General features: G+C 44.5%; 5 protein-coding genes and 1 long non-coding RNA gene across 8 annotated transcripts; 4 read left to right on the top strand and 2 right to left on the bottom strand.

Annotated features, from left to right (window-relative positions):
• Positions 1-10,198: 10,198 nt before the first annotated feature.
• Positions 10,199-105,934, top strand: LOC309808022 (forkhead-associated domain-containing protein 1-like; the record flags this gene model as incomplete). The annotated part of the gene is made up of 16 exons (XM_082628036.1): positions 10,199-10,291; positions 29,745-29,951; positions 45,882-46,152; positions 54,980-55,089; positions 58,188-58,424; positions 70,569-70,692; positions 74,355-74,485; positions 76,724-76,813; positions 77,841-77,945; positions 81,915-82,016; positions 83,902-84,025; positions 84,711-84,835; positions 88,071-88,160; positions 88,584-88,813; positions 89,341-89,503; positions 105,923-105,934. The coding sequence occupies 16 exons, from the start codon at positions 10,199-10,201 to the stop codon at positions 105,932-105,934; spliced, it is 2,214 nt and encodes a 737-aa protein (XP_082484162.1).
• A 2,383-nt stretch (positions 105,935-108,317) lies between these two features.
• Positions 108,318-430,228, top strand: LOC309808023 (forkhead-associated domain-containing protein 1-like; the record flags this gene model as incomplete). The annotated part of the gene is made up of 18 exons (XM_082628037.1): positions 108,318-108,410; positions 127,935-128,141; positions 143,767-144,037; positions 152,874-152,983; positions 156,081-156,317; positions 168,423-168,546; positions 172,210-172,340; positions 174,601-174,690; positions 175,705-175,809; positions 179,545-179,652; positions 182,391-182,474; positions 183,507-183,659; positions 184,512-184,712; positions 195,981-196,094; positions 199,016-199,111; positions 199,535-199,755; positions 200,292-200,454; positions 430,112-430,228. The coding sequence occupies 18 exons, from the start codon at positions 108,318-108,320 to the stop codon at positions 430,226-430,228; spliced, it is 2,625 nt and encodes an 874-aa protein (XP_082484163.1).
• On the top strand, positions 329,947-422,024 carry LOC309808024 (forkhead-associated domain-containing protein 1-like; the record flags this gene model as incomplete). Its single annotated transcript, XM_082628038.1, has 17 exons — positions 329,947-330,039; positions 349,303-349,509; positions 365,132-365,402; positions 374,447-374,556; positions 377,657-377,893; positions 390,022-390,145; positions 393,808-393,938; positions 396,190-396,279; positions 397,294-397,398; positions 401,136-401,243; positions 403,981-404,064; positions 405,097-405,249; positions 406,102-406,302; positions 417,515-417,631; positions 420,549-420,644; positions 421,068-421,288; positions 421,826-422,024. The coding sequence occupies 17 exons, from the start codon at positions 329,947-329,949 to the stop codon at positions 422,022-422,024; spliced, it is 2,547 nt and encodes an 848-aa protein (XP_082484164.1).
• Positions 430,229-450,935: 20,707 nt separating the features above from the next.
• LOC309807708 lies at positions 450,936-517,757 on the top strand. 2 transcript variants are annotated; one of them, XR_014294648.1, is made up of 4 exons: positions 450,936-451,066; positions 466,263-466,389; positions 508,096-508,234; positions 517,070-517,757. It is a non-coding gene; the product is annotated as an uncharacterized lncRNA (long non-coding RNA). The 2 variants fall into 2 exon arrangements; XR_014294649.1 differs by lacking the exons at positions 508,096-508,234; positions 517,070-517,757 and adding an exon at positions 473,683-474,030.
• LOC309807652 (spermatogenesis-associated protein 31A6-like) lies at positions 500,157-502,369 on the bottom strand. The gene has a single exon (XM_082627483.1). The coding sequence runs from the start codon at positions 502,309-502,311 to the stop codon at positions 500,194-500,196; it is 2,118 nt and encodes a 705-aa protein (XP_082483609.1). The 5' UTR covers positions 502,312-502,369; the 3' UTR covers positions 500,157-500,193.
• Positions 517,156-533,705, bottom strand: LOC309807684 (uncharacterized protein; the record flags this gene model as incomplete). 2 transcript variants are annotated; one of them, XR_014294614.1, is made up of 4 exons in its annotated part: positions 533,171-533,705; positions 530,383-530,513; positions 525,429-525,577; positions 517,156-517,243 (listed from the first exon to the last, which is right to left on the bottom strand). XR_014294614.1 is itself a non-coding variant. In XM_082627537.1 (3 exons), the coding sequence occupies exons 1-3, from the start codon at positions 533,277-533,279 to the stop codon at positions 517,178-517,180; spliced, it is 306 nt and encodes a 101-aa protein (XP_082483663.1). In that variant the 5' UTR covers positions 533,280-533,705. The 2 variants fall into 2 exon arrangements, 1 of the variants encoding a protein (XP_082483663.1); XM_082627537.1 differs by lacking the exon at positions 525,429-525,577 and having other exon boundaries at positions 517,178-517,243.
• Between the last annotated feature and the right edge of the window lie 2,689 nt (positions 533,706-536,394).

Below are 536,394 nucleotides of genomic sequence, written 5' to 3' on the forward strand. Positions count from 1 at the left end.
AGCCTGCTGAGGGAGTGTAGAGGGTACCTGCACTTTGGAAAAATGTTTGGCAGAATCTCGTAAAGCCGGACGTATGTGTGACCCAGAAATTCTACTCCTAGATATATACCCAAGAGATATGTGCACACCTGCAGACCAAAAGGCATACACAACGGCCCCCAATTATCCCTGGTGTTCACACCTCTGTGTCCCCTCCCCTTGAGAGTAGGCAGGACTGTACCTTATTTCTAATCAGTAGATGCTGCAAAGGTGATGGGCATGTCATTTCTGTGACTATGTTACAGAAGATTGTAATTTCCATCTTGCCTGGAGACTCTCTCTATGGACTCTCACTGGCTTTGATGAAGCAAGCCACCTTATGGAGAGGCCCACATGGCAAGAAACAGTGCAGGATCTCTGGCTAACAGCCAGCAAGGAGGTGAGGCCCTCAGACTAACTAACAACCCTCAGGAAACTGTATCCTGCCAACCACCACATGAACTGGAAAGAGGATCCTTCCCCAGCTGAGCCTCAGATGAGACCCCAGCCCTGGCCACCTCCCTGACTGCAGCCTGGGAGAGGCCCTGAGCAGAGAACCCAGCTAAGCAGTGCCCGGATTCCTGACCCACAAAAACTGTGACATAAGTGTGTGTTTTTTGGATCCGTTAAGTTTGCCATAATTTGTTCTGCAGGAATAGATAACAGAGTGTAATGCAATGCAGCAGTGAGAATGAATGAACCACAGCTACATCAGACAACGTGGTCGAACCTCACATAGTTGAGTGAAAGAAACCAGGCAGCAAATGGAATCTGTAAGATTCCATTTCCATGAAGTTCAAAAACAAGCAGAACTAATCTATGATTGGAAGTCAGACAAGCGGGAGGGGCTAACCAGAAGTGAGCACAGGGAGTCTTCTCGGAGGGGTGGGGGCGGGTGGTAATGTTCTGCTTCTTGTTCTGGGTTCTGGTTAGGGTGGGTGCATACACTTTGTGAAAATTCTTCAAGCGTACACTTATCAGTTGTGCTCTTTTCGAGATGTAGATTATGTTTTGAAAACAAAAGTTTACAAAAATGACAATATGCTGGAGTCAAACAGCCAGGGTTCGAATCTTGGACCTATCACTTACAAGATTTGTAACTGCGCAAGTTACTTGACTTTTCTGAGCCCGCCTCTGTAAAATGGGTTGGGCTAAGAATTAAATAAAACAGTGCATAGCATAGCAGCTGGTACCTAACAAGCCTCAATAAATATTAGCTAGTTTGGTTCACCTCATTCATAATGGTTCATCGTTAATCTCAAAAAAAAAGAAGTAGTGGAGGTTGATTTGCCTGGATGCCTGCAAGTCGAATATATGGAGTTGTCCTGCAGGTGCCACCCCACAGAGACCAGCTGGATTCTCAGAATCCCTCTAGCAGCGATCAGGGGAGCTCAGCCTGCCTCTGACACCCACACCCAGAAAGGTCCCTGGGCAACAAGCAAGATGATATGCGAGTGTTCTGAGGTCAAGTTTGCTCTGGGTTGGGACTGAGACGATGCAAATCAAAGCTCTCCCCAGGATGGCTGTGATCGGGTTGAGATGGTGCTGTCCTCCCACATCATCAAGAAAGCAACAAAAACAAGCAAACAGACAGACAGCAACGCGGACATTCACAGAAGGAGTCTGTGGTATCGGGCACAGTTTACTACTTCACACGTATAAACCCATTTGGTCTTTCCAGTCAATGCTGTTATTACCTCCATTTTACAGGTGAGAGAAGTGAGGTACAGACAGAATAAAACAAACAAACAAACGAAACCAGGCCGATCAGAGGAGGGATCAGCACCCTTCATCTGCAGTTTTCAAACAGAACATACAGACTGACCTCCCTGGCAAAGCTTATTTTCTGTGTTGTTGTTTTTTTTAGAGAGAGTAGTTTTTTGTTTTTGTTTTAATTTTTAAAAATTAATTAATTTATTTATTTTTGGCTGTGTTGTGTCTTCGTTTCTGTGTGAGGGCTTTCTCCAGGTGTGGCAAGCGGGGGCCACTCTTCATCGCGGTGCACAGGCCTCTCACTATCGCGGCCTCTCTTGTTGCAGAGCACAAGCTCCAGACGCGCAGGCTCAGTAGTTGTGGCTCACGGGCCTAGTTGCTCCGCGGCATGTGGGATCGTCCCGGACAAGGGCTCGAACCCATGTCCCCTGCATTGGCAGGCAGCCTCCCAACCACTGCGCCACCAGGGAAGCCCCCTGGCAGAGCTGATTTGCAAGAGATGAACGTCCCAACCAGCCTTGTCTCTATCTGAGAAAACACCTGGGTGACTTCTCATTTTCTGACGGGGGAAGGGGGTGAGCACGGCTGCAGAAGGCCTCAGTGACCAGCTGTGATTTTGTGGTTTGAATTTATTTTTGTGAACCTGTGTGTGTATAAAAACCTGCATTTCCTTAGCTCATAGCGTCAGGTTATGAATGGACTGTGGAGCCTCCAATGGCCCTTTGCTCTCCCATCTGACACCTACTCAACAGCGTAGCTACTTCCTGATCTTCGAGCGCTCTCTCTCTCTTTTACACTCCCTTTCTCCTGTTCCAGCTCTTTCCCTGGCTCTCTCTTACCCCTTAAAGGCTGGGCAATCTCCCTACCTCTTCCAGGCAGGAGGCCAGCATTCATTTCTTGTTGGAATGCAGGGGACAACAAGCAGATCTGGGGAGGGGTCACAGTGGATGGGCTCTCCCAGTCAAGGACAGCCCAGGGAAGGTAACTGCGGCCCAATGAGATTTTATGGGGCAGAGGTCCTGCAGGAAAGAAGCCCAGTGGGTGGCAGGAGAGGTCCCTGGCAAGCCCCAGCTACCGGCTCCTGGCCTCAGATCCCTCCCCCTCTTGCTGCAGGCACTGCCAAAACTTCAGGACAGCCAGAAGCCCAGATTGTTCAGGGCTGAGGGAAAGCAGGTGGTGAGCATGGGTGTCTCGTGGTTGTGACACCTGTCATGTGTGGTCCCCGGGGAAAATACCGTCCCATCACAGTCATCTAGATTCAAATCCTTTTCTGGCTGTGTCACCTTGGTCACATACCTCCATGTCTCTTGAGCCTTATTTTCCTGTTCAAGTGGGAGTGATGTGATAGAAATAATACCCATCACGACATTTTTGAGCGCTTCTCTGCAGAGCTCCCTGTTCCAGATGTTTCACACACACCTACTGCCCCAGGTTATGCTGAGGATTAAATGAGATGATCCACAGGAAAGACTGGGACAGAGCCCTGCGGGTGGAAAGCCCGGAGTTAACATTACTCGCTCCAGTATTATGAGGACAGCTGGGAATGACAAAGCTGGGACCTGGACCCAGGCCTTTCAGACACCAGCATCCTGATGTTGATGGAGATACAGTACAGCCTTGGTAGCCACCCAGATCTCAAGAAGATTGATTGATTACAGGCATCACCAAGGAGCCCGTATAAGCTAGAAACCTCTTTTTTTTTTTGGCCATGCCGTGTGGCTTGCAGGATCTTAATTTCGCCACCAGGGATTGAACCCGGGCCATGGCAGTGAAAGCACCAAGTCCTAACCAGTGGACCGCCAGGGAATTCCCCAGGTGCAGTATTTTTAACACCCCACCATCGCAAAGTACAACTCTCACTCAGCCCAGGACATGCTATGTTAAAGCCATGAGTTATTGGGGTATTTTAGTTTCTGTTTTTGAAATTTAAGTGGATGACATGGAACTGGGTTTTTAGACTTTCACACACCCTTTGAGATGACTGTGGCATCCTGTGGGGAGCGGCAGGATCCAATCAAGATTTGGCAATTTCTGCTCCAGTGAGCCTGAATGTCAGCTTTGTTCTGCGTTTAGTATTTCCTCATCGAGAGATGGACTAATGGCAACATATGCTCTCCCAAGCCTATCAGGGGGCCAAGGGCGGCACCGGCTCCAGGCTGGCCTGGATGGGCTCTGTAGGGTCTGGCTGGCAATGAGCAGGGTTGCGTTCTGTGCTCATGTTGATGACACTGAAGACAAGCATGGAGATGGGGGTGGGGCTGGGGAGGGCCAAGGCTACAGAAGCCTAGGTCCTGGGGTAAGGACAGTTCAGCTCAGCAGCTCAAGAGTAGGAGGCAAGGCTGTGGGCGGGTGGCAAGGGCTGCCCCTGTTCATTCACTCATTCATTCATTCAGGCACTGTTCTAGGTACTGGTGATACAGCAGTGAACAAAAGAGAAAAAAAATCCCTGCCCTCATGGAGCTTAAGTTAGGGGGCAGGGGGGAGTTGGGAGTGGGGAGACTGAAAACAAATAAGAGAAGGAAACTAAATAAATAGCATGTTAGAGGAGTGGTAAGATGAAGGGAAGAGCAATAGAGTGAGGTGTTTGTTTTGTTATTCATGTTTTTGGGGGGGTGTTTTTTGTTTTGTTTTGTTTTTTTGGGTGGCATCATGGGGCTTGCAGGATCGACCAGGGATCGAACCAGGCAGTGAAAGCACCGAGTCCTAAACACTGGACCACCAGGGAATTCCAAGACCCTTTTAAATAGGGTGATATTTGAGTAAAAATCTGAAGGAGCTGAAGGAGATCCCTGGGGGAAGTGCCTGGTAGGGAGAAGAAACAGTAACTGCAAAGGCCCTGAGGCAGAAATGTGCCTGGAGAGTTGAGCCTGACCCTCTCTGTTCCTCTGAAGTTACCACTCAGGGCCCCGGCCTCTGTGGTCACTCCTCATACATTCCTAAGGTCTTTCTGGTCGAATGGAACTAACCCAGGCAGAACCTTCCAGGCTGACTGAGGGCCTGGAAGAGATTTCTAGGCACAAGTGCTGGGAGGGCTCTGCGATTCAACTGCAGGGTTGAAAAAGTCCTGAGGTTTTGCCAAGCTTTTAACAAATGCACAAGGAATTTGCAAGAATGCAACAAATTCATTCCTGGACCATGCTCCAGAGCTGCTTAATCAGAATCTCTGAGGTCTGTGCCAGGGAATGTGCATTTCCAAGAGCCTCTAGGCATGTGGGAGCATCTTTACCATATATTCCATCCCATATCGATTTCCATGATTTTTCTCTCTTACATCTTCTTCTAATTGAATAGAGTGGAGTCTGCCATCTTTCATCTTTCTCAGATGAATATTTTGAGTTTGTCTTGGGGCACCTTGTCCGTCATTTCCTGAGGAAATGAGGCATTCTGTAGGTAGTCAGCGGGGCTGTTCTGCTCCCAGACAGAAGGGGCTGATCTGAAAAAGGTGACATGGGGTGAGGGGAGATAGTTGGCATTTGCATGTCTTCTCCACATGCTCCATCCCCCCAGCCCCGTGCCCATGGGGAGTGCGGGGGGGGTTTCTTAAGGATCTGATCCAGGTCAACACTGGGGCCACCGTCTGACCTTGTAGGGACTCAGGTGATGTTTGTAGAAGTAAGGAACACATGAATGAATAAACGCGAGTTTTGACAGGGAAGGACTGGAACATTAAGGTTGGGGGCTTGTAAATACCCTTTCCCTAGCACGTGGGAGAATCTTTCATTCTTTCAGAAGTGTTCCTTCCACCCCACCCATCTCCCATCTCCACCCCCACCCCCAGAAGTGATGGTCCCCCCCAGCTTACTCTGTTTTCTCCTCCACAACAGAGAGAACTAGAGATTCCGGTGGGACGGGGGGTACTACTCTCCAAGCTTCTCGTGGTTCAGCTCCATTACCCTCCCACGCTTGACCACCCCCTCCTCAACGCACCGAGCATGGAGCTAAGATCACTAGGAAGGATTTTTGAGGCTGCTCCTTCCCCACTGTAAGACTTGCAGCTACTTCTGTGAACACTGAGCCTGTTTCTCCATCCTCTAGCGGGCAGGTCGGGGAGGGCTCCCAGCGCTGCAGCGGGCTGTAATTGGCCGGGTGCTCCCAGCGCACCTCCCCCTCATCCTTGGGCGCCGCGCACGCCACGCCCCTCCCCAGCTCGGCCGTCAGAATGGCGTTGCCGTGGCGACGTTTGTAAAAAGGCCGGGCGGGCGCGCGGGCTGCGGGCCTTTGCCCAGAGACTCCGCGGGAGGGCGGCAGAGCGGAGGTCAGGGCTCTCGGCGGAGGACGAGGCGTGGGCTTCTTCCTCTGGCCAGGTGAGAGCGGCGCGCGAGGAGGCGGCGGGCAGAAACCTGGGCCGGAGGAGGCCAGCCCTGCGAGGTCAAGGGCGTTGGGGTAGGCAGGGGACCCGGCGCCAGCCGAGTCTGAACTCTCTGATCCAGGCTCGGGTCGCCAGGAGCTCCCCAGAAAAGGTGCCCCAACACCAGCCATTCCTTCCTAAGTGCAGCCCCTACCTCGCCCCCCAAGGGAGGCGGCACGGAGCTTTAAGCCTCTCCTGGGCACCAGCTCTTGGATGTCCTGTGGGTATAGCTGGGATTAAGAGAGGAACCCCTGTTTCCCATGATTTATGGACAACACCCACCCAATGGTCAGAGACACACACACACACACACCCGCACCTTACCTGAACTCCCCTTCTTTAAGGAACTTTGAGGCCACTGTAAACCTCAAAAGAAAGTTTGTTCCTATAGCCCAATTCTGAGCCATCCAAAGTGGTCGGGGGAACACAGATGACTGAAGCCCTTTTGCTCTTTCCTGTGGATGGTGCTCCATGGCACTGAGTAAGAACGAATTCACAGAGCTCCACACATTCAAATTACTTTGACAGTGTTTTCATGCAAGGAAGTGATGCACAGGGCAAAATGAAGGTGGAGAAATATTGTCCAATCCAAAAGCTAAAGAGATAGAATTTAGGTTTTCCAAGGAGTCATGTAAGCTAGATACTGACAGGAAAAATGAAAGGTAGTTACTATCAAAGCTTCCTAGCCAGCTGGCTGTACTGACTTGCTTTGAGGTGTCCTTTGTATTTTCATTCACTCAGCAAGTGTTTCCCAAGCACCTACTATGTGTCAGGTTCTGCCCCCACCCCCGCGCCGCCCCCTGCCCTGGAGAAGGGGTAATGCACAGAACTGGCAGGAACTGCAAAGGGTCTGACATTTGACCCTGTTTGAAAGTTAGTAAGTTAGCCTGCCCAGCTTATAGTTCCTGGCAGAAGACAAGAGACTCCTGGGCCAGAAACAAAGAACTTGATTACTCACAGCACAGCCGACATAACAGGCAGCAGAGCTGCATATGCACATTGGTTCCTGTTGCCCTGAAAGTCCCTCGGGCTGGTGCAGAGCAGCCAGTGTGGATGCTGTGCGCACAGTGGGTCTGTGTCCCAGGTAAGGAACTCCAAACTCAGGAAACTGCAATCTTTGAAAGGGGCTGCTAGCAAACCTGCCCAACTTTTGCCCCAGAAGGAGCCGTTATCTTTATTAGAAACATTACCTCTATCCTCCCAGGCTGTTTGCCATACAAGCATCCTCGGAAAGTGAGTGCAGGACAAAATCTTTCAATGCCTTTGCTCTGAAGATGGGTACAAACACAACATACCCATGAAGAATCGCTTCTGAACAAAATGAACACAGTCCTGGTTTTCCAGGAACATATATGTTAGTGAAAGAGAAACCAACAGCAAGCATAACTAAAAAAAGGAACAAGAACATGTCAGAGAATGATAAGTACAAGGAAGGAAACACAGCAGTAGAAAACTAGCAGGGGAATAACATGACTGAGGGTGCCTTTAGCCAGAGCGGTCAGTCAGGTGGTTGCCCCAAGGGGGGACGTCTGAGCAGAGAGAAGACCCCAGCCTTGGGGACATCTGGGGTGAGAGCTAAAAAACAAATATGTGCATGATCCAAGTTTAAGTTTTCGATTAGTGGCGTTTCCTGTGGTTTTCCTGCGGAAGAGACATTTCTTGGAAGTTTACATTTGAGATTAATTAGACCTGAATGTGTTGCGTGATAACATGGTCCTCTGCATTTGAAGATTAATAACTGAAGGCAGCAGAGCATGTTTTTTTAGGAAGAGGAAATGTCTTTTCCCCTGTATACATGACAGCGAACTTAATAAAACTTATTTCTCATTATATGAAAGCATCAATATTTGTGGGACATCCACAGGCCTCAAAGTTTACAAATATAAACTATCCTGCTTATTTTTATTTCTCTTATCCCCAGGTAGGGTCTCGTCTTCCTTTCAGAGGATAGAATGCTGGTTTCAAGGACTTTCTTTTATTACATGTCCCAAGTGTCAGCAGACATTGCAATTCCCCCACCCCTACTCTGCCCCAGCAGCAGCAATGGAGGTTTGTACACTGGTTACATGCAAAGGCCCAGAGTTGTCACACACTTACTATTGTGTGACCTTAACTTCTCTGAGTCTCAGTTTCCTCATTTGGAAAGCAGGACAATACTGACACCTGCCTCGCAGGGTGGTTCTGAGGATGAAAAGAGGCCATGTGTGTAAAAGGATAGCCCAGTGCCTGGCACTTAGTAGGGATTCAGTGACGGAATGATGATGGAGATGTTGATGGAAAGCAGAGCCAGACTGGAGACCCTCTACGGTCACACCTAGATGATTTTTGTTTTTATCCAGTCTAACAACTTCACACTTCAGTGACCTTTCAGTTGAAAAGAGACTTTGGGGACTTTCCTGGTGGCTCAGCGGTTAAGAATCCACCTGCCAATGCAGGGGGCATGGGTTCGAGCCCTGGTCCAGGAAGATCCCACATGCCTCGGAGCAACTAAGCCAGTGCACCACAACTGAGCCTGCACTCTAGAGCCCGCGATCCACAACTAGGGCCCGCGTGCCGCAACTACTGAGCCCACGTGCTGCAACTACTGAAGCCTGCACACCTACAGCCCATGCTCCACAACAGGAGAAGCCACCGCAGTGAGAAGCCTGCGCACCGTGAGGAAGAGTAGCCTCCGCTCGCCGCAACTAGAGAAAGCCCGCATGCAGCAACGAAGACCCAACAGAGACTTTCTTTGACATGGCACTGAGATGGATCAGAATTCAAATATCATGTGAATTATCATCCACATCTTGGAACCAGCTGAAGTAGTCACTGACGTTTTTATGTTTCCAAAAACATGTATAGGGCTTCCCTGGTGGCGCAGTGGTTGAGAATCTGCCTGCTAATACAGGGGACACGGGTTTGAGCCCTGGTCTGGAAAGATCCCACATGCCGCGGAGCAACTAGGCCTGCGAGCCACAACTACTGAGCCTGCGCATCTGGAGCCTGTGCTCCTCTCCTGTGCAACAAGAGAGGCCACGATAGTGAGAGGCCCGCGCACCGCGATGAAGAGTGGCCCCTGCTTGCCACACCTAGAGAAAGGCCTCACACAGAAACGAAGACCCAACACAGCCAAAAATAAATAAATAAAATTTAAAAACATGTATAGGATTTACTTTGAAATGCATTAAAATATAAAATGTATACATGGGTAGATATGTGATAAAGCAAATAGAGCAAAATGTTGATTGTAGAATCTGGGTGGTGGTTCTATAGAAGTTCACCATCCACTTCTTTCAACTTTTCTGTGTGTTTGACATTTTCCTAATAAAATGCCAGGAAAAGATACGTACAGAGTCTTGACCGTACAGCCAAGCTATAATCTTGATATTTTGTCTTTGGAAATCATTTTTTTTCAACCTAAATATATGAAGGAATGCGGTGACTTAAAAAGAAAGTATCTTCTAATGCCCATTTCCTTGATGACTGACTCTTCCACACTTTAAGAAGCTCTGTAGAAGTTGGGGTTTCTTGAGTCAAAGTTCAGAAGCCCAAGATTAATAACAGTCACAATCACAGTAGGACAAATGGGTGTTTAGTGTAGCAATCACCATTCTAGATGCTCACATTTAATCCTCACAAAACTCTTTGGGATACAGAGTATTATTAGCCCCATTTTACATATGAGGAAACAGAAGCATAGAGAGAGAATAAGTAACTCACCCAGAGTCACAGAGCTAGTAAATGGTGGGTTAGTAACACTGAGTACTTGATTCTGTCAGATAACTAACCCCAAACTAAGCTTAATGGGAGGTGGAGAGTGGAATTCAGATTTGTTTGGGTTTTTTTTTTTTTGCTATTGCTTTTTTGTGCTCTGAGTTACATAAAGGATGTCCTCTTGTGATCAGAAGCAAGCTCATCTATGCCGGCTATCACTGTTAAAAGGACAGTCTTAAAAATGTGCGGAATTATCATTGTGATCATTGTTAAATTCAGCTATCCACTCCTACCTCTGCTGCCTTCTCCTGTGGACATTATGGTGTATTCCATTCATTCTAAATACGACATGGAATAATTAGAGGACTGTATTTTTCTAACAAAATTCTTTTCTGAAAACTTTTTATAGGGAAAGCAGAGAATATGAAAGCCTATCTAAAGAGTGCAGAAGGCTATTTTGTCCTGAATAAAAGCACTACGATTGGAAGGCATGAAAATTCAGACCTTGTTTTAGAGGTAAGACCTCTTCCTAGCCAGTCCCCGACCCTCCCTACCCCTCACACCACCAAAAGTCTTTACTGTTCTGTGGACTCCAGTCTGTTGTAAAGCACAGCCTCTGGCTAACAGTCCCAGCCTTCCTCGGTGTGCCACCAATAACCATTCCCCACATGTGCTGGGTCTCCCTGGCACATGTGGTAAGAATGAGCACAGTGCAAAGTGCGATGGGCCCTGTGTCCTTTGCTGACTGTGTGTGCAGTGTCCCACCCTGATGGCGCGGTTTGGAAGGTGGGCGTAGAGCTGATGCTTGACCTTCACCTGCTCCGCGTCTGGCAGCCACGGCCACCTGAAGTGCCCAGCTTGAGCAATGGCCTCTCGCCCTTTCCAGAGCTTCTGGAGACTACGGGCCCCTCAGAGCCCTCCCCCGCCCCCGTACCTCCAAGTAGTAAATCAGGGTAAGCCCTGGGCATGGCCTCAGTGCTCTCTCACTTCATTTCATTCCATTCTCTGAATTAGCTGTGGCTTGGTCCACAGTCCCAGCTCATTGACAGCCAAGGAAGTTGGAAGAAATTGTAAGTAAGGAATTATAAAAACAGTGGCTTTGAGCCTTTTAACATTTTGAAAGGGATTAAAATATTGAAGCAGAAAGAGAAATGCAATGGAATCCCTTTAGGACTGTGAAAGGCAGACCTCTCTCAGACTTCCCTCAACAGATTTTTTTAAACTTTATTTTGAAATAATTATAGATGCACAAATAGTAGAGAGAATGGCACGAAGCATGTGTGGAGTCCTGTGCCATTTTACCACGTGTGGATTTGGGTGTGGCCATCAGAATATAGGAGTATTCCATCATCAGAGATGTCCCTTGTGATGCTCCTTTTATAGTCACAATTCCTCCTCCCACCATCGTCCCCACGCTCCGAAAACCACTAATGTGTTCTCCGTCTCTATAATTTTCATCATTTATGTATGACCTTTGTGATTGAATTTTTTTTTTTTTTTACTCAGTGTAATACCCCTGACATGCATTTAGGTTATTAGCTTGTTCTTTTATTGCTGAGTTATAGTCCACGGTATGGACGTATCACCTATGTTTAACCATTCACTTTTTGAAGGACATTTTGATTCCATTTGGGGCTATTACAAATAAATGTACTATAAACATTTGTGTACAGGTTTTTGTGTGAACATAAGTTTTTATTTCTCTGTGATAAATGCTCAGGAGTATGATTGCATGGATTAACATATATGTTAATATATATTTGCTTTGTAAAGAAACTGCCAGGCTTATCCAGCGTGGCTGTACCATTTTTCATTTCCACCAGCAATGTGTGAGATACATCCTCACCAGCAATTAGCCTAAACACTGTTTTTCATTTTAGCTGTTTTAGTAAGTGTGTAGTGGTATCTCATCATAGTCTTAACTTGCATTTCCCAAATCGATAGTGATGTTAAATGTCTTTTCATGTACGTGTTTGCCTTCTGCATATCCTCTTCAGTGAAATATCTCTTCTTATCTTTTAAGTATTTCTAATCGAATTGTTTGGTTTTTTACCACTGAGTTTTGAGAATTCATTATGTATTTTAGATATGAGTCCCTTGTCAGATAGATGGTTTGCAAATATTTTCTCCCATCCGTAGCTTGTCTTTTCATTCTCTTAGCAGAAAAATATTTCACAGAGCAAAAGCTTTAACTTTTGATGAAGTCCAGGTAGTTATTTTTTTCTTTTATAGATCATGCTTTTAGCGTCATGTCTAAGAACATGCCACCAGGTCCCTGACCCTGAGGATTTTCTCTTATGCTTTCTTCTAAGTGTTTTATAGTTTTATGTTTAAATCTATGAACCATTTTGGGTTCACTGTCGTTTATGATGTGAGATTTAGGTCAAAGTTCATTTTTCTTGCATGTGGATATTTAGTTGTTCCAGAAGCATTTGTTGAACAGACTATCCTTTCTCCATTGAATTGCTTTTGCAAGTTTGTCAAAAATAATCTGGCCATACTTTCTATGGGGGCTACTTCTTAGTTCCCTATTATGTTTCATGGATCTACTTGTCATAATGGATCTACCATTATGAGATAGCCTTGATTACTGTCGCTATGTAAGTCTTAAATCAGGTAGAGTGATTCCTCCCACTTTTCTTTAAAAAATTTTTTTAAAGAAAAAAAATTTTTAATTTTTAATTCTAGTTCCTTTGCCTCTCCGTTTACATTTTAGTGTAAGCCTGTCTGTATATACAAAATATCATGCTGTAATTTTGATTGGAATTGTGTTTAATCGTATATATCAATGTGAGAATAATTGATATACTCCTACATTGTCTTCCAATTCATGAACATGGTATATTTCTCCATTTATTCAGTGTCTATCATGAGTGTTTTGTAGTTTTCAGCATACAAGTCCTGTACATGTTTTGTTAGATTTACACTTAAGTATGTCTCTCTTTTTTTTTTTTTTTGAGTGACTGTAAATGGTATTATATTTTTAATTTTGGTGTCCACATGTTAATTGACAGTATATAGAAATACAGTTGATTTTTGTATGCTTCTTGGTATCTTGGAACCTTAACTGCACTTTCTTATATAAGGGCTTTTGTAGATTTCTTGGGATTTTATACATAAACAATCATGTCATCTGCAAATAAGAACAATTTTATTTCTCCTTTCAGAAAAGGAGATCTGAATGCCTTGAATCTTCTTTTCCTTGCTTTATTTCCCTGGTTAAGACTTCCAGGACTCTGCTGAACAAGAGCAGTGTATATATCCTTATATTCGCTTGTTCCTGACCTTAGGGGAAAGCAGTCAGTCTTTCACCATTAAGTACGAGGTTAGCTGTAGGGTATTTATACATGTTCTTACCAAGTGAGAAATGTCCCCCTTTATTCCTAGTTTTCTGAGAATGTTTATTGTAAACGCAACAGATTTAAAGATAACTCCATGAACCTCCCCGTGAGATTCTCCTCCATGATATGGTCTCCCTTCAAGGACACAGAACATCTGTGCAGTGTGCAAAGTGGGAGGAAAAAGAAGAACTGTAGTTTCTTCTTTATCCTAACAAGGCATAGATTTGGGGTAGTTTTATTTCCTGTCTGGCTAAAGTAGAGACAGAGATCTCTGTTTTGAACCGGACTATGATATTAGAAAACTGTAGTAATTTTTAAAAGCACAGGCTTTGGAGATAGACAGGCCTGGGTTTGAATCTCATTAGGCTACTTTGTGGCTGAGTGACTTCAACCAAATTACTTAATCACTCTGAGCTCCTTTTCCCTGTCTGTAAACCTCTTACCTCACAGGGTTATTCTGAGGATTAAGTGAGAAATGCACATAAAGAGCCTGGCGTGTGGTGCTCAGTGAATGTCACAATGATCATTATTATGGTCTCCTAAAACAGAGACTGAGAAGAATCCTCAGAGGTGCACAGGGTTGAGATGAGGATCCACTGACATTAATAAGCCATTTGGAAAAGGGAACTAATGAGCACAGTTATTAACTAGACAGAAATTGAGTTGCATTCATTGTATAGAAATAATTGACTGCTTACTGCTCCTCGGACTTAGCTTAAGAAATACGTCACTAGGCTTCCCTGGTGGCACAGTGGTTGAGAGTCCGCTTGCCGATGCAGGGAATACGGATTCGTGCCCCGGTCCAGGAAGATCCCACATGTCGTGGAGCGGCTGGGCCCGTGAGCCATGGCCACTGAGCCTGCGCGTCCAGAGCCTGAGATCCGCAACGGGAGAGGCCCGCGTACCGCAAAAAAAAAAAAAATTCAGGGATTTATATTAGTAAAAAGTCATCCTTGCAATTACCCAGAGGTTACATCTAGCAAATAAAAAATGATTGTTTGTTTTATTTGCCTGGATCAATCCTAAAGAATAGGCAGTCATGCTTCTAAAGATTTCTACTCATCAGCAAGGCTGACATGTTGTTTTGACTATTGGTATCGTAGTATTTCAACATCGTTTATTTTTTCCGATAATGGAAGGTAGTTACATGCTTCTTGTTTTTAAAAATTGGGAGAAAGGAAAATATAAGGAAGAAAATAAAAGTCACTTGTAATCATTTGGCTCAGGGAAAAATCAATATTGATATTTGCAGGGTTTTACCCTCCAGACTTTTTTCTATATCCTGTAAGGAGTTTGGTTCCCTAAGGCAATAGGAAGCCTGTTTATAGCCAGGCTAGTGAGAACTGTTTCTAGTCAACAGTGATAACTGTTGCTATCACTCATTCATTGCACAGTATTTACCCAGAGCCTCAGCACCAAGCCAAGTCTAGGGGTACAGCGTTGTCAGAACTGGACATGGTCCCTGCCATCAGGAAGCTGCCAGGAGAGAGAGAAATAAGTCAAATGATCCCACAAAGTGTGGCTAATTCCATTCCAACATTGGGGCTGGAAAGGAAAGGAATATGGGAGACAAGGAGGACTTAACTAGACAAAAGGAGAAGGGAATGGCATGTGCAAAGGCCCTGGGGTGGAAGAGCATATTGTGAACCCAAGGGACTGAGAGAAAACCAGGGCGTCCAGAAGTCAGAGTGGGAAGGAGGAGGTCTAAGGGACAAGTCGGCCTCCTTCATGTCACCATAAGGGTTTTGATCTTTATCTGAAAAGCAGTGGGAAGAAGGCTTGAAGGATTGTAAACAAGGGGGAGACCTGCCAGTGAACATCCCGCCTGCTGTGTGCAGACGAGCCATCAGGAGCTCTATTCACAATCTCCCCTCTCCCATTTTACACGGCTCAAAAGCCTCAGCCTTGCTCATTTCACAGCTAAACCTTGCAAGTTATAATTTATATGATTTGATGTGCCTTGTAAACTGTATTTTTTTAGAGTTGGATATGGCTGTTATTTAAACTGTGCTGAGAAAGGGACTCAGTTCTTCCAGAATGAAGAAACACCAAAGCCAGTGGTTGTTGGATTTTCCGTATGTTTAAGAGTGGTTGTTCAACATGAACTCCTAGGCATTCTGACCCAGTGGGTTTGGGGTAAGGCCCAGGAATCTTCATATTTATATGCTCCCCAGGTTCAGGTCGGGGGAATGGAGTCCCCTGGAGTTGGTTCCAGGACCACACTTTGAGAACCCCACCATCAGTGCTCCCTCCCTCGCCCTTCTTGATCAGCAGAGCTCCTGCTTGTGTGTGTGTGTATGTGTGTGTGTGTGTATTATTTCAATAAACTTTGTTTTGAGGAAAAGAGAAGCAAAGGTTAAACAATGAAGGGCTGACTGACCCTACCCCCTCCCCAGGGACTCCCCCAGTCCCACCCTAGGGAGGTTCCAGGATCCCTAGAAGACTGAGCTCTAGGACAGCCCAAGTCAGCGCGGGGCTGCAGCTGGGAGGGTGGAGATGGAGGGGAAAAAGAAAGAACAGACATGACAGGGGGCTGAAATGCTGGTGTCCGCATCTCCACCTTCGATGGTCAGTGTCCTGCCAGCCGGCTCCTTTCTCATGGGTGGAGCCATCTCTCCAGCCTGTGTCAGCCCTTCTCGTGTGGGATCTGAGGGTCGTGAAGCCAGACTGATCTCACACACACACACCAGATCCTATCCAGCCGGATGACTCTCGTCCCTTTTCCTGGCCCCTGCCAGTTCTGGGCTGCCTCTCAGGAAAGAACCAGAGCCTACACCATAATCTTGTTTATTATTATTAAACAAGGCTGCTGGGATTGTCCTATTATTTGCATCATTTCACGGATGTGCAGGTATGTCTGCTCTGTCAAAGGACACACACAGCTGTAACTCTGATGGGCATGGCCAAATTTCCCACCAGAGGTTTCCGGATGTGGTGTCCTGCCAGAAGTGGACGCCCGTCTGCCACTCATTCCCCAGCCTTCGGTGCTGACCCCCCATTGGATCTTCACTGATCTACGGGGTGAAGTATGGTACCTGTGTCATTTTAATTCACATTTCTCTTATTCTAAGCGAACACCGACATTTTGAGACATAAGGTGACAGGTGGACTCTCTGTGGGGAAATCCACGTAATGAAACAGGCCTGGGAGGGTGCACTTGCTGGCTCCCCATCTGCATCGCGCTTGTCCTCCCGCCTTGGTTGTGCTCCCGTACCCCCCCTCACCCCCTCCTCACCCCTGGCTTCTCCCCAAGTGCTCCTCGCTCTGGGGATTCACCTGTTTGGTCTCGCCAGTCCTCAGGGAATGTTTTGTCCCCTGTTTGGGAACTGGCGGCTGATTTCATTGCTCAGTTCCCACCACAGCAATTGATGGGTGTCGTTTCTCACCGGCAGATGGAGGGCTTCCAAGAGGAAACGTTCAGAGGAAAGGGCTAGATCGTGGTCTCATTTTTCTCATTTTTTTATTGTGGTAAGATATGCATAACATAAAATTTACCATCTTAACCACTTTTACTAAGTGTGCAGTTCAGTGGCATTAAATGTATTCACACTGTTGTGCAGCCGTCACCCCAATTATTCTCCAGAACTCTTTGAATCTTGCAGAAATGAAACTGCACCCATGAAAGAACAACTCCCCATGCCCCCCCGGCCCAGCCCCTGGCAACCACCGTTCTGCTTTCTGTCTCTATGACCTTGACTATTCTGGATATCTCATATAAGTAGAATCATACCAGTATTTGTCTTTTCGTGACTGGCTTCTTTCACTGAGTATAATTTCCATGTTCATCCATGCTGTAGCATGTGTCCAAATTTCCTTCCTTTTTTAAGGCTGAATAATATTCCATTGTGTGGATTCACCACATTTTGTTTATTCATTCATCTACCAATGGACACTTGGGTTGTTTCCACCTTTTGGCTGTTGCAAACAATGCTATGAACATGGGTGTATAAATATCTCTTCAAGCCCCTGCTTTCAGTTCTTTGGGATATATACCCAAAATTAGACTTGCTGGATCATATGATAATTTTACTTTTAATTGTTTGAGGAACTGCCATGCTGCTTTCCATAGTGGCTGCAACAATTTACATTCTCACAACAGTGCACAAGGGTTCCACTTGCCCTGCGTCCTCACCAACACTTGTTATTTCCATTTTTTTTTTTTTTTTGCAGTACGCGGGCCTCTCACTGTTGTGGCCTCTCCCGTTGCGGAGCACAGGCTCCGGACGCGCAGGCTCAGCGGCCATGGCTCACGGGCCCAGCCGCTCCGCGGCATGTGGGATCCTCCCAGACGGGGGCACGAACCCGTGTCCCCTGCATCGGCAGGCAGACTCCCAACCACTGCACCACCAGGGAAGCCCTTCCCTTTTTTTTTTTTTTATAGTAGGCATTCTGATGGATGTGAGATGAAAGAAATTTTCGATCATAATCTTTTGAATAGCATACATAATACAAATAGCTACAGCATACATTTATGGACTACTTACTGTATCTCACATGGGTTTATACATCATCTATGTATGTTCTGTATATATATTTACAGAATTATATCCTCAAAACAAATCCTGTGAAGGTGAGAACTACTATTATCATTATTATCCTCATTTGATGACATGGACATGGGACTCAGAAAGGTTAAGGAACTGGCCCAAATCACACAGCTATTTCGGGGAGGTGGGGCTGAGTTTCAGACTGAGCTGACTCAAGCTTCTAAAAACAGAAGCTTCACTTTTTGAGTGTAAATTTAGCTTTGGGAACATCTAATATCTAAATTGGAAATTCTCAGTTAACTGAGATAACAAGATAATTGAGTAAGCTAGGGAAATTCCACCCTGTGGAATCGAGAATGGGGGTTGTCAGTGAAATGTGAGATCAATGTTCTCCTGATCCTCATTCATGCAACAGACTGAGGTGGCGCCATCTAGGGGGCGATTTGGGTAAAGAGGAAACGTTGACCTGGTGCTTTCCCAGGAAGAGGAGCATTGGGGCTGTTTAGTGGGGGCCCAGCAAGAAACACCACTTATCTCTCCAATCCAGCCAGAGTAAGTTCTCTGCTTATAAGGACTGGTGGAGTTCAATTAGTCCCACCTGGATAACCCAGGACAGTCTCCCCCTTTTAAAAAAAATTTTAAAAAGTTTTTGGCTGGGTTTGGTCTTCATTGCTGAGCACAGGCTTTCTCTAGTTGCAGCGAGCGAAGGCTACTGTTTGTTTTGGTGCACGGGTTTCTCATTGCAGTGGCTTCTCTTGTTGCGGAGGACGGGCTCTAGGCGCGCAGACTCAGTAGTTGTGGCACGTGGGCTCAGTAGTTGTGGCTCGTGGGCTCTGGAGTGTAGGCTTGGTAGTTGCAGCACATGGGCTTCGTTGCTCCATGGCATGTGGGATCTTCCCGGACCAGGGCTTGAACCCGTGTCCCCTGCATTGGCAGGCAGATTCTTAACCACTGCGCCACCAGGGAAGTCCCTAGTCTCCCTCTTTTAAGAGCACTGATTAGTAACCTTGACATCGGCACAGTCCCTTTGGCCACGTCATGGAGCATATTCCCAGGTTCTGGGGATCAGGGCATGGGCATCTTTGGGAGACCATTCTGCCCACCACATTAATACTACCACCTGACTGGACCATTGCTTTGGGACTGGTCTGAGAGCTTTCTGGAAGAATCAGTAGGATCAATGCCACAGGCCATGGAGAAAGATGGCTGGATGAGCTGGAAGGTGATAATACCGTTACCAAGAGGGCAGGAAGCAGGACTGGTTGAGTGAGCACCTCAACATCCCGGAAGCGGCGAGGCAGTTTGGGGCCTGGAGATGAACCAGGGGTTGGAAATACACCCCTGCAAATCGAGGGGGTGGTAAAGTGGCCCCAGCCCATGGACAGAGTGCAGAGGAAATGGACATCTGAGGGGAGAGGAACCCGGCGTGGAGACCTGGAAGCAGTCAGAGAGGTGAGGGAGCCAGAGAGCTGTTGCCAGGCTGAGGGTATTCATCACAGAGATAGCTTGCTTTGTGCCAGGTACTGTTCTGGGCACTTTCGAGTGTATTAACTCATTTCATCCTTAGGAGGTTGGTGTTGTTTGCCCCACTTTACAGATGAGGGCGTTGAGGCACAGATAGGCTGAGTATCCTGCCTGAGGTCACAGAGGGAGGCTGGGGCACTGGGCACCACGCTCGGGCAGTCTGATTTCAGGACCAGCCTCTCCTGAGGCCTTGCCGGTCCACAGGGCTCTCCCGGGGAGACCGGGGAGGAAGGATCCAGCTGACGGGGAAGCAGAGAAGCTTCTTCTTTCCTTCCAATCCCAGACTCGTCGTCTCACCAGCGCCTGGCCGTTTCCTCATATCCTTATTCTTTTGAAAACCCCATTTTTTTTTTTACTATTTCTGCACTACATCCCTTTCCTGAGGCAGTGGGGGGATGGGGCTGGGGGATGGGATAGCCTAGAACCAAAAGGTTAAAAGAAATAGATAAAACACACACACACACACACACACAAGAGTTAATTTTAAAAATGTTATCCCACTCCTTTGAACATTTCACCAAGCAGTACCTTTTGTCAATCCTATGAAGCCCAGCTTATCAAACTCATTTTTGCTGCTCAGGGAGCAACCAAAGAGCAGCAAAAAACCATGCCCCAGGCTGCACAGCTGGAAGGTAGCAGAGGTGGGACTTGAACTCAAGGCTTTCTAACTCCAGAGCCCATCCTCTTGCTCATAACAGAGAACATTTCCCATTTGCCCTATGTTCTCTTCTAAGTGCTTTTGTATGTATTATATCATTTATAGGTCACCAGTAACTTATAAGATGGTCCTTTTGTTACCTTACAGATGAGGAAGCTGAGGTATCACTTGCCCAAGGTCACCCTGCTAGGAAGTAGGAGAGCTGGACTCGAGCCCAGTCTAATAACCACCACGTTGCCCTGCTCCCCCAACCCCTGAACCACCAGGCCACGTGCCTCTCTCTGACAACTGTGTCACATGTCACAGGGAGGCCGAGAGCCCGAGGAGGCCCCCGAGGGCAATGGCAGTGGGTTGAGGACCCAGGGGGAAAGGAACCTCTTGAAGCCATTTGACAATAAAGGAAAGGAAGGGGGAAGGGGCGGCATTTCCAGGCCGAGGGGGTGGTGAGCACGTTCACAGGTTAGATGGAAGTTACACTATCAAGGTGAGGATGCAGAAGAGGAGATGGTTGAGGAGAGGGACCAGACCAGGGTGGGATGAAGGCAGGACCACCCGGAGGCCCTTGGCAGCTAAGAGAAGCCTTGAAGGTCCCATCTAAGAGCTTCTCCATGCCTGGGAAGTCCAGGTCCTGGCAGGGAGCTGAAGGCACATTCACAGGGGTGTGGAGTGATGGAGGGGAGTTTCCTGAAGGGACTCCATAGGGAGTGGGCAGGGCTCAGAGAAACCTCAAAGGATAGTGCAGGGCCCAGAGCTAGTATGAGTGAGGACTGTTCCCACCCCCAGAGCTGAGGGGTGAGGGGCAGGGGCATTTCCTGGGACCCGGAGACCCCGAGGGCTGGGTAGAGTCCTCTGAGGGAAGCTGTGTGGCCCCAGAGAAAGGAAACCAGGGGAGTAAGTACCCCAAGCTCTCTCCTCCCTGCTCTGATCTCTAACCCCCCATTGGCCAAACCCAACCAGAAACCAGAGGCAAGGAGCCCATCAGCCCATGGATGTAGCTGCACAGGTGGGCCTGCTGGGCAGAGGGCACCGTGTAAAGGGATGGAGGAGGGTCGGGAGAAGCAGACGGAGAATGCCGGCAGGTGCAGGAGGTGAAGACCTAGGAGGCTGTTGTCAAAGTAGAATGAAAAGCCTGAGAGCAGGGATCTGCTGGCTGGGGGTCCCAAAGGGCACTGGGCCAGCCTCAGGACAGAAGTGTGAGGGTGGCAGGAGGGTTTGGGGGCCGGGATGGACTTGAAGGAGCTGGTGAGCTTGAGCAGGGCCCAGGCTGGGTGAGCGTAGGGCATTACCCATAGGGAGCAAACAGGGAGCAAAGGCTACGTGACTCAAGGAGAGGACGAGACAGAGGATAAGGAAGGCCGGGAGCGGAAGGTTATGGTCTGAGATGGGGCTTCCCAGTGCCAGGTGATGCAAGGTTGAAACCTAGCTCCAAAGGACGGTTCCAGGTACACGTCGAACCTCAGCGACAATGTCAGCGAACCTCAGGGCAACGTCATAACTAAGTCAGCTTCCCGAGGAGGCTTCCTTAAAGCACAGGGGTCATCAGAGCAGATGGTCATTGTTAATAGAAGTTTAAACGTCTCAATATTTTATGGACTCACTATATACTTTTTAAAGACATTTTCAATGCAGGAGCCTTAAAAAATGCACTTGTTTTGTATATTAGGTCCTGCCTGTCTCCTCTCTCATTATTAAATCACTCTCTACTCTGAAAATCACAGGGTACAAGTCAAAGGTACAAGTTTTGGAATTAGACTTGGGTTCAAACCCTGACATTGCCTTATGCCAGCATCCTGATGTTGAGTGAGTCCCTTCATCTTAGCCATTTTTTAAATCGTGGTAAAATACATATAAAGTTTACTGTCTTAACCACTTTTAAGTGTACAGATCAGTAGTTGTAAGTTATTCACATTGTTGTGCAACCAGCCTCAGAATTTTTCATCTTGCAAAACTGAAACTGTACCCATTAAAGAACAATTCCCCGTTTCCCCTTCCCCAGCTCCTGGCAACCCCCGTTCTATTTTGTTTCTATGAGCTTGACTACTTTATGTACCTCACATAGTGGAATCATACAAAATTTACCTTTTTGTGACACTTACTTCACATAATGTCCTCACGGTTCATCCATGTTGTAGCATGTGTCAGAATTCCCTTCCTCCTACACTGAATAATATTCCACTGTATGGATGGACCACATTTTGCTTATCCAATCATCAGTCAGTGGGCACTTGGGTGGCTTCCACCTTTTGGCAATTGTGAATAATGCTACTATAAACATGAGTGTACAAATAACTCTTTAAGTTCCTGCTTTCAATTCTTTGGGGTATATACCCAGAAGTGGACTTGCTGGATCATATGATAATTTTATTCTAAATTGTTTGAGAAGCCGCTCTACTGTTTTCCCTATCAGCTGCACCATTTTACATTCTCAGCAGTGCATAAGTGTTCCCCTACTCTACATCCTTGCCAACACTTGTTATTTTCTGTTGCTGTTTGTTTGTTTTTGATAGTAGCCATCCTAATGGGTATGAGGTGGTATCTCACTGTGGTTTTGATTTGAATTTCCCTAATGACTAGTAATGTTGAGCATCTTTTTATATGCTTGTTGGACATTTATATATCTTCTTTGGAGAAATGTCTATTCCAGTTCTATGCCCATATTTGATCAAGTTATTTGGGGGTTCTTTTTTGTTGTTGTTGTTGAGTTATAGTTCTCTATATATTCTTCATATTAACCCTTTTTCAGATTTGTGATTTGCAACTATTTTCTCCCATTCTCTAGATGGCCTTTCACCCTGTTTATTGTGTCCTTTGATTCACAGAAGTTTTAATTTTTGATATAGTTGAATTTATCTATTTTTACTTTTGCTGCCTATGCTTTTGGTATCATATCCAAAAATGCATTGCCAAATCCAATGTCATAAAGCTTTCCTCCTGTGTTTTCCTCTAAAAGTTTTATAGTTTTAGACTCTGTTTAAGTCTTTGATCCACTTTGAGTTAATTTTTATACATGGTGTAAGGTAAGAGTTCAACTTAATTCTTTTGCAGTCTTTCCCAGCATCATTTGTTGAAAATACTGCTCTTTCCCCATTGAATAATCTTGGCACCCTTGTCAAAAATCATTGGACCATATATGCAAAGTTTTATTTCTGTGCTCTCTATTCTATTCTATTGGCCTATGTGCCTGACCTTATGTCAGTATCACACTGTTTTGATTGCTGTACCTTTGTATGCAGTAAGTTTTGAAATCAGGAAGTGTGAGACCTCCAGCTTTGCTTTTCTTTCTCAAGATTATTTTGGCTATTTGGGGCCCACTGAGATTCCATATGAATTTTAGGATGGATTTTTCTATTTCTGCCAAAACTGCTGTTGGGATTTTGAATCTGTAGATCCTGCTGTGTAGTAATGACATCTTAACAATATTAAGTCTTCCAACCCACGAATACAGGGTGTCTTTCCATTTATTTGTGTCTTTAATTTCTTTCAGCAGCACTTTGTAGTTTTCAGTGTACACATCTTTTACCACCTTGGTTAAATTTATCCCAAAATATGTTATTCATTTTGATGCTATTGTAAATGAAATTATTTTCTTAACTTCCTTTTCAGATTGTTCATTGTGAGCATATAGAAACACAACTGATGTTTGTGTGTTGATTTTGTGTCCTACGATTTTGCTAGTGAATGTTATTTATTACTTCTAGGAGGGTTGTGGTTTTTCATGGACTCTTTAGGATTTTGTACATGTAAGATCATGTTGCCTGTGAACAGAGGTAATTTTACTTCTTCCTTTCGAATTTGGATGCCTTTATTTCTTTGTCTTGCCTAATTGCTCTGGCTAGGACTTCCAGTACTTTGTTGAATAGAAGTGGCAAAAGCAGGTATCCTTATCTTATTCTTGAAATTAGAGGAAAAGCTTTCAGTCTTTCACCTTTGAGTATGATGCTAACTGTGGGCCTTTCATATTTGACCTTTATTATGTTGAGGTAATTTCCCTCTATTCCCTGTTTGTTGAGTGCTTTTATCATGAAAGAGTGTTGCATTTTGTCAAATGCTTTTTGTACATCAATCGAGATGATCATTTTTTTCCTTCTTTCTGTTAATGTGATATATTACGTGGATTAATTTTCATATGTTGAACCATCAAGTCTGCATTCCAAGAATAAATCCCACTTGGTCATAGTGTATGATCCTTTTAATGTGCTGTTGAATTTGGTTTCCTCCTATTTTGTTGAGGATTGTGGTATCAGTGTTCATAAGAGATACTGGTCTGTAGTTTTCTTGTAGTGTCTTTGTCTGGGTTTGGTATCAAGGTAATGCTGTCCTCTCACTTCACCTTTTGAGTCTCAGCTTCTTCATCTCTAAGATGGAGATAATAATAGAGTCCCTGTTTAGGGCTGTCATGCAGATTAAATGATAAAAATGCACACAAAATGCTTCAGCAGGGCCCAGTTCACAGGATGCCCTCAAAATATGTTAGATGATGATAAGGATAATAATAAAAATAATAATAAATAAATAACAGTTCATCTCATAGTTGGACAGCTGAGTAGGATGGAGCTTATACAGTCAGTCTGTATTAGCAGCAGGGCATCTGTCCAGGAGCAGCATTTAGCAATTTTCCAAGTAAAGGGAGCGAGTGATATTATAGGGCCGAACTACGAAGCTGTCTCCTGGCCTGACATGTGGCAGATGCTCACCCAAATTTGTGGAGTCATTTAAAACTTCCTGCTTGCTTTGATTTCTTAATAATGGCTTGACAGTTTTTGAGGAACTGAAAGCAGTGAAGCCTGGGAAGAGACAAACAAAATGTAACACACAGAATTTCTCTCATTCATGGGTTATCAAAGGTTCAAAGGACACAAAGATCAATGGCAATGGTGATGAAGATGATGTGGGTGACATTTTCCAAAGAACCAATGTGTTTTCATTTTTTTAATACTTTATTTTTTTGAACAGTTTTAGGTTTACAGGAATTTTAGCAGAGAATACAGAGAGTTCCCATATATCCACCCCTCCAATACACACAGTTTCCCCTATTATTAACATCATGCATTAGTGCAGTACATTTGTTACAACTGATGAACCAATATTGATATGCTATTATTAACTAAGTCCATAGTTTACATTAGGGTTCACTCTTTGCATTGTACGTTCTTTCGTTTTGACAAATGTATAGTGACAAGTATCCACCATTACAGTATCATAAAAAATATTTTCACTGCTGTAAAATCCCCTGTGCCCCTCGTCTTCATCCTGAGCCCCAGAGCCCCTGTGCCCCTGGCAAGCACTGATCTTTTACTCTCCTTATAGTTTTACTTTTTCCAGAATTTCATACAGTTGGAATCATACGGTATGTAACCTTTTCAGACTAGGTTCTTTCACTAAGCAATATGCATTTAAGATTCCTCCATGTCTTTTTTGTTATTTGATAACTCATTTATTTTTATCACTAGTATTTCATTGTATGGATGTACCACAATTTGTTTATCCATTTACCTTTTAAAGGACATCTTGGTTGCTTCCAGTTTTTGGCAGTTATGAATAAAGATGCTGTAAGCATGTATCCAAAATCAATGAGTCTTCATGGATATAGAGAACAGACTGTGGTTGCCAAGGGGGAGGGGGTTGAGGGAGAGATGGAGTGGGGGGTTGAGGTTAGCAGATGTGAGCTGTTACATCCAGGATGGAGAAACAACAAGGTCCTACTGTAGAGCACAGGGAACTATATTCAATATCCTGTGATAAAGCATAATGGAAAAGAATATTTTAAAAAGAATGTATATATATGTATAACTGAATCACTTTGCTGTACAGCAGAAATTAATACAACATTGTAAATCGACTACATTTCAATAAAATAAATAAATAAACAATATAAATGAGTCTTAAATGTCAACAATAAGAAACCAAACAACCCAACTTAAAAATGGGCAAAAGAGCTCAACAGACACCTCACCAAAGAAAATCTACAGATGTCAAATAAGCATATGAAAAGATGTTAAACATCATACATCATTAAGGAATTTCAAATAAACATGAAATATCTCTTCATTTATTTAGACTACTTTGATTTCTTTCATCAACATTTTGTAGTTTTCTTCATATACCTCTTCATATAGCTAAGTATTTTGTTAGATTTATTCCTAAGTACTTCAGTTTTTTTTTTTTTTTTGGTGCTAATGTAAATGGTGTTGTGTTTTTAATTTCATATTCCACTTGTTCATTGTTGGTATATAGGAAATCAATTGACTTTTGTATATTAATCATGTATCCTGCAACCTGGTTATAATTGCTCATTAGTTCCAGGAGGGCTTTCTGTCGGTTCTTTGGGATTTTCTGCATAGACAATCATGCCATCTGCAAAATGGGCAAAAGATCTGAACAAACACCTCACCAAAGAAGATTTCTTTTTCCTTCCCAATCTATCTTTTATTCTCTTTTCTTGCCTTGTTGCATTAGCTAGGACATACAGTACAATGTTGAAAATGCGTGGTGAAAGGGGACATCTTCACCTTATTCCTGATCTTAATTGGAAAGTTTCTAGTTTCTCACCATTAAATATGACGTTAGCTTTAGGGTTTTTATAGATGTACTTTATCAGGTTGAGGAAGTTCCCCTCCATCCCTAATTTGCCAAGAGTTGTTGTGGTGGTTTGGTGGTTTGTTAGTTTATCATGGATGGTGTTTAATTTTGTCAAATGCTCTTTTTGCATCTACTGTTATGATAATGCGATTTCTCTGCGCTGTTGATGTGATGGATTACATTAATTGATTTCCAAATATTGAACCAGCCTTGCATACCTGGAATAAATCCCACTTGTCTGTGGTGTAGAACTCTTTTTATACATCACTGGATTCAATTTGCTCATATTTTGTTGAGGATTTTGCATCTATATTCATGACAGGTATTGGTCTGCAATTTTCCTGTTTTGTAATATCTTTATCTGGTTTTGCTATTAGAATAAGTTTGGCCTCACAGAATGAGCTGGGAAGTGTTCTCTTTTCTTCTGTTTTCTGGAAGAGATTATTGAGAACTGGTATAATTCTTTCCTTAATGTTTGATAGAATTTACCAGTGAACCCATCCAGGCCTGGTGCTTTCCATTTTGGAAGGTTATTCATTATTGATTCAAATTCTTTACTAGATATGAGTCTTTTCAGAGTATTTATTTCTCCTTGTGTGAGTTTCAGTAGATTGTGTCTTTCAAGGAAATGGTCCACTTCATTAAGTTATAAAATCTGTGGGCATAGAATTATTCATAATATTCCTTTATTATCCCTTCAGTGTCCATGAGATCAGTAGTGATGCCATCGCTTTCATTTCTGATCTTAGTAATTTGTATCTTCTCTCTTTTTTTCTTGGTTATCCTGCTAGAGGTTTGTCAATTTTATTGATCTTTACAAAAAAAAACCAAACAGCTCTTTATTTTGCTGACTTTTCTCTCTTGTTTTCCTGCTTTTTATTTCATGTATTGCTTCTTTTCTTCTGCTTGTGGTAGGCTTATATTGCTCTTCTTTCTCTAGTTTCATAAGGTGGAAGCTTAGATCTTTTCAAATGCCTTCAATGCCATAAACTTCCCTCCAAGCACTGCTTTCACTGCATCTTGCAAATTTTCATAGGTTGTATTTTCATTTTCATTTAGCTCAAGATAAATTTTTATTTCCCATGAGACTTCCTCCTTGACCCATCTGTTATTTAGAGGTGTGTTGTTTAATCTGAAAATATTTGGGTATTTTCCAGCTGTCTTTCTGGTATTGGTTTCTAGCCTAATTCCATTGTGTTCTGAAAACGTACTTTGCATAATTTCTATTCTTTTACATTTGTTGAGGTATATTTTGTGGCCTGGAATGTGGTCTGCTTCATGAATGTTCCATGGGAGCTTGAGAAGGATGTGTGTTTTGTTGCTGTGGGATGAAGCTGTGTGGTTGCCAGTTAGATCCAGATGATGGTAGTGCTGTTCAGTTCAACTTCATTCTTACTAATTTTCTGCCTGGTGGGTCTGCCCGTCACTGACAGAGGGCTGTTGAGGTCTCCAGCTACCATGATGGATTCATCTGCTTCTCCTTGCAGTCCTATCAGTTTTTGCCTTCCATACTTTGATGCTCTATTGTTGGGTACATACAATGAAGGACTGTTATGTCTGCTTGGAGAATCGACCCCTTTATCACTATGTATCGCCTCTCTTTATCCCTGATAACTTTCCTTCAGAGCTCTGAAGTTGGCTCTGCCTGAAATTAATAGAGCTACTCCTGCTTTCTTCTTGTGTTTCAGTATTTTAAGTGCCAAAGTGTTTGGTAGGAATTTGAAAAGTGGGTAAAGGCACAGTCATTTGAATCAGGCAAACCTGGGAACAAGCCAAGCGAGTCAAAGTGGCTGAGTGTGGGCACACTTAATCGTTCTATGCCTCAGTTTCCTCATCTAAGAAATGAGTAACTATCGGACCTACTGTACAGCACAGGGAACTATATTCAATATCTTGCAGTAACCTGTGATAGAAAAGAATCTGAAAAAGAATAGATATTATATATATGTATAACTGAATCACTTTGCTGTACACCTGAAACTAACACAACATTGTAAATCAACTAGACTTCAATAAAAAATTAAATTTTTTTTTAAATGAGGAAGTATCCCTTTGAATTATTGTGAAGATGAAACGGGATAATGCAGTAAAGCACTTAGCAAATTTCCTGGCATTTGTGTAATTACACATAATGTGTCATTAATATATTCTACTAATATATGCAGTTATATTATTATCTATTCATATACTATAAGCTATTATTCCTATAAGCTATTGGTTATAATTATATTGTGGGACATTAGTATAGATTTATAAGTCCAAGTACTCTCTATGAAAGTTGGATGAGGCACTCTGAGAAGACTGACTTAGAAAATATTTGCAAAGTCTCAGGCTGGAGTGGATGGCTCATAGGCAGTGTCCTGAGAAGACAGAAGACTTCGCACGTGCCCTGCAGCCCATAGTCCAGGGCGCCGGGGCCAGGGGGGGATGTGATATTTCCTCCTTGGTGCCGAGTTTTGCTCATTCTTCTTATTAAAGTGGTTACACAGGAGGTTTCTGACGCCACTGACAAATCACTGTCTGGGGTCTCTCTCTTTTGAGGGAAATGTGGTCACACCAGGGCCCCTATTGAAAAATAGATCATCTTTGGTTAGATAAATTCTGATTAGCTTTTAAGAAGCAACAGTAATAATTAAGCACATGGGAAAAACCTTCATTGTACACCAAGGCTTTTAAAAGGTAGTTATAAAACTATGTTTTGTGGTGTGAGCTCAATTGTGTTTAAACTTTTTAAAAAGATTGTAAGCATAGAGAAAAGACTGGAAGGATGTGAACCACCGTGTTCTCGGTGCCTGCCTCTGGGGGACGGGAGTCTAAGTGATTTTAATGTCTTCTTTGTGTTTTTCTCTAGTTCTCATTTTCTGCATTATTACAAAAAACATGTTATTTTAAAAATGAATAGAACAAACAACAATTATTACAAAACCTCCCCTGAACTTTAACACTTGCAGTAAATGGACAGTTGTCACTTGCCAACTGACCTTTCTGGTTTGTGTTGGGCCATTTCTGCTGTCTTGCCACTCGGGACAACCAAAAGGATACTTGCATGGGATCAGAGAACTATCACGTGGCCAATTCCTGGCCAATTCCCCCCGAGTTCCCTCTTGCCTCTGTGTTGCCTGACGCCCTACCCCAAAACTGGGCATCTATTCTGGGTCTGCTGTCAGGGTCTGGTGACCCTCCACTCACTAGCTGTGTGGCCTTAGGCAAGTCACTTAACCTCTCTGACCCTCAGCATCCTCCTCTTAAAATGAGGATTGCAGTGACCGTCCAGCCAGATGAAGTGGTTAGCACATTGGGGCCCCCAGTGTCAGTGGCACTAGTTATTCCTTGTTATTCCTGTTATTCCTGGCTCTGACTGTCCCCCTTCTGCATTTCAGTCTGCAGACGTCGACAACCATCACGCACTCATTGAATATAATGAGGCCGAAAGCAGCTTTGTTCTCCACGACTTCAATTCCTGCAACGGCACGTTCGTCAATGAGTGCCACATTCAGAACGTGGCTGTGAAGCTCCTACCCGGAGACATCCTGAGGTTTGGGTCCAGAGGGCTGACCTACGAACTGGTCATCGAAAACCCAGCCTCGGTGAGTCCAGGCCCTGCGGGGGCGGGGGGGGGAGGGCGGGGTGCAGAGGTGCCGTGTTGTGTCACCTTCCGTGCAGCCTAGGGCTCGGGTACGGCCACAGGTGGAGTTCGTCTGGAGCGCGTCACTCTTCCTTTCGCGATTCTGCGAAGTTCAGCCCCATCGCGTGGGTGCCCGGGGAGAGCGAGTCCTCGCGCCGTCTTCTGGGCATTTCGTGGAATTACATGCAAGGGTTGCCTAGCGACCAGCCCGGAGCGAGAGCGTTTTTCTGAAAAGTGAAGCTTGGCGAGGGGAGGTGGAAAGCAAGTGTGTGCTTTTGAAGATGCAGAGATGGATGCTTCCTTTTTAGGCAGATCAGTGCTCTGCAACTTCCTAGCTTTGTGACCTCGGCCAGGCTTCTCTGTATGCCTGGGTCTGGGTCTTCTCAGCGGTGCAGGGCGTTGAGAGAGTATCTATGTATAAAAAGTCAAAGTCTCTGGCCAGAGTAGACGCTCAAGGCCTGCCAGCTGTTATCACACCGGATCAGAAATGTTCCCGGGATCAGGACCTAAAGTATGGCCCCAGGTTAAGCGGAACGTAACCCAAAATTCGCCCAGCAAAGCTCAGTGACAAGAAGTATCTGGTTCAGTAGGGAGGCAGGATGGGGGCTGGTTAGCAACACAGTCCTGGGTCAGAACCCCAGCTCTGCCACTGGCCTACTCGGTGCGCTCTTGCACAAACCATTGGACCCCTCTGAACCTCGGTTTCCTCATCTACAAAATGGGGCCAACGACAGCACTGACCTTGCAGGCTTATCTCGAGGGCTAAATGAGATCGTTCTAATTGTAAAACTCCCAGAATAATGCCCATTCGTGGTGAGCACAAAATTAATACCTGTCGTGTGTGTCCCAGAGAGACGGCGTGTTAACCTCACTCCCCAGCACCAAGAACCCTGCATGGACTGAGACCTCCGAGGCTTAAAGTCCTTTCGGGGACGAGGCTGGTTATAAATAAATAAAGTTTAGAGAATCTAGACAGAATCCTGGGGTGTGGGTCCACTAGGCAGCCTTAAATACTCACTCAGAGAAGATGAGCACCGTCCCTCAGGCTGCAGGGCCCGTGACACCGCATCCACCACGTTTGGCTTTGAAAACCTGGGACAGTTTTGTCCTGCTGCTTCTCAGCCCCCTTTTCCTCCTTGGACCAACATTAAAGTGTGCTCACTTGTGGGATGCACTGGGATCCACTGGCCGCCCTGAGGAGGGGCTCCTGACCCAGAAGGTGTTGACCTGATCAGGGGTTCTCAACATGGGTTCTAAGGATCCCCCTCGTCAGAAGCACGTGGGGAGCAGACCCACAGTGCAGATCTGGGCTTCACCCCAGGCCTGAGGACTCATACTTAGGATTCCCAGATGAAATACAGGACACGCAGTTAAATCTGAATTTCAGAGAAGCAACAAATCATTGTTATGTACAGGTGTGGCCCAACTATTGCAAGGAACCACTTATGCTAAAATAATTATTTGGTGTTTATCTGAAATTCAGATTTAACGGACACCCTATAGTTTATTATATATTGATTTATTCATTTCTTTATTTATGCGAAATCTGGCAACCATACACATCCTCCCTGGGAGCAGGGCCTGGGAATTTAGAATCATTTGTATGGAACACTTACAGAATTTTTTAGGGATCAAAGAAAAGGGGATTTCACACTCCCAAGCCTGAAAATCCAAGTTCATGAAGTTTGATTCAATGTGCCCCAACATGTCTGATTCCAAGAAATTTTCAGGAATGTTCAGTAAAATTACAGGTTCCCAGGCCCCCTCCCTGGGAAATTCTGACTCTGTGGCTTGCCTGTGGGGAGAAGAATAGGGGAGCAGCAAATAATATCTGCATTTTTTTCTTTTTTTTCCTACAAAGATATTTATTGAAATATTATTGATAGGGGCATAAAATTTGAAACCTAAATTTCCATCCAAAGGAGGCATTTTTTAATTAATTATATTGTTTAATATATTATAAGGAGTTTAATATATTATAAGGAGTTCGTTTATATATGGAATACTGTTCTGCCTTTTTAAAACACAGCTTTCTTGAGATATAATTGACATGCCATAAACGGCACATGTTTCAAGTCTGTAAGTGGATGGGCTTTGACATATGTGTACACCTGTGAAACCATAGCCACAATCAAGACAGTGAACAGCTCCTTCATCCTCCAAAGTTTCCTCCGGATCACAGCATGTGTTTGTTTGCTTGCTTGCTCTTAACAGCTTCACTGAAGTACAATTTACATAACAGAAACTTCACCCATTTGAAGTGTCCAATTCAATCAATTTGAATATATTGATGGAGTTGTGCAGCCATCACCACAACCTGCTTTCAGAACACTTTCATCCATTTCTATCACCCCAAACCTCGGAGAAACCTTGGAGGTATTTCATTTTGGGGTTTGTTTTTAACTTTTAATTTTCAAAATTATGGTAAAATACACATAAAATTTACCATCTTAACCATGTTTCAGTGCACAGTTCACAGTGGCATTAAATCTATTCACACTGTTGTGCAGCCATCACCCCCATCCATCTTCAGAACTTTGTTCATCTTCCCAAACTGAAACTCTAAGCCCATCACATCAAACCCCCTGCTTCCTTCCTCCCCTCCCACCATGCTTTCTGTGTCTGTGAATTGGACTATTCTAGGTTCCTCATATAAATGGAACCTTACATTGTTTGTCCTTTTGTGACCATCTTATTTCACTTAGTATGATATCCTCATGGTTCATTCCAGTTGAATATTTCATTGTATGGATTCACCACATTTTGTTTACCTGTTCATCCATCCATGGCCACTTGGGTTGCTTCCACCTTTTGGCCATTTTGAGTAAGTTTGTTATGAACACGGGTGTACAACTATGGAATGGGGACTTTATTTTACAAGGTGCTTCTTATATAATTGTGGGGAAAAGTGATGACGACCTCTAACCTTGAGTAGATAAGACGGAAGAAGATGCTTTGTAAGAAGAGAAACGAGGAGAGCAGCAGGAGGAATCACTGACGTGAACAGCACTGTGCTAAGCAACGCACCTGCTCTCCCTTATTTCACGCTCACAGCAACCTATGAGATGGGTTCTCCCATGATCCCCATTTTACAGACAAGGAATCCGAAACTCAGAGAGGTTAAGTAATCTCCCCAGGGCCACACAGCTAGTCAGTGCAAATTAAACACTATCCCCACTTGTGGAAAAAGGAGGGGAGAAAACCATTTAGTCTGATGCTAGCTGGAGCAGTAGCCTTGACTGGTTTTCACACCGAGGAAAGCATAATCTCACGGTCACTTGAATATGCACGGATTTTTTCAATTCTTATTCCTACACGCACTTGCACCTTGCTTCATTCCTCGGTTGACTGCAGGCAGCTGCACAAGTGTTCCCCTGGCCTGTGCCCAGGGCACTTTGCAGGACTCTCCACAGCCCCATCTTCTCAAAAGTGCTCTCTGCCGGGGCGTCCCCAGCTTGAGAAGCTTCCATCCATGATGCTCATATTCATGGAGGGGTCCTTTGCAGCGTCCGTGTGAGGGCAGCCTGTGGACTGCCTGACACCTTCCTACAAATTCCACTTCCTGATGACCCCAACCTGCTGGCTATTTAAAAGAAGAGAAAGGAAGAGGGGAAAAGGGAGAGGTATTGAAGAGCATCTCTCATCAAATATTTTGAAGCCCAGTTTTTCTAAAAAATTCCTGGCCGTCTTGCTTCCGGCCTATTCTTGTTTCCAATTGATTTTGGGGTCCCTGGTGAGGGCGCTGTGTTTCCTCCTTGGATGGAGTTTCCATGGAGGACTGCCCTGATATCATACAGATTAAGTATGATGAGAACTGTTCTTCTCCCGACAAAGAGTTCCCAAATGAAAGCATTTAGTTCAGGTTTTGTGGTGACCCTAACCAATAGAGGAGGGTGTGACAGCATTTTACTGGGGGAGGGGGGTGAGGTGCGGGGCGCTTAGGAATCCAGATGTGTGTGCAGATGTCACAGTGGTTAGAGCATGTGCCCTGAGGTCAGGCTGACTCCAGCGCCGTCCCAGCCCTGCTCTTGACCGGCTTTTATACTGGACGTGCACAAATCATCCACCTCTCAGGGCCTCGGTCCCCACTCCTGTAACAATAGTTCCTACCACCTTGAGTGACTGTGGTATTAAGTGGGCAAAGTGCGTAAATTGCTTAGTCCAGCGTCTGGCACCTAATAAGCATGTGATAACCCTCAGCTTTAGAGTCAAGCAAACCAGCATGGAGCAGCCAAGATGCCTCCTTTGTAAGTGTCCTTTTGCACAGGGAAACCTCCCAAGACCTGCCCCCGCTAGCAGATAAATACATTTGCAGATAAATTACCCATAGAATAACATACAAGATGGAAAAATATAAAGAAAAACTCTTGTTTGACAAAGTGCATTGGCAGCCAGGTTGTGCCCAGGACCATCCTTTCTTTTTTTTTTTGTGGTCGCGGGCGTCTCACTGTTGTGGCCTCTCCCGTTGCAGAGCACAGGCTCCGGACGTGCAGGCTCATCGGCCATGGCTCACAGGCCCAGCTGCTCCGCGGCATGTGGGATCTTCCCGGACCGGGGCCCAAACCCGTGTCCCCTGCATCGGCAGGTGGACTCTCAACCACTGCGCCACCAGGGAAGCCCCCAGGACCATACTTTGTAAATTATACCTCTCTCATCAAAGTATAACCTAGGGCTGCCATATTGCACAACTCCAGGGTCACCATTCACAACGTAGTCCATGTGGATGGCGCCCACTGAAACTGTGCAGGACATAACCCGCAGGGCCACCTGCAATGCCCTGAAGCAACCGTTAATTAATCCCATAGAGTCTTGGCACCAGGCGTGGGAAATTGAAGTCCCAGAGTCAGGTGTGCCGCCGTGTTGTGGGTTTTGTTGGTTGTTGCCTTTACTCGTGCTTTCTGAGCTCTGGGAAAGGAGGTGTGGAAACAAGCTGTGCTAGTCACAGTGGCGCCGTTCTTACAAGGCAGCTGAGTAAGGAAACCCACGTCACCCGTATGTATCCATCATATCTTTCTCCGTTCTGAAATACGGCAAAACGGATGGAAATGGCCAGAATGAAAAAGGAAGCCAGGCGCCACAAATGACGTGCCGAGTTGTTCCATGAGGGGGTTGACAGCTCCTTGGCGGCAGCCCCCATCCCCATGACGGCCTGTGTCTGGCCTTCCCTGTAGCCTGCTCTGCCCTGTTCCCAGTCCAGCCAGACTCTCCCACGTGGCTCCTGGATACTGTCTTCTGTCCCTGCAATGTCATGACGTCCTGTCTTGCGAGAAGAGCGCCCTCTGTCGGCCAATATTCCTTGCTGCTTTAATGGGGAAGCTCTGCAGAACACAATCGAGAAAGCAAGGGCTTTGGAGTTGGATGGACCCAAGTTGAAATGCCAGCTGCAACTGGCTTTACCTTTCTGAGCTTCAATTTCCAATTTCTGCCAAGGAGCTACTCATTAATCCCAGGTCCCCTTTCCCCCTTCAGTTGTTTTTATAGAGGTCCCTGGGACCACCCCTATCATGGCATAAACTGAGGCTCAGAGAGTTTCAGTGACTTCCCCAAGGTTAGGCATCAATCATCTAGATCCAGAGGCAGGATTAAAAGCCGGCTCTCCTGAGTCCCTTGGAGCCTTTTCCTAATAGCACGAAGCATCGTGGGGCCGTGAGAGCCCAGGCAGGTCCTTCACTGCCCAGCGGTTAATGAAGGTCTTGCAATTCCCAGTCCAACCTGCAATTTCACACGCTGACAGGGGATGATTCATTATGTGGGTAAAAACGAAAGCCACTGATAATAGAAGAAAATGCATTTTCAGTTATCTGGCTTCCTTGCTTGTTTGGCTCCACTAACTTATTTTTTGGCTGCACCAATGCAGGATCTTAGTTCCTTAACCGGGGATCAAACCTGCACCCCCTGCATTGGAAGCATGGAGTCTTAACCACTGGACGGCCAGGGAAGTCCCTGGCTCCACTAACTTTTTTTCTTTAATTATTTTATTTATTTAATTTATTTATTTTTGGCTGCGTTGGGTCTTCGTTGATGCGCGCGGGCTTTCTCTAGTTGCGGCGAGCGGGGGCTAACCTTCGTTGCAGTGCGTGGGTTTCTCATTGCGGTGGCTTCTCTTGTTGCGGAGCATGGGCTCTAGGTGCGTGGGCTTCAGTAGTTGTGGCACGCGGGCTCAGTACTTGTGGCTCGCGGGCTCTAGAGCACAGGCTCAGTAGTTGTGGCCCATGGGCTTAGTTGCTCAGCGGCATGTGGGATGTTCCTGGACCAGGGCTCGAATCCCTGTCCCCTGCATTGGCAGGTGGATTCTTAACCACTGTGCGCCCAGGGAAGTCCACCCACTAACTGTTTACCAGGGATATTGCTGCCGTTCCTGGACGAATTCAGTTGCCCCCTTTCTTCTTCTATTTTGACGATGGTGATCACACCTGATGGCTAATGTTTTATGCTCATTTATTATGGACCAGGAAGTGTTCCCAGCATTTCACGTGCACTATCTCACGCACTTCTCACAGACTAAGAAATGGCTGTTAGTATCCCTGTGTCTTACAGACAAGGCACAGAAATGACACACTCGTCAGGGTCCCAGAGGAGGAGCAGAGCCGGGAGCCGGACCAGAGTCTGTGTGACGCCGGATCCCAAGGTCTTAACCCGAGGTCGGCACGTTATGGCCCAGGGTCAAGTGCGGGCCATCACCTGTCTTTGTAAAGTTTCCTGGGAACACAGCCATCCCATTCATTTCAGTATTGCCTGTGTTGTCGGCTACAAGGGCAGAGTAAGCAGTGCAGATCCTATGGCCCACAGGGCTGGAAATGCTTACTGTCTGGCTCTACAGAAAACGTTTACCAGCCTCTGCTTGGAACACTATGCAGTACTGCCTCTTTCATTTGACTTGGTTTCTGAAAGAAGAACTTAAAATAGACGGGGGAGCTGGGGAGAAAGAACTCACTCAGATTGAGCCTTACTGTGTGCCAGGAAATGTGCTGGTTAATTGCTTAAGTTTACTGAGGAATAAGAAGAAACAGACAAGCTGGAAAAATAAACTTTGAACAGTCTTTTCAATACCTCTTTAAAAAAGAGCTGGAAATATGTGGTTCTAAATATACATACACATATATATGCATTTGCAAATATAGTAATAATATAATTACATTGACATGGATCTGATAAATGTACTAGACATTAACATATTATATATACAACAGATGCATATTATAAATTTTACCTGTTTCTTCAACTGGAAAGTTTTCTTTTAAAACTGTGGAATGTTGGGAATTCCCTGGTGGTCCAGTGGTTAGGACTCAGTGCTCTCACTGCTGAGGACCTGGGTTCAATTCCTGGTCACGTAACTAAGATCCCACAAGTGCACGGCGAGGCCAAAAAACGAAATAAATGAAACTATGGAATGTCTTCCCTGAGTCACTTTTGAAGCAGAAATTTGGGGTTTGTAGTCTGAAGCCTGCTGTAGCTAGAGATCTATTTATCTATCAAAGTTTCTCTAAGCAGCGTTTTACTACTTGTCTTATGATTGGTTCCTTGGTCTTAAATCATTCTTCTCTGGAGATGCTGCTTTACTTTTATAAGTTGAAAGGTAAATTTGGTGCATGATGACAGTCTGGTGGGTTTTATTTGAGCATGTCATAACCTTTAAAACAACTTTCACTCTGAGTACATAGTGATGCTTATGCTAAAGTCTCAGTAAGCATACTGTCCAGGAAATTTGATTGTTTGCAAGTATCAGAAAACCAACTAAAACTAGCCTAGGCAAAAAAAAAAAAAAAAAGCTCATGGAACTGAAAAGGCCAAAAGCTGCAGCTTAGGCCCAGCTGGATCCAGGCGCCCAAATCATGGTCAGGAATCTGACTCTTTCTTCCCTGTTAGCTTCCCAATCTCAGACAGACTCTTGCCTCACCTGTAGGAAAGTGGCCAGCAGCAGCCCCAGCACCCTACAAAGTAGCAGTTCCAGGGAAAGAGCCAGCATCTTCATTGGCAGTGGCTTGGATCACGTGGCTTCCCCTGAACCAATCCCTGAGGCCAGGGGCCAGGAATGCTCTGATTGGCCAGGCCTGGGTTATGGTCTCACCCCTGGGGTGGAAGGGTCAGAGTTCTATGGACTCAGGATTGTCAGGGAAAGGGTGTCTTCCCTGCAAAAAAATTAAGGTGCCCATCCAGAAGATGGAAGAAATGGATGCGGCGGAGGCAAAAACAAAGATGTCCATGACATTAGAAAGCATTCCTATTGCCTAAGTGGAGCCTTCCGAACGGGATTTGCCACTAGGGATCTGGGGGGAGGGAAATGACGAATAATCCACTTTTCCATTGGAAAAGTCCCAGGGCAGTCTCCAAGGAAGCAGAGTTGCTCATTTCTCTCCTGTGGTGAACAGGTGTGATGAGAAGCTCAGAGTCAGGGCCTTAGTTGTCCATCCCCAAGAAGGGTGGCGTTTCCACGTTTCTGGGACCTCTGAATAGGGCCCGTTCTTGAGGAGGATGTGGCTTTACTGTACCAGGGGTTGAGGAGCCGGCAACTGAGTGAATGACCAGAGAGCATGGTGCCCTTCAGAACAAAGCCTCTTTCTGGTCAAGCTTTGTCATCTACCTGACCTCGTAGGATTTCCTCTACCTTGTGCTTTTACAGGTCCCGTGGGGACCTACTGATGTGATGAGAAATCCTGAGGCTGGGTGTTTTATATCAAAGGCGATTTCCCAAGATCAGTGAAGTGGAGGGCACGGGGCAGCAGACAGCCTCAGACTAGGCCTCCGCAGCAAAAACTCACACACAAGGACCCCTGAGGCTGTGTTATCACCAGATGTCTACAGGCAATGCAGATGACATCGGGGGAGGTGGAGACGGGAGCGCGGGCTGAACCCTTAGCATCCTGCTGAGACAGAACCCAGACTCGGTCAGGAACCAGGCCGCTTCCTGCTTCCTCTGGCAGACCACACCCTTTGTTACCAAATCAGAACCACGTTGCTCCTTCTCTGAACTTAGTTGATGATCATTCATTCATTCATTCATTCATTCCATCTCTCAATCTGGCAAGACCGAATTGAAGCAGGCCAAGTCTAGGGGTAGCAAAAGCTATTTGCAAAAATCTGGCTGTTTTCTCATTAGATTCTATTTCACATTTTATGGACTGACCAGGAAGCTGATTAGAACTTGAAAGGAAAGGAAAAACCGTAAGGTTGAAGATTTACAAGAAAATGGGAAAATTAGATGGGCCAGATCTCCTTTAACACAGCTGGGAAAAACCCAAACGAATGGCTTTTCTGAACAGCTCAAAGGGACTTAATTCTTTTAAGTTCCAAAACCTAAAAATAATGTATAACTTGGCGGTTCTGTGTTCTAAATGTATAATCCTGATTTCTCACACTGAAACCCCGTACATAATTTACCCTTTTCTTGGGGACATAGAATTATTACCCATCTCTGAGTTACGGTGACACCCCGGTAGCTGTTGAGATAAAGGCCATTTGTCCTGGCACCAAGTAGCCCCCTCTCCTGGCTTCTGAGATCTACTGGCCATGTTTTCTAGTCTCCATTCTGTCTTTCCAGGTCCATGGCTCCTCCATGCTGCGGTCAGTGTGCTTGCTCGCCACCATCACCCCTACCCCCCAGGCCCTTCCAGACTGTGGGAATTAAGCTCCACATCTATGTATGTTAAATTCTTCTGTAAGGAAGACGATCTCTTCTCCCTCCTTTATGTATTTACTCACTAATGTATCTAGGTCAGTATGGACTCATGCATACTGATTTTACAGTTTGAGTTTATAATCCAATACTCATTAAGTATTTCTTTGCTCAAATTCTTCCAGCCTTGGCCACTGGGAGCTCTTTCAGGTTGCTTGCTGTGTCCTTGAGCATCTCCCCACCTTTTCGTTTTGGGCACTTCCTTACTCTCTGCTGTTACAAGATGCGCCAGGCATAGCATGTATTTTCCCCATCCCAGCCCCAGAATCAAAGTGCTTTTTATTTACACTCCGTTTGCCAACTGTTCAGCTCAGTCAGCGAACACCTACCATAGCAGGCACTCTGCTGGGTGCCAGCACAGCCAGCAATTGGCTGGTAAATATTTAATGACCAGCTCTCTGGAAAATGTAAATACATGGATGCATAGCATAAGGTTTACTGATATAAAGAATGTGTATCACAGTCTTTCCATGTAACAAGAAATACATTACCCTTTCTTGTAAATTCTATATAGCCAGCTGAGTCTCACAGAATGCTTTCATTGACTTTAGCTGAAGTCTTGTATCCATAGCCAATTTCTCATTGCAGTTGACGAATGAGAGAGTTCCCAACCTGAGCACTCGTGGGTATTTTTGGATATTTTGGATTTATGAATAATACAAGTGAAAAAAGAAAGACGTTAGAACTCCACATGTTCATCAGTGACATGAGTGAGTTTGTTGCTGCATCAGATAATAATTTTCAAATACTGGAAGAACGTTTCCCCATTTTTTTGCTCTATTCATAACATAATGGCTAAGACACAACATGCTTTTGTATAATCTGCATTGTTAACATTTTCTCCATTACTGTCTTAAGTCTAGGCAATCAACAAAACAAACAAACAAACAAAATCAAGCTCTACATGAACCACCATTATTAAACCTATTTATAAAAGTTTTTAAAAATCAAGCCCTCATTTATAACATTTCCTGATTTCTATGTTGTAATATGCCCTCCACGGTCAATTTCAAACTCCCAATCACACATCCCTGAATACAGAGAAGGAAAGAGAGGTGTGGTAACACATTACTATGTAGCATTTCCAACAGAAACATATAGTAGAGTGAAATAACCTCAAGAGCATAGGTAATAATAAAATAGAGTAAAATAATTAGGAAGGGGTGACTTTTAAGTTTGTATCACCTTTGTTTCTAATATAATTTAATTGTAAATTTATGTAAGTTAATTCTTATTAATGGCTGTGTTTATCAACCAGTTGGCAAAATTCCTGGACATTTAACAATCGGTTCTCGTGAGCGGGTACCAGCTGGCCCCAGCACTCCTCTGGTACAGCAGTAAACATACCACAGGTCTTCCCAGATGGAGGCTGGGGTCCTCTGAGCTGCTTCCAGGGCGTGGCATGTACCAGATGAATAACACTTCCATAAGACAGTTGTCAGTGTTCCTAGAAAATCCCATTTCTAAGTAGCCCATGCGATGTCTTGTGGTTTTTCACACAATCTAATGTTCATTTCCTTTTTTTAACTCGGAAAATATCCTATCATTCACTAACCGATCGTCTAAGATCCGTTTGTGAGTATGGAAAGCAGGTAATAAATCATGACTTCGAGTAACCTAGAAGTCCTAAGAGCACAGGTATTGGAGTCAAATAGTGTCACCGCTTCCTGGGTGTGAGACCTTGGGCAAGTCACTTAACCTCTCTGAGCTTCAGTTTCTTAATCCACACAATGAGGGGTAAAATGCCTCCTGCAAGATTATTCTGGAGATCAGATGAGACCACATGCATTAAGTGCCCAGCACAGTCTGTGGCACATCTGAGGCTTCTCTACACAGTGGCTCATAGCCGTTGTATTGTCCACAATTACTTACAAATGGCAGAGCACATAACAAGCTCTCCAAGGGCAAGGTCTAAGTTTCCACCTTCTCTGCAGGCTCCAGGGCTTCCTGGCAGAATTCATGTGTACTGTAGGCACTCGATGTGCAAACTACTTCGAAGTTTTTTTAGGGTCTCCCGTTCAACTTACACTCTTTACAGGGTTAGAAGCAGATATTGGGGAAATAACACAAAGAACAAATAGATAATTTGAAAAAAAATGGATAGTGACTTCTTGAGTAAATCATTGACCTGTGTTTATTAAAGCTAATATAAATTCAGCCGTGGATGTGGTCATGGTTAATCCAGGTGGTTGACAACCTGCTTTTTTTTTTTTTTTTCGGTACACGGGCCTCTCACTGTTGTGGCCTCTCCCGTTGCGGAGCACAGGCTCCAGACGCGCAGGTTCAGCGGCCATGTCTCACGGGCCTAGCCGCTCTGTGGCATGTGGGATCTTCCCGGACCGGGGCACGAACCCGTGTTCCCTACATCGGCAGGCGGACTCTCAACCACTGCACCACCAGGGAAGCCCCAACCTGCTATTTTAAAGGTAGTATGGAAAAGAAATCAGGAGTATCACATATGCTACCTCAAAAACAAAACAAAAAACCCAACCATGGCAACATACCATATGGTCAGAGAACAGACACAAAGAAAGAGAAAAGGCATTAGCGTGTATTTTTAAACTAAAGTTTCTAAAAACAGACTTGAAGACTTCCCTGGTGACACAGTGGATAAGAATCCACCTGCCAGCGCAGGGGACACAGGTTCGAGCCCTGGTCTGGGAAGATCCCACATGTCGCGGAGGAACTAAGCCCATGGGCCACAACTACTGAGCCTGCGCTCTAGAGCCCACGTGCCACAACTGCTGAGCCCATGTGCCCCAGCTACTGCAGCCCATGCGCCTAGAGCCCACACTCCGAAACAAGAGAAGCCACCACAAGGAGAAGCCTGCCCACCACAACGAAGAGCCCCCCGCTCGCCGTAACTAAGAAACCCTGCACGTAGCAACGAAAACCCAACACAGCCAAAAATAAACCGAATTAAATCTAAAATAAATAAATAATACAAACAGACTTGTTGATAACGGACCTTGACCCCATGCTTCCTGTACAGCCCAAAACCTTGACCTTCCCTCTGATAAAGCAAGCCAGCAAACTAGAGAAAACCAACTTTAACCATCCAACTAAAGCTACCCTCAACCAACACGCTTCAGAGAAAAAGAAAAAACCAAAACTTTATTTTTTTAATTTTTAACCCCGAAGACCTTGGAGTCTCTGCTGCGTTTATACATCTTTGGCTCCTTCCCCCTAGGGGCCCTATCGTTCAGGCTCTATGTGCTGCAAGCGACAGAAACCAGCTCTAGCCGGCCTCAGGGATGGAACACTTCAGGGTAGCACCCCAGGCAGGGCTCAAAACCAGCTTCCTTATTTTCCCCACCATGTTCACAGCAGCATAGTTATAATAGCCAAGAGGTAGAAACCACACAAGTGCCCATGACGCTTAATGAATAAACAAAATACACTCTAAACTATATAAATAAATGGAATATTATTTAGCCTTAAAAATGAAGGAAGGTCTTCCCTGGTGGCGCAGTGGTTGAGAGTCCACCTGCCGATGCAGGGGACACGGGTTCGTGCCCCAGTCCGGGAGGATCCCACATGCTGCGGAGCGGCTGGGCCCGTGAGCCATGGCCGCTGAGCCTGCGTGTCTGGAGCCTGTGCTCCACAACGGCAGAGGCCACAGCAGTGAGAGGCCCACCTATCACAAAAAAAATAAAATAAAATAAAAAGAAGGAAATTTTGACATGTTACAACATGGATGAACCTTGAGGGCATTATGCTAAGTGAAATACGCCAGTCACAAAAAGACAAGTACCATGTGATTTCACTTATTTGAGGTACTTGGTACTTAGAGTAGTCCAATTCATAGAGACAGAATGTTGGTCACCACGGGCTGGGTGGCGGAGGGAATGGGGAGTTGTTGTCTAATGGTTAATAGAGTTTACGTTTTGCAAGACGAAAAAGTTCTGGAGATCCATCTCACAGGAATGTGAATATACTTAACACCACTGAACTGTATACTTTAAAATGGCTAAGATGATAAATTTTATGTTGCAGGTTATTTACCACAATTTGAAAAATAAATAAACAGCTTCCCTCTCTCCATGTCTGGGCTCCACTCCCTCATGCTGGCTGCATTCTGAAGTCCCACCAGGTCACTCCAGATCCTGGTGTCCAGCCAAGTCTTCTTGGGTCTCCTTGGCTCTGATTGGATCACTTGCCCCACCACTGAACCAATCAGTATGTCCAGGGAGTGTGATTGGTTGATTGCTTAGCCCCACCCACAGCAATGGGCCAACAGATTGGGAGGGAGATTCCTGGAATTTCCAGAAGAGCCAGGTGGGTTGCGGCCTGTCCACTACAGCAGTGAACCACTTGAGGCATGAGATATGAGCACTCCCTTTAGCACCCTGGCAGTTAGTGGGCAGTGAGGCACATCTACCTGAGCATCCCAGCACAAAAGGGAATTCCTCCACACTACCCGTGGTCTCTCGATTTGTTTTCTATCAGGCGGGGGTAAAACATATTCAAATTTCCCCCTTCCCACCTTCAGCCCTTTCATTCGATAAATCTTTATTAAATCGATGAGGAAAGGTTGTAGGAATGATTGAGGCAAGACAGCCCCAGAGGAGAGGACGGGAAGGGATCGGATGGATGGAGAAGTGAGTGCAAGGCAGGAGCAGGACACCTCAGCTTCTGAAAGGAGAGAAAGGAAGAAAGCTTAGGTGGAGACCGAGGTGCCCACAGTGGAGAGAAATTCGAATCTTCACATAAGGTAACAGAGTTCTGGAACACTGCCAAGTCCGTTCCTGAAACAGGTTTCAACGGGGCCAGTGTCATCATAAATGCTGGGCAGGGGTCGCCAGGCAATTGGAGTTTGATTTTCCCGAACAGTGTTCTCCCTGACTCCAAAAAAGTCTTCAGGGGAATTCACCGGATTCTTGACTTGGCTGGGAAAGACTGTAGCTAAAAGACTTGTTTGGGAACCTGAGTGAGTGGAGAACCTTCCTCTTGAATACAATCCAGCTGGAGCTATAGGAAGTTCTGTCTGCCAGTGCTCCTATTTCAGAAGCATTCTGTCCTGTTTCTCATTATGTGTCTGCAGTCTGCAGAAAGAGAAACGTGACCGCCACAGGCGGCAAACCTTTGAACTTAGCTTCTTCCTTGAAAAGTGTGTTTTTTTCTGCCAAGAGACTGGGGGCGGGGCAGAGGAGGGAGAGAGAGACAGAGAGGGAAAGAGCTTTCCAGAACCCCAGTCCCACCACCCTCTCCACCACCACCTGAGCTTGGTGAAGTCCTTAACCTCTCCAAGCCTCATTTGTAAGCTAGGAATAAGGAGAGCTCCTCCCCTTCAGGGCTATGGTGAGAAATCGGTGAGTAATTACAATAAATGGTAGCATTCACGATGTCACGGTTTAACCACTAGGCTCAGGGAGGGATGGCCACAACAGCCTTAACCAACACAAAGCCAGGTGTCAGCACCTCTCAGCATTTGCTTCTCCCGGTGTAGATGGATTTTGATGTGCTCTCTAATGAAAGTAGCTACAGACATCTTCCGCTGGATCAGATGAAAAAAGGTTCCCTCAATAGATATTTATGGAGCGTCTGCCACGAATCAGATGTGGCAGATGTTGAGGATCACAGGTTAATGAGCCAGTTGGGGTGCGAGCCAGTTGGGGTGCCTGCCACCCCAGAGCTCTCAGCTTCGGGGAACAGGTGGAATGGGAGTGCCAGGGAGACACACAGTGTGGATGTGTGTGTCCTGGAGAGCTGGGCTTGAATCTCGGAGATGTGTTCATTCATTCTTTCAACCAGTATTTAAGGACCTACTGTGTATGTGCCAAGGGTTTATTCTAGGAGCTGAGGATACGGTGCTGAGCAAGGTAGACAAAAAGCTGTCAGCCTCTCAGAGCTCAGAGGTGGCGTTGTACCAGCTCAGACGCTCACTGCCAAATCTGTGATCCTGGGAAAGTCACTATGTCTTGCTCAGCCTCGGGCTCATCACAGAGCATCAGGGGTATTAAATGAGGTAATGCATGTGAATCTCTTGACTGGGTGCCTGGCACGAAGGCTGCACCCAATAAATGGTGGTGCGATAGTGTGCAAGGTGACCCATGGTGGGGACCACCATCCCAAATTTGGGGAGAGTCTGGGAGGGCTTCCTGGGAGAAGTGACTTATACGCCGAAATCTAGGGCAGCAATTATGTCGCCGGGACAGAAAGGTGAAGACCACCCCAGCTGCTCGTAACCTCCCCTGACCCTCTTGTCTGCCCCTGCAGGTCTCCTTCCCATGGGTGAGGGGCCCAGCACCTTGGCCAAGGCCACAGCCACCTTGGGCCACCCAGCAACTGAACCAGTCACCCTCACCACCACAGAACCCCTTCTACCCGGGCATCTGGCCAGCGCCAGTGCAGAGGAGCTGGTCGCAGGGGTCCCCCGAGCCCCCCATGGTCCCACCAGCCTCCCACAGGCGGCCCGTGAGTGCCAGCGAGAAGATGTTCTCCTTCGTGGTGGAGAGAGCCGCCCACAGCGTTCCCATCATCAGGCAAGGTACTCATGGGCGCTTCCTTGGCGGCTTAGGGGAGGGGCTTTTGCTAGGAGGATGGGTCTCAGTTTCTGCTTTCCCCTTTTTTAAAAATTTTTATTGAGGCGCAGTTGATTTACAGTGTTGTGTTAGTTTCAGGTATGCAGCACACTGAATCTGTTCAACATATACATGTATCCACTCTTTTTTAGATTCTTTTCCCATATAGACCATTACAGAGTATTGAGGAGAGTTCCCTGTGCTATCCAGTAGGTCCTTCTTAGTTATCTCTTTTATGTATAGTATTGTGTATGTCAATCCCTCTCTTTCAATTTATCCCTCCCCCCCCTCATTCCCGGTAACCATAAGTTTATTTTCTACATCTGTAACTCTATCTCTGTTTTGTAGATAAGTTCATTTGTACCTTTTTTTAGATTCCACATATAAGCAATATGGTATGATATTTGTCTTTCTCTGGCTTTTGCTTATGTTCTCTGGTTCTGAAGTAGAACATAATCAATTGTGAAAAAATTGGGGAAAGCAGAAAGTTAGAAAACAGTAAAAGATAAGCTGTCACCCTTATCACCAGAATTCTCCCTGTTGACTTTTTGGTACAAACTCCTCCAAGACTGTGCTCTGCCCATCTGCACACGTCAGTACCTCTGTGGTGAGTGTGTGTGTGTGTGTGTTTGTACGTATATATGAATATATATGAATGTGTATCAGAATCTAAATTTATATACTTCGACTCAGATGTACAGACATATTGGTAACTGAAATCCCTCTTGCCTTAGGAGGTTTTTAAATATTTTATTACCATTTTACAGGTAAGAGGAGACTGAGGCTTATGGAGAAAATTACTTCTCCGGAGGTTATGTATTCAATCTAATCTGATCTAACGCTTTTCAGTCAAATTTAAGGCTGGTTATCTCAGTGACTGTCACTCACAGCCTGGTCACTTTGGGGACACACAGCCATCAGGGTTTCCTTCTCCCCCCCTCCCCCCCAAAAGGCCTCATGGCATTTGGGGAGGAGACTTCCTGTCTGTCACCATCCTCTTGGCCTTTCCAGCCTTACGGGCAGAGTAGCTGGGTCGAGTTAGTCCCTGGCATGATTCCCAGGTTTCTTCTGTGGCCACTGGTGTGAAGGTCCCATTCTCTGTTTTCTGCGTCCCAGCCCCAGACTCCTCTGAGTCCCCAGGTCGCTCGATGCCTCCACACCCTTCCCTGGTCTCACTCAAGACCACTCACCTAGTCACTTCCCTCAGCCATTCAAATAATAGTTATTATACTGAAGCATACAGACTAAGGAGCAGATGAAAGTTATCTCTGCAGTTTACATCATCATCATCATCATCTAAGGAACGCTCATGTACCTACCACCCAAGTTAAAAAATTACTCAGCCATTTCCCCCCAGCATTTTAATGTGAAAACTTTCAAACATACAGCAAAGCAAAAAGAATTTTAGAGAGCAGCTCTCCTCCTAATTCTACCCCTAACACTTTGCTGTACTCTTTATTTCATTTCTGTCTACCCACCCTTCTTGTCCTGCATTAATCCATCTTAGTTTTTGGATGCATTTCAAAATAAATAGCACACATCTGTAGTCCTCCCCCTAAATGTTTTAGCACATATACCATTAACTAGAATTCAACATTTTTTGTCTCCTTCATGTAAAATGAACACACAATGTGTATTAGTTATCATGATTGCATAACGAATTCTCCCCAAACGTAGCAGCCTAAAGCAAAAATCAAACATGTGTTATCATCTATACAGTTTCTGTGGGTCAGGAATTTGGCAGCAGCTTAGCAGGACGGCTGTGGCTCAGGGTCCCTCGTAAGGCTGCAGTCATCTGAAGGCTTGACCTGGGCCGCAGGATCCACTTCCAAGATGGCGTGCTCACATGGCTGTCAGCAGGAGGCCCCAGCTCCTCACCACATGGGCCTCCCCAGAGAGTGGCTCGAGCATTCCCATGACACGGCAGCTGCTCCTCCTGAGCAAGTGATCCTGGAGGACAAGATGGAAGTGGCAACATCTCTTGTGACTAAGCCTCAGAAGTCATGCTCTGTCATTGCTGCAATATCCTGCTGGTTACACAGGGCGTCACCCTCCAGTGTGGGAGAAGACTACACATGGGCCTGAAGACCAGGAGGCGGGGATTTTCAGCAGTTATCTTGGAGGCCGGCTACCACAGCCTGCCCTCGGGTCCTCAATGATTCACACTCCTCCTCCTCTCTCCCGAGGCCCCCCAAAATCTCACCCCAGTAACAGCATCGGCTCAAATTCCAGAATCTCGTCTAAATCAAGTCCAGGTACAGATGGGGCTCATGGGTGTAGTACCTTATGTTCAGCTCATCAAGTACTACTTCCAGAAATCTGAAGACCTCTGAACAAAGGGTCTGTCCCTCACACACCCAGCACATATTGGTGGGACAGACATAGCATCACTGCTACATACACTCCTCTTGTTCCAAAAGAAGAAAAGCAGGAAACACACAGGAGTCCCTGGCCCAAAGCAGTTCTGAAGTCCAGCTGGGAAAATATCGGCAGTTCCTTGATTGGGCTTCAGTCCAACTCTTGCCCAGAAATGACTTTGCAGGGCTCTGGGCTCTGCCCCCAGGTCCCTGAGTTCCGCCTTCTGAGTCGTCCTCCCTTTCCTATGAAAGGTGTCCCATGGATGTGGCTGCATAGTTTTATAGCCTGCTTCCTGCCTGTAGAAGCTTGGGGGTCCAGACGCTTCTTTGACTTTTGTGGGTCTCTGTCAGTCTGAGTTGGCAGTGCTTCTTATTGGGGTTCATCCTATTAGGCAAAACCCACGCCCAGAGATATTTTTGGACACAAGCCCTTCCACCATGGGCTTCTGCAAAGACTGACAAAGAACCGAAGCTTCTTAGAAGCCCAGTTCTTGGACCGAAGGGTTCTCTTGGACACTGCCCTGGATCTGTATTCTTAACAAAGGATTTTACAACCACACCCTCAGCTTCTTCTCTAGACTGTGTTTTCTTGAGAGCGCCCTTGATTTGATCTTTGCCCAGAACCTGTTTCTTACATTTCATTTGCCACGTGGAGAGGCGGGGAATTTTCAAGCCCAGAGCATTGCCCTGGTTTAACAGCCCTTCCTTTAACTGTCTCTCCCCCTCACATTTCACTATAAGTAGCAAGAAGTAACCAGGCAGCACCTTCCAAGACTCTGTCTGGGACTCTCTTTAGCTTGACCACTCAGCCTCATCACAAACATTTTCTACCTTCCTCATGACCACAGGCAACGTGTTAGGAAACCTCCTGCCACCACCTAACAAGGATCCCTTAACCCCAGTAACATTTTCCTCACTTTCCTGGAACCCTTCCCTCACTGCCTCCTGAAAGGCCATTGGGCTTCTACTAAGACTATTGAGGCTTTCTCAAAGACTCTTGGCCAAAGTCCTCCAGCTTCTGGCCACTGTTCCATCCCAAACCACTCCACATCGTAGGGTTTTTGTTAAATTTTGCACCACTCCTGGTGCCCAAACCTGTATTTGCTACTTATTGTTGCATAACAAATTACTGCAGGATGTAATGGCCTAAAACAACAGTAAACATTTATTATCTCCTAGTTTCTCTGAGTCAGGAAGTTGGGAATGGCTTAGCTGGGGGATTCTTGCTCAGGATTCTTCATCAGGTTGCAGTAATGGTGGTGGCTGGGCCGTGGTCCTCTGGAGGCTTGTCTGGGGCTGGAGGACCCACCTCTAGGATGGGTCACTCCCATGGCTTTTGGTAAGAGGCCTCAGTTCTTCACTAAGTGCACCTCTCCATACGTTGCTTGAGCATCCTCAAGCTGCCAGCTCCTCCAGACAAGTGGTCCTAGAGAGTGAGGCAGAAGCTGCAATGTCTTTTAGGATCTAACCTCAGGAATCAAACTGTGTCATTTCTGCAATATCCTTGGTTACATAGAGAAGCTTTGTTACGGACTGAATTGCATTCCCCCAAAATGCATATGCTGAGGCCTCAATCCCAATATCGCAGAATGTGACCATATTTGGAGATAGTGTATTTAAATAGATGAGTAAGTTAAAATGAGATGATTGGGTGGGCCCTAATCCAAGGGCTGGTGTCCTTGTAAGAAGAGAGAGAGAGACGCCAGGGATGCACGTGCACAGAGAAAAGGGCATGTGAGGACACAGCAGGAAGGTGGCCGTCTGCAAGCCAAGGAGAGAGGCCTAACCCTGCCCACACCTTGATCTTGGACTTCCAGCCTCCAGAACTGTGAGAAAATGAATTTCTTTTGTTAGACCTCCTGTGGTGTTTTGTTATGGCAGCCCCAGCTAACTAATATAAAGTCCATCCAGTATTGGAGAGGATGATGCAAGGGTCTGAATACCAGGAGACAAGAATCAGTGGGGCCATCTTGGAGACTGGCTACCACACCATGAAAGGTGTAGATCTTGAGTGTGCTCATTGAGTTTTGGCGGTCGTGTACACCTATGTAACCCAAACTCCTATCAAGATATAGAACATTACCATCACCCCAGAAAGTTCCCTCGTGTCCCTGCCCAGTCAATTCCCAGCCCCAAGCCCCAGAGGCACCCACTCTTCTGAATTCTCTTCCCGCCATGGATTAGATATTCCTGTTCTAGAATCTCAAGTACACAGAACCATGTAGTACATGTTCCTTTGTGGAAGGCTTTTTTCACTCAGCATAGTATTTCTGAGATTCATTCATTTTGTTGTATGGATCATGTTCTGTTTTATGAACATATATACAGGGTTTTTGGGGTTGTTTTTTTAATGCATCCTTTGGACACATGGCACATGGGCTGTTTCTTTTCTTTTTTTCACTCCGCCATTTAAATTTTTCCACTGTAATCACCGGTTTCTCCAGTGCCATGTTGAACTTGGGGCTTCTCTAAAGGACTTGCATCCCCCCTGGAGAAATGAAGGATGAGTCGTATGGCTTAGATTCCCTCACATCTACCTGGGCTCTATCTCCTCAGCCTCTCAGCCAGGTCTCATGTTACCAAATGTTTACCCTCGTTCCCCTGACACACTCCCCATCCTCAGAAAAGGACTTTCATCTTCCCGTGTCATGGGGAGTTCCTTTCTGTCTGGGCCTCTCTACTCCACGCTTTAGAGAAAACTCTGTGCTCCAGTCCTCCATGCTGTCTCTTGACAGAAAACACCTCTTTTTAAGGGTTCCGAGAAAGCTCTTTCCTCTCTTAGCAAAGCTGGGCTCTTCCAATTAAATTGGTTTACTGTTAGACTGTCACCTTGCTTTAGACTTGAAAAATTCTATTTGAAAACCCAAAGCCAAGGATTTATTTACTGCAGATCAGGTCAGGGTTTCTCAATCTTGGCACAGTGACAGGTGGGTCGCATAACTCCTTGTTGAAGGATCTGTCCTGTCCACTGTAGAGTGTTTAGCAGCATCCCTGACTCCTACCCACCAGAGATACCAGTAGCAACACCACCACCACCCCCCCTAACTGTGGTTCTCAAAAATGTCTCCAGACATTGTCAAAAGTCAAAACGTCATTTTGCCTGGGGGAAAACTCACCCTGTTCTAGTTAATACTCATCCTTCCTGTACCACAAGGCAATAAAACGTCAGCTCCAAGGCCAAATCTTAATGGCAAGAGCTCATGGGAGGTGGGGAAGAATTACTGAGAAAAGAAAATATGTGGAGTGACTTATTAAAATAGCATCTTGACTCATATATATATATATTTTTTTCCCAATAATGGGATCATATGAACCTAACATAGGTAACCTTTTTTTTTCTTTTTTTGGCCGTGCCGCTCAGCTTGCAGGATCTTTGTTCCCCAGCCAGGGATGGAACCTGTGCCCCCTGCAGTGGAAGCACAGAATCCTAACCACTGGACTGCCAAGGAATTCCCTACCTGATTTTTAAAATTCAATAATATATCATAAACATCTTCCCACTTCAATACATTGACTGCATAGTGGTTAAAAGCATAGGCTCTGAATCCAACAAACTTAGGTTCATCCCTTGACTCTACCACTTACCAGCTGTGTGTCCTTGAGCAGATGACTTGACGTCTCTGTGCCTCATACCTCTCACGTATAAAATGGAGATGGGAATAATAATGCCTATCTCACTGGGTTGTTATGAAGACGAAATCGTATCCTGCGTGTAAGTGCTGAGCACAGCGCCAGGTGCATAGCGAACATTCAGTAAATATTAAAATATTTAATATTTTAATATTTAAATTTTAATATTTTAATAATTTTAATATTTAAATTTTAAATATTAAAATTTAAAAATTAAGTTATTACCTATCCATGATTGTTATTTAACTTTTATTTACAACTTACAATGTCTGAAAGACACAGTTAAGGTGCACACATACTGCCCCTGCTGCAGACTGGTGATTATTGGAGCGCACCAGGACAGCTGGGGGTTGTTAAAATATTAAAGTAACTTCCCTGCCCTTTGGCCAACAGCTCATGCCCGAAAATTCTTAAAGTGCCTGCGTCCCCATATCCGCCTTCCCACCGCCCCAGCCCTCCCGACCCTCCCTGGGGCTTCTCCCCACTGGGACCTCCGAAGGATCCGGCAGCTAGAGTTAAGCCAGTTTGGTCATACATGGCCCTTAGGTTCTTTCTGATAAATAACAGTAGCCGGTAAAGAAGTTTGGGGCAGGTGAGGGGTAACTGCTCCAGCACCTCCCTGCCTGGGTGTAAGGAAAGCGAGTCTCAGAGCAAATTCTAGCCCCACAAAGACTTTCGGTAAACACACCTTCCCTAATAAAGGGACCCCATCGATCAGCCTGTTCTGTAAGTTTTATGAAGTCCCCACTCCGGCCATCATCTTGCGGGGAAGGGTCCCTCAAGACAGCCACGACAGGGTTGCAGAGGCAGCCGGAGTCACCCCTAGAGATGGCATCAGATGCCAGAACTCTAAGCTGAGACTGGACAGGGGCCCATTTAGGGTCAGACCCCGTGGCCCTCCCTGGGGACACAGGCCAGGCAGTACCTTCCTCCAGTGGGAGCCGATTTCTTGAGGAATCTGAAAACAGATCAAGTCTTCCTCCTGAAAATTCAGTTTCCAAATTGAGATACACAATCAGTGTAAAATAAACCCCAGATTTCAAAGGCTTCATGCCTCGAAGAAAAAGAATATAAAATATCTCCATATTTTTTGTCGATTACGTGTTGAAATGATGTTTTTTTAATGTATTGGGTTAAATCAAATTGATCATTAAAAAATTCATCTCTCCTTTTTACCTTTTTAATGCGACTACTAGAAAATTGAAAATTGCATTCTGTAGCTCCCTTTATTTCTCTATCAGGCACTGCTGCTATAGTCAGTTAGGACTTAGCTGCTCAGGATCCAAGAGAGTCAGATGGGGGCAGTGAGCTTCAAATAAAAGTTTTCTAATCATGGACCTAGCTGGGGAGGTGGAGGGAGAGAAAATGGGCAGCTGCTGAAGTTCCAGGCCCTTCTGTTCCTCGCGCCCCAGGAAACACTGTGGCCAGGGCTGTTCATTCAACACACAAGGCTGTGCATTCTCCGGGCACCACAGGCCATCAGCTATGTCCACTAGAGGTTTTGGGGTCCACAAACAGGTTTGAGACCTGGCTGGGGGGCAGGAATCTTTGATTCTAAAATGCATAAATAAAAAAGGCAGAAGCAAAATGAATAAATGATGAATGTCCACAAACATGATAGTGCGTGCTTCATTCATCATTAATGTTAATACTCATTAAAGTTTCATCACCACTGAAAACAATTTGTTCAGCTTCTCACTTCACAGGAAGATAAGAATGTGCAGTGACTGTCCAGAAACCATAGTCACTTGGAAATTTAAAATACGCTGCTTGGGCCCAAGTGGTTTCACAAGTAGAATTATAGAAATCTTTACAAACGTTTCTACACCAAGGAAATGGTTTCTACACCATTCAGTGTTGATGTGAGTGAATTGCGAGATGTCTGATGTGATACAGAGTGGGGCCCCCAAACACAATGCCATACTCCCCGAAAGTCATATAAACAGGCCTTGTAATATTGGGGTAAATAAGAAAAAAATTAGGAAAGCTTAAATGTCTATCAAGTGGATCCTAGTTAAACACGTTTGGCACACTTGGACAATGGACCACAATGCTACCCTTGAAAAGAACCCAGTACAGCCTCAAATACTGACATGGGAAGATGTTTTTCATATTGTTAGCTGAAAAGTAAGCTGGATAAGAATCTCTGTCATGTAAATGCATTTTTGTTTTTTGAAAAGATATGACTGCAATAAAAAATATATAGCTAATGTTTAGTGCTAAATGCTCTACTTGAGGGGTCAGCAAACTTTTCCTGTAAAGAGCCAGATAGTAAATACTTTAGGATTTGTGGGTCACATGGTCTGTGCTGCAACTAGTCAGCTCTGCCTTTGTAGCTGGGAAGCAGCCATAAATAATATGTAAATCAATCACTGTGGCTGTGTTGCAATAAAACTTTATTTACAAAAATAGGCAGAAGGCCAGATTTGGCCGCAGGGCCATAGTTTGCCAACCCCTGCTCTATATCATTATTCTATTTAATCTCCAGATAGCCCTTTATAGCAGAGACTATCAGTGATCCTAAATTATGTATGTGGAAACGAAGGCTTAGAAAGAGCAAATGACTTGCCCAAGGTCATCAGCTCTTATGCAGCATAGAAAAAAGTCTGGAAAGAGACACACCACAGTGCATCAGTGCAGTTAATGCTGGGGAAGAGAAATGAGGCAGCTCTTACCCTTTCCTGTCCTCCTGTAATGCTTTCAGTGCATAAGTCTCATGAATGTGAAGGTTAATCTGAAAATATTCTTTAAGACTTTGGGGAAACTCACAGTCTCCTCTGCATTCTCTGTTGATCTTGTGTGTTAGTGTGGACCAACGCGGCGGAACTGTCGGAACAATCAGTGGCCGAGGAAATTCCTGGGGCAGAGCCCTACAGAGAAATTTTTGTGGACCAGGACCTGGCCCAGTACGATAAGGTGAGGGGTCTCGGGGAAGCACAGAGCTACAGCAGCAAGAGGGACCATGGAGAGATTGCCACTGCCTCTTGTTCTCTGTGTCTCAAGGACTGTCCCTTTTTCCTACTTCCAAGAAACCACCTCTTCCTCCCAAGACATTCAGCCAGGTTTGGCCACTGCTCATTTTATCCCAAATAACATCTACAACTACAAGGTACTGAGCACCTACTGTGTGCTGGGCCATGTCCTGTGCACTTGACATTTATTAGCTCGTTAATCTTCACCATCTTCAAACTAGATTTTATCAGCCTCACTTTGCAGATGAGGAAACTGAAGCTCAGAGAGGTTCAGTGATGTGTTCACGGCTGCCCAATGCAAGGAGCAGTGTTAGGATTCAAAGCGAGGTCTGGTTAGCTTCTCAGCGGGTACTTCTAACTCCCACACAGTAATCACTTGGTCAACCTTCAGTGATGGAACAGTGACGCAAAAACACGTTCCTAGCAGGAGGAATTGAGCCCTGAAGTCAGGGAGGCCTGGGCCAAGAGACTCGTTAAAGAACCAGAGAGGTTTAAAGCAGGGATGCGAGCAGAACAGGTGGATTCAAGCCATCCTGGGAAGGGCCCAGGTCAATTTCTCCCCACTTAGACACGACTCGAAAGTTACTCTAAAAGAAGCAGTCTATAATATCTCGCTTTCCTTCAGGGCCAGGGCCTGCTCCTGCAGCAATTCTCAGAGTTTGTGAGGAGCAGACCTACCTGGGGTTCTTGTCAGACACGGAAATCCAAACCTTCAGGAGGCAGGGGGTTCCAACCAGGCATCCTGGGACCAGACTCTGAAAAATGTTGCACAAAGGCGAGAAGCCACACTCAGATTCTGTATTTATCACTGTGTAACAAGCCATCCCAAAACTTAGCGGCTTCAAACAGCAATTCATTATTCCCCAGAATCTATGGGTTGACCTGGAAGGTTCCTTTGCTCGCGTCCCCTGGCCTCACTCATGCGGCCTCAGTCAGCCGCTGGCTTGGCCAGTTTGGTGGTCGGTCTCCATTGGCCTCCTTCCCACATCTAGGGCCTCAGCCAGGACGCCTGGACGGGTGCGCCCCTTTGTGCATGTGGTTTTTCATCACAGCACGGTGGTCTCGGGGTTCCCAGGGGGCCAGAGCAGAAGCTGCACAGCCTGTAAGAACTTGCCTGGAGATCATGCAGCATCACTTCCACTCCATTCCATTGGTTAAAGCAAGTCACGGGGCCAGCCCAGACTAGAGGGTGGGGAAATAGACTGGATGGCAAAACTGCAAAGTATTTGTTGCCATTTTTCAACCTGCCTCAATTTTAACTCGGAAATATAGTGCAACCACTATAATTTTTTCTATTTATAGAAAATGTTTATAAGCCATTTATCATTTTTTCTATTTATAATAGAAAGAATTCTTTCTCTTTATAAGTCGTTTATACCCTGACTTGCCAGGACTCCTTCAAGTGACAATAAACAAATTAGCTTGAGGGGGAGCATCGATTAGCTCAACTTATTGGAAAATTTAAAGGGCCACTAGCTTCAGGTATGGCTAGATCCAGGAGCTTGAATAATGTCATCAGAACACCTCCCCACTACCAACCTCTCCCCTCTGTTTCCCTCAGAGTCTGGCTTTCTACATAAGGCTGGCTTTGTGCGTCAGAAAAGACAAACTCAGGCAAACAAGCCTACATATTTAAAGTTTATGATCCAAAAGAAGGCAAGATCCTCTCCCTCTGTAATCGATGTGTGAAATCTCTGATTGACCAGCTTGGGCCACATGCACATGGGGAGGTGGGACAGGAAGGAGCAGGGCACATGACTGACAGTCCTACCCAGACCCCATGGAAGGAGGAACGCTCCCTCCAGAAGGGAAAAGGGACCCTCAGCAGGAAAGCAGAACCCACAGCTGTCCACTGCCCTCTGCAAACTTCTTATATTCCAGCACTGTCACGGGGCCTGGCACTTAGTTGCTGCCCTATGAATGTTTGTTGCATGAAAAATGAATAAGCACCTGGCTGATCATAACAGGGTGAAACAGGGGAAACTGCCCAGGAGTAGGGAATATGTCTGATGCTCTCTCTTGAAGTTTTGCCACCAACTTTCACAAGGACCCAAAGGAAGGCCCCTGGCAGCAGCTGGCAATGTCAGACAGGCTTTCTCATGAGCGAGACCCTGTCCTTCCCCAGGTCACGGAGCTAGCAGGTCGTGAGGCTGACTGGACGGCTCTCCTGGGAATGAGCTGGCCCAGAAATTGCCCGTTTACCTCCTCCTGTGACTGCTTTGGAAAAGGCCTCTGGGGAATTTTTTCTTCTTCTTCTTCTTCTTCAGTTTTTCTGACATTTTATTGATAACGTCTGGTGAGAAGTTTGGGGGAATTTTTTTTTCCTTTTTTGGAAAACCTAACCAATTCTTTGGCTGCAGAGCTTTTTCACTGGAGAGATGGAGGACAGGGTGAATTATACCTGTGGGTAAAGTCTACCAGCAATTTTGTTTTTCCAGCCGAAAGTTTACATGAGCCCATGCAAATAAATCAGTATTCCTGTCTCATTTACTTTCCAGATTGAGTTACCTGGAAAAAATTCATACATGAATAGCCAAAAGAGGCAGGAAATATTAGAAGAGAGGAAAGGGAAAACAAATAGTTCAGAATGTTTTAAGCTAAAACAAATAACCCTCATTATAGGCAGAAAGTGGTCAAACAGAATGTTGTTTTCCTAAGTACCTTTCCTAGGTCCCCAGTGTGCTAGGCTGTATATTATAAATGAAATCATTCTAAGTAAACTTCCTAGCAACAAATGTTCCCAAGTGGGATGGTTGTTCTTAATATGAAAGTCTAATTCTCGGGGAAAGGAAAGTTTCCGTACCTGTGAGGTACAGACATCCATTACAGGAGTCTATATACAAGTACATCATTTTAACCCAATTCTTGTCTCTATGAGATTTTCGAAGTGACAGAGATAGCCTTGAAAGTCTGCTTTTTCCCTCCCTGCCTGCCCTCACCTTCCCAAAGAATGATACCATATTTTTCCTGTCTTTCTTTAAATGGGCTCAGCCTTACATCCAGACCCACACCTAGTAAATTTCCCATCTGTCCTCCACCCAGGATGAAATAATTCTGCTGCTGGGAAAAGAAGTCAGCCGTCTCTCCGATTTTGAACTTGAATCTAAATACAAAGACACCGTGATAGCAAGCCTGCAGAACCAAGTGGCCAACCTGAGGCAGAAGCTGTTGGAAACAGCCACCTCCAGGCAGAAGGAGAGGGTGATCCCGCCCAAGTTTCAGGTTCTGCATGAAGAGGACGATGCCCAACAGAGAGAGATCCAGAGCTTGAAAAACCAGGTAGGGCTCAGAGACAAGTGGGTCGGGGCCTTGGGGTCACAACACAGGGTGACAGCTCTCAGGTAGAGCCTGGGGGGAGCCACCCGGGTAGTTAGAAATGGGCAGTGAGCACAGCATGGTGAAGAGTGCAGATCCAGGGAGTGGAGGGTTGGCAAGTTTCTAGCCTTGTAAGAACAATATTAGATTTGATTAAGTGCCTACCATGTTCAGGCCCCGGTGCAGGTGCTTTGGGTGCATTAGCTTATTTATTTATTTATTTACTTATTTAATGTATTTATTTATGGCTGCATTGGGTCTTCGTTGCTGTGCACGGGCTTTCTCTAGTTGCAGTGAGTAGGGGCTACTCTTCACTGCGGTGCGTGGGCTTCTCATTTCAGTGGCTTCTCTTGCTGCAGAGCATGGGCTCTAGGCACGTGGGCTTCAGTAGTTGCAGCATGAGGGCTTCAGTAGCTGTGGCTCGCGGACTCTAGAGTGCAGGCTCAGTAGTTGTGGCCCACGGGCATAGTTTCTCCACAGCATGTGGGATCTTCCTGGACCAGGGCTCGAACTCGTGTCCCCTGCATTGGCAGGCAGATTCTTAACCACTGCACCATGAGGGAAGTCCCCTCATTAGCTATTTAAACCTCAGTCTTCTGGCAGATGCCATTCTACAGATGAGGAGACTGAGGCACGCTCAGAGATGCCCAGGAGCTTGTTACAGCTTGCACAGCAAGTGAGAGGCAGTGATGTGATTTGGGCTCAGCTCTGCCACCTTGTACACCTCATGCTTTCACACCCACTTTGCATTTCCACCCAACTCCTGTCGCTTCAGTGACCACTTCTCACACCCACCCGGACCCAGCCAGAAAGAGCTGGAGATGGGGAGAAGGAACCCCACAGTGTTCCAAACACTGAGGCCTTTATCAAACCCTGAAGGCAGCTGCTGGTTCATTTATAGGGAATTTCACCAAAAATTCTCCACCCAGAATGTTTGGATTTACCAGTCAACTTCCTTCCTCCTGAAACTAAATCCAAAAAAAAAAAAAAAAAAAAAAAAAAATTTAAGTTTTAAAGAACTACTTTAAAATTGGCCACTGATCTTGTTCATAAATTATATCTCAACAAAGTTGATAAAAAAGCAATTGGTCATTGATGAATTTTGGCCTCAGTGCATAATTCTGCTTAAAACCGTAGTCAGATTTGGTTCAACATGGTGGAGTAGAAGGACATGTTCTCACTCCCTCTTTCGAGAACACTGGAATCACAACTAACTGCTGAACAATCATCGACAGGAAGACACTGGAGCTCACCAAAAAGATACCCCACATGCAAAGACAAAGGAGAAGGCGCAAAGAGACAGTAGGAGGGGCGCAATCCCCATAAAATCAAATCCCATAACTGCTGGGTGGGTGACTCACAAACTGGAGAACACTTATACCACAGAAGTCCACCCACTGGAGTGAAGGTTCTGAGCTCAACATCGGGCTTCCCAACCTGGGGGTCTGGCAATGGGAGGAGGAATTCCTAGAGACTCAGACTTTGAAGGCTAGTGGGATTTGATTGCAGGACTTTGGCAGGACTGGGGGAAAGAGAGATTCCACTCTTGGAGGGCACACACAAAGTAGTGTGTGCATTGGGACCCAGGGGAAGGAGCAGTGACCCCCATAGGAGACTGAACCAGACCTACCTGCTAGTGTTGGTGGGTCTCCTGCAGAGGCGGGAGGCAGCTGTGGCTCACCAAGGGACAAGGACACTGGCAGCAGAAGTTCTGGGAAGTATTCCTTGGCATGAGCCCTCCCAGAGTATGCCATTAACCCCACCAAAGAGCCCGGGTAGGCTCCAGTGTTGGGTCACCTCAGGCCAAACAACTAACAGGGAGGGAAACCAACCCACCCATCAGCAGACAAGCAGATTAAAGTTTTACTGAGCTCTGCCCACCATTGCAAGAGCCAGCTCTACCCAGCACCAGTCCCTCCCATCAGGAAACTTCCACAAGCCTCTTAGATAGCCTCATCCACCAGAGGGCAGACAGCAGCAGCAAGAAGAACTACAATCCTGCAGCCTGTGGAACAAAAACCATATCCACAGAAAGACAGCGAAGATGAAAAGGCAGAGGGCTATGTAACAGATGAAGGAACAAGATAAAACCCCAGAAAAACAACTAAATGAAATGGAGAGAGGCAATCTTCCAGAAAAAGAATTCAGAATAATGATAGTGAAGATGATCCTGGACCTCAGAAAAAGAATGGAGGCAAAGATCCAGAAGATGCAAGAAACGTTTAACAAAGATCTAGAAGAATTCAAGAACAAACAAACAGAGATGAAGAATACAATAACTGAAAAAAAAATACACTAGAAGGAATCAATAGAATAACTGGGGCAAAAGAACGGATAAGTGACCTGGAATACAGAATGGTGGAATTCACTGCTGCGGAACAGAATAAAGATAAAAGAATGAAAAGAAATGAAGACAGCTTAAGAGACCTCGGGGACAACATTAAACACAACAACGTTCACATTATACGGGTCCCAGAAGGAGAAGAGAGAGAGACAGGACCCGAGAAGATATTGAAGAGATTATAGTCAAAAACTTCCCTAACATCGGAAAGGAAATAGCCACCCAAGTCCAGGAAGCACAGAGAGTCCCATACAGGAGAAACCCAAGGAGAAACACACCGAGACACATAGTAATCAACTTGGCAAAAATTAAAGAAAAATTATTGACAGCAGCAAGGGAAAAATGACAAATAACATACAAGGGAACTCCCAGAAGGTTACCAGCTGATTTCTCAGCAGAAAGTCTACAAGCCAGAAGGGAGTGGCATGATATACTTAAAGTGATGAAAGGGAAGAACCTACAACCAAGATTACTCTACCCAGCAAGGATCTCATTCAGATTCGATGGAGAAATCAAAAGCTTGACAGACAAGCAAAAGCTAAGAGAATTGAGCACCACCAAACCAGCTCTACAACAAATGTTAAAGGAACTTCTGTAAGTGGGAAACACAAGAGAAGAAAAGGACCTACAAAAACAAACCCAAAACAATTAAGAAAATGGTCATAGGAACATACATATCGATAATTACCTTAAACGCGAATGGATTAAATGCTCCAACCAAAAGACACAGGGTTGCTGAAAGGATACAAAAACAAGAACCATCTATATGCTTTCTACAGGAGACCCACTTCAGACCTAGGGACACATACAGACTGAAAGTGAGGGGATGGAAAAAGATATTCCATGCAAATGGAAATCAAAGGAAAGCTGGAGTAGCAATACTCATATCAGATAAATTAGACTTTAAAATAAAGAATGTTACAAGAGACAAGGAAGGACACTACGTAATGATCAAGGGATCAATCCAAGAAGAAGATATAACAATTATAAATATATATGCACCCAGCATAGGAGCACCTCAATACATAAGGCAACTGCTAACAGCTCTAAAAGAGGAAATCAACAGTAACACAATAATAGTGGGGGACTTGAACACCTCACTTACACCAATGGACAGATCATCCAAAGAGAAAATTAATAAGGAAACACAAGCTTTAAATGACACAATAGACCAGATAGATTTAATTGATATTTGTAGGACATTCCGTCCAAAAACAGCGGATTGCACTTTCTTCTCAAGTGCGCATGGAACATTTTCCAGGATAGATCACGTCTTGGGTCAAAAATCAAGCCTCAGGAAATTTAAGAAAATTAAAATCATATCAAGCATCTTTTCTGACCACAACGCTATGAGATTAGAAATGAATTACAGGGAAAAACCTGTAAAAAACACAAACACACGGAGGCTAAACAGTACGTTACTAAATAACCAAGAGATCACTGAAGGAATCAAAGAGGAAATCAAAAAATACCTTGAGACAAATGACAATGAAAACACGACGATCCAAAACCTATGGGATGCAGCAAAAGCATCCCATAGTTCTAAGAGGGAAGTTTATAGCTATAGAAGCCCACCTCAAGAAACAAGAAAAATCTCAAATAAACAATCTAACGTTACACCTAAAGGAACTAGAGAAAGAAGAACAAAGAAAACCCAAAGTGAGCAGAAGGAAAGAAATCATAAAGATCAGAGCAGAAATAAATGAAATAGAAACAAAGAAAACAATAGCAAAGATCAATAAAACTAAAAGGTGGTTCTTTGAGAAGTTAAACAAAATTGATAAACCATTAGCCAGACTCATCAAGAAAAAGAGGGAGAGGACTCAAATCAATAAAATTAGAAAGGAAAAAGAAGTTACAACAGACACCGCAGAAATACAAAGCATCCTAAGAGACAACTACAAGCAACTCTATGCCAATAAAATGGACAACCTAGAAGACATGAACAAATTCTTAGAAAGTTATAACCTTTCAAGACTGAACCAGGAAGAAATAGAAAATATGAACAGACCAATCACAAGTAATGGAATTGAAACTGTGATTAAAAATCTTCCAACAAACAGAAGTCCAGGACCAGAAGGCTTCACAGGTGAATTCTATCAAACATTTAGAGACGAGCTAACACCCATCCTTCTCAAACTCTTCCAAAAAATTGCAGAGGAAGGAACACTCCCAAACTCATTCTCTGAGGCCACCATCACCCTGATACCAAAACCAGACAAAGATACTACAAAAAAAGAAAATTACAGACCAGTATGACTGATGAATATAGATGCAAAAATCTTCAACAAAATACTAGCAAACAGAATCTAACAACACATTAAAAGGATCATACACCATGATCAAGTGGGATTTATCCCAGAGAGGCAAGGATTCTTCAATATATGCAAATCAATCAATGTGATACACGATATTAACAAATTGAAAAAGAAAAACCATATGATCATCTCAATGGATGCAGAAAACACTTTTGACAAAATTCAACACTGATTTATGATAAAAACTCTCCAGAAAGTGGGCATAGAGGGAACCTACTTCACCATAGTAAAGGCCATATATGACAAAGCCACAGCAAACATCATTCTCAATGGTGAAAAACTGAAAGCATTTCCTCTAAGATCAGGAACAAGACAAGGATGTCCACTCTCACTACTATTCTTCAACAGTTTTGGAAGTCCTAGCCACAGCAATCAGTGAAGAAAAAGCAATAAAAGGAACCCAAATTGAAAAAGAAGAAGTAAAACTGTCACTGTTTGCAGATGACAGGATACTCTACAGAGAGAATCCTAAAGATGGCACCAGAAAACTACTAGAGCTAATCAGTGAACTTGGTCAAATTGCAGGACACAAAATGAATGCACAGAAATCTCTTGCATTCCTATACACTAATGATGGAAAATCTGAAAGAGAAATTAAGGAAACACTCCCATGTACCACTGCAACCAAAAAATACAATAGCTAGGAATAAACCTACCTAGGGAGACAAAGACCTGTATGCAGAAAACTGTAAGACACTGATGAAAGAAATTAAAAATGATAGCAACAGATGGAGAGATATACCACGTTCTTGGATTGGAAGAATCAATATTGTGAAAATGGCTATACTACCCAAAGCAATCTACAGATTCAATGCAATCCCTATCAAATTACCAATGGCATTTTTTACAGAACTGGAACAAAAAAGCTTAAAATTTGTGTGGAGACACAAAAGACCCCGAATAGCCAAATCAGTCTTGAGGGGAAAAAACGGAGATGGAGGAATCAGACTCCCTAAATTCAGCCTATACTACAAAGCCACAGTAATCAAGACAATATGGTACTGGCACAAAAACAGAAATATAGGTCAATGGAACTGGATAGAAAGCCCAGAGATAAGCCCACGCACCTATGGTCAACTAATCTATGACAAAGGAGGCAAGGATATACAGTGGAGAAAAGACAGTCTCTTCAATAAGTGGTGCTGGGAAAACTGGACAGCTACATGTAAAAGAATGAAATTAGAACACTCCCTAACGCCATACACAAAAATAAACTCAAAATGGATTAGAGACCTAAATGTAAGACCAGACACTATAAAATTCTTAGAGGAAAACATAGGAAGAACACTCTTCGACATAAATCACAGCAAGATATTTTTTGATCCACTTCCTAGAGTAATGGAAATAAATACCAAAATAAACAAATGGGACCTAATGAAACTTCAAAGCTTTTACACAGCAAAGGAAACCATAAACAAGAGGAAAAGACAACCCTCAGAATGGGAGAAAATATTTGCAAAGGAAGCAACTGACAAATGATTAATTTCCAAAATATATAAACAGCTCATGCAGCTCAATATTAAAAAAACAAACAACCCAATCCAAAAATGGGCAGAAAACCTAAATAGACATTTCTCCAAAGAAGATATACTGCTGGCCAAGAAGCACATGAAAAGCTGCTCAACATCATTAATTATTAGAGAAATGCAAATCAAAACTACAATGAGGTATCACCTCACACCAGTTAGAATGGGCATCATCAGAAAATCTACAAACAACAAATGCTGGAGACGGTGTGGAGAAAAGGGGACCGTCTTGCACTGTTGGTGGGAATGTAAATTGATACAGCCACTATGGAGAACAGTGTGGAGGTTCCTTAAAAAACTAAAAATAGAATTACCATAGGACCCAGCAATCCCACTACTGGGCATATACCCAGAGAAAACCATAATTCAAAAAGCCACATGCACCCCAATGTTCATTGCAGTACTATTTACAATAGCCAGATCATGGAAGCAACCTAAATGCCCATCAACAGACAAATGGTTAAAGAGGAAATGGTACATATGTACAATGGAATATTACTCAGCCATAAAAAGGAACAAAATTGGGTTATTTGTAGAGACGTGGATGCATCTAGAGACTGCCATACAGAGTGAAGTAAGTCAGAAAGAGAAGAACAAATATCATATATTAACACATATATTTGGAACCTAGAAAAATGGTAAAGATGAACCAGTTTGCAGAGCAGAAATGGAGACACACATGTAGAGAACAAACATATGGACACCAAAGGGGGGAAAGAGGCAGGGGGTGGGGGTGGTGGTATGATGAATTGAGAGATTGGGATTTACATGTATACACTGATGTGTATAAAATGGGTGACTAATAAGAAAAGTATAAATAAATAAATAAACATTTTTAAAAACGAGAGAGAGAAAAAAAAAAAAAACCGTAGTCAGTGCTTGGGGGCCTTTGTTCTCTTGTGCTCTGTTTACTGTCTTTCCCTTCTGTAACCAATTCTAGGTACACAGTTTCAGTCCTAGAAATGGTGCTCTAGAAAGGACACAGATTGTGTATGGTGAACCTAGGAGATTCTAGCAGGAAACTGTAAGCTCCATGAAGGCAAAGGTTGGGCCCAGTAACCTTCTAGAACTCTGTTAGGACTGTGGCTGTTTGTTTGTTCTTTATTCATCCATCCATCCATCCGTCCATTAATCCAAAGAAATATTTTGGGGGGCCTATCCTGTGCCATGCCCTCTTCCAGGCTCTGAGAATTCAGCAGAGAACAAGACAGACATGATCCTTCCCCCTGTTATGCTCTAGTGAGGGAGACAGAATAAACAAGTCAACAAATACATGCTCTAATATTTAAATGAACTAATGACTCTCCTTCAAACCTGGTTTTGAAAAAACAATGAAAGTAACAGGTCCTGTAGGAATTATTAGTGCAAACAGCTACCTTGACATGTAGCTGACACATTAATGAGCATCTTTTTCTTGAACTGAAGCCAATTTTGCTGAAATATTCCTTTCAGTTATTCTCCCATTTCAGAGCTTTACTGAGAAAATGACATGTCTTTTTCAGGTACATGTACGAGGCTGAATTATTCCCACATACCTTTTTTTTTTTTTGGCCGTACCACGCACCTTGCAGGATCTTAGTTTCCTGACCAGGGATCAAACCCAGGCCTCCAGCAGTGGAAGCACAGAGTCCTAACCACTGGACTGCCAGGGAATTCCCCACATACCTTTTTTTAAATAATTGAAATATATTTGACATAGAATATTATATAATTTCCACATAGCTTTGAATATCAGCTGGTCCCAATTTGAGTTTTATTTAAAGTGGCTGCCGATATCTGGGGGAAAAAATGTTTTTGTACAAAGAAATTATCTAGAAATAATTACACTGATGCATCATGCTGTTGCCGCCCCTACCACTGGAGCTTCACTTATAACTGAAGAAGAATATTTTATAGCAAGGCATATATGAACCAGAGGCTCCATTCGTTTGAACTCAAATCGAGTTTCATCCACTGACATTTTAGTTTCTTAAGTATTCTACTGCCTGCAGAGCATTCCACCAGAAGTGTAAGCCACATGGCAGGTTGATTTATGGTTCTGATTACTTTATGTGTTTTCCCTGGTCCCCGAAGGTGTGTGCATAATGATTTGCTCTCAGAGATCTTCGATCCGCTACAATATCACTAGAAAATTCTTACCTCCATGTGCTCTTATATGCCTGTGCTAATTAGAAGCCAAATTATCATCCTGAAACAATCACTCCTCCTAGCACTCTTAACTTTCTTATGATTCAGTGCCCATTTTATTACACAGCTTAACAGACATTAAACATCTTGGAATTTATGCCATTACAAACAATATGGATATTTACTTTGATAGTAAAAGTATCAAAGAGGTTTGAAGACTCTTTGGAGTTTTCCAGCAATCCGAAATCCTAAAACTCTGACACTCAGATTGAAATATTTTCAATCTGTCAAAACCACTGGAGTCTTAGAGGGGAACGTATGTTTTCCCTTCTGGAAGTTTGTCTCTGTGTGTTCTATCTCTGGTATCATGCAAATAAAAGCATTAAGCTGAGAAGAGCTTACAAACACTTTCAGTGTTCCAAGGACCTTTTATGGAAAAGTTGTATTTCCCCCCAACAGAGAAAAGTAAGATGTGAAAGAATTTTTTCACTGAAAGTTTCCAAAGCACAAACATGCAAAAGTATAGCCTTGGGGAGAGTGGGGGTCAGAGTGACCTGTGTCCCCGCAACTTCTAGCATAGACCCCCCCCCAATAATGTCTCAGGTGCCCCAGGGAAAAAGTAAGTGTAACTGCCCCAAATGTCCTAGACTCTGAACCATGATGGTGCATGAAACGAGTCAGAAAACTTGTGAGACCTTGACATATCTGTTAATTCTACCAGAGTAATAATGACAAGATTTCCAAGGACACAAACCAAGACCAAAGGCTGTGACCGCCATCTGGTGGCCATATCAGCACGCCTGAACTCCATTACCTGGGCATGCCCACCACCTCCACCCAATCTTTTTTTTTTTTTTTTTTTTTTTTTTAGTGTGATGCCTGCAACCTGGTCTGATTGTAAACAGGGAAATTCCTGTATTTCTTCTTTTGGAGGGATTATTTTTATTTAAGATACTGAGTCTCTATTTACTCTTATAACAGTTAATTTTAATTTAATGCACGTTTTTAAGTTTAAAAAGGGAGCTGCTTCTACGAAAAATGCTAAGAAATTATAGTGGGGCTAGCCAAGAGATATGGGAAAAATAGTGAAAGTGGTATATGAATGACTGAAGTTTAGGAACTCTCTTCGGGTGGGGTTGCCAGATAAAGTAAGGACACCCAGTTAAATTTGAATTTTAGAATTTCGTTTTAGCGTGTGTCCCAAATATTGCATGGGACACATTTGCACTAAAATATTATTTGTTATCTGAAATCCTATTTTAAGTGAACATCCTTTTTTCCTCCCCTAAATCTGGCAAACTTACCTTAGGAGAACAAAGAAATTGCACCCAGGACTTCCCTGGTGGGACAGTGGTTAGGAATCCGCCTGCCAGTGCAGGGGACACGGGCTCGAGCCCTGGTCTGGGAAGATCCCACATGCCGCAGAGCATCTAAGCCCGTGCGCCACAACTATTGAGTCCCTCGTGCCACAACTACTGAAGCCCGTGCGCCTACAGCCCATGCTCTGCAACAAGAGAAGGCGCTGCAATAAGCCTGTGCACCGCAACAAAGACCCAACGCAGCCAAAAATAAATAAATTTATTTTTAAAAAAAGAAAAGAAATTGCACCCTTCTCCTTGTCACTTCCATTTTGATCTATCAGAATAAGCTAGTGGGGCTTCCCTTGTGGTGCAGCGGTTGAGAGTCCGCTTGCCGATGCAGGGGACGCAGGTTCGTGCCCCGGTTCGGGAAGATCCCACATGCCGCAGAGTGGCTGGGCCCGTGGGCCATGGCCGCTGAGCCTGTGCGTCCGGAGCCTGTGCCCCACAACGGGAGAGGCCACAACAGTGAGAGGCCCGCGTACAGCAAAAAAAAAAAAAAAGAAAAGCAAAACAAGCTAGCTCTTGTCCTGTCTACGGATTGCATGGCATTTATGCCCCAGTAAACGGGTCCCTGTGTTAGTACTGAGGCCTGACATCTGAAAAATCACAGGGCAAAGGCCCACAGTGCACCTTGAGGTGGGAAAGTCCTGGCCACTCAGAACAAGCAGTCTGGCCACATCAGACCGAGAGGGAGGGGGTTCTGGGCCCAGCTCTCTTTCCCGGCCTCTCGGGTACCTGCTCTGTGGAGGCCGAGGCCTGGCAGCTACTTTTGGGCCCTTACCAACGTTGCATTTGATGGAGAGCCTTCTGCACCCCACGTGTAGACCTAGACCCCTAGAGAAGGACCGGCCCTTGAAGGGGCTCTGATCCATGGATTTAGAGGGTGCTCACAGCAGCCATAGATAGAGCCAGCCTGTGGTGCTCCCACCCACGATTCCTGTATTTCCTCTTTTTTTTTTTTTTTTTGTGGTACGCATGCCTCTCACTGTTGTAGTCTCTCCCAGTGCGGAGCACAGGCTCCGGACGCGCAGGCTCAGGGGCCATGGCTACGGGCCCAGCCGCTCCGCGGCATGTGGGATCTTCCCAGACCGGGACATGAACACGTGTCCCCTGCATCGGCAGGCAGACTCTCAACCACTGCACCACCAAGGAAGCCCTTGTATTTCCTCTTAATAACAACCACACTGGCGTTTAAGTGAGCCTGGCAAGGCTTACAAATGCACACATAAAGATTACCAACTATCTTCCCCAGAGACGCACGAGGGAAGCTGAAGCTAAAACACCCCGTGAGGGCTTACCTGGTGGCGCAGTGGTTGAGAGTCCGCCTGCTGATGCAGGGGACACGGGTTCGTGCACCGGTCCGGGAAGATCCCACATGCCACGGAGCGGCTGGGCCCGTGAGCCATGGCCGCTGAGCCTGCGCGTCCGGAGCCTGTGCTCCACAAAGGGAGAGGCCACAACAGTGAGAGGCCCGCGTGCCGAAAAAAAAAAAAAAAAAAAAAAGAAAGAAAACAAAAAAAACACCCCGTGGTAGGTAGAGGAGAGGATGGTCACAGCTCATCCCCCTGTGCCGTGTGCCAGGCATGATCTGAGCACTTGTACACATGTTAACTTATTAAAATACTTCTCACAATCCTATCAGGCTGGGACTACCATCACCCCGCGTACAGACTGAACAAAAGGAAACAGTACATGGTGTCCTGCTTGTGTTCCCAAAGCCCGTTAACTGGCAGAGACAGGACTTGAAGGCCACAGTCCGGCTCCCGAGTCCATGCCTTGCTTTACAGCCTCCAACTTCTCACGCTCATTCCTAGAGCCACCTGGGAAGGAGGAACCAGGCAACTAAAGACTGGGTTTCAATCAGACTCCACGTCTGACCAGCCGCGTGATCCCGAGCAGGGGCCCTCGCCTCGCTGAGTCTCAACCTGGCTCCCTTGCAAAATGCGCACATTAATGGGAACGTCAGCCTTCAGCAACGCTGTGACGAGTATCAGTGTAGCATGTGTGAACGGGCTTTGTAAACTCTGGAGTGTTCTGTGAGGTATAAACTACCCTCTATTCTCATTAGAGGGAATTCATTTCATAACCTGCTCCCGGCTCTTGAACTTTGCTGTGCATCCAGTCAGTGCTGGATCATCTGTAACCAACAGCTGGTCTATTTATGGCTGAAAACCCACAGGTCATAGGAAGACAGCAGCACCGGAGCCCCTGGGTGGCCACAAAGATAAGGTCCGTGTCTCGAGGACCGATGACATGGTGGTCACTGAAGGAACAGGCCCCCTCCTGCCCCTTCCACTAGTGACAACGGAACACCTTGATTTCCCCAACACCCCGATCCAAGATCAACCCGACTCTTTGCCCAACGTTGGAGAAGTACCGGCGTGTCCTGCAGGCCTGGCTGGCCCCCTCTGACTGTGTGTTGCCTCCTTCCACAGATCAGTGCCCTACAGCAAGGCTACAGCCAGGTGCTGTGCCAGACCCTGTCTGAGAGAAACTTAGAAATCACCTCCCTGAAGCACGAGGCCGAGAACTTAAGGAGGGAGGCCGCCATCACGTCAGGTGAGACCCTTGTGCATTCAGGCCCCAGAGCTTCTGCCCTCCCCCTGCAGACATCACCAGTCAACCAGCGCACCTGTGCCCGTGACCTGGGTGCAGCCTCAGGGATCACCCGTGTCGGTGCATTAGAGTTCTCCCTCAGTGGAGGTTTCTTGCCACCCAGTTCCGAGGGCAGGGCCTGGTAAATATTTGAGAGAATGGTATCTCTTGGCTACAAGATTTCCTGAGCACTGGCCCCACCAGGGAGAACACAGGTCGCCTTGTGGCTTGGGTGGTTCCACAAAGCAGCCTGAGTGCAAACTAGAGCGTGGACAAACTGGGGTCACTCCCTTAAGGCACCCATGGTCTCACCCATTTCAGCCGAGTGCACTTGGGCCCAAGGGAAACCATTTTCTAATTTTATCAGAGGTGGTTCCCTGATAAAGGGCTTGGGTTGGGAAAGGGGCAGCCAACGCACAGCTGTGGCTGGGCTTTGATTCCCTGGATTCCTTCATTGCTTCCACATGTTTCTTGAGCTCCTACTAGGTGTCAGGCCCCGTTCCAGGCTCCGGGGAGGGAGAGCCAAAAAAGACAGTCAGATTCCTGTACTCACAGATTTGGGAGGGGTTGACAGACAATAAAAGTAAATGGATGAATAAACAAGCCCACTTCAGAGAGCAGTGGTGCTGTGGAGAAAATAAACTGTGTGTCGTGGTGGCCAGCGCTTCAAGGGGGGAGGCCAAGGGGGACCAGCTTAGTGGGTGTGCAACCATGGAACTCAGGTGGGACTTGAACCCGTGGGCTGGGACTCGAACCCACTCAGAACCCACTATCTTTTAATCGAGATCACGCATCTGGTCTCGGGACTTAATAAAGCTCAGGTTCTTTATGTCTCATGCAGAAAGAATTCAGTGAGAGACAAAGTAAGAAGTGGATTTCTTTAGAGAGAAACACACTCCACAGACAGAGTGTGGGCCATCTCAGAAGGCTAGAGACCCCCAAATATGGGGCAGTTAGTTTTTATGGGCTGGGTAATTTTATAGGCTAATGAGTGGGAGGATTGGGACAACTCTAATATTTTGGGGAAGGGGCGGGGATTTCCAGGAATTGGGCCACCACCCACTTTTTTTTTTTTTTTTCCTGTACGCGGGCCTCTCACAGTTGTGGCCTCTCCCATTGCGGAGCACAGGCTCCGGACGTGCAGGCTCAGCGGCCATGGCTCACGGGCCCAGCCGCTACACGGCATGTGGGATCTTCCCGGACCGGGGCACGAACCCGTGTCCCCTGCATCGGCAGGCGGACTCTCAGCAACCGTGCCACCAGGGAAGCCCCACCACCCTCTTTTTGACCTTTATGGTCAGCCTCCGAACTGTCCTGGTGCTGGTGCGTGTGTCATTTTGCTCATGTATTACAATGAGCCTGTAATGAGGCTCAAGTTCCCCTGGAAGTCGAATCTTACGCCCCCTTGGACCTAGCCGATTCTAACCAGTTTATGCTGTATCCTCCACGGCTATGTCCTTCTTTTAGAGTGGACCTGTTTCAGGTGGGAAAGGACAAGCCAAGGGCAAGCGAGGCTGCGTGGAGTGAACAGAGGATTGTGGGGCTGGGCAGGGTCGGGGGGTCTGGGTTTTTATTCCAAGGGTGTTGGGAATCCAGTGGAGGTTTTTAAGCCGAAACTGACATGCCTAGAGACCTGAAGAGGATGGGACCACTCACAGACGAGGGGAGGGAGAGAAGCAGGTGACAGGGAGGAGGCAGTGAGCCTCGGAGGGGCACATCACTCTGAAGGCAGCCAGCGCGTAGCAGGAAACATACCCACTGCTGTAGAAGCCAGGCACAGCATTGAGTCGCACGTGAATCCGCATCTCTGTATGAATCTGTGCTTTTCTTCTGCCTCACTCTGCAACTTAATCACACCCAGCCCCACCCCCTGCTGCCCCCAGGTCTCTGCTTATTCTCCTCCCTCACTTGGGATGTCCTCAGATATTTTCTGAGCACCTCCCCCAGGCTAGGTGCTGTTCTGGGCACCAGGAATGGAAGGATGAACTCGCTGGTCCTCACCTTCCTCCCGTATGTCGGCCAGTGAAACCTCATCCAAGCATCAAGCCTGTCTCAGATCCCACCTTCTCCGATCAGGGAGTCGGACAGACCTGGGTTGGGATAATGCTTGAGATGGGCTGGACCCACTCAAAGTGTGGCAAGCCCCAGAGGGATTTCCAAGTAACTGAACTGTGTCCTGGAGGCAAAGCTCATTTTTAAAATGAAATTCTGGAGCATTTTGTACTTTATTTCATAGACATTCTTGATTGAAACCTACCACTAAAACTGGGCCTGATGTTCTTTTAAGAAAAGAACCGTATGAGATAACCCAATACCACTGCATTTATGCACCCTTCTTCCCACTTTTATTCAAAATGATACTACAATGCAAGAGGGAAGAGATATGGGGAGATATGTATATGCATAACTGATTCACTTGGTTATAAAGCAGAAACTAACACACCATTGTAAAGCAATTATACTCCAATAAAGATGTTTTAAAAAAAATGATACTACAGTAATGGAGGAGTTATCTATTGCTGCATAACAAGTTACCCCAAAATGTAATGGATAAATCCCCAACTAATATTTATGATCTCACCCAGTATCTGTAGTTCAGGAATTTGAGAGGAGGGTGACTTAGTTCTCATGAGTTGCAGGCAAGATGTCGGCTGGGGCATAAGTCATGTCATCTAAAGCCTCGGGGGGAGCCGGAGGATCCCCCTTCAGAATGGCTGCTCATGTGGCTATTGGCTGGAGGCCTTAGTCCCTCAGCACACATGCTTCTCTCTAGGGCTGCTTGAGTGTCGTCACGACACAGCAGTTGGCTTCCCCCAGAGTGAGTGATTGGAGAGAGAGCAAAGAGGAGGCCACAGTGTCTTTTATGACCCAGCCTGAGAGGAAACAGTCCATCATTTCCACAGTATCATATTGGTGACCCATGGCAGCCCTATTCAGGGTGGGAGGGGCTACACAAGGCATGAATTCTAGGTGGTAGGGATCATTGGGCCCATTTTGGAAGCTGGCTGCCGAGAAAAATCATAGGCGCCATGGAACAAACATAATTTAGCCACTTTGTGTTCTTGGGACATACCGCATCATTTGACCCTTACAATAACTCTGTGTGGGACAGACAGTGGGAGGTGAAATAGCTTGTCCAAGACCACCAAGCTAATAAGTGGTAGAGAGGGTTCCAAACTCAGAGGACTGTGAAACCAACCACCCCATCAATAGTGTCCAGCAGTGCCCTCTGGCACACGCCCGTCTCCTGGCCTCTGGAGAAGAATTCCTAGACCTTCCCTGTGCTGGGACTTTGTTCCCCAGGTCCATGGTGTGGCCTCTCCTCCCAGGTGTGCCTGGCCTGTGCCCACAAGGGGCCCCCAAAGGCTTCTCCTCTCGCTGGTGCTGACTGCCCCTCATTCTCACTGAAGCCTCAAACCCTGTTCCGTGGACTTTGCTCTCATTCCCATTCCTGCTCTGTGACCCTTGGAAAAAGCCTCCCCAGTCCTAGGAGGGCACCGGTGGTGGCCCGGGCTTGGAAAGTCTTGTCCAAACGTTGGCTGACAGCCATGGTGTTGCCAATAATCCTTCCTGCCTCTTTCACCTCCATGAGTCTTTTGTTTTGGTTTGGTTTGGTTCTTTTACAGAGATGGTGTCATCTTTGCAAAGAGATGTGTTAGTAAAGGATGGTCAAGTTCAACAACTACAACAGGAGGTGAATCAACTGAAAAGTGAGAACAAAGAAAAGGATCACCAGCTCGAAGCCCTCAGCTCCAGAGTGAGTGTCGGGTCATCAGCAAATTGTAGCTGCGAAAAGCAGACACAGTGGAGTCACATGACACACGGTGGTGAGATGAGGCCAGTGCCCAAGGACACAGGGAGGGTAGCTGCTGGGCAGGTGGCCAACTTCTCTGAAGCCTTTCAAAGGACAGTGTGTATGTGGCTCAGAAGAAGCATAATATATTTTCAAATCCAGCAAAAATTTTCTAACCCCTATTATAAATTAGTTTGTTTAATCCCAGCAACAAACCCACCTATGAGCATATACTGCCATTGCAAAGTTTAACATTAAACAGAATACGATCTCTCTGTGAGCACGGATGACCACACAGCTGCATTGTGGTCCCAGAACCACTGGTTCTCATAATTGTCTTCAAAGCAGAACATTTGAAGATCCAGATGCAAACACGCAGACTCTCATTTCTTCCTTAGACTTTAGTGTGTAGAATGTCTCTATGGAAGATGAACGAGGTAGGCAAGCAAAGAGCTTTTTACATGTAACTTTGACTATTTGCAAATCTTGCCTTCAATGCTAACTTTAGAATCCTGCCCCTATAGGATAAGATTTCTCAGTATTTGCATGATGTGCCTGTTTCTGTGAGTCAAGGTAAAACCTCAAAGCTTTCATCTCAGGTGGCAACTCAGAGATTCCCAGAGGCTACCCGATAGCTAGGTCTGCATGGGGGTGGGGTGAGAACAGATCTTGAGGTTCCAAGGAAAAGGCACAATAAGTAATACCTGGTACGTGGTACCATACCCAGTTTGGAGCTGGTGAAAGGCACTGCACGAGCTTTGGGATCAGACAGACCAGGGTCCAATCCCAGAGCTTTCTTTTATTGTAACTTATTTGGCCTCCATTTCCCCATGTGTGAAATGGGGATGACAAAATCGTTTTCCAAGAAGTGGGAGGCTGGTTTTCGTTGTGCTCTTCTGCCTCTGCCCCGGGTCAGCTGCCTGGCCAAGCCCTCTGCATTCGTTTCACCCAAGCAGAGTGTCTTCCCAGGCATGTGCTATAGCTGTTTAATGTGGTGTGTGTGTGTGTGTGTGTGTGTTGGGGACGGGAAGGGGATGCAGAGCTGGTGCTAAGTAGAAGGAATCTGCACAGACAGCACCTGCTTGGCTCTTCTACCTCCTGAAATGCATTTGGATGATTTATGTCCCCGTTTCCCCTTCCTCGTTGACCTTGGAATGAGGTCCCTTCTCCTCTAGACTGTGCTGGCCAATAGCACAAGGGCTCGTCACCACCAAGGGTACTGCTCTTATGAACATTTGAGATGCCTTTTTTTTAATAACATACATCATGTGTGTTAATTTTAGAAAAATAAGTAGATGACATTGAGAAGAAAAAATAAAAAGAGAGGAGAGGAAATGCTACCTTGAGAAATCAGTGTTAATATTTTCATGTATGTTCTTCCAGTCTTATTTCTATATATTGCCTAGAAATCAATCAATCAATCATTTTATAGTGAATTTATACTATGCACATTTTTTAAATTTTTAAATGCTTACTATTTTCCCGTGCTAATAAATCAACGCTCTTATCATTCGTCTTAAAAGCTACATACTTTCTCCTGGATGTATCCAGTGTTATAAAGTGGTCTGCTGTTGTAAACAACACTTGGGTTGTTTCCTCTTTTTTTTTTTTCTTCCACTGTTACTGACAATTCTGTGAAGAGCATCCTTGAAACTACAGATTTACTTATTTCTCCAGTCATTGTCCTTAAGGTACATTCCTAAAGTGGGAATTGCTGGGTCAAAAGAAGGCACATCCATCCTTATGCCCTTAATGCCTGTTGCCAAGCCGCCCTCGGGCAAGACAGCTCCGTTTACCCCTCCACACCAGTCGGGGCAGTTGTTTCTTTGAGATACAACGTGCACAAAAGCCCTAAGATGGACCCGAGCTCACTGGCTCGGCCCCCTCCACCCTCACCGGTCACAGCGTGAAAACATCCTAATTCCTGCACCCTAAGTACCCAAACTCTACAAAGCTGGATTTCCCCTGCAGTGAAGTTTGCTGGCTTTTGAAGAGGAACTTAGATGCTCTATTCCTCAGAACTCAGGAGAGGGGTGAACTGGGAAGGACTGCAGGATCCCGTGCTCCCATCACACAAATGGTCTCGCCTCTCAGTATTCAGAGGTGTGATTGGGTTATACAGCAGGAAACACTCCTGGGCATGAACACAGGTACTTGGGACCCCCAGCCAAGCCCCCGTGGCCTTGTCCTTTTTCTCCACAGTGCTCAGTGCTGAAAGAAGAGTTACAGAAGGAAGATGCCCAGAAGGAGAAGTGGGAAGCCCAAGAGAAAGAGTTAAAACTCTGCAAAACCGTGCGTTGAACCTCCTGACCCCTAGGTGTCCACTGAAAGCCTAGATTGTGGCCTTGAGGGTTTTGGAGGGGTTCCTTGGCCCATTAGCTAGCACAAGCTCTGGGGCTTTCTGGGTGTTTGTCTGTTAATGTAGTCTCCTAATTCTTTGATTTGCTGGCCTCAAAGAGATGGGTGAAAAGACCATGGAAAACACACTCTCCCCAGATTTTCTGGGCAGTTGGCTCAAGGCCCCTCATCAGGTTTCCCCTGGGGAAAGGGACGGGAGGTGGCCACCGTATGCTGCTAGAAATTCACCGTGGTCCCTACCCCTGGACTTGTGATGCCCAGACTTTCATGATCCACTGTCACAAGTTTTATCACAACCCTGAACACTGTTATTAACACAACTCTTCTTGAAGTATTTTTGCTTAAATACATTCAATTTTATAACAATTCATAAAAACAAAATAAAAAGCAAATGTATCACTGGCCTTGTATGGAAGGTGAACATAAAAATTAACACAATGAAAAGATGACCACTAAATGTAAATGTTCACCCCCTGTACTGGCCTGAACCCTCGTGCACATCACCAGGCATACGTTTTCCATCCGTTGGGAAGGACGGTGCCTGGGACGGGGGCAGGAGACATGTGTTCTTCTCTCTGTCAGGAGCACACTTCTCTGCCTCAAATGAGAAAAAAGAAAAATGTCATTGTTCTTTTCTTCCAAACTGTGCCCATTGTGTCTTCCAAACAGCCCTTATTTAGATTGAACTCAAAAATGTGCCCCAAGGAAAGAGACTCTAATGAGTGGATAGGTATCTTGTACTGTTTAATCCAGGATCCATGCTGATCTTCAAAAGAAACTCAAATTTTCCCTCACCCAGCACTTTCATTGCATCCGTTGAAAGAAAGTCTACTTTGCCTCAAATACGTGGAATTGTCCCCCAAGGGAAGGAGTTAAGCGAATCCCAGACTAGGTTTCTGCCTTAATGAACCGGATGAAATGAGTTGTGAAGTTGACTTCCCTGTTGTTGGAACTCTTTCAGCAAATCCATGACATGGAAAAAGAAATGAGGAAGCTCAGGGTGGAGCTGAAAAGGAGCAGTACTGAGCAGAGCCTGATCTCTATGACGCTGCGGGAAAAGAGCAAGGTATGGCAGGGACAGGTCGGCCTGGGAACCACTCTGGGGCCAGCACTCCACCTGCATCATCTCTGTTCATCCTCACAATGACCCCATGCGGTCTATACTGGTATTAACCCCACTTTACAGTCGGGAAAACTGAGGCTCACAGAGGTGAAGGAAGTTATCCAAGTTCACTTGCATAAAGTAGTTGTGGCAGAACTTGAATCCAGGTCTGCCTGACTCCAAAGCTCCTGTGTGTAACCACTACCCTAGACTGCCTTCAAATCTTAATTGTGAAATTATCTAAGAAAGAATTGATCCATTAAATCAAGTTTGCCAATGATGTTGTTCTAACTTAAATTCTCATATTGATTTTTTTTGTCTTTTTGTTCCATCATTGAGAATGTTTTTAAAAATCTCAACATGTTTGTAATTTGTGTGTTTCTTCTTTTAATATGAACGATGTTTGCTTTATATATTTTGAGGCTGTGTTACTAGGTGCATATAAATTTAGAATCCTAATACTTCCTGTAGAGCAAAACTTTAGATCATCATGAAATGTCCCTTTTCATCTCTAGTAGTGTTTCTCCCTTAACGTCTCCTTTGTCATTTAGCTTCACCACTGGCTTTCTATTGGTTAGAGTTTTCATACCATATCTTTTTCATATGTTCTCTGTCAATTTTTGTCTTAAGGTTTAGACATATGCCTTCAAATAGCGTATCATTTTTACAAAATCCAGTTTGACAATTTTGACTTTTAGTCCATTTATATTATGTAATTACTCATGTACTGGGGTTTAAATCTACCTTCTTGCTCAATACCAGTTGTACCATCTGTGGTATGTTCCTTTTTCTCTCCTTTCTTGCCTCCTTCTGAGTGGATGGTTTTCTCTTATTCCACTTTCCCCCTCTATTAGCTTGGAAATATTTCACTTTTTTACTATTCTTTTAGTTATAGTAAGACAATAGCTTTCATCCTTGACTCACCAAAATCACACATTAATTAAGTTTTTCACTCTTCTACTATTCTCTTAGTAGTCATCCTGAAGACTAAAAAATGCATTCATTTTTTTTTTTTTTTTTTTTTGTGGTACACGGGCCTCTCACTGTTGTGGCCTCTCCCGTAGTGGAGCACAGGCTCCGGATGCACAGGCTCAGCGGCCATGGCTCACGGGCCCAGCCGCTCCGTGGCATGTGGGATCCTCCCGGACCGGAACACGAACCCATGTCCCCTGCATCGGCAGGCGGACTCTCAACCACTGTGCCACCAGGGAAGCCCTGCATTCTTAACTTACCAAGAGACAATAGTAGTTGATAATTATGCCCTTCTCCTTGACAGTGCAATGAGTTTCAAACACCTTAACTTCACTTACCCCCTCCAGATTTATAAGCCATTGCTGTCATTTTCTAAACTCCTCTTGATACTTAAAACCCCACAAGACATTATTAGTGTTTTTCTATAGTCAGTATCATATCCACACATTACCCTTACTGTTGCTTGTCTTTTCTGCATCTCTGATCACCCACCTGGGTTCATTTTTCTTGTGTCTGAAGAATACCCTTTAATGTTTTCCCTCATTGTGGCTCTGCTGATGACAAATTCTCAAATGTGCCTGTGTGTCTGTCTGGAGATGTATATTTAACCTTCATTCTTTTTTTTTTTTTTTTTTTTTTCCCCGTACGCGGGCCTCTCACTGTTGTGGCCTCTCCCGTTGCGGAGCACAGGCTCCGGATGCGCAGGCTCAGCGGCCATGGCTCACGGGCCCAGCCGCTCTGCAGCATATGGGATCCTCCCAGACCGGGGCACGAACCCGTATCCCCTGCATCGGCAGGCAGACTCTCAACCACTGCGCCACCAGGGAGGCCCTAACCTTCATTCTTAAAACACATTTGACTGCGTATTGAATTCTACAAGGGCACCTCTTTTCTTTCAGCACATTAGATACAGTATTAGATATGTCACTATTGTCTTGTGGCTCCTATTATTTCTATTTAGAAATCATCTGTAAGCCTAACTGTTGTACCTTTGCATAATCTGTCTTTTTCTCCGGTTGCTTTTAAGATTGTCTTTTCCCTTGATTTCCAGCAGTTTTATTATGGTTTATCTAGGTGTGGATTCAGTTTTATTTACCTCGTTGAGTTCGTAGGGGCTTCTTGAATCCCTGGCTTGGTGTTTTGCCTTAGTTCAGGTGCTTGGGCTCTGTACCACACAGGCAGTGGGGAGCTACTAAGGCTTCTGAACAAGTGACTGATGCAATGACATTCGTGGACAGTAATCAGGGTGAAAATGATAGTTACAATTTCTCACGTACTAGGAGTTACCTTGAACATTTCACCTCTTCATCTTCACAACAGCGCTGTGATCTAGAATTCATCCTCTCCATTTTACAGATGAGAAAGTCAAGGCTACCAGTTACTAATAAAGTAACTAGCCCAATGGCACAGTCGGTTTTGTCTGACTCCAGGTTCGTCTGACTTCAGTTACCCTGGCGTAGCAAACAGCCACATGCTACTGTTTACACTGAAATTAATGAAAATTAACTAAAATTTTTAGTTCAGTTCCTCTGTCACACCATCCCCATTTCGAGTGCTCGATCCCCAGATGTGCCTGGTGGCTGCCGTATTAGACAACACAGCCTCACTCAGAGTACCTGTACCGTTGCAGAAAGTTCTGTTGGACAGAGCTGCCTTACAGCTGGGTAACTCTCACAGTACCGTTAAGATTGCACTGGAAGAAACTAAACTCGAGGCGAGGAGGCCACTTGTCACAGTCCAGCTTGCATGTGAGAGGGGTTGGAGGACAGGCATGAGACCCCTGAGTGTGAGAGAGGGAGCAGGGCGGCTGTTGAAGGTGACTCTGAGGCTTGGGGACGGGAACGGGGGCTGTTCATGCAGAGCACAGATAAGGGCAGAGTCCAAGGCTGGACTTGGCTTTTGCAGCATATGAAAAAGGCTGCTGACATAGAAGTCAGAGCATGTTTAGACGTGGGAGAAAACTAAGGCCCAGAGAGCTTAGATGACTTTTCCAAGGTAACGGAGCTGGGTAGAGGCTCTTGCACTGGACCACACTACTCAGAAGAAAGCTCTTAAGGGCTTTTCTGGGTCTTTTATTACATCCCTGTGATCCCCCTCTTCAGATCCCTAAAAACACAGCCTGTGAATTTGTTTCAGCACAAAAACTTTCCATTTATTTACGAGAGTTTGCCTCATTTCCTGTTAGTGCCAGGGCCCAGGGCTCAGCAGGTGCATCCAAGAATTGAGCAGCTGCGAGGCCTACACTGGCCAGCCAAGGGTAGCGTGGAGCTCGCCCAAGCTTACCGTGTGTTGACTGTTACCCAAGCAAGGGGGGAAAAGTAGGCAAGCTTCTCCACTTTAAAGGCCTTCCTTTTCAGGCTGCAATTCTTAATAGACATTGCTTTGGCAAGCCTCCAGAGAGGTTACCACCAGTGAGTGTGCTCAAAGTGGTAACGACAAACAGTTATGATAATAAACCCAATCATAACATTTCCAAGTACCCATCACGAGTTATTAGAACGAGACTGTACGGCGGACATTCCTGTCCACCTTTCATAGGTTACAACAGTACTTAACACTCTCACAGAGCCCTTAAGCACTATTCCAAACATCGAATCCCCACAATGACTCTATGCATTGATACTAGTATCATCATCCCCATTTGACAGATGAGGACACTGAGTCACGGAGCAGTGAAATAACTTTCCGAGTGTCGTACGGCTTGTTAGGGACCGAGCTGGGATGGGAGTGTGCGGTAGAACATAGTTGAGCCCCGGGTGCAGAGCTCGGCCCTTTCCCCTAGGGGGCAACTCCCTGTGAGTTTGCCTCCACCCTGTGCATGCCTGTGACCCCTGCTGCTGGGCTGCAGCTGTCCCTACCCCTCAGGGACTCCCCCACTGCCATTAGCCCACCCAGAAGAGTTTCCCCAGAGGGCATGATGATCACATTAGCAGCAAGCCCTCGGTTTCATCATCCTTTCAGGTTGAAGAGAAGCTTCGGCAGGATTCCAGAAGGAAATTGCTTCAGCTGCAAGAAATGAGGAACAGAGCAAACCTCATTAAAGCCAATTTGGAAAGGGCAGTAGGTCAGGTAGGCGTGCTGCAGAGCCCCTTCACGGGCCCGTGCTCTCCACGCAATCCCGCACCCAAGCGGCCGGCAGGGATGAATGAGGAGGAAGACGGTCTGCCTTAGTTCACCCGCTTATTTTCTATACGAAGAAGTGTCTAGAAAGAACTAGAGCTGAGATTCTATCTAGATCTAGAGTCTGAGCTCTTAACCACGATGCTCTACTACTTCGCTATTAGTTACTAAGCTAAGCATCATTTTTCTGTGTTTTGAAGAAAGTTTCGTGAACTTTTGTCCCGCCCCCAAAGGTAGTGGAAATGACTCCTGCGTTAGTCCTGTCCCCCATCAGCTGCAGTTCCCCTTCCCCTCATTTCAGATGAAGATCAACAGTTCTCGGGAAACTCAGCAGTATTTGCTGCAAGAAGAGTTATGGCAGCATCTGGCAGAGAAGGGGAAGCTGACCGAGGAAAGGCTACAGCAAGAGGAGAAGCTGAAAGCCAGAGTCAAGTGGCTAATGGCAGAGAAATCGGTAAGGTGGTCCCCGTCCTTCTCTTTACTACTGGAAACTGATGAAATGGGCTTTCCTATGAGAAACAGAGGGCATGTACTTAGATGGAGGAATCTCAGCAACTCCTTGTTGGGAACTAAATTAATTAAAGAGGGTGAATGATGTAGGAGGAATTAACATGAAGCTTGAATCCTAAAACTCAGAGATCAACTTGAAGATCAACTTGAAGAGGCAAGGTTATTGAAATGTCTAGAAATGGTACTTTGTTTATATACCGCAGCTGATTTTATTGATACAAATCCCAGTCGTTACTGCGGGTCCTGGTTTGTGTCTCAGTGAGTGCAAGACCAACCAATAGTATTTCAGTCTTTTGCTTTCTCTTCATGCATATCAGGGGAAACACATGGCCAAAACGGCTACTTACTTTTCCAGAAACCAGCCAATTAGAGGATACTTTACAGTGGCACCTCTCAACTCAAAGGTGTCCACGGATCATATGGGGATGTTGTTGAAATGCAGATTGTGACTCAGCAGGTCTCGGGTGGGGGGAGCCTGGGATTCTGCATTTCTGAACAGCTCCCAGCTGGTACCGATAGCACAGCTCTGCAGACTACATTTTCAGCCACAAAGTCTTAGAAGAAGGTTTTCCCCAAGTTGGCCGATAAGAACCACCTGGGGCTTCCCTGGTGGCACAGTGGTTGAGAGTCTGCCTGCCGATGCAGGGGACACCGGTTCATGCCTCGGTCCGGGAGGATCCCACATGCCGCGGAGCGGCTGGGCCCGTGAGCCATGGCCACTGAGCCTGCGTGTCCGGAGCCTGTGCTCCTCAACCGGAGAGGCCACAAGAGTGAGAGGCCCGCGTAACGCAGAAAAAAAATAAATAACTAAAAGCCCCTCCAGGGACTTCCCTGGTGTTCCAGTTGTTAAGACTCTGTGCTTCCGCTGCAGGGGGCGCGGTTTCGATCCCCGGTCAGGGAACTAAGATCCCGCATGCCGCATGGTGCAGGCAAAAAAAAAAAGCCCCTCCAGGAGCAAATTTGATGTGATTGTTCAGAGATGAGACCAGAATGACAACAAGTGGAAACCCAAGCTTAGAAGAACATTAGAAGAAAAAAAGAAATAAAACATGGGGAGGGAACATAGGGGGGATCTCTTATTTATAATGATGCTAAGTAGGTAGGAAAGTTGGAAATCTTCCTAGATGTGACTTTGTATTCGAAATGAAATTTTTAAATTCCTTCTCTGCTGAAGCCCTGTAATGATATTTTCCAAGGTACTAAGTAAGTGACAGGGTTTCTGCTAATCCATGATTTGTTCATGTTTCTTCAAATACAAGAGAGGGAGTTGTGATCACTGATAAAGCTGCTGTCCTCACCATTCTGGCCACAGGAGCAGTCCTTCAGTGATCTAGGAGCCAAGTGCAAAGGGTCCCGACATGAGGAAGTCATTCAGTGTCAGAAAAAGGCCTTATCTGAGCTTCGTGCGCGAATTAAAGAACTTGAGAAGGCCAGCTTGTCAAGTAAGTTTCCTCCTGCCTAGTCACCCCTCTGTGCTGAGAACCATGGGCCCCAGACTTGAGGGTTCACTTTAGGGACTAACCAATTTGCCAGGACCACCATCTTCTATCCCCATCATTTCATAACTAAAAAAACATAGTTATAAAAAAAAGATGAGCAGGAAAAAAAATAGATGGGTAGGCATGAGCTCAGAGTCAAGAGCAGGCCTTGATATTAAATAAACAGGATTTCATGAAAAACTCAGAACCTTGTCCTTCTTTTTCTTATTTCACTGTGGCCCAGTGGAAACTTTTCATAGACGCATGCTGTGCAAGGACCAACCTTGGGGAACTTCCCAGGATAAATACCCTGTTTAGAGGGAATAGGGCTTTCAAGAAACCAAGCTTGCTGCTGGGTGGAGCCCTGGGCTAGGACACAGAAGCCTGGGTTCAAGTCCATCCTCACACCTGTGGCCGAAGGTTCCCCCTCAGTGCCCCCGCCCTGGGAGGCTGCAGCCTCATATGAGCTGTGTGGCCTTGGACAAGTCATGTCACCTCTCTGGGCCTCGATGCCTCACCTGCCAAGGGAGGATGGTGAGCTAATTAGTACTGGCCTGTGGTAAGTGTCCAGTAAATAGCAGCTGTGACTTTTACATGCAGTAACTTCTTCCTGAGCCTTTGTTTTGAGTGTAAATTATTTCTTTTATAGATCACAAGGACCACATGGATGAATCATTTCTAGACTTAAAGACCCTCGGGATGGAAAAAAATGTTCGGAAAATATTGGATGCAAAACCTGACTTGCCAACTTTTTCAAGAGTAGAGATCCGAACGGTAACCAAAGAAACTTTGTATCTGCATTGACTGACACGTGGGGAGGGTGGGCATGAGGACAGACACGAGCCGTGTGCCCTGGCACCACTGTATACATCATTGGTTCGAGGCCAGGTCCTCCCTGATGGGCTAACACCTGTATGGACTGGTTGGTGCCTGGCCGTACCAGTGATCCAATGTTTGAATAGAAAGGCGGCTTCCCATCGTGTACAGCATGATATAACATTGCACTGATGCTGGCCCGGACAATCTCTGGGCCCTCCTTTTCACACCACATGTTATATTCTGCAGAAAATATTCAACAAGCTAATGTACAACATTATGCCATGAGCTTGCCTAACATTTGCTTTTTGCTATAAACTGAAAAACATGAACACATAAAGGGCAGCAGAAGGGAGCCATGATGATTAAGAAGACACAAGTTCTAGAATCAGAGACCTGTGTCCTAATCCCAGCTCTGCAAGCTCTGTGACCTTGGGCAGGCTCCTAACCTTTCTGGGACTTCAATTTCCCAGCTGTAAAATGATGATGGAAAAATTAAAGGAGATCATTATGTAAAGTGCTTATCCCAGTGCCTAGCTCATAGCGAGCACTTTAATAGATGATAGTTATTATTGTCAAACAGTATTTAAAGAGTATTATCCAAGAAAACCTTCCTTTCTTAGGGAGCATAGTTTGTGTTTTCCAGGATTTTCAGAAGTAATTTGATTGTTAGGTTGAAGGTGCCCTGTATCCTAAATGGATGTTTGATCGGGTGTTTGATTGACACATGACAATGGACAGCTCTGAATAGCGTGGCTTGCTGCGGCAGCTGGTCTAAACCAGCTTTTGGAAAACATAATAAAGCCATCCTATCTGTACCAGCATTTTCTCCTACAATTTTTCTAGACATTTGCTCACACGTCTAGAGATGTGAGTCTTCAGAAATGTGTTGGTTTTCCTGATAAAATCGAACCTTCCTTCTCTGAGGCTGGGAGTGGAGGGACCGTCTCCAGTTGGGGAGCTCAGCTGGATCTCACGTCCTGATGGTCCTGCTTCCAAGATTGACCTTCCCCTTGGCAACAAGCCCTCATCCCACCACTGACACCACAGAGCAGGAAACCTCCCAACTCTCAATCCTCCAAGGTTGGCAGTAATTAAACGAAAGAGCAGGAGGAAGAATAGCTGACATCTGTGAACTGCTTACTGTGTGCCAGGCATAGAGCTCAGCCGGCTCCATGCCTTATGTCATTTAACCATCATAGCAGCCTTGTGTCATAGTTACTATTATTGTCCCCATTTAACAGATAAGAAAAATTAAGGCTTCAGGAGGTCAAGTACCTCACCCAAGGTCACAGAATAATGATTGAAGACACACCAGGGGTGTGTCCCTGGTGGTGTGTCTGCTAGCCTGCAGAGACCGGGTGGGGACTGTATGCTTGGATCCTGTAGCCCAGGCTCTTCCTTAGTGACCCTCCCCTCAGGAAAAGAGGGGGCATTTGGAGAGGTACAGAGGATGCAGCTCAGCGTAGCTGAAGACACTGAGCAGCACCTCAGGTTCTTTTTTGCAGCAGATCTGCCCGGTTTATTGTCATCTTCAGATACCCTCTTTTATTCTCATCTCCATAGATACATAGACAAATATGTCCACTCTTGTCTATCACAGTCACTTGGGGGCCTTTATATTTTTGTAGTTGTTTTTTTTTAAATCTCAGAGGTTTTCAGGGTAGTGCCAACAAATGCTAGGGCTAAGAGAGGCTCATGGCAAGCATTAAAAGCCAATTTATTTTTTAAGGAGTCTTATTATGGTTATTTGTGGTCGTTCAGATCAGGTCCCCTATTCAGTCTGGTGGCCTTTCCATGCAGTCAGTTGGGCTTCCAACAGCCAGCTGGCTGGTTGGGGTCTTAGGGAGATGCAGCTGCAAACACTATCTGCATTGTCTTGGAAAGGTTCTGAAGGGATGCCCACCCACCAGGTTCCAGAGCTAGGAGAAGGTTGGGCCAAATTTTGTGAGGGTATGGTTTCTGCTGCACAGAAATGAGATTCCTTTAATAAAAAGGAGGGAGGCTGGGGCTTCCCTGGTGGCGCAGTGGTTGAGAATCTGCCTGCCAATGCAGAGGACACGGGTTCGAGCCCTGGTCTGGGAAGAGCCCATATGCCGCGGAGCAATTAGCCCCGTGAGCCACAATTACTGAGCCTGCGCGTCTGGAGCCTGTGCTCCGCAACAAGAGAGGCCACGATAGTGAAAGGCCTGCGCACCGCGATGAAGAGTGGCCCCCACTTGCCACAACTAGAGAAAGCCCTCGCACAGAAACGAAGACCCAACACAGCCATAAATAAATAAATAATTAATTAAAAAAAAAAAAAAAAAAAAGGAGGGAGGCTATTTTCCACTTAACCTTCATTCGTTCATTCAACAAACATGCCCACTATGCACCACTCATTGCCAGGTGCCATGCTGGGCACAAGGAGGGAGATAGTGAGCAAAAGCCGCATGGTCCCCATTTTTCTGGAGCTTGTCTTCTCAACATCAGCGGTACTGATTTTTTGAGCCAGGTAACTCTTTGTTTGGGAGACTGCCCTATGCATCGTGGGGTGTTTAGCAGCATCCTTGTCCTCTACCCACTAGACGCCAGCAGCAATTATGACAACCACAAATGTGCCCAGGCATTGCTAAATGTCCTGGAGGGGGTAGGGTGGCCAGAGTCACCCCCGGTTGAGAACCACTGGCCTAAAGGGAAGACAGACGAGACGGTGGCCAAAGAACGGCACAAGTGATGCATCATTTCAAAGGCAGTCGTGCTCTGAAGGGGTAGGAACACAGTCATAAAGAAAGCAGTTCACAGAGTCAGACTGGATTTAAAACCAACTCTCTTGGCGTGGACATATATACACACACACGCTACCAAAGGTAAAATAGATAGCTCGTGGGAAGCAGCTGCATCACACAGGGAGAGCAGGTCGGTGCTGTGTGTCTACCTAGAGGGGTGGGATAGGGAGGGTGGGAGGGAGACGCAAGAGGCAGGGGATATGGGGATATATGGATACGTATAGGTGATTCACTTTTTGATACAGCAGAAACGAACATACACCATTGTATAGCAATTATACTCCAATAAAGATGATATAAAAAATCAACTCTCTCAAATTATTTTTTCCAGTTCTTGCATTATTCTTTGGGTTATTCTTCTGGATGTAGAAAATCATAATGGAATGCCAAGTGAGTTTTTTTCTTTTGTTTTATTTCAGCCTCAAAATGGCCTTTCCAGCCCAGGGTCCATCATGGCCACTGAGAAGTTAGGGAAAACGGATGTGGCTGAGGCTTTAGATCTTAGTGAAAAGCTGGTAGGTATACCCAGCATCAGTCCCCTCCTGTCCAAACCTGCGTGCCCTGCAGGTAGTTTAAACATCAACTCCACATACATTTTAGTTGTTACAGTAGCTCCACGAGACCCATCTCCTATCCCAGCATGGGCTGGAAATTGCAGAGCCCAATTCCTTGCAAGACTGGGTAGTAAGAATGAATGTTTATGTCTGTTGTCATTCCCCCTCCCCACTTCCCCCCAGTTCTCAAAAAGGCATAGTGTAAATGGATGCGGGGGAAAATGAAAGTCCTACTAAAAGCCCCAAATGCACTCATTTGCAAAGCATGTGTTTCTTCTCTGCAACTGCAGAAAATGAATGAAACACAATTAGACGTTTGCCTCCTCAAAGTGGCCACCAGCGGTCTTGGGCCAGGCCTCTTACCTGTGAAACGCTTTCTCGTAGTACTTGGATATGAGCAAAACCCTCGGGACTCTGATGAACATCAAAGATATGTCAGGTCACGTGTCCATGAAACACCTCTCCCCAAAAGAGAGGGAGAGAGTCCACCAGCTTCGACAAAGAGACCTGTACCTGGTGTTTGATAAGATCACCCTACTCAAGAACCAGCTGCAGAGAAAAGAAGAGCTTTTGAGACGATACGAGAAGGACATTGAACAGCTCAAATATGGCCCGTGTCCCCGGCAAAAGGCCCAGGCCTCCATTCTCCAGGCTAAACCTCGGGGCAGCTGCAGACCCGTAGGGACCAGGACAAGAGGACAGAGGCCTGGGTGTGGAGTGGGGAGGCGGGATGGTGACTCAGGGCCTGATGGACCCAAGTCTCTGGGCAAGAAAGCAGCAGTTAAAGTACCCTACTGTTAAGGAATAAGGTGCACCTTTTATAAATGTGTCTGATGTTTCACCATGTGTGTGCTTTTCGTAATTCCATCGTATTTTCAGTGGTATCCGTTCCCCCACCCTCTCTGGAAAATTGGGAGGGGCTGGTAGCATAACCTATGCCCCCTTCATGCTGCACGTCCACAGCCAATGGGCTATTTATTCTGCCCTCTAGTCCCCACATCTTCAGCCTTCCCCCAACTTGTAAGGAAACCGCGAAGCCAAGCGTATATGGAAGTGTTCTGAGGATCTCCCAGGTCGGGAGCATTGGTGGTGAGTGAGAAAGCTGAGGAGAAAAGAGACTTTGTCTCTCCTGTGTGCTCAGGCAGAGCAAAGTGTCGGTTCATATGTACCAGTCACAGGTGGCAAAGCTGAAGGACATCTCCAGAGAGGCCGAAGAAAAGGCGCTGCTGAAGGAGGCCCTGGCGCACATGGAAGAGCGGCTGCACCAGGAGAAGAGGGTCACCAGGGCGATCAGGCAGCAGAAGGTGAGAGGTCCCTGCTCGGAGCAGAGCCTCTGAGGCTGCCCCTCAGCTCCCTTTAGAAACAGCCAACTGAGGTCCCAGTGGGATCCAGGCAGCACAGAATGCATTCGCTCATTGCAAAGGAAGGTGGCAGAATAGCTTTAGTGTTAGGCAGACTTAGGTTTAGACTTTTGTTCTGCCATTTACTGTGTGACTTCAGGCAGCTTTTTTTTTTAACATCTTTATTGGAGTATAATTGCTTTACAGCGTGGTGTTCGTTTCTGCTGTATAACAAAGTGAATCAGCTATATGCATACGTATATCCTCACATCCCTCCCTCTTGTGTCTCCCTCCCACCCTCCTTATCCCACCCCTCTAGATGGTCGCAAAGCACTGAGCTGATCTCCCTGTGCCATGCGGCTGCTTCCCACTAGCTATCTGTTTTACATTTGGTAGTGTATATATGTCCATGCCACTCTCTCACTTCGTCCCAGCTTAACCTTCCCCCTCCCCATGTCCTCAAGTCCATTCTCTACATCTGTGTCTTTATTCCTGGCCTGCCCCTAGGTTCATCAGAACATTTTTTTTTTTTAATTCTATATATATATATCAGCTTAACCTCTCTGAGACTCATAGTCTAGCTTGCCTCTATATTTTTAAACTTTCTTTTTTTTTAAGTTAATTTTTATTTTATATTGGAGTATAGTTGATTTACAGTGTTGTGTTAGTTTCAGGTGTACAGCAAAGTGATTCAGTTATACATACACATATATCTATTCTTTTTCAGATTCTTTTCCCATATAAGTTATTACAGAATATTGAGTAGAGTTCCCTGTGCTATACAGTAGGTCCTTGTTGATTACATATTTTATATATAATAGTGTGTATATGTTAATCCCAAACTCCTAATTTATCCCTCCCCACCACATTTCCACTTTGGTAACCATAAGTATGTTTTCAAAGTCTGTGAGTCTGTTTCTGTTTTGTAAATAAGCTCATTTGTATAATTTTTTTTAGATTCCACATATAAGTGATATCATATGATACTTGTCTTTGTCTGACTTAGTTCACATAGTATGATAGTCTCTAGGTCCATCCATGTTGCTGCAAATGGCATTACTTCATTCTTTTTTATGGCTGAGTAGTATTCCACTGTATATTTGTACCACATCTTCTTTATCCACTCCTCCATCGACATTTACGCTGCTTCCATGTCCTGGCTGTTGTGAACAGTGCTTTCTGAGACTCATAGTCTAGCTCGTCTGTATTTTTTTAACTTTTGATAATTCGTGTATTTTATCATGTTCTTTCTATCCAGATAACTCTTTTTTCTACCAGTTTTATTGAGACATAATTGACACACAGCACTGTACTGAGCTTAAGGGTGTCCAGCATCATGATCTGACTTCCCTGCCTCCTGAAATGATGACCACAATCAGTTGAGTGAACAGCCCGAGTGTTTTTAAAGGCGGCGCTTCTGATCTTCATTGTTCTGCCAGGTGCCAGGGATACACCGAGGAATAAGCTCTCTGAGAATAAAGATTTGGGTTTGCTCTTCTGAGTAGCCAGAATAGTGCACCAGTCTTTCTGACTTGGGGCTGTGTATTTGTACACACATGCTTGCGTGTATGTGTGTACATGTGAGTATGTGCTGTGTGTTTGCATGTGTGTGTATTTGCATGTGTGTGTTTGTTGCCTGCATGAGCTCTGAGGAGGCCAAGGTCATAGAAGGGTGCCCTTCTCCTCAACCAGGAGGTGATGGTCAGATAGTTCCTTGCAGAAGCCTGCCCTCCATCCTGCGAACCTTCCAGGCAATAGGTTTCCAGACAGCAGGCTCTCTGGCTTAGAGCCCCAGAAATGAAAAGTGGCTGTCCTGCTCTGAGGGAGCCTGGATGCGGTGTTTCCAGTGCTCACTGCTGTGAATTAAACATCACAGGCTTTAGTCTGTGTGTGACATGGGGCTGCCTCAGGCAGAGGACAGTTTCCTTTCACACCAAGCAATGCCAGGGAGAGCTGGGCCAGTGACAGAGTTGTGACTTTCCCTTTGATGTGCCCTCTGGAGAGCTCACCCCTCCCCAAGGTGCCCACCCCCGCCCCCAGGGCTTGGCAGACTAGGTCCCAAAGCAGAGACACCAGACCACAGAATGGGACAGAGAAGGGCCCCAAAAAAGCCATTGTCATGTACTGAAAACCTGAGGATTTACATAATGAGGTTTCACATGCATTATTCCTGGGCTGCATCATTCACACACAACGCAAGGGACATGCCAGCCTGTTTGGCGCTGGACATCCCTCAGCCGAGAAGGGTCTGAAATGGCCAAACTGAACCTGTGTCAGGGTCCCCAGAAGAGCTACAACTAGAAGTTTTCAAACTCGTGGAATTCACAACTGGGGGAAAGACTTACCAAGGGACAGGCACCTGCTCCACACCGCACATGCTTCATCTCTCCCATCAACCCACAAGGGATGCTGGCAAGTGTCAGCCCCTTAGAGAGAGGGGAAAGGTGAGTTGACAGAGGGTACCGTTCCCTGGCTACTAAGTGGCAGAAACAGGATTCCCTCCCCACCTGCTGCCCTCCCCCGCCCATGTTCACTTTTCCACACCCCCTCCTTCTGTGTCTCCCTTACCAGGGTGGCCCCCTTGGATACATCGCACCATTGCTCCTGGGGGTTTCACTCCAGGACTCAGGTTTGCATTTCAGGCTTGTTGTTAATATGTCGTCAGAAATCCCTGTTTGTCGGGAAGAAAACAATAATACATTTGAAAGTTTTGCTGGATCCTAAAGGGCACTTGTATACATCTGTCTTGGCATCCGTTCCTTCCAGGGAGTATATCTTCGTTGTCTTTAAGCAGAAAAGAACAGAAAGTAGAATTCCTCTTTCCTAAGTTTTACACTTAGTATTTTCACAAGGAGCCTTAGTTTTTTAGCCTCCTGTATAAAACTTTGAAACTCTTCACCCGTTCACAGAGGTGGCAAGGTTGAAGCACTGAGATGAAATTACACATCTTAAGCTTCAGAATTGCACCCCCCCAAAAAAATGGAGTTTGTAGTTTTAATGTTTGACCATCTCTTCACCAAGCAGACCTTTCAAGAATCAAAAGTCCTATTTCCACACTAATATCTCTGGCTGTGAAAATGAGACTTGGTATAAGATGCTGGGCCTTCACAGCGAACTGGGTCTGTGGCTCTGTCCATGTGGCAGAGGGACGGGAACCGCTGCCAAGGCCGTGCTCACTCGAATCCACATCCCACATCCCTCGAGAAGCCGGCAGTGTCTCTCAGAGTTCAGAGGCCAGATTTGGAGTCAAACAAATAGGGGTCAAGCCTCACCACTTCCCCGAATGACCCTGAGTAAGTGGCTTGACCTCTGTATCGCAGGTTCCTCAACAAAAGCAACCAAAACTGTTAGCAAGGGGCCTACTCCGTGGGGCAGCAGGAGGGTTAAATGGCAAAATGCCTGCAGTGCCTGGCATATCACAAGCCCCGTTTCTAAGGGGGAAGAATAGGCAGCTCATGGATGGGTGGGGATTCCTCTATTTCTTTCAGGGAGCTTCCTGCCAGCTGACGCCTTCCCCGGTCCTCCCAAAGCCGCCAGCTCTTATGGGACGCGCTCTTCTCTTTGGTGAATACGACTAGGCCACGGCCAAGAAAGGACCCAGATACCTTTTGTGAATGGGCTAAGGCTGGGATTTTCAAGAGGAAATTTTTAAATGCACAGAAGTTGCCACTTGGGAAGCACGCAAGCCCTTTCTCAGGGCTTGAAGTGGAAGAAAGGCTGAAGGGCACCGGCTGCTTCTGGCAGGAGAAGCCGCTCAGCTCTCCTGCCAATCAAATCTCCAGCCAATCAAGTCCTGGCTAGGACACGTGACCACCGCTGTGTCTTGTGGTCTCAGCCAGGAAAAGCCCCTAACCTTCCCTCTGCTTAATTAGCTCAGATCCCTCTTCTTTAAGACGAGAATAAAAATGGCACCTAGCTCGTAGCCTTCCCAATGGGAGCTTGTATACAAAAGCCTTAGCACATAGGACCACAAAGCATTCACCCTCTCCTACCATCGTCATTATCCTCACTATTCTCTTTAACTCACTATCTTCCAAGATTTCCTTGGGCCCAGGTATTCTCAAGATTCTGGCCTCCTCTGTGCCACTTGTGTGTTTTGTTTGTTTGTTTGTTTTTGCGGTATGCAGGCCTCTCACTCTTGTGGCCTCTCCCATTGTGGAGCACAGGCTCCGGACGCGCAGGCTCAGCGGCCATGTCTCACGGGCCCAGCCGCTCTGCGGCATGTGGCATCTTCCCGGACCGGGGCACGAACACGCGTCCCCTGCATCGGCAAGCGGACTCTCAAACACTGCGCCACCAGGGAAGCCCGAACTGTATATTTTTTAGTGGTTAAGATGGTAAATGTTATATTATGTATATTTTACCATAATGAATAATTAAAAATGTTAATTATTGGGGGAAAAAAAGCCGTTGGGGACTTTGTAATGGATGGCTCAGTCTGTTAGCACTGGACCTACCATTCAATCTCAATATCGTTAAAAACAGGATGACCAGACATTATGTGCTCACTGTGTGATGCAGGATGGATCACACAGTACCACCTATGAAGGCGTCTGGACAAAAAAAAGACTTTGATCTCCTCAGACCTCTAGATCTAACTATTTGTTTACAGGAAACATGGGGAAAAGAGGAACAAGTTAACTGAAACCAAGAAGAAGTGATCAGCCAAATCCAGGATGTGAATGTTCTCCAGGACAAAAGACCCAGTTTCTCCAACAAATCAGTGGCTGGGGGATAACAAAGGTCAGGGGCGGGGTGTTGCTGTTACAGAATTAAAGACATTTCAGAGACATAACAACCAAGTGTAATGTGTGGACCTTGTCTGGATCCTGATTCTAACAAAGATAAAAGTAAAAAAGATATCTCTGAGAGAATCAAGGAAATGTGAGCATGGACTGAATATTAGATGGTATTCAGGAATGATTATAAGTATTTTTAGCTGTGATCATGTCAAGGCGGCGATAATGTAAAGGAACAAAAAGTCCTTTCAGTTAAGATGTCTTTATGGGTGAAATGACACAACTTGCTTTAAATTAACCTAGAAAAAAACTCAAAAAGGAAGAAAAAAGAATGAGAGAACACTGGGAAAATGTTGAAGCTGGATGATGAATACATGGAGTTAATCGCAGGCTTCTCTAGTTTTGTGTGTGTTTCCAAAATCCCATAATAAAAAACAGTTTTTATGTAGGCAATCTCAAAGGAACATACAGACACACACACAAACAGAGTGAGCTACAACCAAAGCATAAGCAAATGAGGAAGCCATTTGCCTTTAGTAAGTGCAGGAAACAGGAGATTAAGCCTTGGGCCTTTGCAAGATGAGCTAACCAAGTCTAAGATGCCTGTATTAAGCTGGCACCCTCAAAGATGCTCCACACCCTGGCAAGAGGAGGGCTTAAAAATTTTTTTTTCTGGACTTTCAGAAAGGAGAGCCTATGAAAACCTGTAGTTTTCAATGTGGCTCTGGAGGGGAAAGCTAATAATGGCCACAATACTGATGATGATGATGATCACCCTGAAGGTTTGTAACCACGTGGGTCTGGGGCTCAAGTTTATACTCCATGTATTCAGTGGGAAAACTCCAAGTTGAGGAAATAAATGTCAGTGTTCAGAGGTTATTAGCATCCCCGGCATCCAGGTGAAACAAACAAAAAAGACTTCCGAGAGCAAAGCAGCCAGGAATCAGACCCCTCAGGATTCCCACAGATTAAGTTCAATCAAGAATGAGATCACAGTCAAATTACTAAACATCCAAGCAATAAGTCAGTATGAGCCAGAGTAAGCAGAAACAACAAACAAGACATTGAGACACCACCCCTCTGCCACTCCCACCCAAAGACTTCAGATGTTGGAATTATCAGATAACAGATTCTAAAATCACTATGTATTCAATATTTTTTTTAAAGAAGGCTTTTAAAATGAGCAAGGAATGAGACTATCAAAAATGGCCAGGCATTTGTCCTCAGGAGTTTGTGGGAGCACAGGAGAGCTATTTGACCCCTGTACATTTGGCTCTTCCATTCTGGTGGGAAAAACAGATTTCTTTACAGAATCAAATTATGCTGGCAATAAAAATTCAAGTGCTTCCAGGAGCCAGAGAGGAAATATGAGCAGTGCATTGGGCAGGCAGAACATAGGCTGTATCTAAAGAGGGAGCCTCTTCTCAGCCCCAGCAGATTGTTGATCTATATACAAGAAGAGAGTCCAGGTATTGCCAGATATTCCCATTTTCGCAAAAAAAGGCATAAATCCAGATGTTAATGATCTGTACATGTTGGCTACTGTGGTAGACATCTGGTTTTCGTCACCTAATAACAATTCACCTCTCTTCTAAAATATTATGGCGTTATGATCCTCCTTTGGGGACAACACCTTTCTCCTAGTCTCAGTCCAGTTTCTCAGAGACGCTGTTGATTCCACCTCTGGCTGCAGGGATGGGCATGTTGGCTCAAGCTCAGCCAATCAGAGCAGTCTCCTGGGCCACAATAATTGGCTCAGCAATGGGCTTGTGACCCACCCAGAGAAAATGAGAAGCAGTGAGGCCATTGGGGGAAGCTTAGGAAAAAGACTCCTATACTTCCCTATGGAATTTAAAGCTGAGAAGATGTAAGGGTTGGAGCTTCGGCCGCCTTTTTGTGACCATTATACAGAGATTCTGTCTAAGGTTGGGTCCACATGGTACAAAGAATCCCTGAGAGCTGGAGAGAGGCCAAGGCCTCATGAAATCATCTGAGCCTGAACCCAGAGGTTCCCTCTAGAATTTTCATTTTTGGTAACCAGTGAATTTGCATTCATGCTGAAGCCAATTTGAATAGGTTTCTCTGTCACTCCACAGAAAGAGGCCTATTCCTTCAGCAACTAATTAAAAGTCTTTTAACACGTTGGGAAAGCCAGACAAACATATCTGAGGGCTGACCATGGACCTTCAGTGTGCGGTCTCAGCACCTGGCCACCCCTCTCCTTCTGTACTCCTGTCCCTAGCGTCTCTGATGACTCATCTTCTAGCCTCCATTCCCACTGCTCCTGCCCTGGACCATCCTCTGCTCTCCCTGCTCTACCTCCGGAAATCCTACTCTTCCTTCAGAACTCAAGTCAAATGGGTCCTTTTTTCTTAGCGCTTTCCTGACAACCCCACCCTAAGCCCTACCCGAGGCAGAAGAAGATACCTCTCCCTCCATCCCCAGGCCCCTCTGACCCCCCGATGAACACTCAGCCCTTCTGCTGAGGATCCTAATTACCCAGCCACGTTCCTGTCTCGCCTGCTTCTTGACCGTGATCCAAATTCAGACGCAGATTAGAAGGGATGATATTTGAGGCTTAAGTTTCAAAAAACAATCAGTTCTTAGGAGAAGTCAGAAAACATGGTGAAAGATGAGGATTTGGGTCAGGGATTCGAAAGAAAAGAACAGTTGTTCCGGGGAAAAGAGAGGGTCTATGTGGAGTGCAGTGAGGAAGGAGGAAACACTGGACATATTTAGACCGAACGAAATGATTCAGAGGAAACCTGAGAAGAAATGTCTAGAGAGGCATGAGGTTGATCTGACTGGAAAGGAATACAAAAAATGTGTGACGGGAATGACCCAAAACAACAACGACAAAATGCCCAAAGTAGGTGCACTGTTCACGTGAGAAAAGAATGCAGAGAGCAGCAAGACGCTGAGCAACCTCCAGAAAACAAGAGAGAAGGTGACAAAGGATGAGGTCATCTCAAACCAGATAAACTGGGAGGCTTTCTATGGATTGAAAGGGGTTTTTCAAAAGCTAGGGCTCATGTTGGCTTGCCCCTGATGGAAACTCAGGGCACCGAGGCCTTCTGGAATTTTCTGTTCAACAGACAGACACAGGGAGGGTCCCAAGAGGCCAGGCAGTGGCTAGATGTACCAAAAGAGCTACCATGGGTCAAAGGTCAAAACAAGCAAGGTCTCAGTTTATGAGCCACCCCAGGCAAGCACTGTCTCGCTTTTTACTTCTAAGGACCATGGGACCTTGTCCACAGTTCCCATGCCACCTACCCCGGGACCAATTCTTTCTTCATGTGATAAAATACCTAAGCCGGACAGTATCCAATCACAGCGGCCTTTAACCTTTGTTGGGGACATACCTGGTTGAGGTTCTGAGCCCTCTTCCCAGAAAAATGAACACAGCCTCAGTCACAACAAAGTTTCCTTCCCGTTTAAGCAGCTTATACCCGCCCTGGGGCCCATCTCTTGAACAATATTTCCAAAACTCATTCACTTAATCAAAAAAACATTTATTGAGTGCCAGCTCCCTGGTACCTGCCAGGCACTGCTGCCAGGTACTGCTCCGGACACCAAGGGTACAGGGATCCTCGCCTCATGGAGTGGACCTTCCAGTTTGTATCTGAGCCCTCAAATGATCAGAATGTCTGGCGAAGCGGCCCGGGAATTCAGTGATTCTGACATGGGGCCAGAATTAGGACCTGTCGTCCCAAAGAGCCCCAGCTCAAACACCCCTTCTGTAAGGAGAGAGGGGAGGAGTGTATTGAAAGCATGTGCTCTACCTGGGAAGCTCATAGCCTGCTGAGGTAGTGTAGATGGTACCTGCACTTTGGAAAAATGTTTGGCAGAATCTCGTAAAGCGGGACGTATGTGGGACCCAGAAATTCTACTCCTAGATATATACCCAAGAGATATGTGCACATGTGCAGACCAAAAGGCATACACAACGGCCCCCAATTATCCCTGGTGTTCACACCTCTGTGTCCCCTCCCCTTGAGAGTAGGCAGGACTGTACCTTATTTCTAATCAGTAGATGCTGGAAAGGTGATGGGCATGTCATTTCTGTGACTATGTTACAGAAGATTGTAACTTCCATCTTGCCTGGAGACTCTCTCTATGGACTCTCACTGGCTTTGATGAAGCAAGCCACCTTATGGAGAGGCCCACATGGCAAGAAACAGTGCAGGATCTCTGGCTAACAGCCAGCAAGGAGGTGAGGCCCTCAGACTAACTAACAACCCTCAGGGAACTGTATCCTGCCAACCACCACATGAACTGGAAAGAGGATCCTTCCCCAGCTGACCCTCAGATGAGACCCCAGCCCTGGCCACCTCCCTCATTGCAGCCTGGGAGAGACCATGAGCAGAGAACCCAGCTAAGCAGTGCCCGGATTCCTGACCCACACAAACTGTGACATAAGTGTGTGTTTTTTGGATCCGTTAAGTTTGCCATAATTTGTTCTGCAGGAATAGATAACAGAGTGTAAAGCAATGCAGCAGTGAGAGTGAATGAACCACAGCTACATCAGACAACGTGGTCGAACCTCACATAGTTGAGTGAAGGAAACCAGGCAGCAAATGGAATCTGTAAGATTCCATTTCCATGAAGTTCAAAAACAAGCAGAACTAATCTATGATTGGAAGTCAGACAAGCGGGAGTGGGTAACCAGAAGTGAGCACAGGGAGTCTTCTCGGAGGGGCGGGGGCGGGTGGTGATGTTCTGCTTCTTGTTCTGGGTTCTGGTTAGGGTGGGTGCATACACTTTGTGAAAATTCTTCAAGCGTACACTTATCAGTTGTGCTCTTTTCGAGATGTAGATTATGTTTTGAAAACAAAAGTTTACAAACATGACAATATGCTGGAGTCAAACAGCCAGGGTTCGAATCTTGGACCTATCACTTACAAGATTTGTAACTGCGCAAGTTACTTGACTTTTCTGAGCCCGCTTCTGTAAAATGGGTTGGGCTAAGAATTAAATAAAACAGTGCATGGCATAGCAGCTGGTACCTAACAAGCCTCAATAAATATTAGCTAGTTTGGTTCACCTCATTCATAATGGTTCATTGTTAATCTCAAAAAAAAAGAAGTAGTGGAGGTTGATTTGCCTGGATGCCTGCAAGTCGAATTTATGGAGTTGTCCTGCAGGTGCCACCCCACAGAGACCAGCTGGATTCTCTGAATCCCTCTAGCAGCGATCAGGGGAGCTCAGCCTGCCTCTGACACCCACACCCAGAAAGGTCCCTGGGCAACAAGCAAGATGATATGCGAGTGTTCTGAGGTCAAGTTTGCTCTGGGTTGGGACTGAGACGATGCAAATCAAAGCTCTCCCCAGGATGGCTGTGATCGGGTTGAGATGGTGCTGTCCTCCCACATCATCAAGAAAGCAACAAAAACAAGCAAAGAGACAGACAGCAACGCGGACATTCACAGAAGGAGTCTGTGGTACCGGGCACAGTTTACTACTTCACACATATTAACCCATGTGGTCTTTACAGTCAATGCTGTTATTACCTCCATTTTACAGGTGAGAGAAGTGAGGTACAGACAGAATAAAACAAACAAACAAACGAAACCAGGCCGATCAGAGGTGGGATCAGCACCCTTCATCTGCAGTTTTCAAACAGAACATACAGACTGACCTCCCTGGCAAAGCTTTTTTTTCTGTTTTTTTTTTTTTTAGAGACAGTGTTTTCTGTTTTTGTTTTAATTTTTAAAAATTAATTAATTTATTTATTTTTGGCTGTGTTGTGTCTTCATTTCTGTGCAAGGGCTTTCTCCAGGTGTGGCAAACGTGGGTCACTCTTCATCGCGGTGCACAGGCCTCTCACTATCGCGGCCTCTCTTGTTGCAGAGCACAAGCTCCAGACGCGCAGGCTCAGTAGTTGTGGCTCACGGGCCTAGTTGCTCCGCGGCATGTGGGATCCTCCCGGACAAGGGCTCGAACCCACGTCCCCTGCATTGGCAGGCAGACTCCCAACCACTGCGCCACCAGGGAAGCTCCCTGGCAGAGCTCTGATTTGCAAGAGATGAACGTCCCAACCAGCCTTGTCTCTATCTGAGAAAACACCTGGGTGATTTCTCATTTTCTGACAGGGGAAGGGGGTGAGCACAGCCGCAGAAGGCCTCAGTGACCAGCTGTGATTTTGTGGTTTGAATTTATTTTTGTGAACCTGTGTGTGTGTGTGTGTGTGTGTATAAAAACCTGCATTTCCTTAGCCCATCGCACCAGGTTAGTAATGGACTGTGGAGCCTCCAGTGGCCCTTTGCTCTCCCATCTGACACCTACTCAACAGCTTAGCTACTTCCTGATCTTCGAGCGCTCTCTCTCTCTTTTACACTCCCTTTCTCCTTTTCCAGCTCTTTCCCTGGCTCTCTCTTACCCCTTAAAGGCTGGGCAAGCTCCCTACCTCTTCCAGGCGGGAGGCCAGCATTCATTTCTTGTTGGAATGCAGGTGACAACAAGCAGATCTGGGGAGGGGGCACAGTGGATGGGCTCTCCCAGTCAAGGACAGCCCAGGGAAGGTAACTGTGGCCCAATGAGATTTTATGGGGCAGAGGTCCTGCAGGAAAGAAGCCCAGAGGGTGGCAGGAGAGGTCCCTAGCAAGCCCCAGCTACCGGCTCCTGGCCTCAGATCCCTCCCCCTCTTGCTGCAGGCACTGCCAAAACTTCAGGACAGCCGGAAGCCCAGATTGTTCAGGGCTGAGGGAAAGCAGGTGGTGAGCATGGGTGTCTCGTGGTTGTGACACCTGTCACGTGTGGTCCCCGGGGAAAATACCGTCCCATCACAGTCATCTAGATTCAAATCCTTTTCTGGCTGTGTCACCTTGGTCACATACCTCCATGTCTCTTGAGCCTTATTTTCCTGTTCAAGTGGGAGTGATGTGATAGAAATAATACCTGTCACGACATTTTTGAGCGTTTCTCTGCAGAGCTCCCTGTTCCAGGTGTTTCACACACACCTACTGCCCCAGGTTATGCTGAGGATTAAATGAGATGATCCACAGGAAAGACTGGGACAGAGCCCTGCGGGTGGAAAGCCCCGAGTTAACATTACTCGCTCCAGTATTATGAGCACAGCTGGGAATGACAAAGCTGGGACCTGCACCCAGGCCTTTCAGACACCAGTATCCTGATGTTGATGGAGATACGGTACAGCCTTGGTAGCCACCCAGAGCTCAATAAGATTGATTGATTACAGGCATCACCAAGGAGCCCATATAAGCTAGAAATCTCTTTTTTTTTTTTTTTTGGCCATGCCGTGTGGCTTGCGGGATCTTAATTTCCCCACCAGGGATTGAACTCGGGCCACGGCAGTGAAAGCACCAAGTCCTAACCAGTGGACCGCCAGGGAATTCCCCAGGTGCAGTATTTTGAACACCCCATCAACGCAAAGTACAACTCTCACTCAGCCCAGGACATGCTATGATAAAGCCATGAGTTATTGGGGTATTTTAGTTTCTGTTTTTGAAATTTAAGTGGATGACATGGAACTGGGTTTTAAGACTTTCACACACCCTTTGAGATGACTGTGGCATCCTGTGGGGAGCGGCAGGATCCAATCAAGATTTGGCAATTTCTGCTCCAGTGAGCCTGAATGTCAGCTTTGTTCTCCATTTAGTATTTCCTCATCGAGAGATGGACTAATGGTAACAGATGCTCTCCCAAGCCTATCAGGGGGCCATGGGCAGCTCCGGCTCCAGGCTGGCCTGGATGGGCTCCATAGGGTCTGACTGGCAGTGAGCAGGGTTGCATTCTGTGCTCATGTTGATGAGACTGAAGACAAGCATGGAGATGGGGGTGGGGCTGGGGAGGGCCAAGGCTACAGAAGCCTAGGTCCTGGGGTAAGGACAGTTCAGCTCAGCAGCTCAAGAGTAGGAGGCAAGGCTGTGGGCGGGTGGCAAGGGTTGCCCCTGTTCATTCACTCATTCGTTCATTCAGGCACTGTTCTAGGTACTGGTGATACAGCAGTGAACAAAAGAGAAAAGAAATCCCTGCCCTCATGGAGCTTAAGTTGGGCGGCAGGGGGGAGTTGGGAGTGAGGAGACTGACAAAAAATAAGAGAAGGAAACTAAATAAATAGCATGTTAGAGGAGTGGTAAGATGAAGGGAAGAGCAATAGAGTGAGGTGTTTGTTTTGTTATTCATGTTTTTTGGGGGGTGTTTTTTGTTTTGTTTTGTTTTTTTGGGTGGCATCATGGGGCTTGCAGGATCGACCAGGGATCGAACCAGGCAGTGAAAGCACCGAGTCCTAAACACTGGACCGCCAGGGAATTCCAAGACCCTTTTAAATAGGGTGATATTTGAGTAAAAATCTAAAGGAGCTGAAGGAGATCACTGGGGGAATTGCCCTGTAGGGAGAAGAAACATTAACTGCAAAGGCCCTGAGGCAGAAATGTGCCTGGAGAGTTGAGCCTGACCCTCTCTGTTCCTCTGAAGTTACCACTCAGGGCCCCGGCCTCTGTGGTCACTCCTCATACATTCCTAAGGTCTTTCTGGTCGAAGGGAACTAACCCAGGCAGAACCTTCCAGGCTGACTGAGGGCCTGGAAAATATTTCTAGGCACAAGTGCTGGGAGGGCTCTGCGATTCAACTGCAGGTTTGAATAAGTCCTGAGGTTTTGCCAAGCTTTTAACAAATGCACAAGGAATTTGCAAGAATGCAACAAATTCATTCCTGGACCATGCTCCAGAGCTGCTTAATCAGAATCTCTGAGGTCTGTGCCAGGGAATGTGCATTTCCAAGAGCCTCTAGGCATGTGGGAGCATCTTTACCATATATTCCATCCCATATCGATTTCCATGATTTTTCTCTCTTATATCTTCTTCTAATTGACTAGAGTGGAGTCTGCCATCTTTCATCTTTCTCAGATGAATATTTTGAGTTTGTCTTGGGGCACCTTGTCAGTCATTTCCTGCCAGGGAAATGAGGCATTCTGTAGGTAGTCAGCGGGGCTGTTCTGCTCCCAGACAGAAGGGGCTGATCTGAAAAGAGGTGACATGGGGTGAGGGGAGATAGTTGGCATTTGCATGTCTTCTCCACACGCTCCATCCCCCCAGCCCCGTGCCCATGGGGAGTGCGGGGGGGTTTCTTAAGGATCTGATCCAGGTCAACACTGGGGCCACCGTCTGACCTTGTAGGGACTCAGGTGATGTTTGTAGAAGTGAAGAACACATGAATGAATAAACGCGAGTTTTGACAGGGAAGGACAGGAACAGTAAGGTTGTGGGCTTGTAAATACCCCTTCCCTAGCACGTGGGAGAATCTTCCATTCTTTCAGAAGTGTTCCTTCCACCGCACCTATCTCCCATCTCCACCCCCATCCCCTGAAGTGATGGTCCCCCAGCTTACTCTGTTTTCTCCTCCACAACAGAGAGAACTAGAGATTCGGGTGGGACGGGGGGACTAACCTCCAGGCTTCTCGTGGTTCAGCTCCATTACCCTCCCACGCCTGACCACCCCCTCCTCAACGCACCGAGCCTAGAGCTAAGGTCAGTAGGAAGGATTCTCGAGTCTGCTCCTTCCCCGCTGTAAGACTTGGAGCTACTTCTGTGAACACTGAGCCTGTTTCCCCATCCTGGAAACGGGGCTGGGGACCTCTAGCGGGCAGGTCGGGGAGGGTTCGCAGCGCTGCAGCGGGCTGTAATTGGCCGGGTGCTGCCAGCGCACCTCCCCCTCATCCTCGGGCGCCGCGCACGCCACGCCCCTCCCCAGCTCAGCCGTCAGAATGGCGTTGCCGTGGCGACGTTCGTACAAAGGCCGGGCGGGCGCGCGGGCTGCGGGCTGTCGCCTGGAGACTCCGCGGGAGGGCGGCAGAGCGGAGGTCAGGGCTCTCGGCGGAGGACGAGGCGTGGGCTTCTTCCTCTGGCCAGGTGAGAGCGGCGCGCGAGGAGGCGGCGGGCAGAAACCTGGGCCGGAGGAGGCCAGCCCTGCGAGGTCAAGGGCGTTGGGGTAGGCAGGGGACCCGGCGCCAGCCGAGTCCGAACTCTCTGATCCAGGCTCGGGTCGCCAGGAGCACCCCAGAAAAGGTGCCCCAACACCAGCCATTCCTTCCTAAGTGCAGCCCCTACCTCGCCCCCCAAGGGAGGCGGCACGGGAGCTTTAAGCCTCTCCTGGGCACCAGCTCTTGGATGTCCTGTGGGTATAGCTGGGATTAAGAGAGGAACCCCTGTTTCCCCTGATTTATGGACAACACCCACCCAATGGTCAGAGACACACACACACACACACACACACACACCCCTTTCCTGAACTCCCCTTCTTTAAGGAACTTTGAGGCCACTGTAAACCTCAAAAGAAAGTTTGCTCCTATAACCCAATTCTGAGCCATCCAAAGTGGTCGGGGGAACACAGATGACTGAAGCCCTTTTGCTCTTTCCTGTGGCTGGTGCTCCATGGCACTGAGTAAGAACGAATTCACAGAGCTCCACACATTCAAATTACTTTGACAGTGTTTTCACGCAAGGAAGTGATGCACAGGGCAAAATGAAGGTGGAGAAATATTGTCCAATCCAAAAGCTAAAGAGATAGAATTTAGGTTTTCCAAGGAGTCATCTAAGCTAGATACTGACAGGAAAAATGAAAGGTAGTTACTATCAAAGCTTCCTAGCCAGCTGGCTGTACTGACTTGCTTTGAGGTGCCCTTTGTATTTTCATTCACTCAGCAAGTGTTTCCCAAGCACCTACTATGTGTCAGGTTCTGCCCCCCCGCCGCCCCCTGCCCTGGAGAAGGGGTAATGCACAGAACTGGCAGGAACTGTAAAAGGTCTGACATTTGACCCTGTTTGAAAGTTAGTAAGTTAGCCTGCCCAGCTTATAGTTCCTGGCAGAAGACAAGAGACTCCTGGGCCAGAAACAAAGAACTTGATTACTCACAGCACAGCCTACATAACAGGCAGCAGAGCTGCATATGCACATTGGTTCCTGTTGCCCTGAAAGTCCCTCGGGCTGGTGCAGAGCAGCCAGTGTGGATGCTGTGCGCACAGTGGGTCTGTGTCCCAGGTAAGGAACTCCAAACTCAGGAAACTGCAATCTTTGAAAGGGGCTGCTAGGAAACCTGCCCAACTTTTGCCCCAGAAGGAGCCGTTATCTTTATTAGAAACATTACCTCTATCCTCCCAAGCTGTTTGCCATACAAGCATCCTCGGAAAGTGAGTGCAGGACAAAATCTTTCAATGCCTTTGCTCTGAAGATGGGTACAAACACAACATACCCATGAAGAATCGCTTCTGAACAAAATGAACACAGTTCTGGTCTTCCAGGAACATATATGTTAGTGAAAGAGAAACCAACAGCAAGCATAACTAAAGAAAGGAACAAGAACATGTCAGAGAATGATAAGTACAAGGAAGGAAACACAGCAGGGGAAAACTAGCAGGGGAATAACATGACTGAGGGTGCCTTTAGCCAGAGTGGTCAGTCAGGTGGTTGCCCCAAGGGGGGACGTCTGAGCAGAGAGAAGACCCCAGCCTTGGGGACATCTGGGGTGAGAGCTAAAAAACAAATATGCGCATGATCCAAGTTTAAGTTTTCGATTAGTGGCGTTTCCTGTGGTTTTCCTGCAGAAGAGACATTTCTTGGAAGTTTACATTTTAGCTTAATTAGACCTGAATGTGTTGCGTGATAACATGGTCCTCTGCATTTGAAGATTAATAACTGAAGGCAGCAGAGCATGGTTTTTTAGGAAGAGGAAATGTCTTTTCCCCTGTATACATGACAGCGAACTTAATAAAACTTATTTCTCATTATATGAAAGCATCAATATTTGTGGGACATCCACAGGCCTCAAAGATTACAAATATAAACTATCCTGCTTATTTTTATTTCTCTTATCCCCAGGTAGGATCTCGTCTTCCTTTCAGAGGATAGAATGCTGGTTTCAAGGACTTTCTTTTATTACATGTCCCAAGTGTCAGCAGACATTGCAATTCCCCCACCCCTACTCTGCCCCAGCAGCAGCAATGGAGGTTTGTACACTGGTTACATGCAAAGGCCCAGAGTTGTCACACACTTACTATTGTGTGACCTTAACTTCTCTGAGTCTCAGTTTCCTCATTTGGAAAGCAGGACAATACTGACACCTGCCTCGCAGGGTGGTTCTGAGGATGAAAAGAGGCCATGTGTGTAAAAGGATAGCCCAGTGCCTGGCACTTAGTAGGGATTCAGTGACGGAATGATGATGGAGATGTTGATGGAAAGCAGAGCCAGACCGGAGACCCTCTACGGTCACACCTAGATGATTTTTGTTTTTATCCAGTCTAACAACTTCACACTTCAGTGACCTTTCAGTTGAAAAGAGACTTTGGGGACTTTCCTGGTGGCTCAGCGGTTAAGAATCCACCTGCCAATGCAGGGGGCACGGGTTCGAGCCCTGGTCCAGGAAGATCCCACATACCTCGGAGCAACTAAGCCAGTGCACCACAACTGGGCCTGCACTCTAGAGCCCGCGAGCCACAGCTAGGGCCCTAGTGCCGCAACTACTGAGCCCACGTGCTTCAACTACTGAAGCCTGCACACCTAGAGCCCGTGCTACACAGCAGGAGAAGCCACCGCAGTGAGAAGCCTGCGCACCGTGAGGAAGAGTAGCCTCCGCTCACCGCAACTAGAGAAAGCCCGCATGCAGCAACGAAGACCCCACACAGAGACTTTCTTTGACATGGCACTGAGATGGATCAGAATTCAAATATCCTGTGAATTATCATCAACGTCGTGGAACCAGCTGAAGTAGTCACTGACGTTTTTATGTTTCCAAAAACATGTATAGGGCTTCCCTGGTGGCGCAGTGGTTGAGAATCTGCCTGCTAATACAGGGGACACGGGTTCGAGCCCTGGTCTGGAAAGATCCCACGTGCCGCGGAGCAACGAGGCTTGCGAGCCACAACTACTGAGCCTGCGCATCTGGAGCCTGTGCTCCGCAACAAGAGAGGCCACGATAGTGAGAGGCCCGCGCACCGCGATGAAGAGTGGCCCCTGCTTGCCACACCTAGAGAAAGGCCTCACACAGAAACGAAGACCCAACACAGCCAAAAATAAATAAATAAAATTTAAAAACATGTATAGGATTTACTTTGAAATGCATTAAAATATAAAATGTATAGATGGGTAGATATGTGATAAAGCAAATAGAGCAAAATGTTGATTGTAGAATCTGGGTGGTGGTTCTATAGAAGTTCACCATCCACTTCTTTCAACTTTTCTGTGTGTTTGACATTTTCCTAATAAAATGCCAGGAAAAGATATGTACAGAGTCTTGACCGTACAGCCAAGCTATAATCTTGATATTTTGTCTTTGGAAATCATTTTATTTTCAACCTAAATATATGAAGGAATGTGGTGACTTAAAAAGAAAGTATCTTCTAATTCCCATTTCCTTGATGACTGACTCTTCCACACTTTAAGAAGCTCTGTAGAAGTTGGGGTTTTTTGAGTCAAAGTTCAGAAGCCCAAGATTAATAACAGTCACAATCACAGTAGGACAAATGGGTGTTTAGTGTAGCAATCACCATTCTAGATGCTTCACATTTAATCCTCACAAAACTCTTTGGGATACAGAGTATTATTAACCCCATTTTACCGATGAGGAAACAGAGGCATAGAGAGAGAATAAGGAACTCACTCAGAGTCACAGAGCTAGTAAGTGGTGGGTTAGTAACACTGAGTACTTGATTCTGTCAGATAACTAACCCCAAACTAAGCTTAATGGGAAGTGGAGAGTGGTTATCAGTGGAATTCAGATTTGTTTGGGTTTTTTTTTTTTTGCTATTGCTTGTTTGTGCTCTGAGTTACATAAAGGATGTCCTCTTGTGATCAGAAGCAAGCTCATCTATGCCGGCTATCACTGTTAAAAGGACAGTCTTAAAAATGTGCGGAATTATCATTGTGATCATTGTTAAATTCAGCTATCCACTCCTACCTCTGCTGCCTTCTCCTGTGGACATTATGGTGTATTCCCTTCATTCTAAATATGACATTGAATAATTAGAGGACTGTATTTTTCTAACAAAATTGTTTTCTGAAAACGTTTTATAGGGAAAGCAGAGAATATGAAAGCCTATCTAAAGAGTGCAGAAGGCTATTTTGTCCTGAATAAAAGCACTACGATTGGAAGGCATGAAAATTCAGACCTTGTTTTAGAGGTAAGACCTCTTCCTAGCCAGTCCCCGACCCTCCCTACCCCTCACACCACCAAAAGTCCTTACTGTTCTGTGGACTCCAGTCTCTTGTAAAGCACAGCCTCTGGCTAACAGTCCCAGCCTTCCTCGGTGTGCCACCAATAACCAATCCCCGCATGTGCTGGGTCTCCCTGGCACATGTGGTAAGAATGAGCACAGTGCAAAGTGCGATGGCCCTGTGTCCTTTGCTGACTGTGTGTGCAGTGTCCCACCCTGATGGCGCGGTTTGGAAGGTGGGCTTAGAGCTGATGCTTGACCTTCACCTGCTCTGCATCTGGCAGCCACAGCCACCTGAAGTGCCCAGCTTGAGCCATGGCCTCTCGCCCTTTCCAGAGCTTCTGGAGACTCTGGGCCCCTCAGAGCCCTCCCCCGTCCCCGTACCTCCAAGTAGTAAATCAGGATAAGTCCTGGGCGTGGCCTCAGCACTCTCTCACTTCATTTCATTCTATTCTCTGAATTAGCTGTGGCTTGGTCCACAGTCCCAGCTCATTGACAGCCAAGGAAGTTGGAAGAAATTGTAAGTAAGGAATTATAAAAACAGTGGCTTTGAGCCTTTTAAAATTTTGAAAGGGATTAAAATATTGAAGCAGAAAGAGAAATGCAATGGAATCCCTTTAGGACTGTGAAAGGCAGACCTCTCTCAGACTTCCCTCAACAGATTTTTTTAAACTTTATTTTGAAATAATTATAGATGCACAAATAGTAGAGAGAATGGCACAAAGCATGTGTGGAGTCCTGTGCCATTTTATCACATGTGGATTTGGGTGTGGCCATCAGAATATAGGAGTATTCCATCATCAGAGATGTCCTTTGTGATGCTCCTTTTATAGTCACAATTCCTCCTCCCACCATCGTCCCCACGCTCCGAAAACCACTAATGTGTTCTCCGTCTCTATAATTTTCATCATTTATCTATGACCTTTGTGATTGAATTTTTTTTTTTTTTACTCAGTGTAACACCCCTGACATCCATTTAGGTTATTAGCTTGTTCTTTTATTGCTGAGTTATAGTCCACGGTATGGACGTATCACCTATGTTTAACCATTCACTTTTTGAAGGACATTTTGATTCCATTTGGGGCTATTACAAATAAATGTACTATAAACATTTGTGTACAGGTTTTTGTGTGAACAAAGTTTTTATTTCTCTGTGATAAATGCTCAGGAGTATGATTGCATGGATTAACATATGTGTTTATATATATTTGGTTTGTAAAGAAACTGCCAGGCTTATCCAGCGTGGCTGTACCATTTTTCATTTCCACCAGCAATGTGAGATACATCCTCACCAGCAATTAGCCTAAACACTGTTTTTCATTTTAGCTGTTTTAGTAAGTGTGTAGTGGTATCTCATCATAGTCTTAACTTGCATTTCCCAAATCGATAGTGATGTTAAATGTCTTTTCATGTACGTGTTTGCCTTCTGCATATCCTCTTCAGTGAAATATCTCTTCATATCTTTTAAGTATTTCTAATCGAATTGTTTGTTTTTTTACCATTGAGTTTTGAGAATTCATTATGTATTTTAGATATGAGTCCCTTGTCAGATAGATGGTTTGCAAATATTTTCCCCCATCCGTAGCTTGTCTTTTCATTCTCTTAGCAGAATATTTCACAGAGCAAAAGCTTTAACTTTTGATGAAGTCCAGGTAGTTATTTTTTTCTTTTATAGATCATGCTTTTAGCGTCATGTCTAAGAACATGCCACCAGGTCCCTGACCCTGAGGATTTTCTCTTATGTTTTCTTCTAAGTGTTTTATAGTTTTATGTTTAAATCTATGAACCATTTTGGGTTCACTGTTATTTATGATGTGAGATTTAGGTCAAAGTTCATTTTTCTTGCATGTGGATATTTAGTTGTTCCAGAACCATTTGTTGAACAGACTATCCTTTCTCCATTGAATTGCTTTTGCAAGTTTGTCAAAAATAATCTGGCCATACTTTCTGTGGGGGCTACTTCTTAGTTCCCTATTATGTTTCATGGATCTACTTGTCATAATGGATCTACCATTATGAGATAGCCTTGATTACTGTCGCTATGTAAGTCTTAAATCAGGTAGAGTGATTCCTCCCACTTTTCTTTAAAAAAATTTTTTAAAGAAAAAAAATTTTTAATTTTTAATTCTAGTTCCTTTGCCTTTCCGTTTACATTTTAGTGTAAGCCTGTCTGTATATACAAAATATCATGCTGTAATTTTGATTGGAATTGTGTTTAATCGTATATATCAATGTGAGAATAATTGATATACTCCTACATTGTCTTCCAATTCATGAACATGGTATATTTCTCCATTTATTCAGTGTCTATCATGAGTGTTTTGTAGTTTTCAGCATACAAGTCCTGTACATGTTTTGTTAGATTTACACTTAAGTATGTCTCTCTTTTTTTTTTTTTTTGAGTGACTGTAAATGGTATTATATTTTTAATTTTGGTGTCCACATGTTCATTGACAGTATATAGAAATACAGTTGATTTTTGTATGCTTCTTGGTATCTTGGAACCTTAACTGCACTTTCTTATATAAGGGCTTTTGTAGATTTCTTGGGATTTTATACATAAACAATCATGTCATCTGCAAATAAGAACAATTTTATTTCTCCTTTCAGAAAAGGAGATGTGAATGCCTTGAATCTTCTTTTCCTTGCTTTATTTCCCTGGTTAAGACTTCCAGGACTCTGCTGAACAAGAGCAGTGTATAAATCCTTATATTCGCTTGTTCCTGACCTTAGGGGAAAGCAGTCAGTCTTTCACCATTAAGTACGAGGTTAGCTGTAGGGTATTTATACATGTTCTTAGGAAGTGAGAAATTTCCCCCTTTATTCCTAGTTTTCTGAGAATGTTTATTGTAAACGCAACAGATTTAAAGATAACTCCATGAACGTCCCCGTGAGATTCTCCTCCATGATATGGTCTCCCTTCAAGGACACAGAACATCTGTGCAATGTGCAAAGTGGGAGGAAAAAGAAGAACTGTAGTTTCTTCTTTATCCTAACAAGGCATAGATTTGGGGTAGTTTTATTTCCTGTCTGGCTAAAGTAGAGACAGAGATCTCTGTTTTGAACCTGACTATGATATTAGAAAAGTGTAGTAATTTTTAAAAGCACAGGCTTTGGAGATAGACAGGCCTGGGTTTGAATCTCATTAGGCTACTTTGTGGCTGAGTGACTTCAACCATATTACTTAATCACTCTGAGCTCCTTTTCCCTGTCTGTAAACCTCTTACCTCACAGGGTTATTCTGAGGATTAAGTGAGAAATGCACATAAAGAGCCTGGCATGTGGTGCTCAGTGAATGACACAATGATCATTATTATGGTCTCCTAAAACAGAGACTGAGAAGAATCCTCAGAGGTGCACAGGGTTGAGATGAGGATCCACTGACATTAATAAGCCATTTGGAAAAGGGAACCAATGAGGACAGTTATTAACTAGACAGAAATTGAGTTGCATTCATTGTATAGAAATAATTGACTGCTTACTGCTCCTCGGACTTAGCTTAAGAAATACGTCACTGGGCTTCCCTGGTGGCACAGTGGTTGAGAGTCCGCCTGCCGATGCAGGGAATACGGATTCGTGACCCAGTCCAGGAAGATCCCACATGTCGTGGAGCGGCTGGGCTCGTGAGCCATGGCCACTGAGCCTGCGTGTCCAGAGCCTGAGATCCGCAATGGGAGAGGCCCGCGTACCGCAAAAAAAAAAAAAATCAGGGATTTATATTACTAAAAAGTCATCCTTGCAATTACCCAGAGGTTACATCTAGCAAATAAAAAATGATTGTTTGTTTTATTTGCCTGGATCAATCCTAAAGAATAGGCAGTCATGCTTCTAAAGATTTCTACTCATCAGCAAGGCTGACATGTTGTTTTGACTATTGGTATCATAGTATTTCAACATCATTTACTCTTTCCGATAATGGAAGGTAGTTACATGCTTCTTGTTTTTAAAAATTGGGAGAAAGGAAAATATAAGGAAGAAAATAAAAGTCACTTGTAATCATTTGGCTCAGGGAAAAATCAATATTGATATTTGCAGGGTTTTACCCTCCAGACTTTTTTGTATATCCTGTAAGGAGTTTGGTTCCCTAAAGGCAATAGGAAGCCTGTTTATAGCCAGGCTAGTGAGAAGTGTTTATAGTCAACAGTGATAACTGTTGCTATCACTCATTCATTGCACAGTATTTACCCAGAGCCTCAGCACCGAGCCAAGTCTAGGGGTACAACGATGTCAGAACTGGACATGGTCCCTGCCATCAGGAAGCTGCCAGGAGAGAGAGAAATAAGTCAAATGATCCCACAAAGTGTGGCTAATTCCATTCCAACATTGGGGCTGTAAAGGAAAGGAATATGGAAGACAAGGAGGACTTAACTAGACAAAAGGAGAAGGGAATGGCATGTGCAAAGGCCCTGGGGTGGAAGAGCATATTGTGAACCCAAGGGACTGAGAGAAAACCAGGGCGTCCAGAAGTCAGAGTGGGAAGGAGGAGTTCTAAGGGACAAGTCGGCCTCCTTCATGTCACCATAAGGGTTTTGATCTTTATCTGAAAAGCAGTGGGAAGAAGGCTTGAAGGATTGTAAACAAGGGGGAGACCTGCCAGTGAACATCCCGGCTGCTGTGTGCAGGCGAGCCATCAGGAGCTCTATTCACAATCTCCCCTCTCCCATTTTACACGGCTCAAAAGCCTCAGCCTTGCTCATTTCACAGCTAAACCTTGCAAGTTATAATTTATATGATTTGATGTGTCTTGTAAACTGTATTTTTTAGAGTTGGATATGGCTGTTATTTAAACTCTGCTGAGAAAAGGACTCAGTTCTTCCAGAATGAAGAAACACCAAAGCCAGTGGCTGTTGGATTTTCCGTATGTTTAAGAGTGGTTGTTCAACATGAACTCCTAGGCATTCTGACCCCGTGGGTTTGGGGTAAGGCCCAGGAATCTTCACATTTATATGCTCCCCAGGTTCAGGTCGGGGGAATGGAGTCCCCTGGAGTTGGTTCCAGGACCACACTTTGAGAACCCCACCATCAGTGCTCCCTCCCTCGCCCTTCTTGATCAGCAGAGCTCCTGCTTGTGTGTGTGTGTGTGTGTGTGTGTGTGTGTGTGTGTATTATTTCAATAAACTTTGTTTTGAGGAAAAGAGAAGCAAAGGTTAAACAATGAAGGGCTGACTGACCCTACCCCCTCCCCAGGGACTCCCCCAGTCCCACCCTAGGGAGGTTCCAGGATCCCTAGAAGACTGAGCTCTAGGACAGCCCAAGTCAGCGCAGGACTGCAGCTGGGAGGGTGGAGATGGAGGGGAAAAAGAAAGAACAGACATGACAGGGGGCTGAAATGCTGGTGTCCGCACCTCCACCTTCGGTGGTCAGTGTCCTGCCAGCCGGCTCCTTGCTCATGGGTGGAGCCATCTCTCCAGCCTGTGTCAGCCCTTCTCGCGTGGGATCTGAGGGTCGTGAAGCCAGACTGATCTCACACACACACACCAGATCCTATCCAGCCGGATGACTCTCGTCCCTTTTCCTGGCCCCTGCCAGTTCTGGGCTGCCTCTCAGGAAAGAACCAGAGCCTACACCATAATCTTGTTTATTATTATTAAACAAGGCTGCTGGGATTGTCCTATTATTTGCATCATTTCACGGACGTGCAGGTATGTCTGCTCTGTCAAAGGACACACACAGCTGTAACTCTGATGGGCATGGCCAAATTGCCCACCAGAGGTTTCCGGATGTGGTGTCCTGCCAGAAGTGGACGCCCGTCTGCCACTCACTCCCCAGCCTAGGGTGCTGACCCCCCATTGGATCTTCACTGATCTACGGGGTGAAGTATGGTACCTGTGTCATTTCAATTCACATTTCTCTTATTCTAAGCGAACACCTACATTTTGAGACATAAGGTGACAGGTGGACTCTCTGTGGGGAAATCCACGGAATGAAACAGGCCTGGGAGGGTGCACTTGCTGGCTCCCCATCTGCATCGCGCTTGTCCTCCCGCCTTGGTTGTGCTCCCGTACCCCCCCTCACCCCCTCCTCACCCCTGGCTTCTCCCCAAGTGCTCCTCGCTCTGGGGGTTCACCTGTTTGGTCTCGCCAGTCCTCAGGGAATGTTTTGTCCCCTGTTTGGGAACTGGCGGCTGATTTCATTGCTCAGTTCCCACCACAGCAATTGATGGGTGTAGTTTCTCACCGGCAGATGGAGGGCTTCCAAGAGGAAACGTTCAGAGGAAAGGGCTAGATCGTGGTCTCATTTTTCTCATTTTTTTTATCGTGGTAAGATATGCATAACATAAAATTTACCATCTTAACCACTTTTACTAAGTGTGCAGTTCAGTGGCATTAAATGTATTTACACTGTTGTGCAGCCGTCACCCCCATTATTCTCCAGAACTCTTTGAATCTTGCAGAACTGAAACTGCACCCATGAAAGAACATGGGTATATATCCCCATGGGTATATATCCCCATATATCCCCATGCCCCCCCGGCCCAGCCCCTGGCAACCACCGTTCTGCTTTCTGTCTCTATGACCTTGACTACTCTGGGTATCTCATATAAGTAGAATCATACCAGTATTTGTCTTTTCGTGACTGGCTTCTTTCACTGAGTATAATTTCCATGTTCATCCATGCTGTAGCATGTGTCCAAATTTCCTTCCTTTTTTAAGGCTGAATAATATTCCATTGTGTGGATTCACCACATTTTGTTTATTCATTCATCTACCAATGGACACTTGGGTTGTTTCCACCTTTTGGCTGTTGCAAACAATGCTATGAACATGGGTGTATAAATATCTCTTCAAGCCACTGCTTTCAGTTCTTTGGGATATATACCCAAAAGTAGACTTGCTGGATCATATGATAATTTTACTTTTAATTGTTTGAGGAACCGCCATGCTGTTTTCCATAGTGGCTGCAACAATTTACATTCTCACAACAGTGCACAAGGGTTCCACTTGCCCTGCGTCCTCACCAACACTTGTTATTTCCATTTTTTTTTTTTTTTTTTTTTTTTTTTTGCAGTACGCAGGCCTCTCACTGTTGTGGCCTCTCCCGTTGCGGAGCCCAGGCTCCGGACGCGCAGGCTCAGCGGCCATGGCTCACGGGCCCAGCCGCTCCGCGGCATGTGGGATCCTCCCAGACCGGGGCACGAACCCGTGTCCCCTGCATCGGCAGGCAGACTCCCAACCACTGCACCACCAGGGAAGCCCTTCCCTTTTTTTTTTTTTGTATAGTAGCCATTCTGATGGATGTGAGATGAAAGAAATTTTCGATCATAATCTTTTGAATAGCATACATAATACAAATAGCTACAGCATACATGTATGGACTACTTACTGTATCTCACATGGCTTTATACATCATCTATATATGTTCTGTATATATATTTACAGAATTATATCCTCAAAACAAATCCTGTGAAGGTGAGAACTACTATTATCATTATTATCCTCATTTGATGACATGGACATGGGACTCAGAAAGGTTAAGGAACTGGCCCAAATCACACAGCTAGACGGGGGAGGTGAGGCTGAGTTTCAGACTGAGCTGACTCAAGCTTCTAAAAACAGAAGCTTCACTTTCTGAGTGTAAATTTAGCTTTGGGAACATCTAATATCTAAATTGGAAATTCTCAGTTAACTGAGATAACAAGAGAATTGAGTAAGCTAGGGAAATTCCACCCTGTGGAATCCAGAATGAGGGTTGTCAGTGAAATGTGAGATGAATGTTCTTGTGATCCTCATTCATGCAACAGACTGAGGTGGCGCCATCTAGGGGGCGATTTGGGTAAAGAGGAAACGTTGACCTGGTGCTTTCCCAGGAAGAGGAGCATTGGGGCTGTTAAGTGGGGGCCCAGCAAGAAACACCACTTATCTCTCCAATCCAGCCAGAGTAAGTTCTCTGCTTATAAGGACTGGTGGAGTTCAATTAGTCCCACCTGGATAACCCAGGATAGTCTCCCACTTTTTAAAAAATTTTTTTAAAGTTTTTGGCTGGGTTTGGTCTTTGTTGCTGAGCACAGGCTTTCTCTAGTTGCAGCGAGCGAAGGCTACTGTTTGTTTTGGTGCACGGGTTTCTCATTGCAGTGGCTTCTCTTGTTGCGGAGGACGGGCTCTAGGCGCGCAGACTCAGTAGTTGTGGCACGTGGGCTCAGTAGTTGTGGCTCGTGGGCTCTGGAGTGTAGGCTTGGTAGTTGTGGCACATGGGCTTCGTTGCTCCATGGCATGTGGGATCTTCCCGGACCAGGGCTTGAACCCGTGTCCCCTGCATTGGCAGGCAGATTCTTAACCACTGAGCCACCAGGGAAGTCCCTAGTCTCCCTCTTTTAAGAGCACTGATTAGTAACCTTGACATCGGCACAGTCCCTTTGGCCACGTCATGGAGCATATTCCCAGGTTCTGGGGATCAGGGCATGGGCATCTTTGGGAGACCATTCTGCCCACCACATTAATACTACCACCTGACTGGACCATTGCTTTGAGACTGGTCTGAGAGCTTTCTGGAAGAATCAGTAGGATCAATGCCACAGGCCATGGAGAAAGATGGCTGGATGAGCTGGAAGGTGATAACACCGTTACCAAGAGGGCAGGAAGCAGGACTGGTTGAGTGAGCACCTCAACATCCCGGAAGCGGCGAGGCAGTTTGGGGCCTGGAGATGAACCAGGGGTTGGAAATACACACCTGCAAATCGAGGGGGTGGTACAGTGGCCCCAGCCCATGGACAGAGTGCAGAGGAAATGGACATCTGAGGGGAGAGGAACCCGGCGTGGAGACCTGGAAGCAGTCAGAGAGGTGAGGGAGCCAGAGAGCTGTTGCCAGGCTGAGGGTATTCATCACAGAGACAGCTTGCTTTGTGCCAGGTACTGTTCTGGGCACTTTCGAGTGTATTAACTCATTTCATCCTTAGGAGGTTAGTGTTGTTTGCCCCACTTTACAGATGAGGGCGTTGAGGCACAGATAGGCTGAGTATCCTGCCTGAGGTCACAGAGGGAGGCTGGGGCACTGGGCACCACGCTCGGGCAGTCTGATTTCAGGACCAGCCTCTCCTGAGGCCTTGCCGGTCCACAGGGCTCTCCCGGGGAGACCGGGGAGGAAAGATCCAGCTGACGGGGAAGCAGAGGAGCTTCTTCTTTCCTTCCAATCCCAGACTCGTCATCTCACCAGCGCCTGGCCGTTTCCTCATATCCTTATTCTTTTGAAAACCCCATTTTTTTTTTTACTATCTCTGCACTACATCCCTTTCTGGAGGCAGTGGGGGGATGGGGCTGGGGGATGGGATAGCCTAGAACCAAAAGGTTAAAAGAAATAGATAAAACACACACACACACACACACACACACACACACACACACACGAGTTAATTTTAAAAATGTTATCCCACTCCTTTGAACATTTCACCAAGCAGTACCTTTTGTCAATCCTATGAAGCCCAGCTTATCAAACTCATTTTTGCTGCTCAGGGAGCAACCAAAGAGAAGCAAAGAACCATGCCCCAGGCTGCACAGCTGGAAGGTAGCAGAGGTGGGACTTGAACTCAAGGCTTTCTAACTCCAGAGCCCATCCTCTTGCTCATAACAGAGAACATTTCCCATTTGCCCTATGTTCTCTTCTAAGTGCTTTTGTATGTGTTATATCATTTATAGGTCACCAGTAACTTATAAGATGGTCCTTTTGTTACCTTACAGATGAGGAAGCTGAGGTATCACTTGCCCAACGTCACCCTGCTAGGAAGTAGGAGAGCTGGACTCGAGCCCAGTCTAATAACCACCACGTTGCCCTGCTCCCCCAACCCCTGAACCACCAGGCCACGTGCCTCTCTCTGACAACTGTGTCACATGTCACAGGGAGGCCGAGAGCCCGAGGAGGCCCCCGAGGGCAATGGCAGTGGGTTGAGGACCCAGCGGGAGAGGAACCTCTTGAAGCCATTTGACAATAAAGGAAAGGAAGGGGGAAGGGGCGGCATTTCAAGGCCGAGGGGGTGGTGAGCACGTTCACAGGTTAGACGGAAGTTACACTGTCAAGGTGAGGATGCAGAAGAGGAGATGGTTGAGCAGAGGGACTAGACCAGGGTGGGATGAAGGCAGGACCACCCAGAGGCCCTTGGCAGCTAAGAGAAGCCTTGAAGGTCCCATCTAAGAGCTTCTCCATGCCTGGGAAGTCCAGGTCCTGGCAGGGAGCTGAAGGCACATTCACAGGGGTGTGGAGTGATGGAGGGGTGTTTCCTGAAGGGACTCCATAGGGAGTGGGCAGGGCTCAGAGAAACCTCAAAGGATAGTGCAGGGCCCAGAGCTAGTATGAGTGAGGACTGTTCCCACCCCCAGAGCTGAGGGGTGAGGGGCAGGGGCATTTCCTGGGACCCGGAGACCCCGAGGGCTGGGTAGAGTCCTCTGAGGGAAGCTGTGTGGCCCCAGAGAAAGGAAGCCAGGGGAGTAAGTACCCCAAGCTCTCTCCTCCCTGCTCTGATCTCTAACCCCCCATTGGCCAAACCCAACAAGAAACCAGAGACAAGGAGCCCATCAGCCCATGGATGTAGCTGCACAGGTGGGCCTGCTGGGCAGAGGGCACCGTGTAAAGGGATGGAGGAGGGTCGGGAGAAGCAGACGGAGAATGCCGGCAGGTGCAGGAGGTGAAGACCTAGGAGGCTGTTGTCAAAGTAGAATGAAAAGCCTGAGAGCAGGGATCTGCTGTCTGGGGTGCCCAAAGGGCACTGGGCCAGCCTCAGGACAGAAGTGTGAGGGTGGCAGGAGGGTTTGGGGGCCGGGATGGACTTGAAGGAGCTGGTGAGCTTGAGCAGGGCCCAGGCTGGGTGAGCATAGGGCATTACCCATAGGGAGCAAACAGGGAGCAAAGGCTACGTGACTCAAGGAGAGGACGAGATAGAGGATAAGGAAGGCCGGGAGCGCAAGGTTATGGTCTGAGATGGGGCTTCCCAGTGCCAGGTGATGCAAGGTTGAAACCTAGCTCAAAGGACAGTTCCAGGTACACGTCGAACCTCAGCGACAATGTCAGCGAACCTCAGGGCAACGTCATAACTAAGTCAGCTTCCCGAGGAGGCTTCCTTAAAGCACAGGGGTCATCAGAGCAGATGGTCATTGTTAATAGAAGTTTAAACATCTCAATATTTTATGGACTCACTATATACTTTTTAAAGACATTTTCAATGCAGGAGCCTTAAAAAATGCACTTGTTTTGTATATTAGGTCCTGCCTGTCTCCTCTCTCATTATTAAATCACTCTCTACTCTGAAAATCACAGGGTACAAATCAAAGGTACAAGTTTTGGAATTAGACTTGGGTTCAAACCCTGACATTGCCCTGGGCCAGCATCCTGATGTTGAGTGAGTCCCTTCATCTTAGCCATTTTTTAAATCGTGGTAAAATACCTATAAAGTTTACCGTCTTAACCACTTTTAAGTGTACAGATCAGTAGTTGTAAGTTATTCACATTGTTGTGCAACCAGCCTCAGAATTTTTCATCTTGCAAAACTGAAACTGTACCCATTAAACAACAACTCCCCGTTTCCCCCTTCCCCAGCTCCTGGCAACCCCCGTTCTATTTTGTTTCTATGAGCTTGACTACTTTATGTACCTCACATAGTGGAATCATACAAAATTTGCCTTTTTGTGACACTTACTTCACATAATGTCCTCACGGTTCATCCATGTTGTAGCATGTGTCAGAATTTCCTTCCTCCTACACTGAATAATATTCCACTGTATGGATGGACCACATTTTGCTTATCCAATCATCGGTCAGTGGGCACTTGGGTGGCTTCCACCTTTTGGCAATTGTGAATAATGCTACTATAAACATGAGTGTACAAATATCTCTTTAAGTTCCTGCTTTCAATTCTTTGGGGTATATACCCAGAAGTGGACTTGCTGGATCATATGATAATTTTATTCTAAATTGTTTGAGAAGCCGCTCTACTGTTTTCCATATCAGCTGCACCATTTTACATTCTCAGCGGTGCATAAGTGTTCCCCTACTCTACATCCTTGCCAACATTTGTTATTTTCTGTTGCTGTTTGTTTGTTTTTGATAGTAGCCATCCTAATGGGTATGAGGTGGTATCTCACTGTGGTTTTGATTTGAATTTCCCTAATGACTAGTAATGTTGAGCATCTTTTTATATGCTTGTTGGACATTTATATATCTTCTTTGGAGAAATGTCTATTCCAGTTCTTTGCCCATATTTGATCAGGTTATTTGGGGGTTCTTTTTTGTTGTTGTTGAGTTATAGTTCTCTATATATTCTTCATATTAACCCTTTTTCAGATTTGTGTTTTGCAACTATTTTCTCCCATTCTCTAGATGGCCTTTCACCCTGTTTATTGTGTCCTTTGATTCACTGAAGTTTTAATTTTTGATATAGTTGAATTTATCTATTTTTACTTTTGCTGCCTATGCTTTTGGTATCATATCCAAAAATGCATTGCCAAATCCAATGTCATAAAGCTTTCCTCCTGTGCTTTCCTCTAAAAGTTTTATAGTTTTAGACTCTGTTTAAGTCTTTGATCCACTTTGAGTTAATTTTTATACATGGTGTAAGGTAAGAGTTCAACTTAATTCTTTTGCAGTCTTTCCCAGCATCATTTGTTGAAAATACTGCTCTTTCCCCATTGAATAATCTTGGCACCCTTGTCAAAAATCATTGGACCATACATGCAAAGTTTTATTTCTGTGCTCTCTATTCTATTCTATTGGCCTATGTGCCTGACCTTATGTCAGTATCACACTGTTTTGATTACTGTACCTTTGTATGCAGTAAGTTTTGAAATCAGGAAGTGTGAGACCTCCAGCTTTGCTTTTCTTTCTCAAGATTCTTTTGGCTATTTGGGGCCCACTGAGATTCCATATGAATTTTAGGATGGATTTTTCTATTTCTGCCAAAACTGCTGTTGGGATTTTGAATCTGTAGATCCTGCTGTGTAGTAATGACATCTTAACAATATTAAGTCTTCCAACCCACGAATACAGGGTGTCTTTCCATTTATTTGTGTCTTTAATTTCTTTCAGCAGCACTTTGTAGTTTTCAGTGTACACATCTTTTACCACCTTGGTTAAATTTATCCCAAAATATGTTATTCATTTTGATGCTATTGTAAATGAAATTATTTTCTTAACTTCCTTTTCAGATTGTTCATTGTGAGCATATAGAAACACAACTGATGTTTGTGTGTTGATTTTGTGTCCTACGATTTTGCTAGTGAATGTTATTTATTAGTTCTAGGAGGGTTGTGGTTTTTCATGGACTCTTTAGGATTTTGTACATGTAAGATCATGTTGCCTGTGAACAGAGATAATTTTACTTCTTCCTTTCGAATTTGGATGCCTTTATTTCTTTTTCTTGCCTAATTGCTCTGGCTAGGACTTCCAGTACTTTGTTGAATAGAAGTGGCAAAAGCAGGTATCCTTATCTTATTCTTGAAATTAGAGGAAAAGCTTTCAGTCTTTCACCTTTCAGTATGATGCTACCTGTGGGCCTTTCATATTTGACCTTTATTATGTTGAGGTAATTTCCCTCTATTCCCTGTTTGTTGAGTGCTTTTATCATGAAAGAGTGTTGCATTTTGTCAAATGCTTTTTGTACATTAATCGAGATGATCATTTTTTTCCTTCTTTCTGTTAATGTGATGTATTACGTGGATTAATTTTCATATGTTGAACCATCAAGTCTGCATTCCAAGAATAAATCCCACTTGGTCATAGTGTATGATCCTTTTAATGTGCTGTTGAATTCGGTTTCCTCCTATTTTGTTGAGGATTGTGGTATCAGTGTTCATAAGAGATATTGGTCTGTAGTTTTCTTGTAGTGTCTTTGTCTGGGTTTGGTATCAAGGTAATGCTGTCCTCTCACTTCACCATTTGAGTCTCAGCTTCTTCATCTCTAAGACGGAGATAATAATAGAGACCCTGTTTAGGGCTGTCATGCAGATCAAATGATAAAAATGCAGACAAAATGCTTCAGCAGGGCCCAGTTCACAGGATGCCCTCAAAATATGTTAGATGATGATAAGGATAATAATAAAAATAATAATAAATAAATAACAGTTCATCTCATAGTTGGACAGCTGAGTAGGCTGGGGCTTATAGAGTCAGTCTGTATTAGCAGCAGGGCGTCTGTCCAGTAGCAGCATTTAGCAATTTTCCAAGTAAAGGGAGCGAGTGATATTATAGGGCCAAACTAGGAAGCTGTCTCCTGGCCTAACATGTGGTAGAGACTCACCCAAATTTGTGGAGTCATTTAAAACTTCCTGCTTGCTTTGATTTCTTAATAATGGCTTGACAGTTTTTGAGGAACTGAAAGCAGTGAAGCCTGGGAAGAGACAAACAAAATGTAACACACAGAATTTCTCTCATTCATGGGTTATCAAAGGTTCAAAGGACACAAAGATCAATGGCAATGGTGATGAAGATGATGTGGGTGACATTTTCCAAAGAACTAATGTGTTTTCATTTTTTTAAATACTTTATTTTTTGAACAGTTTTAGGTTTACAGGAAATTGAGCAGAGAATACAGAGAGTTCCCATATATCCACCCCTCCAATACACACAGTTTCCCCTATTATTAACATCATGCATTAGTGCGGTACATTTGTTACAACTGATGAACCAATATTGATATGCTATTATTAACTAAGTCCATAGTTTACATTAGGGTTCACTCTTTGCGTTGTACGTTCTTTCCTTTTGACAAATGTATAGTGACAAGTATCCACCATTACAGTATCATAAAAAATATTTTCACTGCCCTGAAATCCTCTGTGCCCCTCCTCTTCATTCTGAGCCCCAGAGCCCCTGTGCCCCTGGCAAGCACTGATCTTTTACTCTCCTTATAGTTTTACTTTTTCCAGAATTTAATACAGTTGGAATCATATGGTATGTAACCTTTTCAGACTAGGTTCTTTCACTAAGCAATATGCATTTAAGATTCCTCCATGTCTTTTTTGTTATTTGATAACTCATTTATTTTTATCACTAGTATTTCATTGTATGGATGTACCACAATTTGTCTATCCATTTACCTTTTAAAGGACATCTTGGTTGCTTCCAGTTTTTGGCAGTTATGAATAAAGATGCTGTAAGCATGTATCCAAAATCAATGAGTCTTCATGGATATAGAGAACAGACTGTGGTTGCCAAGGGGGAGGGGGTTGAGGGAGAGATGGAGTGGGGGGTTGAGGTTAGCAGATGTGAGCTGTTACATCCAGGATGGAGAAACAACAAGGTCCTACTGTAGAGCACAGGGAACTATATTCAATATCCTGTGATAAACCATAATGGAAAAGAATATTTTAAAAAGAATGTATATATATGTATAACTGAATCACTTTGCTGTACAGCAGAAATTAATACAACATTGTAAATCGACTACATTTCAATAAAATAAATAAATAAACAATATAAATGAGTCTTAAAAATCAACAATAAGAAACCAAACAACCCAACTTAAAAATGGTCAAAAGAGCTCAACAGACACCTTACCAAAGAAAATCTACAGATGTCAAATAAGCATATGAAAAGATGTTAAACATCATACATCATTAAGGAATTTCAAACAAACATGAAATATCTCTTCATTTATTTAGACTACTTTGATTTCTTTCATCAACATTTTGTAGTTTTCTTCATATACCTCTTCATATAGCTAAGTATTTTGTTAGATTTATTCCTAAGTACTTCATTTTTTTTTTTGGTGCTAATGTAAATGGTGTTGTGTTTTTAATTTCATATTCCACTTGTTCATTGTTGGTATATAGGAAAGCAATTGACTTTTGTATATTAATCATGTATCCTGCAACCTGCTTATAATTGCTCATTAGTTCCAGGAGGGCTTTCTGTCGGTTCTTTGGGATTTTCTGCATAGACAATCATGCCATCTGCAAAATGGGCAAAAGATCTGAACAAACACCTCACCAAAGAAGATTTCTTTTTCCTTCCCAATCTATCTTTTATTCTCTTTTCTTGCCTTGTTGCATTAGCTAGGAGATACAGTACAATGTTGAAAATGCGTGGTGAAAGGGGACATCTTCACCTTATTCCTGATCTTAATTGGAAAGTTTCTAGTTTCTCACCATTAAATATGACGTTAGCTTTAGGGTTTTTATAGATGTACTTTATCAGGTTGAGGAAGTTCCCCTCCATCCCTAATTTGCCAAGAGTTGTTGTGGTGGTTTGGTGGTTTGTTAGTTTATCATGGATGGTGTTTAATTTTGTCAAATGCTCTTTTTGCATCTACTGTTATGATAATGCGATTTCTCTTCTCTGCGCTGTTGATGTGATGGATTACATTAATTGATTTCCAAATATTGAACCAGCCTTGCATACCTGGAGTAAATCCCACTTGTCTGTGGTGTAGAACTCTTTTTATACATCACTGGATTCAATTTGCTAATATTTTGTTGAGGATTTTGCATCTATATTCATGACAGGTATTGGTCTGCAATTTTCCTGTTTTGTAATATCTTTATCTGGTTTTGCTATTAGAATAAGTTTGGCCTCACAGAATGAGCTGGGAAGTGTTCTCTCTTCTTCTATTTTCTGGAAGAGATTATTGAGAACTGGTATAATTCTTTCCTTAATGTTTGATAGAATTGACCAGTGAACCCATCCAGGCCTGGTGCTTTCCATTTTGGAAGGTTATTCATTATTGATTCAAATTCTTTACTAGATATGAGTCTTTTCAGAGTATTTATTTCTCCTTGTGTGAGTTTCAGTAGATTGTGTCTTTCAAGGAAATGGTCCACTTCATTAACTTATAAAATCTGTGGGCATAGAATTATTCATAATATTCCTTTAGTATCCCTTCAGTGTCCATGAGATCAGTAGTGATGCCATCGCTTTCATTTCTGATTTGAGTAATTTGTATCTTCTCTCTTTTTTTCTTGGTTATCCTGCTAGAGGTTTGTCAATTTTATTGATCTTTACAAAAAAAAAAAAGACCAAACAGCTCTTTATTTTGCTGACTTTTCTCTCTTGTTTTCCTGCTTTTTATTTCATTCATTGCTTCTTTTCTTCTGCTTGTGGTAGGCTTATATTGCTCTTCTTTCTCTAGTTTCATAAGGTGGAAGCTTAGATCTTTTCAAATGTATGCCTTCAATGCCATAAACTTCCCTCCAAGCACTGCTTTCACTGCATCTTGCAAATTTTCATAGGTTGTATTTTCATTTTCATTTAGCTCAAGATAAATTTTTATTTCCCATGAGACTTCCTCCTTGACCCATCTGTTATTTAGAGGTGTGTTGTTTAATCTCCAAATATTTGGGGATTTTCCAGCTGTCTTTCTGGTATTGGTTTCTAGCCTAATTCCATTGTGTTCTGAAAACGTACTTTGCATAATTTCTATTCTTTTACATTTGTTGAGGTATATTTCGTGGCCTGGAATGTGGTCTGCTTGGTGAATGTTCCATGGGAGCTTGAGAAGGATGTGTGTTTTGTTGCTGTGGGATGAAGCTGTGTGGTTGCCAGTTAGATCCAGATGATGGTAGTGCTGTTCAGTTCAACTTCATTCTTATTAATTTTCTGCCTGGTGGGTCTGCCCATCACTGACAGAGGGCTGTTGAGGTCTCCAGCTACCATGATGGATTCATCTGCTTCTCCTTGCAGTTCTATCAGTTTTTGCCTTCCATACTTTGATGCTCTATTGTTGGGTACATACAATGAAGGACTGTTATGTCTGCTTGGAGAATCGACCCCTTTATCACTATGTATCGCCTCTCTTTATCCCTGATAACTTTCCTTCCTCTGAAGTTGGCTCTGCCTGAAATTAATAGAGCTACTCCTGCTTTCTTCTTGTGTTTCAGTATTTTAAGTGCCAAAGTGTTTGGTAGGAATTTGAAAAGTGGGTAAAGGCACAGTCATATGAATCAGGCAAACCTGGGAACAAGCCAAGCGAGTCAAAGTGGCTGACTGTGGGCACACTTAATCGTTCTATGCCTCAGTTTCCTCATCTAAAAAATGAGTAACTATCGGACCTACTGTACAGCACAGGGAACTATATTCAATATCTTGCAGTAACCTGTGATAGAAAAGAATCTGAAAAAGAATAGATATTATATATATGTATAACTGAATTACTTTGCTGTACACCTGAAACTAACACAACATTGTAAATCAACTAGACTTCAATAAAAAATTAAATTTTTTGAAATGAGGAAGTATCCCTTTGAATTATTGTGAAGATGAAATGGGATAATGCAGTAAAGCATTTAGCAAATTTCCTGGCATTTGTGTAATTACACATAATGTGTCATTAATATATTCTACTAATATATGCAGTTATATTATTATCTATTCATATACTATAAGCTATTATTAATAAAAGCTATTGGTTATAATTATATTGTGGGACGTTAGTATAGATTTCTAATTCCAAGCACTCTCTGTGAAAGTTGGATGAGGCACTCTGAGAAGAGTGACTTAGAAAATAATTGCAAAGTCTCAGGCTGGAGTGGATGGCTCATAGGCAGTGTCCTGAGAAGACAGAAGACTCCACACGTGCCCTGCAGCCCATAGTCCAGGGCGCCAGGGCCAGGGGGGATGTGATATTTCCTCCTTGGTGCCAAGGTTTGCTCATTCTTCTTATTAAAGTGGTTACACAGGAGGTTTCTGACGCCACTGACAATTCACTGTCTGGGGTCTCTCTCTTTTGTGGGAAATGTGGTCACACCAGGGCCCCTATTGAAAAATAGATCATCTTTGGTTAGATAAATTCTGATTAGCTTTTAAGAAGCAACAGTAATAATTAATCACATGGGATAAACCTTCATTATACACCAAGGCTTTTAAAAGGTAGTTATAAAACTATGTTTTGTGGTGTGAGCTCAATTGTGTTTAAACTTTTTAAAAAGATTGTAAGCATAGAGAAAAGACTGGAATGATGTGAACCACCGTGTTCTCAGTGCCTGCCTCTGGGGGACGGGAGTCTAAGTGATTTTAATGTCTTCTTTGTGTTTTTCTCTAGTTCTCATTTTCTGCATTATTAGAAAAATCATGTTATTTTAAAAATGAATAGAACAAACAAATGAAAACAACAATTATTACTAAACCTCCCCTGAACTTTAACACTTGCAGTAAATGGACAGTTGTCACTTGCCAACTGACCTTTCTGGTTTGTGTTGGACCATTTCTGCTGTCTTGCCACTCGGGACAACCAAAAGGATACTTGCATGGGATCAGAGAACTATCAAGTGGCCAATTCCTGGCCAATTCCCCCCGAGTTCCCTCTTGCCTCTGTGTTGCCTGACGCCCTACCCTAAAACTGGGCATCTATTCTGGGTCTACTGTCAGGGTCTGGTGACCCTCCACTCACTAGCTGTGTGGCCTTAGGCAAGTCACTTAACCTCTCTGACCCTCAGCATCCTCCTCTTAAAATGAGGATTGCAGTGACCGTCCAGCCAGATGAAGTGGTTAGCACATTGGGGCCCCCAGTGTCAGTGGCACTAGTTATTCCTTGTTATTCCTGTTATTCCTGGCTCTGACTGTCCCCCTTCTGCATTTCAGTCTGCAGACGTCGACAACCATCACGCACTCATTGAATATAATGAGGCCGAAAGCAGCTTTGTTCTCCACGACTTCAATTCCTGCAACGGCACGTTCGTCAATGAGTGCCACATTCAGAACGTGGCTGTGAAGCTCCTACCCGGAGACATCCTGAGGTTTGGGTCCAGAGGGCTGACCTACGAACTGGTCATCGAAAACCCAGCCTCGGTGAGTCCAGGCCCTGCGGGGGCCCGGGGGGAGGGCGGGGTGCAGAGGTGCCGTGTTGTGTCACCTTCCGTGCAGCCTAGGGCTCGGGTACGGCCACAGGTGGAGTTCGTCTGGAGCGCGTCACTCTTCCTTTCGCGATTCTGCGAAGTTCAGCCCCATCGCGTGGGTGCCCGGGGAGAGCGAGTCCTCTCGCCCTCTTCTGGGCATTTCGTGGAATTACATGCAAGAGTTTCCTAGGGACCAGCCCAGAGCGAGAGCATTTTCCTGAAAAGTGAAGCTTGGCGAGGGGAGGTGGAAAGCAGGTGTGTGCTTTTGAAGATGCAGAGATGGATGCTTCCTTTTTAGGCAGATCAGTGCTCTGCAACTTCCTAGCTTTGCGACCTCGGCCAGGGTTCTCTGCGTGCCTGGGTCTGGGTCTTCTCAGCGCTGCAGGGCGTTGAGAGAGTATCTATGTATAAAAAGTCAAAGTGTCTGGCCGGAGTAGACGCTCAAGGCCTGCCAGCTGTTATCACACCGGATCAGAAATGTTCCCGGGATCAGGACCTAAGGTATGGCCCCAGGTTAAGCGGAACGTAAGCCAAAATTCGCCCAGCAAAGCTCAGTCACCAGAAGTATCTAGTTCAGTAGGGAGGCAGGATGGGGGCTGGTTAGCAACACAGTCCTGGGTCAGAACCCCAGCTCTGCCACTGGCCTACTCGGTGCGCTCTTGCAGAAGCCATTGGACCCCTCTGAACCTCGGTTTCCTCATCTACAAAATGGGGCCAACGCCAGCAATGACCTTGCAGGCTTATCTCGAGGGCTAAATGAGATGGTTCTAATTGTAAAACTCCCAGAATAATGCCCATTCGTGGTGAGCACACAATTAATACCTGTCGTGTGTGTCCCAGAGAGACGGCGTGTTAACCTCACTCCCCAGCACCAAGAACACTGCATGGACTGAGACCTCCGAGGCTTAAAGTCCTTTCGGGGACGAGGCTGGGTATAAATAAATAAAGTTTAGAGAATCTAGGCAGAATCCTGGGTGTGGGTCCCCTAGGCAGCCCTAAATACCCACTCAGAGAAGATGAGCACCGTCCCTCAGGCTGCAGGGCTCGTGACACCGCATCCACCACGTTTGCCTTTGAAAACCTGGGACAGTTTTCTCCTGCTGCTTCTCAGCCCCCTTTTCCTCCTTGGACCAACATTAAAGTGTGCTCACTTGTGGGATGCACTGGGATCCACTGGCCGCCCTGAGGAGGGGCTCCGGACCCAGAAGGTGTTGACCTGATCAGGGGTTCTCAACATGGGTTCTAAGGATCCCCCTCGTCAGAAGCACGTGGGGAGCAGACCCACAGTGCAGATCTGGGCTTCACCCCAGGCCTGAGGACTCATACTTAGGATTCCCAGATGAAATACAGGACACGCAGTTAAATCTGAATTTCAGAGAAGCAACAAATCATTGTTATGTACAGGTGTGGCCCAACTATTGCAAGGAACCACTTATGCTAAAATAATTATTCGGTGTTTATCTGAAATTCAGATTTAACGGACACCCTATAGTTTATTATATATTGACTTATTCATTTCTTTCTTTATGCGAAATCTGGCAACCATACACATCCTCCCTGGGAGTAGGGCCTGGGAATATGCATTCTCACAAGCTCCCTGATGATTCTGATGCACCGCCAATAGGAGGGAAACCGAAATTTAGAATCATTTGTATGGAACACTTACAGAATTTTTTAGGGATCAAAGAAAAGGGGATTTCACACTCCCAAGCCTGAAAATCCAAGTTCATGAAGTTTGATTCAATGTGCCCCAACATGTCTGATTCCAAGAATTTTTCAGGAATGTTCAGTAAAATTACAGGTTCCCAGGCCCCCTCCCTGGGAAATTCTGACTCTGTGGCTTGCCTGTGGGGAGAAGAATAGGGGAGCAGCAAATAATATCTGCATTTTTTTCTTTTTTTTTCCTACAAAGATATTTATTGAAATATTATTGATAGGGGCATAAAATTTGAAACCTAAATTTCCATCCAATGGAGGCATTGTTTAATAAATTATATTGTTTAATATATTCTAAGGAGTTTAATATATTATAAGGAGTTTGTTTATATATGGAATAGTGTTCTGCCTTTTTAAAACACAGCTTTCTTGAGATATAATTGACATGACATAAACGGCACATGTTTAAAGTCTGTAAGTGGATGGGCTTTGACATATGGGTACACCTGTGAAACCATAGCCACAATCAAGACAGTGAACAGCTCCTTCATCCTCCAAAGTTTCCTCCGGATCACAGCAAGTGTTTGTTTGCTTGCTTGCTCTTAACAGCTTCACTGAAGTACAATTTACATAACAGTAACTTCACCCATTTGAAGTGTCCAATTCAATCAATTTGAATATATTGATGGAGTTGTGCAGCCATCACCACAACCTGCTTTCAGAACACTTTCATCCATTTCTATCACCCCAAACCTCGGAGAAACCTTGGAGGTATTTCATTTTGGGGTTTGTTTTTAACTTTTAATTTTCAAAATTATGGTAAAATACACATAAAATTTACCATCTTAACCATGTTTCAGTGTACAGTTCACAGTGGCATTAAATCTATTCACACTGTTGTGCAGCCATCATCCCCATCCATCATCAGAACTTTGTTCATCTTCCCAAACTGAAACTCTAAGCCCATCAAATCAAACCCCCTGCTTCCTTCCTCCCCTCCCACCATGCTGTGTCTGTGAATTGGACTATTCTAGGTTCCTCATATAAATGGAATCTTACATTGTTTGTCCTTTTGCGATCATCTTATTTCACTTAGTATGATATCCTCATGGTTCATTCCAGTTGAATATTTCATTGTATGGATTCACCACATTTTGTTTATCTGCTCATCCATCCATGGCCACTTGGGTTGCTTCCACCTTTTGGCCATTTTGAGTAAGTTTGTTATGCACACGGGTGTACAACTATGGAATGGGGACTTTATTTTACAAGGTGCTTCTTATATAATTGTGGGAAACAGTGATGACGACCTCTAACCTTGAGTAGATAAGACGGAAGAAGATGTTTTGTAAGAAGAGAAACCAGGAGAGCAGCAGGAGGAATCACTGACGTGAACAGCACTGTGCTAAGCAATTCACCTGCTCTCCCTTATTTCACGCTCACAGCAACCTATGACATGGGTTCTCCCGTGATCCCCATTTTACAGACAAGGAATCCGAAACTCAGAGAGGTTAAGTAATTTCCCCAGGGCCACACAGCTAGTCAGTGCAAATTAAACACTATCCCCACTTGTGGAAAAAGGAGGGGAGAAAACCATTTAGTCTGATGCTAGCTGGAGCAGTAGCCTTGACTGGTTTTCACACCGAGGAAAGCATACTCTCACGGTCACTAGAATATACACGGAGTTTTTCAATTCTTATTCCTACACGCACTTGCACCTTGCTTCATTCCTCGGTTGACTGCAGGCAGCTGCACAAGTGTTCCCCTGGCCTGTGCCCAGGGCACTTTGCAGGACTCTCCCCAACCCCATCTTCTCAAAAGCGCTCTCTGCCGGGGTGTCCCCAGCTTGAGAAGCTTCCATCCATGACGCTCATATTCATGGAGGGGTCCTTTGCAGCGTCCGTGTGAGGGCGGCCTGTGGACTGACTGACACCTTCCTACAAATTCCACTTCCTGATGACCCCAACCTGCTGGCTGTTTAAAAGAAGAGAAAGGAAGAGGGGAAAAGGGAGAGGTATTGAAGAGCATCTCTCATCAAATATTTTGAAGCCCAGTTTTTCTAAAAAATTCGTGGCCCTCTTGCTTCCGGCCTATTCTTGTTTCCAATTGATTTTGGGGTCCCTGGTGAGGGCGCTGTGTTTCCTCCTTGGATGGAGTTTCCACGGAGGACTGCCCTGATATCATACAGATTAAGTATGATGAGAACTGTTCTTCTCCCGACAAAGAGTTCCCAAATGAAAGCATTTAGTTCAGGTGTTGTGGTGACCCTAACTAATAGAGGAGGGTGTGACAGCATTTTACTGGGGGAGGGGGGTGAGGTGCGGGGCGCTTAGGAATCCAGATGTGTTTGCAGATGTCACAGTGGTTAGAGCACGTGCCCTGAGGTCAGGCTGACTCCAGCGCCGTCCCAGCCCTGCTCTTGACCGGCTTTTATACTGGACGTGCACAAATCATCTACCTCTCAGAGCCTCGGTCCCCACTCCTGTAACAATAGTTCCTACCACCTTGAGTGACTGTGGTATTAAGTGGGCAAAGTGCGTAAATTGCTTAGTCCAGCGTCTGGCACCTAATAAGCACATGATAACCCTCAGCTTTAGAGTCAAGCAAACCAGCATGGAGCAGCCAAGATGCCTCCTTTGTAAGTGTCCTTTTGGACAGGGAAACCTCCCAAGACCTGCCCCCGCTAGCAGATAAATACATTTGCAGATAAATTACCCATAGAATAACATACAAGATGGAAAAATATAAAGAAAAACTCTTGTTTGACAAAGTGCATTGGCAGCCAGGTTGTGCCCAGGACCATCCTTTTTTTTTTTTTTTTTTTTTTTGCGGTCGCGTGCCTCTCACTGTTGTGGCCTCTCCCGTTGCAGAACACAGGCTCCGTACGTGCAGGCTCAGAGGCCAAGGCTCACATGCCCAGCCGCTCTGCGGCATGTGGGATCTTCCCGGACCGGGTCACAAACCCGTGTCCCCTGCATCGGCAGGTGGACTCTCAACCACTGCGCCACCACGGAAGCCCCCAGGACCATACTTTGTAAATTATACCTCTCTCATCAAAGTATTACCTAGGGCTGCCATATTGCACAACTCCAGGGTCACCATTCACAACGTAGTCCATGTGGATGGCGCCCACTGAAGCTGTGCAGGACATAACCCGCAGGGCCATCTGCAATGCCCTGAAGAAACCGTTGATTAATCCCATAGAGTCTTGGCACCAGGCGTGGGAAATTGAAGTCCCAGAGTCAGGTGTGCTGCCGTGTTGTGGGTTTTGTTGGTTGTTGCCTTTACTCATGCTTTCTGAGCTCTGGGAAAAGGGGTGTGGAAACAAGCTGTGCTAGTCACAGTGGCGCCGTTCTTACAAGGCAGCTGAGTAAGGAAACCCACGTCACCCATATGTATCCATCATGTCTTTCTCTGTTCTGAAATACGGCAAAACGGATGGAAATGGCCAGAATGAAAAAGGAAGCCAGGCGCCACAAATGACGTGCCGAGTTGTTCCATGAGGGGGTTGACAGCTCCTTGTCGGCAGCCCCCATCCCCATGACTGCCTGTGTCCGGCCTTCCCTGTTGCCTGCTCTGCCCTGTTCCCAGTCCAGCCAGACTCTCCCACGTGGCTCCTGGATACTGTCTTCTGTCCCTGCAATGTCATGACGTCCTGTCTTGCGAGAAGAGCGCCCTCTGTCGGCCAATATTCCTTGCTGCTTTAATGGGGAAGCTCTGCAGAACACAATCGAGAAAGCAAGGCCTTTGGAGTTAGATGGACCCAAGTTGAAATGCCAGCTGCAACTGACTTTACCTTTCTGAGCTTCAATTTCCAATTTCTGCCAAGGAGCTACTCATTAATCCCAGGTCCCCTTTCCCCCTTCAGTTGTTTTTATAGAGGTCCCTGGGACCACCCCTATCATGGCATAAACTGAGGCTCAGAGAGTTTCAGTGACTTCCCCAAGGTTAGGCATCAATCATATAGATCCAGAGACAGGATTAAAAGCCAGCTCTCCTGAGTCCCTTGGAGGCTTTTCCTAATAGCACGAAGCATCGTGGGGCCGTGAGAGCCCAGGCAGGTCCTTCACTGCCCAGTGGTTAAGGAAGGTCTTGCAATTCCCAGTCCAACCTGCAATTTCACACTCTGACAGGGGATGATTCATTATGTGGGTAAAAACGAAAGCCACTGATAATAGAAGAAAATGCATTTTCAGTTATCTGGCTTCCTTGCTTGTTTGGCTCCACTAACTTTTTTTTTGGCTGCACCAATGCAGGATCTTAGTTCCTCAACCGGGGATCAAACCTGCACCCCCTGCATTGGAAGCGTGGAATCTTAACCACTGGACGGCCAGGGAAGTCCCTGGCTCCACTAACTTTTTTTCTTTAATTATTTTATTTATTTTATTTATTTATTTTTGGCTGTGTTGGGTCTTCATTGATGCGCGCGGTCTTTCTCTAGTTGCGGCGAGCGGGGGCTACCCTTCAGTGCAGTGCGCGGGTTTCTCATTGCGGTGGCCTCTCTTGTTGCGGAGCATGGGCTCTAGGTGCATGCGCTTCAGTAGTTGTGGCATGCGGGCTCAGTTGTTGTGGCTCGCGGGCTCTAGAGCACAGGCTCAGTAGTTGTGGCCCATGGGCTTAGTTGATCCGCGGCATGTGGGATCTTCCTGGACCAGGGCTCAAATCCCTGTCCCCTGCATTGGCAGGCGGATTCTTAACCACTGCGCCCCCAGGGAAGTCCATCCACTAACTCTTTACCAGGGATATTGCTGCCGTTCCTGGACAAATTCAGTTGCCCCCTTTCTTCTTCTTTTTTGACGATGGTGATCATACCTGATGGCTAATGTTTTATGCTCATTTATTATGGACCAGGAAGTGTTCCCAGCATTTCACGTGCACTATCTCACCCACTTCTCACAGACTAAGAAATGGCTGTTAGTATCCCTATGTCTTACAGACAAGGCACAGAAATGACACACTCGTCAGGGTCCCAGAGAAGGAGCAGAGCCGGGAGCCGGACCAGAGTCTGTGTGACGCCGGATCCCAAGGTCTTAACCCGAGGTCGGCACGTTATGGCCCAAGGCCAATGCGGGCCATCGCCTGCTTTTGTAAAGTTTCCTGGGAACACAGCCATCCCATTCATTTCAGTATTGCCTGTGTTGTCGGCTACAACGGCAGAGTAAGCTGGGCAGATCATATGGCCCACAGGGCTGGAAATGCTTACTGTCTGGCTCTACAGAAAACGTTTACCAGCCTCTGCTTGTAACATTATGCAGTACTGCCTCTTTCATTTGACTTGGTTTCTAAAAGAAGGACTTAAAATAGAGGGGGGAGCTGGGGAGAAAGAACTCACTCAGATTGAGCCTTACTGTGTGCCAGGAAATGTGCTGGTTAATTGCTTAAGTTTACTGAGGAATAAGAAGAAACAGACAAGCTGGAAAACTAAACTTTGAACAGTCTTTTCAATACCTCTTTTAAAAAGAGCTGGAAATATGTGGTTCTAAATATACATACACATAGATATGCATTTGCAAATATAGTAATAATATAATTACATTGACATGGATCTGATAAATATACTAGACATTAACATATTATATATACAACGGATGCATATTACAAATTTTGCCTGTTTCTTCAACTGGAAAGTTTTCTTTTAAAACTGTGGACTGTTGGGAATTCCCTGGTGGTCCAGTGGTTAGGACTCAGTGCTCTCACTGCTGAGGGCCTGGGTTCAATTTCTGGTCAGGTAACTAAGATCCCACAAGTGCACGGCGAGGCCAAAAAGCTAAATAAATAAAACTATGGAATGTCTTCCCTGAGTCACTTTTGAAGCAGAAATTTGGGATTTGTAGTCTGAAGCCTGCTGTAGCTAGAGAACTATTTATCTATCAAAGTTTCTCTAAGCAGCGTTTTACTACTTGTCTTATGATTGGTTCCTTGGTCTTAAATCATTCTTCTCTGGAGATGCTGCTTTACTTTTATAAGTTGAAAGGTAAATTTGGTGCATGATGACAGTCTGGTGGGTTTTATTTGAGCATGTCATAACCTTTAAAACAACTTTCACTCTGAGTACATAGTGATGCTTATGCTAAAGTCTCAGTAAGCATACTGTCCAGGAAATTTGATTGTTTGCAAGTGTCAGGAAACCAACTAAAACTAGCCTAGGCAAAAAAAAAAAAAAAAAAAACTCATGGAACTGAAAAGGCCAAAAGCTGCAGCTTAGGCCCAGCTGGATCCAGGCGCCATAATCATGGTCAGGAATCTGACTCTTTCTTCCCTGTTAGCTTCCCAATCTCAGACAGACTCTTGCCTCACCTGTAGGAAAGTAGCCACCAGCAGCCCCAGCATCCTACAAAGTAGCAGTTCCAGGGAAAGAGCCAGCATCTTCATTGGCAGTGGCTTGGATCACGTGACTTCCCCTGAACCAATCACTGAGGCCATGGGCCAGGAATGCTCTGATTGGCCAGGCCTGGGTTATGGCCTCACCCCTGGGGTGGAAGGGTCAGAATTCTATGGACTCAGGATTGTCAGGGAAAGGGTGTCTTCCCTGCAAAAAAATTAAGGTGCCCATCCAAAAGATGGAAGAAATGGATGCGGGGGAGGCAAAAACAAAGAAGATGTCCATGACATTAGGAAGCATTCCTATTGCCTAAGTGGAGCCTTCCTAACGGGATTTGCCACCAGGGATCTGGGGGGAGGAAAATGATGAATAATCCACTTTTCCATTGGAAAAGTCCCAGGCCAGTCTCCAAGGAAGCAGAGTTGCTCATTTCTCTCCTGTGGTGAACAGGTGTGATGAGAAGCTCAGAGTCGGGGCCTTAGTTGTCCATCCCCAAGAAGGGTGGTGTTTCCACATTCCTGGGACCTCTGAATAGGGCCCGTTGTTGAGGAGGATGTGGCTTTACTGTACCGGGGTTTGAGGAGCCGGCAACGGAGAGAATGACCAGAGAGCATGGTGCCCTTCAGAACAAAACCTGTTTCTTGTCAAGCTTTGTCATCTCCTACTTGACCTTGTAGGATTTCCTCTACCCTGTGCTCTTACAGGTCCTGTGGGGACTTACTTATGTGATGAGAACTCCTGAGGCTGGGTGTTTTATATTAAAGGCGATTTCCCGAGACCAGTGAAGTGGAGGGCACGGGGCAGCAGGCAGCCTCAGGCTCGGCCTCCGCAGCAAAAACTCACACAAAAGGACCCCTGAGGCTGTGTTGTCACCAGATGTCTACAGGCGATGCAGATGACATCGGGGGAGGTGGAGACGGGAGCGCGGGCTGAACCCTTAGCATCCTGCTGAGACAGAACCCGGACCCGGCCAGGAACCTGGCCGCGTCCTGCTTCCTCTGGCAGACCACACCCTTTGTTACCAAATCAGAACTACATTGCTCCTTCTCTGAACTTAGTTGATGATCATTCATTCATTCATTCATTCATTCCGTCTCTCTATCTGGCAAGACCGAATTGAAGCAGGCCAAGTCTACGGGTAGCAAAAGCTATTTGCAAAAATCTGGCTGTTTTCTCATTAGATTCTATTTCCCATTTTATGGACTGACCAGGAAGCTGATTAGAACTTGAAAGGAAAGGAAAAACCATAAGATTGAAGATTTACAAGAAAATGGGAAAATTAGATGGGCCAGATCTCCTTTAACACAGCTGGGAAAATCCCAAACGAATGGCTTTTCTGAATAGCTCAAAGAGACTTAATTCTTTTAAGTTCCAAAACCTAAAAATAATGTATAACTTGGCGGTTCTGTGTTCTAAATGTATAACCCTGATTTCTCACACTGAAACCCCGTACATGATTTACCCTTTTCTTGGGGACATAGAATTATTATCCGTCTCTGAGTTACGGTGACATCCCGGGACTTGTTGAGATAAAGGCCATTTGTCCTGGCACCATGTAGCCCCCTCTCCTGGCTTCTGAGTTCTACTGGCCATGTTTTCTAGTCTCCATTCTGTCTTTCCAGGTCCATGGCTCCTCCATGCTGCGGTCAGTGTGCCTGCTCGCCACCATCACCCCTACCCCCCAGGCCCTTCCATACTGTGGGAATTAAGCTCCACATCTATGTATGTTAAATTCTTCTGTAAGGAAGCCAGTCTCTTCTCCCTCCTTTATGTATTTACTCACTAATGTATCTATGTCAGTATGGATCCATGTATACTGATTTTACACTTTGAGTTATAATCCAATACTCATTAACTATTACTTTGCTCAAATTCTTCCAGCCTTGGCCACTGGGGGCTCTTTCAGGTTGGTTGCTGTGTCCTTGAGCATCTCCCCACCTTTTCGTTTTGGGCACTTCCTTACTCTCTGCTGTTACAAGATGTGCCAGGCTTATCATGTATTTTCCGCATCCCAGCCCCAGAATCAAAGTGCTTTTTATTTACACTATATTTGCCAACTGTTCAGCTCAGTCAGCGAACACCTACCATGAGTAGTAGGCACTCTGCTGGGTGCCAGCACAGCCAGCAATTGGCTGGTAAATATTTAATGACCAGCTCTCTGGAAAAAGTAAAGTATATGGGTGCATAGCATAAGGTTTACTGATATAAAGAATGTGTAGCACAGTCTTTCCATGTAACAAGAAATGCAGTACTCTTTCTTGTAAATTCTATATAGCCAGCTGAGTCTCACAGAATGCTTTCATTGACTTTAGCCAAACTCTTGTATCCATAGCCAATTTCTCATTGCAGTTGACGAATGAGAGAGTTCCCAACCTGAGCACTCGTGGGTATTTTTGGATATTTTGGATTTATGAATAATACAAGTGAAAAAAGAAAGACGTTAGAACTTCACATGTTCATCAGTGACATGAGTGACTTTGTTGCTGCATCAGATAATAATTTTCAAATACTCGAAGAACGTTTCCTCAATTTTTTTTCTATTCATAACATAATGGCTAAGACACAACATGCTTTTGTATAATCTGCATTGTTAACATTTTCTCCATTACCATCTTAAGTCTAGGCAATCAACAAAACAAACAAAGAAACAAAATCAAACTCTACATGAACCACCATTATTAAACCTATTTATAAAATTTTTAAAAATCAAGCCCTGATTTATAGCATTTCCTGATTTCTATGGTGTAATACGCCCTCCACGGTCAATTTCAAGCTCCCAATGACACATCCCTGAATACAGAGATGGAAAGAGAGGTGTGGTAACACATCACTGTGTAGCATTTCCAACAGAAACATATAGTAGAGTGAAATAACCTCAAGAGCATAGGTAATAATAAAATAGAGTAAAATAATTAGGAAGGGGTGAGTTTTAAGTTTGTATCACCTTTGTTTCTGATATAATTTAAGTGTAAATTTATGTAAGTTAATTCTTATTAATGGCTGTGTTTATCAACCAGTTGGCAAAATTCCTGGACATTTAACAATCGGTTCTCGTGGGCGGGTACCAGCTGACCACAGGACTCCTCTGGTACAGCAGTAAACATACCAGAGGTCTTCCCGGATGGAGGCTGGGGTCCTCTGAGCTGCTTCCAGGGTGTGGCATGTACCAGATGAATAACACTTCCATAAGACAGTTGTCAGTGTTCCTAGAAAATCCCATTTCTAAGTAGCCCATGTGATGTCTTGTGGTTTTTCACACCATCTAATGTTCATTTCCTTTTTTTAACTCGGAAAATATCCTATCATTCACTAACCAATCATCTAAGATCCGTTTGTGAGTATGGAAAGCAGGTAATAAATCATGACTTCGAGTAACCTAGAAGTCCTAAGAGCACAGGTACTGGAGTCCAATAGTGTCACCACTTCCTGGCTGTGAGACCTTGGGCAAGTCATTTAACCTCTCTGAGCTTCAGTTTCTTAATTCACACAATGAGGGGTAAAATGCCTCCTGCAAGATTATTCTGGAGATCAGATGAGATGACATGCATTAAGTGCCCAGCACAGTCTGTGGCACATCTGTGGCTTCTCTACACAGTGGCTCATAGCCGTTGTATTGTCCACAATGACTTACAAATGGCAGAGCGCATAACAAGCTCTCCAAGGGCAAGGTCTAAGTTTCCACCTTCTCTGCAGGCTCCAGGGCTTCCTGGCAGAATTCATGTGTACTGTAGGCACTCGATGTGCAAACTACTTCGAATGTTTTTTAGGGTCTCCCGTTCAACTTATACTCTTTACAGGGTTAGAAGCAGATATTGGAGAAATAACACAAAGAACAAGTAGATAATTTGAAAGAAAATGGATAGTGACTTCTTGAGTAAATCATTGACCCGTGTTTTTTAAAGCTAATATAAATTCAGTCGTGGTGTGGTCGTGGTTAATCCAGGTGGTTGACAACTTGCTATTTTAAAGGTAGTATGGAAAAGAAATCAGGAGTATCACATATGCTATCTCAAAAACAAAACAAAAAAACCAACCATGGCAACATACCATATGGTCAGAGAACAGACACAAAGAAAGAGAAAAGGCATTAGTGTGTATTTTTAAACTAAAGTTTCTAAAAACAGACTTGGGGACTTCCCCGGTGACACAGTGGATAAGAACCCACCTGCCAATGCAGGGGACACAGGTTCGAGCCCTGGTCCGGGAAGATCCCACATGTTGCAGAGTAACAGCCCGTGCACCACAACTACTGAGCCTGCGCTCTAGAGCCCACGAGCCACAACTACTGAGCCCATGTGCCCCAGCTACTGCAGCCCATGTGCCTAGAGCCCACACTCCGAAACAAGAGAAGCCACCGCAAGGAGAAGCCCATGCACCACAACGAGGAGTAGCCCCTGCTCGCCGCAACTAAAGAAAGCCTGCACATAGCAACGAAAACCCAACACCGCCAAAAATAAATAAATTTAAATCTAAACTAAAAAAATAATAAAAACAGACTTGTTGATAACTGACATTGACCCCATGCTTCCTGTACAGCCCAGAGCTGGCTTTTAAATGTGAGTCTTTTTCTTATGTTTGCTTTTCTCCCTGCCTGTTTCATTGTAGTTACCATCAGCAATTTCTGAGAAAACCTTGACCGTCCCTGTGATAGAGCAAGCCGGCAAACTAGAGAAAACCCACTTTAACCATCCAACTAAAGCTACCCTCAACCAACACGCTTCAGAGAAAAAAAAAACACTTTATTTTTTAATTTTTAAACCCGAAGAGCTTGGAGTCTGCTGCATTTACACATCTTTGGCTCCTTCCCCATAGGGGCCCTATCGTTCGGGCTCTGTGTGCTGCAAGCGACAGAAACCAGCTCTAGCCGGCCTCAGGGATGGAGCACTTCAGGGTAGCACCCGAGCCAAGGCTCAAAACCAGCTTCCTTATTTTCCCCACCATGTTCACAGCAGCATAGTTACAATAGCCAAGAGGTAGAAACCATCCAAATGTCCGTGACGCTTAATGGATAAACAAAATACACTCTAAACTGTATGATGGAATATTGTTTAGCCTTAAAAATGAAGGAAATTCTGACATGGATGAACCTTGAGGACATTATGCTAAGTGAAATACGCCAGTCACAAAAAGACAAGTACCATGTGATTTCACTTATTTGAGGTACTTGGTACTTAGAGTAGTCCAATTCATAGAGACAGAATGTTGGTCACCATGGCTGGGTGGCGGAGGGAATGGGGAGTTGTTGTCTAATGGTTAATAGAGTTTACGTTTTGCAAGACAAAAAAGTTCTGGAGATCCATCTCACAGAAATGTGAAAATACTTAACACCACTGAACTATTTACTTTAAAATGGCTAAGATGATAAATTTTATGTTGCAGGTTATTTACCACAATTTGAAAAATAAATAAACAGCTTCCCTCTCTCCATGTCTGGACTCCACTCCCTCATGCTGGCTGCATTCTGAAGTCCCACCAGGTCACTCCAGATCCTGGTGTCCAGCCAAGTCTTCTTGGGTCTCCTTGGCTCTGATTGGATCACTTGCCCCACCACTGAACCAATCAGTATGTCCAGGGAGTGTGATTGGTTGATTGCTTAGCCCCACCCACAGCAATGGGCCAACAGATTGGGAGGGAGATTCCTGGAATTTCCAGAAGAGCCAGGTGGGTTGCGGCCTGTCCACTACGGCAGTGAACCACTTGAGGCATGAGATATGACCACTCCCTTCAGCACCCTGGCAGTTAGTGGGCAGTGAGGCACATCTACCTGAGCATCCCAGCACAAAAGGGAATTCCTCCACACTACCCGTGGTCTCTCGATTTGTTTTCTATCAGGCGGGGGTAAAACATATTCAAATTTCCCCCTTCCCACCTTCAGCCCTTTCATTCGATAAATCTTTATTAAATCGATGAGGAAAGGTTATAGGAATGATTGAGGCAAGACAGCCCCAGAGGAGAGGACGGGAAGGGATCGGATGGATGGAGAAGTGAGTGCAAGGCAGGAGCAGGACACCTCAGCTTCTGAAAGGAGAGAAAGGAAGAAAGCTTAGGTGGAGACCGAGGTGCCCACAGTGGAGAGAAATTCGGATCTTCATATAAGGTAACAGAGTTCTGGAACACTGCCAAGTCCGTTCCTGAGACAGGTTTCAACGGGGCCAGTGTCATCATAAATGCTGGGCCAGGTGTCACCAGGCAATTGGAGTTTGATTTTCCCGAACAGTGTTCTCCCTGACTCCAAAAAAGTCTTCAGGGGAATTCACCGGATTCTTGACTTGGCTGGGAAAGACTGTAGCTAAAAGACTGGTTTGGGAACCTGAGTGAGTGGAGAACCTTCCTCTTGAATACAATCCAGCTGGAGCTATAGGAAGTTCTGTCTGCCAGTGCTCCTATTTCGGAAGCATTCTGTCCGTTTCTCATTACGTGTCTGCAGTCTGCAGAAAGAGAAACGTGACCGCCACAGGCGGCAAACCTTTGAACTTAGCTTCTTCCTTGAAAAGTGTGTTTTTTTCTGCCAAGAGACTGGGGGCGGGGCAGAGAAGGGAGAGAGAGACAGAGAGGGAAAGAGCTTTCCAGAACTCCAGTCCCACCACCCTCTCCACCACCACCTGAGCTTGGTGAAGTCCTTAACCTCTCCAAGCCTCATTTGTAAGCTAGGAATAAGGAGAGCTCCTCCCCTTCAGGGCTATCGCGAGAAATCGGTGAGTAATTACAGTAAATGGTAGCATTCACGATGTCACGGTTTAACCACTAGGCTCGGGGAGGGATGGCCACAACAGCATTAACCAAGACAAAGCCAGGTGTCAGCACCTCTCAGCATTTGCTTCTCCCGGTATAGATGGATTTTGATGTGCTCTCTAATGAAAGTAGCTACAGACATCTTCCGCTGGATCAGATGAAAAGAGGTTCCCTTGATAGATATTTATGGAGCTTCTGGCAAGAATCAGATGTGGCAGATGTTGAGGATCACAGGTTAATGAGCCAGTTGGGGTGCGAGCCAGTTGGGGTGCCTGCCACCCCAGAGCTCTCGGCTTCGGGGAACAGGTGGAATGGGAGTGCCAGGGAGACACACAGTGTGGACGTGTGTGTCCTGGAGAGCTGGGCTTGAATCTCGGAGATGTGTTCATTCATTCTTTCAACCAGTATTTAAGGACCTACTGTGTATGTGCCAAGGGTTTATTCTAGGAGCTGAGGATACGGTGCTGAGCAAGGTAGACAAAAAGCTGTCAGCCTATCAGAGCTCAGAGGTGGCGTTGTACCAGCTCAGAAGCTCACTGCCAAATCTGTAATCCTGGGAAAGTCACTAGGTCTTGCTCAGCCTCGGGCTCGTCACAGAGCATCAGGGGTATTAAATGAGGTAATGCATGTGAATCTCTTGACTGGGTGCCTGGCACGAAGGCTGCACCCAATAAATGGTGGTGCGATAGTGTGCAAGGTGACCTATGGTGGGGACCAACATCCCAAATTTGGGGAGTCTGGGAGGGCTTCCTGGGAGAAGTGACTTATACGCCGAAATCTAGGGCAGCAATTATGTCGCCGGGACAGAAAGGTGAAGACCACCCCAGCTGCTCGTAACCTCCCCTGACCCTCTTGTCTGCCCCTGCAGGTCTCCTTCCCATGGGTCAGGGGCCCAGCACCTTGGCCAAGGCCACAGCCACCTTGGGCCACCCAGCAACTGAACCAGTCACCCTCACCACCACAGACCCCCTTCTACCCGGGCATCTGGCCAGCGCCAGTGCAGAGGAGCTGGTCGCAGGGGTCCCCCGAGCCCCCCATGGTCCCACCAGCCTCCCACAGGCAGCCCATGAGTGCCAGCAAGAAGATGTTCTCCTTCGAGGTGGACAGAGCCGCCCACAGCGTTCCCATCATCAGGCAAGGTACTCATGGGCGCTTCCTTGGTGGCTTAGGGGAGGGGCTTTTGCTAGGAGGATGGGTCTCAGTTTCTGCTTTCCCCTTTTTTTAAAAATTTTTATTGAGGTGCAGTTGATTTACAGTGTTGTGTTAGTTTCAGGTATGCAGCACACTGAATCTGTTCAACATATACATGTATCCACTCTTTTTTAGATTCTTTTCCCATATAGACCATTACAGAGTATTGAGGAGAGTTCCCTGTGCTATCCAGTAGGTCGTCCTTAGTTATCTCCTTTATTTATAGTATTGTGTATGTCAATCCCTCTCTTCCAATTTATCCCTCCCCCCTCTTATTCCCGGTAACGGTAAGTTTATTTTCTACATCTGTAACTCTATCTCTGTTTTGTAGATAAGTTCATTTGTACCTTTTTTTAGATTCCACATATAAGCAATATGGTATGATATTTGTCTTTCTCTGGCTTTTGCTTATGTTCTCTGGTTCTGAAGTAGAACATAATCAAATGTGAAAAAATTGGGATAAGCAGAAAGTTAGAAAACAGTAAAAGATAAGCTGTCACCCTTATCACCAGAATTCTCCCTGTTGACTTTTTGGTACAAACTCCTCCAAGACTGTGCTCTGCCCATCTGCACACATCAGTACCTCTGTGGTGAGTGTGTGTGTGTGTGTGTGTGTGTGTTTGTACATATATATGAATATATATGAATGTGTATCAGAATCTAAATTTATATACTTCGACTCCGATGTACAGACATATTGGTAACTGAAATCCCTCTTGCCTTAAGAGGTTTTTAAATATCTTATTACCATTTTACAGGTAAGAGGAGACTGAGGCTTATGGAGAAAATTACTTCTCCGGAGGTTATGTATTCAATCTAATCTAATCTAACGCTTTTCAGTCAAATTTAAGGCTGGTTATCTCAGTGACTGTCACTCACAGCCTGGTCACTTTGGGAACACACAGCCATCAGGGTTTCCTTCTCCCCCCTCCCCCCGAGAAGGCCTCATGGCATTTGGGGAGGAGACTTCCTGTCTGTCACCATCCTCTCGGCCTTGCCAGCCTTACTGGCAGAGTAGCTGGGTCGACTTAGTCCCTGGCATGATTCGCAGGTTTCTTCTGTGGCCACTGGTGTGAAGGTCCCATTCTCTGTTTTCTGCGTCCCAGCCCCAGACCCCTCTGAGTCCCCAGGCCTCTCGATGCCTCCACACCCTTCCCTGGTCTCACTCAGGACCACTCACCTAGTCACTTCCCTCAGCCATTCAAATAATAGTTATTATTCTGAAATATACAGACTAAGGGGCAAATGAAAGGTATCTCTGCAGTTTACATAATCATCATCATCATCTAAGGAATGCTCATGTACCTACGACCCAAGTTAAGAAATTACTCAGCCATTTCCCCCCAGCATTTTAATGTGAAAACTTTCAAACATACAGCAAAGCAAAAAGAATTTTACAGAGACAGCTCTCCTCCTAATTCTACCGCTAACACTTTGCTGTACTCTTTATTACATTTCTGTCTACCCATCCTTCTTGTCCTGCATTAATCCATCTTATTTTTTGGATGCATTTCAAAATAAATAGCACACATCTGTAGTCCTCCCCCTAAATGCTTTAGCACATATACCATTAACTAGAATTCAACATTTTTGTCTCCTTCATGTAAAATGAACACACAATGTGTATTAGTTATCATGATTGCATAACAAATTCTCCCCAAACGTAGCAGCCTAAAGCAAAAATCAAACATGTGTTATCATCTATACGGTTTCTGTGGGTCAGGAATTTGGCAGCAGCTTAGCAGGACAGCTGTGGCTCAGGGTCCCTCGTAAGGCTGCAGTCATCTGAAGGCTTGACCTGGGCCACAGGATCCACTTCCAAGATGGCGTGCTCACATGGCTGTCAGCAGGAGGCCCCGGCTCCTCACCACATGGGCCTCCCCAGAGAGTGGCTCGAGCATTCCCATGACACGGCAGCTGCTCCTCCTGAGCAAGTGATCCTGGAGGACAAGATGGAAGTGGCAACATCTCTTGTGACTAAGCCTCAGAAGTCATGCTCTGTCATTGCTGCAATATCCTGCTGGTTACACAGGGCGTCACCCTCCAGTGTGGGAGAAGACTACACATGGGCCTGAAGACCAGGAGGTGGGGATTATCAGCAGTCATCTTGGAGGCCGGCTACCACAGCCTGCCCTCGGGTCCTCAATGATTCACACTCCTCCTCCTCTCTCCCGAGGCCCCCCAAAATCTCACCCCAGTAACAGCATCGGCTCAAATTCCAGAATCTCGTCTAAATCAAGTCCAGGTACAGATGGGGCTCATGGGTGTAGTACCTTACATTCAGCTCATCAAGTACTACTTCCAGAAATCTGAAGACCTCTGAACAAAGGGTCTGTCCGTCATACACCCAGCATATATTGGTGGGACAGACATAGCATAACTGCTACATACACTCCTCTTGTTCCAAAAGAAGAAAAACAGGAAACACACAGGAGTCACTGGCCCAAAGCAGTTCTGAAGTCCAGCTGGGAAAATATCGGCAGTTCCTTGATTGGGCTTCAGTCCAACTCTTGTCCAGAAATGACTTTCCAGGGCTCTTGGGTCTGCCCGCTGGTCCCTGAGTTCCGCCTTCTGAGTCGTCCTCCCTTTCCTATGAAAGGTGTCCCATGGATGTGGCTGCATAGTTTTATAGCCTGCTTCCTGCCTGTAGAAGCTTGGTTGTCCAGACGCTTCTTTGACTTTTGTGGGTCTCTGTCAGTCTGAGTTGGCAGTGCTTCTTATTGGGGTTCATCCTATTAGGCAAAAACCACGCCCACAGACTTTTTTGGACCCAAGCCCTTCCACCATGGACTTCTGCAAAGACTGACAAAGGACAGAAGCTTCTTAGAAGCCCAGTTTTTTGACCGAAGGGTTCTCCTGGACACTGCCCTGGATCTGTATTCTTAACAAAGGATTTTACAACCACACCCTCAGCTTCTTCTCTAGACTGTGTTTTCTTGAGAGTGCCCTTGATTTGATCTTTGCCCAGAACCTGTTTCTTACATTTCATTTGCCACCGGGAGAGGCAGGGAATTTTCAAGCCCAGAGCATTGCCCTGGTTTAACAGCCCTTCCTTTAACTGTCTCTCCCCCTCACATTTCACTATAAGTAGCAAGAAGTAACCAGGCAGCACCTTCCAAGACTCTGTCTGGGACTCTCTCTAGCTAGACCATTCAGCCTCATCACAAACATTTTCTACCTTCCTCATGACCACAGGCAACGTGTTAGGAACCCTTCTGCCACCACCTGACAAGGATCCCTTAACCCCAGTAACATTTTCCTCACTTTCCTGGAACCCTTCCCTCACTGCCTCCTCAAAGGCCATCGGGCTTCTACTAAGACTCTTCAGGCTTTCTCAAAGACTCTTGGCCAAAGTCCTCCAGCTTCTGGCCACTGTTCCATCCCAAACCACTCCACATTGTAGGGTTTTTGTTAAATTTTCCACCACTCCTGGTGCCCAAACCTGTATTTGCTACTTATTGTTGCATAACAAATTACTGCAGGATGTAATGGCCTAAAACAACAGTAAACATTTATTATCTCATAGTTTCTCTGCGTCAGGAAGTTGGGAATGGCTTAGCTGGGGGATTCTTGCTCAGGATTTTTCATGAAGTTGCAGTAATGGTGTTGGCTGGGGCTGTGGTCCTCTGGAGGGTTGTCTGGGGCTGGAGGACCCACCTCTAGAATGGTTCACTCACATGGCTTTTGGTAAGAGGCCTCAGTTCTTCACTAAGTGCACCTCTCCATACGTTGCTTGAGTATCCTCAAGCTGCCAGCTCCTCCAGACAAGTGGTCCTAGCGAGTGAGGCAGAAGCTGCAATGCCTTTTATGATCTAACCTCAGGAATCAAACTGTGTCATTTCTGCAATATCCTTGGTTACATAGAGAAGCTTTGTTACGGACTGAATTGCATTCCCCCAAAATTCATATGCTGAGGCCTCAATCCCAATATCGCAGAATGTGACCATATTTGGAGATAGTGTATTGAAATAGATGAGTAAGTTCAAATGAGATGATTGGGTGGGCCCTAATCCAAGGGCTGGTGTCCTTGTAAGAAGAGAGAGAGAGACGCCAGGGATGCACGTGCACAGAGAAAAGGGCATGTGAGGACACAGCAGGAAGGTGGCCGTCTGCAAGCCAAGGAGAGAGGCCTAACCCTGCCCACACCTTCATCTTGGACTTCCAGCCTCCAGAACTGTGAGAAAATGAATTTCTTTTGTTAAGACCTCCTGTGGTGTTTTGTTATGGCAGCCCAAGCTAACTAACATAAAGTCCATCCAGTATTGCAGAGGATGATGCAGGGGTCTGAATACCAAGAGACAAGAAGCAGTGGGGCCATCTTGGAGACTGCCTACCACACCCTGAAAGGTGTAGATCTTGAATGTGTTCACTGAGTTTTGCCAGTCGTGCACACCTATGTAACCCAAATTCCTATCAAGATATAGAACATTACCATCACCCCAGAAAGTTCCCTCATGTCCCTCCCCAGTCAATTCCCAGCCCCAGGCCCCAGAGGCACCCACTCTTCTGAATTCTTTTCCCGCCATGGATTAGATATTCCTGTTCTAGAATCTCAAGTACACAGAACCATGTAGTACATGTTCCTTTGTGGAAGGCTTTTTTCACTCAGCATAGTATTTCTGAGATTCATTCATTTTGTTGTATGCATCATGTTCTGTCTTATGAACATATATACAGGGTTTTGGGGTTTTTTTTTTAATGCGTCCTTTGGACACATGGCACATGGGCTGTTTCTTTTCTTTTTTTCACTCCGCCATTTAAATTTTTCCACTGTAATCACCGGTTTCTCCAGTGCCATGTTGAACTTGGGGCTTCTCTAAAGGACTTGCATTCCCCCTGGAGAAATGAAGGATGAGTCGAATGGCTTAGAGTCCCTCACATCTACCTGGGCTCTATCTCCTCAGCCTCTCAGCCAGGTCTCATGTTTCCAAACGTTTGCCCTCGTTCCCCTGACACTCTCGCCATCCTCAGAAAAGGACTTTCATCTTCCCGTGTCATGGGGAGTTCCTTTCTGTCTGGGCCTCTCTACTCCACGCTTTAGAGAAAACTCTGTGCTCCAGTCCTCCATGCTGTCTCTTGACAGAAAACACCTCTTTTTAAGGGTTCCGAGAAAGCTCTTTCCTCTCTTAGCAAAGCTGGGCTCTTCCAATTAAATTGGTTTACTGTTAGACTGTCACCTTGCTTTAGACTTGAAAAATTCTATTTGAAAACCCAAAGCCAAGGATTTATTTACTGCAGATCAGGTCAGGGTTTCTCAATCTTGGCACAGTGACAGGTGGGTCGCATAACTCCTTGTTGAAGGATCTGTCCTGTCCACTGTAGAGTGTTTAGCAGCATCCTTGACTCCTACCCACCAGAGATACCAGTAGCAACACCACCACCACCCCCACTAACTGTGGTTCTCAAAAATGTCTCCAGACGTTGTCAAAAGTCAGAACGTCATTTTGCCTGGGGGAAAACTCACCCTGTTCTAGTTAATACTCATCCTTCCTGTACCACAAGGCAATAAAACGTCAGCTCCAAGGCCAAATCTTAATGGCAAGAGCTCATGGGAGGTGGGGAAGAATTACTGAGAAAAGAAAATATGTGGAGTGACTTATTAAAATAGCATCTTGACTCATATATATATATATTTTTTTCCCAATAATGGGATCATATGAACCTAACATAGGTAACCTTTTTTTTTCTTTTTTTGGCCGTGCCGCTCAGCTTGCAGGATCTTTGTTCCCCAGCCAGGGATGGAACCTGTGCCCCCTGCAGTGGAAGCACAGAATCCTAACCACTGGACTGCCAAGGAATTCCCTACCTGATTTTTAAAATTCAATAATATATCATAAACATCTTCCCACTTCAATACATTGACTGCATAGTGGTTAAAAGCATAGGCTCTGAATCCAACAAACTTAGGTTCATCCCTTGACTCTACCACTTACCAGCTGTGTGTCCTTGAGCAGATGACTTGACGTCTCTGTGCCTCATACCTCTCACGTATAAAATGGAGATGGGAATAATAATGCCTATCTCACTGGGTTGTTATGAAGACGAAATCGTATCCTGCGTGTAAGTGCTGAGCACAGCGCCAGGTGCATAGCGAACATTCAGTAAATATTAAAATATTTAATATTTTAATATTTAAATTTTAATATTTTAATAATTTTAATATTTAAATTTTAAATATTAAAATTTAAAAATTAAGTTATTACCTATCCATGATTGTTATTTAACTTTTATTTACAACTTACAATGTCTGAAAGACACAGTTAAGGTGCACACATACTGCCCCTGCTGCAGACTGGTGATTATTGGAGCGCACCAGGACAGCTGGGGGTTGTTAAAATATTAAAGTAACTTCCCTGCCCTTTGGCCAACAGCTCATGCCCGAAAATTCTTAAAGTGCCTGCGTCCCCATATCCGCCTTCCCACCGCCCCAGCCCTCCCGACCCTCCCTGGGGCTTCTCCCCACTGGGACCTCCGAAGGATCCGGCAGCTAGAGTTAAGCCAGTTTGGTCATACATGGCCCTTAGGTTCTTTCTGATAAATAACAGTAGCCGGTAAAGAAGTTTGGGGCAGGTGAGGGGTAACTGCTCCAGCACCTCCCTGCCTGGGTGTAAGGAAAGCGAGTCTCAGAGCAAATTCTAGCCCCACAAAGACTTTCGGTAAACACACCTTCCCTAATAAAGGGACCCCATCGATCAGCCTGTTCTGTAAGTTTTATGAAGTCCCCACTCCGGCCATCATCTTGCGGGGAAGGGTCCCTCAAGACAGCCACGACAGGGTTGCAGAGGCAGCCGGAGTCACCCCTAGAGATGGCATCAGATGCCAGAACTCTAAGCTGAGACTGGACAGGGGCCCATTTAGGGTCAGACCCCGTGGCCCTCCCTGGGGACACAGGCCAGGCAGTACCTTCCTCCAGTGAGAGCCGATTTCTTGAGGAATCTGAAAACAGATCAAGTCTTCCTCCTGAAAATTCAGTTTCCAAATTGACATACACAATCAGTGTAAAATAAACCCCAGATTTCAAAGGCTTCATGCCTCGAAGAAAAAGAATATAAAATATCTCCATATTTTTTGTCGATTACGTGTTGAAATGATGTTTTTTTAATGTATTGGGTTAAATCAAATTGATCATTAAAAAATTCATCTCTCCTTTTTACCTTTTTAATGCGACTACTAGAAAATTGAAAATTGCATTCTGTAGCTCCCTTTATTTCTCTATCAGGCACTGCTGCTCTAGTCAGTTAGGACTTAGCTGCTCAGGATCCAAGAGAGTCAGATGGGGGCAGTGAGCTTCAAATAAAAGTTTTCTAATCATGGACCTAGCTGGGGAGGTGGAGGGAGAGAAAATGGGCAGCTGCTGAAGTTCCAGGCCCTTGTGTTCCTCGTGCCCCAGGAAACACTGTGGCCAGGGCTGCTCATTCAACACGCAAGGCTGTGCATTCTCCGGGCACCACAGGCCATCAGCTATGTCCACTAGAGGTTCTGGGGTCCACAAAGAGGTTTGAGACCTGGCTGGGGGGCAGGAATCTTTGATTCTAAAATGCATAAATAAAAAAGGCAGAAGCAAAATGAATAAATGATGAATGTCCACAAACATGATAGTGCGTGCTTCATTCATCATTAATGTTAATACTCATTAAAGTTTCATCACCACTGAAAACAATTTGTTCAGTTTCTCACTTCACAGGAAGATAAGAATGTGCAGTGACTGTCCAGAAACCATAGTCACTTGGAAATTTAAAATACGCTGCTTGGGCCCAAGTGGTTTCACAAGTAGAATTATAGAAATCTTTACAAACGTTTCTACACCAAGAAAATGGTTTCTACACCATTCAGTGTTGATGTGAGTGAATTGCGAGATGTCTGATGTGATACAGAGTGGGGCCCCCAAACACAATGCCATATTCCCCGAAAGTCATATAAACAGGCCTTGTAATATTGGGGTAAATAAGAAAAAAATTAGGAAAGCTTAAATGTCTATCAAGTGGATCCTAGTTAAACACGTTTGGCACACTTGGACAATGGACCACAATGCTACCCTTGAAAAGGACCCAGTACAGCTTCAAATACTGACATGGGAAGATGTTTTTCATATTGTTAGCTGAAAAGTAAGCTGGATAAGAATCTCTGACATGTAAATGCATTTTTGTTTTTTGAAAAGATATGACTGCAATAAAAAATATATAGCTAATGTTTAGTGCTAAATGATCTACATGAGGGGTCAGCAAACTTTTCCTGTAAAGAGCCAGATAGTAAATACTTTAGGATTTGTGGGTCACATGGTCTGTGCTGCAACTAGTCAGCTCTGCCTTTGTAGCTGGGAAGCAGCCATAAATAATATGTAAATCAATCACTGTGGCTGTGTTGCAATAAAACTTTATTTACAAAAATAGGCAGAAGGCCAGATTTGGCCGCAGGGCCATAGTTTGCCAACCCCTGCTCTATATCATTATTCTATTTAATCTCCAGATAGCCCTTTATAGCAGAGACTATCAGTGATCCTAAATTATGGATGTGGAAACGAAGGCTTAGAAAGAGCAAATGACTTGCCCAAGGTCATCACCTCTTATGCGGCATAGAAAAATGTCTGGAAAGAGACACACCACAGTGCATCAGTGCAGTTAATGCTGGGGAAGAGAAATGAGGCAGCTCTTACCCTTTCCTGTCCTCCTGTAATGCTTTCAGTGCATAAGTCTCATGAATGTGAACGTTAATCTGAAAATATTTTTTAAGACTTTGGGGAAACTCACAGTCTCCTCTGCATTCTCTGTTGATCTTGTGTGTTAGTGTGGACCAACGCGGCGGAACTGTCGGAACAATCAGTGGCCGAGGAAATTCCTGGGGCAGAGCCCTACAGAGAAATTTTTGTGGACCAGGACCTGGCCCAGTATGATAAGGTGAGGGGTCTCGGGGAAGCACAGAGCTACAGCAGCAAGAGGGACCATGGAGAGATTGCCACTGCCTCTTGTTCTCTGTGTCTCAAGGACCGTCCCTTTTTCCTACTTCCAAGAAACCACCTCTTCCTCCCAAGACATTCAGCCAGGTTTGGCCACTGCTCATTTTATCCCAAATAACATCTACAACTACAAGGTACTGAGCACCTACTGTGTGCTGGGCCATGTCCTGTGCACTTGACATTTATTAGCTCGTTAATCTTCACCATCTTCAAAATAGATTTTATCAGCCTCACTTTGCAGATGAGGAAACTGAAGCTCAGAGAGGTTCAGTGATGTGTTCACGGCTGCTCAATGCAAGGAGCAGTGTTAGGATTCAAAGCGAGGTCTGGTTAGCTTCTCAGCGGGTACTTCTAACTCCCACACAGTAATCACTTGGTCAACCTTCAGTGATGGGACAGTGACGCAAAAACACGTTCCTAGCAGGAGGAATTGAGCCCTGAAGTCAGGGAGGCCTGGGCCAAGAGACTCGTTAAAGAACCAGAGAGGTTTAAAGCAGGTATGCGAGCAGAACAGGTGGATTCAAGCCATCCTGGGAAGGGCCCAGGTCAATTTCTCCCCACTCAGACACGACTCGAAAGTTACTCTAAAAGAAGCAGTCTATAATATCTCGCTTTCCTTCAGGGCCAGGGCCTGCTCCTGCAGCAATTCTCAGAGTTTGTGAGGAGCAGACCTACCTGGGGTTCTTGTCAGACACGGAAATCCAAACCTTCAGGAGGCAGGGGTTCCAACCAGGCATCCTGGGACCAGACTCTGAAAAATGTTGCAGAAAGGCGAGAAGCCACACTCAGATTCTGTATTTATCGCTGTGTAACAAGCCATCCCAAAACTTAGCGGCTTCCAACAGCAATTCATTATTCCCCAGAATCTATGGGTTGACCTGGAAGGTTCCTTTGCTCGCGTCCCCTGGCCTCACTCATGCGGCCTCAGTCAGCCGCTGGCTTGGCCAGTTTGGTGGTCGGTCTCCATTGGCCTCCTTCCCACATCTAGGGCCTCAGCCAGGACGCCTGGACGGGTGCGCCCCTTTGTGCATGTGGTTTTTCATCACAGCACGGTGGTCTCGGGGTTCCCAGGGGGCCAGAGCAGAAGCTGCACAGCCTGTAAGAACTTGCCTGGAGATCATGCAGCATCACTTCCACTCCATTCCATTGGTTAAAGCAAGTCACGGGGCCAGCCCAGACTAGAGGGTGGGGAAATAGACTGGATGGCAAAACTGCAAAGTATTTGTTGCCATTTTTCAACCTGCCTCAATTTTAACTCGGAAATATAGTGCAACCACTATAATTTTTTCTATTTATAGAAAATGTTTATAAGCCATTTATCATTTTTTCTATTTATAATAGAAAGAATTCTTTCTCTTTATAAGTCGTTTATACCCTGACTTGCCAGGACTCCTTCAAGTGACAATAAACAAATTAGCTTGAGGGGGAGCATCGATTAGCTCAACTTATTGGAAAATTTAAAGGGCCACTAGCTTCAGGTATGGCTAGATCCAGGAGCTTGAATAATGTCATCAGAACACCTCCCCACTACCAACCTCTCCCCTCTGTTTCCCTCAGAGTCTGGCTTTCTACATAAGGCTGGCTTTGTGTGTCAGAAAAGACAAACTCAGGCAAACAAGCCTACATATTTAAAGTTTATGATCCAAAAGAAGGCAAGATCCTCTCCCTCTGTAATCGATGTGTGAAATCTCTGATTGACCAGCTTGGGCCACATGCACATGGGGAGGCGGGACAAGAAGGAGCAGGGCACATGACTGACAATCCTACCCAGACCCCATGGAAGGAGGAACGCTCCCTCCAGAAGGGCAAGGGGACCCTCACCAGGAAAGCAGAACCCACAGCTGTCCACTGCCCTCTGCAAACTTCTTATATTCCAGCACTGGCACGGGGCCTGGCACTTAGTTGCTGCCCGATGAATGTTTGTTGCATGAAAAATGAATAAGCACCTGGCTGATCATAACAGGGTGAAACAGGGGAAACTGCCCAGGAGTAGGGAATATGTCTGATGCTCTCTCTTGAAGTTTTGCCACCAACTTTCACAAGGACCCAAAGGAAGGCCCCTGGCAGCAGCTGGCAATGTCAGACAGGCTTTCTCATGAGCGAGACCCTGTCCTGCCCCAGGTCACGGAGCTAGCAGGTTGTGAGGCTGACTGGCCGGCTCTCCTGGGAATGAGCTGGCCCAGAAATTGCCCGTTTACCTCCTCCCGTGACTGCTTTGGAAAAGGCCTCTGGGGAATTTTTTCTTCTTCTTCTTCTTCTTCAGTTTTTCTGACATTTTATTGATAACGTCTGGTGAGAAGTTTGGGGGAATTTTTTTTTCCTTTTTTGGAAAACCTAACCAATTCTTTGGCTGCAGAGCTTTTTCACTGGAGAGATGGAGGACAGGGTTAATTATACCTGTGGGTACAGTCTACCAGCAATTTTGTTTTTCCAGCCGAAAGTTTACATGAGCCCATGCAAATAAATCACTATTCCTGTCTCATTTACTTTCCAGATTGAGTTACCTGGAAAAAATTCATACATGAATAGCCAAAAGAGGCAGGAAATATTAGAAGAGAGGAAAGGGAAAACAAACAGTTAAGAATGTTTTAAGTTAAAACAAATAACCCTCATTATAGGCAGAAAGTGGTCATACAGAATGTTGTTTTCCTAAGTACCTTTCCTAGGTCCCCAGTGTGCTAGGCTGTATATTATAAATGAAATCATTCTAAGTAAACTTCCTAGCAACAAATGTTCCCAAGTGGGATGGTTGTTCTTAATATGAAAGTCTAATTCTCGGGGAAAGGAAAGTTTCCGTACCTGTGAGGTACAGACATCCATTACAGGAGTCTATATACAAGTACATCATTTTAACCCAATTCTTGTCTCTATGAGATTTTCGAAGTGACAGAGATAGCCTTGAAAGTCTGCTTTTTCCCTCCCTGCCTGCCCTCACCTTCCCAAAGAATGATACCATATTTTTCCTGTCTTTCTTTAAATGGGCTCAGCCTTACATCCAGACCCACACCTAGTAAATTTCCCATCTGTCCTCCACCCAGGATGAAATAATTCTGCTGCTGGGAAAAGAAGTCAGCCGTCTCTCCGATTTTGAACTTGAATCTAAATACAAAGACACCGTGATAGCAAGCCTGCAGAACCAAGTGGCCAACCTGAGGCAGAAGCTGTTGGAAACAGCCACCTCCAGGCAGAAGGAGAGGGTGATCCCGCCCAAGTTTCAGGTTCTGCATGAAGAGGACGATGCCCAACAGAGAGAGATCCAGAGCTTGAAAAACCAGGTAGGGCTCAGAGACAAGTGGGTCGGGGCCTTGGGGTCACAACACAGGGTGACAGCTCTCAGGTAGAGCCTGGGGGGAGCCACCCGGGTAGTTAGAAATGGGCAGTGAGCACAGCATGGTGAAGAGTGCAGATCCAGGGAGTGGAGGGTTGGCAAGTTTCTAGCCTTGTAAGAACAATATTAGATTTGATTAAGTGCCTACCATGTTCAGGCCCCGGTGCAGGTGCTTTGGGTGCATTAGCTTATTTATTTATTTATTTACTTATTTAATGTATTTATTTATGGCTGCATTGGGTCTTCGTTGCTGTGCACGGGCTTTCTCTAGTTGCAGTGAGTAGGGGCTACTCTTCACTGCGGTGCGTGGGCTTCTCATTTCAGTGGCTTCTCTTGCTGCAGAGCATGGGCTCTAGGCACGTGGGCTTCAGTAGTTGCAGCATGAGGGCTTCAGTAGCTGTGGCTCGTGGACTCTAGAGTGCAGGCTCAGTAGTTGTGGCCCACGGGCATAGTTTCTCCACAGCATGTGGGATCTTCCTGGACCAGGGCTCGAACTCGTGTCCCCTGCATTGGCAGGCAGATTCTTAACCACTGCACCATGAGGGAAGTCCCCTCATTAGCTATTTAAACCTCAGTCTTCTGGCAGATGCCATTCTACAGATGAGGAGACTGAGGCACGCTCAGAGATGCCCAGGAGCTTGTTACAGCTTGCACAGCAAGTGAGAGGCAGTGATGTGATTTGGGCTCAGCTCTGCCACCTTGTACACCTCATGCTTTCACACCCACTTTGCATTTCCACCCAACTCCTGTCGCTTCAGTGACCACTTCTCACACCCACCCGGACCCAGCCAGAAAGAGCTGGAGATGGGGAGAAGGAACCCCACAGTGTTCCAAACACTGAGGCCTTTATCAAACCCTGAAGGCAGCTGCTGGTTCATTTATAGGGAATTTCACCAAAAATTCTCCACCCAGAATGTTTGGATTTACCAGTCAACTTCCTTCCTCCTGAAACTAAATCCAAAAAAAAAAAAAAAAAAAAATTTTAAGTTTTAAAGAACTACTTTAAAATTGGCCACTGATCTTGTTCATAAATTATATCTCAACAAAGTTGATAAAAAAGCAATTGGTCATTGATGAATTTTGGCCTCAGTGCATAATTCTGCTTAAAACCGTAGTCAGATTTGGTTCAACATGGCGGAGTAGAAGGACATGTTCTCACTCCCTCTTTCGAGAACACTGGAATCACAACTAACTGCTGAACAATCATCGACAGGAAGACACTGGAGCTCACCAAAAAGATACCCCACATGCAAAGACAAAGGAGAAGGCGCAAAGAGACAGTAGGAGGGGCGCAATCCCCATAAAATCAAATCCCATAACTGCTGGGTGGGTGACTCACAAACTGGAGAACACTTATACCACAGAAGTCCACCCACTGGAGTGAAGGTTCTGAGCTCAACATCGGGCTTCCCAACCTGGGGGTCTGGCAATGGGAGGAGGAATTCCTAGAGACTCAGACTTTGAAGGCTAGTGGGATTTGATTGCAGGACTTTGGCAGGACTGGGGGAAAGAGAGATTCCACTCTTGGAGGGCACACACAAAGTAGTGTGTGCATTGGGACGCAGGGGAAGGAGCAGTGACCCCCATAGGAGACTGAACCAGACCTACCTGCTAGTGTTGGAGGGTCTCCTGCAGAGGCGGGGGGCAGCTGTGGCTCACCAAGGGACAAGGACACTGGCAGCAGAAGTTCTGGGAAGTATTCCTTGGCATGAGCCCTCCCAGAGTATGCCATTAACCCCACCAAAGAGCCCGGGTAGGCTCCAGTGTTGGGTCACCTCAGGCCAAACAACTAACAGGGAGGGAAACCAACCCACCCATCAGCAGACAAGCAGATTAAAGTCTTACTGAGCTCTGCCCACCATTGCAAGAGCCAGCTCTACCCAGCACCAGTCCCTCCCATCAGGAAACTTCCACAAGCCTCTTAGATAGCCTCATCCACCAGAGGGCAGACAGCAGCAGCAAGAAGAACTACAATCCTGCAGCCTGTGGAACAAAAACCGTATCCACAGAAAGACAGCGAAGATGAAAAGGCAGGGGGCTATGTAACAGATGAAGGAACAAGATAAAACCCCAGAAAAACAACTAAATGAAATGGAGAGAGGCAATCTTCCAGAAAAAGAATTCAGAATAATGATAGTGAAGATGATCCTGGACCTCAGAAAAAGAATGGAGGCAAAGATCCAGAAGATGCAAGAAACGTTTAACAAAGATCTAGAAGAATTCAAGAACAAACAAACAGAGATGAACAATACAATAACTGAAAAAAAAATACACTAGAAGGAATCAATAGAATAACTGGGGCAAAAGAATGGATAAGTGACCTGGAATACAGAATGGTGGAATTCACTGCTGCGGAACAGAATAAAGATAAAAGAATGAAAAGAAATGAAGACAGCTTAAGAGACCTCGGGGACAACATTAAACACAACAACGTTCACATTATACGGGTCCCAGAAGGAGAAGAGAGAGAGAAAGGACCCGAGAAGATATTGAAGAGATTATAGTCAAAAACTTCCCTAACATCGGAAAGGAAATAGCCACCCAAGTCCAGGAAGCACAGAGAGTCCCATACAGGAGAAACCCAAGGAGAAACACACCGAGACACATAGTAATCAACTTGGCAAAAATTAAAGAAAAATTATTGACAGCAGCAAGGGAAAAATGACAAATAACATACAAGGGAACTCCCAGAAGGTTACCAGCTGATTTCTCAGCAGAAAGTCTACAAGCCAGAAGGGAGTGGCATGATATACTTAAAGTGATGAAAGGGAAGAACCTACAACCAAGATTACTCTACCCAGCAAGGATCTCATTCAGATTCGATGGAGAAATCAAAAGCTTGACAGACAAGCAAAAGCTAAGAGAATTGAGCACCACCAAACCAGCTCTACAACAAATGTTAAAGGAACTTCTGTAAGTGGGAAACACAAGAGAAGAAAAGGACCTACAAAAACAAACCCAAAACAATTAAGAAAATGGTCATAGGAACATACATATCGATAATTACCTTAAACGCGAATGGATTAAATGCTCCAACCAAAAGACACAGGGTTGCTGAATGGATACAAAAACAAGACCCATATATATGCTTTCTACAGAAGACCCACTTCAGACCTAGGGACACATACAGACTGAAAGTGAGGGGATGGAAAAAGATATTCCATGCAAATGGAAATCAAAGAAAGCTGGAGTAGCATTACTCATATCAGATAATATACACTTTAAAATAAAGAATGTTACAAGAGACAAGGAAGGACGCTACGTAATGATCAAGGGATAAATCCAAGAAGAAGATGTAACAATTATAAATATATATGCACCCAGCATAGCAGCACCTCAATACATAAGGCAACTGCTAACAGCTCTAAAAGAGGAAATCAACAGTAACACAATAATAGTGGGGGACTTGAACACCTCACTTACACCAATGGACAGATCATCCAAAGAGAAAATTAATAAGGAAACACAAGCTTTAAATGACACAATAGACCAGATAGATTTAATTGATATTTGTAGGACATTCTGTCCAAAAAGAGCGGATTGCACTTTCTTCTCAAGTGCGCATGGAACATTTTCCAGGATAGATCACGTCTTGGGTCAAAAATCAAGCCTCAGGAAATTTAAGAAAATTAAAATCATATCAAGCATCTTTTCTGACCACAACGCTATGAGATTAGAAATGAATTACAGGGAAGAACCTGTAAAAAACACAAACACACGGAGGCTAAACAGTACGTTACTAAATAACCAAGACATCACTGAAGAAATCAAAGAGGAAATCAGAAAATACCTTGAGACAAATGACAATGAAAACACGACGATCCAAAACCTATGGGATGCAGCAAAAGCATCCCATAGATTTAGAGGGAAGTTTATAGCTATAGAAGCCCACCTCAAGAAACAAGAAAAATCTCAAATAAACAATCTAACGTTACACCTAAAGGAACTAGAGAAAGAAGAACAAACAAAACCCAAAGTGAGCAGAAGGAAAGAAATCATAAAGATCAGAGCAGAAATAAATGAAATAGAAACAAAGAAAACAATAGCAAAGATCAATAAAACTAAAAGCTGGTTCTTTGAGAAGTTAAACAAAATTGATAAACCATTAGCCAGACTCATCAAGAAAAAGAGGGAGAGGACTCAAATCAATAAAATTAGAAAGGAAAAAGAAGTTACAACAGACACCGCAGAAATACAAAGCATCCTAAGAGACAACTACAAGCAACTCTATGCCAATAAAATGGACAACCTAGAAGACATGAACAAATTCTTAGAAAGTTATAACCTTTCAAGACTGAACCAGGAAGAAATAGAAAATATGAACAGACCAATCACAAGTAATGGAATTGAAACTGTGATTAAAAATCTTCCAACAAACAGAAGTCCAGGACCAGAAGGCTTCACAGGTGAATTCTATCAAACATTTAGAAACGAGCTAACACCCATCCTTCTCAAACTCTTCCAAAAAATTGCAGAGGAAGGAACACTCCCAAACTCATTCTCTGAGGCCACCATCACCCTGATACCAAAACCAGACAAAGATACTACAAAAAAAGAAAATTACAGACCAATATGACTGATGAATATAGATGCAAAAATCTTCAACAAAATACTAGCAAACAGAATCCAACAACACATTAAAAGGATCATACACCATGATCAAGTGGGATTTATCCCAGAGAGGCAAGGATTCTTCAATATATGCAAATCAATCAATGTGATACACGATATTAACAAATTGAAAAAGAAAAACCATATGATCATCTCAATGGATGCAGAAAACACTTTTGACAAAATTCAACACTGATTTATGATAAAAACTCTCCAGAAAGTGGGCATAGAGGGAACCTACTTCAACATAGTAAAGGCCATATATGACAAAGCCACAGCAAACATCATTCTCAATGGTGAAAATCTGAAAGCATTTCCTCTAAGATCAGGAACAAGACAAGGATGTCCACTCTCACTACTATTCTTCAACATAGTTTTGGAAGTCCTAGCCACAGCAATCAGTGAAGAAAAAGCAATAAAAGGAATCCAAATTGAAAAAGAAGAAGTAAAACTGTCACTGTTTGCAGATGACAGGATACTCTACAGAGAGAATCCTAAAGATGGCACCAGAAAACTACTAGAGCTAATCAGTGAACTTGGTCAAGTTGCAGGACACAAAATGAATGCACAGAAATCTCTTGCATTCCTATACACTAATGATGAAAAATCTGAAAGAGAAATTAAGGAAACACTCCCATGTACCACTGCAACCAAAAAATACAATAGCTAGGAATAAACCTACCTAGGGAGACAAAGACCTGTATGCAGAAAACTGTAAGACACTGATGAAAGAAATTAAAGATGATAGCAACAGATGGAGAGATATACCCCGTTCTTGGATTGGAAGAATCAAAATTGTGAAAATGGCTATACTACCCAAAGCAATCTACAGATTCAATGCAATCCCTATCAAATTACCAATGGCATTTTTTACAGAACTGGAACAAAAAAGCTTAAAATTTGTGTGGAGACACAAAAGACCCCGAATAGCCAAATCAGTCTTGAGGGGAAAAAACGGAGATGGAGGAATCAGACTCCCTAAGTTCAGCCTATACTACAAAGCCACAGTAATCAAGACAATATGGTACTGGCACAAAAACAGAAATATAGGTCAATGGAACTGGATAGAAAGCCCAGAGATAAACCCACGCACCTATGGTCAACTAATCTATGACAAAGGAGGCAAGGATATACAGTGGAGAAAAGACAGTCTCTTCAATAAGTGGTGCTGGGAAAACTGGACAGCTACATGTAAAAGAATGAAATTAGAACACTCCCTAACGCCATACACAAAAATAAACTCAAAATGGATTAGAGACCTAAATGTAAGACCAGACACTATAAAATTCTTAGAGGAAAACATAGGAAGAACACTCTTCGACATAAATCACAGCAAGATATTTTTTGATCCACTTCCTAGAGTAATGGAAATAAATATCAAAATAAACAAATGGGACCTAATGAAACTTCAAAGCTTTTGCACAGCAAAGGAAACCATAAACAAGATGAAAAGACAACCCTCAGAATGGGAGAAAATATTTGCAAAGGAAGCAACTGACAAATGATTAATTTCCAAAATATATAAACAGCTCATGCAGCTCAATATTAAAAAAACAAACAACCCAATCCAAAAATGGGCAGAAAACCTAAATAGACATTTCTCCAAAGAAGATATACTGCTGGCCAAGAAGCACATGAAAAGCTGCTCAACATCATTAATTATTAGAGAAATGCAAATCAAAACTACAATGAGGTATCACCTCACACCAGTTAGAATGGGCATCATCAGAAAATCTACAAACAACAAATGCTGGAGACGGTGTGGAGAAAAGGGGACCGTCTTGCACTGTTGGTGGGAATGTAAATTGATACAGCCACTATGGAGAACAGTATGGAGGTTCCTTAAAAAACTAAAAATAGAATTACCATAGGACCCAGCAATCCCACTACTGGGCATATACCCAGAGAAAACCATAATTCAAAAAGCCACATGCACCCCAATGTTCATTGCAGTACTATTTACAATAGCCAGATCATGGAAGCAACCTAAATGCCCATCAACAGACGAATGGTTAAAGAGGAAATGGTACATATGTACAATGGAATATTACTCAGCCATGAAAAGGAAGAAAATTGGGTTATTTGTAGAGACGTGGATGCATCTAGAGACTGCCATACAGAGTGAAGTAAGTCAGAAAGAGAAGAACAAATATCATATATTAACACATATATTTGGAACCTAGAAAAATGGTAAAGATGAACCAGTTTGCAGAGCAGAAATGGAGACACACATGTAGAGAACAAACGTATGGACACCAAGGGGGGAAAGCGGCAGGGGGTGGGGATGGTGGTATGATGAATTGAGAGATTGGGATTTACATGTATACACTGATGTGTATAAAATGGGTGACTAATAAGAAAAGTATAAATAAATAAATAAACATTTAAAAAAAGAGAGAGAGAGAAAAAAAAAAAAACCGTAGTCAGTGCTTGGGGGCCTTTGTTCTCTTGTGCTCTGTTTACTGTCTTTCCCTTCTGTAACCAATTCTAGGTACACAGTTTCAGTCCTAGAAATGGTGCTCTAGAAAGGACACAGATTGTGTATGGTGAACCTAGGAGATTCTAGCAGGAAACTGTAAGCTCCATGAAGGCAAAGGTTGGGCCCAGTAACCTTCTAGAACTCTGTTAGGACTGTGGCTGTTTGTTTGTTCTTTATTCATCCATCCGTCCATTAATCCAAAGAAATATTTTGGGGGGCCTATCCTGTGCCATGCCCTCTTCCAGGCTCTGAGAATTCAGCAGAGAACAAGACAGACATGATCCTTCCCCCTGTTATGCTCTAGTGAGGGAGACAGAATAAACAAGTCAACAAATACATGCTCTAATATTTAAATGAACTCATGACTCTCCTTCAAACCTGGTTTTCAAAAAACAATGAAAGTAACAGGTCCTATAGGAATTATTAGTGCAAACAGCTACCTTGACATGTAGCTGACACATTAATGAGCATCTTTTTCTTGAACTGAACCCAATTTTGCTGAAATATTCCTTTCAGTTATTCTCCCATTTCAGAGCTTTCCTGAGAAAATGACATGTCTTTTTCAGGTACATGGACGAGGCTGAATTATTCCCACATACCTTTTTTTTTTTTTGGCCGTACCACGCACCTTGCAGGATCTTAGTTCCCTGACCAGGGATCAAACCCAGGCCTCCAGCAGTGGAAGCACAGAGTCCTAACCACTGGACTGCCAGGGAATTCCCCACATACCTTTTTTTAAATAATTGAAATATATTTGACATAGAATATTATATAATTTCCACATAGCTTTGAATATCAGCCGGTCCCAATTTGAGTTTTATTTAAAGTGGCTGCCGATATCTGGGGGAAAAAATGTTTTTTTACAAAGAAATTATCTAGAAATAATTACACTGATGCATCATGCTGTTGCCGCCCCTACCCCTGGAGCTTCACTTATAACTGAAGAAGAATATTTTATAGCAAGGCATATATGAACCAGAGGCTCCATTGGTTTGAACTCAAATCGAGTTTCATCCACTGACATTTTAGTTTCTTAAGTATTCTACTGCCTGCAGAGCATTCCACCAGAAGTGTAAGCCACATGGCAGGTTGATTTATGGTTCTGATTACTTTATGTGTTTTCCCTGGTCCCCGAAGGTGTGTGCATAATGATTTGCTCTCAGAGATCTTCGATCCGCTACAATATCACTAGAAAATTCTTACCTCCATGTGCTCTTATACGCCTGTGCTAATTAGAAGCCAAATTATCATCCTGAAACAATCACTCCTCCTAGCACTCTTAACTTTCTTATGATTCAGTGCCCATTTTATTACACAGCTTAACAGACATTAAACATCTTGGAATTTATGCCATTACAAACAATATGGATATTTACTTTGATAGTAAAAGTATCAAAGAGGTTTGAAGACTCTTTGGAGTTTTCCAGCAATCCGAAATCCTAAAACTCTGACACTCAGATTGAAATATTTTCAATCTGTCAAAACCACTGGAGTCTTAGAGGGGAACGTATGTTTTCCCTTCTGGAAGTTTGTCTCTGTGTGTTCTATCTCTGGTATCATGCAAATACAAGCATTAAGCTGAGAAGAGCTTACAAACACTTTCAGTGTTCCAAGGACCTTTTATGGAAAAGTTGTATTTCCCCCCAACAGAGAAAAGTAAGATGTGAAAGAATTTTTTCACTCAAAGTTTCCAAAGCACAAACATGCAAAAGTATAGCTTTGGGGAGAGTGGGGGTCAGAGTGACCTGTGTCCCCGCAACTTCTAGCATAGACCCCCCCCAATAATGTCTCAGGTGCCCCAGGGAAAAAATAAGTGTAACTGCCCCAAATGTCCTAGACTCTGAACCATGATGGTGCATGAAACGAGTCAGAAAACTTGTGAGACCTTGACGTATCTGTTAATTCTACCAGAGTAATAATGACAAGATTTCCAAGGACACAAACCAAGACCAAAGGCTGTGACCGCCATCTGGTGGCCATATCAGCACGCCCGAACTCCATTACCTGGGCATGCCCACCACCTCCCCCCAATCTTTTTTTTTTTTTTTTTTAGTGTGATGCCCGCAACCTGGTCTGATGGTAAACAGGGAAATTCCTGTATTTCTTCTTTTGGAGGGATTATTTTTATTTAAGATACTGAATCTCTATTTACTCTTATAACAGTTATTTTTAATTTAATGCACGTTTTTAAGTTTAAAAAGGGAGCTGCTTCTACGAAAAATGCTAAGAAATTATAGTGGGGCTAGCCAAGAGACATGGGAAAAATAGTGAAAGTGGTATATGAATGACTGAAGTTTAGGAACTCTCTTCGGGTGGGGTTGCTAGAAAAAGTAAGGACACCCAGTTAAATTTGAATTTTAGAATTTCGTTTTAGTGTGTGTCCCAAATATTGCATGGGACACATTTGCACTAAAATATTATTCATTATCTGAAATCCTATTTTAAGTGAACATCCTTTTTTCCTCCCCTAAATCTGGCAACCTTACCTTAGGAGAACAAAGAAATTGCACCCAGGACTTCCCTGGTGGCACAGTGGTTAGGAATCCGCCTGCCAGTGCAGGGGACACGGGCTCGAGCCCTGGTCGGGGAAGATCCCACATGCCGCGGAGCATCTAAGCCCGTGCGCCACAACTACTGAGTCCGTCGTGCCACAACTACTGAAGCCCGTGTACTTAGAGCCCATGCTCTGCAACAAGAGAAGGCGCTGCAATAAGCCTGTGCACCGCAACAAAGACCCAACGCAACCAAAAATAAATAAATTTATTTTTAAAAAAAGAAAAGAAACTGCACCCTTCTCCTTGTCACTTCCATTTTGATCTGTCAGAATAAGCTAGTGGGGCTTCCCTTGTGGTGCAGCGGTTGAGAGTCCGCTTGCCGATGCAGGGGACGCAGGTTCGTGCCCCAGTTCGGGAAGATCCCACATGCCGCAGAGCGGCTGGGCCCGTGGGCCATGGTCGCTGAGCCTGTGCGTCCGGAGCCTGCGCCCCACAACGGGAGAGGCCACAACAGTGAGAGGCCCGCGTACTGCAAAAAAAAAAAAAAAGAAAAGCAAAACAAGCTAGCTCTTGTCCTGTCTACGGATTGCGTGGCATTTATGCCCCAGTAAACGGGTCCCTGAGGGAGTACTGAGGCCTGACATCTGAAAAATCACAGGGCAAAGGCCCACAGTGCACCTTGAGTTGGGAAAGTCCTGGCCACTCAGAACAAGCAGTCTGGCCACATCAGACCGAGAGGGAGGGGGTTCTGGGCCCAGCTCTCTTTCCCGGCCTCTCGGGTACCTGCTCTGTGGAGGCCGAGGCCTGGCAGCTACTTTCGGGCCCTTACCAACGTTGCATTTGATGGAGAGCCTTCCGCACCCCACGTGTAGACCTAGACCCCTGGAGAGGGACCGGCCCTTGAGGGGGCTCTGATCCATGGATTTAGAGGGTGCTCACAGCAGCCATAGATAGAGCCGGCCTGTGGTGCTCCCACCCACGATTCCTGTATTTCCTCTTTTTTTTTTTTTTTTTTTTGTGGTACGCATGCCTCTCACTGTTGTGGTCTCTCCCAGTGCGGAGCACAGGCTCCGGACGCGCAGGCTCAGGGGACATGGCTACGGGCCCAGCCACTCCGCGGCATGTGGGATCTTCCCAGACCGGGACATGAGCACGTGTCCCCTCCATCAGCAGGCAGACTCTCAACCACTGCACCACCAAGGAAGCCCTTGTATTTCCTCTTAATAACAACCACACTGGCGTTTAAGTGAGCCTGGCAAGGCTTACAAATGCACACATAAAGATTACCAACTATCTTCCCCAGAGACGCACGAGGGAAGCTGAAGCTAAAACACCCCGTGAGGGCTTACCTGGTGGCGCAGTGGTTGAGAGTCCGCCTGCCGATGCAGGGGACATGGGTTCGTGCCCCGGTCCGGGAAGATCCCACATGCCATGGAGCGGCTGGGCCCGTGAGCCACGGCAGCTGAGCCTGCGCGTCCGGAGCCTGTGCTCCACAAAGGGAGAGGCCACAACAGTGAGAGGCCTGCGTGCCGCAAAAAAAAAAAAAAAAAAAACACCCCGTGGTAGGTAGAGGAGAGGACCGTCACAGCTCATCCCCCTGTGCCGTGTGCCAGGCATGATCTGAGCACTTGTACACATGTTAACTTATTAAAATACTTCTAACAATCCTATCAGGTTGGGACTACCATCACCCCGCGTGCAGACTGAACAAAAGGAAACAGAATATGGTGTCCTCCTTGTGTTCCCAAAGCCCATTAACTGGCAGAGGCAGGACTTGAAGGCCACAGTCCGGCTCCCGAGTCCATGCCATGCTTTACAGCCTCCAACTTCTCACGCTCATTCCTAGAGCCACCTGGGAAGGAGGAACCAGGCAACTAAAGACTGGGTTTGAATCAGACTGCACGTCTGACCAGCCACGTGATGCCGAGCAGGGGGCCTCGCCTCTCTGAGTCTCAACCTGGCTCCCTTGCAAAATGGGCACATTAATGGGAACGTCAGCCTTCAGCAACGCTGTGACGAGTATCAGTGTAGCATGTGTGAACGGGCTCTGTAAACTCTGGAGTGTTCTGTGAGGTATAAACTACCCTCTATTCTCATTAGAGGGAATTCATTTCATAACCTGCTCCCGGCTCTTGAACTTTGCTGTGCATCCAGTCAGTGCTGGATGATCTGGAACCAACAGCTGGTCTATTTATGGCTGAAAACCCACAGGTCATAGGAAGACAGCAGCACCCGAGCCCCTGGGTGGCCACAAAGATAAGGTCCGTGTCTCGAGGACCGATGACATGGTGGTCACTGAAGGAACAGGCCCCCTCCTGCCCCTTCCACTAGTGACAACGGAAAACCTTGATTTCCCCAACACCCCGATCCAAGATCAACCCGACTCTTTGCCCAACGTTGGAGAAGTACCGGCGTGTCCTGCAGGCCTGGCTGGCCCCCTCTGACTGTGTGTTGCCTCCTTCCACAGATCAGTGCCCTACAGCAAGGCTACAACCAGGTGCTGAGCCAGACCCTGTCTGAGAGAAACTTAGAAATCACCTCCCTGAAGCACGAGGCCGAGAACTTAAGGAGGGAGGCCGCCATCACGTCAGGTGAGGCCCTTGTGCATTCAGGCCCCAGAGCTTCTGCCCTCCCCCTGCAGACATCACCAGTCAACCAGCGCACCTGTGCCCGTGACACGGGTGCAGCCTCAGGGATCACCCGTGTCGGTGCATTAGAGTTCTCCCTCAGTGGAGGTTTCTTGCCACCCAGTTCCGAGGGCAGGGCCTGGTAAATATTTGAGAGAATGGTATCTCTTGGCTACAAGGTCTCCTGAGCACTGGCCCCACCAGGGAGAACACAGGTCGCCTTGTGGCTTGGGTGGTTCCACAAAGCAGCCTGAGTGCAAACTAGAGCATGGACAAACTGGGGTCACTCCTTTAAGGCACCCATGGTCTCACCCATTTCAGCCGAGTGCACTTGGGCCCAAGGGAAACCATTTTCTAATTTGATCAGAGGTGGTTCCCTGATAAAGGGCTTGGGTTGGGAGAGGGGCAGCCAACGCACAGCTGTGGCTGAGCTTTGATTCCCTGGATTCCTTCATTGCTTCCACATGTTTCTTGAGCTCCTACTAGGTGTCAGGCCCCGTTCCAGGCTCCGGGGAGGGAGAGCCAAAAAAGACAGTCAGATTCCTGTACTCACAGATTTGGGAGGGGGTGACAGACAATAAAAGTAAACGGATGAATAAACAAGCCCACTTCAGAGAGCAGTGCTGCTGTGGAGAAAATAAACTGTGTGTCGTGGTGGCCAGCGCTTCAAGGGGGGAGGCCAAGGGGGACCAGCTTAGTGGGTGTGCAACCATGGAACTCAGGTGGGACTTGAACCCGTGGGCTGGGACTCGAACCCACTCAGAACCCACTATCTTTTAATCGAGATCACGCATCTGGTCTCGGGACTTAATAAAGCTCAGGTTCTTTATGTCTCATGCAGAAAGAATTCAGTGAGAGACAAAGTAAGAAGTGGATTTCTTTAGAGAGAAACACACTCCACAGACAGAGTGTGGGCCATTTCAGAAGGCTAGAGACCCCCAAATATGGGGCAGTTAGTTTTTATGGGCTGGGTAATTTTATAGGCTAAAGAGTGGGAGGATTGGGACAACTCTAATATTTTGGGGAAGGGGCGGGGATTTCCAGGAATTGGGCCAACACCCACTTTTTTTTTTTTTTTTCCTGTACGCGGGCCTCTCACAGTTGTGGCCTCTCCCATTGCGGAGCACAGGCTCCGGACGTGCAGGCTCAGCAGCCATGGCTCACGGGCCCAGCCGCTACGCAGCATGTGGGATCTTCCCGGACCGGGGCACGAACCTGTGTCCCCTGCATCGGCAGGCGGACTCTCAACCACCGCGCCACCAGGGAAGCCCCACCACCCACTTTTTGACCTTTATGGTCAGCCTCGGAACAGTCCTGGTGCTGATGGCTGTGTCATTTCGCTCATGTGTTACAATGAGCCTGTAATGGGGCTCCAGTTCCCCTGGAAGTCGAATCTTACGCCCCCTTGGACCTAGCCGATTCTAACCAGTTCATGTTGTATCCTCCACCGCTATGTCCTTCTTTTAGAGAGGACCTGTTTCAGGTGGGCAAGGACAAGCCAAGGGCAAGCGAGCCTGCGTGGAGTGAACAGGGGATTGTGGGGCTGGGCAGGGTCGGGGGGTCTGGGTTTTTATTCCAAGGGTGTTGGGAATCCAGTGGAGGTTTTTAAGCAGAAACTGACATGTCTAGAGACCTGAAGAGGATGGGGCCACTCACAGACGAGGGGAGAGAGAGAAGCAGGTGACAGGGAGGAGGCAGTGAGCCTCGCAGGGGCACCTCACTCTGAAAGCAGCCAGTGCGTAGCAGGAAACATGCCCACAGCTGTAGAAGCCAGGCATAGCATTGAGTCGCACGTGAATCCCCATCTCTGTATGAATCTGTGCTTTTCTTCTGCCTCACTCTGCAACTTAATCACACCCACACCCACCCCCTGCTGCCCCCAGGTCTCTGCTTATGCTCCTCCCTCACTTGGGATGTCCTCAGATGTTTTCTGAGCACCTCCCCCAGGCTAGGTGCTGTTCTGGGCACCAGGAATGGAAGGATGAACTCGCTGGTCCTCACCTTCCTCCCGTATGTCGGCCAGTGAAACCTCATCCAAGCATCAAGCCTGTCTCAGATCCCACCTTCTCCGATCAGGGAGTCGGACAGGCCTGGGTTGGGATAACGCTTGAGATGGGCTGGACCCACTCAAAGTGTGGCAAGCCCCAGAGGGATTTCCAAGTAACTGAACTGTGTCCTGGAGGCAAAGCTCATTTTTAAAATGAAATTCTGGAGCATTTTGTGCTTTATTTCATACACATTCTTGATTGATACCTACCACTAAAACTGGGCCTGATGTTCTTTCAAGAAAAGAACCGTAGGAGATAACCCAATACCACTGCATTTATGCACCCTTCTTCCCACTTTTATTCAAAATGATACTACAATGCAAGAGGGAAGAGATATGGGGAGATATGTATATGCATAACTGATTCACTTGGTTATAAAGCAGAAACTAAAACACCATTGTAAAGCAATTATACTCCAATAAAGATGTTAAAAAAATGATACTACAGTAATGGAGGAGTTATCTATTGCTGCATAACAAGTTACCCCAAAATGTAATGGATAAAACCCCAACCAATATTTATTATCTCCTCCAGTTTCTGTAGTTCAGGAATTTGAGCGGGGGGTGACTTAGTTCTCATGAGTTGCAGGCAAGATGTCGGCTGGGGCATCAGTCATGTCATCTAAAGCCTCGGGGGGAGCCGGAGGATCCCCCTTCAGAATGGCTGCTCATGTGGCTATTGGCTGGAGGCCTTAGTCCCTCAGCACACATGCTTCTCTCTAGGGCTGCTTGAGTGTCGTCACGACACAGCAGTTGGCTTCCCCCAGAGTGAGTGATTGGAGAGAGAGCAAAGAGGAGGCCACAGTGTCTTTTATGACCCAGCCTGAGAGGAAACAGTCCGTCATTTCCACAGTATCATATTGGTGACCCATGGCAGCCCTATTCAGGGTGGGAGGGGCTACACAGGGCATGAATTCTAGGTGGTAGGGATCATTGGGGCCATTTTGGAAGCTGGCTGCCGAGAAAAATAATAGGCGCCATGGAACAAACATAATTTAGCCACTTTGTGTTCTTGGGGCATACCGTCTCATTTGACGCTTACAATAACTCTGTGTAGGACAGACAGTGGGAGGTGAAATAGCTTGTCCAAGACCACCAAGCTAATAAGTGGTAGAGAGGGGTCCAAACTCAGAGGACTGAGAAACCAACCAACCACCCCATCAATAGTGTCCAGCAGTGCCCTCTGCCACACGCCCGTGTCCTGGCCTCTGGAGAAGAATTCCTGGACCTTCCCTGTGCTGGGCCTTTGTTCCCCAGGCCCATGGTGTGGCCTTTCCTCCCGGCTTTGCCTGGCCTGTGCCCACAAGAGGCCCCCAAAGGCTTCTCCTCTCGCTGGTGATGACTGCCCCTCATTCTCACTGAAGCCTCAAACCCTGTTCCGTGGACTTTGCTCTCATTCCCATTCCTGCTCTGGGACCCTTGGAAAAAGCCTCCCCAGTCCTAGGAGGGCACCGGTGGTGGCCCGGGCTTGGAAGGTCTTGTCCAAACGTTGGCTGACAGCCATGGTGTTGCCAATAATCCTTCCTGCCTCTTTCACCTCCATGAGTCTTTTGTTTTGGTTTGGTTTGGTTCTTTTACAGAGATGGTGTCATCTTTGCAAAGAGACGTGTTAGTAAAGGATGGTCAAGTTCAACAACTACAACAGGAGGTGAATCAACTGAAAAGTGAGAACAAAGAAAAGGATCACCAGCTCGAAGCCCTCAGCTCCAGAGTGAGTGTCGGGTCATCAGCAAATTGTAGCTGCGAAAAGCAGACACAGTGGAGTCACATGACACACGGTGGTGAGATGAGGCCAGTGCCCAAGGACACAGGGAGGGTAGATGCTGGGCAGGTGGCCAACTTCTCTGAAGCCTTTCAAAGGACAGCGTGTATGTGGCTCAGAATAAGCATAATAGATTTTCAAATCCAGCAAACATTTTCTAACCCCTATTATAAATGAGTTTGTTTAATCCCAGCAACAAACCCACCTATGAGCATATACTGCCAGTACAAAGTTTAACATTAAGCAGAATACGATCTCCCTGTGAGCACGGATGACCACACGGCTGCATCGTGGTCCCAGCACCGCTGGTTCTCATAACTGTCTTCACAGCAGAACGTCTGAAGATCCAGATGCAAACACGCAGACTCTCATTTCTTCCTTAGACTTTAGTGTGTAGAATGTCTCTATGGAAGATGAACGAGGTAGGCAAGCAAAGAGCTTTTTACATGTAACTTTGACTATTTGCAAATCTTGCCTTCAATGCTAACTTTAGAATCCTGCCCCTATAGGATAAGATTTCTCAGTATTTGCATGATGTGCCTGTTTCTGTGAGTCAAGGTAAAACCTCAAAGCTTTCATCTCAGGTGGCAACTCAGAGATTCCCAGAGGCTACCCGATAGCTAGGTCTGCATGGGGCTGGGGTGAGAACAGATCTTGAGGTTCCAAGGAAAAGGCACAGTAAGTAACACCTGGTACGTAGTACCATACCCAGTTTGGAGCTGGTGAAAGGCACTGCATGAGCTTTGGGATCAGACAGACCAGGGTCCCATCCCAGAGCTTTCTTTTATTGTAACTTATTTGGCCTCCATTTCCCCATGTGTGAAATGGGGATGACAAAATCGTTTTCCAAGAAGTGGGAGGCTGGTTTTAGTTGTGCTCTTCTGCCTCTGCCTGAGGTCGGCTGCCTGGCCAAGCCCTCTGCATTCGTTTCTCCCAAGCAGGGTGTCTTCCCAGGCATGTGCTATAGCTGTTTAATGTGGGGTGTGTGTGTGTGTGTGTGTGTGTGTGTGTGTGTGTGTGTGTGTGTTGGGGACGGGAAGGGGATGCAGAGCTGGTGCTAAGTAGAAGGAATCTGCAAAGACAGCACCTGCTTGGCTCTTCTACCTCCTGAAGTGCATTTGGATGATTTATGTCCCCATTTCCCCTTCCTCGTTGACCTTGGAATGAGGGCCCTTCTCCTCTAGACTGTGCTGGCCAATAGCACAAGGGCTCGTCACCACCAAGGATTCTGCTCTTGTGAACATTTGAGATGCCTTTTTTTTAATGACATATATCATATGTGTTAATTTTAGAAAAATAAGTAGATGACATTGAGAAGAAAAAATAAAAAGAGAGGAGAGGAAATGCTACCTTGAGAAATCAGTGTTAATATTTTCATGTATGTTCTTCCAGTCTTGTTTCTATATATTGCCTAGAAATCAATCAATCAATCATTTTATAGTGAATTTATACTATGCACATTTTTTAAATTTTTAAATACTTATTATTTTTCCATTCTAATAAATCAACGCTCTTATCATTCGTCTTAAAAGCTACATACTTTCTCCTGGATGTACCCAGTGTTATAAAGTGGTCTGCTGTTCTAAACAACACTTGGGTTGTTTCCTCTTTTTTTTTTCTTCCACTGTTACTGACAATTCTGTGAAGAGCATCCTTGAAACTACAGATTTACTTATTTCTCCAGTCATTGTCCTTAAGGTACATTCCTAAAGTGGGAATTGCTGGGTCAAAAGAAGGCACATCCATGCTTAAGCCCTTAATGCCTGTTGCCAAGCCGCCCTCAGGCAAGACAGCTCCGTTTACCCCTCCACACCAGTCGGGGCAGTTGTGTCTTTGAGATGCAACCTGCACAAGAGCCCTAAGATGGACCCCAGCTCACTGCCTCGGCCCCCTCCACCCTCACCGTTCACAGCGTGAAAACATCCCAATTCCTGCACCCTAAGTACCCAGACTCTACAAAGCTGGATTTCCCCTGCAGTGAAGTTTGCTGGCTTTTGAAGAGGAATTTAGACGCTCTATTCCTCAGAACTCATGAGAGGGGTGAACTGGGAACGACTGCAGGATCCCGTGCTCCCATCACACAAATGGTCTCGCCTCTCAGAATTCAGAGGTGTGATTGGGTTATACAGCAGGAAACACTCCTGGGCGTGAACACAATTACTTGGGACCCCCAGCCAAGCCCCCGTGGCCTTGTCCTTTTTCTCCACAGTGCTCAGTGCTGAAAGAAGAGTTACAGAAGGAAGATGCCCAGAAGGAGAAGTGGGAAGCCCAAGAGAAAGAGTTAAAACTCTGCAAAACCGTGCGTTGAACCTCCTGACCCCTAGGTGTCCACTGAAAGCCTAGATTGGGGCCTTGAGGGTTTTGGAGGGGTTCCTTGGCCCATTAGCTAGCACAAGCTCTGGGGCTTTCTGGGTGTTTGTGTGTTAATGCTTTGATTTGCTGGCCTCAAAGAGATGGGTGAAAAGACCATGGAAAACACACTCTCCCCAGATTTTCTGGGCAGTTGGCTCAAGGCCCCTCATCAGGTTTCCCCTGGGGAAAGGGACGGGAGGTGGCCACCATATGCTGCTAGAAATTCACCGTGGTCCCTACCCCTGGACTTGTGATGCCCAGACTTTCATGATCCACTGTCACAAGTTTTATCACAGCCCTGAGCACTGTTATTAACACAACTCTTCTTGAAGTATTTTTACTTAAATACATTCAATTTTACAACAATTCATAAAAACAAAATAAAAAGCAAATGTATCACTGGCCTTGTATGGAAGGTGAACATAAAAATGAATACAATGAAAAGATGACCACTCAATGTAAATGTTCACCCCCTGTACCGGCCCGAACCCTCGTGCACATCACCAGGCATACGTTTTCCATCCGTTGGGAAGCCCGGTGCCTGGGACAGGGGGAGGAGACGTGTGTTCTTCTCTCTGTCAGGAGCACACTTCTCTGCCTCAAATGAGAAAAAAGAAAAATGTCATTGTTCTTTTCTTCCAAACTGTGCCCATTGTGTCTTCCAAACAGCCCTTATTTAGATTGAACTCAAAAATATACCCCAAGGAAAGAGATTCTAATGAGTGGATAGGTATCTTGTACTGTTTAATCCAGGATCCATGCTGATCTTCAAAAGAAACTCAAATTTTCCCTCACCCAGCCCTTTCATTGCATCCGTTGAAAGAAAGTCTACTTTGCCTCAAAGATGTGGAATTGTCCCCCAAGGGAAGGAATGAAGCGAATCCCAGACTAGGTTTCTGCCTTAATGAACCGGATGAAATGAGTTGTGAAGTTGACTTCCCTGTTGTTGGAACTCTTTCAGCAAATCCATGACATGGAAAAAGAAATGAGGAAGCTCAGGGTGGAGCTGAAAAGGAGCAGTACCGAGCAGAGCCTGATCTCTATGACGCTGCGGGAAAAGAGCAAGGTATGGCAGGGACAGGTCGGCCTGGGAACCACTCTGGGGCCAGCACTCCACCTGCATCATCTCTGTTCATCCTCACAATGACCCCATGCGGTCTATACTGGTATTATCCCCACTTTACAGTCGGGAAAACTGAGGCTCACAGAGGTGAAGGAAGTTATCCAAGTTCACTTGCATAAAGTAGTTGTGGCAGAACTTGAATCCAGGTCTGCCTGACTCCAAAGCTCCTGTGTGTAACCACTACCCTAGACTGCCTTCAAATCTTAATTGTGAAATTATCTAAGAAAGAATTGATCCATTAAATCAAGTTTGCCAATGATGTTGTTCCAACTTAAATTCTCATATTGATTTTTTTTGTTTTTTTGTTCCATCATTGAGAATGTTTTTAAAAATCTCAACATGTTTGTAATTTGTGTGTTTCTTCTTTTAATATGAACGATGTTTGCTTTATATATTTTGAGGCTGTGTTACTAGGTACATATAAATTTAGGATCCTAATACTTCCTGTAGAGCAAAACTTTAGATCATCATGAAATGTCCCTTTTCATCTCGAGTAGTGTTTCTCCCTTAACGTCTCCTTTGTCATTTAGGTTCACCACTGGCTTTCTGTTGGTTAGAGTTTTCATACCTTATCTTTTTCATACGTTCTCTGTCAATTTTTGTCTTAAGTTTTAGACATATGCCTTCAAATAGCGTATCATTTTTACAAAATCCAGTTTGACCATCTTTGACTTTTAGTCCATTTATATTATGTAATTACTCGTGTACTGGGATTTAAATCTACCTTCTTGCTCAATACCAGATGTACCATCTGTGGTATGTTCCTTTTTCTCTCCTTTCTTGCCTCCTTCTGAGTGGATGGTTTTCTCTTATTCCACTTTCCCCCTCTATTAGCTTGGAAATATTTCACTTTTTTACTATTCTTTTAGTCATAGTAAGACAATAGCATTCATCCTTGACTCACCAAAATCACACATTAATTAAGTTTTTCACTCTTCTACTATTCTCTTAGTAGTCATCCTGAAGACTATAAAGTGCATTCTTTTTTTTTTTTTTCGGTACGCGGGCCTCTCACTGTTATGGCCTCTTCCGTTGTGGAGCACAGGCTCTGGACGCACAGGCTCAGTGGCCATGGCTCACAGGCCCAGCCGCTCTGCGGCATGTGGGATCCTCCTGGACCAGGACACGAACCCATGTCCCCTGCATCGGCAGGCAGACTCTCAACCGCTGCGCCACCAGGGAAGCCCTGCATTCTTAACTTACCAAGAGGCAATAGTAGTTGATAATGATGCCCTTCTCCTTGACAGTGCAATGAGTTTCAAACACCTTAACTTCACTTACCCCCTCCAGATTTATAAGCCATTACTGTCATTTTCTAAACTCCTCTTGATAGTTAAAACCCCACAAGACATTATTAGTGTTTTTCTATAGTCAGTATCATATCCACACATTACCCTTACTGTTGCTTGTCTTTTCTGCATCTCTGATCACCCACCTGGGTTCATTTTTCTTGTGTCTGAAGAATACCCTTTAATGTTTTCCCTCATTGTGGCTCTGCTGATGACAAATTCTCAAATGTGCCTGTGTGTCTGTCTGGAGATGTATATTTAACCTTCATTCTTAAAACACATTTGACTGCGTATTGAATTCTACAATGGCAACTCTTTTCTTTCAGCACATTAGATACAGCATTAGATATGTCACTATTGTCTTGTGGCTCCTATTATTTCTATTTAGAAGTCATCTGTAAGCCTAACTGTTGTACCTTTGCATAATCTGTCTTTTTCTCCAGTTGCTTTTAAGATTGTCTTTTTCCTTGATTTCCAGCAGTTTTATTATGGTTTATCTAGGTGTGGATTCAGTTTTATTTACCTCGTACAGAGTTCGTAGGGGCTTCTTGAATCTCTGGCTTGGTGTTTTGCCTTAGTTCAGGCGCTTGGGCTCTGTACCACACAGGCAGTGGGGAGCTACTAAGCCTCCTGAACAAGTGACTGATGCAATGACATTCGTGGACAGTAATTAGGGTGAAAATGAGAGTTACAATTTCTCATGTACTAGGCGTTACCCTGAACTTTTCACCTCTTAATCTTTACAACAGCGCTGTGATCTAGAAATCATCCTCTCCATTTTACAGATGAGAAAGTCAAGGCTACTAGTTACTAGTAAAGTAACTAGCCCAATGGCACAGTCGGTTTTGTCTGACTCCAGGTTTGTCTGACTTCAGTTACCCTGGCATAGCAAACAGCCACATGCTACTGTTTACACTGAAATTAATGAAAATTAAATAAAATTTTAATTCAGTTCCCCCGCCACACCAGCCCCATTTCGAGTGCTCGATCCCCAGATGTGGCTGGTGGCTGCCGTATTAGACAACACAGCCTCGCTCAGAGTACCTGTACCGTTGCAGAAAGTTCTGGTGGACAGAGCTGCCTTATAGCAGGGTAACTCTCACAGTACCGTTAAGATTGCACTGGAAGAAACTAAACTCGAGGCGAGGAGGCCAGTTGTCACAGTCCAGCTTGCATTTGAGAGGGGTTGGAGGACAGGCGTGAGACCCCCGAGTGTGAGAGAGGGAGCAGGGCGGCTGCTGAAGGTGACTCTGAGGCTTGGGGACAGGAACGGGGGCTGTTCATGCAGAACACAAACAGGGGCAGAGTCCAAGGCTGGACTTGGCTTTTGCAGCATATGAAACAGGCTGCTGAAATAGAAGTCAGAGCATGTTTAGACCTGGGAGAAAACTAAGGCCCAGAGAGCTTAGATGACTTTTCCAAGGTAACGGAGCTGGGTAGAGGCTCTTCCACTGGGCCACACTACTCAGAAGAAAGCTCTTAAGGGCTTTTCTGGGTCTTTTATAACATCCCTGTGATCCCCCTCTTCAGATCCCTAAAAACACAGCCTGTGAATTTGTTTCAGCACAAAAACTTTCCATTTATTTACGAGTGTTTGCCTCATTTCCTGTTAGTGCCAGGGCCCAGGGCTCAGCAGGTGCATCCAAGAATTGAGCAGCTGCGAGGCCTACACTGGCCAGCCAAGGGTAGCGTGGAGCACTCCCAAGCTTACCGTGCGTTGACTGTTACCCAAGCAAGGGGGGAAAAGTAGGCAAGCTTCTCCACTTTAAAGGCCTTCCTTTTCAGGCTGCAGTTCTTAATAGACATTGCTTTGGCAAGCCTCCAGAGAGGTTACCACCAGTGAGTGTGCTCAAAGTGGTAACGACAAACAGTTATGATAATAAACCCAATCATAACATTTCCAAGTACCCATCACGAGTTATTAGAACGAGACTGTACGGCGGACATTGCCGTCCACCTTTCATAGGTTACAACAGTACTTAACACTCTCACAGAGCCCTTAAGCACTATTCCAAACATCGAATCCCCACAATGACTCTATGCAGTGATACTAGTATCATCATCCCCATTGGACAGATGAGGACACTGAGTCACGGAGCAGTGAAGTAACTTTCCGAGTGTCGTACGGCTTGTTAGGGACCGAGCTGGGATGGGAGTGTGCGGTAGAACATAGTTGAGCCCCGGGTGCAGAGCTCGGCCCTTTCCCGTAGGGGGCAACTCCCTGTGAGTTTGCCTCCACCCTGTGCATGCCTGTGACCCCTGCTGCTGGGCTGCAGCTGTCCCTACCCCTCAGGGACTCCCCCACTGCCATTAGCCCACCCAGAAGAGTTTCCCCAGAGGGCATGATGATCACATTAGCAGCAAGCCCACGCTTTCATCATCCTTTCAGGTTGAAGAGAAGCTTCGGGAGGATTCCAGAAGGAAATTGCTTCAGCTGCAAGAAATGAGGAACAGAGAAAACCTCATTAAAGCCAATTTGGAAAGGGCAGTAGGTCAGGTAGGCGTGCTGCAGAGCCCCTTCACGGGCCCGTGCTCTCCACGGAATCCCGCACTCAAGCGGCCGGCAGGGATGAATGAGGAGGAAGACGGCCTGCCTTAGTTCACCCGCTTATCTCAGGGGCAGGGCTTTGTGCGGCTTCCGCGTCCCCGTGGATTTCACTAAAGAGGCTTTTCCTTCTGGGAAGCTGCCCACTCCAGTGTTTGCTGTTGCCTGAGACCCTGACCAAGCAGCCAGTCCCAGCTCAAGGCCCACCCCAGTGAACCAGCTGTGCAGTTCCCTCTTGGGAAGGGTTTGAGCTCTTGACCTCGGTGGTGTTTCTAGCACTTTCTCCTTCACATTTTTTGTCCTGACATTTAGAGCGATCTTTCTTCCTCTGGGCCCCCAAACAGATGCTACAGTCAGTGTCCCCAGGGAAATGCCACATTTCTGTTTGTTTGTTTGTTTGTTTTGTTTGGCCGAACCGCGTGGCTTGCAGGATTTTAGTTCCCCGACCAGGGATGGAACCCGTGCCCCCTGCAGTGGCTGCATGGAGTCTTAACCACTGGAGCGCCAGGGAAGTCCTGCCACTTTTCTTAATAAAGTAGAACCCAGAATACCACAGCTTATGCCAGGTGGAGGTGGGCAGGGTGGGGAGAGGGCCATTTCCCAGGCCTCTGACCCAAGATGGCCCAGTGGCCCTTCCTCTGACACGTGGCACAGACATGAGGGCCAGAACATGCAAACGAGCCTTCACCAAAGGCTAAGGGAGAGCAAAGGAGAACCCAAGACGGGGCACTGGCCCTCCAGAACACAGCCCACCGAGGGCAGCCCATCTTGGACCCCCTCCACAAGGCATCCTCTCCTGGCAGCCACGGCTCCAGGGGGACCAAGAACGTTTTGCATGTATGTGTTTGTGCTTTTCTTTTTCTGGGAGAGTGAGTCCACCTCGTCACTCATTGGATGCTCAGAAGGATTTGTAAACCACCAAAAAAGGTTAAGAACCACGATCCTTAAAGGAGCCCTCCGTCCCACCCAGCCCAGCTCCCAAAGCCCTTGAGTTTGGTAGCATCCAAGCCTGAACCATCAGTGTGACCGGAATTTGTCCCACGCACTGAACTTCAGAGGCACCCACAAGTTAAATGATGATGCTGACCCTCAGGCAGGTTTGAAAGCCTCTTCAACCAACTTCCACACCATCACCCCCGGTGTCCTTTCTCCTGCAGGGTGCCGACCCCTTAGCAAGGCAGAGAGCCCGCCAGCCTGGGCTTCCCTCCATGCACCTGGGCTACCCCTCACCTTGCTGGCACTCTGCACCCACGGCGAACACCCGCCTTGAGGGCATGATCTGCGCCACTTGCCGAGCGCCTGGTCATGGCTCTGGCCAGGGGTCATCCAGGAAGACCCTCAGAGACACTGAGATTCCTCCAGGTCTAGACTCGAGAGAGAAAGGACGAACAAGGCTTCTCTGCGCTGCCTGGGCCTTGCTGCTTCACCCCCTTGTCTCCACAGCCCGCTCCCGGCCTGAGGTCCTGCCCTTCCCCAGGCCAGTGACCACAGGACTCAGCCCACCATCCAGCAGGACCTGTCCCTCCCCACCCCCACCCCCCACCAAGCAGTCCTGTAGGGCGCCTCTGGTGATAACACGGGCCATTGCCCACAGGGCCCTCTGCATAACCTCTTCCTCGGGTGAGCTAGGACCCTCCCTTGGCCATGAAACCAGCAGACGACCCAGAGTCCCTCCAATCACCCAGCTGGCTTCTGGCAGGATGACTGCAGAGGTGTCCTTAGGAGAGTCACAATTCCTCTACTTGGCTTCCCAGAGCTCCCTGGTGTGCAGCAGACTCCTGTGTCTTAGGACCTGTTCACGTTCTCATTGATTCTGTGGCCCTTGTGGTCCTTCAGGGCTCTGTTTTAGAGCCTTTCATGACCACATTTTGCCAGTGAGCCAAAAACCCAGGCCAAGGGCCATCACGTTGGGAAATTTCCAGAGAAACTTGGGCTTCTTTGCCGTTCAAGTCTCATGAGCCTGGGGCATCTTGAACTCGTCATTCTAGAAGCCCTGACTTAATTTAACTGTGTTGTTTCATCATCCGTAATATGAAGACACCAGCATCAGGGAGGCACTCAGTAAAAACTGGCTGAACTGAAGGAGAGGACTTTGAACATCTGACTTGACAGGTGTTTCTGTTCTAAGCATTCGATGAATGTTTATTGAGTGCCTGCTGTGTGCCAGGCGCTGCACCAGGCTCCGGGGACCTGGAGAGGAGTACAGGAGACGTCGTCTTCAGGACACAAGGTCTAAGGCACAAAACGGCAGCAGGCAGCTCCTCCTTCTCTCCCCAGGCACCCTTGCTGATGACACGAGTTACCCGGGCTGACAGCCTCAATGTTTATCTCACAGCCTGGTGCCAACGTAGCAATTACGGAAGAGCGCTCCCGGCCCTGGACTTCCCACTGGATAATTGGCAGCAAGTGGCTCTTCCGAGAGCCCGAGACGTGTGTGTGCTGACCGTGTGCGTCGGCTAGGTTAGGCGGGCACACCTGAAAAGTCATTAAAACCTGCTGTCCCCCTCTGTTGTGTGGGCACTGCCCCTTCCGGTGAGAGGTGAAGGTGTTAATTACCCATAAGGACCACTGAAGGCGTGCAGAGCCTTCTCACCGATTTCTCCCAGACCCAGCGATGGAGGCGCCTCCCCCAGCCTGGCCGCTGCAGCTGCGCCCCTCACCTCATCCCCGTCCCTTTCTTTGTGCTGCAGCTGGAGCTTTTCAGAGGTCAGGTCCTCAAGGCCACCTGCGGACGCGTGAAACCGTTCCAGGACACACCCGTCTCCAGTCAGCAGGCTCGTCTCTCTTCCCCACTTTCTCCTTCAGGGACCCGGGGCTCCAGACACTGGGAGCATATGTTCCTGTTTTTTGTTGGTGGCACATAATTTTCACACTGTTGCTACACCATAAAGATTTGTTTTGATTTTCTGGGATTTCCTGGCTTTTCAAGTAAAAGCCAGTTAAACTCCCTTGCAGTGTTTCTGTGAAAATCAAATTAAACCACCCAGGACTGTGTCTGGTCGGCAGACCCGCACGGTGAACCTCCGTTAGCCCCGCGAGGAAAGGGGCGGCCTCAGCATGGACGGTGCGTCCTCGCTCGCTCGTTCCTCCTGAAGTGGCAGATGGCAGTGAGGGTGGGCCTCTGGCTGTAACGATGCCTTATTATCCTTCCGTTTATCCTCTCCAATCCTGGGTGTCAGCGCGCGGGTCACAAGATCATACCACGGGCTTCTCTCGGACGACCTCCTTTTTAGGAGCCCACAGCATCAGGCTCAGCGTGATGAATCCCTCCCAGAATGCAGAATAATCTAGAACACACTCGTGGCCACATGACAGGCCTTTGGCTCTTAAAACACCATCTCTGATCCTGGGAAACATGCCCCGGTGACAGAGCCAATATCCACGCTCCAGAGCCAACCCCAAAACACACCAGGACCTCCCTCCTCCGAGCTTAAGCTGAAGCCCTCCAGGTCCCCTCCCCCCAGAGCCACCCTGCATTTTAATTAATTAATTAATTAATTTTTGCTGGGTTGGGTCTTCGTTTCTGTGCGAGGGCTTTCTCCAGTTGCGGCGAGCAGGGGCCACCCTTCATCGCGGTGCGCGGGCCTCTCACTATCGCGGCCTCTCTTGTTGCGGAGCACAGGCTCCAGACGCGCAGGCTCAGTAGTTGTGGCTCACAGGCCCAGTTGCTCCGCGGCATGTGGGATCTTCCCCGACCAGGGCTTGAACCCGCATCCCCTGCATCGGCAGGCAGACTCCCAACCACCGCGCCACCAGGGAAGCCCCACCCTGCATTTTAAATCTTTTTTTTTTCTTTTTCTCACCAGTTACCAGAAAAGAGCAGCAGGGTCACAGAGGACAATAGCAACGTTTGGCAGCAAAAGTGGACCCTGCAGAAGGAGACCCAGCTCAGCAGCTGCAAAGAGGAGGAAATCACCCAGAACATCAAGAAGCTGAAGACATCCTTAGACAGTTGCCAGGTGCCCCCTTCTCCATTCCTCAAATGTCCCCTGTGTCTCATTTCTGTGCTCCTTGTTCAGGAAATTGTCCAGCTCTGCTTTTAGTCCACCTTTTCTCTTGTTGGAGAAATCTGTTTGAGATCAGAAAACAAAGGACCTCCAGAAATGCCTCCCAGGTGAACTTGGTGTGGCCAAGGAGAAGCTGCCCGACACACTCCAAGTACTGCCTTTGGGAGGCCCCAGACCCCGGGGGAAAAAAAACAGCCCCGTGTTATTTCCAGAGAAACCAAAGAAACATTCTGCTCTTTTTTTGCAGTTTTCTTTTCTGTCCCAGCAGTGGAAGGCTGCTCTTACCCTTATTGGACCAGAGGGTCTGGCAGAGCCCCCACTTCATGGCCCCCACGCAGGGATCCAGCTTATCACATCAGGCAGCTGCTTCTGCTTTCTCTGGAAATATGCAGCTACTATTTGGGGAGTCTGGGCAAATGTTGGCTTGTCAGCACTCTTTCAAATCAGGAAACCGCACTTTATGACCAGCTTGTGTGTTGATCTCAGCAGGAATTCTGTAACCAAATTTGCTTCTCCTTTCAGCCAAATCGTCCTTGGCAATTTGGCTTTGGAATTGCCTATACCTAAACAAAGGGTCTATTTGTCCATCCAGAGTCCCAGTTAGAGTGCACGTGAAATAAAAGCTGCCTCCTTCCTTCCGCCCCCCGAAAAAGGGAAGTAAAACTGGGCCGTCACAGGGCGGCCAACATACGGCTCTGCCTGCTTCACGGGCCTGTCAAGAACACTGCTCTGTGTGGGTCACAACCGTCAGGTGGTATTTCTGGCGATGGTGCCCGGGCTCCTCACGACCTCATCTCTTTCCAGGCGTGCATGACAATGTCTTGCTCTAGCAATGAGCTGAAGAAGGAGGTCGACCTCCTACAGCACCTGCAGGTGAGCCCACCTGTCTCAGGGCTCCAGAAGGTGGCACTGGACATCTTGCGCCTGTCACTGTCCTGGCTGGAGGAAACGGAGCATCTCCTCCACGAGGTGGGGATCCAGTTCTCCAGCTCCGACAAAGGTGATTGAAACTCTTTTCTCACATAGTTACATGACTGAAATATTGCGTTGAATCTGATCACGATGGGACATCTATTGAGGGAGGCTTCTTAGGTATGTGGCCAAGTGTTCCCTTCTCCAGACTTCACTTTGCTTCACCACTTGAGAAGCAGTGTTCCTGGAAAAAAGTACACAAGTGAGACGTGATTACTGGAGAAAAATGAGACGTGACAGTGGCAAAAGGAAAAATCGAAATTATGCTAAATCTTCTCTCTCAGAAGTAACCATATATATACATATATAGAGTAGAGACGTTTTTTAGAGCAGTTTTATGTTCATGGCAAAATTGAGAGGATGATACAGAGATTTCCCAGGTACCCCCTGTCCCCACTCATACACAGCCTCCCCCATTTATCAGCATCAGCACCAGAGAGGTACAGTTGTCAGGACTGATGAACCTACATTGACACATCCTAATCACCCAAAGTCCATGGTTTATATTAGGGTTCACTCTTTTTCATTTTAATTTTATTGGAGTGTAGTTGATTTACAGTGCTGTGTAGGGGTCACTCTTGGTGTTGTACATCCTATGGGTTTGGACTTGGACAAATGTGTGATGACATGTATCCACCATTATAATATCATACAGAATCGTTTCACTGCCCTGGCCTTTCTCGCCTTCTGAGATGGCCCACGCTCTGTCTGTGGAGTGTGTTTCTCTCTAAATAAGTCCACGTCTTACCTATCACTTTGTCTCTCACTGAATTCTTTCTGCGATGAGACATCAACAACCTGAGCTTCATTAAGTCCTGAGACCAGCAGGTCCACCAATAATGAGGCCCACCCCGGGGAGGACCCAGAGGCCCTGTAAATCACAATGCTCCACCGGGAAGATGGTCCAGTCCTGAAGGTGCCTTTGATCCCAAATCTACTGCCCTAAGCAGAAGCCAGGGAGCACGGTGGGGGATGTGGTTCAGATCAGGCCATCTCTGAGCAGATTGGTGGATTCTGTGCACAAAGCCCTGGTATTAGGTCAACTCGATTTATGAGTTTCACTTCTCAGGTCACTCTGTAACTACACAGTAATAGAAAGTACGCAGAATTCATTAAAAGCCACCTGTGGAGTCCATAGAGGGGAAGTGGGGTGGGTGAAGTTACAGATCAGGGACGTGGTAATAAAGCAAAATGATGATAACCCATAAACCCAAATATCTAGAAACTGATATTCTAGAAACTGAGGAAAGTAAAGCTACAAGTTTAACAAAATAAAAAGAAGCAAAGGAGAAGCCAACTTCAGAGCCAGCCTATGCAATTCCTCCATGGCAGCGCATGTTTGTCTGATTGAAGCCTGGCCCTGCTGTTCTTCAGTGCCTTCCTATTAGTGCCTTAAGTAATCAACATCTCCAGTAATCCCTCTGCAGTGTTCAGGAATTCAACTCGTCATGGGGAAACCTGTGGTTTGAGGACTTAAGTTTTTAAGATAACGTCTTTTCTTTTCAAAACTGGACATTTTTATTCCAAATAAAAGAACCTATCCCCCCCCAAAAAAAGAATAGTTTCACTGCCCTGAAAATCCTCTGTGCTCCCTCCCAGCCCCCCCGCAGCCCCTGGCAACCACAGATCTTTTTACCGTCGCCATAGTTTTTGCCTTTTCCAGGATATCATGTAGTTGGAATCATACAACTTTTCAGATTAGTTTTTTTTATTTAGTAATATGCATTTTCATTTCCTCCAAGTCTTTTCATGGCTTGATAGCTCTTTTTTTCTTTTTAAGTGCCCAATAATATTCCATTATCCATTCACCTACTGAAGGACATCCTGGTGGCTTCCAAGTTTTGGCAGTTATGAATAAAGCTGCCATAAACGTCCACATGCAGGGTTTTGTGTGGACATGTTTTCAACTCCTTTGAGTAAATACCAAGGGCGCGGTTGCTGAATCGTGTGGTTAGAGTACATTTAGTTTTTTTTTTTAATTAATTTATTTTATTTTATTTATTTTTGGCTGCGTTGGGTCTTCATTGCTGCGCACGGGCTTTCTCTAGTTACCGCAAGCGGGGGCTACTCTTCCTTGTGGTGCACGGGCTTCTCATTGCAGTGGCTTCTCTTGTTGCGTTGCGTGGGCTCTAGGTGCGCAGGCTTCAGTAGTTGTGGCACGCGGGCTCAGTAGTTGTGGCTCACGGGCTCTAGAGCACAGGCTCAGTAGTTGTGGCACACAGGCTTAGTTGCTCCGTGGCATGTGGGATCTTCCCAGACCAGGGCTTGAACCTGTGTCCCTTGCATTGGCGGGCGGATTCTTAACCACTAGGCCACCAGGGAAGTCCGTAGAGTACGTTTAGTTTTTAAGAAAACCACAAAACTCTTTTCCAAAGTGGCTGTTTTGCGTTCCCGCCAACAGTGAATGAGAGTTCCTGTTGCTTCACATCCTCGCTAGCGTTTGGTATCGTCACTACGATCATATTTTGTGTGGAACTTCCAGGGCATTTTCCCATGGAAAGAGCTGTGTGATTCTAGGCAAGTTACTTCCCCTCTCTGTGCCTGTTTCTTTACCTGTAAAATGGGGATAATAGGGAATACTCACCCCTTAGGATTTTTGTGAGGATTAAAATGCATTGATACATGTAAAGTACTTAAAATAGTACCTGGCATAAAATAGGCACTACCTATCCACGTGTATTGATTTTTTAACTTTACAAAAGAATAATGTCATATTATACCCAATTTCCTTTAGTTTCATTCCTAACAGTACATCTGGAGCACCCTTCCATGTCAATACACACAGATCTACATCATCGCTGTCACTGATGGCAAGGAACCTCATTCTGAAGGGTGTACCGTAATTTATTTAGCCAGTCCTCTATAATGGGCATTTAAGTTGCTTCCAGTTTTTCACACTTAATAGATGAGGCTGACATAAATATTATTCACACATACCTGTTCATCTTATCTTTATCATCCTAGATGTGGAAGGATATGAACCACTTTCATTCAACAAAGATTTATCGCAGGCCTCCTAGATACCAGGCACAGTGCAGGTTGGAAATATAATGGGGTCAGAAACAGGTAGAATTCAGGTTATGGGGTATATGGATGTTGGCTGTAAAATTCCTCCCTCTTCACTGTACATTTGAAATCTTTCATAATAAAATATTGGGGAACTAACAGGCACTCTCCCTGCGCTTGTAGATCTTAGGGTCTCAGGGAGGAATAGGGGTGGGGCATTAACTGAAAAATCACTCACATGTAAAACTTTAATCATGACAGTTGCTTTGAAGGAGAAGTGCAGGGCTCTGACCTGGTCAGGGACGGCAGGGCACCTGCAGGGTTCATAGGAGTTATTTGCCAAAGAGGGGAGGGGAGGGCATTCTGGGTGGAGGGAGCAGCGTGGTGGGATCGCAGGAAGCATGGAAAACTCATGGGACTAAAAGAAATGGAGGCGGAGGGCAGGGACTGGTGAAGGAGGTCCACAGGGGCTGTATCATGGTGTGGCCGGGGGCTTGCAGAGCACTGGTAAGAAGCTCTGCTTTAACCTGAGAGCAGAGAGAAGCCCACGAAAGGTTTTAAGTAAGGAACTGATGGAACAGGCTTGCATTTGGAGACAGTCATCTTGGCCACGAGTGGAAAATGTACAGGAAGGTGGCCAGCACAGAACCCCGGGAGAGCAGTTAGGAGGCTGTCACAAGACACGATGGTGGCCCTCACTGTGGCAATGGAGGGGACGGAGCAAGAGAGAAGATTCCAGGGGCATTTAAGAGATGAATCAACAGGCCTCAGTGATGGAGTTAGATATGGCTAGAAGGGAAGTGATGGAGAGAAAGGGGGCTACAGGTCTCCAGGTTTCTGGCTTGTGTTAAAAGTACAGATGTGGTTCCTTCACTAAAATCCAGAGTAAAGAATGCCACAGGAGGACCAGGTTTGAGAGGGAAGATGAGTGTGAGGTGCCTGTAGACATCCAAAGTGAGGTGCCAAGGACGCAGCTGTCACCCTGGATATCCAACCGTATCAGTGATGTGGCCCTGGAACCCAGAAGAACATGTGCCACATAGCGGGTGCTTAGTCAGATGGGATGGATGGACGGGTGGATGGATGGATGGTGATTAAAGCCATACGTGTGAATGGTATCACTAGGAAGAAAGTACTGAATGAGAAGGGAGAGCCCAGGGCCACACCTGGGAAACTCCAACATTTATCCTTGATACTACTTGCCAAAGCGCTCTCCAGAGAGGCTGCGCAAATTTGACATTCTTACAATAATGAATGAGAATAGAGGAGTGATTTTCAACTCTGGTGATTAAGCAACCCCAGCCAGGATATGTCTAAGGTAATCCAGAAGGTGGTGTGAATTTCTTTTAAACGTGTTTAAAAAGAAAGGCAAGGCTTCCCTGGTGGCACAGTGGTTGGGAGTCTGCCTGCTAATGCAGGGGACACGGGTTCGAGCCCTGGTCTGGGAGGATCCCACATGCCGCGGAGCAGCTAGGCCCGTGAGCCACAGCTACTGAGCCTGCGCGTCTGCAGCCTGTGCTCCGCAACGAGAGGCCGCGATAGTGAGAGGCCCGCGCACCGGGATGAAGAGTGGCCCCTGCTTGCCGCAACTAGAGAAAGCCCTCTCACAGAAACGAAGACCCAAGACAGCCAAAAAAATAAATAAATAAACAAATGTGGGGTTTAAGAAAAAAAAGAGAGGCAAAATCCAGATGAACTTTTCTGTACGTGCCTGCCCCTCACAGATAGCATAGAGAACGGGGGCGCTGCATTGCTCCCGGCAACCCAGCCCCTCCCCAACCCCTGTATTACTGTCGTTGTAATCATGGCAGAGTCTGAGTGTGCGTGAAACCAAGAGAGATGTGGCCCACAGTTCTAGCTGTTCTTCAAAATCAGAACTAAAACAAGGAAAGACCATGATCTCTATCCTAGTAATAGCGGGGCCAAGCAATGTGTGCACTGTCCCCTCCCCAGGCTTTAGGACTCACTGAAGCCTCTGTCTCTAAATCTAGTCATACATTCCCGTAAAGAAACATGGGTTGCAAAATTAAGCCATCAGGGGCTTCCCTGGTGGCGCAGTGGTTGAGAGTCCGCCTGCTCATGCAGGGGACACGGGTTCGTGCCCCGGTCCGGGAAGATCCCACATGCCGTGGAGCAGCTGGGCCCGTGAGCCATGGCCGCTGAGCCTGTGTGTCCGGAGCCTGTGCCCCGCAATGGGAGAGGCCACAACAGTGAGAGGCCCACGTACCGTAAAAAAAAAAAAAAAAAAGAAGCTGGCTCAAAAACTTTTTATGTGTTAGACCACCATGATAAGTGATTCAAGGTACTTCCCATCACTGAGGCCAGCAGGGGATCCCCCAGTCACTCATCACCATACGCAAGCAGTCCTAAGAGCCTTGTGTGTTCACAGTTCCTAAGAGGAGGGTAGGAACCATGGTTTGTTTAACTCCTCCTCGGTACTTGTCACTGTGTTAGTTGTTTTACATGTACTGAGTACTTTCATCTTCCAACAGCCCAATGAGCCAGGTACTATTGTCGTCTTTATTTTGCAAGTAAGGAAACTGAGTATCAATAACATTAAGGAACTTGCTCAAAGTCACACAGCTGGTACATGGTAGGGTCAGGACTCAAACTGAGGTCGTTGTGATCCTGGCACTTGTGCTTTTTCTGTGACCCCACACGCCCTCCGAAGATCCAGAGGGGTACCAGGTACATGCCCAGTTCCTAGAGGACAGGTTCTGTCGTTAACTTGAACAGAGACAAACCTGAGAGTTTCATTCCCTGGAGTGAAGGGTGTCTGATGCGCACCGCGGGCCTCGCCCCAGCAAAGCCCCATTTGCATTAGAGCAAATAAGTCTGAGTTCAGGCTTTGGAGACCAGCTACTAAGGTGTGACTATCAAGTGTGCGCTTACTCACTGTGTGAGCAGGTCTCGACTTCTGTGTGCCTCTGTTTACTTGGTTATAAAATGGGGTTAAGATCTCACCAGGTAGTTGTGAGGATTAAACGACGTGGTACCCAAATCATGGGGTCACACATAAGCCTTAGGAAACGGTAGCTGCCATCCGCATCAGCCTTGAATACTTGTTGATTTAATGTGAACTAAATGTGGATGGCAAGCAGATGGGTATGCACACAGGCAGGGCAGCTTGATTTACTCACGCCGAGGTGCCTTTACCTGTGACCCCTGCCGCATCTCTATTTGACAGCTAGTCAGATTTTCTTAGCCGTGAGCACTCAGTTCTCTTCCCAGGCCTTCTTCCTCAGCTCTTGACAATGGGCTGCATTTCCTAGCTGCCGAGTGGTAAAGCTGGGACTCCATCCAGGTCCCTCTGACCTCAAAGCCCCTGCTCTGAACCACCATACTACCTGCCTTTTAAAATATTGTCCTAAGGGATAAAACACACGTAACGAGCTAGGTCTGTAAAATCCTGGAATAAATCCCTCAGGGAAATCCAGGTTGAGTAACTATTGTTGGATCATGTCATGAGCAGCCCAGGAGATTGGGGTCACTACTAAAGATCTGATTGGTTAAGATATCACCTAACACCTGTCACAATGGCTGTCACCAAAAAGAACACAAATAACAACTGTTGGCGAGGATATGGAGAAAAGGGAACCCTTGTACACTGTTGGTGGAAATGTAAATTGGTGTGGCCACTACGGAAAACAGTTTGAAGGTTTCTCAAAACACTAAAAATAGAACTACCACATGATCCAGCAATTCCACTCCTGGGTATTTATTCCCCTAAAATGGAAAACACTAATTCAAAAAGATACATGCACCCCAATGTTCATAGCAGCATTAGTTACGATAGCCAAGACATGAAAGCAACCTAAGTGCCCATCAACAGATGAGTGGATAAAGAAGATGCAGTAGGGAATTCCCTGGCGGTCCAGTGGATAGGAGTTGACGCTTTCACTGCTACGGCCCAGGTTCAGTCCCTGGTTGGGGAACTAAGATCCCACAAGCTGCATGGTGTGGCCACCCCCGAAAAATAGATGTGATATATCTATATCTATATCTATATCTATATCTATATCTATATCTATATATATATATATATATATGCAGTGGAATACTACACAGCCATAAAAAAGAATGCAATTTTGCCATTTGCAGCAACATGGATGGACTTGGAGGGTACTATGCTTAGTGAAATAAGTCAGACAGAAAAGGACAAATACTGTATGATACCACTTTTATGTGGAATCTAAAAAATAAAACTAGTGAATATAAGAAAAAAAGAAATAGACTCACAGATATAGAAAACAAACTAGTGGTTACCAGTGGGGAGCGGGAAAGGGGGAGGGACAAGTTAGAGGTAGGGAAATAAGAGGAACAAACTACCGTGCTCACTTCAGCAGCACATATACTAAAATTGGAACAATACAGAGAAGATTAGCATGGCCCCTGTGCAAGGATGACACGGAAATTCATGAAGCGTTCCATCCTTTTGTGACCAGAATGGGAAGGAAATTCAAAAAAGAGGGGATATATGAATACATAGAGCTGATTCACGTTGCTGTACAGTTGAAACTAACACAACATCGTAAAGCAGCTATACTCCAATTTAAAAAAAAGAGGTACAAACTACTATGTATAAAATAAATAAACTACAATGATATATTTTACAGCACAGGGAATATAGCCAATATATTTTTTTTAATTTCACTTTTTCCTAATTTTTTTAATTCTTTTCTTTTTTTTTTTTAAACCCCACATTTGTTTATTTATTTATTTTTTTGGCTGTCTTGGGTCTTCGTTTCTCTGCGAGGGCTTTTTCTAGTTGTGGCAAGCGGGGGCCGCCACTCATTGTGGTGTGCTGGCCTCTCACTATCGCGGCCTCTCTCGTTGTGGAACACAGGCTCCAGACGCGCAGGCTCAGTAGTTGCGGCTCACGGTCCTAGTCGCTCCGCGGCATGTGGGATCCTCCCAGACCAGGGCCCGAACCCGTGTCCCCTGCATTAGCAGGCAGACTCTCAACCACTGCGCCACCAGGGAAGCCCATAGCCAATATTTTATAATAACTATAAATGGAATATAACCTTTAAAAATTGTGAATCACTATGTTGTACACCTGAAACATACAATATTTTACATTGACTATATCTCAATTAAAAAATAAAAAAGCTGCGACCTAAAAAAAAAAATCTAATTGGTGAAGGATTACTGTGTGGTCCCACTGGAAGACAGGAAACATCTAAGGAGGACCTTAAAAGTCAGCTCCCCTCTCCTCCTGCCTGGTTTCTCAGCTTCTTTTGATAAGGGAAAGAAAGGACTTTTTACATTTATCTTTGCAAGCTCAGTTGATTGTGTCTATTTCTGCAAGACTTTGTTGCAAATAAAAGGATTCCTTGCATACATAGAAAATCGCTCTTTCTCAGATATCCAAGATATGCAGTATTTTTATGGGAAAAAAAGAAAGTTGTAATACAATATGCACAGTGTTCTCCCCTTTTTTTTCTTTTTTTTTTTTTTTCAAATGCCAATATCCAACCACAGGAGAAATCTGGAGGAAAAGACATAAAAGTGTTGAGAGTATTATCCCAGCATGATAAGACTGCGTGAGCCTTGACTTTCCCTCAGTCGTTCAACAACTATTTATTGCAGCCCTACTGTGTGCCGGCCACTGAGGATACAGCGGGGGGACACTTTCCACTTTATGGGTTTCTGCCCTGTTTGGATTTGTGTAACAGGCATGTGTAAATTTTGTAACCAGAACTATAATCAAGAATTGCTGCTTCTCCCAGAGAAGAAAATCCCTCTTTCCAACAGCCCAAGTCTGCATCACCCATCTCTGCCATCTCGCGATCCACCCAGTGCCCCTCTCCTCACGCACCCTTCACATAAGCCAGCCCAGCCCTTCACTCTCCAGCCTCTAGTCTCTCTGAAAAGAGAATGAGAGACCTAGGTCTGAATTCTGATCCTACTGCTTACCAGCTCCATAGCTTAACCTTGCTGGGCGTCTGTGTCTCACCTATAAATGCAAACACATTTCCTTGCTGGGCTGTTTGTAATGATCAGAAAATATCACGTGGTAAACTTCTGGCATGGTGCCTGGCACACGGCAAGTGGTTAATACTGAATAGCTATTATTATAATATTATTATTCTCACTCTTCCAAGCTGGAAATTCTCAGCAAGTGGCATTGTCAGAGGTCAAGGGCCCAGGCACGAGCCTGTTCAGCTCCCCTCCTGTCTCTCTCCGCACCCACCTTTCCTCCTTTCCCTCCATCTTCCCTCACTACGTTCTCTTTCCAAATGCAGCTCTTCCCTCCCTGAGTCTCCCCTTCTCTCTCCCTCCCAGACCACCTTGTGCACAAGCTCCTGAATCACGACCTCCTTCTTCAGCGTCTACAGCCTCCCACTCCATCTTTCTCCTTCGTCATCAAACATGCACTTCAAGCTGGTGCATCTTCACTGGGACCACTGCTTCTTTAGCTCCTTTTCTACTGCTTGTACTCCTGTCCCACTAAGACCTTGAAGTGCATTACACCCTGTGTGCTCACCACCAACTTCCCACATTGTCTTTGCCTCTTTGGCAACTGACGTGGCCCCCCCGCACTGAAGCCCCAGCTTCCTCCCCCGCCATGTTCTCTCTGGCCTACCCAACCCTCTCGGTTTGCTTTCTTGAAACCCTCTCATCTTTGATAATTACAGCTTGGGTGGGTGATGCTCCTGGCAGCCAGTAGGTGGAGGCCAGGGATGCTGCTAAACGTCCTACGGTGCCCAGGACGGCTCCCACGATGAGGACTGTCCAGCCCAACACGTCGAGATGCTGCAGCTGAGAAATGCTGCTGGCTCCTTCGTCTCTGATACATCCCGGTTATTTTTCTGAAAAAAAAATCACCCTTCATTAAGCCAACTCACTGCTCCATCAGAAGCTGAAATAGCAGTGACTCAGACCCTGGAGTCACACCACTGTGATCCCAAGCCCTGGCTCAGCCATTTGCCAGCTGTGTGGCGTCCAGCAGCCACAGGTCTCAGAGCCCGACCGCCTCATGTGTAAAAGGAGGCGATGGCGGGACAATACAGTGGGGTGATGCGTTGATTGCTTGGCAGAGGGCCGGGCACACAGGTCACACTCGTGACATTTCAGTGATGTTTAAATCAAGTTTATACTCTTTAGGCTACTGTTCTAGGCTGGCCACAAACTGAACTCAGCTTTCCATCCCAACTCTTCCCTCTACTCCTCCCCTCCCCCATCATCTGCTCTAACCAAATTAAGCTCTTCCAGAACATGCACTGCATTTCCCCACCTCTCATCCTACCTCCTGCCTTCACCCCCCATATTAGTTTCCTATGGCTGTTCTAACAAATTACCACAAACTTAGGGGCTTAACACAACTCATATTTATTCTTTTACAGTTCTGGAGGCCAAAGGTCCAAAATCAGTTTCGCTAAGGTAAAGGCAAGGGGCTGGTTCCTTCTGGAGGCTCTAGGAAAGAATCCGTTTCCTTGCCTTTTGTAGTCTCTAGACTGGAAAAGGCGAGGAAATAAAAATTCCCCGCTTTCCTTGGCTCACGGCAGAGGAGCACCTTCAACTCTCTGCTTCTGTCACATCACCGTCTCTGTCTGTCTGTAGTCAGACTCCCTGTGTCTGCTTCTTGTAAGAACCCATGCGCCTATATTGGGTCCCCCCAGCTAATCCAGGATAAGCCCACATCTCAAGATCCTTACCTTCATCACATCTGCAAAGGTCCTTCTGCCCTGTCAGGTAATGTTCATAGGCTCTAAGGATTAGGACCCAGACATCTTTGGGGGGAGGCATCATTCACCCAACCACCTCTTCCATTCTGACACGCCATCCCCTCCAACTCTGCATACCCATGCGTGCACACGCCCAGTGGGGTCTCAGCCAAGCAGTGATCACACCAGGTGAATGATGGCGCCTCCCCTGGGACTTTTTCATAGACGGATGCTGTGCAAGGACCAACCTTGGGGAACTTCCCAGGATAAATACCCTGTTTAGAGGGAATAAGGCTTTCAAGAAGCCAAGCTTGCTGCTGGGTGGAGCCCTGGGCTAGGACACAGAAGCCTGGGTTCAAGTCCATCCTCACACCTGTGGCCGAAGGTTCCCCCTCAGTGCCCCCGCCCTGGGAGGCTGCAGCCTCATATGAGCTGTGTGGCCTTGGACAAGTCATTTAACCTCTCTGGGCCTCGATGCCTCACCTGCCAAGGGAGGATGGTGAGCTCATTAGTACTGGCCTGTGGTAAGTGTCCAGTAAATAGCAGCTGTGACTTTTACATGCAGTAACTTCTTCCTGAGCCTTTGTTTTGAGTGTAAATTATTTCTTTTATAGATCACAAGGACCACATGGATGGATCATTTCTAGACTTAAAGACCCTCGGGATGGAAAAAAATGTTCAGAAAATATTGGATGTAAAACCTGACTTGCCAACTTTTTCAAGAGTAGAGATCGGAACGGTAACCAAAGAAACTTTGTCTCTGCATTGACTGACACGTGGGGAGGGTGGGCATGAGGACAGACACGAGCCGTGTGCCCTGGCACCACTGTATACATCATTGGTTCGAGGCCAGGTCCTCCCTGATGGGCTGGCACCTGTATGGACTGATCGGTGCCTGGCCGTAGCAGCAATCCAATGTTTGAATAGAAAGGCGGCTTGCCATCATGTACAGCATGATATAGCATTGCACTGATGCTGGCCAGGTCAATCTCTGGGCCCTCCTTTTCACATCACATGTTATATTCTGCAGAAAATATCCAACAAGCTAATGTACAACAGTATGTCATGAGCTTGCCTAACATTTGCTTTTTGCTATAAACTGAAAAACATGAACACATAAAGGGCAGCCAAAGGGAGCCATGATGATTAAGAAGACACAAGTTCTAGAATCAGAGACCTGTGTCCTAATCCCAGCTCTGCAAGCTCTGTGACCTTGGGCAGCCTCCTAACCTTTCTGGGACTTCAATTTCCCAGCTGTAAAATGATGATGGAAAAATTAAAGGAGATCATTATGTAAAGTGCTTATCCCAGTGCCTAGCTCATAGCGAGCACTTTAATAGATGATAGTTATTATTGTCAAACAGTATTTAAAGAGTATTATCCAAGAAAACCTTCCTTTCTTAGGGAGCATAGTTTGTGTTTTCCAGGATTTTCAGAAGTAATTTGATTGTTAGGTTGAAGGTGCCCTGTATCCTAAATGGATGTTTGATCGGGTGTTTGACTGAAACATGACAATGGACAGCTCAGGTCAGCGTGGCTTGCTGTGGCAGCTGGTCTAAACCAGGTTTGGGAAAACATAATAAAGCCATCCTATCTGTACCAGCATTTTCTCCTACAATTTTTCTAGACATTTGCTCACACGTCTAGAGGTGTGAGTCTTCAGAAACGTGTTGGTCTTCCTGATAAAATCGAACCTTCCTTCTCTGAGGTTGGGAGTGGAGGGACCGTCTCCAGGTGGGGAGCTCAGCTGGATCTCACGTCCTGATGGTCCTGCTTCCAAGATTGACCTTCCCCTTGGCAACAAGCCCTCATCCCACCACTGACACCACAGAGCAGGAAACCTCCCAACTCTCAATCCTCCAAGGTTGGCAGTAATTAAAGGAAAGAGCAGGAGGAAGAATAGCTGACATCTGTGAACTGCTTACTGTGTGCCAGGCGTTGAGCTCAGCCGGCTCCATGCCTTATGTCATTGAACGATCGTAGCAGCCTTGTGTCATAGTTACTATTATTGTCCCCATTTAACAGATAAGAAAAATTAAGGCTTCAGGAGGTCAAGTACCTCACCCAAGGTCACAGAATAATGATTGAAGACACACCAGGGGTGTGTCCCTGGTGGTGTGTCTGCTAGCCTGCAGAGACCGGGTGGGGACTGTGTGCTTGGATCCTGTAGCCCAGGCTCTTCCTTAGTGACCCTCCACTCAGGAAAAGAGGGGGCGTCTGGAGAGGTACAGAGGATGCAGCTCAGGGTAGCTGAAGACACTGAGCAGCATCTCAGGTTCTTTTTGCAGCAGATCTGCCCGGTTTATTGTCATCTTCAGATACCCTCTTTTATTCTCATCTCCATAGATACATAGACAAATATGTCCACTCTTATCTATCACAGTCACTTTGGGGGCCATTATAGTTTTTTAGTTGTTTTGTTTTTAATCTCAGAGGTTTTCAGGGTAGTGCCAACAAATGCTAGGGCTAAGAGATGCTCATGACAAGCATTAAAAGCCAATTTATTTTTTAAGGAGGCTTATTATGGTTATTTGTAGTCGTTCAGATCGGGTAACCTATTCAGACTGGTGGCCATTCCATGCAGTCATTTGGGCTTCCAGCAGCCAGCTGGCTGGTTGGGGTCTTAGGGAGATGCAGCTGCAAACACTATCTGCATTGTCTCTGGAAAGGGTCTGAAGTGATGCTCACCCACCAGGTTCCAGAACTAGGAGAAGGTTGGGCCAAATTTTGTGAGGGTATGGTTTCTGCTGCACAGAAATGAGATTCCTTTAATAAAAAGGAGGGAGGCTATTTTCCACTTAACCTTCATTCGTTCATTCCACAAACATGCCCACTATGCACCACTCGGTGCCAGGTGCCATGCTGGGCACAAGGAGGGAGATAGTGAGCAAAAGCCGCATGGTCCCCATTTTTCTGGAGCTTGTCCTCTCAACATCAGCGGTACTGATTTTTTGAGCCAGGTAACTCTTTGTTTGGGAGACTGCCCTATGCATCGTGGGGTGTCTAGCAGCATCCTTGTCCTCTACCCACTAGACGCCAGCAGCAATTATGACAACCACAAATGTGTCCAGGCATTGCTAAATGTCCTGGAGGGGGTAGGGTGGACAGAGTCACCCCCGGTTGAGAACCACTGGCCTAAAGGGAAGATAGACGAGACGGTGGCCAAAGAATGGCATAAGTGATGCATCATTTCAAAGGCAGTCGTGCTCTGAAGTGGTAGGAACACAGTCATATAGAAAGCAGTTCACAGAGTCAGACTGGATTTAAAACCAACTCTCTTGGCATGGACATATATACACACACACGCTACCAAAGGTAAAATAGATAGCTCGTGGGAAGCAGCTGCATCGCACAGGGAGAGCAGGTCGGTGCTGTGTGTCTACCTAGAGGGGTGGGATAGGGAGGGTGGGAGGGAGACGCAAGAGGCAGGGGATATGGGGATATATGCATACCTATAGCTGATTCACTTTTTGATACAGCAGAAACTAACACACCATTGTAAAGCAATTATGCTCCAATAAAGATGTTAAAAAAATTAACTCTCTCAAATTATTCTTTAGTATCTTTCCAGTTCTTCCATTATTCTTTGGGTTATTCTTCTGGATGTAGAAAATCATAATGGAATGCCAAGAGAGTTTTTCTTCTTTTTTTTAATTTCAGCCTCAAAATGGCCTTTCCAGCCCAGGGTCCATCATGGTCTCTGAGAAGTTAAGGAAAATGGATGTGGCTGACGCTTTAGATCTTAGTGAAAAGCTGGTAGGTATACCCAGCATCAGTCCCCTCCTGTCCAAACCTGCGTGCCCTGCAGGTAGTTTAAACATCAACTCCACATACATTTTAGTTGTTACAGTAGCTCCACGAGACCCATCTCCTATCCCAGCATGGGCTGGAAATTGCAGAGCCCAATTCCTTGCAAGACTGGGTAGTAAGAATGAATGTTTATGTCTGTTGTCATTCCCCCTCCCCACTTCCCCCCAATTCTCAAAAAGGCATAGTGTAAATGGATGCGGGGGAAAATGAAAGTCCTACTAAAAGCCCCAAATGCACTCATTTGCAAAGCATGTGTTTCTTCTCTGCAACTGCAGAAAATGAATGAAACAGAATTAGACGTTTGCCTCCTCAAAGTGGCCACCAGCGGTCTTGGGCCAGGCCTCTTACCTGTGAAACGCTTTCTCGTAGTACTTGGATATGAGCAAAACCCTCGGGACTATGCTGAACATCAAAGATATGTCAGGTCACGTGTCCATGAAACACCTCTCCCCAAAAGAGAGGGAGAGAGTCCACCAGCTTCGACAAAGAGACCTGTACCTGGTGTTTGATAAGATCACCCTACTCAAGAACCAGCTGCAGAGGAAAGAGGAGCTTTTGAGACGATACGAGAAGGACATTGAACAGCTCAAGTATGGCCCGTGTCCCCGGCAAAAGGCCCAGGCCTCCATTCTCCAGGCTAAACCTCGGTGCAGCTGCAGACCCGTAGGGACCAGGACAAGAGGACAGAGGCCTGGGTGTGGAGTGGGGAGGCGGGATGGTGACTCAGGGCCTGATGGACCCAAGTCTCTGGGCAAGAAAGCAGCAGGTAAAGTACCCTACTGTTAAGGAATAAGGTGCACCTTTTATAAATGTGTCTGATGTTTCACCATGTGTGTGCTTTTCGTAATTCCATCGTATTTTCAGTGGTATCCGTTCCCCCACCCTCTCTGGGAAATTGGGAGGGGCTGGTAGCATAACCTGTGCCCCCTTCTTGCTGCACGTCCACAGCCAATGGGCTATTTATTCTGCCCTCTAGTCCCCACATCTTCAGCCTTCCCCCAACTTCTAAGGAAACCGCGAAGCCAAGCATATATGGAAGTGTTCTGAGGATCTCCCAGGTCGGGAGCATTGGTGGTGAGTGAGAAAGCTGAGGAGAAAAGAGACTTTGTCTCTCCTGTGTGCTCAGGCAGAGCAAAGTGTCGGTTCAGATGTACCAGTCACAGGTGGCAAAGCTGAAGGACATCTTCAGAGAGGCCGAAGAAAAGGCGCCGCTGAAGGAGGCCCTGGCGCACATGGAAGAGCGGCTGCACCAGGAGAAGAGGGTCACCAGGGCGATCAGGCAGCAGAAGGGGAGAGGTCCCTGCTCGGAGCAGAGCCTCTGAGGCTGCCCCTCAGCTCCCTTTAGAAACAGCCAACTGAGGTCTCAGTGGGATCCAGGCAGCACAGAATGCATTCGCTCATTGCAAAGGAAGGTGGCAGAATAGCTTTAGCGTTAGGCAGACTTAGGTTTAGACTCTTGTTCTGCCATTTACTGTGTGGCTTCAGGCAGCTTTTTTTTTTAACATCTTTATTGGAGTATAATTGCTTTACAGTGTGGTGTTCGTTTCTGCTGTATAACAAAGTGAATCAGCTATATGCATACGTATATCCTCACATCCCTCCCTCTTGTGTCTCCCTCACACCCTCCTTATCCCACCCCTCTAGATGGTCGCAAAGCACTGAGCTGTTCTCCCTGTGCCATGCGGCTGCTTCCCACTAGCTATCTGTTTTACATTTGGTAGTGTATATATGTCCATGCCACTCTCTCACTTCGTCCCAGCTTACCCTTCCCCCTCCCCATGTCCTCAAGTCCATTCTCTACATCTGTGTCTTTATTCCTGGCCTGCCCCTAGGTTCATCAGAACATTTTTTTTTTTTTAGATTCTATATATATATGTCAGCTTAACCTCTCTGAGACTCATAGTCTAGCTTGCCTCTATTTTTTTAAACTTTCTTTTTTTTTAAGTTAATTTTTATTTTATATTGGAGTATAGTTGATTTACAGTGTTGTGTTAGTTTCAGGTGTACAGCAAAGTGATTCAGTTATACATACACATATATCTATTCTTTTTCAGATTCTTTTCCCATATAAGTTATTACAGAATATTGAGTAGAGTTCCCTGTGCTATACAGTAGGTCCTTGTTGATTACATATTTTATATATAATAGTGTGTATATGTTAATCCCAAACTCCTAATTTATCCCTCCCCACCACATTTCCACTTTGGTAACCATAAGTATGTTTTCAAAGTCTGTGAGTCTGTTTCTGTTTTGTAAATAAGCTCATTTGTATCATTTTTTTTTAGATTCCACATATAAGTGATATCATATGATACTTGTCTTTGTCTGACTTACTTCACATAGTATGATAGTCTCTAGGTCCATCCATGTTGCTGCAAATGGCATTACCTCATTCTTTTTTATGGCTGAGTAGTATTCCACTGTATATTTGTACCACATCTTCTTTATCCACTCCTCCATCGACATTTAGGCTGCTTCCATGTCCTGGCTGTTGTGAACAGTGCTTTCTGAGACTCATAGTCTAGCTTGTCTGTATTTCTTTAACTTTTGATAATTCGTGTATTTTATCTTGTTCTTTCTATCCAGATAACTCTTTTTTCTACCAGTTTTATTGAGACATAATTGACACACAGCACTGTACTGAGCTTAAGGGTGTCCAGCATCATGATCTGACTTCCCTGCCTCCTGCAATGATGACCACAATCAGTTGAGTGAACAGCCCGAGTGTTTTTAAAGGCGGCGCTTGTGATTTTCATTGTTCTGCCAGGTGCCAGGGATACACCGAGGAATAAGCTCTCTGAGAATAAAGATTTGGGTTTGCTCTTCTGAGTAGCCAGAATAGTACTCCAGTCTTTCTGACTTGGGGCTGTGTATTTGTACACGCATGCTTGCGTGTATCTGTGTACATGTGAGTACGTGCTGTGTGTTTGCATGTGTGTGTATTTGCATGTGCGTGTTTGTTGCCTGCATGAGCTCTAAGGAGGCCAAGGTCATAGAAGGGTGCCCTTCTCCTCAACCAGGAGGTGATGGTCAGATAGTTCCTTGCAGAAGCCTGCCCTCCATCCTGCGAACCTTCCAGGCAATAGGTTTCCAGACAGCAGGCTCTCTGGCTTAGAGCCCCAGAAATGAAAAGTGGCCGTCCTGCTCTGAGGGAGCCTGCATGCGGCGTTTCCAGTGCTCACTGCTGTGAATTAAACATCACAGGCCTTAGTCTGTGTGTGACATGGGGCTGCCTCAGGCAGAGGACAGTTTCCTTTCACACCAAGCAATGCCAGGGAGAGCTGGGCCAGTGACAGAGTTGTGACTTTCCCTTTGATGTGCCCTCTGGAGAGCTCACCCCTCCCCAAGGTGCCCACCCCCGCCCCCAGGGCTTGGCAGACTAGGTCCCAAAGCAGAGACACCAGACCACAGAATGGGACAGAGAAGGGCCCCAAAAAAGCCATTGTCATGTACTGAAAACCTGAGGATTTACATAATGAGGTTTCACATGCATTATTCCTGGGCTGCATCATTCACACACAACGCAAGGGACATGCCAGCCTGTTTGGTGCTGGACATCCCTCAGCCAAGAAGGGTCTGAAATGGCCAAACTGAACCTGTGTCAGGGTCCCCAGAAGAGCTACAACTAGAAGCTTTCAAACTCGTGGAATTCACAACTGGGGGAAAGACTTACCAAGGGACAGGCACCTGCTCCACACCGCACATGCTTCATCTCTCCCATCAACCCTCAAGGGATGCTGGCAAGTGTCAGCCCCTTAGAGAGAAGGGAAAGCTGAGTTGACAGAGGGTACCGTTCCCTGGCTACTAAGTGGCAGAAACAGGATTCCCTCCCCACCTGCTGCCCTCCCCCGCCCATGTTCACTTTTCCACACCCCCTCCTTCTGTGTCTCCCTTACCAGGGTGGCCCCCTTGGATACATCGCACCATTGCTCCTGGGGGTTTCACTCCAGGACTCAGGTTTGCATTTCATGCTTGTTGTTAATATGTCGTCAGAAATCCCTGTTTGTCGGGAAGAAAACAATAATACATTTGAAAGTTTTGCTGGATCCTAAAGGGCACTTGTATACATCTGTCTTGGCATCCGTTCCTTCCAGGGAGTATATCTTCGTTGTCTTTAAGCAGAAAAGAACGGAAAGTAGAATTCCTCTTTCCTAAGTTTTACACTTAGTATTTTCACAAGGAGCCTTAGTTTTTTAGCCTCCTGTATAAAACTTTGAAACTCTTCACCCGTTCACAGAGGTGGCAAGGTTGAAGCACTGAGATGAAATTACACATCTTAAGCTTCAGAATCGCCCCCCCCAAAAAATGGAGTTTGTAGTTTTAATGTTTGACCATCTCTTCACCAAGCAGACCTTTCAAGAATCAAAAGTCCTATTTCCACACTAATATCTCTGGCTGTGAAAATGAGACTCGGTATAAGATGCTGGGCCTTCACAGCGAACTGGGTCTGTGGCTCTGTCCATGTGGCAGAGGGACGGGAACCGCTGCCCAGGCCGTGCTCACTCGAATCCACTTCCCACATCACTCGAGAAGCCGGCAGTGTCTCTCAGAGTTCAGAGGCCAGATTTGGAGTCAAACAAATAGGGGTCAAGCCCCACCACTGCCCCAAATGACCCTGAGTAAGTGGCTTGACCTCTGTATCGCAGGTTCCTCAACAAAAGCAACCAAAACTGTTAGCAAGGGGCCTACTCCGTGGGGCAGCAGGAGGGTTAAATGGCAAAATGCCTGCAGTGCCTGGCATATCACAAGCCCCGTTTCTAAGGGGGAAGAATAGGCAGCTCATGGATGGGTGGGGATTCCTCTATTTCTTTCAGGGAGCTTCCTGCCAGCTGACGCCTTCCCCGGTCCTCCCAAAGCCGCCAGCTCTTATGGGACGCGCTCTTCTCTTTGGTGAATACGACTAGGCCACGGCCAAGAAAGGACCCAGATACCTTTTGTGAAAGGGCTAAGGCTGGGATTTTCAAGAGGAAATTTTTAAATGCACAGAAGTTGCCACTTGGGAAGCACGCAAGCCCTTTCTCAGGGCTTGAAGTGGAAGAAAGGCTGAAGGGCACCGGCTGCTTCTGGCAGGAGAAGCCGCTCAGCTCTCCTGCCAATTAAATCTCCAGCCAATCAAGTCCTGGCTAGGACGCGTGACCACCGCTGTGTCTTGTAGTCTCAGCCAGGAAAAGCCCCTAACCTTCCCTCTGCTTAATTAGCTCAGATCCCTCTTCTTTAAGACGAGAATAAAAATGGCACGTAGCTCGTAGCCTTCCCAATGGGAGCTTGTATACAAAACCCTTAGTACATAGGCCCACAAAGCATACATGCTCTCCTACCATCGTCATTATCCTCACTATTCTCTTTAACTCACTATCGTCCAAGATTTCCTTGGGCCCAGGTATTCTCAAGATTTGGCCTCCTCTGTGCCACTTGTGTGTTTTGTTTGTTTGTTTGTTTTTGCGGTATGCAGGCCTCTCACTCTTGTGGCCTCTCCCATTGTGGAGCACAGGCTCCGGACGCGCAGGCTCAGCGGCCGTGTCTCACGGGCCCAGCCGCTCTGCGGCATGTGGCATCTTCCCGGACCGGGGCACGAACACGCGTCCCCTGCATCGGCAAGCGGACTCTCAACCACTGCGCCACCAGGGAAGCCCGAACTGTATATTTTTAAATGGTTAAGATGGTAAATGTTATATTATGTATATTTTACCATAATGAATAATTAAAAATGTTAATTATTGGGGGAAAAAAAGCCGTTGGGGACTTTGTAATGGATGGCTCAGTCTGTTAGCACTGGACCTACCATTCAATCTCAATATCGTTAAAAACAGGATGACCAGACATTATGTGCTCACTGTGTGATGCAGGATGGATCACACAGTACCACCTATGAAGGCGTCTGGACAACAAAAAGACTTTGATCTCCTCAGACCTCTAGATCTAACTATTTGTTTACAGGAAACAAGGGGAAAAGAGGAACAAGTTAACTGAAACCAAGAAGAAGTGATCAGCCAAATCCAGGATGTGAATGTTCTCCAGGACAAAAGACCCAGTTTCTCCAACAAATCAGTGGCTGGGGGATAACAAAGGTCAGGGGCGGGGTGTTGCTGTTACAGAATTAAAGACATTTCAGAGACATAACAACCAAGTGTAATGTGTGGACCTTGTCTGGATCCTGATTCTAACAAAGATAAAAGTAAAAAAGATATCTCTGAGAGAATCAAGGAAATGTGAGCATGGACTGAATATTAGATGATATTCAGGAATGATTATAAGTATTTTTAGCTGTGATCATGTCAAGGCAGGGATAATGTAAAGGAACAAAAAGTCCTTTCAGTTAGGATGTCTTTATGGGTGAAATGACACAACTTGCTTTAAATTAACCTAGAAAAAAACTCAAAAAGGAAGAAAAAAGAATGAGAGAACACTGGGAAAATGTTGAAGCTGGATGATGAATACATGGAGTTAATCGCAGGCTTCTCTAGTTTTGTGTGTGTTTCCAAAATCCCAGAATAAAAAACAATTTTTATGTAGGCAATCTCAAAGGAACATACAGACACACACACAAACAGAGTGAGCTACAACCAAAGCATAAGCAAATGAGGAAGCCATTTGCCTTTAGTAAGTGCAGGAAACAGGAGATTAAGCCTTGGGCCTTTGCAAGATGAGCTAACCAAGTCTAAGATGCCTGTATTAAGCTGGCACCCTCAAAGATGCTCCACACCCTGGCAAGAGGAGGGCTTAAAAAATTTTTTTTCTGGACTTTCAGAAAGGAGAGCCTATGAAAACCTGTAGTTTTCAATGTGGCTCTGGAGGGGAAAGCTAATAATGGCCACAATACTGATGATGATGATGATCACCCTGAAGGTTTGTAACCACGTGGGTCTGGGGCTCAAGTTTATACTCCATGTATTCAGTGGGAAAACTCCAAGTTGAGGAAATAAATGTCAGTGTTCAGAGGTTATTAGCATCCCCGGCATCCAGCTGAAACAAACAAAAAAGACTTCCGAGAGAAAAGCAGCCAGGAATCAGACCCCTCAGGATTCCCACAGATTAAGTTCAATCAAGAAGGAGATCACAGTCAAATTACTAAACATCCAAGCAATAAGTCAGTATGAGCCAGAGTAAGCAGAAACAACAAACAAGACATTGAGACACCACCCCTCTGCCACTCCCACCCAAAGACTTCAGATGTTGGAATTATCAGATAACAGATTCTAAAATCACTATGTATTCAATATATTTTTTTAAAGAAGGCTTTTAAAATGAGCAAGGAATGAGACTATCAAAAATGGCCAGGCATTTGTCCTCAGGAGTTTGTGGGAGCACAGGAGAGCTATTTGACCCCTGTACATTTGGCTCTTCCATTCTGGTGGGAAAAACAGATTTCTTTACAGAATCAAATTATGCTGGCAATAAAAATTCAAGTGCTTCCAGGAGCCAGAGAGGAAATATGAGCAGTGCATTGGGCAGGCAGAACATAGGCTGTATCTAAAGAGGGAGCCTCTTCTCAACCCCAGCAGATTGTTGATCTATATACAAGAAGAGAGTCCAGGTATTGCCAGATATTCCCATTTTCGCAAAAAAGGGCATAAATCCAGATGTTAATGATCTGTACATGTTGGCTACTGTGGTAGACATCTGGTTTTCGTCACCTAATAACAATTCACCTCTCTTCTAAAATATTATGGCGTTATGATCCTCCTTTGGGGACAACACCTTTCTCCTAGTCTCAGTCCAGTTTCTCAGAGACGCTGTTGATTCCACCTCTGGCTGCAGGGATGGGCATGTTGGCTCAAGCTCAGCCAATCAGAGCAGTCTCCTGGGCCACAATAATTGGCTCAGCAATGGGCTTGTGACCCACCCAGAGAAAATGAGAAGCAGTGAGGCCATTGGGGGAAGCTTAGGAAAAAGACTCCTATACTTCCCTATGGAATTTAAAGCTGAGAAGATGTAAGGGTTGGAGCTTCGGCCGCCTTTTTGTGACCATTATACAGAGATTCTGTCTAAGGTTGGGTCCACATGGTACAAAGAATCCCTGAGAGCTGGAGAGAGGCCAAGGCCTCATGAAATCATCTGAGCCTGAACCCAGAGGTTCCCTCTAGAATTTTCATTTTTGGTAACCAGTGAATTTGCATTCATGCTGAAGCCAATTTGAATAGGTTTCTCTGTCACTCCACAGAAAGAGGCCTATTCCTTCAGCAACTAATTAAAAGTCTTTTAACACGTTGGGAAAGCCAGACAAACATATCTGAGGGCTGACCATGGACCTTCAGTGTGCGGTCTCAGCACCTGGCCACCCCTCTCCTTCTGTACTCCTGTCCCTAGCGTCTCTGATGACTCATCTTCTAGCCTCCATTCCCACTGCTCCTGCCCTGGACCATCCTCTGCTCTCCCTGCTCTACCTCCGGAAATCCTACTCATCCTTCAGAACTCAAGTCAAATGGGTCCTTTTTTCTTAGCGCTTTCCTGACAACCCCACCCTAAGCCCTACCCGAGGCAGAAGAAGATACCTCTCCCTCCATCCCCAGGCCCCTCTGACCCCCCGATGAACACTCAGCCCTTCTGCTGAGGATCCTAATTACCCAGCCACGTTCCTGTCTCGCCTGCTTCTTGACCGTGATCCAAGTTCAGACGCAGATTAGAAGGGATGATAATTGAGGCTTAAGTTTCAAAAAACAATCAGTTCTTAGGAGAAGTCAGAAAACATGGTGAAAGATGAGGATTTGGGTCAGGGATTCGAAAGAAAAGAACAGTTGTTCCGGGGAAAAGAGAGGGTCTATGTGGAGGGCAGTGAGGAAGGAGGAAACACTGGACATATTTAGACCGAACGAAATGATTCAGAGGAAACCTGAGAAGAAATGTCTAGAGAGGCATGAGGTTGATCTGACTGTAAAGGAATATAAAAAATGTGTGACGGGAATGACCCAAAACAACAACGACAAAATGCCCAAAATAGGTGCACTGTTCACGTGAGAAAAGAATGCAGAGAGCAGCAAGACGCTGAGCAACCTCCAGAAAACAAGAGAGAAGGTGACAAAGGATGAGGTCATCTCAAACCAGATAAACTGGGAGGCTTTCTATGGATTGAAAGGGGTTTTTCAAAAGCTAGGGCTCATGTTGGCTTGCCCCTGATGGAAACTCAGGGCACCGAGGCCTTCTGGAATTTTCTGTTCAACAGACAGACACAGGGAGGGTCCCAGGAGGCCAGGCAGTGGCTAGATGTACCAAAAGAGCTACCATGGGTCAAAGGTCAAAACAAGCAAGGTGTCAGTTTATGAGCCACCCCAGGCAAGCACTGTCTCGCTTTTTACTTCTAAGGACCATGGGACCTTGTCCACAGTTCCCATGCCACCTACCCCGGGACCAATTCTTTCTTCATGTGATAAAATACCTAAGCCGGACAGTATCCAATCACAGCGGCCTTTAACCTTTGTTGGGGACATACCTGGTTGAGGTTCTGAGCCCTCTTCCCAGAAAAATGAACACAGCCTCAGTCACAACAAAGTTTCCTTCCCGTTTAAGCAGCTTATACCCGCCCTGGGGCCCATCTCTTGAACAATATTTCCTAAACTCATTCACTTAATCAAAAAAACATTTATTGAGTGCCAGCTCCCTGGTACCTGCCAGGCACTGCTGCCAGGTACTGCTCCAGGCACCAAGGGTACAGGGATCCTCGCCTCATGGAGTGGACCTTCCAGTTTGTATCTGAGCCCTCAAATGATCAGAATGTCTGGCGAAGCGGCCCGGGAATTCAGTGATTCTGACATGGTGCCAGAATTAGGACCTGTCGTCCCAAAGAGCCCCAGCTCAAACACCCCTTCTGTAAGGAGAGAGGGGAGGAGTGTATTGAAAGCATGTGCTCTAACTGGGAAGCTCATAGCCTGCTGAGGGAGTGTAGAGGGTACCTGCACTTTGGAAAAATGTTTGGCAGAATCTCGTAAAGCCGGACGTATGTGTGACCCAGAAATTCTACTCCTAGATATATACCCAAGAGATATGTGCACATGTGCAGACCAAAAGGCATACACAACGGCCCCCAATTATCCCTGGTGTTCACACCTCTGTGTCCCCTCCCCTTGAGAGTAGGCAGGACTGTACCTTATTTCTAATCAGTAGATGCTGCAAAGGTGATGGGCATGTCATTTCTGTGATTATGTTACAGAAGTTTGTAACTTCCATCTTGCCTGGAGACTCTCTCTATGGACTCTCACTGGCTTTGATGAAGCAAGCCACCTTATGGAGAGGCCCACATGGCAAGAAACAGTGCAGGATCTCTGGCTAACAACCAGCAAGGAGGTGAGGCCCTCAGACTAACTAACAACCCTCAGGAAACTGTATCCTGCCAACCACCACATGAACTGGAAAGAGGATCCTTCCCCAGCTGAGCCTCAGATGAGACCCCAGCCCTGGCCACCTCCCTCATTGCAGCCTGGGAGAGACCATGAGCAGAGAACCCAGCTAAGCAGTGCCCGGATTCCTGACCCACACAAACTGTGACATAAGTGTGTGTTTTTGGATCCGTTAAGTTTGCCATAATTTGTTCTGCAGGAATAGATAACAGAGTGTAAAGCAATGCAGCAGTGAGAATGAATGAACCACAGCTACATCAGACAACGTGGTCGAACCTCACATAGTTGAGTGAAAGAAACCAGGCAGCAAATGGAATCTGTAAGATTCCATTTCCATGAAGTTCAAAAACAAGCAGAACTAATCTATGATTGGAAGTCAGACAAGCGGGAGTGGGTAACCAGAAGTGAGCACAGGGAGTCTTCTCGGAGGGGCGGGGGCGGGTGGTGATGTTCTGCTTCTTGTTCTGGGTTCTGGTTAGGGTGGGTGCATACACTTTGTGAAAATTCTTCAAGCGTACACTTATCAGTTGTGCTCTTTTCGAGATGTAGATTATGTTTTGAAAACAAAAGTTTACAAAAAAGACAATATGCTGGAGTCAAACAGCCAGGGTTCGAATCTTGGACCTATCACTTACAAGATTTGTAACTGCGCAAGTTACTTGATTTTTCTGAGCCCGCTTCTGTAAAATGGGTTGGGCTAAGAATTAAATAAAACAGTGCATGGCATAGCAGCTGGTACCTAACAAGCCTCAGTAAATATTAGCTAGTTTGGTTCACCTCATTCATAATGGTTCATTGTTAATCTCAAAAAAAAAGAAGTAGTGGAGGTTGATTTGCCTGGATGCCTGCAAGTCGAATTTATGGAGTTGTCCTGCAGGTGCCACCCCACAGAGACCAGCTGGATTCTCAGAATCCCTCTAGCAGCGATCAGGGGAGCTCAGCCTGCCTCTGACACCCACACCCAGAAAGGTCCCTGGGCAACAAGCAAGATGATATGCGAGTGTTCTGAGGTCAAGTTTGCTCTGGGTTGGGACTGAGACGATGCAAATCAAAGCTCTCCCCAGGATGGCTGTGATCGGGTTGAGATGCTGCTGTCCTCCCACATCATCAAGAAAGCAACAAAAACAAGCAAACAGACAGACAGCAACGCGGACATTCACAGAAGGAGTCTGTGGTACCGGGCACAGTTTACTACTTCACACATATTAACCCATTTGGTCTTTCCAGTCAATGCTGTTATTACCTCCATTTTACAGGTGAGAGAAGTGAGGTACAGACAGAATAAAACAAACAAACAAACGAAACCAGGCCGATCAGAGGTGGGATCAGCACCCTTCATCTGCAGTTTTCAAACAGAACATACAGACTGACCTCCCTGGCAAAGCTTTTTTTCTGTGTTGTTGTTTTTTAGAGAGAGTAGTATTTTGTTTTTGTTTTAATTTTTAAAAATTAATTAATTTATTTATTTTTGGCTGTGTTGTGTCTTCGTTTCTGTGCGAGGGCTTTCTCCAGGTGTGGCAAGCGGGGGTCACTCTTCATCGCGGTGCACAGGCCTCTCTCTATCGCGGCCTCTCTTGTTGCAGAGCACAAGCTCCAGACGCGCAGGCTCAGTAGTTGTGGCTCACGGGCCTAGTTGCTCCGCGGCATGTGGGATCCTCCCGGACAAGGGCTCGAACCCACGTCCCCTGCATTGGCAGGCAGACTCCCAACCACTGCGCCACCAGGGAAGCTCGCTGGCAGAGCTCTGATTTGCAAGAGATGAACGTCCCAACCAGCCTTTTCTCTATCTGAGAAAACACCTGGGTGACTTCTCATTTTCTGACAGGGGAAGGGGGTGAGCACAGCCGCAGAAGGCCTCAGTGACCAGCTGTGATTTTGTGGTTTGAATTTATTTTTGTGAACCTGTGTGTGTGTATAAAAACCTGCATTTCCTTAGCCCATCGCACCAGGTTAGTAATGGACTGTGGAGCCTCCAGTGGCCCTTTGCTCTCCCATCTGTCACCTACTCAACAGCTTAGCTACTTCCTGATCTTCGAGCGCTCTCTCTCTCTTTTACTCTCCCTTTCTCCTTTTCCAGCTCTTTCCCTGGCTCTCTTACCCCTTAAAGGCTGGGCAAGCTCCCTACCTCTTCCAGGCGGGAGGCCAGCATTCATTTCTTGTTGGAATGCAGGTGACAACAAGCAGATCTGGGGAGGGGGCACAGTGGATGGGCTCTCCCAGTCAAGGACAGCCCAGGGAAGGTAACTGCGGCCCAATGAGATTTTATGGGGCAGAGGTCCTGCAGGAAAGAAGCGCAGAGGGTGGCAGGAGAGGTCCCTGGCAAGCCCCAGCTACCGGCTCCTGGCCTCAGATCCCTCCCCCTCTTGCTGCAGGCACTGCCCAAACTTCAGGACAGCCAGAAGCCCAGATTGTTCAGGGCTGAGGGAAAGCAGGTGGTGAGCATGGGTGTCTCGTGGCTGTGACACCTGTCACCTGTGGTCCCCGGGGAAAATACCTTCCCATCACAGTCATCTAGATTCAAATCCTTTTCTGGCTGTGTCACCTTGGTCACATACCTCCATGTCTCTTGAGCCTTATTTTCCTGTTCAAGTGGGAGTGATGTGATAGAAATAATACCTGTCACGACATTTTTGAGCGTTTCTCTGCAGAGCTCCCTGTTCCAGGTGTTTCACACACACCTACTGCCCCAGGTTATGCTGAGGATTAAATGAGATGATCCACAGGAAAGACTGGGACAGAGCCCTGCGGGTGGAAAGCCCGGAGTTAACATTACTCGCTCCAGTATTATGAGGACAGCTGGGAATGACAAAGCTGGGACCTGCACCCAGGCCTTTCAGACACCAGTATCCTGATGTTGATGGAGATACGGTACAGCCTTGGTAGCCACCCAGAGCTCAATAAGATTGATTGATTACAGGCATCACCAAGGAGCCCATATAAGCTAGAAATCTCTTTTTTTTTTTTTTGGCCATGCCATGTGGCTTGCGGGATCTTAATTTCCCCACCAGGGATTGAACTCGGGCCACGGCAGTGAAAGCACCAAGTCCTAACCAGTGGACCACCAGGGAATTCCCCAGGTGCAGTATTTTGAACACCCCATCATCGCAAAGTACAACTCTCACTCAGCCCAGGACATGCTATGATAAAGCCATGAGTTATTGGGGTATTTTAGTTTCTGTTTTTGAAATTTAAGTGGATGACATGGAACTGGGTTTTAAGACTTTCACACACCCTTTGAGATGACTGTGGCATCCTGTGGGGAGCGGCAGGATCCAATCAAGATTTGGCAATTTCTGCTCCAGTGAGCCTGAATGTCAGTTTTGTTCGCCATTTAGTATTTCCTCATCGAGAGATGGACTAATGGTAACAGATGCTCTCCCAAGCCTATCAGGGGGCCATGGGCAGCTCCGGCTCCAGGCTGGCCTGGATGGGCTCCATAGGGTCTGACTGGCAGTGAGCAGGGTTGCATTCTGTGCTCATGTTGATGACACTGAAGACAAGCATGGAGATGGGGGTGGGGCTGGGGAGGGTCAAGGCTACAGAAGCCTAGGTCCTGGGGTAAGGACAGTTCAGCTCAGCAGCTCAAGAGTAGGAGGCAAGGCTGTGGGCGGGTGGCAAGGGTTGCCCCTGTTCATTCACTCATTCGTTCATTCAGGCACTGTTCTAGGTACTGGTGATACAGCAGTGAACAAAAGAGAAAAGAAATCCCTGCCCTCATGGAGCTTAAGTTGGGGGGCAGGGGGGAGTTGGGAGTGAGGAGACTGACAAAAAATAAGAGAAGGAAACTAAATAAATAGCATGTTAGAGGAGTGGTAAGATGAAGGGAAGAGCAATAGAGTGAGGTGTTTGTTTTGTTCTTCATGTTTTTTGGGGGGTGTTTTTTGTTTTGTTTTGTTTTTTTGGGTGGCATCATGGGGCTTGCAGGATCGACCAGGGATCGAACCGGGCAGTGAAAGCACCGAGTCCTAAACACTGGACCGCCAGGGAATTCCAAGACCCTTTTAAATAGGGTGATATTTGAGTAAAAATCTAAAGGAGCTGAAGGAGATCCCTGGGGGAATTGCCCTGTAGGGAGAAGAAACAGTAACTGCAAAGGCCCTGAGGCAGAAATGTGCCTGGAGAGTTGAGCCTGACCCTCTCTGTTCCTCTGAAGTTACCACTCAGGGCCCCGGCCTCTGTGGTCACTCCTCATACATTCCTAAGGTCTTTCTGGTCGAAGGGAACTAACCCAGGCAGAACCTTCCAGGCTGACTGAGGGCCTGGAAAATATTTCTAGGCACAAGTGCTGGGAGGGCTCTGCGATTCAACTGCAGGTTTGAATAAGTCCTGAGGTTTTGCCAAGCTTTTAACAAATGCACAAGGAATTTGCAAGAATGCAACAAATTCATTCCTGGACCATGCTCCAGAGCTGCTTAATCAGAATCTCTGAGGTCTGTGCCAGGGAATGTGCATTTCCAATAGCCTCTAGGCATGTGGGAGCATCTTTACCATATAGTCCATCCCATATCGATTTCCATGATTTTTCTCTCTTATATCTTCTTCTAATTGACTAGAGTGGAGTCTGCCATCTTTCATCTTTCTCAGATGAATATTTTGAGTTTGTCTTGGGGCACCTTGTCCGTCATTTCCTGGCAGGGAAATGAGGCATTCTGTAGGTAGTCAGCAGGGCTGTTCTGCTCCCAGACAGAAGGGGCTGATTTGAAAAAGGTGTCATGGGGTGAGGGGAGATAGTTGGCATTTGCATGTCTTCTCCACACGCTCCATCCCCCCAGCCCCGTGCCCATGGGGAGTGCGGGGGGGTTTCTTAAGGATCTGATCCAGGTCAACACTGGGGCCACCGTCTGACCTTGTAGGGACTCAGGTGATGTTTGTAGAAGTAAAGAACACATGAATGAATAAACGCGAGTTTTGACAGGGAAGGACAGGAACAGTAAGGCTGTGGGCTTGTAAATACCCTTTTCCTAGCACGTGGGAGAATCTTCCATTCTTTCAGAAGTGTTCCTTCCACCCCACCCATCTCCCATCTCCACCCCCACCCCCAGAAGTGATGGTCCCCCCCAGCTTACTCTATTTTCTCCTCCACAACAGAGCGAAATAGAGTTTCGGGTGGGACGGGGGGGTACTAAACTCCAAGCTTCTCGTGGCTCAGCTCCATTACCCTCCCACGCCTGACCACCCCCTCCTCAACGCACCGAACCTACAGCTAAGGTCAGTAGGAAGGATTCTTGAGTCTGCTCCTTCCCCGCTGTAAGACTTGGAGCTACTTCTGTGAACAATGAGCCTGTTTCTCCATCCTCTAGCGGGCAGGTCTGGGAGGGCTCGCAGCGCTGCAGCGGGCTGTAATTGGCCGGGTGCTCCCAGCGCACCTCCCCCTCATCCTCGGGCGCCGCGCACACCACGCCCCTTCCCAGCTCGGCCGTCAGAATGGCGTTGCCGTGGCGACGTTTGTAAAAAGGCCGGGCGGGCGCGCGGGCTGCGGGCCTTCGCCCGGAGACTCCGCGGGAGGGCGGCAGGGCGGAGGTCAGGGCTCTCGGCGGAGGACGAGGCGTGGGCTTCTTCCTCTGGCCAGGTGAGAGCGGCGCGCGAGGAGGCGGCGGGCGGAAACCTGGGCCGGAGGAGGCCAGCCCTGCGAGGTCAAGGGCGTTGGGGTAGGCAGGGGACCCGGCGCCAGCCGAGTCCGAACTCTCTGATTCAGGCTCGGGTCGCCAGGAGCACCCCAGAAAAAGTGCCCCAACACCAGCCGTTCCTTCCTAAGTGCAGCCCCTACCTCGCCCCCCAAGGGAGGCGGCACGGGAGCTTTAAGCCTCTCCTGGGCACCAGCTCTTGGATGTCCTGTGGGTATAGCTGGGATTAAGAGAGGAACCCCTGTTTCCCATGATTTATGGACAACACCCACCCAATGGTCAGACACACACACACACACACACCCGCCCCTTACCTGAACTCCCCTTCTTTAAGGAACTTTGAGGCCACTGTAAACCTCAAAAGAAAGTTTGTTCCTATAGCCCAATTCTGAGCCATCCAAAGTGGTCGGGGGAACGCAGATGACTGAAGCCCTTTTGCTCTTTCCTGTGGATGGTGCTCCATGGCGCTGAGTAAGAACGAATTCACAGAGCTCCACACATTCAAATTACTTTGACAGTGTTTTCATGCAAGGAAGTGATGCACAGGGCAAAATTAAGGTGGAGAAATATTGTCCAATCCAAAAGCTAAAGAGATAGAATTTAGGTTTTCCAAGGAGTCATCTAAGCTAGATACTGACAGGAAAAATGAAAGGTAGTTACTATCAAAGCTTCCTAGCCAGCTGGCTGTACTGACTTGCTTTGAGGTGTCCTTTGTATTTTCATTCACTCAGCAAGTGTTTCCCAAGCACCTACTATGTGTCAGGTTCTGCCCCCCCGCCGCCCCCTGCCCTGGAGAAGGGGTAATGCACAGAACTGGCAGGAACTGCAAAGGGTCTGACATTTGACCCTGTTTGAAAGTTAGTAAGTTAGCCTGCCCAGCTTATAGTTCCTGGCAGAAGACAAGAGACTCCTGGGCCAGAAACAAAGAACTTGATTACTCACAGCACAGCCGACATAACAGGCAGCAGAGCTGCATATGCACATTGGTTCCTGTTGCCCTGAAAGTCCCTCGGGGTGGTGCAGAGCAGCCAGTGTGGATGCTGTGCGCACAGTGGGTCTGTGTCCCAGGTAAGGAACTCCAAACTCAGGAAACTGCAATCTTTGAAAGGGGCTGCAAGCAAACTTGCCCAACTTTTGCCCCAGAAGGAGCCGTTATCTTTATTAGAAACATTACCTCTATCCTCCCAGGCTGTTTGCCATACAAGCATCCTCAGAAAGTGAGTGCAGGACAAAATCTTTCAATGCCTTTGCTCTGAAGATGGGTACAAACACAAAATACCCATGAAGAATTGCTTCTGAACAAAATGAACACAGTCCTGGTTTTCCAGGAACATATATGTTAGTGAAAGAGAAACCAACAGCAAGCATAACTAAAGAAAGGAATAAGAACATGTCAGAGAATGATAAGTACAAGGAAGGAAACACAGCAGGGGAAAACTAGCAGGGGAATAACATGACTGAGGGTGCCTTTAGCCAGAGTGGTCAGTCAGGTGGTTGCCCCGAGGGGGGACGTCTGAGCAGAGAGAAGACCCCAGCCTTGGGGACGTCTGGGGTGAGAGCTAAAAAACAAATATGCACATGATCCAAGTTTAAGTTTTAGATTAGTGGCGTTTCCTGTGGTTTTCCTGCAGAAGAGACATTTCTTGGAAGTTTCCATTCTAGCTTAATTAGACTTGAATGTGTTGCGTGCTAACATGGTCCTCTGCAATTGAAGATTAATAACTGAAGGCAGCAGAGCATGGTTCTTTGGGAAGAGGAAATGTCTTTTCCCCTGTATACATGACAGCGAACTTAATCAAATGTATTTCTCATTATCTGAAAGCATCAATATTTGTGGGACATCCACAGGCCTCAAAGTTTACAAATATAAACTATCCTGCTTATTTTTATTTCTCTTACCCCCAGGTAGGGTCTCGTCTTCCTTTCAGAGGATAGAATGCTGGTTTCAAGGACTTTCTTTTACTACATGTCCCAAGTGTCAGCAGACAGTGCAATTCCCCCACCCCTACTCTGCCCCACCAGCAGCAATGGAGGTTTGTACACTGGTTACATGCAAAGGCTCAGAGTTGTCACACACTTACTATTGTGTGACCTTAACTTCTCTGAGTCTCAGTTTCCTCATTTGTAAAGCGGGACAATACTGACACCTGCCTCGCAGGGTGGTTCTGAGGATGAAAAGAGGCCATGTGTGTAAAAGGATAGCCCAGTGCCTGGCACTTAGTAGGGATTCAGTGATGGAATGATGATGGAGATGTTGATGGAAAGCAGAGCCAGACCGGAGACCCTCTACGGTCAGACCTAGATGATTTTTGTTTTTATCCACAGTCTAACAACTTCACACTTCAGTGACCTTTCAGTTGAAAAGAGACTTTGGGGACTTTCTTGGTGGCTCAGCGGTTAAGAATCCGCCTGCCAATGCAGGGGACACGGGTTCGAGCCCTGGTCCAGGAAGATCCCACATGCCTCGGAGCAACTAAGCCAGTGCACCACAACTACTGAGCCTGCACTCTAGAGCCTGCGAGCCACAGCTAGGGCCCTAGTGCCGCAACTACTGAGCCCACGTGCTTCAACTACTGAAGCCTGCACACCAGGAGCCCATGCTCCGCAACAGGAGAAGCCACCGCAGTGAGAAGCCTGCGCACCGTGAGGAAGAGTAGCCTCCGCTCGCCGCAACTAGAGAAAGCCCGCATGCAGCAACGAAGACCCAACACAGCCAAAAAAAAAAAAAGGAAAAAAAGAAAAGAGGCTATCTTTGACATGGCACTGAGATGGATCAGAATTCAAATATCATGTGAATTATCATCAACATCTTGGAACCAGCTGAAGTCACTGAAATTTTTATGTTTTAAAACACATGTATATATGGGCTTCCCTGGTGGCACAGTGGTTGAGAGTCCACCTGCCGATGCAGGGGACACAGGTTCGTGCCCTGGTCCAGGAGGTTCCCACATGCCACGGAGCGGCTGGGCCCGTAAGCCATGGCCTCTGAGCCTGTGCATCCGGAGCCTGTGCTCCGCAACGGGAGAGGCCAAAACAGTGAGAGGCCCGAGTACCGCTAAAAAAATAATAATAATAATAAATAAATAAAAATAAAAAAAATAAAAAACATGTATAGGGCTTCCCTGGTGGCACAGTGGTTGAGAATCTGCCTTCTAATACAGGGGACATGGGTTCGAGCCCTGGTCTGGGAAGATCCCATGTGCTGCGGAGCAACTAGGCCCGTGAGCCACAACTACTGAGCCTGCGCATCTGGAGCCTGTGCTCCACAACATGAGACGCCGTGATAGTGAGAGGCCCGTGCACCGCGATGAAGAGTGGCCCCCACTTGCCACAACTAGAGAAAGCCCTCGCACAGAAACGAAGACCCAACACAGCCAAAAATAAATAAATAAAATTTAAAAACATGTATAGGATTTACTTTGAAATGCATTAAAATATAAAATGTATAGATGGGTAGATATGTGATAAAGCAAATAGAACAAAATGTTGATTGTAGAATCTGGGTGGTGGTTCTATAGAAGTTCACCATCCACTTCTTTCAACTTTTCTGTGTGTTTGACACTTTCGTAATAAAATGCCAGCAAAAGATACGTACAGAGTCTTGACCGTACAGCCAAGCTATAATCTTGATATTTTGTCTTTGGAAATCATTTTTTTTTCAACCTAAATATATGAAGGAATGCAGTGACTTAAAAAGAAAGTATCTTCTAATGCCCATTTCCTCGATGACTGACTCTTCCACACTTTAAGAAGCTCTGTAGAAGTTGGGGTTTCTTGAGTCAAAGTTCAGAAGCCCAAGATTAATAACAGTCACAATCACAGTAGGACAAATGGGTGTTTAGTGTAGCAGTCACCATTCTAGATGCTTCACATTTAATCCTCACAAAACTCTTTGGGATACAGAGTATTATTAGCCCCATTTTACAGATGAGGAAACAGAGGCATAGAGAGAGAATAAGTAACTCACTCAGAGTCACAGAGCTAGTAAGTGGTGGGTTAGTAACAATGAGTATTTGATTCTGTCAGATAACTAACCCCAAACTAAGCTTAATGGGAGGTGGAGAGCGGTTATCAGTGGAATTCAGATTTGTTTGGGTTTTTTTTTTTTACTATTGCTTGTTTGTGCTCTGAGTTACATAAAGGATGTCCTCTTGTGATCAGAAGCAAGCTCATCTATGCCGGCTATCACTGTTAAAAGGACAGTCTTAAAAATGTGCGGAATTATCATTGTGATCATTGTTAAATCCAGCTATCCACTCCTACCTCTGCTGACTTCTCCTGTGGACATTATGGTGTATTCCATTCATTCTAAATATGACATTGAATAATTAGAGGACTGTATTTTTCTAACAAAATTGTTTTCTGAAAACCTTTTATAGGGAAAGCAGAGAATATGAAAGCCTATCTAAAGAGTGCAGAAGGCTATTTTGTCCTGAATAAAAGCACTACGATTGGAAGGCATGAAAATTCAGACCTTGTTTTAGAGGTAAGACCTCTTCCTAGCCAGTCCCCGACCCTCCCTACCCCTCACACCACCAAAAGTCCTTACTGTTCTGTGGACTCCAGTCTCTTGTAAAGCACAGCCTCTGGCTAACAGTCCCAGCCTTCCTCGGTGTGCCACCAATAACCAATCCCGGCATGTGCTGGGTCTCCCTGGCACATGTGGTGAGAATGAGCACAGTGCAAAGTGCGATGGGCCCTGTGTCCTTTGCTGACTGTGTGTGCAGTGTCCCACCCTGATGGCGCGGTTTGGAAGGTGGGCGTAGAGCTGATGCTTGACCTTCACCTGCTCCGCGTCTGGCAGCCACGGCCACCTGAAGTGCCCAGCTTGAGCAATGGCCTCTCGCCCTTTCCAGAGCTTCTGGAGACTACGGGCCCCTCAGAGCCCTCCCCCGCCCCCGTACCTCCAAGTAGTAAATCAGGGTAAGCCCTGGGCATGGCCTCAGTGCTCTCTCACTTCATTTCATTCCATTCTCTGAATTAGCTGTGGCTTGGTCCACAGTCCCAGCTCATTGACAGCCAAGGAAGTTGGAAGAAATTGTAAGTAAGGAATTATAAAAACAGTGGCTTTGAGCCTTTTAACATTTTGAAAGGGATTAAAATATTGAAGCAGAAAGAGAAATGCAATGGAATCCCTTTAGGACTGTGAAAGGCAGACCACTCTCAGACTTCCCTCAACAGATTTTTTTAAACTTTATTTTGAAATAATTATAGATGCACAAATAGTAGAGAGAATGGCACGAAGCATGTGTGGAGTCCTGTGCCATTTTACCACGTGTGGATTTGGGTGTGGCCCTCAGGATATAGGAGTATTCCATCATCAGAGATGTCCCTTGTGATGCTCCTTTTATAGTCACAATTCCTCCTCCCACCATCGTCCCCACGCTCCGAAAACCACTAATCTGTTCTCCGTCTCTATAATTTTCATCATGTATGTATGACCTTTGTGATTGATTTTTTTTTTTTTAGTCAGTGTAGTGCCCTTGACATCCATTTAGGTTATTAGCTTGTTCTTTTATTGCTGAGTAATAGTCCACGGTATGGACGTATCACCTATGTTTAACCATTCACTTTTTGAAGGACATTTTGTTTCCATTTGGGGCTATTACAAATAAATGTACTATAAACATTTGTGTACAGGTTTTTGTGTGAACATAAGTTTTTATTTCTCTGTGATAAATGCTCAGGAGTATGATTGCATGGATTAACATATGTGTTTATATAGATTCGGTTTGTAAAGAAACTGCCAGTCTTATCCAGCGTTGCTATACCATTTTTCATTTCCACCAGCAATGTATGAGACACATCCTCACCAGCAATTAGCCTAAACACGGTTTTTCATTTTAGCTGTTTTAGTAAGTGTGTAGTGGTATCTCATCATAGTCTTAACTTGCATTTTCCAAATCGATAGTGATGTTAAATGTCTTTTCATGTACATGCTTGCCTTCTGCATATCCTCTTCAGTGAAATATCTCTTCATATCTTTTAAGTGTCTGTAATCGAATTGTTTAGTTTTTTACCATTGAGTTTTGAGAATTCTTTATGTATTTTAGATATGAGTCCCTTGTCAGATAGATGGTTTGCAAATATTTTCTCCCATCCGTAGCTTGTCTTCTCATTCTCTTAGCAGAGTATTTCACAGAGCAAAAGCTTTAACTCTTGATGAAGTCCAGGTAGTTAGTTTTTCTTTTATAGATCATGCTTTTAGTGTCATGTCTAAGAACATGCCACAAGGTCCCTGACCCTGAGGATTTTCTCTTATGTTTTCTTCTAAGAAAGAAATTTTTAAATCTATGAACCATTTTGGGTTCACTGTCGTTAATGATGTGAGATTTAGGTCAAAGTTCATTTTTCTTGCATGTGGATATTTAGTTGTTCCAGAACCATTTGTTGAAAAGACTATCCTTTCTCCATTGAATTGCTTTTGCAAGTTTGTCAAAAATAATCTGGCCATACTTTCTATGGGGGCTACTTCTTAGTTCCCTATTATGTTTCATGGATCTATTTGTCATAATGGATCTACCATTATGAGATAGCCTTGATTACTGTCGCTATGTAAGTCTTAAATCAGGTAGTGTGATTCCTCCCACTTTTCTTTAAAGAAATTTTTTAACCTATTCTAGTTCCTTTGCCTTTCCATTTACATTTTAGTGTAAGCCTGTCTGTATACACAAAATATCATGCTGTAATTTTGATTGGAATTGTGTTTTATCCTATATATCAATGTGAGAATAATTGATATACTCCTACATTGTCTTCCAATTCATGAACATTGTATATTTCTCCATTTATTCGGTGTCTCTCTTGAGTGTTTTGTAGTTTTCAGCATACGAGTCCTGTACATGTTTTGTTAGATTTACACTTAACTATGTCTCTCTTTTTGTTTTTTTTGAGTGATTGTAAATGGTATTATATTTTTAATTTTGGTGTCCACATGTTCATTGACAGTATATAGAAATACAGTTGATTTTTGTATGCTTCTTGGTATCTTGCAACCTTAACTGCACTTTCTTATATAAGGGCTTTTGTAGATTTCTTGGGATTTTATACATAAACAATCATGTCATCTGCAAATAAGAACAATTTTATTTCTTCTTTCAGAAAAGGAGATCTGAATGCTTTTAATCTTCTTTTCCTTGCTTTATTTCCCTGGTTAAGACTTCCAGGACTCTGCTGAACAAGAGCAGTGTATAAATCCTTATATTTGCTTGTTCCTGACCTTAGGGGAAAGCAGTTACTCTTTCACCATTAAGTAGGAGGTTAGCTGTAGGGTTTTTATACATGTTCTTACCAAGTGAGAAATTTCCCCATTTATTCCTAGTTTTCTGAGAGTGTTTATTGTAAACGCAACAGATTTAAAGATAACTCCATGAACGTCCCCGTGAGATTCTCCTCCATGATATGGTCTCCCTTCAAGGACACAGAACATCTGTTCAGTGTGCAAAGTGGGAGGAAAAAGAAGAAGAAGAAGAACTGTAGTTTCTTCTTTATCCTAACAAGGCATAGATTTGGGGTAGTTTTATTTCCTGTCTGGCTAAAGTAGAGACAGAGATCTCTGTTTTGAACCTGACTATGACATTAGAAAACTGTAGTAATTTTTAAAAGCACAGGCTTTGGAGATAGACAGAGCTGGGTTTGAATCTCATTAGGCTACTTTGTGGCTGAGTGACTTCAACCAAATTACTTAATCACTCTGAGCTCCTTTTCCCTGTCTGTAAACCTCTTACCTCACAGGGTATTCTGAGGATTAAGTGAGAAATGCATATAAAGAGCCTGGCATGTGGTGCTCAGTGAATGTCACAATGATCATTATTATGGTCTCCTAAAACAGAGACTGAGAAGAATCCTCAGAGGTGCACAGGGTTGAGATGAGGATCCACTGACATTAATAAGCCATTTGGAAAAGGGAACTAATGAGGACAGTTATTAACTAGACAGAAATTGAGTTGCATTCATTGTATATAAATAATTGACTGCTTACTGCTCCTCGGACTTAGCTTAAGAAATACGTCACTAGGCTTCCCTGGTGGCGAAGTGGTTGAGAGTCCGCCTGCCGATACAAGGGACACGGGTTCGTGCCCCGGTCTGGGAATATCCCACATGCCGCGGAGCGGCTGGGCCCATGAGCCATGGCCGCTGAGCCAGTGTGTCCGGAGCCTGAGCTCCGCAACAGGAGAGGCCACAACCGTGAGAGGCCCGTGTACCGCAAAAAACAAAACAAAACAAAACAAAACAAAAATGTCAGGGATTTATATTACTAAAAATCATCCTTGCAATTACCCAGAGGTTACATCTAGCAAATAAAAAAGATTGTTTGTTTTATTTGCCTGGATCAATCCTAAAGAATACGCAGTTATGCTTCTAAAGATTTCTACTCATCAGCAAGGCTGACATGTTGTTTGGACTATTGGTATCGTAGTATTTCGACATCATTTACTCTTTCCGATAATGGAAGGTAGTTACATGCTTCTTGTTTTTAAAAATTGGGAGAAAGGAAAATATAAGGAAGAAAATAAAAGTCACTTGTAATCATTTGGCTCAGGGAAAAATCAATATTGATATTTGCAGGGTTTTACCCTCCAGACTTTTTTCTATATCCTGTAAGGAGTTTGGTTCCCTAAGGCAGTAGGAAGCCTGTTTATAGCCAGGCTAGTGAGAACTGTTTCTAGTCAACAGTGATAACGTTTGCTATCACTCATTCATTGCACAGTATTTACCCAGAGCCTCAGCACCGAGCCAAGTCTAGGGGTACAGTGATGGCAGAACTGGACATGGTCCCTGCCATCAGGAAGCTGCCAGGAGAGAGAGAAATAAGTCAAATGATCCCACAAAGGTGTGACTAATTCCATTCCAACATTGGGGCTGTAAAGGAAAGGAATATGGAAGACAAGGAGGACTTAACTAGACAATAGGAGAAGGGAATGGCATGTGCAAGGGCCCTGGGGTGGAAGAGCATATTGTGAACCCAAGGGACTGAGAGAAAACCAGGGCGTCCAGAAGTCAGAGTGGGAAGGAGGAGGGCTAAGGGACAAGTCGGCCTCCTTCATGTCACCATAAGGGTTTTGATCTTTATCTGAAAGTAGTGGGAAGAAGGCTTGAAGGATTGTAAACAAGGGGGAGACCTACCAGTGAAAATCCCGGCTGCTGTGTGCAGACGAGCCATCAGGAGCTCTATTCACAATCTCCCCTCTCCCATTTTACATGGCTCAAAAGCCTCAGCCTTGCTCATTTCACAGCTAAACCTTGCAAGTTATAATTTATATGATTTGATGTGCCTTGTAAAGTGTATTTTTTAGAGTTGGATATGGCTGTTATTTAATCTCTGCTGAGAAAGGGACTCAGTTCTTCCAGAATGAAGAAACACCAAAGCCAGTGGTTGTTGGATTTTCCGCATGTTTAAGAGTGGTTGTTCAACATGAACTCCTAGGCATTCTGACCCAGTGGGTTTGGGGTAAGGCCCAGGAATCTTCACATTTATATGCTCCCCAGGTTCAGGTGGGGGGAATGGAGTCCCTGGAGTTGGTTCCAGGACCACACTTTGAGAACCCCAACATCAGTGCTCCCTCCCTCTCCGTTCTTGATCAGCAGAGCTCCTGCTTTGTGTGTGTGTGTGTGTGTGTGTGTGTGTGTGTGTGTGTATTCTTTCAATAAACTTTGTTTTGAGGAAAAGAGAAGCGAAGGGTAAACAATGAAGGGCTGACTGACCCTACCCCCTCCCCAGGGACTCCCCCAGTCCCACCCTAGTGAGGTTCCAGGATCCCTAGAAGACTGAGCTCTAGGACAGCCCAAGTCAGTGCAGGGCTGCAGCTAGGAAGGTGGAGATGGAAGAGAAAAAGAAAGAACAGACATGACAGGGGGATGAAATGCTGGTGTCCACCCCTCACCCTCGGTGGTCAGTGTCCTGCCAGGCATCTCCTTTCTCATGGGTTTAGCCATCTCTCCAGCCTGTGTCAGCCCTTCTCGCGTGGGATCTGAGGGTCGTGAAGCCAGACTGATCTCATACACATACCCCAGATCCCATCCAGCCGGATGACTCTCGTCCCTTTTTCTGGCCCCTGTCAGTTCTGGGCTGCCTCTCAGGAAAGAACCAGAGCCTACACCATAATCTTGTTTATTATTATTAAACAAGGCTGCTGGGATTCTCCTATTATTTGCATAATTTCACGGACATGCAGATATGTCTGCTCTGTCAAAGGACACACACAGCTGTAGCTCTGATGGGCATGGCCAAATTTCCCACCAGAGGTTTCCAGACGTGGTGTCCTGCCAGCAGTGGACGCCCGTCTCCCACTCCCTCCCCAGCCTAGGGTGCTGACCCCCCATTGGATCTTCACTGATCTACGGGGTGAAGTATGGTACCAGTGTCATTTTTATTCACATTTCTCTTATTCTAAGCGAACACCTGCATTTTGAGACATAAGGTGACAGGTGGACTCTCTGTGGGGAAATCCACGGAATGAAACAGGCCTGGGAGGGTGCACTTGCTGGCTCCCCATCTGCATCGCGCTTGTCCTCCTGCCTGGGTCATGCTCCCCTCCTCCCCCCTCCCCCCCACCTCACCCCTGGCTTCTCCCCAAGTGCTCCTTGCTCTGGGGGTTCACCTGTTAGGTCTCACCAGTCCTCAGGGAATGTTTTGTCCCCTGTTTGGGAACTGGCGGCTGATTTCATTGGTCAGTACCCAGCAGAGCAATTGATGGGACTAGTTTCTCACCAGCAGATGGAGGGCTTCCAAGAGGAAAAAGTTCAGTCGAAAGGGCTAGATCGTGATCTCATTTTTCTTTTTTTTTTTTTATTGTGGTAAGATATGCATAACATAAAATTTACCATCTTAACCACTTTTATTAAGTGTGCAGTTCAGTGGCATTAAATATATTCACACTGTTGTGCAGCCATCACCCCCATCCATCTCCAGAACTCTTTGAATCTTGCAGAACTGAAACTGCACCCATGAAACAACAACTCCCCTTGTCCCCCCATCCCAGCCCCCAGCAACCACCATTCTGCTTTCTGTCTCTATGACCTTGGCTACTCTGGGTATCTCATATAAGTAGAATCATAACAGTATTTGTCTTTTCATGACTGGCTTCTTTCACTGAGTATAATATCCTTTCACTGAGTATAATGTCCATGTTCATCCAGGCTGTAGCATGTGTCCGAATTTCCTTCCTTTTTTAAGGCTGAATAATATTCCATTGTGTGGATTCACCACATTTTGTTTATTCATTCATCTACTGATGGACACTTGGGTTGTTTCCACCTTTTGGCTGTTGCAAACAATGCTATGAACATGGGTGTATAAATATCTCTTCAAGGCCCTGCTTTCAGTTCTTTGGAATATATACCCAAAAGTAGACTTGCTGGATCATATGATAATTTTATTTTTAATTGTTTGAGGAACTGCCATGCTGTTTTCCATAGTGGCTGCACCAAGTTACATTCTCACAACAGGGCACAAGGGTTCCACTTTCCCTGCGTCCTCACCAACACTTGTTATTTCCCTTTTTTTTTTTAAAGTAGCCATTCTGATGGATGTGAGATGAAAGAAAGATCATAATCTTTTGAATAGCATACATAATGCAAACAGCTACAGCATACATTTATGGACTACTTACTGTATCTCGCATGGCTTTATACATCATCTATGTATGTTCTGTATATATATTTATAGCATTATATCCACAAAACTAATCCTGTGCGGGTGAGAACTACTATTATCATTATTATCCGCATTTGATGACATGGACATGGGACTCAGAAAGGTTAAGGAACTGGCCCAAATCACACAGCTAGTCGGGGGAGGTGGGGCTGAGTTTCAGACTGAGCTGACTCAAGCTTCTAAAAACAGAAGCTTCACTTTTTGAGTGTAAATTTAGCTTTGGGAACATCTAATATCTAAATTGGAAATTCTCAGTTAACTGAGATAACAAGATAATTGACTAAGCTAGGGAAATTCCACCCTGTGGAATGGAGAATGGGGGTTGTCAGTGAAATGTGAGATCAATGTTCTCGTGATCCTCATTCATGCAACAGACTGAGGTGGTGCCATCTGGGGGGGATTTGGGTAAAGAGGAAACGTTGACCTGGTGCTTTCCCAGGAAGAGGAGCATTGGGGCTGTTAAGTGGGGGCCCAGCAAGAAACACCACTTATCTCTCCAATCCAGCCAGAGTAAGTTCTCTGCTTATAAGGACTGGTGGAGTTCAATTAGTCCCATCTGGATAACCCAGGATAGTCTCCCACTTTTTAAAAATTTTTTAAAAAGTTTTTGGCTGGGTTTGGTCTTCGTTGCTGAGCACAGGCTTTCTCTAGTTGCAGCGAGCGAGGGTTACTCTTTGTTGCGGTGCACGGGCTTCTCATTGCAGTAGCTTCTCTTGTTGTGGAGCACGGGCTCTAGGCATGCAGATTCAGTAGTTGTTGCACGTGGGCTCAGTAGTTGTGGCTCGTGGGCTCTGGAGCACAAGCTCAGTAGTTGTGGCACGCGGGCTTCGTTGCTCCATGGCATGTGGGATCTTCCCGGACCAGGGCTCGAACCCGTGTCCCCTGCATTGGCAGGCGGATTCTTAACCACTGCAACACCAGGGAAGTCCTTAGTCTCCCTCTTTTAAGAGCACTGACTAGTAACCTTGACATCGGCACAGTCCCTTTGGCCACCTCATGGAGCATATTCCCAGGTTCTGGGGATCAGGGCATGGGCATCTTTGGGAGACCATTCTGCCCACCACATTAATACTACCACCTGACTGGACTGTTGCTTTGGGACTGGTCTGAGAGCTTTCTGGAAGTATCAGTAGGATCAATGCCACAGGCCATGGAGAAAGATGGCTGGATGAGCTGGCAGGTGATAATCCCGTTACCAAGAGGGCAGGAAGCAGGACGGGTTGAGTGAGCACCTCAACATCCCGGAAGCAGCCAGGCAGTTTGGGGCCTGGAGATGAACCAGGGGTTGGAAATACACACCTGCGAATCGAGGGGGTGGCACAGTGGCCCCAGCCCATGGACAGAGTGCAGAGGAAACGGACATCTGAGGGGAGAGGAGCCCGGCGTGGAGACCTGGAAGCAGTCAGAGAGGTGAGGGAGCCAGAGAGCTGCTGCCAGGCTGAGGGTATTCATCACAGAGACAGCTTGCTTTGTGCCAGGTACTGTTCTTTTCACTCTCGAGTGTATTAACTCATTTCATCCTTAGGAGGTTAGTGTTGTTTGCCCCACATTACAGATGAGGGCGTTGAGGCACAGATAGGCTGAGTATCCTGCCTGAGGTCACAGAGGGAGGCTGGGGCACTGGGCACCACGCTCGGGCAGTCTGATTTCAGGAGCAGCCTCTCCTGAGGACTTGCCGGTCCACAGGGCTCTCCCAGGGAGACCGGGGAGGAAGGATCCAGCTGACGGGGAAGCAGAGAAGCTTCTTCTTTCCTTCCACTCCCAGACTCGTCGTCTCACCAGCGCCTGGCCGTTTCCTCATATCCTTATTCTTTTGAAAACCCCATTTTTTTTTTTTTACTATTTCTGTACTACATCCCTTTCCTGAGGCAGTGGGGGGATAGGGCTGGGGGATGGGATAGCCTAGAACCAAAAGGTTAAGAGAAATAGATAAAACACACACACACACACACACACACACACACACACAAGTTAATTTCAAAAATGTTATCCCACTCCTTTGAACAAGTCACCAAGCAGTACCTTTTGTCAATCCTACAAAGCCCAGCTTATCAAACTCATTTTTGCTGCTCAGGGAGCAACCAAAGGGAAGCAAAGAACCATGCCCCAGGCTGCACAGCTGGAAGGTAGCAGAGGTGGGACTTGAACTCAAGGCTTTCTAACTCCAGAGCCCATCCTCTTGCTCATAATAGAGAACATTTCCCATTTGCCCTATGTTCTCTTCTAAGTGCTTTAGTATGTATTATATCATTTATACGTCACCAGTAACTTATAAGACTGTCCTTTTGTTACCTTACAGATGAGGAAGCTGAGGTATCACTTGCCCAAGGTCACCCTGCTAGGAAGTAGGAGAGCTGGGCTCGAGCCCAGTCTAGTAACCACCACGTTGCCCTGCTCCCCCAACCCCTGAACCACCAGGCCACGTGCCTCTCTCTGACAACTGTGTCACATGTCACAGGGAGGCCGAGAGCCCGAGGAGGCCCCCGAGGGCAATGGCAGTGGGTTGAGGACCCAGCGGGAGAGGAACCTCTTGAAGCCATTTGACAATAAAGGAAAGGAAGGGGGAAGGGGCGGTGTTTCCAGGCCGAGGGGGTGGTGAGCACGTTCACAGGTTAGACGGAAGTTACACTGTCAAGGTGAGGATGCAGAAGAGGAGATGGTTGAGGAGAGGGACCAGACAAGGGTGAGATGAAGACAGGACCACCCGGAGGCCCTTGGCAGCTAAAAGAAGCCTTGAAGTTTCCATCTATGACCTTCTCCCTGCCTGGGAAGTCCAGGTCCTGGCAGGGAGCTGAAGGCACATTCACAGGGGTGTGGAGTGATGGAGGGGAGTTTCCTGAAGGGACTCCACAGGGAGTGGGCAGGGCTCAGAGAAACCACAAAGGATAGTGCAGGGCCCAGAGCTAGTATGAGTGAGGACTGTTCCCACCCCCAGAGCTGAGGGGTGAGGGGCAGGGGCATTTCCTGGGACCCGGAGACCCCGAGGGCTGGGTAGAGTCCCTCTGAGGGAAGCTGTGTGGCCCCAGAGAAAGGAAGCCAGGGGAGTAAGTACCCCAACCTCTCTCCTCCCTGCTCTGATCTCTAACCCCCACATTTGGCCAAACCCAACCAGAAACCAGAGTCAAGGAGCCCATCAGCCCATGGATGTAGCTGCACAGGTGGGCCTGCTGGGCAGAGGGCGCTGTGGAAGGGGATGGAGGAGGGTCTGGAGAAGCAGACGGAGGATGCAGGCAGGTGCAGGAGGTGAAGACCTAGGAGGCTGTTGTCAAAGTAGAATTAAAAGCCTAAGACCAGGAACCTGCTGGCTGGGGGGCCCAGAGGGCACTGGGACAGCCTCAGGACAGAAGTTTGAGGGTGGCAGGAGGGTTTGGGGGCCAGGATGGACTTGAAGGAGCTGGTGAGCTCGAGCAGGGCCCAGGCTGGGTGAGCGTAGGGCATTACGCATAGGGAGGGGACGGGGAGCAAAGGCTACGTGACTCAAGGAGAGGACGAGACAGAGGATAAGGAAGGCTGGGAGCTGGAAGTTATGGTCTGAGATGGGGCTTCCCAGTTCCAGGTGATGCAAGGTTGAAACCTAGCTCAAAGGACGGTTCCAGGTACACGTCGAACCTCAGCGACAACGTCAGCGAACCTCAGGGCAACATCATAACTAAGTCGGCTTCCCGAGGAGGCTTCCTCAAAGCACAGGAGTCATCAGAGCAGATGGTCATTGTTAAGAGATGTTTAAACGTCTCAATATTTTATGGACTCACTATATAATTTTTAAACATTTAAAATGCAGGAGCCTTTAAGAAATGCACTTGTTTTCTCTATTAGGTCCTGCCTGTCTCCTCTCTCATTATTAAATCACTCTCTACTCTGAAAATCACAGGGTACAAATCAAAGGTACAGGTTTTGGAATTAGACTTGGGTTCAAACCCTGACATTGCCCTGTGCCAGCATCCTGAGGTTGAGTGAGTCCCTTCATCTTAGCCATTTTTTGAATCGTGGTAAAATACATATAAAGTTTACCGTCTTAACCACTTTTAAGTGTACAGATCAGTAGTTGTAAGTTATTCACATTGTTGTGCAACCAGCCTCAGAATTTTTCATCTTGCAAAACTGAAACTGTACCCATTAAACAACAACTCCCCGTTTCCCCCTTCCCCAGCCCCTGGCAACCCCTATTCTATTTTGTTTCTATGAGCTTGACTACTCTATGTACCTCACATAAGTGGAATCATACAAAATTTGCCTTTTTGTGACACTTATTTCACATCATGTCCTCACGGTTCATCCATGTTGTAGCATGTGTCAGAATTTCCTTCCTCCTACACTGAATAATATTCCACTGTATGGATGGACCACATTTTGCTTATCCAATCATCGGTCAGTGGGCACTTGGGTGGCTTCCACCTTTTGGCAATTGTGAATAATGCTACTATAAACATGAGTGTACAAATATCTCTTTAAGTTCCTGCTTTCAATTCTTTGGGGTATATACCCGGAAGTGGACTTGCTGGATCATATGATAATTTTATTCTAAATTGTTTGAGAAGCCGCTCTACTGTTTTTCCTATCAGCTGCACCATTTTACATTCTCAGCAGTGCATTAGTGTTCCCCTACTCTACATCCTTGCCAACACTTGTTATTTTCTGTTGCTGTTTGTTTGTTTTTGATAGTAGCCATCCTAATGGGTATGAGGTGGTATCTCACTGTGGTTTTGATTTGCATTTCCCTAATGACTAGTAATGTTGAGCATCTTTTTATATGCTTGTTGGACATTTGTATATCTTCTTTGGAGAAATGTTTATTCCAGTTCTTTGCCCATATTTGATCAGGTTATTTGGGTTTTTTTTTCTTGTTGTTGTTGTTGAGTTATAGTTCTCTATATATTCTTCATATTAACCCTTTTTCAGATTTGTGATTTGCAACTATTTTCTCCCATTCTCTAGATGGCCTTTCACCCTGTTTATTGTGTCCTTTGATTCACAGAAGTTTTAAATTTTGACATAGTTGAATTTATCTATTTTTACTTTTGCTGCCTATGCTTTTGGTATCATATCCAAAAAAGCATTGCCAAATCCAGTGTCATAAAGCTTTCCTCCTGTGTTTTCCTCTAAAAGTTTTATAGTTTTAGACTACGTTTAAGTCTTTGATCCACTTTGAGTTAATTTTTATACATGGTGTAAGGTAAGAGTTCAACTTAATTCTTTTGCAGTCTTTCCCAGCATCATTTGTTGAAAATACTGTTCCTTCCCCATTGAATAATCTTGGCACCCTTGTCAAAAATCATTGGACCATATATGCAAAGTTTTATTTCTGTGCTCTCTCTTCTATTCTATTGGCCTATGTGCCTGACCTTATGTCAGTATCACACTGTTTTGATTACTGTATCTTTGTATGCAGTAAGTTTTGAAATCAGGAAGTGTGAGACCTCCAGCTTTGCTTTTCTTTTTCAAGATTATTTTGGCTATTTGGGGTCCACTGAGATTCCATATGAATTTTAGGATGAATTTTTCTATTTCTGCCAAAACTGCTGTTGGGATTTTGAATCTGTAGATCCTGCTGTGTAGTAATGACATCTTAACAATATTAAGTCTTCCAACCCACGAATACAGGGTGTCTTTCCATTTATTTGTGTCTTTAATTTCTTTCAGCAGCACTTTGTAGTTTTCAGTGTACACATCTTTTACCACCTTGGTTAAATTTATCCCAAAGTATGTTATTGTTTTTGATGCTATCATAAATGAAATTATTTTCTTAACTTCCTTTTCACATTGTTCATTGAGAGCATATAGAAACACAACTGATGTTTGTTGTTGATTTTGTATCCTACGATTTTGCTTCTGAATGTTGTTTATTAGTTCTAAGAGGGTTGTGGTTTTTCATGGACTCTTTAGGATTTTGTACATGTAAGATCATGTTGCCTGTGAACAGAGATAATTTTACTTCTTCCTTTCGAATTTGGATTGCCTTTATTTCTTTTTCTTGCCTAATTGCTCTGGCTAGGACTTCCAGTACTTTGTTGAATAGAATTGTCAAAAGCAGGTATCCTTATCTTCTTCTTGATCTTAGAGGAAAAGCTTTCAGTCTTTCACCTTTGAGTATGATGCTACCTGTGGGCTTTTCATATTTGACCTTTATTATGTTGAGGTAATTTCCCTTTATTACCTGCTTGTTGAGTGCTTTTATCAAGAAAGAGTGTTGCATTTTGTCAAATGCTTTTTGTTCCCTGTATAGCACAGGGAACTATATTCAATATCCTGTGATAAAGCATAATGGAAAAGAATATTTTTAAAAGAATGTATATATATGTATAACTGAATCACTTTGCTGTACAGCAGAAATTAATAAAACATTGTAAATCAACTACACTTCAATAAAATAAATAAATAAACAATATAAATGAGTCTTAAAAGTCAACAATAAGAAACCAACCAACCCAACTTAAAAATGGACAACAGAGCTGAACAGACACCTCACAAAAGAAAATCTACAGATGTCAAATCAGCATATGAAAAGATGTTAAACAGCATACATCATTAAGGAATTTCAAATAAACATGAAATATCTCTTCATTTATTTAGACTACTTTGATTTCTTTCATCAACATTTTGTAGTTTTCTTCATATACCTCTTCATATAGCTCAGTATTTTGTTAGATTTATTCCTAAGTACTTCATTTTTTTTTTTTTGGTGCTAATGTAAATGGTGTTGTGTTTTTAATTTCAAATTCCACTTGTTCATTGTTCGTATATAGGAAAGCAATTGACTTTTGTATGTTAATCATGTATCCTGCAACCTGGCTATAATTGCTCATTAGTTCCAGGAGGGCTTTTTGTCGGTTCTTTGGGATTTTCTGCATAGACAATCATGCCATCTGCAAAATGGGCAAAAGATCTGAACAAACACCTCACCAAAGAAGAATTTTTTTTTCCTTCCCAATCTGCTTTTATTCTCTTTTCTTGCCTTGTTGCATTAGCTAGGAGATACAGTACAATGTTGAAAATGAGTGGTGAAAGGGGACATCTTCACCTTATTCCTGATCTTAATTGGAAAGTTTCTAGTTTCTCACCATTAAATATGATGTTAGCTTTAGGGTTTTTATAGAGGTACTTTATCAGGTTGAGGAAGTTCCCCTCCATCCTTAATTTGCCAAGAGTTGTTGTGGTGGTTTGGTGGTTTGTTAGTTTATCATGGATGGGTGTGTAATTTTGTCAGATGCTCTTTTTGCATCTGCTGTTATGATAATGCGATTTCTCTTCTCTACGCTGTTGATGTGATGGATTACATTAATTGATTTCCAAATGTTGAACCAGCCTTGCATACCTGGAATAAATCCCACTTGACTGTGGTGTAGAACTCTTTTTATACATCACTGGATTCAATTTGCTAATAATTTGTTGAGGATTTTGCATCTATATTCATGACAGGTATTGGTCTGCAATTTTCCTGTTTTGTAATATCTTTATCTGGTTTTGCTATTAGAATAAGTTTGGCCTCACAGAATGAGCTGGGAAGTGTTCTCTCTTCTTCTATTTTCTGGAAGAGATTATTGAGAACTGGTATCATTCTTTCCTTAATGTTTGATAGAATTGACCAGTGAACCCATCCAGGCCTGGTGCTTTCCATTTTGGAAGGTTATTCATTATTGATTCAAATTCTTTACTAGATATGAGTCTTTTCAGAGTATTTATTTCTCCTTGTGTGAGTTTCAGTAGATTGTGTCTTTCAAGGAAATGGTCCCCTTCATTAACTTATAAAATCTGTGGGCATAGAATTATTCATAATATTCCTTTATTATCCCTTCAGTGTCCATGAGATCAGTAGTGATGCCATCGCTTTCATTTCTGATTTGAGTAATTTGTATCTTCTCTCTTTTTTTCTTGGTTATCCTGCTAGAGGTTTGTCAATTTTATTGATCTTTACAAAAAAAAAAAAAAACCAAACAGCTCTTTATTTTGCTGACTTTTCTCTATTGTTTTCCTGCTTTTTATTTCATTCATTGCTTCTTGTCTTGTGCTTGTGGTAGGCTTATATTGCTCTTCTTTCTCTAGTTTCATAAGGTGGAAGCTTAGATCTTTTCAAATGTATGCCTTCAATGCCATAAACTTCCCTCCAAGCACTGCTTTCACTGCATCTTGCAAATTTTCATAGGTTGTATTTTCATTTTCATTTAGCTCAAGATAAATTTTTATTTCCCATGAGACTTCCTCCTTGACCCATCTGTTATTTAGAGGTGTGTTGTTTAATCTCCAAATATTTGGGGATTTTCCAGCTGTCTTTCTGGTATTGGTTTCTAGCCTAATTCCATTGTGTTCTGAAAACGTACTTTGCATAATTTCTATTCTTTTACATTTGTTGAGGTATATTTCATGGCCTGGAATGTGGTCTGCTTGGTGAATGTTCCATGGGAGCTTGAGAAGGATGTGTGTTTTGTTGCTGTGGGATGAAGCTGTGTGGTTGCCAGTTAGATCCAGATGATGGTAGTGCTGTTCAGTTCAACTTCATTCTTCCTAATTTTCTGCCTGGTGGGTCTGCCCATCACTGACAGAGGGCTGTTGAGGTCTCCAGCTACCATGATGGATTCATCTGCTTCTCCTTGCAGTTCTATCAGTTTTTGCCTTCCATACTTTGATGCTCTATTGTTGGGTACATACAATGAAGGACTGTTATGTCTGCTTGGAGAATCTACCCCTTTATCACTATGTATTGCCTCTCTTTATCCCTGATAACTTTCCTTCCTCTGAAGTTGGCTCTGCCTAAAATTAATAGAGCTACTCCTGCTTTCTTCTTGTGTTCCAGTATTTTAAGTGCCAAAGTGTGTCATAGGAATTTGAAAAGTGGGTAAAGGCACAGTCATTTGAATCAGGCAAACCTGGGAACAAGCCAGGCGAGTCAAAGTGACTGACTGTGGGCACATGTAATCGTTCTATGCCTCAGTTTCCTCATCTAAAAAATGAGTAATTATCAGACCTACTGTACAGCACAGGGAACTATATTCAATATCTTGCAGTAACCTGTGATGGAAAAGAATCTGAAAAAGAATAGATATTATATATATGTATAACTGAATCACTTTTCTGTACACCTGAAACTAACACAACATTGTAAATCAACTAGACTTAAATAAAAAATTAAATTTTTTTGAAATGAGGAAGTATCCCTTTGAATTATTGTGAAGATGAAATGGGATAATGCAGTAAAGCACTTAGCAAATTTCCTGGCATTTGTGTAATTACACATAATGTGTCATTAATATATTCTACTAATATATGCAGTTATATTATTATCTATTCATATACTATAAGCTATTATTAATATAAGCTATTGGTTATAATTATATTGTGGGACATTAGTATAGATTTCTAAGTCCAAGTACTCTCTATGAAAGTTGGATGAGGCGCTCTGAGAAGAGTGACTTAGAAAATAGTTGCAAAGTCTCAGGCTGGAGTGGATGGCTCATAGGCAGTGTCCTGAGAAGACAGAAGACTTCGCACGTGCCCTGCAGCCCATAGTCCAGGGCGCCAGGGCCAGGGGGGATGTGATATTTCCTCCTTGGTGCCGAGTTTTGCTCATTCTTCTTATTAAAGTGGTTATACAGGAGGTTTCTGACCCCACTGACAATTCACTGTCTGGGGTCTCTCTCTTTTGTGGGAAATGTGGTCACACGAGGGCCCCTATTGAAAAATAGATCATCTTTGCTTAGATAAATTCTGATTAGCTTTAAGAAGCAACAGTAATAATTAAGCACAGGGGAAAAACCTTCATTGTACACCAAGGCTTTTAAAAGGTAGTTATAAAACTATGTTTTGTGGTATGAGCTCAATTGTGTTTAAACTTTTTAAAAAGATTGTAAGCATAGAGAAAAGACTGGAAGGATGTGAACCACCGTGTTCTCGGTGCCTGCCTCTGGGGGACAGGAGTCTAAGTGATTTTAATGTCTTCTTTGTGTTTTTCTCTAGTTCTCATTTTCTGCATTATTACAAAAAACATGTTATTTTAAAAATGAATAGAACAAACAACAATTATTACAAAACCTCCCCTGAACTTTAACACTTGCAGTAAATGGACAGTTGTCACTTGCCAACTGACCTTTCTGGTTTGTGTTGGGCCATTTCTGCTGTCTTGCCACTCGGGACAACCAAAAGGATACTTGCATGGGATCAGAGAACTATCAAGTGGCCAATTCCTGGCCAATTTCCCCCGAGTTCCCTCTTGCCTCTGTGTTGCCTGACGCCCTACCCCAAAACTGGGCATCTATTCTGGGTCTGCTGTCAGGGTCTGGTGACCCTCCACTCACTAGCTGTGTGGCCTTAGGCAAGTCACTTAACCTCTCTGACCCTCAGCATCCTCCTCTTAAAATGAGGATTGCAGTGACTGTCCAGCCAGATGAAGTGGTTAGCACATTGGGGCCCCCAGTGTCAGTGGCACTAGTTATTCCTTGTTATTCCTGTTATTCCTGGCTCTGACTGTCCCCCTTCTGCATTTCAGTCTGCAGACGTCGACAACCATCACGCACTCATTGAATATAATGAGGCCGAAAGCAGCTTTGTTCTCCACGACTTCAATTCCTGCAACGGCACGTTCGTCAATGAGTGCCACATTCAGAACGTGGCTGTGAAGCTCCTACCCGGAGACATCCTGAGGTTTGGGTCCAGAGGGCTGACCTACGAACTGGTCATCGAAAACCCAGCCTCGGTGAGTCCAGGCCCCTGCGGGGGTGGGGTGGGTTGGGGTGCAGAGGTGCCGTGTTGTGTCACCTTCCGTGCAGCCTAGGGCTCGGGTACGGCCACAGGTGGAGTTCGTCTGGAGCGCGTCACTCTTCCTTTCGCGATTCTGCGAAGTTCAGCCCCATCGCGTGGGTGCCCGGGGAGAGCGAGTCCTCGCGCCCTCTTCTGGGCATTTCGTGGAATTACATGCAAGGGTTGCCTAGCGACCAGCCCGGAGCGAGAGCGTTTTCCTGAAAAGTGAAGCTTGGCGAGGGGAGGTGGAAAGCAAGTGTGTGCTTTTGAAGATGCAGAGATGGATGCTTCCTTTTTAGACAGATCAGTGCTCTGCAACTTCCTAGCTTTGCGACCTCGGCCAGGGTTCTCTGCGTGCCTGGGTCTGGGTCTTCTCAGCGCTGCAGGGCGTTGAGAGAGTATCTATGTATAAAAAGTCAAAGTCTCTGGCCGGAGTAGACACTCAAGGCCTGCCAGCTGTTATCACACCGTATCAGAAATGTTCCCGGGATCAGGACCTAAAGTATGGCCCCAGGTTAAGCGGAACGTAACGCAAAATTCGCCCAGCAAAGCTCAGTCACCAGAAGTATCTGGTTCAGTAGGGAGGCAGGATGGGGGCTGGTTAGCAACACAGTCCTGGGTCAGAACCCCAGCTCTGCCACTGGCCTACTCGGTGCACTCTTGCACAAGCCATTGGACCCCTCGGAACCTCGGTTTCCTCATCTACAAAATGGGGCCAACGACAGCAATGACCTTGCAGGCTTATCTCGAGGGCTAAATGAGATGGTTCTAATTGTAAATCTCCCAGAATAATGCCCATTCGTGGTGAGCACACAATACCTGTCGTGTGTGTCCCAGAGAGACGGCGTGTTAACCTCACTCCCCAGCACCAAGAACGCTGCATGGACTGAGACTTCTGAGGCTTAAAGTCCTTTCTGGGACGAGGCTGGTTATAAATAAATAAAGTTTAGAGAATCTAGACAGAATCCTGTGGTGTCGGTCCCCTAGGCAGCCCTAAATACTCACTCAGAGAAGATCAGCACCGTCCCTCCGGCTGCAGGGCCCATGACACCGCATCCACCACGTTTGGCTTTGAAAATCTGGGGCAGTTTTCTCCTGCTGCTTCTCAGCCCCCTTTTCCTCCTTGGACCGACATTAAAGTGTGCTCACTTGTGGGATGCACTGGGATCCACTGGCCGCCCTGAGGAGGGGCTCCTGACCCAGAAGGTGTTGACCTGATCAGGGGTTCTCAACATGGGTTCTAAGGATCCCCCTCGTCAGAAGCACGTGGGGAGCAGACCCACAGTGCAGATCTGGGCTTCACCCAAGGCCTGAGGACTCATACTTAGGATTCCCAGATGAAATACAGGACACGCAGTTAAATCTGAATTTCAGAGAAGCAACAAATAATTGTTATGTACAGGTGTGGCCCAACTATTGCAAGGAACCCCTTATGCTAAAAAAATTATTTGGTGTTTATCTGAAATTCAGATTTAACGGACACCCTATAGTTTATTATATATTGATTTATTCATTTCTTTATTTATGCGAAATCTGGCAACCATACACATCCTCCCTGGGAGTAGGGCCTGGGAATTTAGAATCATTTGTATGGAACACTTACAGAATTTTTTAGGGATCAAAGAAAAGGGGATTTCACACTCCCAAGCCTGAAAATCCAAGTTCATGAAGTTTGATTCAATGTGCCCCAACATGTCTGATTCCAAGAATTTTTCAGGAATGTTCAGTAAAATTACAGGTTCTCAGGCCCCCTCCCTGGGAAATTCTGACTTTGTGGCTTGCCCGTGGGGAGAAGAAGAGGGGGAGCAGCAAACAATATCTGCATTTTTTTCTTCTTTTTTCCTACAAAGATATTTATTGAAATATTATTTATAGGGGCATAAAATTTGAAAACTATTTCCATCCAAAGGGGGCATTGTTTAATATATTATATTGTTTAATATATTATAAGGAGTTTAATATACTATAAGGAGTTCATTTATATATGGAATACTCTTCTGCCTTTTTAAAATACAGCTTTCTTGAGATATAATTGACATGCCATAAACGTCACATGTTTAAAGTCTGTAAGTGGATGGGCTTTGACATATGGGTACACCTGTGAAACCATAGCCACAATCAAGACAGTGAACAGCTCCTTCATCCTCCAAAGTTTCCTCCGGATCACAGCATGTGTTTGTTTGCTTGCTTGCTCTTAACAGCTTCACTGAAGTACAATTTACATAACAGAAACTTCACCCATTTTAAGTGTCCAATTCAATCAATTTGAATATATTGATGGAGTTGTGCAGCCATCACCACAACCTGCTCTCAGAACATTTTCCTCCATTTCTATCACCCCAAACCTCGGAGAAACCTTGGAGGTATTTCATTTTGGGGTTTGTTTTTAACTTTTAATTTTCAAAATTATGGTAAAATACACATAAAATTTACCATCTTAACCATGTTTAAGTGCACAGTTCACAGTGGCATTAAATCTATTCACACTGTTGTGCAGCCATCACCCCCATCCATCTTCAGAACTTTGTTCATCTTCCCAAACTGAAACTCTATGCCCATCACATCAAACCCCCTGCTTCCTTCCTCCCCTCCCACCATGCTTTCTGTGTCTGTGAATTGGACTATTCTAGGTTCCTCATATAAATGGTATCTTACATTGTTTGTCCTTTTGTGACCATCTTATTTCACTTAGTATGATATCCTCATGGTTCATTCCAGTTGAATATTTCATTGTATGGATTCACCACATTTTGTTTACCTGTTCATCCATCCATGGCCACTTGGGTTGCTTCCACCTTTTGGCCATTTTGAGTAAGTTTGTTATGCACACGGGTGTACAACTATGGAATGGGGACTTTATTTTACAAGGTGCTTCTTATATAATTGTGGGGAAAAGTGATGACGACCTCTAACCTTGAGTAGATAAGACGGAAGAAGATGCTTTGTAAGAAGAGAAACCAGGAGAGCAGCAGGAGGAATCACTGACGTGAACAGCACTGTGCTAAGCAATTCACCTGCTCTCCCTTATTTCACGCTCACAGCAACCTATGAGATGGGTTCTCCCATGATCCCCATTTTACAGACAAGGTATCCGAAACTCAGAGAGGTTAAGTAATCTCCCCAGGGCCACACAGCTTGTCAGTGCAAATTAAACACTATCCCCACTTGTGGAAAAAGGAGGGGAGAAAACCATTTAGTCTGATGCTAGCTGGAGCAGTAGCCTTGACTGGTTTTCACACCGAGGAAAGCATACTCTCACGGTCACTCGAATATGCACGGATTTTTTCAATTCTTATTCCTACACGCACTTGCACCTTGCTTCATTCCTCGGTTGACTGCAGGCAGCTGCACAAGTGTTCCCCTGGCCTGTGCCCAGGGCACTTTGCAGGACTCTCCACAGCCCCATCTTCTCAAAAGTGCTCTCTGCCGGGGCGTCCCCAGCTTGAGAAGCTTCCATCCATGATGCTCATATTCATGGAGGGGTCCTTTGCAGCGTCCGTGTGAGGGCAGCCTGTGGACTGACTGACACCTTCCTACAACTTCCACTTCCTGATGACCCCAACCTGCTGGCTATTTAAAAGAAGAGAAAGGAAGAGGGGAAAAGGGAGAGGTATTGAAGAGCATCTCTCATCAAATATTTTGAAGCCCAGTTTTTCTAAAAAATTCGTGGCTGTCTTGCTTCCGGCATATTCTTGTTTCCAATTGATTTTGGGGTCCCTGGTGAGGGCGCTGTGTTTCCTCCTTGGATGGAGTTTCCACGGAGGACTGCACTGTTATCATACAGATTAAGTATGATGAGAACTGTTCTTCTCCCGACAAAGAGTTCCCAAATGAAAGCATTTAGTTCAGGTTTTGTGGTGACCCTAACCAATAGAGGAGGGTGTGACAGCATTTTACTGGGGGAGGGGGGTGAGGTGCGGGGCGCTTAGGAATCCAGATGTGTGTGCAGATGTCACAGTGGTTAGAGCACGTGCCCTGAGGTCAGACTGACTCCAGCGCCGTCCCAGCCCTGCTCTTGACCGGCTTTTATACTGGACGTGCACAAATCATCTACCTCTCAGGGCCTCGGTCCCCACTCCTGTAACAATAGTTCCTACCACCTTGAGTGACTGTGGTATTAAGTGGGCAAAGTGCGTAAATTGCTTAGTCCAGCGTCTGGCACCTAATAAGCACATGATAACCCTCAGCTTTAGAGTCAAGCAAACCAGCATGGAGCAGCCAAGATGCCTCCTTTGTAAATGTCCTTTTGGACAGGGAAGCCTCCCAAGACCTGCCCCCGCTTGCAGATAAATATATTTGCAGATAAATTACCCATAGAATAACATACAAGATGGAAAAATATAAAGAAAAACTCTTGTTTGACAAAGTGCATTGGCAGCCAGGTTGTGCCCAGGACCATCCTTTTTTTTTTTTTGCGGTCGCGTGCCTCTCACTGTTGTGGCCTCTCCCGTTGCAGAGCACAGGCTCCGGACGTGCAGGCTCAGCGGCCATGGCTCACTGGCCCAGCCGCTCCGCGGCATGTGGAATCTTCCCGGACCGGGGCACAAACCCGTGTCCCCTGCATCGGCAGGTGGACTCTCAACCACTGTGCCACCAAGGAAGCCCCCAGGACCATACTTTGTAAATTATAGCTCTCTCATCAAAGTATTACCTAGGGCTGCCATATTGCACAACTCCAGGTTCACCATTCACAACGTAGTCCACGTGGATGGCGCCCACTGAAGCTGTGCAGGACATAACCCGCAGGGCCATCTTCAATGCCCTGAAGCAACCGTTGATTAATCCCATAGAGTCTTGGCACCAGGCGTGGGAAATTGAGGTCCCAGAGTCAGGTGTGGCGCCGTGTTGTGGGTTTTGTTTGTTGTTGCCTTTACTCATGCTTTCTGAGCTCTGGGAAAAGGGGTGTGGAAACAAGCTGTGCTAGTCACAGGGGCGCCGTTCTTACAAGGCAGCTGAGTAAGGAAACCCACGTCACCCATATGTATCCATCATGTCTTTCTCTATTCTGAAATACGGCAAAACGGATGGAAATGGCCAGAATGAAAAAGGAAGCCAGGCGCCACAAATGACGTGCCGAGTTGTTCCATGAGGGGGTTGACAGCTCCTTATCGGCAGCCCCCATCCCCATGACTGCCTGTGTCTGGCCTTCCCTGTAGCCTGCTCTGCCCTGTTCCCAGTCCAGCCAGACTCTCCCCCGTGGCTCCTGGATACTGTCTTCTGTCCCTGCAATGTCATGACGTCCTGTCTTGCGAGAAGAGCGCCCTCTGTCGGCCAATATTCCTTGCTGCTTTAATGGGGAAGCTCTGCAGAACACAATCGAGAAAGCAAGGGCTTTGGAGTTGGATGGACCCAAGTTGAAATGCCAGCTGCAACTGGCTTTACCTTTCTGAGCTTCAATTTCCAATTTCTGCCAAGGAGCTACTCATTAATCCCAGGTCCCCTTTCCCCCTTCAGTTGTTTTTATAGAGGTCCCTGGGACCACCCCTATCATGGCATAAACTGAGGCTCAGAGAGTTTCAGTGACTTCCCCAAGGTTAGGCATCAGTCATATAGATCCAGAGACAGGATTAAAAGCCGGCTCTCCTGAGTCCCTTGGAGCCTTTCCCTAATAGCACGAAGCATCGTGGGGCCGTGAGAGCCCAGGCAGGTCCTTCACTGCCCAGCGGTTAAGGAAGGTCTTGCAATTCCCAGTCCAACCTGCAATTTCACACGCTGACAGGGGATGATTCATTATGTGGGTAAAAACGAAAGCCACTGATAATAGGAGAAACTGCATTTTCAGTTATCTGGCTTCCTTGCTTGTTTGGCTCCACTAACTTTTTTTTTGGCTACACCAATGCAGGATCTTAGTTCCTCAACCGGGGATCAAACCTGCACCCCCTGCATTGGAAGCGTGGAGTCTTAACCACTGGACGTCCAGGGAAGTCCCTGGCTCCACTAACTTTTTTTCTTTAATTATTTTCTTTATTTTATTTATTTATTTTTGGCTGCGTTGGGTCTTCGTTGATGCGCACGGGCTTTCTCTAGTTGCGGCGAGCGGGGGCTAGCCTTCTTTGCAGTGCGCGAGTTTCTCTTTGCGGTGGCTTCTCTTGTTGCGGAGCATCGGCTCTAGGTGCGTGGGCTTCAGTGGTTGTGGCACGCGGGCTCAGTAGTTGTGGCTCACGGGCTCTAGAGCACAGGCTCAGTAGTTGTGGCCCATGGGCTTAGTTGCTCCGTGGCATGTGGGATCTTCCTGGACCAGGGCTCGAATCCCTGTCCCCTGCATTGGCAGGCGGATTCTTAACCACTGCGCCCCCAGGGAAGTCCACCCACTAACTCTTTTTTTTTTTTTTTAACTTATTTTATTTTTTTGCTTTATAACAAATTTAATCAGTTATACATATACATATGTTTCCATATCCCCTCCCTTTTGCGTCTCCCTCCCACCCTCCCTATCCCACCCCTCCAGGCGGTCACAAAGTACCGAGCTGATCTCCCTGTGCTATGCGGCTGCTTCCCACTAGCTATCTACCTCACGTTTGGTAGTGTATATATGTCCATGCCGCTCTTTCACTTTGTCACAGCTTACCCTTCCCCCTCCCCATATCCTCAAGTCCATTCTCTAGTAGGTCTGTGTCTTTATTCCTGTCTTACCCCTATGTTCTTCATGACATTTTTTTTTCTTAAATTCCATATATATGTGTTAGCATACAGTATTTGTCTTTCTCTTTCTGACTTACTTCACTCTGTATGACAGACTCTAGGTCTATCCACCTCATTACAAATAGCTCAATTTCATTTCTTTTTATGGCTGAGTAATATTCCATTGTATATATGTGCCACATCTTCTTTATCCATTCATCCGATGATGGACACTTAGGTTGTTTCCATCTCCGGGCTATTGTAAATAGGGCTGCTATGAACATTTTGGTACATGTCTCTTTTTGAATTATGGTTTTCTCAGGGTATATGCCCAGTAGTGGTATTGCTGGGTCATATGGTAGTTCTATTTGTAGTTTTTTAAGGAACCTCCATACCGTTCTCCATAGCGGCTGTACCAATTCACATTCCCACCAGCAGTGCAAGAGTGTTCCCTTTTTTCCACACCCTCTCCAGCATTTATTGTTTCTAGATTTTTTGATGATGGCCATTCTGACTGGTGTGAGATGATATCTCATTGTAGTTTTGATTTGCATTTCTCTAATGAGTAAAGATGTTGAGCATCCTTTCATGTGTTTGTTGGCAGTCTGTATATCTTCTGTGGAGAAATGTCTATTTAGGTCTTCTGCCCATTTTTGGATTGGGTTGTTTGTTTTTTTGTTATTGAGCTGCATGAGCTGCTTATAAATTTTGGAGATTAATCCTTTGTCAGTTGCTTCATTTGCAAATATTTTCTCCCATTCTGAGGGTTGTCTTTTGGTCTTGTTTATGGTTTCCTTTGCTGTGCAAAAGCTTTTAAGTTTCATTAGGTCCCATGTGTTTATTTTTGTCTTTATTTCCATTTCTCTAGGAGGTGGGTCAAAAAGGATCTTGCTGTGATTTATGTCATAGAGTGTTCTGCCTATGTTTTCCTCTAAGAGTTTGATAGTGTCTGGCCTTACATTTAGGTCTTTAATCCATTTTGAGGTTATTTTTGTGTATGGTGTTAGGGAGTGATCTAATCTCATACTTTTACATGTCCCTAACCAGTTTTCCCAGCACCACTTATTGAAGAGACTGTCCTTTCTCCACTGTACATTCCTGCCTCCTTTATCAAAGATAAGGTGACCATATGTCCGTGGGTTTAACTCTGGGCTTTCTATCCTGTTCCATTGATCTATCTTTCTGTTTTTGTGCCAGTACCATACTGTCTTGATTACTGTAGCTTTGTAGTATAGTCTGAAGTCAGGGAGCCTGATTCCTCCAGCTCCATTTTTCGTTCTCAAGATTGCTTTGGCTATTCGGGGTCTTTTGTGTTTCCATACAAATTGTGAAATTTTTTGTTCTAGTTCTGTGAAAAATGCCAGTGGTAGTTTGATAGGGATTGCATTGAACCTGTAGATTGCTTTGGGTAGTAGAGTCATTTTCACAATGTTGATTCTTCCAATCCAAGAACATGGTACATCTCTCCATCTATTTGTATCATCTTTAATTTCTTTCATCAGTGTCTTATAATTTTCTGCATACAGGTCTTTTGTCTCCTTAGGTAGGTTTATTCCTAGATATTTTATTCTTTTTGTTGCAATGGTAAATGGGAGTGTTTCCTTGATTTCACTTTCAGATTTTTCATCATCAGTATATAGGAATGCCAGAGATTTCTGTGCATTAATTTTGTATCCTGCAACTTTACCAAATTCATTGATTAACTCTAGTAGTTTTCTGGTAGCATCTTTAGGATTCTCTATGTATAGTATCATGTCATCTGCAAACAGTGACAGCTTTACTTCTTCTTTTCCAATTTGGATTCCTTTTATTTCCTTTTCTTCTCTGATTGCTGTGGCTAAAACTTCCAAAACTAGGTTGAATAAGAGTGGTGAGAGTGGGCAACCTTGTCTTGTTCCTGATCTTAGTGGAAATGGTTTCAGTTTTTCACCATTGAGGACGATGCTGGCTGTGGGTTTGTCATATATGGCCTTTATTATGTTGAGGAAAGTTCCCTCTATGCCTACTTTCTGCAGGGTTTTTATCATAAATGGGTGTTGAATTTTGTCGAAAGCTTTCTCTGCATCTATTGAGATGATCATATGGTTTTTCTCCTTCAATTTGTTAATATGGTGTATCACGTTGATTGATTTGCGTATATTGAAGAATCCTTGCATTCCTGGAATAAACCCCACTTGATCATGGTGTATGATCCTTTTAATGTGCTGTTGGATTCTGTTTGCTAGTATTTTGTTGAGGATTTTTGCATCTATGTTCATCAGTGATATTGGCCTGTAGTTTTCTTTCTTTGTGACATCCTTGCCTGGTTTTGGTATCAAGGTGATGGTGGCCTCGTAGAATGAGTTTGGGAGTGTTCCTCCCTCTGCTATATTTTGGAAGAGTTTCAGAAGGATAGGTGTTAGCTCTTCTCTAAATGCTTGATAGAATTCGCCTGTGAAGCCATCTGGTCCTGGGCTTTTGTTTGTTGGAAGATTTTTTATCACAGTTTCAATTTCAGTGCTTGTGATTGGTCTGTTCATATTTTCTATTTCTTCCTGATTCAGTCTCGGCAGGTTGTGCATTTCTAAGAATTTGTCCATTTCTTCCAGGTTGTCCATTTTGTTGGCATAGAGTTGCTTATAGTAATCTCTCATGATCTTTTGTATTTCTGCAGTGTCAGTTGTTACTTCTCCTTTTTCATTTCTAATTCTATTGATTTGAGTCTTCTCCCTTTTTTTCTTGATGAGTCTGGCTAATGGTTTATCAATTTTGTTTATCTTCTCAAAGAACCAGCTTTTAGTTTTATTGATCTTTGCTATCGTTTCCTTCATTTCTTTTTCATTTATTTCTGATCTGATTTTTATGATTTCTTTCCTTCTGCTAACTTTGGGATGTTTTTGTTCTTCTTTCTCTAATTGCTTTAGGTGTAAGGTTAGGTTGTTTATTCGAGATGTTTCCTGTTTCTTAAGGTGGGATTGTATTGCTATAAACTTCCCTCTTAGAACTGCTTTTGCTGCATCCCATAGGTTTTGGGTCGTCGTGTCTCCATTGTCATTTGTTTCTAGGTATTTTTTAATTTCCTCTTTGATTTCTTCAGTGATCACTTCGTTATTAAGTAGTGTATTGTTTAGCCTCCATGTGTTTGTATTTTTTACAGCTCTTTTCCTGTAATTGATATCTAGTCTCATAGCATTGTGGTCGGAAAAGATACTTGATACAATTTCAATTTTCTTAAATTTACCAAGGCTTGCTTTGTGACCCAAGATATGATCTATCCTGGAGAATGTTCCATGAGCACTTGAGAAAAATGTGTATTCTGTTGTTTTTGGATGGAATGTCCTATAAATATCAATTAAGTCCATCTTGTTTAATGTATCATTTAAAGCTTGTGTTTCCTTATTTATTTTCATTTTGGATGATCTGTCCATTGGTGAAAGTGGGGTGTTAAAGTCCCCTACTATGATTGTGTTACTGTCGATTTCTCCTTTTATGGCTGTTAGTATTTGCCTTATGTATTGAGGTGCTCCTATGTTGGGTGCATAAATATTTACAATTGTTATATCTTCTTCTTGGATCGATCCCTTGATCATTATGTAGTGTCCTTCTTTGTCTCTTCTAGTAGTCCTTATTTTAAAGTCTATTTTGTCTGATATGAGAATTGCTACTCCAGCTTTCTTTTGGTTTCCATTTGCATGGAATATCTTTTTCCATCCCCTTACTTTCAGTCTGTATGTGTCTCTAGGTCTGAAGTGGGTCTCTTGTAGACAGCATATAGATGGGTCTTGTTTTTGTATCCATTCAGCCACTCTGTGTCTTTTGGTGGGAGCATTTAGTCCATTTACATTTAAGGTAATTATCGATATGTATGTTCCTATTCCCATTTTCTTAATTGTTTTGGGTTCATTATTGTAGGTCTTTTACTTCTGTTGTGTTTCTTGCCTAGAGAAGTTCCTTTAGCATTTGTTGTAAAGCTGGTTTGGTGGTGCTGAACTCTCTCAGCTTTTGCTTGTCTGTAAACGTTTTAATTTCTCCATCAAATCTGAATGAGATCCTTGCTGGGTAGAGTAATCTTGGTTGCAGGTTTTTCTCCTTCATCACTTTAAGTATGTCCTGCCACTCCCTTCTGGCTTGTAGAGTTTCTGCTGAGAGATCAGCTGTTATCCTGATGGGGATTCCCTTGTGTGTTATTTGTTGTTTTTGCCTTGCTGCTTTTAATATGATTTCTTTGTGTTTAATTTTTGACAGTTTGATTAATATGTGTCTTGGCGTATTTCTCCTTGGATTTATTCTGTATGGGACTCTCTGTGCCTCCTGGACTTGATTAACTATTTCTTTTCCCATATTAGGGAAGTTTTCAACTATAATCTCTTCAAATATTTTCTCAGTCCCTTTCTTTTTCTCTTCTTCTTCTGGAACCCCTATAATTCGAATGTTGGTGCGTTTAATGTTGTCCCAGAGGTCTCTGAGACTGTCCTCTGTTCTTTTCATTCTTTTTTCTTTATTTTGCTCTGCAGCAGTTATTTCCACTATTTTATCTTCCACCTCACTTATCCGTTCTTCTGCCTCAGTTATTCTGCTATTGATCCCATCTAGAGTATTTTTTATTTCATGTATTGTGTTTTTAATCGATGTTTGATTCATCTTTAGTTCTTCTAGGTCCTTGTTAACTGTTTCTTGCATTTTGTCTATTCTATTTCCAAGATTTTGGATCTGGGAAATAGAATCTTGGATCATCTTTACCATCATTATTCTGAATTCTTTTTCAGGTAGACTGCCTATTACCTCTTCATTTGTTAGGTCTGGTGGGTTTTTATCTTGCTCCTTCTCCTGCTGTGTGTTTTTCTGTCTTCTCATTTTGCTTATGTTACTGTGTTTGGGGTCTCCTTTTTGCAGGCTGCAGGTTCGTAGTTCCTGTTGTTTTTGGTGTCTGTCCCCAGTGGCTAAGGTTGGTTTAGTGGGTTGTGTAGGCTTCCTGGTGGAGGGGACTAGTGCCTGTGTTCTGGTGGATGAGGCTGGATCTTGTCTTTCTGGTGGGCAGGTCCACGTCTGGTGGTGTGTTTTGGGGTGTCTGTGGACTTTTTATGATTTTAGGCCACCTCTCTGCTAATGGGTGGCGTTGTGTTCCTGTCTTGCTAGTTGTTTGGCTCAGGGTGTCCAGCACTGTAGCCTGCTGGTCGTTGAGTGAAGCTGGGTGCTGGTGTTGAGATGGAGATCTCTGGAAGATTTTCGCCGTTTGATATTATGTGGAGCTGGGAGGTCTCTTGTGGACCAGTGTCCTGAAGTTGGCTCTCCCACCTCAGAGGCACAGCACTGACTCCGGGCTCCTCAATTTGGGATGATGTGTTGTCTATTCATGTATTCCGCAGATGCAGGGTACATCAAGTTGATTGTGGAGCTTTAATCCGCTGCTTCTGAGGCTGCTGGGAGAGGTTTCCCTTTCTCTTCTTTGTTCTCACAGCTCCTGGGTCTCAGCTTTGGATTTGGCCCCGCCTCTGCGTGTAAGTCGCCGGAGGGCGTCTGTTCTTCGCTCAGACAGGACAGGGTTAAAGGAGCATCCTCTTCGGGGACTCTGGCTCACTCAGGCCGGGCGGGAGGGAGGGGCACGGAGTGCGGGGCAAGCCTGCAGCGGCAGAGGTCGGCGTGACGTTGCACCAGCCCGAGGCGCGCCGTGCGTTCTCCCAGGGATGCCGCCCCTGGATCCCGGGACCCCGGTAGTGGCGGGCTGCACAGGCTCCCGGAAGGGCGGTGTGGGCAGTGACCTGCGCTCGCACACAGGCTTCTTGGCGGCGGCAGCAGCAGCCCCAGCGTCCCACGCCTGTCACTGGGCTCCGCGCTTTCAGTCGCGACTCGCGCCCGTCCGTGGAGCCCCTTTAAGCAGCGCTCTTAATCCCCTCTCCTCGCGCACCAGGAAACCAAGAGGGAAGAAAAAGTCTCTTGCCTCTTCGGCAGCTCCAGAGTTTTCCCGGACTCCCTCCCGGCTAGCTGTGGCACATTAGCCCCCTTCAGGCTGAGTTCTCGCCGCCAGCCCCAGTCCTCTCCCTGCGCTCTGACCGAAGCCCAAGCCTCAGCTTCCAGCGCTGCGCGCCCCGGCGGGCGAGCAGACAAGCCTTTCGGGCTGGTGAGTGCCGCTCGGCACCGATCCTCTGTGTGCGGATCTCTCCGCTTTGCCCTACCCAGGTATGTGGGGAGTTTCTTGCCTTTTGGGAGGTCTGGGGTCTTCTGCCAGCGTTCAGTAGGTGTTCTGTAGGAGTTGTTCCACGTGTAGCTGTATTTCTGGTGTATCCGTGGGGAGGAAGGTGATCTCCGCGTCTTACTCTTCCGCCATCTTACCGGAAGTCCCACTAACTCTTTACCAGGGATATTGCTGCCGTTCCTGGACAAATTCAGTTGTGCCCTTTCTTCTCCTTTTTTGACGATGGTGATCACACCTGGTGGCTAATGTTTTATGCTCATTTATTATGGACCAGGAAGTGTTCCCAGCATTTCACGTGCACTATCTCACCCACTTCTCACAGACTAAGAAATGGCTGTTGGTATCCCTGTGTCTTACAGACGAGGCACAGAAATGACACACTCGTCAGGGTCCCAGAGACGGAGCAGAGCCGGGAACCGGACCAGAGTCTGTGTGACGCCGGATCCCAAGGTCTTAACCCGAGGTCGGCACGTTATGGCCCAGGGCCAAGTGCGGGCCATCGCCTGTTTCTGTAAAGTTTCCTGGGAACACAGCCATCCCATTCATTTCAGTATTGCCTGTGTTGTCGGCTACAAGGGCAGAGTAAGCTGGGCAGATCCTGTGGCCCACAGGGCTGGAAATGCTTACTGTCTGGCTCTACAGAAAACGTTGACCAGCCTCTGCCTGTAACACTATGCAGTCCTGCCTCTTTCATTTGACTTGGTTTCTAAAAGAAGAACTTAAAATAGAGGGGGGAGCTGGGGAGAAAGAACTCACTCAGATTGAGCCTTACTGTGTGCCAGGAAATGTGCTGGTTAATTGCTTAAGTTTACTGAGGAATAAGAAAAAACAGACAAGCTGGAAAACTAAATTTTGAACAGTCTTTTCAATACCTCTTTAAAAAAGAGCTGGAAATATGTGGTTCTAAATATACATACACATATATATGCATTTGCAAATATAGTAATAATATAATTACATTGACATGGATCTGATAAATGTACTAGACATTAACATATTATATATACAACAGATGCATATTATAAATTTTACCTGTTTCTTCAACTGGAAAGTTTTCTTTTAAAACTGTGGACTGTTGGGAATTCCCTGGTGGTCCAGTGGTTAGGACTCAGTGCTCTCAGTGCTCTCACTGCTGAGGGCCTGGGTTCAATTCCCGGTCAGGTAACTAAGATCCCACAAGTGCACAGCGAGGCCAAAAAACGAAATAAATGAAACTATGGAATGTCTTCCCTGAGTCACTTTTGAAGCAGAAATTTGGGGTTTGTAGTCTGAAGCCTGCTGTAGCTAGAGAACTATTTATCTATCAAAGTTTCTCTAAGCAGCGTTTTACTACTTGTCTTATGATTGGTTCCTTGGTCTTAAATCATTCTTCCCTGGAGATGCTGCTTTTCTTTTGTAAGTTGAAAGGTAAATTTGGTGCATGATGACAGTCTGGTGGGTTTTATTTGAGCATGTCATAACCTTTAAAACAACTTTCACTCTGAGTACATAGTGATGCTTATGCTAAAGTCTCAGTAAGCATACTGTCCAGGAAATTTGATTGTTTGCAAGTGTCAGAAAACCAACTAAAACTAGCCTAGGCAAAAAAAAAAAAAAAAAAAAAAAAAAAAAGCTCATGGAACTGAAAAGGCCAAAAGGTGCAGCTTAGGCCCAGCTGGATCCAGGCGCCCAAATCATGGTCAGGAATCTGACTCTTTCTTCCCTGTTAGCTTCCCAATCTCAGACAGACTCTTGCCTCACCTGTAGGAAAGTGGCCACCAGCAGCCCCAGCACCCTACAAAGTAGCAGTTCCAGGGATAGAGCCAGCATCTTCATTGACAGTGGCTTGGATCACATGGCTTCCCCTGAACCAATCACTGAGGCCAGGGGCCAGGAATGCTCTGATTGGCCAGGCCTGGGTTATGGTCTCACCCCTGGGGTGGAAGAGTCAGAGTTCTATGGACTCAGGATTGTCAGGGAAAGGGTGTCTTCCCTGAAAAAAAATTAAGGTGCCCATCCAGAAGATGGAAGAAATGGATGCGGGGGAGGCAAAAACAAAGAAGATGTCCATGACATTAGGAAGCATTCCTATTGCCTAAGTGGAGCCTTCCTAACGGGATTTGCCACTAGGGATCTGGGGGGAGGAAAATGATGAATAATCCACTTTTCCATTGGAAAAGTCCCAGGCCAGTCTCCAAGGAAGCAGAGTTGCTCATTTCTCTCCTGTGGTGACTGGTGTGATGAGAAGCTCAGAGTCGGGGCCTTAGTTGTCCATCCCCAAGAAGGGTGGTGTTTCCACGTTCCTGGGACCTCTGAATAGGGCCCGTTGTTGAGGAGGATGTGGCTTTACTGTACCGGGGGTTGAGAAGCCGGCAACTGAGTGAATGACCAGAGAGTATGGTGCCCTTCAGAACAAAGCCTCTTTCTGGTCAAGCTTTGTCATCTCCTACCTGACCTTGTAGGATTTCCTCTACCCTGTGCTCTTACAGGTCCCGTGGGGACTTACTGATGTGATGAGAACTCCTGAGGCTGGGTGTTTTATATCAAAGGCGATTTCCCGAGACCAGTGAAGTGGAGGGCACGGGGCAGCAGACAGCCTCAGGCTCGGCCTCTGCAGCAGAAACTCACACAAAAGGACCCCTGAGGCTGTGTTGTCACCAGATGTCTACAGGCGATGCAGATGACATCGGGGGAGGTGGAGACGGGAGCGCGGGCTGAACCCTTAGCATCCTGCTGAGACAGAACCCAGACTCGGCCAGGAACCGGGCCGCGTCCTGCTTCCTCTGGCAGACCACACCCTTTGTTACCAAATCAGAACCACGTTGCTCCTTCTCTGAACTTAGTTGATGATCATTCATTCATTCATTCAATCCGTCTCTCTATCTGGCAAGACCCAATTGAAGCAGGCCAAGTCTAGGGGTAGCAAAAGCTATTTGCAAAAATCCGGCTGTTTTCTCATTAGATTCTATTTCCCATTTTATGGACTGACCAGGAAGCTGATTAGAACTTGAAAGGAAAGGAAAAACCGTAAGATTGAAGATTTACAAGAAAATGGGAAAATTAGATGGGCCAGATCTCCTTTAACACAGCTGGGAAAAACCCAAACGAATGGCTTTTCTGAACAGCTCAAAGGGACTTAATTCTTTTAAGTTCCAAAACCTAAAAATAATGTATAACTTGGCGGTTCTGTGTTCTAAATGTATAACCCTGATTTCTCACACTGAAGCCCCGTACGTGATTTACCCTTTTCTTGGGGACATAGAATTATTACCCATCTCTGAGTTACGGTGACACCCCGGTAGCTGTTGAGATAAAGGCCATTTGTCCTGGCACCAAGTAGCCCCCTCTCCTGGCTTCTGAGATCTACTGGCCATGTTTTCTAGTCTCCATTCTGTCTTTCCAGGTCCATGGCTCCTCCATGCTGCGGTCAGTGTGCTTGCTCGCCACCATCACCCCTACCCCCCAGGCCCTTCCAGACCATGGGAATTAAGCTCCACATCTATGTATGTTAAATTCTTCTGTAAGGAAGCCGGTCTCTTCTCCCTCCTTTATGTATTTACTCACTAATGTATCTATGTCAGTATGGATCCATGTATACTGATTTTACACCTTGAAATATAATCCAATACTCATTAAATATTTCTTCGCTCAAATTCTTCCAGCCTTGGCCACTGGGAGCTCTTTCAGATTGCTTGCTGTGTCCTTGAGCATCTTCCCACCTTTTCGTTTTGGACACTTGCTTACTCTCTGCTGTTACAAGATGCACCAGGCTTAGCATGTGTTTTCCCCATCCCAGCCCCAGAATCAAAGTGCTTTTTATTTACACTCCATTTGCCAACTGTTCAGCTCAGTCAGCGAACACCTACCATGAGTAGCAGGCACTCTGCTGGGTGCCAGCACAGCCAGCAATTGGCTGGTAAATATTTAATGACCAGCTCTCTGGAAAAAGTAAAGTACATGGATGCATAGAATAAGGTTTACTGATATAAAGAATGTGTAGCACAGTCTATCCATGTAACAAAATATACAGTACTCTTTCTTGTAAATTCTATATAGCCAGCTGAGTCTCACAGAATGCTTTCATTGACTTTAGGTGAACTCTTGTATCCATAGCCAATTTCTCATTGCAGTTGACGAATGAGAGAGTTCCCAACCTGAGCACTCGTGGGTATTTTTGGATATTTTGGATTTATGAATAATACAAGTGAAAAACGAAAGACGTTAGAACTTCACATGTTCATCAGTGACATGAGTGACTTTGTTGCTGCATCAGATAATAATTTTTAAATACTGGAAGAACGTTTCCCCAATTTTTTGCTCTATTCATAACATAACGGCTAAGACACAACATGCTTTTGTATAATCTGCATTGTTAACATTTTCTCCATTACCGTCTTAAGTCTAGGCAATCAACAAAACAAACAAACAAACAAAATCAAGTTCTACATGAACCACCATTATTAAACCTATTTATAAAACTTTTTAAAAACCAAGCCCTCATTTATAACATTTCCTGATTTCTATGGTGTAATACGCACTCCACGGTCAATTTCCAGCTCCCAATGACACATCCCTGAATACAGAGAAGGAAAGAGAGGTGTGGTAACACATTACTATGTAACATTTCCAACAGAAACATATAGTAGAGTGAAATAACCTCAAGAGCATAGGTAATAATAAAATAGAGTAAAATAATTAGGAAGGGGTGACTTTTAAGTTTGTATACCAATTGTTTCTGATATAATTTAATTGTAAATTTATGTAAGTTAATTCTTATTAATGGCTGTGTTTATCAACCAGTTGGCAAAATTCCTGGACATTTCACAATCAGTTCTCGTGGGCGGGTACCAGCTGGCCCCAGCACTCCTCTGGTACAGCAGTGAACATACCGCAGGTCTTCCCGGATGGAGGCTGGGGTCCTCTGAGCTGCTTCCAGGGCGTGGCATGTACCAGATGAATAACACTTCCATAAGACAGTTGTCAGTGTTCCTAGAAAATCCCATTTCTAAGTAGCCCATGCGATGTCTTGTGTTTTTTCACACCATCTAATGTTCATTTCCTTTTTTTAACTTGGAAAATATCCTATCATTCACTAACCAGTCGTCTAAGATCCGTTTGTGAGTATGGAAAGCAGGTAATAAATCATGACTTCGAGTAACCTAGAAGTCCTAAGAGCACAGGTATTGGAGTCAAATTGTGTCACCACTTCCTGGCCGTGAGACGTTGGGCAAGTCATTTAACCTCTCTGAGCTTCAGTTTCTTAATCCACACAATGAGGGGTAAAATGCCTCCTGCAAGATTATTCTGGAGATCAGATGAGACCACATGCATTAAGTGCCCAGCACAGTCTGTGGCACATCTGTGGCTTCTCTACACAGTGGCTCATAGCCGTTGTATTGTCCACAATTACTTACAAATGGCAGAGCACATAGCAAGCTCTCCAAGGGCAAGGTCTAAGTTTCCACCTTCTCTGCAGGCTCCAGGGCTTCCTGGCAGAATTCATGTGTACTGTAGGCACTCGATGTGCAAACTACTTCCAATTTTTTTTAGGGTGTCCCGTTCAACTTATACTCTTTACAGGGTTAGAAGCAGATATTGGAGAAATAACACAAAGAACAAGTAGATAATTTGAAAAAAAATAGATAGTGATTTCTTGAGTAAATCATTGACCTGTGTTTATTAAAGCTAATATAAATTCAGCCGTGGATGTGGTCATGATTAATCCAGGTGGTTGACAACCTGCTTTTTTTTTTTTTTTCGGTACACGGGCCTCTCACTGTTGTGGCCTCTCCCGTTGCGGAGCACAGGCTCCAGACGCGCAGGTTCAGCGGCCATGTCTCACGGGCCCAGCCGCTCTGTGGCATGTGGGATCTTCCCGGACCGGGGCACGAACCCGTGTTCCCTACATCGGCAGGTGGACTCTCAACCACTGCACCACCAGGGAAGCCCCAACCTGCTATTTTAAAGGTAGTTTGGAAAAGAAATCAGGAGTATCACATATGCTACCTCAAAAACAAAACAAAAAACCCAACCATGGCAACATACCATATGGTCAGAGAACAGACACAAAGAAAGAGAAAAGGCATTAGCGTGTATTTTTCAACTAAAGTTTCTAAAAACAGACTTGAAGACTTCCCTGGTGACACAGTGGATAAGAATCCACCTGCCAGTGCAGGGGACACAGGTTCGAGCCCTGGTCTGGGAAGATCCCATATGTCGTGGAGGAACTAAGCCCATGCGCCACAACTACTGAGCCTGCGCTCTAGAGCCCACGTGCCACAACTGCTGAGCCCATGTGCCCCAGCTACTGCAGCCCATGCGCCTAGAGCCCGCACTCCGAAACAAGAGAAGCCACCACAAGGAGAAGCCTGCGCATCACAACAAGAGTAGCCCCCCGCTCGCCGCAACTAAAGAAAGCCTGCACGTAGCAACGAAAACCCAACACAGACAAAAATAAATAGAATTAAATCTAAAATAAATAAATAATAAAAACAAACTTGTTGATAACTGACCTTGACCCCATGCTTCCTGTACAGCCCAGAGCTAGCTTTTAATGTGAGTCTTCTTCTTATGTTTGCTTTTCTCCCTGCCTGTATCGTTGTAGTTGCCAGCAGCAATTTCTGAGAAAACCTTGACCTTCCCTTTGATAAAGCAAGCCGGGAAACTAGAGAAAACCTACTTTAACCATCCAACTAAAGCTACCCTCAACCAACATGCTTCAGAGAAAAAAAAAAAAAAAAAACCTTTATTTTTAAATTTTTAAACCCGAAGAGCTGGGAGTCTCTGCTGCGTTTATACATCTTTGGCTCCTTCCCACTAGGGGCCCTATCGTTCGGGCTCTGTGTGCTGCAAGCAACAGAAACCAGCTCTAGCCAGCCTCAGGGATGGAGCACTTCAGGGTACCACCCCAGCCAGTGCTCAAAACCAGCTTCCTTATTTTCCCCACCATGTTCACAGCAGCATAGTTATAATAGCCATGAGGTAGAAACCACCCAAGTGCCCATGACGCTTAATGGATAAAAAAAATACAGTCTAAACTGTATGGTGGAATATTATTTAGCCTTAAAAATGAAGGAAGGGCTTCCCTGGTGGCGCAGTGGTTGAGAGTCCGCCTGCCGATGCAGGGGACACGGGTTCATGCCCCAGTCCGGGAGGATCCCGCATGCCGCGGAGCGGCCGGGCCCGTGAGCCATGGCCGCTGAGCCTGCGCGTCCGGAGCCTGTGCTCCACAACGAGAGAGGCCACAGCAGTGAGAGGCCCGCCTACCACACACACAAAAAAATAATAAAATAAAAGAAGGAAATTCTGACATGTTACAACATGGATGAACCTTGAGGGCATTATGCTAAGTGAAATATGCCAGTCACAAAAAGACAGGTACCATGTGATTTCACTTATTTGAGGTACTTGGTACTTAGAGTAGTCCGATTCATAGAGACAGAATGTTGGTCACCACGGGCTGGGTGGCGGAGGGAATGGGGAGTTGTTGTCTAATGGTTAATAGAGTTTACGTTTTGCAAGACGAAAAAGTTCTGGAGATCCATCTCACAGAAATGTGACTATACATAACACCACTGAACTGTATACTTTAAAATGGCTAAGATGATAAATTTTATGTTGCAGGTTATTTACCACAATTTGAAAAATAAATAAACAGCTTCCCTCTCTCCATGTCTGGGCTCCACTCCCTCATGCTGGCTGCATTGTGAAGTCCCACCAGGTCACTCCAGATCCTGGTGTCCAGCCAAGTCTTCTCGGGTCTCCTTGGCTCTGATTGGATCACTTGTCCCACCACTGAACCAATCAGTATGTCCAGGGAGTGTGATTGGTTGATTGCTTAGCCCCACCCACAGCAATGGGCCGACAGATTGGGAGGGAGATTCCTGGAATTTCCAGAAGAGCCAGGTGGGTTGCGGCCTGTCCACTACGGCAGTGAACCACTTGAGGCATGAGATATGAGCACTCCCTTTAGCACCCTGGCAGTTAGTGGGCAGTGAGGCACATCTACCTGAGCATCCCAGCACAAAAGGGAATTCCTCCACACTACCCGTGGTCTCTCGATTTGTTTTCTATCAGGCGGGGGTAAAACATATTCAAATTTCCCCCTTCCCACCTTCAGTCCTTTCATTCGATAAATCTTTATTAAATCGATGAGGAAAGGTTGTAGGAATGATTGAGGCAAGACAGCCCCAGAGGAGAGGATGGGAAGGGATCGGATGGATGGAGAAGTGAGTGCAAGGCAGGAGCAGGACACCTCAGCTTCTGAAAGGAGAGAAAGGAAGAAAGCTTAGGTGGAGACCGAGGTGCCCACAGTGGAGAGAAATTCGAATCTTCACATAAGGTAACAGAGTTCTGGAACACTGCCAAGTCCGTTCCTGAAACAGGTTTCAACGGGGCCAGTGTCATCATAAATGCTGGGCCAGGTGTCGCCAGGCAATTGGAGTTTGATTTTCCCGAACAGTGTTCTCCCTGACTCCAAAAAAGTCTTCAGGGGAATTCACCGGATTCTTGACTTGGCTGGGAAAGACTGTAGCTAAAAGACTGGTTTGGGAACCTGAGTGAGTGGAGAACCTTCCTCTTGAATACAATCCAGCTGGAGCTATAGGAAGTTCTGTCTGCCAGTGCTCCTATTTCGGAAGCATTCTGTCCTGTTTCTCATTATGTGTCTGCAGTCTGCAGAAAGAGAAACGTGACCGCCACAGGCGGCAAACCTTTGAACTTAGCTTCTTCCTTGAAAAGTGTGTTTTTTTCTGCCAAGCGACTGGGGGTGGGGTTGGGGCAGAGAAGGGAGAGAGAGACAGAGAGGGAAAGAGCTTTCCAGAACCCCAGTCCCACCACCCTCTCCACCACCACCTGAGCTTGGTGAAGTCCTTAACCTCTCCAAGCCTCATTTGTAAGCTAGGAATAAGGAGAGCTCCTCCCCTTCAGGGCTATCGCGAGAAATCGGTGAGTAATTACAGTAAATGGTAGCATTCACGATGTCACGGTTTAACCACTAGGCTCGGGGAGGGACGGCCACAACAGCATTAACCAAGACAAAGCCAGGTGTCAGCACCTCTCAGCATTTGCTTCTCCCGGTGTAGATGGATTTTGATGTGCTCTCTAATGAAAGTAGCTACAGACATCTTCCGCCGGGTCAGATGAAAAAAGGTTCCCTCGATAGATATTTATGGAGCGTCTGGCAAGAATCAGATGTGGCAGATGTTGAGGATCACAGGCTAATGAGCCAGCTGGGTTTCGAGCCAGTTGGGGTGCCTGCCACCCCAGAGCTCTCGGCTTCGGGGAACAGGTGGAATGGGAGTGCCAGGGAGACACACAGTGTGGATGTGTGTGTCCTGGAGAGCTGGGCTTGAATCTCGGAGATGTGTTCATTCATTCTTTCAACCAATATTTAAGGACCTACTGTGTATGTGCCAAGGGTTTATTCTAGGAGCTGAGGATACGGTGCTGAGCAAGGTAGACAAAAAGCTGTCAGCCTCTCAGAGCTCAGAGGTGGCATTGTACCAGCTCAGACGCTCACTGCCAAATCTGTGGTCCTGGGAAAGTCACTAGGTCTTGCTCAGCCTCGGGCTCATCACAGAGCATCAGGGGTATTAAATGAGGTAATGCATGTGAATCTCTTGACTGGGTGCCTGGCACGAAGGCTGCACCCAATAAATGGTGGTGTGATAGTGTGCAAGGTGACCCATGGTGGGGACCGCCATCCCGAATTTGGGGAGAGTGTGGGAGGGATTCTTGGGAGGAGTGACTTATACGCCGAAATGTAGGGCAGCAATTATGTCGCCGGGACAGAAAGGTGAAGACCACCCCAGCTGCTCGTAACCTCCCCTGACCCTCTTGTCTGCCCCTGCAGGTCTCCTTCCCATGGGTGAGGGGCCCAGCACCTTGGCCAAGGCCACAGCCACCTTGGGCCACCCAGCAACTGAACCAGTCACCCTCACCACCACAGACCCCCTTCTACCCGGGCATCTGGACAGCGCCAGTGCAGAGGAGCTGGTCGCAGGGGTCCCCCGAGCCCCCCATGGTCCCACCAGCCTCCCACAGGCGGCCCGTGAGTGCCAGCGAGAAGATGTTCTCCTTCGAGGTGGACAGAGCCGCCCACAGCGTTCCCATCATCAGGCAAGGTACTCATGGGTGCTTCCTTGGCGGCTTAAGGGAGGGGCTTTTGCTAGGAGGATGGGTCTCAGTTTCTGCTTTCCCCTTTTTTTAAAAATTTTTATTGAGGTGCAGTTGATTTACAGTGTTGTGTTAGTTTCAGTTATGCAGCACACTGAATCTGTTAAACATATACATGTATCCACTCTTTTTTAGATTCTTTTCCCATATAGACCATTACAGAGTATTGAGGAGAGTTCCCTGTGCTATCCAGTAGGTCCTTCTTAGTTATCTCTTTTATGTATAGTATTGTGTATGTCAATCCCTCTCTTCCAATTTATCCCTCCCCCCTCTTATTCCCAGTAACCATAATTTTATTTTCTACATCTGTAACTCTATCTCTGTTTTGTAGATAAGTTCATTTGTACCTTTTTTTAGATTCCACATATAAGCAATATGATATGATATTTTGTAGATAAGTTTTTGTTTTGTAGATAAGTTCATTTGTACCTTTTTTTAGATTCCACATATAAGCAATATGATATGATATTTGTCTTTCTCTGGCTTTTGCTTATGTTCTCTGGTTCTGAAGTAGAACATAATCAAATGTGAAAAAATTGGGATAGGCAGAAAGTTAGAAAACAGTAAAAGATAAGCTGTCACCCTTATCACCAGAATTCTCCCTGTTGACTTTTTGGTACAAACTCCTCCAAGACTGTGCTCTGCCCATCTGCACACGTCAGTACCTCTGTGGTGAGTGTGTGTGTGTGTGTGTGTGTGTGTGTGTGTGTGTACATATATATGAATATATATGAATTTGTATCAGAATCTAAATTTATATACTTCAACTCAGACGTACAGACATATTGGTAACTGAAATCCCTCTTGCCTTAGGAGGTTTTTAAATATTTTATTACCATTTTACAGGTAAGAGGAGACTGAGGCTTATGGAGAAAATTACTTCTCCGGAGGTTATGTATTCAATCTAATCTAATCTAACTCTTTTCAGTCAAATTTAAGGCTGGTTATCTCAGTGACTGTCACTCACAGCCTGGTCACTTTGGGGACACACAGCCATCAGGGTTTCCTTCTCCCCCCCTCCCCCCCCAGAAGGCCTCATGGCACTTGGGGAGGAGACTTCCTGTCTGTCACCATCCTCTTGGTCTTGCCAGGCTTACTGGCAGAGTAGCTGGGTCGACTTAGTCCCTGGCATGATTCCCAGGTTTCTTCTGTGGCCACTGGTGTGAAGGTCCCATTCTCTGTTTTCTGTGTCCCAGCCCCAGACCCCTCGGAGTCCCCAGGTCTCTCGATGCCTCCACACCCTTCGCTGGTCTCACTCAGGACCACTCACCTAGTCACTTCCCTCAGCCATTCAAATAATAGTTATTATTCTGAAATAAACACACTAAGAGCAAATGAAAGGTATCTCTGCAGTTTACATCATCATCATCATCATCTAAGGAACGCTCATGTACCAACCACCCAAGTTAAGAAATTACTCAGCCATTTCCCCCCAGCATTTTTTTTTAATTTTATTTTATTTATTTCTTTATGGCTGTGTTGGGTCTTCACTTCTGTGCGAGGGCTTTCTCCAGCTGCGGCGAGCAGGGGCCACTCTTCATCGTGGTGCACGGGCCTCTAACCACCGCGGCCTCTCTTGTTGCGGAGCACAAGTTCCAGCCGCGCAGGCTCAGTAGTTGTGGCTCACGGGTCCAGCTGCTCCGTGGCATGTGGGATCTTCCCAGACCAGGGTTCGAACCTGTGTCCCCTGCATTGGCAGGCAGACTCTCAAACACTGCGCCACCAGGGAAGCCCCCCCCCCAGCATTTTAATGTGAAAACTTTCAAACATACAGCAAAGCAAAAAGAATTTTACAGAGACAGCTCTCCTCCTAATTCTACCGCTAACACTTTGCTGTACTCTTTATTACATTTCTGTCTACCCATCCTTCTTGTCCTGCATTAATCCATCTTATTTTTTGGATGCATTTCAAAATAAATAGCACACATCTGTAGTCCTCCCCCTAAATGTTTTAGCACATATACCATTAACTAGAACTCAACATGTTTTGTCTCCTTCATGTAAAATGAACACAGAATGTGTATTAGTTATCATGATTGCATAACGAATTCTCCCCAAACGTAGCAGCCTAAAGCAAAATCAAACATGTGTTATCATCTATACGGTTTCTGTGGGGTCAGGAATTTGGCAGCAGCTTAGCAGGACGGCTGTGGCTCAGGGTCCCTCGTAAGGCTGCAGTCATCTGAAGGCTTGACCTGGGCCAGAGGATCCACTTCGAACACGGCTGCTCACATGGGTGTCAGCAGGAGGCCCCAGTTCCTCACCACATGGGCCTCCACAGAGAGTGGCTCGAGCGTTCTCATGACACGGCAGCTGCTCCTCCTGAGCAAGTGATCCTGGAGGACAAGATGGAAATGGCAACATCTCTTGTGACTAAGCCTCAGAAGTCATGCTCTGTCATTGTTGCAATATCCTGCTGGTTACCCAGGGCGTCACCCTCCAGTGTGGGAGAAGACTACACACGGGCCTGAAGACCAGGAAGCGGGGATTATCAGCAGTCATCTTGGAGGCCGGCTACCACAGCCTGCCCTCGGGTCCTCAATGATTCACACTCCTCCTCCTCTCTCCCGAGGCCCCCCAAAATCTCACCCCAGTAACAGCATCGGCTCAAATTCCAGAATCTCGTCTAAATCAAGTCCAGGTACAGATGGGGCTCATGGGTGTAGTACCTTACATTCAGCTCATCAAGTACTACTTCCAGAAATCTGAAGACCTCTGAACAAAGGGTCTGTCCCTCACACACCCAGCACATATTGGTGGGACAGACATAGCATCACTGCTACATACACTCCTCTTGTTCCAAAAGAAGAAAAACAGGAAACACACAGGAGTCCCTGGCCCAAAGCAGTTCTGAAGTCCAGCTGGGAAAATATCGGCAGTTCCTTGACTGGGCTTCAGTCCAACTCTTGCCCAGACATGACTCTCCAGGGCTCTTGGCTCTGCCCCTGGTCCGTGAGTTCCGCCTTCTGAGTCGTCCTCCCTTTCCTATGAAAGGTGTCCCATGGATGTGGCTGCATAGTTTTATAGCCTGCTTCCTGCCTGTAGAAGCTTGGGGGTCCAGACGCTTCTTTGACTTTTGTGGGTCTCTGTCAGTCTGAGTTGGCAGTGCTTCTTATTGGGGTTCATCCTATCAGGCAAAAACCACGCCCACAGACTTTTTTGTCACAAGCCCTTCCACCATGGGCTTCTGCAAAGACTGACAAAGGCAGAAGCTTCTTAGAAGCCCAGTTCTTTGACCGAAGGGTTCTCTTGGACACTGCCCTGGATCTGTATTCTTAACAAAGGATTTTACAACCACACCCTCAGCTTCTTCTCTGGACTGTGTTTTCTTGAGAGTGCCGTTGATTTGATCTTTGCCCAGAACCTGTTTCTTACATTTCATTTGCCACCTGGAGAGGCAGGGAATTTTCAAGCCCAGAACATTGCCCTGATTTAACAGCCCTTCCTTTAACTGTCTCTCCCCCTCACATTTCACTATAAGTAGCAAGAAGTAACCAGGCAGCACCTTCCAAGACTCTGTCTGGGACTCTCTTTAGCTTGACCACTTAGCCTCATCACAAACATTTTCTACCTTCCTCATGACCACAGGCAACGTGTTAGGAAACCTTCTGCCACCACCTAACAAGGATCCCTTAACCCCAGTAACATTTTCCTCACTTTCCTGGAACCCTTCCCTCACTGCCTCCTCAAAGGCCATCGGGCTTCTACTAAGACTATTCAGGCTTTCTCAAAGACTCTTGGCCAAAGTCCTCCAGCTTCTGGCCACTGTTCCATCCCAAACCACTCCACATCGTAGGGTTTTTGTTAAATTTTGCACCACTCCTGGTGCCCAAACCTGTATTTGCTACTTATTGTTGCATAACAAATTACTGCAGGATGTAATGGCCTAAAACAACAGTGAACATTTATTATCTCATAGCTTCTCTGAGGCAGGAAGTTGGGAATGGCTTAGCTGGGGGATTCTTGCTCAGGCTTGTCCATGAGGTGGCAGTAATGGTGGTGGCTGGGCTGTGGTCCTCTGGGGGCTTGTCTGGGGCTGGAGGACCCACCTCCAGGATGGGTCACTCCCATGGCTTTTGGTAAGAGGCCTCAGTTCTTCACTAAGTGCACCTCTCCATACGTTGCTTGAGCATCCTCAAGCTGCCAGCTCCTCCAGACAAGTGGTCTTAGCGAGTGAGGCAGAAGCTGCAATGTCTTTTATGATCTAACCTCAGGAATCAAACTGTGTCATTTCTGCAATATCCTTGGTTACATAGAGAAGCTTTGTTACGGACTGAATTGCATTCCCCCAAAATTCATATGCTGAGGCCTCAATCCCAATATCACAGAATGTGACCATATTTGGAGATAGTGTATTGAAATAGATGAGTAAGTTCAAATGAGATGATTGGGTGGGCCCTAATCCAAGGGCTGGTGTCCTTGTAAGAAGAGAGAGAGAGACGCCAGGGATGCACGTGCACAGAGAAAAGGGCATGTGAGGACACAGCAGGAAGGTGGCCGTCTGCAAGCCAAGGAGAGAGGCCTAACCCTGCCCACACCTTGATCTTGGACTTCCAGCCTCCAGAACTGTGAGAAAATGAATTTCTTTTGTTAAGACCTCCTGTGGTGTTTTGTTATGGCAGCCCCAGCTAACTAATATAAAGTCCATCCAGTATTGGAGAGGATGATGCAAGGGTCTGAATACCAGGAGACAAGAATCAGTGGGGCCATCTTGGAGACTGCCTACCACACCCTGAAAGGTGTAGATCTTGAATGTGCTCACTGAGTTTTGCCAGTCGTGCACAACTATGTAACCCAAATTCCTATCAAGATATAGAACATTACCATCACCCCAGAAAGTTCCCTCATGTCCCTCCCCAGTCAACTCCCAGCCCCAGGCCCCAGAGGCACCCACTCTTCTGAATTCTTTTCCCGCCATGGATTAGATATTCCTGTTCTAGAATCTCAAGTACACAGAACCATGTAGTACATGTTCCTTTGTGGAAGGCTTTTTTCACTCAGCATAGTATTTCTGAGATTCATTCATTTTGTTGTATGGAGCATGTTCTGTTTTATGAACATATATACAGGGTTTTGGGGGTTGTTTTTTTAATGCGTCCTTTGGACACATGGCACATGGGCTGTTTCTTTTCTTTTTTTCACTCCGCCATTTAAATTTTTCCACTGTAATCACCGGTTTCTCCAGTGCCATGCTGAACTTGGGGCTTCTCTGAAGGACTTGGATTCCCCCTGGAGAAATGAAGGATGAGTCGTATGGCTTAGAGTCCCTCACATCTACCTGGGCTCTATCTCCTCAGCCTCTCAGCCAGGTCTCATGTTTCCAAACGTTTGCCCTCGTTCCCCTGACACTCTCGCCATCCTCAGAAAAGGACTTTCATCTTCCCGTGTCATGGGGAGTTCCTTTCTGTCTGGGCCTCTCTACTGCACGCTTTAGAGAAAACTCTGTGCTCCAGTCCTCCATGCTGTCTCTTGACAGAAAACACCTCTTTTTAAGGGTTCCAAGAAAGCTCTTTCCTCTCTTAGCAAAGCTGGGCTCTTCCAATTAAATTGGTTTACTGTTAGACTGTCACCTTGCTTTAGACTTGAAAAATTCTATTTGAAAACCCAAAGCCAAGGATTTATTTACTGCAGATCAGGTCAGGGTTTCTCAATCTTGGCACAGTGACAGGTGGGTCGCATAACTCCTTGTTGAAGGATCTGTCCTGTCCACTGTAGAGTGTTTAGCAGCATCCCTGACTCCTACCCACCAGAGATACCAGTAGCAACACCACCACCACCCCCCCTAACTGTGGTTCTCAAAAATGTCTCCAGACGTTGTCAAAAATGAAAACGTCATTTTGCCTGGGGGAAACTCACCCTGTTCTAGTTAATACTCATCCTTCCTGTACCACAAGGCAATAAAACGTCAGCTCCAAGGCCAAATCTTAATGGCAAGAGCTCATGGGAGGTGGGGAAGAATTACTGAGAAAAGAAAATATGTGGAGTGACTTATTAAAATAGCACCTTGATTCATATATATATATATTTTTTTCCCAATAATGGGATCATATGAACCTAACATAGGTAACCTTTTTTTTTTCTTTTTTTGGCCGTGCCGCTCAGCTTGCAGGATCTTTGTTCCCCAGCCAGGGATGGAACCTGTGCCCCCTGCAGTGGAAGCACAGAATCCTAATCACTGGACTGCCAAGGAATTCCCTACCTGATTTTTAAAATTCAATAATATGTCATAAACATCTTCCCACTTCAATACATTGACTACATAGTGGTTAAAAGCATAGGCTCTGAATCCAACAAACTTAGGCTCATCCCTTGACTCTACCACTTACCAGCTGTGTGTCCTTGAGCAGGTGACTTGCCGTCTCTGTGCCTCATATCTCTCACGTATAAAATGGAGATGGGAATAATAATGCCTATCTCACTGGGTTGTTATGAAGACGAAATCGTATCCTGCGTGTAAGTGCTGAGCACAGCGCCTGGTGCATAGCGAACATTCAGTAAATATTAAAATATTTAATATTTTATTATTTAAATTTTAAATTTTACAATCTTAATAATTTAAATATTTTAAAATTTTAATATTTAAATTTTAAATATTAAAATTTAAAAATTAAGTTATTACCTAACCATGATTGTTATTTAACTTTTTTTTCTTTTTTTTTTCTTTTTGGTGTATGTGGGCCTCTCACTGTTGTGGCCTCTCCCGTTGCGGAGCACAGGCTCCGGACGCGCAGGCTCAGCGGCCATGGCTCACGGGCCCAGCCGCTCCGCGGCATGTGGGATCTTCCCGGACCGGGGCACGAACCCGTGTCCCCTGCATCGGCAGGCGGACTCTCAACCACTGCGCCACCAGGGAAGCCCTGTTATTTAACTTTTATTTACAACTTACAATGTCTGAAAGACACAGTTAAGGTGCACACATACTGCCCCTGCTGCAGACTGGTGATTATTGGAGCGCACCAGGACAGCTGGGGGTTGTTAAAATATTAAAGTAACTCCCCTGCCATTTGGCCAACAGATCATGCACGAAAATTCTTAAAGTGCCTGCGTCCCCATATCCGCCGTCCCACCGCCCCAGCCCTCCCGACTCTCCCTGGGGCTTCTCCCCACTGGGACCTCCGAAGGATCCAGCATCTAGAGTTAAGCCGGTTTGGTCATACATGGCCCTTAGGTTCTTTTTGATAAATAACAGTAGCCGGTAAAGAAGTTTGGGGCAGGTGAGGGGTAACTGCTCCAGCACCTCCCTGCCTGGGTGTAAGGAAAGCAAGTCTCAGAGCAAATTCTAGCCCCACAAAGACTTTGAGTAAACACACCTTCCCCAGTAAAGGGACCCCATCGATCAGCCTGTTCTGTAAGTTTTATGAAGTCCCCCCTCCGGCCATCATCTTGCAGGGAAGCGTCCCTCAAGACAGCCACGACAGGGTCGCAGAGGCAGCCGGAGTCACCCCTAGAGATGGCATCAGATGCCAGAACTCTAAGCTGAGACCTGACAGGGGCCCAGTTAGGGTCAGACCCCGAGGCCCTCCCTGGGGACACAGGCCAGGCAGTACCTTCCTCCAGTGGGAGCCGATTTCTTGAGGAATCTGAGAACAGATGAAATCTTCCTCCTGAAAACTCAGTTTCCAAATTGAGATGCGCAGTCAGTGTCAAATAAACCCCAGATTTCAAAGGCTTCATGCCTCGCAGAAAAAGAATATAAAATATCTCCATATTTTTTGTCGATTACGTGTTGAAATGATTCTTTTTAATGTATTGGGTTAAATAAAATTGATCATTAAAAAATTCCTCTCTTCTTTTTACCTTTTTAACGTGACTACTAGAAAATTGAAAATTGCATTCTGTAGCTCCCCTTATTTCTCTATCAGGCACTGCTGCTCTAGTCAGTTAGGACTTTGCTGCTCAGGATCCAAGAGAGTCAGATGGGGGCAGTGAGCTTCAAATAAAAGTTTTCTAATCATGGACCTAGTTGGGGAGGTGGAGGGAGAGAAAATGGGCAGCTGCTGAAGTTCCAGGCCCTTCTGTTCCTCGCGCCCCAGGAACCAGTGTGGCCAGGGCTGCTCATTCAACACGCAAGGCTGTGCATTCTCTGGGCACCACAGGCCATCAGCTATGTCCACTAGAGGTTCTGGGGTCCACAAAGAGGTTTGAGACCTGGCTGGGGGGCAGGAATCTTTGACTCTAAAATGCATAAATAAAAAATACAGAAGGAAAATGAATAAATGATGAATGTCCACAAACATGACAGTGCGTGCTTCATTCATCATTAATGTTAATACTCATTAAAGTTTCATCACCACTGAAAACAATTTGTTCAGTTTCTCACTTCACAAGAAGATAAGAATGTGCAGTGACTGTCCAGAAACCATAGTCACTTGGAAATTTAAAATATGCTGCTTGGGCCCAAGTGATCTCACACGTAGAATTATAGAAATCTTTACAAACGTTTCTACACCAATAAAAAGAAATGTATTCAGTGTTGATGTGAGTGAATTGCGAGATGTCTGATGTGATACAGAGTGGGGTCCCCAAACACAATGCCATAATCCCTGAAAGTCATATAAAAAGGCCTCGTAATACTGGGGTAAATAAGAAAAAGTATAGGAAAGCTTAAATGTCTATCAAGTGGATCCTAGTTAAACACGTTTGGCACACTTGGACAATGGACCACAATGCTACCCTGGAAAAGAACCAAGTACAGCCTCAAATACTGACATGGGAAGATGTTTTTGATATTGTTAGCTGAAAAGTAAGCTGGATAAGAATCTCTGACATGTAAATGCATTTTTGTTTTTTGAAAAGATTTGACTGCAATAAAAAAATATATAGCTAATGTTTAGTGCTAAATGCTCTACTTGAGGGGTCAGCAAACTTTTCCTGTAAAGAGCCAGATAGTAAATACTTTAGGATTTGTGGGTCACATGGTCTGTGCTGCAACTAGTCAGCTCTGCCTTTGTAGCTGGGAAGCAGCCATAAGTAATATGTAAATGATCACTGTGGCTATGTTGCAATAAAACTTTATTTACAAACATAGGCAGAATTCCAGATTTGGCCACAGGGCCATAGTTTGCCAACCCCTGCTCTATATCATTATTCTATTTAATCTCCAGATAGCCCTTTATAACAGAGACTATCAGGGATCCTGAATTATGTATGTGGAAACTAAGGCTTAGAGAGAGCAAATGACTTGCCCAAGGTCCTCAGCTCTTATGCAGCATAGAAAAAAGTCTGGAAAGAGACACACCACAGTGCATCAGTGCAGTTAACGCTGGGGAAGAGAAATGAGGCCGCTCTTACCCTTTCCTGTCCTCCTGTAATGCTCTCAGTGCATAAGTCTCATGAACGTGAAGGTTAATCTGAAAATATTCTTTAAGACTTTGGGGAAACTCACTGTCTCCTCTGCATTCTCTGTTGACCTTGTGTGTTAGTGTGGACCAACGCGGCGGAACTGTCGGAACAATCAGTGGCCGAGGAAATTCCTGGGGCAGAGCCCTACAGAGAAATTTTTGTGGACCAGGACCTGGCCCAGTATGATAAGGTGAGGGGTCTCGGGGAAGCACAGAGCTACAGCAGCAAGAGGGACCATGGAGAGATTGCCACTGCCTCTTGTTCTCTGTGTCTCAAGGACTGTCCCTTTTTCCTACTTCCAAGAAACCACCTCTTCCTCCCAAGACATTCAGCCAGCTTTGGCCACTGCTCATTTTATCCCAAATAACATCTACAACTACAAGGTACTGAGCACCTACTGTGTGCTGGGCCATGTCCTGTGCACTTGACATTTATTAGCTTGTTAATCTTCACCATCTTCAAACTAGATTTTATCAGCCTCACTTCGCAGATTAGGAAACTGAAGCTCAGAGAGGTTCAGTGATGTGTTCAAGGCTGTCCAATGCAAGGAGCAGTGTTAGGATTCAAAGCGAGGTCTGGTTAGCTTCTCAGCGGGCACTTCTAACTCCCACACAGTAATCACTTGGTCAACCTTCAGGGATGGAACAGTGACGCAAAAACACGTTCCTTGCAGGAGGACGTGAGCCCTGAAGTCAGGGAGGCGTGGGCCGAGAGACTCGTTAAAGAACCAGAGAGGTTTAAAGCAGGGATGCGAGCAGAACAGGTGGATTCAAGCCATCCTGGGAAGGGCCCAGGTCAATTTCTCCCCACTTAGACACGACTCGAAAGTTACTCTAAAAGAAGCAGTCTATAATATCTCGCTTTCCTTCAGGGCCAGGGCCTGCTCCTGCAGCAATTCTCAGAGTTTGTGAGGAGCAGACCTACCTGGGGTTCTTGTCAGACACGGAAATCCAAACCTTCAGGAGGCAGGGGGTTCCAACCCAGGCATCCTGGGACCAGACTCTGAAAAATGTTGCAGAAAGGCGAGAAGCCACACTCAGATTCTGTATTTATCGCTGTGTAACAAGCCATCCCAAAACTTAGCGGCTTCAAACAGCAATTCATTATTCCCCAGAATCTATGGGTTGACCTGGAAGGTTCCTTTGCTCGTGTCCCCTGGCCTCACTCATGCGGCCTCAGTAAGCCGCTGGCTTGGCCATTTTGGTGGTCGGTCTCCATTGGCCTCCTTCCCACATCTAGGGCCTCAGCCAGGACGCCTGGACTGGTGCGCCCCTTTGTGCATGTGGTTTTTCATCACAGCACGGTGGTCTCAGGGTTCCCAGGGGGCCAGAGCAGAAGCTGCACAGCCTGTAAGAACTTGCCTGGAGATCATGCAGCATCACTTCCACTCCATTCCATTGGTTAAAGCTAGTCACGGGGCCAGCCCAGACTAGAGGGTGGGGAAATAGACTGGATGGCAAAACTGCAAAGTATTTGTAGCCATTTTTCAACCTGCCTCAATTTTAACTCGGAAATATAGTGCAACCACTATAATTTTTTCTATTTATAGAAAATTGTTATAAGCCATTTATCATTTTTTCTATTTATAATAGAAATAATTCTTTCTCTTTATAAGTCGTTTATACCCTGACTTGCCAGGACTCCTTCAAGTGACAATAAACAAATTAGCTTGAGGGGGAGCATTGATTAGCTCATCTTATTGGAAAATTTAAAGGGCCACTAGCTTCAGGTATGGCTAGATCCAGGAGCTTGAATAATGTCATCAGAACACCTCCCCACTACCAACTTCTCCCCTCTGTTTCCCTCAGTGTCTGGCTTTCTTCATAAGGCTGGCTTTGTGTGTTAGAAAAGACAAACTCAGGCAAACAAGCCTACATGATCCAAAAGAAGGCAAGATCCTCTCCCTCTGTAATCGATGTGTGAAATCTCTGATTGACCAGCTTGGGCCACATGCACATGGGGAGGTGGGACAGGAAGGATCAGGGCACATGACTGACAGTCCTACCCAGACCAAATGGAAGGAGGAACACTCCCTCCAAGAAGGGCAAGGGGACCCTCAGCAGGAAAGCAGAACCCACAGCTGTCCACTGCCCTCTGCAAACTTCTTATATTCCAGCACTGGCACGGGGCCTGGCACTTAGTTGCTGCCCGATGAATGTTTGTTGCATGAGAAATGAATAAGCACCTGGCTGATCATAACAGGGTGAAACAGGGGAAACTGCCCAGGAGTAGGGAATATGTCTGATGCTCTCTCTTGAAGTTTTGCCACCAACTTTCACAAGGACCCAAAGGAAGGCCCCTGGCAGCAGCTGGCAATGTCAGACAGGCTTTCTCATGAGCGAGACCCTGTCCTTCCCCAGGTCACGGAGCTAGCAGGTCGTGAGGCTGACTGGACGGCTCTCCTGGGAATGAGCTGGCCCAGAAATTGCCCGTTTACCTCCTCCCGTGACTGCTTTGGAAAAGGCCTCTGGGGAATTTTTTCTTCTTCTTCTTCTTCAGTATTTCTGACATTTTATTGATAACGTCTGGTGAGAAGTTTGGGGGAATTTTTTTTTCCTTTTTTGGAAAACCTAACCAATTCTTTGGCTGCAGAGCTTTATCACTGGAGAGATGGAGGACAGGGTTAATTATACCTGTGGGTACAGTCTACCAGCAATTTTGTTTTTCCAGCCGAAAGTTTACATGAGCCCATGCAAATAAATCAGTATTCCTGTCTCATTTACTTTCCAGATTGAGTTACCTGGAAAAAATTCATACATGAATAGCCAAAAGAGGCAGGAAATATTAGAAGAGAGGAAAGGGAAAACAAATAGTTCAGAATGTTTTAAGTTAAAACAAATAACCCTCATTATAGGCAGAATGTGGTCAAACAGAATGTTGTTTTCCTAAGTACCTTTCCTAGGTCCCCAGTGTGCTAGGCTGAATATTATAAATGAAAACACTCTAAGTAAACTTTCTAGCAACAAAAGTTCCCAAGTGGGATAGTTGTTCTTAATATGAAAGTCTAATTCTCGGGGAAAGGAAAGTTTCTGTACCTGTGAGGTATAGACATCCATTACAGGAGTCTATATACAATTACCTCATTTTAACCCAATTCTTGTCTCTATGAGATTTTCGAAGTGACAGAGATAGCCTTGAAAGTCTGCTTTTTCCCTCCCTGCCTGCCCTCACCTTCCCAAAGAATGATACCATATTTTTCCTGTATTTCTTTAAATGGGCTCAGCCTTACACCCAGACCCACACCTAGTAAATTTCCCATCTGTCCTCCACCCAGGATGAAATAATTCTGCTGCTGGGAAAAGAAGTCAGCCGTCTCTCCGATTTTGAACTTGAATCTAAATACAAAGACACCGTGATAGCAAGCCTGCAGAACCAAGTGGCCAACCTGAGGCAGAAGCTGTTGGAAACAGCCACCTCCAGGCAGAAGGAGAGGGTGATCCCGCCCAAGTTTCAGGTTCTGCATGAAGAGGACGATGCCCAACAGAGAGAGATCCAGAGCTTGAAAAACCAGGTAGGGCTCAGAGACAAGTGGGTCGGGGCCTTGCGGTCACAACACAGGGTGACAGCTCTCAGGTAGAGCCTGGGGGGAGCCACCCGGGTAGTTAGAAATGGGCAGTGAGCACAGCATGGTGAGGAGTACAGTTCCAGGGAGTGCAGGGTTGGCAAGTTTCTAGCCTTGTAAGAACAATATTAGATTTGATTAAGTGCCTACCATGTTCAGGCCCCGGTGCAGGTGCTTTGGGTGCATTAGCTTATTTATTTATTTACTTACTTATTTAATTTATTTATTTAATTTATTTATTTATGGCTGCATTGGGTCTTCGTTGCTGTGCACGGGCTTTCTCTAGTTGCAGTGAGCAGGGTCTACTCTTCACTGTGGTGCATGGGCTTCTCATTGCAGTGGCTTCTCTTGCTGCAGACCATGGGCTCTAGGCACGTGGGCTTCAGTAGTTGCAGCATGAGGGCTTCAGTAGCTGTGGCTCGCGGACTCTAGAGTGCAGGCTCAGTAGTTGTGGCCCACGGGCATAGTTTCTCCACAGCATGTGGGATCTTCCTGGACCAGGGCTCGAACTCCTGTCCCCTGCATTGGCAGGGGGATTCTTAACCACTGCACCATGAGGGAAGTCCCCTCATTAGCTATTTAAACCTCAGTCTCCTGACACATGCCATTCTACAGATGAGGAGACTGAGGCACGCTCAGCGATGCCCAGGAGCTTGTTACAGCTTGCACAGCAAGTGAGAGACAGTGATGTGATTTGGGCTCAGCTCTGCCACCTTGTACACCTCATGCTTTCACACCCACTTTGCATTTCCACCCAACTCCTGTCGCTTCAGTGACCACTTCTCACACCCACCCGGACCCAGCCAGAAAGAGCTGGAGATGGGGAGAAGGAACCCCACAGTGTTCCAAACACTGAGGCCTTTATCAAACCCTGAAGGCAGCTGCTGGTTCATTTATAGGGAATTTCACCAAAAAATCTCCACCCAGAATGTCTGGATTTACCAGTCAACTTCATTCCTCCTGAAACTAAATGCAAAAGAAAAAAAAAATTTTTTTTAAGTTTTAAAGAACTGCTTTAAAATTGGCCACTGATCTTGTACATAAATTATATCTCAACAACGTTGATAAAAAAGCAATTGGAAATTGATGAATTTTGGCCTCAGTGCATAATTCTGCTTAAAACCCTAGTCAGATTTGGTTCAACATGACGGAGTAGAAGGACATGCTGTCACTCCCTCTTTCGAGAACACTGGAATCACAACTAACTGCTGAACAATCATCGACAGGAAGACACTGGAACTCACCAAAAAAGATACCCCACATGCAAAGACAAAGGAGAAGGCGCACTGAGACAGTAGGAGGGGCGCAATCCCAATAAAATCAAATCCCATCCCTGCTGGGTGGGTGACTCACAAACTGGAGAACACTTATACCACAGAAGTCCACCAACTGGAGTGAAGGTTCTGAGCCCCACGTCAGGCTTCCCAACCTGGGGGTCCAGCAATGGGAGGAGGAATTCCTAGAGACTCAGACTTTGAAGGCTAGTGGGATTTCATTGCAGGACTTTGGCAGGACTGGGGGAAAGAACGATTCCACTCTTGGAGGGCACACACAAAGTAGTGTGTGCATTGGGACCCAGGGGAAGGAGCAGTGACCCCCATAGGAGACTGAACCAGACCTACCTGCTAGTGTTGGAGGGTCTCCTGCAGAGGCGGGAGGCAGCTGTGGCTCACCAAGGGACAAGGACACTGGCAGCAGAAGTTCTGGGAAGTATTCCTTGGCATGAGCCCTCCCAGAGTCTGCCATTAGCTCCACCAAAGAGCCTGGGTAGGCTCCAGTGTTGGGTCACTTCAGGCCAAACAACTAACAGGGAGGGAACCCAGACCCACCCATCAGCAGACAAGCAGATTAAAGTTTTACTGAGCTCTGCCTACCAATGCCACAGCCAGCTCTACCCACCACCAGTCCCTCCTATCAGGAAACTTCCACAAGCCTCTTAGATAGCCTCATCCACCAGAGGGCAGACAGCAGCAACAAGAAGAACTACAATCCTGCAGCTTGTGGAACAAAAACCATATTCACAGAAAGACAGAAAAGATGAAAAGGCAGAGGGCTATGTAACAGATGAAGGAACAACGTAAAACCCCAGAAAACAACTAAATGAAATGGAGATAGGCAACCTTCCAGAAAAAGAATTCAGAATAATGATAGTGAAGATGATCCTGGACCTCAGAAAAAGAATGGAGGCAAAGATCGAGAAGATGCAAGAAATGTTTAACAAAGATCTAGAAGAATTCAAGAACAAACAAACAGAGATGAACAATACAATAACTGAAAAAAAAAAACACACTAGAAGGAATCAATAGAATAACTGAGGCAAAAGAACGGATAAGTGACCTGGAAGACAGAATGGTGGAATTCACTGCTGCGGAACAGAATAAAGATAAAAGAATGAAAAGAAATGAAGACAGCTTAAGAGACCTCTGGGCCAACATTAAACACAACAACGTTCACATTATACGGGTCCCAGAAGGAGAAGAGAGAGAGAAAGGACCCGAGAAGATATTGAAGAGATTATAGTCAAAAACTTCCCTAACATCGGAAAGGAAATAGCCACCCAAGTCCAGGAAGCACAGAGAGTCCCATACAGGAGAAACCCAAGGAGAAACACACCGAGACACATAGTAATCAACTTGGCAAAAATTAAAGAAAAATTATTGACAGCAGCAAGGGAAAAATGACAAATAACATACAAGGGAACTCCCAGAAGGTTAACAGCTGATTTCTCAGCAGAAACTCTACCAACCAGAAGGGAGTGGCATGATATACTTAAAGTGATGAAAGGGAAGAACCTACAACCAAGATTACTCTACCCAGCAAGGATCTCATTGAGATTCGATGGAGAAATCAAAAGCTTGACAGACAAGCAAAAGCTAAGAGAATTGAGCACCACCAAACCAGCTCTACAACAAATGTTAAAGGAACTTCTCTAAGTGGGAAACACAAGAGAAGAAAAGGACCTACAAAAACACACCCAAAACAATTAAGAAAATGGTCATAGAAACATACATATCGATAATTACCTTAAACGTGAATGGATCAAATGCTCCAACCAAAAGACACAGGGTTGCTGAAAGGATACAAAAACAAGACCCATCTATATGCTGTCTCCAGGCGACCCACTTCAGACCTAGGGACACATACAGACTGAAAGTGAGGGGATGGAAAAAGATATTCCATGCAAATGGAAATCAAAGGAAAGCTGGAGTAGCAATACTCATATCAGGTAAAATACACTTTAAAATAAAGAATGTTACAAGAGACAAGGAAGGACACTACGTAATGATCAAGGGATCAATCCAAGAGGAAGATATAACAATTATAAATATATATGCAGGGGGCTTCCCTGGTGGCGCAGTGGTTGAGAGTCCGCCTGCCGATGCAGGGGACACGGGTTCGTGCCCCGATCCCGGAAGATCCCACATGCCGCGGAGCGGCTGGGCCCGCGAGCCATGGCCGCGGAGCCTGTGTGTCCGGAGCCTGTGCTCCGCAACGGGAGAGGCCACAGCAGTGAGAGGCCCGCGTACAGCAAAAAAAAAAAAAAAAAAAAAAAAAAAATATATATGCACCCAACATAGGAACACCTCAATACAAAAGGCAATCGCTAACAGCTCTAAAAGAGGAAATCAACAGTAACACAATAATAGTGGGGGACTTGAACACCTCACTTACACCAATGGACAGATCATCCAAAGAGAAAATTAATAAGGAAACACAAGCTTTAAATGACACAATAGACCAGATAGATTTAATTGATATTTGTAGGACATTCCATCCTAAAACAGCAGATTACACTTTCTTCTCAGGTGCCCACGGAACATTTTCCAGGATAGATCACGTTTTGGGTCACAAATCAAGCCTCAGGAAATTTAAGAAAATTAAAATCATATCAAGCATCTTTTCTGACCACAACGCTATGAGATTAGAAATAAATTACAGGGAAAAACCTGTAAAAAACACAAACACATAGAGGCTAAACAGTACGTTACTAAATAACCAAGAGATCACTGAAGAAATCAAAGAGGAAATCAAAAAATACCTTGAGACAAATGACAATGAAAACACGACGATCCAAAACCTATGGGATGCAGCAAAAGCATCCCATAGTTCTAAGAGGGAAGTTCATAGCTATACAAGCCTACCTCAAGAAACAAGAAAAATCTCAAATAAACAATCTAACGTTACACCTAAAGGAACTAGAGAAAGAAGAACAAACAAAACCCAAAGTGAGCAGAAGGCAAGAAATCATAAAGATCAGAGCAGAAATAAATGAAATAGAAACAAAGAAAACAATAGCAAAGATCAATAAAACTAAAAGCTGGTTCTTTGAGATGTTAAACAAAATTGATAAACCATTAGCCAGACTCATCAAGAAAAAGAGGGAGAGGACTCAAATCAATAAAATTAGAAAGGAAAAAGAAGTTACAACAGACACCGCAGAAATACAAAGCATCCTAAGAGACAACTACAAGCAACTCTATGCCAATAAAATGGACAACCTGGAAGACATGAACAAATTCTTAGAAAGTTATAAGCTTTCAAGTCTGAACCAGGAAGAAATAGAAAATATGAACAGACCAATCACAAGTAATGAAATTGAAACTGTGATTAAAAATCTTCCAACAAACAGAAGTCCAGGACCAGAAGGCTTCACAGGTGAATGCTATCAAACATTTAGAGACGAGCTAACACCCATCTTTCTCAAACTCTTCCAAAAAATTGCAGAGGAAGGAACACTCCCAAACTCATTCTCTGAGGCCACCATCACCCTGATACCAAAACCAGACAAAGATACTACAAAAAAAGAAAATTACAGACCAATATGACTGATGAATATAGATGCAAAAATCCTCAACAAAATACTAGCAAACAGAATCCAACAACACATGAAAAGGATCATACAACATGATCAAGGGGGATTTATCCCAAAGAGGCAAGGATTCTTCAATATATGCAAATCAATCAATGTGATACACCATATTAACAAATTGAAAAAGAAAAACCATATGATCATCTCAATGGATGCAGAAAAAGCTTTTGACAAAATTCAACTCTGATTTATGATAAAAACTCTCCAGAAAGTGGGCATAGAGGGAACCTACTTCACCATAGTAAAGGCCATATATGACAAAGCCACAGCAAACATCATTCTCAATGGTGAAAAACTGAAAGCATTTCCTCTAAGATCAGGAACAAGACAAGGATGTCCACTCTCATTACCATTCTTCAACATAGATTTGGAAGTCCTAGCCACAGCAATCAGTGAAGAAAAAGCAATAAAAGGTATCCAAATTGAAAAAGAAGAAGTAAAACTGTCACTGTTTGCAGATGACAGGATACTCTACAGAGAGAATCCTAAAGATGCCACCAGAAATCTACTAGAGCTAATCAATGAACTTGGTCAAGTTGCAGGACACAAAATGAATGCACAGAAATCTCTTGCATTCCTATACACTAATGATGAAAAATCTGAAAGAGAAATTAAGGAAACACTCTCAGGTACGACTGCAACCAAAAAATACAATACCTAGGAATAAACCTACCTAGGGAGACAAAGACCTGTATGCAGAAAACTGTAAGACACTGATGAAAGCAATTAAAGATGATAGCAACAGATGGAGAGATATACCATGTTCTTGGATTGGAAGCATCAATATTGTGAAAATGACTCTACTACCCAAAGCAATCTACAGATTCAATGCAATCCCTATCAAATTACCAATGGCATTTTTTAGAGAACTAGAACAGAAAAGCTTAAAATTTGTGTGGAGACACAAAAGACCCCGAATAGCCAAAGCAGTCTTGAGGGAAAAAAACGGAGCTGGAGGAATCAGACTCCCTAACTTCAGCCTATACTACAAAGCCACAGTAATCAAGACAATATGGTACTGGCACAAAAACAGAAATATAGGTCAATGGAACAGAATAGAAAGCCCAGAGATAAACCCACACACCTATGGTCAACTAATCTATGACAAAGGAGTCAAGGATATACAGTGGAGAAAAGACAGTCTCTTCAATAAGTGGTGATGGGAAAACTGGACAGCTACATGTAAAAGAATGAAATTAGAACACTCCCTAACGCCATTCACAAAAATAAACTCAAAACGGATTAGAGACCTAAATGTAAGACCAGACACTCTAAAATTCTTAGAGGAAAACATAGGAAGAACACGCTTTGACATAAATCACAGCAAGATATTTTTTGATCCACTTCCTAGAGTAATGGAAATAAATACCAAAATAAACAAATGGGACCTAATGAAACTTCAAAGCTTTTGCACAGCAAAGGAAACCATAAACAGGATGAAAAGACAACCCTCAGACTGGGGGAAAATATTTGCAAAGGAAGCAACTGACAAATGATTAATATCCAAAATATATAAAGAGCTCATGCAGCTCAATATTAAAAAAACAAACAACCCAATCCAAAAATGGGCAGAAGACCTAAATAGACGTTTCTCCAAAGAAGATATACCGCTGGCCAAGAAGCACATGAAAAGCTGCTCAACATCATTAATTATTAGAGAAATGCAAATCAAAACTGCAATGAGGTATCACCTCACACCAGTTAGAATGGGCATCATCAGAAAATCTACAAACAACAAATGCTGGAGACGGTGTGGAGAAAAGGGGACCGTCTTGCACTGTTGGTGGGAATGTAAATTGATACAGCCACTATGGAGAACAGTATGGAGGTTCCTTACAAAACTAAAAATAGAATTACCATAGGACCCAGCAATCCCACTACTGGGCATATACCCAGAGAAAACCATAATTCAAAAAGCCACATGCACCCCAACGTTCATTGCAGTACTATTTACAATAGCCAGATCATGGAAGCAACCTAAATGCCCATCGACGGACGAATGGTTAAAGAGGAAGTGGTACATATATACAATGGAATATTACTCAGCCATAAAAAGGAACAAAATTGGGTCATTTGTAGAGACGTGGATGCATCTAGAGACTGCCATACAGAGTGAAGTAAGTCAGAAAGAGAAGAACAAATATCCTATATTAACGCATATATGTGGAACCTAGAAAAATGGTAAAGATGAACCGGTTTGCAGAGCAGAAATGGAGACACACATGTAGAGAACAAACGTATGGACACCAAGGGGGGAAAGCGGCAGGGGGTGGGGATGGTGGTATGATGAATTGAGAGATTGGGATTTACATGTATACACTGATGTGTATAAAATGGGTGACTAATAAGAAAAATATAAATAAATAAATAAACATTTTTAAAAAAGAGAGAGCAAAAAAAAACGTAGTCAGTGCTTGGGGGCCCTTGTTCTCTTGTTCTCTGTTTACTGTCTTTCCCTCTGTAACCGATTCTAGGTACACAGTTTCAATCCTAGAAATGGTGCTCTAGAAAGGACACAGATTGTGTATGGTGAACCTAGGAGATTCTAGCAGGAAACTGTAAGCTCCATGAAGGCAAAGGTTGGGCCCAGTAACCTTCTAGAACTCTGTTAGGACCGTGGCTGTTTGTTTGTTCTTTATTCATCCATCCATCCATCCGTCCATTAATCCAAAGAAATATTTTGGGGGGCCTATCCCGTGCCATGCCCTCTTCCAGGCTCTGAGAATTCAGCAGAGAACAAGACAGACATGATCCTTCCCCCTGTTATGCTCTAGTGAGGGAGACAAAAAACAAGTCAACAAATACATGCTCTAATATTTAAATGAACTAATGACTCTCCTTCAAACCTGGTTTTGAAAAAACAATGAAAGTAACAGGTCCTGTAGGAATTATTAGTGCAAACAGCTACCTTGACAGGTAGCTGACACATTAATGAGCATCTTTTTCTTGAACTGAACCCAATTTTGCTGAAATATTCCTTTCAGTTATTCTCCCATTTCAGAGCTTTCCTGAGAAAATGACATGTCTTTTTCAGGTACATGTACGAGGCTGAATTATTCCCACATACCTTTTTTTTTTTTTTTTGGCCATACCACGCACCTTGCAGGATCTTAGTTCCCTGACCAGGGATCAAACCCAGGCCTCCAGCAGTGGAAGCACAGAGTCCTAACCACTGGACTGCCAGGGAATTCCCCACATACCTTTTTTTAAATAATTGAAATATATTTGACATAGAATATTATATAATTTCCACATATCTTTGAATATCAGCCGGTCCCAATTTGAGTTTTATTTAAAGTGGCTGCCGATATCTGGGGGAAAAAATGTTTTTTTACAAAGAAATTATCTAGAAATAATTACACTGATGCATCATGCTGTTGCCGCCCCTACCCCTGGAGCTTCACTTATAACTGAAGAAGAATATTTTATAGCAAGGCATATATGAACCAGAGGCTCCATTGGTTTGAACTCAAATCGAGTTTCATCCACTGACATTTTAGTTTCTTAAGTATTCTACTGCCTGCAGAGCATTCCACCAGAAGTGTAAGCCACATGGCAGGTTGATTTATGGTTCTGATTACTTTATGTGTTTTCCCTGGTCCCCGAAGGTGTGTGCATAATGATTTGCTCTCAGAGATCTTCGATCCGCTACAATATCACTAGAAAATTCTTACCTCCATGTGCTCTTATACGCCTGTGCTAATTAGAAGCCAAATTATCATCCTGAAACAATCACTCCTCCTAGCACTCTTAACTTTCTTATGATTCAGTGCCCATTTTATTACACAGCTTAACAGACATTAAACATCTTGGAATTTATGCCATTACAAACAATATGGATATTTACTTTGATAGTAAAAGTATCAAAGAGGTTTGAAGACTCTTTGGAGTTTTCCAGCAATCCGAAATCCTAAAACTCTGACACTCAGATTGAAATATTTTCAATCTGTCAAAACCACTGGAGTCTTAGAGGGGAACATATGTTTTCCCTTCTGGAAGTTTGTCTCTGTGTGTTCTATCTCTGGTATCATGCAAATACAAGCATTAAGCTGAGAAGAGCTTACAAACACTTTCAGTGTTCCAAGGACCTTTTATGGAAAAGTTGTATTTCCCCCCAACAGAGAAAAGTAAGATGTGAAAGAATTTTTTCACTCAAAGTTTCCAAAGCACAAACATGCAAAAGTATAGCCTTGGGGAGAGTGGGGGTCAGAGTGGCCTGTGTCCCCGCAACTTCTAGCATAGACCCCCCCCAATAATGTCTCAGGTGCCCCAGGGAAAAAGTAAGTGTAACTGCCCCAAATGTCCTAGACTCTGAACCATGATGGTGCATGAAACGAGTCAGAAAACTTGTGAGACCTTGACGTATCTGTTAATTCTACCAGAGTAATAATGACAAGATTTCCAAGGACACAAACCAAGACCAAAGGCTGTGAGCGCCATCTGGTGGCCATATCAGCACGCCCGAACTCCATTACCTGGGCATGCCCACCACCTCCCCCCAATCTTTTTTTTTTTTTTTTTAGTGTGATGCCCGCAACCTGGTCTGATGGTAAACAGGGAAATTCCTGTATTTCTTCTTTTGGAGGGATTATTTTTATTTAAGACACTGAGTCTCTATTTACTCTTATAACAGTTATTTTTAATTTAATGCACGTTTTTAAGTTTAAAAAGGGAGCTGCTTCTACGAAAAATGCTAAGAAATTATAGTGGGGCTAGCCAAGAGACATGGGAAAAATGGTGAAAGTGGTATATGAATGACTGAAGTTTAGGAACTCTCTTCGGGTGGGGTTGCCAGATAAAGTAAGGACACCCAGTTAAATTTGAATTTTAGAATTTCGTTTTAGCGTGTGTCCCAAATATTGCATGGGACACATTTGCACTAAAATATTATTCGTTATCTGAAATCCTATTTTAAGTGAACATCCTTTTTTCCTCCCCTAAATCTGGCAACCTTACCTTAGGAGAACAAAGAAATTGCACCCAGGACTTCCCTGGTGGGACAGTGGTTAGGAATCCGCCTGCCAGTGCAGGGGACACGGGATCGAGCCCTGGTCCGGGAAGATCCCACATGCCGTGGAGCATGTAAGCCTGTGCGCCACAGCTACTGAGCCCTCGTGCCACAACTACTGAAGCCAGTGTGCTTAGAGCCCAGGCTCTGCAACAAGAGAAGGCGCCACAATAAGCCTATGCACCGCAACAAAGACCCAACGCAGCCAAAAATAAATAAATAAAATTTATTTTTAAAAAAAGAAAAGAAATTGCATCCTTCTCCTTGTCACTTCCGTTTTGATCTATCAAAACAAGCTAGTGGGGCTTCCCTGGTGGTGCAGTGGTTGACAGTCCGCCTGCCGATGCAGGGGACACAGGTTCGTGCCCCGGTTCGGGAAGATCCCACATGCCGCAGAGTGGCTGGGCCCGTGGGCCATGGCCACTGAGCCTGCACATCCGGAGCCTGTGCTCCACAACGGGAGAGGCCACAACAGTGAGAAGCCCGCGTACAGCGAAAAAAAAAAAAAAAAAACAAGCTAGCTCTTGTCCTGTCTACGGATTGGTTGACATTTATGCCCCAATAAACGTGTCCCTGTGGGAGTACTGAGGCCTGACATCTGAAAAATCACAGGGCAAAGGCCCACAGTGCACCTTGAGGTGGGAATGTCTGGGCCACTCAGAACAAGCAGTCTGGCCACATCAGACCGAGAGGGAGGGGGTTCCTGGCCCAGCTCTCTTTCCCAGCCTCTCGGGTACCTGCGCTGTGGAGGCCGAGGCCTGGCAGCTACTTTCGGGCCCTTACCAACGTTGCATTTGATGGAGAGCCTTCCGCACCCCACGTGTAGACCTAGACCCCTGGAGGGGGGCCCGCCCTTGAGGGGGCTCTGAGCCATGGACTTAGAGGGTGCTCACAGCAGCCATAGATAGAGCTGGCCTGTGGTGCTCCCACCCACGATTCCTGTATTTCCTTTATTTTTTTATTATTATTATTTTTTTGTGGTACACATGCCTCTCACTGTTGTGGCCTCTCCCATTGCGGAGCACAGGCTCCGGATGCGCAGGCCCGGCGGCCATGGCCCACAGACCCAGCCGCACCGCGGCATGTGGGATCTTCCCGGACTGGGTCACGAACCCGCGTCCCCTGCATCGGCAGGCGGACTGTCACCCACCTCGTCACCAGGGAAGCCCCTGTATTTCCTCTTAATAACAACCACACTGGCGTTTAAGTGAGCCTGGCAAGGCTTACAAATGCACACATAAAGATTACCAACTACCTTCCCCAGAGACGGACGAGGGAAGTTGAAGCTAAAACACACCGTGAGGGCTTCCCTGGTGGCGCGGTGGTTGAGAGTCCACCTGCCGATGCAGGGGACACGGATTCGTGCCCCGGTCTGGAAAGATACCACATGCTGCGGAGTGGCTGGGCCCCTGAGCCATGGTCGCTGAGCCTGCGCGACCGGAGCCTGTGCTCCACAATGGGAGAGGCCACAACAGTGAGAGGCCCGCGTACCGCAAAAAAAAACCAAAATAAACCCAAAACAAAAGAAAAAAAACACCCCGTGGGTAGTCAGAGGAGAGGACCGTCAATAGCTCTTCCCCCTGTGCCGTGTGCCAGGCTTGATCTGAGCACTTGCACACATGCTTACTTATTAAAATACTTCTAACAATCCTATCAGGTTGGGACTACCATCACCCCGCGTGCAGACTGAACAAAAGGAAACAGAATATGGTGTCCTCCTTGTGTTCCCAAAGCCCGTTAACTGGCAGAGACAGGACTTGAAGGCCACAGTCCGGCTCCCTAGTCCATGCCATGCTTTACAGCCTCCAACTTCTCACGCTCATTCCTAGAGCCACCTGGGAAGGAGGAACCAGGCAACTAAAGACTGGGTTTGAATCAGACTCCACGTCTGACCAGACGCGTGATCCCGAGCAGGGGGCCTCGCCTCTCTGAGTCTCAACCTGGCTCCCTTGCAAAATGGGCACATTAATGGGAACGTCAGCCTTCAGCAACGCTGTGACGAGTATCAGTGTAGCATGTGTGAACGGGCTCTGTAAACTCTGGAGTGTTCTGTGAGGTATAAACTACCCTCTATTCTCATTAGAGGGAATTCATTTCATAACCTGCTCCCGGCTCTTGAACTTTGCTGTGCATCCAGTCAGTGCTGGATGATCTGGAACCAACAGCTGGTCTATTTATGGCTGAAAACCCACAGGTCATAGGAAGACAGCAGCACCGGAGCCCCTGGGTGGCCACAAAGATAAGGTTCGTGTCTTGAGGACCAATGACATGGTGGTCACTGAAGGAACAGGCCCCTCCTGCCCCTTCCACTGGTGACAACTGAAAACCTTGGTTTCCCCAACACCCCGATCCAAGATCAGCCCGACTCTTTGCCCAATGTTGGAGAAGTACCAGCGTGTCCTGCAGGCCTGGCTGGCCCCCTCTGACTGTGTGTTGCCTCCTTCCACAGATCAGTGCCCTACAACAAGGCTACAACCAGGTGCTGAGCCAGACCCTGGATATCACCTCCCTGAAGCACGAGGCCGAGAACTTAAGGAAGGACGCCGCCATCACGTCAGGTGAGGCCCTTCTGCATTCAGGCCCCAGAGCTTCTGCCCTCCCGCTGCAGACATCACCAGTCAACCAGCGCACCTGTGCCCGTGACATGGGTGCAGCCTCAGGGATCACCCGTGTCGGTGCATTAGAGTTCTCCCTCAGTGGAGGTTTCTTGCCACCCAGTTCCGAGGGCAGGGCCTGGTAAATATTTGAGAGAATGGTATCTCTTGGCTACAAGGTCTCCTGAGCACTGGCCCCACCAGGGAGAACACAGGTCGCCTTGTGGCTTGGGTGGTTCCACAAAGCAGCCTGAGTGCAAACTAGAGCGTGGACAAAATGGGGTCACTCCTTTAAGGCACCCATGGTCTCACCCATTTCAGCCGAGTGCACTTGGGCCCAAAGGAAGCCATTTTCTAATTTGATCAGAGGTGGTTCCCTGATAAAGGGCTTGGGTTGGGAGAGGGGCAGCCAACGCACAGCTGTGACTGAGCTTTGATTCCCTGGATTCCTTCATTGCTTCAACATGTTTCTTGAGCTCCTTCTAGGTGTCAGGCCCCGTTCCAGGCTCCGGGGAGGGAGAGCCAAGCAAGACAGTCAGATTCCTGTACTCACAGATTTGGGAGGGGTTGACAGACAATAAAAGTAAACGGATGAATAAACAAGCCCACTTCAGAGAGCAGTGGTGCTGTGGAGAAAATAAACTGTGTGTCGTGGTGGCCAGCGCTTCAAGGGGGGAGGCCAAGGGGGACCAGCTTAGTGGGTGTGCAACCATGGAACTCAGGTGGGACTTGAACCCGTGGGCTGGGACTCGAACCCAGTCAGAACCCACTATCTTTTTTTTTTTTTTTTTTTTTCTTTTTGCGGTATGCGGGCCTCTCACTGTTGTGGCCTCTCCCGTTGCGGAGCACAGGCTCCGGACGCGCAGGCCCAGCAGCCATGGCTCACGGGCCCAGCCGCTCCGCGGCATATGGGATCCTCCCAGACCGGGGCACGAACCCGTATCCCCTGCATCGGCAGGCGGACTCTCAACCACTGCGCCACCAGGGAGGCCCAGAACCCACTATCTTTTAATCGAGATCACGCATCTGGTCTCGGGACTTAATAAAGCTCAGGTTCTTTATGTCTCATGCAGAAAGAATTCAGTGAGAGACAAAGAAGTGGATTTCTTTAGAGAGAAACACACTCCACAGACAGAGTGTGGGCCATCTCAGAAGGCTAGAGGCCCCCAAATATGGGGCGGTTAGTTTTTATGGGCTGGGTAATTTTATAGGCTAATGAGTGGGAGGATTGGGACAACTCTAATATTTTGGGGAAGGGGCGGGGATTTCGAGGCATTGGGCCACCACCCACTTTTTTTTTTTTTTTTTTTCTGTACGCGGGCCTCTCACTGTTGTGGCCTCTCCCGTTGCGGAGCACAGGCTCTGGACGCGCAGGCTCAGTGGCCATGGCTCACGGGCCCATCCGCTCCACGGTCTGTGGGATCTTCCCGGACCGGGGCACGAACCCATGTCCCCTGCATCGGCAGGCAGACTCTCAACCACCGCGCCACCAGGGAAGCCCCACCACCCACTTTTTGACCTTTATGGTCAGCCTCGGAACAGTCCTGGTGCTGGTGCGTGTGTCATTTCGCTCATGTGTTACAATGAGCCTGTAATGGGGCTCCAGTTCCCCCTGGAATTCGAATCTTACGCCCCCTTGGACCTAGCCGATTCTAACCAGTTTATGCTGTATCCTCCACGGCTATGTCCTTCTTTTAGAGAGGACCTGTTTCAGGTGGGCAAGGACAAGCCAAGGGCAAGCGAGGCTGCGTGGAGTGAACAGGGGATTGTGGGGCTGGGCAGGGTCGGGGGGTCTGGGTTTTTATTCCAAGGGTGTTGGGAATCCAGTGGAGTTTTTTAAGCCGAAACTGACATGCCTAGAGACCTGAAGATGATGGGACCACTCATAGACGAAGGGAGGGAGAGAAGCAGGTGACAGGGAGGAGGCAGTGAGCCTCGGAGGGGCACATCACTCTGAAGGCAGCCAGCGCGTAGCAGGAAACATGCCCACAGCTGTAGAAGCCAGGCATAGCATTGAGTCGCACGTGAATCCCCATCTCTGTATGAATCTGTGCTTTTCTTCTGCCTCACTCTGCAACTTAATCACACCCAGCCCCACCCCCTGCTGCCCCCAGGTCTCTGCTTATTCTCCTCCCTCACTTGGGATGTCCTCAGATATTTTCTGAGCACCTCCCCCAGGCTAGGTGCTGTTCTGGGCACCAGGAATGGAAGGATGAACTCGCTGGTCCTCACCTTCCTCCCGTATGTCGGCCAGTGAAACCTCATCCAAGCATCAAGCCTGTCTCAGATCCCACCTTCTCCGATCAGGGAGTCGGACAGGCCTGGGTTGGGATAACGCTTGAGATGGGCTGGACCCACTCAAAGTGTGGCAAGCCCCAGAGGGATTTCCAAGTAACTGAACTGTGTCCTGGAGGCAAAGCTCATTTTTAAAATGAAATTCTGGAGCATTTTGTGCTTTATTTCATAGACATTCTTGATTGATACCTACCACTAAAACTGGGCCTGATGTTCTTTTAAGAAAAGAACCGTAGGAGATAACCCAATACCACTGCATTTATGCACCCTTCTTCCCACTTTTATTCAAAATGATACTACAATGCAAGAGGGAAGAGATATGGGGAGATATATATATGCATAACTGATTCACTTGGTTATAAAGCAGAAACTAACACACCATTGTAAAGCAATTATACTCCAATAAAGATGTTTAAAAAAAATGATACTACAGTAATGGAGTAGTTATCTATTGCTGCATAACAAGTTACCCCAAAATGTAATGGATAAATCCCCAACTAATATTTATGATCTCCCCCAGTATCTGTAGTTCAGGAATTTGAGAGGGGGGTGACTTAGTTCTCATGAGTTGCAGTCAAGATGTCGGCTGGGGCATCAGTCATGTCATCTAAAGCCTCAGGGGGAGCCGGAGGATCCCCCTTCAGAATGGCTGCTCATATGGCTATTGGCTGGAGGCCTTAGTCCCTCAGCACACATGCTTCTCTCCAGGGCTGCTTGAGTTTCCCCAACACAGCAATTGGCTTCCCCCAGAGTGAGTAATTCGAGAGAGAGCAAAGAGGAGGCCACAGTGTCTTTTATGACCCAGCCTGAGAGGAAACAGTCCGTCATTTCCACAGTATCATATTGGTGACCCATGACAGCCCTATTCAGGTTGGGAGGGGCTACACAAGGCATGAATTCTAGGTGGTAGGGATCATTGGGGCCATTTTGGAAGCTGGCTGCCGAGAAAAATAATAGGCGCCCTGTAACAAACATAATTTAGCCACTTTGTGTTCTTGGGACATATTGCATCATTTGACCCTTACAATAACTCTGTGTGGGACAGACAGTGGGAGGTGAAATAGCTTGTCCAAGACCACCAAGCTAATAAGTGGTAGAGAGGGGTCCAAACTCAGAGGACTGTGAAACCAACCACCCCATCAATAGTGTCCAGCAGTGCCCTCTGCCACACGCCCGTCTCCTGGCCTCTGGAGAAGAAGTCCTAGACCTTCCCTGTGCTGGGACTTTGTTCCCCAGGTCCATGGTGTGGCCTCTCCTCCCAGGTTTGGCTGGCCTGTGCCCACAAGGGGCCCCCAAAGGCTTCTCCTCTCGCTGGTGCTGACTGCCCCTCATTCTCACTGAAGCCTCAAACCCTGTTCTGTGGACTTTGCTCTCATTCCCATTCCTGCTCTGGTACCCTTGGAAAAAGCCTCCCCAGTCCTAGGAGGGCACCGGTGGTGGCCCGGGCTTGGAAAGTCTTGTCCAAACGTTGGCTGACAGCCATGGTGTTGCCAATAATCCTTCCTGCCTCTTTCACCTCCATGAGTCTTTTGTTTTGGTTTGGTTTGGTTCTTTTACAGAGATGGTGTCATCTTTGCAAAGAGACGTGTTAGTAAAGGATGGTCAAGTTCAACAACTACAACAGGAGGTGAATCAACTGAAAAGTGAGAACAAAGAAAAGGATCACCAGCTCGAAGCCCTCAGCTCCAGAGTGAGTGTTGGGTCATCAGCAAATTGTAGCTGCGAAAAGCAGACACAGTGGAGTCACATGACACACGGTGGTGAGATGAGGCCAGTGCCCAAGGACACAGGGAGGGTAGCTGCTGGGCAGGTGGCCAACTTCTCTGAAGCCTTTCAAAGGACAGTGTGTATGTGGCTCAGAAGAAGCATAATAGATTTTCAAATCCAGCAAACATTTTCTAACCCCTATTATAAATGAGTTTGTTTAATCCCAGCAACAAACACACCTATGAGCATATACTGCCATTGCAAAGTTTAACATTAAGCAGAATACGATCTCTCTGTGAGCACGGATGACCACACGGCTGCATCGTGGTCCCAGCACCGCTGGTTCTCATAACTGTCTTCACAGCAGAACGTCTGAAGATCCAGATGCAAACACGCAGACACTCATTTCTTCCTTAGACTCTAGTGTGTAGAATGTCTCAATGGAAGATGAACGTGGTAGGCAAGCAAAGAGCTTTTTACATGTAACTTTGACTCTTTGCAAATCTTGCCTTCAATGCTAACTTTAGAATCCTGCCCCTATAGGATAAGATTTCTCAGTATTTGCATGATGTGCCTGTTTCTGTGAGTCAAGGTAAAACCTCAAAGCTTTCATCTCAGGTGGCAACTCAGAGATTCCCAGAGGCTACCCGATAGCGAGGTCTGCATGGGGGTGGGGTGAGAACAGATCTTGAGGTTCCAAGGAAAAGGCACAATAAGTAATACCTGGTACGTAGTACCATACCCAGTTTGGAGCTGGTGAAAGGCACTGCATGAACTTTGGGATCAGACAGACCAGGGTCCCATCCCAGAGCTTTCTTTTATTGTAACTTATTTGGCCTCCATTTCCCCATCTGTGAAATGGGGATGACAAAATCGTTTTCCGAGAAGTGGGAGGCTGGTTTTCGTTGTGCTCTTCTGCCTCTGCCCTGGGTTGGCTGCCTGGCCAAGCCCTCTGCATTCGTTTCTCCCAAGCAGAGTGTCTTCCCAGGCATGTGCTATAGCTGTTTAATGTGGTGTGTGTGTGTGTGTGTGTGTGTGTGTGTGTGTGTGTTGGGGACGGGAAGGGGATGCAGAGCTGGTGCTAAGTAGAAGGAATCTGCAAAGACAGCACCTGCTTGGCTCTTCTACCTCCTGAAGTGCATTTGGATGATTTATGTCCCCTTTTCCCCTTCCTCGTTGACCTCAGAATGAGGTCCCTTCTCCTCTACACTGTGCTGGCCAATAGCACAAGGGCTCGTCACCACCAAGGGTACTGCTCTTGTGAACATTTGAGATGCCTTTTTTTTTAATGACATACATCATGTGTGTTAATTTTAGAAAAATAAGTAGATGACATTGAGAAGAAAAAATAAAAAGAGAGGAGAGGAAATGCTACCTTGAGAAATCAGTGTTAATATGTTCATGTCTGTTTTTCCAGTCTTGTTTCTATATATTGCCTAGAAATCAATCAATCAATCATTTTATAGTTAATTTATACTATGCACATTTTTTAAATTTTTAAATGCTTACTATTTTCCCGTGCTAATAAATCAACGCTCTTATCATTCGTCTTAAAAGCTACATACTTTCTCCTGGATGTACCCAGTGTTATAAAGTGGTCTGCTGTTGTAAACAACACTTGGGTTGTTTCCTCTTTTTTTTTTTCTTCCACTGTTACTGACAATTCTGTGAAGAGCATCCTTGAAACTACAGATTTACTTATTTCTCCAGTCATTGTCCTTAAGGTACATTCCTAAAGTGGGAATTGCTGGGTCAAAAGAAGGCACATCCATCCTTATGCCCTTAATGCCTGTTGCCAAGCCGCCCTCGGGCAAGACAGCTCCGTTTACCCCTCCACACCAGTCGGGGCAGTTGTGTCTTTGAGATGCAACCTGCACAAAAGCCCTAAGATGGACCCGAGCTCACTGGCTCGGCCCCCTCCACCCTCACCGTTCACAGCGTGAAAACATCCCAATTCCTGCACCCTAAGTACCCAGAGTCTACAAAGCTGGATTTCCCCTGCAGTGAAGTTTGCTGGCTTTTGAAGAGGAACTTAGATGCTCTATTCCTCAGAACTCAGGAGAGGGGTGAACTGGGAAGGACTGCAGGATCCCGTGCTCCCATCACACAAATGGTCTCGCCTCTCAGAATTCAGAGGTGTGATTGGGTTATACAGCAGGAAACACTCCTGGGCGTGAACACAGGTACTTGGGACCCCCAGCCAAGCCCCCGTGGCCTTGTCCTTTTTCTCCACAGTGCTCAGTGCTGAAAGAAGAGTTACAGAAGGAAGATGCCCAGGAGGAGAAGTGGGAAGCCCAAGAGAAAGAGTTAAAACTCTGCAAAACCGTGCGTTGAACCTCCTGACCCCTAGGTGTCCACTGAAAGCGTAGATTGTGGCCTTGAGCGTTTTGGAGGGGTTCCTTGGCCCATTAGCTAGCACAAGCTCTGGGGCTTTCTGGGTGTTTGTCTGTTAATGTAGTCTCCTAATTCTTTGATTTGCTGGCCTCAAAGAGATGGGTGAAAAGACCATGGAAAACACACTCTCCCCAGATTTTCTGGGCAGTTGGCTCAAGGCCCCTCATCAGGTTTCCCCTGGGGAAAGGGATGGGAGGTGGCCACCGTATGCTGCTAGAAATTCACCGTGGTCCCTACCCCTGGACTTGTGATGCCCAGACTTTCATGATCCACTGTCACAAGTTTTATCACGGCCATGAACACTGTTATTAACACAACTCTTCTTGAAGTATTTTTGCTTAAATACATTCAATTTTACAACAATTCATAAAAACAAAATAGAAAGCAAATGTATCACTGGCCTTGTATGGAAGGTGAACATAAAAATGAATACAATGAAAAGATGACCACTCAATGTAAATGTTCACCCCCTGTACCGGCCCGAACCCTCGTGCACATCACCAGGCATACGTTTTCCATCCGTTGGGAAGGACGGTGCCTGGGACGGGGGCAGGAGACATGTGTTCTTCTCTCTGTCAGGAGCACACTTCTCTGCCTCAAATGAGAAAAAAGAAAAATGTCATTGTTCTTTTCTTCCAAACTGTGCCCATTGTGTCTTCCAAACAGCCCTTATTTAGATTGAACTCAAAAATGTGCCCCAAGGAAAGAGACTCTAATGAGTGGATAGGTATCTTGTACTGTTTAATCCAGGATCCATGCTGATCTTCAAAAGAAACTCAAATTTTCCCTCGCCCAGCACTTTCATTGCATCCGTTGAAAGAAAGTCTACTTTGCCTCAAAGATGTGGAATTGTCCCCCAAGGGAAGGAATGAAGCGAATCCCAGACTAGGTTTCTGCCTTAATGAACCAGATGAAATGAGTTGTGAAGTTGACTTCCCTGTTGTTGGAACTCTTTCAGCAAATCCATGACATGGAAAAAGAAATGAGGAAGCTCAGGGTGGAGCTGAAAAGGAGCAGTACCGAGCAGAGCCTGATCTCTATGACGCTGCGGGAAAAGAACAAGGTATGGCAGGGACTGATTGGCCTGGGAACCACTCTGGGGCAAGCACTCCACCTGCATCATCTCTGTTCATCCTCACAATGACCCCATGCGGTCTGTACTGGTATTAACCCCACTTTACAGTCGGGAAAACTGAGGCTCACAGAGGTGAAGGAAGTTATCCAAGTTCACTTGCATAAAGTAGTTGTGGCAGAACTTGAATCCAGGTCTGCCTGACTCCAAAGCTCCTGTGTGTAACCACAACCCTAGACTGCCTTCAGATCTTAATTGTGAAATTATCTAAGAAAGAATTGATCCATTAAATCAAGTTTGCCAATGATGTTGATCCAACTTAAATTCTCATATTGATTTTTTTTGTCTTTTTGTTCCATCATTGAGAATGTTTTTAAAAATCTCAACATGTTTGTCATTTGTGTGTTTCTTATTTTAATATGAACGATTTTTGCTTTATATATTTTGAGGCTGTGTTACTAGGTGCATATAAATTTAGAATCCTAACACTTCCTGTAGAGCAAAACTTTAGATCATCATGAAATGTCCCTTTTCATCTCTAGTAGTGTTTCTCCCTTAACGTCTCCTTTGTCTTTTAGCTTCATCACTGGCTTTCTGTTGGTTAGAGTTTTCATACCATATCTTTTTCATATGTTCTCTGTCAATTTTTGTCTTAAGGTTTAGACATATGCCTTCAAATAGCGTATCATTTTTACAAAATCCAGTTTGACAATCTTGACTTTTAGTCCATTTATATCATGTAATGACTCGTGTCCTGGGGTTTAAATCTACCTTCTTGCTCAATACCACTTGTACCATCTGTGGTATGTTCCTTTTTCTCTCCTTTCTTGCCTCCTTCTGAGTGGATGGTTTTCTCTTATTCCACTTTCCCCCTCTATTAGCTTGGAAATATTTCACTTTTTTACTATTCTTTTAGTAATAGTAAGACAATAGCATTCATCCTTGACTCACCAAAATCACACATTAATTAAGTTTTTCACTCTTCTACTATTCTCTTAGTAGTCATCCTGAAGACTACAATATGCATTCTTTTTTTTTTTTTTTTTTTTTTTTTTTTTTTGCGGTACACGGGCCTCTCACTGTTGTGGCCTCTCCCGTAGTGGAGCACAGGCTCTGGATGCACAGGCTCAGCGGCCATGGCTCACGGGCCCAGCCGCTCCGTGGCATGTGGGATCCTCCCGGACTGGAACACGAACCCATGTCCCCTGCATCAGCAGGCGGACTCTCAACCACTGCGCCACCAGGGAAGCCCTGCATTCTTAACTTACCAAGAGGCAATAGTAGTTGATAATGATGCCCTTCTCCTTGACAGTGCAATGAGTTTCAAACACCTTAACTTCACTTACCCCCTCCAGATTTATAAGCCATTGCTGTCATTTTCTAAACTCCTCTTGATAGTTAAAACCCCACAAGACATTATTAGTGTTTTTATATAGTCAGTATCATATCCACACATTACCCTTACTGTTGCTTGTCTTTTCTGCATCTCTGATCACCCACCTGGGTTCATTTTTCTTGTGTCTGAAGAATAGCCTTTAATGTTTTCCCTCATTGTGGCTCTGCTGATGACAAATTCTCAAATGTGCCTGTGTGTCTGTCTGGAGATGTATATTTAACCTTCATTCTTAAAACACATTTGACTGCGTATTGAATTCTACAATGGCAATTCTTTTCTTTCAGCACATTAGATACAGCATTAGATATGTCACTATTGTCTTGTGGCTCCTATTATTTCTTTTTCTCCAGTTGCTTTTAAGATTGTCTTTTCCCTTGGTTTCCAGCAGTTTTATTATGGTTTATCTAGGTGTGGATTCAGTTTTATTTACCTTGTTCAGAGTTCGTAGGGGCTTCTTGAATCCCTGGCTTGGTGTTTTGCCTTAGTTCAGGTGCTTGGGCTCTGTACCACACAGGCAGTGGGGAGCTACTAAGGCTTCTGAACAAGTGACTGATGCAATGACATTCGTGGACAGTAATCAGGGTGAAAATGATAGTTACAATTTCTCACGTACTAGGAGTTACCTTGAACATTTCATCTCTTCATCTTCACAACAGCGCTGTGATCTAGAAATCATCCTCTCCATTTTACAGATGAGAAAGTCAAGGCTACTAGTTACTAGTAAAGTAACTAGCCCAATGGCACAGTCGGTTTTGTCTGACTCCAGGTTCGGCTGACTTCAGTGACCCTGGCGTAGCAAACAGCCACATGCTACTGTTTACACTGAAATTAATGAAAATTAACTAAAATTTTTAGTTCAGTTCCTCTGTCACACCATCCCCATTTCGAGTGCTCGATCCCCAGATGTGCCTGGTGGCTGCCGTATTAGACAACACAGCCTCGCTCAGAGTACATGTATCGTTGCAGATAGTTCTGTTGTGCAGAGCTGCCTTACAGCTGGGTAACTCTCACAGTACCGTTAAGATTGCACTGGAAGAAACTAAACTCGAGGCGAGGAGGCCACTTGTCACAGTCCAGCTAGAATGTGAGAGGGGTTGGAGGACAGGCATGAGACCCCCGAGTGTGAGAGAGGGAGCAGGGCGGCCGCTGAAGGTGACTCTGAGGCTTGGGGACGGGAACGGGGGCTGTTCATGCAGAACACAGATAAGGGCAGAGTCCAAGGCTGGACTTGGCTTTTGCAGCACATGAAAAAGGCTGCTGACATAGAAGTCAGAGCATGTTTAGACCTGGGAGAAAACTAAGGCCCAGAGAGCTTAGATGACTTTTCCAAGGTAACGGAGCTGGGTAGAGGCTCTTCCACTGGACCACACTACTCAGAAGAAAGCTCTTAAGGGCTTTTCTGGGTCTTTTATTACATCCCTGTGATCCCCCTCTTCAGATCCCTAAAAACACAGCCTGTGAATTTGTTTCAGCACAAAAACTTTCCATTTATTTACGAGAGTTTGCCTCATTTCCTGTTAGTGCCAGGGCCCAGGGCTCAGCAGGTGCATCCAAGAACTGAGCAGCTGTGAGGCCTACACTGGCCAGCCAAGGGTAGCGTGGAGCACGCCCAAGCTTACCGTGTGTTGACTGTTACCCAAGCAAGGGGGAAAAAGTAGGCAAGCTTCTCCACTTTAAATGCCTTCCTTGGCAGGCTGCAATTCTTAATAGACATTGCTTTGGCAAGCCTCCAGAGAGGTTACCACCAGTGAGTGTGCTCAAAGTGGTAACGACAAACATTTATGATAATAAACCCAATCATAACATTTTCAAGTACCCATCACGAGTTATTAGAACGAGACTGTACGGCGGACATTCCCGTCCCCCTTTCATAGGTTACAACAGTACTTAACCCTCTCACAGAGCCCTTAAGCACTATTCCAAACATCGAATCCCCACAATGACTCTATGCAGTGATACTAGTATCATCATCCCCATTGGACAGATGAGGACACTGAGTCACGGAGCAGTGAAGTAACTTTCCGAGTGTCGTACGGCTTGTTAGGGACCGAGCTGGGATGGGAGTGTGCGGTAGAACATAGTTGAGCCCCGGGTGCAGAGCTCGGCCCTTTCCCGTAGGGGGCAACTCCCTGTGAGTTTGCCTCCACCCTGTGCATGCCTGTGACCCCTGCTGCTGGGCTGCAGCTGTCCCTACCCCTCAGGGACTCCCCCACTGCCATTAGCCCCCCCAGAAGGGTTTCCCCAGAGGGCATGATGATCACATTAGCAGCAAGCCCTCGGTTTCATCATCCTTTCAGGTTGAAGAGAAGCTTCGGCAGGATTCCAGAAGGAAATTGCTTCAGCTGCAAGAAATGAGGAACAGAGCAAACCTCATTAAAGCCAATTTGGAAAGGGCAGTAGGTCAGGTAGGCGTGCTGCAGAGCCCCTTCACGGGCCCGTGCTCTCCACGGAATCCCACACCCAAGCGGCCGGCAGGGATGAATGAGGAGGAAGACGGCCTGCCTTAGTTCACCCGCTTATTTTCTATACGAAGAAGTGTCTAGAAAGAACTAGAGCTGAGATTCTATCTAGATCTAGAGCCTGAGCTCTTAACCATGATGCTCTACTACTTCGCTATTAGTTACTAAGCTAAGCATCATTTTTCTGTGTTTTGAAGAAAGTTTCGTGAACCTTTGTCCCGCCCCCAAAGGTAGTGGAAATGACTCCTGTGTTAGTCCTGTCCCCCATCAGCTGCAGTTCCCCTTCCCCTCATTTCAGATGAAGATCAACAGTTCTCGGGAATCTCAGCAGTGTTTGCTGCAAGAAGAGTTACGGCAGCATCTGGCAGAGAAGGAGAAGCTGACCGAGGAAAGGCTACAGCAAGAGGAGAAGCTGAAAGCCAGAGTCAAGCGGCTAATGGCAGAGAAATCGGTAAGGTGGTCCCCGTCCTTCTCTTTACTACTGGAAACTGATGAAATGGGCTTTCCTATGAGAAACAGAGGGCACGTACTTAGATGGAGGAATCTCAGCAACTCCTTGTTGGGAACTAAATTAATTAAAGAGGGTGAATGATGTAGGAGGAATTAACATGAAGCTTGAATCCTAAAACTCAGAGATCAACTTAAAGATCAACTTGAAGAGGCAAGGTTATTGAAATGTCTAGAAATGGTACTTTGTTTATATACCGCAGCTGATTTTATTGATACAAATCCCAGTCGTTACTGCGGGTCCTGGTTTGTGTCTCAGTGAGTGCAAGACCAACCAATAGTATTTCAGTCTTTTGCTTTCTCTTCATGCATATCAGGGGAAACACATGGCCAAAACGGCTACTTACTTTTCCAGAAACCAGCCAATTAGAGGATACTTTACAGTGGCACCTCTCAACTCAAAGGTGTCCACGGATCATATGGGGATGTTGTTGAAATGCAGATTGTGACTCAGCAGGTCTCGGGTGGGGGGAGCCTGGGATTCTGCATTTCTGAACAGCTCCCAGCTGGTACCGATAGCACAGCTCTGCAGACTACATTTTCAGCCACAAAGTCTTAGAAGAAGGTTTTCCCCAAGTTGGCCGATAAGAACCACCTGGGGCTTCCCTGGTGGCGCAGTGGTTGACAGTCTGCCTGCCGATACAGGGGACACGGGTTCGTGCCCTGGTCTGGGAAGATCCCACATGCCACGGAGCGGCTGGGCCCGTGAGCCATGGCCACTGAGCCTGCGTGTCCGGAGCCTGTGCTCCTCAACCGGAGAGGCCACAAGAGTGAGAGGCCCACGTAACGCAGAAAAAAAATAAATAAATAAAAGCCCCTCCAGGGACTTCCCTGGTGTTCCAGTTGTTAAGACTCTGTGCTTCCGCTGCAGGGGGCGCGGTTTCGATCCCCGGTCAGGGAACTAAGATCCCGCATGCCGCATGGTGCAGGCAAAAAAAAAAAAAGCCCCTCCAGGACCAAATTTGGTGTGATTATTCAGAGATGAGACCAGAATGACAACAAGTGGAAACCCAAGCTTAGAAGAACATTAGAAGAAAAAAAGAAATAAAACATGGGGAGGGAACATAGGGGGGATCTCTTATTTATAATGATGCTAAGTAGGTAGGAAAGTTGGAAATCTTCCTAGATGTGACTTTGTATTCGAAATGAAATTTTTAAATTCCTTCTCTGCTGAAGCCCTGTAATGATATTTTCCAAGGTACTAAGTAAGTGACAGGGTTTCTGCTAATCCATGATTTGTTCATGTTTCTTCAAATACAAGAGAGGGAGTTGTGATCACTGATAAAGCTGCTGTCCTCACCATTCTGGCCACAGGAGCAGTCCTTCAGTGATCTAGGAGCCAAGTGCAAAGGGTCCCGACATGAGGAAGTCATTCAGTGTCAGAAAAAGGCCTTATCTGAGCTTCGTGCGCGAATTAAAGAACTTGAGAAGGCCAGCTTGTCAAGTAAGTTTCCTCCTGCCTAGTCACCCCTCTGTGCTGAGAACCATGGGCCCCAGACTTGAGGGTTCACTTTAGGGACTAACAAATTTGCCAGGACCACCATCTTCTATCCCCATCATTTCATAACTAAAAAAACATAGTTATAAAAAAAAGATGGGCAGGAAAAAAAATAGATGTGTAGGCATGAGCTCAGAGTCAAGAGCAGGCCTTGATATTAAATAAACAGGATTTCATGAAAAACTCAGAACCTTGTCCTTCTTTTTCTTATTTCACTGTGGCCCAGTGGAAACTTTTTCATAGACGCATGCTGTGCAAGGACCAACCTTGGGTAACTTCCCAGGATAAATACCCTGTTTAGAGGGAATAGGGCTTTCAAGAAACCAAGCTTGCTGCTGGGTGGAGCCCTGGGCTAGGACACAGAAGCCTGGGTTCAAGTCCATCCTCACACCTGTGGCCGAAGGTTCCCCCTCAGTGCCCCCGCCCTGGGAGGCTGCAGCCTCATATGAGCTGTGTGGCCTTGGACAAGTCATGTCACCTCTCTGGGCCTCGATGCCTCACCTGCCAAGGGAGGATGGTGAGCTAATTAGTACTGGCCTGTGGTAAGTGTCCAGTAAATAGCAGCTGTGACTTTTACATGCAGTAACTTCTTCCTGAGCCTTTGTTTTGAGTGTAAATTATTTCTTTTATAGATCACAAGGACCACATGGATGAATCATTTCTAGACTTAAAGACCCTCGGGATGGAAAAAAATGTTCGGAAAATATTGGATGCAAAACCTGACTTGCCAACTTTTTCAAGAGTAGAGATCCGAACGGTAACCAAAGAAACTTTGTATCTGCATTGACTGACACGTGGGGAGGGTGGGCATGAGGACAGACACGAGCCGTGTGCCCTGGCACCACTGTATACATCATTGGTTCGAGGCCAGGTCCTCCCTGATGGGCTAACACCTGTATGGACTGGTTGGTGCCTGGCCGTACCAGTGATCCAATGTTTGAATAGAAAGGCGGCTTCCCATCGTGTACAGCATGATATAACATTGCACTGATGCTGGCCCGGACAATCTCTGGGCCCTCCTTTTCACATCACATGTTGTATTCTGCAGAAAAGATTCAACAAGCTAATGTACAACATTATGCCATGAGCTTGCCTAACATTTGCTTTTTGCTATAAACTGAAAAACATGAACACATAAAGGGCAGCAGAAGGGAGCCATGATGATTAAGAAGACACAAGTTCTAGAATCAGAGACCTGTGTCCTAATCCCAGCTCTGCAAGCTCTGTGACCTTGGGCAGGCTCCTAACCTTTCTGGGACTTCAATTTCCCAGCCGTAAAATGATGATGGAAAAATTAAAGGAGATCATTATGTAAAGTGCTTATCCCAGTGCCTAGTTCATAGCGAGCACTTTAATAGATGATAGTTATTATTGTCAAACAGTATTTAAAGAGTATTATCCAAGAAAACCTTCCTTTCTTAGGGAGCATAGTTTGTGTTTTCCAGGATTTTCAGAAGTACTTTGATTGTTAGGTTGAAAGTGCCCTGTATCCTAAATGGATGTTTGATCGGGTGTTTGACTGACACATGACAATGGACAGCTCAGGCCAGCGTGGCTTGCTGCGGCAGCTGGTCTAAACCAGCTTTTGGAAAACATAATAAAGCCATCCTCTCTGTACCAGCATTTTCTCCTACAATTTTTCTAGACATTTGCTCACACGTCTAGAGATGTGAGTCTTCAGAAACTTGTTGGTCTTCATGATAAAATCGAACCTTCCTTCTCTGAGGTTGGGAGTAGAGTGACCATCTCCAGGTGGGGAGCTCAGCTGGATCTCACGTCCTGATGGTCCTGCTTCCAAGACCTTCTCCTTGGCATCAAGCCCTCATCCCACCACTGACACCACAGAGCAGGAAACCTCCTAACTCTCAATCCTCCAAGGTTGGCAGTAATTAAATGAAAGAGCAGGAGGAAGAATAGCTGACATCTATGAACTGCTTAGTGTGTGCCAGGCGTTGAGCTCAGCCGGCTCCATGCCTTATGTCATTGAACGATCGTAGCAGCCTTGTGTCATAGTTACTATTATTGTCCCCATTTAACAGATAAGAAAAGTTAAGGCTTCAGGAGGTCAAGTAACTCACCCAAGGTCACAGAATAATGATTGAAGACACACCAGGGGTGTGTCCCTGGTGGTGTGTCTGCTAGCCTGCAGAGACCGGGTGGGGACTGTGTGCTTGGATCCTGTAGCCCAGGCTCTTCCTTAGTGACCCTCCCCTCAGGAAAAGAGGGGGCGTCTGGAGAGGTACAGAGGATGCAGCTCAGGGTAGCTGAAGACACTGAGCAGCATCTCAGGTTCTTTTTGCAGCAGATCTGCCCGGTTTATTGTCATCTTCAGATACCCTCTTTTATTCTCATCTCCATAGATACATAGACAAATATGTCCACTCTTATCTATCACAGTCACTTTGGGGGCCATTATAGTTTTTTAGTTGTTTTGTTTTTAAGCTCAGAGGTTTTCAGGGTAGTGCCAACAAATGCTAGGGCTAAGAGATGCTCATGGCAAGCATTAAAAGCCAATTTATTTTTTAAGGAGGCTTATTAGGGTTATTTGTAGTCGTTCAGATCGGGTAACCTATTCAGACTGGTGGCCATTCCATGCAGTCATTTGGGTTTCCAGCAGCCAGCTGGCTGGTTGGGGTCTTAGGGAGATGCAGCTGCAAACACTATCTGCATTGTCTCCCGAAAGGGTCTGAAGTGATGCCCACCCACCAGGTTCCAGAGCTAGGAGAAGGTTGGGCCAAATTTTGTGAGGGTATGGTTTCTGCTGCACAGAAATGAGATTCCTTTAATAAAAAGGAGGGAGGCTATTTTCCACTTAACCTTCATTCGTTCATTCCACAAACATGCCCACTATGCACCACTCGGTGACAGGTGCCATGCTGGGCACAAGGAGGGAGATAGTGAGCAAAAGCCGCATGGTCCCCATTTTTCTGGAGCTTGTCTTCTCAACATCAGCGGTACTGATTTTTTGAGCCAGGTAACTCTTTGTTTAGGAGACTGCCCTATGCATCGTGGGGTGTCTAGCAGCATCCTTGTCCTCTACCCACTAGATGCCAGCAGCAATTATGACAACCACAAATGTGCCCAGGCATTGCTAAATGTCCTGGAGGGGGTATGGTGGCCAGAGTCACCCCCGGTTGAGAACCACTGGCCTAAAGGGAAGACAGACGAGACGGTGGCCAAAGGACGGCACAAGTGATGCATCATTTCAAAGGCAGTCGTGCTCTGAAGGGGTAGGAACACAGTCATAAAGAAAGCAGTTCACAGAGTCAGAATGGATTTAAAACCAACTCTCTTGGCGTGGACATATATACACACACACGCTACCAAAGGTAAAATAGATAGCTCGTGGGAAGCAGCTGCATCGCACAGGGAGAGCAGGTCGGTGCTGTGTGTCTACCTAGAGGGGTGGGATAGGGAGGGTGGGAGGGAGACGCAAGAGGCAGGGGATATGGGGATATATGGATACGTATAGCTGATTCACTTTTTGATACAGCAGAAACTAACACACCATTGTAAAGCAATTATACTCCAATAAAGATGTTAAAAAAATTAACTCTCTCAAATTATTCTTTAGTATCTTTCCAGTTCTTCCATTATTCTTTGGGTTATTCTTCTGGATGTAGAAAATCATAATGGAATGCCAAGAGAGTTTTTCTTCTTTTTTTTTATTTCAGCCTCAAAATGGCCTTTCCAGCCCAGGGTCCATCATGGTCTCTGAGAAGTTAAGGAAAATGGATGTGGCTGACGCTTTAGATCTTAGTGAAAAGCTGGTAGGTATACCCAGCATCAGTCCCCTCCTGTCCAAACCTGCGTGCCCTGCAGATAGTTTAAACATCAACTCCACATACATTTTAGTTGTTACAGTAGCTCCACGAGACCCATCTCCTATCCCAGCATGGGCTGGAAATTGCAGAGCCCAATTCCTTGCAAGACTGGGTAGTAAGAATGAATGTTTATGTCTGTTGTCATTCCCCCTCCACCCCTCCCCCCAATTCTCAAAAAGGCATAGTGTAAATGGATGCGGGGGAAAATGAAAGTCCTACTAAAAGCCCCAAATGCACTCATTTGCAAAGCATGTGTTTCTTCTCTGCAACTGCAGAAAATGAGTGAAACAGAATTAGACGTTTGCCTCCTCAAAGTGGCCACCAGCGGTCTTGGGCCAGGCCTCTTACCTGCGAAACGCTTTCTCGTAGTACTTGGATATGAGCAAAACCCTCGGGACTTTGATGAACATCAAAGATATGTCAGGTCACGTGTCCATGAAACACCTCTCCCCAAAAGAGAGGGAGAGAGTCCACCAGCTTCGACAAAGAGACCTGTACCTGGTGTTTGATAAGATCACCCTACTCAAGAACCAGCTGCAGAGAAAAGAAGAGCTTTTGAGACGATACGAGAAGGACATTGAACAGCTCAAATATGGCCCGTGTCCCCGGCAAAAGGCCCAGGCCTCCATTCTCCAGGCTAAACCTCGGGGCAGCTGCAGACCCGTAGGGACCAGGACAAGAGGACAGAGGCCTGGGTGTGGAGTGGGGAGGCGGGATGGTGACTCAGGGCCTGATGGACCCAAGTCTCTGGGCAAGAAAGCAGCAGTTAAAGTACCCTACTGTTAAGGAATAAGGTGCACCTTTTATAAATGTGTCTGATGTTTCACCATGTGTGTGCTTTTCGTAATTCCATCCTATTTTCAGTGGTATCCGTTCCCCCACCCTCTCTGGGAAATTGGGAGGGGCTGGTAGCATAACCTGTGCCCCCTTCATGCTGCACGTCCACAGCCAATGGGCTATTTATTCTGCCCTCTAGTCCCCACATCTTCAGCCTTCCCCCCACTTGTAAGGAAACCGCGAAGCCAGGCATATATGGAAGTGTTCTGAGGATCTCCCAGGTCGGGAGCATTGGTGGTGAGTGAGAAAGCTGAGGAGAAAAGAGACTTTGTCTCTCCTGTGTGCTCAGGCAGAGCAAAGTGTCGGTTCAGATGTACCAGTCACAGGTGGCAAAGCTGAAGGACATCTTCAGAGAGGCCGAAGAAAAGGCGCCGCTGAAGGAGGCCCTGGCGCACATGGAAGAGCGGCTGCACCAGGAGAAGAGGGTCACCAGGGCGATCAGGCAGCAGAAGGGGAGAGGTCCCTGCTCGGAGCAGAGCCTCTGAGGCTGCCCCTCAGCTCCCTTCAGAAACAGCCAACTGAGGTCCCAGTGGGATCCAGGCAGCACAGAATGCATTCGCTCATTGCAAAGGAAGGTGGCAGAATAGCTTTAGCGTTAGGCAGACTTAGGTTTAGACTCTTGTTCTGCCATTTACTGTGTGGCTTCAGGCAGCTTTTTTTTTTAACATCTTTATTGGAGTATAATTGCTTTACAGTGTGGTGTTCGTTTCTGCTGTATAACAAAGTGAATCAGCTATATGCATACGTATATCCTCACATCCCTCCCTCTTGTGTCTCCCTCACACCCTCCTTATCCCACCCCTCTAGATGGTCGCAAAGCACTGAGCTGTTCTCCCTGTGCCATGCGGCTGCTTCCCACTAGCTATCTGTTTTACATTTGGTAGTGTATATATGTCCATGCCACTCTCTCACTTCGTCCCAGCTTACCCTTCCCCCTCCCCATGTCCTCAAGTCCATTCTCTACATCTGTGTCTTTATTCCTGGCCTGCCCCTAGGTTCATCAGAACATTTTTTTTTTTTTAGATTCTATATATATATGTCAGCTTAACCTCTCTGAGACTCATAGTCTAGCTTGCCTCTATTTTTTTAAACTTTCTTTTTTTTTAAGTTAATTTTTATTTTATATTGGAGTATAGTTGATTTACAGTGTTGTGTTAGTTTCAGGTGTACAGCAAAGTGATTCAGTTATACATACACATATATCTATTCTTTTTCAGATTCTTTTCCCATATAAGTTATTACAGAATATTGAGTAGAGTTCCCTGTGCTATACAGTAGGTCCTTGTTGATTACATATTTTATATATAATAGTGTGTATATGTTAATCCCAAACTCCTAATTTATCCCTCCCCACCACATTTCCACTTTGGTAACCATAAGTTTGTTTTCAAAGTCTGTGAGTCTGTTTCTGTTTTGTAAATAAGCTCATTTGTATCATTTTTTTTTAGATTCCACATATAAGTGATATCATATGATACTTGTCTTTGTCTGACTTACTTCACATCGTATGATAGTCTCTAGGTCCATCCATGTTGCTGCAAATGGCATTACTTCATTCTTTTTTATGGCTGAGTAGTATTCCACTGTATATTTGTACCACATCTTCTTTATCCACTCCTCCATCGACATTTAGGCTGCTTCCATGTCCTGGCTGTTGTGAACAGTGCTTTGTGAGACTCATAGTCTAGCTCGTCTGTATTTTTTTAACTTTTGATAATTCGTGTATTTTATCTTGTTCTTTCTATCCAGATAACTGTTTTTTCTACCAGTTTTATTGAGACATAATTGACACACAGCACTGTACTGAGCTTAAGGGTGTCCAGCATCATGATCTGACTTCCCTGCCTCCTGAAAAGATGACCACAATTAGTTGAGTGAACAGCCCGAGTGTTTTTAAAGGCGGCGCTTCTGATTTTCATTGTTCTGCCAGGTGCCAGGGATACACCGAGGAATAAGCTCTCTGAGAATAAAGATTTGGGTTTCCTCTTCTGAGTAGCCAGAATAGTACGCCAGTCTTTCTGACTTGGGGCTGTGTATATGTACACGCATGCTTGCGTGTATGTGTGTACATGTGAGTATGTGCTGTGGGTTGGCATGTGTGTGTATTTGTATGTGTGTGTTTGTTGCCTGCATGAGCTCTAAGGAGGCCAAGGTCATAGAAGGGTGCCCTTCTCCTCAACCAGGAGGTGATGGTCAGATAGTTCTTTGCAGAAGCCTGCCCTCCATCCTGCGAACCTTCCAGGCAATAGGTTTCCAGACAGCAGGCTCTCTGGCTTAGAGCCCCAGAAATGAAAAGTGGCTGTCCTGCTCTGAGGGAGCCTGGATGCAGTGTTTCCAGTGCTCACTGCTCTGAATTAAACATCACAGGCCTTAGTCTGTGTGTGACATGGGGCTGCCTCAGGCAGAGGACAGTTTCCTTTCACACCAAGCAATGCCAGGGAGAGCTGGGCCAGTGACAGAGTTGTGACTTTCCCTTTGATGTGCCCTCTGGAGAGCTCACCCCTCCCCAAGGTGCCCACCCCCGCCCCCAGGGCTTGGCAGACTAGGTCCCAAAGCAGAGACACCAGACCACAGAATGGGACAGAGAAGGGCCCCAAAAAAGCCATTGTCATGTACTGAAAACCTGAGGATTTACATAATGAGGTTTCACATGCATTATTCCTGGGCTGCATCATTCACACACAACGCAAGGGACATGCCAGCCTGTTTGGCGCTGGACATCCCTCAGCCGAGAAGGGTCTGAAATGGCCAAGCTGAACCTGTGTCAGGGTCCCCAGAAGAGCTACAGCTAGAAGCTTTCAAATTCGTGGAGTTCACAACTGGGGGAAAGACTTACCAAGGGACAGGCACCTGCTCCACACCGCACATGCTTCATCTCTCCCATCAACCCGCAAGGGATGCTGGCAAGTGTCAGCCCCTTAGAGAGAGGGGAAAGGTGAGTTGACAGAGGGTACCGTTCCCTGGCTACTAAGTGGCAGAAACAGGATTCCCTCCCCACCTGCTGCCCTCCCCCGCCCATGTTCACTTTTCCACACCCCCTCCTTCTGTGTCTCCCTTACCAGGGTGGCCCCCTTGGATACATCGCACCATTGCTCCTGGGGGTTTCACTCCAGGACTCAGGTTTGCATTTCATGCTTGTTGTTAATATGTCGTCAGAAATCCCTGTTTGTCGGGAAGAAAACAATAATACATTTGAAAGTTTTGCTGGATCCTAAAGGGCACTTGTATACATCTGTCTTGGCATCCGTTCCTTCCAGGGAGTATATCTTCGTTGTCTTTAAGCAGAAAAGAACAGAAAGTAGAATTCCTCTTTCCTAAGTTTTACACTTAGTATTTTCACAAGGAGCCTTAGTTTTTTAGCCTCCTGTATGAAACTTTGAAACTCTTCACCCGTTCACAGAGGTGGCAAGGTTGAAGCACTGAGATGAAATTACACATCTTAAGCTTCAGAATTGCCCACCCCCCAAAAAAAAATGGAGTTTGTAGTTTAAATGTTTGACCATCTCTTCACCAAGCAGACCTTTCAAGAATCAAAAGTCCTATTTCCACACTAATATCTCTGGCTGTGAAAATGAGACTTGGTATAAGATGCTGGGCCTTCACAGCGAACTGGGTCTGTGGCTCTGTCCATGTGGCAGAGGGACGGGAACCGCTGCCCAGGCCGTGCTCACTCGAATCCACTTCCCACATCACTCGAGAAGCCGGCAGTGTCTCTCAGAGTTCAGAGGCCAGATTTGGAGTCAAACAAATAGGGGTCAAGCCCCACCACTGCCCCGAATGACCCTGAGTAAGTGGCTTGACCTCTGTATCCCAGGTTCCTCAACAAAAGCAACCAAAACTGTTAGCAAGGGGCCTACTCCGTGGGGCAGCGGGAGGGTTAAATGGCAAAATGCCTGCAGTGCCTGGCATATCACAAGCCCCGTTTCTAAGGGTGAAGAATAGGCAGCTCATGGATGGGTGGGGATTCCTCTATTTCTTTCAGGGAGCTTCCTGCCAGCTGACGCCTTCCCCGGTCCTCCCAAAGCCGCCAGCTCTTATGGGACGCGCTCTTCTCTTTGGTGAATACGACTAGGCCACGGCCAAGAAAGGACCCAGATACCTTTTGTGAATGGGCTAAGGCTGGGATTTTCAAGAGGAAATTTTTAAATGCACAGAAGTTGCCACTTGGGAAGCACGCAAGCCCTTTCTCAGGGCTTGAAGTGGAAGAAAGGCTGAAGGGCAGCGGCTGCTTCTGGCAGGAGAAGCCGCTCAGCTCTCCTGCCAATCAAATCTCCAGCCAATCAAGTCCTGGCTAGGACGCGTGACCACCGCTTTGTCTTGTGGTCTCAGCCAGGAAAAGCCCCTAACCTTCCCTCTGCTTAATTAGCTCAGATCCCTCTTCTTTAAGATGAGAATAAAAATGGCACCTAGCTCGTAGCCTTCCCAATGGGAGCTTGTATACAAAACCCTTAGTACATAGGCCCACAAAGCATACATGCTCTCCTACCATCGTCATTATCCTCACTATTCTCTTTAACTCACTATCTTCCAAGATTTCCTTGGGCCCAGGTATTCTCAAGATTCTGGCTTCCTCTGTGCCACTTGTGTGTTTTGTTTGTTTGTTTGTTTTTGCGGTACGCAGGCCTCTCACTGTTGTGGCCTCTCCCATTGTGGAGCACAGGCTCTGGACGCGCAGGCTCAGCGGCCATGTCTCACGGGCCCAGCCGCTCTGTGGCATGTGGCATCTTCCCGGACCGGGGCACGAACACGCGTCCCCTGCATCGGCAAGCGGACTCTCAACCACTGTGCCACCAGGGAAGCCCGAACTGTATATTTTTAAATGGTTAAGATGGTAAATGTTATATTATGTATATTTTACCATAATGAATAATTAAAAATGTTAATTATTGGGGGAAAAAAAGCCGTTGGGGACTTTGTAATGGATGGCTCAGTCTGTTAGCACTGGACCTACCATTCAATCTCAATATCGTTAAAAACAGGATGACCAGACATTATGTGCTCACTGTGTGATGCAGGATGGATCACACAGTACCGCCTATGAAGGCGTCTGGACAACAAAAAGACTTTGATCTCCTCAGACCTCTAGATCTAACTATTTGTTTACAGGAAACATGGGGAAAAGAGGAACAAGTTAACTGAAACCAAGAAGAAGTGATCAGCCAAATCCAGGATGTGAATGTTCTCCAGGACAAAAGACCCAGTTTCTCCAACAAATCAGTGGCTGGGGGATAAAAAAGGTCAGGGGCGGGGAGTTGCTGTTACAGAATTAAAGACATTTCAGAGACATAACAACCAAGTGTAATGTGTGGACCTTGTCTGGATCCTGATTCTTTTTTTTTTTTTTTTTTTTTTTTATAACAAATTTAATCAGTTATACATATACATATGTTTCCATAACCCCTCCCTTTTGCGTCTCCCTCCCACCCTCCCTATCCCACCCCTCCAGGCGGTCACAAAGTACCGAGCTGACCTCCCTGTGCTATGCGGCTGCTTCCCACTAGCTATCTACCTCACGTTTGGTAGTGTATATATGTCCATGCCGCTCTTTCACTTTGTCACAGCTTACCCTTCCCCCTCCCCATATCCTCAAGTCCATTCTCTAGTAGGTCTGTGTCTTTATTCCTGTCTTACCCCTATGTTCTTCATGACATTTTTTTTTCTTAAATTCCATATATATGTGTTAGCATACAGTATTTGTCTTTCTCTTTCTGACTTACTTCACTCTGTATGACAGACTCTAGGTCTATCCACCTCATTACAAATAGCTCAATTTCATTTCTTTTTATGGCTGAGTAATATTCCATTGTATATATGTGCCACATCTTCTTTATCCATTCATCCGATGATGGACACTTAGGTTGTTTCCATCTCCGGGCTATTGTAAATAGGGCTGCTATGAACATTTTGGTACATGTCTCTTTTTGAATTATGGTTTTCTCAGGGTATATGCCCAGTAGTGGGATTGCTGGGTCATATGGTAGTTCTATTTGTAGTTTTTTAAGGAACCTCCATACCGTTCTCCATAGCGGCTGTACCAATTCACATTCCCACCAGCAGTGCAAGAGTGTTCCCTTTTTTCCACACCCTCTCCAGCATTTATTGTTTCTAGATTTTTTGATGATGGCCATTCTGACTGGTGTGAGATGATATCTCATTGTAGTTTTGATTTGCATTTCTCTAATGAGTAAAGATGTTGAGCATCCTTTCATGTGTTTGTTGGCAGTCTGTATATCTTCTGTGGAGAAATGTCTATTTAGGTCTTCTGCCCATTTTTGGATTGGGTTGTTTGTTTTTTTGTTATTGAGCTGCATGAGCTGCTTATAAATTTTGGAGATTAATCCTTTGTCAGTTGCTTCATTTGCAAATATTTTCTCCCATTCTGAGGGTTGTCTTTTGGTCTTGTTTATGGTTTCCTTTGCTGTGCAAAAGCTTTTAAGTTTCATTAGGTCCCATGTGTTGATTTTTGTCTTTATTTCCATTTCTCTAGGAGGTGGGTCCAAAAGGATCTTGCTGTGATTTATGTCATAGAGTGTTCTGCCTATGTGTTCCTCTAAGAGTTTGATAGTGTCTGGCCTTACATTTAGGTCTTTAATCCATTTTGAGCTTATTTTTGTGTATGGTGTTAGGGAGTGATCTAATCTCATACTTTTACATGTCCCTATCCAGTTTTCCCAGCACCACTTATTGAAGAGACTGTCCTTTCTCCACTGTACATTCCTGCCTCCTTTATCAAAGATAAGGTGACCATATGTCCGTGGGTTTAACTCTGGGCTTTCTATCCTGTTCCATTGATCTATCTTTCTGTTTTTGTGCCAGTACCATACTGTCTTGATTACTGTAGCTTTGTAGTATAGTCTGAAGTCAGGGAGCCTGATTCCTCCAGCTCCATTTTTCGTTCTCAAGATTGCTTTGGCTATTCGGGGTCTTTTGTGTTTCCATACAAATTGTGAAATTTTTTGTTCTAGTTCTGTGAAAAATGCCAGTGGTAGTTTGATAGGGATTGCATTGAACCTGTAGATTGCTTTGGGTAGTAGAGTCATTTTCACAATGTTGATTCTTCCAATCCAAGAACATGGTACATCTCTCCATCTATTTGTATCATCTTTAATTTCTTTCATCAGTGTCTTATAATTTTCTGCATACAGGTCTTTTGTCTCCTTAGGTAGGTTTATTCCTAGATATTTTATTCTTTTTGTTGCAATGGTAAATGGGAGTGTTTCCTTGATTTCACTTTCAGATTTTTCATCATCAGTATATAGGAATGCCAGAGATTTCTGTGCATTAATTTTGTATCCTGCAACTTTACCAAATTCATTGATTAACTCTAGTAGTTTTCTGGTAGCATCTTTAGGATTCTCTATGTATAGTATCATGTCATCTGCAAACAGTGACAGCTTTACTTCTTCTTTTCCAATTTGGATTCCTTTTATTTCCTTTTCTTCTCTGATTGCTGTGGCTAAAACTTCCAAAACTAGGTTGAATAAGAGTGGTGAAAGTGGGCAACCTTGTCTAGTTCCTGATCTTAGTGGAAATGGTTTCAGTTTTTCACCATTGAGGACGATGCTGGCTGTGGGTTTGTCATATATGGCCTTTATTATGTTGAGGAAAGTTCCCTCTATGCCTACTTTCTGCAGGGTTTTTATCATAAATGGGTGTTGAATTTTGTCGAAAGCTTTCTCTGCATCTATTGAGATGATCATATGGTTTTTCTCCTTCAGTTTGTTAATATGGTGTATCACGTTGATTGATTTGCGTATATTGAAGAATCCTTGCATTCCTGGAATAAACCCCACTTGATCATGGTGTATGATCCTTTTAATGTGCTGTTGGATTCTGTTTGCTAGTATTTTGTTGAGGATTTTTGCATCTATGTTCATCAGTGATATTGGCCTGTAGTTTTCTTTCTTTGTGACATCCTTGCCTGGTTTTGGTATCAAGGTGATGGTGGCCTCGTAGAATGAGTTTGGGAGTGTTCCTCCCTCTGCTATATTTTGGAAGAGTTTCAGAAGGATAGGTGTTAGCTCTTCTCTAAATGCTTGATAGAATTCGCCTGTGAAGCCATCTGGTCCTGGGCTTTTGTTTGTTGGAAGATTTTTTATCACAGTTTCAATTTCAGTGCTTGTGATTGGTCTGTTCATATTTTCTATTTCTTCCTGATTCAGTCTTGGCAGGTTGTGCATTTCTAAGAATTTGTCCATTTCTTCCAGGTTGTCCATTTTATTGGCGTAGAGTTGCTTATAGTAATCTCTCATGATCTTTTGTATTTCTATAGTGTCAGTTGTTACTTCTCCTTTTTCATTTCTAATTCTATTGATTTGAGTCTTCTCCCTTTTTTTCTTGATGAGTCTGGCTAATGGTTTATCAATTTTGTTTATCTTCTCAAAGAACCAGCTTTTAGTTTTATTGATCTTTGCTATCGTTTCCTTCATTTCTTTTTCATTTATTTCTGATCTGATTTTTATGATTTCTTTCCTTCTGCTAACTTTGGGATGTTTTTGTTCTTCTTTCTCTAATTGCTTTAGGTGCAAGGTTAGGTTGTTTATTCGAGATGTTTCCTGTTTCTTAAGGTGGGATTGTATTGCTATAAACTTCCCTCTTAGAACTGCTTTTGCTGCATCCCATAGGTTTTGGGTCGTCGTGTCTGCATTGTCATTTGTTTCTAGGTATTTTTTAATTTCCTCTTTGATTTCTTCAGTGATCACTTCGTTATTAAGTAGTGTATTGTTTAGCCTCCATGTGTTTGTATTTTTTACAGCTCTTTTCCTGTAATTGATATCTAGTCTCATAGCATTGTGGTCGGAAAAGATACTTGATACAATTTCAATTTTCTTAAATTTACCAAGGCTTGCTTTGTGACCCAAGATATGATCTATCCTGGAGAATGTTCCATGAGCACTTGAGAAAAATGTGTATTCTGTTGTTTTTGGATGGAATGTCCTATAAATATCAATTAAGTCCATCTTGTTTAATGTATCATTTAAAGCTTGTGTTTCCTTATTTATTTTCATTTTGGATGATCTGTCCATTGGTGAAAGTGGGGTGTTAAAGTCCCCTACTATGATTGTGTTACTGTCGATTTCTCCTTTTATGGCTGTTAGTATTTGCCTTATGTATTGAGGTGCTCCTATGTTGGGTGCATAAATATTTACAATTGTTATATCTTCTTCTTGGATCGATCCCTTGATCATTATGTAGTGTCCTTCTTTGTCTCTTCTAGTAGTCCTTATTTTAAAGTCTATTTTGTCTGATATGAGAATTGCTACTCCAGCTTTCTTTTGGTTTCCATTTGCATGGAATATCTTTTTCCATCCCCTTACTTTCAGTCTGTATGTGTCTCTAGGTCTGAAGTGGGTCTCTTGTAGACAGCATATAGATGGGTCTTGTTTTTGTATCCATTCAGCCACTCTGTGTCTTTTGGTGGGAGCATTTAGTCCATTTACATTTAAGGTAATTATCGATATGTATGTTCCTATTCCCATTTTCTTAATTGTTTTGGGTTCATTATTGTAGGTATATTCCTTCTGTTGTGTTTCTTGCCTAGAGAAGTTCCTTTAGCATTTGTTGTAAAGCTGGTTTGGTGGTGCTGAACTCTCTCAGCTTTTGCTTGTCTGTAAACGTTTTAATTTCTCCATCAAATCTGAATGAGATCCTTGCTGGGTAGAGTAATCTTGGTTGCAGGTTTTTCTCCTTCATCACTTTAAGTATGTCCTGCCACTCCCTTCTGGCTTGTAGAGTTTCTGCTGAGAGATCAGCTGTTATCCTGATGGGGATTCCCTTGTGTGTTATTTGTTGTTTTTGCCTTGCTGCTTTTAATATGATTTCTTTGTGTTTAATTTTTGACAGTTTGATTAATATGTGTCTTGGCGTATTTCTCCTTGGATTTATTCTGTATGGGACTCTCTGTGCCTCCTGGACTTGATTAACTATTTCCTTTCCCATATTAGGGAAGTTTTCAACTATAATCTCTTCAAATATTTTCTCAGTCCCTTTCTTTTTCTCTTCTTCTTCTGGAACCCCTATAATTCGAATGTTGGTGCGTTTAATGTTGTCCCAGAGGTCTCTGAGACTGTCCTCTGTTCTTTTCATTCTTTTTTCTTTATTTTGCTCTGCAGCAGTTATTTCCACTATTTTATCTTCCACCTCACTTATCCGTTCCTCTGCCTCAGTTATTCTGCTATTGATCCCATCTAGAGTATTTTTTATTTCATTTATTGTGTTTTTAATCGATGATTGATTCATCTTTAGTTCTTCTAGGTCCTTGTTAACTGTTTCTTGCATTTTGTCTATTCTATTTCCAAGATTTTGGATCTGGGAAATAGAATCTTGGATCATCTTTACCATCATTATTCTGAATTCTTTTTCAGGTAGAGTGCCTATTACCTCTTCATTTGTTAGGTCTGGTGGGTTTTTATCTTGCTCCTTCTCCTGCTGTGTGTTTTTCTGTCTTCTCATTTTGCTTATGTTACTGTGTTTGGGGTCTCCTTTTTGCAGGCTGCAGGTTCGTAGTTCCTGTTGTTTTTGGTGTCTGTCCCCAGTGGCTAAGGTTGGTTTAGTGGGTTGTGTAGGCTTCCTGGTGGAGGGGACTAGTGCCTGTGTTCTGGTGGATGAGGCTGGATCTTGTCTTTCTGGTGGGCAGGTCCACGTCTGGTGGTGTGTTTTGGGGTGTCTGTGGACTTTTTATGATTTTAGGCCACCTCTCTGCTAATGGGTGGCGTTGTGTTCCTGTCTTGCTAGTTGTTTGGCTTAGGGTGTCCAGCACTGTAGCCTGCTGGTCGTTGAGTGAAGCTGGGTGCTGGTGTTGAGATGGAGATCTCTGGAAGATTTTCGCCGTTTGATATTATGTGGAGCTGGGAGGTCTCTTGTGGACCAGTGTCCTGAAGTTGGCTCTCCCACCTCAGAGGCACAGCACTGACTCCGGGCTCCTCAATTTGGGATGATGTGTTGTCTATTCGTGTATTCCACAGATGCAGGATACATCAAGTTGATTGTGGAGCTTTAATCCGCTGCTTCTGAGGCTGCTGGGAGAGGTTTCCCTTTCTCTTCTTTGTTCTCACAGCTCCTGGGTCTCAGCTTTGGATTTGGCCCCGCCTCTGCGTGTAGGTAGCCGGAGGGCGTCTGCTCTTCGCTCAGATAGGACAGGGTTAAAGGAGCAGCCTCTTCGGGGACTCTGGCTCACTCAGGCCGGGAGGGAGGGAGGGGCACTGAGTGCGGGGCGAGCCTGCAGCCGCAGAGGTCGGCGTGACGTTGCACCAGCCCGAGGCGCGCCGTGCGTTCTCCCAGGGAAGCCGCCCCTGGATCCCGGGACCCCGGCAGTGGCGGGCTGCACAGGCTCCCGGAAGGGCGGTGTGGGCAGTGACCTGCGCTCGCACACAGGCTTCTTGGCGGCGGCAGCAGCAGCCCCAGCGTCCCACGCCCGTCACTGGGCTCCGCGCTTTCAGTCGCGACTCGCGCCCGTCTGTGGAGCCCCTTTAAGCAGCGCTCTTAATCCCCTCTCCTCGCGCACCAGGAAACCAAGAGGGAAGAAAAAGTCTCTTGCCTCTTCGGCAGCTCCAGAGTTTTCACAGACTCCCTCCCGGCTAGCTGTGGCACATTAGCCCCCTTCAGGCTGAGTTCTCGCCGCCAGCCCCAGTCCTCTCCCTGCGCTCTGACCGAAGCCCGAGCCTCAGCTTCCAGCGCTGCGCGCCCCGGCGGGCGAGCAGACAAGCCTCTCGGGCTGGTGAGTGCCGCTCGGCACCGATCCTCTGTGTGCGGATCTCTCCGCTTTGCCCTACCCAGGTATGTGGGGAGTTTCTTGCCTTTTGGGAGGTCTGGGGTCTTCTGCCAGCGTTCAGTAGGTGTTCTGTAGGAGTTGTTCCACGTGTAGCTGTATTTCTGGTGTATCCGTGGGGAGGAAGGTGATCTCCGCGTCTTACTCTTCCGCCATCTTACCCGGAAGTTGGATCCTGATTCTAACAAAGATAAAAGTAAAAAAGATATCTCTGAGAGAATCAAGGAAATGTGAGCATGGACTGAATATTAGATGATATTCAGGAATGATTATAAGTATTTTTAGCTGTGATCATGTCAAGGCGGGGATAATATAAAGGAAAAAAAAGTCCTTTCAGTTAGGATGTCTTTATGGGTGAAATGACACAACTTGCTTTAAATTAACCTAGAAAAAAACTCAAAAAGGGAGAAAAAAGAATGAGAGAACACTGGGAAAATGTTGAAGCTGGATGATGAATACATGGAGTTAATCGCAGGCTTCTCTAGTTTCGTGTGTGTTTCCAAAATCCCATAATAAAAAACAATTTTTATGTAGGCAATCTCAAAGGAACATACAGACACACACACAAACAGAGTGAGCTACAACCAAAGCATAAGCAAATGAGGAAGCCATTTGCCTTTAGTAAGTGCAGGAAAAGGGAGATTAAGCCTTGGGCCTTTGCAAGATGAGCTAACCAAGTCTAAGATGCCTGTATTAAGCTGGCACCCTCAAAGATGCTCCACACCCTGGCAAGAGGAGGGCTTAAAAAAATTTTTTTTCTGGACTTTCAGAAAGGAGAGCCTATGAAAACCTGTAGTTTTCAATGTGGCTCTGGAGGGGAAAACTAATAATGGCCACAATACTGATGATGATGATGATCACCCTGAAGGTTTGTAACCACGTGGGTCTGGGGCTCAAGTTTATACTCCATGTATTCAGTGGGAAAACTCCAAGTTGAGGAAATAAATGTCAGTGTTCAGAGGTTATTAGCATCCCCGGCATCCAGCTGAAACAAACAAAAAAGACTTCCGAGAGAAAAGCAGCCAGGAATCAGACCCCTCAGGATTCCCACAGATTAAGTTCAATCAAGAATGAGATCACAGTCAAATTACTAAACATCCAAGCAATAAGTCAGTATGAGCCAGAGTAAGCAGACACAACAAACAAGACATTGAGACACCACCCCTCTGCCACTCCCACCCAAAGACTTCAGATGTTGGAATTATCAGATAACAGATTCTAAAATCACTATGTATTCAATATTTTTTTTTAAAGAAGGCTTTTAAAATGAGCAAGGAATGAGACTATCAAAATGGCCAGGCATTTGTCCTCAGGAGTTTGTGGGAGCACAGGAGAGCTATTTGACCCCTGTACATTTGGCTCTTCCATTCTGGTGGGAAAAACAGATTTCTTTACAGAATCAAATTATGCTGGCAATAAAAATTCAAGTGCTTCCAGGAGCCAGAGAGGAAATATGAGCAGTGCATTGGGCAGGCAGAACATAGGCTGTATCTAAAGAGGGAGCCTCTACTCATCCCCAGCAGATTGTTGATCTATATACAAGAAGAGAGTCCAGGTATTGCCAGATATTCCCATTTTCGCAAAAAAGGGCATAAATCCAGATGTTAATGATCTGTACATGTTGGCTACTGTGGTAGACATCTGGTTTTCGTCACCTAATAACAATTCACCTCTTCTAAAATATTATGGCGTTATGATCCTCCTTTGGGGACAACACCTTTCTCCTAGTCTCAGTCCAGTTTCTCAGAGACGCTGTTGATTCCACCTCTGGCTGCAGGGATGGGCATGTTGGCTCAAGCTCAGCCAATCAGAGCAGTCTCCTGGGCCACAATAATTGGCTCAGCAATGGGCTTGTGACCCACCCAGAGAAAATGAGAAGCAGTGAGGCCATTGGGGAAAGCTTAGGAAAAAGACTCCTATACTTCCCTATGGAATTTAAAGCTGAGAAGATGTAAGGGTTGGAGCTTCGGCCGCCTTTTTGTGACCATTATACAGAGATTCTGTCTAAGGTTGGGTCCACATGGTACAAAGAATCCCTGAGAGCTGGAGAGAGGCCAAGGCCTCATGAAATCATCTGAGCCTGAACCCAGAGGTTCCCTCTAGAATTTTCATTTTTGGTAACCAGTGAATTTGCATTCATGCTGAAGCCAATTTGAATAGGTTTCTCTGTCACTCCACAGAAAGAGGCCTATTCCTTCAGCAACTAATTAAAAGTCTTTTAACACGTTGGGAAAGCCAGACAAACATATCTGAAGGCTGACCATGGACCTTCAGTGTGCGGTCTCAGCACCTGGCCAGCCCTCTCCTTCTGTACTCCTGTCCCTAGCGTCTCTGATGACTCATCTTCTAGCCTCCATTCCCACTGCTCCTTCCCTGGACTATCCTCTGCTCTCCCTGCTCTACCTCCGGAAATCCTACTCTTCCTTCAGAACTCAAGTCAAATGGGTCCTTTTTTCTTAGCGCTTTCCTGACAACCCCACCCTAAGCCCTACCCGAGGCAGAAGAAGATACCTCTCCCTCCATCCCCAGGCCCCTCTGACCCCCCGATGAACACTCAGCCCTTCTGCTGAGGATCCTAATTACCCAGCCACATTCCTGTCTCGCCTGCTTCTTGACCGTGATCCAAATTCAGACGCAGATTAGAAGGGATGATATTTGAGGCTTAAGTTTCAAAAAACAATCAGTTCTTAGAAGAAGTCAAATAACATGGTGAAAGATGAGGATTTGGGTCAGGGATTCGAAAGAAAAGAACAGTTATTCCGGGGAAAAGAGAGGGTCTATGTGGAGTGCAGTGAGGAAGGAGGAAACACTGGACATATTTAGACCGAACGAAATGATTCAGAGGAAACCTGAGAAGAAATGTCTAGAGAGGCATGAGGTTGATCTGACTGGAAAGGAATACAAAAAATGTGTGATGGGAATGACCCAAAACAACAACGACAAAATGCCCAAAATAGGTGCACTGTTCACGTGAGAAAAGAATGCAGAGAGCAGCAAGACGCTGAGCAACCTCCAGAAAACAAGAGAGAAGGTGACAAAGGATGAGGTCATCTCAAACCAGATAAACTGGGAGGCTTTCTATGGATTGAAAGCGGTGTTTCAAAAGCTAGGGCTCATGTTGGCTTGCCCCTGATGGAAACTCAGGGCACCGAGGCCTTCTGGAATTTTCTGTTCAACAGACAGACACAGGGAGGGTCCCAAGAGGCCAGGCAGTGGCTAGATGTACCAAAAGAGTTACCATGGGTCAAAGGTCAAAACAAGCAAGGTCTCAGTTTATGAGCCACCCCAGGCAAGCACTGTCTCGCTTTTTACTTCTAAGGACCATGGGACCTTGTCCACAGTTCCCATGCCACCTACCCCGGGACCAATTCTTTCTTCATGTGATAAAATACCTAAGCCGGACAGTAGCCAATCACAGCGGCCTTTAACCTTTGTTGGGGACATACCTGGTTGAGGTTCTGAGCCCTCTTCCCAGAAAAATGAACACAGCCTCAGTCACAACAAAGTTTCCTTCCCGTTTAAGCAGCTTATACCCGCCCTGGGGCCCATCTCTTGAACAATAGTTCCTAAACTCATTCACTTAATCAAAAAAACATTTATTGAGTGCCAGCTCCCTGGTACCTGCCAGGTACTGCTGCCAAGTACTGCTCTGGGCACCAAGGGTACAGGGATCCTCGCCTTATGGAGTGGACCTTCCAGTTTGTATCTGAGCCCTCAAATGATCAGAATGTCTGGCGAAGCGGCCCGGGAATTCAGTGATTCTGACATGGGCCCAGAATTAGGACCTGTCGTCCCGAAGAGCCCCAGCTCAAACACCCCTTCTGTAAGGAGAGAGGGGAGGAGTGTATTGAAAGCATGTGCTCTAACTGGGAAGCTCATAACCTGCTGAGGGAGTGTAGAGGGTACCTGCACTTTGGAACAATGTTTGGCAGAATCTCGTAAAGCGGGACGTATGTGGGACCCAGAAATTCTACTCCTAGATATATACCCAAGAGATATGTGCACATGTGCAGACCAAAAGGCATACACAACGGCCCCCAATTATCCCTGGTGTTCACACCTCTGTGTCCCCTCCCCTTGCGAGTAGGCAGGACTGTACCTTATTTCTAATCAGTAGATGCTGCAAAGGTGATGGGCATGTCATTTCTGTGATTATGTTACAGAAGATTGTAACTTCCATCTTGCCTGGAGACTCTCTCTAAGGACTCTCACTGGCTTTGATGAAGCAAGCCACCTTATGGAGAGGCCCACATGGCAAGAAACAGTGCAGGATCTCTGGCTAACAGCCAGCAAGGGGGTGAAGCCCTCAGACTAACAACCCTCAGGAAACTGTATCCTGCCAACCACCACATGAACTGGAAAGAGGATCCTTCCCCAGCTGAGCCTCAGATGAGACCCCAGCCCTGGCCACCTCCCTCATTGCAGCCTGGGAGAGACCATGAGCAGAGAACCCAGCTAAGCAGTGCCCGGATTCCTGACCCACACAAACTGTGACATAAGTGTGTGTTTTTTGGATCCGTTAAGTTTGCCATAATTTGTTCTGCAGGAATAGATAACAGAGTGTAAAGCAATGCAGCAGTGAGAATGAATGAACCACAGCTACATCAGACAACATGGTCGAACCTCACATAGTTGAGTGAAAGAAACCAGGCAGCGAATGGAATCTGTAAGATTCCATTTCCATGAAGTTCAAAAACAAGCAGAACTAATCTATGATTGGAAGTCAGACAAGCGGGAGGGGCTAACCAGAAGTGAGCACAGGGAGTCTTCTCGGAGGGGTGGGGGCGGGTGGTAATGTTCTGCTTCTTGTTCTGGGTTCTGGTTAGGGTGGGTGCATACACTTTGTGAAAATTCTTCAAGCGTACACTTATCAGTTGTGCTCTTTTCGAGATGTAGATTATGTTTTGAAAACAAAAGTTTACAAAAATGACAATATGCTGGAGTCCAACAGCTAGGGTTCGAATCTTGGACCTATCACTTACAAGATTTGTAACTGGGCAAGTTACTTGACTTTTTTGAGCCCGCCTCTGTAAAATGGGTTGGGCTAAGAATTAAATAAAACAGTGCATGGCATAGTGGCTGGTACCTAACAAGCCTCAATAAATATTAGCTAGTTTGGTTCACCTCATTCATAATGGTTCATTGTTAATCTCAAAAAAAGAAGTCGTGGAGGTTGATTTGCCTGGATGCCTGGAAGTCGAATATATGGAGTTGTCTTGCACATGCCACTCCACAGAGACCAGCTGGATTCTCAGAATCCCTCTAGCAGCGATCAGGGGAGCTCAGCCTGCCTCTGACACCCACACCCAGAAAGGTCCCTGGGCAACAAGCAAGATGATATGCGAGTGTTCTGAGGTCAAGTTTGCTCTGGGTTGGGACTGAGACGATGCAAATCAAAGTTCTCCCCAGGATGGCCGTGATCGGGTTGAGATGGTGCTGTCCTCCCACATCATCAAGAAAACAACAAAAACAAGCAAAGAGACAGACAGCAACGCGGACATTCACAGAAGGAGTGTGTGGTACCGGGCACAGTTTACTACTTCACACATATTAACCCATTTGGTCTTTACAGTCAATGCTGTTATTACCTCCATTTTACAGGTGAGAGAAGTGAGGTACAGACAGAATAAAACAAACAAACAAACGAAACCAGGCCGATCAGAGGTGGGATCAGCACCCTTCATCTGCAGTTTTCAAACAGAACATACAGACTGACCTCCCTGGCAAAGCTTTTTTTCTGTGTTGTTGTTTTTTTTTTGAGAGAGTAGTTTTTTGTTTTTGTTTTAATTTTTTAAAATTAATTAATTAATTTATTTTTGGCTGTGTTGGGTCTTCGTTTCTGTGCGAGGGCTTTCTCCAGGTGTGGCAAGCGGGGGTCACTCTTCATCACGGTGCAGAGGCCTCTCACTATCGCGGCCTCTCTTGTTGCAGAGCACAAGCTCCAGACGTGCAGGCTCAGTAGTTGTGGCTCACAGGCCTAGATGCTCCGCGGCATGTGGGATCCTCCCGGACAAGGGCTCGAACCCACGTCCCCTGCATTGGCAGGCAGATTCTCAACCACTGCGCCACCAGGGAAGCCCCCGGCAAAGCTCTGATTTGCAAGAGATGAATGTCCCAACCAGCCTTTTCTCTATCTGAGAAAACACCTGGGTGATTTCTCATTTTCTGACAGGGGAAGGGGGTGAGCACGGCTGCAGAAGGCCTCAGTGACCAGCTGTGATTTTGTGGTTTGAATTTATTTTTGTGAACCTGTGTGTGTGTGTGTGTATAAAAACCTGCATTTCCTTAGCCCATAGCGTCAGGTTATGAATGGACTGTGGAGCCTCCAATGGCCCTTTGCTCTCCCATCTGACACCTACTCAACAGCTTAGCTACTTCCTGATCTTCGAGAGCTCTCTCTCTCTTTTACACTCCCTTTCTCCTGTTCCAGCTCTTTCCCTGGCTCTCTCTTACCCCTTAAAGGCTGGGCAAGCTCCCTACCTCTTCCAGGCAGGAGGCCAGCATTCATTTCTTGTTGGAATGCAGGGGACAACAAGCAGATCTCGGGAGGGGGCACAGTGGATGGGCTCTCCCAGTCAAGGACAGCCCAGGGAAGGTAACTGTGGCCCAATGAGATTTTATGGGGCAGAGGTCCTGCAGGAAAGAAGCCCAGTGGGTGGCAGGAGAGGTCCCTGGGAAGCTCCAGCTACGCCCTCTTGGCCTCAGCTCCCTCCCCCTCTTGCTGCAGGCACTGCCCAAACTTCAGGACAGCCAGAAGCCCAGATTGTTCAGGGCTGAGGGAAAGCAGGTGGTGAGCATGGGTGTCTCGTGGCTGTGACACCTGTCACCTGTGGTCCCCGGGGAAAATACCTTCCCATCACAGTCATCTAGATTCAAATCCTTTTCTGGCTGTGTCACCTTGGTCACATACCTCCATGTCTCTTGAGCCTTATTTTCCTGTTCAAGTGGGAGTGATGTGATAGAAATACTACCCATCACGACATTTTTGAGCATTTCTCTGCAGAGCTCCCTGTTCCAGGTGTTTCATACACACCTACTGCCCCAGGTTATGGTGAGGATTAAATGAGATGATCCACAGGAAGGACTGGGACAGTGCCCTGCGGGTGGAAAGCCCGGAGTTAACATCACTCGCTCCAGTATTAGGAGGACAGCTGGGAATGACAAAGCTGGGACATGGACCCAGGCCTTTCAGACACCAGCATCCTGATGTTGATTGAGATACAGTACAGCCTTGGTAGCCACCCAGAGCTCAATAAGATTGATTGATTACAGGCATCACCAAGGAGCCCATATAAGCTAGAAACCTCTTTTTTTTTTTTTGGCCATGCCGTGTGGCTTGCGGGATCTTAATTTCCCCACCAGGGATTGAACCCGGGCCATGGCAGTGAAAGCACCAAGTCCGAACCAGTGGACCGCCAGGGAATTCCCCAGGTGCAGTATTTTGATCACCCTATCATTGCAAAGTACAACTCTCACTCAGCCCAGGACATGCTATGATAAAGCCATGAGTTATTGGGGTATTTTAGTTTCTGTTTTTGAAATTTAAGTGGATGACATGGAACTGGGTTTTTAGACTTTCACACACCCTTTGAGATGACTGTGGCATCCTGTGGGGAGCGGCAGGATCCAATCAAGATTTGGCAATTTCTGCTCCAGTGAGCCTGAATGTCAGCTTTGTTCTGCGTTTAGTATTTCCTCATCGAGAGATGGACTAATGGCAACATATGCTCTCCCAAGCCTATCAGGGGGCCATGAGCGGCTCCGGCTCCAGGCTGGCCTGAATGGGCTCCATAGGGTCTGGCTGGCAGTGAGCAGGGTTGCTGTTCTGTGCTCATGTTGATGAGACTGAAGACAAGCATGAAGATGGGGGTGGGGCTGGGGAGGGCCAAGGCTACAGAAGCCTAGGTCCTGGGGTAAGGACAGTTCAGCTCAGCAGCTCAAGAGTAGGAGGCAAGGCTGTGGGCAGGTGGCAAGGGCTGCCCCTGTTCATTCACTCATTCGTTCATTCAGGCACTGTTCTAGGTACTGGTGATACAGCAGTGAACAAAAGAGAAAAAAATCCCTGCCCTCATGGAGCTTAAGTTGGGGGCAGGGGGGAGTTGGGAGTGGGGAGACTGACAACAAATAAGAGAAGAAAACTAAATAAATAGCATGTTAGAGGAGTGGTAAGATGAAGGGAAGAGCAATAGAGTGAGGTGTTTGTTTTGTTATTCATGTTTTTGGGGGGGTGTTTTTTGTTTTGTTTTGTTTTTTTGGGTGGCATCATGGGGCTTGCAGGATTGACCAGGGATCGAACCGGGCAGTGAAAGCACCGAGTCCTAAACACTGGATCGCCAGGGAATTCCAAGACCCTTTTAAATAGGGTGATACTTGAGTAAAAATCTAAAGGAGCTGAAGGAGATCCCTGGGGGAAGTGCCTGGTAGGGAGAAGAAACAGTAACTGCAAAGGCCCTGAGGCAGAAATGTGCCTGGAGAGTTGAGCCTGACCCTCTCTGTTCCTCTGAAGTTACCACTCAGGGCCCCGGCCTCTGTGGTCACTCCTCATACATTCCTAAGGTCTTTCTGGTCGAATGGCAGAACCTTCCAGGCTGACTGAGGGCCTGGAAGAGATTTCTAGGGAAAAGTTCTGGGAGGGCTCTGCCATTCAACTGCAGGGTTGAATAAGTCCTGAGGTTTTGCCAAGCTTTTAACAAATGCACAAGGAATTTGCAAGAATGCAACAAATTCATTCCTGGACCATGCTCCAGAGCTGCTTAATCAGAATCTCTGAGGTCTGTGCCAGGAAATGTGCATTTCTAAGAGCCTCTAGGCATGTGGGAGCATCTTTACCATATATTCCATCCCATATCGATTTCCATGATTTTTCTCTCTTATATCTTCTTCTAATTGACTAGAGTGGAGTCTGCCATCTTTCATCTTTCTCAGATGAATATTTTGAGTTTGTCTTGGGGCACCTTGTCAGTCATTTCCTGGCAGGGAAATGAGGCATTCTGTAGGTAGTCAGCAGGTCTGTTCTGCTCCCAGACAGAAGGGGCTGATCTGAAAAGAGGTGACATGGGGTGAGGGGAGATAGTTGGCATTTGCATGTCTTCTCCACACGCTCCATCCCCCCAGCCCCGTGCCCATGGGGGGTGCGGGGGGATTTCTTAAGGATCTGATCCAGGTCAACACTGGGGCCACCGTCTGACCTTGTAGGGACTCAGGTGATGTTTGTAGAAGTAAAGAACACATGAATGAATAAACGCGAGTTTTGACAGGGAAGGACAGGAACAGTAAGGCTGTGGGCTTGTAAATACCCCTTCCCTAGCACGTGGGAGAATCTTCCATTCTTTCAGAAGTGTTCCCTCCACCGCACCCATCTCCCATCTCCACCCCCATCCCCAGAAGTGATGGTCCCCCAGCTTACTCTGTTTTCTCCTCCACAACAGAGAGAACTAGAGATTCGGGTGGGACGGGGGGGACCAACCTCCAGGCTTCTCGTGGTTCAGCTCCATTACCCTCCCACGCCTGACCACCCCCTCCTCCACGCACCGAGCCTAGAGCTAAGGTCAGTAGGAAGGATTCTCGAGTCTGCTCCTTCCCCGCTGTAAGACTTGGAGCTACTTCTGTGAACACTGAGCCTGTTTCCCCATCCTGGAAACGGGGCTGGGGACCTCTAGGGGGCAGGTCGGGGAGGGCTCGCAGCGCTGCAGCGGGCTGTAATTGGCCGGGTGCTGCCAGCGCACCTCCCCCTCATCCTCGGGCGCCGCGCACGCCACGCCCCTCCCCAGCTCGGCCGTCAGAATGGCGTTGCCGTGGCGACGTTCGTACAAAGGCCGGGCGGGCGCAAGGGCTGCGGGCTGTCGCCTGGAGACTCCGCGGGAGGGCGGCAGGGCGGAGGTCAGGGCTTCTTGGCAGAGGACGAGGCGTGGGCTTCTTCCTCAGGCCAGGTGAGAGCGGCGCGCGAGGAGGCGGCGGGAGGAAACCTGGGCCGGAGGAGGCCAGCCCTGCGAGGTCAAGGGTGTTGGGATAGGCAGGGGACCCGGCGCCAGCCGAGTCCGAACTCTCTGATCCAGGCTCGGGTCGCCAGGAGCACCCCAGAAAAGGTGCCCCAACACCAGCCGTTCCTTCCTAAGTGCAGCCCCTACCTCGCCCCCCAAGGGAGGCGGCACGGGAGCTTTAAGCCTCTCCTGGGCACCAGCTCTTGGATGTCCTGTGGGTATAGCTGGGATTAAGAGAGGAACCCCTGTTTCCCCTGATTTATGGACAACACCCACCCAATGGTCAGAGACACACACACACACACACCCGCCCCTTACCTGAACTCCCCTTCTTTAAGGAACTTTGAGGCCACTGTAAACCTCAAAAGAAAGTTTGCTCCTATAGCCCAATTCTGAGCCATCCAAAGTGGTCGGGGGAACGCAGATGACTGAAGCCCTTTTGCTCTTTCCTGTGGCTGGTGCTCCATGGCACTGAGTAAGAACGAATTCACAGAGCTCCACACATTCAAATTACTTTGACAGTGTTTTCACGCAAGGAAGTGATGCACAGGGCAAAATGAAGGTGGAGAAATATTGTCCAATCCAAAAGCTAAAGAGATAGAATTTAGGTTTTCCAAGGAGTCATCTAAGCTAGATACTGACAGGAAAAATGAAAGGTAGTTACTATCAAAGCTTCCTAGCCAGCTGGCTGTACTGACTTGCTTTGAGGTGCCCTTTGTATTTTCATTCACTCAGCAAGTGTTTCCCAAGCACCTACTATGTGTCAGGTTCTGCCCCCCCGCCGCCCCCTACCCTGGAGAAGGGGTAATGCACAGAACTGGCAGGAACTGCAAAGGGTCTGACATTTGACCCTGTTTGAAAGTTAGTAAGTTAGCCTGCCCAGCTTATAGTTCCTGGCAGAAGACAAGAGACTCCTGGGCCAGAAACAAAGAACTTGATTACTCACAGCACAGCCGACATAACAGGCAGCAGAGCTGCATATGCACATTGGTTCCTGTTGCCCTGAAAGTCCCTCGGGGTGGTGCAGAGCAGCCAGTGTGGATGCTGTGCGCACAGTGGGTCTGTGTCCCAGGTAAGGAACTCCAAACTCAGGAAACTGCAATCTTTGAAAGGGGCTGCTAGCAAACCTGCCCAACTTTTGCCCCAGAAGGAGCCGTTATCTTTATTAGAAACATTACCTCTATCCTCCCAGGCTGTTTGCCATACAAGCAGCCTCGGAAAGTGAGTGCAGGACAAAATCTTTCAATGCCTTTGCTCTGAAGATGGGTACAAACACAAAATACCCATGAAGAATCGCTTCTGAACAAAATGAACACAGTCCTGGTTTTCCAGGAACATATATGTTAGTGAAAGAGAAACCAACAGCAAGCATAACTAAAGAAAGGAACAAGAACATGTCAGAGAATGATAAGTACAAGGAAGGAAACACAGCAGGGGAAAACTAGCAGGGGAATAACATGACTGAGGGTGCCTTTAGCCAGAGTGGTCAGGTGGTTGCCCCGAAGGGGGACGTCTGAGCAGAGAGAAGACCCCAGCCTTGGGGACGTCTGGGGTGAGAGCTAAACAACAAATATGTGCATAATCCAAGTTTAAGTTTTCGATTAGTGGCGTTTCCTGTGGTTTTCCTGCAGAAGAGACATTTCTTGGAAGTTTCCATTTTAGCTTAATTAGACTTGAATGTGTTGCGTGCTAACATGGTCCTCTGCAATTGAAGATTAATAACTGAAGGCAGCAGAGCATGGTTCTTTGGGAAGAGGAAATGTCTTTTCCCCTGTATACATGACAGCGAACTTAATCAAATGTATTTCTCATTATCTGAAAGCATCAATATTTGTGGGACATCCACAGGCCTCAAAGTTTACAAATATAAACTATCCAGCTTATTTTTATTTCTCTTACCCCCAGGTAGGGTCTCGTCTTCCTTTCAGAGGATAGAATGCTGGTTTCAAGGACTTTCTTTTATTACATGTGCCAAGTGTCAGCAGACAGTGCAATTCCCCCACCCCTACTCTGCCCCACCAGCAGCAATGGAGGTTTGTACACTGGTTACATGCAAAGGCCCAGAGTTGTCACACACTTACTACTGTGTGACCTTAACTTCTCTGAGTCTCAGTTTCCTCATTTGTAAAGCGGGACAATACTGACACCTGCCTCGCAGGGTGGTTCTGAGGATGAAAAGAGGCCATGTGTGTAAAAGGATAGCCCAGTGCCTGGCACTTAGTAGGGATTCAGTGATGGAATGATGATGGAGATGTTGATGGAAAGCAGAGCCAGACAGGAGACCCTCTATGGTCAGACCTAGAGATTTTTGTTTTTATCCACAGTTTAACAACTTCACACTTCAGTGACCTTTCAGTTGAAAAGAGACTTTGGGGACTTTCCTGGTGGCTCAGCAGTTAAGAATCCACCTGCCAATGCAGGGGACACGGGTTCGAGCCCTGGTCCAGGAAGATCCCACATGCCTCGGAGCAACTAAGCCAGTGCACCACAACTACTGAGCCTGCACTCTAGAGCCCGCGAGCCACAGCTAGGGCCCTAGTGCCGCAACTACTGAGCCCACGTGCTCCAACTACTGAAGCCTGCACACCAGGAGCCCATGCTCCACAACAGGAGAAGCCACCGCAGTGAGAAGCCTGCGCACCGTGAGGAAGAGTAGCCTCCGCTCGCCGCAACTAGAGAAAGCCCGCATGCAGCAACGAAGACCCCACACAGAGACTTTCTTTGACATGGCACTGAGATGGATCAGAATTCCAATATCATGTGAATTATCATCAACATCTTGGAACCAGCTGAAGTCACTGAAATTTTTATGTTTTAAAAAACATGTATATATGGGCTTCCCTGGTGGCACAGTGGTTGAGAGTCTGCCTGCCGATGCAGGGGACACGGGTTCGTGCCCCGGTCTTGGAGGATCCCACATGCTGCGGAGCGGCTGGGCCCGTGAGCCATGGCCTCTGAGCCTGTGCGTCCGGAGCCTGTGCTCCGCAACGGGAGAGGCCACAACAGTGAGAGGCCCGCGTAACGCAAAAAAAAAAAAAAAAAAAAATTAAAATAAATAAATAAATAAATAAATAAATAAATAATTAAAAACATGTATAGGGCTTCCCTGGTGGCGCAGTGGTTGAGAATCTGCCTGCTAATACAGGGCACATGGGTTCGAGCCCTGGTCTGGGAAGATCCCACGTGCCGCGGAGCAACTAGGCCCGCGAGCCACAACTACTGAGCTTGCGCATCTGGAGCCTGTGCTCCACAACAAGAGAGGCCGCGATAGTGAGAGGCCCGCACACCGCGATGAAGAGTGGCCCCCGCTTGCCACAACTAGAGAAAGCCCTCGCGCAGAAACGAAGACCCAACACAGCCAAAAATTAATAAATAAATTTTAAAACCATGTATAGGATTTACTTTGAAATGCATTAAAATATAAAATGTATAGATGGGTAGATATGTGATAAAGCAAATAGAACAAAATGTTGATTGTAGAATCTGGGTGGTGGTTCTATAGAAGTTCACCATCCACTTCTTTCAACTTTTCTGTGTGTTTGACATTTTCATAATAAAATGCCAGCAAAAGATACGTACAGAGTCTTGACCATACAGCCAAGCTATAATCTTGATATTTTGTCTTTGGAAATCATTTTTTTCAACCTAAATATATGAAGGAATGCGGTGACTTAAAAAGAAAGTATCTTCTAATGCCCATTTCCTTGATGACTGACTCTTCCACACTTTAAGAAGCTCTGTAGAAGTTGGGGTTTCTTGAGTCAAAGTTCAGAAGCCCAAGATTAATAACAGTCACAATCACAGTAGGACAAATGGGTGTTTAGTGTAGCAATCACCATTCTAGATGCTTCACATTTAATCCTCACAAAACTCTTTGGGATACAGAGTATTATTAGCCCCATTTTACAGATGAGGAAACAGAGGCATAGAGAGAGAATAAGTAAATCACCCAGAGTCACAGAGCTAGTAAGTGGTGGGTTAGTAACACTGAGTACTTGATTCTGTCAGATAACTAACCCCAAACTAAGCTTAATGGGAGGTGGAGAGCGGTTATCAGTGGAATTCGGATTTGTTTGTTTGTTTTTTTTTTTTTTTTTGCTATTGCTTGTTTGTGCTCTGAATTACATAAAGGATGTCCTCTTGTGATCAGAAGCAAGCTCATCTATGCCGGCTATCACTGTTAAAAGGACAGTCTTAAAAATGTGCGGAATTATCATTGTGATCATTGTTAAATCCAGCTATCCACTCCTACCTCTGCTGACTTCTCCTGTGGACATTATGGTGTATTCCCTTCATTCTAAATATGACATTGAATAATTAGAGGACTGTATTTTTCTAACAAAATTGTTTTCTGAAAACCTTTTATAGGGAAAGCAGAGAATATGAAAGCCTATCTAAAGAGTGCAGAAGGCTATTTTGTCCTGAATAAAAGCACTACGATTGGAAGGCATGAAAATTCAGACCTTGTTTTAGAGGTAAGACCTCTTCCTACCCAGTCCCCGACCCTCCCTACCCCTCACACCACCAAAAGTCCTGGCTGTTCTGTGGACTCCAGTCTCTTGTAAAGCACAGCCTCTGGCTAACAGTCCCAGCCTTCCTCGGTGTGCCACCAATAACCATTCCCCACATGTGCTGGGTCTCCCTGGCACATGTGGTAAGAATGAGCACAGTGCAAAGTGCGATGGGCCCTGTGTCCTTTGCTGACTGTGTGTGCAGTGTCCCACCCTGATGGCGCGGTTTGGAAGGTGGGCGTAGAGCTGATGCTTGACCTTCACCTGCTCCGCGTCTGGCAGCCACGGCCACCTGAAGTGCCCAGCTTGAGCAATGGCCTCTCGCCCTTTCCAGAGCTTCTGGAGACTACGGGCCCCTCAGAGCCCTCCCCCGCCCCCGTACCTCCAAGTAGTAAATCAGGGTAAGCCCTGGGCATGGCCTCAGTGCTCTCTCACTTCATTTCATTCCATTCTCTGAATTAGCTGTGGCTTGGTCCACAGTCCCAGCTCATTGACAGCCAAGGAAGTTGGAAGAAATTGTAAGTAAGGAATTATAAAAACAGTGGCTTTGAGCCTTTTAACATTTTGAAAGGGATTAAAATATTGAAGCAGAAAGAGAAATGCAATGGAATCCCTTTAGGACTGTGAAAGGCAGACCACTGTCAGACTTCACTCAACAGAGTTTTTTAAACTTTATTTTGAAATAATTATAGATGCACAAATGGTAGAGAGAATGGCACGAAGCATGTGTGGAGTCCTGTGCCATTTTACCACGTGTGGATTTGGGTGTGGCCCTCAGGATATAGGAGTATTCCATCATCAGAGATGTCCCTTGTGATGCTCCTTTTATAGTCACAATTCCTCCTCCCACCATCGTCCCCACGCTCCGAAAAGCACTAATCTGTTCTCCGTCTCTATAATTTTCATCATTTATCTATGACCTTTGCGATTGTTTTTTTTTTTTTTTTTTAGTCATTGTAATGCCCTTGACATCCATTTAGGTTATTAGCTTGTTCTTTTATTGCTGAGTAATAGTCCACGGTATGGACGTATCACCTATGTTTAACCATTCACTTTTTGAAGGACATTTTGTTTCCATTTGGGGCTATTACAAATAAATGTACTATAAACATTTGTATACAGGTTTTTGTGTGAACATAAGTTTTTATTTCTCTGTGATAAATGCTCAGGAGTATGATTGCATGGATTAACATATGTGTTTATATAGATTCGGTTTGTAAAGAAACTGCCAGACTTATCCAGCATGGCTGTACCATTTTTCATTTCCACCAGCAATGTATGAGACACATCCTCACCAGCAATTAGCATAAACACTGTTTTTCATTTTAGCTGTTTTAGTAAGTGTGTAGTGGTATCTCATCATAGTCTTAACTTGCATTTCCCAAATCGATAGTGATGTTAAATGTCTTTTCATGTACGTGTTTGCCTTCTGCATATCCTCTTCAGTGAAATATCTCTTCATATCTTTTAAGTGTCTCTAATCGAATTGTTAATTTTTTTACCATTGAGTTTTGAGAATTCTTTATGTATTTTAGATATGAGTCCCTTGTCAGATAGATGGTTTGCAAATATTTTCTCCCATCCATAGCTTGTCTTTTCATTCTCTTAGCAGAGTATTTCACAGAGCAAAAGCTTTAACTTTTGATGAAGTCCAGGTAGTTATTTTTTCTTTTATAGATCATGCTTTTAGTGTCATGTCTAAGAACATGCCACCAGGTCCCTGACCCTGAGGATTTTCTCTTATGTTTTCTTCTAAGTGTTTTATAGTTTTATGTTTAAATCTATGAACCATTTTGGGTTCACTGTCGTTTATGATGTGAGATTTAGGTCAAAGTTCATTTTTCTTCCATGTGGATATTTAGTTGTTCCAGAACCATTTGTTGAAAAGACTATCCTTTCTCCATTGAATTGCTTTTGCAAGTTTGTCAAAAATAATCTGGCCATACTTTCTATGGGGGCTACTTCTTAGTTCCCTATTATGTTTCATGGATCTATTTGTCATAATGGATCTACCATTATGAGATAGCCTTGATTACTGTCGCTATGTAAGTCTTAAATCAGGTAGAGTGATTCCTCCCACTTTTCTTTAAAAAAATTTTTTAACCTATTCTAGTTCCTTTGCCTTTCCATTTACATTTTAGTGTAAGCCTGTCTGTATATACAAAATATCATGCTGTAATTTTGATTGGAATTGTGTTTAATCCTATATAACAATGTGAGAATAATTGATATACTCCTACATTGTCTTCCAATTCATGAACATGGTATATTTCTCCATTTATTCAGTGTCTCTCATGAGTGTTTTGTAGTTTTCAGCATACGAGTCCTGAACATGTTTTGTTAGATTTACACTTAAGTATATCTCTCTCTTTTTTTTTTTGAGTGATTGTAAATGGTATTATATTTTTAATTTTGGTGTCCACATGTTCATTGACAGTATATAGATATACAGTTGATTTTTGTATGCTTCTTGGTATCTTGGAACCTTAACTGTACTTTCTTATATAAGGGCTTTTGTAGATTTCTTGGGATTTTATACATAAACAATCATGTCATCTGCAAATAAGAACAATTTTATTTCTCCTTTCAGAAAAGGAGATGTGAATGCCTTGAATCTTCTTTTCCTTGCTTTATTTCCCTGGTTAAGACTTCCAGGACTCTGCTGAACAAGAGCAGTGTATAAATCCTTATATTCACTTGTTCCTGACCTTAGGGGAAAAAAGTCAGTCTTTAACCGTTAAGTACGAGGTTAGCTGTAGGGTATTTATACATGTTCTTACCAAGTGAGAAATTTCCCCCTTTATTCCTAGTTTTCTGAGAATGTTTATTGTAAACGCAACAGATTTAAAGATAACTCCATGAACGTCCCCGTGAGATTCTCCTCCATGATATGGTCTCCCTTCAAGGACACAGAACATCTGTTCAGTGTGCAAAGTGGGAGGAAAAAGAAGAAGAAGAAGAACTGTAGTTTCTTCTTTATCCTAACAAGGCATAGATTTGGGGTAGTTTTATTTCCTGTCTGGCTAAAGTAGAGACAGAGATCTCTGTTTTGAACCTGACTATGATATTAGAAAACTGTAGTAATTTTTAAAAGCACAGGCTTTGGAGATAGACAGAGCTGGGTTTGAATCTCATTAGGCTACTTTGTGGCTGAGTGACTTCAACCAAATTACTTAATCACTCTGAGTTCCTTTTCCCTGTCTGTAAACCTCTTACCTCACAGGTTTATTCTGAGGATTAAGTGAGAAATGCATAGAAAGAGCCTGGCATGTGGTGGTCAGTGAATGACACAATGATCATTATTATGGTCTCCTAAAACAGAGACTGAGAAGAATCCTCAGAGGTGCACAGGGTTGAGATGAGGATCCACTGACATTAATAAGCCATTTGGAAAAGGGAACTAATGAGGACAGTTATTAACTAGACAGAAATTGAGTTGCATTCATTGTATATAAATAATTGACTGCTTACTGCTCCTCGGACTTAGCTTAAGAAATACGTCACTAGGCTTCCCTGGTGGCGAAGTGGTTGAGAGTCCGCCTGCCGATGCAAGGGACACGGGTTCGTGCCCGGTCCGGGAATATCCCACATGCCGCGGAGCGGCTGGGCCCGTGAGCCATGGCCGCTGAGCCAGCGTGTCCGGAGCCTGAGCTCCGCAACGGGAGAGGCCACAACAGTGAGAGGCCCGCGTACCGCAAAAAAAAAAAAAAAAAAAAAAAAAATTCAGGGATTTATATTACTAAAAAGTCATCATTGCATTTACCCAGAGGTTACATCTAGCAAATAAAAAAGATTGTTTATTTGCTTGGATCAATCCTAAAGAATAGGCAGTCATGCTTCTAAAGATTTCTACTCATCAGCAAGGCTGACATGTTGTTTGACTATTGGTATCATAGTATTTTGACATCATTTACTCTTTCCGATAATGGAAGGTAGTTACATGCTTCTTGTTTTTAAAAATTGGGAGAAAGGAAAATATAAGGAAGAAAATAAAGGTCACTTGTAATCATTTGGCTCAAGGAAATATCAATATTGATATTTGCAGGGTTTTACCCTCCAGACTTTTTTCTATATCCTGTAAGGAGTTTGGTTCCCTAAGGCAATAGGAAGCCTGTTTATAGCCAGGCTAGTGAGAACTGTTTATAGTCAACAGTGATAACTGTTGCTATCACTCATTCATTGCACAGTATTTACCCAGAGCCTCAGCACCGAGCCAAGTCTAGGGGTACAGTGATGGCAGAACTGGACATGGTCCCTGCCATCAGGAAGCTGCCAGGAGAGAGAGAAATAAGTCAAATGATCCCACAAAGGTGTGACTAATTCCATCCCAACATTGGGGCTGTAAAGGAAAGGAATATGGAAGACAAGGAGGACTTAACTAGACAATAGGAGAAGGGAATGGCATGTGCAAGGGCCCTGGGGTGGAAGAGCATATTGTGAACCCAAGGGACTGAGAGAAAACCAGGGCGTCCAGAAGTCAGAGTGGGAAGGAGGAGGGCTAAGGGACAAGTCGGCCTCCTTCATGTCACCATAAGGGTTTTGATCTTTATCTGAAAGCAGTGGGAAGAAGGCTTGAAGGATTGTAAACAAGGGGGAGACCTGCCAGTGAACATCCCAGCTGCTGTGTGCAGGCGAGCCATCAGGAGCTCTATTCACAATCTCCCCTCTCCCATTTTACATGGCTCAAAAGCCTCAGCCTTGCTCATTTCACAGCTAAACCTTGCAAGTTATAATTTATATGATTTGATGTGCCTTGTAAACTGTAATCTTTAGAGTTGGATGTGGCTGTTATTTAAACTCTGCTGAGAAAGGGACTCAGTTCTTCCAGAATGAAGAAACACCAAAGCCAGTGGTTGTTGGATTTTCCGCATGTTTAAGAGTGGTTGTTCAACATGAACTCCTAGGCATTCTGACCCAGTGGGTTTGGGGTAAGGCCCAGGAATCTTCACATTTATATGCTCCCCAGGTTCAGGTGGGGGGAATGGAGTCCCCTGGAGTTGGCTCCAGGACCACACTTTGAGAACCCCACCATCAGTGCTCCCTCCCTCTCCGTTCTTGATCAGCAGAACTCCTGCTTGTGTGTGTGTGTGTGTGTGTGTGTGTGTGTGTGTGTGTGTATTCTTTCAATAAACTTTGTTTTGAGGAAAAGAGAAGCGAAGGGTAAACAATGAAGGGCTGACTGACCCTACCCCTCCCCAGGGACTCCCCCAGTCCCACCCTGGGGAAATCCTAGGATCCCTAGAAGACTGAGCTCTAGGACAGCCCAAGTCAGCGCAGGGCTGCAGCTACGAGGGTGGAGATGGAAGAGAAAAAGAAAGAACAGACATGACAGGGGGATGAAATGCTCGTGTCCACCCCTCACCCTCGGTGATCAGTGTCCTGCCAGCCATCTCCTTTCTCATGGGTGGAGCCATCTCTCCAGCCTGTGTCAGCCCTTCTAGCGTGGTATCTGAGGGTCGTGAAGCCAGACTGATCTCATACACACACCCCAGATCCCATCCAGCCAGATGACTCTCGTCCCTTTTCCTGGCCCCTGCCAGTTCTGGGCTGCCTCTCAGGAAAGAACCAGAGCCTACACCATAATCTTGTTTATTATTATTAAACAAGGCTGCTGGGATTCTCCTATTATTTGCATCATTTCACGGACGTGCAGGTATGTCTGCTCTGTCAAAGGACACATACAGCTGTAACTCTGATGGGCATAGCCAAATTGTCCACCAGAGGTTTCCGGATGTGGTGTCCTGCCAGCAGTGGACGCCCGTCTCCCACTCCCTCCCCAGCCTAGGGTGCTGACCCCCCATTGGATGTTCACTGATCTACGGGGTGAAGTATGGTACCTGTGTAATTCACATTTCTGTTATTCTAAGCGAACACCTGCATTTTGGGACATAAGGTGACAGGTGGACTCTCTGTGGGGAAATCCACGGACTGAAACAGGCCTGGGAGGGTGCACTTGCTGGCTCCCCATCTGCATCACGCTTGTCCTCCTGCCTGGGTCGTGCTCCCATCCTCCCCCCTCACCCCCACCTCACCCCTGGCTTCTCCCCAAGTGCTCCTTGCTCTGGGGGTTCACCTGTTTGGTCTCACCAGTCCTCAGGGAATGTTTTGTCCCCTGTTTGGGAACTGGCGGCTGATTTCATTGGTCAGTACCCAGCACAGCAATTGATGGGACTAGTTTCTCACCAGCAGATGGAGGGCTTCCAAGAGGAAACGTTCAGAGGAAAGGGCTAGATCGTGATCTCATTTTTCTTTTTTTTTTTTTATTGTGGTAAGATATGCATAACATAAAATTTACCATCTTAACCACTTTTATTAAGTGTGCAGTTCAGTGGCATTAAATATATTCACACTGTTGTGCAGCCATCACCCCCATCCATCTCCAGAACTGTTTGAATCTTGCAGAACTGAAACTGCACCCATGAAACAACAACTCCCCTTATCCCCCAATCCCAGCCCCCAGCAACCACCGTTCTGCTTTCTGTCTCTATGACCTTGGCTACTCTGGGTATCTCATATAAGTAGAATCATAACAGTATTTGTCTTTTCATGACTGGCTTCTTTCACTGAGTATAATATCCTTTCACTGAGTATAATGTCCATGTTCATCCAGGCTGTATCATGTGTCCGAATTTCCTTCCTTTTTTAAGGCTGAATAATATTCCATTGTGTGGATTCACCACATTTTGTTTATTCATTCATCTACTGATGGACACTTGGGTTGTTTCCACCTTTTGGCTGTTGCAAACAATGCTATGAACATGGGTGTATAAATATCTCTTCAAGGCCCTGCTTTCAGTTCTTTGGGATATATACCCAAAAGTAGACTTGCTGGATCATATGATAATTTTATTTTTAATTGTTTGAGGAACTGCCATGCTGTTTTCCATAGTGGCTGCACCAAGTTACATTCTCACAACAGGGCACAAGGGTTCCACTTTCCCTGCGTCCTCACCAACACTTGTTATTTCCCTTTTTTTTTTAATAGTAGCCATTCTGATGGATGTGATATGAAAGAAAGATCATAATCTTTTGAATAGCATACATAATACAAACAGCTACAGCATACATTTATGGACTACTTACTGTATCTCACATGGCTTTATACATCATCTATGTATGTTCTGTATATATATTTATAGAATTATATCCACAAAACAAATCCTGTGAAGGTGAGAACTACTATTATCATTATTATCCTCATTTGATGACATGGACATGGGACTCAGAAAGGTTAAGGAACTGGCCCAAATCACACAGCTAGACGGGGGAGGTGGGGCTGAGTTTCAGACTGAGCTGACTCAAGCTTCTAAAAACAGAAGCTTCACTTTTTGAGTGTAAATTTAGCTTTGGGAACATCTAATATCTAAATTGGAAATTCTCAGTTAACTGAGATAACAAGATAATTGACTAAGCTAGGGAAATTCCACTCTGTGGAATCGAGAATGAGGGTTGTCAGTGAAATGTGAGATGAATGTTCTTGTGATCCTCATTCATGCAACAGACTGAGGTGTTGCCATCTAGGGGGGGATTTGGGTAAAGAGGAAACGTTGACCTGGTGCTTTCCCAGGAATAGGAGCATTGGGGCTGTTAAATGGGGGCCCAGCAAGAAACACCACTTATCTCTCCAATACAGCCAGAGTAAGTCCTCTGCTTATAAGGACTGGTGGAGTTCAATTAGTCCCACCTGGATAACCCAGGATAGTCTCCCACTTTTTAAAAATTTTTTTAAAAGTTTTTGGCTGGGTTTGGTCTTCGTTGCTGAGCACAGGCTTTCTCTAGTTGCAGCGAGCGAGGGTTACTCTTTGTTGCGGTGCACGGGCTTCTCATTGCAGTGGCTTCTCTTGTTGTGGAGCACGGGCTCTAGGCACGCAGATTCAGTAGTTGTGGCTCGTGGGCTCTGGAGCGCAGGCTCGGTAGTTGTGGCACACGGGCTTTGTTGCTCCATGGCATGTGGGATCTTCCCGGACCAGGGCTCGAACCCGTGTCTCTTGCATTGGCAGGCGGATTCTTAACCACTGCAACACCAGGAAAGTCCTTAGTCTCCCTCTTTTAAGAGCACTGATTAGTAACCTTGACATCATCACAGTCCCTTTGGCCACGTCATGGAGCATATTCCCAGGTTCTGGGGATCAGGGCATGGGCATCTTTGGGAGACCATTCTGCCCAGCACATTAATACTACCACTTGACTGGACCGTTGCTTTGGGACTGGTCTGAGAGCTTTCTGGAAGAATCAGTAGGATCAATGCCACAGGCCACGGAGAAAGATGGCTGGATGAGCTGGCAGGTGATAATCCCGTTACCAAGAGGGCAGGAAGCAGGACTGGTTGAGTGAGCACCTGAACATCCCGGAAGCGGCCAGGCAGTTTGGGGCCTGGAGATGAACCAGGGGTTGGAAATACACACCTGCGAATCGAGGGGGTGGCACAGTGGCCCCAGCCCATGGACAGAGTGAGGAGGAAACGGACATCTGAGGGGAGAGGAGCCCGGCGTGGAGACCTGGAAGCAGTCAGAGAGGTGAGGGAGCCAGAGAGCTGCTGCCAGGCTGAGGGTATTCATCACAGAGACAGCTTGCTTTGTGCCAGGTACTGTTCTGGGCACTTTCGAGTGTATTAACTCATTTCATCCTTAGGAGGTTAGTGTTGTTTGCCCCACTTTACAGATGAGGGCGTTGAGGCACAGATAGGCTGATTATCCTGCCTGAGGTCACAGAGGGAGGCTGGGGCACTGGGCACCACGCTCAGGCAGTCTGATTTCAGGACCAGCCTCTCCTGAGGCCTTGCCGGTCCACAGGGCTCTCCCGGGGAGACCGGGGAGGAAGGATCCAGCTGACGGGGAAGCAGAGAAGCTTCTTCTTTCCTTCCAATCCCAGACCCGTCGTCTCACCAGCGCCTGGCCGTTTCCTCATATCCTTATTCTTTTGAAAACCCCATTTTTTTTTTTTTTTACTATTTCTGCACTACATCCCTTTCTGGAGGCAGTGGGGGGATGGGGCTGGGGGATGGGATAGCCTAGAACCAAAAGGTTAAAAGAAATAGATAAAACACACACACACACACACACAAACACACACACACAAGTTAATTTCAAAAATGTTATCCCACTCCTTTGAACATGTCACCAAGCAGTACCTTTTGTCAATCCTACGAAGCCCAGCTTATCAAACTCATTTTTGCTGCTCAGGGAGCAACCAAAGAGAAGCAAAGAACCATGCCCCAGGCTGCACAGCTGGAAGGTAGCAGAGGTGAGACTTGAACTCAAGGCTTTCTAACTCCAGAGCCCATCCTCTTGCTCATAATAGAGAACATTTCCCATTTGCCCTATGTTCTCTTCTAAGTGCTTTAGTATGTATTATATCATTTATACGTCACCAGTAGCTTATAAGACTGTCCTTTTGTTACCTTACAGATGAGGAAGCTGAGGTATCACTTGCCCAAGGTCACCCTGCTAGGAAGTAGGAGAGCTGGACTCGAGCCCAGTCTAATAACCACCACGTTGCCCTGCTCCCCCAACCCCTGAACCACCAGGCCACGTGCCTCTCTCTGACAACTGTGTCACATGTCACAGGGAGGCCGAGAGCCCGAGGAGGCCCCCGAGGGCAATGGCAGTGGGTTGAGGACCCAGCGGGAGAGGAACCTCTTGAAGCCATTTGACAATAAAGGAAAGGAAGGGGGAAGGGGCGGTGTTTCCAGGCCGAGGGGGTGGTGAGCACGTTCACAGGTTAGACGGAAGTTACACTGTCAAGGTGAGGATGCAGAAGAGGAGATGGTTGAGGAGAGGGACCAGACCAGGGTGGGATGAAGGCAGGACCACCCGGAGGCCCTTGGCAGCTAGGAGAAGCCTTGAGGTTCCCATCTAGGAGCTTCTCCATGCCTGGGAAGTCCAGGTCCTGGCAGGGAGCTGAAGGCACATTCACAGGGGTGTGGAGTGATGGAGGGGAGTTTCCTGAAGGGACTCCATAGGGAGTGGGCAGGGCTCAGAGAAACCACAAAGGATAGTGCAGGGCCCAGAGCTAGTATGAGTGAGGACTGTTCCCACCCCCAGAGCTGAGGGGTGAGGGGCAGGGGCATTTCCTGGGACCCGGAGACCCCGAGGGCTGGGTAGAGTCCTCTGAGGGAAGCTGTGTGGCCCCAGAGAATGGAAGCCAGGGGAGTAAGTACCCCAAGCTCTCTCCTCCCTGCTCTGATCTCTAACCCCCCCATTGGCCAAACCCAACCAGAAACCAGACACAAGGAGCCCATCAGCCCATGGATGTAGCCGCACAGGTGGGCCTGCTGGGCAGAGGGCGCCGTGTAAAGGGATGGAGGAGGGTCGGGAGAAGCAGACGGAGGATGCAGGCAGGTGCAGGAGGTGAAGACCTAGGAGGCTGTTGTCAAAGTAGAATGAAAAGCCTGAGAGCAGGGACCTGCTGGCTGGGGGGCCCAAAGGGCACTGGGCCAGCCTCAGGACAGAAGTGTGAGGGTGGCAGGAGGGTTTGGGGGCCAGGATGGACTTGAAGGAGCTGGTGAGCTTGAGCAGGGCCCAGGCTGGGTGAGCATAGGGCATTACCCATAGGGAGCAAACAGGGAGCAAAGGCTACGTGACTCAAGGAGAGGACGAGACAGAGGATAAGGAAGGCCGGGAGTGGGAGGTTATGGTCTGAGATGGGGCTTCCCAGTGCCAGGTGATGCAAGGTTGAAACCTAGCTCCAAAGGACGGTTCCAGGTACACGTCGAACCTCAGCGACAATGTCAGTGAACCTCAGGGCAATGTCATAACTAAGTCAGCTTCCCGAGGAGGCTTCCTTAAAGCACAGGGGTCGTCAGAGCAGATGGTCATTGTTAATAGAAGTTTAAACGTCTCAATATTTTATGGACTCACTATATACTTTTTAAAGACATTTTCAATGCAGGAGCCTTAAAAAATGCACTTGTTTTGTATATTAGGTCCTGCCTGTCTCCTCTCTCATTATTAAATCACTCTCTACTCTGAAAATCACAGGGTACAAATCAAAGGTACAAGTTTTGGAATTAGACTTGGGTTCAAACCCTGACATTGCCCTGGGCCAGCATCCTGATGTTGAGTGAGTCCCTTCATCTTAGCCATTTTTTAAATCGTGGTAAAATACCTATAAAGTTTACCGTCTTAACCACTTTTAAGTGTACAGATCAGTAGTTGTAAGTTATTCACATTGTTGTGCAACCAGCCTCAGAATTTTTCATCTTGCAAAACTGAAACTGTACCCATTAAACAACAATTCCCCGTTTCCCCTTCCCCAGCTCCTGGCAACCCCCGTTCTATTTTGTTTCTATGAGCTTGACTACTTTATGTACCTCACACAGTGGAATCATACAAAATTTGCTTTTTTGTGACACTTACTTCACATAATGTCCTCACGGTTCATCCATGTTGTAGCATGTGTCAGAATTTCCTTCCTCCTACACTGAATAATATTTCACTGTATGGATGGACCACATTTTGCTTATCCAATCATCAGTCAGTGGGCACTTGGGTGGCTTCCACCTTTTGGCAATTGTGAATAATGCTAGTATAAACATGAGTGTACAAATAACTCTTTAAGTTCCTGCTTTCAATTCTTTGGGGTATATACCCAGAAGTGGACTTGCTGGATCATATGATAATTTTATTCTAAATTGTTTGAGAAGCCGCTCTACTGTTTTTCCTATCAGCTGCACCATTTTACATTCTCAGCAGTGCATAAGTGTTCCCCTACTCTACATCCTTGCCAACACTTGTTATTTTCTGTTGCTGTTTGTTTGTTTTTGATAGTAGCCATCCTAATGGGTATGAGGTGGTATCTCACTGTGGTTTTGATTTGCATTTCCCTAATGACTAGTAATGTTGAGCATCTTTTTATATGCTTGTTGGACATTTATATATCTTCTTTGGAGAAATGTCTATTCCAGTTCTTTGCCCATATTTGATCAGGTTATTTGGGGGTTCTTTTTTGTTGTTGTTGTTGAGTTATAGTTCTCTATATATTCTTCATATTAACCCTTTTTCAGATTTGTGTTTTGCAACTATTTTCTCCCATTCTCTAGATGGCCTTTCACCCTGTTTATTGTGTCCTTTGATTCACTGAAGTTTTAATTTTTGATATAGTTGAATTTATCTATTTTTACTTTTGCTGCCTATGCTTTTGGTATCATATCCAATAATGCATTGCCAAATCCAATGTCATAAAGCTTTCCTCCTGTGCTTTCCTCTAAAAGTTTTATAATTTTAGACTCTGTTTAAGTCTTTGATCCACTTTGAGTTAATTTTTATACATGGTGTAAGGTAAGAGTTCAACTTAATTCTTTTGCAGTCTTTCCCAGCATCATTTGTTGAAAATACTGTTCTTTCCCCATTGAATAATCTTGGCACCCTTGTCAAAAATCATTGGACCATATATGCAAAGTTTTATTTCTGTGCTCTCTATTCTATTCTATTGGCCTATGTGCCTGACCTTATGTCAGTATCACACTGTTTTGATTACTGTACCTTTGTATGCAGTAAGTTTTGAAATCAGGAAGTGTGAGACCTCCAACTTTGCTTTTCTTTCTCAATAGTATTTTGGCTATTTGGGGTCCACTGAGATTCCATATGAATTTTAGGATGGATTTTTCTATTTCTGCCAAAACTGCTGTTGGGATTTTGAATCTGTAGATCCTGCTGTGTAGTAATGACATCTTAACAATATTAAGTCTTCCAACCCACGAATACAGGGTGTCTTTCCATTTATTTGTGTCTTTAATTTCTTTCAGCAGCACTTTGTAGTTTTCAGTGTACACATCTTTTACCACCTTGGGTAAATTTATCCCAAAATATGTTATTCATTTTGATGCTATTGTAAATGAAATTATTTTCTTAACTTCCTTTTCAGATTGTTCATTGTGAGCATATAGAAACACAGCTGATGTTTGTGTGTTGATTTTGTGTCCTATGATTTTGCTAGTGAATGTTATTTTTTAGTTCTAAGAGGGTTGTGGTTTTTCATGGACTCTTTAGGATTTTGTACAGGTAAGATCATGTTGCCTGTGAACAGAGATAATTTTACTTCTTCCTTTCGAATTTGGATGCCTTTATTTCTTTTTCTTGCCTAATTGCTCTGGCTAGGACTTCCAGCACTTTGTTGAATAGAAGTGGCAAAAGCAGGTATCCTTATCTTATTCTTGAAATTAGAGGAAAAGCTTTCAGTCTTTCACCTTTGAGTATGATGCTACCTGTGGGCCTTTCATATTTGACCTTTATTATGTTGAGGTAATTTCCCACTATTCCCTATTTGTTGAGTGCTTTTATCATGAAAGAGTGTTGCATTTTGTCAAATGCTTTTTGTACATCAATCGAGATGATCATTTTTTTCCTTCTTTCTGTTAATGTGATGTATTACATGGATAAATTTTCATATGTTGAACCATCAAGTCTGCATTCCAAGAGTAAATCCCACTTGGTCATAGTGTATGATCCTTTTAATGTGCTGTTGAATTTGGTTTCCTCCTATTTTGTTGAGGATTGTGGTATCAGTGTTCATAAGAGATATTGGTCTGTAGTTTTCTTGTAGTGTCTTTGTCTGGGTTTGGTATCAAGGTAATGCTGTCCTCTCACTTCGCCTTTTGAGTCTCAGCTTCTTCATCTCTAAGATGGAGATAATAATAGAGTCCCTGTTTAGGGCTGTCATGCAGATTAAATGATAAAAATGCACACAAAATGCTTCAGCAGGGCCCAGTTCACAGGAAGCCCTCAAAATATGTTAGAGGATGATAAGGATAATAATAAAAATAATAATAAATAAATAACAGTTCATCTCATAGTTGGACAGCTCAGTAGGCTGGGGCTTATAGAGTCAGTCTGTATTAGCAGCAGGGCGTCTGTCCAGTAGCAGCATTTAGCAATTTTCCAAGTAAAGGGAGCGAGTGATATTATAGGGCCAAACTAGGAAGCTGTCTCCTGGCCTACCATGTGGTAGAGGCTCACCCGAATTTGTGGAGTCATTTAAAACTTCCTGCTTGCTTTGATTTCTTAATAATGGCTTGACAGTTTTTGAGGAACTGAAAGCAGTGAAGCCTGGCAAGAGAGAAACAAAATGTAACACAGAATTTCTCTCATTCATGGGTTATCAAAGGTTCAAAGGACACAAAGATCAATGGCAATGATGATGAAGATGATGTGGGTGACATTTTCCAAAGAACTAATGTGTTTTCATTTTTTTAAATACTTTATTTTTTGAACAGTTTTAGGTTTACAGGAAATTGAGCAGAGAATACAGAGAGTTCCCATATATCCACCCCTCCAATACACACAGTTTCCCCTATTATTAACATCATGCATTAGTGCGGTACATTTGTTACAACTGATGAACCAATATTGATATGCTATTATTAACTAAGTCCATAGTTTACATTAGGGTTCACTCTTTGCGTTGTACGTTCTTTCCTTTTGACAAATGTATAGTGACAAGTATCCACCATTACAGTATCATAAAAAATATTTTCACTGCCCTGAAATCCCCTGTGCCCCTCCTCTTCATTCTGAGCCCCAGAGCCCCTGTGCCCCTGGCAAGCACTGATCTTTTACTCTCCTTATAGTTTTACTTTTTCCAGAATTTCATACAGTTGGAATCATACGGTATGTAACCTTTTCAGACTAGGTTCTTTCACTAAGCAATATGCATTGAAGATTCCTCCATGTCTTTTTTGTTATTTGATAACTCATTTATTTTTATCACTAGTATTTCATTGTATGGATGTACCACAATTTGTCTATCCATTTACCTTTTAAAGGACATCTTGGTTGCTTCCAGTTTTTGGCAGTTATGAAGAAAGATGCTGTAAGCATGTATCCAAAATAAATGAGTCTTCATGGATATAGAGAACAGACTGTGGTTGCCAAGGGGGAGGGGGTTGAGGGAGAGATGGAGTGGGGGGTTGAGGTTAGCAGATGTGAGCTGTTACATCCAGGATGGAGAAACAACAAGGTCCTACTGTAGAGCACAGGGAACTATATTCAATATCCTGTGATAAAGCATAATGGAAAAGAATATTTTAAAAAGAATGTATATATATGTATAACTGAATCACTTTGCTGTACAGCAGAAATTAATACAACATTGTAAATCGACTACATTTCAATAAAATAAATAAATAAACAATATAAATGAGTCTTAAAAATCAACAATAAGAAACCAAACAACCCAACTTAAAAATGGGCAAAAGAGCTCAACAGACACCTCACCAAAGAAAATCTACAGATGTCAAATAAGCATATGAAAAGATGTTAAACATCATATATCATTAAGGAATTTCAAATAAACATGAAATATCTCTTCATTTATTTAGACTACTTTGATTTCTTTCATCAACATTTTGTAGTTTTCTTCATATACCTCTTCATATAGCTAAGTATTTTGTTAGATTTATTCCTAAGTACTTCATTTTTTTTTTTTTGGTGCTAATGTAAATGGTGTTGTGTTTTTAATTTCATATTCCACTTGTTCATTGTTGGTATATAGGAAAGCAATTGACTTTTGTATATTAATCATGTATTCTGCAACCTGGGTACAATTGCTCATTAGTTCCAGGAGGGCTTTCTGTCGGTTCTTTGGGATTTTCTGCATAGACAATCATGCCATCTGCAAAATGGGCAAAAGATCTGAACAAACACCTCACCAAAGAAGATTTCTTTTTCCTTCCCAATCTATCTTTTATTCTCTTTTCTTGCCTTGTTGCATTAGCTAGGAGATACAGTACAATGTTGAAAATGAGTGGTGAAAGGGGACATTTTCACCTTATTCCTGATCTTAATTGGAAAGTTTCTAGTTTCTCACCATTAAATATGACGTTAGCTTTAGGGTTTTTATAGATGTACTTTATCAGGTTGAGGAAGTTCCCCTCCATCCCTAATTTGCCAAGAGTTGTTGTGGTGGTTCGGTGGTTTGTTAGTTTATCATGGATGGTGTTTAATTTTGTCAAATGCTCTTTTTGCATCTACTGTTATGATAATGCGATTTCTCTTCTCTACGCTGTTGATGTGATGGATTACATTAATTGATTTCCAAATGTTGAACCAGCCTTGCATACCTGGAATAAATCCCACTTGACTGTGGTGTAGAAGTCTTTTTATACATCACTGGATTCAATTTGCTAATATTTTGTTGAGGATTTTGCATCTATGTTCATGGGAGGTATTGGTCTGCAATTTTCCTGTTTTTCAATATCTTTATCTGGTTTTGCTATTAGAATAAGCTTGGCCTCACAGAATGAGCTGGGAAGTGTTCTCTCTTCTTCTATTTTCTGGAAGAGATTATTTAGAACTGATATCATTCTTTCCTTAATGTTTGATAGAATTGACCAGTGAACCCATCCAGGCCTGGTGCTTTCCATTTTGGAAGGTTATTCATTATTGATTCAAATTCTTTACTAGATATGAGTCTATTCAGAGTATTTATTTCTCCTTGTGTGAGTTTCAGTAGATTGTGTCTTTCAAGGAAATGGTCCACTTCATTAAGTTATAAAATCTGTGGGCATAGAATTATTCATAATATTCCTTTATTATCCCTTCAGTGTCCATGAGATCAGTAGTGATGCCATCGCTTTCATTTCTGATTTGAGTAATTTGTATCTTCTCTCTTTTTTTCTTGGTTATCCTGCTAGAGGTTTGTCAATTTTATTGATCTTTACAAAAAAAAAAAAAAAAAAAACCAAACAGCTCTTTATTTTGCTGACTTTTCTCTCTTGTTTTCCTGCTTTTTATTTCATTCATTGCTTCTTGTCTTGTGCTTGTGGTAGGCTTATATTGCTCTTCTTTCTCTAGTTTCATAAGGTGGAAGCTTAGATCTTTTCAAATGTATGCCTTCAATGCCATAAACTTCCCTCCAAGCACTGCTTTCACTGCATCTTGCAAATTTTCATAGGTTGTATTTTCATTTTCATTTAGCTCAAGATAAATTTTTATTTCCCATGAGACTCCCTCCTTGACCCATCTGTTATTTAGAGGTGTGTTGTTTAATCTCCAAATATTTGGGTATTTTCCAGCTGTCTTTCTGGTATTGGTTTCTAGCCTAATTCCATTGTGTTCTGAAAACATACTTTGCATAATTTCTATTCTTTTACATTTGTTGAGGTATATTTTGTGGCCTGGAATGTGGTCTGCTTCATGAGTGTTCCATGGGAGCTTGAGAAGGATGTGTGTTTTGTTGCTGTGGGATGAAGCTGTGTGGTTGCCAGTTAGATCCAGATGATGGTAGTGCTGTTCAGTTCAACTTCATTCTTACTAATTTTCTGCCTGGTGGGTCTGCCCGTCACTGACAGAGGGCTGTTGAGGTCTCCAGCTACCATGATGGATTCATCTGCTTCTCCTTGCAGTCCTATCAGTTTTTGCCTTCCATACTTTGATGCTCTATTGTTGGGTACATACAATGAAGGACTGTTATGTCTGCTTGGAGAATCGACCCCTTTATCACTATGTATCGCCTCTCTTTATCCCTGATAACTTTCCTTCCTCTGAAGTTGGCTCTGCCTGAAATTAATAGAGCTACTCCTGCTTTCTTCTTGTGTTTCAGTATTTTAAGTGCCAAAGTGTTTGGTAGGAATTTGAAAAGTGGGTAAAGGCACAGTCATTTGAATCAGGCAAACCTGGGAACAAGCCAAGCGAGTCAAAGTGGCTGACTGTGGGCACACTTAATCGTTCTATGCCTCAGTTTCCTCATCTAAGAAATGAGTAACTATCGGACCTACTGTACAGCACAGGGAACTATATTCAATATCTTGCAGTAACCTGTGATAGAAAAGAATCTGAAAAAGAATAGATATTATATATATGTATAACTGAATCACTTTGCTGTACACCTGAAACTAACACAACATTGTAAATCAACTAGACTTCAATAAAAAATTAAATTTTTTTTTAAATGAGGAAGTATCCCTTTGAATTATTGTGAAGATGAAACGGGATAATGCAGTAAAGCACTTAGCAAATTTCCTGGCATTTGTGTAATTACACATAATGTGTCATTAATATATTCTACTAATATATGCAGTTATATTATTTATTCATATACTATAAGCTATTATTAATAAAAGCTATTGGTTATAATTATATTGTGGGACATTAGTATAGATTTCTAAGTCCAAGTACTCTCTATGAAAGTTGGATGAGGCACTCTGAGAAGAGTGACTTAGAAAATAGTTGCAAAGTCTCAGGCTGGAGTGGATGGCTCATAGGCAGTGTCCTGAGGAGACAGAAGACTTCGCACGTGCCCTGCAGCCCATAGTCCAGGGCGCTGGGGCCAGGGGGGGATGTGATATTTCCTCCTTGGTGCCGAGTTTTGCTCATTCTTCTTATTAAAGTGGTTACACAGGAGGTTTCTGACGCCACTGACAAATCACTGTCTGGGGTCTCTCTCTTTTGAGGGAAATGTGGTCACACCAGGGCCCCTATTGAAAAATAGATCATCTTTGGTTAGATAAATTCTGATTAGCTTTTAAGAAGCAACAGTAATAATTAAGCACATGGGAAAAACCTTCATTGTATACCAAGGCTTTTAAAAGGTAGTTATAAAACTATGTTTTGTGGTGTGAGCTCAATTGTGTTTAAACTTTTTAAAAAGATTGTAAGCATAGAGAAAAGACTGGAAGGATGTGAACCACCGTGTTCTCGGTGCCTGCCTCTGGGGGACGGGAGTCTAAGTGATTTTAATGTCTTCTTTGTGTTTTTCTCTAGTTCTCATTTTCTGCATTATTACAAAAAACATGTTATTTTAAAAATGAATAGAACAAACAACAATTATTACAAAACCTCCCCTGAACTTTAACACTTGCAGTAAATGGACAGTTGTCACTTGCCAACTGACCTTTCTGGTTTGTGTTGGGCCATTTCTGCTGTCTTGCCACTCGGGACAACCAAAAGGATACTTGCATGGGATCAGAGAACTATCAAGTGGCCAATTCCTGGCCAATTCCCCCCGAGTTCCCTCTTGCCTCTGTGTTGCCTGACGCCCTACCCCAAAACTGGGCATCTATTCTGGGTCTGCTGTCAGGGTCTGGTGACCCTCCACTCACTAGCTGTGTGGCCTTAGGCAAGTCACTTAACCTCTCTGACCCTCAGCATCCTCCTCTTAAAATGAGGATTGCAGTGACTGTCCAGCCAGATGAAGTGGTTAGCACATTGGGGCCCCCAGTGTCAGTGGCACTAGTTATTCCTTGTTATTCCTGTTATTCCTGGCTCTGACTGTCCCCCTTCTGCATTTCAGTCTGCAGACGTCGACAACCATCACGCACTCATTGAATATAATGAGGCCGAAAGCAGCTTTGTTCTCCACGACTTCAATTCCTGCAACGGCACGTTCGTCAATGAGTGCCACATTCAGAACGTGGCTGTGAAGCTCCTACCCGGAGACATCCTGAGGTTTGGGTCCGGAGGGCTGACCTACGAACTGGTCATCGAAAACCCAGCCTCGGTGAGTCCAGGCCCCTGCGGGGTTGGGGTGGGGTGGGGTGCAGAGGTGCCGTGTTGTGTCACCTTCCGTGCAGCCTAGGGCTCGGGTACGGCCACAGGTGGAGTTCGTCTGGAGCGCGTCACTCTTCCTTTCGCGAGTCTGCGAAGTTCAGCCCCATCGCGTGGGTGCCCGGGGAGAGCGAGTCCTCGCGCCCTCTTCTGGGCATTTCGTGGAATTACATGCAAGGGTTGCCTAGCGACCAGCCCAGAGCGAGAGCGTTTTCCTGAAAAGTGAAGCTTGGCGAGGGGAGGTGGAAAGCAGGTGTGTGCTTTTGAAGATGCAGAGATGGATGCTTCCTTTTTAGGCAGATCAGTGCTCTGCAACTTCCTAGCTTTGTGACCTCGGCCAGGCTTCTCTGTATGCCTGGGTCTGGGTCTTCTCAGCGGTGCAGGGCGTTGAGAGAGTATCTATGTATAAAAAGTCAAAGTCTCTGGCCAGAGTAGACGCTCAAGGCCTGCCAGCTATTATCACACCGGATCAGAAATGTTCCCGGGATCAGGACCTAAAGTATGGCCCCAGGTTAAGCGGAACGTAACCCAAAATTCGCCCAGCAAAGCTCAGTGACCAGAAGTATCTGGTTCAGTAGGGAGGCAGGATGGGGGCTGGTTAGCAACACAGTCCTGGGTCAGAACCCCAGCTCTGCCACTGGCCTACTCGGTGCGCTCTTGCACAAACCATTGGACCCCTCGGAACCTCGGTTTCCTCATCTACAAAATGGGGCCAACGACAGCAATGACCTTGCAGGCTTATCTCGAGGGCTAAATGAGATGGTTATCATTGTAAAACTCCCAGAATAATGCCCATTCGTGGTGAGCACACAATTAATACCTGTCGTGTGTGTCCCAGAGAGACGGCGTGTTAACCTCACTCCCCAGCACCAAGAACCCTGCATGGACTGAGACCTCCGAGGCTTAAAGTCCTTTCTGGGACGAGGCTGGGTATAAATAAAGTTTAGAGAATCTAGACAGAATCCTGGGGTGTGGGTCCCCTAGGCAGCCCTAAATACTCACTCAGAGAAGATGAGCACCGTCCCTCAGGCTGCAGGGCCCGTGACACCGCATCCACCACGTTTGGCTTTGAAAACCTGGGGCAGTTTTGTCCTGCTGCTTCTCAGCCCCCTTTTCCTCCTTGGACCAACATTAAAGTGTGCTCACTTGTGGGATGCACTGGGATCCACTGGCCGCCCTGAGGAGGGGCTCCTGACATAGAAGGTGTTGACCTGATCAGGGGTTCTCAACATGGGTTCTAAGGATCCCCCTCGTCAGAAGCACGTGGGGAGCAGACCCACAGTGCAGATCTGGGCTTCACCCCAGGCCTGAGGACTCATACTTAGGATTCCCAGATGAAATACAGGACACCCAGTTAAATCTGAATTTCAGAGAAGCAACAAATCATTGTTATGTGCAGGTGTGGCCCAACTATTGCAAGGAACCCCTTATGCTAAAAAAATTATTTGGTGTTTATCTGAAATTCAGATTTAACGGACACCCTATAGTTTATTATATATTGATTTATTCATTTCTTTATTTATGCGAAATCTGGCAACCATACACATCCTCCCTGGGAGTAGGGCCTGGGAATATGCATTCTCACAAGCTCCCTGATGATTCTGATGCACCGCCAATAGGAAGGAAACTGAAATTTAGAATCATTTGTATGGAACACTTACAGAATTTTTTAGGGATCAAAGAAAAGGGGATTTCACACTCCCAAGCCTGAAAATCCAAGTTCATGAAGTTTGATTCAATGTGCCCCAACATGTCTGATTCCAAGAATTTTTCAGGAATGTTCAGTAAAATTACAGGTTCCCAGGCCCCCTCCCTGGGAAATTCTGACTTTGTGGCTTGCCCGTGGGGAGAAGAAGAGGGGGAGCAGCAAACAATATCTGCATTTTTTTCTTCTTTTTTCCTACAAAGATATTTATTGAAATATTATTGATAGGGGCATAAAATTTGAAACCTAAATTTCCATCCAAAGGGGGCATTGTTTAATAAATTATATTGTTTAATATATTCTAAGGAGTTTAATATATTATAAGGAGTTTGTTATATATGGAATACTCTTCTGCCTTTTTAAAACACAGCTTTATTAAGATATAATTGACATGCAATAAACAGCACATGTTTAAAGTCTGTAAGTGGATGGGCTTTGACATATGGGTACACCTGTGAAACCATAGCCACAATCAAGACAGTGAACAGCTCCTTCATCCTCCAAAGTTTCCTCCGGATCACAGCATGTGTTTGTTTGCTTGCTTGCTCTTAACAGCTTCACTGAAGTACAATTTACATAACAGAAACTTCACCCATTTTAAGTGTCCAATTCAATCAATTTGAATATATTGATGGAGTTGTGCAGCCATCACCACAACCTGCTCTCAGAACATTTTCCTCCATTTCTATCACCCCAAACCTCGGAGAAACCTTGGAGGTATTTCATTTTGGGGTTTGTTTTTAACTTTTAATTTTCAAAATTATGGTAAAATACACATAAAATTTACCATCTTAACCATGTTTCAGTGTACAGTTCACAGTGGCATTAAATCTATTCACACTGTTGTGCAGCCATCACCCCCATCCATCTTCAGAACTTTGTTCATCTTCCCAAACTGAAACTCTAAGCCCAACACATCAAACCCCCTGCTTCCTTCCTCCCCTCCCACCATGCTTTCTGTGTCTGTGAATTGGACTATTCTAGGTTCCTCATATAAATGGAACCTTACATTGTTTGTCCTTTTGTGACCATCTTATTTCACTTAGTATGATATCCTCATGGTTCATTCCAGTTGAATATTTCATTGTATGGATTCACCACATTTTGTTTACCTGTTCATCCATCCATGGCCACTTGGGTTGCTTCCACCTTTTGGCCATTTTGAGTAAGTTTGTTATGCACACGGGTGTACAACTATGGAATGGGGACTTTATTTTACAAGGTGCTTCTTATATAATTGTGGGAAAAAGTGATGACGACCTCTAACCTTGAGTAGATAAGACGGAAGAAGATGCTTTGTAAGAAGAGAAACCAGGAGAGCAGCAGGAGGAATCACTGACGTGAACAGCACTGTGCTAAGCAATTCACCTGCTCTCCCTTATTTCACGCTCATAGCAACCTATGAGATGGGTTCTCCCATGATCCCCATTTGACAGACAAGGAATCCGAAACTTAGAGAGGTTAAGTAATTTCCCCAGGGCCACACAGCTTGTCAGTGCAAATTAAACACTATCCCCACTTGCGGAAAAAGGAGGGGAGAAAACCATTTAGTCTGATGCTAGCTGGAGCAGTAGCCTTGACTGGTTTTCACACCGAGGAAAGCATACTCTCACGGTCACTCGAATATGCACGGATTTTTTCAATTCTTATTCCTACACGCACTTGCACCTTGCTTCATTCCTCGGTTGACTGCAGGCAGCTGCACAAGTGTTCCCCTGGCCTGTGCCCAGGGCACTTTACAGGACTCTCCACAGCCCCATCTTCTCAAAAGCGCTGTCTGCCGGGGCGTCCCCAGCTTGAGAAGCTTCCATCCATGACGCTCATATTCATGGAGGGGTCCTTTGCAGCGTCCGTGTGAGGGCGGCCTGTGGACTGACTGACACCTTCCTACAAATTCCACTTCCTGATGACTCCAACCTGCTGGCTGTTTAAAAGAAGAGAAAGGAAGAGGGGAAAAAGGGAGAGGTATTGAAGAGCATCTCTCATCAAATATTTTGAAGCCCAGTTTTTCTAAAAAATTCGTGGTCATCTTGCTTCCGGCATATTCTTGTTTCCAATTGATTTTGGGGTCCCTGGTGAGGGCGCTGTGTTTCCTCCTTGGATGGAGTTTCCATGGAGGACTGCCCTGATATCATACAGATTAAGTATGATGAGAACTGTTCTTCTCCCGACAAAGAGTTCCCAAATGAAAGCATTTAGTTCAGGTTTTGTGGTGACCCTAACCAATAGAGGAGGGTGTGACAGCATTTTACTGGGGGAGGGGGGTGAGGTGTGGGGCGCTTAGGAATCCAGATGTGTGTGCAGATATCTCAGTGGTTAGAGCACATGCCCTGAGGTCAGGCTGACTCCAGCGCCGTCCCAGCCCTGCTCTTGACCGGCTTTTATACTGGACGTGCACAAATCATCTACCTCTCAGGGCCTCGGTCCCCACTCCTGTAACAATAGTTCCTACCACCTTGAGTGACTGTGGTATTAAGTGGGCAAAGTGCGTAAATTGCTTAGTCCAGCGTCTGGCACCTAATAAGCACATGATAACCCTCAGCTTTAGAGTCAAGCAAACCAGCATGGAGCAGCCAAGATGCCTCCTTTGTAAGTGTCCTTTTGGACAGGGAAACCTCCCAAGACCTGCCCCCGCTAGCAGATAATACATTTGCAGATAAATTACCCATAGAATAACATACAAGATGGAAAAATATAAAGAAAAACTCTTGTTTGACAAAGTGCATTGGCAGCCAGGTTGTGCCCAGGACCATCCTTTTTTTTTTTTTTTTGTGGTCACGGGCGTCTCACTGTTGTGGCTTCTCCCGTTGCAGAGCACAGGCTCCGGACGTGCAGGCTCATCGGCCATGGCTCACAGGCCCAGCCGCTCCGCGGCATGTGGGATCTTCCCGGACCGGGGCCCAAACCCGTGTCCCCTGCATCGGCAGGTGGACTCTCAACCACTGCGCCACCAGGGAAGCCCCCAGGACCATACTTTGTAAATTATAGCTCTCTCATCAAAGTATTACCTAGGGCTGCCATATTGCACAACTCCAGGGTCACCATTCACAACGTAGTCCATGTGGATGGCGCCCACTGAAGCTGTGCAGGACATAACCCGCAGGGCCATCTGCAATGCCCTGAAGCAACCGTTGATTAATCCCATAGAGTCTTGGCACCAGGCGTGGGAGATTGAAGTCCCAGAGTCAGGTGTGCTGCCGTGTTGTGGGTTTTGTTGGTTGTTGCCTTTACTCGTGCTTTCTGAGCTCTGGGAAAGGAGGTGTGGAAACAAGCTGTGCTAGTCACAGTGGCGCCGTTCTTACAAGGCAGCTGAGTAAGGAAACCCACGTCACCCGTATGTATCAATCATGTCTTTCTCTGTTCTGAAATACGGCAAAACTGATGGAAATGGCCAGAATGAAAAAGGAAGCCAGGCGCCACAAATGACGTGCCGAGTTGTTCCATGAGGGGGTTGACAGCTCCTTGGCGGCAGCCCCCATCCCCATGACTGCCTGTGTCTGGCCTTCCCTGTAGCCTGCTCTGCCCTGTTCCCAGTCCAGCCAGACTCTCCCACGTGGCTCCTGGATACTGTCTTCTGTCCCTGCAATGTCATGACGTCCTGTCTTGCGAGAAGAGCGCCCTCTGTCGGCCAATATTCCTTGCTGCTTTAATGGGGAAGCTCTGCAGAACACAATCGAGAAAGCAAGGGCTTTGGAGTTGGATGGACCCAAGTTGAAATGCCAGCTGCAACTGGCTTTACCTTTCTGAGCTTCAATTTCCAATTTCTGCCAAGGAGCTACTCATTAATCCCAGGTCCCCTTTCCCCCTTCAGTTGTTTTTATAGAGGTCCCTGGGACCACCCCTATCATGGCATAAACTGAGGCTTCAGAGAGTTTCAGTGACTTCCCCAAGGTTAGGCATCAATCATATAGATCCAGAGGCAGGATTAAAAGCCGGCTCTCCTGAGTCCCTTGGAGCCTTTTCCTAATAGCACGAAGCATCGTGGGGCCGTGAGAGCCCAGGCAGGTCCTTCACTGCCCAGCGGTTAATGAAGGTCTTGCAATTCCCAGTCCAACCTGCAATTTCACACGCTGACAGGGGATGATTCATTATGTGGGTAAAAACGAAAGCCACTGATAATAGGAGAAACTGCATTTTCAGTTATCTGGCTTCCTTGCTTGTTTGGCTCCACTAACTTTTTTTTTGGCTATACCAATGCAGGATCTTAGTTCCTCAACCGGGGATCAAACCTGCACCCCCTGCATTGGAAGCGTGGAGTCTTAACCACTGGACGGCCAGGGAAGTCCCTGGCTCCACTAACTTTTTTTCTTTAATTATTTTCTTTATTTTCTTTATTTATTTTTGGCTGCGTTGGGTCTTCGTTGATGCGCACGGGCTTTCTCTAGTTGCGGCGAGCGGGGGCTACCCTTCTTTGCAGTGCGCGAGTTTCTCTTTGCGGTGGCTTCTCTTGTTGCGGAGCATCGGCTCTAGGTGCGTGGGCTTCAGTAGTTGTGGCACGCGGGCTCAGTAGTTGTGGCTCGCGGGCTCTAGAGCACAGGCTCAGTAGTTGTGGCCCATGGGCTTAGTTGCTCCGCGGCATGTGGGATCTTCCTGGACCAGGGCTCGAATCCCTGTCCCCTGCATTGGCAGGCGGATTCTTAACCACTGCGCCCCCAGGGAAGTCCACCCACTAACTCTTTACCAGGGATATTGCTGCCGTTCCTGGACAAATTCAGTTGCGCCCTTTCTTCTCCTTTTTTGACGATGGTGATCACACCTGGTGGCTAATGTTTTATGCTCATTTATTATGGACCAGGAAGTGTTCCCAGCATTTCACGTGCACTATCTCACCCACTTCTCACAGACTAAGAAATGGTTGTTGGTATCCCTGTGTCTTACAGACAAGGCACAGAAATGACACACTCGTCAGGGTCCCAGAGACGGAGCAGAGCCGGGAGCCGGACCAGAGTCTGTGTGACGCCGGATCCCAAGGTCTTAACCCGAGGTCGGCACGTTATGGCCCAAGGCCAATGCGGGCCATCGCCTGCTTTTGTAAAGTTTCCTGGGAACACAGCCATCCCATTCATTTCAGTATTGCCTGTGTTGTCGGCTACAAGGGCAGAGTAAGCTGGGCAGATCCTATGGCCCACAGGGCTGGAAATGCTTACTGTCTGGCTCTACAGAAAACGTTTACCAGCCTCTGCTTGTAACATTATGCAGTACTGCCTCTTTCATTTGACTTGGTTTCTAAAAGAAGGACTTAAAATAGAGGGGGGAGCTGGGGAGAAAGAACTCACTCAGATTGAGCCTTACTGTGTGCCAGGAAATGTGCTGGTTAATTGCTTAAGTTTACTGAGGAATAAGAAGAAACAGACAAGCTGGAAAACTAAACTTTGAACAGTCTTTTCAATACCTCTTTAAAAAAGAGCTGGAAATATGTGGTTCTAAATATACATACACATATATATGCATTTGCAAATATAGTAATAATATAATTACATTGACATGGATCTGATAAATATACTAGACATTAACATATTATATATACAACGGATGCATATTACAAATTTTGCCTGTTTCTTCAACTGGAAAGTTTTCTTTTAAAACTGTGGACTGTTGGGAATTCCCTGGTGGTCCAGTGGTTAGGACTCAGTGCTCTCACTGCTGAGGGCCTGGGTTCAATTTCTGGTCAGGTAACTAAGATCCCACAAGTGCACGGCGAGGCCAAAAAGCTAAATAAATAAAACTATGGAATGTATTCCCTGAGTCACTTTTGAAGCAGAAATTTGGGATTTGTAGTCTGAAGCCTGCTGTAGCTAGAGAACTATTTATCTATTAAAGTTTCTCTAAGCAGCGTTTTACTACTTGTCTTATGATTGATTCCTTGGTCTTAAATCATTCTTCTCTGGAGATGCTGCTTTACTTTTATAAGTTGAAAGGTAAATTTGGTGCATGATGACAGTCTGGTGGGTTTTATTTGAGCATGTCATAACCTTTAAAACAACTTTCACTCTGAGTACATAGTGATGCTTATGCTAAAGTCTCAGTAAGCATACTGTCCAGGAAATTTGATTGTTTGCAAGTATCAGAAAACCAACTAAAACTAGCCTAGGCAAAAAAAAAAAAAAAAAAAAAGCTCATGGAACTGAAAAGGGCAAAAGCTGCAGCTTAGGCCCAGCTGGATCCAGGCGCCCAAATCATGGTCAGGAATCTGACTCTTTCTTCCCTGTTAGCTTCCCAATCTCAGACAGACTCTTGCCTCACCTGTAGGAAAGTAGCCACCAGCAGCCCCAGCATCCTACAAAGTAGCAGTTCCAGGGAAAGAGCCAGCATCTTCATTGGCAGTGGCTTGGATCACGTGGCTTCCCCTGAACCAATCACTGAGGCCAGGGGCCAGGAATGCTCTGATTGGCCAGGCCTGGGTTATGGTCTCACCCCTGGGGTGGAAGGGTCAGAATTCTATGGACTCAGGATTGTCAGGGAAAGGGTGTCTTGCCTGCAAAAAAATTAAGGTGCCCATCCAAAAGATGGAAGAAATGGATGCGGGGGAGGCAAAAACAAAGAAGATGTCCATGACATTAGGAAGCATTCCTATTGCCTAAGTGGAGCCTTCCGAACGGGATTTGCTACTAGGGATGTGGGGGGGAGGAAAATGACGAATAATCCACTTTTCCATTGGAAAAGTCCCAGGCCAGTCTCCAAGGAAGCAGAGTTGCTCATTTCTCTCCTGTGGTGAACAGGTGTGATGAGAAGCTCAGAGTCGGGGCCTTAGTTGTCCATCCCCAAGAAGGGTGGTGTTTCCACATTCCTGGGACCTCTGAATAGGGCCCGTTGTTGAGGAGGATGTGGCTTTACTGTACTGGGGTTTGAGGAGCCGGCAACGGAGTGAATGACCAGAGAGCATGGTGCCCTTCAGAACAAAACCTGTTTCTTGTCAAGCTTTGTCATCTCCTACCTGACCTTATAGGATTTCCTCTACCCTGTGCTCTTACAGGTCCTGTGGGGACTTACTGATGTGATGAGAACTCCTGAGGCTGGGTGTTTTATATTAAAGGCGATTTCCCGAGACCAGTGAAGTGGAGGGCACGGGGCAGCAGGCAGCCTCAGGCTCGGCCTCCGCAGCAAAAACTCACACAAAAGGACCCCTGAGGCTGTGTTGTCACCAGATGTCTACAGGCGATGCAGATGACATCGGGGGAGGTGGAGACGGGAGCGCGGGCTGAACCCTTAGCATCCTGCTGAGACAGAACCCGGACCCGGCCAGGAACCGGGCCGCTTCCTGCTTCCTCTGGCAGACCACACCCTTTGTTACCAAATCAGAACCACGTTGCTCCTTCTCTGAACTTAGTTGATGATCATTCATTCATTCATTCATTCATTCCGTCTCTCTATCTGGCAAGACCGAATTGAAGCAGGCCAAGTCTACGGGTAGCAAAAGCTATTTGCAAAAATCCGGCTGTTTTCTCATTAGATTCTATTTCCCATTTTATGGACTGACCAGGAAGCTGATTAGAACTTGAAAGGAAAGGAAAAACCATAAGATTGAAGATTTACAAGAAAATGGGAAAATTAGATGGGCCAGATCTCCTTTAACACAGCTGGGAAAACCCCAAACGAATGGCTTTTCTGAACAGCTCAAAGGGACTTAATTCTTTTAAGTTCCAAAACCTAAAAATAATGTATAACTTGGCGGTTCTGTGTTCTAAATGTATAACCCTGATTTCTCACACTGAAACCCCGTACATGATTTACCCTTTTCTTGGGGACATAGAATTATTATCCGTCTCTGAGTTACGGTGACATCCCGGGACTTGTTGAGATAAAGGCCATTTGTCCTGGCACCATGTAGCCCCCTCTCCTGGCTTCTGAGTTCTACTGGCCATGTTTTCTAGTCTCCATTCTGCCTTTCCAGGTCCATGGCTCCTCCATGCTGCGGTCAGTGTGCCTGCTCGCCACCATCACCCCTACCCCCCAGGCCCTTCCATACTGTGGGAATTAAGCTCCACATCTATGTATGTTAAATTCTTCTGTAAGGAAGCCGGTCTCTTCTCCCTCCTTTATGTATTTACTCACTAATGTATCTATGTCAGTATGGACCCATGTATACTGATTTTACACTTTGAGTTATAATCCAATACTCATTAACTATTACTTTGCTCAAATTCTTCCAGCCTTGGCCACTGGGGGCTCTTTCAGGTTGGTTGCTGTGTCCTTGAGCATCTCCCCACCTTTTCATTTTGGGCACTTCCTTACTCTCTGCTGTTACAAGATGTGCCAGGCTTATCATGTATTTTCCCCATCCCAGCCCCAGAATCAAAGTGCTTTTTATTTACACTATATTTGCCAACTGTTCAGCTCAGTCAGCGAACACCTACCATGAGTAGTAGGCACTCTGCTGGGTGCCAGCACAGCCAGCGATTGGCTGGTAAATATTTAATGACCAGCTCTCTGGGAAAAGTAAAGTACATGGATGCATAGCATAAGGTTTACTGATATAAAGAATGTGTAGCACAGTCTTTCCATGTAACAAGAAATGCAGTACTCTTTCTTGTAAATTCTATATAGCCAGCTGAGTCTCACAGAATGCTTTCATTGACTTTAGCCGAACTCTTGTATCCATAGCCAATTTCTCATTGCAGTTGACGAATGAGAGAGTTCCCAACCTGAGCACTCGTGGGTATTTTTGGATATTTTGGATTTATGAATAATACAAGTGAAAAAAGAAAGACGTTAGAACTTCACATGTTCATCAGTGACATGAGTGACTTTGTTGCTGCATCAGATAATAATTTTCAAATACTCGAAGAACGTTTCCTCAATTTTTTTTTCTATTCATAACATAATGGCTAAGACACAACATGCTTTTGTATAATCTGCATTGTTAACATTTTCTCCATTACCATCTTAAGTCTAGGCAATCAACAAAACAAACAAAGAAACAAAATCAAACTCTACATGAACCAACATTATTAAACCTATTTATATAATTTTTAAAAATCAAGCCCTGATTTATAGCATTTCCTGATTTCTATCGTGTAATACGCCCTCCACGGTCAATTTCAAGCTCCCAATGACACATCCCTGAATACAGAGATGGAAAGAGAGGTGTGGTAACACATCACTGTGTAGCATTTCCAACAGACACATATAGTAGAGTGAAATAACCTCAAGAGCATAGGTAATAATAAACTAGAGTAAAATAATTAGGAAGGGGTGAGTTTTAAGTTTGTATCACCTTTGTTTCTGATATAATTTAATTGTAAATTTATGTAAGTTAATTCTTATTAATGGCTATGTTTATCAACCAGTTGGCAAAATTCCTGGACATTTAACAATCGGTTCTCGTGGGCGGGTACCAGCTGACCCCAGGACTCCTCTGGTACAGCAGTAAACATACCACAGGTCTTCCCAGATGGAGGCTGGGGTCCTCTGAGCTGCTTCCAGGGTGTGGCATGTACCAGATGAATAACACTTCCATAAGACAGTTGTCAGTGTTCCTAGAAAATCCCATTTCTAAGTAGCCCATGTGATGTCTTGTGGTTTTTCACACCATCTAATGTTCATTTCCTTTTTTTAACTCGGAAAATATCCTATCATTCACTAACCAATCATCTAAGATCCGTTTGTGAGTATGGAAGGCAGGTAATAAATCATGACTTCGAGTAACCTAGAAGTCCTAAGAGCACAGGTATTGGAGTCCAATAGTGTCACCACTTCCTGGCTGTGAGACCTTGGGCAAGTCATTTAACCTCTCTGAGCTTCAGTTTCTTAATCCACACAATGAGGGGTAAAATGCCTCCTGCAAGATTATTCTGGAGATCAGATGAGACCACATGCATTAAGTGCCCAGCACAGTCTGTGGCACATCTGTGGCTTCTCTACACAGTGGCTCATAGCCGTTGTATTGTCCACAATTACTTACAAATGGCAGAGCACATAACAAGCTCTCCAAGGGCAAGGTCTAAGTTTCCACCTTCTCTGCAGGCTCCAGGGCTTCCTGGCAGAATTCATGTGTACTGTAGGCACTCGATGTGCAAACTACTTCGAATTTTTTTTAGGGTGTCCCGTTCAACTTATACTCTTTACAGGGTTAGAAGCAGATATTTGAGAAATAACACAAAGAACAAGTAGATAATTTGAAAGAAAATGGATAGTGACTTCTTGAGTAAATCATTGACCCGTGTTTTTTAAAGCTAATATAAATTCAGTCGTGGTGTGGTCGTGGTTAATCCAGGTGGTTGACAACTTGCTATTTTAAAGGTAGTATGGAAAAGAAATCAGGAGTATCACATATGCTATCTCAAAAACAAAACAAAAAAACCAACCATGGCAACATACCATATGGTCAGAGAACAGACACAAAGAAAGAGAAAAGGCATTAGTGTGTATTTTTAAACTAAAGTTTCTAAAAACAGACTTGGGGACTTCCCCGGTGACACAGTGGATAAGAACCCACCTGCCAATGCAGGGGACACAGGTTCGAGCCCTGGTCCGGGAAGATCCCACATGTTGCAGAGTAACAGCCCGTGCACCACAACTACTGAGCCTGCGCTCTAGAGCCCACGAGCCACAACTACTGAGCCCATGTGCCCCAGCTACTGCAGCCCATGTGCCTAGAGCCCACACTCCGAAACAAGAGAAGCCACCGCAAGGAGAAGCCCATGCACCACAACGAGGAGTAGCCCCTGCTCGCCGCAACTAAAGAAAGCCTGCACATAGCAACGAAAACCCAACACCGCCAAAAATAAATAAATTTAAATCTAAACTAAAAAAATAATAAAAACAGACTTGTTGATAACTGACATTGACCCCATGCTTCCTGTACAGCCCAGAGCTGGCTTTTAAATGTGAGTCTTTTTCTTATGTTTGCTTTTCTCCCTGCCTGTTTCATTGTAGTTACCATCAGCAATTTCTGAGAAAACCTTGACCGTCCCTGTGATAGAGCAAGCCGGCAAACTAGAGAAAACCCACTTTAACCATCCAACTAAAGCTACCCTCAACCAACACGCTTCAGAGAAAAAAAAAACACTTTATTTTTTAATTTTTAAACCCGAAGAGCTTGGAGTCTGCTGCATTTACACATCTTTGGCTCCTTCCCCATAGGGGCCCTATCGTTCGGGCTCTGTGTGCTGCAAGCGACAGAAACCAGCTCTAGCCGGCCTCAGGGATGGAGCACTTCAGGGTAGCACCCGAGCCAAGGCTCAAAACCAGCTTCCTTATTTTCCCCACCATGTTCACAGCAGCATAGTTACAATAGCCAAGAGGTAGAAACCATCCAAATGTCCGTGACGCTTAATGGATAAACAAAATACACTCTAAACTGTATGATGGAATATTGTTTAGCCTTAAAAATGAAGGAAATTCTGACATGGATGAACCTTGAGGACATTATGCTAAGTGAAATACGCCAGTCACAAAAAGACAGGTACCATGTGATTTCACTTATTTGAGGTACTTGGTACTTAGAGTAGTCCAATTCATAGAGACAGAATGTTGGTCACCACGGCTGGGTGGCGGGGGGAATGGGGAGTTGTTGTCTAATGGTTAATAGAGTTTACGTTTTGCAAGACGAAAAAGTTCTGGAGATCCATCTCACAGAAATGTGAAAATACTTAACACCACTGAACTATTTACTTTAAAATGGCTAAGATGATAAATTTTATGTTGCAGGTTATTTACCACAATTTGAAAAATAAATAAACAGCTTCCCTCTCTCCATGCCTGGACTCCACTCCCTCATGCTGGCTGCATTCTGAAGTCCCACCAGGTCACTCCAGATCCTGGTGTCCAGCCAAGTCTTCTTGGGTCTCCTTGGCTCTGATTGGATCACTTGCCCCACCACTGAACCAATCAGTATGTCCAGGGAGTGTGATTGGTTGATTGCTTAGCCCCGCCCACAGCAATGGGCCAACAGATTGGGAGGGAGATTCCTGGAATTCCAGAAGAGCCAGGTGGGTTGCGGCCTGTCCACTACGGCAGTGAACCACTTGAGGCATGAGATATGACCACTCCCTTCAGCATCCTGGCAGTTAGTGGGCAGTGAGGCACATCTACCTGAGCATCCCAGCACAAAAGGGAATTCCTCCACACTACCCGTGGTCTCTCGATTTGTTTTCTATCAGGCGGGGGTAAAACATATTCAAATTTCCCCCTTCCCACCTTCAGCCCTTTCATTCGATAAATCTTTATTAAATCGATGAGGAAAGGTTATAGGAATGATTGAGGCAAGACAGCCCCAGAGGAGAGGACGGGAAGGGATCGGATGGATGGAGAAGTGAGTGCAAGGCAGGAGCAGGACACCTCAGCTTCTGAAAGGAGAGAAAGGAAGAAAGCTTAGGTGGAGACCGAGGTGCCCACAGTGGAGAGAAATTCGGATCTTCATATAAGGTAACAGAGTTCTGGAACACTGCCAAGTCCGTTCCTGAGACAGGTTTCAACGGGGCCAGTGTCATCATAAATGCTGGGCCAGGTGTCACCAGGCAATTGGAGTTTGATTTTCCCGAACAGTGTTCTCCCTGACTCCAAAAAAGTCTTCAGGGGAATTCACCGGATTCTTGACTTGGCTGGGAAAGACTGTAGCTAAAAGACTGGTTTGGGAACCTGAGTGAGTGGAGAACCTTCCTCTTGAATACAATCCAGCTGGAGCTATAGGAAGTTCTGTCTGCCAGTGCTCCTATTTCGGAAGCATTCTGTCCTGTTTCTCATTACGTGTCTGCAGTCTGCAGAAAGAGAAACGTGACCGCCACAGGCGGCAAACCTTTGAACTTAGCTTCTTCCTTGAAAAGTGTGTTTTTTTCTGCCAAGAGACTGGGGGCGGGGCAGAGAAGGGAGAGAGAGACAGAGAGGGAAAGAGCTTTCCAGAACCCCAGTCCCACCACGCTCTCCACCACCACCTGAGCTTGGTGAAGTCCTTAACCTCTCCAAGCCTCATTTGTAAGCTAGGAATAAGGAGAGCTCCTCCCCTTCAGGGCTATCGCGAGAAATCGGTGAGTAATTACAGTAAATGGTAGCATTCACGATGTCACGGTTTAACCACTAGGCTCGGGGAGGAACGGCCACAACAGCATTAACCAAGACAAAGCCAGGTGTCAGCACCTCTCAGCATTTGCTTCTCCCGGTATAGATGGATTTTGATGTGCTCTCTAATGAAAGTAGCTACAGACATCTTCCGCTGGATCAGATGAAAAAAGGTTCCCTCAATAGATATTTATGGAGCGTCTGCCAAGAATCAGATGTGGCAGATGTTGAGGATCACAGGTTAATGAGCCAGTTGGGGTGCGAGCCAGTTGGGGTGCCTGCCACCCCAGAGCTCTCGGCTTCGGGGAACAGGTGGAATGGGAGTGCCAGGGAGACACACAGTGTGGACGTGTGTGTCCTGGAGAGCTGGGCTTGAATCTCGGAGATGTGTTCATTCATTCTTTCAACCAGTATTTAAGGACCTACTGTGTATGTACCAAGGGTTTATTCTAGGAGCTGAGGATACGGTGCTGAGCAAGGTAGACAAAAAGCTGTCAGCCTCTCAGAGCTCAGAGGTGGCGTTGTACCAGCTCAGAAGCTCACTGCCAAATCTGTGATCCTGGGAAAGTCACTAGGTCTTGCTCAGCCTCGGGCTCGTCACAAAGCATCAGGGGTATTAAATGAGGTAATGCATGTGAATCTCTTGACTGGGTGCCTGGCACGAAGTCTGCACCCAATAAATGGTGGTGCGATAGTGTGCAAGGTGACCCATGGTGGGGACCACCATCCCAAATTTGGGGAGTCTGGGAGGGCTTCCTGGGAGAAGTGACTTATACGCCGAAATCTAGGGCAGCAATTATGTCGCCGGGACAGAAAGGTGAAGACCACCCCAGCTGCTCGTAACCTCCCCTGACCCTCTTGTCTGCCCCTGCAGGTCTCCTTCCCATGGGTGAGGGGCCCAGCACCTTGGCCAAGGCCACAGCCACCTTGGGCCACCCAGCAACTGAACCAGTCACCCTCACCAACACAGACCCCCTTCTACCCGGGCATCTGGACAGCGCCAGTGCAGAGGAGCTGGTCGCAGGGGTCCCCCGAGCCCCCCATGGTCCCACCAGCCTCCCACAGGCAGCCCATGAGTGCCAGCAAGAAGATGTTCTCCTTCGAGGTGGACAGAGCCGCCCACAGCGTTCCCATCATCAGGCAAGGTACTCATGGGTGCTTCCTTGGTGGCTTAGGGGAGGGGCTTTTGCTAGGAGGATGGGTCTCAGTTTCTGCTTTCCCCTTTTTTTAAAAATTTTTATTGAGGTGCAGTTGATTTACAGTGTTGTGTTAGTTTCAGGTATGCAGCACACTGAATCTGTTCAACATATACATGTATCCACTCTTTTTTAGATTCTTTTCCCATATAGACCATTACAGAGTATTGAGGAGAGTTCCCTGTGCTATCCAGTAGGTCGTCCTTAGTTATCTCCTTTATTTATAGTATTGTGTATGTCAATCCCTCTCTTCCAATTTATCCCTCCCCCCTCTTATTCCCGGTAACGATAAGTTTATTTTCTACATCTGTAACTCTATCTCTGTTTTGTAGATAAGTTCATTTGTACCTTTTTTTAGATTCCACATATAAGCAATATGGTATGATATTTGTCTTTCTCTGGCCTTTGCTTATGTTCTCTGGTTCTGAAGTAGAACATAATCAAATGTGAAAAAATTGGGATAAGCAGAAAGTTAGAAAACAGTAAAAGATAAGCTGTCACCCTTATCACCAGAATTCTCCCTGTTGACTTTTTGGTACAAACTCCTCCAAGACTGTGGTCTGCCCATCTGCACACATCAGTACCTCTGTGGTGAGTGTGTGTGTGTGTGTGTGTGTGTTTGTACATATATATGAATATATATGAATGTGTATCAGAATCTAAATTTATATACTTCGACTCAGATGTACAGACATATTGGTAACTGAAATCCCTCTTGCCTTAAGAGGTTTTTAAATATCTTATTACCATTTTACAGGTAAGAGGAGACTGAGGCTTATGGAGAAAATTACTTCTCCGGAGGTTATGTATTCAATCTAATCTAATCTAACGCTTTTCAGTCAAATTTAAGGCTGGTTATCTCAGTGACTGTCACTCACAGCCTGGTCACTTTGGGAACACACAGCCATCAGGGTTTCCTTCTCCCCCCTCCCCCCGAGAAGGCCTCATGGCATTTGGGGAGGAGACTTCCTGTCTGTCACCATCCTCTCGGCCTTGCCAGCCTTACTGGCAGAGTAGCTGGCTCGACTTAGTCCCTGGCATGATTTGCAGGTTTCTTCTGTGGCCACTGGTGTGAAGGTCCCATTCTCTGTTTTCTGCATCCCAGCCCCAGACCCCTCTGAGTCCCCAGGTCTCTCGATGCCTCCACACCCTTCCCTGGTCTCACTCAGGACCACTCACCTAGTCACTTCCCTCAGCCATTCAAATAATAGTTATTATTCTGAAATATACAGACTAAGGGGCAAATGAAAGGTATCTCTGCAGTTTACATAATCATCATCATCATCTAAGGAATGCTCATGTACCTACGACCCAAGTTAAGAAATTACTCAGCCATTTCCCCCCAGCATTTTAATGTGAAAACTTTCAAACATACAGCAAAGCAAAAAGAATTTTACAGAGACAGCTCTCCTCCTAATTCTACCGCTAACACTTTGCTGTACTCTTTATTACATTTCTGTCTACCCATCCTTCTTGTCCTGCATTAATCCATCTTATTTTTTGGATGCATTTCAAAATAAATAGCACACATCTGTAGTCCTCCCCCTAAATGCTTTAGCACATATACCATTAACTAGAATTCAACATTTTTGTCTCCTTCATGTAAAATGAACACACAATGTGTATTAGTTATCATGATTGCATAACAAATTCTCCCCAAACGTAGCAGCCTAAAGCAAAAATCAAACATGTGTTATCATCTATACGGTTTCTGTGGGTCAGGAATTTGGCAGCAGCTTAGCAGGACGGCTGTGGCTCAGGGTCCCTCGTAAGGCTGCAGTCATCTGAAGGCTTGACCTGGGCCGCAGGATCCACTTCCAAGATGGCGTGCTCACATGGCTGTCAGCAGGAGGCCCTGGCTCCTCACCACATGGGCCTCCCCAGAGAGTGGCTCGAGCATTCCCATGACACGGCAGCTGCTCCTCCTGAGCAAGTGATCCTGGAGGACAAGATGGAAGTGGCAACATCTCTTGTGACTAAGCCTCAGAAGTCATGCTCTGTCATTGTTGCAATATCCTGATGGTTACACAGGGCGTCACCCTCCAGTGTGGGAGAAGACTACACATGGGCCTGAAGACCAGGAGGTGGGGATTATCAGCAGTCATCTTGGAGGCCGGCTACCACAGCCTGCCCTCGGGTCCTCAATGATTCACACTCCTCCTCCTCTCTCCCGAGGCCCCCCAAAATCTCACCCCAGTAACAGCATCGGCTCAAATTCCAGAATCTCGTCTAAATCAAGTCCAGGTACAGATGGGGCTCATGGGTGTAGTACCTTACATTCAGCTCATCAAGTACTACTTCCAGAAATCTGAAGACCTCTGAACAAAGGGTCTGTCCCTCATACACCCAGCATATATTGGTGGGACAGACATAGCATAACTGCTACATACACTCCTCTTGTTCCAAAAGAAGAAAAACAGGAAACACACAGGAGTCCCTGGCCCAAAGCAGTTCTGAAGTCCAGCTGGGAAAATATCGGCAGTTCCTTGATTGGGCTTCAGTCCAACTCTTGTCCAGAAATGACTTTCCAGGGCTCTTGGGTCTGCCCGCTGGTCCCTGAGTTCCGCCTTCGGAGTCGTCCTCCCTTTCCTATGAAAGGTGTCCCATGGATGTGGCTGCATAGTTTTATAGCCTGCTTCCTGCCTGTAGAAGCTTGGTTGTCCAGACGCTTCTTTGACTTTTGTGGGTCTCTGTCAGTCTGAGTTGGCAGTGCTTCTTATTGGGGTTCATCCTATTAGGCAAAAACCACGCCCACAGACTTTTTTGGACCCAAGCCCTTCCACCATGGACTTCTTCAAAGACTGACAAAGGACAGAAGCTTCTTAGAAGCCCAGTTCTTTGACCGAAGGGTTCTTCTGGACACTGCCCTGGATCTGTATTCTTAACAAAGGATTTTACAACCACACCCTCAGCTTCTTCTCTAGACTGTGTTTTCTTGAGAGTGCCCTTGATTTGATCTTTGCCCAGAACCTGTTTCTTACATTTCATTTGCCACCGGGAGAGGCAGGGAATTTTCAAGCCCAGAACATTGCCCTGGTTTAACAGCCCTTCCTTTAACTGTCTCTCCCCCTCACATTTCACTATAAGTAGCAAGAAGTAACCAGGCAGCACCTTCCAAGACTCTGTCTGGGACTCTCTCTAGCTAGACCATTCAGCCTCATCACAAACATTTTCTACCTTCCTCATGACCACAGGCAACGTGTTAGGAACCCTTCTGCCACCACCTGACAAGGATCCCTTAACCCCAGTAACATTTTCCTCACTTTCCTGGAACCCTTCCCTCACTGCCTCCTCAAAGGCCATCGGGCTTCTACTAAGACTATTCAGGCTTTCTCAAAGACTCTTGGCCAAAGTCCTCCAGCTTCTGGCCACTGTTCCATCCCAAACCACTCCACATTGTAGGGTTTTTGTTAAAGTTTCCACCACTCCTGGTGCCCAAACCTGTATTTGCTACTTATTGTTGCATAACAAATTACTGCAGGATGTAATGGCCTAAAACAACAGTAAACATTTATTATCTCATAGTTTCTCTGCGTCAGGAAGTTGGGAATGGCTTAGCTGGGGGATTCTTGCTCAGGATTTTTCATGAAGTTGCAGTAATGGTGTTGGCTGGGGCTGTGGTCCTCCGGAGGCTTGTCTGGGGCTGGAGGACCCACCTCTAGAATGGTTCACTCACATGGCTTTTGGTAAGAGGCCTCAGTTCTTCACTAAGTGCACCTCTCCATACGTTGCTTGAGTATCCTCAAGCTGCCAGCTCCTCCAGACAAGTGGTCCTAGAGAGTGAGGAAGAAGCTGCAATGCCTTTTATGATCTAACCTCAGGAATCAAACTGTGTCATTTCTGCAATATCCTTAGTTCCATAGAGAAGCTTTGTTACGGACTGAATTGCATTCCCCCAAAATTCATATGCTGAGGCCTCAATCCCAATATCGCAGAATGTGACCATATTTGGAGATAGTGTATTGAAATAGATGAGTAAGTTCAAATGAGATGATTGGGTGGGCCCTAATCCAAGGGCTGGTGTCCTTGTAAGAAGAGAGAGAGAGACGCCAGGGATGCACGTGCACAGAGAAAAGGGCATGTGAGGACACAGCAGGAAGGTGGCCGTCTGCAAGCCAAGGAGAGAGGCCTAACCCTGCCCACACCTTGATCTTGGACTTCCAGCCTCCAGAACTGTGAGAAAATGAATTTCTTTTGTTAAGACCTCCTGTGGTGTTTTGTTATGGCAGCCCAAGCTAACTAACATAAAGTCCATCCAGTATTGCAGAGGATGATGCAGGGGTCTGAATACCAAGAGACAAGAAGCAGTGGGGCCATCTTGGAGACTGCCTACCACACCCTGAAAGGTGTAGATCTTGAATGTGTTCACTGAGTTTTGCCAGTCGTGCACACCTATGTAACCCGAATTCCTATCAAGATATAGAACATTACCATCACCCCAGAAAGTTCCCTCATGTCCCTCCCCAGTCAGTTCCCAGCCCCAGGCCCCAGAGGCACCCACTCTTCTGAATTCTTTTCCCGCCATGGATTAGATATTCCTGTTCTAGAATCTCAAGTACGCAGAACCATGTAGTACATGTTCCTTTGTGGAAGGCTTTTTTCACTCAGCATAGTGTTTCTGAGATTCATTCATTTTGTTGTATGCATCATGTTCTGTCTTATGAACATATATACAGGGTTTTTGGGGTTTTTTTTTAATGCGTCCTTTGGACACATGGCACATGGGCTGTTTCTTTTCTTTTTTTCACTCCGCCATTTAAATTTTTCCACTGTAATCACCGGTTTCTCCAGTGCCATGTTGAACTTGGGGCTTCTCTAAAGGACTTGGATTCCCCCTGGAGAAATGAAGGAAGAGTCGTATGGCTTAGAGTCCCTCACATCTACCTGGGCTCTATCTCCTCAGCCTCTCAGCCAGGTCTCATGTTTCCAAACGTTTGCCCTCATTCCCCTGACTCTCTCCCCATCCTCAGAAAAGGACTTTCATCTTCCCGTGTCATGGGGAGTTCCTTTCTGTCTGGGCCTCTCTACTCCACGCTTTAGAGAAAACTCTGTGCTCCAGTCCTCCATGCTGTCTCTTGACAGAAAACACCTCTTTTTAAGGGTTCTGAGAAAGCTCTTTCCTCTCTTAGCAAAGCTGGGCCCTTCCAATTAAATTGGTTTACTGTTAGACTGTCACCTTGCTTTAGACTTGAAAAATTCTATTTGAAAACCCAAAGCCAAGGATTTATTTACTGCAGATCAGGTCAGGGTTTCTCAATCTTGGCACAGTGACAGGTGGGTCGCATAACTCCTTGTTGTAGGATCTGTCCTGTCCACTGTAGGGTGTTTAGCAGCATCCCTGACTCCTACCCACCAGAGATACCAGTAGCAACACCACCACCACCCCCCCTAACTGTGGTTCTCAAAAATGTCTCCAGACGTTGTCAAAAGTCAAAACATCATTTTGCCTGGGGGAAAACTCACCCTGTTCTAGTTAATACTCATCCTTCCTGTACCACAAGGCAATAAAACGTCAGCTCCAAGGCCAAATCTTAATGGCAAGAGCTCATGGGAGGTGGGGAAGAATTACTGAGAAAAGAAAATATGTGGAGTGACTTATTAAAATAGCATCTTGATTCATATATATATATATTTTTTTCACAATAATGGGATCATATGAACCTAACATAGGTAACCTTCTTTTTTTTTCCTTTTTTGGCTGTGCCACTCAGCTTGCAGGATCTTTGTTCCCCAGCCAGGGATGGAACCTGTGCCCCCTGCAGTGGAAGCACAGAATCCTAACCACTGGACTGCCAAGGAATTCCCTACCTGATTTTTAAAATTCAATAATATGTCATAAACATCTTCCCACTTCAATACATTGACTACATAGTCGTTAAAAGCATAGGCTCTGAATCCAACAAACTTAGGTTCATCCCTTGACTCTACCACTTACCAGCTGTGTGTCCTTGAGCAGATGACTTGACGTCTCTGTGCCTCATACCTCTCACGTATAAAATGGAGATGGGAATAATAATGCCTATCTCACTGGGTTGTTATGAAGACGAAATCGTATCCTGCGTGTAAGTGCTGAGCGCAGCGCCAGGTGCATAGCGAACATTCAGTAAATATTAAAATATTTAATATTTTAATATTTAAATTTTAATATTTTAATAATTTTAATATTTAAATTTTAAATATTAAAATTTAAAAATTAAGTTATTACCTAACCATGATTGTTATTTAACTTTTATCTACAACTTACAATGTCTGAAAGACACAGTTAAGGTGCACACATACTGCCCCTGCTGCAGACTGGTGATTATTGGAGCGCACCAGGACAGCTGGGGGTTGTTAAAATATTAAAGTAACTCCCCTGCCCTTTGGCCAACAGCTCATGCCCGAAAATTCTTAAAGTGCCTGCGTCCCCATATCCGCCTTGCCACCGCCCCAGCCCTCCCGACCCTCCCTGGGGCTTCTCCCCACTGGGACCTCCGAAGGATCCGGCAGCTAGAGTTAAGCCGGTTTGGTCATACATGGCCCTTAGGTTCTTTCTGATAAATAACAGTAGCCGGTAAAGAAGTTTGGGGCAGGTGAGGGGTAACTGCTCCAGCACCTCCCTGCCTGGGTGTAAGGAAAGCGAGTCTCAGAGCAAATTCTAGCCCCACAAAGACTTTCGGTAAACACACCTTCCCTAATAAAGGGACCCCATCGATCAGCCTGTTCTGTAAGTTTTATGAAGTCCCCCCTCCGGCCATCATCTTGCGGGGAAGGGTCCCTCAAGACAGCCACGACAGGGTTGCAGAGGCAGCCGGAGTCACCCCTAGAGATGCTATCAGATGCCAGAACTCTAAGCTGAGACTGGACAGGGGCCCATTTAGGGTCAGACCCCGTGGCCCTCCCTGGGGACACAGGCCAGGCAGTACCTTCCTCCAGTGGGAGCCGATTTCTTGAGGAATCTGAAAACAGATCAAGTCTTCCTCCTGAAAATTCAGTTTCCAAATTGAGATACACAATCAGTGTAAAATAAACCCCAGATTTCAAAGGCTTCATGCCTCGAAGAAAAAGAATATAAAATATCTCCATATTTTTTGTCGATTACGTGTTGAAATGATGTTTTTTTAATGTATTGGGTTAAATCAAATTGATCATTAAAAAATTCATCTCTCCTTTTTACCTTTTTAATGCGACTACTAGAAAATTGAAAATTGCATTCTGTAGCTCCCTTTATTTCTCTATCAGGCACTGCTGCTATAGTCAGTTAGGACTTAGCTGCTCAGGATCCAAGAGAGTCAGATGGGGGCAGTGAGCTTCAAATAAAAGTTTTCTAATCATGGACCTAGTTGGGGAGGTGGAGGGAGAGAAAATGGGCAGCTGCTGAAGTTCCAGGCCCTTGTGTTCCTCGTGCCCCAGGAAACACTGTGGCCAGGGCTGCTCATTCAACACGCAAGGCTGTGCATTCTCCGGGCACCACAGGCCATCAGCTATGTCCACTAGAGGTTCTGGGGTCCACAAAGAGGTTTGAGACCTGGCTGGGGGGCAGGAATCTTTGATTCTAAAATGCATAAATAAAAAAGGCAGAAGCAAAATGAATAAATGATGAATGTCCACAAACATGATAGTGCATGCTTCATTCATCATTAATGTTAATACTCATTAAAGTTTCATCACCACTGAAAACAATTTGTTCAGCTTCTCACTTCACAGGAAGATAAGAATGTGCAGTGACTGTCCAGAAACCATAGTCACTTGGAAATTTAAAATACGCTGCTTGGGCCCAAGTGGTTTCACAAGTAGAATTATAGAAATCTTTACAAACGTTTCTACACCAAGAAAATGGTTTCTACACCATTCAGTGTTGATGTGAGTGAATTGCGAGATGTCTGATGTGATACAGAGTGGGGCCCCCAAACACAATGCCATACTCCCCGAAAGTCATATAAACAGGCCTTGTAATATTGGGGTAAATAAGAAAAAAATTAGGAAAGCTTAAATGTCTATCAAGTGGATCCTAGTTAAACACGTTTGGCACACTTGGACAATGGACCACAATGCTACCCTTGAAAAGAACCCAGTACAGCCTCAAATACTGACATGGGAAGATGTTTTTCATATTGTTAGCTGAAAAGTAAGCTGGATAAGAATCTCTGACATGTAAATGCATTTTTGTTTTTTGAAAAGATATGACTGCAATAAAAAATATATAGCTAATGTTTAGTGCTAAATGCTCTACTTGAGGGGTCAGCAAACTTTTCCTGTAAAGAGCCAGATAGTAAATACTTTAGGATTTGTGGGTCACATGGTCTGTGCTGCAACTAGTCAGCTCTGCCTTTGTAGCTGGGAAGCAGCCATAAATAATATGTAAATCAATCACTGTGGCTGTGTTGCAATAAAACTTTATTTACAAAAATAGGCAGGGGGCTTCCCTGGTGGCGCAGTGGTTGAGAGTCTGCCTGCCGATGCAGGGGACATAGGTTCGTGCCCCGGTCCGGGAAGATCCCACATGCCGTGGAGCGGCTGGGCCCGTGAGCCACGGCCGCGGAGCCTGTGCTCCACAACAGGAGACACCACAACAGTGAGAGGTCCGCGTACCACAAAAAAAAAAAAAAAAAAAAAATAGGCAGAAGGCCAGATTTGGCCGCAGGGCCATAGTTTGCCAACCCCTGCTCTATATCATTATTCTATTTAATCTCCAGATAGCCCTTTATAGCAGAGACTATCAGTGATCCTAAATTATGTATGTGGAAACTAAGGCTTAGAAAGAGCAAATGACTTGCCCAAGGTCATCAGCTCTTATGCGGCATAGAAAAAAGTCTGGAAAGAGACGCACCACAGTGCATCAGTGCAGTTAATGCTGGGGAAGAGAAATGAGGCAGCTCTTACCCTTTCCTGTCCTCCTGTAATGCTTTCAGTGCATAAGTCTCATGAATGTGAAGGTTAATCTGAAAATATTTTTTAAGACTTTGGGGAAACTCACAGTCTCCTCTGCATTCTCTGTTGATCTTGTGTGTTAGTGTGGACCAACGCGGCGGAACTGTCGGAACAATCAGTGGCCGAGGAAATTCCTGGGGCAGAGCCCTACAGAGAAATTTTTGTGGACCAGGACCTGGCCCAGTACGATAAGGTGAGGGGTCTCGGGGAAGCACAGAGCTACAGCAGCAAGAGGGACCATGGAGAGATTGCCACTGCCTCTTGTTCTCTGTGTCTCAAGGACCGTCCCTTTTTCCTACTTCCAAGAAACCACCTCTTCCTCCCAAGACATTCAGCCAGGTTTGGCCACTGCTCATTTTATCCCAAATAACATCTACAACTACAAGGTACTGAGCACCTACTGTGTGCTGGGCCATGTCCTGTGCACTTGACATTTATTAGCTCGTTAATCTTCACCATCTTCAAAATAGATTTTATCAGCCTCACTTTGCAGATGAGGAAACTGAAGCTCAGAGAGGTTCAGTGATGTGTTCACGGCTGCCCAATGCAAGGAGCAGTGTTAGGATTCAAAGCGAGGTCTGGTTAGCTTCTCAGCGGGTACTTCTAACTCCCACACAGTAATCACTTGGTCAACCTTCAGTGATGGGACAGTGACGCAAAAACACGTTCCTAGCAGAAGGAATTGAGCCCTGAAGTCAGGGAGGCCTGGGCCAAGAGACTCGTTAAAGAACCAGAGAGGTTTAAAGCAGGGATGCGAGCAGAACAGGTGGATTCAAGCCATCCTGGGAAGGGCCCAGGTCAATTTCTCCCCACTTAGACACGACTCGAAAGGTACTCTAAAAGAAGCAGTCTATAATATCTCGCTTTCCTTCAGGGCCAGGGCCTGCTCCTGCAGCAATTCTCAGAGTTTGTGAGGAGCAGACCTACCTGGGGTTCTTGTCAGACACGGAAATCCAAACCTTCAGGAGGCAGGGGGTTCCAACCCAGGCATCCTGGGACCAGACTCTGAAAAATGTTGCAGAAAGGCGAGAAGCCACACTCAGATTCTGTATTTATCACTGTGTAACAAGCCATCCCAAAACTTAGCGGCTTCAAACAGCAACTCATTATTCCCCAGAATCTATGGGTTGACCTGGAAGGTTCCTTTGCTCGCGTCCCCTGGCCTCACTCATGCGGCCTCAGTCAGCCGCTGGCTTGGCCAGTTTGGTGGTCCGTCTCCATTGGCCTCCTTCCCACATCTAGGGCCTCAGCCAGGATGCCTGGACTGGTGCGCCCCTTTGTGCATGTGGTTTTTCATCACAGCACGGTGGTCTCAGGGTTCCCAGGGGGCCAGAGCAGAAGCTGCACAGCCTGTAAGAACTTGCCTGGAGATCATGCAGCATCACTTCCACTCCATTCCGTTGGTTAAAGCAAGTCACGGGGCCAGCCCAGACTAGAGGGTGGGGAAATAGACTGGATGGCAAAACTGCAAAGTATTTGTTGCCATTTTTCAACCTGCCTCAATTTTAACTCGGAAATATAGTGCAACCACTATAATTTTTTCTATTTATAGAAAATGTTTATAAGCCATTTATCATTTTTTCTATTTATAATAGAAAGAATTCTTTCTCTTTATAAGTCGTTTATACCCTAACTTGCCAGGACTCCTTCAAGTGACAATAAACAAATTAGCTTGAGGGGGAGCATTGATTAGCTCAACTTATTGGAAAATTTAAAGGGCCACTAGCTTCAGGTATGGCTAGATCCAGGAGCTTGAATAATGTCATCAGAACACCTCCCCACTACCAACCTCTCCCCTCTGTTTCCCTCAGAGTCTGGCTTTCTACATAAGGCTGGCTTTGTGCGTCAGAAAAGACAAACTCAGGCAAACAAGCCTACATATTTAAAGTTTATGATCCAAAAGAAGGCAAGATCCTCTCCCTCTGTAATCGATGTGTGAAATCTCTGATTGACCAGCTTGGGCCACATGCACATGGGGAGGTGGGACAGGAAGGAGCAGGGCACATGACTGACAATCCTACCCAGACCCCATGGAAGGAGGAACGCTCCCTCCAGAAGGGCAAAGGGACCCTCAGCAGGAAAGCAGAACCCACAGCTGTCCACTGCCCTCTGCAAACTTCTTATATTCCAGCACTGTCACGGGGCCTGGCACTTAGTTGCTGCCCTATGAATGTTTGTTGCATGAAAAATGAATAAGCACCTGGCTGGTCATAACAGGGTGAAACAGGGGAAACTGCCCAGGAGTAGGGAATATGTCTGATGCTCTCTCTTGAAGTTTTGCCACCAACTTTCACAAGGACCCAAAGGAAGGCCCCTGGCAGCAGCTGGCAATGTCAGACAGGCTTTCTCATGAGCGAGACCCTGTCCTTCCCCCGGTCACGGAGCTAGCAGGTCGTGAGGCTGACTGGACGGCTCTCCTGGGAATGAGCTGGCCCAGAAATTGCCCGTTTACCTCCTCCTGTGACTGCTTTGGAAAAGGCCTCTGGGGAATTTTTTCTTCTTCTTCTTCTTCTTCAGTTTTTCTGACATTTTATTGATAACATCTGGTGAGAAGTTTGGGGGAATTTTTTTTTTCCTTTTTTGGAAAACCTAACCAATTCTTTGGCTGCAGAGCTTTTTCACTGGAGAGATGGAGGACAGGGTGAATTATACCTGTGGGTAAAGTCTACCAGCAATTTTGTTTTTCCAGCCGAAAGTTTACATGAGCCCATGCAAATAAATCACTATTCCTGTCTCATTTACTTTCCAGATTGAGTTACCTGGAAAAAATTCATACATGAATAGCCAAAAGAGGCAGGAAATATTAGAAGAGAGGAAAGGGAAAACAAATAGTTCAGAATGTTTTAAGTTAAAACAAATAACCCTCATTATAGGCAGAAAGTGGTCAAACAGAATGTTGTTTTCCTAAGTACCTTTCCTAGGTCCCCAGTGTGCTAGGCTGTATATTATAAATGAAATCATTCTAAGTAAACTTTCTAGCAACAAATGTTCCCAAGTGGGATGGTTGTTCTTAATATGAAAGTCTAATTCTCGGGGAAAGGAAAGTTTCCGTACCTGTGAGGTACAGACATCCATTACAGGAGTCTATATACAAGTACATCATTTTAACCCAATTCTTGTCTCTATGAGATTTTCCAAGTGACAGAGATAGCCTTGAAAGTCTGCTTTTTCCCTCCCTGCCTGCCCTCACCTTCCCAAAGAATGATACCATATTTTTCCTGTCTTTCTTTAAATGGGCTCAGCCTTACATCCAGACCCACACCTAGTAAATTTCCCATCTGTCCTCCACCCAGGATGAAATAATTCTGCTGCTGGGAAAAGAAGTCAGCCGTCTCTCCGATTTTGAACTTGAATCTAAATACAAAGACACCGTGATAGCAAGCCTGCAGAACCAAGTGGCCAACCTGAGGCAGAAGCTGTTGGAAACAGCCACCTCCAGGCAGAAGGAGAGGGTGATCCCGCCCAAGTTTCAGGTTCTGCATGAAGAGGACGATGCCCAACAGAGAGAGATCCAGAGCTTGAAAAACCAGGTAGGGCTCAGAGACAAGTGGGTCGGGGCCTTGGGGTCACAACACAGGGTGACAGCTCTCAGGTAGAGCCTGGGGGGAGCCACCCGGGTAGTTAGAAATGGGCAGTCAGCACAGCATGGTGAAGAGTGCAGATCCAGGGAGTGGAGGGTTGGCAAGTTTCTAGCCTTGTAAGAACAATATTAGATTTGATTAAGTGCCTACCATGTTCAGGCCCCGGTGCAGGTGCTTTGGGTGCATTAGCTTATTTATTTATTTATTTACTTATTTAATGTATTTATTTATGGCTGCATTGGGTCTTCGTTGCTGTGCACGGGCTTTCTCTAGTTGCAGTGAGTAGGGGCTACTCTTCACTGCGGTGCGTGGGCTTCTCATTTCAGTGGCTTCTCTTGCTGCAGAGCATGGGCTCTAGGCACGTGGGCTTCAGTAGTTGCAGCATGAGGGCTTCCGTAGCTGTGGCTCACGGACTCTAGAGTGCAGGCTCAGTAGTTGTGGCCCACGGGCATAGTTTCTCCACAGCATGTGGGATCTTCCTGGACCAGGGCTCGAACTCGTGTCCCCTGCATTGGCAGGCAGATTCTTAACCACTGCACCATGAGGGAAGTCCCCTCATTAGCTATTTAAACCTCAGTCTTCTGGCAGATGCCATTCTACAGATGAGGAGACTGAGGCACGCTCAGAGATGCCCAGGAGCTTGTTACAGCTTGCACAGCAAGTGAGAGGCAGTGTGATTTGGGCTCAGCTCTGCCACCTTGTACACCTCATGCTTTCACACCCACTTTGCATTTCCACCCAACTCCTGTCGCTTCAGTGACCACTTCTCACACCCACCCGGACCCAGCCAGAAAGAGCTGGAGATGGGGAGAAGGAACCCCACAGTGTTCCAAACACTGAGGCCTTTATCAAACCCTGAAGGCAGCTGCTGGTTCATTTATAGGGAATTTCACCAAAAATTCTCCACCCAGAATGTTTGGATTTACCAGTCAACTTCCTTCCTCCTGAAACTAAATCCAAAAAAAAAAAAAAAAAAAAATTTAAGTTTTAAAGAACTACTTTAAAATTGGCCACTGATCTTGTTCATAAATTATATCTCAACAAAGTTGATAAAAAAGCAATTGGTCATTGATGAATTTTGGCCTCAGTGCATAATTCTGCTTAAAACCGTAGTCAGATTTGGTTCAACATGGCGGAGTAGAAGGACATGTTCTCACTCCCTCTTTCGAGAACACTGGAATCACAACTAACTGCTGAACAATCATCGACAGGAAGACACTGGAGCTCACCAAAAAGATACCCCACATGCAAAGACAAAGGAGAAGGCGCAAAGAGACAGTAGGAGGGGCGCAATCCCCATAAAATCAAATCCCATAACTGCTGGGTGGGTGACTCACAAACTGGAGAACACTTATACCACAGAAGTCCACCCACTGGAGTGAAGGTTCTGAGCTCAACATCGGGCTTCCCAACCTGGGGGTCTGGCAATGGGAGGAGGAATTCCTAGAGAATCAGACTTTGAAGGCTAGTGGGATTTGATTGCAGGACTTTGGCAGGACTGGGGGAAAGAGAGATTCCACTCTTGGAGGGCACACACAAAGTAGTGTGTGCATTGGGACCCAGGGGAAGGAGCAGTGACCCCCATAGGAGACTGAACCAGACCTACCTGCTAGTGTTGGAGGGTCGCCTGCAGAGGCGGGGGGCAGCTGTGGCTCACCAAGGGACAAGGACACTGGCAGCAGAAGTTCTGGGAAGTATTCCTTGGCATGAGCCCTCCCAGAGTATGCCATTAACCCCACCAAAGAGCCCGGGTAGGCTCCAGTGTTGGGTCACCTCAGGCCAAACAACTAACAGGGAGGGAAACCAACCCACCCATCAGCAGACAAGCAGATTAAAGTTTTACTGAGCTCTGCCCACCATTGCAAGAGCCAGCTCTACCCAGCACCAGTCCCTCCCATCAGGAAACTTCCACAAGCCTCTTAGATAGCCTCATCCACCAGAGGGCAGACAGCAGCAGCAAGAAGAACTACAATCCTGCAGCCTGTGGAACAAAAACCATATCCACAGAAAGACAGCGAAGATGAAAAGGCAGAGGGCTATGTAACAGATGAAGGAACAAGATAAAACCCCAGAAAAACAACTAAATGAAATGGAGAGAGGCAATCTTCCAGAAAAAGAATTCAGAATAATGATAGTGAAGATGATCCTGGACCTCAGAAAAAGAATGGAGGCAAAGATCCAGAAGATGCAAGAAACGTTTAACAAAGATCTAGAAGAATTCAAGAACAAACAAACAGAGATGAAGAATACAATAACTGAAAAAAAAATACACTAGAAGGAATCAATAGAATAACTGGGGCAAAAGAACGGATAAGTGACCTGGAATACAGAATGGTGGAATTCACTGCTGCGGAACAGAATAAAGATAAAAGAATGAAAAGAAATGAAGACAGCTTAAGAGACCTCGGGGACAACATTAAACACAACAACGTTCACATTATACGGGTCCCAGAAGGAGAAGAGAGAGAGACAGGACCCGAGAAGATATTGAAGAGATTATAGTCAAAAACTTCCCTAACATCGGAAAGGAAATAGCCACCCAAGTCCAGGAAGCACAGAGAGTCCCATACAGGAGAAACCCAAGGAGAAACACACCGAGACACATAGTAATCAACTTGGCAAAAATTAAAGAAAAATTATTGACAGCAGCAAGGGAAAAATGACAAATAACATACAAGGGAACTCCCAGAAGGTTACCAGCTGATTTCTCAGCAGAAAGTCTACAAGCCAGAAGGGAGTGGCATGATATACTTAAAGTGATGAAAGGGAAGAACCTACAACCAAGATTACTCTACCCAGCAAGGATCTCATTCAGATTCGATGGAGAAATCAAAAGCTTTACAGACAAGCAAAAGATAAGAGAATTGAGCACCACCAAACCAGCTCTACAACAAATGTTAAAGGAACTTCTGTAAGTGGGAAACACAAGAGAAGAAAAGGACCTACAAAAACAAACCCAAAACAATTAAGAAAATGGTCATAGGAACATACATATCGATAGTTACCTTAAACGCGAATGGATTAAATGCTCCAACCAAAAGACACAGGGTTGCTGAAAGGATACAAAAACAAGAACCATCTATATGCTGTCTACAGGAGACCCACTTCAGACCTAGGGACACATACAGACTGAAAGTGAGGGGATGGAAAAAGATATTCCATGCAAATGGAAATCAAAGGAAAGCTGGAGTAGCAATACTCATATCAGATAAATTAGACTTTAAAATAAAGAATGTTACAAGAGACAAGGAAGGACACTACGTAATGATCAAGGGATCAATCCAAGAAGAAGATATAACAATTATAAATATATATGCACCCAGCATAGGAGCACCTCAATACATAAGGCAACTGCTAACAGCTCTAAAAGAGGAAATCAACAGTAACACAATAATAGTGGGGGACTTGAACACCTCACTTACACCAATGGACAGATCATCCAAAGAGAAAATTAATAAGGAAACACAAGCTTTAAATGACACAATAGACTAGATAGATTTAATTGATATTTGTAGGACATTCCGTCCAAAAACAGCAGATTGCACTTTCTTCTCAAGTGCGCATGGAACATTTTCCAGGATAGATCACGTCTTGGGTCAAAAATCAAGCCTCAGGAAATTTAAGAAAATTAAAATCATATCAAGCATCTTTTCTGACCACAACGCTATGAGATTAGAAATGAATTACAGGGAAAAACCTGTAAAAAACACAAACACACGGAGGCTAAACAGTACGTTACTAAATAACCAAGAGATCACTGAAGAAATCAAAGAGGAAATCAAAAAATACCTTGAGACAAATGACAATGAAAACACGACGATCCAAAACCTATGGGATGCAGCAAAAGCATCCCATAGTTTTAGAGGGAAGTTTATAGCTATAGAAGCCCACCTCAAGAAACAAGAAAAATCTCAAATAAACAATCTAACGTTACACCTAAAGGAACTAGAGAAAGAAGAACAAACAAAACCCAAAGTGAGCAGAAGGAAAGAAATCATAAAGATCAGAGCAGAAATAAATGAAATAGAAACAAAGAAAACAATAGCAAAGATCAATAAAACTAAAAGCTGGTTCTTTGAGAAGTTAAACAAAATTGATAAACCATTATCCAGACTCATCAAGAAAAAGAGGGAGAGGACTCAAATCAATAAAATTAGAAAGGAAAAAGAAGTTACAACAGACACCACAGAAATACAAAGCATCCTAAGAGACAACTACAAGCAACTCTATGCCAATAAAATGGACAACCTAGAAGACATGAACAAATTCTTAGAAAGTTATAACCTTTCAAGACTGAACCAGGAAGAAATAGAAAATATGAACAGACCAATCACAAGTAATGAAATTGAAACTGTGATTAAAAATCTTCCAACAAACAGAAGTCCAGGACCAGAAGGCTTCACAGGTGAATTCTATCAAACATTTAGAGACGAGCTAACACCCATCCTTCTCAAACTCTTCCAAAAAATTGCAGAGGAAGGAACACTCCCAAACTCATTCTCTGAGGCCACCATCACCCTGATACCAAAACCAGACAAAGATACTACAAAAAATGAAAATTACAGACCAATATCACTGATGAATATAGATGCAAAAATCTTCAACAAAATACTAGCAAACAGAATCCAACAACACATGAAAAGGATCATACACCATGATCAAGTGGGATTTACCCCAGAAAGGCAAGGATTCTTCAATATATGCAAATCAATCAATGTGATACACCATATTAACAAATTGAAAAAGAAAAACCATATGATCATCTCAATGGATGCAGAAAACACTTTTGACAAAATTCAACACTGATTTATGATAAAAACTCTCCAGAAAGTGGGCATAGAGGGCCTACTTCAACATTCTAAAGGCCATATATGACAAAGCCACAGCAAACATCATTCTCAATGGTGAAAAACTGAAAGCATTTCCTCTAAGATCAGGAACAAGACAAGGATGTCCACTCTCACTACTATTCTTCAACATAGTTTTGGAAGTCCTAGCCACAGCAATCAGTGAAGAAAAAGCAATAAAAGGAATCCAAATTGAAAAAGAAGAAGTAAAACTGTCACTGTTTGCAGATGACAGGATACTCTACAGAGAGAATCCTAAAGATGGCACCAGAAAACTACTAGAGCTAATCAGTGAACTTGGTCAAGTTGCAGGACACAAAATGAATGCACAGAAATCTCTTGCATTCCTATACACTAATGATGAAAAATCTGAAAGAGAAATTAAGGAAACACTCCCATGTACCACTGCAACCAAAAAATACAATAGCTAGGAATAAACCTACCTAGGGAGACAAAGACCTGTATGCAGAAAACTGTAAGACACTGATGAAAGAAATTAAAGATGATAGCAACAGATGGAGAGATATACCACGTTCTTGGATTGGAAGAATCAATATTGTGAAAATGGCTATACTACCCAAAGCAATCTACAGATTCAATGCAATCCCTATCAAATTACCAATGGCATTTTTTACAGAACTGGAACAAAAAAGCTTAAAATTTGTGTAGAGACACAAAAGACCCCGAATAGCCAAATCAGTCTTGAGGGGAAAAAATGGAGATGGAGGAATCAGACTCCCTAAATTCAGCCTATACTACAAAGCCACAGTAATCAAGACAATATGGTACTGGCACAAAAACAGAAATATAGGTCAATGGAACTGGATAGAAAGCCCAGAGATAAACCCACGCACCTATGGTCAACTAATCTATGACAAAGAAGGCAAGGATATACAGTGGAGAAAAGACAGTCTCTTCAATAAGTGGTGATGGGAAAACTGGACAGCTACATGTAAAAGAATGAAATTAGAACACTCCCTAATGCCATACACAAAAATAAACTCAAAATGGATTAGAGACCTAAATGTAAGACCAGACACTATAAAATTCTTAGAGGAAAACATAGGAAGAACACTCTTCGACATAATTCACAGCAAGATATTTTTTGATCCACTTCCTAGAGTAATGGAAATAAATACAAAAATAAACAAATGGGACCTAATGAAACTTCAAAGCTTTTGCACAGCAAAGGAAACCATAAACAAGATGAAAAGACAACCCTCAGAATGGGAGAAAATATTTGCAAAGGAAGCAACTGACAAATGATTAATTTCCAAAATATATAAACAGCTCATGCAGCTCAATATTAAAAAAACAAACAACCCAATCCAAAAATGGGCAGAAAACCTAAATAGACATTTCTCCAAAGAAGATATACCGCTGGCCAAGAAGCACATGAAAAGCTGCTCAACATCATTAATTATTAGAGAAATGCAAATCAAAACTACAATGAGGTATCACCTCACACCAGTTAGAATGGGCATCATCAGAAAATCTACAAACAACAAATGCTGGAGACGGTGTGGAGAAAAGGGGACCGTCTTGCACTGTTGGTGGGAATGTAAATTGATACAGCCACTATGGAGAACAGTATGGAGGTTCCTTAAAAAACTAAAAATAGAATTACCATAGGACCCAGCAATCCCACTACTGGGCATATATCCAGTGAAAACCATAATTCAAAAAGCCACATGCACCCCAATGTTCATTGCAGTACTATTTACAATAGCCAGATCATGGAAGCAACCTAAATGCCCATCAACAGACGAATGGTTAAAGAGGAAATGGTACATATGTACAATGGAATATTACTCAGCCATAAAAAGGAACAAAATTGGGTTATTTGTAGAGACGTGGATGCATCTAGAGACTGCCATACAGAGTGAAGTAAGTCAGAAAGAGAAGAACAAATATCATATATTAACACATATATTTGGAACCTAGAAAAATGGTAAAGATGAACCAGTTTGCAGAGCAGAAATGGAGACACACATGTAGAGAACAAACGTATGGACACCAAGGGGGGAAAACGGCAGGGGGTGGGGATGGTGGTATGATGAATTGAGAGATTGGGATTTACATGTATACACTGATGTGTATAAAATGGGTGACTAATAAGAAAAGTATAAATAAATAAATAAACATTTAAAAAAAAGAGAGAGAGAAAAAAAAAAACCGTAGTCAGTGCTTGGGGGCCTTTGTTCTCTTGTGCTCTGTTTACTGTCTTTCCCTTCTGTAACCGATTCTAGGTACACAGTTTCAGTCCTAGAAATGGTGCTCTAGAAAGGACACAGATTGTGTATGCTGAACCTAGCAGATTCTAGCAGGAAACTGTAAGCTCCATGAAGGCAAAGGTTGGGCGCAGTAACCTTCTAGAACTCTGTTAGGACTGTGGCTGTTTGTTTGTTCTTTATTCATCCATCCATCCATCCGTCCATTAATCCAAAGAAATATTTTGGGGGGCCTATCCTGTGCCATGCCCTCTTCCAGGCTCTGAGAATTCAGCAGAGAACAAGACAGACATGATCCTTCCCCCTGTTATGCTCTAGTGAGGGAGACAGAATAAACAAGTCAACAAATACATGCTCTAATATTTAAATGAACTAATGACTCTCCTTCAAACCTGGTTTTCAAAAAACAATGAAAGTAACAGGTCCTGTAGGAATTATTAGTGCAAACAGCTACCTTGACATGTAGCTGACACATTAATGAGCATCTTTTTCTTGAACTGAACCCAATTTTGCTGAAATATTCCTTTCAGTTATTCTCCCATTTCAGAGCTTTCCTGAGAAAATGACATGTCTTTTTCAGGTACATGTACGAGGCTGAATTATTCCCACATACCTTTTTTTTTTTTTTTTGGCCATACCACGCACCTTGCAGGATCTTAGTTCCCTGACCAGGGATCAAACCCAGGCCTCCAGCAGTGGAAGCACAGAGTCCTAACCACTGGACTGCCAGGGAATTCCCCACATACCTTTTTTTAAATAATTGAAATATATTTGACATAGAATATTATATAATTTCCACATATCTTTGAATATCAGCCGGTCCCAATTTGAGTTTTATTTAAAGTGGCTGCCGATATCTGGGGGAAAAAATGTTTTTTTACAAAGAAATTATCTAGAAATAATTACACTGATGCATCATGCTGTTGCCGCCCCTACCCCTGGAGCTTCACTTATAACTGAAGAAGAATATTTTATAGCAAGGCATATATGAACCAGAGGCTCCATTGGTTTGAACTCAAATCGAGTTTCATCCACTGACATTTTAGTTTCTTAAGTATTCTACTGCCTGCAGAGCATTCCACCAGAAGTGTAAGCCACATGGCAGGTTGATTTATGGTTCTGATTACTTTATGTGTTTTCCCTGGTCCCCGAAGGTGTGTGCATAATGATTTGCTCTCAGAGATCTTCGATCCGCTACAATATCACTAGAAAATTCTTACCTCCATGTGCTCTTATACGCCTGTGCTAATTAGAAGCCAAATTATCATCCTGAAACAATCACTCCTCCTAGCACTCTTAACTTTCTTATGATTCAGTGCCCATTTTATTACACAGCTTAACAGACATTAAACATCTTGGAATTTATGCCATTACAAACAATATGGATATTTACTTTGATAGTAAAAGTATCAAAGAGGTTTGAAGACTCTTTGGAGTTTTCCAGCAATCCGAAATCCTAAAACTCTGACACTCAGATTGAAATATTTTCAATCTGTCAAAACCACTGGAGTCTTAGAGGGGAACATATGTTTTCCCTTCTGGAAGTTTGTCTCTGTGTGTTCTATCTCTGGTATCATGCAAATAAAAGCATTAAGCTGAGAAGAGCTTACAAACACTTTCAGTGTTCCAAGGACCTTTTATGGAAAAGTTGTAGTTCCCCCCAACAGAGAAAAGTAAGATGTGAAAGAATTTTTTCACTCAAAGTTTCCAAAGCACAAACATGCAAAAGTATAGCCTTGGGGAGAGTGGGGGTCAGAGTGACCTGTGTCCCCGCAACTTCTAGCATAGACCCCCCCCAATAATGTCTCAGGTGCCCCAGGGAAAAAGTAAGTGTAACTGCCCCAAATGTCCTAGACTCTGAACCATGATGGTGCATGAAACGAGTCAGAAAACTTGTGAGACCTTGACGTATCTGTTAATTCTACCAGAGTAATAATGACAAGATTTCCAAGGACACAAACCAAGACCAAAGGCTGTGAGCGCCATCTGGTGGCCATATCAGCACGCCCGAACTCCATTACCTGGGCATGCCCAGCACCTCCCCCCAATCTTTTTTTTTTTTTTTTTTTTAGTGTGATGCCCGCAACCTGGTCTGATGGTAAACAGGGAAATTCCTGTATTTCTTCTTTTGGAGGGATTATTTTTATTTAAGATACTGAATCTCTATTTACTCTTATAACAGTTATTTTTAATTTAATGCACGTTTTTAAGTTTAAAAAGGGAGCTGCTTCTACGAAAAATGCTAAGAAATTATAGTGGGGCTAGCCAAGAGACATGGGAAAAATAGTGAAAGTGGTATATGAATGACTGAAGTTTAGGAACTCTCTTCGGGTGGGGTTGCTAGATAAAGTAAGGACACCCAGTTAAATTTGAATTTTAGAATTTCGTTTTAGTGTGTGTCCCAAATATTGCATGGGACACATTTGCACTAAAATATTATTCATTATCTGAAATCCTATTTTAAGTGAACATCCTTTTTTCCTCCCCTAAATCTGGCAACCTTACCTTAGGAGAACAAAGAAATTGCACCCAGGACTTCCCTGGTGGGACAGTGGTTAGGAATCCGCCTGCCAGTGCAGGGGACACGGGCTCGAGCCCTGGTCCGGGAAGATCCCACATGCCGCGGAGCATCTAAGCCCGTGCGCCACAACTACTGAGTCCCTTGTGCCACAACTACTGAAGCCCGTGTGCTTAGAGCCCATGCTCTGCAACAAGAGAAGGCTCTGCAATAAGCCTGTGCACCGCAACAAAGACCCAACGCAACCAAAAATAAATAAATTTATTTTTAAAAAAAGAAAAGAAATTGCACCCTTCTCCTTGTCACTTCCATTTTGATCTATCAGAATAAGCTAGTGGGGCTTCCCTTGTGGTGCAGTGGTTGAGAGTCCGCTTGCCGATGCAGGGGATGCAGGTTCGTGCCCTGGTTCGGGAAGATCCCACATGCCGCAGAGCGGCTGGGCCCGTGGGCCATGGCCGCTGAGCCTGTGCGTCCGGAGCCTGTGCCCCACAACGGGAGAGGCCACAACAGTGAGAGGCCCGCGTACAGCAAAAAAAAAAAAAAGAAAAGCAAAACAAGCTAGCTCTTGTCCTGTCTACGGATTGCGTGGCATTTATGCCCCAGTAAACGGGTCCCTGTGGGAGTACTGAGGCCTGACATCTGAAAAATCACAGGGCAAAGGCCCACAGTGCACCTTGAGGTGGGAAAGTCCTGGCCACTCAGAACAAGCAGTCTGGCCACATCAGACCGAGAGGGAGGGGGTTCTGGGCCCAGCTCTCTTTCCCGGCCTCTCGGGTACCTGCTCTGTGGAGGCCGAGGCCTGGCAGCTACTTTCGGGCCCTTACCAACGTTGCATTTGATGGAGAGCCTTCCGCACCCCACGTGTAGACCTAGACCCCTGGAGAGGGACCGGCCCTTGAGGGGGCTCTGATCCATGGATTTAGAGGGTGCTCACAGCAGCCATAGATAGAGCCGGCCTGTGGTGCTCCCACCCACGATTCCTGTATTTCCTCTTTTTTTTTTTTTTTTTTCTTTTTGTGGTACGCATGCCTCTCACTGTTGTGGTCTCTCCCAGTGCAGAGCACAGGCTCCGGATGCGCAGGCTCAGGGGCCATGGCTACGGGCCCAGCCGCTCCGCGGCATGTGGGATCTTCCCAGACCGGGACATGAACACGTGTCCCCTGCATCGGCAGGCAGACTCTCAACCACTGCACCACCAAGGAAGCCCTTGTATTTCCTCTTAATAACAACCACACTGGCGTTTAAGTGAGCCTGGCAAGGCTTACAAATGCACACATAAAGATTACCAACTATCTTCCCCAGAGACGCACGAGGGAAGCTGAAGCTAAAACACCCCGTGAGGGCTTACCTGGTGGCGCAGTGGTTGAGAGTCCGCCTGCCGATGCAGGGGACATGGGTTCGTGCCCCGGTCCGGGAAGATCCCACATGCCATGGAGCGGCTGGGCCCGTGAGCCATGGCCCCTGAGCCTGCGCGTCCGGAGCCTGTGCCACACAAAGGGAGAGGCCACAACAGTGAGAGGCCCGCGTGCCGCAAAAAAAAAAAAAAAAAAAAAGAAAACAAAAAAAACACCCCATGGTAGGTAGAGGAGAGGACCGTCACAGCTCATCCCCCTGTGCTGTGTGCCAGGCATGATCTGAGCACTTGTACACATGTTAACTTATTAAAATACTTCTCACAATCCTATCAGGCTGGGACTACCATCACCCCGCATACAGACTGAACAAAAGGAAACAGTACATGGTGTCCTCCTTGTGTTCCCAAAGCCCGTTAACTGGCAGAGACAGGACTTGAAGGCCACAGTCCGGCTCCCGAGTCCATGCCTTGCTTTACAGCCTCCAACTTCTCACGCTCATTCCTAGAGCCACCTGGGAAGGAGGAACCAGGCAACTAAAGACTGGGTTTGAATCAGACTCCATGTCTGACCAGCCGCGTGATCCCAAGCAGGGGGCCTCGCCTCTCTGAGTCTCAACCTGGCTCCCTTGCAAAATGGGCACATTAATGGGAACGTCAGCCTTCAGCAACGCTGTGACGAGTATCAGTGTAGCATGTGTGAACGGGCTCTGTAAACTCTGGAGTGTTCTGTGAGGTATAAACTACCCTCTATTCTCATTAGAGGGAATTCATTTCATAACCTGCTCCCGGCTCTTGAACTTTGCTGTGCATCCAGTCAGTGCTGGATGATCTGGAACCAACAGCTGGTCTATTTATGGCTGAAAACCCACAGGTCATAGGAAGACAGCAGCACCCGAGCCCCTGGGTGGCCACAAAGATAAGGTCCGTGTCTCGAGGACCGATGACATGGTGGTCACTGAAGGAACAGGCCCCCTCCTGCCCCTTCCACTAGTGACAACGGAAAACCTTGGTTTCCCCAACACCTCGATCCAAGATCAACCCGACTCTTTGCCCAACGTTGGAGAAGTACCGGCGTGTCCTGCAGGCCTGGCTGGCCCCCTCTGACTGTGTGTTGCCTCCTTCCACAGATCAGTGCCCTACAGCAAGGCTACAACCAGGTGCTGTGCCAGACCCTGTCTGAGAGAAACTTAGAAATCACCTCCCTGAAGCACGAGGCCGAGAACTTAAGGAGGGAGACCGCCATCACGTCAGGTGAGGCCCTTCTGCATTCAGGCCCCAGAGCTTCTGCCCTCCCCCTGCAGACATCACCAGTCAACCAGCGCACCTGTGCCCGTGACCTGGGTGCAGCCTCAGGGATCACCCGTGTCGGTGCATTAGAGTTCTCCCTCAGTGGAGGTTTCTTGCCACCCAGTTCCGAGGGCAGGGCCTGGTAAATATTTGAGAGAATGGTATCTCTTGGCTACAAGGTCTCCTGAGCACTGGCCCCACCAGGGAGAACACAGGTCGCCTTGTGGCTTGGGTGGTTCCACAAAGCAGCGTGAGTGCAAACTAGAGCGTGGACAAACTGGGGTCACTCCTTTAAGGCACCCATGGTCTCACCCATTTCAGCCGAGTGCACCTGGGCCCAAGGGAAACCATTTTCTAATTAGATCAGAGGTGGTTCCCTGATAAAGGGCTTGGGTTGGGAGAGGGGCAGCCAACGCACAGCTGTGGCTGAGCTTTGATTCCCTGGATTCCTTCATTGCTTCCACATGTTTCTTGAGCTCCTACTAGGTGTCAGGCCCCGTTCCAGGCTCCGGGGAGGGAGAGCCAAAAAAGACAGTCAGATTCCTGTACTCACAGATTCGGGAGGGGTTGACAGACAATAAAAGTAAAGGGATGAATAAACAAGCCCACTTCAGAGAGCAGTGCTGCTGTGGAGAAAATAAACTGTGTGTCGTGGTGGCCAGCGCTTCAAGGGGGGAGGCCAAGGGGGACCAGCTTAGTGGGTGTGCAACCATGGAACTCAGGTGGGACTTGAACCCGTGGGCTGGGACTCGAACCCAGTCAGAACCCACTATCTTTTAATCGAGATCATGCATCTGGTCTCGGGACTTACTAAAGCTCAGGTTCTTTATGTCTCATCGCAGAAAGAATTCAGTGAGAGACAAAGTAAGAAGTGGGTTTCTTTAGAGAGAAACACACTCCACAGAGTGTGGGCCATTTCAGAAGGCTAGAGACCCCCAAATATGGGGCAGTTAGTTTTTATGGGCTGGGTAATTTTATAGGCTAATGAGTGGGAGGATTGGGATAACTCTAATATTTTGGGGAAGGGGCGGGGATTTCCAGGAATTGGGCCAACACCCACTTTTTTTTTTTTTTTTTCCTGTACGCGGGCCTCTCACAGTTGTGGCCTCTCCCATTGCGGAGCACAGGCTCCGGACATGCAGGCTCAGCAGCCATGGCTCACGGGCCCAGCCGCTACGCGGCATGTGGGATATTCCCGGACCGGGGCACGAACCCGTGTCCCCTGCATCGGCAGGCGGACTCTCAACCACCGCGCCACCAGGGAAGCCCCACCACCCACTTTTTGACCTTTATGGTCAGCCTCGGAACAGTCCTGGTGCTGATGGGTGTGTCATTTCGCTCATGTGTTACAATGAGCCTGTAATGGGGCTCCAGTTCCCCTGGAAGTCGAATCTTACGCCCCCTTGGACCTAGCCGATTCTAACCAGTTCATGTTGTATCCTCCACCGCTATGTCCTTCTTTTAGAGAGGACCTGTTTCAGGTGGGCAAGGACAAGCCAAGGGCAAGCGAGCCTGCGTGGAGTGAACAAGGGATTGTGGGGCTGGGCAGGGTCGGGGGGGTCTGGGTTTTTATTCCAAGGGTGTTGGGAATCCAGTGGAGGTTTTTAAGCAGAAACTGACATGTCTAGAGACCTGAAGAGGTTGGGGCCACTCACAGACGAGGGGAGAGAGAGAAGCAGGTGACAGGGAGGAGGCAGTGAGCCTCGCAGGGGCACATCACTCTGAAAGCAGCCAGTGCGTAGCAGGAAACATGCCCACAGCTGTAGAAGCCAGGCATAGCATTGAGTCGCACGTGAATCCCCATCTCTGTATGAATCTGTGCTTTTCTTCTGCCTCACTCTTCAACTTAATCACACCCACACCCACCCCCTGCTGCCCCCAGGTCTCTGCTTATGCTCCTCCCTCACTTGGGATGTCCTCAGATATTTTCTGAGCACCTCCCCCAGGCTAGGTGCTGTTCTGGGCACCAGGAATGGAAGGATGAACTCGCTGGTCCTCACCTTCCTCCCGTATGTCGGCCAGTGAAACCTCATCCAAGCATCAAGCCTGTCTCAGATCCCACCTTCTCCGATCAGGGAGTCGGACAGGCCTGGGTTGGGATAACGCTTGAGATGGGCTGGACCCACTCAAAGTGTGGCAAGCCCCAGAGGGATTTCCAAGTAACTGAACTCTGTCCTGGAGGCAAAGCTCATTTTTAAAATGAAATTCTGGAGCATTTTGTGCTTTATTTCATAGACATTCTTGATTGATACCTACCACTAAAACTGGGCCTGATGTTCTTTCAAGAAAAGAACCGTAGGAGATAACCCAATACCACTGCATTTATGCACCCTTCTTCCCACTTTTATTCAAAATGATACTACAATGCAAGAGGGAAGAGATATGGGGAGATATGTATATGCATAACTGATTCACTTGGTTATAAAGCAGAAACTAAAACACCATTGTAAAGCAATTATACTCCAATAAAGATGTTAAAAAAATGATACTACAGTAATGGAGGAGTTATCTATTGCTGCATAACAAGTTACCCCAAAATGTAATGGATAAAACCCCAACCAATATTTATTATCTCCTCCAGTTTCTGTAGTTCAGGAATTTGAGCGGGGGGTGACTTAGTTCTCATGAGTTGCAGGCAAGATGTCGGCTGGGGCATCAGTCATGTCATCTAAAGCCTCGGGGGGAGCCGGAGGATCCCCCTTCAGAATGGCTGCTCATGTGGCTATTGGCTGGAGGCCTTAGTCCCTCAGCACACATGCTTCTCTCTAGGGCTGCTTGAGTGTCGTCACGACACAGCAGTTGGCTTCCCCCAGAGTGAGTGATTGGAGAGAGAGCAAAGAGGAGGCCACAGTGTCTTTTATGACCCAGCCTGAGAGGAAACAGTCCGTCATTTCCACAGTATCATATTGGTGACCCATGGCAGCCCTATTCACGGTGGGAGGGGCTACACAAGGCATGAATTCTAGGTGGTAGGGATCATTGGGGCCATTTTGGAAGCTGGCTGCCGAGAAAAATAATAGGCGCCATGTAACAAACATAATTTAGCCACTTTGTGTTCTTGGGGCATACCGTCTCATTTGACCCTTACAATAACTCTGTGTGGGACAGACAGTGGGAGGTGAAATAGCTTGTCCAAGACCACGAAGCTAATAAGTGGTAGAGAGGGGTCCAAACTCAGAGGACTGAGAAACCAACCACCCACCCCATCAATAGTGTCCAGCAGTGCCCTCTGCCACACGCCCGTCTCCTGGCCTCTGGAGAAGAATTCCTGGACCTTCCCTGTGCTGGGCCTTTGTTCCCCAGGCCCATGGTGTGGCCTCTCCTCCCAGCTTTGCCTGGCCTGTGCCCACAAGAGGCCCCCAAAGGCTTCTCCTCTCGCTGGTGCTGACTGCCCCTCATTCTCACTGAAGCCTCAAACCCTGTTCCATGGACTTCGCTCTCATTCCCATTCCTGCTCTGGGACCCTTGGAAAAAGCCTCCCCAATTGTAGGCGGGCAGCGGTGGTGGCCTGGGCTTGGAAGGTCTTTTCCGAACATTGGCTGACAGCCATGGTGTTGCCAATAATCCTTCCTGCCTCTTTGACCTCCATGAGTCTTTTGTTTTGGTTTGGTTTGGTTCTTTTACAGAGATGGTGTCATCTTTGCAAAGAGACGCGTTAGTAAAGGATGGTCAAGTTCAACAATTACAACAGGAGGTGAATCAACTGAAAAGTGAGAACAAAGAAAAGGATCACCAGCTTGAAGCCCTCAGCTCCAGAGTGAGTGTCGGGTCATCAGCAAATTGTAGCTGCAAAAAGCAGACACAGTGGAGTCACATGACACACGGTGGTGAGATGAGGCCAGTGCCCAAGGACACAGGGAGGGTAGCTGCTGGGCAGGTGGCCAAGTTCTCTGAAGCCTTTCAAAGGACAGCATGTATGTGGCTCAGAATAAGCATAATAGATTTTCAAATCCAGCAAACATTTTCTAACCCCTATTATAAATGAGTTTGTTTAATCCCAGCAACAAACACACCTATGAGCATATACTGCCATTGCAAAGTTTAACATTAAACAGAATACGATCTCTCTGTGAGCACGGATGACCACACGGCTGCATCGTGGCCCCAGCACCGCTGGTTCTCATAACTGTCTTCACAGCAGAACGTCTGAAGATCCAGATGCAAACATGCAGACGCTCATTCCTTCCTTAGACTTTAGTGTGTAGAATGTCTCTATGGAAGATGGACGTGGTAGGCAAGCAAAGAGCTTTTTACATGTAACTTTGACTATTTGCAAATCTTGCCTTCAATGCTAACTTTAGAATCCTGACTCTATAGGATAAGATTTCTCAGTATTTGCATGATGTGCCTGTTTCTGTGAGTCAAGGTAAAACCTCAAAGCTTTCATCTCAGGTGGCAACTCAGAGATTCCCAGAGGCTACCCGATAGCTAGGTCTGCATGGGGGTGGGGTGAGAACAGATCTTGAGGTTCCAAGGAAAAGGCACAATAAGTAATACCTGGTACGTGGTACCATATCCAGTTTGGAGCTGGTGAAAGGCACTGCATGAGCTTTGGGATCAGACAGACCAGGGTCCCATCCCAGAGCTTTCTTTTATTGTAACTTATTTGGCCTCCATTTCCCCATGTGTGAAATGGGGATGACAAAATCGTTTTCCAAGAAGTGGGAGGCTGGTTTTAGTTGTGCTCTTCTGCCTCTGCCCTGGGTTGGCTGCCTGGCCAAGCCCTCTGCATTCGTTTCTCCCAAGCAGAGTGTCTTCCCAGGCATGTGCTATAGCTGTTTAATGTGGGGTGTGTGTGTGTGTGTGTGTGTGTGTGTGTGTTTTGGGGACGGGAAGGGGATGCAGAGCTGGTGCTAAGTAGAAGGAATCTGCAAAGACAGCACCTGCTTGGCTCTTCTACCTCCTGAAGTGCATTTGGATGATTTATGTCCCCATTTCCCCTTCCTCGTTGACCTTGGAATGAGGTCCCTTCTCCTCTAGACTGTGCTGGCCAATAGCACAAGGGCTCGTCACCACCAAGGATACTGCTCTTGTGAACATTTGAGATGCCTTTTTTTTAATGACATATATCATGTGTGTTAATTTTAGAAAAATAAGTAGATGACATTGAGAAGAAAAAATAAAAAGAGAGGAGAGGAAATGCTACCTTGAGAAATCAGTGTTAATATTTTCATGTATGTTCTTCCAGTCTTGTTTCTATATATTGCCTAGAAATCAATCAATCAATCATTTTATAGTGAATTTATACTATGCACATTTTTTAAATTTTTAAATACTTATTATTTTTCCATTCTAATAAATCAACGCTCTTATCATTCGTCTTAAAAGCTACATACTTTCTCCTGGATGTACCCAGTGTTATAAAGTGGTCTGCTGTTCTAAACAACACTTGGGTTGTTTCCTCTTTTTTTTTTTTTCTTCCACTGTTACTGACAATTCTGTGAAGAGCATCCTTGAAACTACAGATTTACTTATTTCTCCAGTCATTGTCCTTAAGGTACATTCCTAAAGTGGGAATTGCTGGGTCAAAAGAAGGCACATCCATGCTTACGCCCTTAATGCCTGTTGCCAAGCCGCCCTCAGGCAAGACAGCTCCGTTTACCCCTCCACACCAGTCGGGGCAGTTGTGTCTTTGAGATGCAACCTGCACAAGAGCCCTAAGATGGACCCCAGCTCACTGCCTCGGCCCCCTCCACCCTCACCGTTCACAGCGTGAAAACATCCCAATTCCTGCACCCTAAGTCCCCAGACTCTACAAAGCTGGATTTCCCCTGCAGTGAAGTTTGCTGGCTTTTGAAGAGGAATTTAGACGCTCTATTCCTCAGAACTCATGAGAGGGGTGAACTGGGAACGACTGCAGGATCCCGTGCTCCCATCACACAAATGGTCTCACCTCTCAGAATTCAGAGGTGTGATTGCGTTATACAGCAGGAAACACTCCTGGGCGTGAACACAATTACTTGGGACCCCCAGCCAAGCCCCCGTGGCCTTGTCCTTTTTCTCCACAGTGCTCAGTGCTGAAAGAAGAGTTACAGAAGGAAGATGCCCAGAAGGAGAAGTGGGAAGCCCAAGAGAAAGAGTTAAAACTCTGCAAAACCGTGCGTTGAACCTCCTGACCCCTAGGTGTCCACTGAAAGCCTAGATTGGGGCCTTGAGGGTTTTGGAGGGGTTCCTTGGCCCATTAGCTAGCACAAGCTCTGGGGCTTTCTGGGTGTTTGTGTGTTAATGCTTTGATTTGCTAGCCTCAAAGAGATGGGTGAAAAGACCATGGAAAACACACTCTCCCCAGATTTTCTGGGCAGTTGGCTCAAGGCCCCTCATCAGGTTTCCCCTGGGGAAAGGGACGGGAGGTGGCCACCATATGCTGCTAGAAATTCACCGTGGTCCCTACCCCTGGACTTGTGATGCCCAGACTTTCATGATCCACTGTCACAAGTTTTATCACAGCCCTGAGCACTGTTATTAACACAACTCTTCTTGAAGTATTTTTGCTTAAATACATTCAATTTTACAACAATTCTTAAAAACAAAATAAAAAGCAAATGTATCACTGGCCTTGTATGGAAGGTGAACATAAAAATGAATACAATGAAAAGATGGCCACTCAATGTAAATGTTCACCCCCTGTACCGGCCCGAACCCTCGTGCACATCACCAGGCATACGTTTTCCATCCGTTGGGAAGCCCGGTGCCTGGGACAGGGGGAGGAGACGTGTGTTCTTCTCTCTGGCAGGAGCACACTTCTCTGCCTCAAATGAGAAAAAAGAAAAATGTCATTATTCTTATCTTCCAAACTGTGCCCATTGTGTCTTCCAAACAGCCCTTATTTAGATTGAACTCAAAAATATACCCCAAGGAAAGAGATTCTAATGAGTGGATAGGTATCTTGTACTGTTTAATCCAGGATCCATGCTGATCTTCAAAAGAAACTCAAATTTTCCCTCACCCAGCCCTTTCATTTCATCCGTTGAAAGAAAGTCTACTTTGCCTCAAATACCTGGAATTGTCCCCCAAGGGAAGGAATGAAGCGAATCCCAGACTAGGTTTCTGCCTTAATGAACCGGATGAAATGAGTTGTGAAGTTGACTTCCCTGTTGTTGGAACTCTTTCAGCAAATCCATGACATGGAAAAAGAAATGAGGAAGCTCAGGGTGGAGCTGAAAAGGAGCAGTACCGAGCAGAGCCTGATCTCTATGACGCTGCGGGAAAAGAGCAAGGTATGGCAGGGACAGGTCGGCCTGGGAACCACTCTGGGGCCAGCACTCCACCTGCATCATCTCTGTTCATCCTCACAATGACCCCATGCGGTCTATACTGGTATTATCCCCACTTTACAGTCGGGAAAACTGAGGCTCACAGAGGTGAAGGAAGTTATCCAAGTTCACTTGCATAAAGTAGTTGTGGCAGAACTTGAATCCAGGTCTGCCTGACTCCAAAGCTCCTGTGTGTAACCGCTACCCTAGACTGCCTTCAAATCTTAATTGTGAAATTATCTAAGAAAGAATTGATCCATTAAATCAAGTTTGCCAATGATGTTGTTCCAACTTAAATTCTCATATTGATTTTTTTTGTCTTTTTGTTCCATCATTGAGAATGTTTTTAAAAATCTCAACATGTTTGTAATTTGTGTGTTTCTTCTTTTAATATGAACGATGTTTGCTTTATATATTTTGAGGCTGTGTTACTAGGTGCATATAAATTTAGAATCCTAATACTTCCTGTAGAGCAAAACTTTAGATCATCATGAAATGTCCCTTTTCATCTCCAGTAGTGTTTCTCCCTTAACGTCTCCTTTGTCATTTAGCTTCACCACTGGCTTTCTGTTGGTTAGAGTTTTCATACCTTATCTTTTTCATACGTTCTCTGTCAATTTTTGTCTTAAGTTTTAGACATATGCCTTCAAATAGCGTATCATTTTTACAAAATACAGTTTGACCATCTTTGACTTTTAGTCCATTTATATTATGTAATTACTCGTGTACTGGGGTTTAAATCTACCTTCTTGCTCAATACCAGATGTACCATCTGTGGTATGTTCCTTTTTCTCTCCTTTCTTGCCTCCTTCTGAGTGGATGGTTTTCTCTTATTCCACTTTCCCCCTCTATTAGCTTGGAAATATTTCACTTTTTTACTATTCTTTTAGTCATAGTAAGACAATAGCATTCATCCTTGACTCACCAAAATCACACATTAATTAAGTTTTTCACTCTTCTACTATTCTCTTAGTAGTCATCCTGAAGACTATAAAGTGCATTCTTTTTTTTTTTTTTCGGTACGCGGGCCTCTCACTGTTATGGCCTCTTCCGTTGTGGAGCACAGGCTGTGGACGCACAGGCTCAGTGGCCATGGCTCACAGGCCCAGCCGCTCTGCGGCATGTGGGATCCTCCTGGACCAGGACACGAACCCATGTCCCCTGCATCGGCAGGCAGACTCTCAACCGCTGCGCCACCAGGGAAGCCCTGCATTCTTAACTTACCAAGAGGCAATAGTAGTTGATAATGATGCCCTTCTCCTTGACAGTGCAATGAGTTTCAAACACCTTAACTTCACTTACCCCCTCCAGATTTATAAGCCATTACTGTCATTTTCTAAACTCCTCTTGATAGTTAAAACCCCACAAGACATTATTAGTGTTTTTCTATAGTCAGTAATATATCCACACATTACCCTTACTGTTGCTTGTCTTTTCTGCATCTCTGATCACCCACCTGGGTTCATTTTTCTTGTGTCTGAAGAATACCCTTTAATGTTTTCCCTCATTGTGGCTCTGCTGATGACAAATTCTCAAATGTGCCTGTGTGTCTGTCTGGAGATGTATATTTAACCTTCATTCTTAAAACACATTTGACTGCGTATTGAATTCTACAATGGCAACTCTTTTCTTTCAGCACATTAGATACAGCATTAGATATGTCACTATTGTCTTGTGGCTCCTATTATTTCTATTTAGAAGTCATCTGTAAGCCTAACTGTTGTACCTTTGCATAATCTGTCTTTTTCTCCAGTTGCTTTTAAGATTGTCTTTTTCCTTGATTTCCAGCAGTTTTATTATGGTTTATCTAGGTGTGGATCCAGTTTTATTTACCTCGTACAGAGTTCGTAGGGGCTTCTTGAATCTCTGGCTTGGTGTTTTGCCTTAGTTCAGGCGCTTGGGCTCTGTACCACACAGGCAGTGGGGAGCTACTAAGCCTCCTGAACAAGTGACTGATGCAATGACATTCGTGGACAGTAATTAGTGTGAAAATGATAGTTACAATTTCTCACATACTAGGCGTTACCCTGAACTTTTCACCTCTTAATCTTTACAACAGCGCTGTGATCTAGAAATCATCCTCTCCATTTTACAGATGAGAAAGTCAAGGCTACTAGTTACTAGTAAAGTAACTAGCCCAATGGCACAGTCGGTTTTGTCTGACTCCAGGTTTGTCTGACTTCAGTTACCCTGGCATAGCAAACAGCCACATGCTACTGTTTACACTGAAATTAATGAAAATTAAATAAAATTTTAATTCAGTTCCTCCGCCACACCAGCCCCATTTCGAGTGCTCGATCCCCAGATGTGGCTGGTGGCTGCCGTATTAGACAACACAGCCTCGCTCAGAGTACCTGTACCGTTGCAGAAAGTTCTGGTGGACAGAGCTGCCTTATAGCAGGGTAACTCTCACAGTACCGTTAAGATTGCACTGGAAGAAACTAAACTTGAGGCGAGGAGGCCAGTTGTCACAGTCCAGCTTGCATTTGAGAGGGGTTGGAGGACAGGCGTGAGACCCCCGAGTGTGAGAGAGGGAGCAGGGCGGCTGCTGAAGGTGACTCTGAGGCTTGGGGACAGGAACGGGGGCTGTTCATGCAGAACACAAACAGGGGCAGAGTCCAAGGCTGGACTTGGCTTTTGCAGCATATGAAACAGGCTGCTGAAATAGAAGTCAGAGCATGTTTAGACCGGGGAGAAAACTAAGGCCCAGAGAGCTTAGATGACTTTTCCAAGGTAACGGAGCTGGGTAGAGGCTCTTCCACTGGGCCACACTACTCAGAAGAAAGCTCTTAAGGGCTTTTCTGGGTCTTTTATAACATCCCTGTGATCCCCCTCTTCAGATCCCTAAAAACACAGCCTGTGAATTTGTTTCAGCACAAAAACTTTCCATTTATTTACGAGTGTTTGCCTCATTTCCTGTTAGTGCCAGAGCCCAGGGCTCAGCAGGTGCATCCAAGAATTGAGCAGCTGCGAGGCCTACACTGGCCAGCCAAGGGTAGCGTGGAGCACTCCCAAGCTTACCGTGCGTTGACTGTTACCCAAGCAAGGGGGGAAAAGTAGGCAAGCTTCTCCACTTTAAACGCCTTCCTTTGCAGGCTGCAGTTCTTAATAGACATTGCTTTGGCAAGCCTCCAGAGAGGTTACCACCAGTGAGTGTGCTCAAAGTGGTAACGACAAACAGTTATGATAATAAACCCAATCATAACATTTCCAAGTACCCATCACGAGTTATTAGAACGAGACTGTACGGCGGACATTCCCGTCCCCCTTTCATAGGTTACAACAGTACTTAACACACTCACAGAGCCCTTAAGCACTATTCCAAACATCGAATCCCCACAATGACTCTATGCAGTGATACTAGTATCATCATCCCCATTTGACAGATGAGGACACTGAGTCACGGAGCAGTGAAGTAACTTTCCGAGTGTCGTACGGCTTGTTAGGGACCGAGCTGGGATGGGAGTGTGCGGTAGAACATAGTTGAGCCCCGGGTGCAGAGCTCGGCCCTTTCCCGTAGGGGGCAACTCCCTGTGAGTTTGCCTCCACCCTGTGCATGCCTGTGACCCCTGCTGCTGGGCTGCAGCTGTCCCTACCCCTCAGGGACTCCCCCACTGCCATTAGCACCCCCCCAGAAGAGTTTCCCCAGAGGGCATGATGATCACATTAGCAGCAAGCCCACGCTTTCATCCTCCTTTCAGGTGGAAGAGAAGCTTCGGGAGGATTCCAGAAGGAAATTGCTTCAGCTGAAAGAAATGAGGAACAGAGAAAACCTCATTAAAGCCAATTTGGAAAGGGCAGTCGGTCAGGTAGGCGTGCTGCAGAGCCCCTTCACGGGCCCGTGCTCTCCACGGAATCCCGCACCCAAGCGGCCGGCAGGGATGAATGAGGAGGAAGACGGCCTGGCTTAGTTCACCCGCTTATCTCAGGGGCAGGGCTTTGTGCGGCTTCCGCGTCCCCGTGGATTTCACTAAAGAGGCTTTTCCTTCTGGGAAGCTGCCCACTCCAGTGTTTGCTGTTGCCTGAGACCCTGACCAAGCAGCCAGTCCCAGCTCAAGGCCCACCCCAGTGAACCAGCTGTGCGGTTCCCTCTTGGGAAGGGTTTGAGCTCTTGACCTCGGTGGTGTTTCTAGCACTTTCTCCTTCACATTTTTTGTCCTGACATTTAGAGCGATCTTTCTTCCTCTGGGCCCCCAAAGAGATGCTACAGTCAGTGTCCCCAGGGAATTGCCACATTTCTGTTTGTTTGTTTGTTTGTTTTGTTTGGCCGAACCGCGTGGCTTGCAGGATTTTAGTTCCCCGACCAGGGATAGAACCCGTGCCCCCTGCAGTGGCTGCATGGAGTCTTAACCACTGGAGCGCCAGGGAAGTCCTGCCACTTTTCTTAATAAAGTAAAACCCAGAATACCACAGCTTATGCCAGGTGGAGGTGGGCAGGGTGGGGAGAGGGCCATTTCCCAGGGCTCTGACCCAAGATGGCCCAGTGGCCCTTCCTCTGACACGTGGCACAGACATGAGGGCCAGAACATGCAAACGAGCCTTCACCAAAGGCTAAGGGAGAGCAAACGAGAACCCAAGACGGGGCACTGGCCCTCCAGAACACAGCCCACCGAGGGCAGCCCATCTTGGGCCCCTCCACAAGGCATCCTCTCCTGGCAGCCACGGCTCCAGGGGGACCAAGAACGTTTTGCGTGTATGTGTTTGTGCTTTTCTTTTTCTGGGAGAGTGAGTCCACCTCGTCACTCATTGGATGCTCAGAAGGATTTGTAAACCACCAAAAAAGGTTAAGAACCACGATCCTTAAAGGAGCCCTCCGTCCCACCCAGCCCAGCTCCCAAAGCCCTTGAGTTTGGTAGCATCCAAGCCTGAACCATCAGTGTGACCGGAATTTGTCCCACGCGCTGAACTTCAGAGGCACCCACAAGTTAAATGATGATGCTGACCCTCAGGCAGGTTTGAAAGCCTCTTCAACCAACTTCCACACCATCACCCCCGGTGTCCTTTCTCCTGCAGGGTGCCGACCCCTTAGCAAGGCAGAGAGCCCGCCAGCCTGGGCTTCCCTCCGTGCACCTGGGCTACCCCTCACCTTGCTGGCACTCTGCACCCACGGCGAACACCCGCCTTGAGGGCATGATCTGCGCCACTTGCCGAGCGCCTGGTCATGGCTCTGGCCAGGGGTCATCCAGGAAGACCCTCAGAGACACTGAGATTCCTCCAGGTCTAGACTCGAGAGAGAAAGGACGAACAAGGCTTCTCTGCGCTGCCTGGGCCTTGCTGCTTCACCCCCTTGTCTCCACAGCCCGCTCCCGGCCTGAGGTCCTGCCCTTCCCCAGGCCAGTGACCACAAGACTCAGCCCACCATCCAGCAGGACCTGTCCCTCCCCACCCCCACCCCCCACCAAGCAGTCCTGTAGGGCGCCTCTGGTGATAACACGGGCCATTGCCCACAGGGCCCTCTGCATAACCTCTTCCTCGGGTGAGCTAGGACCCTCCCTTGGCCATGAAACCAGCAGACGACCCAGAGTCCCTCCAATCACCCAGCTGGCTTCTGGCAGGATGACTGCAGAGGTGTCCTTAGGAGAGTCACAATTCCTCTACTTGGCTTCCCAGAGCTCCCTGGTGTGCAGCAGACTCCTGTGTCTTAGGACCTGTTCACGTTCTCATTGATTCTGTGGCCCTTGTGGTCCTTCAGGGCTCTGTTTTAGAGCCTTTCATGACCACATTTTGCCAGTGAGCCAAAAACCCAGGCCAAGGGCCATCACGTTGGGAAATTTCCAGAGAAACTTGGGCTTCTTTGCCGTTCAAGTCTCATGAGCCTGGGGCATCTTGAACTCGTCATTCTAGAAGCCCTGACTTAATTTAACTGCGTTGTTTCATCATCCGTAATATGAAGACACCAGCATCAGGGAGTCACTCAGTAAAAACTGGCTGAACTGAAGGAGAGGACTTTGAACATCTGACTTGACAGGTGTTTCTGTTCTAAGCATTCGATGAACGTTTATTGAGTGCCTGCTGTGTGCCAGGCGCTGCACCAGGCTCCGGGGACCTGGAGAGGAGTACAGGAGACGTCGTCTTCAGGACACAAGGTCTAAGGCACAAAACGGCAGCAGGCAGCTCCTCCTTCTCTCCCCAGGAGCCCTTGCTGATGACACGAGTTACCCGGGCTGACAGCCTCAATGTTTATCTCACAGCCTGGTGCCAACGTAGCAATTACGGAAGAGCGCTCCCGGCCCTGGACTTCCCACTGGATAATTGGCAGCAAGTGGCTCTTCCGAGAGCCCGAGACGTGTGTGTGCTGACCGTGTGCGTCGGCTAGGTTAGGCGGGCACACCTGAAAAGTCATTAAAACCTGCTGTCCCCCTCTGTTGTGTGGGCACTGCCCCTTCCGGTGAGAGGTGAAGGTGTTAATTACCCATAATGACCACTAAAGGCGTGCAGAGCCTTCTCACCGATTTCTCCCAGACCCAGCGATGGAGGCGCCTCCCCCAGCCTTGCCGCTGCAGCTGCGCCCCTCACCTCATCCCCTTCCCTTTCTTTGTGCTGCAGCTGGAGCTTTTCAGAGGTCAGGTCCTCAAGGCCACCTGCGGACGCGTGAAACCGGTCCAGGACAAACCCGTCTCCAATCAGCAGGCTCGTCTCTCTTCCCCACTTTCTCCTTCAGGGACCCGGGGCTCCAGACACTGGGAGCATATGTTCCTGTTTTTTGTTGGTGGCACATAATTTTCACACTGTTGCTACACCATAAAGATTTGTTTTGATTTTCTGGGATTTCCTGGCTTTTCAAGTAAAAGCCAGTTAAACTCCCTTGCAGTGTTTCTGTGAAAATCAAATTAAACCACCCAGGGCTGTGTCTGGTCGGCAGACCCGCACGGTGAACCTCCGTTAGCCCCGCGAGGAAAGGGGCGGCCTCAGCATGGACGGTGCGTCCTCGCTCGCTCGTTCCTCCTGAAGTGGCAGATGGCAGTGAGGGTGGGCCTCTGGCTGTAACGATGCCTTATTATCCTTCCGTTTATCCTCTCCAATCCTGGGTGTCAGCGCGCGGGTCACAAGATCACACCACGGGCTTCTCTCGGACGACCTCCTTTTTAGGAGCCCACAGCATCAGGCTCAGCGTGATGAATCCCTCCCAGAATGCAGAAGAATCTAGAACACACTCGTGGCCACATGACAGGCCTTTGGCTCTTAAAACACCATCTCTGATCCTGGGAAACATGCCCCGGTGACAGAGCCAATATCCACGCTCCAGAGCCAACCCCAAAACACACCAGGACCTCCCTCCTCCAAGCTTAAGCTGAAGCCCTCCAGGTCCCCTCCCCCCAGAGCCACCCTGCATTTTAATTAATTAATTAATTAATTTTTGCTGGGTTGGGTCTTCGTTTCTGTGCGAGGGCTTTCTCCAGTCGCGGCGAGCAGGGACCACCCTTCATCGCGGTGCGCGGGCCTCTCACTATCGCGGCCTCTCTTGTTGCGGAGCACACGCTCCAGACGCGCAGGCTCAGTAGTTGTGGCTCACAGGCCCAGTTGCTCCGTGGCATGTGGGATCTTCCCCGACCAGGGCTTGAACCCGCATCCCCTGCATCGGCAGGCAGACTCCCAACCACCGCGCCACCAGGGAAGCCCCACCCTGCATTTTAAATCTTTTTTTTTTCTTTTTCTCACCAGTTACCAGAAAAGAGCAGCAGGGTCACAGAGGACAATAGCAACGTTTGGCAGCAAAAGTGGACCCTGCAGAAGGAGACCCAGCTCAGCAGCTGCAAAGAGGAGGAAATCACCCAGAACATCAAGAAGCTGAAGACATCCTTAGACAGTTGCCAGGTGCCCCCTTCTCCATTCCTCAAATGTCCCCTGTGTCTCATTTCTGTGCTCCTTGTTCAGGAAATTGTCCAGCTCTGCTTTTAGTCCACCTTTTCTCTTGTTGGAGAAATCTGTTTGAGATCAGAAAACAAAGGACCTCCAGAAATGCCTCCCAGGTGAACTTGGTGTGGCCAAGGAGAAGCTGCCCGACACACTCCAAGTACTGCCTTTGGGAGGCCCCAGACCCCGGGGGAAAAAAAACAGCCCCGTGTTATTTCCAGAGAAACCAAAGAAACATTCTGCTCTTTTTTTGCAGTTTTCTTTTCTGTCCCAGCAGTGGAAGGCTGCTCTTACCCTTATTGGACCAGAGGGTCTGGCAGAGCCCCCACTTCATGGCCCCCACGCAGGGATCCAGCTTATCACATCAGGCAGCTGCTTCTGCTTTCTCTGGAAATATGCAGCTACTATTTGGGGAGTCTGGGCAAATGTTGGCTTGTCAGCACTCTTTCAAATCAGGAAACCGCACTTTATGACCAGCTTGTGTGTTGATCTCAGCAGGAATTCTGTAACCAAATTTGCTTCTCCTTTCAGCCAAATCGTCCTTGGCAATTTGGCTTTGGAATTGCCTATACCTAAACAAAGGGTCTATTTGTCCATCCAGAGTCCCAGTTAGAGTGCACGTGAAATAAAAGCTGCCTCCTTCCTTCCGCCCCCCGAAAAAGGGAAGTAAAACTGGGCCGTCACAGGGCGGCCAACATACGGCTCTGCCTGCTTCACGGGCCTGTCAAGAACACTGCTCTGTGTGGGTCACAACCGTCAGGTGGTATTTCTGGCGATGGTGCCCGGGCTCCTCACGACCTCATCTCTTTCCAGGCGTGCATGACAATGTCTTGCTCTAGCAATGAGCTGAAGAAGGAGGTCGACCTCCTACAGCACCTGCAGGTGAGCCCACCTGTCTCAGGGCTCCAGAAGGTGGCACTGGACATCTTGCGCCTGTCACTGTCCTGGCTGGAGGAAACGGAGCATCTCCTCCACGAGGTGGGGATCCAGTTCTCCAGCTCCGACAAAGGTGATTGAAACTCTTTTCTCACATAGTTACATGACTGAAATATTGCGTTGAATCTGATCACGATGGGACATCTATTGAGGGAGGCTTCTTAGGTATGTGGCCAAGTGTTCCCTTCTCCAGACTTCACTTTGCTTCACCACTTGAGAAGCAGTGTTCCTGGAAAAAAGTACACAAGTGAGACGTGATTACTGGAGAAAAATGAGACGTGACAGTGGCAAAAGGAAAAATCGAAATTATGCTAAATCTTCTCTCTCAGAAGTAACCATATATATACATATATAGAGTAGAGACGTTTTTTAGAGCAGTTTTATGTTCATGGCAAAATTGAGAGGATGATACAGAGATTTCCCAGGTACCCCCTGTCCCCACTCATACACAGCCTCCCCCATTTATCAGCATCAGCACCAGAGAGGTACAGTTGTCAGGACTGATGAACCTACATTGACACATCCTAATCACCCAAAGTCCATGGTTTATATTAGGGTTCACTCTTTTTCATTTTAATTTTATTGGAGTGTAGTTGATTTACAGTGCTGTGTAGGGGTCACTCTTGGTGTTGTACATCCTATGGGTTTGGACTTGGACAAATGTGTGATGACATGTATCCACCATTATAATATCATACAGAATCGTTTCCCTGCCCTGGCCTTTCTCGCCTTCTGAGATGGCCCACGCTCTGTCTGTGGAGTGTGTTTCTCTCTAAATAAGTCCACGTCTTACCTATCACTTTGTCTCTCACTGAATTCTTTCTGCGATGAGACATCAACAACCTGAGCTTCATTAAGTCCTGAGACCAGCAGGTCCACCAATAATGAGGCCCACCCCGGGGAGGACCCAGAGGCCCTGTAAATCACAATGCTCCACCGGGAAGATGGTCCAGTCCTGAAGGTGCCTTTGATCCCAAATCTACTGCCCTAAGCAGAAGCCAGGGAGCACGGCGGGGGATGTGGTTCAGATCAGGCCATCTCTGAGCAGATTGGTGGATTCTGTGCACAAAGCCCTGGTATTAGGTCAACTCGATTTATGAGTTTCACTTCTCAGGTCACTCTGTAACTACACAGTAATAGAAAGTACGCAGAATTCATTAAAAGCCACCTGTGGAGTCCATAGAGGGGAAGTGGGGTGGGTGAAGTTACAGATCAGGGACGTGGTAATAAAGCAAAATGATGATAACCCATAAACCCAAATATCTAGAAACTGATATTCTAGAAACTGAGGAAAGTAAAGCTACAAGTTTAACAAAATAAAAAGAAGCAAAGGAGAAGCCAACTTCAGAGCCAGCCTATGCAATTCCTCCATGGCAGCGCATGTTTGTCTGATTGAAGCCTGGCCCTGCTGTTCTTCAGTGCCTTCCTATTAGTGCCTTAAGTAATCAACATCTCCAGTAATCCCTCTGCAGTGTTCAGGAATTCAACTCGTCATGGGGAAACCTGTGGTTTGAGGACTTAAGTTTTTAAGATAACGTCTTTTCTTTTCAAAACTGGACATTTTTATTCCAAATAAAAGAACCTATCCCCCCCCAAAAAAAGAATAGTTTCACTGCCCTGAAAATCCTCTGTGCTCCCTCCCAGCCCCCCCGCAGCCCCTGGCAACCACAGATCTTTTTACCGTCGCCATAGTTTTTGCCTTTTCCAGGATATCATGTAGTTGGAATCATACAACTTTTCAGATTAGTTTTTTTTATTTAGTAATATGCATTTTCATTTCTTCCAAGTCTTTTCATGGCTTGATAGCTCTTTTTTTCTTTTTAAGTGCCCAATAATATTCCATTATCCATTCACCTACTGAAGGACATCCTGGTGGCTTCCAAGTTTGGGCAGTTATGAATAAAGCTGCCATAAACGTCCACATGCAGGGTTTTGTGTGGACATGTTTTCAACTTCTTTGAGTAAATACCAAGGGCGCGGTTGCTGAATCATGTGGTTAGAGTACATTTAGTTTTTTTTTTTAATTAATTTATTTTATTTTATTTATTTTTGGCTGCATTGGGTCTTCATTGCTGCGCACGGGCTTTCTCTAGTTACGGCAAGCGGGGGCTACTCTTCCTTGTGGTGCACGGGCTTCTCATTGCAGTGGCTTCTCTTGTTGCGTTGCATGGTCTCTAGGTGCACAGGCTTCAGTAGTTGTGGCACGCGGGCTCAGTAGTTGTGGCTCACGGGCTCTAGAGCACAGGCTCAGTAGTTGTGGCACACAGGCTTAGTTGCTCCGTGGCATGTGGGATCTTCCCAGACCAGGGCTTGAACCTGTGTCCCTTGCATTGGCGGGCGGATTCTTAACCACTAGGCCACCAGGGAAGTCCGTAGAGTACGTTTAGTTTTTAAGAAAACCACAAAGCTCTTTTCCAAAGTGGCTGTTTTGCGTTCCCGCCAACAATGAATGAGAGTTCCTGTTGCTTCACATCCTCGCTAGCGTTTGGTATCGTCACTACGATCATATTTTGTGTGGAACTTCCAGGGCATTTTCCCATGGAAAGAGCTGTGTGATTCTAGGCAAGTTACTTCCCCTCTCTGTGCCTGTTTCTTTACCTGTAAAATGGGGATAATAGGGAATACTCACCCCTTAGGATTTTTGTGAGGATTAAAATGCATTGATACATGTAAAGTACTTAAAATAGTACCTGGCATAAAATAGGCACTACCTATCCACGTGTATTGATTTTTTAACTTTACAAAAGAATAATGTCATATTATACCCAATTTCCTTTAGTTTCATTCCTAACAGTACATCTGGAGCACCCTTCCATGTCAATACACACAGATCTACATCATCGCTGTCACTGATGGCAAGGAACCCCATTCTGAAGGGTGTACCGTAATTTATTTAGCCAGTCCTCTATAATGGGCATTTAAGTTGCTTCCAGTTTTTCACACTTAATAGATGAGGCTGACATAAATATTATTCACACATACCTGTTCATCTTATCTTTATCATCCTAGATGTGGAAGGATATGAACCACTTTCATTCAACAAAGATTTATCGCAGGCCTCCTAGATACCAGGCACAGTGCAGGTTGGAAATATAATGGGGTCAGAAACAGGTAGAATTCAGGTTATGGGGTATATGGATGTTGGCTGTAAAATTCCTCCCTCTTCACTGTACATTTGAAATCTTTCATAATAAAATATTGGGGAACTAACAGGCACTCTCCCTGCGCTTGTAGATCTTAGGGTCTCAGGGAGGAATAGGGGTGGGGCATTAACTGAAAAATCACTCACATGTAAAACTTTAATCATGACAGTTGCTTTGAAGGAGAAGTGCAGGGCTCTGACCTGGTCAGGGACGGCAGGGCAACTGCAGGGTGCATAGGAGTTATTTGCCAAAGAGGGGAGGGGAGGGCGTTCTGGGTGGAGGGAGCAGCGTGGTGGGATCGCAGGAAGCATGGAAAACTCACGGGACTAAAAGAAATGGAGGCGGAGGGCAGGGACTGGTGAAGGAGGTCCACAGGGGCTGTATCATGGTGTGGCCGGGGGCTTGCAGAGCACTGGTAAGAAGCTCTGCTTTAACCTGAGAGCAGAGAGAAGCCCACGAAAGGTTTTAAGTAAGGAACTGATGGAACAGGCTTGCATTTGGAGATAGTCATCTTGGCCACGAGTGGAAAATGTACAGGAAGGTGGCCAGCACAGAACCCCGGGAGAGCAGTTAGGAGGCTCTCACAAGACATGATGGTGGCCCTCACTGTGGCAATGGAGGGGACGGAGCAAGAGAGAAGATTCCAGGGGCATTTAAGAGATGAATCAACAGGCCTCAGTGATGGAGTTAGATATGGCTAGAAGGGAAGTGATGGAGAGAAAGGGGGCTACAGGTCTCCAGGTTTCTGGCTTGTGTTAAAAGTACAGATGTGGTTCCTTCACTAAAATCCAGAGTAAAGAATGCCACAGGAGGACCAGGTTTGAGAGGAAAGATGAGTGTGAGGTGCCTGTAGACATCCAAAGTGAGGTGCCAAGGACGCAGCTGTCACCCTGGATATCCAACCGTATCAGTGATGTGGCCCCGGAACCCAGAAGAACATGTGCCACATAGCGGGTGCTTAGTCAGATGGGATGGATGGACGGGTGGATGGATGGATGGTGATTAAAGCCATACGTGTGAATGGTATCACTAGGAAGAAAGTGTTGAATGAGAAGGGAGAGCCCAGGGCCACACCTGGGAAACTCCAACATTTATCGTTGATCCTTCTTGCCAAAGCGCTCTCCAGAGAGGCTGAGCAAATTTGACATTCTTACAATAATGAATGAGAATAGAGGAGTGATTTTCACTCTGGTGATTAAGCAACCCCAGCCAGGATATGTCTAAGGTAATCCAGAAGGTGGTGTGAATTTCTTTTAAACGTGTTTAAAAAGAAAGGCAAGGCTTCCCTGGTGGCACAGTGGTTGGGAGTCTGCCTGCTAATGCAGGGGACACGGGTTCGAGCCCTGGTCTGGGAGGATCCCACATGCCGCGGAGCAGCTAGGCCCGTGAGCCACAACTACTGAGCCTGCGTGTCTGGAGCCTGTGCTCCGCAACGAGAGGCCGCGATAGTGAGAGGCCTGCGCACCGCGATGAAGAGTGGCCCCTGCTTGCTGCAACTAGATGAAGCCCTCTCACAGAAACGAAGACCCAAGACAGCCAAAAAAATAAATAAATAAACAAATGTGGGGTTTAAGAAAAAAAAGAGAGGCAAAATCCAGATGAACTTTTCTGTCAGTGCCTGCCCCTCACAGATAGCATAGAGAACAGGGGCGCTGCATTGCTCCCGGCAACCCAGCCCCTCCCCAACCCCTGTATTACTGTCGTTGTAATCATGGCAGAGTCTGAGTGTGCGTGAAACCAAGAGAGATGTGGCCCACGGTTCTAGCTGTTCTTCAAAATCAGAACTAAAACAAGGAAAGACCATGATCTCTATCCTAGTAATAGCGGGGCCAAGCAATGTGTGCACTGTCCCCTCCCCAGGCTTCAGGAGTCACTGAAGCCTCTGCCTCTAAATCTAGTCATACATTCCCGTAAAGAAACATGGGTTGCAAAATTAAGCCATCAGGGGCTTCCCTGGTGGCGCAGTGGTTGAGAGTCCGCCTGCTCATGCAGGGGACACGGGTTCGTGCCCCGGTCCGGGAAGATCCCACATGCCGCGGAGCGGCTGGGCCCGTGAGCCATGGCCGCTGAGCCTGTGCATCCGGAGCCTGTGCTCCGCAACAGGAGAGGCCACAACAGTGAGAGGCCCACGTACCGCAAAAAAAAAAAAAAGAAGCTGGCTCAAAAACTTTTTATGTGTTAGACCACCATGATAAGTGATTCAAGGTACTTCCCATTACTGAGGCCAGCAGGGGATCCCCCAGTCACTCATCACCATACGCAAGCAGTCCTAAGAGCCTTGTGTGTTCACAGTTCCTAAGAGGAGGGTAGGAACCATGGTTTGTTTAACTCCTCCTGGGTACTTGTCACTGTGTTAGTTGTTTTACATGTACTGTGTACTTTCATCTTCCAACAGCCCAATGAGCCAGGTACTATTGTCGTCTTTATTTTGCAAGTAAGGAAACTGAGTATCAATAACATTAAGGAACTTGCTCAAAGTCACACAGCTGGTACATGGTAGGGTCAGGACTCAAACTGAGGTCGTTGTGATCCTGGCACTTGTGCTTTTTCTGTGACCCCACACGCCCTCCGAAGATCCAGAGGGGTACCAGGTACATGCCCAGGTCCTAGAGGACAGGTTCTGTCGTTAACTTGAACAGAGACAAACCTGAGAGTTTCATTCCCTGGAGTGAAGGGTGTCTGATGCGCGCCGCGGGCCTCGCCCCAGCAAAGCCCCATTTGCATTAGAACGAATAAGTCTGAGTTCAGGCTTTGGAGACCAGCTGCTAAGGTGTGACTCTCAAGTGTGCGCTTACTCATTGTGTGAGCAGATCTCGACTTCTGTGTGCCTCTGTTTACTTTGTTATAAAATGGGGTTAAGATCTCATCAGGTAGTTGTGAGGATTAAACGACGTGGTACCCAAATCATGGGGTCACACATAAGCCTTAGGAAACGGTAGCTGCCATCCGCATCAGCCTTGAATACTTGTTGATTGAATGTGAACTAAATGTGGATGGCAAGCAGATGGGTATGCACACAGGTAGGGCAGCGTGATTTACTCACGCCGAGGTGCCTTTACCTGTGACCCCTGCCGCATCTCTATTTGACAGCTAGTCAGATTTTCTTAGCCGTGAGCACTCAGTTCTCTTCCCAGGCCTTCTTCCTCGGCTCTTGACAATGGGCTGCATTTCCTAGCTGCCGAGTGGTAAAGCTGGGACTCCATCCAGGTCCCTCTGACCTCAACGCCCCTGCTCTGAACCACCATACTACCTGCCTTTTAAAATATTGTCCTAAGGGATAAAACGCACGTAATGAGCTAGGTCTGTAAAATCCTGGAATAAATCCCTCAGGGAAATCCAGGTTGAGTAACTATTGTTGGATCATGTCATGAGCAGCCCAGGAGATTGGGGTCACTACTAAAGATCTGATTGGTTAAGATATCACCTAACACCTGTCAGAATGGCCGTCACCAAAAAGAACACAAATAACAACTGTTGGCGAGGATATGGAGAAAAGGGAACCCTTGTACACTGTTGGTGGAAATGTAAATTGGTGTGGCCACTACGGAAAACAGTTTGAAGGTTTCTCAAAACACTAAAAATAGAACTACCACATGATCCAGCAATTCCACTCCTGGGTATTTATTCCTCTAAAATGGAAAACACTAATTCAGAAAGATACATGCACCCCAATGTTCATAGCAGCATTATTTACGATAGCCAAGACATGAAAGCAACCTAAGTGCCCATCCACAGATGAGTGGATAAAGAAGATGCAGTAGGGAATTCCCTGGCGGTCCAGTGGATAGGAGTTGACGCTTTCACTGCTACGGCCCAGGTTCAGTCCCTGGTTGGGGAACTAAGATCCCAGAAGCTGCATGGTGTGGCCCCCCAAAAAAATAGATGTGATATATATATATATATATATATATATATATATATATATATATATGCAGTGGAATAGTACTCAGCCATAAAAAAGAATGCAATTTTGCCATTTGCAGCAACATGGATGGACTTGGAGGGTACTATGCTTAGTGAAATAAGTCAGACAGAGAAAGACAAATACTGTATGATATGACTTTTATGTGGAATCTAAAAAATAAAACTAGTGAATATAAGAAAAAAAGAAATAGACTCATAGATATAGAAAACAAACTAGTGGTTACCAGTGGGGAGCGGGAAAGGGGGAGGGACAAGTTAGAGGTAGGGAAATAAGAGGAACAAACTACCGTGCTCACTTCAGCAGCACATATACTAAAATCGGAACAATACAGAGAAGATTAACATGGCCCCTGTGCAAGGATGACACGGAAATTCATGAAGCGTTCCATCCTTTTGTGACCAGAATGGGAAGGAAATTCAAAAAAGAGGGGCTATATGAATACATAGAGCTGATTCACGTTGCTGTACAGTTGAAACTAACACAACATCGTAAAGCAGCTATACTCCAATTTTAAAAAAAAGAGGTACAAACTACTATGTATAAAATAAATAAGCTACAATGATATATTTTACAGCACAGGGAATATAGCCAATATATTTTTTTTAATTTCACTTTTTCCTAATTTTTTTTCTTTTTTTTTTAAACCCCACATTTGTTCATTTATTTATTTTTTTGGCTGTCTTGGGTCTTCGTTTCTGTGCGAGGGCTTTCTCTAGTTGTGGCAAGCGGGGGCCACTCACTATCGCGGCCTCTCTCATTGCGGAACACAGGCTCCAGACGCGCAGGCTCAGTAGTTGTGGCTCACAGGCCTAGTCGCTCCGCGGCATTTGGGATCCTCCCAGACCAGGGCCCGAACCCGTGTCCCCTGCATTAGCAGGCAGACTCTCAACCACTGCGCCACCAGGGAAGCCCATAGCCAATATTTTATAATAACTATAAATGGAATATAACCTTTAAAAATTGTGAATCACTATGTTGTACACCTGAAACATACAATATTTTACATTGACTATATCTCAATTAAAAAATAAAAAAGCTGCGACCTAAAAAAAAAAAATCTAATTGGTGAAGGATTACTGTGTGGTCCCACTGGAAGACAGGAAACATCTAAGGAGGACCTTAAAAGTCAGCTCCCCTCTCCTCCTGCCTGGTTTCTCAGCTTCTTTTGATAAGGGAAAGAAAGGACTTTTTACATTGATCTTTGCAAGCTCAGTTGATTGTGTGTATTTCTGCAAGACTTTGTTGCAAATAAAAGGATTCCCTGCATACATAGAAAATCGCTCTTTCTCAGATATCCAAGATACACAGTATTTTTATGTGAAAAAAAAGAAAGTTGTAATACAATATGCACAGTGTTCTCCCCTTTTTTTTCTTTTTTTTTTTTTTTCAAATGCCAATATCCAACCACAGGAGAAATCTGGAGGAAAAGACATAAAAGTGTTGAGAGTATTATCCCAGCATGATAAGACTGCGTGAGCCTTGACTTTCCCTCAGTCGTTCAACAGCTATTTATTGCAGCCCTACTGTGTGCCGGCCACTGAGGATACAGCGGGGGGACACTTTCCACTTTATGGGTTTCTGCCCTGTTTGGATTTGTGTAACAGGCATGTGTAAATTTTGTAACCAGAACTATAATCAAGAATTGCTGCTTCTCCCAGAGAAGAAAATCCCTCTTTCCAACAGCCCAAGTCTGCATCACCCATCTCTGCCATCTCGGGATCCACCCAGTGCCCCTCTCCTCACGCACCCTTCACATAAGCCAGCCCAGCGCTTCAGTCTCCAGCCTCTAGTCTCTCTGAAAAGAGAATGAGAGACCTAGGTCTGAATTCTGATCCTACTGCTTACCAGCTCCATAGCTTAACCTTGCTGGGCGTCTGTGTCTCACCTATAAATGCAAACACATTTCCTTGCTAGGCTGTTTGTAATGATCAGAAAATATCACGTGGTAAACTTCTGGCATGGTGCCTGGCACATGGCAAGTGGTTAATACTGAATAGCTATTATTATAATATTATTATTCTCACTCTTCCAAGCTGGAAATTCTCAGCAAGTGGCATTGTCAGAGGTCAAGGGCCCAGGCACGAGCCTATTCAGCTCCCCTCCTGTCTCTCTCCGCACCCACCTTTCCTCCTTTCCCTCCATCTTCCCTCACTACGTTCTCTTTCCAAATGCAGCTCTTCCCTCCCTGAGTCTCCCCTTCTCTCTCCCTCCCAGACCACCTTGTGCACAAGCTCCTGAATCACGACCTCCTTCTTCAGCGTCTACAGCCTCCCACTCTATCTTTCTCCTTCGTCATCAAACATGCACTTCAAGCTGGTGCATCTTCACTGGGACCACTGCTTCTTTAGCTCCTTTTCTACTGCTTGTACTCCGGTCCCACTAAGACCTTGAAGTGCATTACACCCTGTGTGCTCACCACCAACTTCCCACATTGTCTTTGCCTCTTTGGCAACTGACGTGGCCCCCCCTGCACTGAAACCCCAGCTTCCTCCCCCCGCCATGTTCTCTCTGGCCTACCCAACCCTCTCGGTTTGCTTTCTTGAAACCCTCTCATCTTTGATAATTACAGCTTGGGTGGGTGATGCTCCTGGCAGCCAGTAGGTGGAGGCCAGGGATGCTGCTAAACGTCCTACAGTGCCCAGGACGGCTCCCACGACGAGGACTGTCCAGCCCAACACGTCGAGATGCTGCAGCTGAGAAATGCTGCTGGCTCCTTCGTCTCTGATACATCCCGGTTATTTTTCTGAAAAAAAAAATCACCCTTCATTAAGCCAACTCACTGCTCCATCAGAAGCTGAAATAGCAGTGACTCAGATCCTGGAGTCACACCACTGTGATCCCAAGCCCTGGCTCAGCCATTTGCCAGCTGTGTGGCGTCCAGCAGCCACAGGTCTCAGAGCCCGACTGCCTCATGTGTAAAAGGAGGCGATGGCGGGACAATACAGTGGGGTGATGCGTTGATTGCTTGGCAGAGGGCCGGGCACACAGGTCACACTCGTGACATTTCAGTGATGTTTAAATCAAGTTTATACTCTTTAGGCTACTGTTCTAGGCTGGCCACAAACTGAGCTCATCGTTCCATCCCGACTCTTCCCTCTACTCCTCCCCTCCCCCATCATCTGCTCTAACCCAATTAAGCTCTTCCAGAACATGCACTGCATTTCCCCACCTCTCATCCTACCTCCTGCCTTCACCCCCCATATTAGTTTCCTATGGCTGTTCTAACAAATTACCACAAACTTAGGGGCTTAACACAACTCATCTTTATTCTTTTACAGTTCTGGAGGCCAAAGGTCCAAAATCAGTTTCGCTAAGGTAAAGGCAAGGGGCTGGTTCCTTCTGGAGGCTCTAGGAAAGAATCCGTTTCCTTGCCTTTTCTAGTCTCTAGACTGGAAAAGGCGAGGAAATAAAAATTCCCCGCTTTCCTTGGCTCACGGCAGAGGAGCACCTTCAACTCTCTGCTTCTGTCACATCACCGTCTCTGTCTGTCTGTAGTCAGACTCCCTGTGTCTGCTTCTTGTAAGAACCCATGCACCTATATTGGGTCCCCCCAGCTAATCCAGGATAAGCCCGCATCTCAAGATCCTTACCTTCATCACATCTGCAAAGGTCCTTCTGCCCTGTCAGGTAATGTTCATAGGCTCTAAGGATTAGGACCCAGACATCTTTGGGGGGGAGGCATCATTCACCCAACCACCTCTTCCATTCTGACACGCCATCCCCTCCAACTCTGCATACCCATGCGTGCCCACTCCCAGTGGGGCCTCAGCCAAGCAGTGATCACACCAGGTGAATGATGGCGCCTCCCCTGGGACTTTTTCATAGACGGATGCTGTGCAAGGACCAACCTTGGGGAACTTCCCAGGATAAATACCGTGTTTAGAGGGAATAGGGCTTTCAAGGAGCCAAGCTTGCTGCTGGGTGGAGCCCTGGGCTAGGACACAGAAGCCTGGGTTCAAGTCCATCCTCACACCTGTGGCCGAAGGTTCCCCCTCAGTGCCCCCGCCCTGGGAGGCTGCAGCCTCATATGAGCTGTGTGGCCTTGGACAAGTCATTTCACCTCTCTGGGCCTCGATGCCTCACCTGCCAAGGGAGGATGGTGAGCTCATTAGTACTGGCCTGTGGTAAGTGTCCAGTAAATAGCAGCTGTGACTTTTACATGCAGTAACTTCTTCCTGAGCCTTTCTTTTGAGTGTAAGTTATTTCTTTTATAGATCACAAGGACCACATGGATGGATCATTTCTAGACTTAAAGACCCTCGGGATGGAAAAAAATGTTCAGAAAATATTGGATGTAAAACCTGACTTGCCAACTTTTTCAAGAGTAGAGATCGGAACGGTAACCAAAGAAACTTTGTCTCTGCATTGACTGACACGTGGGGAGGGTGGGCATGAGGACAGACACTAGCCGTGTGCCCTGGCACCACTGTATACATCATTGGTTCGAGGCCAGGTCCTCCCTGATGGGCTGGCACCTGTATGGACTGATCAGTGCCTGGCCGTACCACCGATCCAATGTTTGAATAGAAAGGCGGCTTGCCATCATGTACAGCATGATATAGCATTGCACTGATGCTGGCCAGGTCAATCTCTGGGCCCTCCTTTTCACATCACATGTTATATTCTGCAGAAAATATCCAACAAGCTAATGTACAACAGTATGTCATGAGCTTGCCTAACATTTGCTTTTTGCTATAAACTGAAAAACATGAACACATAAAGGGCAGCAGAAGGGAGCCATGATGATTAAGAAGACACAAGTTCTAGAATCAGAGACCTGTGTCCTAATCCCAGCTCTGCAAGCTCTGTGACCTTGGGCAGCCTCCTAACCTTTCTGGGACTTCAATTTCCCAGCCGTAAAATGATGATGGAAAAATTAAAGGAGATCATTATGTAAAGTGCTTATCCCAGTGCCTAGCTCATAGCGAGCACTTTAATAGATGATAGTTATTATTGTCAAACAGTATTTAAAGAGTATTATCCAAGAAAACCTTCCTTTCTTAGGGAGCATAGTTTGTGTTTTCCAGGATTTTCAGAAGTAATTTGATTGTTAGGTTGAAGGTGCCCTGTATCCTAAATGGATGTTTGATCGGGTGTTTGACTGACACATGACAATGGACAGCTCAGGTCAGCGTGGCTTGCTGCGGCAGCTGGTCTAAACCAGCTTTTGGAAAACATAATAAAGCCATCCTCTGTGTACCAGCATTTTCTCCTACAATTTTTCTAGACATTTGCTCACACGTCTAGAGATGTGAGTCTTCAGAAACGTGTTGGTCTTCCTGATAAAATCGAACCTTCCTTCTCTGAGGTTGGGAGTAGAGGGACCGTCTCCAGGTGGGAAGCTCAGCTGGATCTCATGTCCTGATGGTCCTGCTTCCAAGACCTTCTCCTTGGCAACAAGCCCTCATCCCACCACTGACACCACAGAGCAGGAAACCTCCTAACTCTCAATCCTCCAAGGTTGGCAGTAATTAAATGAAAGAGCAGGAGGAAGAATAGCTGACATCTGTGAACTGCTTACTGTGTGCCAGGCGTTGAGCTCAGCCGGCTCCATGCCTTATGTCATTGAACGATCGTAGCAGCCTTGTGTCATAGTTACTATTATTGTCCCCATTTAACAGATAAGAAAAGTTAAGGCTTCAGGAGGTCAAGTACCTCACCCAAGGTCACAGAATAATGATTGAAGACACACCAGGGGTGTGTCCCTGGTGGTGTGTCTGCTAGCCTGCAGAGACCGGGTGGGGACTGTGTGCTTGGATCCTGTAGCCCAGGCTCTTCCTTAGTGACCCTCCCCTCAGGAAAAGAGGGGGCGTCTGGAGAGGTACAGAGGATGCAGCTCAGGGTAGCTGAAGACACTGAGCAGCATCTCAGGTTCTTTTTGCAGCAGATCTGCCCGGTTTATTGTCATCTTCAGATACCCTCTTTTATTCTCATCTCCATAGATACATAGACAAATATGTCCACTCTTATCTATCACAGTCATTTTGGGGGCCATTATAGTTTTTTAGTTGTTTTGTTTTTAATCTCAGAGGTTTTCAGGGTAGTGCCAACAAATGCTAGGGCTAAGAGATGCTCATGGCAAGCATTAAAAGCCAATTTATTTTTTAAGGAGGCTTATTATGGTTATTTGTAGTCGTTCAGATCAGGTAACCTACTCAGACTGGTGGCCATTCCATGCAGTCATTTGGGCTTCCAGCAGCCAGCTGGCTGGTTGGGGTCTTAGGGAGATGCAGCTGCAAACACTATCTGCATTGTCTCTGGAAAGGGTCTGAAGTGATGCTCACCCACCAGGTTCCAGAACTAGGAGAAGGTTGGGCCAAATTTTGTGAGGGTATGGTTTCTGCTGCACAGAAATGAGATTCCTTTAATAAAAAGGAGGGAGGCTATTTTCCACTTAACCTTCATTCGTTCATTCCACAAACATGCCCACTATGCACCACTCGGTGCCAGGTGCCATGCTGGGCACAAGGAGGGAGATAGTGAGCAAAAGCCGCATGGTCCCCATTTTTCTGGAGCTTGTCCTCTCAACATCAGCGGTACTGATTTTTTGAGCCAGGTAACTCTTTGTTTGGGAGACTGCCCTATGCATCGTGGGGTGTTTAGCAGCATCCTTGTCCTCTACCCACTAGACGCCAGCAGCAATTATGACAACCACAAATGTGTCCAGGCATTGCTAAATGTCCTGGAGGGGGTAGGGTGGACAGAGTCACCCCCGGTTGAGAACCACTGGCCTAAAGGGAAGACAGACGAGACGGTGGCCAAAGAACGGCATAAGTGATGCATCATTTCAAAGGCAGTCGTGCTCTGAAGGGGTAGGAACACAGTCATATAGAAAGCAGTTCACAGAGTCAGACTGGATTTAAAACCAACTCTCTTGGCATGGACATATATACACACACACGCTACCAAAGGTAAAATAGATAGCTCGTGGGAAGCAGCTGCATCGCACAGGGAGAGCAGGTCGGTGCTGTGTGTCTACCTAGAGGGGTGGGATAGGGAGGGTGGGAGGGAGATGCAAGAGGCAGGGGATATGGGGATATATGGATACGTATAGCTGATTCACTTTTTGATACAGCAGAAACTAACACACCATTGTAAAGCAATTATACTCCAATAAAGATGTTAAAAAAATTAACTCTCTCAAATTATTCTTTAGTATCTTTCCAGTTCTTGCATTATTCTTTGGGTTATTCTTCTGGATGTAGAAAATCATAATGGAATGCCAAGAGAGTTTTTCTTCTTTTTTTTTATTTCAGCCTCAAAATGGCCTTTCCAGCCCAGGGTCCATCATGGTCTCTGAGAAGTTAAGGAAAATGGATGTGGCTGACGCTTTAGATCTTAGTGAAAAGCTGGTAGGTATACCCAGCATCAGTCCCCTCCTGTCCAAACCTGCGTGCCCTGCAGATAGTTTAAACATCAACTCCACATACATTTTAGTTGTTACAGTAGCTCCACGAGACCCATCTCCTATCCCAGCATGGGCTGGAAATTGCAGAGCCCAATTCCTTGCAAGACTGGGTAGTAAGAATGAATGTTTATGTCTGTTGTCACTCCCCCTCCCCACTTCCCCCCAGTTCTCAAAAAGGCATAGTGTAAATGGATGCGGGGGAAAATGAAAGTCCTACTAAAAGCCCCAAATGCACTCATTTGCAAAGCATGTGTTTCTTCTCTGCAACTGCAGAAAATGAATGAAACAGAATTAGACGTTTGCCTCCTCAAAGTGGCCACCAGCGGTCTTGGGCCAGGCCTCTTTCCTGTGAAACGCTTTCTCGTAGTACTTGGATATGAGCAAAACCCTCGGGACTCTGATGAACATCAAAGGTATGTCAGGTCACGTGTCCATGAAACACCTCTCCCCAAAAGAGAGGGAGAGAGTCTACCAGCTTCGACAAAGAGACCTGTACCTGGTGTTTGATAAGATCACCCTACTCAAGAACCAGCTGCAGAGAAAAGAGGAGCTTTTGAGACGATACGAGAAGGACATTGAACAGCTCAAGTATGGCCCATGTCTCCGGCAAAAGGCCCAGGCCTCCATTCTCCAGGCTAAACCTCGGTGCAGCTGCAGACCCGTAGGGACCAGGACAAGAGGACAGAGGCCTGGGTGTGGAGCGGGGCAGGCGGGATGGTGACTCAGGGCCTGATGGACCCAAGTCTCTGGGCAAGAAAGCAGCAGTTAAAGTACCCTACTATTAAGGAATAAGGTGCACCTTTTATAAATGTGTCTGATGTTTCACCATGTGTGTGCTTTTCATAATTCCATCCTATTTTCAGTAGTATCCGTTCCCCCACCCTCTCTGGAAAATTGGGAGGGGCTGGTAGCATAACCGTTGCCCCCTTCATGCTGCACGTCCACAGCCAATGGGCTATTTATTCTGCCCTCTAGTCCCCACATCTTCAGCCTTCCCCCCACTTGTAAGGAAACCGCGAAGCCAGGCATATATGGAAGTGTTCTGAGGATCTCCCAGGTCGGGAGCATTGGTGGTGAGTGAGAAAGCTGAGGAGAAAAGAGACTTTGTCTCTCCTGTGTGCTCAGGCAGAGCAAAGTGTCGGTTCAGATGTACCAGTCACAGGTGGCAAAGCTGAAGGACGACATCTGCAAAGAGGCCGAAGAAAAGGCGCTGCTGAAGGAGGCCCTGGCGCACATGGAAGAGCGGCTGCACCAGGAGAAGAGGGTCACCAGGGCGATCAGGCAGCAGAAGGTGAGAGGTCCCTGCTCGGAGCAGAGCCTCTGAGGCTGCCCCTCAGCTCCCTTTAGAAACAGCCAACTGAGGTCCCAGTGGGATCCAGGCAGCACAGAATGCATTCGCTCATTGCAAAGGAAGGTGGCAGAATAGCTTTAGCATTAGGCAGACATAGGTTTAGACTCTTGTTCTGCCATTTACTGTGTGACTTCAGGCAGCTTTTTATTTTTTTAACATCTTTATTGGAGTATAATTGCTTTACAGTGTTGTGTTCATTTCTGCTGTGTAACAAAGTGAATCAGCTATATGCATATGTATATCCTCAGATCCCTCCCTCTTGCGTCTCCCTCCCACCCTCCTTATCCCACCCCTCTAGGTGGTCGCAAAGCAATGAGCTGATCTCCCTGTGCTATGCAGCTGCTTCCCACTAGCTTTCTATTTTACATTTGGTAGTGTATATATGTCCATGCCACTCTCTCACTTCATCACAGCTTACCCTTCCCCCTCCCCATTTCCTCAAGTCCATTCTCTACATCTGTGTCTTTATTCCGGGCTGCCCCTAGGTTCATCAGAACCTTCTTTTTTTTTTTTTTTTTTAGATTCCATATATATGTGTTAGCTTAACCTCTCTGAGACTCAGTCTAGCTTGCCTCTATTTTTTTTAACTTTCTTTTTTTTTAATTTAATTTTTATTTTATATTGGAGTATAGTTGATTTACAGAGTTGTGTTAGTTTCAGGTGTATAGCAAAGTGATTCAGTTATACATACACATATATCTATTCTTTTTCAGATTCTTTTCCCATATAAGTTATTACAGAATATTGAGTAGAGTTCCCTGTGCTATACAGTAGGTCCTTGTTGATTATATATTTTATATATAATAGTGTGTATATGTTAATCCCAAACTCTTAATTTATCCCTCCCCACCACATTTCCACTTTGGTAACCATAAGTTTGTTTTCAAAGTCTGTGAGTCTCTTTCTGTTTTGTAACTAAGCTCATTTGTATCATTTTTTTTAGATTCCACATATAAGTGATATAATATGATATTTGTCTTTGTCTGACTTACTTCACATAGTATGATAGTCTCTAGGTCCATCCATGTTGCTGCAAATGGCATTACTTCATTCTTTTTTATGGCTGAGTAGTATTCCACTGTATATTTGTACCACATCTTCTTTATCCACTCCTCCATCGACATTTACGCTGCTTCCATGTCCTGGCTGTTGTGAACAGTGCTTTCTGAGACTCATAGTCTAGCTCGTCTGTATTTTTTTAACTTTTGATAATTCGTGTATTTTATCTTGTTTTTTCTATCCAGATAACTATTTTTTCTACCAGTTTTATTGAGACATAATTGACACACAGCACTGTACTGAGCTTAAGGGTGTCCAGCATCATGATCTGACTTCCCTGCCTCCTGAAATGATGACCACAATCAGTTGAGTGAACAGCCCGAGTGTTTTTAAAGGCGGCGCTTCTGATTTTCATTGTTCTGCCAGGTGCCAGGGATACACCGAGGAATAAGCTCTCTGAGAATAAAGATTTGGGTTTGCTATTCTGAGTAGCCAGAATAGTACTCCAGTCTTTCTGACTTGGGGCTGTGTATTTGTACACGCATGCTTGCGTGTATGTGTGTACATGTGAGTATGTGCTGTGTGTTTGCATGTGTGTGTATTTGCATGTGTGTGTTTGTTGCCTGCATGAGCTCTAAGGAGGCCAAGGTCATAGAAGGGTGCCCTTCTCCTCAACCAGGAGGTGATGGTCAGATAGTTCCTTGCAGAAGCCTGCCCTCCATCCTGAGAACCTTCTAGGCAATAGGTTTCCAGACAGCAGGCTCTCTGGCTTAGAGCCCCAGAAATGAAAAGTGGCTGTCCTGCTCTGAGGGAGCCTGGATGCGGTGTTTCCAGTGCTCACTGCTGTGAATTAAACATCACAGGCCTTAGTCTGCATGTGTCATCGAGCTGCCTCAGGCAGAGGACAGTTTCCTTTCACACCAAGCAATGCCAGGGAGAGCTGGGCCAGTGACAGAGTTGTGACTTTCCCTTTGATGTGCCCTCTGGAGAGCTCACCCCTCCCCGAAATGCCGCCCCCGCCCCCAGGGCTTGGCAGACTAGGTCCCAAAGCAGAGACACCAGACCACAGAATGGGACAGAGAAGGGCCCAAAAAAAGCCATTGTCATGTACTGAAAACCTGAGGATTTACATAATCAGGCTTCACATGCATTATTCATGGGCTGCCTCATTCATACACAGTGCAAGGGACAGGCCAGCCTGTTTGTCAGGAAGAAAACAATAATACATCTTAAAGTTTTGCTGGATCCTAAAGGGCACTTGTATATATCTGTCTTGGCATCCGTTCCTTCCAGGGAGTATATCTTCGTTGTCTTTAAGCAGAAATGAACAGAAAGTAGAATTCCTCTTTTCTAAGTTTTACACTTAGTATTTTCACAAGGAGCCTTAGTTTTTTAGCCTCCTGTATGAAACTTTGAAACTCTTCACCCGTTCACAGAGGTGGCAGTGTTGAAGCACTGAGATGAAATTACACATCTTTAGCCTCAGAATTGCCCACCCCCCAAAAAAAAATGGAGTTTGTAGTTTTAATTTTTGACCATCTCTTCACCAAGCAGACCTTTCAAGAATCAAAAGTCCTATTTCCACACTAATATCTCTGGCTGTGAAAATGAGACTTGGTATAAGATGCTGGGCCTTCACAGCGAACTGGGTCTGTGGCTCTGTCCATGTGGCAGAGGGACGGGAACCGCTGCCCAGGCCGTGCTCACTCGAATCCACTTCCCACATCACTCAAGAAGCCGGCAGTGTCTCTCAGAGTTCAGAGGCCAGATTTGGAGTCAAACAAATAGGGGTCAAGCCCCACCGCTGCCCCGAATGACCCTGAGTAAGTGGCTTGACCTCTGTATCCCAGGTTCCTCAACAAAAGCAACCAAAACTGTTAGCAAGGGGCCTACTCCGTGGGGCAGCAGGAGGGTTAAATGGCAAAATGCCTGCAGTGCCTGGCACATCACAAGCCCCGTTTCTAAGGGGGAAGAATAGGCAGCTCATGGATGGGTGGGGATTCCTCTATTTCTTTCAGGGAGCTTCCTGCCAGCTGACGCCTTCCCCGGTCCTCCCAAAGCCGCCAGCTCTTATGGGACGCGCTCTTCTCTTTGGTGAATACGACTAGGCCACGGCCAAGAAAGGACCCAGATACCTTTTGTGAATGGGCTAAGGCTGGGATTTTCAAGAGGAAATTTTTAAATGCACAGAAGTTGCCACTTGGGAAGCACGCAAGCCCTTTCTTAGGGCTTGAAGTGTAAGAAAGGCTGAAGGGCACCGGCTGCTTCTGGCAGGAGAAGCCGCTCAGCTCTCCTGCCAATCAAATCTCCAGCCAATCAAGTCCTGGCTAGGGGGCGTGACCACCGCTTTGCCTTGTGGTCTCAGCCAGGAAAAGCCCCTAACCTTCCCTCTGCTTAATTAGCTCAGATCCCTCTTCTTTAAGATGAGAATAAAAATGGCACCTAGCTCGTAGCCTTCCCAATGGGAGCTTGTATACAAAAGCCTTAGCACATAGGACCACAAAGCATTCACCCTCTCCTACCATCGTCATTACCCTCACTATTCTCTTTAACTCACTATCTTCCAAGATTTCCTTGGGCCCAGGTATTCTCAAGATTCTGGCTTCCTCCGTGCCACTTGTGTGTTTTGTTTGTTTGTTTGTTTGTTTTTGCGGTACGCAGGCCTCTCACTGTTGTGGCCTCTCCCGTTGTGGAGCACAGGCTCCAGACGCGCAGGCTCAGCGGCCATGGCTCACGGGCCCAGCCGCTCCGCGGCATGTGGGATCCTCCTTGACCGGGACACGAACCCGTGTGCCCTGCGTCGGCAGGCGGACTCTCAACCTCTGCGCCACCAGGGAAGCCCCACAATTGGTAGATGTTGTGTAGGAGGAGCGTGGGATGGGAGGGGCTTGGGGTGGTGCTCTTCCGCCCACAATGATGAAGTAGAACCATGTGGCCAGGCCTATGCAGCATACGGATAGAAGAAGGCTAAAGAAAAAGACCCTCCCGCACCCCCTTCATCACATCCCAGTGTGTTCAGTAAAGTTCAGGAAAAGCAGGTGCACAGGGGCCAGGCTCTGCCCTTCAGTGCCCAGTTGCCCACTGACGGAACTTAATCCAGGAAGGAATTTTGCAGCAATGTTCAAACTGGGGTTCCCTGGAGCCTTTGGGTGCCATGGAAAGGTGTGACTCTCAAAGCACACACACCTTTCTCCCGCCAGAGAAGCTCTCCATTATCTTATACCCCAAGTTCCTCATGGGATTTTGCTTGGATATACGGTTCTGCCAAAAAAAAGGCGGGGAATGCGGTGGGAGAGAAGAAGGCTGTTGGTTTAAAACTAACCCCTGCTTTATAATATCTGGGAATTTGGATAGTGATTGTCTCAACTGAGTTTGTGATAAATACTGAGTGGCTGCAGGCTCGAGGCCTTCTCCACGGAAAATGCCTGGAGGGCAACTGTCAGTTCAATACGGGCCCATCAGCCTTCACAGACAGTCCTCTGAGGGTAGAGTTAGCATCCTTCTGGGAGAATGGAAGAGTCTTGTAAGCACCTATGCCCTGTCCCAAAAGACAGCCTTATTTCCTCCCTGAGTTTTGTGACTACCCGGTAGGGTTGCCAGATTTAGGGGAAAACAAACAAACCAAAAACACGATGCCCAGTTAAATTTTAATTTCAGATAAACAACAAAAGCTATTCAGTATAAATGTCCTAACTATTACACGGGGCATATTCACACTCACAAATTTGTTGGCTTCATTCTGAAATTCAGATTTAACTGGGCATCCTGTATTTTATCTGGCAACCCCTCCAACATTTACTGAGCACCAACTAGACACCAAGCAGGGAGGTTCTGAACCAGGTGTCGCAAGATGGCAGCCCACAGATATATTCCATTTGGCTCATGGGATTTTTTTTTAAGTTACATTTCAAAATAGGGCAGTTTCCTGGAATACTCTGGATTTCCAGCTTCTCTGGGAAACTTGGAAGATCTGGCGACCCTAGGCCCACAGACCCACAAGCCACCATCACAAGCCTCCATCTTCCAGGCCCCTTAGAAAGGCCCTGGGCTCGTGTGTTTGCTGCTGTCCACCACCACCCCAGCTCACTTCACCCACTTCTTTTCCTTTCCTGGCCGCTGTAGGAATCAGGTTGGCGACCCCAGTGGATGCTCAGGGCTCTAGGAGAACGTCTCCTTCCTGACACCACTGCACATTCACCTGCGGAGTGTCTGTCTGCAAGGGAGACCCCAGTTCCCTCTCACTTTTGTGCCTCCAGTGCCTAGGGGATGCTCTTTCTTTGATGAGCTGCCCCTGAGGTGCAGGGTCTTGAGCAGATCAGGGTCAGCAATAGTAATCAAACCCCAGGGGAGCGGCAAGCTCCAGGTTTTCAGTGATGCTGGCTTCCCAACAGGCCCCTGTAGTCCCTGCCAGGGAGGTTAGCCACTGGGGCTTTCAACATTTCCACTGGGTGGAAAGCCACTGGACATCTACAGCCTCTTCCACTGATCTAGGAGGCTCTGCTTCCAGCTAAAGCAGATCTGTCCTCCAAGAAGAATACAGTATCCTTCATAGCCTTCTTGGTTGACCACCTCCTTCTCTGCTGGAATCTGGAACAGAGATTCCCTAAAAGGTGCAGCAGGACAGTGTAGCGTTGCCCCAAAGCCACACCCCCTTCTGCAGACCTCTATCCTCACCTCCTCACCTAGGAAGGCTCAACATTCCATCCAAATGGGTAGCATCTGAAAGTTGAGAAAAATCCATTTTTCTCTGATGCAAAAGGCAAAGAAGAACATAAGCTAAATTTTGTCAATATTCTTTCTGTGTTAAAGAGACGAATGTTTGGAGAGCTGATGAAGAACTCAAAGATGCAGAACTCACATTTCCAGGTGAGCCAGAAGAGAGAAGAGAGAAAACCCTAGAACGTCAGCAGGAAGCCCAGTGGACAGTTATCCCACATCTATTATGTATTGAGCATTTGGCATGTGCCGGGCACAGAGCCAAACACTCGACGTGCAGTATCTCTTTTAAGCTTCACAACAACCCTATGGGGTGGGTGTTGTTATTATACCCAATTTACAGATGAGGTGTCTGAGGCTCAGAGACTTTCTTTGTCCAGAGCCTCACAGCTCAGTAGGAGAGCTGGGAATCAGTGCAGATCTGACACCCAGGTGAGTGCTAGCTTTTCCTCCTTTAGGTTAGAAACCTCCAGGTAATAAACCTGATACATTTCCAGTGGTATTTCTCTTAAATTTCAAGGAAGCATCCTCTAGAATTCTCTTCAAAGTTGAGAATTAAGACTATGAAATCTTGAACATGTTGAAACATTGCCATTGACAAATCAGCCCTCGAACTGGAATTAAGCCAGTCCACGTTCCCACTTTGCAGACAGTAGAGGCGAGCTCTCAGGAAGCTAGAAAGCCAAACACATTTTGGTTGAATATGAAATAGGAGACATTCAAGTTTGATAAAAGGCCACAGTCATGCTGAGGCAACCAAATTATCATGGGAAGAAACGAAGATATTCTAGGTGAGGGATATATTTGAAAAATAGAAGCTTCTCAACCAGCATCCTTGTGCAAAGACCAGAAGGTGGTTACTCCCCAGAGCAGGATGTTAAGAGGATAGAGAGCATCCTGAGGGCCCCACTTGATCTGAGACGTTTGCCACCCTGCAAAGTGGAAACGACTGGAAGTTTGTTACTTATTCACTCACATATATGACTGAGCTGGGAGGAGGCAGAAACTGCCCTACATCTAGGTTTTGTCTGAGGACCACCTGCGGATGTGAAATGGCAGAGGAGATATTGGGATGGGCCCCGGATGTTGTGGGAACATTGTGCTTCTCTGAGATGTGAGACGCCCTGGAACTTCACGCTGCCTCTGGCTTTAACAGAAGCGGGGCAGATAGTGCTTCGGCTAAGAGCAAAGAGCCAGCTTCCCATTCTCCCTGCCCTCCAGCCTGAGCTTGAAGTTTGGTGTCTAGGATCTCCTCAGTACAGAAAGGTTTCCTCCAGGTTCCTTGCCAAGTGTACCTTGGGCGACTCCATCCCCAAGAGTGGGCCTTGGGCTTCCCTGGTGGCGCAGTGTTTGAGAGTCCGCCTGCCGATGCAGGGGACACGGGTTCATGCCCCGGTCTGGGAAGATCCCACATGCCGCGGAGCGGCTGGGCCTGTGAGCCATGGCCGCTGAGCCTGCGCGTCCCGAGCCTGTGCTCCGCAACGGGAGAGGCCACAACACTGAGAGGCCCGTGTACCGCAAAAAAAAAAAAGGGGGTGGAGGGGGCTTTTTTAAGGATATAGGGGTGAGTGCCTCATAAAAACTGGGAGCTGAAAGAGAGACTGGCCTCGAAATAGAACTGGTAAGCCATCAGATCTCAGGAATCATCTCTTTTATGCACACACAAGCGTGCGCACACGCACACATAGGCCGTATCTCCTCTCTGTGTCTCTGTGTGGCTCCCCTGATCTCTGCTCTCTCCAGTCATGTGACAGGAAGGAATGACCTCATGGTCCCCCAGTTCAAAGGACCAGCCCAGGAAGCAAGTAGCATCTTAGAACCCATAACCCAAATCCTGGGAGTGACCATCTTAAAAGCCCAGCCCGTGCCAAGTGCCCGATCAGCTATGACCAGGGACAGAGTCACACACATGGCTGCCTGGATCCAGGAGTAGTGCTCAGAAAAGGGTTAGACAGATCCCCTAGAGTATGCTGCATTTTACCCTCCTAAGACATCAGAGACATAAGGCATTCAGTTCAGTAACAGCTTTTCGAGAGAAAGTCCATCCCAATGAAATTGCCTATCATCAGAAACTCCTGGTTCAAAAAAAGATGCAAATGTCAGAAGAAAACGTTATCTGTGTATCTGGAAGAGTGTACACCAAAATGTGAATAAGGTTACCTGTGGGTAGTGTGATAATGGTGGATCATTTTACCTTCGTTTTGCTCACGTCTATGTGTATATATAAATATTTTTTACAACAAAGATTTTATTTTCAGTAAAAAAAAAAAATGCCATTTGAGAAATATTTGGGGATCTCCCTACAATTATAGAGTTTGGGCATTTGTTGCTCTTGCTTGTTGTAGGTTGGAGCCAGAAAAGGCACCCCAAAGATGGACCAAGGAAGGGAGATGCTGAAGAGAGAAATGTCCAGCAAATCCAGCCAGAGCCTTCTGTTTTCTAAACCTGGTGGAAGGAACTAGAAACGTCGTCCCGCTGGGCCTCGCGTGATCCTCCGTGAGTCAGTGTAACTCTTCTGCGTCCAACTACTAAGATGCTTTTTTAGGACATTAAAGTTTGCTACCCTAGTGTGTTGCTTCCTAGACTGGTATTTTGCACAATACTGTATTTTGGAGTGTGTGAGGAGAGGGGTTCTTTTCACAGATATTATGAATGTAAACATACACAGGCATATGAAGAATAAGTTTGAAATTCAGACTCCTAGGCCTGGTAGATGCAATTATGTGTTTGGGTAGTGACAAACCCAAATGTCACACCTCCAAGGAGCTCTGAGAAGCCCGCAGTGGAGAAAACCCAGGGCGTGTACTGGGGCCACAGGACAGAATGGTAACCTCAGGGCTGTTGGGGCCATGGTATAGTGCATTTATATCTGAATTGATTATAATAAATGTGAACAGCAACCAGTTTTATCGCTTCCATAACAGTGAGTCATGTTTATATGGCGCTCTGCGGTGTTCAAAACACTTCTCGTCTGATCCTCTCTCAAGCCCTGGGAGGTAAATAGCATTATGTTCCCCATTTTACAAATGAGGAAGCTGAGGCCCAGAGAGGTTAAATGGCCCGTCTAAAGTCACACAGCTAGTAAATTGAAGAATTGGGGCTGGAACCCAGGTTTCTAACTCCATCTCACGCTGCCCATTCTGCCGCACCAAGACAGCCCAGTAGGTCAAGTCCCAGGCCATCAGGACAGACCAAGTACCCAGTCATCAAAGAACACACACTGCCCAGGTGGACACACCCCTTTCCTGTGGTGTTTGAAGAGACCCTCATTTTTGCCTTCTCTCCAGCCATCTGTTCTCTCCCTGCCTTTCTTGTACGGCCAGAGACCACCAAACAAAACAGGAGGAAGAGCCAGAAGCCATGAATATCATTTATTTTTTATTTTTAAAAAGGCACAATAAAAGTATTTTGATATTTTAAAACCAAATGCATTCTTTATACTGATTAAAACTAGAAGGAAATGGGAAAAATGATTGGCATGATCTTCCACTAAAGGTACTTCTTACACAGTGAGAAGGGGGAGCATACCTGACCTTAAAAATAATCTTGAAAATCCCAGCAGTTTTCCATAAAGAACATATTACTTATACTGTACCATATCCCCCAAATCCAAAACAGCAATCTCCAGCACCAGAAAAGATCACTTGGTCAGGCAGTAGTTAAGTAGCTGGCTCATGTTTGGAAGCCAAATTGTGTGGGAAAAAAACACTTTGGTTGAATACAAATATTTGAATTTGCATAAGTTAAATGTAATGCTTATGTGGCTCCACTGTATTTGAGGTCTTTCAAAGGACGTGTTAATCTTTATCATATCAACATTGCAACCCACAATGGCAATGTCCTTTCTTCACTCCTTGAACTAGATGGTTCTTTAGGTGTCTCCTCAGCCACACACCCCTTTCTCTGAGAATGCACATTCCCCAACCAGCTTTACCCTACCTACTGCTGCTCTCTTGGCCACACCTGACTGGCTGATCAGTAGATAGTCTACCCAAGCCAGACCAATCAGGTTTCTCTTCTAACCCAAGCTGGGCCAATCAGCACCTGTGCCCTTGATATTTGGAAGTGGGACATGGAGTTACCACACAGGTCATTAATGGCCCGGAGCTGAAAGTCTTGATGCAGTTCCCAGCTGGGGTGGCCATTTCTCCCACTGTGTTTGGAGAAACAAAGCCAGTGTTAGAAAGAGATGGCCAGGATAGATAAGCAACAGGTAGAGACAAGAAACCAAGCCCCAGGGAATTCCCTGGCAGTCCACCCTGCGCTTTCACTGCCAAGAGCCCGGACTCAATCCCTGGTCAGGGAGCTAGGATCCCATAAGCCACACCGTGTGGCAAAAAAAAAAAAAAAAGAAGAAGAAACCAAGACGACCCCCAGTGAGACAGTGCAGCAGACACTACAAGCCCCTTAGTCATTGCCTCCCTCTACTGTATAAGCAGCACGCGAAATGCCCTCATTTCCCAGCCTCCCTTGCAGCTAGACCTGGCTGTGTTGTTCAGTTCTGGCCAGTGACATGCAGGTGAAGGCCCTGGGCAGGGCTTCCCTTCTGGAATTAAAGGCAAGGCTTTGCTAGGAGAAAGTTTTTCTCTTTGTCCCTTTGCCTTGTCTCCTTTTCCTCTCCTGGAGCTCGGACTTGGAGCTGGAGCAGCCATGTTGGGGATCACCAGGTAACAAGCCAGAGACCAAAGCCCACCTCAAAGGACAGTGGAGTGGAAAGACATGAAAAGCCTGGGTGGGAGCCTAGTGGCATCACTGTGCTCTGCACTGTACCTGAACTGCCTACCTCTGTACATCCTGTTGTAGAAATAAATCAATCCTATCAGTTTCAGCCACTGTAGTCAGATGTACCTGTTTGTGCTGTGGAGCAAATCACTCAAAAGTTAGTGACTTAAAATGGCAACTATTAGTTCTCATGATTCCAGGCGTCAAGCTGGCCACTTGTACTGGTCTGGTTGGTTTGGCTGGGGCTCGTTTAGGGTGGCTTCGTACATGCCTGCCTGGTCATTGCCAGGCAAGCTGGGTTAGGACAGTGGTTCTCAACTGGGGGCATTTTGCCTCCCAGGGGGCATTTGGCAATGTCTGGACACACTTTGGTTGTTAAACTGGGGTGGGGGTGATACTATCATCTCGGGGTAGAGGCCAGGGATGCTGCTAAACATCCTGCAGTGCACAGAACAGCTGCCCACAACCAAGACTTATTTGATCCAATATGTCAATAGTACCGAGAATGAGAAACCCTGGTCTAGAAGGGCCTCATCTGGGACGTCTGATTCTGCCTGGTGTGGTCCCTCATCACCCAGCAGGCCAGACCAGGCCACGTGTGGTGGGTACAGGTTTCCAAGAGCAAGAGGAGAGAGAAAGCCCCAAAGCACACTTTTCAAGTCTCCACCTGCCATGTGTTTGCCAACATCTCATCAGACAAAGCAAGCCACATGGCTAGAGTTCATTTGGGAGGGGCTCCAAATTTTTACCATCTACCCACATCCAGGTTTCTGTTATTTAAAGCTGAAGGCAGCGCGCGCCCAGAGCGTTAACGGGCGGGGGCGGGGGTGTGGAGTTGGGAGGTCAACTGGGCCTCCTGGTAGCCTCCCTGAGTTCAACCAATCCAGTGAGGAGAAGCCGTGGGCGGGGCGAGCTCCGCTGCCAGAGCGGCGTGAAAAATTTCCCAAGGCAGAGCGAAAACCTTTCCTGAGCGACTGAGCATGACCGGTGGTGAAAGGTCCAGCCCAGCTTTCACCACATTCCAGACTCCAGAGGGACTTTTCTGAAACCCAGAGAATGGACCATGTCCTCAAACAGCTTAAAAGTCTTCCATGGCTCCCCCATGCCTCCTCAGGAAAAAAAGATCACACTTCAGTGGGTTTTTTATGCTTCATCCTCAACCAATTTCTTCAGCCATGTCTCCCACTACTTTTGCAAGAACTCTTTTGCTCCACGGATGTTGCAAACTTGCAGCTTCTCATACACACCATGTTCTCTGTGCACACAGGTTCACCTACCTGCGATTCTCTGCCCAGGCCCTCTCTACCAGGATAATTGCATCTGTGCTTTCTAGGTCTATGAAGATAGTCATGCTTCATCCCTCTGGCATAGCTCTTGTTTTTTTTTTTTTTTTTTGCATCTTTGTTGGAGTGTAGTTGCTTTACAATGGTGTGTCGGTTTCTGCTTTGTGGCAGGGTGAATCAGTTATGCATGTGCATGTGTTCCCATGTCTCTTCCCTCTTGCGTCTCCCTCCCTCCCGCCCTCCCTGTCCCAAACCTCTAGGTGGTCGCGGGGCGCCGAGCTGATCTCCCTGTGCTGTGCGGCTGCTTCCCACTAGCTATCTATTTTATGTTTGCTGGTGTATATGTGTCCATGGCATAGCTCTTCTTATTCTGTGTTGTGAATATACTCTATGTGCTCACATGTCTTATCTTCACTAGAATGTGAGCTACTTGAGGGCAGGGGTCTTGGCATATTTTACACCTGTATGGAACTCTAAGACCTAGCAGGGTGCCTGGCACAGGGTAGACACTCAATAATTGCTTATTGAATAAATGAATGGATTATGAGCTCCATGAAGGAAAAAAAAAAAAAAAAGCTGAAGGCATTCCAACTGATGCAGAAAGTTGCCCTGATTCCTGATGACTTTCTGGTTCTTGGTTTCTTTCCTTGGAAAGGCCCATTCTAATGCCTGCCCTTGGGTTCCTCTAGGACTTTTTGTATCACTCAAGATTCTCTGGTTGCAACCAACAGAAATCTCCTGTGGCTAACTTAAACAGAAAAGGAGTTTACTGAAAGGAAATGCGGAAGGTTAGAGAATCAACGGGCAAGCAAAGCTGAGGAGTCTGGACAGGCAGGAGCCATCTTTTCTTCCCCGTAGATGTCCCCTTTTTTGCTTCAGCCGGTTTGAGTTTCTGTTATTTGCAACCAAAATGGCATTTACTAAGACGCTCTGCACAGCCCCAACTGGTAGCTCTGAGAAGCTACCAGCGACCTTTCTTTCCCCTGACGTTGTACCAAGGGACAGCAAGGTACCTGCAGTCCCCCCACCAGAACTCCCAATCTTCTGATCCCCCAAGAAGCTAAGCCAAACAACTTCCTTCCACCCTTGCCAATGGGGGCCCATTTGGATTCGTGGCTTTGCAGATAAGGTGCCCTTCTCCAGCAACTTGGCAGAGCCAGCAGTGCCTGCTGTTGTGGAAACCGGGGTCATGAAGTGTCTACGGAAGAAAACAGCTTCCCCTGGATCCGTGTTGCAAAGTGTGTTCCTGGTAAGTGGAGTGGTTTCCAATTTTTTAGCGTCTTAGGAATGAAAGCAATACACTAACAATGAGAGGAAACCCAAAATCTGCTAATGCATTTATTTTATTATTATTATTATTATTTTTTAAATTTATGGCTGCATTGGGTCTTCGTTGCTGCGCCCGGGCTTTCTCTAGTTGTGTCGAGCAGGGGCTACTGTTTGTTGCGTTGCGCGGGCTTCTCATTCCATGGCCTTCTCTTGTTGCGGAGCACAGGCTCTAGGCATGGAGGCTTCAGTAGTTGTGGCTCGCAGGCTCAAGAACGCAGGCTCAGTAGTTGTGGCGCACGGGCTTAGTTGCTCCGCGGCATGTGGGATCTTCCTGGACCAGGGCTCGAGCCTGTGTCCCCTGCATTGGCAGGCGGATTCTTAACCACTGCACCACCAGGGAAGCCCCTCATTTACTCTTAATGCTTCCCCCTGTTGAGGACAAACAGGAGGAAAAAAGAAAGGGCAGGGCTTCCTTGGTGGCGCAGTGGTTGAGAGTCCGCCTGCCAGTGCAGGGGACACGGGTTCGTGCTCCAGTCCGGGAGGATCCCACATGCCACCGAGCGGCTGGGCCCGTGAGCCATGGCTGCTGAGCCTGTGCGTCCAGAGCCTGTGCTCCGCAGCGGTAGAGGCCGCAACAGTGAGAGACCCACGTACCGAAAAGAAAAGAAAAAAAAAAAAGGGCAATAGCAAGGTTCCAAATGAGCTGAGAAATGACCTTCTAAAAGGGCTCTCAATCTGGCCTGTGGTAGATGTCTGTCGGGGTTACTGCCCAGCCTAGACCTTCCTCAGGAGAGAAGACGTTTAGGGCTTACAGTGGGCTGACTGGTGGCCCCAAAGATCTCAGGCTCTAATCCCTGGGACCTGAGAATGTTACCTTACAAGGTAAAGTTTTGCGGATATAAGGATTTTGAGTTGAGACTATCCTCGCCCTAAGTGCCATCTGTAAGTGTACTTATAAGTGAGAGACAGGAGGAGATTATATACAAAGAAGAGGCGGAGGCAGTGACCACAGAGGCAGGACTAGAGTGCTGCACCTACAAGTCAAGGGATGCCAGCAGCTTCTGTGGTTAGAGTCTTTTGAACTCCTTGGCTTTTCAGCTCCTAGGCTGTAAGATTTGAATCCGCAAATGCCCCAAGGAGAAAAGCTGCACCAAATGTCAAGCTTGCGTCTGTGTTTCCCTTCTCTCCAGAACTTGGCCCACATGTCTTGGTGTCTCTCTAACATTCAGATGCCAGCGAACAGATGTTTTCTTACTTTATCCAGGTTTTCTAAAATTTCTTTAGACATCACCTGATCTTATGTTATTATTGAACTACCATCTCAATTACCCCTAGGAAGAAAGTTTACAATTTTTAGAGAAAATGGAACCCTGGTACAGTGTTGGTAGGAATGTAAACTGGCACAGCCACTGTGGAAAACAGTATGGAGGGTTCTCAGAAAACTAAAAATAGAACTACCATATGACCTCGAAACTTAACTCCTGGGTATAAATCCGAAAAAAACAAAAACACGTGTTTTCAAAAACATGTATTTGAAAAGATACATGCACCCCAATGTTCAGAGCGTCATTATTTACAATTACCCAGATATGGAAGCAACCTAAGTGTCATCAAGAGATGAATGGATAGGGGCTTCCCTGGTGGCGCAGTGGTTGAGAGTCTGCCTGCCGATGCAGGGGACACGGGTTCGTGCCCCGGTCCGGGAAGATCCCACATGCCACGGAGCGGCTAGGCCAGTGAGCCATGGCCACTGAGCCTGCATGTCCGGAGCCTGTGCTCCACAGCGGGAGAGGCCACAACACTGAGAGGCCTGCGTACCGCAAAAAAAAAAAACTGAGTGACAACTTAAATGATATATGAAATATTTTGCTGACTTACAAGAACATGCAGAATTAAATATGACCCAGTTGAAATGTTAATTTTATTTTAATGTGTATGTTGGGGTGGAGTCTTCAAGGTGCCAGAAGACAAGCATTCACCCATCCTGTTTGGAACTGCAGCACACAGACACCTTCAGTTACCAGTTCTGTTCATTCTACAGAATCATCTTGAGAAAACATACTGTTTTTTATGGACCTGGTATATATCTTAATTAGTTTGAAGAATTTCCCAAATACCTGTTAATATATAGTTCTCCAATTCCAATCTTGTCACGTCCTGTACCAGTGACACAGCACATAGGAGTTTTATTTCTCTTTCTTTCTCTGGGTTGTTCAGAACCCAACGAAAGAACAATGGAATGTCATCAAAGAGATCAGCGTTCTTGACTCAGATTTACCGTAAAATAATAGTGTCCTCTTGGGAAAATTATAGTTATTCTAGGCCCCTTTTCTTTTCTTTCCTTTGACAGAGCTGCACTGGATGACCCCAAGGAACACTGCTCTCTTTGCAGTCGTAGCTTAGATGTTACTGGTTTTTCTGAAACAAATGAGGACAATGACACGTGAAACTGTGCAGCATCTGTGTAACTATGTGTTCTTAGAGTTGCCTCCATTTTACAGGTGATAAGATGGCTGAGCACAGAAGTAGATGTCTTGACCAGAGGTTCCAGAGTAGACGGAACTGAACCTCAAGCTTCCTTCTTTCCTGAAGCTCACTTAGCCAAAACATAGGCTTCTGAATATTAAGCTGTAAAGCATATTATCAGTATGCTTTAAAAGAAGCGGTTCTTCTAGGATTTCCAATTAATAGCAGGAGGTTTTGAAATTCTTCAAAGATCATCTAATTTTGTGAGATTTACAGCTCTATTTTCCTGTCAAGCAAGTTGTATTAGTGCCAGATAATCACGTGAGCTTCCGGATGCTTCTCTGAACCTCTTGAAGTTTTCTTCTTGCTATCTGAAATTCATGCCAGATAAGCCTTTTTCTAGAGTGTATGTACAGACTTGTGTGTTTTTATACAGATACGCGATGCAGTGAGTCAGGACGGGGGTTAAGCCCTCATTCTCAGAGTGGTATTGAGCTCCTGGTGAAATATAATCATTTCCTCAGAATCGAAAAGCAGTTATCTCTAGTTTTTAATCCCATTAACTATTTATACATTTATGTATGATACATGTATTTATTGTACCTACTAGGTGTGTTCTCTTTGGGAAGTACAAAGCTCTTTGAGACATAGGTTGTTCATTTTTTTGTTTTCCCACAAATACTGCGACCTTTTGAGCAGGAAGGTCTATATTTTACTAACATCTAGAACCAGCAGTTAACACGGTGTCTAAGACGTAGTCAATAAATATGAAATACATAAATGAACAGATTTTTAAGGAAGGGCCAGGACATGAACAAATAGAAATTTTTCATTTTCAGTCACAAAGCAACCAGAGACATAAAAATGATACAGACAACAAGTGCTGTGGTCATTCAAAGAAGGCATAGAATAGATACAAGGATCTCCTCTATGGCACAGGGAACTCTACTCAATATTTTGTAATAACTTATAAGGGAAAAGAATGTGAAAAAGGAATCACTGTGCTGTACACCTGAAAGTAACACAACATTGTAAATCAACTATACTTAAATTAAAAAACAAACAAACAGACAACAACAACAAAAAAAACCAAAGAGGTCTTAGAAGTTTTTATGAGATTCCATAAGAGAAGCCAAATGAGGACGGGAGAGACGGCTTTTGAAGCAATTCGGAGGAGAAGTCACAGAGAAACTTGTCTTTGATCTGAACTTGAGTTTCCATTAAAATTGCATCGCAGAGATATTACAGATGAAGGTAATCACATAAACTTACTACACTGAGACTTGCAGGGGTTATGAGTGTTGTTCAAGATCCCAAAGCAAGTGCATTGTGGAATCAGAATTTTAAGTGAGGCCTAATGAACTAAAAACAAACAAACAAAAAAACAAACCCTTTCTGTGATACCATGTTGCCTTTGAAGTCGTTCTTTTCGTGGGTTGGTAGAAACTGGTTCCAGTGTTTCTTGCAGGGATGACTAGTTCTGTCCCCACCGCGGGCCCCCACCCCCGAGTTGATCCTCAAAGTTTCCTTTAGAATGGACTTGCTAAAATGCAGACCTGCAAGTATTCATGACGCCTGTGTCCAATCATTTCTCCTGCCATTGCCTACTTCACTTCTGGATTATATGAACAATTCACTGTCTTCATTTATGCTTTTCCCTCCTCCAAGAATTCCTTTCTCCGTATGGGGTACCTGGGCAACCCACTTCATTTTTCAAACCTCAGTTTACATATTATGTCTTTTGTGCAGTCTTCTTTTGAGTGTTGTGATCACACGCTCCTTTTTGCTACCCTTGCACTTCTTCATTCCTGGTTGTTGCACTCGCTACACTGTATTATAATTGTATTTTTTACATATATCTGTCTTCTCCTGGGCAACATTCCTTGGGGCCAGGGACTACCTTTTTTCATCTATTGATGTTGCCTTAGCGTGTTACTTGTTGCGAAGTAGTTAGTTATAAAAATAAGATTTGATTAAATTGAAAATTGTTATGCACATATTAGTTATTATCATTTACAGATATAACAGGAAAAAATATTAATGTTGGTGCTGAAAGTTCACTTCTAGTAAATGGTGGTGGTACATGACTTCACTTATATTATTTTCCCCACTATTTTATATCTTTCTACCTAATATCTCTTCTTTATTTCCATCTCTTTCTTTATTACTAAACCAAAAAAAACAGGGATGAGGGTAGGGCTAGGCCATACTTGGCTGGAATAGTAAAGAAATTGTGTCGGGTTTTGGTGAGAAAATCCTGAAGCATACAGGTCTGCATCTTCCCTTTTTTTTTTTTTTTTTTTTTTGCGGTACGCGGGCCTCTCACTGTTGTGGCCTCTTCCGTTGTGGAGCACAAGCTCCGGACGTGCAGGCTCAGCGGCCATGGCTCACAGGCCTAGCCGCTACGCGGCATGTGGGATCTTCCCGGACCGGGGCACGAACCCGTGTCCCCTGCATCGGCAGGTGGACTTTCAACCACTGCGCCACCAGGGAAGCCCCTGTTTGAAGTTTTTTGATAAATAAGATTCGATAACACCGTTTTATCGAAACTTAGTTTGGACATTTCTGAACCTCTTTTCTTGTTTCCTTATGGAAGAAAGCTGCTTGTTTAGGGTTAATACTAATTCAATGGGGGTAAGATTTACACAGGACCAACCCTAGCATTCATAGTGTGTGGCACAGGAAACAACTTTGAATGGCCATTTCAAGGAACAATATACTTAAGTGTATACAATGAATAAAATGGATGAACTACACAAATTTATGAGTTGAAAACCATAGAATCATAGAATTTTCTCACTGTAAAGGCTCTTCCTTTTCCAACTGCTTAACTTCAACCTCTGTTAAAGCACTTCAGTAACAGGGAGTTCTTGAGTTTAAAATGCAGTCGGTCCATTTTAGAGATGAAAGGTTCTACTTGTCAAAATATTCATCCTTTTATCAACCTAAACCTGTTTACTTGGTCTAAAATCTTCAGTGTGGGACAGTCTAAACCCTTTTTCATAGGACAACTCCTAAAATAGTTTAGAGCGACCACCTACTTCTCTCCTGGTCTTGCTTCATGTCATCTACTCCCAGTTCCTTCAATTACTTCTTATATAATAATATTTTAGATTCCAGACACTTTACTGAATTCATCACTTTCTTCAGTATAATAGCTCATTTGCTGAATGTGATATTTTGATCCTAAAGGGATTTGTTTACTGTTTTCTGAAAAGAATTAAAACATAAAATGTCCAGTCAACCAATAATTCTTCACCTAACATGATTCATATACACCAATTGATAAGGAAAAGTTAAAAATTCAAATTACTTCATTCTTAAAGAGTGATCATAGTATGTCCTTATTTATAATGTGCAGGAAATATGAATTTTCTTTCTGTGCATCTGTAACAGTGCCCTCTTGCAGGGTACAGAGGATACTCCATTGATGCTGCCTAATGATGTGTATGTGATATCCTGATATTTACTAAGAAGTTAGACATTCAAGAGGATTTTTTGTTCCCAACAGACATACATATATGAATTTTGATTCTCTATGTTTTGTGTGTTTCTAACTTTTATTATTCATCTATTGGCACTTAAGTGCATTCACCAAACTGCATCATAAACATCAAAGCAGATTACTTCACTTTACCTTTTATGAGATTATTATACTTATCAACCAATATCTGAGCCCTTAATATGGGCAAATCATCCTAGCCTGTTAAGCACAGAGGTACAGAGCATGGAGTTGAAAGGGCACACACCAAGATTTGAACAAATTACTTAATCTCTCTAAGTCTTCATTTTTGTATGTGAAAAATGAGAATAATTACAATGATTGAACTCATAAGGTGGATCGTAGAAAACATCTAGGTGCTACATGTAAAGAGCTTGTTTGACTACCTGACAAAAATATCCATTCTTTATTAACATGATGGTGATGATGATGATGATGAAGCTACCAGCAGGTGCCCTTCTTAGGTCGGTAAGAATGGTGAATAAGCCACAAGATCATGTCTGTGAACATTTGCATTCTAAGGCTACACTGCCTTTGCCTTCCCAACTCCGGCTCCACTCCTCATCTGTTTAAACATCTCCCAAGATAGCTCAGGTCTTCTCCTCTATGAAGCTATTCTGAACTACTCCTCTAGAATGAACTTAAAATACATTGCTTGCACTTCTATTAATTTATATCAAGTACAAACTTCTGCAGTGGAATTGATTACACTTTATTGCAATTTTTGGCTCTATATCAACTTGCAACTCTTTTGAGGAAAGAAACTGGGTCTTATTCCTAGAAACGGAAACAGTGACAAGCAAATAAGTCATAAATGTCTAAATCAGCACATTGAAGTTATTTTTTCTAGAATGTTAGGGAAAACACTTAAGGGAAAGTCAGATTCATTGTTGTTCCCACAGTCCTAAGAATGGACTTTCTCATAACTTGTATAATTCTATATGTAGCAAGTGAAGATTAATCAATGGCAGGTTTTCCTTCATTTATATTTATATAATCTTAAACTAATTGAAGAAAAGCCATCTCATCCTTCTGAGTTAAGTTACAAACATTAAGCATTTTAATATTTAAATAAGAGTGAGACTAGCTTTCTTCACAATTCTGTGTTCTCATATTTTAAAAGGATGTCAAAATTTAAACTTTTTTGTCTATCATCTTCTTCCAGATTCACTTAAAGTGTGGTTCTTAACATAATCCCAAGTTCTGAAACTAATTGAAGGTTAAACATCTAGTGATTTCAACCTCTTTTGGTCAGCCTCAACATTTCCTTCAAAAATAATTCCCATTGACCACAATATCTATACTTTCAGTCTATTTTTCCCTATAAAAACAAGAAAAAGTTCACGGTGACAGTTCCAGATTCATCCATGAGGGGGCAAACATGTCTCATACACACAATGAAGGGAAAACTAGTAATCAACTAGTTACACTGGGGAAAAAATGGACATGGTGTCAGTAGCAAGATTTGACCCATATTAGAAAGAAAACAGTGATCCATATCTGTTTGAAGATAAGATGTTTGTTTAATTTTTACATTTCACTCATATTTTCAATGCCAGAGGAAGAACACCTGAAGGATGGTGCTCGGTGTAATAGTCAAACAAATGTCTCTTTAGAGAAAAGAAAAGCACTTGAAAACATTGCAAGCTCTGTTAAACTTATTTCTAGTCTAACAACTTTAAAATTAAAAGCAGTCTTGTAAAATGCATTTCTGAAAGTCTTTATCAAAAATGCATACCTCCCCTCAGATAATGTCACTGAATTAAGAATCAAGAAATGAGAGACAGGAATTCAGCTGAAAGAAACATGGAGAATTCCTGTGTAACAGAGTGAAATGTGGAGGTTCTAGCTGTGTTTGCCCTTACCATACCATTATCAGTCAAGATTTTCAGTTTTGTGTTCCAACCTGCAGTTAAAATCAAGTGTAGCGCTCAAGGCGTAATTCCTCAGTTCTCTGCTTACCCTGATTAGAGCCCATGGTCTGTCATTAGAATCACTCTTTTGCAGAGACACTGTGAAGTCCCTTGGCCCTCACTCTTAGTCATATTGACAGTGCAAAATGCCAGCCCTAGTGAAATAGAACTTATGCCAATTCAGCATCTGGGCCAAACAACTAAACATGGCTGGAGAAAAAAACGAGCAACCTTTCTAATTTGCCTCATTTAAATTCATAATCATTTTACCCCATGTGAACTCTTAGTACTTACTAGAAAACTGATTGCTGAATCAATTCTCTTTTCTTCTGTCCTAGAGAACAATTTCATAACTCCTCTTTCTTTACGTCTATAACATGTCTTCCTCTAAATTCTCAGCTGCTTCCTAATTCACTGAGAATACAGGAGGGATCAAAATAGAATATCCGTGAACTCCAAACACCAAGTCTACCATCCTACCTGGATCTATCTGAAACCACGTGTTCTGCCTTCCTTCTTCCTTTGGCAGAAGAAGTGTTTGTCCTCTGTTCTAAGGCCGAACCCTCTACTCTGCACTGGATACCTCCCTTCTGGCTAAATCAGGGATGTCTCTTCTACTATGTCTCCTCTTCCCTGTATCTTCCATTATTTGCTCTCTACCAGATGCTTTCATTAGCATGCAAAGGTCTAATACCTCTCATCTTAAAGGGAAAAATGCTTTCTTTCTTCCCATGTCCAATTCTAACCATTGCCCCATTGCTCTGCTCCTCTTTAGAGCAAAACGACTCAAACAACACAGCTCTACTTAACGTTTCATTTCCTTATCTCCCACTTACCTATTTTTGTCCTCTCCACTACACAGAAACTACTCTTCTTAAGGTTATTAGTGATATCTATTATATGTTGCCAAGTCCTAGATTAAGTGATCAGTTCTCATCTTAATCTACCAGTAGGATTAATAATAACTCCCTCTTCCTTCTAACACCTACCACTTGGCTCATGAGACAGTTCGTCTTATCTCCCTGCTCACTTCTTATATCCTTTGCCGAATCCTCTAGAGGATGGAGTGTCTCCTGGCTCAGTCCTTCAACATCATGTATTCTCTGCCTATGCCTACTTATAAAGTGATTTCATCTTTAAATCTAGAGACTTTAAATACCATGATGATTTACCAGTTTTCATCTACAGCCATGATAATCTCTTGCTGCTGAAATTCAGACTAGTATATCCAGTTGTCTACTTCACATGTCCACACATGCCATCACAAATTTAGTATGTCCAAAAACAAATTCTTAATCCTCTAAAGTTCTCTCTTGACCATCGCCTAAAAGACCCTAAGTGATTTTTCGCTAACCTAGCTTTCTAACCTTATCTTCTAACAATTTCCCCTTTGATCATTTCACTACAAACCAACTAACCTCCTAGTCTTTGGAACACATAAAGTATAAGCCCACCCACCTGCATACACCAAGCCTCTCTTTCAGTGTATTCATACGGTTTGCTCCCGTACTTCTTTCAAATCTCTGCTCAAATGTTCCCTGACCACCCTATATACTTGCCCTAAACCTTGCATCATTACGCTGCTCCTTCATGGTCCTTCCACTAACTAACATGCTATATTTATGTATTTATGGTGGTCTCCTTCCACTGGAACATAAGATCCATAAAGAAGAGATTTATTTGTTCACTCCTAGAGCCTACTGCTCTAGTGCCTAGAACAGCAGCACATATTAGACACTCCATCAATATCTGCTAAATGGATGAACATCCACTTGCCTGATGACCAAACACAGTTCATTGAAACTTACTTTTTAATCAAATTTCAATTTCCTCTTCTTATAAGCTTAAATTTGATTTGAAAAGTTGAATATTCCTTTTTATTAAAAAATGAATAATTATAGAGACATAATTCTTTATAAATACTATTTAATAATCTATTCATTACAATGCAAAAGTTTTATTCAAAGTATACCTTTCTCCAGAAGGGATTTTTTGGTTTTCTTAGATTCTTTAAAAACTTAAGGTTAAAAAATTTAAAGAGCAATGCCTAAGTACATTGTTTTATTTCATGACTTCTACATGATGATTTATTTTTAAAAGGGTTTATTTGAGAATTACTTACACCACACTATTGAATGTATCATATGCCATTTACCAAGCATCTCACTTAAGTACACATACATTTCTCAATTAAATCTAGGCTTCCAATTATAGAATACTACCTGTATTATATAGGTCTGGTATTATATGTGAACTCCTTGCCAGTAAAAACAAGGTGAATTCTTAGCGATGTCTAAAGAAACAGTTACTGTTCTGTTTGTAGTCATTTCCCTTCTTCCATTTTCCTATTTCTGTTACAGATATTCAATATGAAATATCAATCTTCATATGAATGATCATTTTCTTGTACTCTTGTATCCGTGCTTTCATATTAATGCAGGAAATTTTTAGTCCAGCTATAATTACTTGAACGCAATTCTATTTCTATTACTATAGCTTTGCCATCCCTAGACTACATTTGTGCATATTTTACATGATATAATTTCTGGCCTCATTGAAAGGGTAGATGATTATCATAAAATTTTAAGATTTCTGTAGAGTATGATTAATCAACCTAAGCTGAGCAGCTACCACACACACACACACACACACACACACACACACACAAAGGTACTATTATTATAGAAATTCTCCTCCTACCCTTTCTCATAAGTCAAAATTATGTAAAACAATATTGATTTTCATGCAGTGAGTGCCCAATTCTTTCCTAGTAAACTAAATTACCAGCTTTAGGCAGATCCCTATGTAGTGAAGAGGGCAGGAGACCTGGCAGTCAGTGGATGACAGATGCCTGGGCCAAATCACCCTGACAACTCCTCTCCATAATAAATCTGAGAAGCTAATCTCTGCTAAATTGTTAATGGCTGCTAATCAGATACTGGATACATGGTTACCCCTCTTGATAGTATATTTGCATTTAAATGAGTCCTTTCTGGAAGGACTCCTTAAACCAAAGGAGTGGTTCTAATGCTGACAGCTTCAGGCACCCAGGGCCTCTGGCTCAGGTTTTCATATTGTCCTTTGCGGAGACGCATGATATCATGAGGCCATTTGATCTGTAATTCCAGAATATCAGAAAGGAATTACTGCAGACCTCAAAGTCATGATCCGAAGATTGTTTTTTAAAAAAGGGTTCTTCAATGAAAAGTCATAGATTAAAAAACTGATCTATTTCACCTCACCCTAGCCACTATTCATTCAATTAAATTATCTGGCATACTGGTGTATGTCAAGTTCCAAGCAGATAGATTCAAACCGTACATGTTGACGTAAGACATTTCTCATTTCATTTTTTTTCTTTCTCTTTCCCCTATGTCTCTCGCCATGGTATAGCATCTGAAGCAGTTAATTCCTGCCATTTAATATCTTTAATTTTTGTTTTATCCCAAGCACCATCAACATTGATTGTCTTCTATGAGTAAAAAGCACCTGGCAAGAGTACTTTCATGGATGAAGGAGCCTGAATTATCATGAGAAACTATCTGTACCTCCAGTGAGTCTGGCTTCACAGAGTGAAAACTATACAAGGAAGGACAATCCAATATGTTATGTAACTGTCCCAAATCGCCACACTTAATCCCCACTGTCTCAAACAAATTGAAAGAAAAGATTAAACCTCTACTTTCACTCTTAAGGACAAGCCTATGTAATAGCCATTGTTCTCCTTATTTCAAAAATGAGACAAAGTCAGGCTGTGAATGGAAGGATCCAATCCCCAGTCTGTTCAACTACAAAACCCCTGACCTTCAGGGTCATCCTTGTCTTCTTCTCATCCTCTGTCAACCTTATATGGACCTTTACCTCCAACACTGATACCTAGCAAATCCTTCCACTACATTATAAATTATTAACCATAAGGTTTAGCATGTTCTCTCTTCCAAGGTATTTAGAACTTTAAAGGAGAAAGAAGCCTGCCCAAGTGGACAAAGCTAACACCTATCACGCATGAGCTCCCAACATTTGCACCAGACAATTTCACATCATCTCCTTATAAACTGACAATAATCTTTGTGAGGTTGAGATCCTCACCTTCTTTTTACTGTGGATCCTTTGACAATATGGAGTAGCCCATTTAAATCGTCTTAAAATAACACTTTTAAATTCATAAAATATAATACATAGAATCTCAAAAGAAACTAGTTACTATGTTTTAAATGCAGTCATTAGAATATTTTAAAAAGCAAATTTGTGATATAGAAACGAATGGGTATTTAAACTCATTAAATAGCAAGCTATAACAGAGACTCTACTAACTACTATACTTAAAAATAGTGATGTTGGGGTGATGGGTTAACAATTCTGATACATGTGTACTGAAATTGAACAATTAAATAAATAGATGGTGGATGGTGGTAGCCACATTTCTCAATATTGAAGTATGAATTTACAGATAAACAAGAGGAGAAAGCTAAACTAATCTCAGCACTAATGGATTATAGTTGCAGACATCAGTATACACTCAGCTCAATACAGATATCGATAGTTATATATAGAAATGTTTACTGATATGTGTATATACATGGGTTACTATACATATCTATTTCTTTGTTCTCTCCGTTAAGAGAGCCTAATCAAATAATACCCCATTAGCAACAGCACATCTAGAGCCCAGCTCTTGGTTTCTGTTACTACTCTCCAATAGAAGGAATCAGGGCTCCTCAGAGAAATGACTGATTCTAGGACTGGGGCAGGAAATACACAAAATGAGCCTGGAGCACCTTGTGGTACCAGAAGGTCAGGAAGTGTTAAACACACACACAAACATGCATGCTAAACACATATACACACAGATACACAGACACACACAAACTCACACACCCCAAAGGGAGTATGTCAAAGGAGCACAGGCGCCAAAAGCAAAAGCTCCCAATGGCCAGAGCTGGAACAATTCAAACAACAAAATAAAGTAGTATTGGATTATAACCCAAAGGATAAAATAGATATCCACGAGTCTATACTGATATAAATAAATATCAATAATTGAATAAATTAATATTTGGGGGGAAATAGACAACTCTGTGTGGAAGAATTCCAAATACTTTATGTACATACTCTGTCCTCAAGGAGGTGGATCATAACTCTCCACTCTTTGGGTTTGTGCTTCACATAGTGACTTCCTTCCAACAAGTGTAGTGTGGAAGGGGTGGAGGAGTGACTTTCCAGTGGAGAAATCTGAGACACGACCTCAGCCAGGTTATCAAGGTCAACATCAACAGTCAAATCACGTTGATAGCATGTACCCTTGATAAGATGTTATAAAAAAGGCACTTTATCTGGTTGTCCTCCCAATAAACCATAATCCCAGTCTTACCATGAGAAAAGCATTGGACAGTTTACATTAGTGAGGTATGCTACAAAACACTTGATCACTGCTCCTCAAAACCGACAAGGTTGGGGCTTCCCTGGTGGCGCAGTGGTTGAGAGTCCACCTGCCAATGCAGGGGGCACGGGTTCGAGCACTGGCCTGGGAAGATCCCACATACCAGGGAGCAACTAAGCCCGTGAGCCACAACTACTGAGCCCATGTGCTGCAACTACGGAGGCCCAGGCACCTACAGCCCGTGCTCCACAACGAGAGAGGCCACTTCAATCAGAGGCCGGTGCACTGCAACGAAGAGTAACCCCCTGGGCTTCCCTGGTGGCGCAGTGGTTGAGAGTCCGCCTGCCGATGCAGGGGACACGGGTTCGTGCCCCGATCCCGGAAGATCCCACATGCCGCGGAGCGGCTGGGCCCGCGAGCCATGGCCGCGGAGCCTGTGTGTCCGGAGCCTGTGCTCCGCGACGGGAGAGGCCACAGCAGTGAGAGGCCCGCGTACAGCAAAAAAAAAAAAAAAAAAAAAAAAGAATAACCCCCGCTCTCCGCAACTAGAGAAAGCCCGCGCGCAGCAACGAACACCCAACACAGCCATAAATAAATAAATAAATAAATAAATTAAAAAAAAAAAAAAAAAAAAAAAGTGTCAAGGTTATCAAAAACAAGAACAGCCTGAGAAACTACCACAGCCCAGAGGAGCCTAAGAGGGCTTGATAACTAAATGTAATGTGGTGTCCTGGATGGAAGCCTGAAATGGAATTAAGGACACTAGGCAAAAGCCAAGGAAATCTGAATAAAGTACAGACTCTGGTTAATATTATTTTATTAATATTGGCTCATTAATTGTAAAAAAGGTACCACACTAGTGTACGGTGTCAATAATAGAGGAAATTGGGAATGAGATATATAAGAACTCTGTATTATCCCCTTAATTTTTCTGTATATCTAAAACCATTCTAAAATAGATATAGTCTATTAGATAAAACAAAAAAGGTAATGATGATTTGATTGTGACATCAGAGTAGTGATACTTTGAGATATCTATAAAACTGCCTTAGGAAATTGTCTGTGATATCTGCTGGGGATATAGGCACAGGTACTCCTAATATTATTGTGGTTTGTTGTCTGCATTTAGATTTAAAGGACATGCTAAATACTAAATTGCAGTTAGAGGTTAGTGAAATTAAAGATGTAATATTCCCATCCAGATTCCACATACACTTTGATACATATTAAGAATCCCCTGCTCTTTGGTGAGGTCTAATTTTATGAAAGTGAAACACAGAGAGATGAATTAGGTTGTTCCAGTTTTTAAAAAGCCCCCATTCTAGGGTCAAGAATTCTTACTGAGCCTTATTGAAACTGTTTGCTACACTACCTCCTAATTTTGGAACTGCTAAACAGAGAGTTGGGAAGGCTTCCTAGAGTAAAAGTACTGCCTTGGCCTTGTGCAATTATACTGTTTAGGTTGCTGGACAAATCCAAGGATAAAACTGGCCTGGACCTAGTGATGGGCAATTCCAAAAGCAAGCTGAATGTGAGAAGTTCACTCACAGAGAACCCTAGTGTCAAAGAGCCTCTCTACTTGGGAATGGCTCAACACTGGGAAAATAAACCCTGGTTCAGCTGTAAAGAGAGCACATCCTTGGCCTTTTTTCCCCCTTAAATCCGGAAACTGATGATCTGGTCAGCTTAGGAGAGGGAGGGAGGGAAGGAGGGAGGGAGGAAGATGAGAGAGAGAGAGAAACATGTTAATAGCTAGTGCCAATTTAAAGAGAGAAGGAAAGGGCTTATTATATACGTATATGCTAATATGATTCTTAAAGCCAATTCTGATCAATCCTTCGGGAAAGAAAGAGATGCAGCCATCTGTTAATGTGGCTCAGCTTCTTTGTTTTCAAATGTTACAGCTGTCACCAGACCAGCCATTCCACTTGGGGCGAGGCCAGGGGGTTAGAGGGGGAACATCTGTCCACTAAGGACACCACTAAACAGCAACAAAATCTTGGGGCGACCCCTCTCTCTTTCCTCGAGTGCTTTCGCTAGCCGGTCCTACTTCCCCACTCCTTTGGGAGTTTCCTGTTCCATTACGTAGGCAAGAGGGCGAGAGGTCCCAGCTTTCCTAATTGTGAGTGGTTTGGCTGGGTGTGTACGTGCCAGTAACTGTGTGTGTGGGGGGGGGGGAGAAGTGGAGCTCGCTACAAGGGGCTTAGAAAAACTAGTCGCCAATTTAAAATATTTTCGGAGTGTTTGAATGATATCTTAAGAGCTAATCCCACTCTGAAATTCAGCGAAATGAACAATACAGATAAGGAAGATGAAGAGGGTGGAAAACCCACACAGCGGAATGGAGCCGTCCATGCCGCGGGAGTGACAGGGGAGCGCTCAGAGGAAAGGCGCTCTGCAGGGAAAGTCACTCTGGCTCTTCTCTCTCGGTCCACCAGCCGGCGACGCTTCTTCTGTAAAAGCATTCCTAGAAAATAACCCTACAACCGGGAAGGGTAGCGATCTTTGAGCGCAGTTTCCAGGAGCCGGTGCCCGCAGCCGGGAGAGGCCCCTCTCCCCCCGCGGCTGGCGCGGAATGTGGCGATCCGGCCAGGGGCGGGGGATGACTTCCGGCGGCCGGAGCTCAGCGCCGGGAGCAGGTGCTGCAGCTGGCAGGTGGGGTGGGGGCCGGCCGAGCTGGCCACACACAGACGCGGCGCGGCGGCACTGCGGCCCCGGGGCAGCCGGCGCCGGGGACATGCGCTGATTCGATCCCTCCGGAGAAGGTAAGCAGCCCGGCTATTATTAGCCTCGGCCACACTGCGCGGTGCTTTCTGCTTGGTTAGTAATGGGGTTTGTAATACAGAGGGAAGAAGGGGAATATCCCTGCCGCCTTCTGCAATGGGAAAAGGAGCAACAACTGAAATTGAAATGTTAATCAGCCAAGTGCTTGAGATTATTGGAGGAGCGGTGTTACTGGGCAAACAAAGAAGGCGGTCAGCCTCTGTAATCTTAAGATAATCAACCATTGCTGTGCTACACTCGCTTAGATATTGAAGAGGATTCCGAATGTAAAATAATTTGAGTTGCACTTTTACGTTGCTACCTTCAACCTTCGCTTGGTTAATTTGTGGTTTGCGAGCAGCAGGTTCTTGTCAGCAGCCTGGAGAAGTAATCGGAAATCTTCCTTCTCCTTTTGCGTTCCTCAGTCTCCTCCCTTTCCAGTTATCAGAATGGGTCTGCACATTTCAACGTCAAACATCCACTTCAATACTGAACCTTTAGAAAGAATCTCAAATTAGAGGAGAAATTTACCTCCTGGAGTTCAGCTTGGGTTGAGCAGCATTTGTCCCCACTTCTCCCTTCATTTACCATCTTCTCTTGTCAATCATTTCATTGATTCCCCGCCCCCCCCCCCCCGCCGGGGATGCTGTGCTCATTAACAAACCAGCTCTTGTCAGCTCCTGTCCACCACCTGTGTTCCGTGACTGATTTTTCAAGGACCCAGAAAGGGCATTGCCTTATACCACGTTTGGACTGTTATCTGTGTCCTTCCCCAAAATGCATGGCATGAAAAATCCTTTAAGCCCAGTACCAATATGGTTTCCGATAACCCCCTTCATTGTAGTCACTGCAGCTACCAGATGGGTTTCAAGGACAGCAGAATCTATTGGGGTGTGAGAAAGAGGGCTCTACCTACATATTTTGTGCATAAGAATAGGTGGAAGTAGAAATGCAAATGTCAGTCTATCCCGTTTTTCTTGAAGGTTTTTTAGTCCAGCTAGGTTGTGAGACAGCTAGCTGGGTAGGGTATGGGGCAAGTCCTCCTGCAAAAGCAAGCAGTGTGTTTGTCCTAGGATTCCCCCAATAACCTCAAAAGAGTTTCCAGAGAGACTTTTCCCCCAGGCAGTCAGAAAGCCAGGGGAGGTGGCCAAGGTAAACCTCAGGTTATTTGGGCATCCTCAAGTTAGTCTCCCCTTTTAGGGGTTCTGACCTAGGATTTCCCCACAAACGCTTTGCTCCTGAGCTCAAGTGCCCATTCTTGTTGCTCACCTAGGGATGTACAATTGAATGATATTCTGTGAAATGGTGAAGATTGCTATGGTGGGGATTGCAAATGTGCCACTTCACCAACAGAGAACAGTTGTAATAAGCCAGACTGTGTGGTGTCTGTGTGCCAATATTCCATTTAAAAAGAGGCTTGTTATCTTTAAATCTGAAATTAAAGAGACGGTTTGACTCAAAAGGCCATGGATTTTATTTTAACAAATTAAAATAGGAGATCAATAAAAAAGAGGGCCAGGGTTTATAGCTAACCTTCTTAGGTTTTTTGTTTTTGTTTTTTTGTTTTGTTTTGGGGTATGCGGGCCTCTCCCTGTTGTGGCCTCTCCCGTTGCGGAGCACAGGCTCCGGACGCGCAGGCTCAGCGGCCATGGCTCACGGGCCCAGCCGCTCCGCGGTATGTGGGATCTTCCCGGACCGGGGCACGAACCCGCATCCCCTGCATCGGCAGGCGGACTGTCAACCACTGTGCCACCAGGGAAGCCCAAGACTATTGTTTTTTTATGGCCCTGGTATGCAAGGGGGTTGTTCTGAAAGGACACAAACAGGTAATTCTCTCTTTCAAGGATTTTGGTCGTAGTAGTTGAGCAAAAACTACAGTATGATAGAAAGCAGTTCGTTTTCTTTGTCTCATATACAGAGTTAAAATTAAAAAGTGAAAAGACCCTACGTTTTATCATTTTATATTCAACACTTATCTACATAAGCGTTAAAACAAATTGATCTTACTACCCATTATGATTAAGGTACCAAAAAAAATTCACTTTGAAAACGATTCCTGAATATGGATACATTTTGTATTCAGAATCACATGGAAAAAGAAGCCTCTTAATTTACATGGGCCAGTGTCCCATAGTTATTGATCATTATTCATGGGAAATAAATTAATTTTCTAACATTCCATCATTTGCTATTTTTTTTAACAAAAGAGGGATTTTATTGTTCAGCACAGGGAAATATAGCCATCATTTTATAATAATTAAATGTAGTATAATCTATAAAAATATTGAATCACTATGTTGTACACCTGAAACTAATATAATATCGTAAATCATCTATACATCAATAAAAAGAGGTATTTTAGTTTTCTTATCAGCTGTTCTGTTCTTTGTTAAGAAGTGAGGGAAAAAACACTTACTGATTCTAAGGAAGTCAGATCCTTGATTTGCCTGATGATTATGAATATGAAAAAAGTGTTCTCTACAGAACAGTAGCTCTTAATCAAGAAAAGGCCGGCTCTAACATATTCTACAAAGAAGAGTGTGCCAAGATATAGCAATCCTTTTTGATTCTTTTGAAGTTTAAACAAATAGTGTACTCCGCATGAATTTTATCTTTCAACTAAATCATTCTACTGTGGAATTTATGATGCTATACTACTAGTTTACGAAGCAAGTGTAGTAGGCTTCACATATCTCCATATCTTATATTGATGGCATTTAAATTCTAATACCAAACTGTTATTGTTTCATAAACTAGGAGAAAATTACGCTTATAACAAGCAGGAGAAGCTGGCAGAAACAATAGATTTTCCATTCTTTGCTTTCTATTGTTTGTAAGCCTAGTTACCCTACTTGACCAGTTAATGACAACACATGATGAAATTTTCCTGACTGCTAATTAATTAGCTCTAATTTCACGAGCTTTGTTACTGCTAAGGCTTCCACTAATTCTATGTGTGAATGTCTTCTTACCCTACTCCTCCTACTTTCCTCTTTGAACTTCCTCACATGTAGAGAACCCATTTGATTGACTTAAGCATCAGAAGATACTTATAATCAGAGAAAAAGCAAAAAAGAATGACTATAATGCCAATTAGTATAACTATTAATTAGAAATTATGTTTTGAGGATTTTCAGACAGAAGAGGAGTAGAAATGATAATAGTTTAGTTTTAGGAAAGCTGTGGTACACAAATAGAACCCCAAACCACACCACAGAGAATTTTGCAGGAATTTAATATATCTGATATACACTCAATTTGTGCCCATGAATGGTGAGCAACTAGAAGTAAAGGAGAATCACATAGTTACATTTCTGGACAAATCAGGTTATCAGAATGATGTAATAATGGCAGTTTACCTCAATCACTTCTTAGGCTTTCTTATTTACTATGCTAAATGTTAAGTGAGGTTTCTGAGTAAAAGCATTACAATGACTTCAGCATTGTGGGACATGAAACACAGTGAGAACTCAGAGCAAGGAAGGAAATAAGGCAGGTAAGAAGGAAAAAGAATTGAAAGAGCTGAAAGATGTATTACTTGGCTGTCAGGTGTTAGGAGAGTTTATTTGTGCTTTTTCTTAATCTTCATAACGCTCTTGTCAGAATGGTAGTAACATACCCATTTTTTTTTTTAGATGAGCGACCTTTAACTATAGGTTGCACTTGATTGTCTGCCAGGTTTTCAAGTCTGTGATGGGGACAGTAATGTCAGAAATTTCAATCCCAGTCAAATCAAGACCTGGTAGAAACACCATGGAAGTGCATAGTTTTGACCCAAATTTGACCACATTAAAATGTTGTTCTTTCTTCTCCAGGATGATAGTCTGTATTTCAAGAAGAATTCTAATTCTTGCCCCATAACAATTTCTCTGAGTTCTTTGTGCCAACTAAAGCCTTTGATTGATTTTCATATTAGCAAAGCCCTGGAATTATATGCAAAATGCTATGAATAGTTAGCAAATAGCAAAAGGATGCAGAGCCGTTATCAGATTCTCAAAACTCAATCAGATTATCTAAGAGTTTACATTAAATGAGGTAATGAGTGCCCTTTCTGGATCCAAACATTATAATATTTTTAATCCTTACCGTGGTCCCTGAAAATGTCTATTATCTCTAATTATCAGTAAGGGAACTGAGGCGTCGTAAAGTCTAAGTAAGTGAGAGGTCTGGAATTCAAATCCAGGTCATTTTCAGTCTTGAACACCACTAATTCTATAGCCTACACTGCATTCTATACTCTCACTGTAGATAATCAATAAATGTTCATTTATTTCCTTTACCCCAGTTGGGGACAAAGAACATGGGTGTGTGAAAGAAAGTACAGGTTAGTTTTAATGTAAATGATATAATAATAATGCTGGTCAGCAGTTACGGAATATTCATATTGTGCTAGGAGTTCAGCATTAGGTACTTTACAGGCATTCTTTTATTTAAAATCTCATGTATATAATACCTACCTTAGGAAGTAGGTAATATAAATGTGCCAAGGTGATTGAAATAACGTGGTCACGTACAGGCAGTGAAACTGGGAAGGAGTTTTCTGGGCTGATGGTTGAATTTTGGCCAAGACATTAAGGGGAGAAGGGATGAGCACTGGTGGGGAGACTGAAAACTTATTCATCATAGGGAGAAAGCACTGGTGGAAGCATTGTGCTGCTTGCTTAAGAACTGTTACCCTCATAACCCAAAAACTGAGGTTTTGCTGAAAGCTGAAGGCAGATTTCTTGCAGTGTGAAAAAGAACTTACTGATATCTCTTCATGTTTGAACATGACTGTTTTGCAGATTTGCAGATTTGTTGAAATGACTCAAGTTCTCTTTCAGATCTGGACTAAATGTCTGTATCATAGCATTAGGGCCCATGAAGCAGCATTTGCAAGCCCATACTCACCTCCCCCCTTTTTAGTGTTTTGCACTCTGGAAAAGCAAACAACAGCAACAACAATATCTTATTTCCTTTTATCTATAGTTATTATTAATCTTGTCAAGAAACCCATTTGATATATTTATGCTAAACTATAAATGAGATTTTTCCAGTTTTATTGAGATTGAATTGATATATAATATTGTATCTGTCCAAGGTGTACAATGTGATGATTGATATATATATATAGTGTGAAATGACTACCACAATAAGTTTAGTTAACCTTAATTCACATAATTACAAATTTTATTTTTGTGATGAGAACTTTCAAGATCTACTCTCTTAGCAACTTTCAAACATAAAATACGGTATTGTTAACTGTAGCGACCAAGCTGTACATGACATCACGATTACTCACTTATCTTATAACTAGAAGTTTTTATCTTTTGATCATCTTCACTCATTTTCCTCACCTCCAACCCCCAGCTCTGGCAACCATCATTCCATTCTTTCTATCATGAGTTCAGTATTTTAGATTTCACATATGAGATCCTAAAGTATTTCTCTTTCTCTGTCTGACATTTCATTTAGCATAATGCCCCCCAAATCCACCCATGTGGTCACAAATAGCCAGATTTCCTTCTTTATCACGGCTGAATAACAGTAGGTTGTATGCACCCCATTTTCTTCATCCATTCATCCACAAAAATCACTGAGGTTGCTTCCATGTCTTGGCTACTGTATTGGGTTGGCCACAAAGTTCATACAGTTAATGAATACACTGTTCAATAAAACTTGGTGAAAATGAAAAATATGTCTTTCATTTTTACTTAAAATAAATCTTTGACAAAGCCAGCTAGGCATCCCTTTGAGTAATGACTTATATCGCATTGAAATATTTTAAACATATGAACAGTAATAGCTTAAATGACAAATGTTACTAATATTGACACAATTGATCAAGGAGAATATGTTAGAATATGTTAAAATGCAGATGGACAGTGAAAGAACAAATATAACTTTTAACTAAATATTGTCTTGATATTTAGACCATTGGTTAAGAACATGATAACAGGTTTCATCCATTTCAAGAAAGCAGAATATTTGCAGATCACTTAACATTTACTAGGTATGTTCTCAGTCTGGAAGGATATATTTCACTTACATGTGTCATTTAATTTAACCACATCCCTCTGTAATAGATAGTGTTATCCCTATTTGCAGATAGGAAACAGGTTCAGAAAGATTAAGAATGTTACCTAATTCTAGTAAGTAGCCAAACCTAAACTGATCTAATTCCAGGGCAAAGCTCTTTCTGACACATCAGTGTGGGTCTTTATCTCTTTGAGAATTGTTGAACATTAAAAGCCTTCTTCCAGGTAAATGCATAAAGAAACAACATGAGCAATGATATAATAATACAAGTCTCACTAAATAATTGGTGTGTTTGGCCTTGCTTTTGCCGATAGATCTTTTGCAAAATTGCTTTTCTCTGAGATAGTGGACTTTAAATACTTTCTTTGAAGACTTTCCTAAATTATACCTATCAGAAAGCTACTTTGCTTTAAGGCTAAAGAAAAATGAAAGCTTACTTAACTACACTTAGGTGCCAGGGTCATACTACGAACTCTACACCTGCCAGGATTCACGCTAAGATAGGGTGGCTCCACAAACTGTCCATAGTACTGTGATTTCTTTCTGATATTTTGAAGTAGAAATAATTTAATAACTATTCACAAAAGAGAGAAACACTGTTTCTTCGTCCTCAATATCATACTGCTGTAGGCTAATTCTTTTTCTCTTCTGTTGCCCCTTAGTATAGAGAGTGTGTTTTGGGGACCCTCCTTCACGATCTTCTCCATTCCAAGAGCATCTTACATAAATCCAGGACTTCTCAAGCAACCAGTTTTGCCAGATGGTCTTAGGGTTGGTTGTACCCATATATGTATAATCCTGAACTTCTCAAGTAAGGTCCTTATAGAGCATAATGGCTAAGAGAATTGGTGCTGATACCAGACCTGAGTTCAAATCCTGCCTATGCCGCTAACTAGCTGTGTAACCTTGGAGAAGTAACTTAATCCTTAAAGGGATTAGATTTCTCACCCGGAAAATGGTATAATAAATGCATCTACCCCATATGGTTAGTGTGTAAATTAATGTAACTTGAGATGGTGCATGTTAAGCATTAGCACAGTGCCTGTCTCTTGTTAGTAATACCTGCTTTTATTATTAATTATTCTCTTTATATTCTCAGTTTCAGCTATATGCCTAACATATAATAGTTGTTCAGCAAATATTTACTGGATTGAACTAGCTCTGAAATTTAAGCATTGGGTCAACAGCAAAGTAGTCACCCCATCAATATTTCTCCCACAGAAAGGGAGAATAGATGGAAGCCAGCCATCATACTTTCTTTTCTTATTCTAAACTTCCCATCCAGGCCCAGCAATAAAATAATCTTCCTGAACCCCAACAATTTCGAGAATTTTTCAAATCACACTATTTGAAAATAGTTGGGTTTCCCTAATCTAATATGTCCCAGGGCCCCAAGGTCACCAAGCTTATATTAATGAAGTCTAGTTAAGATAAATGATTACACTTAGTAAACCAACTGCTTATGAGCTCATTGGGCTTTTTAAAATTTACTATCTGCACTTCATAGAGACTCAAGTATTTTGCTTTTGTAGGACACTCAGCAGTCAAAGTAGTCTTTTAAAAAGCACAAATCAGATGCTATTATCGCACTGCTTCTGACCTCTAAAGGCTGTCTATTGTAAAGAGATTAAATTTTCAGCTACTTAGCCAGGCTCACAGGGACCATGGGCTCTGGTCACTTACTACATCTTTCCCTGACCTTCATGGGGTTCGAGGCACAGTTGTCTTTTTCAGTCCCTCAGATGCAACAAGCTCTACTTCTTGCTCTCCCAGCTTTAGATTGGCTAATCCTTCTACCCAGACCAATTTCCCTCTGATCATTAAGGTCTCGGTTCAAACGCCACCACTACTATCTTGACCAAAGAGACCTGCCTCCTCACTGCCTCTCCGTCCCATTGTCCAGTCGTATTTCTGTCGCTGTACAAAATTTATTTACATGTTTACTCCGTCTTCCTCCACCACTGGATATTTGCTTAAGAGCAAGGACTGTAATTTTTTGCTCACCACTGAATCTTCCAAGGCTTGCAGCAGACACTGGCACATAGAAGGTGTGTAGGAAATGTGTGTCTAATAAATGAATAAATATGTGAATGAAAAAAAACTGAAACACTAACACAAGAATATTCTCCTTTCAAAAGAATAATGAAAAATAATTTCATTCAATAAGAGTCCTTCTTAGTTACTGATACATGACTTAGTAGTTCCCAATCAATTTAAAATGTTCCATTATTTTCTGATACTTCACAAGTCATTAATTAAATGTTGCTCACATTTAAGGCCAATCTGTGAGACATTATGAACTTGTCTACTCTAAAGTTCCAGCATTAACTCAGGCGGGGCTTCACCAAGTACTGATCCTGTGACCTTGGCCTCTCATTGCCTCAGTTTTCTCATTTGTAACACGGGTATAATAATAGGCTTATTTCATAGGCCTGTGAGGAAACCCTCATATATATGTGTGTGTGTGTGTGTCTATATATATGGATTTAAACGGTGTCTTAGGATAGTGTCTGGCACGTGAGAAGCATCACAGAGTGTTGACTGCTGCTACTAGAACCGTTATTATGAGAACTACCTGTTGAGAATAATCCTTCATATACTGGTTTATTCCACTGGAGATAAAGGAAACTAATAGAATGTTAGAAAGCAGATTAAACACAGAAAGCCAATAAAATATACCAAGACAGAAGATGATGAGAGTGTAAAAGCATAGAAGAAAAAAATGGTTTTTGTGTTTCTTATTCTTTTTCTTTTTTAAAGAAGGAAAGAGCCTAGAAATAGGACAAAAACTATTCATTGGCTCTACTGACATGGGGATCGCTGGTGACCTTCATAAGTAAAATTTCAGGACAGTGGGCAGTGAGGTTACGGTGAGAGAAGTCAGACGGATGTAAATTATAGAGTAAATGGGACGTGAGGAAATGGAAACAATATATGAAGATAACAATTTTGAAAAGTTCAGACATGAATTGGCTAAAGAAGATATGCAGGGATTAGGGGAGGAGGGAGGCTTTCATGTTACACGTATAGTTTTTAACATTTTAAGGTGGAGTTACTAGTCTAGAATGAGGTTGAACTTTGGCAAGAATCCTTCCTAAGGAGTAGATGGGCTGTAGAAGATGCAGGGCTGTGAAGTACTTGAGAAGATGAGGGAGAATGAAATGCTCTCTGTAGCGCACACGGCCTTGTAACTTTAACTCCTGTAGTAAAAGGGAATACAAAGGTCAACGCAGATGCTAATGAATTAATGGATTTGGCAGTGGACTATTTACTGACCTCTGTGTTCTTAATGAGCTATGAAGCACCTCACCGGCTCAGAGTGAAGGAAGTAGAGAGGATGGAGGTTAAGTAAAGCTTCTAAGAAAATAGTCCTTAAGGAGAATTAGAAAGAGCTTACTGTAAGTCAGAGCAATATTTCCAGTCTTGAAAATCCATTTGAAGCTGGTGATTATTAATTTATTGGAATACCAATTTGCCCTGCCACATGATTTTTCTCCAGCTACCTGGATATAAGTTACACAGAGGCAGAAGAGAGTGAGAGATAACAATGGAGGGAAAATACAATTCGTATGTTTTTTTTACCTTTTTCCACTTCCCCGCTCCAACTCTGGGGAGCCTTCACGGACATGGCTGCCCTCCCAGCCTCCAGCAGCACTCTGTTATCAAAGCATTCAAAGAAATGGAACATAGGTTTCCAACTTATTAATTTAGCAAAATCAAAAATTATATATAATGTCTTCCGTTGGCAAAGATTTTTGCAATATAATTTGGTTCCATCTTTTGACAAGTAATTTGGCAATGTCTAGCAAGATAAAAATGTTAATAGCTTTTTACACATTAATTCTAATTCTGGAAGCTTATGCCAATAAATAATTTATAATCCAGAAAATTATTATATAAAGATGCTCATTGTCATGTCATTTGTAATAACAAAAAATTGGAAACACCTTTAATTGTTAACAATAGGAAAACAGTTTAGGAAATATCCACTTAGTAGAAAGTTACACAGTTACTATATTATAATTACAAGATGATGGAGCAAAATAGAATAATGCTTAATAAAGAACGAATGAAGAAAGTTGACCTACAGTTGTGTCTTCCTTATGACAGTAATTATGTAAACATATAAATATTTATTAAAACTTAAAACCAAAATAAAGTTTTAAAAGCTCTGTACCAGTAATGGGGATTTTATGTTTGTTTCAAAATATTTTTTAACATAACTCTTATAATTTTGTTTTTTCTACTCCTTTTCTTAAGAATTTCTGATTATTACCTCATTTTTCATTCCATAGTTTCAAATAAAGTCAGCAATTTTATCATCAGAGAAGAATAGACTTATTTGACAGTTCATAATTCCGAGTTATTTGGTGTAAAAAGACCATATACACTTGTAGGTGCTTTCAAAATAATATTTCGAGAATTTTTTTTTTTTCCTTAGTCTTTCCTAGTATGGAGATTCAGCAAACTACCTAAAATTGCTAGCCATTCTTTTTTCACTTTTCTCATTTTATTCATTTATCTTGCCCTTCACAGAAATGATAACAAATGAGTCTGCAGTCGCATCTGCCAATTTCTTAAATCCTCTATTATCTACATTATGAAATCATACTTATATGAATGCTTCCAGTATTTTCAGAGCTCTTTAGTTATTATACTTGAGCATTCTGTATGAAGTATCTTATGTAAGTGTAAAATTTAGACTCAACTTCTGGAAGCTTTTGATTTCTTAGTTCAAAAGTGAGAGATCCTTAGTTCAGCCATATGATTAACAATTACTTGTATAGTAAGAAGCTCCTAAATTATTGTTTTATGGATACCTGGCAGTTTTCTTGCCATTTCTCAGAGGTTCTCTATTAAACACATTCTCTCTCTTTCTCTCTCTCTCTCTCTCTCTCACACACACACACACACATTGTGATTAAAAGCACAGACTTTGGCATTATGAAGTCTAAGGTTCAATTTCCAGTTCTGTAGTTTCTGGGCCACTTCACTTTAGGCAAGTAACCTAATGTCTCTGAACCTTGTTATTTTCATCTGTAAAATGGAGATTACAATTATATCAGACAATCATCAGAACATCCGTAATGATTTTAGAGTTTCAGAGTCAGGTACAAGCAGGCACTCAGTAAATGGCTAGTGCTTTTATTACTTTATTATTATTTAGGTCTTGGTTTTCCTTGAGTCTGTGAGTCCCCATAATGAAATGTAATTTCCAGTAGATTGAGTAATACCTATTTTCACCAAAAATTTTAACTGAGTTCATTACTTTCTGTGCAACCCAGATTAGTTTTCTGCCTTTTTTTCTGTGCCGTCTGTAGGTCTTCAATAGATTTATTTAATAAATGTATGAATGCATGAACACGTAGATGAAATTTTAAATCCTTCTTTTTGAGAAGGTAGAACAAATGTGACACCGTAAAACAGATAAGAAAATAGTCCATGGAAAAAATGGCAAAGTCACATATGTGCCCAGGGCCAGCCTAAGGAGAATTGCTTTTTTTTTTTTTTTTTTTTAAGGAAAAATGTGTTGAATAGCGTATTTTAATTATTTTTAAAAGTTAAGTACAGGGGGCTTCCCTGGTTGCGCAGTGATTGAGAGTCCGCCCGCCGATGCAGGGGAAACGGGTTCGTGCTCCGGTCCGGGAAGATCCCACATGCCGCAGAGCGGCTGGGCCCGTGAGCCATGGCCGCTGAGCCTGCGTGTCCGGAGCCTGTGCTCCGCAACGGGAGAGGCCACAACAGTGAGAGGCCCGCGTACCGCAAAAAAAAAAAAAAAAAAAGAATAGAGTGGAGATTGCAAAGCTGAACTTAGAAGAGATGAACTTAGAAGAGATCAATACAATGTACCAAATGTACAGAGAAAAATAGACTGAGGGGTAAAGATGGGAGAAAGAACAGGATCTCAAGAACCTGTGAACAGTAACAAAAGCACTAACATTCATATCATCAAAGTTCCAGAATGAAAAAAGAGAGCAAGTAGGACTGACAAAGTATTCAAAGAAATCATGGCTAAAAAGCTCCCAATTTTTTAGAAGACATAAACACAAATTCAAGAATCTGAACAAACCCAAAGAGGAAAAACGCAAAGATATCCTTACCAAGACGTGTCATAACTAAACTTCTGAAAAGTAGAGACAAAAAAAATCTCGAAAGTGCACAGGAAGAAACGATGCATTGCTTATTGAGAAACACCAATTCCAGTGACAGCATATTTCTTGTCTAAAACTCTGGAGTCAGAAGCATTGACGTAACATTTTTCAAGTGCTAAAAGAAAAGAACTCTCAGCCACAGATTCACACTTTTTATATCCACTTTCTTGTTTGACTTACATTAATGGACTACTAACTCATCTTTCTATATCCGGGACTGCCATCACCCTTCTCCAAAAATCTAGTCACAGTATTTCCAGAGTGATCTTTCTGAAAATGAAACAAATGTTTCTTATAAAAATACCTGATTGTGTTATGAAACTTGTCTCTCTTCTAAGTTACCAGTTAAAATCCTTCAATGGATTCCCATCTTTCTTGGAGTAAAATCTCACATCCCAACTCTCTTTGTCCTTTTGGGCTGCTGTAAGATTATACTGCAGGTTGGGTGGCTCATAAACAACAGGAATTTTTTTCTCACAGTTCTGGAGGCTGCAAGTTCAAGAATAGGGTGCCAGTATGGTCAGATGAGGGCCCTCTTCTGAGTCACAGACTTCTCATTGTAACCTCACATGGCAGAAGAGCTTAGGGAGCTCTGTGGGGTCTCTTTTATAAGAGCACTAATACCTTTATCATTTCCCAAAGGCCCCACCTACTACTATGATCACCTCCGGAAATTAAGATTTCAACGTATAAATTTGGAGGGGAACACAAAGACTAGACCATAGCACTTAGTATATATACATGGACCATTCATGGTCTGGCTTCTACCACCCTCTCCATTGTCTTCTTTTCTTACACTCCAGTGAGCATTTCTTTCTTTTTTTTTTTTTTGTGGTACACAGGCCTCTCCCTGTTGTGGCCTCTCCCGTTGCGGAGCACAGGCTCCGGACGCGCAGGCTCAGCGGCCGTGGCTCACGGGCCCAGCCGCTCCGCGGCATGTGGGATCTTCCCGGACCGGGGCACGAACCCGTGTCCCCAGCGTCGGCAGGCGGACTCTCAACCGCTTCGCCACCAGGGAAGCCCCAGTGACATTTCTTATACTGATTATGAATGGAACTCCTTTCTGGACTGATCCTTAACCATTCATTTTCTGGCAAACATGAATTTATCTTCTCTTTTCCTCAAAAACTCACCCTTCCTTCATGTTACATATCCATTTCAATTGCCTTCTACAGGAAGCCCTACTGATATCCCCCATATACTACTGTCCACAGCATGAATTAAGGTCTTACCGTGTCTTCCTATATCACTCTGTAATAATTTTTACGGTAACTATGGATTTTCTTATTTGAGTGTCACAATACATTGACTTCTAGGTGGCACGATAATGATTTTAGTAACAGTAACACTGGTGCCTAGTTTAACCCATGGCATACTTTAGGTGTTCAATAAATGTTTGTTGAATGAGTGAATGAATGAATGAATGAATGGATGGTCAGTTTGAAATCTTAATCATGTTACTTTTCAAAAATCTGTTAAAAAGATACCCACAGTTTTCCAGAAGATTAGGGACTTAGGATCTTCAACTTGATTTAATAGAGGAAATTTTTACTCGTACATCATGCTTAAATACCTCAAAGTAAAACCATTAACGCAGGAATTTAAGGTTACCCATTTGGACTTGCAAGCCAATAATTAATATCTCCTGCCCCGACTGTATTAGATGGTTTCAATGCTCCACTCATATCTCCCCAGCACTCATCATTCCAGTATATGCTGATAGACTCATGTTACCACCTGCAATTATCCACCTTAGGGCAGGCCAGAAATGTACAGGAGTTAATGTATCTGGGTGTAGCTTTCAACCAAGGACAGAGGGGACTGGAAGATAAGTACTTCAAGTTTCTCACCAATTCTTGGGATAACTCTGAGACATGTTCTATAGAGTTTCACAGAACTCCCCTGAAATACTGGCAGCAGTTCCCTGCAGGAGTAATTTATTCAGTAATGCACCTCTGTTGGCTTCCTTCCATGCCTCCATTCTCAATTCCCACTCCACTTCTGAGTCTTCTGGAAGCACCTCTCAGATGAACAGTTTGCATTCAAATTATTGCCTCAGGTTCTGCTTCTAGGGGAATTCAATTTATAGCCTCCTAACAATCCAGTGCTCCTTACAGAGCCATCACTGGTACAAGTACCAAGGCATGGCACATTATGTATCACCCCTCCTAAATCCTAATATTTTTAAACAGATAGGAAAGAGCATGACCTTGAAGAGAAAAATCGTTTATATGAGAATGGCCAATGGATAAAGGGAAGGAGAGACAGTGCCATTTGTTTTCCATTAATGATAGTGTGAAATTTATGGGCAGATGGTCTAACAGGTGTGACTATAATTTGAGGAGCCTGCTCCCTTGGTTACAGAAGACTGCTATTGTTATTATTATGGAAGCACAACCTCATGACTTTATTGCTTCACTTGATGTAGCCTTTTCCTTTACCCTTAAATCTTTCTACATCACTGAATTGCAGCCAATAGATTTATTTTCTCCCTATGGCTCCATCACAAAAAAAAGACACACATGTGTGCTCACACACACACACACACACACAGAGTTTTGTGTATGCCAGTGCTAGAAAAGACAAGCTCATGGTGCATGTATGCAATGGGTATTGTACATTACAGGTCTCTGTGAAATAGTCTTCTGCAGGTTCCTATGTTTATTTTATGAATAATTAACTTTAATAAAGTTAATTTCCTGGAGATCTTGATGAAGACTGAAGAAAGGAAGTAAATTTTAAAGAAAAAGACTTGGAAACTTGCCCTTTTTGCCCTTTCTTTGTGTCTTAATGAACAAAGGATAACTGGGACTTTTTTGAAGTCTTTGCTTGAGTTGAAGACACAAAATGCAACCTGTACTCTTATCATAATATGTTCAGTTTATGAGTACACAAACTTATAAACTGTGAATTTCCCTCAAGTTATTATACCATTTAGAAGATGTTTGCTGGGACGTTTACTTAAAACCAAACAATTGAGGTCTATATGTCCAAATAATTTCCTTCTCTCTTTCTGTCTCCATTTCAGTTTCCTGAGTTTCTGGGAAGGCCTGGTTTCCCCAAAGGAACGATTTCTGGTAGAAGTCTGAAGGTCTGACCCAAGAAAAATAATCCAGTATAGCCAATGAATTGAGGACAAGAAGTTTTCCAATCAGGTAGGAACATTTAATCTCATACATTACAATCACCTTAAGTAAGGTGTGCTAATAGCTGGATATGATTTAACTTCTTGGAAAAAGATGCATATATAACCTGCCCCACAAGGAAGCTGTTCTCAATTCCCTTAGTGGTTGTGGTGTTTATCAGAGAGTGCCTTGGGGGAAGATGAATACAACAACAGTATGATGCTTTTCTTTTCATTTTTAGCTCATTGTTGCCACGTACACTTGGTGATCTTGGTGCCTGTGGTTTAATCCCAGGAGGTTAGACATGTGGAACAGCACATTAACCCTTTTTAGTATTTTCTCCCAAGACAAATCATTTTTATAGGTTGTCTCCATGGTCTTCTAGTTGCTTATCAAACTTAAGCATCAAGTCTTCTAAGTGAGCAATAGCCCCTGTCAGTGTGAGGAAATCAGCTTGGTTCTTATTGGGGCACATCTTCTTGGTCTTGGCACAAAGTGAGTTCACATAGGGAGTTAGAAGGAGGAGAATGGGGCATGCGAAAGGGGAGTTCTGTGTTCTCATTTACCTATGCATGTTGAAACTCCACTAACAGTTTTATTTTCATTAGCAATTTGTGATAAAAATTTAGGGTAGGGCTTCCCTGGTGGCGCAGTGGTTGAGAGTCTGCCTGCCGATGCAGGGGACACGGGTTCGTGCCCCCGTCTGGGAAGATCCCACATACCGCGGAGCGGCTGGGCCCATGAGCCATGGCCGCTGAGCCTGCGTGTCCAGAGCCTGTGCTCCGCAACAGGAGAGGCCACAACAGTGAGAGGCCCGCGTACCGCAAAAAAACCAAAACTTACGGTAAAGGGAATAATGAAGCTGTCCCACTATATGGCACGACAAAAGATAGTAGTGACATCAAAATCAGGGCCTATCCATCTCATTTGCAGTTATATACTCAGTGTTTAGCATAGCATTTGATCCCTCATCAGTATTCAATAAGAAGATGCGTGTTGAATGACTTAAGGATGAATGAATGAATGAAAAAAGTTAATATGGTAGAAAATGTGTTTTATCCTTGTATTTTCGTGTGTTGACTTCTGTATTTCAAGACCCAGCACTGTAACTGACACATAGAATATAAGCAGTAAAATTTGTTGAAAGAATGAATGAGTCCCCACAATTCTAAGAATAATTTTAAGACCAACACAGACCCCATATCTGCCAAGGTCTATGACAGAAGTATCCAGAGAAGAAAGCCTGATCTCAGCTAGTGGTAGAGCTGACAGAATTTATCTAGTTTTAATAATTTACAGCTCATCCCATTACATGTAGGCATAGTACCTACATGAGCCATACAATTAAATGTTGACTGAAAAAAAATGCACAACGAAAAAGTTGAGAATTATGTTTTATTTGGAGGACATACTGAGGACTTAAGTCAGGAGACAGCCTCTCAGATAGCTCTGAGGGACTGTTCTGAAGAGGTAAGGGAGGGCACAGGATATTTAGGGGTTTTTGCAAAAAAAAAAACAAACCCGGTAGTTGGAACATCAACATCAAGCTCCCCCAAGGTAGACTGCAGTGTGTTACCCTTCCCTCGGCCTACCCTGGGGCACCCTGAAGGGCCTACGGGTCTGAGTGTGGCCCAGCAAGCCCAGGGGAGCCGGCGGGTCCTCAGAGTTCTTGTCCTGAAACTGGTGCTGACGCGACGGGGCCACGAGTCTCTAGACACTTACTGCTGTTAAACGAATGCAGAACTGCGACTAAGGCCTCAGGGAACCTGCTTCACGCCTACCCTTCTGGATGCCAAATCAAGACCTTACGTCGAGGCTAGGGCCCCCGTTGAGATTCCCCTTAGCTCTAGAGCAGGGCAGGAAGAGCTCCTACCCAGGACCTGGAAGTACCCTCTTTCTTTCGAGAAAACTCTTTTTTTTCTCAGAGCCATGCCTGCAGGGACTAGAAACACGGCAACAACAGTGTTTTTCAGGTTTTTTCTGGCTGCAAGAATGGAACTTTCAAAATGGGAAAACCAGGCTTTTCGCTATAGACGCCATGTGTAGATTGACACGCAGCCTAAATACGTGTGTTTTCTAACAAGTAAAAGAGACACAAGCTACCCACTGTGCCCTAAACTGAATCAACTTTTTAAAGCAGGGTGTTCTGCGACTAGCGAACGGCCTCAATGAAGGAATGCCTTCGGTCGGCCGAGGGGCCAGTGTATCTTCCAGTATCCGGCAGTGTTACACGAAGAACTGTTCTTCAGTTGAAGTTGCAGTGCAAGCTGAATTTCCCCTTGAGGTATGGTGACCTCATGTATGAGGGCCGGGGAAGAATTGCCTTCCTCCCCTTTGAAGTCCCAAACCACTACACCCAACATGTTTGTCTTTAGTTGAAAGTGGTATTTAAGGTGAAGATTTCAGCCATTTGGGAGATTTACTGAGTTCTCCTGGGTCTCTTCCATGTATACATATTATTAAATTTTGTTTGATTTTCTCCTGCTAATCTTAATCTGTTTCATGTCAATTTAATTCCTAGACTAACCAGAAAAATCTAGAAGGGTACAGGAAACTTTCTTCCTGCCCAACAGGCATTATAGTGCAGGGCACATTGCCTGCCTTTGAAAGCATCTGAACTTCTACACATTGAGAACCCTCTCCTTTCCATGCCCCTTTACCATAGGCATAAAGATTTCTGTGCACATCGAGGCTGAGAAGAACTCCTGAGTCCATCATTGTTTCTCCAGGCAGTCATGAAGACTGTCAGAGAGGAAGAACTTTTCCTCTGCCCTTCTGTAGGCAAATGGAGCAGGGGGTCCCCAAAGAAAAAGAATCAAATATAACTTTTTGACATAAGAGAAGCCATTTTAAGCCTAAATCATTTGTGATCTCAGCCTGGTCATGATGCTTGCTCTAGAACAGGTCTCAGTAATTAATGATCTTGTGAAATAAAATTGTCCCTTACCATCTGGTTCTATAAGAATGAAGTCACTAGCCACTGTAGTCTCTGACCTTGACAAAAAAGTAATCACTTGATCGAAAAGAGAACTGGAAATTTTTCTTTGAGCCAAATTTGAGGATTATAACCTGGGAAGAGCATCTCAGAAAACTCTGAAAGCTGTTCTGCCCATTAGAAACCCAGGGAGGTGTATAAGTTTTTTTTGAGACCGAGGGCTGTACATCAAATGACATGTTATTGAACGTTTACATAATTCAGATCTAAGTGCCATCCTGCTGGTCATGTAACCCCTTACAAGGTCAAGAAGAAATGTTATCTCTTAAGGAGGGAGTTGTCTTGTTGATGTTAGGAGAATGTTGCTCTTTATGGTTGAGCAAGTGTCCCTGCCTATGGGGGAGGTTTGGTCAATGTATAATGCAGATGCACAATGCACAGTGTGGGGAGAGAGGAGACCAAAGGGCAGAGAAGAATTTATGTTTAAATTTCTCTTGTCTTGCCATAAAATATAAATTTTGTTTCACAACCTTCAACACACCCTGAATGAAATTCAGGACAGAGATCAGGAATGAGGCAGTCTATGCTCTGGGAAAACCCGGCAGAACAGGCCTTCAGATAGTTAGATATTTTCAGAAGATTTTATGAGCCCAGTTTCTTTTATCTTCTCATATCTAGAAAAGCACTAAAATCATTAATGGAGACATCTGCTCCTTGTGACTAGCAGCCACCATTTCGTGACTAGCAGCAAATTTCTGCCAAAATGTGTCCCTTATTCCATGTGTCCCCCTTCACCAAAATCACATACATGCTGACCTTCCCCCTAACTCTTTCGAGCAGTTCCTCAGAGCTATCTGAGAGGCTGTTTCCTTGGCTATAGTCCTCATTTTGCCCCAAATAAAACTTAACTCACAACTCTCAGTTTGTGCTTTTTTTTTTTTTTCAGTTGACAGTTTAAAACTTTCCCAATTTGGCTGTTCAAGGAGCCACCATTTTGGGAAAATCCCTGGTGTTCTCCTTACTTGCTGCAAGTAATAAAGCCTTCCTTCTCCTGCCCTTTGGCTTGGTTGTGTCTTTTGGCTCAACAAAAGAAGTGTTTCAGGTAACACTTTTAGCTGGTCTAAGAATTAAATTGACGTGAGACTGATTAACAGGAGAAAATAAAACAAAAGTTTAATAATATGTATATCTAGGAGTCATTTTTGGCCTAAGCCATTTTGCAATGTAAGCCTGGCCAGGATGCTTGCCGTTGAAAGGGTCTCAGTAATTAATGATCTTAAGGGAACAAAATAATGCAGAATCAAAGGACTGTTTTCAGGTAAAAGAAGTAACAATAACAAAGATAATTGTAAAGACTCCCAGTTCTCTTTCAATGGTAAAGATTAGCCTGATCAGCTGGGAACATAAGGAATGATGATATTGACCTTTTCTGACCCTCATGACTTCAGTCCACTAAAGCTTGGACTCTGTGGACCACCCAAACCCCTTCATGAATATGCATATACCCTTAGCTTAAAAATTCCCCAATTTTGCTGTTCAGGAAGACACTGCTTTGGGAAAGACCCCCGGTGTTCTCTTTACTTGCTGCAAGTAACAAATCCTTTCTTCTCCCAATCTTTGTTTTTGTTGTGCCTTTCAGCTTGACACCCACCAAGAGGCAAACCCAGGTTTTTGGGTAACATTAGCTCTTTGGCTGGCAATGAAAATGACATAAGGCAGATTAACAAGAGACAATTAAATTATTATGTGCACATGGGGAATTCACATAAGTATGAAGAATTCCAAAGACAGCAAGACAAGGTGGCATATATATATTCTTGACTAAAGAGAAGTGAAACTGAGCAGGACCCTGTGGGGCTCCTGGGCACTAAAGTCTTTCTGTGTCCCCCATTTCTTGTTTGCAGGGACTAGGCTTCAGCCTCCACAACCTTCCCTGAATTCCAAAGGGTAGGGTCAAATAGTTGCTAATCGGGGAAGGGAGGGGCTGCAGAGACAAGGGAGGAACTGTCAAGAAACAATAGTGCAGCTTTGGGACAAGATCCTGGTTCTGCCTCAAGGGAAACATATACCAATAACTGAGCTCTTCTACAGAACTAAAACCCCCAACAAATGGAAGATGTTAACTACTTGATGAAGCATCCTTCATTCTAGAGAGAAGGTCACGGTTTGATAACCTTGAGAAGCATAGAAGCTCATCAGGAGACCACCTGAGGCCAGCTTAAAGGATTGCAGGCCCTGAACACACCATAATCCTTATCAGCAACCCTGACCTTGAACCATTGCTATAAAACTCCTCACCAAATCCCCCCAGGTTGGGACACACAGTTTTGAGGGCATTAGCCTGCTGTGTCCCCCTTTGCCTGGCAACACAATAAACCTATTCTTTTCTACTTCACCCAAACTCTGCCCCCGAATTCGATTCCATACCAGTGCACAGAGGCCAAATTTCGGCATCAGAAGGAGGTATGGGTCTGAAATTTCAAGGGGAAGTAAGGTAATTCACAGGAAGTTAAAAAGAGTTAATGTTTGGTAAACAAATGTTTGCTGATCCATCCAAAGACAATGAGCCACAGAGAGAATTTTTTTTTTGCGGTACACGTGCCTCTCACTGTTGTGGCCTCTCCCGTTGCGGAGCACAGGCTCCGGACGCACAGGCCCAGCAGCCATGGCTCATGGGCCCAGCTGCTCCGCGGCACGTGGGATCTTCCCGGACCGGGGCACGAACCCGTGTCCCCGGCATCGGCAGGCGGGCTCTCAACCACTGCGCCACCAGAGAAGCCCCACAGAGAGGATTTTGATCAAATGGGCTTTTCAATGTTCCTCCTGTTCTACCACACCTAATATTATACTACATTTATCTCTAGTGATAGCTTCTTCCTGGGACAGGCCTCCTGTCTTAAATTATTTTAGGCAGTAAGGGGGAAGTTCAAAGGCTCTTCCTGAGTCTTTTGGGCCTGATTGTTTTCAGCTCAAAATAATCCACATGCCATAGTGGCACATCCTGTGGTGGCCTGCACTTAGACCCATTGGCTCCCACGTGCAAATGAGAACCATGCAATGACTCAGGGAGAGCCCTGAGCACATTATTCAGATAGACACCAACATGATGCAATTTTTCTTCGGTGTGTTCAGTGAGAGAAAGCAATCCAAGAGGCACTGCCCTTTTACTTTGGGGGAGGTTGAAAGTCCCTTCTTGGAAAGGAAAAATAAGTACTTTTAGAGCATTGAGAAAACCTAAAACCTGTGAGTCAGTTTTTTTAAGTGCAGAGTTAATTTTACCCAAATGTGTTTTCTTAAAAATTGCAACCAGTCAAGATCAGTCTCTTCGAGGGGTGTACCAGCTGTGATATTTGCTGACTTTACACTGTTCTGAAGTTGAGGACACCTGCCCTCTACTCAGTTAATGTCTATTTTTATTAACTTTTAAAGCTGTTTTAAGTAGGAGATCTTTTACTGGAGCCTGAGGATTGATAACGTTAACCCCTGTGACACTGCTCTGTTACCTCACATCAACCAAAGAATTGTGCAGGAGCTGATCACATACCCTGTGATTCCCCTCTCTCACCTGGTATTTAAAAATGCTTTCATGAAACCCATCAGGAAAGGGGGTTCAGGGGTTTTGAGCACTAGCTGACCTGAACTCCCTGCCTGGCACCTGCAATAAACGCTGCACTTTCCTTCACCATAACCTGGTGTCAGTAGATTTGCTTTACTGCACATGGGAGAGCAGACCCACGTTTTTGTCATCAGCATATTTATATATATTATTATATATTGTAGGCAATGGAGATATTTTACTTCTTTCCTATTGTGCTGTTTTATTTTTTAACTGAGTTAACCATGAAAGTCAATTTTTGTTGATAGAGGAGAAAAGGTACAAATTCATGAGCTATAGTTAAAAATTTAAAGCTTTTAAAATGCTTGTTATTTATAATGAGATTTATATAATAGAGAATTAGGAAATAATTCTGTATTTAAATGGTTCGATTGTGATTGTGGAACATGAAATTGGTAGTCCACAGGACATATACTAAATTTTCACCCTTAGTGATACTGTATTTGTACTGTCCATGTCAAGCTAAAATGTTGTTTTTCAACAATCTTTAGCAAACATATCTTAGTTTTATTATTCAGAGGGAATATAGGAGCTCAATTTGATATAGGGAACTTGAGCATTCCATCAACATGAATTTGAAGAATACACTAAGAATATCTTCTACATTACATTGGAGTAGTGAATTCCTGGTAATTATTTAGGGAATTCTTTTGAAAAATATAGTCACCAGGGGCCAATAATTGAATTCTATTGAAATATAGAGATAGATATTAATAAGAATGGAAAATCATATTTTCATTTTATATTGCCCATATCTTCATTTTATTTGTAGGTTTTGAAAGTTTGCAAGAGAAAGATATCAGAATTTATACTTCATTCAGCAGAATCCCTTGGACCAAATGATCACACACTCAGAATACATAAGTGGAGACATTACTGACTGTGGCCCAGGAGACAAGGACAAGACCTAGAAAAGACACAGTAAATAATGGAGGGAAAGAAAGATTGGAATAGACAGGCATTTCTCTTAATGAAAAATGTTAACAGTAGAATCCTTGAGGGAGAATCTTTGAAAACATTGGATTTCTATAACAATAAAAAATTGAGTCCCAAAGTACAATGAGAAATAACAATAATGAATAAATAGGATAAAGAAATTATATGTTAACTGGCATACATTCCAGGCGATGATCAGACTCCTGCAGAAACCAGGGCTTTCTGGCCTTTAATTCCCCTCGGGCAGAACCGCAGCGCCCCTGTCCCCAGCCTTCAGCCATCACCTCCAGGACTACAGAGGCAGAGTCCTGGCCCTCAAGTCAGGCTGCCTCACTGACTTGAATGCCCATGGAAAAGGGAACATTGATCCTGACCTGAGACACAGCCCTCAGATGTTTGTAAGCTGGAAAGTCTGCATCAGACTTCCTCCTTGCATCTCTCTAGGGTGAACTAGGGAAAACAAAACGTCCCAAAACCCTTTCCCACAGAAGAAGTCTGGGAAAAAACACATGACGATCTTGGCCTTGGTGCCAGGTGAGGCTGATATAACTAGAGCACACCTTCTCCTGGGTTTGGTACCAGAATCCAGGGCCCTGGTGGGAGGACCTGGGCTCTGCCCTGGGTTCCATGGACACAGACAAGCAAGTGTGATCTCAGCAACCTTCAAGGACCCAGATGTGAGAAAGAGGCAATGAAGACACGATGGCTGCTTCAGGGTGGCTTGGTGTCAGCCTAGAACAGCTGGACTTCATAAGGAATAACACACTGTGGAGGGAAATAATAAAGAATTTATAATAGGAACAGAAAATAGTTTTATTTGAGCCAAGCTGAGGGCTATAATCTGGGAGGCAGCCCCTCAAAAGGCTCTAAGGAGCTTCTCCACTGAAGCATGGTAGTCTTATACTTTATCAGAACAAAGAACATACATCCAACATGACAGGGGTCTATTCCTTGAAGATTTCAAAAGAGACAGATTGAGGACATGTGTAGTGAGACAGTAGGATCCTGGCACGTGGGAAAGGAGCCTCGTCTTCGAGAGGGTGTGAACACGGGCATCGTAAGAAGGGAGTCACTTATCCTTCTTTTTGAATCAGACATTTCTTTTCCTTAATGGTTAAAGCAGATGTGCTGTGTGCTTGACAAGCTCTTTCAGTTCACACAGAGTTTACACTGAACCATGTATAAGCCTAAATGACTTCCCCATACCTCATTACGTGAAAAATTTCTCCCTCAACACTATAATTTGGGGCTTGACTGATCTTGGCGATAAACCAGACACATAATACCCTCAGCTCTCTAGGCCTCTCCACCTGCAGATCCTGCTGTATCCTCCCCCCAGGGCACAGCACCACAAGAGGGTGTCAGGTGAGGGGTTTGGGACTCAGAAAACTGACTCCCGAAAGTGTTTCTGTTTTCCAAGATAAATAACAATACAGTTTGGATTCTAAAAATCATCCAAATAAGTGAAAAAAAAAAAAATGCTAGACCAACAGTGAATCACAGCGTTTTTCATAAGATAAATGAATGTTATATAATGAAAGAGTAAATAGAGCCCAGAGGCTTTACTATGTAAAATTAAAATGGAGTTCAGTAGTGTTTAAAACACATCCAAAGGTCACATTTATGAGCTGCAAGTCCAGCTGTATTCCACAAGAATTTAGGCAAATGCATGAAAGATGAGTTATGAGTAAAGCACTATCCCCAAACTGTGGGTGTGGGGAAACTCATCCTAGCACTTTGTGCAGAACTAATACATGGCAACCATATCTGGTTTCAAAACTGATATTTTCTGCAACTAAAAAGGCAGAAATAAGCTAAATAAGCTACCTATCCCCCCTTTGTCCTTCAGTTATTAATTAAGACTCCTATTTCTTCCTCTCTTATCTATTTTTTAAATTCCAATTTCAAATGCCAAAATATTCAGCTATTATATATGATATTGTTCTCTTAATTTAGTCTCTACACAGCCTGAAATTTCTTTTTAATTTCCCTATTATATAATTAGTTTTATATTCATCAATTATGTGATATTTCCAGCAGGTACTGAGCTTTTATGCTCCAAATGTATGCCCTTCCATACTTTAATGCACATAAATATACTTTATACTTTTACATCAATTTAAAAGGTAATCTATTGAGCGCAAATTCTGTCTTCAGCATTTTGTTGGGGTCAGCAGTGGGGAGAGAAAATGTAGAAGAAGGAAAAGACATGGCTTATTGTTCTCAAAAGAAGTTACAGAGAAACCTCTGACTTCCTTATCAAAAGGAGGCCCATTTCTTTTTCAATGTCTTCTTTTTTTTTTAAATTTATTATTTATTTATTTATTTATGTATGGCTGCATTGGGTTTTCGTTGCTGCGCGTGGGCTTTCTCTAGTTGCGGCAAGCAGGGGATTCTGTTCGTTGCGGTGTGAGGGCTTCTCATTGTGGTGGCTCCTCTTGTTGCGCAGCACGGGCTCTAGGCTCATGGGCTTCAGTAGTTGCAACATGCGGGCTCAGTAGTTGTGGCTCGCGGACTTAGTTGCTCCACGACATGTGGGATCTTCCTGGACCAGGGCTTGAACCCGTGTCCCCTGCACTGGCAGGCGGATTCTTAACCACTGTGCCACCAGGGAGACCCTCAATGTCTTTTCTATTAACTTCAAATCTATCGGGCTTTAAAATTATTTGTGTGTGTGTGTGCTCATATTCTGACTGTCTCTCACAGCAGATTGTGAGTTCTGTGAAAGTGAGGCAGGAGATAGATGGGCCCCAGGGTAAGCAGCAGGAGTTCATTCCCTCTGGACAGAAACTCCAAAATATCAATAACAGGGCAATCGAGAAAGGAGGCTGTGCCCTGCCCAGATAAGAGATAAAAGACTAGATGTTCCTCATTCTCGTAGTCAAGGAGACCTTCCCAGCTACACATGTGCAGAAGGGTTCCTTGGAGGTCAAAAAGGGAGAGGGCACCACCCCATAGTAAGTGATGTCAACTACCCATAGGCCTCTTTGCTAGAATCCATCTTGGCTAAGAGATGCACATGAACACGGGAGGACCCTGAGGTATACCAAATATGGACTCAGAACCAGGCAAAGCAAGATGATTGGTCAAAGGAAACCTGGAAGAAATTCCCCATAAAAGTGATTCAAACTACCCTGCGAGCGCAGCTCTCTCTCTGAGCCCGCCCATGTGTCTATCCACATGTATTCTTTGTCCTCCTAATAAACACTTTACTTGTTTCACTACTTTCCATCTCTGTGGAAATTCATTTCTACACAGCAGACAGGCCAGGACCTTGTCACTGGCCACTAGTCCCTGGTGGTCTAGTGGCTAGGATTTAGTGCTTTCACTGCCCCGGCCTGACTTCAATCTCTGGCCAGGAACCAAAATCCTGCTTCAAGCAGCTGCAGGCTGAGGCCACCTGAGATGAAAACAGGGGCAATGTTTATCTTGTTTAAGGTCATGTCTTGTTAAAAAACAAAATTCAACTGAGTAAATTTGAAAATCTGATTGGCCTTATTTGATGCTTTATGAATTGGGCAGCATCTCATCTAGTAAATAGAAGAGCACTTTGAGAAGTTACACAGAGTGGAAGGTTTTTATAGAAAGGAGGGTGGGCAAGAAAGTCATTAGCAAAAGAAAAAAAGGTTATTTGGGACCAGTACTATCTTCTCTTTGTAGGGAAGGGAAGCCTTGAGTTTTATCTTGCAGATTGCCTCTTCTTCTTGGGTTGGGGGAGATGGAGAGGGCCCCTGTGATAGATTACCACATTGGTGCTGACCAGAAGATTCCAGATTTCAGAATTAAGATAACATTTCTGGTGAAGGTTGAAATTGCAAGTAGGTTAGGTATTAAATATATGCGTGGTATCGTGGGCTTCAGCACAAATGAAACCATTTTGTGTCAGTGGTTTTCCTCCTTAATAGTCCCTAATGCAGAACTGGCAGGAACACAACAAAGATTTGTGAAAAAGTAAATGAGTGCCTAACTCAGTTGGTCAACTGGTGTAAAGAATGTGGCATAAGAATAAAAAGATCTAGAGAGCAGATGAAAGCAGCTTTTGTTTATATTTTTAAAAGGAATGTCTTCTGTGTTTTCAAATTACTGCAAATCTAATCAGCAATGTTGATGTGACTATTAAAAATGATGCTTTTTGAAAGGTTAGAGAAAGGAAAAACAAGAAAAAAATAAGGATGTTTGGCATTCTGGATGTTGGCTAAATGGCAATTTAATCACTAAGAACATGTTTTATTCTATTGTCATGATGTATATGTAATATATGTAAACATATATTTATATGTCATACATAATATATATTTCCTTTTAATCACCCCTACTGGGGTACAATTTACATACAACTGATAGCACTCATGTTAAGTGTATGGCACAGTTAGATAAATTTTGACAAATATATACAGTTGTGTAATCACTACCACAATCATGATACAGAAAATTTCCATTACCCAGAAAGTTTCCTTAGGCTCCTTTGTGGTCAATCCTCACCTTCCTACAAAAGTGATATGATGATTTGCTTTCAGTGACTATAGTTTTCCCATTCTCAAATTTACATAAATAGAATCTAACAGTGTGTATTTGGTTCCTGTTTTCTTTCACTCAGCATGTTTTGAGATTCATCCATGTTATGTATATTAATATTTCATTCCCCTTTATTGCTGATGTGAATTACTCATTCACTTGATGATGAACATTTGAGCTGTTTACAGTTTGCAGCCTTAACCTTTATGAAACCATCGGGATTTCCATTAGAATTCTTTAATTTCTTACCCAATTCAATGGTATGATTTGAAAGTTATCAGAAACCTGCACTTGTCAGAAAGTCTTTAGTATGAATCTTCCTGAAGATGAAGCATTTTTGCAAAAGCATCTATGAATGATAAAAAAGACTTAAAAAGACACAGTTAAAGAGCTGGTTAAAATGCAATTGACAAAAAAAAATTTGTTTACTTCTGTAACATACAAATTTGACATATTCAAATTTTAGAAATTTTATTTAATTTCATATAACATAAGAATATCTATATTAATGATATTTAGTATAATCTAAATGTATAACCTAAGAAGGTTGGAGATACATTTATCTCTAATCAATTGACAGTGCCTCCCATAACATACCAAATAATCCTAATTAGTTTAATATCTCTCTTTGAGATGACTTAGGGGTCCTCTGAAACATCCCAAAGCTATCTAGAGGTCAAAATATCTTTAATTAGGATTCTATCCTTGAGAAGTTTATCCAAAATGTTAAAAAGTTTCAAGACACTTGGTCAAATAGGATTACAGATCACTGTGAAACAATGCTTATCCATTTAACCAAAGTTACAATGAAAGATTTTAAAAGCAAGTACAGAAAGTTATAACAGATTATTTAAAAGGTAAAGAAAATTTACCATCTGTAATCAAAAGCAAATCAATATTCCAAGAAAACTTTTTTCTCTTAACAGAGAGAGAAAAAAATTTTAAGTTTTTGTACCACTTTACTTTTAATCTTAAAATTCATTTACTCAATTAAATTCATTCTAATCTTAGTGAGTCCTGACAACACATAGAATTTCTTTCTAAAGATTACTTTTTCCCCAGAAATCTACAACTTTCTATATTCATATTAACTTGCCCTTTATTTTATTTCCTATTTAGAAATAACCAGCTTTAAGACAAAATTACTTCCTTTTTCTTTTACAAAATAAATTCCTATTCTTCATACCTTCTTTTAATGAAAACACACATCCTATTACCCTGTATACTAAAATGTTCTCATTATTTCTAGTGGCTTTAATTACATATTTAATTAGAATTCTCAAGTCTTAAAAACCTAAATTCCTAGTGAAAATTAAGAAGTAAGCAATTATGAGCTGTTCTTTACATTAGCATTCTGTAGATTGGCAAATTTATAAATAAATGCTATTTATAATTTCTAAAAATATGTGCTTTCTTATGGAAAATGACTCAGTGTGACACCAAACATATTTATTAATAGTCTTAAATATCTTTACTTTCTCTGTAAAAGGAAGCCAATGTTTAGTAATTAATATTTCAGTATATTATTTTATTTGGAAAAGACCTCAATATTCAATGAATTCTCATCATTTAGCTTAATTTAGTTAAACTCTAAAATTTCAAGTTACTAAAACGTCCAGAAAAGCTATTTTTAAGTAGACATTCCTAAAACATAATTATTCCCAGAGTTCACCTAAAAACTCGTCTCATTTACCTCTATTTTATTCACTTGTTCTCAAAAATTATGTTTAGATTACCCAAGAAAACTTTATGAGACATTAGACCAAGTCAGCCATTATCCCAAATTTAATATTGAATATTTTTCAGATCACATGAATCTGAAATTCTTTCAAGTTAGTTTCTTTTATATTTCTGAGAATTTCTGTAAGTGCTTAATTTCCTTTAAGTCAATTAAATAGAGCTCATTTACAAACTAACTTTGATAATACCATCCAAAGGAAAAGAGATATATTTATAATGTACACATGGACATACATACATTCCAGACAAACAGAGATCTCACAGTTTTCCTGCCTGAGTTTAAAAAGGACTCTTCTCCCTTTTTTTCCCCCCTCAGTCTCAGGAATTGGCGATGGTATAGACAAGAGTGAGTGAGAGTACATTAGAGCCCAGGGTAGAACATTTACATTTCAAAGGCACAGGGGGAAAAATGTAAGTTCCTCCTAGTAAGATTTGTTTCCTTCTGGTCAGAATAGTGAAGAGATACTTTTAACAAGCCAGCTTTTTCATTCGCAAAAACAAGTTTTAGAATGTCAAAAAGTGCCCCATCTGGGTCATTATTCTCCAGAGCCTAAAGAATACCGTGACCACATGATTTTAGAAAAATATCACCTTCTCCTTTTCATGGGTACGAGCCCATGAAACTAAGAGCTAAGAATTTCCCGATTCTGCAAAATACACCGTAGGGAATATAAGATGAAACAGAGCTCTGATTACCCATTCTCAGTTGTTTATGGCTGGTAATCTTAAAATCTCAAACAAACAAACAAATGTAGTCTCTCAGGGTTTCAAACTCCTCAGCCCAAAAGGGAAAATCCCAACAAATGGTTAGCCACTGACAGACCCAAATGGCTAAGAGAATGAATACCCTGGTATTATCACACACAAGTTCCACTACTTACTAGAGAAATCTCAACCAGCAAAGCATGTGTCTTTTTCCCTTTACCACAGAAATCAAAAGTGCCATGGGCCAATGATGCCTGGTCAGTGGCAAGTGTTCAGGGCCATCTCTGAGACAAAGGTGCTCAAGCAGCTGCTGAGTAGTATCCATGAGCTGCCACTGGTCAGGGGCCAGTGTGCTATGGCTGAGATGCCCACTAGGGATGGTGGCCCCTTCATGGTTGCCCAAATTATTGCCAAACCAAACACAGATTCACTCACCCAATGCAGAGCAAAGCCAATCTACTGATACCAGTTGTGGTGAAGGAAAGTACAGTGTTTATTTGCAGGATGCGAAGCAAGGATAACAAGCAGCTAATGCTCAAAAGACCCAAACTCCCTGAAGACTTTTGGGCAAGTGTTTCTAAAGACAACATTAGGAGTGAGGGTCTCAGGGTGAATTATCAGTTCATGGACATTCTTTTGATTAGTTGGTGGAGAGGTGACAGGGTGATATTTTGGGAACCTTAATCATCAGCCTTCTTGTTCCCACCAATCTGGGACCTACATGCTTGTGATCAGCATGTAGTCAAATCCTCCATCAGGTGGAGAGCCTTAGTGTCTACAAAAAACGCTCAAGTGTCGTGGTCCATACGTGGGTTGGAAAAGAATTTCCAGGCACAAGGCAGAATGTAAAGAAGATAGAATTTATTAGAGGAAAGTGTCTCTGCCAGAACAGCAGGCTGACTTCCTAGTAGTCTGGCGGAGTGGACGCCAAACATGTGCTACTGATCAGTTTTTATAGCCAGAAAACAAAGGAATGCTCCAAGGTGAAAATTTCGTTTACTAATTGGTCGAGGCACATATACTTTCCTTCTATAGGGTGGCAGTGGGACAGGGAAGATGCCTTTTCTTATTTGGGACAGGTCTCATGGCCCAGCTGGGCTCAGGAATTTCATAAGCATCACAACATGGTGGGGAGGGCAATTAAGGGTCTGATAAGGGGTGTAACGCTGACACTTTTTCAGAGAGGGTTGTCCTTTGTCCTTGAAGCACCATTGTCCTTGGAGCACCACATCAAGGATATGTGTCAGACTGTTATCTATATCCCTTGAGGAGAAAGGGATATAGACAACACTGTTTTTCAATCTATTGTTACTTTTCTTGCTTGACTGCTTTTCCTTTGTTTCTGAATTTTGTCAGTTCTGTAATCATTAACTGCTCTCTGGAAATCAAGGGAGGCCTAGGAGGCTAAAGCTTTGTTCTACAAACAAGAAGCAGGGAACACTGGGAGTCTGTCACTGGGAAGGCCCCACAGGATCCTACTCAGTTTCACAATCATGAATAAAGTTGTTTCTATGAATGTTCATGTACAAATTTTGTGTGGACATATTTTTCTAACTTAAATTCCTAGGGGGTGAAATTAGGGGGTTGTATTAATGCCGAACTGTTTTCCAAAGTAGTACATCATTTCACATCTTCTTCAGGAATGTATGAGACTTCTGGTTGTTCTCCATCCTTACTAACATTTGATGCTATCAATCTTTTTAATTTTAGTCATTCTAGTAGATGTGAAGTTATTTGCATTGTGGTTTTAATTTTTCTTTGATGACTGATAATGCTGAACATTTTAAAATGTTGCTTATTTACCATTCCTGTATCTTCTTTGGTTAAGTGTCTTATTAAATTTTTTGCCCAATTTAAATTAAATTGTTTGTCTACTAAGTAGTGTTTTAGTAAAAGCTGGAGAAGAAGCAAGTTTGGCTGGATTACAGAAAACAAGGGGGAGAGTGGTAGGAATGAGGCCAAGAGAGACATGGGAGAAGGGGAGAACAGATCAAAAAGGACTTTGAGGCCTTGGTGAGAACTTTGGATTTATTGTAATTAAATTGAATTCACTGGATGATTTTGAGTATAGAGTGGCACAATCAGGCTTAAATTTTAAGGGACCACTTTGGCAGCTCTGTGAACAGGCCAGAGGAATGGGAGTAAACACAGGATAGACCAGGAGGTTATTGCAGCAGTCAGAAAGAGAGAAACTGGTTAGTTGCAGTTCTGAATGACCTTTCCCCTCACTCTTGTTCCTGACATTCCAAACTGCATAATTTCAGATGTGGAAGACTGAGAAATGTCCTGGATTTTCTCAACAGAATAGTGACTTACTCAAGGCCTTTATTGGAACACACTCTACTGAGGGTTGAGAGAAAGCTGACAATAGTGGCTTGCTTAGCTTAACTCAGTGGTTATGGTTGTTCGTTGTGGTTGCAGTATTATGGTTGTGTGACTCTTTGGTTAGTATTCACTTTCTCCATCTTGGAATATACGTTTGATGAGGATGGAAAAATTATCTCTGTTTTTAACTCACCACTGTAGCCTCAGTTTGAGCACAGTGCCTGCCAATTATCATTTAGTCAATGGGTTTTTTTGTAGGGGAGTGAATGTGTGTATGTGTGAGGGAGAGAGAGAAGAGGGGCAGAAACAGAGAGGGGAAGAGACAGACATAGGGACAGGGGAACAAGTGCATATTGCAAAAGAACAGGACAATATTTTCTGTGAGTAGAATGCTCAGAGCCTGTGTACTGTGTTCTTTTCTACTTTCTCAGGTTAGATTTATCACTTCATAAATTTTCTTTATCTTATCCAAAATGAATCTACATTTTTTTTTCTTATAAGTATAAAGAAAAAGATTTTTTGGGGGGGGAATTTTTAATGTCTCACTACAATTCAAGTGCCATACATGTCTCTTTCTATTATTTGTATATCTTGAAAATATACCAGCATTATTGTCTAACACAAAGGAGGCACTAAATAAAATTTTTTCTTTGAAACATTGGTACTATAAATTATAAGAGACGGGAGCCATGTTTTCACAGCTCTGTTTCTTGAGCACCCAGCCCAATGGTATTGTGGAGATGGAATAACAATCACCATGAGCACAGGTCAGTGCTGACAAAGGGACTTGCTTTCTCTCTAAACCATTTGACTTTGTTGGTGCCCAGGGCAGGATGCTCCAAAATATGCCTCAGTGGAATATTACTTTGAATTAAAGTTACTGAAGAAATGACTGATGCAAGAGAGACACACTGACCTTCCTATCTGTCTCCATGAAAGCAGGAAATTAGTATCTCATGTGAATGGTGCCCTCCCTGTACCAGGAGGTAGAAAGACATCATTAGCACCAGAGATAGGGAATGCAGGGTCAAGAAGGCTGTATAAACCTTGTTACTTCTTTAACTCAAGAAGGTTGGCAGGGACATTTCTTCCTCCTCAACAGCTGACAAGACAACCAGGAGGCTGGCTAAACCCTGCTTCCCACCACAAGACTGCTGCAGCTGAGAGATCCTAGGACACATGACAAAGGCCAGCAGAAGGTAAAATTTCTTCTCTCCTCAACTTCCCAGGCCTGTAAGGTCTGGTGGGAGGGAAAGTGCTTAAGAGTCTCCTTTTCTCTATCTCTAAATTTAGATTAGCAGAAGAAAATACTTATGGAGCAAGATCCTTGTGACATAGAAAATCTGGTTTTTGGAAACGAGTAATCTCCTCTCAGTTTTTCTTAATCCTTTCCTCCCAGAGACAGTCACTGTTTTTCTTTGTCTCTGTCTCCTGAGTCGTGTTTCATAAGAAGAAAGAACCATAGGGCAGAATACAGGCATAGGCCCTATAAGCCTGCTGTTTGAGACAGCCTCACAGACTGGTGAGTTACCAGTTCTCTCCAGTCCAGTGCCTATTAAGACAAACTTTGCTGTCAGTCCTCTATATAAAAACTGGATGAGATTTTTCCTTCTGTATTTTTCTGTGTCCTGAGAGTTTGACTTTTTGTCCAGTGAGAATATTCTCTCTGGTCTCCACCATCTGGATGGTGTATTTACTGGGGTGCATCTGGTAACCAGTTGAATTGACTGGGGTTCTGAGACACAAAGTCATAAACAGCACACTCTAGTCTTGTTGTGCCAGCTGCCAGAGGAGTTTGTCCTAAGGGGACCCAGTCCATAAGGGGCCTTTGTTGTTTCAACCTTCATTGCCTTGTTAGTGTTGGAAAAGTCCCATTCCAGCAGCATGTGCCTGATGTCACAGATTAGTAGGTTTGGGATCAGAGGTGCCTCAAATTCCCAGGAGAGACCAGGGACACAGTTTGCATTATACCACCCTTACTGCCTGTGCAATGAAGGCCTTTGCTTTCTTAGATTATCCTTGGAAATGAATTTTCACATTATAGGGGCTATATCATCCGTGCCCTCTCCATCTGAAAGTATGCTTATTTCATCCATGGTAAGGATTTATTCTAAGCCTGAAAAGTTACCTCTGGGTCGTTCCATAAAAAGGCTTACTGATTTGAGTCACTATTTGAAATTAATGAAAGGTCTTACTCCTCAATGGCCAGATGATGGATCCTTTAAATTTGCTGTATTTAAAAGATTCCCTTCTTGAGAGCTCTCATCATAAACAGCTGTCATATTGATATTTATGGAAGGATCAAATTGAAAGGAAAAATCATGTATAACAGCTAGCCTTAGGGAATCGTTATTAAGATGAAATAACAGAAATTAAAGATCCAACATGAATTCCCCTTTTTAAGAAAAATTTTAAAAATTGCCCCATCTCCTCAGCAATTCCTTAGGCCCTCCTACAAATAATTAGGAAAAGATCAGTTGGAAGCCAATATTCAAGAGCTAATAGAAACAATTATCTTTGTCTTCCAAATCTCTACAAAACCAGAAATGCAACTTAGGAACAAGTCAAGGCCCATTTATCTTCACCAACCCTGAAACCTATTCCTCTCAAATTCTTGTAGATATTATAAAAGTTGAGGATAATTGGAGCAAAATTGTCCTGTACTTAAGAAGAAAAAGTTTTTAAAATAATAATTACCCTGAGACTTATGATAATAGAAAAATACACTCCAAAACTCACAGAAGAAAATTTACACTTTTTTCTCTGTCCCTTAAAGTTATAAATCTTACCATGTCTTTGAAATGTAAACACAGCCACATTGCCTGAGACTGAGCCCAGATTATCTCAATTGTTAGAACCTGAAACTAAAATTTAAAGAAAAAAAAGGAAAGAGGTTTTTTTTAAAACAAAAACCACCAGAAAAACCCTCTCTTGCTCAAACTCTAAATCACAGTCTCCTTAAAATTGTTTATCAAGGGCAAGTACACTTAAAGGGCAAGAAGACTTAAAAGTCTTCTCCATAAATAATAAAAGACTGTAGCTATCTGAGTGAGTAAACTTAATTTATTCCAACAAGCAATATAAAAATTCTCAAAAATATAACAAAAACGAATACAAATATTTTTCAAATTCACATGATCTAGGATAATTTTTGGTAAGTAAAATCTAGTTCAGGTTTAATGGTTTAATTAATACAGACATATCTTAAGAGTTATCAGCATTAAGTATAATAGCTTTATGCTATGTAGTTTTACTAAAAGTCAAATAAGCTCATGTTATCTCTTTTACAAAATTTCTCAGAAAAAAGTAATAATAATAATAATTTAAGATGATGGCTAACACTACTTTAACATCTTATGAAATTGTCATGAGTAATCTGAGTGATTGTTAAGAACAAATTAATTAAATAGACATAAGATAAGAATTCTTTTAGGTAAACTTTTTTTAGCAATAATTGTTTTTGCTATGTCAACTTAAATAGTTTTCTAAATGTCTTTGAAAAATTGTACCCTTAGAGTTTTGCTAAGTTAAATTAAATGAATTGAATGTCTAGATCATTTCCAACTAAGACAAAATACTGAAATATTAATTGCTGAACGAGTCTAAGTTTACCTACTTTTGACCTCTTATTACACACTAAATATGTTTGGTTCTATTAGTAAACATGTCTTGTGCTTCATTAAAAGCTTGTACTATGAAGTAGAATATGTTTCTAGAAATTATGAAATGTATTTATAAGTTTGCCAAGCCACAAAATACTTACACAGTTCATAATTTTTAACTTTATCTTTACAAAAAAATTAAAGCTTCAAAGGATTAAGAATTGTAAATAATAGGGCCTCCCTGGTGGCGCAGTGGTTGAGAGTCCGCCTGCCGATGCAGGGGATACGGGTTCGTGCCCCGGTCTGGGAGGATCCCATATGCCGCGGAGCGGCTGGGCCCGTGAGCCATGGCCGCTGAGCCTGCGCATCCGGAGCCTGTGCTCCGCAACGGGAGAGGCCACAACAGTGAGAGGCCCGCGTACGGAAAAAAAAAAAAAAAAAAAAAAAAAAAAAAGAATTGTAAATAATAGATGTGGTTAAAGCTACTAGGAATTATAAGGAAATTAGAATATATTTTGGGGTAAGAAAAAGTGTAAGGTATGGAGATGTTTTTGTTAATGTAAAAACTTTGTTAAGTGATTTTTGTCCTAAAGCTGATAACTTCTAAATGGGAAAGAGAACAAGGGACAAATCAAAATGGACAGAGAAAGTTGTAAGAGGTTTGTGAAAAAGGAATCTTTAGAAAGGAATTTTATGTGTAGTCAGATCTAAAATTGGAATGAATTTAATAAAGTGATTGAGTTTTAATATCCAAAGTAAGCTGGTAGAAAATTAAAATTTGCTTTTTCCTCTCTTTTTGCAAAATTTTCTTAATTATTGGTCTGCTCTTAATGAGAAATTGTAAACAAAGACTTTTTTTTACATTCAATGTAATCTGTCTAGCAAAACAAATATTGTACATTTCGTCTTTATGAATCTTTGATAATTTTGAAGAAAAACTGAGTGCTTTCAATATTAAAAGAGCTAAGTCTTTTTACACTATTTAACTATCTGTATTTACATGTGAATCTTTGTCACTTTGATTAAATTGATAACTAAATATTAATTCACAGTGACATATGATCATATTTGACAAAGTGTTTTAAAACATTTTTATTTTTGAAAAAGTAGATTCTCCCCCAAGTCAAATTCTAAATGAAGTTTTATTGACCTGGAAATAACGTTCAGGTTTTCCAGAGGCCCCTTGGAACACCTTAAAAGATTTGTTTTATCTTATTAGAAAAGAGAGCTATGAAACTCATTAGGCTTATTTGGTATGTTACTTACATGGGAAGCATTGCTAAATAAATGATCATAAACTCTAGGTTATATCATAAGGGTGAATGTTATTAATATAAATGTTCTCGAAAGTATATGAAATTCCTAAAATTGGATATGTCCTAGTATAATGTTATCAGTCATAATTCTAGTTATTATCTTTTTTTTTTTTTTTTTTTTCTTTTTTCTTTTTGCGGTATGTGGGCCTCTCACTGTTGTGGCCTCTCCCGTTGCGGAGCACAGCCTCCGGATGCGCAGGCCCAGCGGCCATGGCTCACGGGCCCAGCCGCTCCGCGGCATATGGGATCCTCCCAGACCGGGGCACGAACCTGTATCCCCTGCATCGGCAGGCGGACTCTCAACCACTGCGCCACCAGGGAGGCCCTCTAGTTATTATCTTAAATGTTTTGTGTCACAGAGATAAATTTTCTTGTCAATTCCATTAGAATGAATCAAATTTTTAGTAATGGATATTTGTCTTTTATTACTTAGACAATGGTTTTACTCAGATGCTTTTACAAAAGCTTCCTGGAAATGTGTTTCATGTTCAGAGAAATTCATGGAAAAGGATCTAACAAGTATTCTAGAACACAAGTTTCTGATGAATTTCAAATCATTACACTGAACTGAGTAAGAATTTACAAAACCCTAATGGAGAAATTGATGGTTTCATAAAACTTCTAACAAAAGATCAAACAAAACAAGAATTAATTACATGGGACTAAGTAAACTGAAGAAGATGGTTATGATATTTTATGGTTTTAAAAATAAATTTATTTATTTTATTTATTTTTGGCTGCATTGGGTCTTTGTTGCTGTGTGTGGGCTTTCTCTAGTTGCGGCGAATGGCAGCTACTCTTTGTTGTGGTGCGTGGGCTTCTCATTGCAGTGGCTTCTCTTGTTGTAGAGCATGGGCTCTAGGTGCATGGGCTTCAGTAGTTGTGGCTCGTGGGCTTTAGTAGTTGTGGCTCAATGGCTCTAGAACGCAGGCTCAGTAGTTGTGGCACGTGGGCTTAGTTGCTCTGCGGCATGTGGGATCTTCCTGGACCAGGGCTTGAACCCATGTCCCCTGCACTGGCAGGCAGATTCTTAAACACTGTGCCACCAGGAAAGCCCCATTTTATGATTTTTTTTTCGTGGTACGCGGGCCTCTCACTGTTGTGGCCTCTCCCGTTGCGGAGCACAGGCTCCGGACGCGCAGGCTCAGCGGCCATGGCTCACAGGCTCATATCAATCAGTGTGATACACCACATCGATGAATTCAGTAAAGTCACAGAATACAAAATTAATACACAGAAATCTCTTTCGTTCCTATACACTAAAAACAAAAGATCAGAAAGAGAAATTATGGAAGGAATCCCATTTACCATCACATCAAAAAGAAAAAATACCTATGAATAAATCTACCTAAGGAGACAAAAGACCTGTACTCTGAAAACTCTAAGACGCTGATGAAAGAAATCGAAAGTGACACAAACAGATGGAGAGATAGACCATGTGCTTGGATTGGAAGAATCAATACTGTCAAAATGACTATACTACTTAAGGCAATCTACAGATTCAATGCAATCCCTATTAAATTACCAGTGGAATTTTTTTTTTAAGATTTTTTTCATGTGGACCATTTTTAAAGTCTTTATTGAATTTGTTACAATATTGCTTCGGTTTTATGTTTTTGTTTTTTGTTTTTTTTTTTTTGGTTGCATTGCATGTGGGATCCCAACTCCCTGACCAGGGATCAAACCTGCATCCTCCTCATTGGAAGGTGAAGTCCCAGCCACCGGACCACCAGGGAAGCCCCCACCAATGGCATTTTTCACAGAACTGGAACAGAAAAATTTAAAATTTGTATAGAAACACAAACCCCCAAATAGCCAAAGCATACTATGAAAGCAAAAATGGAGTTGGAGGAATCAGGCTCACTCTCTTCAGACTATATTACAAAGCTACAGTAATCAGTATGGTACTTGCACAAAAATAGAAATATAGATCAATGGAACAGAATAGAAAGCCCAGAAATAAACCCACACAACTATGGTCAATTAATCTATGACAAAGGAGGCAGGACTGTACAATGGAGAAAAGACAGTCTCTCCAATAAGTGGTACTGGGAAAACTGGACAGCTACATGTAAAAAAATGAAATTAGAACAATTTTCTAACACCACAGACAAAAATAAACTCAAAATGCATTAAAGACCTAAATGTAAGACTGGATATTATAAAACTCTTAGAGGAAAATCCAGGCAGAACACTCTTTCACAGCAGCAATATCTTTTTGGATCCACCTCCTAGAGGAAAGAAAACAAAAACTAAAATAAACAAATGGGACCTAATAAAACTTAAAAGCTTTTGCACAGCAAAGGAAACCATAAACAAAACAAAAAGACAACCTACAGAATGGGAGAAAATATTTGCAAATGATGAGACTGACAATGGAATAATCTCCAAAGTATACAAATAGCTCATGCAGCTCAATATCAAAAAAGCAAACAACCCAATCAAAAAATGGACAGAAGATCTAAACAGACATTTCTCCAAAGAAGACATACTGATGGGCAAAAAGCACATGAAAATCTGCTCAACATCGCTAATTATTAGAGAAATGCAAATCAAAACTACAATGAGATATCACCTCACACCAGTCAGAGTAACCATCATCAAAACGTCTACAAACTGTAGACTGCAAAAATGTTGGAGAGGGTGTGGAGAAAAGGAGTCCTCCTACACTGTTGGTGGGAATGTAAATTGGTTCAACCACTATGGAGAATATTATGGGATTCCTTAAAAAACTAAAAATAGAACTACCATATGATCCAGCAGTCCTACTCTTAGGCATGTATCTGGAGAAAATTATACTTCCAAAAGATACATGCACCCCAGTGTTCAGTGCAGCACTATTCACAATAACCAGGATATGAAAGCAATTTAAATGTTCATTGACAGATGAATGGATAAAGAAGATGTGGTACATATATACAATGGAATATTACTCAGCCATAAAAATGAATGAAATAATGCCATTTGCAGTAACATGAATTGACATAGAGATTATCATACTAAGTGAAGTCATTCAGAGAAAGACAAATATCATATGATATCACTTATCTGTGGAATCTGAAAAAATGATACAAATGAACTTAATTACAAAAGAGAAACAGACTCACAGACTTAAAAAACAAACTTATGGTTACTAAAGGGAAAAGGTATGGGGAGGGATAAATTAGGAGTTTGGATTCACATATACACACTACTATATATAAAATAGATAATCAACAAGACCCTACTGTATAGCAAAGGGAACTCTACTCAATATTCTGTAATAACCTATAAGGCAAAAGAATCTGAAAAAGAATGGATATATGTATATGTATAACTGAATCATTTTGCTGTACACCTGAAACTAATTCAACATTGTAAATCAACTATACTTCAATATAAAATTAAAATTAAATTTAAAAAGATTAAAAAAAGAAGTGTCTTCCAATGCAAGGATCAGATCAAAGAACATGAATGGAATATTCCTACTGGGACGATTAGGAGGATAATACATCCTTGGTAGGTGCAGAGCCTATTCACTTACCCTCTGACTTTCCTTGTTCCCTTTCTCTACTACATCCAATTAAGCAGATAAAAACTTTGAGAAAGCTGCCTCTTCCTTCACCAGTGCCAAGCAGGACAAACTCAAAGAGCCATTTGTCTGTCTGTCTTCCTCTGATGTTGCTTCTTCATGTCTGAGCTATTGGGAGGAGAGAGAGGCAATAAATTCTCTTAATAAAAGCAAAAAATAAAAATGAAAAATAAGCCTATATGGTCAGTCACAATCCTTGCTATACTTATATAAATAAGACCAAGTTTTTTGAATCTAGACTTATTTTGCAAACAAATTTGTCTTAATTTGGCTATCTTTGATAGAAATGAGGGTGATTTTAGAGAGAAAAATTATCTTTCGATAGAAACCAAAATACATATTGTGGATATTAGATTCTAGTGCTATTAATTTTCCTTGAAGTTTTGTTAATTACCTGAAAACTGGACTATATCCTGAATTTTTCTAGTTTCCTCCACTACCTGACTACAACTCTCCAAACTAGTGTTTCCAAATTTTCTCCCACCCTTTTGACTTGGAATAATTGAAACTAAAACTGCCTTTTTTTCTGAAGTCCTGCATACTGAAGGTAGATATCTTAATATAAACTTCAGAGAAATCTCCACAGCAGCTCATGTTTAGACAGTCTTCTTCGTTCCTGTTGCTATATGGACCACTCAGAAAGTTTACCTGAACATCTGATGGACATTCAAACTACAAAAGATGCTTTAACCCCGACATTTAGAGATCTTCTCAACTGTCTACCCTCAGAACTCAAAAACTGATATGAAATTTGCCTCAATTATTAACCTTTTTTTTTTTTTGTCTCCATAGCAATGCCTCTTATTAAATACCTGATTGCTTGTACCGTAAGCTTAACTTCTACTTGGAAATACTGCTTTGGAAGAGAAAATTAAGGTAAAATGATCATATGGATGGACTCTAATCCAATATGACTTGTATCTTTATAAGGGGGGAATATTAGAACACAGACATGCACAGACTGAGGGGCAACCATGTGAGGACACAGCGAGAAGGTAGCCATCAAAGGAGAGAGACCTCAAAGAAACTAAACTTGATACTTTGATCTTGGACTTCTAGCCTCTAGATCTATGAGAAAATATATTTTTGTTGTTTAAGCCACCTAGTAGCCAGTGTGGTCTTTTGTTATGGCAGCCCTAGCAAACAAATACAATCACTATTAGGGAAAAAAAATCATGTGCTTTGTTATTCCAGTAGAATGATTTTAACACTGATTACTTCTTACCTTGAGATTATAAAAGACAGTGATAAACATTACTGTAGAGTATATATGAGTTGTGTCCTATGAAACAAAGGTAGTTAACAAACACCTCTCAGCTGTAGATGATGCCATGTGTTCATCTGATCAGCAAGAGGACATGAGTGGAAGGGAGAACCTTTTCTGCTTCAGACAAGCAACTTCCTGGGTTACCCTGAGTATGACAAAGAGGGCCATTGCTTGGGGACCAGGTCTCCAAGCAGTCACAACAGGCCTCAGGAACCCACAAGAAAATTGTGAAGGAAGAATATTACTAGCCAGGCCCATATGAATCTTTTCCTCCCATCACTGCTCTTTTGTGAAAAATTCTTCCAAATACACATTTTTGTCCCAAAATATCATGTTGGACGCTCGCTACTAGGAGCAAATTTTTCTAGCATCTCTGTTGGATGAATTTTCACACTTGCAAAATCACTTAGAAAAGAGTTCATCCTCCCAACACCTCCCCTGCACCAGTGTCCCCCTAAACAGCATCTGACCACAATATGAAGGAACTTACCTCCCAGGTAATAAACAGGTGCTTGAATGTGATTTAATTATCTCTGCATCCTCTCCCTGGTCTCCCTGTGAAATCCAGTCACCTCTTTGCATTAAAGCATTTCTGTGAGAAGCCCTGTAAGGTGCTGGCTATTCTCAATTCTGTCCTGCTGGTTTCTCTGAAGTGCCTAGAAGCTGTCCTCTCCACACACAAACTGTTCTGACAAACTTCATTTGAATGATTTGGATTTTAATTCTCAGTTTGCTTCTGTTCCTAAGCCTTAAGGCTTTTTTCTTTTTTTTTTTTTTTTAACCAATTCAGAAAAAAGCATCATTAAAAAAAAGACAAGGTTGGGCTTCCCTGGTGACGCAGTGGTTGAGAGTCCGCCTGCCGATGCAGGGGACACGGGTTCGTGCCCTGGTCCGGGAAGATCCCACATGCCGCGGAGCGGCTGGAGCCGTGAGCCATGACCGCTGAGCCTGCGTGTCCGAAGCCTGTGCTCTGCAACGGGAGAGGCCACAACAGTGAGAGGCCTGCGTTCCGAAAAAAAAAAAAAAAAAAAAGACAAGGCTACTCGCAGATCTAACATGCTAAGCTTTAACTTAGTACGTTCTTAGGACTGATGTTTTCCAAGGAACAAACTTTCTTGTTTCCTGTGTACAAAAGTGAGAAAAAATAAAAATAGTGGTATCTTCACAGTTGAGTTCTTAACATATTTTCTGATATATGTAAAAAGAGAAAAATTGGCAAAATGAGTACCAACATTTTTAAAAATAATAATTAAGCCTAAATCCCTGGATTTACCAATTTTATAAAATAAGAAAGTAACATTTTATAAAATACAATTTTATGAAATATGATTTTATAAAATTTGTTTAGCTAAGTAACAAATGATTTGCCCAAAAAACAGATTTAGCAGGTGGAGTCCAGGGGGCACATTCTACAAAATAAATTTATTGACACGGTAAAGGGTTACTAGCATAAAATTGTGGTGGGAATGAAAAGGGCAGTGACCTTCGTCCTGAAGTTTAGGAGTGATCCCTGAATTGAGAGATATCTGAGTTGAAGTGGTCACTGGAAACAAATGGTAGAGACAAATCACAGAGAGCAGACTGTATCAATTCCAGCTTCTGGACTCAGAGAAGGAAGGAAGAGCTTCAGATTTCATTGCAGAGAATGAGGCTGAGAAACTTTAAAATCAGATGCTTTTTCCCAGATCCAGGGGGCCAGCTAATGCACAAAAATGCTTAAAGCCACATAGGTATGTCACCTTTATTTCCTAGAGAAGATGTTAGCATTTTCTGAATCCTCATCTACCGTGCCTGGCATGCATTATTTTATAGCTTTCTGGAAGTTTCATCAGCACCACTGGTATATCTGTCGTACGATGTGTGTGTGGAGAGTACAGAATGCAGGTCCGGGCTGGGGGCAACGGACTCTTCTAGCTACCACAGTGAGTGGTGCCCCTGCAAACCTGAGTAAGGAAGACAACTTGCCTTTGGGTGGGTAGTGTTACAATCTGCATGTCTCAGGGCACAAATGTAAAGACCGACCCTGTTCTGGGAATGATTATGATTCTGACTGACCTCAAAGGGGTAATTATGAAACCCCTGGATCATCAGGATCTGGATGTTCCCTACTTTTTCCATGGTGTGATCATGACCGAAAGTGTGGCTGTAGATATCTGGGAACATTTCCAGAAATGTCCTCCTGTAGGAGTTAATTATAAAGTCAATGTGTATAAAAGAGAAAATAATATTGAAACCTATCAAGGGGAGTAGATCTTAAGGGTTAATATTGTAGATGGACTACTTTGGAAAAAATCTTTTTCCCTTGGAGTATTAAGAAGTCATCTCATAATTGCCATCTCTCCACATTTTGTTCTAGAGTGCCTGGTTTATTGATATCAGTGTGAGACCTGTTTTAAATAAAAATCTATTTGTAAAAATCCGGATCTGTAATATGTTCTAAATATCATTATAGTGTCTTTTAACTATAGATTAAAAATCACTTCATTTTCAACAAAATATTTTGATGTAAACATCAAATGTTTTGAAAACAAAGGGGATCTGTTTTTGTTGTTTTCTCTTTTATCTAATTTTTGTATCCATTTTGTCTGGGCATATTAAATGGTAAAAATATTTATAAGATTTGCACTAGGTGAATCTTCTTAAAAAAAAATACTGAAGGCCACAGAGTCTGGGAATATTAATATCTTTTTAATAGATTGATCCCCCTTGATTTCTTATTCTGGAGTAAAGGTACAAGTTTTTCCATGAAAATTAGACACACAAATCATCTGACAGAATGTATGACAGATGGAAAATGATTGATGGGAATTTTGCTTTAATGCACATTGTTCGTTGTAATTTTGCCCAGCTTAATGAACTGTGAATTAATAATGAGGAGCAACACATTCAATGTATTATAGTAATAAAGTGCTTTTATGGACATTTTTCATGTTTCCAGACTTTCTTGGCCACCCTGAACAATTTTAACTCAAAGGATTAAAAAATAATCGCTTATTTAACTGTGTTAAAATAGTCAACTTTGAAAAGGATATTTTCCTGTATGAACTTTTTCCTAATTGATTCCATTTTGTTCTGATCAGTAAACTTACCTGAGTAAGCTGCACTATTTAAAAAAAAGTGATCTGATAGAGTATTAGATGACATACATGACCATAGTCCATTGTTTTCTGATTCAACGACATAAGGGAGTAAAGTGAAAAATTAATAATTATACATTTTTTAATTAGGAGAATAGAAAAACTAAATTTCTTGTAGAAATAAGCCCAAAGAGTCCTCGTGTCAGCCCTGCTCCTCTTAAAAGACCGTGACGCTGTAATACCAATGGATAATCTGGGAGAGAACCAGCTGTCATTAAAATAGATTTTACCAAGGCAAGGACAATAGGTTGCTTATTAGCAGTGAGAAATCAGTAGTCTTTTAGAAGTGTACCCTTTGGAAAGTGTGAGCTATATAATAAATGAAAGCCTTTCATTATTCATTGTTATAAGCCAAATGTAGATTAAATGTACACTACCTTCAATTCAGATATTAAGATATCCTTCCCTCAGTAATTTTATGAGGTAACATGTATAATGTCAAGCATAGGCTAAGTCATATATTTTATAATCTTTCAAAAATTTTTAAAGCAATGTGTTAACCCTATAATGAATATAAAATGGATCCTAACTGCATGTCTTAGAAAATGTGCATTTCATAGAATTATTGAAGAATGAATCCTTAATAGCCCATCTTTTTAAGTATGTTAGCTGAACGTTATGATTGTGTAATATCATTTTAGGGCATTACCACATTTTAAGAAATAAAATAATATTCAGAAGCATACTTTTGCCAGAATGTAAAATTTAAAACCAGAAATTTGACTTGTGAAAAATCCTCACATGATTATTGGCCTGTTAAAAACTAAAGCAAACCCCACAAACCTGATGCAAGCTATTATGTGCAAAATAACGTGCTAGTTACACAGCCCTCTGGGAAGTGAATGTGAGTCCGGATGCTTCTTTCTTGGTTTATTTCATTCCTAGAGTACCTTTGTTGCAGGTTTTTCTTATGTTTCCAAAGGAAACAAGTAAGCCATCTCAAGTTTAAGTTCTGTCCTCAATAAAGGAAAAAATGTGCCAGATACCATTTGACTGGATGATAACTAAACTGGACAAATATTTTCTCTCACTGGAGACTGACAGTGTTTTAGTTGTGCTTAAAATTTGTGATTCTCCTAAAAAAAGAGTACAAATGAAAACTTATGGTTACCAGGAGATAAGGGGGAAGGATAAATTGGGAGATTGGGATTGACATATACACACTACTATATACAAAATAGGTAATAATAACCTACTGTATAGCACGGGGAGCTCTACTCAATACTCTGTAATGGCCTCTATGGGAAAAGAATCTTTAAAAACAGTGGACATATGTACATGTATAACTGGCTCCCTTTGCTGTACACCTGAAACTAACACAAATTTGTAACTCAACTATACTCCAATAAAAATCTTTTAAAATAAAAAAATAGAGTACTACATGCATTTCTAAGAAATAAACATTATTTTCTTCATTCTTCTAAAATAAATAAAAATAAAATAATGTAATATGTGATCTTCAAGCTAATGAACACCTAAGAATGAAATTTGAAAATCTACATTTGGAATGTATAATTCTTTTGTTCAGAGGCAGTGATATTCCAAAAGAACAAAACTTCTCCAACATTTCCCCATTTAGAGTAATGCTGACAGTGAGTGTCTGGTGGATCTCAGAGGGGCACAACTGATAATATATTTATCATGCTGCCAGTTTGCTAAGTGGTTTCATATTCACTAAGAAAGACTTGTCAATGGATACTGAAGAATAGATGTGAGGTCTCTGTGTGTTGTCTCTGGGTGAGATCTCTGTGTGAAGTCTCTGTATGAGGTCCCTTTGGAAGGTATCTCTGGGAAATCTGTTAAATCTGTGCTAGGTTTCTGTCTGAGGGTCTGTGAAGCAACACGAGGTCCCTGTGTGAGGTCTCAGTATGTGATCTCTGAGAAAGGTGTTTGCGTGAGAAGTCTCTCGAGAGGTGTGTCCGTGAAGTCTTTGTGTATTGTCTCTGGGTCTCTCCATTTCTTTTTTTCTTTTGGTCTCTCAATTTCTTGTCTTACTGTACCTTATGGAAGACGGAGCAGCAAGAGAAGGGCAAAGGGACTTGCTTCTTTCTGTTTTCTTGCTGTTCCATCAGCATCACCTGTCTGTGGCACTCTCCCAGCAGGAGCCAGGGGGGTCCAAGTCCAGCTTCCCCATATTCCCAGAACTCACTTCTGGGTGCCCCTGAGAGGACCCAGCAGCAGCCAGGCTCAGGTCCCAGCCCTGTCAACTCTCTCCTCTGGGTACCGACCCCTCCCACAAGTCCTGGCTTCACTCTCACTGCTCTGCCCATTCTGGAGGCTGCCTTGGGAATCGGGGCCCAGAGGTAGGGCCTGGCTCCAGGGAGAAACCAGGGGTGTGAGCAGTCCTGTGCTCACTCTGCCCCCTCCACCCCAGGTCACAGCATTTCCACGTGTTGAGGGGCCTGACAGGTATGGGGGATGGGGTCCATTTCTGTTGTCATCTGGATCAGGGGCATCAGCTGGAACAGAAATCTCCACAATGAGAAAGACACCACCTGGAGCTGTGTCCACCATGCGCCCTGCACATGGCAGAAAACACCAAATCACTCTAGAGAAATTCTTCCTCATCTCCCTGCTTTTCCATATGGATGGGGGTCAGGAGACAAGAAAAGCTGTGCCAGAAGCAGATCAGTGGAACACTCCTGCATTGCACCCTGCCCCATCCACTTTGCACAGGTCACCTCCACACCACCACGAATCCTGTCTGATTGCTTCTTCACCTGCCAGGCTCTGGGGTGATCAAGGACTGGGAGACAGGCAAGGCTTACTACACAATCACAAGCCAGTCCCCACCTCTCCCCTGGAGCAGTCCTTGGGCCATGTGTTTATGTGAAGGTCACCAGACTAGGAGTCACATCCCAAGTTCCCTAGTCCTGGCTTTTACACCTATTGTTAAGTTATCCTTTCTAAAAGTCAAGAGGTGATGATGTGTAAGCTTATTAAATATAGTATTAAGAGATTCACCTTCCCTGATTTGCTTTACTTCTATAAGTTTGACCTTCTGTTTTGACCTAAAGGTGGTTTCTCTAGGTCTGTGATCTTAGAGTTGGAATAGGGTAGAGACCCTGGCGTGGGGCCATGGTGAGCTACTGGACCCTTAACTTTTCCTCCCCTTTAGGCCTTTAGATGGTGGTTGTATGTCAGGGGGCTGTTCTTTCAGAACTGCAATTTATGGGAGTCTGGTACCACTTTGCCTCCTTCCTTGGATCCAAGGATTTTTCTACACCTACATCCCACCCTAAATTCACAGTGTTTGACCATCAGATAGTTACTACCCACAGTCACACCCCTATTCCATTCATCCAAAACTCCTTCTCTGGGGTTAACATAGAGTGGAAGGTAGGTGACCCATGAACGCAGCCATTCATTTATATGGGACTGGACTCAACACAGCCCTCAGCAGCCTCCCTGATACTCCCCCCACCTACACACACAGAGCTGGAAATGCCATCCTTGCTGCTGCTCTAAAGTGTAGGAAAAACAGAGGTGGGGGAGGGTGATGCTGTACATTTTATTATGGCTAAGCTAAAAGGGGTTCATAGGGCATACCTCAATCCCAACCTTCATCAGAGAGAGAAGGAACTCTTAAGAGCAGATGTTGTATATTCCCTACCAAGAGATCCAGGGGCAAGGTTTCTCCTGTTTCTGAACTCAGAGCCCATACTCTATTCCCCCCAAACTTCCATCCACTTGGCTCTGACACTTCCTGGAGCCTGAATTGGAATGTCCGGCCCTATCGTGTAAACCTATCCACTACAGTTGCATAAAGTTCAAAGTAGCATAGAAGGAGGAGAAAGACTGGTTGAACCAGATCCTTGGGTGTGGGTTTCATAGGTTTTTCCCATCTCATTGCTAGAGTAATTTTGGTCTGTGTAATGACAGTATCATAAGGTGCAATGAAGGGACACGAGACAAGGAGCAAGCTTGTGATGCTACCGTCCACCTCCCTCCATGCCCCTCCCTTCTAGAAGACAAAGTGCACGGCACAGACAGCAGCCATTACACTATGCTTTTATTAGAAAAAAAAAAAATATATATATATATATATACATGTATTGGGGAACATTAAATACCTTGGACGTGCTAAGGAGAAAATCATTTTCTCTACATGGACTGAATGTTTACTTGGAGACATGTCTTCCTACTAAAGGGAAGACTAAAGAAGGATTTTACTGTCGACCAGGCAAGACACCTCCCCAAAGATGACAATGCCTTGGACAGTGTTGATGGCGGGCTGGGGCACCTGGAATCCTTGGCCCATACTGGCAGGTACTAACTGGAAACAAACTCTTCTTGGGGGGCAAGGATGGGAGGCACCTTAGGCCCAGCTGCTCATCGTCGAACCTTACACTTTTCAAACTATGTTGGTGTCTGACTTCCCTTTCCCTGATAGAACAACTCTGGCCCTTGGAGGTGGCTTTATGACTGCAGGCTGTATAACCCATCATTCTCCGTTGCTCTGGGTAAGAGGTAAGCCTATGGCAGCAGAAACACCCACATACTGGGACTTGGAATTCCAGTTTGTGTTCATTTAACTTTGTGGCATGAAGTCCATGGTGAATTGCTCTTTTTTCTTCTGGGATCTGTCCAACAGCTGTCATGAGTGCCTGACCCTCAGCAGTCTCACTCTTCAAGATTGATCTGCTTTTGACTGATCCGTGACTCTGGGCAGTGGCTGATATGGGCTTGCATTTTTGCAGAGCATCTCGACCATTGACTTTTTTATTGGGGAAAATCCACTTTAAAAATAGCCTCATCCTTTTTCTGAAGAGGCTTTCTGGAGGGCTATGTTTCTTCTCTGGCATGAGCTGGAGACATCTGCTCCCAATAGAGTCTGTTATTCCCCTGACCTGGGCAGGGTGGCTCATACTTCCAGCTTGAGAGGTCCCTAATTCTTTAAACCTTTCTTCATGCTCGCCTGGTTTATGCCTCCTACAGTCCTCTCTTTTGTAAGTAGGGGCAATCATCTTGCTCTGGCTCTTCCATGAGTCTTGGAGTTTTGAAGTTTTGGGCTCCTGCTGCCCTAGGTTGCTCCTTTGGGCTTCCATAAGGCCACTTGGCTCCTGGGAAGCTAACCTGTCTCTGGTGGGGACTCTCTGGGGATGGCACTGAGGCACCTGAGAAGCCAAGTTGTCTGCAGCAAGGAACATGTGTTTGGGAAAGTCCTGAAGCTGGTTGTCTGACTGTACCTTTACTTTGGAGTTAAACTCACTGGCAACCCCCATGTTAAGGCATGGCTCACCTGGATGTTGGAAAACAGACATTCTAGGTAGTAGGAAACGTTTACTGGCCCCTGGCACCTCTAAACTCCTCATATGTACATTTGTGGTTTGGGATTTTGTCAACACTTTGGTTTCCAAGATAACACTAGACTGTGGTTGAAGAGCAGGAGACTCCTTGGCCTCCACAGCCTCCCTGGCCTCTTCACCTCTCAAAGATTGGGATCCTAAGTTCACCTCCATCACTGTTACCCTATGGCAGGGGTCTCCTGAGGCCTGACCACCACTCTCCTCCGTTGGCTCATTCCTGACCATTGCTGAACTTGGACCTGGCTCTAGGCTGTCCCTCTTGACCCATTCCACAGTCTCACTCTTCCAGGTTCTGCCCACAAGGCTGAGTGTGAGGGACTGAGAAGGTGGCCTGCCCTCCTGTCCAGTCAGAGAAGCCTTTGAGGGCCCATGGTAGTCAGCAGATGGAATCGCTCCCAGGGCACTCTGGATTTCCTTACACACAGTTGAGGGGACAAGGAGAGGCCTCTTCAGGGTAGGAACTGACTCTTCTGTTATCACCTTCTCTCCTGAATGAGCCTGAGGAGGTTTCTCCAGGAACTCAGCACACTTGACTGTTGAGTGGGACCCAGACACACAGGTGGCTGAAGGGGAAGAGGCAAACTGCAGAACGGTGGAGGGTTGGAGCTTTTTCCGCTTCAAGAGATTTATGGGCTTGAGGACCTTGAGGGGGAGGGTCCACCTGTGCTTTACCCAAAACCTTCTAATGTGTGCTTCCAGCACCTCTCGAGTGTCTGGATCAAGGAAGGAAACCCTACAGGAGGTGTTCATGCAGGGTTCCCAACCCTTCAAGCAGTATCTTCCACAGGCTCCAGCAGGCACTGCTTTGCACGTCTCACCAGGAGGGTCTTGACATGAGAGCTGATGAAAGTTGCCCTTGCCAGGAAGCCTCCCCAGGCAGCTGTAGGAGAGCAGATGGGGCCAGGATGGCTGGACAGGACAGGCAGGGGTGGGCACCTGCAGCCCAAGAACCCTCCTCTGCCCCCACACTGACTTCATAATGCTCCTGCTCTCCCTCACCCTAGGGCTTTAGCCACGCCCTCCCATGGCTCCCCCTCCCAGGGCTGGGGTCACATTATAGGCTCTGGGAGGAAGGACGACCCAGGAGAGAAGGGGAAAGATTCTTTACCTTTGCAGAAGTGAAACCAGGTTGTGAGTCCCCTCCAGTTCTTCCAGGCAATCTCTGCAAGCTGGAAATCAGGAGACTGGGTCATGGTGGTGAAGGCAGAGGCCTAAGAGTCTTTCAGGAGGCTGAGTGCAATGGCCCTTTAAGGGAAATCTTTGGAGGATTAGACTCTGGAGCCCAAGTATCAGTGTCCAAGGCCACATGTCCCTGACAGTGATGGTAAGTCTCACTTGAAAAGGGTTTGTCCTTTGCAAAGTGCCTTCACGTTAATTAACCCCTGTAGCCCTTACAACTGCCGTGTAGGGGAGAAAGGTCAGTGGTCATCACACAGAGGAATCTGAGCAAAGTTAAACAACTTGTCCACAGTTGGACTTGGAGGTCCCACTTCCCAACCCAGGCACCAATGGTCCACCACAGTCCACACACCCCATTTCTAGGTCCTCATGGCTTCATTCTAAGCACAAATTTCTGGGAAGTATCTGGGCTCTGATCTCCTTCCAACGCGCCTTCCCAAGGCTCTGTTTCCTGAAGAATAAGCTCTGCCACTGGCATCCTCAGAGACCGTGAAGCTGGGCCCTCAGGATTAGGAGAGATGGAAGCTAACTCTCGGGGGCACGCAGGACTGAATGGCAAAGGCTTACCTTTCAAAGATCCACTTTTCTTCCTACTCCTGCTCCTCCCCTTCAGCTCTACTTGATGCTGAGAGAGAAGAAGAAATGAGGGGCTAACACCCAACTCTCACTGTCATCTATCTAGGCAAGCTGTGTTCATGAACAACATGACTTTCTACATTTAACTAAAACTCTGTGGGGTTTTTTCCCCTTTTACTTATTTTTAAAGTGGATAAAAATATTTTCAGTTTTTCTTCTTTGAAGAGTGCAAAGAAGGATTTTTTTTTTTTTTTTTTTTTTGCGGTACGCGGGCCTCTCACTGTTGTGACCTCTCCCGTTGCGGAGCACAGGCTCCGGACGCACAGGCCCAGCGGCCATGGCTCATGGGCCCAGCCGCGCCGTGGCATGTGGGATCCTCCCGGACCGGGGCACGAACCCACGTCCCCTGCATTGGCAGGCGGACTCTCAACCACTGCACCACCAGGGTAGCCCAAGAAGGATTTTTTAAGTTTTAATCACCATAGATTTCTTCTGTCACTGTTCCTCTGATCAAGAAACACACACATTCTCAGACCTAAATGCCCACGTGAGCTTTGTCAGATAGGATTCTGCTTCCCAAGGCCAGACCTCCACTCCAGCCTCTTCTCTCAGGCTCTCAGGGGCTCAGCATTGCCCTTAGATCAGCCCCAACACAGAGGAAGGTCTCACTTGAGACACCCGCTGTGGGAAGGTGGCTGGTGAACCAGGGCTCAGGGGTCAGCCTTCCTGCAGAGATTGAACTCTTAGTAATCCAGTCCTTAACCATTAGTCACTGCATTGGGGACTTGCCCTGGAGCCCTCTACCATACCTGAACTCCTGGTCTACGATCTTAGGCTAGAAATCCTCATGCCCACTCTAACCCCTCTCTGGCCTGGCTTTTCCCTAGAAGGATGATGTTCTCTACTTTTCTGAGAGTTCCCATCTCAGGAGTCTCTCTAGGTGGTTTAGAAAAGTGGAAATAAGAATAAGAAAAAAAGAGATAATCTCTGCTGGGATTAAGCCAAAGGTTTCTTACCTTCCTGATGTTTCTATGTTTCCTAGGTGGTGCTAAGAATGGATTACTCTGGAAGCAGGGGAGTAACATTAGGAAGAGCCCCAGTCCACACAGGAACCCAAGGATGATATCAATCACCCAGGAAGTTGGGCTGGATCTCAGCCAGATAGCAACCGTGTTTTTCAAAGAAAAGAGATTCTCCATCTTCTGAACTGCATTGCTGCCCTCAGGCAACAGAGCACTGGGAGTTCACTTGATGGCAGAACCCCAGGCCTGCATCACAGAGCTGTGGCCTTGTCACAAAGGGCTCCTGAGTGTGGGGGAGGGGCAATAAGAGAAAGAGGCTGAATCACTGCCCTTCCTTCCCATCCAGACCCACAGACACCTGCACCCTCCTGGGGCTTCCAGATCCCTCCTTCCAACTACTCTCATCCTGTCAGAGAGACCTTAGTCAATTTTCTGTTCATTCCATCTGGAACCTGGTTCCTTCATCCATTAGAGACCTTTACTTGAGGCCCACCAACTTGATAACTCTTGAACATCTTAAGCTGACCCTGGAAGACTGGCTGTTTCACAGACATTTTTACTCAGGATTTCCTTTGTCCTCAGCTCCAACTTTCCCACGTCATGTTTGTGTCTTGTGTACACCCAGGGATAGAACTTGAATTTCTTTTACACTTATTTAGTTTTGTGAATTTTGAATAGTGTATGTTTTGCCTCATTTTCTATCAGAGGGAACTACACACAAAAATTAAAATAATTTATTTTTCAAAATTCATAAGTATGAAAGAATTATAAATAGTTATATAATAGGGAAGAACAAATCTGACTCCACATCAGATCTTTTTTACTTTAATCTTTATGCTTTGTTGCCTGAGCTAACTCTGTCCATCCCTGTGACCCAGGCTGGCTCTGCACTTTTTGTAAAACAATGTTGCCTAGAGCCTGAAATATACAGGATAGCCTATTTCTAAGGCTCTGACTTTTAAGAGCCCATTCCTGGAGATAAAAAGTTGCAGAACAGAAAATAATAATTGTTTTGTTGGAGGTTTACAGGAACACGTGACCTGACCAGGATCTGACCCATCTGGCCAGCTGCTAGAACAAAGGATCCAACACCAAGATATTTGCAACAATTAGCCATGCCCCTCCCTCACCTTGCCTTTAAAAAGGCTTTGCTGAAAGCCTTCAGGGAGTTTGGGGTTTTTCCTGGGCATGAGCCACGTGTCTTCTTGCATGGCACTGTGTAAACCTTTCTCTGCTCCAAACTCTGATGTTTCAGTATTTAGCCTCACTGTGCATCAGGCACACAGACTTGCATCTGGTAACAGTTAAACCTTCAAATGATATTTTTGTAAGTTTGTAGTGTTTATAACTCTGGAGTTAGTAAATCTTTAAACTGCACAAAAACTTTTGGGACACACTGCAAACACGCACACACACACGTACTCATTTTCCTTAACCAATCTAGTACTTTCAAATCCAATAATCCATAATTTTCTACTTAAAAAAATCTTTCATATGTTGTCTCAACCCAACTTCTTAGTTTGCAACGATAAGACAGTCCCCACTCTCCAGATAAATTTTGAATCCATTAGGGCTGCTCTAACAATATACCATAGACTGGGTAGATTAAAGACAACAGACATTTATTATCACAGTTCTGGAGGCTGGGAAGCCCAAGATCAAGTCACCAGTATGGCCACCTCATAGTGAGAGCTCTCTTCTTGGTTCACAGCTGGAGCCTTCTCTCTGTATCCTCATATGATGGGAGGAGGCTAGAGATATCTCTGGAGTCTCTTTTATAAGGCACTAATCCCATTCATGAAAGCTCATAAGCACTTTTGCATGGCCCCGCCTCCTATCTTTAAGAGGTAGGATTTCAACATGTAAATTTTGAGAGAACACTAACATTCAGATATGTGCACTCATTCTATACCCGGAAGCTAGGAATGGGTTAGGGTGAGCCAAGGTCCTGACCCTAAAGGGCTGTAGGGTGAAGAGTAGGACTAGGGGTCAAACCCTTGGGGCTGAGCCAGGTCTTGAGCAGCCTCTTCAGATATCCCTAGTGTGTTATGTATGTATTCTCTTTTCTGAGTGTGCCTTGCCTTTCCTGCCCCATCCTCCCAGGCCCCTGAAGCTTCAAGTCCAGCCTGAACCATATAGAAAGGGAGCTTTGAGTCTTACACAAAACTCCCTTATGACACCACTTCCTACCCCTTAGCAGTAACACAAGATTCACTGAAGGATTCACATGGTAAATATGTCTTAATGCCCCATGAGGGCTTTAAAATAATGTGTATTCTCTGCTTGTTGGTCATAATTTTATACAGTTTTAGTGGGAACGTGGGCATGTGAGTTTATTTGGCTATATTGCCATGAATGTGCACTTTCACAAACATATCTCCTACATCTACTATTTTTCCTACAGTCTTTTCCTCCCATATGATAGTCTCACCTTAATTCCACCTTTTATCAAAATTTAGACTTAGGTCTGTCACCATGTGGACATGCTTTGTAACAAAATAGCTTCAACCGAGGAGGTCAGTGGAAGGCCTGGACCAGCTATCTTGGTTCCATGATAGTAAGCAAAGGATCGCAAACTCCCATGTTAAGCTTAAGCAGAAAGCAAAGTTTAGTTAAGCATAGGTACACTCTCAGAGAGGGAGAGAGAGAAGGAGAGAGAAAGAGCAGGCTGTTTATGAGAACAGGCTATTTCAGCAAAGTGAAGCAAGCCCAAAGCAAAGTATATCGAAGCAAAGGTACACTCTCGGGGTGGGGGGGGATGGGTGTACTGTTTCTGCAAATTGAAAGCAGCATTCCTATAAAGGCTTACGAGCGCTTTTAAGGAGCATTTTGCAGAGAGGTGGGGGTGAGTGACAAGGATCATTATTTGATTGACAGTCCTGAGCTATGGAACAAGTTTTCTGCTGCGCATGCTCTCATCCTTGAATCCCCAAGAAATGCCTACTGGGTGGGGGGAGGGGCAAAACCACATGTAATTTATTGTAATTATGGTATAATGAGTTTGGATTTACTGTAGGTTATACGCCTGTCTGGTCTGGGCATGCACAGCCTGGAGAAGTCCCTTGTGTTACTGTGCCTCTTTTTAACAGGATAAGCTGCCCACCACCCGACCATAGTTTCTCCCGTTCTGGGTGGAGTCAAGGGAGAGTCCCCAGATGGCTGGGTGTGACTCAATTTCTTCTTCTTGTCTTTCTCACCACTGTCACCTCCTTGCTGCTAATATCTGACTAACTACCTAACAGGTCTTCCTTGCATTCATATTTGCTCTCTAAATTTTCTCTATTACTTTATTTTCAATATGTTTTGTTTGATGGGGTTTTTTTTTTGAAATTTAAAAATCTTATGATAACATTTACCTTGATTTATTTAATTATTGTTCTACTGTTATTGATTTCTGCCATCTTATTTTATGCTTTATTTTCTACATTTTCTTTATTGTTTCTTTTTTTCCCTTCTTTGGCATCTTCCATTTTACAGGTCAAGGGTACTTATGTTTGTTTGACATTTGGGAATTTTTAGTATTGTAATGGTTTTATATCTTGAATTATGTTAATTTTCTCAATTTCTTACCCGTGGATGAAAAATGTTCCCTGCCATATCAGTAGACAAAGGATGTTGCAGTCATCAAGTCAGACGTCAAAGCAGGAACCCTCAACTGTGCACCTTGAGGGGATTCGGGATGGAGAAAAACAGGGTACTGGTTCTAGAGTTAAGGTGCATATCAAAGGAATGATTTCACGGAGCCCAGATTCTTTCATCTTCTCATACATAGAAAAATGCTAAAGTCCTTAACTTGAGAGGTCTAGTTTTCTTTAATTAATAGTAATCTTTTGATGTTCTGACTACCTGGTTTTTCTTGACTGCTCCCTTAGGTCTTCTGAGCAGTTCCTCAGAGTGATCTGACAGGCTGTGTTCTGGGCTTAAGTCCTCAGAAAATCTGCCAAATAAAACATAATTCTCCTTTTGGGTTGTGCATATTTTTCAGTCAGCAGTCTTGGCAACCAATGAAGGGGCCCAGAGCAGACTTTTCTTCTTTGCCTGAACTCTATGAGGATCCAGAGTCCTGGCACCAGCAGAGGCTTCTTGGGCCTGTCCGCTTTCTCAGAGAGTCCAGACGAATTTGGGTGAGTATCTCCTGGTTCTTGGATCTCCAGTTTTGGTTGATGATCCTAAGTTTTATTCAGTGGTGTTAAACTCTTCTCTTGAGTAGTAGGTTATCCTTGAAACTTGGTTTCAAGAAGAAGTACCTGGGTCATCCTCAGTGAAAGACACTGGGAAGATTTTTACTCAGTTTAAACACTGAGAGCTTAACCTCGGTAGAAAAACACTGGGAAGACTTTTGCTCAAGTGGGTTAGCCTCACTTAAAAGACACTGGGAAGATCTTGCTCAGTTTAGACACTGCGTGGTTTATCCTCAGTTGAAAGACTCTGAGGTGAAAGGTGCTCAGGTGAAAGACACTGAGTAAAAGTTGGACTGGGTAATTAGGTGGAAGACTAACCTGTCTTCCTTGAATTGGCTACTTTAATAGAGTTTGTCAAAATAAAAGTGATCTTCACAAATTGAACTCAGAATGGGGAACTTAGCTTTCAATACAAAAGGAAAAGGAACAACAACAGATTTCCAGCTTCCAACGGATATCCTGGCCAGGTTTATGTCCATACAAAATGTACATTTACAAGTGCTTACTTTCTTGGTACTTAAAGAAAATCTTGCCCTAAAAATGACTAAGATAGGACTCTTTTATTGCATATGCAGTTAAGTTAGAAAAAGCTGGCTTGATAAAAACGTCTTTTCAGAATTCTGACTTCAAAAAAACAAAAGGCTTTCTAGGGGAAACTTGCATTTCTCTTCCTGTGTCTTTGAAACGTTAAGTGTTCTGATATTCTTCAGTGTGTGTGTGTGTGTGTGTGTGTGTGTGTGTGTGTGTGTGTCTTGAGAACTTGGTCACTACCATCCAAAAGTACTTATATGGTGTACATTTGCCAATTTCCTCACGTCCATTGTGAAAGGAGTTCCCTATTCCTAAGAAAACGGACCTATGTCCAACTGACACAGAAGATGGAGATTTATCCCAGTGCATTTATATATGTATATCTATTAAATTTATGTATATATATATAATGCCTAATGGAAACATCTCAGATGTTCTATTTGGTATTTTTCTATAATTTTACTTATAAAATTGTGACCATTTTTTAACTCAAAAAAGGAGAACCTTAAAAATTAATTAAGAAGACATCCTCAGTAGTCTAAGGTTCAGAGTGACTTGGCAGAGAAAATTGCTGAATGGTTAGATAATAGTGCTGGTATGCTTGGCTATTGTAACACTTTACATTTGAGTTTCTCTTCCTTGAAATTACAAGAACTATATGACTCTAGAGAAAGATTGATAATTAGGAATATTCTGCTTGCTTTATTTTATTTATTTTTTTGTTGTTGTTGTTGCGGTACGCGGGCCTCTCACTGCTGCGGCCTCTCCCGTTGCGGAGCACAGGCTCCGGACGCGCAGGCCCAGCGGCCATGGCCCACGGACCCAGCCGCTCCGCGGCATGTGGGATCCTCCCGGACCGGGGCACGAACCCGTGTCCCCTGCATCGGCAGGCGGACTCCCAACCACTGTGCCACCAGGGAAGCCCCTCTGCTTGCTTTTCATAGAGCCTGTTGAAGAACATTTTAATTATTCGCAGGTCATAGGAAGGAACCTTCATGATCTAAGTTTTGAACAAGTAGTGTGGCAACACAAAGCTATGACTTAAAAAGGAAATTTGAAATGACCTATTTCTTTTGGCACCTCAATCCAGATATCTGTCAGTAAAATGAGTCACTTTTCAGTCAAATGGGTGGTCAGCAATATAATTTTTTATTGGGAAGCTGAAAGACACCATTGCCAAGCAGAGCACCTGCCGTGTTCACATCTATATTTGAGCATCTTTCGTTTTCCCAAGGGGTGCAAGTGAAGAGAAGGCAGGCAGAGAAATGCACTTGAATAAAGCTTTTCAAGATGGATAGAACAGAGAGCATTCCCAGAGGCGGGTCAAGTTCAACCCAAGAACAACTCTCTTAGTGCTTTCACATCTAGGTAAAATACAAGACCAGTAGTAACTCAGCTCTCAAATCAGTGCTGAAATCCAGCAGAAGGTTGTTAATATTGATACAGTTAACATACATCAAATAGGATTACTGAATTTTCTGAATCCAACTGAACTCCCAGGATTGTTTGGTTTCAAAGGCTGTTGGGCTCAAGACGCATTTGGTTTTAAATAATCCTTCCTAAAATGTTCAGCTTTCAGTCTAATATGATTGAAACCCAGCTTGAGTGTGTCTTATAATACACTGGACTGGAAAGACTATGGGCATTGAATTATTCAAGACATGGCAGGCGAAGGAGTGATATGTGGAGAGGATGTGATCATAGAAATGAGTGAGACTTGATATGTCTTGTCATCTCATTTGATTTACCTGTTAGAACTCTTCCAAATATTAGAGGAAAGAAATCAATATCAATTTTCACCTGTCACGTTCCACACTTCAATGATGAATGAATGTCAAATTTGACCACAGTTTTCTGTACCACCTGCTCTGAAATAATATTTCTGGGCCTTTATTAAAAAGGTAAAATTTTCATTGAATTTCCAAATATGATTCTGCAGTGGCTAATTCAGCTTCTTTTATTAGTAAGCAAGTTCTGATGAGTAATACTAATTTAATAAGCCTGCATGTGAGGTTAAAGTGTAAACTATTCCCGCCGAAGGTGATGAGATATGACTGTGATGTGGTGGTAGGGCACTCACCTTCCTGAACGAACCCTGCGAGCGCACAGTTCTTGGGAGAAACCAGTACAAATCTGATATCATTTTGCATGTCTCCTGTAGCAGTGGAATGCACACACATACAAACATGATCATGGGTGAAAAAACACACATGCGCACCTTAGAGGCTTACATTAATTTCTGAATATAGTTCTCTGGAAAGAAAAAGCTTTACTGATGATTTGTATTTTTATAGTTTATTGTTTTATCCATACTAAAACACTTCATGAAATCACTTCCTGCTTTGTTGTCCATGGAATCCTTTCCATTTTGAGATGCTAAATATAAATCGAAATAGTGATTATAGTCCTTGGCCATGAAAGACTAAGTTACAGAGGACCCGGTGACTGGAGGTCAGAGCTGCCACGGAATTATTCTCTGCTCCAGAGACCATCAGAATATCACTGTGTACCCACTTAAGGATAGAATGCTGCTATTGAGAAACGAGCTCTCTTTTATTTCTACTAAAAGGAGAGAACAGTAGGGGACCTTGGCTGCGCCAGTGTATGAGACTTTCTCTGTTTTGGACAATAAGCCAAAAACAATACATGAAATAGCCTCACGCCTTTTATCGTTTGTACCCAGCTCCTTCCTGTATTGCTCCTGATCCATTACACTTACATCAACAAGAGTTGCTTGAACATTTTGACAGTTATGTTCCCCATACCCTGAAAGGGTTACTGAGATAAAGCTATTTCAAAAATACTCCCTCCAAATTTTTTCAGGGTGGCATCAATGAAAGTAACTTAGAGGAAAAAAACTTGAGTTCCTGGCCTACCACTCTAAGGCCAGGCAAGCATAAACCTTCATAGCAAAACCTAAGTTTGCTCCCAGTTGAGAATTTGGTTTCCACAGTCTTATATAAAAAGTATATGGAGACTTTAATTCCCTATAAGCCCTTTCCAAAGAGTGAATACAGTTCATCACTCGTAAGAGATGATGAAAGTTACAATTTTGTTGAATAGGTGGAATATATATTACATATAATATACATATTTATTTTATATATATATATATAATATATATATAAAGTTACTATTCAGAGTCCTAAAACATGGATTTTTCTTACTTACCAAGAATGAACAGTAACTTGATCTCTAAACAATAAAGCACCTGGTCATAACAGAATCATAACAAATATTTGATATCAGAATGAATTCACTGTTCAGGTGTAAAGAGGGAATAGCTTCAGTTTTCCTCTTTCGTGCACCCCATTATTGCATCCTGGACAGAGGGGATTTTCTTGATTTTAATCTAAAGGAGAAATGGTCACTTTTGTTGAGCTGGAAATTGACCACCTCAGTAGGCAGAGGCACTGTTTTTATTTGGCTGAATTCATGTTTCTAGTGATAATTCAAGGTGTAATAGGGTTTTCTCAGCCACTCCAAAATCTGAAAATGATAAGCATCTCACCTGAGTTTCAGGATGGCCCATTACCTATTCTGTGGAAAGGATATTCAAAATACCATGCTTCATCAATGTCTTCTTTGACTTATTAATGAATGGACAACTACTGAGTTAAGACAGTGTCTTATCCTTGCTTCAAAAAAATAAAAACAAAAAACCCCCACAAACACAAAAAAACTGTTAACAATGAAAACTTATTATGCCAGGCCTTAGTATGGCCTGACTTGGAAATTTAGTTTCAGAGGCTTTTGTGAATATACCAAGGAAAGAGGACCTAGGTGTATCTTACTCCCACAGGCCGCCAATAAATATTTGCTTAAGGGACAAAAAATTAATATATAGTATAGGAGAGAACCTGACAGATGCTTAACATTATTGAGTGATAGCAATGCCCAAACTCATCTGTGATCAAACACTATGAAAGTATCCTCCTAAGGATAAACTTATTACAAATAAGAAGTGAAAATTCAATTATGCAGATACTTTCAGTGTCAGCTCTGATATGCAAAAAGCATGGAAGTTGTCACTGTATCTTGTCCTTACAAGATAATGCTGTACAAAATGAAAATCAGTGACTTTTCTCAGACGTGATTAATAAAACATGTAACTATGAAAGAATTTTCAAACGGTAATTATGTATGTGTATATATGTGTCTCTGAAAAATCTGTGTCAAAGAAAACTGAGGCTATCAGTATAAACTTCTTTAACTTCTATCTCTTCTTACCTTTATTTCCTCCCAAACTTACCAGTATCCATCCAGCTCGAAGGATACAAGTGATTTTTATATACTGTGCAAAGGTTTTTTTTCTTATTCATATGTCCATGTTTCCCCAATTCTCTAAATTATTATCTACATCTTCAGGATCTCCTTTATTGGTTCCTTCATTTCAACATATAAAATAGAAGTCCTCATTCTAAAAAATTCTTTTTTGCTAATTATTTTCTCTTTTCATCCAAACTCCTTGAGAGTAGCCTATTCCCACTGTCCTCACTAGCCCCGCCTGGCCCCGACAGGCAGCCCTACACCCTCAGTTTATTGCCATCTGGCTTTTTGTCCACCACTTCACTGAACTGCTCTAAGGTCACTGGGGACCTAACTGCCCAAATCCAATGGACATTCACATTCTCTGAAGGATGACACTGTCATCTACTTCCTCCTTCTTGAAACTCTATCACCTCTCTCCTTCCCAGAATTCTTTCTCTGCTTATTACTTAAACGTTGTCAGTACTCACAATTCTCTGAAATCTCATCCATTTTCATGATTTTAATGACTGCTATGTGCTGGTGACATTCAAATTTTTATCTTTCCATGTCTTCACGTGCATGTCCAGTTATCTACCAGTTTGTCTTCGGAATTCTACAGGTGCTTTCAAATTCTACATGTCCAGAACTAAAGTCTTTTCCCCACTTCAGTTCTTTATCCCCTATTTCCAAACTCAATGATACCACCACCCAACCTTAGTCACACAGATGGGGGTTCAGCCTCCGCCTCCTACTTCTTCCTTACTTCCCAAGGTCAAGTCTTGCTGGTAATTTCCTAAATACAATTAGAACTTATTTCCTCCCTTCATCTATACCTTATTTCAGACCCCTTTCTTCTTGCTATTACCTGGTCTAGAAGTTACGAAATTGCTGTTTGGTGGAACCAGTTGTTAGACATTCTATTGAGAAAGGACTCTAGGGTCAAATAGCTTTGAGGATGGCTGTGTACCATACGCCTGCTGTGACGATCCAGAATGAACATTAGCCTACAGCAGCCCCGAGAAGCTGTACAGTAAAGGAACCTGATTAACTTTCCTTAAGCCAGGTTCTCCCTTCTGCCGGCCTATAAACCTTTCAGTAGGGACAGGAGAGGAGGTGGCAGCGTGAAAATCCCACTTGAAAATATAAAGCACTGCTCCTCAGAAGAGTGGGGCATAATTATCTCCAGGCTTCTTCAGAGTCCTCATCCATACTGACGTCAGTGGTCTAAAATGCCACCTGAACTTGTCCTTTCCATTCTTAGCTATTTTCTGAGGAAACCAGCTCCCCACACATGGATGGTTAAGACCTGCTCTCCTCCTCCTCGCTGCCTCCTTTAGGGGCACTTGCCGCTGCCTGGGGACACTGCACTGATCCTCCAGAGCCTGTGCCTGTGGCTCTGTGACACACCCCTCGCACACTCACGGCTCTGGACTTCCGCTGTCCACTCTGCCTTGAGTATCCTTGCCTTTCACCGGCTGACTCACCAGTTTCTCACGAGTCCTTTAAGACTTAGCTTAGGGACTGCCTCTTTTGATGACTTTTCTTTGCCTCACGGCTCCCCCTCTTCTTCCACAAACACTGACTAAACGCCCTGAATATGCCCGTCACAGCAGGTCACGTGCAGGATGAGACATCTGCTGTGCGTCTTCCCCTCTCACTCCACTGCTAAAGGGCCAACACTACATCTTGCTCGTTGTTTCACTCCTCTAACACTCAACCCATGACTAAGGAACTAACTAGTACTGTAGTAGCCCTCTTAGTAACAATCAGGCAGGACCTTCTACCAGAAATCTGACACTCCAGCTTTTCTCTGATCTCACCTTTCACTCTGATTGAACTAAAGACTTATCTGTGCATGTTTTACCAGGGAGACATCATTTAATCCAGAGATGTGTCATCACATACTCTTACATACTCTGCCATTTAAAAGTTCTGCTCAGATGGGGGAAGGAGACAGGTGTGCTTTCTGACAGCCCCACTGTTTTTGCACTTCTACTGGTCACTGGCTTCTCTCAGTGCCTTCCTTAAACCCTTCTTCTCTTAACAAGGAAACAGGATAACAAAGTAATTAAGAGCCTGGGTACAGCCTATGTGTGAACAGAAACATAGCCAAGGACATAGAGAATAGACTGGCGGTTGCCAAGGAGGAGGGGGTGGGAGAGGGTTGGATTGGGAGTTTGGGATCAGCAGATGCAAACTGGTGTATATACAGGATGGATAAACAAAAAGGTCCTACATGCGACTTCCCTGGTGGCGCAGTGGTTAAGAATACGCCTGCCAGTGCAGGGGACATGGGTTCAAGCCCTGGTCCGGGAAGATCCCACATGCCAGAGAGCAACTAAGCCGGATGTCACAACTACTGAAGTCCAGGCACCTAGAGCCCGTGCTCTGCAACAAGAGAAGCCACCACAATGAGAAGCATGTGCACCTCAACTAGAGGAAGCCCGCGTGCAGCAACAAAGGCCAAACACAGCCAAAAATAAATACATACATGCATTTATTTTTAAAAAGTGCATGTATTTAAAAAAACCCCAAAAAGTTCCTACTGTAGAGCACAGGGAACTATATTCTATATCCTGTGATAAACCGTAATGGAAAAGAATATGAAAAAGAATGTACATAAATGTGTAACTGAGTCACTTTCCTGTACAGCAGTAATTAACACAACACTGTAATTCAAGTGTATGTCAATAAAAAATAAAATTTAAAAAAATTGCCAGAAAAATAGTCACATAAGGGGAACTTCCCTGGTGGTCCAGTGGTTAAGACTTCGCCTTCCAATGGAGGGGGTGAGGGTTCAATCCCTGGTCGGGGAGCTAAGATCCCACATGCCTTGAGGCCAAAAAACCAAAACATAAAACAGAAGCAATACTGTAACAAATGCAATAAACACTTTAAAAATGGTTGACAGCAGAAAAAATCTTTAAAAAAAAATTCACATAAATCAGAAACAAATGAAAGATAATAAAGTCCATACATTAAAAAAAAAAAAAGAGCATGGGTTCGGGTCACATTGCAACTTCCCACTTACTTATAGCTGTGTAATTCTGGGCAACTCACATAATGTCTCCTCAGACTGTTCATCTATAAAATGGGGATGGTAAGAGTTCCCTACCTCAGAGCGTTGCTGTAATCCATAAACACGCTTAAGTGCCTTGGTAAATGTTTGAGGCTCTCTGGTTATTATGAATTAAAATATGTCAATGGCTTCTGGCCGTGTGATTTATATAATAGTTTGATGTTTAACCAAATGGTAAAATTATTCCATTTATTATTCCCATCTCTTTTTAACCCTTAGCCTGCTTTGTTGTTTATGTTTTCTGCCACCACAGAGTGCTAGTTCCAGGAGAGTAAAGGCTTTATTTTGTTCACTGCTGAAAGCAACAGCACCCAGAAAAGTACTGTACATATGAAGCCCTCAGTAAACACTAGCTGAATGAATGGTGCAAAGTGTTACAAGGAAAAGTACACCCAAACTTTCATTATAATAAAAAAGTATAGATAAAAAAATCTTTCTCTAATGGCTTCCAGTCAAGTAACTGAAAACACCATATGCTATAATAATAACATAAGTAATTTATGAAAATTTGAAGGCAAAAACATAATTTTAAAAGATTTAGACCTACGTTAGGCGTGATAGAGTATGGATGCTTTCTTGAAATTCACAATCAGATCCAAGAGTATCACTTTCAGACTGTTCTAGTAGACTGAGTTTACTTTTAGTTGTCTTTGATGAAACAGTCACTATTCTACTCTCTTTCTTAACAGAAATGTGTTTTTTCGAAGACTCACTTTTAATTGGTTTATTAACCAAAGAATTATTTTGCCCAATTCCTTTGCTTTTCTGCTTTACAGGTGAGTCAGAGCAGGAATGCAGGTCCTTCCCAGGTTGTTTCTTAGCAGAGTAGTTTTTGGTCTATTCACCTGCTTTGCTCATTTTCTCTGAAGAAGACCTGCTATTTCTAGATAATTCCTCTTCTTTTCTTTGACTTCCAGTTCCAGAAATGACGTCTGCTGAAGGAGAACATGTCCTAGCAATGAAATCTTCAAAAGACTCCTGCCGCTGCTCTGTGACTGGCACCCCCAGGTTGTCTTTGGAAGTTTCTAAGGCCTCCTGAGTAGACGCTGGGACACGGAAGGAGTCGAGAGGCAAAGGAATCCTAGCATCACCTGTAATTTTCGGAAAGTGGAGGGGAAGACAAAAGACAAGACAAAAGTTCAGTGATGAACAAAGCCAACCATTAAAAAGTAGAGTTCAAAACTTCAATGTTACTCTGTAATCTTATTATTAACACAGTCCATTGATTAATCAGAAGATTTCAGAGCCAGTTTTTTTTGTAATTATATCTTGCCAAGTGATTCTCAGCTTAACCTAGCTATATCCAAGGCTATGTCCGCTACGTTTTCAGACTTTGGTGATTGGGGTAGTTATTACCCATTTCCTTTCCCTCACTAAAAATAAAACCCTATTCTGTAAGATAATTAATTTCTTTGCTATCCTCCAGGCACATGTAAACCGTATATAGTTTGTGACCAGACTGTGTTCTCAAGCTGTCAGTTCCCAAGACCACTCTGAGATTGGCTGATGGGGGCTCCAAGTAAGGCTAGAGGAAAAGCTGACAGGTTTTCCCCTCCCATTCCCATAACCAGGTGATTCACTCTAATATGTTACCTATTAGCTATGTCTGGATTACTTATTTTAAAAAGTATATCAGTATGTGTACCTTCATTAGTGTTCCTTCATTGTAAGCTGACTGCATACAAATAGAAACCTAGATAAAATATGAACAGAATAGACATTTATACAATTTAAAATCTGGAATATTTTCTCTAATGTCTTCTTTCTTCATTAAGGATAGTTTGCTTTAACTCATAAATTTTCTAAAGAACTTCCAGTCTCCTTATTTACAAAAGTACAGTATCATGAAATGGGCACACATTTACTAATCTCAGATTTGGAAAGGACTCCAGAGTCTTCTAGCTCCCGAGCATGTGAACTATTCGAGACTGATCATTATTGTTTTCTCCCTGACTTGGTCATTTCCTTTTTGCTAATCACTCTTAGAATCATTAAGTGCTGTTCTGTCCATTTACTTGGCTATTTTGCATTTGTTATGGGGCACTCTGTTTTGATTCTGATTTTCCTTCTTCAAGTGCCTTCTTTTCTTCTTTACGTGGACTACTAACAGTAGAATTCATCGAGGGACGACCTAGTAAATGAAAATCTGACTGATCTATACCAGCCATTTTGGCCAACTGCCCAAGCCTAGACGAGAGGAGGAAAGGAGAAAAGACAAAGGTTATTATAATCACAGAAGAGCAGTTTAGATTTCCCCAGACCTACAATCATGAAATACTTCTAAAATCTTTTTTTTTTTTTTTTTTTTCCTGCGGTACGCAGGCCTCTCACTCCTGTGGCCTCTCCCGTTGCGGAGCACAGGCTCCGGACGCGCAGGCTCAGCGGCCATGGCTCACGGGCCCAGGCGCTCCGCGCCATGCGGGATCCTCCCAGACCGGGGCACGAACCTGTAGCCCCTGCATCGGCAGGCGGACTCTCAACCACTCCGCCACCAGGGAAGCCCTACTTCTAAAATCTTAAAAGCCAACATCCTACTCCAGACTACAAGCCTCTCTCTCCCCCAAATCCTCAGCCCTTTCCAGATTCATCCTCTAGGAGACATCCCACTGTCTCACTAGCAGCTTCAATATGTACCGTGCACCCTGTCCACTGCCTGTCACACCTCCATTCCCACACTTCTTTACCACCTTTCCTCCAGTTTCCAAGAATGTGTTTGTTCCTTCCTTCCCAACACCAACACCAATTCATTCACTGACAAAACACCGCTCCATCAACTATCAATCTCCACTTCCCTCTTTCAGCAAAATTGCTCCTGGTTGAGAACCACTGACCTATATCTCCCCTGCAGATTAATAATCATTTTTATGTCTAAGGCAAAGATAACTTTAATTCAAACTTATCAAACAAGCAAAAGAAGTAAAAGGAAAATTCTTATGCATTCCCGACTATTTTCAATGAAAACTGCCTTTAATTTAGTCTTTACAAAACAACTATACCTACTAATTACTCTGTCTACAGGTTACTCTTTTTTAATGGGCTTCCCACTCTACCAAAGCAGGCTTCCCTATTTGCATTTCTTTTTTTTTTTTTTTTTTTTTTCTTTTTGCGGTATGCGGGCCTCTCACTGTCGCGGCCCCTCCCGTTGCGGAGCACAGGCTCCGGACGCGCAGGCCCAGCGGCCATGGCCCACGGGTCCAGCCGCTCCGCGGCATATGGGATCCTCCCAGACCGGGGCACGAACCCGTATCCCCTGCATGGCAGGCGGACTCTCAACCACTGCGCCACCAGGGAGGCCCACCTATTTGCATTTCTTAAAAAATTTAATTCCTCATTTTAAAACGTCAACTATATTACCTATAATTACACTAAATTTGGCTAAATATAGCCACGTAAGTGATGAAAATTGCTCCAGTTCCTCAGCAAACTACCATTAGAGTCGCAAAGAGAAGAATGCCAGGAAGAGAAATGAACTAACCCAGCATCTTTAAGGAGAACCAGGAAAGCATGGAACTTCTGAAAAGAATTCTCAGTGCTGCCCAAAACACCTTCATCATCCAGGATCATGCTTGTCAATGAGTGGGCATGAAGGGCTTCAGACAAAGAGAAAGTTGTGTTTCTTAACTGGGCATTTTCATGTTCCAGCTATACAAGAAGACTGAAAACGTCTGACATGATTTTTTCTCATTGTCATCAAAAGTAGTCTTGCCTTGGGCTTCCCTGGTGGCGCAGTGGTTGCGAGTCCGCCTGCCGATGCAGGGGACACGGGTTCGTGCCCCAGTCCGGGAAGATCCCACATGCTGCGTAGCGGCTGGGCCCGTGAGCCATGGCCGCTGAGCCTGTGTGTCTGGAGTCTGCTCCGCAACGGGAGAGGCCACAACAGTGAGAGGCTCACATACCGCAAAAAAACCCCAAAAAAACAACAAACAAACAAACAAAAAGTAGTCTTGCCTAGTTTCAAGGAACAAAACTAAAACACTCAAAATGTAATTAATTTATAATTAATGTAACCCTCCGCCAGTAAAGACAGAGACCTTATCACATAATAACCAAAACTCACAGGCACCCAACAAAGTTTCCTATATAACACTTAGGTGGTATATAAATAAACCCAAGCTACCGTTTTATTAATGATCTTTCACAAAAGATCACATTTCTAACTGGTTCAATTCATAATGGAGCCTCATTCCACATTAGAAAATGACCTGCTTTAAGTTTCCCTTAAATTAGAAAGTGAGTTATAGAATCTGATTTGAACAAAACATATTACAACTCTGCTGAATGTTAAGAATTAACTTTAGTGAGTAAAATATCTAATGCTTACGTTTAAAAGTCCTAAATCATACCCAACCCAATTTATTAAATGTACGATCACCAATATTTTCTTTGGCTTCTTCAACATATTCACCCCCGTGCACTCTTCCCCTTCTGCTCATCATCTACGCACTTAAAACCCCCTGTAAGCTCAACTCTCGTATTTCTCAGAAAGGCCGTTAATGTTCATGATGCCCCTTTTGCCTTACATGAGCAGGTGCTCAACGTTTATTGAATGAGTGTCTGCCAATCCAATGGATGCACTTTCAAAAATTCCTCCCTACATTCACCCTGTGATAAATTATATTTAGATAGAACTTTTTAGATTATGCCCTGCTTTCATGCACATTACCTAATGTAATTCTCATAGTATATATTTTTATCTTTCATTGCATTCTTAGAAGTTTTCCAATATCTTAAATTTATTTCAATGATTCACTTTCCTAATTCATTGCCAGGAGAGTCTCATCATGTCTTTTATGTTACTGTATATACAATACATGCACAGAAGGTGCCTTCTTGAATCAAAGAATCATGAACAGGAAATAAGCTAATGTCATATAAAAGCACACACAAACACACACACATACACAAAACCAGATTTTCACATCTTTAAAAACATGCTTTCTGGAATATAGATCATATGATCACTAAATACCAGTACATGCAAAAGTCCATATGATACCACCAATTTGCAACATATTACAGTTCTAAAGCTTACAAAATATGTGTATATGGCTTAAAATCAAATCGAAATAAAACCAAAACACTCTCAAAAGCAGATGAAACGTGTTTACCTCACTGACTCGTCTATCAGCCTTCAGTCTTATTACTCTTTTCTCCTTTAACTGCTTTAGGCACTGCTCCAGGGTTTCCTAAGCAAACAGAGTCAATATTATAACTAATTCATAGTATAATATCCAAAAGCCTTTCCAGCTATTGGTCTCATCAGGATTTAGGGGCAGAGCCAGAAGTGAACTTAGATTTTAGTCTGCTACTGGTCATATCATACCATGCCAGTGAAATGAATGATCAAAATCTATCAAATTTGCAAAGATTTATTTAAATTCCACTCTTTCCAACATAAATTTGTGGCAGCCCACCATAAAAGGCATATGCATATAACATAGTAAGTCAGAAATAAGAAGTTACGACCAAGAAAGAAAAATTCTATTTTTATTTGTGGGTCTCTTTATAGCAGGAAGTCCTATTAACGAACCTGCTTAGCATACCTGAATTGCATAATTGCAGTTTCAAAAGCATGTTTTAAAAAAGTAATCACTTTTAAAGCAATTTACAGTCAAGCACTGTTCCTGGAGTTCCCTGGGTATTAAATAATCGAATCATCAAAACCCTAAGAGGGGACTTCCCTACTGGCACAGTGGTTAAGAATCCGCCTGCCAGTGCAGGGGACACGGGTTCGAGCCCTAGTCCAGGAAGAACCCACATGCCGCAGAGCAACTAAGCCTGTGCGTCACGACTACTGAGCCTACGCTCTAGAACCCACGTGCCACAACTCCTGAAGCCTGCGCGCCTAGAGCCTGTGCTCCGCAATAAGAGAAGCCACCGCACCGCAACGAAGAGTAGCCCCCCGCTCGACGCAACTGGAGAAAGCTGGCGAGCAGCAACGAAGACCCAATGCGGCCAAAAATAAATTTATAAAACAAAAAACCCTACGAGGAAAGAACGATCACTAACTCCATGTTATTTTACAGATGAGGGAAACAGAGGCAGAGAAGTAGAGTAAGTAGAGCAGCACAGCCGAGGTCACACCACTAAGTAGCAGAGCCACACTGTGGACTCAGGAAGCTGGCTGCCATTCCTGCTCACGGAGGTGGTAGTCTTCCCTTCACCAAGGTCACTGAAATAAAATGAACACTGATAAACTATCTTAGGAGTTTTAGGAACTAAGACACTTCGGTCCTTGAAGTGGGGACACTGCTTGCAATAGGCAGAATTCTGACAGAGCCCCCAAGATGACCACTTACTGAAGTACACAAACCTTCCACTTATCCAATCAAACTCTAAATGTAGGTGCTGTAGTGAAGGGATTTTGCACATGGAATTAAGGTTCAACATCAGTTGATCTTTTAAGATAGGGAGATTATTTTAGGTGGATGTGGCCTACTCAGGCACCCCATGAAAAGGACCTGAACTCTTCCTGAATTGAAGTACAAAAGGGACAAGAGGGAGACTCTCCATTGCTGGCTCTGAAGAGGTCCAATGCTGCGGCAGGGAAGGCAAGCGAGAGGCCTCTAGGAGCTGAAACTCTCCCCCGACTGACAGCCAGCAAGGAAATGGGGACCTCTGTCCTGCAACTGCAGAATCTGAATTATGCCAACAAGCCGGAAGAAGCCTGTAGGCATTCTTTCCCAGAGCCTCTGGACGCTAACACAGCCAGACTGACATCTTCATTTCAGCTCTGTGGCCCACACAAACTATGGTGAACATCCAACGTTTGGGGCTCAATATCTTACACTTAAATTTCACGTGCTTTAACACTCTCAGGAGGGAACCCACATGTTCCCATGTGTATCTGAGCAGGAAGCCCAGTCACGCTGTGCCTGGACTTCTGACCTACAGAACTCTGAGCTAGTCAAATAGGTATTGTTTTCAGTCAGTAAGAGTGTAGTAAAAGAATTAATATTCTACTCAACCTCCAGGTTCGTGAGCAAAATAAATGATTGTCATTGTTTTAGGCCACTGTTTTGGGGTGGTTTCTTATGCAGTGATAAACAATCATAATACCTATACTTATGAAAACAGTAAGGTATATTTATACATGTTAACTGCTTTGAACAATCACTTAAAGAATGAGGAACTCTATTATATGCCATCATTGGGAGAGGAGCTGGTATCACTTTCTGGACAGTAGCTTTTGGTACCTAACAACAATCCTACATCAGGAGTTTACCCTAAGGAAATCAAAGATGTGGGCAAAGATTTATCTACCAACATGATGTCATAAGATTGTTGATAACCAAACCCTAGAAGAAAGCTAAGAGCCTCGGAATTGGGACTGGTTTAAATAAAAACAGCTCATCGTCTGAAGGAATGCGCTATGAAGCCACTAAGAATGACAAGAGGTCTCAACCAGAGTTCATGAATGGGCTTCAGGAGTGCTACATTCAAAATATATCTGTGCGTTTTTCCTGGGAGATGATGCATAAGCTTAATCAAATTCTCTGATGTAGAAGAGTAGTTAGTGACATGGCAAAATATTTCGGATACTTTTTTAAGACAAAAGAGCAGATTAGGTGTGTGTACATGCAGAGGTGGCTTTTATTTCCTTCAAGAAGTTCATTGTTTTCAAACATTTGCTCAATGAACATATATTTTTATATTCAGAACATGTTTAAAAAATTGAGAGTCTAAGAACTTCAAATTCTTTAATGGTTCATTACTAAAGCCAGTCAAATTTTCAATGGGGAAAAAGGGAAAAAAATTGCAGAATTCCTCTACTTTTAATATAATGGTTTAATCAATCTTCTAAAACTGATTTCAAAGAAATTCTAAACAAATAAACAAAAAAACAAAAAACCCTCAGCACGGTCAGAGGAAGCTACACTAAAATTCCTGACTGGTTCTAAATAGCACATCAAATTGCAATTACATGCAACAGTTTCTCCCTCTAATGGAGGGAATTAGAACACAGTGTTCAATTTTTGTGAAAAAGTGTACCCTCCTCCTACAAAGTATTCAGAATTCATGTCCCTTACATGGAAATATGGAACCAAAAAAGTTAGAAAGTAAAATTGCTTGATATTCTATTACTTAAGTAAGACTAATGATAAGGCTTTGGAATAATTTTCCTTCCTGCCATCTGCTCTCCCTTCCACCCTTCTGTACACCAGCTAGGGTGATTTTTCTGGGACAAAGCTCCCATCATATTGGATATCAAATTTTATGTTCAACTTTTCTCCATTTAACATTGAAATCAAGCATTTCTCATATAATCAGGGGATTCATAACCTTGATTTTTTTGTGTGGGCTACAAAATATTCCACTGAGTGGGTTTACTGGTTAACCATTTTACACATTTAAATTCTTTCCAACTTTTCAGTATTATCAGACAAAATAACCGTTTTTATGCATGAAGGCCTTTTTCCATATTGAGAATAACATTCTTACAATAAATCCATAAAAATGAGTTTGAGATCAAAGCAAATGAACATTTTTAAGGCTCTGAGGTACCTACCTCCAGACTTCTTTCCAAAAGATTTCTGAGATTTTACACTGCCATCAGCGATGTATCACTTGGTATATAACCTCTACTATAACTGTTGGCTTACTTCCTCACTTAGAGTGCAAGTTATTTGAAGATAGGGGGTGTATTTTATTAAGTGCTTATCCCCAGCACCTGTGCCTAGCACAACGTAGACGGTCAATAAATAATTGCTTAATAAGGAAAATCCCTGCCACACACGTACATATAAGATGTACGAGTGTGAAAGACAGACTGTGTGTTTTTCTCTAACTGGATAGATGAAAACTTGTCATCTTCTTTAGTGTGCAATTTTTTTGCTTATAATTAGTCATTAAATTTCTCTTTTAGATTATATTGTAAATATTCAGATTCTCTGAGGCAAATGGGCCTGGCACTACCCATTAGCTACAGAACCTTGGACAAGTTCTATAACTCTAGGCCTCAACTTCCTCATCTATAAAATGGAGATAAGCTCCCATATTACAGAGCTCTTGTGAGAATTACATGAGTTAAAACACATATAAAATTAGAAGAGTGCTTGGTACATAGAATATGTGCAATTAATGCTGAATGAATGAACATGCGAATGCAAACAGTAGTGAAGGGCTTAAAATGAAACGGTCTCATCCCACTCCCACATCCAGCACTCAAGAAGCGACCGATTCTTTACGCAGTTTTTAATTGTAAAATACGATATGTATACTGAGAAGTGCACAGAACAAAACTGTGAATGTGACAAATAAAAAGAGAATACTTACATAAGCACTACTCGAATCTGAAAGTATTGATACTTGTCAGCATCGCAAAAACCCCCCATATCCTTTTCTCATCACAAGCTCCTTCCCTCTTCCCGGTTAAACACCAACCTCACTTCTTGACAGTCATTTCCTTTAACCTGCATGCATCCCTAACAAAAGAGTTTAGTTGTGTCAACATCTAACTTTATGTACAGGATCATAGTATATGAAGTCTTTTCTATCTTATTTCTTTCTCTCAACATTGGTTTAAAAAATTCATCCACATTGCTGCCTGTAGCTCTAGTTCATTCAATTTTATTGCTGGATAGTTTTCCCACTGTACAAATACACATCATTTATTTTTGACTCTTAATGGACATTTGGTTTGTTTTCAGTTTGTGCTAATGCAAATCATGGACAGGAATCCTGCTGTGCCCGTTATTCTGGTGCATTTACACAGGGCGGGGGTGAGGGCTGCTGGCTCACAGGCTATTTATATACCTTCAGTTGATGGAGAGGGCTAAATGCTTTCCAAAGTAGTTGTGTCGATTTATACTCCAGTATAAACAGGGTAGAAGATTCCCATAGTACTTCAGGCCTACAATACCTGATACTACCAGACTTTTTATTTATGTATTTGTCAATCTGATTGACATGTAGTTTCCTTGGTTTTGACTCACTTTTCACTTATTACTTAATGAAGTTGTACACTTTTCTCTGTTTACTGGCTGTATGGATTTCCTTTTTTATGAGGTTTACGTCAAATATTGTTATTTTTTATTATTTTATTATTATTATTTACTTTTGGCTGTATAGGGTCTTCGTTGCTGCGTGCAGGTTTTCTCTAGTTGCGGCGAGTGGGGGCTACTCTTCATTGCGGTGGCTTCTCTTGTTATGAAGCACAGGATCTAGGTGCGCAGGCTTCAGTAGTTGTGGCACATGGGCTCAGTAGTTGTGGCTCACGGGCTCTAGAGCACAGGCTCCGTAGTTCTGGTGCACGGGCTTCGCTGCTCCGTGGTATGTGGGATCTTCCCAGACCAGGGCTCGAACCCATGTCCCCTGCCTTGGCAGGCAGTTTCTTAACGACTGCGCCACCTGGGAGATCCAACTATTGTCATTTTGAATTCTTCTGCATTTCCAAGTAATATTCTCACATGACTATTTTCTCACTAAATTGGAGGCATTATCTGTTCACTTTCTGAATTACTAACAAGTAAGGGTTTAGTTCCTCTACATTCTTTCCTATGTCCACACTGCTCAGTAAAGTTATGTCATCATGAGTTATTCCACTGCTCATGATCTCTTTGACATGTAGTGATATACTTAAAAACCTACATTCTTGATCAACTAGAAACTCTCTCAACGTCACGCTTTGTAAAATAAGGACATTCATACCATCTTCCCTTTTTTCAACCTCCTGTCTACCTTCCAAACCTAGCTCTTACATTGTCAAAGTTGAAATTTATATTCTATTCTATGTGCAGTTAATTCTTCTGTTATTTGAGAGTCAGTATGGAGTAAGGTTTAAGAGAACAGGCAGAGAGCCTAAACTCAAAGCCTCGATCCAACCTTAAATTAGGTACAGCCTGGGCAAGTTCCTTCCCTGTCTTAGCTTCCTGTTCTCAAAAGTAGGAATGATATTAGCACCAACCTCATAAGGCTATTCAGAGGATTAAATGAGTTAATATATGCAAAAACACTTAGAGCCTAATATATACTAAGTACATACTACTACACAATACATTTCAGTACATACCAAGTTAATACTCATACATACTAAGTATTGTTTACTTTAGTTATTTGTGATTACATGCACGTTGACAATAAAAGCTGCAAACCAAGACAGTATTGCCATTATTACAATGAAATTAATATTGCCCACTGCAGATGTACTGTGTCTCTGTGTATAGACTACACCTCGTTCCATACTGTGCCAGTGTCACTGCCCTTGTGCAGGGTGACCACATACCCCAAGCCGCCTTGGGCTGTTCCAGTTTATACCTGTTGTCCTGATGTTACAGCATTAGAGTGCCTCCTTACACTGTTGAAGTGTAAGGAGTTTGGACAAGTTCCGGTTTGGACAACAAATTAGATAGGTGGTCATTACCCCTGTGTGTCACTGAAAAGGGGACATCTATAGTGTCAAGCTGAAGTGGATTCTTCCCTTCCTCACCAATAGTAGGTTAAAAATCAACCATAGTCTAGTGTGCTTCAGGTTTATGTCCGTAGAGCCTTTTCTCCTCTGGAGTTCAAGTTCCTTCTCCTCTTCCTCTCCTTCCTCCCTTCCAACAGTGCCTAACACCTAGTAAGTACGATATGCCTCAAGGTGTTTCGAAGCTCTCAATCACACAATCAATAGAAGCCTCTCCATTCTAGACTAGCTGCAATCTGCACTGAATCCCCTATTACCTTCCTTCTTGGTTTATTGACTCATTTTGCTGGATTATTTCTATAAATAGCTTAAGGTGTAGCACAGGAAGTCAATTTTTCAAATTTCTTTGGGTACAAAATATCTTCTTCAGCCTCCACGTATGACTGATAGTTTGGCTGGATACAAACCCCTAGGGTGAAAATTATGTGCCTGAAAAACTTTGGAGGTATCTTTCTAATGCCTTCCAGGATCCATGGTGCTCATGACAAGTATGATAAAGTCAGATTTTAACCTTTTTTTTTAGGAGACCAGTATTTTTCTCTCTGGAATGGATGTATCCTCTCAGTATTTTATTCTATTTTAATTTATTTTTTCAGTATTTGAAAGTTTCACAAGGAAGGGTGCCTAGGTATGAGTCTATTCTTGCTCATCTTGCATAACTATTTTCAATCTGAGGCCTGATGTCTACTTTCAGCTGTGGGGAATTTTGTTGCCCTTTGACAGCTTCCCTCCATTTTTTTTCTGGGTCTGGACTTTCTAATAGTAACATGTGGGATCTCCCAGATGCAGCCTCTCTAACATATTTCTATCACATTTTCCATTGTGTCTTTCTTTTTTATATACTGAGAAATTTTTAAAATTCCTACTGAATTTATTTCAGCAACCATATTTTCATTTCCAGGAGAACTCTTTTGCTTTCTGACCATTCTCCTTTTCATTAATACCCTAGTCTTATTTTATAGTTGCTAGCTCTTTTTAAACCTCTCTCAGGATACTAATTAGGGTTTTTTCTTAAATTATTCTGTTCCCTAAATTGTCCCTGGTCCTACTAGGATATGCTTTCACTCTTTTTCCCCCTCTCTCATGTTGTAAGCTTTACTCAACTAACAGGCAAATGACAGTTATTTTCTATTTAAGAATGAGCGCAGAAAGCTCCCTGAAGTCAACGATTGATAGGCTTCTTATGCAGGAAGAAGCGGGCAGTAACTGTAATAGGATCTCCCCCAAACACAATTTTCTAGAGTGTAAAAACTCACACTAGCTGCCCCAGTTCTCGCCAGTTTCACTGTTTTCAAAATGAAATCATCTCATTTCAGGAGGGTGAGGGCGGGGCTGGGAGTCCACTCCTCGAAACACAACCCTTCAATGAGCTCCCCTATTTCAGTCACACTTTTAACTAACTCCACACTCTCTCCTACATGCGCATCAAAGCACGGAGCTACTTCTGCAGGTGGGGTCAGAATCCTCCTCAGTTGCTCGTGGTCCCTGTGCATATTCTAGGTGATGCTTTTCCTCTGTTCTACTGCTTCAGTTTCACACTCTTCCACCTGTCTTCTCTCTTTCAAAACTATGTTGAAATCTCTTGATTGTTGTGGGCATATATACTTAAACACTTTGATACCATCATTGTAGTGTCTTGTCAAAACAGAGAAGAGCTAAAAGGGTTCTCAGTGCATTCTGAATCTGCTATTCTGTGGTCCCAGTGTTTAAACTTCTTGGACTTCCCCACTGTCTATTACTGCTTTTACAAATACAATCTCGTGGTCTATTCGTGAAGGAAATGAATACACCACAACTAAAAGGACAAGGAATGCGGGTTAGATGCTCTAGGGTCTTGTCATACTCTGCCATTTACTAATAAACCACTTACGTTCTACAAATTGTAGGTGCTCATTTATAAAACGAAAGGGAGTAACTCTACATGAACTATAGATTTCTCCTACTCTAACATTTCATAATTTTCTAAGTTCTTTTCTTAAAATTTCTCTATACTATCATTAATTTTAATTAAAAAATAAAAAACTAACTCTTTTCAAAATCAAAGAGTAATTCCCGTAGTCCTACAATAATGGGATAATTAGTTCTGAAACCTGTCAAGTGTCATGTTTCATATGAAGAGAAAATCATATTAAATAATTTTAAAAAATTAAACGTGGACTTTGTAGCACAAAGACAAGGTCCCCCCGAAATGGTGTTCCTTTATTTACTAGAAATGTTCAGCTCTGCATTAAGGTTGAAATAAAATAAATATATTAACTTTGAGGTGCAAAAATTTCTTATAAAAATCAATTTTTCTTTTCTGTCCATACAAACAAAAGTATGGAATGACATTAGAGGTCAGGTTTATTTGGTAATAGAACGTAGCTTCTTGATATTTTTGATTTTAGGAAAGGAGAATATCAACATCAAAACTTTTTTCAACTTTATTTTTATTTAAAATGAGGCCATATTTTCCTCTTATAAAAAGAGAGTTCAACTAGAACTGTCCATTTTCTCATCTGTAAAACAAGAGCACTGAATCAGCTGACTGTATTCATTCAGAACTCAATTTCCTTATCTTATGATCACTAAGCTTCTCCCTAAATCTAATATACTAAGGTTCTAAGGAAAGGAAAATATATTACTAACGACATGTTTTGATTTTAGTTCCTTAGAGTTCAAATGTCCACCATTCACCTTGGTCTAAGCTTAAGGAACCATTCAAGGGGATACAATGCAGGTGGGAGGAGAAAACAGAACCCTCACACAAGCTGTGCTGTGTTGCAATCAGCCTTCCGATTGAAAAATAATCTTCTCTATAGCTTTAAAGTGATAACTTTGTACCTGCAATGCTTCTTGTTTCAAACGGATTTTCTCTGGCTCCTCCTGAACACGTTCTGAGGAATCATCGACCTCTTCGATTTCTGAGGAGGAAGGACTCTCTACTGTCACAGTCACAGGAAATTCTGATGGACCTGAGTGTCACAAGAAGAAGATAGGAAACCACAGAGTTGTTACACTAAAGTGCAAAGAAAGAAGACAAGATTGTATAAAAGACAACACAAGCCAGATACCAAATATCCAAATATTAGAGGACATTTAACAAAAGTGATCTGAGGTATCATTATTTATAAATGTCTCTCACTGCTCTTTAGTGTAAAACAGGCAATGACTAAGTAAAAGTACAGGAACTTCTTTTTGCTATGTTACTGTACAGACCTCTGTTGTACGTGGTTAGGATTAGTAATGGGAATTGCCCATATTATTTTATTAAGTTTCTTTCACAGAAGCCAAGTGAAGATCCAAGGTAAACATTTCTTCTCAGATCAACTTTATACTGCAAATGAAAAATTTATTCTTCACCATCAGACAAAAACAGTCTGGAAGAAAATGTAGTTTTTCAGAGGAAAATACATCAGTAAAGGGACTGATGAATAATCAGGAAGTCAACATATCTAAGCTGTGAATAACAGACATTAGAATTTTAAAAGATAAATCACATACACACACACAACTAAAACTGACCCATCAAAAATTTCATCTTCTCACCACCCTTAAGCCAAAACTAGGGCAACGATTCTCCCAGCAAGCTTCACTGCCACTGCAGTGTTGTTCAATAGGACATTTCCAAACATTTAAAACTGACCTGGCCACAACCCCATAAAAGTCTACAGATCATAAAGAACTGTGCTGGGATTATATAACCACGCAGAGGACAAGTCACTAGGACATCATGTTGACAACAAGCAGCAAACCCTGCAGCCTAGGAAAACCCTAACAGGAGAACGAGGTGCACACCCCTCTCTCCGGGAGCGCAAGGCCAGGACTGACACCCAAGATGCTCTTCTCTCAACCTCAGCAGTGGTGCCTTTCACAGAGCAACTATGCAGTCTCCCAAGACCACTGGGAAGGAGAATCTGATACTGACAGTATTCGCTTGCCACGAGGCCATAAGCGAGGGAATGTGTGTGGCCTTGGTGAGAGAGCAGAGGTTTGGGAGATGTTGCTTTATATTGGCTTTCAGATCAGGAATTTGTACATATAGCCCGCAAACAACGTTTCTTGAAAACATGTGAACATTCTTGAGTATGACAGCTCCATGTGAGGGGTCAGAAATGGCAGTCAAGCTCGTCTCACTGGGTAACAGCTGATTTGCGGACTGGAAAACAGGATTCCTTGTTTACAGACATCACCACAAGGCTGCCCGTTGTGCGCCAAATCCACACAACTACACAGTTGCCTTGGGAGAGCGACCAAACATGTTTTACATGGATTTATTTCAGAGAGGGAAATGCTTCTTGTAAGGCTCTGTCAGTTTAAAAAGCAAGAAGAATGACCATCCACCTTTCCCAATTCAAGCCCTATATATCATAAATGTGATAGCTACACACCAGCAACTGATTACATACATCACAATCTTTGATGAATGGAAAGCCCCTAAAAAGATATCAACAAGACGAAGTTAGATCTTCATGTAAATACATGACCAGTTAAACCCAGTTAATACAACTATTTAGTAGTATGAACAGTATCCATACAGAATTGTGTATAAAAATAAATAAGCTCAAAACAAGGACCTGGAGGGCTCTGCTACGGAGAAAACACAACAGAATTCAGCCTACTGGCTTGCTAATAACTCTCTGAACTGCTGAGAGGCCCCTTCAGCTCCTATGTTCAGGATGGTTGAGATTTCAGTCTCTCTTCTTTAAATGGTGATATTAATCGTTCTCTAATTTACCCCCCTGTGTGACCAGGATGGACCTGCGATTAAGTGTCTCAGGAAGAAGACAGGAAACCACAGAGCTGTGAAACTCAAGTGCAAACACTGGGGATTCAACACTATAGTTTATGCAACAACAATTCACATTACCATTTGCAAAAAAGTAGTCGGTTGTCCAGTGGGGATTAGAAACATCCATTTAACATGAGCAACTGAACAGATATTTTACACAGGAACTACTTCAAGTACTATTTAAAATCAATTCTCTTTGTTTTCTTAAGCAATTGTTAATCCCCAATTTCCTGATTACTACCAAGTAAGTCACCTGAAGATCATCTAGAGCCATCTATTTCACTTAGCAAGCCTAAAGCTATAATTCAACCATTTTATTTACTGTTCTGGGACAAAAATTACTAGGAACAGCTATCCCCTGGATAAGAAATCAGGTAATGCTAGTTTGACTCACTAAATCTGATTTACTGAGTTAACAAGCCAGTTCATTTAGAATAGCTCTAATGCATATTTTTCATCCATTCTGCATTAAACTATTTCCCATGCCTAAAATGTCTTTTTTCCCATTCGCACGTATCCAAATTCCTACTTCTGTGCTGTAGGGCTTCGCTCAACTACACCTGCCTTTAATCAAACTTTCCTCACATGCACAATTGGTGATCATTTTAGTCTCCTCAAGACTCCCACGGAGTTACCTCTGTTGTGACACTTGAGAAACAACTTGAAACTCCCAATTACTTTTAATTTTTCTTCCTTAGAGGGCTCATTAGGCAGAAGCCAAGCCATGTGTGAGTTACCTTTTTTCCTCTACACAAAGCACCAGAGACCACCCACATAATACAAGTTCCAAAATAAAGAACTCTAAATGACTGAAAAAGACAGGGAATGCAAACAGCTTACCTGTTGCTTTTTGCACTTTCTGCAGGACACAATGGCCGGAAACCAGACACTCCAGGTGGTAGCGCTTCAGGAGGGTAGCATTCTTTACCAGCAGAGTGTTTCCTTCCATTACTTACAGGCTTCTTTGCGGCCAAGACTACGTTTGACAAAGCATGAAAACAAGGAATCAAGATGCACCAAAGGTCTACAGAGCAACTGTCACACGTGCACACGTCGAAAGGAATCAAAAAGGCACTTGACAATGATGCCAAGCCCATTAAAAAGAGGATCGGTTTTGTACAAAGGTTTTACATAAGCCAGCATTTTTTTTTTTTTTTTTTTTTTTGCGGTACGCGGGCTTCTCACTGTTGTGGCCTCTCCCGTTGCGGAGCACAGGCTCCGGACGCGCAGGCTCAGCGGCCATGGCTCACGGGCCCAGCCGCTCCGCGGCATGTGGGATCTTCCCAGACCAGGGCACGAACCCGTGTCCCCTGCATCAGCAGGCGGACTCTCAACCACTGCGCCACCAGGGAAGCCCTAAGCCAGCATTTTTAAAAAATATAAGTTCTCTACAGTAACAAGTTATTTTAACTAAAACAAAAGTATTGAGATGTGCAGAAATGCAAAAATAAAGTTTAAAAAAAGATCCCAAAGTATGATACATTTTATGTATCATGCAGAAACACTCAAGTTTCCTGAATCGTAGAACACCTTTGGCATTTCTGAATCTCAAGGACACAGAAACACAGATATACCCATGACTTCTGCCAAACAGAATCTTCAGAAGTAGACCAAAAGTTAAATTTAAGATGAATTTTTCTATGTAAAAACAATACAAGTTATAAGGCTGCAAGTTGCTGGGGGGTAGGTGAGTCAATTTTACCTTCCTATAAGCCTGTCAACCTTCACTGCTCCTTTGATTTCATATAGAAAACACAAAAAACCAAATGAAACCCACTGGATGAAAGAGTGAAATGTGGAGACTTACCCTATATTTCAGCAGTAAAGAGGCAAGTATCTTTATATGAAACATTTGGTTGCAGAAACTAGACCTACGTGTTAATATTTTACTTAGAACAAGCCATATATTAAAATTCACATTTAAATATTTAATTTGAATTTACTGAAAACAAACATCATAGGTTAAAATGGTTATATTTATCCTTCAAAGCTACTATATTTTATTTTATTTATTTATTTTAATAGATCTTGATTGGAGTATAATTGCTTCACAATTCTGTGTTAGTTTCTGTTACACAACAAAGCCAATCAGCCATATATGCATACACATGTCCCCATATCCCACCCTCTTGAGCCTCCCTCCCACCCTCCCTATCCCACCCCTCTAGGTCATCGCAAAGCACCAAGCTGATCTCCCTGTGCTATGCTGCTGCTTTCTACTATATTTTAGCAGCATTAGGATGCAGGGTAAAATGGAGTGTATGTGGTAATATAGGACAAATATTTCATAGAGTGTAGCTTATTGATAATCACCACACGATCCTGTGTGATTTACATGCCTCTTAAAAATATATAGGAGCTCAGTTCATTTTGTGCTATTTTATTGTGTTTTTTAACTTCATTGCCATCAAAAAAAATGTTTGTATGAATACGGTTTGTATGTGTATACCCTTCCTTTACTTTCAGAAACTAATGCAAATACATTTGTATTAAAATTTTTTTAAATTACACTTTTCTTGTTAGGAGATTAAAAAATTTCTAATAAAAGTTCCCATCTTTTATTAGGCATACATAAGTACAATACAAATGTGACACAATTCAAACCATTATTTCACTCCTATACTCACCTGGATCTAGGTATATACCCAGATACTGATTTGGCTTACCTCTATGTCTCCAAATAACTGAGGCAAATACAAAAAAAAGCCCAAGAAATAAAATTACTCTTAAAAGAGCTCAATGAGCTTGTATACTTCAGTTACATTTCCACTTTGTTTAATCATGCTAACTAAAAAAAAATGTTTAACTGTTCTCATTCCATGATGCCCTATTATTCTGTACTAATTTTACAGAATTCCTAATATGTTTTACATATACATGTTTTATTTATATATCTTTCCATTTCTAATATCATAGCAAAAGTCAATGTAGCTATTTTAAGAATGCTTTACATAGGATATAAACTTTTAATAATAATATCTAATTAGTGTGATATCACAAATCTTAACTTCTTTGAATGTACTATTTGATTATTAAAATATCACTCTCTTGAAATAACAATTGGCAGACGATCATAAGCTTTTTTTTGACTTCATAAACACTCTTAACAACTTATTTAATACACTATTGTCCAAGCAAGTTAATAGAGAATCAAAAACATACAACTTGAAGTATAAAAAAAAAAAGCTGTATTTATGAAGATGTTTACAATAGTTTATTTGAGGTTATTTCCAATTTTTCACCAATTTAAGAAATTGACCTACTCAATGAAACCTTGTGAATGCAATGGTAAAAAGTATAACTATGAATCACAGAATTTAAATTTAGTATGAAAAGAATGGCAAATTATATTGAAGCTATGTGGAATTATGTTTATAGACAGCAGGAAGAGAAAATTAAAATGTAAATATTGCTTGATAGGATAATGGGATTAGAGGTGGTCTTTTAAATTTTTCATTTTTATGCTAATACAATACCTTTATAAAACTCAAAAATCTTCAAACAACACATTTTTTTAAAATTGTGGTAGACTACACAAAACAGAAAATTTATAATTTTAACCATTTTAAAGTGGACCGTTCTGTGATATGAAGTCAACAAAGTTTTAAAACTTTCAGAGGGCACCTGAATAAAAGATGTGCTGTCCACTGGTGATTTTAATGTATCTGGTATATAACTAAAGTCACCACAAAACTCTTTCTGGGAAATTGGCAGATCATAAAAATAAAAAATTTATTTTGCTTTTTATTAAACCTTATTGTTTTGCTGTTTCAAAATTCAAATTTACTCACAAGAAACAGTTTCATATTAGATTTGGTTTCACAAATGCTGCTCCTGCTATTCATTCTTATCACCAAAAAAAAAAGACTATTTGTGACTAACGATAATATGTTACAGAAAATAAAAAGTTAAAAGGTTTTCAATCTGCATATCTGGGAACCTAAATTAAAGCATCACACAACATTTTCAAAAACAGAAAAGCCATTTGATTTGACTCAAATCTTAGTTTTAAGATGGCAGAAAGTACCTTGATAATTTTCTTTTAAGAAAGAAAGAAAACCAAG

This window comes from Mesoplodon mirus (assembly GCF_964341445.2).
Source record: "Mesoplodon mirus genome assembly, chromosome: 7".
NCBI lineage: Eukaryota > Metazoa > Chordata > Mammalia > Artiodactyla > Ziphiidae > Mesoplodon > Mesoplodon mirus.

Excerpts from the sequence above, each read along its gene's own strand:
- LOC309807652 (XM_082627483.1), bottom strand. The coding sequence starts at position 502,311 with ATGAAGTCAGTGTGGGGGCAGAGGAGGGTTCTTGGGCTGCAGGTGCCC.